The sequence below is a fragment of the Ursus maritimus genome, unplaced genomic scaffold (assembly GCF_017311325.1).
Source record: "Ursus maritimus isolate PB19 unplaced genomic scaffold, ASM1731132v1 scaffold_29, whole genome shotgun sequence".
NCBI lineage: Eukaryota > Metazoa > Chordata > Mammalia > Carnivora > Ursidae > Ursus > Ursus maritimus.
In genome coordinates this window covers 31,521,455-32,042,004 of record NW_024425452.1, presented here as the reverse complement: position 1 = coordinate 32,042,004, position 520,550 = coordinate 31,521,455, and the positions used below count along the sequence as shown (strand labels likewise).

The 520,550-nt window shown below is 36.3% G+C and overlaps 3 long non-coding RNA genes across 3 annotated transcripts; 1 reads left to right on the top strand and 2 right to left on the bottom strand.

Annotated features, from left to right (window-relative positions):
• The first annotated feature begins 36,189 nt into the window (after positions 1 to 36,189).
• LOC103657424 lies at positions 36,190 to 138,337 on the top strand. The gene is made up of 3 exons (XR_566845.2): positions 36,190 to 36,272; positions 47,371 to 47,512; positions 136,814 to 138,337. It is a non-coding gene; the product is annotated as an uncharacterized LOC103657424 (long non-coding RNA).
• LOC103657423 lies at positions 58,496 to 64,086 on the bottom strand. The gene is made up of 3 exons (XR_566844.2): positions 63,437 to 64,086; positions 60,125 to 62,036; positions 58,496 to 60,010 (listed from the first exon to the last, which is right to left on the bottom strand). It is a non-coding gene; the product is annotated as an uncharacterized LOC103657423 (long non-coding RNA).
• On the bottom strand, positions 115,599 to 456,078 carry LOC121105723. Its single transcript, XR_005838361.1, has 4 exons — positions 456,020 to 456,078; positions 454,151 to 454,244; positions 362,803 to 362,919; positions 115,599 to 115,958 (listed from the first exon to the last, which is right to left on the bottom strand). It is a non-coding gene; the product is annotated as an uncharacterized LOC121105723 (long non-coding RNA).
• Positions 456,079 to 520,550: the final 64,472 nt, after the last annotated feature.

The window sequence follows — 520,550 nt, the reverse complement described above, 5'->3', positions numbered from 1 at the left end:
ATAATAGAAAAAGTAATTAAGTTGTATGAAGGTTTTAGATGACAAATTTGACTACTCTGATAATTGAATACCTATCACTGTTCAGTTGGGAGATGTAGAATTGACACTAGTGACAGTGAAAATGCTAAAACAAAACCAGGTTTTATTTATTTGGAAGAAGCATAGAATGATGCCTTCCCTGTAGGTCCTAAAAACCTGAGCATTGACCAGTGGCTTTACTGCTTTAGCACCTACTGTTTCACGAACAGGATAGAGTCCTCTTGAGACGGTCCTCAAAACTTCACCAATTTTCAAAGATTTTTTTCCCCAAATCAATAGCATTTCTGAAATATGCTTACTTTGCTCACCTAAATATGAAACTAGTGTTTTTCTTTTGATTCCCAGGATTTTCAAACAAAACAATTAACTGGTAGTTTTTCTACTGAACTAGAAAATCATAATGTTAAGATCAGAACCCTTGCAGCCATCTACATGGTGAATGTGTATATTCCAATAGAAACAGATCTAAAAGAAAGAAAGAAAGAAAGAAAGAAAGAAAGAAAGAAAGAAAGAAAGAAAGAAAGAAAGAAAGAAGAAAGAAGAAAGAAGAAAAGAAAGAAAAAGGAAAAAGGAAAAGAAAACAGCTCAGAGAGCATAAGGAAAGTGTTACCTACGTATTTGTTAAGAATCACTCATAAGGTATAGAGCAAGTCCTTTTAAAACTGTATCTGGATAAGTTCTTTATTTTTTTTAAAGATTCATTTGTTTATTTGAGAGAGAGAGAGCATGTGAGCGGGGGCATGGGCCGAGGAAGAGAAGCAGACTCCCCACTGAGCTTGGAGGCTGATGTGGGGTGTGAAGTGGCATTCAAGGGTGGGCTTGACAAGGGGCATGATCCCATGAGCCTGAGATCATGACCTGAGCAGAAACCAAGAGTCAGATGTTTAACCAACTGAGCCACCCAGGGCCCCCGGATAGGTTCTTGAATATTATTCCTTACATTCCTCTTGAAAAGATTAATTTCTGTTTTTCTATATTTAAGACATTCTGTCTATTCATAGTTGCTTTGGTACACACACCTGAATGAAGCCGTGAAAGTCTTTTTCTTCTTTAAAGTTTCAAATAAGCAGTCACAAATAGAACTGACTAATTGATATTAAGTATTTTGTAGTTATTGACAATTTCTTATATTAATATTATGCCTACTGGATAAGAAAATGTTCTCTCTGATAGTACATAAACAACAAGCATGTTTGTATTCTAATAAACTGTAAGCACATTTTTAAGACAAAGTCAAAAATCACAGAGGGAATTAAGAGATCTGGGGTTTTGATTCTGAGCTAAGTGATCCGTACTTCCCGGAAATGGGCCTCTTCCTCAATATTCCACTTAGATTCTCTAGCAGAGCCACAGTCTGATATTAATCAAATATTTGTTTCCAGGTTCACCAACAGCATAGCTGCATATTACTTTAAGTCTTGCCTTACTGTGTTAGGACATGTTGAGCCGTGGTTTTAATGATGGGCATGACACTTGGCCCATTGATGTCAAAGTCGATATGAGGCTATCCATGAAGACTAACTAAAATAGTATTATGAATAAAATAAATTTGCTAGGAATTATTCACCATCTAAATCCTGACCCAGGGTCAAGTTTTAAAACAAAACCATCTTTCTTTTAGTCATTTAACATCTATTATAAACTTTGGAATGTACCATTGTCTTCTTTTACCATGCAAACCACTTAATGTGTAGAAGTTCTCCTTTCATTCCAAGAGCAAGGCCAAGGACATACATTAAATCTTGGTCTGGCCAATTAGGTCTGTATAAACAAAAGCATCAGAGGCTGGGAGGAGACATTAGAGACCATCTGTCCAACCTTCATGTCAGCCAAGGAAAGAGAGATCCAGAGTGGTCAGCTGGTCTAACTGGTCTAAACACGAACCAGAGTCATGTGACAGAATCAGGAATAGAATTTGGAGACTCCGACTTCTTATTGTCATTTCCGCTAAGTCACAAACAATGCTGCTCCAGTGCTGCAGACACCACCCCCAGATCTGACCCTTCGATGGCTAGTGAGTGGCTAACAGGAATCAGGCTGAGGCTGTATGTGGGTCACTGAAGGTCATTCTCATTCACATGGCATAACACAAAGAACACATCCTGCTGATGGAAGGCCAGAAGCATGACCACCCTGCATCAATATCCCATATTTTCTCAGCACATTTTGGGATAGAGAACAGATATTAAGGTTTAAACTCTGAATTAATATACACACTGGGGGGCAAGACAATCACTTTTCCAATTATAGATATGTGTTGTTGGGGAAAAGTATTTATTTTTTCTAATTCTCATTTTTCTGGACTGTAAAATTGGGTCAATAATATTACTACCTAGGTGGCTCAGTCACTTAAGCATCAGACTCCTGTTTTTGGCTCAGGTCATGATCTCGGGGTCATGAGATCAAGCCCTGAGTGGGTCTCCGCACTCACACCAGAGTCTGCTTGAGATTCTTGAAATTCTCCCCCCGACCCCCACGCCCTCCCCTGCTTGAGCGTGCACTCGCTCTCTCTCTCTAAAATAATAAAAAAAAAATCTTTAAAAAATACTAATAATATTACTACTATGTGGGATTTTCAGGATTAATGAAATAAATGGCCTATCTTAAATGTTACATTAATGAATTCTGCTGCTATTAATAATGAGGCTTTTCTCTCTGAAGTTCTTCATGGCTATTAGAATAAGAATCTTAGACATAATTTAGTTTAATATGTAACATTTCTTTCTGGATAACCACACTATATGAAAGATGCACACTTGTATACAAAAGAATGGACTATCCTCAAATACACATAATTTCCTTGTTTTGTCAGGGAACTCATACTCAGACACTTAACAGTGTGTTTTATAACTATGTTTACATTATTTAGTGATATATTTGATATCAAAGCAATAAATCAATATGTAGATGGGAAGAAAAGCATATTTTATATTCTATTAACTTCTAATGTAAACTCATACAGAATTCATGAAATGCTTTCACTAATTCTCATCAAAAAAGATTTTCAAAATTCATGAATGGTATGAGCCTTTTTATAATGAACAAGAAATACCAGTATCTTTTCTTTAGCTCAAAGAGTAGAGAACTTCTTATTACAAAATGCCTTATTTCATACCACAAATTTTCATGGAGTTTCTTTTAATATGACTTTATAAAGCACAGTAAGTAATTTGTATGGATTATTTAATCATACAATGATTATTAAATGAACTAAACAGAATTATTATATTTTATCCTAATGAAAACTTATGTATAAGTACTTTTCCCATTCATTTTACAAAATAGCTATGCAAGCAACACCATTAGAATCATAACAAAGTATTAGCTCAAAGAATGCATAAATCATGCCTCTCTGTTTCCTAGGCCCATGGCTGAATGAATTTTTCATCACCACATCTCTCTTTTTTATGTATGGTGTTTTTCATGATTACATCTGAATTAAAGATTTTCTAATTTGAGGATGATAGTTAAACATTTATCAAAATGAAGTGAAAGTAAGCCTTTTTAAATTGTGCCAAAGGAAAGTGGCAGCCCAATAGGAATTCTATCGGGGAGACAATTCAGAGCCATTTTCTTTCTCATCATACTGTTGATTTTAGTCTGGGCCACAGATATGTTGTGTAGCATAGAATTTAACACTGGCAGCTGGGCTCAGAGACCAAATGTATTATCCAATGCATGAATAATGTGTGATATAATTGTGAGAGGATTTTTTTTTTTTTTGAAGAGTTGAAACATATTGTAAGTGGGACAAGTTAGGCTGACCTAGTTTCATTTCACTTAAAATGTTGCATCTGAAAATTGAGAAGACATTTATTGAATGCCTACTTAATGACCGGTACTGAGCTCTTATATATATATATGTATTTCGAGTTGCTTATGAGACATCAAATCTAAGTCTAAGAGGTCCGTCTAGAATTTCTTAAGTCCAGAACTAAACTGATTCTTTCCCACCCCCATCATCTGACCTGCTTCTTTTCCTCTGCTTCCTATATTAATAAATGTACAGCCATAACCCTAGAGACCCAAGCCAGGACCTGCGTGTCATTGAAATTCCTTCCTCCCCTTACTTTCCTACACATAATTTATCATCAAATCAAATTGATTTAGTCTCTGAAAAGCTTCTTGAATTCATCCCTTCCTTCACAAAGCTCCTGGACTAATGCGGCCCTTTGTTTCTGTCCCGGACTATTTCAAAAGTCTAGTCGGTCTTCCTTCCTCTCTCTCATTTCACCAAATTCCATTGTTCCCCGTGCACTGACAACAGAGCAGCTTTCTAAAGTGCAGATCTGAGCACTGAGATGTCATCACGCTTCATATCTTTCACTGGATCCCTGTCGCCTATAAAAGTAGAGCCATGTTCAAATTTCACAGAACCATCGCCCTTGTTTCCTGCTGTCCTCTTCCTTTCTGTTTATGCCCGAGGCTCCAGTCCCCTTCTACATCTGCCAATTTACCATGCACTTTCAGGTCCCTGCGCCCTTGATGCTCCCCTGCCTGGAATTCCTTTTCATCACGTATGAATGAAAACAATCTACTACTTCCTCAAGATCCATTTTAAGGACCACTTCCTTGATAAAGCCTTTCTAGATGTATCTGTTTAGCTTATTTTTTTCTCTTCCCCCTCACCCTATCGCATTCTGCACACGTTATTGTTATAGCTCTTGCCACAATTGCAAATACTTTTTAATGGTTTCTATTAGACATTGACAGTGGCAAGAACCTTCTAATTAGTGTCTGTCTTCAATGGCTCCTCATTCTAACCTTCCTTCCTCATTGTTTCCAGATTACCCCAAAACTTTCGATACTCCTTCATTGTCTATACTACAAAGTCCAGCTGGCTCTTCACCCCCCACCCCTGCTCTTCACTCTCCATTTCCGGCCCCAATTCCATCACCTGTGCCATGCATCCTACATTCTTGTACACAGCAAGTCACTCCTCAGTGTACCATGGTAGTTCATACTTCTGTTTATTTTTCCTTTTTTAAGGACTGTTTTTTACTTCCTCTCCAGATGGTCTATTCTTACTTATTATTTGAACGCTCACAAGACACACAAAATCTCTACAAAGCCTTCCCTGCACTCTTTGGTGAGCTCATTGACTTGTTTCTCTACTTCCAGAAGATGGGCACAAGGCCTTATCACACTTGGAATCTTGTTAGCAGCCTACGTGGTCTCCTCGTTCCATACTTCTCTTCAGTTAATCCTCAGCACAGGGACTGTAGCGATTCATTTAAAAGGAATGTCAGATCTTGTTAGTCTTCAACTCAAAACCTTTCACTGGGTCATCCGATTCAATCCTGATGAGGCCCTGCATCATCCAGCCTGTGTCACTTCTCTGACCTCATCTCCTACTACCACTCCCCCTGCCCCAGCCTCACTGGCTGGCTGCTTTGCTCTTCACTGGATTCCTCAGACAACCTCCTGGCTCTGGGCATTTGCACTTGCCTTTTCTCTGCCTGAAACTTTCATCTCCAAATAATCGCGGGGCTTACACCTCCTCCCCTTCAGGTGTAAGCTTAAATATCAGGTGTTTACTTAAATGTCACACTGTCATTGAGACTTTTCTCAACTATCCTCAATGACACTGTACTTAAGTCTTTCCCTACCCACATTCCTTATCCTCCTTCATTGCTTCTATTTTCTTCACGTCAAATATTTTCTGTTTTATTTCTTATTGGTTTCCCTGGAAAAGAAGCTCCACAGAGCACGGATTTTTTTTTTCTCTTTTGTTTTTTTGAGCTATCCCTAGAGCTTAGAACTATTTCTGGTGTAAACAAGACTCAATCGTATATGTTAAATATATACACACATTCATGCTATAAAGTACTTGGATGGAGAGTTCATGTTTGACTCAATTCCATGATTCCATCTGAGAATGATTCCTGGCACATAATCATTAAATCCACAAAAGTTTTTGATTAATAAATGAATGTTTTTGCCAATCCTTGAATACAAAGTAGGAGAAGCTACTTAAACATGCAGCAGTATATTTGCTGGATTACTTCCATCTAAATAGAGTTATCTAAATAACTTAAGCTAGGTGGAAAAATGGCCAACTATTATTATTGGCTAGTGATCACAAAGTTCCTCATTTATCGGAAAAATTATTGGAAGTCAATCCACTGTCCATGTCAATGGGATTGTTGTTGTTGTTCCTTTGTATTTCACCCTTTGACAACTTCATTCTTTTATATTATTGAAAGACAATGTTGCTTTTCAGCTCTGACTGGGACATTACAGAAAATTCTGATGCCACGTATACAGAGTCAGGAATTCTGATTCAATTAGTTGGGGTGCAGCCTGAGCATGCATAGTTTTTAAAAAGTCCCAGAGAAATGGAAATGAAAAACCTGGATCAGGGACCAGAGTTTGAAAATTGTTGTATCCCAGGCTACCTGGTCAGATCTCAATGGTTGCCACACAGTACCTTGCTCTCACCATGACTGGTAAAGTTGAAACAGTATTTTACATAAACTCAACAGAAAACGAGAAAGGCATATATGTAGTCATTTTTAATAATGCAAAACTGCTAAATTTTTTTCTGATGTAAATGATAGATTACTTCATAGTTTTAAAAGTTATCTTAGTGAGCTTATGGCTATATCATGTGTAAAATACATCTTTTTACTCCTTAGCTATTAAATTATAAGTGTGAATAAAGGAGAAAAGCTGACATACAAATGGGCAAATTCATTATTTTCTTCTATAAAACTAAATCTTATGGAAGGTTTCCTCTTCTCTGTGAATCAAAGTCCTATGGATTAATTTATCATCAAAACTAGATTCAACTTGAGAGAGAAATTTAAGAGTCAGCTTGAGAGAGAGAAATGAAGTTTTCAGACTGGACGTTAAATGATTTTAGAAAGAATTTTTATCTGCCACTTATTCCTTTTTAACAGAACAGTGAAAGATTGATAGCGATGGCATCCTAACTAACATAAAATAACCCCATTGGTATGTATGGTGATTTAAATTTGTCTGTCTAGGAAATTAAGCAGTTAGTTACAATTTACTATGCATGTAGAGCAAATACAGAATATTAAATTCATTTTATACAAATACTTCAATTTCTATATTTTTACACAGAATGAGTTGTGTACCAGACACACACGCATTATTGCATATGTATGTTACATTCATATGCATTTATATTTCTCTCTATATAGAAATGTTATATATGTAATATTTCTATAAAGAAAATATAATCAGCAGTGCCTTAGAGGATGGCGTATGTTTCACCTACAGTTTGTAGTAGCTATGGCTCAAAAAATGCCAGTTTTGTCTCTTTTTCGTATTGAGTCATTGAAGAGACTTATAGAGAGAATTGGATTTATTTCCACGGTTACACGGTCTGCATTTTTAGTAACACCTGGGCCTTTGCGTCCTTGTTGAAAATGAACTGTTCCCAAAGCCAGACTGTGTGGGATGAGTTGGAGAAAAAGTGACTCTTCTTACTCATCATCAAATGAATAATGACAGCAGTGGTGTTAATATTAGTGGCACCTGAAGCAATAGTGATCCGTCATCACTCCTCCTTCACTGCCCAGGGAAACTATGTACCCACGGCTTCTGGGAGCTTCCAGTTGTGCAGCACAATCTGAAATGAGGGTACATCCAGGTTGTAAAAAGAACTGAAATACTACACTACCACATTCCATGACTGGGGCAAAGAAGTCTGGCGTGTTTAAGAAGTTCTGTGATTTGTGTTTAATTCACTCCTCTCAGGCCATTGTCTTTAGGTCATTTTGGTTCTCACTTTCAGAATATGAGTTTGTGGTGCCTTCAGGTAAACAAAACTAGATGCTTCTTGTTTTTCTCACTTCCACCCCTGTCTGTAACTCTCAGAAGATAAAGGAGTCCATATGTCATGAATTTGCCGGATTCTTAACAAATGAAACTCTTATCTCCTCTGTCAAGCTCTTAAATTCATTAGGACCCATCTCTATATACCAAGACAGATAAATGACAGTGAATTTAATAGAGAAACATATGAATGTATATTCACCAAGGTTTATTTGTACATAGCTCAATACAGGATAAACTCCATTTATTTTTGCCTTAATGCCATGAATTAGAGAGTTGAAATACTTCAAATTCCATTTGCTTATCCTGTCATTTTTGTTAGATGTGCATATTTAACCTTTGTTTTATCTTCTTCTTCTTCTTTTTTTTTTTAAAGCTTTTTTAAACTAAGGTAGGCTGAAAATAAGTGTGAAAAACCCCACACTTCTGTGACTTTCTTGTATCTTTGTTGTTGTTGTTTTCTTTCTTCCCCTTTCTTTTCTTTAAGGCCCTAGTGTTTGTTTGCTTTAAATTATGTTTAAAGTTAACCAGCTTGAAGGAGAGATATTTGAGGCCTTGGAAGAAAATAAATTTTTCTCTACAGAAGCTTTTGAGTCATCTCAACCCCTTCTCCCATCTCTCAGATAGAATTGAGGGTGGTTTTTGTTTTTTTGTTTTTTTAGGGTTTTTTGTAATAAAAGGAAATGTTTTGAAGGTATAAAAATGATTTAGGTGGGAGCTCCTGGTGGCTCAGTCAGTTAAGCGTCTGCCTTTGGCTCAGGTCATGATCCCAGGGTGCTGGGATCGAGCCCTGCATCGGGCTCCCTGCTTGGCAGACAGCCTGCCTCTCCCTTTGCCTCTGCCCCTCCCTGCTTGTGCTCAATCTCTCTCTGTCAAATAAATAAATAAAATCTTTTTAAAAAATGATTTAGGTGGAATTCAATGAGGTGTCCTTAAAAAAAAACAAAAAAAACAAAAGCACAGGGCTTTAGAGTCAGACAGACCTGGCTGAGTAACCTGGGTAAGGAGCTGGGTATTTCTGCACATCCTTTCTATTTTTCATAAAAGGTGAATAGTCCTATCTCACATGCTTTCATGAGATTAAATCTAATTAGAAAATATACAGAGTATGTATTATATTGTAGGTCCTTATTCAAAAATAGGAATTCCATTTCATGTTTCCACTTCCAATGAACATGACGAAATCATTTTTATCTAAGATCTTGTTGATTTCTATACTTTTAAGTGACTGAGGTTGTGTTAATGAATAACATAGGTTTAAGAACCATGATTTGACTATTTTGTGTCATCAGATGATGACTGCTTCAATGGAATAGATATTCAGTGACCTGAAAACTGTTAGTACAGCCGAAGCACCAAAAGAATCCCCTGCAAGCAAAATTTCAGATCAAGTGCTTAATTTCTTATCAAAGCAAAACCCATAGATTCTTGGCCCTAGGAAAGAACGATTTCAGAACAAACAGCTCTATATTCAGTTAAATTGCCAGTAATAGTTCTTTTGAATTGGCTTATAGGACTTAACTGAAGACATTCAATTGTCATTGGTGGGGATGGGTGATTCTGAAAGCAAAAAAAGACCCCAAAAAGGAAACCTGTATTTGATTTAGTGTCTGGATGAAGTAGGTAGGGTGTCTCCTGGACCTGTTTTGAGGGGGAACCAATCCAGATACATTATCTGTTTAAAAACAGTGTCTCACCGCTGTCAGTGTCTGGAGCTGCTCTAAAAACATAGAAGATTTGTCATAAAACCTGAAATAGAAGGTGTAGTCTCTGGCTGCAGAATGCACCCTGGCATGAAATGGCCATGTCGGCATCTGGTTAGTAAATTACCTCAGCAGAAAACACTCTCCTTTGTTGACAAATGGTCTAGCTGCTTTCTCAGTGAGACTGGAGGATGAGAAACTTCTGGAAACATAGTTTGTATTCAGTCCCTAAATATGGAAATATGTTGAAAAGTCCTCCAATCCAGGTGGAATCATGCACCAAATATGATTATAAACAAAGTCAATGCTCCTCTTCATTCTTTTCTTTAAAAGCATAACTAAGCTTGAGAACCTAAATTCTAAAAACGCTTTTGCTACAGTTTATTAATATCAAAAACCAATAAGAAACAAATTTCACATGGCATTTTATTAAAATAAATTTAAACAATGAGATTTCTAAGTTGAACGATTATTTTAAGGCAGATTTATCAAATAATACTATCTAAGGCTGAAGCAATTCTTTCCCAAGTAACACTAAGAGAGAACTAACAATGCCCATTCTTTTTTTTTTTAAAGATTTTATTTATTTATTTATTTATTTATTTATTTATTTATTATTTATTTATTTATTTATTTATTTATTTAATTGCTAGAGCAAGAGAGGGAGAACATGCAAGAGTAGGGGGAGGAGCAGAGGGAGAGTTACAAACAGACTCCATGCTGAGTGTGGAGCCTGACATGGGGTTCATCTCAAGACCCTCAGATCATGACTTGAGCCGAAATCAAGATTTGGATGTCGAACCCACTGAGCCACCAGGCGCACCAAAGCCCATTCCTTTTATTTGGACTATGTCAATATCAAAAACAAATAAACTAAGAGTTGAAACAGAAAAAAAAATGCATTTAATTAAACAGTGTTAGAATTTGAAGAGAACATTGATATTCTCTATTATAACCTATTCATAATACAGACAAGGGTATAACATATGAGACCTAAACAGGTTTAGAAACTATAAACTCAACTCTTTTTCCTACTTTTAAGTCTAGTGTTTCTTCTCTCACACCAAAGCTCATCTCCATGTTTAGTGAGCAGTGAATGGATTTATATGACAAACATAGAAGGGCCATGGAGGGGATGAAAGGCGAGAAAGGTGGGCAGTATAAAATTGTGCAGATCCTTCAGTGAGAGACTGAATAGTTGGAACTTTGTTATGTAACAGGGATCCACTGGAAATAGTGTGGAAGCTATATGAGACAGCTCTCAAGAAGCCCATAGGACAACCTTAGATCTTTAGGTTTACACTCTGGCTATAAAACTCAGAAAACAATTTGCCACCCATTTCACATTCTACACTTGAGTCAGTTTCTCTTCTTCATAGTGCCTGGGTACCACAACTATAAGATGACAGCAAGAGGTGTATAAGGAGATTACACTCTCCAGAAATAGATAATATGATGTATATTTGGAGAAGAAAAGAAAAAGGAAAGACATTATGCAAGCCTATTTCATTCTCCACTTAGTTCTCTTTATTAAGACTGAGGTTCCCCCTTCTAAAAGACAGTACACCTTGAAAAATGTGGTCAACTACTCACAATTTCTGAAACAATGTAGCGAGAGAGGCAGTAGAGTAAGTATCTACTTGAAGCTAGTGGACCTGCAACAATTTGCTGCCTATGCCCAGTCTTTGAGCCTTAATTATTTGTCTACAGAAAGAGACTATTAATTGCCTATACTAATACCGTGTACGGCGGAGGGCGGTTGTCAAGCACCAGTGGGACGATGTACATGGAAGCACCTAGCCTAATTAGAGTCACAGCTGTCTTTTTTAAAAATCTTAAATTGGACAGGTCGTCTTATGTTCTGAGAACTATGATGATGTGGATATTTGTTTAAGGGCCAAAGATGGGTCAAATAAATAGAAAACTTAAAAATTCACCTCACCTCATCTAATATTCTATCATCAGTAATCATTTAAACAACAGCAACAAAAAATCAATTTGCTATGTAAGAAAGTGATCGTGCAAGGAAGCATTTAATATGGAAGAGAACTCTTTATTGTGTGGTAACCATTTCACATCCCAGAACCCTAAATATATTAGCAAGGAATTATAAAAAGATCATATGGGACTTCCACTTCCAGTTATGATATAGAAAGTCCCAGGAAATCATTGCTTTCATCCTAACAACCAAAAGAAGTTGGATAACCTCAAAACCACAGAGTTCTTTCTTTTCTAATCCTTCAGAGAGCTGAGGATGCAATGAAACCTAAATAAACTAATTTCCAGAAAAATGACAAGCCCTTCATGAGAGAGAAGAGTTCCCCAGCTGTTCACATTTCAGGCAAAGTAGCAGAGGAGGAGGGACCTGCCACAGAAGCGGGTAAGGAGAAACCGGCTAAACTTTTAATGAACTTTTAATGGCTGTGCGTAGGCTGGCATGAGAGATTTGATTTCCAAGGAGCCTAAACCACAGAGCAAATCTGCAACCACCCACCAAATATTTCCCACAAGTCTTCACCGTGTGCTTGAGAGTACTATGCCAGAAAATCTGGGACAAGTCAGGAGAGCTGTGAGAGAGAATCTGTGAGGCACAGAACCTCCCCTCAGAATAACACAGCACCCGCTGGACGGGAGGGGGACAATGGCTAGGAGAGCTGAGAGATACAGGTCTCTCAGAAAACAGGCTGAGGCAGGACATCAGGAAAACCTTTGTGACATTCTATTCTTTCATAGCATGTAGATAGCTAGCTGCCCTTGTAAGGCTGGGGACTGGGATGCAGGACTGAAAGAAGTCTCTAGAGTTGAAACCAGTGAGGCAGGATTGAAAGAGGTCTCTAGAGTTGAAACCAGTGAACACACTTTGACATGTGTTCTGCCCAGTTAATCAGAAAGCTGGCAGCTAAGCTACAAAGCAGAGGAATACTGTTCATGGAACAGAGAGATGGTGGCTCAGTTCCAAAGTACAAAGAAAACTCATGAATTTAACCAGTGCTCAGATCCAAAGATGCTCAAAGGAAAGTCTAGATCCTTCCTTAAAACATGTGAAGCCCATGATGAAAGTCAGCCTAGTCCAACTCCTTATCATACCGATATAGTCTTTCACTCTAGCATCCAAATAAAAAAAGGGGGAATAACGTTTTTTGGAAGTTAATATTACTTCAGACTCTTCTATTCCTTGACACAAAAGGTCTTGCCTACAATAAAAAATGGTGAGATATTGGGGGGCGCCTGGGTGGCTCAGTCGTTAGGTGTCTGCCTTCAGCTCAGGGTGTGATCCCGGCGTTCTGGGATCGAGCCCCACATCAGGCTCCTACACTGGGAGCCTGCTTCTTCCTCTCCCACTCCCCCTGCTTGTGTTCCCTCTCTCGCTGGCTGTCTCTCTCTCTGTCAAATAAATAAATAAATCTTAAAAAAAATGGTGAGATATTAAAAAGCAAGATAAGGGGCCTATAGTCAATAAAAGAAAAAGTCAATAGAAATAGACACAGAAATGGCCCAGATCGGACAAGGACTCTAAAATAGCTACGACAAAATTGCTACAAGGTATGTTGCAAAAGATATCATAAAAGGCAACCTATTATACTTGAAGATGGTAAGTATTGTAATAGACATAAGTGGTATCACAACACATATGAATAATTGAACTGGTAGTAAAACAAAGGCAAGATCTGATTTACGAAGTATCATTCCAATCATATACTGTATTTAGAAGCAGAAGAAACAGGGGCGCCTGGGTGGCACAGCGGTTGGGCGTCTGCCTTCGGCTCAGGGTGTGGTCCCGGCGTTATGGGATCGAGCCCCACATCAGGCTCTTCCGCTATGAGCCTGCTTCTTCCTCTCCCACTCCCCCTGCTTGTGTTCCCTCTCTCGCTGGCTGTCTCTATCTCTGTCAAATAAATAAATAAAATCTTTAAAAAAAAAAAAAAAAGAAGCAGAAGAAACAGAGAAAGGCAATCCAAGAAGATGGAATAGAGAATACAGAGACAAGTGGTTATGAAATGGTATTGTATAGCTGTAAAGCAGTGAGACTTTCCAACTTATAGGAACAGACAATTCTAGGGGTGGGGCAGGGCAAATTCATGGGTGTGTAACCTGTACATTCACACAGAGCCCTATGCCCCAAGGAAACTTTGCTTGGTTTAATGCTTTGTGGTGGGCAAGCTGAAATTCTTAATCTTTGAAAAGAAGACATCACATTTTTATTTTGCATTGAGACCCGCAAATTAAGTAGCCAGTCCTGAGAGGAGGTGACCATCAGGAGGAGATTGTGAAAGGCTCTGAATAGACCATTTGACAAATTAAGGTGATCATATGTCACGGGTTCCCCAGAACAAGCCCAGTTTATACGTGTCTCATCCTAGTTTTTCCTGTCACTTTCTAGTGTCCTGACTTGAGCATACAGTGTATGGTAGACTATGCTGCATGAAGGAACCTGGGGATATTTTGTAACAGTGATGTGTTTTGAGTACATATGTTTTTCCAACATCCTTTATAGATTTCAGTGTGAAGAGTAAATTGAAGTATGGGGGAAAAGCCTCATTAGAGCAGTTAGGGGGCTTTTGTAAGCCACAAATAGTGGTGACCTAAACCAAAGAAAGGGCTGAGGGGAAAGAATGAAGTAGAATATGTTAGATTTGGTAAGTTTTTGGAAGCAAGCAGTAATGGAAAGAGAAGGATCAAGGATGACATCAGGCTTCCAATTTAAAAGATCGATAGAAAGTGATGCTCTTGTGCTAGGTTCGAAGGCAGTGGAAGAGATGGGTTGTTGTTGGACATGTTGAATTTAGAATGGCTGCGGGATAAACGTACAAGTGTGGATTAGACAAATGAGTATACTGGTCTGGAATTCAGGCTAGAGGCCAAGGGTGGAGGTATGGATTCAGGAAACACGTGAAGCCTGTCTGTTTTCCCCTGGGTTTATTTATGACAATGGGTCCTGGTGTTGTCAAACAGGAGCTTGTTCCTGACAGGAATTACCCCCAAAATGATGTGAAAAAAAGGTGGGGGGGGGAGTCCTAAAATTTGTTTCAAACTCTCTCCAGTGTTTGTGCTAAAAGTAAGGTATCGTTTTTCAAATGTGACATCACTCAGTATCTCTACCTTCTTGCCTTTCCCCTCCCCTTTCAATTTTCCTCTTTATTTTATAACAGAGGTACCTTATGTTATCAATAAATACCTTGGCATGTTTGGGATTTTTTTTTCCCCTTTTGCTCTGAGGTATGTTCCTTGCTGTTATTTTCTAATTTCTACTCTGATTGATAACCTACTGCTTTAATCTTAGGACAGTTCCTTCTTTATCTTCAATTATTTTCTTATAATATTTTCTTATTTTCTTTTTTCTATTTAATCATAAAATTTTCCTTATTCTTCTTTTAAAGAAAAAGAAAATGCTTTAAATGCTCCTTTAAATTTAAACTTCCAAAACTAATACAGAGATTTCTCCTAGCTCAGATAGTTTTGCTGAAGAATTTTACAAAACGTTTAAAGAAAAACTAATAGAGGGGAATTGCGTCAACATGATTAAGAGGACCTACAAAACACTACAGTTAACAGTAATATATAATCAATAATGGTAAAAGGAGGAATGCTTTCCTCCAAAGGTCAAGAACAAAGTAAGGTGGTCTGTTTTCACTTTTATTCAACATTGCACTAGAAATTCTAGCCACTGCTATATGGCAAGTAAAAGAAATAAAATCCATACAGATTATCTATGTGGAAAATCCCAAGGAATTTACGAAACAAGCCAAATCTCCTAGAACTAATATGTGAAATCCATAAGGTTGGATATTAGTTCTAAGATGGTTTTTCTCTTGAGATTTAAAATTACAAATCCAATTTCTTTATTGATTACAGCCCTATTTAGATCATTATTTCATCTTAGTTAAATTTTGGTAATTTGTGATCTTCGAAGAATTGGTCAATTTCTTCTAAATTGTTGAATATTTGAGTGTAAAGTTGTTCATAGTATTTCCTTATTATCTTTTAAAGGCTGCTGAATCTATCCTGTATTTAATTTCTTATGTTAATGATTTGTGTCTTCTCTCTTTACTTTTACCAGTCTTGGTAGAAGTTTGTCAATTTTATTTATTTTTCTTGAAGAACAGCTTTTTTTTTTTTTAATTGAACTTCTCTGTAATTCCCTATTTCAATTTCATTGATGTATTCTCTTATCTTTATTATTTCCTTCCTCTGATTGCTTTGGGTTTATTTTGCTCTTTTTTTTTCTAGTTTCTTGGGATAGCAATTTAGAGTATTCATTTGAAATCTCTCCTCATTTTCTAACATAAGCATTTATTGCTATAAATTTCCCTCTCAGCCCAGTTTTAGTGGTGGACAACATATGTTGATATGCTGTGTTTTCATTTTCATTCTGTGTATTTTTAAGCTTCCTCTGACCCATGAGTTGGTAGGGGTATACCATGTGTTTAGAGATTTTCCCCATTGTCTTTCTGTTATTGATTTCTACTTTGATTCTATTATAGTCAGAGAACATACTCTGTATTATTTCAATTATTTTAAATGTGTTGAGCTTTGTTTTGTGGCTCAGGAGATGGTCTGTCTTGATGAATGACCCACGGGCACTGAGTGTTTTCTGCTATTACGAGGTGGTATGTTCTCTACATATCCACTAGATCCTATTAGATGAGTATTTTGTACAGAACTTTGATATCTTTGTTTTCTATTAGTTCTATCAGTTGCTGAGAGGGGACATTGAAGTCCCCAACTATAATTGTGGGTTCATCTATTTCTCCTTTCAGCTCTGTCAGTTTTTCCCCATGTATTTTGAGAGGACTTTGTTTCGGGCATACACATTTAGCATCACTGTATCTTTCTAATGCGTTAATCCTTTTATTGTTATGCAGTGTCCCTCATTGTCTCTAGTAATTTTGTTTGCTCTGAAATCTACTTTATCGGATATTGATATAGCCATACATGCTTTTATTTGATCAATATTTCCATCAGTGTTTTTTCCTCCTTTTAATTTCAGCATAGTTATGTCGTTGAATTTGTACAGCATATAGATGGGTCATATCATGTCCCCATTCTACTGATCTCTGTCCTTTGATTGGTATATTTGAAATATTTACATTTAATGTAATTATTCTTATGTTAGGGCTTAAGTCTTCTATTATTTGTTTTGCAGTTTCTTTAGGTTTTCATTTTTCTGTTTCTCTTTTCTTGTATTCTCGTAGATTACTTCAACCCAAAGAATCCATCTTGATTTATATACAGTGTTGTCGAGTGTATCTCTTTGTACAGTTTTTGCAGTGATTGCTACGGGTATGACAATATATGCATGTGACTTAGAACATTTATTGGTATCAACATTTTTAAAAAAGAATTTATTTGAGAGGAAGAGAGAAAGAGAAATAGAGGAGAGCACAGGAGCAGGGAGAGGGGCAGAGGGAGAAGCACGGTGACCAATGTGGGGCTCGATCCCAGGACCCGGGATCATGACCTGAGCTGAAGGCAGATGTTTTACCTACTGAACCACCCAGGCGCCCCTGGGATCAGCATTTTACCACTTCAAGTAAATTGTGGGCACTTCAACAATTTTGCTTGCTCATCTCACAGTATTTTTGACAGAATGGGCAAGTGTCAGGAATGGCAAGGAAAACAAGTGCTACTCCTGTCTGCTTATTACTGACAGGGCTTCTAATCCACCCCCCTTTGCTGGGTGTGTCAGGCTCACCTGATGTTGTCAGACAGATTTGTGCTTGACCTGGCAGAAATATGAACCTACCTGGGCTGTCTTCTTTTGACAGGTTGAGCATTGGGAAATGCAGGGTCTGGGCAGCCATCTTCTGTAGGGCAGAGTGTCACCATGCTGTTCTCCTAGTCCTGAGATCTCAGACCAGCTTACCTTCTGTAGGGGATACAAGGGATCCAGGGCCTGATCAAGGGGAAGGGTATGACAGGAGGGTCAGTAACAAACAACAAGCTTTATTAGGTGGTACTTAGATAGTTTTGCATGAGAGGGGGCAGTGCCCTACAGCCTATGGTGAGCAGGCCACCATCTAGAAAGGGAGAAGGGCAAGGGGTATTGAAGAGGGAGCTTGTATGTCTGGGTGTTGTTACTCAGCAGTATAGTGGGAGTCTCCAAAGAGTAGCAGTGACTTGGAGCCTTACAATTGTAAGGCCTTATCTTATCAGTAGGTAACTGCTATTGGGTGAGGCTTTGTGGGGCATGAAAAGTAGACAGGCTCTAAATAGTAAAAATTGTTTGCTTGACCTATTTTTAAAATAATTGGATGTGTAAAAACTTGAGTTTGGCGCTAGCCAACTTTTGAGCTAACAAGTCTTAGCCTGCAGTGAAGAGACAACCTAGGCACCATCTTCGGCTCATTTATGGAACACCTCTTTACCACCTTGCAGAGTTCTCCTTTGGTTGTCTCTATTTCTCTCAGCTTTATTTAGATATAATTCACATATCATACAATCAATCCACTTAAAATGTATAATTCAATATCTTTTAGTATCTTCACAGAGTCGTTGCATCTATCACAACAATCAATTCTAGAACATTTTCATTACTCCAAATAGGAACTCCAAACCCCTTAGCCATTCCCCACCAATCCCTTCCATTGACTCACCAGCCCAAGTCAACCACTAGTCTACTTCTGTACTTTCTGTGCCTATGCTGGAAATTTCATATAAATAGAATCATACAGTATGTGGTCCTTGGTCCTTCACTTAGCATATCTTCAAGATTCATCCATACTGTAGCAGTACTATTTTTTATTGCCAAACAATATTCCATTTTATTGATATATCATATTTTATTTATCCGTTCATCATTTGATGAGACATTGAGGTTTCTAATTTTGGCTATTATGAATAATGTTGCTATGAATATTTGTGTACAAGCTTTTGTGTGAACATATGTTTTTCATTTCTTTGGATATACGCCTGGAAATAGACTGCTGGATTAATGGTTACTCTGCGTTTAGTCATTTGTGGAAATGCCATATTATTTTTCCAAAGGGGTGCACTGATTTACATTCTCACTACTACTGTCGTGAGAGTTACAATTTCTCCACATCCTTTCTTTATCTGTTTTTTTTTTCTTTTTGATCATAGCCATCCTGCTGCATGTGAACTGGCCTCTAATTGTGGTTTTGAATTGCATTTCCCTAATGATTAGTGATATTGGGCATCTTTTTGTGTGCTTATTGACCATATGTACATATTTCTTGGAAAAATGTCTATTCAGATCCTTTGTCCATTTTTAACTGTATTTTTATCATTGAGAATTCTTTATATATTCTGGATACAAGTTTCTTGTCAAGATTTTCTATATATAAAACCATGTTATCTGCAAACAGAGATAGCTTACTTCTTTCTTTCCCACCTGGATGGCTTTTGTTTCTTTTTTCTTGATTACTGGTTAGAACCTCCAGTACAATGCTAACTTCTTTACCCACGTCCACTTATCATCAGAAACCCACCTCATGGTGTTTCAATATATGTCTTATTTCCTGTGCATCTTGTTTAAATGCTTGGTTAATTTCATACCTTGGAATGTGCTAATTTTCAGAGATAATAGAAAATACGATTTACTAAATGAAAGTTATGTAATATGTAGAGGTAGGTTATCACTATGTCAGTTCTGAATGAATGTTCCACAGACATTCTTATATTGTTCAGTTTGTGCATTTTCTATTAAATTTGCCTCCGGTAAAAGTCTCTATGTGTATGAATATTGATTTTTAGTCAACTGAAGAGGTTAGAACAGGCTAATACCATCATCTTTTAAAATCACTTGAGTTTCTCTAAAGATGTTCTCTGTAGAATGAGAATGCAATGCCCTTGAATTGCCACAGTCGTATTTTGAAAAGGTCATGTAGGACTATTGGTTATAAAATTGATGAAACTATTGAATTATTTATTTTACTACAAAGAAAGAAAATAATTTTGGCATGGCCCATATGTATCTCCATGACTCTTAGCTGCATACGTGAACATATATATTTAATGTTTATTGTGCACCTGCTGTATCACTGTATACAGTGATTCTAAAGAATGAAGAATCCCTCCATGTGAAAGGAGATCACAAAATGAAAACTAAACATAATACGTGATCCTGGACTGGATCCAGAATCAGAAAAAATGATTGCTGTAAGAATCATTATTGGGACAATTGGTGAAATTTGAATTAAAATTAATATATAATTAGTGTATCAATGTTAAATTTCCTGATTTTGGAACTCCACTATGGTTATAAAAGTGAATGCAGTTAGGGACAAAGGGGCAGGAAATTTGCAACTTTCTCTTAAATGGCTCAAATAGCAGTAATGATGATGATGATGATTCTAGCTCCCTGTATATAATTATCTCTGTCTAGATATAATAATGATCTCTGTCTGTATATGTGTCTATAGACACACAGATATAGATATAATATATAGATATGAGAGAGAAAAAAAAATGAGTGATGTAGCAAATGTGACAAAATGTTAACAATCCATGAAGGTAAAGGGTACATGGGAGTTCCTTGTCCTGGTTCAATTTCTGTAAATTTGAAGTTATTTCAAAATCAAGAAGTTAATACATAAACTGTTTTTTGCTGTCTTCAAGGAGTGTATAGTCAGGTTGGGGTTACAAGACCTCCTGTCAACATAAAGAATGTGTACATTCAATTGGTAACAAGACAATATAAGAGATCATTTCACCAAATCAGTGACATTCAGTCTCCGCTCTGTGCCAGTCACCTCAGGCTATGATCATGAAAACACAGAGAACTTCTCCTCAAATATCTCACAGCCTGATAGGAGAAAAAGAGACTCCTAAGCAAACATTTCTACCTGGGAGAAGAAATGTACCACCAGAAGTATCTGTATGCTTCAAAGGAAGAATTGGCTCTGTCTATGGGTGCTGTGGAAGCTTGAGGAAGATGTTAATTATGTGTTGGCTTTGAAGGGGTAGCAGCATGAGAATGGGCCTGCAAACCTGACAACACAAGGAGGCGATTGACATGGGTCCCAGCTGTTGAGCTTTGAAATTCATCCCTCACCCAATTTTCAGAGGCCAGGTTCCTGTGGTGCGAATGACCTGACTGGGTGCAGCAGGGAAAGGAAAGTCAACTTTGGCTCAAGGACCCCCGGAAGACTTTACTGAACTTTTCCTAAACTGCTAGGCAACCAGGGTGATTCCGCCCAAATTTCTTCTTTCCTCTCTTCGGACTTACACTGGAGTCTGATAAGGCTCCCAGCTTTAGCAGACCTCCTTCTCTTCATTTCTCTTTTCTCAGACATTTTCCGTAATGCAAATTTAATAGCATCCTGGTCTCTGATTCTGGGAAAATTAAATTGGGTGGGTAGGAGTCTTATGAAGTCAGCAGTTGGGATAAAAGATGTTTCAGCAGGCAGCAAAACGTCATGCCAGTGTTATTCTGGCTGCTGTACTCACACTAGAAAAAAAAAAAAAGGAATCTTCTTACTTCTAGGAGTGATATGAAGAAGACACATTTTCGACTTCTTGTCAAACACAGATGAACCCCCTTTCCTTCTCACGTGGGAGCCCTCATCTCTTGGGAAGCCATTTCTCTCACCACCATAGACCTAGGCTTTTGACCAAAAAAGGAAGGCAGATTTCTAGAACATAAAGGTTGATTTTTCCAGGAGGATATGGAAAGATGATAATTATATTTTTGTTCTCAGGAGTCTCCTATAGGATCAAGTACACAGCAAAATATATCAATAAATTGCTCTGCCATAGAGATTTGGGGGAAATTTGTGTACTTCTGAAATTTCAGACCTTCACTCACCATTGACCAAGGCATAGAATCAACCTTCTCTATGAATTCCTTTGGCCAAATAGTCAGGGTTTGTCTTATGTATACTTCTTGGATGGGATAGGAACCTTCACAGCTAGTCTGTGATATGTCTTAGACAAACCTAAGGTAATTTCAAATCAATTTCTCAGGCTATATAGTCCCCATCCTGATTTGAATTTATGTATGTTCTTCCTATTGGTTATGTTTTTGTTATATTTATTGGAAATTTCCCTGAATTTTTTTTTTTCTTTTACTTTTATTTATTCATGTTTTTGGTATCCAGAATGTTTTTGGTAATTTATTCTTTATTATTCTTTTCATGTATTTTGTTTAAAAAATGTTAGTCTAAACCACAGTCTGATAATTTTAATAGCTGTGTATTATACATTTCAGTCCATACAAATTTTAAAATATAAACTATAAAGTAAGGCTCTCTTTTCCTCCCATATAAAAATCACTTTCCCAGCACCACTTAATAAATAATTCTTTTTTTCCCCACCAATTTATGATTTCACCTTTACTATATATTAAAGCAGTATCTATGATAGGTGATTTCCTGCTGTATTTATTCTGTTCATTTTATCTGGCCATTAGTTCTTCTGCCAAAAATGTACTGTTTTGATTATCATGGGCTATACTATACTTTGATATCTGGCAAGAACAGGGCACAGTAATAACTTTTCTTTTTCAAAAAATTCTTAGTTGTTTAATATCTGCTCTCCCCTTCCTGAATTTGAATTGAAATTTCATAAAGCCAATAAATTACCTTGCAAAGAATTGACAAGTTTATATTGACCAGTCTTCCTGTCAATAAATATAAAAATATCTTCATGAGTTTATCAGCAAAAGGTGATACTTTTCTTTATGTATTTTAGTTTAGGTCAAGAGTAATCTTTTTTTTTTTCTAAAGGGTGGGGGGCAGAGGGAGAAGGAGAGAGACTCTGAACTGAACGGGGGCTCAATCTCTCCACCCTGAGATCAAGACCTGAGCTGAAACCAAGAGTCAGAAGCTTAACCATTTGCCCCACCCAGGCACCCTGGGTCAAGAATAATCTTCAGTGTTTTGTTTGTTTTTTTTAAGATTTATTTATTTATTTCAGAGAGAGAGAAAGAGAGGGCACAAGCAGGAGGGGCAGAGGGAGAGGGAGAGAAAATCTCAAGCAGACTCTGTGCTGAGCGGGGAGCCAGACGTGTGGCTTGACCTCAGAACCCTGAGATCACAACCTGAGCTGAAACCAAGAGTTGGTCGCTCAACCAACTGTGCCACCCAGGTGTCCCAATCTTAAGTGTTTTATATTTTTGTTGCTTCTGCATAAATGATAAACTTCTATTACATATTTACCTAGGTATTGCTGATATAGAAGAGATTTTTTTTTTCCTAATCTTATCACCTGACTGCACTTTTTCAAAAGATTGAATATTTTCATTTTTTCCTCTCAGGTTTTCTTGTCATACTTTTATACCAGCAAGTACTAATAATTTTGTTTACAAAAGTCTATTTAGATAGTATCGTGCTTGTGTAATGCTTCTTTCATTTTTTCCTCTCGTGTCTCTCTCTGGAGTAGTGTGTTCATGTTATGAAATTATCTTGAGCTTTTGAATCACATGCTGTAAAATCAGTTTCTGTAGGTTGAGAATGAATGACTTCCATAAGAAAAAATAAGACTGCTTTCTTGTAAATATCTTCAGAAGCAACAATACATATTCCAAGGTCTTATACAAAATCAACAATCTATTTTTTTTCCAAGTGTATTGTGAGAACTCTCCACGAATCTTGACTTATTCTTAGTGATACATCAGAAACCTTTAATGGGCTGTTTACCAAATTTGCTACTAAGGAGACTTCCTGGAATCTTCCTTTATAGGGCTGGAGGATTGATGATTTGTGGCCTTTCTGTGTATCTCACAAACCTTTTTTTGTCCAATGGAGGCTAAATGAAACTTCAGGGCACTTTGCTCTTGTCATAACCATTGTCCTTTGTGGCTAAACACAAAATCAGATTGCCTTCTTTAATCATGTTTTTAATAGACCTTTAGTTCATTTATTGGACAACTAATTGAGAAGGAGGGAGTGACCATAGTTTTACAGGTTGGAAAGAAGAAAACAGCTTCATTCAATTCCTTACTAAGAACTGAAATGTCACTGGAGTTTCTGAGAAGCCTAATCCCTACCACAGAATTCTACCGTATCCAACTGCAGAGTTTTCATCCTCTTGGGAATGATAGAAAGTCTTTTCACAGTTACACCATATAGTTACACCATACTGTATTTATTGTTCTTCTTTCTTTTACATTATCAACACAAGCATTACTGAAGTCTGTAAAAGGTTGGCTTTACTGGAACTGAAAACTGCTGAGTCATCACATGAATCCTAGTTGCCAAGAGGAGAGCATTCTTTCTGCACTTGAATAAATCCTGTAAATTTTCAGAGGCATATTTGAAAAAGTGTACGACAGTTAAATTCTTTTTCTTTTTTCTTTTTTTTTTTTTTTTAAAGATTTTATTTATTTATTCGACAGAGATAGAGACAGCCAGCGAGAGAGGGAACACAAGCAGGGGGAGTGGGAGAGGAAGAAGCAGGCTCATAGCGGAGGAGCCTGATGTGGGGCTTGATCCCATAACGTCGGGATCACGCCCTGAGCCGAAGGCAGACGCTTAACCGCTGTGCCACCCAGGCGCCCCTAAATTCTTTTTCTGAGGAACTTAATTTTTGTTTGTTTGTTTTGCAATTATAATTTCATTTTTCTTAGTTTTCTTGGGACATAGGGACTACACAACACAGGTTTTGTAAATGAGAACATTGTACTTCTCCGAAACCATCTAGAGCCAAGGATTGTGGTAAAAAAAAGTGTCCCGTATTTATTCCCACCCCCATGTGATAGCTCTCAATGATTTAATGGCTCCAAAGGGCTCCCATGAGCCCCCCAAAACTGTAGCACACTCTTCACCAAAATTAAAAACCGTCAGTTCACCTCATGATTCTAAAATTGTTCTGGACTCTGAGTCTCCTCTTACACATCTTGTACTGAGAAACTACCAGTACTAATATGTGAACTATCAGTTCCCTCTTTGTGAGTCTTTTCCAGATGTCACTGGAAAGTCCATGCTTGTAAACTTCTACTGTGACACTGCTGGGGGAAAAAAGTCTATAGGCTTTGGTTTACTTAGCGTTACAAGTATACTCATTCAACATTTATGAATGCTGAGCATGTTTAGATCCACATACTAAAGAATAGAAGAATGAACACCACGAAGACTTTACCATAATACCTAGATCTTTGTGTGCCTTTGTAGGCCGAGCAAAAATAATTTTGATAAAAGTGGCCCTGTGCACAGAAACTCGATGTCCTCCAGAGTCAAAACATGGGCTTCCAGGCCATGCATTAAAAAGCAAGTGAAACAGAGCTGCCATTGAAGACCAAAGGACAATGGGGCTGTTCCAGAGACCTGTTTAGGAAAGCTGCTGTCTGGGCAGTTTTTGTTCCGTAGCTGCATGCATGGTTAATGACCCATGCAATCATGGACCTAGACAAAGTAAACAATTTCTCAACAGTATCTCCGAAAGACTTGTTCAACTTTTGTAGCTAAAAGCAGAATTTGAAGTGGTATAACGTTGTCTGAGCAGTATGAATTAAGACCTTTGCAAAATGTAGCTCCGATTTCTCAGTAGTCTTTAGCAGAACACGCAGGGAGGAGGGGATATTCACATCCTAGCCTTTTCAGCCCACAGCATAGGAGAGCTAGTTGGCATGATACAATCATACAAAGAATTCCATTCTGGAAAAGTAGTAATGAGATGAAAGAGACTTAAAACTGCTGTTATGACCCTGAAACTGTCCCTCGGCCGCTGCTGCTCCCCACCCCCAATCTGTCAAACTCAGCACAATGACTCAAGTATGCGAACTCTTCCTCAGATAGGGCCAAGCAACCGAAATGCTGTCATCAGGTGCACGTGATTTAGTCACAGCTCCCCTTGGAAGAAAAAATAACATGGTTGTAAGTATGTTTCTTATTGCTTCCCTCATTCCTTTCCTCCCTTCCTTCCCCTTTCTCTCTTTGTATTCCATTTCAGGCTTCTTTGATACTATGTGTCAAGTATGGTCAGAGACGGTGAGGTGGGGGTGGGGGGCATCTGGTGAGATGCAGAGAAAGGGAGAAAAGATTGAAAATGATACAAAAGATACTAAAACAATGAATAAGTTTCGGTCTTATTCATCCCATAATATAAAGTTTAATCAGAGAGACAGTTGTAAAACAAAACAATCAAAAAGCCTATAAGCGGACAAAGTAATGGTATCCGGGGAGTGCACAGAAGGTGCCCCGGTAACTAGGCAGCTAAGCAACTGGATCCCCACTTGTGGCAAACCCCTGCCTGGATTGTGTGAAATGAGAAAATCTGATGCCACATTTGCTAGAATCCCAGTGCAACCATCTCCAGGGTTCCGGTTTTATTCGTTTATTTAGTAAGTATCAGTGTTGCGTTTATGTAGTACAAGGCCTTGGCTAAGAGCGGTGGGAATTCCTGACATTTGAAGGACAGAGCCTGGCGAATTAAAAGTGGGTGGAGGACACGTAACCGTCCAGACAGAGGAAGCATAGGCTGCCTCTCATGTGGCGGGTAAAATACAAAGTGCTTTCAGAGGAGGAAATCCTTGTGTGGTTTAGGAACGTAGAGCTGGAAATAGGAGTCTGCGGGGCCAAGGACGTCTCCTACTGTCTTTTCCGGCCCTGATCGCTGGCCCTCCTCCCTCTCCGCGTCCCCTGAGCAGGGTAGTCACTGCCCCGGGGACTCTTCTGCAAACTGTATCTTTCTCCTCCTAGTGTTCTTTGTTGCCGAACCCGTTTTCTCACTCTCATCTAAACTGTCTTGCAGAGCAAATAAATTCTCACTAATATGATAATGGGGTATAATACACCAGGGCTGTGAGGTAATCCGCTTGCATTTTAAGGGACATTTTGGAGATAATGTCCCAAAGGAATGGTGAGAAATTTTCTGGGAACACCGCAGGCTGGTGGCAGAAATATTTTTGGATAAGTCGGTAGAGGTCTTTCAAATCTTACCACATAAGCAGCCACTTTTTCTGTCATCATGCAGGGCTGTTCCTCTAAGTATATTTACCTTTTAAAAAAAGAAGACGACTAACTGTAGAAGACTCTGTTATTGAACTCACACTTAGTTGTGATACCACCCACAAAGAGCTCCACACAATTTCCCTTATGCACCCACAGTCTAGCCCTGTGTGTTTCATGTCTTTTAGGAAAACCAGAAGTGACCTGTAATTACAAGCAAACATCACTATTTTATTTTGTGTTTATGTTAAATGTTTTTACACTTTAAAAAAGAACGATTGTATCATTAAAGCGATTTTCTTTGGGTGCTTAGGACTTGTTTTTTCCCCCGTTTTTCAGATAGTAGTAATCTGAAGAACCGCAGGGCCCCCGTGTCCGATGCTCCTTCTGGGGCACGGGCGGCCGGACGTAGGTGCAGCCGTCACACACAATTCCTCTGATGTTCTACCACTCCCTTCCCGCAGCCACAGTTCCCAAAGGTTCTGGATGCCATATTTTGTTTAGTTTTTAAAATTAAGAAAACGAAACATAATTTTGTTTCGAATAGTTGAGAAGAATTTCATAATGCCTTTTGAGAAAACTGCAGTGCTTAGTGTTGCAAAATCAAGGTGGAAGATTATTGGCCTAGAGGCCAGATGAGGGATATAATTTTTTTTTTTTCTTAATTGGAAGCCCCACAATACTTTCTTCTCAATTACTGCATATACTTATGCACGGTCTGTTGTCTAGATATGTAGCTGTCAATAAAAATGATATGTGAATGCGAAAGACACATTTCATGCTTTCTTGCCGAGGCATTCACTGGCTGGAGAAAGGCCAGGGCAATATTTTTATTTGGAAAGGTCAAACCCTTATTTGGAAACCCATATGTGTCAGGTTTTAAATTCTTTTTTTTTTTTTTTCAACTCCCCTTACTCTCCACACAGACCTTTGAGATTGTTTAACTCTATAGATTTCCACCTGTCAGTTAGTCTGCCGACAAAAGGCTGAGGCCTGTTAGGATGGCTGGCTGCAGAAAGGGTGCACCTTGTCCTGGCTGATGAAAGCAGACACATTGATGGCCAGCGTCCCATTATTCCCTCCAGCAGTAGGGGAAGTCTCAAGCTGCTTCTGCAGCTTTTTGTACGATTTACCGAAAACTGGAAGGAAAACCTGGGGAGTTATAAGAAAGCCTGAAAATTTTCCTGGCTGAGAAAATTTTAGCATCAAATCATTAGTTTAAAAAAAAAAAAAAACAAAACAGAAAAACTAACTCTTCCTGTGTGTGCTCTGGGTTTCTTCTCCCCATTCTTCTCTACCAGTCACTGGAATGTTCTTAAAGAATAACTGGCTAGGCCATTAAAATGAGAATCAAGATGGCATTTGTGTTGTGACCTTTTGGCAGGATACCCTGTCCTCATACATTAACTCTGCAGTGACAGAATTTTGCTTTTTTCCCCCTTTTCCTGCCATGGAACCACCCCAAAGGAACACTGAGAAAGATCTCACTTGGATAAGTCCTGAGTGAAGTATTTCAACTGGAGAAGGCTCACTTCTCCCTTCTTGCTTCGTTCCTCAATTTTTTACTTCATTTTGTCACAGTATAGTGAATAATGCCATGTGATAATTAATTAGGGTTCATCCATTTTGCCAACTCACGTCTATAAGTTATACATTGGAGACTTAAAAGGTTATCAAAATATAGTCAAATAAGCTTAGAACTCCAACTGTCGGACTGAAATTTTAATCACTAAGTGTTCAGTATTTGCACAAAGGTACACACACACATACACACACATACATGAAAACAACAAAGAGTGAGCTGTAGGACAAGGATTTGCGACGGAATATTTTTCATGATAGAAAAAAATATGGTTACAATGCTCAACACCAGATTAAGCTTTAAAATAAGGAAGTTGAAATTAGAAATCATTTAAAATTAATACTTTAAAATTGTTTTTAAATTTATATATTATACGTTGTTTTTCATATTTAAAAGATTCAAATGATAAACTCAAAAATATATTACTGCAGTGATCTAGGATCATAAATAAGTAAGATACAAATTTTGATCTGAATCTGTCTTTAACATTATATCTTCATAAGAGTATTTTATGAGTGTAGTGAGAAAAAATATCTATAAAAAGAAAATATTTTGCTATTCAAACTTTTTACAGCAGACTTTTTTTTTAACTAAAAAGGGAGGAGGAAGAGAGGAGGAATAAAGGGATGGAGGAAGGACGAAAAATAAGGGGAAAGAGAAAGAACTAGAAGTAGAACAGGAGGAAATGGAGGAGGGGAAGGAGGAGGACAAACAGGAAAGGGAGGAGGAGAGCAGGGGGTGGGGAGGAGGAAGGGGAGGAGGAGAAATAGTGAAGGAATTTTCCAATCCCGAACTGTGATTGATATAGGAAAGATGTTAGGGTTCGAAGCCTACAGCAAAGAAAGAATTTTTGAGACATCTCTGGTGCAAAAAGGTGATTTTATTAAAGCACAGGGACAGACCCGTGGGCAGAAAGAGCTGCACTGGGGTCATAAGGAGTGGCCCATTATATACCCTTAAGTTGGGAGGGGGTTAGGGATACCATAAGTCTCTAAGGAATTTTGGAAGCAAGGTTTCCAGGACCTTGAGGGGGCTAGCTGTTCTGGGGAAAAGGTCATTTATTACCGTCTAATAAAACTTTAGTCATGAGACCCTTCAGATGTATATCGTGGGCCATATGCTTGGGGGATGATTGCCAACCTGTATCTTGGGGCGGGGGTTAGAGATAAAGGAGGTTTCCAAGGAAATTTTTATATGTTAAAGTAGACTTACAGGATCCTGGTTGGGGGGGGGGTGTCAGGCTAGGATTGCCTTTTGCCCTTAGCAAAGTATTAATAACATTGAGGCAGTTGAGTCCCTAGAGAAATTCACTCTGCCTGTTTCAAGGACTTGTCAGTGGGCTGTAGGTAGCAAGGACATTTAATAATTTTTCTTCTGCCTTTGTTTCCCACATCGTGATGACCTTTGTAATTTGACACAGCATATCATCCTGAGTTAAAGTTGGCCTCACAGTTTAGAGATATACTAAAAACAAAATAAAAATATTTTAGTGACTTGATAAGTATTAAAATTCCTGGGCTGTATTTTCTTCATTGTGGAAATAATTCTATGTACATCCCCAAACCATTCAGCAATTTATGGATTTAATAAATAAGATAAAACTTGAATACTCTAAATGCTTCTCAGAGCCATAGAAAACATATACTCTTCCTTGGGTTTGAATATATGTGGAAAGGTCCCCATGTGACATTCTTTATGGTAGTTGTATTTTTTAGATTGTTAGGACATTCTTAAAATCAGATTTGGAATTTTTAAGCTACATAATGCTATCTGTTGGTTTCAGGAAAAAAAAAATAAGCACTACTTTTTCCCATCTCATTTAAAATATATGAGAATCAAACTGCAGAAACTAAGCTAAATCGTAAATGCATTATGAAGCAGTCACCTTTTGCATTTGGAGAAAACTGATTTTTTGCAGTCCCGAGCAATTGTTAAAAAAGTCAGGTGTTGCCTGTCAGGTCTGAGATGTAGATTCAGCCAAACATTTGCATTTAAAATAATGAGCTCAGCTGGCATTTGTTTCCATAGCCATTAGTCCCTTTAGCAAAGATCAAGTGGGAGGTTCCGATTCAGCAAAATCTTTCATTTATAATATTAAGCAAGAATTTCAAAAAGATGAGATGCCAATGACTATTCAAAAGTACACTTTTAAAACAGCAACATGGCTACAGTTTGACTCTTCTGTTTGAAGCTATAATTATCCTACTGCACTGAGAGATGAAGATTCTTATAGTATCTCTTTTCAAAGATGTGTTGTAAAGCATGTTTAGTTCTGGTCAAACACAAAATTAGATGAGCATAAAGTAGACAATTGTTTTAATTGCATAAATTTTCTGCTCAATAACAAACCCTCAGAGGTACAAAGGCACACTAACATCCCATTAATTTATCTTTTCTTTATACCAATTCATTAAATGTGTATCTTAAAATTAAGTTTCCACTGTGTTGTGATTTAGAAAATAAATCTGGAGGGGCGCCTGGGTGGCACAGTCGTTAAGCGTCTGCCTTCGGCTCAGGGCGTGATCCCGGTGTTATGGGATCGAGCCCCACATCAGGCTCCTCTGCTATGAGCCTGCTTCTTCCTCTCCCACTCCCCCTGCTTGTGTTCCCTCTCTCGCTGGCTGTCTCTCTCTCTGTCAAATGAATAAATAAAATCTTTAAAAAAAAATAAATCTGGAGATTATCACAGGATTTTACTTTTAGACAAAAGTTTATTTGAACACTGATTATTTCACTTAATTTTTCTCTAAAAATATATTAACACTTGATGTTACTATTGATTAAGGTTACTAAATTCACAAAAATATTTCATTTCCTTAATTAAGTTGAAATAGCATTTAGTAAAAATTCAGGTACAGAATAAAATAGAGATGTAATGTGGAAAGAGGTTAATTAATAGTATCTTAACATTGTAAGGGACCTCAGTGGTCATTTAATTTAAACTCTTTCTCAAATCAGAGAGCTCCACAAAAATAGGCTGACATTTATTGATCCTCTGGTTGCTTACCTTCCAGGATGGAGAGCTCATTTTCTCACAAGACAAGCATTGACATTATTGAACTTAAATGTTATCTGTCTTCTTGCGTCTCCTACCCATTGATCTTATATATTTTCCTTTCGAAACATGAGAGAAAATATGTCTATTTCCCTCCTGCACATGAACTATCTCCTATTTAAAAATCCTTTTCTGTTCTCAATTAGATCTTCCCTTCTCGAGTTTTCCAACCACTCCTTTATGGCATAATACTCAGACAAGATTCTAAACATTCCCACCTAAATTATTCTAAATTCTCTCTACTTTGTCCTATACCATATCTAGAACTTATTCAGTATTCTAGGCATTGTCTGACTAGTGCTGAATACATTGATGGAGAAAAATCTCAACTGATTTGAACAATGTTTTTTCTGTTAATGCAACATAAAAACATGTAATTGGCATGTTGGAGAAAGGGTTTGGTGGTGGTAGCTGTTGTTAGGTGACATCATCTTTGGTTTGGTTGCTGCAATCTGCGGTCAACTAAAGCACTCTGATCTTTTTCAAGTCAACTGCTGCCAAGACTGTCTTTTTCGTTCTGTTTTGTGTGTTCCTTATTTTTGTTGTTATTGTTGTTTTTAATCTCCAAGCAGAAATTGAGTGTTGATCTTGTTAAAAAGTCAAAATTTTGATTCCGTCAAGGCCATTTTGAATTTTAATTTAACATTCTCTTGTATGTTAGCTATCACACATATGCTTGGAGCTCTGAAAGTTTGATAAATAGTGCTTTCTTTTCGCAAAGCTCATGGATAGAAAGTCAGACATGACAAAATGAGGATAAACTATGGAATTCTACCTGTCCATGGGTGTTTCGTGACATATTATGAAAGATCCTTCTCTGGTCACTGATTAACATACTTGAGTATGATCATTCAAATCTAAGTTATTATCTTGCAAGGAACTTCTTCAAATGGTTTCAAAATCAAGCAACTGAGTGAAAGGTGGTATAGACAGCATGGAGGTTAAGGGTACCAAGCTCAGGCCCCAGAGAGCCAGGGTTTGAACCTGGGCTCTGGCTCTTACCAGCTATTTGGGTTTGCCTTTGTTATTTACCTTCTCTGGATTAACTTTCCTCATCTCTAAAGTAGAGAAGATGAAGAAGAAGAAGAAGAAGAAGAAGAAGAAGAAGAAGAAGAAGAAGAAACAACAAAGTGTACATAGACTTATTTTAAGGATTGAATGAGTCAATATATCTAAAGTACCAAGGAAAATACCTGACATATAATAAACACAACATTGTGACCCAAACTAACCCTACATTTCATAGCATTCTTTTGACCTATCAGCTTCTGTGAACCATACTCTTACCAATCATTGATTTAATTTTTCAAAGGTAGTAAACCATTAATAATTTATTCTAAAAATTTATCTAGAATAAAAATTAAGCCTGCTGTTGATAATTTTAAAATAAAACTTTTTTATTTTCAAAGCACATAAACATGACATAACAGAGGAAGTCATATATTGTTTTGAAGGCTTCTAAGAATAAAAATTTTAAATGACATCAGTCTTTTATATGTATTTGATACGATATTAGTAAAATATGTGATTCTTAGTTAAAGCAAAGAAAGTATGCTTAATCTTGATTCATTTTATTAAAAAGAAAACTTACTGCTTCTTGAAGACAATTGTTTGGTATGAAAACTGACACGCACACATCCAATAGCTTTTAATTTTGAGTTTAAGATTATTATCTCCTTTGTTCATGTTGTTTCACTATAATACTATCGATTCTAAAGTATCTTTTGCTTAAAAATACTGTCTGAATGAACCTTATGGTGAAAACTGGCATTCAAAACTTCCTTTGATAGATTTGTGAAAACCCCCAGCACTTCTGGGGTAATTTTGTGAACAAGAAGAATGCACCGTTCTTGTTGAAAACACTTGGATTAACTGCAGCTAACAGATTTCTTGGAATCAAAACCAAAACTTTTTCCAGTTGTGTGAATTCAGCCTACAATGATAGAGGTCAGCAGAGGTCAGACTCAACCACCCGGTGTGTGCTTCCTCCTTGGAGTGTGACAAGGAGGCGCTGATCTCGCGCCCTCTCTGCCTCTTTTCCACTTGCTTGTGAAAGCCATAAGAAAGCACTAAACCTGTTTTTTGTCTTCCTTTCTCCCCTTCTTCCCCAATCCAAATAATCCAGATACCCAAGATGGTAATCCCCAAATCTCCAAACCTAAAATGATAGTTTGTATAAATATTATCATGATTTTGTTGTCATTTATTTCTCGGGTGAAACGAATGGGGTGTTTGGATAGGCTCTTCTTTACTCACCTCTTTGATTGTTAAATGACTTATCTTAAATGGTTACTTTGTGATAGCTTCATCCCAAATGTTGATGCTGTGACAATAGAGTTAAAGCCAAATGCCATCTTCTTAACCATCATTAACCAAGAAGAGCTATAGACAGCATTGATCTTGTCAGATCAGCGAGGACTCAACTTTGGGTGGAAACCTACAGAGGCATAGAGGTAGTACCAGCTAGTTTATGTCAAATCTTGCAGCACTGACACCTAGCTCTCAATTCCAAACTACATAGGAACATTACAATTAAATTTCCGTCACTACTATATTTTTCAATAGTGAATTTTTCCTTATCTTGGTTCTTTATCATGTTGAACTTATTTTCCCTCATATTTGGAATTCAGATAGGAAGAATGAAGGGCACTGCATATAATGAGATAAGGAATAAGGTGAACAGGAAAAGAATCTGTGGGTAGATAAGGCTATTGACTTTTAGCCTTATAACTGATTTATTAAAGACTAACAATAGAAGCCAAAAGCAAAGTGTTTTCTCCAATAAAGTATCAGCTTTTATGTTAGAATTTATGGAATTCTCCCCCTAGGTATCTGTAATGTAGTTGGTATTACTAGTCTCATCTTGATAAGTCTTTCTTACACTGCTCTGAGCTAGATCAAGGGCAATTCACACGTGGGAACGCATCAGCCTGCTGTAAACAAAGCTTAAAAATGCAACGAAAGAGTGTGAGTTTGGGATCCACCTTAAGGCAGTCTCACGTGCACTCCTAACTCTGCCAGCCACCTGGTGGGACTGAATAGTTCTTATCCTATTAATAGTCTTAGCTTTTTCCCTTCTTTCTCTCTTTTCTCCGTAAACCAGGTATGATCCCTACTTCTCAGGACTTTGATGAAGATTTAATTAACTGGCATATATAAAATTTCTAAAATCACTAGATATTTGATAAATGTGTCTCACCTTCCTCTGATGCTCTGATGTTTTTGGTAAATAGTTATATTGAATAATTCTTAATTAAAATTACATTTTCATTGTATTACATTGTTTGCTAAAGAGTTAACCTTTGGTTTAGAGGGTATATATTTCACTTCACAGTATACAAATCTACATGAAACAAATGTTTCTGATTCAAAGTTAATGCTGGACACTTTCAAGGTGACAATAACTTTAATAGTAGTCATGAAATCTATGGTAAAAATTCCAAAACTATATTATCTCAGTTATGGGTATTTACACAGAAAGAAACCTTATTTATTTATTTATTTTTGATTGCTATTTCCTGTTGAAAATGAGGGGAAATTACATAAAATTCATAGAAATAAGAATGCCGTAATGAAAGTGTTAATGGAAATTAATAGAATGAATCTGCTTGTGTATTCTTTGCTAAAAGACATTTGATTTTTCATTTCAATACACTGACTTACTTTAAAATAGCTTGGAAAATAACAACTTAAACTGCAATTATTTGAGGTCCAACTTAAATTTTTTTAACTGAAATAAATGCAAATCCCTTATTATGGTTGTATTAAAACAGTGTTTGTGGTACCAAGAAAATATGATTTTTTTTGTGTTTGTGCTGAATAATATATCCATCACATCTCAGATAATCCAATAAGTGCAACCAGATTGCAACATTGTCAGAACACCAAGATTTAAAATTAGAAATGGGACAAACTTGTTTGGAAGTCACTGAATATCTTTAACCAAGGCTTGATGGAAAATAAGGAGGAGCACATGAAGTCCCAAATGATAAAATTACTATTTGCTCTTTTATAATTACTCCTCACTGGATGTCCTACCATTATAGTAACTGGGATTCAGAGCGTTACAGAATTATTTTGCATAAAATGAAAATAAATTTTATATCCATAAATCTGCCCAAAAGGTAGTAATGACTTTAATTTTGTGTAACAGATTCTTTTATCCATAGTGTGGTAGAATTGACAGCTTTTTTCACTTTGTCTTTTGGAAAAAAAAAAAAAGGAAAAGAAAACAGAATTTTTTTCTTTTTTGAAATAATGCTCTTAAATGGCTTATACCTAGAGTAAAATCAGCCTAACTTACTTCTTACAAACAACTTCCACAATAATTTCTTTTGAAATTCAAATTACTTAAAAAGTTATTTAATGGAAGGAATGGGGTTTGTGAAAACATTTTAGAGCATTTTGAATATTGTTTTTTAAGAACTTGTTTCCCTTTTGCTTAAATTCCTATTCATTTTTGGAGAGAAACATTAATCTCTCAACCACACCATCCTTAGAGTCTGTAGTTAGACGCCCCTCTCCTTTACCCCATGACACATCACTTAATCCTAATGAAATAGTTACATTTAAAAAGTAGTTTTATAGCAATACTTTGGAGCATGAGTTCATTTTTCATGAAAGTAATAGCCATTAAGTTCCCAGGTTAGCTCACCAACATCAATGGAACCAGTGCTATATGGTGAGACTATAAACTCCCGAGGGTATGGCAGCTCTCCCAAGAACAGAAGTACAGGATGGAGGGATGCACTGGGAGGCAGGGGTTGGGGTCACAAGTAGCAAAGATGAAGGAACAGAAACCAGATTAGGTAAAGCATTAGACATAGTAATGCTGGCTAAGAGTTACCAAATACTTACTCTCTTAGGTACTACTTATGATGACTCCGTGTATTTTACATACACTAAAATATTCATTGTTATAAAATTCCTATGAAGTAGATGCCATTATTGTGCCTATTTTCCAGGGGAGGAAACTGAGGCATACAGTTGTTAAATAACTTACCCAAGACTACATATCTCTAAAGTGGTAGGACTGGAATTCAAATCATGATAACCTGGCGCCAAAATTCATGCTCTTACCCCCTACGCCCTAATGCCCCTTGGCATTGTAACAAACACCACGATCACATTTTCTTCACTCTCTCATCTCTCTAGGGTCACCAGAAGTATGCTGACCCACACGTCTGCAGTTTCTCAAGAGAACAGTCATTCCTCCCTTGTTCTCAACTGGAGAACCTGAGGTATGTTTTCTTCACATGGGATGAGGGCAGATTCTCTTGGTGCCAGTTTCTGTGTAGGTCAAGTATGGAAGTCAACTCTTGTTAAGATATATACATATACATATGTGTGCATCTATATGAAACATCTTAATAAAATGGTATTATTTGGTGTTTACTGTGTGTGATACGTATGACTTAAGTAGATAACCTTCTCTTAGTAAGTCCAGTCAAAACTCTTTCATAAAGACTTTTATCTTGTATTGAGTTATTCTTTCAATCACTTCAATCAGTCACAAGCTTTGCCGTCTGAAAGTTACTATGTCAGCTTTTGTGAGTCAGGGTTATACAACGAATGTGGCATAGTCTCTGCCTTCAAGGGGTCTACACTATAGTTCTAAAGATAAAGCCTCTAAAGAAATATATCTGGGCAGAAGGTAATGAGTGTTATAAGAAATATACAGGATTTTTATAGAATAGAGACATTCTTTCCACTTAGAAGTATAAAACAAAGATTTCACAGAGATGGTGAAATTTGACCTGGGCCCTAAATAATTTTGGAAAGGATTTCGATGGACTTCTATAAACCAGGATCTCTAGTTTCAGAAACTGACCCCATGAATTTGAGCAAACGAGGAACTTGCAAGAAGGATACTGAGGCTCTCCGTGATCTCCAGGAAGGCTAGAGAACCATGCCACAAGGCAATACAGCCCAATGGAAGACCCGCAATCATGCTTTGAGAATGAGCTCCTGCTCATGCCCAGTACGCTACCGTCATTGCAACCTTGGGAACTTTTTCTTGCTGCAACTACCTCTGCCACCAGAGAAAATTCCTTCTGGTTCCTCTTTTTTTGCATCGGTATCCACAGATTAAAAAGGCAGAGACTATCAGGAGTGTCCATTTTTATTACAAAGAAAAAGAAAAGCAACTACCTTGGCATCTCTAACTTTATCTTTCTCTCCTGCAATGGGAGGAAGGCTGAGCCCCTTGTGAAGATTCCCAGGGCATTCAGGTGCCCTATGATCTAAAGAGTGGCCACAGTTAACCAGAGGTGGAGGGAGTATGGAAGAGCATTCCCTGAAGAACAAAAGGCGTTAGAGAAAGCATCCAGATAAAGCTGCCTGCAGTGTGGTCAGAGAAATGAGTGTCCTGTGGTGTTTCTAGAGCATAAGAGTCCATGGAAAGGGTTGAAAGGGGTGGTGGGAAAGCAGAAAAGACTAGAATGCAAACTAGGTCAGATTACAGACCTTGTTAAATATCGAGCAAAGGAATTTAGTTTTTTGTTTGTTTTTTTGTTTTTTTTAGTATCTGTGATGGAGAGTCATGGAGGCTTAGAGCAGGGGAATGATTTGGCTTGGCGCATATAAGCCTTATTGCTCTGTCTTCGAGAAAGAGAAATTTATTTGACACTTGGTTCTTTTTGATGATAATTTCTGCTGTTAGAATTTGCTTTGTGAAATGCTTTACTCTCTGAATTTCTAACAAGATAACTTGGAGATTTCATCATCTTCCAATATGATTTTGATTTTTAAATAATACATGAGAAGGCATGATATAAAATCAAACATTTTCATATCCCATGTATTATATGATGTTTAAAAAAAAAGTCCTCATGGTAAGTGACATTTCAAAGAATTTGGCTGGTCTGTATATTAGCAGACCCCCCCCATCCCCTTCCAAAGTAAGACCTAAAAGGGCATTTCATCAACCACTATAAATTATAGTTTTCATGGTTTTCTCAGTCTCTTGGAAAATAGCTTGGCTATTTCACTTTTTCTTTTTTTTTTTAATAATAATATTTTATTATGTTATGTTAGTCACCATACAGTACATCATTAGTTTTTGATGTAGTGTTCCATGATTCATTGCGTGTAACACCCAGTGGCTCCATGCGATATGTGCCCTCCTTAATACCCATCACCAGCCTATCCCAATCCCCCACCCCCCTCCCCTCTGAAGCACTCAGTTTGTTTCCCAGAGTCTAGTCTCTCGTGGTTCATTCACTTTTTCTTTCTTCTCCTCTCCCCTTCTTTCTACCATTAAATTAAACTTGAATGTGACCACTGTATACTCTTGCTGAGCTCTAGTTTATTATCCATTTAAAAATCTGTTCTTCTTTACTTTATGTGTATTATTTTACTTCGAAAAAAGATTTTGACGGGACATAGTCAATGGCAAGCATACTTCAGATCAGTAAAAAAGAAATGGAGGGGACCAAGTAGAATGGGGACAAGAAGAAAATATGCTAAGCCTAGGTGAGAGTTTCTGTGACTCAGTTTCACATTGACTCAACTTCCTTGAATTTAAGGCAGAAAGAGAAACAGTGAAAGAGATTGCCAGCAAAACGGAGCTTCATAGTTTTGAAGAAACATTTTCTAAGTACTAAAATTTCAAACATGTGACTTTATAGGGGCATATGGAGTGATTTAAAAAGCAATCTCATCGACATTTAAAAAATGCAGAAGCAAATTTCACAGGGTAAATTATTGAAAGTTCATTTTTCCATGATATTTAGCAATAAACAATTTCTAGATATTTATAAACAAGAACAGTTCTGGTAAACGCATACACATACAGAGATGTAACTTGAAAATATTTGTATGTAGGAAGCAAGAACAAGCACAAGAAAATATGCTGCAGAGTGTCCATTTCTTCCTTCCTTTATCATGTCTGAGTCTTATTCACGTCTTCCTTCTGTTAGTAGTTATACATTGATATCTTAGGAGTATTTCTTTTTTTTTTTAAAGATTTTATTTATTTATTTGACAGAGATAGAGACAGCCAGCGAGAGAGGGAACACAAGCAGGGGGAGTGGGAGAGGAAGAAGCAGGCTCCTAGCGGAGGAGCCTGATGTGGGGCTCGATCCCAGAACGCCGGGATCACGCCCTGAGCTGAAGGCATACGCTTAACCGCTGTGCCACCCAGGCGCCCCAGGAGTATTTCTGATTAAAAAGAAAACCATTGTGTCATTAACATATATGATAGACTCAATATCCTATTGATCATGGCCAAAGGAAAACACTTTTAATCATAAACAAGTATGATTTTTTGAGAGTAGCTCAGAATCATTTCTTGGTTATTTCCTATCTCTCCAACTAGCTTGTGATTGCTTTTATTAATCTACCACAACACAGGTAGTAGGCACTTGTAACATATATTCTAAATAAGTGACTACATTTTAATTGTCTTTATAGCATATTTTTAAGTTTTATGTATGGGTACCTTTTCATTTCTCATTTGCTTTATCAGAACTGGTACATCTATAAAATGTCTATAAATAGAATGGTCTAAATGTATTTTCCTGAGATTATCAAATAGGATGTTTTGCACATTGACAATCGTAGCCCCATTTGATTTCACTGGATGCCAAAAGCACTGTTGCATTGAATACAGTTTAAGTTGCTAGATTTTAGAGTCCCCCAATAAGGAGTACTGTTAACTTTTACTTTACTGTGGCAAAATGAGCAAAGACAAACATGGAAATAGTAATTTGTCTGTGCTTTTTCAAGAGGAAGGTCATTTTCAAGGCTTAGATGAATAAGACATGTCAGCAATCCAATGTTTAATTCCAAATGAAAGTTCAGATCATTAACTACAAGCATTACACTTATAATGAACCCCAGATATGATTATGTTGGCCTTTCATTAGTCTTTTACTTTTGGGGATGTTTTCTCTAAGTGACTTATTTCACTAACTTAAGCCCAGAGCAGTTTCCTATTAATAAAGAACTTAATTAATGGAGCAAAAATGGTCACTTAGGTTTAGGGATTTAATGTCTTAGGATGGTGACCAAATAAATTAAGCTTTAGTGGCATTGCAAAAGGAATTAATAATATCAGCTGAAGTTTTAAAAAATAATTTACATATTTTAATCAAAGCAAGCTTCACCATTAAATTTGAACCATTTTAGGAATGCCTGGGTGGCTCAGTTGGTTAAGTGTCTGCCTTTGGCTCAGGTCATGATCCTGGGGTCCTGAGATCAAGCCCCGCGTCAGGCTCCCTGCTCAGTGGGAAGTCTGCTTTTCCTTCTGCGTCACCCCTGCTTGTGCTCTATCTCACTATCTCTCGAATAAATAAATAAAAATCTTAAAAAAATAAAACACAAAAAATAATTTTAAGTGGACAGAAATATAGTAATACATTCCATATTGTAAAGGATAGATGCGCGTGTGTGCACGTGTGTGTGTGTGTGTGTGTGTGTGTTATAATCACCACATTGAAATTGAAAGCTGGTCATGAAATGAAGCCTAATGTGGTCTGTTTACTAGCTCATAAAATACTAATGACTATCTTACACATAATTGCCTCTTAGTGTGTTTATGCAGTTACCAGAGCCTGAGGCCTTTCAATGACACACACTTTAAATACACAATTAGCTCAGACCACTCCAGTAAATAGAATCACTGTAATCACTAAGCTCCACACACTGTGTGTGTCCATGTGGACTGAGTAGTGTCACAGATCGGCACCTGAGAGGTGTTAACAGTAAAACTGCCTTTCATGTTCACTGTACTCACCCGAAATATCCTTGTATTTCTGCTGAGAATCCATCTCTTTAGAATTGTTACCACATATATTAATATTTATTATATGTAATATAAATATAATGCAACATTATAGTATAAATATATGTAATACATAATATCTGTAAATAATAAAATGTATATATTTTACATGTATGTATATATTTATACATGTATGTGTGTATGTGTGTGTGTATACCTCAGAATAATTAGATTATTAGAATATTAGAATCCTAAAAGTGGTGTAGGATAATATTAGAAATTCTAATGGATAATCAACAGGATCTTCTACAGTCCCTGCAGGCACATTCCAGGGACTGTCACCACTCAAAAAGGTTAATGCCAGAATGAGCTAGATGCTTTAGCAGACAAAATTCAGAAGAGGGGAGCTGAGGGCTTTCCAAGCAGGATTTCTATTACTGGGCCCAAGAAACCACCGGCCAATTAGTAGTGGGAAGGAGACCAGAGTAGATGTCTATCACAGAATGGCCAAGAATAGGCTGGAAGGGAGGAGAATTAAACCAGGATGATTTTAATGTCAGGATGGGTTTCAGAGGGAATATCATCAAGGGGTGTGACCTCCAAACTCAGAACTGAGGTTCCTACAAGGGCTCATAAGCCAGATGGACAGATCAGGGCTCTGAAGGCAAGGCTCTCAGAACCTGTCTTTCTTGTTTTCAAAGTGGCCTGACCCCAAGGGACCTGCTCGGGAGAGCTAGGCCCAACACCTGAGAAGCTGGCAGTTTATGAGTGAAGAACGCAGTTTTAAAACAATCTGTTCTTGAATGCCTTCATGGGAGATGATTGATGGCTGGTTTACTGATTGTGGAGATCGAGTTGTTTCTAACATCAGGGCTTCATTTACGTCCAACTAATTATCAGCTCAATTGTGCCCTTCTTATAAAGATGGCAGGTACCATTTTTCTCAAACAGAAGATAAATGAGTTTAAACTGTGTTTCAGAGAAACACTTTGGTAGAGTACAGTGTTTCAGTAACATCCAGGATTTCAGATTTTCAGGAACATAAAAGATTTTCTCACCGAAGTTTCCGTTAGTGATCTCTCTCCCCACGTGCGCCTGCTCTCCACTATTGCCGCAGTAGCCACGGTGTATTTTATAGGCTCAACAGCAAGTCCCACCTGCTGTGTCAGCTATGCCATTGTTACCAAATTGCTCCTCAGGCACAGCCTCCGCTACTGTGACGACCAGAGTCACCGCGTGCTGCCCTGCCACGGTGGGCAGCTCTGCTAACACCTAGAAAGCGTTGGCGGGGGAGGAGACGTTGCAGTGAGTCAGGAGGGGGCAGCTTCACAGTGCCAGAATGCCACCCCACCACCCTCTGCCACCAGAGCTTGGGACACTACTTTGTCACGTGCTCCTTCTTCTGATACCGCTGAGAGACTGTTTATGGACCCTAGCCCTACATGTCTTTAAACTTTGATGTGAAGAGGTTCCTTCCTTAAAAAAAAAAAAATTCCCATTTTACAGATGGTAAGTGTATAATTTGAAGAACTTGCCAATGGTCACCTAATATGGAAGTAATAGAGATACGATTTGCAACTAGCTGTCTGAATCAGGAGCGTCTGTGTTTGAACAATTATGCTGCTTTGTTCCAGGTAATCTGTTACCGAACCAAGTTTCTCCGTGGAAATCTCTCTTCTCTTAAATGATTTCTTTCAGTCCCTTGGGAAAACAGACCCACTTTAGAATATCCAGAAATATCCAAGCAGGGCTTGATTTCAGTATTTCCGGTGTATGAATATTGGAAAATATTTATTGCCACTGCAGTTTGGGCCTCGCTCTGTTGGGCTTGTTCCTGCAGGAGGATCATAGTTCCTGCCCTTTGATGGCAGTCTTGGTCATGTGACCAGCTTTGGCCCTTGAAGCTTAATAGAAATTGTGCTATTTCAGAGCAGAAGTTTGAAGACTCAGCTCTATTTTCCCTCTGCCTCAAGACCAGAATGTACAGATGGAATGTACACCCTGGATCCCAGAGTGAAAAAGATAGGGACCAGAGCTGAAGTTGACCCAAAAAAGACACGAGTGGGGAAAGAAACTGTTTTTGTAAGGCAGTGGAACATTGAGGTTGTTTATTATCAAGCATAACTTAGCTTAAGGTGGCTGAGAGAGGAGTCAGCACAGCGTGGGCAAAGGCTTAGATCCCTGGGAAGGTCAGCTGCTGCCTCTGTCTCTTCTGGATCTGAGAAGGGATCATTCCTCTGCTATATGGCCAAAAGCACTTATCTGCTCTCTGAAATATGGCTTAGCATTACTCAGGTAAACTTAATAGGAAAGAGTAACTGATTTGTTGTGGTGCGGTGAAGTAGAGGAAGACGTCAAAGGGGCCTTCCATGTTTGCACTGCACGCACAGTTACTAACTTGCCTTCTCCCCCCCTCCTTCTTCGTCAATCTACCACAGTTTGGATCTTTAATGATGTTGATTCATCCTTGAAAACTTCATGTTAACAGACCTTTGACCATAAAGTATGTAGGAACTAGATAAACCTGGATCTGCAAATTGATAGCTTTGTTACCTTAAGAATGTTAAGTATTGCTCAGATCCTCAAGGCTGACCTGTCTGCCCATCCACTCAAAACTCCCGCCTTCCTGACCTGCAGGTTTGGGGTCTCGGACAGAACTGCTTCAAGCATGTGGGAAACCCGCTCTTGCTTCACATTAGTTAGTGTATACAGGGTTGTGTTTTCCTAAACACATGGGGGGAAAATCCAAGTTTTAAGTATGAGATTAGGGATGGTCTCTGCGCATTGAAAAGCAGCAGTCTAGACTTGTCTTTCCAGATAAACGTCATGTTCCATGAAGTTCAAACTCCCTAGTGTCCTACATTGAGTAAAACACATTTCTTCAACTCACTGTGTGATGCATATTTCTATCAAAGACTTCAAGAGGAAGGGAGCTGGTGCTCTGACTGCTATATACTTGCAGTGAAGTTGTTCTTTTTTTTTTTTTTTAAAGATTTTATTTATTTATTCGACAGAGATAGAGACAGCCAGCGAGAGAGGGAACACAAGCAGGGGGAGCGGGAGAGGAAGAAGCAGGCTCATAGCGGAGGAGCCTGATGTGGGGCTTGATCCCATAATGCCGGGATCACGCCCTGAGCCGAAGGCAGACGCTTAACCTCTGTGCCACCCAGGCGCCCCGAAGTTGTTCTTAATATCACCTGAACATAGGTTAAATTGTTTTGTAATTCTTGGTTTACAGGCCTCCCATTGTAAATTGTAATGAACTTCAAGTAATTAAATAATGTCTCTTCATCTTTAGAACCCTAGTGCCTAACTCATTGTGGGTTATTTATATTTCGATTCATCTCCAGAATAGAGTCAGATTCAGATTTGACTAATATTTACTGGATGCAGTTTACTAGACACACTGTACTAAGCACTTTGACATGTTATTTTTACAAAATTCTTAGAAGTTATATTATGATTTTTATTTTATAGCTGAAGAAACAGAATCTTTAGAGTATAAGTTACACAATGTCATATAATAAAAACAGAGTCAGAATTTGAACCCAGGTCTCTCTGGGTCTGTGATTTCTTATTTTTACTATATTATAGTTTTACTTTATTACTGAAAAAGACTACCCACACAAATACCTTATGCCCTTATCTCTAAAAAAAAAAACAACATTTTTTTCCTTCACGTTTTTAAAATCAATTTGAAACATTGGATTTTCAAGCTAATGCTCCAATCATAACTTCAGAGAAACTTCAAAAATTAAAACAGACTCTCAGGAAATGCTACTTGAATGTTTACACATTCCATGGCTGAGCCCAAGCAGAAGGCAGGAAGACAGGATCGTCACTTAGTGGGTTGGCTCCTGCTCACACATTCAGCCATAACCGTCCCTGCGGTGTCAGCAACAGGTAAAGCTCCCTAGCCTCATTTTCACCATGGACAGCATTCGGATATATGCTAGAAATATAAGATACTCAAAAAGACATGTTATTTCCCTCATTGCTGCCTATCCATCTGTCCCTCATGCTTTCTGTATGCTTAGGAGGTGGTTTCCTCCACGTGAACCTAAGAGCATTTGTAGGTGACTATCATTCAATATACGCTGAATGATGGGAGGACCTCTGTGAGACCTCCTGTGTGCTCCAGTGTATCCTACCCTAGACCCGAGAACCAACGTAAACACAGACAACTCTGTGGGCAGTAGAGTCAGTCACCTGGGCCACAGACACTCAAGCTGACGGAGGGGCTGAGGAGGAGCAACACAAAGGAGGCTGGGCAGTAGAGGAAAGAGAATGGCCTTGGGATTTGACAGATTCAACTTTCACCTCAGGGCTGCCACCCATTCATTATGTGACTGTGAGGAAATGCCCAGAAGACTCATTCTCAGACAAGATGGAGGCTTGGTGAACTTGAAATCACCTGGCTTAAAATTTCACCAGGACGCAGACAGCCCGCCTGAGACAACAGAAACACTGATTATATTGCCAGTATTGATGTGTGTGCCGTTTTCTCTGGTGGCGTTTTCATACTAGGTAGAAGATCCACCAACAAGAGAAGGAAGGTTGCTTAGTGGCTTTTTCCTAAAGACAATGATTGAAAGTTAAGGGAACAGTGTCAAGAAGGGCAAGAATGTTGAAGTTCATCAAGAAGAAAGGAAAAAAAAAAAGAAGCTTAGCATTTTGCACCTTATAGAAAATCAAAAACTACACACCAGGCACTTTGGCAATAAGACAGCAAAAATCGTAATTTTTGTAGACTTCCCCCATTTATCCTTTTTATTATTTATTACTTTTTTACCTCTCCATCATGACTTATGTTTAAGCCCTTAAAATCTGAAGAGAAAGTGGTCTCTCGGGGGAACAAAAAGAATGAAGGGAGTCAGAAACATTGCATCTTGCCATTTCGATACAGTCAAACTCGGAGGACAAGGATTTTGGTATAGAGACATCTACAGAGAGGAGAAGAGAGGGGGATGAATCTCCAAGACCTATGGAACAGAAGGAAAAGAAAGACAAAGAACTAAGAAATAATGAGGCTTATGTGAGACAACCAGGCAGTGCTCCTGGAAGATTACTTGCCATCTTTAAAGACTGTGTTTTCTCTTTTTATTTAAATTGGACTAATTACTCCTGCTTCACAGTGTTTCCTTTTTTTTTTTTTTTTAAGATTTTATTTATTTATTCGACAGAGATAGAGACAGCCATCGAGAGAGGGAACACAAGCAGGGGGAGTGGGAGAGGAAGAAGCAGGCTCATAGCGTAGGATCCTGATGTGGGGCTCGATCCCATAACGCCGGGATCACACCCTGAGCCGAAGGCAGACGCTTAACCGCTGTGCCACCCAGGCGCCCCTTCACAGTGTTTCCTTAATGTTAATTGGATCACATGTATATTGCACCTAGAATTGTTCCTATCACATAATAATAAGGAGTAGAATTGGGCTTGGTGCAGTCAGTAAATATTAGTTCCCTTCTCTACAATAAATGTTTATTTTTTTATTTGCTTATCTGTGGTGACGTAACTTGCTTATTGTAAAGCTCAGGTCCTAGTGGCGCCTTGTGACTTGTCTTTCTTTCCAAGGAAACACAGAGATAGATAATAGACTGCCTCTTGTTTTGCTTCCATATGACTCTCAAGGCCTCATACGCACCCATATCCGTCAAGATTCTTAGGAAAGAAATGAGGTTCTTGGAGTACATGGACCAATCTCTCTCTTCTGCAAGACCCGTGCAAGACAAATGGAAGCTCACATACCTTATATCTAAATTCTTAAAATTCAGAAACAGCCAACAAACTATTTTATGAATTATGTTCTATCTTCTCTTCTTGACAGAGTATCTTCATAATAAAAAATTTTAAATGTATTAAGCAATGATTTTTACCTTATTAAAACTAATAAAAATACGACTGAATTTAATTTTTATTGCACACATCTGCATGTTTTGTTGAAGATGCACTGATATTCAGATGAGTAACTTTGAAAAGGCAAACATAATCATAATTTATTATACATTTGTTCCATAAAATTTATTTTTATTGCCTTCATTTTAACAAATCACTAATTGTGTTGGTAAAAATCAAGGTTTTTATATAATTTGTGTTCTACTGATAGTAATGCCTAATTAGGCAACCATTACTAAGCCATTGAAATTTTCAGATAATTTTGTTTAATGACCTTAAGTTTGGAGAAACTGCTTTGTTCAGCAGGAACAACTAGATTTGTCAAAAGCCAACTTAAAGCCATACTTACATTTGAAATGAACAAAAAATTTTAGGTATTGTGTTCAAACACAAAAACAGGGGCATATATGATAAATTGTTGGTAAGCAGAACTATTATGACGTATTTTGATTTCATTGTATAACTTCCTATATTTTGACTTCTGTAAATTCTTCAAGTGATATCTTCAGCCATACATAATCATGAAGATGATATCTTCATCTAGACATAATTACGGAAGTGAGCTCACATTTCTTCTGAGGCCTGTGCCTTTGTCCTTCGGGGCTCAGCACAGGGCTGGGACACAGCAGGCACACAATGGATCTTTGTGGAACCAAGCAAAACCGTTCTTTATATCCCCAACGGGCTGCTCACCTGGCCGCTTGTCCTGTTTGTTTCAGGAGCCCACAGACAGCCTTGAGAACAGCCTCCTTTCTTCCAGACCAGAGTTTATTATAGGCCCTGAAGGTGAGCAGGAGGAGAATCCAGCAACCAAGCATGGGGAGAACCCAGGCGATTGCACCGAGTCCACGGAACATGCTGGTAGGTGAACTCTGCCATTTCCCAGGTAGCACTGTTCTAACGTTCAGAACTCTGGTTTCCTAGATTACTGTCGACTTGGGCAAGTTCAGGCTTAGCTTCTCTAGTGGAGACGGTGCAAATGAACCATTTCCCCTCAGATCGTGAAGCGAACAGATCCAGCCTGTGCTTGTAGCAGAGCAGAGGTCACTGAGCTGCTTTCTGGCCGCACGTGCTTCGTATCAACAGAACCCACACGTTAGCAGCACCTTCCTACTCATGGTGCAGCAGGTCCTCGTGGAGAAGTAGCTCTGAACCAAGGCAGGATGACTGAGCGGAGGGTGCTGGCACTCTCGACAGCCTCTCAGGGCATTTGACCAAGGCAGAGTGTTCTGGGATGGAGCCGATGGAACCTGAGCTCATGCGGCTTCTGTGCCCCAGGGGCGTGACCAGGTCCCTGGACAGGCTTACTGTGTACAGTTGCACACTTTTTTGCTCTGAGGCTTGTTGGATTCACTCAGAGCTAGAGGAAGGATGGCTTCTTTCCAGTAAAAGAGCTGTAATAATCAGTATTACATTTCACCTATGTTGTCAGGATTATATATACACATAAACATATATAGACATGTAGAAATACATACATAACATTTTAGAGTAATATGAATTATTTAATATTGCAGACTTTCTCAACTGCCATTTGTAAAATTATGCCAATGTGTGAGTGTCTCTGGAACAACGAATTAGAAAACAAAGCAAGAAAATGGATGCTTCTGTACTGTTTCTTATATTCCACAGGGGAAGAGAGGGAAAACTGAATGGGAATTAATCAGAGAGGGAGAAAAACCATGAGAGGCTCTTAACTATAGGAAACAAACTGAGGGTTGCTGGAGGGGAGGGGAGTTGGAGGATGGGGTAATTTGATGATGGGCATTAAGGAGGGCACTTGATGTGATGAGCACTGGGTGTTGTACACAACTGATGAATTATTGAGCTCTACATCTGAAACTAATGATGTACTGTATGTTGGCTAGTTGGATATAAATTAAAAAAAAAAAGAAAATGGATGCTTGCCACCACTAGAAAAATATATTTCTTTATGCAGGAAATAGCATTCATGGTATTTAAAAGAGAAGATTTGACCAGTTAATGAATTTGTCTTTTCTCTTATTTGAGTGCTCTGCTCATCTTCTATTCTGAAAACAACATCTGTATCTGATGTTTTCAGTGACTCAACACACAAACTTTAAGCTTATTCAGACACAGGTACTAGTCTGAATGGTGCTTGTCACAAGACTAGACCTCTAGGGTTTCCATTTGGAACTGGAGGTCCATGAGGATGAGCACTAATGCTGGATCCCGAGTGACAGAGAACCCATGGGCATCTCAATAAACTTATTTTGTGTGTGTTTATGATATGCGGGGCCTTCTACAGTAGTGATTCCAAGATAGGGATTGCTGTGAGTAATAAAGTGGTCACATTAGCTCATTGGGAAAGTGATGGGGCAGCAAGTTATGAATAGATGGAGTGAGCCATGTGGCTATTTGAGGGAAGAATATTCGAGGCTGAGGGAGTGGCCAGAGCAAAAGCTGTGAAGCTGGAAGTGTGACAGCTGTGTTGATGGATTGGTATGGATTCCAGCATGGGTCAAGTTTATGAGTAAAGAGAGTGGTAGGAGAAGGGAGGCCACTGAAGGGTTCAAATCAGAGGGTTGATAGGATTTTATTTTGTGTGACATCAGCAGCCAGAGTCCTCTTCCAAAAGCACAGCTCTGATCATCCCACCTCTTCTCCAACCTTTAGTAATTCCCTACCACTTAAAAAATAAATGAATAAGTGTTCATTCTTTCTAGGCTACCTCTCAGGGACTTCCACAATATAGCTCTAATCTGTCACCTGCTATCAACAGTCTCAGAGAGCTATTTAAATTTAAATATTTTTTTTCCCTAAACATTCCCGATCTTTTGCCCATGTGACTCTTCTCAAGGCATTTCATCCACTTAAGATGCCTCAAGTTTATCTCCATTACTGTCCTCCTCAAACTCACCTCCTCCACTTCAGTCTTCTTTGAAACTCTCAGCCAGAAACATTCTCCACCACCCAGAGAGTTCTGCTTTTTCATCCCTCCTATAGCAATGACCATCTTCTACCCTCTATCAGAATCATTATGTTCACGACTCAGCTCTTTTACTATCAAGTCAAGAATGCTACTTTATTTACCTTTGGGTTTCTTTCAGTATGTTGAACTAATATATATTCAATGAATATTTCTAAGTAAATGAATGAGTGAAAAATCTTGTTTTCAGTTTAGCTCAAAATGAAGATAATAGTTAATGCCATTGAATGTAGGAAAAGGTCCATTAAGAGTCTAGATTTAGAGTCCTGATACTAAAACCTCGAATATAAAGTTTCTTTTTCATTTCTAAGAATGTGTCTCAGTGTGTGGAAGAAAATCTTTTATAGAATTGAGAAGGCTGGGGCGCCTGGGTGGCACAGCGGTTAAGCGTCTGCCTTCGGCTCAGGGCGTGATCCCGGCGTTATGGGATCGAGCCCCACATCAGGCTCCTCCGCTAGGAGCCTGCTTCTTCCTCTTCCACTCCCCCTGCTTGTGTTCCCTCTCTCACTGGCTGTCTCTATCTCTGTCAAATAAATAAATAAATAAAATCTTAAAAAAAAAAAAGAATTGAGAAGGCTATGTGTAGGAATTGTTTGTTTTTTGTTTTTGTTTTTAAATTTTATTTATTTGAGAGACAGAGAGAGAGAGCACAAGACAGGGGAGGGTCACAGGGAGAAGCAGATTCCCCGCCAAGCAGGGAGCCTGATGTGGGACTCCATCCTGGGACTCCAGGATCATGACCTGAGCCAAAGACAGTCACTTAACCAACTGAGCCACCCAGGCATCTGGAATTGTTTGTTTGTTTGTTTGTTTGTTTTATTATAACCTAAAGTTCAGTATTTGGTGTGCTATAATAAATGATAACATCACATTTCATCTGATCATATTTTAATCCTATAAAAATATCTCAACCCAAAGTAAACTTCTGGGTAACTTTCATGAAACACTATCTTGCATTAGAAAATTCTAAAATACATTAATGATCCATTTATAATGGAATTCAATCTCTGGAAGAACTTTTTGCCCATGGCCTTTTAATAGATCTTGTTTTCCTTATGAAGTGTTTTTCTATACAACTAAAGAAAAACAATTCACTTCGATTAATTACTTTGTATGTTCAGAACCTTGTTAGGTTAATCACTGCTATTTTGTTATACCAAGACATTTAATACGACACAAAATTGAATCAGCTGTACAAATTTTGATAATTTATTACAGTTATGGGTTTAAATTGTAAGTATTACATTTTAATGTGTAGGATTTTACCTCTTTAGTTCCAGACTTTATATCTGTTTCTTTAGAATATTGACTATTCTTTTTCTATACTTGAACTGATAGTCACTTATGTTATCCACACAGAGATTTTAATTTCTTCATCTTTCCTTAGCAAAACAAATTAGTCCAGTTCATAGGCACTGAGATTTTGTTAACGAAGTGGAAATGTGTTTCATTGTTCCAAATAGTATATAAATCATGTCATTGCGTTTATTCCTTTAAAGATAATTTGCCTTAGACACCATAAACTTGTATAGCACTATTGGTGAGGAACCAGTATTATGCAGTTATTTCAATGAAGTTGAGTGCTTGGAAAGCACAAGACCGTTAGTTATTTAACATACTGAGAGATGGTAGCTAAAGGACATCCAAAGTGATAGAGACTTCTTTTCCGGTGAGAAATAAAGTGCACAATGCAACTAACAAGAGAAATGCCACAAAAGAACAAGGTTATAAAAAGCCAAATTGTCAGGGGGGAAAGAGCAAATACAGTATCAAAATAATGAGATCGTTCTGGAGGCAGCAATATCCACTTCTGCCAAACTGAAAACTTCCAGCCACATACAGCAAGGTACTGTTAGAATTTTAGTATTTTTATGAATAGGTGGTTTAAACTATTTTGGTTGCATTAACTGCCTAATATTTCAACTGAGAGATATTTGTTCTCTAACATTTAATTCAACATTAACACATTTTGAAGTAAAAATGCCACTTTCACTTCGGTGTAGTTATTGTGAAGGCTGAGAGGAAGGAGCATAACTGGATATGATAGCATAGAATAAGTAATCGACCACTGTTCTAGCCATTACTAGTTTATTAAGACAGTTCTGAGTAATGGTATAGAGCAATTATTTATTTTCCCCATGTAGTTTCCAATGATCCGCGTGTTCTCTTTTGTCTCTTTCCCTTGTCCTCATCCCACAGAAGCTTCAGGCTTTTTAACCCTTCTCCTTTCCCTGGTGTCTTGATTCTCAGAGTCAATTATTTCCATTTGGAACTGGAAGTCCACGAGGAGAACGTGGAGGGGATGAAACTGGTGCTATTTCAGATCCTCCCACATGAGAGTGAAATATTTACAAAGCTAGCATATGTCTTTCTTGGTAATAATGACTAGCTCTCGTGGTGTAATTGCAATGAATAATTAGGCTAATTGAGTCCACCTTGCTTTTCTCCAATGTAGTACAGATTCAGTTCTATTATTTTAGCATTGCACAGGCCAGGACTTGAGAAGGGATGTAGAAAAGGACCCCATGCCAGGATGGGGAGAAAAAATTATCCAACATGTCTTATTAAATCCACAGTGATTAAACAAAAATTATTTGCAGTCCCTTTTGGGTAGAGAAAATATCTATGAGAACTTTCAGCCATTATTTAAGTCATCTTTTTTTTTTTTTAAAGATTTTATTTATTTATTTGACAGAGATAGAGACAGCCAGCGAGAGAGGGAACACAAGCAGGGGGAATAGGAGAGGAAGAAGCAGGCTCATAGCGGAGGAGCCTGATGTGGGGCTCGGTCCCATAACGCCGGGATCACTCCCTGAGCCGAAGGCAGATGCCCAACCGCTGTGCCACCCAGGCGCCCCTATTTAAGTCATCTTAATATGGTTATAGAATATTCTAATTATTAATATTGAAACCACCGAATTGACAAGAAAAGTTATCTTCACGTTGTGTTTAAATGTAGCCCTTCCCTGAAATACATAGACTTTAAGAAATAGAAAATAACTTCTGGCAATCGCAAGGATTGAAGCCATTGTAAACTGCTCACCACAAAGTCTTCCCTACAAAAACTACTTCTGGAATGAACCACAAGAGACTATGGAGTCTGGGAAACAAACTGAGGGCTTCAGAGGGGCCGGGGGTGGGGGGATGGGCTAGCCAGTGATGGGTATTAAGGTGGTCACATATTGCATGGAGCACTGGGTGTTATACGCAAACAATGAATCATGGAACATTACATCAAAAACTAAGGATGTACTGTATGGTGACTAACATAACATAATAAAAAATTATTTAAAAAAAAAAAGCTACTTCTACTGAAATGCTTTAAGAATGTAAAATTACATATTGAAATAAATATTTCACTCTTTTCCAAAGAAGAATATGCTTTGCATTTAGTTTTACATATCCTGGTGCTTTATATAAAATGCTGTACCAGGAGGACATGAAGAAATGTGCAGTGAAGTAAAAGTTGGGCTCTCGGATTCTCCTCCCTATACTACCGTCCACGTCCTCTGCCGAGTTCAGCTTGCAGGTCACTCTCGATACATCAGCTCCTTAAACTGAAACTGAACAGGTTGGATTAAGTCATTGCTTTCTTGGCTTTGTGTTTGGAAGTTTAGGTTTCCACATAAGAGCCTCAAAAGGGTGGGGGCGCCTGGGTGGCTCAGTCGGTTAAGCATCTGCCTTCGGCTCAGGTCATGATCCCAGGGTCCCTGCTGCACGGGGAACCTGCTTCTCCCTCTCCCTCTGCCTGCCGCTCCCCCTTGCTTGTTCTCTCTCTCTCCCTGTCAAATAAATAAATAAATAAAATCTTAAAAAAAAAAAGAGTCTCAGAATGGGGAACGGTGGGGTACGGGAGGAGTGGCAGGGTGAATGGAGGGTTCAATACTCACATCAAAAAGGCAACCCCATTTTATCCTTTTATTTTGGGACTTCACTTATAAATTTTTTGGGGAAAAATTCCCCTACTAAAAGCTGCTTACAAACCCCAATTCTCCTTATACTTTAAATTTAGCTTGTGATTATGTTTATTAATTAGCATACGAGGCTGATGTGTGTGAGACACACACTGTGAAGGTAGAACAAATGGAGGCAGATGGTAAAGAACCATTTCAATATAAATGAAGAATGAGACTCTTAAAACATTTTTTTCTGAAAATTTTATTCCATAAAATGTTTTCATGGTCAAATAAACTTAGAAAACACTGTAAATCTCCTTCAGCTTTACAGTGTACATTAACTGATTAAAGACCCTGGTAAGTCTTTTATATTTTGTTCAACACAAAGTTCCCCAGTCTTATTAGATGACAGAGCTTCATTTTAGCATATCTGTTACTCACTTATGGAAACATGCTGCCATAGGGAAATAGAAGTGAGGCAGAAAGAAGATACTTTATTTTCCACTGTCTCTGTAGCCAATACTTGGTGAAATCATCCAGAACATTAGTGAGCTTTACATTCTCTTATTTTCTGACATGGATAAATTGGGTTCTTGCTACAGCATCCATGCCAAATACTGCCTGACATACTGACACAGAAGCTTCCAATATCGGTTAAAGATGACTTAATGCAGAATACATTACACAGGACTGTAGACTGAACAAATAATTGCGAGTTTCTTTTCATGTCATGTCTTTTTAATAATAGGAATGGAATCCATTTACAGACAGGAAAAATACTTAGTTGCCATAGAAATGATATGTGTTCCTTAATAAAGGAAAGTCAACTAAAGGGTTCAGATAAGAAAATTCCATTAATTAGTGGTTTCTACAAAGTATTGATTGGTCTTCTCAACTTGAAAATATTAAAAGCATTTAGCTATTAGTTTAAATGCAGGTTATTTTAGTCAAGCTTGTTTCTTGCATATATGGTATGCAACAGCATTATTTTATGTAAATTAGCATAAATTATTGTGGTTGTGAATTGAATTATTCTATTGTAGCAGAAGAGGTAGAAAGGAATCAATTGCCAGTTCAAGAAGTCCCAAATGTTATTCTTTTGATGGTCCACTATTTTATACATTAGTAATAAATATCCACACAAGAATAATAATAAAAAATACTTTATTTTAAATATACTATCCAGATTATCCGCAGAGATAGTAAAAGACATTAGATTTTTCCTATCATAACTTAAGGAAGAAATTATTTATTATTTTTTCAAAAACTTTTAAATGGAGATATAGCATACATAGCCTGATGCCCCAAGCTTAAGCACACAGCTTAGTGAGTTTTTAAATATGGATACACCTGAGAGCCACCAATGCGATCAATAGCTAGGACATTTCCAGTACCACACAAGCTTCCTTAGGGCCCATTCCTAGTGGATACCCATCCGCAGCACCGCTAAGATAAAGATAAACATTATTCCGATTTCTTTCATCGTGGATTAGTTTTGCCCTTTCTTGAACTTCATATAAATGAAACCATGTAGTATCCCATATTGACCTATATTGTGTCTGGCTTTGTCACTATGTTCATGAGATTCATTCATATAAATATTATGAATATTAAAAGAACGGCTGTACGTATTCCTGGACCTGTCTTCTGTAGATCACCACTTAACATCACTTGGGGTGGAATTTCTTGGGCACAGGTAGGTATAGATGGAGTCTTAGTAAATAACGGCCAACAGTAAATTTAGCGGATGCCGCATTTTTTATTAGGAAAAAGACCATGTGAATCAGTGTTAGCCCATTTAAAGGTTCTTACGAACTCATGTAATTGAATCCCTTGTATTAATCAATTGGAGATGACCCAGGGACAAAGTGACATGTTAAAATTCACATAGCTCACAAATGCCTTATCTTGATCTGAGACCCCTACATTTTGTTAACCGATCCCCCCCCCCCACACACATTCCTACATTCCTCTCCTTGACCAGCAGCCTGACATATAGATTGAACTTGCACTTCAGAGTCAGGCAAGGCTGGATTCAAATCTGTTTTCTGCAGCCCTCCATCCCCAACCACCCTTGTACCTGATACGACTTAACTTTCAAGTTGTCGTGAGAATTAAATGCGTTAATGTACACAAAAAGCCTGAGGTATAATAGGGTCTCGGAATTATTTGTTCTTATTCCACCTACATTCTGCTGCTTCCTGAAATATATCCTTAGGCATATTACTTAAGGCTTTAGAGCCTGTAATTCTTTATTTTTAAAGTGGCCATAATTCTGTCTCCTCTGCCAATTTCATATAACTCTTGTGAGGATTAACTGATAATATAATAAAAAAAATTCTCTTACCTCATGCAATAAAGACTCACATTTGGGAAATAGAAAAAGCTAGATCCAGGGAGGAATTAAAAATTATATATCAACTGTGCATATTTTATTTAATGTAAATTTAAATCTGTATTTATTGTTCAGTCTTTACTTTCAGGTCAGGACTTTTCCTTTGGCTAAGGGTCTACTTTGGCATCCAGACTGTCTTTGTTGTGTAGAAAATACCCACAGGGTGAAGTCAGTGAAAATGTTGGACTAGGGACATCTGGGGACCATTGCTCCCCAGAAACACCTAAACACTTGTCAAAAACTGTCAAAACTAACCTCACTGGAATGTAGGAAGATAGTCAATGGTTTACAGCAACTGAGAGGATGCTTAACTTGGAGAAAGGTCACCGAAACAAGATCAGATATTTTAACTAACCTAGATCCACCCCCTGCCCCGGTGCACAGTGATCTTGAAGATGACAGCCTGTCCCTACTGTAGGCACCTGGTTCCGGAGGCAACAGAGTGGCCTTTGTTCCCAAGGAACTGTGCTTATCTGGTTTTACCTGACCAGGAGTTTCCCTTTGTTTTGCCTAACTCAGAACTCTGCAAGGCTGAACAGTAACCCAGCCCTCAAAAACAATAAAATCCAAGTGAACAAGCCACTGCTGCCTAGAATGAAAAAGAACAGTAGGGATAAATAATAGACATGCCAAAAGCCTGCAAGGAAAAGCTGAATAGTTAGGTTTTTGGGGAGAAAAGGAGATTTGAAAAATTTCCACGTATACAGAGGGACCTACAAACCTACACCCATGCACAGAATAGGACACATCCTCAGAAGAGATCGTAAGCTTGCAACTGTAGCTGACCTTTAGGGTCAGCGCAAGCCGGAAGTGTGGACAAGACAAAGTTGTAAGTGGCCTGGAGAAGTACGGAAGGAATGCTACGACACGAGGCCACTATGAGAACACTTGGAGGGTGATTTTTTCATTTCTTTTTTTTCTGTTTTGTTTGCACGTCATAAATGTCCACTTTTTGACCATAAATTGTGAAGCATGCAAAGAAGAAAATATGGACCGTACACAGGAAAAAAGAATTGAACAAAAACTGCCTTGAGTAAGCACAGATATTGGCTGTAGTGGACAAAGACTTTACGTCAACTCTCTTAAATACGCTTCTTAAGTGTCCAAGGGAAACAATGCACATATAACTAAAAGGATGGGAGAACAATGGCTCAGCAAACAGAACAATCAATAAAGTGAAATTATGAAAAGTAGAAATTATGGAGCAGAAGACTACAATAGCTGAAATGAAAAATACACTAAAGGGGTTCAACAGCAGATTTGAGCAGCTAGATGGAAGAATTAGCAAAGTTGGTGGTGGGTCAAATGAAAATTTTCAGCTTAAGGAGCAGAAAGAAAATATGATAAAAAGTGAATAGGGGCACCTGGGTGGCTCAGTCTGTTAAGCCTTTGCCTTTGGCTCAGGTCATGCTTCTGGGGTCCTGGGATCAAACCCCGCATTGGGCTCCCTGCTCAGTGGGGAGTCTGCTTCTCCCTCCCCCCACCCACCTGCTCATGCTCTCTCTCTCTCAAATAAATAAATAAAATCCTGAAAAAATAAGGAGATCTGAACAATGCATATACGGAACCCTCTGCCCAACAACAGCAGAATACACATTCTCCTCATGTGCACATGGAACATTCTCAAGAATAATCAATATGTTAGGCCTATAAACAAAATTCAGTAAATTTGAAAGATTAAATTATACAAAGCATCTTCTCTTACTACATAGACTTAAATTAGAAATCAATAACAGAAGGAAAACTGGAAAATTCACAAATATGTGGAAATAAAATACACTCTCACACAACAAATGTATCAAAGAAGAAATCACAAAGAAAGTAAAAAGTACCTTGAGAGGAACAGAAGCACAATACAATATACCAAAATGTAATGGGATGCAGGAAAGCACTGCTCAGAAGGAAACTTACAGCTGTAAATGCCTATAGAAAAAAGAATAAAACATCTGAAATCAATAAAGTAACTTTATTTACACTCTAAGGAGCTAGAAAAAGAGGAGCAAATTAAACCCAAAACTAGCAGAAGGAAGGAAATAAGAAAGATTAGTGAGGAGATACATAAAATAGAGAATAGGAAAATGACAAGAGAACATGAAGGAAACCAAAATTTGATTCTCTGAAAGACAAAATTGACAAATATTTAGCTAGACCAACTAAGAGAAAAAGAATGAAGGCACCGATAACTAATCAAAAGTGAAAGTAGGAACACTACTACAAACCTTACAGAAATAAAAGGAATTATGAGATAATACCATCAACAATTTATAACCTAGATGAAATGGACAAATTCCTAGAAACACATAGACTTACATAATTGACTCAAGAAGAAATTAAAAAATATGAAAATACCTATAACAGAATATTGAAGCCATAAAAACAAAACAAAACAAAACAAAACAACAACAACAAAAAAAAACCACACCTCTCAAAAAAGAAAAATCCAGAACCAGAGGGCTTCACTGGTAGATTCTACCGAACATTTAGAGAATTAACACAAATCATTCTGAAGCTTTTCCAAAAAATATAGGAGGAAGGAATATTTTTTAAACATATTCCATATGGCCAGTATTATTCTGATCCCAAGGAGCAAATGTTCATGAACTTGGATTGACAATTGCTCCTTAGTTATAGCACGAAACAGAAGCAATGGTTTTTCAATATGTTAAACATACAATTAGGATAAGCCCCGGTAATTCCTCTTCCAGAAATACACCCAAAGGGCTTGCAAACAGGTACTCAATAATTTGTACACAAATGTTCATAGCACCACTATTCGCAATAGCCAAAAGGGGGAAGTAACCCAAATGTCCATCAACGAGTGAATGCATAAACCAATGGGATATATCCATACTGTGAAATATTATTCAGCTATAAAAAAGAATGAAGTACTGATATACACTCTATATGGAAGAAGCTTGAAAATGCTATGCGAAGTGAAGGAAGCCAACACATAATAGACCGCCTACTGTATGATTCCATTTGTATGAACTCTCCAGAATAGGCAAACCCACAGTGACACAAAATAGATTAGCGGTTGCTAGGTTCTGAGAGGAGAAGATAATGGGGAGTGACCTCTTCATGGTATGAATTATCCCTTGGGGAGTGATGAAAAACGTCTGAAACTAGGTATTAGTGAGGATTGCACAAGTCGTGAACATACTTAATGCCCCTGAATTGTACATATTAGAATGGTTACAACTGTCAGTTTATGTGATGTGTATTCAACCACAACAAAAAGAAATATCAGAAAGAACCACAATGCATCACTTTCAACGGTTAGCTTTGTTTTGTAAAATAATGGGAAAAAATAGAGAAACTTAGGAGGGCAATTTGACAAATCATTCTAAATATTTTCTTTCTGCCGATCTTTTACCGTTTTGCTCACACATAGTTCGACTAAAAAGTTGGAAGCAATCATTCCAAAGACTTCCAGTTAGTTTTTAAAATGAACAACACTCTCTTTTTGCACTTTCATTTTATTCGTTTCCATAGAATTTAATTAGAATATGTAAGCCTATATTTATATATGTAAACAAACATATTTATAGAGACATGTGACTACAGTAAGTAGCAGGGTGAAGAAACAAACCTGATTCTTGGCAAGCAGCCCGGCTCTTGGAAGCAGAGGTGAGTGAGTCCATCGAGGAACACGCTACTACCAGGTTCTGGACACCACAGGCAGCTACCCCTGCATGTTTACAGAGACGACCAGGAGTGTGGATAATTCACGAAGTCGGTCAAAAGAGCTTCACTTGTGGTTGCTACATGTACAGTGAGCCTTGGTTCACAAAACCTTTTTCTTCTCTACTATGTGAACTTTAAGAATGCAAAGACCTACCTACATCATTCCTAACTGGGCCTTGGGTGCCTATAAATAGCGCCTGGCGCGTAATCGGTTCTCAATAAATACCTATGACCAAGAAATGACTCAACAAGAGTGTTTTACTCATTTAACAAGAGGGGATAAAAAGTACGTGCGAGTGTTTGAAAATATCTATGCTCCATATCACACGCTTTATACTTCTTTTCACTTTGCGGCCCGTATCTTCCTGTAGCCGATGCTTGTCTGGAACACGCCCTTTCAGTCAACAGGGATTTGTAAACAGCTGCACAGTTCTCTACGGAAACCACAAGACGAAATAAATGGCACTTTTCATTATTTTACAAGTTGGATTATGGGGCCAACATTTTACAGGGCAATAAGAAAATGAAAAAATTAAAGTAGAACTTACACATTATCATGTATTGTGTGTGCCAACTTGCTTTTGAATCTCAGCTTTGCTTTACAATCCCAGCCTTGCTTAACGACTCTGTTAAGCCCGAAAGCCATCAAATGCGGTGGATATGGGTATCTACAGCCTAGCTGACCAAAGGGTAAGTGATACGCTTATTTTTAAAAAGAGTTTCCATTCTTATCCCTGTATTTAGTTACTTCGACTTTAAAAATGCTTGTTTTTCTTGAAACGTTGCTTGTGTGGTCGGACCAAGTGCAGACTGTCTTCAGGGCAAGTGAGGGAGGAAAAACAAAATTACTTCAGCTATTTCCAAGGAAGGAAAACATATACTATGTATATCTGTCATTTTAATTAAATTAAGAAGAGACATTTGAGGCACCCTCAGCATTTTGAAAGTCATCCAGTGTGCCTATCCCAAAGGCAGTGTGGTTGGTGGAAAAAACAGGAGCCTGGAACCAAAAAAATCTTGATCTCAGTAAAAAAGTTGCCACTCTTGGCTGTAAGATCTTGGACAAGTCCTTTTACCATGCTTGGCCTTCTTTTCCATATTCGTAAATGTGGAAAATAGTAATACCCTCGTGGAAGTGGTAGTAAAGCAGTAGTCTGATAGCTTTACAAGATAATATTAACGTTGACATTAGTTATTATTTAGTGAAGTTCTCATATATGAACATAGGAACACGCCGGTTTCCTACAGACGCACAATGCCAAGTTCGGCCCCGCTTTCCACCTCCGCAAAATTGAACAGCTTCTGGTGTGGTGAGATAGCCATTATTTTCCAAGTGCCGGCAAGTTCCAAGCATTTCACGCTACAAATGATACAAAACTGTTAGCTCTTTATTTTCAGCTGTCTTTCGGGTCATACTGTTCCATCTACTCATCAACTCCCCAGGAGGGGGGCGGCATTGCCTCAAGTTCAGGGCTGCTGGTCTCCGACGCATCACCTACCTTTCACTTCTGGTTGTGGTTTTTTGCAAAAACTTCAGCCTATACTCAGGTCCTGGACTCACGGCTGTGTCCGGAAACCCCAACTTGCCCGAGCTCTGCGATGCAAAACCTACCATAGATTGAGGCTCATTATTCGTTTTCAGTCTTGCTTTGCCTCCCAGTTTTGACACCGTCATCTACCATTTGGCTATGGCTACAGCAATTCCCACATACACAAACATAAAAATGTGGTGGGGTAACCAAACTTCTATGTAAAAATTTTGAATACAGACGGCCCCGGCTTCTGATGGTTCAACTTACAGTGTTTCAACGCTATGATGATGCAAAAGTGATTTGTGTTCAGTAGAAACGATACTTTTCGGGGATTTTGAATTTTCCTCTGTACCCGATACTCTCTTGTGATACCGGGCAGCAGTGGCTCCCAGTCAGCCCCTCGATCACAAGGGTAAACAAGGGACGTACTTCCGACCATTCTGTACCTATTTTTCACTTTCCGTACAGTAGTCTCTCAACTATATGAGTATTCAATCAACGCATTTATTATACAATTAGCTTTGTGTTACGTTCTCTTGCCCAACTCTAGGCTGGTGTAAGTGCTCCGGGCACAAGTAGAGCAGGCTGAGCCGTGATGTTTGGAAGAACAGGTGCAGTGAAGGCATTTTCAACTGAACTGCATGGGTTTATCAGGAGGCAACCCCATCATAAGTCAAGGAAGATGGAGAAAGATGTTTCTTCTCACAGGAAGACCACAAGGCTAGCCAAGTTTTACACAGAAAGAGTTGGCTCTTAAAAAGTATATGAGCTTTATTTTACTTTCTCCACAAGAGGACAGCTCTCTTTCTTTCCGCCTAGCTACTCTGACAGAGCATGACCTCTTCACAGCCCTGTGACACACCGACGTCTGCTCGTTATGAGTCACGGTCTTCTACCGATGCCAAGAAAGAACTCCATAAAGTGACACCTTTTTAGAAAAAAAAAAAAAAAAAAAGCAGCAAAGTGGAATTTTCAGCAAATTATTTGACCTCATTTTCAGAGGACTATTTAAATTCTTCATAGAAGTTGTTTGAGACATTACCATTTTGAAGAAAGACATACCAAAACAACTACATTATTGAAATGGGCTAAGTTTTAAGGTTGAAATTTACTTTAGTAGGGCAGAGTAAATGAAAGGAACAGATTTCAGTCAGAACATAATCCAGTATCCATAAATAAAGCACTAGTCCAACCAACATTATGGAAACAGAACAAGAAGGAATTTTTACACTCAGAAAATATTCAGACTTTTTGCAGCAGTATTCTTTATAGGAACAGATGACAGTGAAACTCAAAAGCATGATTCTACAACACTCTGATTTGAACACGCAATTGCTTTCCTCTGTGAAGTTTACGATATGTTACATCCTCACAACTGAGCATCCGTTTTTATATACCAAAATGGCTGACTTTAAAATGGCGTGTTATTGAAAACTTCTTTCAGAATATCACCAGGGAAATTAAATATTTAACAGAAACTCTATGTTCCTATGAATACCTTATGAGAGAGCCTCAAGCTCTTTCCTGTTTCTTGCAGGAGAAACAGCAAGAGAAAAAGTCAGCTGGAGCCACACAGTTCATTGCATCAAGAACAGTAGACACCCACATCAAAGGATATCTCACTATCTTCTAATCCTTTCTACAATTCTCTTTGGTTTACAAAAGTTAACTCCTTTGGTTTACTGAATGATTCTTTAGTAGACAATTTATTCAATGAAATAGGGGTTTGTTTCCAAGTCAAAGATAGGGAATTACAGACACTTCAAATGAGATGGGGCTAAGGGGTGACTCCAACTTTATTCCCCATCTAGTTTTCTTCTGGGTGGGCATGAAAATGTGAGAAATGGTAAGAAGTTTATCAAAGGACAGCAGCAAGCTCAGAATTCTATAAAAGAAGGTGATCGGTCTTCAATACTGAAGAAGTTTCACAACAATCTTAGAGCTAAACTTTCTTTTTAAATTAAAGATATCAACTGAAATCTATCATTGTGGTGGCAAACTAAATAAATTTATTTTTTTTAATTTAAAGTCCATGCTTAAGACTTCGTCAGATCAAGACACATCTCTATGAAGAATCACAAGGAGGAGAAATGTAAAGAGAAGGAAAATAGGAGAAGGAGGAGGTAATTGAGAAAAAAAATGTGCATGTTTTCTTACATAAAAATAAATAAAATACAAAGGATCAGTTCAAATGAGGAGAAAAACAAAGCAATGAAAATGAAACCGCTTTTACTGTGATTGTGAAGCTGAAAAAGACAAATTTGAGAACAGTGAAGTATAAAAACATAATGACGGAATCCAGTGGCCAGTTATGGAAATGGCACTTACCCTGAAGGAATGTCTGGAAAAGTGTTTTCCAGTAGAAGCTGGTGAATGGCTGTGCCCCTAGTGAAAATGAAAGTAGGGAGCTACCGCCAGCCAAGGGAGGAGCGTCAGAGGGAACATTCCGCTGGCCAGGACAGCTGATGAAAGCCGAGCAGCCGCACCCAGTGCCAGGTCTGGGACAGTCTGGAGAGAGAGGAAGCCAAGGCGGAGCCTGAGCCGGTAGGAAAAAAATATCCAAATCCCAAGTTATAAAAAGCAAAACCAGAAAGGTCACTTAGGTACCTCTTGCTCTTTAGCTTATGGATAGAATTGTGGAATATTAAAGTAATGCTTAGGAAAAGCGTATCTTTGATGATGTGACCAAAACTAAATTGTGGGGGAGGAAAGTTACTCTGAGCACTTCATTTATTCAAAGAGCAGTCACGTAGAGTCCGTTCTTTGCTAATGCACGGTAGGTTTTAGGAACACAAAGATGAGAAGGAAGTCAGGGGAAGGACGGATTTCAATAAGGACAGACAGGACCACCATTGTTAAATACCACAAAGAACTCAAGCTTAAAAGTGCCCACTGGGTTTGGGAGTTAGAAAGTGATAGGTGATCTTAGCAGGAGCAGTTTTAGTGAATGGCAGAGACAGAAAGATTGTAGTAAATTGAAAAATAGTTGTAGGTTTATTAAAAAAAAAAAAAGAAAAGAAGTGTACATGTTCCTGCTAGAAAGGAGAGGGGGAAAAAACCAGATCAGAGACAGAGTGGCTATAGGGCTCAGATGCATTTGGTGTTATTATTGTCATATTGTGAAGGCAAATAGTAATTCAATTGATTGTGTTTCTCGATACGATATTCGGTTTATTCATATTAGGAATGATAATTTAGATCTGGAAAAGACCCTAGAGATCATTCAACCCACTTTTCAATCCACTTTTCACATTTTATAGGTGAAGAAACTAAGGACCTGAAAGTTGTGATTTTCTAGTCATTCATCTTAAAACTTCTAAGAGTAGACACCATCTGTCCAATATGTGGGAATAAAAAAAAATGCAATGATTGCTTAGGCCTGCCTTCCTCCCTCCCTTCCTTCTTTTTTTTCCCTTTTTTTTCTTCCTTCCTTCCTTCCTCTTCTCCTCCCAGGATTTGGAAATTCCTTCTCATGCTATCCATTCTAAATAAAGAATACGATTGAGGTTATTATCCAGATCAATTAAGGTGGAAACACAAAAGTACACATTTTTCTGTAGCTGTATGAGTCATATACTTCAGAGAACAGCGCATTTTGAAATGATCTTATGATTGCTGCACTCCACACTTTACTTTGCTTTCGTGCACCTGGCGTTTGTATAAACCATTCTTATAAAAAGCAACTTGTTTTAAAAATAAAACAACCAAACAAAAACTGGACACTTTTCCTATACAATTTCTTAGCAACAGTTTTAAAGTACTGTCATTAGAAACTGTGAATCTTATAGCTGGGCACCCCTCATTTAAAGTGTCGATAAAAATAATGGTCAGCTGTAAGTATGCCTCAAACCCTATAGTAAATAGTAGACATTTCGTAGTGCTGAACATTTTAGCGCTGAGAATATTTAGTGTTTAGAAGCAGACATTATGTGAACCTAGAAAAAAATGCAGGATTCAAAAACCTTATGCGACCTTCTACTCTAATTGAGCCAAATACATAAATTACAGCACCGTTGAATCTGGAAGAGGAAATGGCTTATTAGGTCATCTAGTATTTCCCCTGCTAAATTTGAACAGTTCCCTACAGCATATTTTCTAACGCTGTAAGTCTGGTTTTGAAAGTTTCACGTGATAACACTTGTCACCACGTCCTTGAAAAGCTATTAATCTGGTCGAGCTTCAAAGGAGGTCTCTAATCATGTTGAACTAGAAGCTTTCTTTTCTGTACACGATTCCACCAGCTTCCCTGCCTGGCACCCATCTCCAATAGACTTCCCCTTCCTTTTTCTAAGGATTCGAATTGCATGGAGCCAACCCGAAGGAAAAGTGGAAAAGTGGCAGCACCTTGCCAGCAGTGAACCCCTGCTCTCCACTCCCTCTCCAAGTTCAGACATGGCAGCGAAGTGTTGCCCACGTACTGAAAAGTATCTTGCCCTCTTCCTTTTTTTCAACGGTAGCGTTCCCTGAAAGAAGGCTATGAGAATCTAAAATTATATTTATCATCCTTTAGGGTGGATTTTCTTTTATTGTTAGCACTGTGTTTTCCCTGGCCTGTGTGCAAAGCGGACACCCCATTACCGCAGTTTGTTCATAATGGATACAAGATGACAGGCTGATAATTATCCATAGCTAATTTACCTTCTCTAAATTACTTGAGAGAGCAGAGAAGAACGAACTTTGGGGTTCATACCTAGAGAGTGATACGTCGTTAAGTTTCATCCTAATTAACAACTGAGGTAGTCACTCTGCAAGGGAACCGAAAGGCAATTTTGGAAATTTGCGTCAGCATTTGCAAAAGTGTAAACATAGTTATTCAGAAGGTCTTTAAAACACTAATGTTGATATTTATGGGCTTTTATGTGCTAGGACTGGCACAGTGCAGACTATTAAATTTTCAGAAATTTTGTGAGCCAGTGAGAGACGCCAATGATTAAATATTAAATTATATGAACTAACAAATAAATTATATTAAAACAAAGACAGTACACTCTAAAAATTCATCATTTCCTAACTATTTTACTACCTTTCAGTATTATCAATGCTCTCGAGACTATTCATATCTATCGCCTCCTTATGGTGGAAATATTGTGAACTAGTCTGTGCCCTGAGCATTTCTTTCCAAGACTGTGCTCGGTGACTTCATGGTCGTAGCTTGAAACCAGTAAACGCCACAAGGCAGGGCTCTGCGGTCCCCCAAAAGCTGGGCTCTGCGGTCCCCCAAAAGCTGGGCTCTGCGGTCCCCCAAAAGCAGGGCTCTGCGGTCCCCCAAAAGCTGGGCTCTGCGGTCCCCCAAAAGCTGGGCTCTGCGTGCGGTCCCCCAAAAGCTGCTGGGCTCTGCGGTCCCCCAAAAGCTGGGCTCTGCGGTCCCCCAAAAGCTGGGCTCTGCGGTCCCCCAAAAGCTGGGCTCTGCGGTCCCCCAAAAGCTGGGCTCTGCGGTCCCCCAAAAGCTGGGCTCTGCGGTCCCCCAAAAGCAGGGCTCTGCGGTCCCCCAAAAGCTGGGCTCTGCGCATTTGCCATCACACCACTATTGACAAGACTATAAAATAACTTTATTTTTAAAAAACCCTGAACACAGATAAGTAAGGAAAAAGGAAGACACTGAATATCTATCAGCAATTCTATCAGTTGTATAATGTCCTTCTTATATACTCACTTTGATACCTTTTAGCTGAATTCTGCAATTGGTTTCTCTTACTAACCTTTCTGCTACAATATAACATTTAAGAAAATATAAAATAAGAAAATTAAAAATACAATTATAATAAAGTTGATTCTTAGAAGCAAAGTTGTGGATGTCACTTTGTAATGCAAATAGGTTAATTTTTGTAAGTACCAATTTGGTTCCAAATTTTCTAGAAGAAAACCAAAAATGGAACTCAATGATAGTGTGCTTTTTATCTGGAGAGACACTTACTTTTCTTGCAGCTGAATACAAGGAGTGATGCATTTTATGGGTCATTATGAAATAGATATTAAATTAAACGTTTTTAATGTTGTAAGCCTCTAGGGGCACTAGATTAAAACCCAGTATATACAGGCTCCAAATACATGTTCTTTGAATCAATAAATTCATAAGCAAACTATAGCTAAATTGATTTGTCTGATACCCTCTATGTAAACCCAAGGTGCAATTTCTTTAATATATTGAAGATATTTCACTGCGGCAGTTAGAGCTTAAAAAACAGAGCAGTATGAATTTTGCTACAGACTTATTATGAGAAAGAGATGTTTCTGGCTTGTGAGACCTAAAACATAAAGTGGGAGATTTTTACTATTCTCTTAAATTATTGATTGAATTAAGTCCCCTCTCATTAAAACTGGCTCAAAGACACATGGCAAATAGGTGACAGTGTCTGAATTGCACCAGCATCAGAAAACATCTGTTAGATGTGTCACGAGAGGCCTCGATCAAGTAGCCACATTCTCTTTGCTGACTAAAAGGAGATCCATGGGCTGAAGGTATCAGGTATATAAGAAGGAAAAATTCACATTTTTTGACAGAAAATTTCACATAGTAGCTTAATTTTTGCTCCTATACAAGGAGGACTACGGTTGTATCTTAGAAAAAAACAAATATTTCTCTATATAATGAGGCAAACTATCCCAAAGGCCATGCAACAGAAAGCTCACATAGTAGCTTAATTTTTGCTCCTATACAAGGAGGACTACGGTTGTATCTTAGAAAAAAACAAATATTTCTCTATATAATGAGGCAAACTATCCCAAAGGCCATGCAACAGAAAGCTCACAGACCAAATTAAGAATTTAATTTGAGACACACACACACACACACACACACACACACACACACACCTCAAGAGCAGAGATAGACTAAAATGTAGTAAAATATTGGGCTAGTATTTTCAGGTTCACAGATCTGTTACTTTGATCCACTAAACTTTTGTTTCTTTCTGCAGAATCTCCTCTTTTTTTTTTTAAAGATTTTATTTATTTATTTATTTGACAGAGAGAGAGAGATAGAGACAGCCAGCGAGAGAGGGAACACAAGCAGGGGGAGCGGCAGGCAGAGGGAGAAGCCGGCTCCCAGCAGAGGAGCCTGATGTGGGGCTCGATCCCAGAACGCCAGGATCACGCCCTGAGCCGAAGGCAGACGCTTAACGACTGAGCCACCCAGGCGCCCCAGAATCTCAATTCATCTATACTGACTTATACAGTCTCCATTTACTTTATGAAGTTAGCAAAATTTGAATAGAAAAATTTTTATATCTAGTAAATGTACAAAAATAAAATGGCATACCAGCCCCATTGTAAATAAAAAGGCAGTTTTTAAAAAAATATATATTACTGTACAGTGTAGCAAGCTAATAATATTTTAAACAGTGCTCATTTCAGTAGTTCAAGGGTAACTCGTTATTGGATCTATTAGCATAGCTTATTGAATCAAAGAATTAAAGAAAAAATTCCATAAATCATAGCAAACGATGCCACAAAGGCATTTAATAAATTCACCCAGAGCCGTCACATTCCAGAGCACATATAGAAGACAGCTACTTAAATAGATAAAAAAATTAATGTGGTCCAACTCACATTTGTGTTTATTCTCAAAGTTGATTTCATGTTCAGAAAAAATATATATCAAATCAGTCTAAAATGCTTTTATTTTCAAGTGTCAAGAAAAATATCCCAGGAAATTAAGATGTGAGTATTCCACAAGATCCAGATTTGAAAATAAACTGTGAAATCTGGAAATATTACTGTAAAGGTCCGTTTTCGGTGTGTGGGGAGAAAATGTTATTCTGGGAAACCCTGCAAGCCAACTGCCTTCCTTATGTTACGGAATAGTTTATATCAGAAGGACCAGTTCTGTGACCTGTTCCATGTTTCAGTTGCTGCCTGGGGTAAATCTCAGCGTAAGATCATGTTTTATTTTTATCAGGAATTCCAGCTGCCCACCTGCTCCTGCATCCATGTGCTATTTCTGTGTAAATACATCCGAGCTCAAAACACCTTCCAGGCTTCTCTAAGGGTCCAGTCTCATGCTATCAATTCCGCGCAAGGTACACTTTACTGAAGATTGCACGTGGGAGGCGGGGGATGACCTTAAAATCGTATATCCCTCAGCAAAGTATGTAAACAGCCCCAAAGTTCTGTCAGTTCTCAGAAACGCTCTCTTGTTGGTATGGCCAAGGGCAGCGAAAGTTATTTTACCTTAACCAAAAATAGTTCTCCCACACTGGGCTCACCCGGCTGGTTTTTCTCCCTTGCGTGGTTCAGAGCCTCTGCCTCCAAACCCGCGTCAGTAAAGTGAACGTGACTGTATCTTCCAGTTAAGATCGCCTACCTCGCTTGTAATGTTGGCCCGGCCGCCATTTTGATGACCTGGGGTCCAGACAGGGTTCTCGCTCTCCGGTCAAGGAGACATTATTTTAAAAGAAGATATTAAAACCCAGGGCTCTTCCAAGTGGGACTTTCCAAACGACGACTTTCTCTATAGCTTTACGGTAGAGCGCTAAATCCTACCCTGAATTCACGGCCGGGCTCCGGCTCAGGCTTTGTGCAGAGTACGCACCGGGTTGGCTCAAGTACCAGCACATCATTTATCTACGCAGCTGAATCGGGAACACATCAGGGTGTGCCTGCACAGACATTTTCTGTACTGGTTTCTTTCTGACTCACATTTTGATTTTGAACAAGTCAACCACTGTAAGCCTGAGTCTCATTGTCTAAAAAATAGAAAAAAAACTTCAGGAGATTGTTAAAATAAGTGGGAAAAAAATATGTACAAAGGCCTAGCACATAATAGATATTTAACTAAATGCCAGATACTTATGATAATTATTAGTCAAGGGTTATGAATTCAACTCTTTTATCTTTTACTGGAGGATACTGACACCCAGAGCGTGAGCTCTAAGTTTGTTGTTATATCTTAAAAGCTCAGCAGTTTGCCTGGAATGTCATTGGCAATAAAGCAAGACGTAACAAAACAAAATAAAACTGCGTGTCGAGTACTGAATGGCTCCTCATTCTTTCATCTTAGAGCTGGGACCTAATTCACCAGCCTTCATACCCTTCTAGTTGCACTAAATAATTTTACAAAATTATTATTTAGTAGAAAGGCAGCATCGGGGCACAGATTTCTTATGAAGGTCAGCTTGAGGTTAAATATTACAAACTTCCTTATTTCTGTTTCTGTGATATTATTGTCCAATTAAATTTTTATAGAGAATCAGGTCCAGATTCCTTAGCATGGCATAAGAGAATCAACAAGGGATGAAATAACACCATGTTTGTTCTTCCAGCTTCATTTCCTGTCACTCTCTCTGACATGCTACACCTTCCAGACATATGGAACTACTTAAAATTTCATATATCTATGCCTTTATGCATTCATTTTTTAAGAAATTATTTTTAGAACATATCTAGATTTACAGAAAAATTGAGTAAATAATAGAGTTTCTATAGACTCTAAACCTATTTTCTCCTATTATTAATATCTAACATAAGTATGATACCTTTGTTACAATTAACGAATCCCTGCAGATCCATTATTAACTGAAATCTGTCTTTTATTCAGATTTTCTTAGTTTTTACTTAGTGTTCTCTTTTTACTCTAGGATCTCATCCAAGATACCACACTACTTTTGGCAGTTAGAGTTTCTCAGACTTTCCTTGTTTTTGATGGCCTTGACAGTTTTGAGGAGTACTGGTGAGGTATTTTGTAAAATGTCCCTCCATAGGGATTTTTCTGGTGTTTTTTTTATTATGAGGCTGGGGTTATATAGTTTTGGGAAGAAGTCCAGAGAAGTAAAGTAAAGTGCCATTTTCATTACCTGAGCTCTCAGTTGGTCCCTTTGTCTTTGGGGCATTTTCCCATCATTGTATTTTATGTTATTGCCGGCTTTTTGTTTGTTTGTTTTTTTGTTTTAGCACTTCGCACGAGATGTTCCGGGTTCATCTTGTCTATTTCCTGTCCAATCTAGAATCAGACATTTCCCCAGGAGCCCTGATTCCTTTTATTGCAGAATGATTTTAGGAACCAAGATCTGAGAACTGAGTGTGCTTATTGCTACGGGAACGTCCTTGCTTCTAGTTGACAGAACAAGGATGTATGTGTACATTCCACTTTATTTTTTACTTATAAAACAAACAAACAAACAAAATCCTATTACATGAACTTCAGGTCCCAGTTTAAGAACCCTTTGCTTTAGGAAAGCCTTCACTGTCTCAGCCATGAAAGTTGATTATCCCTTCCTTTGTGCCAAAACTTGACAATTATAGCAAGTACATTGTAAATGGAAATGATTTTCATATTTTTTCTTCTTCTAGATTTGGCACTTTCTGTGTGTCTGTTAAATGATAAACCTTATAAATGTAAGGGATGGAAATTGGAAGGTTATGTCCCCAAAGCCAATTTAAATGTCCCGCACATAAAAACTTGTCGAATTAGTATATTAGCCAACCATGTGTTCTTTTATGATAGCAACTTATGTGGTTGGTAAACTTTTCAAATTATATAGATCACGAGTGTTTTAAGTATGTAAGTTGATGAGTTTTTAAAAGTGAATATGTCCATGTAAACACCAGTGCAATCAATACACACATTTCCATTACCTCAGAAAGTTCTCTGATGACCCTTTCTAGTAAATCCTAACTTTGTCTCAATGGGCAACCATGGTTAAGATGAAATTCCCTGTAGATTAGTTTCACCTATTTTGAACGCCATAAAGGGGATTATATATGGATACTTTTAGAGTCTGGCTTCTTTGGTTCAACATAAAATTCTGATATTCTTTCATATGTTTGCCTGCAATTAAAAGTTTATTCTTTTTAATTGTTGAGTAGAATTGTATTGTATGATTATATTACAATTTGTTTAGCAATTTCCTGAATGATGGACATATGACTTGTTTTATTTTATTTATTTTATTTTTTTGAGTGAAGTAAGACTGTCTTTATTCTTTTTTCTTTTTTTAAGTTTTTATTTAAATTCCAGTTAGTTGGCATACAGTAATATTAGTTTCAGGTATAAAATTTAGTGATTTAACACTTATATACTTGTTTTTAGTTTTTGACTTATTACTAATAAAGCTGCTATAATATTTACATACAGGTCTTTTATTTCTCTTGGGAACTAACTTGAGGCAGAATTGTTGAGTCATATGGTGGGTGCACATTTAGTTTTATAAGGAGCTCCCTGTTTTCCAAAGTGTTGATAACTGTCTTGGATTCACATCAGCAATGTATGAATGTTTCAGATTGTCTAAATCCTTGCCAATGTTTGCTGTTTTCAGGCCATTTAGTTTTAGCCATTTTAAGGGGTCTTAAGAGAAGTTGTAATATGTATTTTCCTATGATTAATAATGATGAAGATTTTAGATGAGGAGTAATGATGATGAGGAAGACTTATTCATTTCTATACTTTTTGTGTGCATCTGAACTACGTATGCAAGGTTTTCATGCACTTTTGAAAATTTGTTATTTTTGATCATTAAATTAGATATATTTTTATTAGTAGACATTCATTATATATTCTGGACATAAGTTCTTATTTTATATGCACAGGGTGAATATTTTCTTCCAGTCTGTGGATTAATTTTTATTTTTTTATCAGTGTCCTATGGCAAACAAAAAAATTCAGTTATTATGATTGTCAATCATCATTTTGTCTTTCATGGTTTGTGCTGTATCTTGTTCAAGAATTCCTTGTTTACATTGAAGCTGTAAAGGTGTTACCCTATATTTTATTCTAAAAACTCTCTTTCTGGCTTTTACATTTAGGCCTATCCCCTGCTCCAAAATAGTTTTTATTATCAGGGTTCATATTTTTTCATGTTGTTCCAGCACCATTTGTTGAAAAGACTTCTCTTCCTCATTGAATAGCCTTAGTGCCTTTGTCAAACATTAAGTACTCGTAGATGTTTTGAATTATTTGAGCAGCTTAATTGGTTTTCTTCATCTGTTTGTCTATATATTTCTTTAAAACTTTTCGAGTATAGATGACACACAACGTTACATTAGTTTCAGATGTACAATACATTGATCGCCTTCTCTATATGTTGTGCTGGGCTCACCATAAGTGTAGCCACCATCTGTCACCATACAGTGCTATTACAATATCATTGACTAGATTCCCTTTGCTGACATCTTGCCATTTGTGAAAACATGGACATAGAGGGTATAAAACTAAGTGAAATAAGTCAGAGAGAAAGATAAATACCATATAAATTCACTCATTCATGGAATCAAAAAAGCAAAACAAATGAATAAACAAAAAAAAATCAGAATCAAACCTATAAACAAAGAGAAAAAACTGATAGTTGCCAGATGAAAAGTTTGGGCAAAATGGGTGATGGAGAGAGGGAGATAATAAGCTGCCAGTTATGGAATAAGTCAGTCACAGGAATGTTTGTCTATATTTATAAAAATACCATAATGACTATAGCATAATAAATCTTTAAAGAAGGTAATGTTCATTCTTTCTACTCCTTTTTCAGTATTGCTTTAACTATTATAGATCTTTTGCATTTCCACATACATTTTGAAATCACCTTGTCAATTTGTTAAAAAAAAATGTTTGGGATTTAGATTGAATTGTATTGGCCTTAAGATCAATTTGGAGAGAACTGATACCATAATCAGAAGGCTTCTTCAATGTCATTAACATGACATATTTCTCTATTTATTTAAGTCTTCCTTAATTTTTCTCTCTTTTTCTTAAGTTTTTAGAAGAGACACCTTGCACATCTTCTGTTAAACTTATCCCTAAGCATTTTAGATTTCTGATGCTAGTTTACTTTTAGATGAAGTTTCTTCTTGATTTTCCAATCGTTTGCTGCTACCATCTACTAATATGATTGTTTTTGTACATTTACCTTTATCTAGTAACTGCCAAATTGGTTGATTCTAGAGTTTGTTTTTCATATATTCAGCTTTTTTATATGAACAATTACATTATCTATAAATAAGTACAATTTTATTTATTTAATTCTAATATTTACACCTTTCTCTTTTTCTTATTTTATTTGATTTACTAGTAAATGTTGAGTGGAAGTGTTCAGAAATTTTTGCTTTGTTCTTATATTTCTTTATTAAATTTCATGTTGGCTGCAGTTTTTCCTGGGTAATTTCATACTGAGAACATTCCTTTCTATCTGTAGTTTGCAAAGAACATTATTTTAAATTATAAATAAAAGTTTAATTCTATAAAATGTTTTTTATGTATCTATTTAGATGATCCTGTAGTATTCACCTTCATTTTGTTATATACTAAATTGCTAATATTTTAAGAACCCTCCAATGAAGGTGGATAAATCTCACTAGATCATGATATGATACATTACAATTTTTTTATATTTCAATTTTTTATTTAAATTCTAGTTAGTTAGCATATAGGGTAATATTAATTTCAGGAGTGGAATTCAGTGATTCATCACTTACATATAAGACCCAGTGCTCATTACAAGTGGCCTCCTTAATGTCCACCCCCCATTTAACCCATCCCCCACCCTCCTCCCGCCATCAACCCTCAGTTTGTTCTCTATAGTTAAGAGTCTCTCTTATGGTTTGCTTCCCTCTGTTTTTTCTTCTTTCTTTCCCCTACATTCATCTATTTCTCAAATTCCACATATGAGTGAAATCATATGGTATTTGTATTTTTTTAAAGATTTATTTATTTATTTTAGAGAGAGTAAGGGAGGCAGAGGGAGATGGAGAGAGAGAATCTCAAGAAGTCTCCCCACTGAACATGGAGCCCAGTGTGGGGCTTGATCTGAGGACCCTGAGATCATGACCTGAGCTGAAATCAAGAGTTGGATGCTTAACTGACTGAGTGATCCAGGTGCTCCAGTGTTTGTCTTTGACTGACTTATTTGGCTTAGCATAATACACTCTAGCTCCATCCATGTCATTGCAGATGGCAAGATTTCATTCTTTTTGATGGCTGAGTAATATTCCATAATTTGGCTCTTTTTATAACTTGGCTATTGTTAATAATGCTGCTATAAACATCAGAGTGCATGTATCCCTTCGAATCAGTATTTTTGTATCCTTTGGGTAAATACCTAGTAGTGCAATTGTAGGTCATGGGGTAGTTCTATTTTTAACTTTTTGAGGAGCCTCCATACTGTTGTCCAGAGTGGCTGCATCAGCTCGCATTCCCACCAACAGTGTAAGAGGGTTTCCCTTTCTCTGCATCCTCACCAACATCTGTTGTTTCCTGAGTTGTTAATTTTAGCCATTCTGACAGGTGTTAGGTGCTACCTCATTGTGGTTTTGATTTGTATTTCCCCGATGATGAGTGATATTGAGCATCTTTCCATGTGTCTGTTGGCCATCTATATGTCTTCTTTGGAGAAATGTCTGTTCATGTCTTCTGCCCATCTCTTAACCGGATTATTTATTTTGGGGATGAGTTTGATAAGTTTTTTATAGATTTTGGATACTAGCCTTTATCTGATATGTCATTTGCAAGTCTCTTCTCCCATTCTGAAGGTTGCCTTTTAGTTTTGCTGATTGTTTCCTTCCATGCTCCGAAGATTTTATCTTGATGAAGTCCCAATAGTTCACTTTTGCTTTTGTTTCCCTTGCCTCAGGAGACATGTCTAGCAAGAAGTTACTATGGCCAAGGTCAAAGAGGTTGCTGCCTATGTTCTCCTTTAGGATTTTGATGGTTACCTGTTTCATGGTTAGGTCTTTGATCCATTTTGGATTTATTTTTGTGTATGGTGTAAGAAAGTGGTCCAGTTTCATTCTTCTGCATATTGCTTTCCAGTTTTCTTAATACCATTTGTCTTTTTTCCATTGGATATTCTTTCCTGTTTTGTTGAAGATTTGTTGACCATGTAGTTGTGGGTACATTTTTGGGTTTTCTTTTCTGCTCCACTGATCTATATGTTTGTTTTTGTGCTGATATCATGTTTTTTACAGCTTTGTAATATACCTTATTGTCTGAAATTGTGATTTCTCCAGCTTTGATTTTCTTCTTATGAAGAGTATTGATTTTTGTTCTAGCAAACAGAGGAATTACTACCTGATTACCTTAAACTCGTGAAGGGTAGATCTTTTGGGTTTTTTCTTACTTTTAGGATGAATCCCTTAGTTTCAACATGTTTTATTCCTACAATGTAGTCTTTCTGGGGCTTAAACAGGAAGTCAGTTATTTATCAAGGCTAACAATGCAGGACTCAAACTCCAAACTCTACTTTTTATTCTGCCTTGTCACCCTTTAACTTTTGCTATTCACTGGGTTCCTCAAAGTTCCCTCCATACTCACAACAACACTTTCATTTCAGTCAAGGTTTTCATGGGAGTTAAGTTGCAATGTTGAGGTCTCCCACTCTATGGCTGTCTTCCTTCCTGGTTATTCTCCCTTTGTATTCCCTTTGTTAAGCATTTTTGGGTGGATATTTTTTTTTTATTTTTTTAAAGATTTTATTTATTTGACAGAGAGAGACAGCCAGCAAGAGAGGGAGCACAAGCAGGGGGAGTGGGAGAGGAAGAAGCAGGCTCCTAGCGGAGAAGCCTGATGTGGGGCTCGATCCCAGAACGCCGGGATCACGCCCTGAGCCAAAGGCAGACGCTCAACCGCTGTGCCACCCAGGCACCCCTGGGTGGATATTTTTAAAAATATATCTTTTCCTTGTAGAAAACAAATTATTAAATAAATTAGGACAACTAAAACAGAATTCTAAGAAATTCAAAAGACATAATAAATTATTAGGTAGAATCAAATAGTTGTACAAAATGAGCTTTGAATGTGTTTCCTTTTTAGTCTGTTAAATATTTAACCATGACAAAAAATTATTTTTGTTAAAAAATACCCAAACTCTGGAGGAATTCATCCAATTAATGCAGAACTTATTTGCCACATAACACTAACTTTGGCCTCAAACTTATTTCCCTTTTTTTGTAAATGCTGGTATTCTTTATTTCCCTCCACATAAAGCTATAAAGTCATAACTTTGATGACATTTGTATTGTGTCTTGTCATCTCAGACTCTTACCTTTAAAAAACAATAATCATCACCAGAAACATATGAACAGAGGTTAAAGTCAACAAATGCATCCTCAGTTTCCTACATTGTTCTATTTCTATAAGACTCTTAACCCGTATCTATAATTCTACTCTAAACTAGACCAGAAGCCACAGAGCAATCCTCCAGCCCGATATTCACACATTCTGCCCTCTCTATGTGCTTGTCTACAAATATATTTCATACTGACTATACTCATGGTCCTTAGTTGGGAGCTGTGAAGAAAAAACAATACCAATTTGAACATGCTTACACTTACAGCAGAAACAGAACATATTGAAATGAACAAGTAAATATTAATACCGAGTAATACACAAGGTGCAAAATGTAGGAAGAAGTGTAATGGAACCTGGGAATACTGAGAGACCATTTGGACCTCAGCTAGGTCTTAAAGGACATGTATTGGTGGAAAGACAAGCCTGGAATAAGGGAAATAGTTGTCAGATGAGGGAGTTTACCTTGAGCAAAAGGAAAGAAAGAGAGAGAGAGAGAAAGAATATGTTTAGAGAAAATAAAATAAGTATATAATCCTGGCTGATTGTAGAGGGCGCATTGAGAGAAAGAAAGTGAGATACTGTAGTATATACTGAGAATGTGTACAGAGACTGGATCATGTGTTTCACAAGCTTTTTGACAAAAAAAACCAAAAAAACAAACAAACAAAAAAACCAGTTCATAGAATCAAAGGGATAACTCCTTTATCATATTTACGATTTCTATTTATGAAAACTCTAATACTTAGGAGTGATCTTGTTGGAAAAAAAATTAATTGTATCTTCATGAACAAACATGTTTTGATGGTTGAGCTGAACGCTGTGTGGCTTCTTTGTCATTGCCATTTTTAACTGGGTCCGGTCTGGAACACTGGAGTTTTATTTTCAATGATTACACAAGATGTTTCACCAAATTATTCCGACTCATCAGAACCTCCTAAGATGAATCATTAAATCAGTAAATGATGGGCAGGTAGGGCTTTCCTAGTAGGCTTTTCCCCCCGAATATTTTGATAGAATGTGTGGTGAGTGGATGAAAGAATGGAAGTCTCGAAGGAGATTTAAAGATAGTTCTTCAGGCTCTAGTTACTGGGACACAGTTAACAAAATTGTAATTTGCTGTGACTTGAAATAAGACATACAATATTGAAGACATATTTTTAAATAATCTCAAAAAGTAATTTGCTCTGATGTCAATTTACTGTAACATGGATAGTCTCTTTTGAATATTCAGTGTTAGTATAATAAATTTAGTAGATCCAATGTTAACATCACAGGAAAAGATAAAGTGTTCCTGTTAAAAAATTCAATAATTCAATCCATTTAAGTGAATATTTGTTAAGCACCTGTGTTATATAAAGCACTGTTACGTGTTCTGTAGATAAAGAGGGGAAACATACTCTTTGTGTTCTAATCTAATGATGGGGACAGAATGCTCAGCTTACTGAGTGATAGGCAGAATGTGATTAGTGCCATAGGAGGGCAAATAAAATGTTTGGAATCACAAACAGTAGTAAAAGTAGCGGTAGGAGAGAAATTGTGGAGAGAGAGCAGAGAATGCTCTTGTTTGGGCAGTCTCTGTGCTAAACATTTTATACACATTATTTCATTTAATTTTCATTTAATTTTATTAATAATTTTATGCTATAAGCACTACTGTTACATCATTTTTTAAAAATGAAAAACCTTTTAAAATGAGGCTCAGTGGGGTTAAGTAAGACTTCTCCCACTGGAAAGTTCACACACACAGGTTTTTCTGAATTTAAAAGGCCCTCGTAAACACTGCACCATACTGCCTCCTAGGGGAACGTTTCATGGAGGTGGTGTAATTATAACCTCACATGAGGTAAAGATGAGGATAAGGGTGTTCTCCAAAGTCATGAGTATGAAGTAACAGTGTTTGTCCAGGAAATGCTAACAGTATAATAAGCTCAGAGTGTCACGTGAATGACTTTGGGCAAGAACTATAATGTGTATGCTTAACATACAGTAAAAAGAGTAAGACTAGACCGGCAGAGACTCAAGTACCAGGAAAGAAACTTGGACTTTACTGTGCACATTAAGACTCCTTTCATAAGGAAAGAACAGTATTAAAATTATCTTTTTTGATAGATTTTAAGTCAGTCAGTCTCTCCCCTTTTTCTAGCTCTCATGTCCACATTTCCTTATGGTAATTACAGCATTTCAGAATGTCTTAAAACAATTAGTCTTTTCAAATTTTCCCAAAAATGGATTTGATAAACAGAAAGAAATGGACATGAAGAAGTTGTCATACTTTTCAATTAAGAATCCTTGGCCAGCAATTCATATGTGTGATCTGTTGAACATGGTCCATTCTATGTTAAAAATCTTTCCCACAGGGGCGCCTGGGTGGCACAGCAGTTAAGCGTCTGCCTTCGGCTCAGGGCGTGATCCCAGCGTTATGGGATCGAGCCCCACATCAGGCTCTTCCGCTATGAGCCTGCTTCTTCCTCTCCCACTCCCCCTGCTTGTGTTCCCTCTCTCGCTGGCTGTCTCTCTCTGTCAAATAAATAAATAAAATCTTTAAAAAAAAAAAATCTTTCCCACAGTGAATTAAAAAAAAAAAACTGCCTCAATGATTTTCAAGTAGCACAGTTCATCTTTTATTTGTGCAAATGTCCAACTGATGTGCGTTTCCAAGCCATATGTGGATGGTTGAATACGTCAATTGTTAAGTAATTTGTTACTTTTTCTGTTTTCAGATTTCTGTAGAAATCCCGGCAGCACCAGGTACTCTACCAGATGCTGGTAGTGACAATTTAATGAGATTAGTGGTGTTCCAGCTCCAGTTTTTGCTTTTCTTTGAGGAATCATTATGGAGAATAGAAATGTCACAGTTTTCCAGCTGATTAAGCATGACAGTCCTGCCAATTTCCTGGGTTATAGCATTTTCTAGTATCTTACATAGCTTGCTGATTACTTTCAAGTCCTTTATAGAATTGTCTTTTTCCTGTCAGTCTGCCTTAGAATCACTAAATCTGAATTATATGTGACTTCTGAACTCATCTCGGTCCGATTCCATCATGCTAGACATGAGCAAGCAGATGGTCAGAAAGATGAAATAGGTAGCCATAACCTCCCAGTTGGCCAGTGCTCACCTGGAACTTGAACTTGGACTCTCAAGTTACACTGTGTTACAATCCTCTTCAAACCCCTTTCCCTTCTTGCAGCTCAGATCATGTTATCATTATCAAATCTTTTATGCTGTTAATGTTTGTTGTTGCTTCCATATCTTAGCTAATGTAAATAATGCTGCAACGAACATAGGGATGCATATGTCTTCTCAACTTAGTGTTTTCCTTTTCTCCAGTTAAATACCTAGAAGTGCAATTGCTGGGTTGTATGTTGTGTATGTATATATACACGTATACATATATATGCAATGAATATTACCCAGCCGTTTGAGACAACATAGATGGACTTAGAGGGCATTATGCTAAGTGAAATAAGTCAGGCAGAGAAAGACAAATACTATCTGACTTCATTTATAAGGTGGAATCTAAAAAAACAAAAAACAAAAAACAACAACAACAACAACAACAACAGAACAACAGACAAACCAAACAAAACAGAAACAGACTCATAGATGGAGAGATCAACTGATGGTTACCAGAAGGAAGGGGTGGGGAGGATGGACAAAATAGGGACAGGAATTGAGAAGTATAGTCTTCCACTTATAAAATAAATAAATCACAGGATGTATATAGCATCGGGAATATCATCAATAATACTGTAACAAATTTGTATGGTGATAGATGACAACTAGACTTATTACGGTGACCATACTGTATACAAACACCAAATCACTATATTGTACATCTGAAATGGAAACAATGCAATGTGGTATGTCAGTTATTTTTAATGAAACATTTTTTAATTTAAAAAAGTTGAATGTATGAATTAAGTAAAACAGAAAATAGCTCACTTTGCCCCAGGTTTTTTTTGAAAAATTTTAACTTATGGTAAAAAGGTAAGAAGTACACCATAAACACACACACACCTTTTACCTAGGGTCATCAATTCTTAATATTTCATCACATTTCCTTCCTTCCTTCCTTCCTTCCTTCCTTCCTTCCTTCCTTCCTTCTTTTCTCCCTTCCTTCCTATCCTCCCTTCCTCCCATCCTCCCTTCCTTCCTTCTTTCTGTCCCTCTCCCTATACCCTCTCCCTCTCTACATACATATATGTGTACATATGCACACATGTATATATACACATATATATTCAAAAGTATATATACACATATTTTCTCTGATGCTGAAAGTTTTAGACATCGTGAAATGCACCTCTAAATACTTTATTGTGTATCCTCCTCCCCCTTCCCAAATTCTCCTACATTACCATAATATAATTATTACACTTGTGCAATAAAAATTAATACAATACTATTACCCTTTACAATCTATATTCAATAACACTTTTATTCTAGTAATGTATCTTATATCTATTTCTTTTTCCTTCCAATTCAGGATCCAATCAAGGATCAAAATTATCATTTCTCTTTAGTCTTCTTGCATCTAGCAGAATTCTACTTTTTTTTTTTAAAGTCCTTCAAGACGTGACATTTTTGAAGATTTTAGGGCACTTGTTTTGCTGTTTGTATTTGTCTGAGTTTTTCCTCATGACTAACATCAGGTTAAACCTTTTTGGCAGGAACACTACCAAAGTGGTATCACCATCTTTCTCAGTGCATTAATTCAGGAAGCACATGATGTCAACCTAACCCATCATTGGTGATGCAATGTTAAATCAATCACCTACTTAAGGTGATGCCTAATTGACAAAAGCCCATTTGTCAAGCAGTTAAATATATCTGGATTCTAAATTTGTTGTACAACACCTACCAGATTGTCTACACATTTCATTTTTATATTCTGTAAATATTAAAAATTAAAAATATTGGTTACATAGTGAAATACCCTATTTTTAGTGTCACACACTGTACCTCAAGACTAAATTTTTTAATCCTTACCTCCTTTCTTCATACCAAGGCTTAATATAATCTGAAATTTAAGAGTTCATTATTTGTGTGCTTTTGCTTCCTACCAACAGATTTTTCAGTATTTTTTTGTATGCTTTTCATTGCTATTATGGTGGAAAGCATGACCTTCGAGGTCATCTATTTGCATTATTATTACTATTAATCCAATAAAATCAAACATCACTGAAGGGCTAATATCTTGGCCATTGCTGCAGTTATGACATATTAGGATTCTCAGCTCACTAATTATATGTTTTCATAAATATAGTATGTGGCATATGCACAATGAAGTAAGTTGTTTTTGTTAATGTTTCATTAAACATTGAGCAATTAATAACATTATGTGAAACTGTGAGATTCTGATTAACAATTAACATAGGCATTGAAAACACCAAGAGTTATTGCCTTCTTTTTATAGAGTTCAAATACAAATGCTTTGACATCTCCCGAAGTACTTGCTCTGGGGAATTAATTATCTCTCATTGGTGTTATATTTTGACTTGCACTTAGTCTAACTGAATTACGTTCACTTGAATCTGATAACTTGAGGTTTTGATTAAAGAGAGCCATTTAAGATTACTCGCAACCTCATTCCAATACCATGTTGCCTTAGATAAACTTGTTTGGCAGTGTTTCATCAGGAGTACCCATTTGGACAAAAGGAAGTTATTTAAAAAACAAAAAAAAAGGCATCCCTAAGAGCTTTGGTGTTTAATCTTGCATCACACTGACTCTTTTGCCAAGATGGCGATCTTTCATTCAGGCGGCTTGCCATTGTACATTTCATGTGTCAGGCTGAATCTAGCTCTTCAACACTGACACAATTTTCTTGATCTCAGAAATCAATCAAAGTTTTCAAATAATATAAGAAACTAATTTTTTTTCAGAGTTATATTTTTCTCTTTTAGTAAAGACTGAAACTCTAAGGAGTCATTTGTTAGTAAAATATGATAAATTCTGTCTTTATGCTTTGACAAAAAATATATATATACCATAACTAGAATGCTTTTTCCTGAGGTTTCTAAGTAAAAATAGCCAGCAACTCTTATTTTTGATTTTTCTTTATCTTTTGCTTGCTTCCATCATCCTCCTTTCTAATATACCTCATCCAAGGAAGGGCATTAAGTGAGGCCCTATGGGGAAGCCACTCCCTGCGGCATCCTTCTTGTAACGCACACAGTGCCAAATACAATGCCATCCCCAGTAGTCACATGGCTACCAGGGATGCTCTTCTGTGGGTGTTAACTAAGGAGGGATCGCCACGACCACGTCTTCTTAACAACCTTGTCAGCTTCTCATAAACTATTTCTAAAACGTGATGTTCCCATGTGATGTAACCCCATAAAAGAATTGAAACAGGCTTAGGATAATTTAATTTCATAATCTGGAAGGGTTATTTAGTCTAATGTTTCTTAAACCTGAAAGATAATCAGAATCGTCTGGGGAGCTCTTTTAAAATACGCATTATCCAACCTCAGACCTACTGAATCAGTATCCCCAGGAACCTGTGTTTAATTTGTAAAATTTGTTCAGCCTTCTAAGTAAGTTAAGAATGACATAAGACAAGGCAAGAACCAACAATTGTTGGAGAGGATGTGGAGAAAGGGGATCCCTCCTACATTGTTGGTGGGAATGCAAGTTGGTACAGCCACTCTGGAAAACAGTGTGGAGGTCCCTTAAAAAGTTAAAAATTGAGCTACCCTATGATCCAGCCATTGCACTACTGGGTATTTACCCCAAAGATATAGACGTAGTGAAGAGAAGGGCCATATGCACCCCAATGTTCATAGCAGCAACGTCCACAATAGCTAAATTGTGGAAGGAGCCAAGATGCCCTTCAACAGATGACTGGATTAAGAAGTTGTGGTCCATATATACAATGGAATATTACTCAGCTATCAGAAAGAACGAGTTCTCAACATTTGTTACAACATGGACGGCACTGGAGGAGATAATGCTAAGTGAAATAAGTCAAGCAGAGAAAGACAACTATCATATGATTTCTCTCATCTATGGAACATAAGAACTAGGATGATCGGTAGGGGAAGAAAGGGATAAAGAAAGGGGGGGGGTAATCAGAAGGGGGAATGAAGCATGAGAGACTATGGACTATGAGAAACAAACTGAGGGCCTCAGAGGGGAGGGAGGTGGGGGAATGGGATAGACCGGTGATGGGTAGTAAGGAGGGCACGTATTGCATGGTGCACTGGGTGTTATACACAACTAATGAATCATCGAGCCTTACATCGGAAACCGGGGATGTACTGTATGGTGACTAACATAATATAATAAAAAATCATTAAAAAAAAGAATGACATAAGGTCTAGCTCAATGCACACAACATTTTCCTCACATCACAGCTCACACAGAAAGCTGTCATCTTCCTACGGCACACCTGGAGACAGGGCTGGAGCATCTCCAGGAGCGGCAGCTTCCAACCAGGGGCACCCAGGCTGGAAGGAGCAGTATATTGGCCCAACCATAACACAGCTTGGCTCACCAATCTTTGTGACAAACCGGATTAGGTAACCGTAAAGCCTAGCGGTGGGAACCAGTTGAGAGCGGGCTTACCTACGGAGCACATGATCATTCAACTCTACAACTGCTTCTCTTTCCATTTGGCCCTAGGAGAGAAAGATAGTAAATGGATCCAAAGAGAAATTTATAGCTGATGAAGAATGTTAGGAATATGTACTCATTAGAATTCTTCCCTTTAACAGTGGTGGAACACAGCTCACGTTTGCAAAATTAGAAGAAAAAAAAGGAATTTATCCGATCTCCTTCTCTGTATTTGGATTCTACTTTCCACTGAAGGGCTGCATTTCCAAACATAACCTCAAGATGGTCACTGGCAGCTCTTAATGGGACTAGAGCAGAGGCATGGGGGGGAGAAAGGTGATGTCCATATTAAAGAAATGTTAGGTACACTGCTATTATGTTGATACTGAATAGAGAATATGTTATTTCTCATCATTTGATACCAGCTTAAGCAAAGCAATGTGGCTAATAAGGAAAGAGTAAAACTGTCCTTTGGTTCTAGATAAAAAATGGTTTGGGGACCTAGAGTAGCAGTTGCCTAGGGGAGTTTTCTCACTCAGAAGATTTAGACTCTGCTAAGTCAACACAAGCCTGAGGGTATTGCAAGATTACGTTATGTGTATTATATGTAATATTGCCCTAAATTAATCTGTGCTTTAAATTTGTATTTATCTCATATAACAATTACTGTTGGTTTTTAAGTGAGAACATTTTTATTATAGAAAATACCAAAATAGTAAACATGCTACATGCTGTCTGAAAAATCTGATTTTATGGAACACAAGTCTGTAATCAAGTGATCAAAATTATCTTTGTGGTTACCTACCCCAATTAAGGCAATTTACAGGAAAAAAAAAAGAACACTGGGGTTTATGAGGACTTCTTTTACATACATAAATGTGAAGTGGCATTAGACATTACTTGACCTGGGAGAGTCTTCAGTGGATAAATAATGAAGCTGCTTTTAATGAAATCATCATCACAGGTCACCATGCCTGGAAGATGCCACCAGGAGACTCCTAAACTCACCAGACCCTCTTCAAGGGCACAGACTGTACACAGGGACGAGAACAAACCAGGGCACTCTTAATGATTCAGGATTGTCCGAGTTTGGTTTTTGCCATGATAATCCTGGATGGGACGTACCGAATATAATTTGTATAAATTTATCTAATAGAAAACCTACGATGAATCACAATGCATTAACAGAGTATTCTTGATTTGAGCTTATTTTGTATTATACTGAGTTTAATTTGTATTTTTAGAGAGACTTATGATTATATCAATATTTACGATGACTTCTAGTTTATCATCGTTACTTAAAGTATCTTTGTAAATCGGGTATCAGTTGAAAGTGTTCTTACTGAAACAGTACCATCAAATACCAGTGAGCTCTGTTCTAAAATGTCATTACTAAGCCCTCCTTTGGGTGTTGCCTGTGGCGCTGCAGATTTACTAAGCAGATCCAGAATCAAATCCCAGCTGAATGTCTTTATTAAGTCATTTCAGTTTTCTAAACTTCAATGTCTTCTTCTATAAAATGTGATCTATGATTATAATGTTAACCACACCACAGGATCGAATGAATAAATTTGTATATTATCTAAATCGTGTTTGGTATCACGTGTAGCATGCATTACTTTTATACATTGATATTGTAATGTATTCTATAAATATTCTTGAAATAAGGCCCATCTAAAAAAATCATCAACATATATTTGACATATATGTTGATATATGACAACATATATTTGAAGATATAAAATACATCTTTGTTTTTTATTTCAGTTTCATTAATACTTTAAACACATCACCTTAGCAGTTGCAAGCGTTTTCACATATATGCATTAATCTATGTTAGTCTTCAAAAATCCTGTGAGACAAACCACTCAGGAGACTGGATTAGGTAAAGACTGAGTGATTTTTCTCATGGTCGTTCAGTTTGTACAAGTCACATGCTGCTATTACTGCATGGCTCTATCACCCAACTATAGTATTCTCCAGAGTCCTACAGTTTCTCTGAAATGAAGCAACACAGCTCCTAGAGAAGTATCATGAATCTGGTTCATGAATCCAATGCAATCACATTATATAATAATGGAAAGCTCTCTTCTTCAATGTCTTTTTCTTAAGATATGTTAATACCTTAGATTTCCGTGGTTTATTTATCGTAAGCTGGTCACATTTCGCATGAGAATGTTTTTGACCCGGTGTTATCTTTAGCATTGTCTGTAAGTTTTAGAACTACATCAATATTTAACTTGAATTTCCAAATTCATTTTGGGAGATACCAGTTAAGTTGAATGTAACATACAATTAAATTCAAAACAACATGTTGACTACTTTGTAAAACACACAATGGGTAGATATTTTGAAAGACATAGTACAAATTGAATCACTTCTTGGGGAATAAAAAAAAAAAATAGTGCCAAAGAATAGTAGTACAGAAAGAGATTAATTTTAAATGGCAACATCCCGAAGGTCTACAGAAGAAATAACATGAGTTAGTTGTTCAGTGACACAAGGGCAGTTCATTTATTCACTTATTTATTCATGAAATATTGGTTAACATATACTATATTTCCCCATTCCTTCATTCAACAAATATTCATTGAGTACCTGCTGTCGTTTATTGCCCCAGGCACTGGGGATAAAAGAAATGAATAATGAGATAAGTACTCTCTCTCATGTATCATGTATTACAAGGGGCAGAAATACAAAATAAACACACAAATGAAAATAAATATATTTTTTATTATAAAAATAAAATATTTTAGATAGAGGTAAATAAAGCATAATGCCAGATGCAATGGAGAACGATGAAGTAGGATGAGGTGGTCACAGGCATTGAATATGGTTCTCAATCTTGACTGAACTGAAAGTTACCTGGAAGATTTTTTTCCCCCAGTTTTATTGAAATATAATTGACATATAACATTGTTTAAGGTATATAAAATAATGATTTTAAAGATATATGTTATAAAATTATTATAAGAAAAAGTTGAATTAATATCCATCAGTTTACATAATTACAGTGTTTTCCTTGTGATGAGAACTTTTAAGATCTGTTCTCTTGGCAATTTTCAAATACACAATGCATTATTGTTAACTATAGTAGTCGTGCTCTATGTCAAATTCCCAGAACTTCATTATCTGGTAACTGGAAGTTTATGCTTTTTGACCACCTTTACCCATTTCCCCTACCTCCTATGCCTGCCCGTGGCATCCACCCATCTGTTTTCTGTTTCTAAGAGTTTGATTTATTCGTATTCCACACGGAAGTGAGATCATGCAGTATTTTGTTTTTTTCTGTCTGATTTACTTTAATGCCAATACCATACTGTTTTGATTTCTGTAGCTTTGTAATATAATTTGAAATCAGCTAGTATTTTGCCTTCATATTTGTTCATTCTCAGAATTGCTTTGTCTACTCAGGGTCTTTTGAAGTTCCAAATGAACTTTAGGACTGTTTTTTCTATTTCTGTAAAAAATATCATTGGAATTTTGATAGTGATTGCACTGAATGTATAGATGACTTTGGGTAGCATGGATATTTTAAAATATGAATTCTTCTGTTCCATGAACACAGGATATCTTTCCATTTATTTGCATCTTTTTCAGTTTCTTTCATGAATATTTTATAGCTTTCAGTGTACAGATCTTCCATCTCCTTGATTAAATTTACTCTTAAGTTTTTGTTTTTGATGCTATTATAAATGATTTTTAAAAGTTTCTTTTCCAGGGGTGCCTGGATGGCATAGTTGGTTAAGCATCCAACTCTTAGTTTTGGCTCGGGTCGTGATCTCATGGTTGTGAGATCAAGCCCTGCAACGGGCTCCACGCTTAGCACAGAGGGCTTGGGATTCTCTCTTCCTCAGTCTGCTTGGGAGTCTCTCTTCCTCTCCCTCTTCCCATCCTGCTCATGCTCTCTCTCTAAAATAAATAAATAAATCTTTTAAAAAAATTATTTTCCAGATAATTCATTGTTAGTACATGGAAACTTAATTGATTTTTGTATGTTGATTTTGTATCCTACACCTTTACAGAATACGTTAATGTTTTGGTGAAGTCTTTAGGACTCGTATAAAATCATTTTATCTGCAAATAGGCCAATTTTACTTCTTCCTTCACAATTCAGGTGACTTTTCTTTTTCTTGCTTGATTGCTCTGACTAGGGCTTTCAATACTGTGTTAAATAGGAGAGTGAGAGTGGGCTCCCTTGTTTTGTTCTTGATCTTAGAGGAAAAGCTTTCAACATTGTACCATTGAGTATGATGTTAGCTGTATGAGCTTGTCATTTACAGCCTTTATTATGTTGAGGTATGCTCCTTCTATACTCATTTTGTTGAGAGGCTTTATCATGAATGGATATTGAATTTTATCAAATGTCTTTTCTGCATCTATTGAGATGATCATATAATTTTTATTTTTTATTCTATTAATGTCATGAATCCCATTTATTGATTTGCATGTGTTGAACCATCCTTGTATTCCCATGATGGATCCCACTTGATCATGGTGTATGATCCTTGTAATATGCTGTTGAATTTGGCTTGCTAGTATTTGGTTGAGAGTTTTTGCATCTATATTAATCATTGATATGGGCCTATAGTTATCTGTTCTTTTGTTTGTTTTTTTCTTGTAGTGTCCTTATCTGCCCTTGGCATCAGAAAAACCCTGGCTTCATAAAATGAGTTTGGGAGTATTCCTTCCTCTTTAATTTTTTGGAAGAGTTTAAGAAGGATTGGCGTAAATTCTTCTTCAAAAATTTAATAAGATTCATCCATGAAACTATTTGGTCCTGGGCTTTTCCTTGTTGGGAGGATTTTGATTACTGATTCAATCTCCTTACTCACTTTGGTCTCTTTAGATTTTCTATTTCTTCATGATTCAGTTTTGGTAAGTTATATTTTTCTAGGAATATATTCATTTCTTCTAGATTATCCAGTCTATAGGCATATAGTTATTGAGAGTGGTCTCTCATGGTCCTTCATATTTCTGTTAATCATTATTTTATTTATTTATTTTCTCATCCAGAACACCTAAAACTCTGTATTAAAAACAAACAAGCAACACTAAAAACTTTCACAAAGCCTGCTTGGGCTGTCTGTAAGGTGACAGGAGACCAAAAATTACAAGAAAGCATGACACCATAGAGGTAAACCAGTGTTATAATCTGCTTTTGCTTGAGGCACCACCAACCCTAGAGACTAGAAGCTGTGTTTTAAATTGTCAACTACAAAGAAGTCACAGGGTACATCTTCAGTTCTAGGAGGATGGAAGTTCAGATTCATGTCTCGAATTAAAACCCTGGATTCCCAAGAGTAAGGAGCAATAGGAGCCTTCATTCACTGTTGAGGGTATAAATTCATGCAACTATATGGAAAACTGTTTGACATTAACTAAAAAGCTGATCGTGTTTATTCCCCCAATGGAGTATCATCCCTCTTAAAAATTTACTCCAGGGAAAATCTTGCTTGTATGCATATAAGTTAATGTCCATAGCCACACTGTAGTTTAACAACCTCCCACTTGAAACACACCAAATGTCTACCAGTGGTAAGATGGATAAATAAATTGTCCTGTATTTAATGTCCTGATCCTTTTTCTATTAGTGTCAAATAAGCAGATACTGATGGATGTCAGTAGCAATAGCAATCTTCCACCATACAGAAAATCATTACAAACAAATTGGATTTTGTGAAATATATATAAAAAACTGAAAGCAATTGGTTAGGTGTTACCACACTTTTCAAAGTGCTTGTAAGGTGCCAAAATTCTTGTTAGTGTTCTGATTCTCTTTTCACATTCATGAAGGGATCCACATGTTGAGAAATGACTCAATGAAGTCTTCTTCCTCATCATAGTCACTGATTTTCCTTCCACCCCTTGCCATAACACCTCCTTATAGGTATGACCTTTAAGTAAAAGATGAAAACAATTTAAAAACTTGGGAAAATTTTTAAAGGAGTATGGACAGTTTGTCATGCAATTTTTCAGGAGGAAAACTCAAAAATTTTTTGTTGTTTTGTTTCGTGGTTTTGGTTTTTTCAATTTAAATCCAATTCATTAACATATAATGTATTATATGGTAGAGGTAGACTTCAGTGATTCATCAGTCTTATATAATACCCTGAGCTCATTACATCACATGCCCTCCTTAATGTCCATCACCCAGTTACCTCCTCCCCCTTGCCCCCACCCCTCCAGCAACCCTCAGTTTCTTTCCTGTGATTAAGAGTTTCTTATGGTTTGTCTCGCTTATTGGTTTCAACTTCTTTTATTGTTTCCTCTCTTCCCTTATGATCCTTTGTTTTGAGGAAACCTCAAAATTTTAAAGTAAATTACAAAGAAAACCATTATTAAGTAAATTTTTCTATGTAAATACATTTATTTATACTTCTGATCTATTCATATCTCTCCTATGGATTATAATCTCTATCACATCTTTGGATATAAAGTCAAATATTCTTAACTGTGTAATATGCCACCATTTACATAGATATGACTGGGTGTTTTGTTTTTGTTTTTGTTTTTTTAATCAACAGACCCCATAACCTTTCTGCCTGTTCACTACATCTCTCTTTCTTTCTTTCTTTCTTTCTTTCTTTCTTTCTTTCTTTCTTTCTTTCTTTCTTCTTTCTTTTTCTTTCTTTCTTCCTTTCCTTTCCTTTCCTTTCCTTTCCTTTCCTTTCCTTTCCTTTCCTTTCCTTTCCTTTCCTTTCCTTCCTTTCCTTCCTTTCAGAGACAGAGAGAGAGCATGCATGCAAGTGAGGGAAAGGGTGGATGGAAAGGAGAGGGAGACTCTCAAGGAGACTCTGCATTGAGCATGGAGCCTGATTCAGAGTTCGATCCCAGAATCCCAAGATCATGACTTGAGCTTAAATCAAGAGTTGGACACTCAACTGACTGAGCCACCCAGGCACCCCCATCTCTTTCTCTATACTTGTTCTTTCTCCTCACAGGGTCTCTCGCTCCTACTTTTCTCCCTAAAGTTATCAATGTCTTCTTGGATTCACTTCCATCTGTAAAGAACTTAGATTTAATAGCCCATCACTTAAAACACGTTCAGGTCAAGATATTTGCTTCACTAATTTACCTCGTAGTACATCTGTGGTATATGCCTGGCTAAATTACAAACCTACATCCATCTGATTATCCTGTGATTCTGAATGCTGCTGAGGAATTCACTCAACTAGGCATATTTGAGCCACTGAAAATAGCTGCCCTCCAACTTTGACTAGGCCTTCAGTGCTGGTCAGCAATAGTTTATATTTTTCGTGAAGTCTTTCTCAGTTTTCCCTAGTGGCAATTTCAGATCTCCCATTCTTCCCCAACCTCTGAACCCATCACATCCACTTCACTCATAGCAGATGACCTTGCCCCTTAATAGAAAGAGACTGTAGTAGACATAAGATTAGAATTCTCTCACCTTCTCACAGTTACAACCACAAATTACCTCTACCTATCTACCTTTTTTACTTCTCTTTGGGCATTTTGCAAAGAAAGTAGCATGATTTCTCCTTTACAAATTGAACTCCCCTGTGCTGTGGCTCCCAACTTCTCCATCTATTTGAATAAGTTAACGCAATCAATCACCAACTCTACCACCACTCCTTCTTTTTATAGCTCCAGGTTCTTTGTTGTAGTGGGTCCCTCTCTTGAGTATGTAAGGATAATCATCTTCTAAAAATATCTCTTATTTTTCATTTTCACATTCCTCCTCCTGCTAATGTCAACTTTCTCCTCCACTGAGAATCACATTTCTACATTCTCTGATTCCCCAACTCTCACCTTTATCATCATTCTTTGCTATTCTAATCAGTCTTTTCTTCCCCTCTCCATACCCTTAACATAAGCATTCTTGGAGTGCTGTCTTGGTTCTTTTCTTTCTCTTCACTCCATACTCTTTGCTTATGTGATCTCTTATTTCGGACTTAAATGAGCATTTAAATAGAGACTATTCTCAAATCCTCACCCTATATAAAACCTGTGCATTCTGCTTCTAGATCTCTCTATCTGGAAGACCAAGAACACTTCAGTGCAGTCTCTCCAAAACTTAATTTAATATCTGCTCCAGCACAGCTGATTTTTCATTCTTTGCCCTCAGGGAATGGTATCACACTCCAGCCAGTTATCCTGTGAGAAATTGCTCTTCATCCTACAACCATTCACTAGTACAAGTCATTGTAATTTCCTGCCAGAATTATAGTTAAAGCCCTTTTTATGCATCTAGTATTGCCCTTCTTCAGATAGTCACACTGAAGCCAGAGTGATTCTAAAGAGCACATCTACTCCCATCAGTCCCCCAACTAAAACCTCTGAATGTCTCCCCACTGACCTCTGATACAATCCAACTCTTTTTCAGAGTTTACAAAGTCCTGAATGATGCGATTCAGGCAGCTTCCTCTCACATTACCTTCTCTTTATAGTCTATATCAACTTTTAATTTTTCATTTCTAAAGTGTGTAATATAATCCCTTTACCTCTGAAGCTTTATAAACTATTCTTCTGTGTGGAGTAAGTTTTCCTCAGTGACCCACAGAAAACTGGCCTTCTCCTCTGAAAGCACATATTGCATTGTAGAATTACCTGTTTTTTGTTTTGTTTTGTTTTTTTGCCTGTGCCCTCCAATAAAGTTCCTGGGACAGAAGCCAGGCAAGCTTGCTTAACTCCATATCCTTAGCACCTACCAGAGTGCTTGTCACATAGCTGGCCACTTGTAAAATGGAATCTGACCTCTTTGGTTCTTTCTACAATACCATATTCCTGAGTTTAAATGCACATATTAGGTATCAACTAAATGATTATTGAATGGGTGCTTATTGAACGTTCTTTTTCTAGTCCAACTCTGATTGAAATAATTTACACTGTTCCTTCTTCGCCTTTTTGTTTCCTCATTTCAGGTTAGGGTCATAGTATTTTTCCTTAGCCAATTCACACCCTGCCAGATGTCTCATCAGCTTTTCTTTCCTTGTCATGTCAAAATCTGTGTAATAAATGTATCTACTCTCCTCTTTTCTGGGATCTTTCTTTCTCAACTGTATTCATTAGTTCATTCAGACTCTTCCTTCCAGTTACTTTCTATGCTTTTGTTATTTTACCTATATCCAAGTTATACTTGCTAATTTGCCTACACCCAAGTTCTACCCATGATTTAGACGGTTAGAAAATAAAGTACTTTGATCACCCTAAAGAGAAGGAAAGGGAATAGAAAATCTAAAAATTCTGACCTTTTCTTTACAATAATGTGAATTTCTTGAGGACAGAAGCTATGTCTATATATCTTTATAGTCTAGGGACCCAAGGCTTGTCAAGTCTATACTAGTTGTTAAATGTCTGTTGAGTGAATATCAGTTTAGTCTCCTTGAATTTAGACCAACTCTGGTCCTGCTAATTGGATGATCCTAGTCAAGTTAACTTGCAGATGAAAGGAAGACAAATTCATTTTTAAAGTCTTCCTAAGATCCAAAGTCTAGAATTCTATTATTTCAACTCTCTACAATATGACCTACCCTGCTTTACAAATTTAACATTTTCTCTTTGTAGAGCACCAATGGAGGAGGAGAGATTGTTCATGAAACAAATGTTGCAGTAAAAGAATCTATTATCACAGAGATTAATTTAACAAACTCTTTTTGACTTAATTGAATCTTTGCAGGATGGAGTTAGTGTATTAGAAGATGATGATGATGTTTTGTACGGGCTTACTGATTATAATGAGCTCATGAGATTTTGTGGTATTTGGAGAGCAATTAACATATTTATAAGAAAAATGGAATACTAAAGTTTTTATATGTAACATATGTGAAATGTTGAAATCTTCAATAAATATTAGAACTTAATTTGGAACAAACTGTTTCTCCACATACAATATAACAATACAAGGGGTTCTGAATTACTACATTTATTTTAGATAGACGTTTGATTTCTAGTCTATTCCAGTAGTACTGCGATGTAACCATGGGAAGCACCTTCTCTTGTTGGCAGGGAAACAAAATCACCAAGATGTTAGTTTACAATTGTGAGCTTGAAAAAAATGGTAGGGACATTCATATTCTGAGCAATCCCCAGGGTAACCATGGATAAATTGAATATACAGACATCCACAGAGTTGCTAGGTGTGTTTGGTGGAAAATGCATCTTCATGTCGTTTCTATGGCAATCATAAATAAGTCTAACTACTCTGAAATCAACACAGCGGCTGCCCATACAAACAGATACGTTCAACAAAATCTGGAGAGTTTCAGCATCCATCAGTAGTTTGGTTCTAGGCAAGCTTGTTTACAATAACAGAGTAAGTTGTTCAGTAACATTCACTTCTTATGTCAACTCCTAAAGCTTCATTTTAGTTTTGACTTTGTTTATGTTCAATAAGGATTTTAGAGAGGACTGATGAGGTTAATTTTCCACATAGGAGGATTGGCTTAATATTGTCTCCATTTACCAATGTAAGAAATAGGGGGAAAAAAAGGAGGGGGGATTCTTTAGAAAAAAAAAAGGTAATTTGTTCAGCACTCATTTCATTCAACAACAACAAAACAACTACTTATTATTATTACTCTTGTTATTACCTTGTTAATATAAGCTAAACATTTTGTTAGTTGTTACATTATAGCTATTATCTTATGCAGTCCTCACAGCAACCCTATGAATTAGGTGGTATCGATATTCCATCTCATAGAAAAAAGAATAGGCCCAGAGCAATTAAGTGATTTATACAGGTAGTTAGAGGAAAACTAAGATTTGAACACAAGCAGGTTTTATAATTCTTAATTGAGAAAGTCTTTTCCAAGTGATACATAAAAATTTAATGCTAGAAAAGAGAAGATTGTGTACTTGTTTACGTAAGACTAAAAAAAGGTTTGTATAATTAAAAACAAAATAAAGTTTAAAGAAAACAATAAACTGTGAACAAATATTTGCAGCTCACAATGAAGTTTTATTTCCCTTATAGAGTATTTATAAGTCGATAACAGAAATATCACACATTCAATGGAAAATAAGTAATGGATAAAGACAGTACATAAAAAAGAAACACAGCTCTTAAGCATATGAAATGATGCAAATACCACTCTTATAGAAATGCAGATTAAAACTCTATCAAAAATTTTTCTCACCTAACAGATCAGCAAAGATCAAAAAGGAATAATAAAGTGGATTGATAAAGGTGTGTGAAAAAGTCAGTCAGATATTATTGTTGAGAATATGATAGGTACAAATCACATGGATAATAATCTGACAATAACTACCAAAACTAACACTTTGACCCAGCAATTCTCCTTTTGGAATTTATAGCAATCATATACACATTTATACATCAGTTTCTCATTGCAGCAATAGAAAATACCGGATGCACCCTAATTGTCTATCAATATGGGACTGGTTTGGATGAATTGCTATAAAGGCTTACAATGGGATAGTATATCTAATGCTTTGTAATCCTCAGAATCCCTATTCCTGGTGTTGCTTGGGACACCAAGGCTAGGTACATTCTGTGTGACCTCATTCTGTTTTCTCCTCATTAGTCACCTGATTTCCTGCCCCTCATGGGACAAGAGCCCCATCTGTAACCCCAGTCCATTTGACCAGGCCTTGATACTCTGTCCATTTCTTCTTCTCAGATGTATCCTCTCCTAAGTTAAAGCCATCTCCACGGATGTGACAAAAGCATGCATACCAGCTTGAAGTGGTGACCAGCTGCAACACACCCCAGGCTCATCATTTGACAAATAGGACTATGGTGTCTTTTTAGGACACTGGGCACCATAACTCTCCAAATCCTCCATTTTCATCTTTTCTTGCTGGATGCAAAGTCTTAATCCGTTTACATATATTGTATAGTACTAGATTTGTTCTTCAAGGGGATTATTTTAGTTTCCATTTAAGTGTTCAGGAAATGTTGATTTTATATTCATGTGTTCAACAAACCTTTATTGCATACTTGAGTAGAGCATATATAAGGCATGGTGCTAAATTGGGGTATACAAAGAAGGGTAATACATGGGTTCCCATTTCCATGACCTAACAGTTCAACAAAAAGCAGGGATAGCACAGCACGCACTATAACTGAAGTGTTCTGGGGCAGTGGAAAATGGGGCCTAATGTAACTTAGCAAATGGGAGGTGGGGCACCAAAGACTTCAGAGAACAAGTGAAAGTTGAGCAGAGATTGGGAGTAGAAAGGTAAATGGATAAGAGAGAGATTAGAGTAGACTTTCTAAGATACTTTCATATAAATTACTTAACAGAATGTTTAAAGGTCTGAGAGATTTCTTGTTGCTTAAAGTGCACTAGCTGGTGACATAGAGTAAATGTTATCTGCTTAGTTATTTTAGTCTTCAAGAGCGTTCACACTGGAGCAAAATGAAACCTTTGTTCTTTTTAGAGCATAATACAGTGTTTGTTGATATTGCATTTCTGTTTTTTTTTTTTTAAACCGATGACAGCCATGAATAAGTTCTCTCACTGAAACTGCATTATCAATTTTACGTAGACAGAAACGTAATTACTGAAGATGGATTTTAGCCAGGCCACCTGAATTAATAACCAGCCTAAATCTCCTTGCTCTGGGAAAGGGTGGAACAAAACTGTTTATTGACCACAAGTGGTCATGACCTTTGCTATCTTCCGCACTCAAAATACCACAGGCGGAAGTCATCTAAAACACCATGACATTTAAACCAAGTGAGAAATTCATGTAGACAATTTATGAGGACAAGCTAACACTTCTCCTAACTTGCACCACTATTTTTTAGATGCCATAATTAAAATATGCCTGTTTAATATTTCCGGAAATAATACTAGTTTTTTCCTTGTTGTATTAACTACTACCTTTAATCCACTTTTGCCCCACATGAAAATTTATCTCCTTTTGGTTTTTATGATTTTTTTTCTGCCAGGAGGACATAAAAGAGAAAATGCCCAAATTCTCACTTTGCAGTCATGTATGGTGGCTATTCATACTTGGCTGGAGAAAAGCATTCTCAATAGGAATATTCAGCCAATGTTCTATTCGTAGCTTCGGTTATATTTGCTATTGCTAGAGCCAAAAATGACCAAGATGAATACCCTCTAGCATTTGATTTAACTCTACTTTGATTGGAACAATAGAAATACAATTCAAAGTAATGCAAATAATAAAGTAATGTTTTGGTTCACTTCACCAAATCTTTATAAGAACGAAGAGTGCCTGGTCTTGGGGAAGTAGAAACGAAGAATTTGAATGCCATCAGGACTCTTTCTTGGTCTGTCATTTCTATTTTCCTTCGGGTTTCAGCTTTGTCATTCAGCCTGGCACCTCCATGTGACTGAGACATGGTCCATGGTAGGAAAATACTACCTCTCAGCTTCATTTAGAAATATCCCAAGAAAGGGCATTGATAAGCCCAAGTTGGCTCATAACTATCCAAACATTAGGTCAGAAAACTAGGGCTGGAACAGACAGGGAAAAAATAATTTCCAAACAGAAGGAGATGCTGTTGCCATGAGAAGCAAGAGTAGTGAGCAGACAAAACTGTCAACAGTCTGTATGAGTTAGACTTTTACACATCAAAATTGCATTTGTTCAAACTATAAAAATAATTCTCTAGGACTTTTTTTTTTTTTCATTTTCATACACTAAAAAGCACTAAGGTTGCAGAGTTGCTTGAGGACAGATGTATCATTAAGGGCAAAATCTGTTGATTTGCTGTTTATTGAGTGATATTAACTGCTCTGCAAATATAATGCTGCATGTTAGTGTGAACACCAAGAAATTTTAGAAAACCATAAATTGTTTTCACATTTTTAGTCTTCTGGTAGTTATTATCTATGAAAGCAAACAAATTTGAAAATATACAGGAAAGAATAAAAGCATTGGAGAAAAGACTGATTTTAAAACAAAACCCACTACGATGAGTCATTCTTTACCAAATTTCTTTCTAAAAAAAAAATGAATTATAAACAAGTAATTCGATGCTTTGTTTTCTGGGAAAAATCAATTCACCATCCATTTATTTATAATTGAGTAAGTATTTGTTGTGTAATCATAAAGAGATATAATCCTAAAGCATAGACATTTTTGCCAAAAGGACATTTGGAGAAATATGGGCAATTGCAGTTCAAAGAATGAAACATACCTCCTAGAAAGATCAAGGAGCTTTCACAGATGAAGAATAGCACAATATGCTGTCCTTGGTAATTTTACTGTTACACGTCTTCTTTTTGTATTTAATCTGAAGGAACTGCCCAACGTAAAAGCAGAGCTGTCAGCATCACTTGGGCATCCAAGTCATCTTCGACAGTCCCATTGCTCATGTTTCTCTTTCTCTAACTGCTGTTCTTAAAGAATTGTCATTAGTGATGATGGGTGAAAGTGGGAATATTTTTTGATATATTGAAATATTTTCCCTTGGTGGATTTTTATTTTTTAATTTTTTTAAAGATTTCCTTATTTACTTTAGAGAGAGACAACACACACAAGTGGGAGGAGGAACAGAGGGAGGGAGAGAGAGAGAGAATCTTGAGCAGACTCCCGACTGATCGCAAAGCCTGATGCAGAACTCGATCCCAGGACCCCAAGATTATGACCTGAGCCAAAACCAAGAGTCAGATGCTTAACTGACTGAGCCACCCAGGTGCCCCTTCACTTGGTGGATTAAAAAAAAAAAATTCAGGTTCAGGTCACAAAAGCACACATAAGGCTATAAATATGCATTATCATTCATTCATGAAGTAATTATTGTGAAAGTACTATATTCACTCATTTATTCTTTGAACAAATATTTGATGAGTATTTGAGGATACTCTGGTAAACAAGACAAAGTTCCTGATCTCATGGAGATTACAGTCTTGTGGAGGAAACTGGCATTTATAATATGTAGGCATGATAAATAATAAGTAAATGCAATACAATAAATAAATATAATTTGAGATAGTTAAAAGTCCTTTGAAGACAATAAAAGCAACAAAAGGATAAGGAGTCCAGAAGAGGGAAAGACTCTAGGATGGAGCACACAGACAGGAGAGTCTTAAGAATAAAACAGAAAAAAAAGAAAAACACTCTGCATGTGCAGTATACCATCAGGAGGCACTATACTAGCTGCTAAGACCTATAAAAATATATGTTTGGCATGGTCTTTACTTTAGCAACCAGAAGTTTTCAATTTAATTGGAAAAACAGGGCATATGCATAATAAGTAACCATATAGAACAGTATACACAGGGTTGGATCTGGGTATAAATTATCCGAGTGCATGCAATCATGCAATTCTAAGACTGGGAAACACAACTCATTATTTCATGAACATATTTGATTATGAGTGGATGAATATGAAATTAGTACCCAGGCAAATATGCCTTCCAGTTAAACCCATCATCATTTTCTGTGCCAGTGGGTCTCTTGCAATGTTGTCGAAGCTATACTCATGCAAACTTAGTTCTTCCTCCGTGAATCCCTGTCTCAGAAATCACTCAAATGTCCCAGCTAGAAAAGCAGAGCTCTGTCCTACCACCTACTCTGCACATACCCCTCATATTACTAGGGCCTCATATTTACTAAATTTTCCCCAAAACTATTTTCTCCATCTTCACAACCTTTCTGAGCAACTTCTCTTATGACCTGTTATAAAGATGTCCAATATCCTTGTTATTCTTGCATCCTTTCGTGCCCTATTCTTTCATTTCTTTACTAGGTTGCCAACATGAGCTTAAGAAGCTAAAATCTAATTATACCGACACCTTCCCACGACTTCCCTTTGCCCTTTGTACTGAGACCAAATTCTTTATCACAGCCAACAACCACTTGGCCTGGCCCCTTCCGCGCCTGTGAACCTCCTCTTGCCACTTGTACAGCAGCCTCATCAGGTTCCTTTCAGGTCCTGGAATATCTGATGCTACCTTTTGCCACCAGACTTTGCCAGGAAGTGCTCCCCAGGTTTTGTTTTGACCCAGCTCCGCTGACCCCGAATGCTACGTCTTGCATCCCTCTAACGCCCGCTCATCTTGTTCATCTCAGGTTGTTTCTTTTCCTCAGGAAAATCTTCCGTGACTGCCCCCCTCCACCACCCTGGCAAGAGTTCCTGTGTACCTTTCTCCCAAGCTGTTGTTATACTTAAATTTTATCTTCATTTCTTGTGGTTATTTTATTAATATCTAACTTACATTCTAAGATCTAATTAATACAGGGGCTATGTTTGTTTTGTTAACTTAGCAAGCAGAGTGCTTCTTATACTGGTTTTTGAATGATTAAAAGTGTCATTTTCTTTAAAGCTCTGTTCAACTTTGCCATTTCCTGTTTTGCAAAGATGTAGTGTTGAATGCAAAAAAAATAATAAACTTTTCAAGACAATTGGGACACTGAATTAATATGATTGAGAGATCTAGATTTATCTGAAATGGGAAAATGATAACCTTTCAGTAATGTGATTCTCTAATGAAGGCATTTTATTTCCTCCAGTGTCTTTTCATTTACTTTGAAGAAAATAAGATGTCAAACCACTACAACAAGTTGTACGTTACTTCAAATACATGATTTTCTACTCGCTAGAATGAACCCAAATAAGCATTTCTGAATGACTAGACTCAAATACTCATACCGTTTTTTCATTTTGCCTGTAGAAACAAATGATGCATAATTTATGGCCAAAGATGTGGCACGTACCTTTAAACCTCTCAGAAGCCGGAAATAATTCTAGAAGTGCCATAGAGTTATATGATTCAGACAAGTAGAATGGATTCCAATGATTTCAGCTAATTCCAACTCCAAAATTCATGTCCCCAAGCTGCTCCTTCCCAGGTGCTCCGTCATTATACTTACACTCGTTCTACAAAAGACCTCAAGGACTTGACAAAAGCCTTTCTTCCAAGGACCCAAGTGCATATAAATTCTCCTTCTCCTAAAGTAATGCAGATCAACTCACCCACTGTAACTGGAACAATGTAAAATCGATGAAATTGCTTTTCTAGTTATACCTTTTAAGATCTCATTAGCACCACAAAATGGAGATTTTGGTAATTCTCTGGCTGCAATAATGGCTGCAGATTTTTTAAAAAGATGTCCTAGGGGCGCCTGGGTGGCACAGCGGTTAAGCGTCTGCCTTTGGCTCAGGGCGTGATCCCGGCGTTATGGGATCGAGCCCCACATCAGGCTCCTCCGCTAGGAGCCTGCTTCTTCCTCTCCCACTCCCCCTGCTTGTGTTCCCTCTCTCACTGGCTGTCTCTATCTCCGCCAAATAAATAAATAAATAAAATCTTTAAAAAAAAAAAAAAAGATGTCCTAAAATACATAAACATATAAAAAGTGTTTCCTGCTTTGTCCTACCTGTGTGGTAAGGATGGATCCCATCAGTTGATGCGAGCAGTGTTGATGTCAAATTGTAAGAACATATAGGATGGAAAATGTTGTCTACCTTTGGAAAACACACATTCTGCTTTGTCCACACATTTTACACCCGTCCCATAAACACACACACACACACACACACACACACGCGCGCCAGTTATCTCTCTCTCTCTCAAGAATCTCAAAGTCTCATACCATTATTACATCAGCTCAAAATTAAATGTGTCATTATATAAATCAGGATTAGTTACAGATGATAATCTCAGGTACAGCTCCTTGGATTGCATTCTTCTTAATCTAAAAATCTGTACTGCAATAAGACAACTTATTTACCCCTCAAACACCCTTTTTACAATGGTGCAAAATCATGAATAACTGCTTTAGTCAGGTCCATTCCAAAAACAGAAAAAATGATATGCACACAGCTGGCATGGGTCATAGCAATTCTGAAATCCAGCTGGTAATATGTTGCCACCTTCTTGAAAATGGCTCCGTCCTGTTTCCTAAGGATTGTTCTCCATGGTCTTCAGCACTTGGTTCTTGCTGCCATCCTGAGTCATCCTTTCTCCTCCATGTAAAGTAGGTCTTCTCTGTAGCTGAGTTTTTCACAATGCTTCATTCCAATGGAAATTTTGTATTCTCTCTGTACCATCCAGTTCAAATTGGAATACTTATTTTAAAATCTGTTTCTTTTGTTATCAACTTATAATTCACTCCATTAGAAAAAAAGTCCTCCTACAAATTTCTTCTATATCTTAGTCTCCCTGTGAAATTTCTGTCTAACAGCATGCTTAGGATTCTTAAAAATCTTATTATTAAATAGAATCTAAAAGACATATTAAGGTTTCTTAGAAGGGCTTTTGAATCTCTGGAAGTCTCTCTGACGTATCGCCTTAGCAATTCCTGATATCTTAATGGAGAATGTGATCTTTTTCTGTCTTAATTTTTTTTAAGGATTTTATTTATTTATTTGACAGAGAGAGAGACAGCCAGCGAGAGAGGGAACACAAGCAGGGGGAGTGGAAGAGGAAGAAGCAGGCTCCCAGTGGAGGAGCCTGATGTGGGGCTCGATCCAAGAACGCCGGGATGTCGCCCTGAGCCAAAGGCAGACGCTTAACGACTGAGCCACCCAGGCGCCCCTGAAAATATGTCTTAATTTGAGGATGATTGTTATATAGAGTCGCTGAGAATGAGAAACTGTTTCACTTTTGAACTCAAAAGCTTCCAATCTCTTTTTATTAACAGTTATTATTTAGTTCATCTCTCTTGCACTTTTATCATAAGTAGCAAAATGAAGCCAGATGTCACCTTCAGTCTTCTGCTGGGAATTCTCCTTGGCTAGATTACTGAGTTAGTTATTTTCCTTCTTTCCACTTTACTGCAGAAACAGTGTGCCTAAACTTTCTACCTGCACAGTATCAGGCATCCTTCCCTGCTGGTACTGACATTTCTCTTGCTTTCCTCACCCCCAGCCTCCTCAAGTCTCCTTAGGCCTCCATTGACACCTTCCTAAAAGAATTGTAGTCTTTTTTTTAACATCTCTTCAAAGTCCTCCCAGCTTCCGCAAATCTCTTGATCTTAAAGCCACGACTACGAGGTTTCTTTTTTTCTTTTTTATCCTGATGTTTTCATTTCTTCATATCAAATTTGTTCTATTTTTTAGGACTATTTCCATAACATCAATTTTCATGTAGACTGAAATCATATTCAAGTTCAAGATTTTCAAATCAGGCTATTTTTCTCTAGACCAAAGCATCAACTTTTTCTTGGCTAAACACCTGTGTTTCAGATTGGACTGATTTTTCCCCCCTACTTTATAATCACTGCCTAAAACATTGTTGATTCTCAGAAGTAAGTTTTTCTAAACACCAAACTAGATCAGTCTTATCAGGGTTACTGTGCTTTCAATAACTCTATCAGAAAGAGTATCTTGAGGTTTGACTACATGTTAAGCATGTTGTTTTAGTTGCTGGAGATAAATAGGTAAATAAAACAAATGAATTAGACATGAATCATAATCTGCCGACCTAGGAGGGCAAAGCATGCAATACACTTTTAAAAAGTTTGTTAAAATTTATTAATTCACTAAAAGTAACAGTAATAAACTCATCACATGTTAATTTAAATAATGTGTTTATGAAAAACAACTTTTTCTAAACAAAAAAAATAGAGAAAACAATGGCTATCTTAGTGTATTCTGGCTGCTTATATCTCAAGTTCTGGATGATGGAAGTCCAAGGTCAAGGTGCTGGCAGATTAGGTGTCTGGTGAGGGTCTATCTCCTGGTTCATCACTGCCATCTTCTTATTGTGCCCAGACATGGCAGTGAGGAGAGGGGTCTCTTTTATAAGGGTTCTAATCCCATTTATGAGGGCTCTGTCCTCATGACCTAATTAACTCCCAAAGGCCCACCTCCAAATACTATCACATTGGGGATCAGGTTACAACATATGAATTTTGGAGAGACACAAACATTTAGTCCCCAAATTCATGTCCTCTCACATGCAAAGACATTCATTCCATCCCAACAGTCACCAAAGTCTTAACATATTCCAGCATCAATTCGAAAGTCTCCTCTATCATCTAAATTAGATAGGGGTGAGACTTGAGGGATGACTCATACTGAGGCAAATTCCCCTCCAGCTGCGAGTCTGTAAAAACAAACAAGTTGTGTGCTTCCAAAATACAATGGTAGGACAAGCATGGCTTAGATATTTCCATTCTAAAAGGGAAAAATAGGAAAGAAGAAAGGAGTGACAGGTCCCAGCTAAGACTAAAACTTAACAGGGCAAATTCCTTTAGGCCTTAAGGCTTGAGAATAATCCTCTTTGGCTGTTCTGTCTTCCAGGCCACTGGGCTGCAATGTCACCTCACAGGCTCAGAAGGATGTCCAAGGAGTGGCCCTGGGCCTGGGTCCTGTCCCGGTGGTGGTTCCACTGGGCACAGCCCACACCAAAGCTCTTTGAGGCAGCCCCATCCTTGAGGAACTGGGATGGGCATCCTGGCTCACCTGAACTGGAGAGGTAACACTGCCCTTTGAGATTGCTCGGTGCCCAGGGTCCCTGCATTCTGCATGCCTGCAGAGATGGCACTGCATGGAGAAGAGCTCCCAGCTTCTGTTGAGATGGCTGAGCCATAATAGTCTCCTTATCAAATAGTTACTTGGCCACATGGTTAGTATTCTCATTTTTTTGGTCATAGGGATAGACTAAGAATTTTCTAAATCTTTAAGTTCCAATTCCACTTTGCTTAACAACTCTATCTTTAAATCATTTTCCTCTTTTTGCATTTTATTATATGTGTCAGGAGGAGCCAAGCCATACTTCAATATTTTGTTTAGAAATAGCTTTCACTAAAGAGTCAATGTCATCACTTGTAAGTTCTGTCTTCTACAAAATACTTGAACACTACACAATTCAACCAAGCTCTTGCTACTAAGAAGGATTGCCTCTCCTCCAGTTTTTTCCTCTTCTCTTCTCTACAGTTCTCCTCTTTTTATTCTGAGCCCTAACAAGAATCACCTTTAAGATTCCATTCACGGCAAACTAAGCTTTTCCAGCATGCACCTCAAAGCTCTTCCAGCCTCCAATTCCATTACCCAGTTTCATAGCTGCTTCCACATGTTTAAATATTTGTTACGGCAGCAACCCACTTCTCAGCACCAATTTTCCTCTCAGTTCCTTCAGGCTGCTCTAAAAAATAAAAAAAACAAAAAACAAAACAAAACAAACAAAAAACCAGAAACCCCAAAATACCTTAGATTGGGTAGCTCAAACAACAAACACTTATTTCTTATGGTTCCAGAGGTTGGGAAGTACAAAATCAAGACACGGGCAGATCCAGTGTCTGACGAGGGCCACTTCCTGATTCATACACAGCTGTCTTCTCACTGTACCTTCACTTGGCAAAAGGGTGAGTGGCTCTCTCTCGAGTCTCTTTTGTAAGGACTCTCATCCCATTCATGAGGGTTCCACCTTCATAATCACATCCTAAAGACCCCACCTCCAGATACCATCACATTGGGAATTTGAGGTGGACTCAAACATTCAGTGTATAGGAGTGGGTTGTTTTTTTATATATTAAAAAAAATAAATCCTTCATTTTAACACAGTTTTAGATCTACAGAAAAATTGAAAAGATAATACAGTGTCAATATACTTTGCATTCAATTCCCCTATGATTAATATTACATTCGTATGGTACTTTTTTATAATTATTGCACCAACATTAATACATGATTACTAACCCAAGTCCACATTTTATTCAGATATCCTTAGTTTTTACCTGATGTCTTTTTCCTGTCTCAGGATCTCATCAAGGGTATCACATCATATCTAATGGTCACATCTTTTTCGTCTCCTTTAGACTTGTGTGACAGTTTCTCAGACCTCCTTTGTTTTGATGACCTTGACAGTTTTGAGGAATACTGGTTAAGTATTTTATTCTTTAATTTGTATATTTCGGATGCTTTTCTCATGATTAGAGTTATGCATTTGGGGAAGGAAGACCACAGAGGCAAAGTGCCATTTCATGACGTCATACCAAAGTGCATTCTATCAACTTGCCATCACAACTTGTATTAATCTTCATCACCTGGCTGAGCTAGTGTTTGTCAGATTTCTCCACTGTAACAGAACTCTCCTTCCCCGCTTTCACACTGCAAGTGTAAGAACTTAAGGAGTGGGAAATTATGCTCAACCTACATAAGGGTAGATTATCTACATAAATTATTTGAATTTTTTTTACATGGGACATTTGTGTCTTCTCTCCTGATTATTTATTAATTAATAATTTATTTATATCAGTATAGACTCATGAATATTTATGCATTAGTTATATCCAATACTACTTAATTTTTTGATATTGCTCAAATGTTTCAGCTTTAGCTATTGGGGATTCTTTCAGTTGGATCCTGTGTCACTTTGACATATTCCTTTTTCTTTTTTTTTTTTAGCACTTTATCACTTTTTGGAACCAGGGTGCTCCAGGATCATTTTGTGTATTTTTTTCCCCAGATCTAGACTCATCCATTTCCACAATAAGCCTTGGTTCCTTCCATTGGAGAATGGTATTAGAAATTAGTATGCTTGTTGCCTTGATTGCTTCCAGGCCTTCTCAGTTGACATAGCAAAGAATTATAAGTGTGTATAGTAACCCATGTATATATACACATATCCATAAATGTTTCTATATGTAACCATCTATACTGATATATTAAGCTAAAGATGTCTTCATACTGGTGGCTCCAACTAATCCATTATTACATGGATCATTCTAGCCTCCTTGCTTTACATTTTTGCATATTTATTTAATGCTTAGTTTAATCAAAGAAAGCTGGTTTCTCAAACCTGTTCTGTATTCAACTCACTGAGATATCGCATACAATGAAACCTTAAAAAAACTATCCTTGTGTGAAGGAGTGAGAACAAAAATGATAAATACCGTGTTATTATTATAATGAAGAGCTCTTGAATCCTGAGAGGTTTTTGTTAACTATCAGGGGTCTCCAGACTACACTTCTGAGAATTACTGCCCAATACTTTCCATGCTTTTGTCACTCAATGCAAGATGGGCCCAAATCTTGCCTTTTTTCTTGTTTTTGCAAGAAAAAATGCAAAGTTGCCTTTAAAAATGGTAGAGCTGAATTTGGGATATTTGCTGCCAATAAAATGGGATGTATTTGTTACATATTTGAATCACCATGATTTCACTTACATTTAATCCAGCTTTTCCATTGCTAAAATATAAAGAAATCAGCAACAAATTGTTGGAAGTAGTTGCTTGATACAGAATATTTGAATTTGCCTAAAACTTTATTCACTTGACTCTTGCACTTGACTTCATAGATTTTCATAATGGAATTTACTCAGAAAATGAAAACACTTGATTTTTAAAATATCATCTTCAGGGACACCTGGGTGGCTCAGTCAGTTAAGCACCTGACTCTTGATCAGCTCATGATCTCACGGTGGTGGGATCCAGCCCCGTGACAAGTTCTCTGCTCACCGTGGAGTCTGCTTGGGATCCTTTCCCTCTGCCCCTCCCCCTGCTCTCACTCACTCTCTCTCCAATAAATACATAAAATAAGTCTTTAAAACTAAGTAAATAAAATAAAATGTCATTCTCAGAAACGCTCTTTAGGCAGATTGTTGCTTTGTAAGAATGTGTTCTACCCATCAACAGAAAAGGAGGTATGTAGAGTGTTTTCAATCTGATCGTGTTTTAACGGTGCCAGATATTTTACCTATCTTTATTTTCCCCCAAATTATGGGGAAGAAGATCTTGGCATTTATAGCATTTCAGCTTAGTGGTACCTATTCAGCAGATCAATTAACTGATTGATGATAACTCATTATTGTCTGTTTTCCTCACTTTTACAAACTGATTATAACAATGACATTTACAAAGAGAAGCTGTGTCATTAATCACCAAAGTGCACCATAATTCTATGTGCATTTTGTAGAATTTAGACAGGCTGGACTTTAAGATTGAAACATTTGGAGACCTTCACATATTTTACAAAAGTCAGTTGTCTATATTAGGGATGAAATAGCATTTAATAATTGTAAGGTATAAAATACACAGCCAGAGAAAGCAATTTCCAGCTCTTAGATCTACATTGTATATGTTCTTAAGAGCTTGTTTTACAATATCTGAAAACATAGCATAGAGCTTTAGTTCTCAAAACAGTTTAGAACCAATACGTTAGAAACTTGATTAAAAGAAAAGGACAAAAAATACAATAACATTCTTGAAATAAATTCTTGCTATAAATATTTATAAGATTAGAGTTACCCAAATACCCAAACCAGAAAAAGATATTATAAGAAAATAAAACTACATCATGAAAAAAATCCTAATAGGTTATGTGTATATAAAGATGTATTTATGTAAGTATAAAATATAAGTATAAATATATATATATATATACATATGCACATACATAAACGTACACACACAAGTATAAGTATGTATCTCACATCATAACTGACCAAGTAAGAATTATGCGAGCAAAGCAACGGAAAAAACTCTCCACAAGCTAGAAAGACAAGTTTATTTTCTCAAACTAATAAGCAGTAGCTATGAAAAACCTACAGGCAGCATCATATGTAATAATGAGAGACAAACTGCTTTCCCTCTAACATTGGAAACAAGGCAAGAATATCCATTCTAACCACTTTCCTTCACCAGTATGATATTCAACAGTGTATATTTATTCACAGACTTTATAATCATGTTCTAAGAAAATTTTAAGGTATTTTCAAAAAAATTACTGTCATTAGTAAATTTAACAAGGTTACAAAGTATAGAGTCAATATACGAAAATCAGTCATAGCCTATATGCTAGAAACAAGCATTTGGAAATCAAAATTTTTAGGTAAAACTATAAGAATCCTAGAGGAGAACACAAGCAGTAACCTCTTTGATATCAGCCATAGCAACTTCTTTCTAGATATGCCTCCTGAGGCAAGGGAAACAAAAGCAAAATTGAACTATTGGGACTTCAGCAAGATAAAAAGCTTCTGCACAGTGAAGGAAACCATCAACAAAACAAAAAGGCAATCTGCAGAATGGGAGAAGGTATTTGCAAATGACGTATCTGATAAAGGGTTAGTGTCCAAAATATATAAAGAACTTTTACAACTCAACACGCAAAAAGCAAAGAATCCATTTAAAAAAGGGCAAAAAACATGAATAGACATTTTTCCAAAAGAGACATACCAGTGGCCAACACAAACATGGAAAGGTGCTCAACACCACTGATCACCAGGGAAATACAAATCAAAACTACAATGAGCTATCACCTCGCTCCTGTTAGAGTGGCTAAAATCAACAACAGAAGAAACAATGGGTGTTGGTGAGGATGAGAGAAAGGGGAACCCTCTTGCATTGTTGGTGGAAATGGAGACTGGTGCACCACTGTGGAAGACAGTATGGAATTTCCTCGAAAAGTTAAACATAGAACTACCCTAAATCCAGCAATTGCACTACTAGGTATTTACCCAAAGAATACAAAAATACCGATTCAAAGGGATACGTGCACCCTGATGTTTATAGCAGCATTATCAACAATAGTCAAATTATGGAAAGAGCCCACATGTGCATCCACTGATGAATGGACCTCTGACCTCTAACTCCTCAGCCAAACAAGACTATTGATTTCTGCTAGAGCTTTATTGTCTATGGATATTGGTGCATGAGTGCAGAGGCCCATGTGGGAGGTAGAGTTGGTGCATAAAAAGTAGCCATTAACTTAAGACATTATTCTTCATATTTTATATGAGATTGATGAAACTTCAGTTGTTCATATAAACAAATGGATAAAGATGAAGGTGGTGGCTACGCCATGTGTAAGCCTCCTTTTGATGCTGTCAATGCTGATAAGAAGATCGTAATCCATAGACACAAGATCAATATCTCGTGAGAGGATAGAGAACTGAGACCTCCCTGAAAAAAATATGTTTTATATTCATATATGTATATATGTGTATATATATGTGTGTGTGTATATATATATATATACCCAAAGAATATTTTATATTGTGCAATAACTGTATAAAATAAATATTATCGATGCCCCTATTTTAAAGATTTTATTTATTTATTTGAGAGAGAGAGAGAGAGCGAGAAACAACAAGCAGGGGGAACAGTAGAGGGAGAGAGAGAGGCAGGTTCCCTGACCCTGAGATCATGACCTGAGCCGAAGGCAGACGCTTAACCATCTGAGCCACCCAGGCGCCCCTGATGCCCCTACTTTACAAATGAATAAATTCAGGTATAATTTGTTTAAGTAAATTAAATAAAGTCTCAGAGTGAAGTCAGGGCTCTGTCCCTCAAAGATGTGTGATACTTCCCCCAAAACACATACAAACACAAGCAAAAACAACACAAAAAGCAAAACAAATACAAGCAATAAGCTAATGAAACCAATAGAAAATAATTAACTATTGGGCTGTTTTCTCTATGAGGGCATTTCTAACATAAATTATTCAATCAAGAATCCCTTTTGATTTAAAAAATAAACTTAACCAACAGTGTGGGGATTAAGATCAGATCCAAGTGACACAGTAGGGTTAACCACTTGTCGAAATCTGAGGGGAAAATTCGTGGAGACAAACCCATAGTCAAGGAAGAAGACATGTACCTTAGGACTGCTGGGAAAGATGTCCCAGCTCTGAATGTTCTACTGGAGAAAGACAAACGGCAAGGAGCCACCTATAAAACTCGTTACCTTACATATGTCCTTAAAAGCCCTTTGATTTCAGATCTTTTAGTGATGTAAGAGAAAGAATTTTCACTGAGATGGCATGAAATTGAAAGGAAGGAACTTAAAATAGACCACTTGTTCTGCCTGGCAGAATGTCAAACAAAAATTCCAATAACTTGTTTGTCTTTGTTTAAGATAGACTTTTTAAAAAGCTTCAATGCACTGAAAGATATAGTGGAACACCTTAGTTGCTATTAGTCATATACATGTGAGTTAGTTTTTTTTTTTCCTTTTAAAGGTATGTTATTGTTATTTGCATCTGAAAAAAAAAAACCAAAAAAACCATGAAGCTCTTGATATTTGAAACTGCTAAAAATAATCAGGCTTCTTCTGCCAGATGACAGAAAGGTCAATTTGTGACGCAAACCTTGCAATTACATGAAATTCAAAGTTCACAAATGGAAGGGTCAACACAATCAGTGATAAACATTTATTCATACAAAAATATAGATTAATAAGCCTTTTTCAAAATTTTTAATATATTTTACTTTAAAAAACAAATCCTAGGGGTTTTGACAAAAAGAATATTTTATGTTACTCTTAGTGTATTTAGCCACTTTCCAGTAGGAAAAAAAAGGGGGAATTTGGTTTGAGTGTGCATAGGTTAATTCCAACTTAAAGGAAATATAAAGGATTTCTAAAGATTTAAAAATATCTAGTTTCTAGCTAGGCTGAGTATATATCATTCTCAGGTTGCATTTAAATGTCTGAATTTATTCTGAAACACATTGTCATGGGGGAAAGATATTATACTTCGTAGTATATCTATTTTACTATTTATTCACTATACCATCATATACACACAATGTCATCCATACAGTGGACTATTACAATATTTTGCAGAATGTCAAAACCTTTTTAAAATCCCTGTAGACTTTATTTAGACAAAGAGCAGTCCAGGACCAAGCAGTTAAAAATTAAACAGTTTCAACACTGTACCTTGAAGTAAAATAGATTTTTCTCTTGCTTTATTGAGATACAATTGACGTAACATTATACAAAGGTAAAGAGTACAATGTAAGGATTCAATACATATATATATTGTGAAATGACTACCACAATAAAGTTAGTTAGCACATCCTTCACTTCATATAATCACTTTTTGTGTGTGAATGAGAACATTTAAGATACACTGTCTTAGCAACTTTCAAGTATATAATACAGTATTGTTAACTACAGCCACCATGTTGAATATTAGATACCCAGAAGAAACTTACCTTATAACAGAAAATTTGTACCCTTTGACCAGAACCTCCTCATTTCCTCCCTCCTCCATCACCACAGCCCCTAGCAACCACCATTCTACTGTTTCTATGACTTTCTTTTTAGATTCCAAATACAAGCGAGATCCTATGGTATTTGTCTGTCTGATTTATGCCACTTGGCATAAGACCCTCAAGGTCCATCCATGTAATTGCAAATGGCAGGAATTCATTTTTAATAGCTGAATAAATTCACATATATATATATATATGATATCAGATATATATAGTATACATATATATCACATATTCTTTTTCGTCTTCAGATGGACACTTAGACATTTAGTTTGTTTCTGTTTCTTGGTTATTGTAAATACTGATGCAATATACATGGTGTTACAGATACCTCTTTGAGATTGTGATTGCACTTCATTTAGACATAAGAGATAAGTTTTGGGGAGAATGTGGGGAGTGTTCTCTCTTGTCTTCTCCATAACATCCATTCTAATAGGTGTGAGGTGATATTTCATTGTGGTTTTGATTTGCATTTCCCTGGTGATTAGTGATGTTGAACATCTTTTCAGGTATCTATTGACCATCTGTTTGTCCTTGTTGGAAAAATGTCTATTCAGGTCCTCTGCTCATTTTTAATTAGATTATTTGGAGTTTTTGTTTTGTTTGATTTGGTTTGGTTATTAAGTTGTATGAGTTCCTTATATATTTTGGACATTAACCCCTTATTTTATATATGATTTGCAAATATGTTCTCCCATTCCATAGGCTGCTTATATATTCTGTTGATTGTTTCTTTTGCTGTGTGGAAGCCTTTTAGTTCGATACTATTCCATTTGCTTATTTTGGTTTTGTTTTTTGTGTCTTTGTTGTCATATCCAAAAAAATCTTTGCAAAGACCAATGTGAGGGATTTTTTTTCTTATATTTGTTTTCTTCTAGGAGTTTTAGGATTTCAGAATTTACATTTAAGTCTTTAATCCATTTTGAGTTAAGTTTTGCTAGTGATGTAAGATAGGGTCCAGTTTTTTCTTTTGAATTCAAATATCCAGTTTTCTCAATACTATTGAAGAGACTATAATTTCTCCTTTCAGTATTGTTGGCTCCTTTGTCAAGTATTAGTTGACTGTATATGCATGAGTTTATTTCTGGGGTGTCTATTCTCTTCCATTGTTCTACCTGCATGTTTCAATGACAGTACCATACTGTTTTGATTACTAGAGCTTTATAATGTAGTTTGACATCAGGAAGTTTAATGCCTCCAGCTTTGCTCTTCTTTCTCCAGATTGCTTTGGCTATTTAGGGTCTTTTGTGGTTCCATGTAAATTTTAGATTGCTTATTCTATTTCTATGAAAAATGGTGTTGTAATTTAAATAAACATTGCATTGAATCTCTAGATGGCTTTTGGTAGTATGAACATTATAATAACATTGATTCTTTCAATTCACAAACATGAATCTTTCTATGTCTTTGTGTTTTCTTCCATTTCTTTTATCAATATCTAATAGTTTTCAGTGCATGGATCTTTTACCCACTTGGTTAAATTTATTCCTAAGTATTTTACTGTTTTTGATGCTATTTTAAATGAGATTGTCTTCTAATTTCTTTTTGGATAGTTTGATGTTAGTATATAGAAATGCAAATGATTTTTGTATGTTGATTTTATATCCTGCAACTTTACTGAATTTGTGTATTTATTAATCTAACAGATTTTATTTATTAAGCTTACAGATTTGGGTGGAATATTTGGGGTTTTCTATATATAAGATTGTGTCATTTGCAGACAGAGACAATTTTACTTCTTCCTTTCCCATTTTGATACTTTTTATTTCTTTTTCTTGCTTGATGGCTCTGGCTAGGACATCTAGTACTATGTTGAATAGGAATAGTGAACATGGGTATTCTTGTCTTGTTCCTGATATCAGAGGAAAAACTGAAAGCTTTTTACCATTGAATATGATGTTAGCTGTATGCTTGTTATACATGGCCTTATCAAGTGGAGGAATGTTTCTTCTATACCAGGTTTTTAAGAGATTTTATAGAAAAAGCCATGAAGGACAGAATTATAAACATTCAAGATGGATTGATGGACGATATTACAGGAAAGATAGTTGTTAGAACATAACTCAAAATCACAAGTGGGTTTGAAAATAGAACATCTGCCAGAGATCATTGCCTATATGACTCTTCACTTAGGGTCAACTTTCGTCTGGCCCTCCAGATTCTCATCTTGACTTCCAGGGTTTGTTCCTCTACCTCTTCTTCCAATTTAAGGTTTTGTTTTGTTTTTCAGCTGATCTAATGGGAAAGTTCATGAAATGAGTATCTTCTTTCCATTTTGCAATACCTGGAAGCAGGTATGGACAACTCCATGCATGTTTTCTATCAATGAATTTTTCAGAAACACTGCATTATTAAGTAGCAAAGACAAAGTCTATTCATCATAGATCTTTCTTTTTTCCCCCAACCCTACAACATGAATGTGACAGTAAATTATCTTCTGGAATAATTGAGCCTTCAAACAAGCCTACTATAGAACATCTAGACCATCAAAACAAACTAACTAACTAACTAAAATTTTCAAGACTCTTAACTATAGAGAACAAACTGAGTGTTGCTGGAGGGGTGGTGGGTGGGAGATATATTGGTGATAGGTATTATGAAGGGCACTTGTTGTGACAAGCACTGGGTGTTACATGTAAGTGATGAATCATGAAATTCTACTCCTGAAACTAATATTACACTGCATGTTAACTAACTGGAATTTAAATAAAATCTTGAAACTAAAAAAAAAAAAAAAAAAAACTTAGAATCAACTCTCATTTTAGTTTAGGAAACTACTCTTAGATACGTGATTATACTTTTGTTCAGTGGGAACTTTTCAGAATTGTAACTCTCAGCATAAAGTTGACTTAATGCTATTAGAATTATACATTTATAATGTAAATAATATTAAAAGGATTTTTCATGTGAGATATCTTTAAGACCATTTTGTTACTAATTCCGCTTCATAAAAAAATGCAATCCTACTTCCTTAGGTATAAGGGTTAAGATGCAAAACAGGACCAACACTGGAGAAAGACCAATATAAGGAACTGCATTCTGGTTGTAGATCTATTCATTTCAATTAAAAGAGAAAAAGCATGTTTTTGATAATTTTATCAGATAGCTCAGACTTTTATTTTGCAAATGTGCAAACAACCAATTTACTGGGAGTTTTATTAAAGAGTTGTTCTTTTTTTCAGCTATAAATCACTCATCCTTGAAAGTTGGAGCTCATTTGAGTACTGATGACATTTCATTTGCAAATACTAACATGTAAATGACATTTTTCTCAAAATATCCTTTCTGGTGATATTCAATTTTCCTATTATCTTGTTCTTTAGAAGATTAGTGATATTTGAAGGTCACATTTTCAGGCCATGGTGCAGATCCTGGGATAAATTTGCATTTGGACTGGTGAACTGCTGCCTATGCAGATGATAAAAAGAGAGAAGCTTGATAGAAACATCTTCACAAACCTAAGAAAGATAAGGAAATGGAAAGGAAAATGTCAGATTGGCATTTACATCTTAATTTTGAATACTTTACTTATCCTTTTCTTCTCTTAAGCATGTCATTTTACATTTCTCATCATTATATCTCTAACACAAAAGGTATGAATCTGTTCTTCCACAATATCTATATGGACTCATTTTCCTTCTGAACACAATTTGTCTGTAAATATCCGTGTGGCATCTCAGAACTCCCACTCAGAAGACCTACTGTAATGTTCTCTTTTTGATTTGGAATATACCATTTCTAACAGAAAATTCTGAATTTTGAATATATTTAAGGATGTAAAGATTTTATAATAAAGAAAACATATAAAATATATTTCAGATTTTTTTTATCAACTAGAAAACCTTAAGAAATTATATCTTCCCATTATGGTTTTTAAAGTAACAAAAATATAAATTAAAAGTGCAATTTCCAACCATAGTACCAGAGTATTCACACATTGTTTATGAGATGTTAATAGATCAAGGTGTTTTTAAAATATTTTGATGATTTTTATGTATTTTACATAATTAACCCATGTGAAGCAAATTCTGATAGAATTGCTAGGAGAAATAGACAAATCCACTAATATAGTTGGAGCCTCCAAAACTTGTCTGTTAGTAATTGACAGATACGGTACAGTGAAAACCAATTAAGGACACCAGTGACCTGAACCATCAATTAACCTGATCTAGTTGACATTTCTACAATACTCCATCCAACGACAGTGGAATACAAATCCTTTTCAGGTTGTCATGGAATATTCACCAAGAAAGACCACATTCTTGGACATAAAACACACCTTAAAAACTATTTTAAAAAAATTAAAAATCAAAATATGTTCACAGATCTCAAGAGAATTGAACTAGAAATCTATAATGAAAGGATAGCTGGATATTCTCTGAATACTTCAACATTAAAAAAAATATTTCCAAATAACGCATAGATCCAAGAAGAAATTACAAGAGAAATTTGAAAAATATTTTCAATTAAATGAAAATGAAATGTTGGGATGCTGTGAAATCAGTTCTTAGAAGGAAATTTATAGTATTGAGTGCATATATTTAGAAAATAAGACAGTTCTAAAGTCAACAACTAAAGTTTCCTTCTTAAGAAGATAGAGGATGAAGAGAAAATTAAGCCTAAAGCAAGAGAAAAAGAAATAATAAAAATTAGAAAAGAAAACTAGTAAACCAAAAACAGGATACAACAGACAAAAATAAACAAAACTAAAAGTTGGTTCTTTGAAAAGATCAATAACATGGATAAACCTCTAACCATGCTAATCCAGAAAAGAGAGAGAAAGGACACAAAGTACCTATATCAGAAATGTTAGAGGGGTCATTACTGCTGAGTCTATGAACATTAAAATGATAATAAAGGAATATTATCAATAACTTTATGCCTACCAATTTGATAAATGAGATGAAAATGAACCAATTCTTTGAAAGATACAACTATTAAAACTCTCACTAGGATAAACAGACAACTGGAATGTCTACAGTACACAAGATGGTGTGGTATAAAATATAAAAAAAAATAGACACACAGATCTATGGACAGAATTGGGAGCTCAGTAATAGACCCACACAAACATCGTAGACTGTTTTTTCTTTTTTCTTTCTTTTTTTTTTTTTAAACAAAAGCACAGAGACAACTCAATGGAGAAAGGATCATCTTTTCAACAAATGGTGCTAGAATGTTGGAAATTAGTATGTGAAAATTGAATCTAAATGTAGACTATACACCTTACACAAAAATTAACTCAAAATTGTAGATCTAAGTTCAAAATGCATAACGATAGAACCTCCAGAAAAAAACATGGATAAAATCTACATTACCTAGGCTTTTGGTGATGAGTTTTTAGATACTACACAAAAAAACACAATCCATAAAAGAAAAAACACATGTTGGACTTATTAAATTTGGAAACTTCTGTGAAAGATACTAATTGGAGAATGAATAGTCAAGCCAGAGACAGAGAAAAAGCATTTGCAAAATATATCTGAAAGGACTTGCATTCAAAAATATACAAAAAAATTGTAGAATAAGAAAAAATAAACAAAGAACATAGACAAAGGTTTGAACAGACACTTCATCTGAAAAAATATGCAGGTGAAAAATAATAATATGATACAATTATTATCATTTGTCAGTAAGGAATGGAAATTAAAGCAACAAGATATGACTCCACACCTATTAGAATGTCTAAAATCCAAGACCTGATAGTACTGATTGCCGATCGTGCTGAGAAGCACCACTTATGTCACGCTAGTGGGAGTGCGAAATGGTACCGCCACCTTGGAAGACAGTTGGAGGTTTCTTATAATGTTAACATGGTTATCTTATGATCTACTAATCATCCTTCTAGGTATTTACTCAACTTCTATGACAATTTATCTCCACATAAAATCTTGCACAAAAAATCTATAGCAGCTTTATTCGTAATTGCCAAAAATGGGAAACAATGAAGTTGCCCTTCAGTAAGTGAGTATATAAATAACTCATGATACATTCATACAATGAAATACTATTCAGTAATAAAAAGAATGAGCTATCAAGCCAGGCAACAATATGGATGAATCTTAATGCATGTTGCCAAATGAAAGAAGCCAGTCAGAAAAGGCTACATACGAATATGATTCAATTTCCATGACATTTTGGGAAAGGTAAAACCCTGTAGATGTTAAATAGATCAGTGGTTCTACGGGGTTCTGTGGCAATAGTGTTGAATAAGTAAAGCAGAATGGTTCTGTTTTTTAAAACTGCAAAGTCATTCTGAATGGTACTGTAGTAGTTCACAGCACCAGGCATGTGTCAAAACCCATAGAACTTTATGGCATGAGGTGGACCTAAACATATGCAATTTTTTTAAAAAAAATAGGCAACTAGGGGGTCAATAAATGAAATAACCTTCTTGAAGGAGATGTGGGGGGAAAGCATTGACCTAAGTAACGCTGACAATGAGTGGAGACTCTAAGACTAAAGACGGATCTCTATATAAACATTGTACTCTAGTTGATGAAGCCACTCCCAGTGGATGAACATGTTAACCATTTGTGAAACCACCGTGTACGTATACGTTATGTATATTGCCACTGCACATTAAGTAAATGAATAGGGGATGTCGGCAGCTAGGTTTTGACGCTGATGTTGGGAGATTGTAGACAAGCAAAGAGAGAAGGCTAGAATGATCCATACGGTTATGGGGTAAAAGTTGGAGACATCAGGATGAAATCATGTCTTGGCTTAAAATAGGTGGTAACATATAGAAACATATATATATATATATATATATATATATATATATATATATACACACACACACACAATATACATGCATATAATTCCTTGCTCTGTCAGCTAAAGAGGGCCTAGAAGAAATGATACCTCATTAGCAACAAGGAATCCTAACCACCACACACCTGAAGTGTGCCTACACATAGTGACTCACTTTCAAAAAGTATGATATGGCAAGGGGAATAAAGAATAACTTTATCATGGGAACACTTGACAAACACCACCTCAGCCAGGTGCTCAAGGTCACCATCAACAGTGATAGGTCATGTTGACGTGTGTACTCTTGAGGTAATGTGGTAAGAGTGGAACTTCACCTCTGTGGTCTTCCTCCTAAAAACCTGTAAGCCCAACCTAATAATGAGACTACTGAGGGAAATTCTACAGAATATATAACAGTCCTTCTCAAAATCGTTAAGATAATGATAGAAAAAAAAAAAGCCCTGGAATTAATGTTGATTATATTTTAAACTAATCAGTTTCCCTTACTTAAAAATTCTAATTTGATTGTGAAACTTTTATTACGAACATTTATTGAGAAACACCAGAACTGAATTTCACGGTATTTTAATTTTACACATTTTATATTTTATAACACAGACAGTTCAAATAATATTTTGTATATACTCATATTTTTAGTTAAGAAATAAACACCACTTAAGTTTGTTGTTGCTCTTGGATTTAAATTATGCACAAAAAGATAATACTGATTTAACAAAGGATACTTTCTTCAGGCATATAATATTCTACCATTTTTACAAAATTGGTATATAATTTCTGTGCACTTTCTTATCTGTAATTGTGGACTTGATCAAATAGTGAAAAAATGTAAGCTGTAATAGTATATAAAATCAATTTTTATATAAGCTAAAAATTCAACTTTTGCATCTATGAAACTTTTTCTCTGATTTAATTATCTTTTCAAATACTTGAAAAACTATCAAAGTAGCACATGTAAGTAATTTAAAAGTGAAAGAGTACTTCAGTTCATAATGAAAAACAGCTGTTCAATGTCACTTTATTCCTAAGACCAGTTCCTTAGAAGTAAACAGTTTCAAATCTTCTAGCTGTTCATTCTAGAATTTCTATCCATAAAATACATACAATGGTATTTTTGATCCATAAATTTACACTTTATCAATTTTTGCATTATGCCAATGTTGTATGCTGTTGACCATGCACTGTCTTGTGATGTTTGCATCCTTTGTCATTTTTGTGTGTTCTTCATGGATTTGAGACCTACTTATTTTAATTTGCTTAGTTGTATTTTTAATTAGAACCATACTATTTATTTTGGTAACCTCCCAAACAATTGCTCAGTAGTGGAATTTATCAGATAATTGATCAGTTTCATTTCAGATAGTTTTCTAACCTCTTGCTCAGATTTGATTTGCTCCATAGCCATGAGATCCTGGAATTTTCTTTCACTATTATCCTAAGAATTATTCATCTTTTTTGTTTCCAGTGCCTGTATGTTGGATATCATACATTTTTCTCTTCCTTGTTTTGTTCCATTATTTGGTGGAACCTGTTATCAGGAAAAGGTACATAAGAGGAAAACTTTTGTAGACTGTCCATTATGAGGGCTTCAGAGGGGAGGGGGCTGGGGAATGGGCTAGCCCGGTGATAGGTATGAAGGAGGGCACGTATTGCAGGGAGCACTGGGTGTTATACGCAATCAGTGAAACATGGAACATTACATCAAAAACTAAGGATGTACTGCATGGTGACTAACATAACATAATAAAAAATTAGAAAAAAAAATAGTCTTTTTATGCTTGTTGAGGTGTTTGGCTCGTAATAGGGTCTAGGTTGGAAACCAGGCTTCCTCTAAATTCTGACGGCATTTGTACTGAGCAGCGTAATGCCATTCTGGTACCTGATTTCTGTGTAACATTTGCTTTGTTCACCCATTTTTCTGACTCTTTGGATATTTCATGATGGTGTGATTTGATAATTTTCTCTTCCATGGGATTTCCATCAATCTCTTTTCATCTCATAACCACCTTTTTCTGAGGAAATAAGCATCTCTGCTTTTTAAATCGAGGCGGTTCTGCGGCATAAATAGGCTTGCTGCTGGTTACTATTCCCTTGCACAGTCGTTGGGAATTCTCTTTGCTCTGTTGGGTTAAAAACCTCACCAGCTTTTTATTGCTCCCAAATTAGTGATGTATCTTTTCCTTTAGAATTTGTCCCCTTTTTCTCTTTGTCCTTGTACAATCATAACTTTCTCTCATTTAAATGGCCTTAATAAAGGAGAAGACATGAATGGATGCCTTCAACCTGCCACATTTAACTGCAAGTTTATTCAACCACTTTTAAATTTACCTTATTAACATAACAATTACGAGTCGTTCAATTATTTTTTCATATCTCCTGTTAATTTGGTAGTATTTTTCTGTTTTCCCTTTCACCTTTATTTAAACAAATAAATTAGCTCCAAAATGCAGCTATTTAACAGTTGTTTTTCTCAGAGACTTTTTTTCCTTATTTCTTCTGAGTTCCTAGATGAGTTTTGATTATTTTTCAGTAGGATTTACCTTCATCTGTGTTTCTTGTCTGGATATTGTAGTTGTCAATATATCATCACTGAATTAAATTATTATATTACATTTATTAAATAAAGTGTATCTATCATATTTATTTATTTATTTATTGAAGTATTATAAGCAGTATTTCTCTTAGTGATCACATGAAACACTTCAGATTAGTTAAATAATTTACTGAGTGAGGACAACAAAATTTGAGAAGTACATCTGTACTCCTATCTTGGCTCCACTTCTTACCGGCTGGTGCAAGACCTCTAAACATTCTAAATTTTGGGCTCCTCATTTTTAAAACAAAGATAATAATAATTTCTTCCATCCAGGGTTTGATAAAGATCAAATGGCATAGTATATGGCACCCTCCCTCACATGTGGAAATATCACATAATCATTACTGTTACTATATTACAGTTTTGTGACAAGAATCTAACTGGGTGCTGGTGATAAAACAGTTACAATCAACGCCTTAATAGTATTATTTCTTCATTCTCCATTTCAAAGTAGAAAATGATATTTAATTAGCATCTGTAATAATATAAAATGTGATTAATCCTAGGCTGGGGATGGTGATAGATGCGTGTGGTTTGCATAGAGACTGATTTGGAATTGAGTCTTAGTTCTGCTATTGTCTGGCTATCAATTTTAGCAAGTTATTTAACTTGTCAAAGCCTCAGTTTCTGTAAATGTAAAATGCTTACTTTTTTTTTTTTTAGTTTTTTAAATAAAGTATAGTTGACACACAATGTTACATTAGCTTCATGTGTATAACATAGGGATTTGACATCTCTATACATTACGGTACGTTCACCATTAGCGTAGCTGCCATTTGTCACCGTACAATGCTGTTATAATACCGTTGACTGTATTCTCTATGCTGTACCTTTCATCCCGTGATTCAGGCATTCCATGACTGCAAGCCTGTACCTCCCACTCCTCTTCACCTGCTTTGCCCGTCCCCCCACCCCTCCCTTCCAGCAACAGTTTATCATCTGTATTTATGGATCTGTTTCTGCTTTTGTTTGTTCATTTGTTTTGCTTTTTTAGATTCCACATATACATGAAGTCAGTCATATGTTATTTGTCTCTCTCTGTTTGACTTATTTCACTTAGCATAATTTTAATAACACTCTCCTCATGAGGTTGTCATGATGATCTTGTGAGAAAATGGCCATAAAAGGAATAATACTGTATATTTCACAAAGTACATAATACATGTAAGTATAATAATGTTAATATTTATTTCCATAACTAAATGCAAAATTTTAATTAGTTAATGCTGTATATATGAATCATGATTTGCCATTTGAGGATTATACATGTAGAAATATGTTTTGTACACAAACTGAAAAATATAGCAAATTTAAATGTTTGTTATAATTATATCTGGTTTTAAAATCACATCTTCTGAAAGCTGTCTTTTTGGGGTACTGTTTCAAATAACATGGAGGGATTCTATTTTTAGCCACCAATTCAAGAGTTTTATCTTGTACCTCTGAGGAGAAAACTGTTTAGCAATTTTAGTAAGATTCTGTTGTATTTTCTTTTTCCTTTGTCTGAGATATGGATTTTAGTTTTTTCCTGATAAGAAATGTAGATATTCTCCACTTTGCTCCTTTTTACCCCATGTCTCCTGACTATGGATGTCCGAATTAGTCTCCAGGAACATACAATGAAGTTGGTGTGAACCATTCTTTATTGCTATGACTCTCAACAATCTATTTTTACTATTTAATTTCTGAGTGAAAGCAAGTGTCACTTCTACAAAATGAATGATGTGAAATTATTACTTTTATCATCTCTTTCTCTGCAAGTAAACGCATCCAACATTTATGCTTAGTTTTCTATATGATATCAACACAAAAAAGTAAGTGAATTTAGTTTGTTAAAGAAACTTAATCAAATTAATTATATCACATTTTGAAGACCAGATACTGTTAATTAAAATTTTCATTTTTATAGCATATTTTTGTGGCGTGACATAGAAATATAATAGGAACAATCATAGTCTTTATTTATTGGACATTTTTATTGAACGTTACAACAGAAGAAACTATCTTTGAAAATGCAAGCTATCATTATTTTCCGTGTCTATAACATTATATGATTTAGTTGTGAGGATTCTACCAAATAACCTAGAACTTAATCAAATGAGACTTTTAAGGTGTGATAAAAACTTGAGTATTTAAAAAAATATTCTAAGTTTGGACCATTTCCCATCTAGAGAACTAATTTATATTAGTTCATATAATAAAAAGGAACACAAAAATAAAAATAATGCTCACTGGGGTAGGAGTCAGAGACATCTTCACCCGTAATAGACAGGAATTTGTAAGCAAACATATGCACAAGGAGGAATGTAAAAGAAGAGTAATGGAGAAAAGAATAAGTAATATATAAATTCTCAGAAGGATGATGGAAGAGTATGAAAAACTTTTACAAGTTTCCCTTTATACTGCCTTTAATATTTTTGACACAGCTAAAGTTTTGTCAAGTTTTGGCAAGTAGTGAGTTTACCAAATAGCAAGTAAGGGTTATCTAAACTATATTTCTAAGTTGGAACTTTTAAAAAGTTGCAGCATTAAAAGTAATTACTATATGCAAAAATCAATGAAGTAAATTTAAAGATCACCAGCTGAACTCTTATTTTACATATAAGCAAACAGACCATCAGGGTTAATTGAAGTCATGGAGATAATCCTGTGAGTTACTGGTTGATCTGGGGATGGAACCCATGTGTTTGAGTTCCTCTGTCTTCACATTACTCCATTGTCACACTAAAGTAAAATATTTCCACTCATCTGTTTAAACAAATGGTTAAAAGCTCTTTCCTTCTTCAAGCAATTGCCTTCAACTACAGCAAAACTTATTCAAGAGTCACCTGTATCAGTTGTCTCCCAACTAGGGTAAAAAAAGCCTGGAGAGTGTGCAAGACTAGTCATTGCACTGCAAGCAAACATGTAGAATTTCCAGTTCTATTTGCTGTTATCATAGACAACAAAGAATTACACTTCCCAATGTATTTCAAACGTCGCAGTCACACATGCTGGGTGGCAATTCCTCTGTTTGCTCAGAGAATCATAGTTTGCTCCTGTTTCCTGCCCCTTACAAAATTGGCCCAGTTTGGATGATAGGTTATATGATCCATGTAAAATTTGTGTATATATGTATACATAAAAATACTCTGATGGGAGTTGGACAACCTGGAAGTGTCCACTCAATCACTGTTTCTCATTTGATCATATCAGTGCATTTTAACACATTATTATTAACTAAGCATAACAAAGATGGCAAGTGCCTGAAAAATATTACTGCAAAAAAATCTGTAAATCAATGTTTGTAACAATAATGTAAGCATGAAGAAACAATCAGAAAGTGGTGGAAGAGGGACTCTCAACTACATATGTTCATGTAGTTCTACAGCTGTTTGTCAGCTTTCACGATTTGTCGTAATTCATTTCATTATATAATGAAAGCTGAAAAGAAATCAAATATAGAAATTATTAAGAAGACTTCTTGAAATATGAAATTACATCCATTATCATTAATTTGAATCTTGCTCTAGAAATCTATATTAACTATTTGATTTATAAACATCCTGACTAGCAAGATATTTAAAACGAAGAAACCAAAAAGTAAAGGCATCACTTCCAATTGTTTCACAGCAATGCTTAGCAAGTCAATGTATAATCCAAGTATTTACAAAGTATCAATAAATATCACTAATTTCATTGAGCTTTAGAATAAAAATGATAGTAGTTAGCATTTTTTGAACACTTGCTATGTCCCAGGGAATGTTTGAATACCTAACGTATATGGATTCATTTGGTCTTTGAAACAAGTCTGTAGGGGAAGTATGGCTATTATTTATCCTTTAATTGATGATAAACTGAATTACAAAGAATTCTTTTTTTAGAGATGTTGTTTATTTATGAGAGAAAGAAAGAGTGAGAGAGAACCTGGGAAGAGGAGCGGAGGGACAGGGACAAGCAGACTTGGCACTGAGTGTGGAGCCTGACGTGGGGCTCCATTGCAGGACCCCGAGATCATGACCTGAGCCGAAACCAAGAGTCAGATACTCAACTGACTGAGCTACCCAGGTGCCTTTGAATTACAAAGATTTTTCAAAGTTTTCCCCAGGTCACAGCTATTATTTGTCAGAAGCGATCTGGGAGATTTTTAAAAATTATATTACTGGAGTAGTATATTGATATAATCCATATAAAACCACTTATAAATGTAAAACATTTTAGATTGACTCTGTTTTTTGGTCTGTGGAAATGAAAAACAAGAACAACCATCTCTATTCTTGGAGTTTAATCTACAGATTTATTTGTGGAAATAAGAAATGATAATATATGTTTATTCATTGTAGCATTATTTGTAATGGCAACACTTGAAATTAAACCAAATGTCCATCATTTGAGGATTAGTTAAACAAATTACAGCAAAAGGTAAAAAAGACAGACATGCAAAAGAACTAGGACATCTTCTACATATAGGTATATTGTTAAGTAATGAAAAGATACAAAATGATGTGTATAATAGACTGACTCCTTTGTAAAATGATAGGAAACGATCTATATTTATATTTGTATATACATTCATAAAGACACTCTGGAAATAAATAAAAGGGAAGGGAGGAACTAATAACTGTTTACTCTGGGCAGTATTAAGGAACCAGCTGGCTGCATGGGAGACAGGAATGGGAGAGAGATTTTCACTTTATATCTTGGGGTTATTAACTATGGTCTCATATTGCCTATTCAAAATTAAGTTAGCTGAAAAATTAAAATGCTATGAAAACTATTGTATCACAATTGATCGTACTGGCAAAGACAGGCCAAAAATTTCAGAAAATAATTTGCCATAGTAGGAAATTAAGAATGAGAGAAATAGGATATACACAACCTTTTTCCTGTTCTAGCTTCAATGTCGGGGCCACCGAAGGGAAAGTAGGGGAATGGGACGTGTTTTGTCATGAAGCGACAAAGATTATTGAGCTGGCAGCAGTGCATGGACTCTAAGACAGTGAAATGCCCACCCTCCATTTCCAGGAATGAACATGAGGAGATTTGTCATTCTCCATAAAGCATGAATGCATTCATCATTTTCCATGGAGCAGGATTACAAACCCAGGTTCTAGTTAGACGATCCTAGATGATCTTCAGACTATTATGCTCTCTTCTTTAGAATAATCCCTACTTCTTCAACAAAGTCTATATATGAATATCTTATTAATACCTTCCATTTATATATTATTCCCAAGTTGATTATTCTTTCTCAGCAGAAACAAAATTACCCTTGCCTCTGAACTTCAGAATTTTTGACTCCTCAGAATTATCTTTTTTCATCCCCCAAAGTCATCAAGCAAGTAAACCTTGCTGTTTTTTGTTCCTTTTTTCCAGCTCACTTTCTTCCCACTAAATTCTATTTTAGATACTCTTATTACAGCATATAAAGAGTACAATCTCTTCTCAAAATTTTCTCTCTTTTTTTTAACATGTCATTCAAAAAAGAATTCCCAATAGTTCTAACCTCTTATGAGGCTTAACGATGAACCTATGTCATATTATTGATTCAGTGTGATGGCAGTACTGTGCTCACATATCAGATAAACCAAAGTTATAGAAAAATTATCTCTGTTCTCTGGTCTTATCTATGTTATTTTATGCTCAACTGACCATGTATTATTTTCAAATAAGTAAACATAAAATATTACTATCTTCAATAGAATTTTCCAAGTACAATAGAAAAAATAAATTAAGAACAGGTATTTTGGAACAAAGATAAATTGAGTAGAGGAATGTCAGTTGTTAACTTTAAATTGGGTCCTGAAGGCCAATGATTCCGAAGTAAAGGAGAAACTGAGAAACCATTGTATACTCATAGTAAAAACTTCCAATATCCCTATCCTCAGAGTCCAGGTTGTCTGCCTTATAGGTCTCATTAACAAGGTCCTTTGGTCCTCTAGTAACTAAATTTCCTTAGGTGATAACCAAGAAAATATCCTCTTTGTGCCAATTCCTGGTGCTACAATGCAGTGTATTACCAAAGCATATTAAATACGACAGAAATATGCAATGTGCACGTTACATATCTCAGCACCATTTAATTTCACATTTGCCTTTACTATACTACAAAAATAATAAAAAAAAATCTTGAAAGTAGAAATTGGATATTGTTAACAAAAGAAAATAACAGTTTGAAAACACGCTCTCTCTTTTTAAGTTCATTTATATTGGGAAAATGAGGATTACTCTAAAATTAACCAAAAATAGTCATATTCGTTAACCCAAAATAGTCCTGTCTGTTAGATAGTATAACTTCAGTATGACCAAAGTGACATTTAGTGTTAATATGGAGCAAAATGAATTGCAAATGAGTTTCAGAATTGAAACTATGTCCCATTGTTTCTGGCACATTAAGGTTTACCTTGTCAGTGTTCATTAGAAAGGAAGCTTATATCAACTCTGAAAATAATTATAGATTTCAGAGAGCATGTTATTATATTTCTGAAAATATTCCAAAATGAATGCAAGTAGTGAGTCTCCCAATAATTAGAATGGAAAGGGGGCATTACCATTGTAAAAGAGTCCTCACACACTGGTTGAGAATCCATTGTTAAGTGCAGACAAACTCTATGTTAATGGAAAGCATTTAAAACTTATTTTCTTCTAATGTGCCTTTGAAATTATAATAATGTACCAGAAGTATTCATTGTACAAATCAGCTATAATTTAAATTTATTTTTTTTAAAGATTTTATTTATTTATTCGACAGAGATAGAGACAGCCAGCGAGAGAGGGAACACAAGCAGGGGGAGTGGGAGAGGAAGAAGCAGGCTCATAGCGGAGGAGCCTGATGTGGGCTCGATCCCATAACGCCGGGATCACGCCCTGAGCCAAAGGCAGATGCTTAACCGCTGTGCCACCCAGGCGCCCCTAAATTTAACTTTAATTTTCTCTAAGGCACTAGTTTATGGCCTGATTGAAAATCTGGACAGATTCCATGAAGTCTTTGCTGTCCCTTAGGTCATGAAATGTCCTTAAGTATAAGGTAGTACTGGTTCAAAAAATTCAGATACTTAACTTCATTAGTAATCAAATCTTGAAAATTCACTTAAATCACTCTTTTTTTCTCTCAATTTTATAGATAACTGAAATGGCAAAAGGGCATCTTCTCAATTTCCTTGCATGGGTTTCTATCTGTTCTTCTTTATCTTATCAACTGTGGAGGAAGGAATGGAGGAGGACTGACAGCAGGAAAGGCCTTATTTGACCAGCACCATCCAAAATGGCACTGGCTCGCTCACCTAGCACTTGGCAGCTGTCTAAACTGCTGCTGCTTTTCATGAGGAACTTCATGGCCTCTTGAAAAGATTTCTTCTTACACAGCATGTTTTACCTGCAAGTCCTTCTTCTGGTGTAGACGACTGGATCTTCTTTAGCTGGGTATTTATAGCTTTGTTCTTAGGTTCTGGAAATCCAGAGCTTTCCCCCCAACATGAGTGGGTTTCCCGCTAGCAGTGAAGAATAGCATGCTTGCGTGCCGTTGCATGCAGATCATGTATAGATATTGGGAAATACTCAAACTTGCTGCAACAAATTCCAGAAGCCCCAACATAGCACTGTCTGTGCTCACCATCAAAGGGTCCAGTCAGGCAGTCTCTGGCCTTTTCTGCTTTCCTGGTGAGTCAGATTGTTCACCGTGTCCATAAAATTGTGAGGCCATATATTAAACTTTCCAATGGTTCTACTAAATCCCACTGAAGCCCCTTTTCATAGGCTGGTGAGAGGAAAAGTATTTCCTATGTTACCCCTGAGAGTGGAGGGGGTGAGCAGTGGGACTAAAAACTCACCTACTGTCCCCAGAACCTTCTCCTAACCTTCAGTTCTATTCATATTTTCTTCAAACCTATTGTATAGGCTGAGGGCGGTCAGCAAAATGTCACACAGCTAGTTGTCTTTCATCTCTTTTTCTAAGTCTTGCATGATGGCCTCCCTTTCAATTGTGGTATTTGTTGTCATGGAGCCTAAACTTAAAATGTGGCAATCATTGCTCCATTTTTATATCCTGCTAACCTTGCTAAGCTTAGGGCCATGCAAATCGAACACACAGAGCTCTGATTTTGGTTCGTGACTATAATTGTACTGGAGAAACTTGAAAAGACAGTGTGTTCCACCATAACTCCAGACACTGCTGACATGTTTTATGGAAATGTCGGGGTAATAGGTTTTTATCTGCTAGTTATAAATTGATTGTAAAATATTTTAATATATAAATAAATACTTAAGTACTATAAGATAAATAGACACATAAAATGAAAGAACACATTTTTACTTTTGTAATCGGGAAGGTATTATAAGGAAATAAGATAATGTGGCTTTTGAAGATTTCATCTGAAATCCACTCAAAATTGCTTAATGGGAGTTAGATTGTCCACCCCTCACAGACACTAAGCTAAGTGTTGTCCTGAACACAAATGAAAGACTGGCTTTCTGCCTGTCTTTCTTCTTGACTAACACTGATGGACGATAAACAGTCGGCATCTGCCTGCTCTTCTACAGAACGTTATGTTACCATCAGGTTTGAGTCACAGTTACTTGGAGGTTATTATCATTGTTTCCAAGCTTAGCTAAAGATCCCTGACAGCACCAGTAGCTCAAACTTTTTTTTTTTTTTGAGGTTTTACTTACTTATTTGTGAGAGAGGGAGAGTGAGAGAGAGCAGGAGTAGGAGGAGAGGGAGAAGCAGGCACCTGGCTGAGCGGGGAGCCCGAGGTGGGGCTCGATCCCAGGACCCCGGGATCAGGACCTGAGCAGAAGGCAGACACTCAACCAACTGAGCCACCCATGCGCCCCATAGCTCCAACATTTTTGAAGTTCTTATATGACATGGAGGATTAATGTCGGTAAGGATAATGCTTTAAAAGTACCTTACTGATTGGTAGTTAGACATTTTCAGAAAGTTAGAAGTAATATAATGAAAATCATTTGGGCAGACAGTAGCTTGAATGCCAGATTCAGGATTTCAGTGGAATGCAAATCAACCAAGCCTGAAGCTTCACTGTTAGAATCATTTCTACCTGGGGAAAACTCACTCTTCTGAAAAATAAAGAGAATAGAATAGAATCTTCTTCCTCTTCTCACTTTATGTTGACCCTCCTTATAGCTCAGCCCAGAATTTTTTATCTTTTGTACATCTCTTTTTATGAATGTAAGCACATTCATGTTTTCCCTAAACCTAACACATCCATTCCTAAACTTCATCTATGCATAACAAATCATGACCACATATATGTCGCGGAGCTTAATATACAAGAGAGCAAGATCCTGCCCTTTGACCAGTTTGGTCACTTCCACAATTTATGAGATAGATAATCTTGGATGGGGTACTTAACCTCTATCAGACTCAGTTTCTTCAGCCGTAAAATATGAAAGTGATTATAGCCTTTATTTGCTTTGTTAATGAGATACTGTAGGTGAAGTCCCTAATACAGTTTTAACACATATTAGGGATTCAATAAATACCAATGGCTTTTCTTCTGCGCTCCATAAATAAAACAGTATTCCAGAGAAGAGAGAGAGAACTTCCATCTCAAGAATCAAGGCATGTTTGATGGAGAAGGTGTCACTTACTCTGAAGCTTGAAGCATTAGTACAAGTTGGACTTGTGAATAGGTAGGAAAAGAAGCTCTCAGAAAGGAAGTGGCATGAGCAAAGGGGCAAACTTAATGTCTTGGAAGTGAAAAGTATGTACGTAGTATTACCCATATTTCAATTTGTAAAAAGCGTAATATACATTAAATCAGCAGTAGAGAAAATAACGAGAGGGCGCTGTTTAGGGTATTGAAATCTTCACTAAGGAATTTAAAACTAAAGTTATAAAGAACAAGGGGGAATGAAGCACGAGAGACTGTGGACTCTGAGAAACAAACTGAGGGCTTCAGAGGGGAGGGGGGTGGGGGAATGGGATAGACCGGTGATGGGTAGTAAGGAGGGCACGTATTGCATGGTGCACTGGGTGTTATACGCAACTAATGAATCATGGAACTTTACATCAAAAACCAGGGATGTACTGTATGGTGACTAACATAATATAATAAAAAATATTATTATAAAAAATAAATAAAATAAAGTTATAAAGAACAGTAGCTGTTGAGGATTTTTGTATGGTGTGCTCAGATGTGTGTTCATGAAGAAAAATCTAGCAATAGTGTATTTAGAGTGTATTTAAAGTAGCTGAGAAGGATGGGTTTGGAAAGCTCTGGTGGAAATGAGGAGCGGTGGCTACTAGAGCTACGGTTCCATCAGGAATCTCACCTGCCCACCAGCAAAACTAATGGCGTTGCTATGCATACATGGAAATTTAATACTGAATCCCCACTTTGTGTTCTGCCCGGGCAATGTTTACTTTCCTTTTAAATATTACGTTTAATAATATATTGTGAGTCATTTAATTATTCCAATTCTGATTTGAATTCGTCATCGATACCAAATCTTGCTGCCCCAGCTGTGGTTCCTCCCTCATTCGGTTATGCCAGAAGCTAATCATTTGCCTCAGCCATATATGTCTACTTATATGGGTACCATTTATTCATGTCTTCCACATTCTTATCCTATTAATTGCCAAGTCCTTTTGTTTCTGCCACCTGTGTATGTCTTAGAGTTATCTACAAGTGAAAAATGCAAGACTGGCCTCTGATTTTTTCATATGTAACATCAGAAACTAGAAGATAGTCAAATATCATCAATAGATTTCTGACCAAAAAAACCTGTGCCCTGAGATATCATTTAACAAACTGATTGAAAGAATTCTAGGAAATTATTTTCCACTTATCCCATCAAAAGAAAATATTTGAGAAAATTATTTAATGTAATATTAATCAGCCAGAACAGAGAATTCAAATGAGAAAGGCATTCAAGATGGAGAAAGGAGTAGAAAGAAATTGTAGAAAGTTCATTAGAACGCAGACTCCATAAGGGTAAGCGTATTTGTTTTGGTTGTGGCTGCAGCCCAGTGCCTAGTCCCAGCCCAGTCACGACGATGAGCATTCCGTGATTATCTGATAGATGACTAGATGAATAGATGACTAATTATGTATTGTGTATCTCCTTTGGTGTATATAACATGTAATTGCGTATAAATGGAGGATACTAGATTTTCTGCTACCATGATGGATAATGTAGAAAAATTTCTACTATAGAATAGATAAAATATCAGAAAACCTTATGCCTTAGAGTTAGATAAAGTATTAATAAATATGTTCTTAAATTCTGTCTAACAAGTGAGAAGAGGGGAGGGAGGTGTGAAATGGAGATCACTTGAATGGTTTCTTCTTATTAGGATGTGAGGGAAACAGTAAGAGGAATTAGTATTAGATAAAACAAAAAGCTGGCATCTCGTTTTGATGTAAAATAGAGTAAGGTATGTTTTAGTATGAATTCTGAAGAAGGGAAAGTAAATAAACTCCTACATCTACGATGGAAAAGTAGAACGATCGAACAAGTAATAATGTAAAGATATAGAAACATGATAATGGAAAAATAAAACAACTAAAATCAAGTAAATTTTCCTCATACTAAAAGCAAGTAGATTTTATCATTAGAAGGTAGAGATGGCAAGATTGGATTGAAAAACCAATCATTTGTGCTATTTACAAAAACGCTAATGTACCTAAATAGATGAAAATAAAGGAATGCTCAACGAGAAACGAGGAAATGCTCCGAAAATGGGAGGAGAAGCAGCAGTCTCATTAATACCAAACAAGGGAGAATTTAAACAGGATGTCATTGCACACTGATACGATTCCGTGTGAAAGGCACCACAGTAAAACTCTATAACATAAAAATAGAGCTAAATAAACAAAGCAAACACAGGTATAAATTCTCACAAAGAACAAGCAAAGCCTACAGTTTTTTTTTCCTAAAGCACACAGTTATATAGAAAGAGTTCAACTAATTAGATAATCTAGCAGCCAAGATACAAGTGAGGATATAAGAAAGTGAATAATCATTCCAAAAAAATACATATATATATATGTATGTAAGACATTGCCTCTTTCACAAAGGAAGTATATATATTCTTATACCCTGGAACATTCACACAAATTTAATTAGCTACTTGGCCACAAAGAAAACATTAACAATAGTCTTAGAGCCTGCATATTCTGGTTAAGAGCCAATACAGCTAGAAATAAATAGTGTTGACCAAAATATATCACACATACAAATTAAGAAACACACCACTACACAACCCCTAAGTCAAATAGGAAATCAAGAGAGACTATCATGCACAACACAGGAACAATTTACATTAAAACCTAGTGACTGTAGACAATTCAAGATTCAGGGAAAAAAAGTATAACTTTAAATCCTTAATTATTATAGAAGGAAAAAATTTTAAAGGCGCAGAGTCATAACTAAAAAATTAAAAATAAGAAAAACAAAATAGACCAGAGATTAATTAGGGTTATAATCTAAAATTAATGAACTGGTAACTACACACACACACACACACACACACAGAGATTTAACAAGATAAGTCCAAAAGCTAGTTTGAGAAGACCAATAAAATTAACACCTCATAAGCCTGATTATGGAAAATGGAGAATACAAAACTAAGTAAAGAAAAACTGTATGAAACTAGTATAAAGGAAGGATATACAGCTATCGCCATAAGAAACCTTACAGAATTTTTGAGATGATTGTTAAATACTAGTCCAGAGTTACACATTGGAAAACCTTTGGGAAATATAAGATTGTCCTGGGATATATAATTACTAAAAATTTCCAACATTAAATGGAGACTTGAACAGTTTAATTACAGAAGAGATTACAGAATTGATTAAAATTCTGTAATGTAAAAGGGCACAGTTTAGATGAAGGTCACAGCTGCATTTTAACATTTAAAAAAAATTCAATACTATTTAAAGAATCTCCCACCTTGGGAAATAATGAAAAAGTCTCCAGTTTATTGTGTAATGCCACAATAACTTTCATTCCAAAACTCAAAGTAATATAAATAAAGAAAACTATGGAGGAATTTCATTTATGATCATGAAGTCAAAATCTTCAAAATAATTTATTACAATAATAAACTGTTATTTGCTGCTAATTGCTTCACGCAACTTTGTTGCCATCTACCAGAAATTGTCAAGATAAATATATAAAGTTAATACATCTATCTTGTGAATTATACCCCCTAGTGTTGTACAGCACAAACCCCGCACCATCTTATGGAGTAAGCCTCTCGCACTGACACCTCATTCAAAAATCTATTTCAGATGGACAAAGAATTTATATGTCAACATTAAACAGGAAAGTGTTACAAATAAATTAAGGATGTGGAAGAATTCTTAACCGAGACTGGAAACCTAAAAGCTTAGAAAACAACTAGAATGTAATGATTTATTATAAATTAAGGCTTTTTATGATAAAATATTACAAATAATTTCAACAGAATGAAATATATTGGGAAGAAAACACTTGTAAACCCAAATGAAATAAAAAGGTTTTATATCTAGAATATGCAAAAAGTTCTTAGGGATTGAAAAGTATACAGCCAATACAAATAAAAACTGGCAGCAAATATATAAGTATAATTAATTTATGGAAGAGTAAGTCCAAAAGCTAAAAAACTAAATCCAAGTAGGAAAAAAACATGACAGCTACTTTAATTTTCATTTTGCTAATTGATAAAAATAAAATCAAGTTATACTCTATTCTTTCTTAGTCATCAGATTAGTAGCATTTAGGAAGAGCTATGATATCTATGTCATGATTGGGGGTAGAGAGGCTTGTGGGGAAAGGGTAGTTTCACATATGGCTGGAAATGTAAAGTGTTATGGTCCTCATTGGAAAGCAGTATGACAATATCTCTTAATATTAAAAATAACTTAAGGTCTTGACACAAAAAATCCATTCCTAGGAATTCAATCACATGGAAACAAAAGCATCAATAAGTAAAATAAGTCAATTAATTAATTAATTAAAAATTTAAAAAACAGCAAAAACCCTTTATACGAGTATGCTTACCTTGTAGTGGATGAAGATAAATTAGAAAAAAGTGAATGCAATTCAGTATAGAAAATAATAATTAATTAAGGCACAGCTATCTCCATGAAACATTTTGCATTTGTTAAAAAAATAAATCAGTGCATACAAACTAACTTGAAACGATTTTCAAGTGCATTCCTAGGAGAAGATAAAATGAAGAAAAGTAAATGACGAAAAGTATATTAAATGATCCTATTTTGTAATTAATAACCAAATCTCCCCTATCTTGGCTAATTTGTATCTGAATTTGGAGGAAAATAGGGAAAGAGAAAAAGGAGTTGTTGGGGTGCAGAGAAGTCTGAGGCAGGAAGTCATAGGAACAGAAGACAGGAAGACAGAGTGAAAACAAGAGTAAGAAAACGAAAAGTGAATGTATTAAATAATTAAAACATACAGAACATACATTTCTTGAGAAGAGACATATGCTTTCAAAACAGGTCGTAAACATTTGGTTAGCAGTTTTCTAGTTATGCATTTTCTTGCGGGATAAATCTACATGTTCTCAACATGTATCAGTTGTTTGACTAAATGAAACTAAGCTCATGGTTAGGGTCTGGAACTCTAAGCATTACAATCCGTGGACAATTAGTCAAGTATTGGAAAAAAATCTCCGCATACGACTATACTTTACGGTACTTTCGTAAGGAGAATGGCCTAAAGGTTGAATGCCAAGGTCTGTCTGTGTTCTCTCAGGGACAGTCTTCCTGAGCGGACCTTCCAGGTGGTCTGAAATCTGTGTGAATTTCAATCGAACTGCAGGTTTTCTTTGCATTTCTGGTGATAAAAGCAGCTTTGCAATTGTGTTTTGGGACTCTTATTCTCACGAAGACATTACCATATTCTGAATGAAATTCAACATTTAAAAAATAATCCTTCGTGTTAAGCAGCATCTGCTGAATGCAGCGAACTAATAAAAATGTCTGTCTTTCTCCACAGAGCACCTCTTGTGTCACAACTGATCACATCGGCAAGTGAATGAAGTCTGTGATATTTCCCACTAATAAGATTTTCGTAAATCAAACGCCTCTGGAAACGAAATAAGGCTAGAATGCTATTGAGTTATTACAATATCTCAGCCGTCTGCTAACGGCCAGTCTATAGCAGAAGTCTCCTCTTCATATGTTCCCCAGATTGGATTAATTCTACAAGACTATTCATATCTCAACTCTAGTAANNNNAAAGAGTGTGTTTTCTTGGTAACTCCTGGTAGGAATTCCTTGGCTGCCATTCAACATGAGAGCCAAGCTGCGAAGACGCCGTGCTCAGGGAAACCGGCATCTACGTCTGGACTTAGCTCATCAATAAATTACCAGAAGGAATATTTCCTTTCTGTCACTTGGGAGCCACAGATGAATTCGGCTTGTGCTTACTGCTTGGTCGTGGTCAGGCCCAGGCCTATCGGAGTGCAGGGAAGGCCGGGCACAATGACTCATTCAGGCCTGAGCACAAGGAAGGAAATGCTCTATGGCCAAAATGCTATGTGGAGTCCCATTCAGAGCACCACACATTTCCCTGAAACTTGCTTAGGAAAACATTCTAATGCTGTTTTTAGTGTGTTCTATTTGTCATTCTGAAACACAACACATTAGTTACTTTGAACTCCTGGGCACTAAAAATATTTAAGTTACATAAGCAGATTGAGTGAAAGAAAGACTAAATGGAGCTTTTAACTCAACACACTCAAAAGCATCTCCTTATTGCCCTAACGAATAGTGAAGCTCTTGTAAACGGCTGTGGAAAGCCCTGCCGACAGCCAGCCAGACCATATTGGACAGTGCAAAGAAGCAGCAAAACCAAGATAAACAGCCGTGCATATTTTCTCCTGCTGGAATGAAAAGCAATGTTTTGCAAAAATACATACTCTTTTTTCCTATTACTATTACAATTCTTGCATGACTTTCATGTCCAATTGTTGGCTCACTCAGACTTGCAAAATGTTTGAGGGTAGAAAGGAAACAGAAGGAACCGATATTGCTTTTGTGTTCTATTTTGTCCCATACGCACTTGAAAAGCAGACACCATGTAAATATAAAAGGAAACTATTGAAATTTGCTTGTCCTTTCACTTTTTTTTTTTTTGCCTCCATCTTTGTTTTCTTTTATGTTTCTGGAGCTTTGATTCATAATCTTGAATCTCTTAGTGTGGGTCTCTATCTTCGGGAACTCTGTGTAAGGCCTCCACTGCCAACGTTGGGGATTGTACAGTTATTAGTGCAACTGGTTTTTTTTTAAAGATGCATATCGTCTGCGTGTGTGATATGTATGTGGGATATATTATGTAAGAGTAATGAGGGATTCTTTAGTGGGGCTGGGGTTATAAACAAGCTTTATATTACACATGTGAAAGTAAGTTGAATAGGATAAAAGCAGAAGAAATGGCATCACACATATTCACAGTATAACTTCTTTAGCATTTCTGAAAATAAGTGTGAAATCCTTCAACACGCACACACCCCAATAAAAGAGAGGTCAGTAACCTGAATAACTGTTTCTTTGCAGTACCGACTGAAGTGCTTTACTGGAAATAAAAGGGGGAAAGACTTGGTGGTGGTATTATAAGACTCATGAAAAGTCAAAAACAAAGAAACAAGTTTTAAATTAAACTTTGTTGCTTGGTTTTTAATTTGGCATTTTGGGTCAAACGTGTACAAAATTCAAAAGGAGGCATAATCGGAATTTTTAAAAAAATCATATTTATACCTAAGTAAATTAGACAATTTTCTGTTACTTCGCTCTAAATATAAACACAACTTCACACCACGCTAGTTTCTCAAAGGAGGAACTCAAAATTTTCTTGCTCCGGGGGGAAAAAAAAACCCAAAACACAAGGCAGCCAAATTAACCTGCATAGCAATAAAAGAAAATAATTGTACAACAGATATTTCTTAGAGGGGAAATATTTTCTAAAGCCTCTATATTTGAAGAATAATAAAAAAAGAGATGGTATTAATTAGTGGCAAACGCAGATGTGAAATAAAATGAGGAGGGGCACAGGATATAGGAAACTATTTGAACTATTTTAGCACTTGAAAATGTCAGACAATTTATTGAGGATTTATTCACTTGGTTTGGAAGGTCCTAGGGACTGGCTATAAAAACATCTAAGAACTGGTGCTGTTTTAACTGAGTCAAACAGCAGTATGAGCGCAGAATACTTTTCAGGTTATTTTATGACACTAGTAAATGAAAGGGACAAATTAGTTACTGTCCTTTTAACTCTAACCCCATAGATAAAAGCCAAATAATTAAGAAGGAAAGCAAAAGTTAAATCAGGAAAAAGGTCATTTTGGAAAATAAACTCTTCTCTTTGTATGCCTCAATGCCAAAGGAAGATCGTACCCAGTTAACTTCTTCCAAATATCTGCTTTAATTTCAGGGAATTTTTGCATGAATTTGTGATCCTTCAGTTTTTAGAAATCAAGCTAATATCAGAAGTACTATCCCACTTCACAGGAATATGTTCATGATATATGAGATAATTTACATGTTAACTACTTTGAGATCTTAGGAAACAAGGAGTTAAGGTGATTTTTTAAATCGGTTTTAAATGGACACGTTTAAAATATTGAGTAATTTATAGGAATTGTTATTCAGCGAATTAAATACACTGACATTCTTCCTCTAATCCAGGTTTGATGATGTTATGGAACTACCCCTCCCTACAAAAAGACAGGCTATCAAGCATATCGTAAATTAATGAATCCCTAAAGCCTGGGTCACGGTTTCGGAGTTCAAACTCGCTACTACGTTTTTAACTTCCTCGCCTTATTATCAGCGCATTAGCTCATCCACCACAGGAAGCGTGTTTTAAAACAAAGCCAACCTTTGCCTCAGAAAGCAGTCTTATTTTCAATGAAAAGTTTTGGATTTTCCAATTCCTTTAACACCATAACCAAGGAGAAGTCATTTCACGTTATTGGGCATAGGCTACAACACGAGTCAATATAATTTTCCTTATAAAAACCTGCAAGTGTTTACACAAACCCTTTATGAAATTCATTAATTAATCTTGTGGTGCTCTTGTAGACACCGATGTTTTCCCCTCCTGTTCAGTGATGAGAAGGCAGATTCAGAGAAGGAAAGAAAATCCACATTTTGAAAAACGAAAATATTATTTTAGGTTTTATTTTCTCCCCTCCGGGTAATCTGGGATTATTACTGTGAGTTGCTTACCACCTTTGTGCTGAATGTTGGCGTTTGCCGTGTGTGCGGAAAGTGAATCATCTCATCTCTGGGTGTTGAATATTTGTTTGTAGCTTCAAATTTCAGAACAGTCATTGTGCAGAACGCAAGAGGGTGTGTGCCACGAGAACTGTTACAGAGTATTCAAATAAGACATGTTTCAAACCCCACTTATTCTTTTCTCTTACATTTCAAACAAAATAAAATAAATAACGTTCTTAAGGATCGTTTTAGAGCTAATGACGACTCCGTTTCCTTATGAATTTGCTTCACACTATCTCAGAGAGTGCAATGCTCTGAAGCTTTTCCATTCTCCTGTCCTGATTTTGGATTAGCTTTTTACTTGACAGTGATTTAGAGAAAAACGAAGTGCTGTAATCGAGTAACTTTATCCAGGTCACTGGAGCGCCCTGCCTGCCTTCTTCCCTTCTCAGCTTTCCCACCCACCACACACACAGACACACAGACACACAGACACACACACACACACACACACACACACACACTGGAATGCGGCCATGAGCATCATTCTCCCTGTTCTAACGACATCATAAAAACAATTGGATAAGTGTGTACAGTGGCCAACTTTCTCTTTCTTTTCCTTTTGGTAAACACTGTGGTTCCCGAGTCTTCATCGCCACTTCTGAAGGCCTCAGTCAGTCTTGCTACAAATCGCTGCAGTCTGCCAGGGCGAAGACACAATCAGAAAAAGTGCAGGCTGCAGAGAGGAAAAGGGACAGCTGTGTGACAGGGACGGATGTGAGAAGCTGATAAGATGATGATGCTTGTTCCCAAGAAGTTTGTCTGATTTGTTACTATTGCTAGGATGTCGCAGGGGAAAATGAGACGAAGTTGGGCTTTTGGAGGGACGGACTATGGCTAGTTCCCATCACATCTTGTCAACTGTCCCATGAACCAGGTGAATTAAATGAAACTCAGCGAGAGGAAGGCAAAGCTCTTTGCCGTTAATGTAAATACCTGCTGGTTGTATTCTTGTTTTTAAAAGATCATCTTTTCCAACTTCTGACAAATGAACTTAATGTGACTCCATTCGAGGAGTTCAAAATTTATAATACAAATTCACAAACCTCTCTGTATCTGCAAAGAATATTTGCATAAAATATTCACAGACCCTGTTCAGACTTACCAATATTTCAGTACAGTTTTTAACTATTCTCACCACTGCTTGGAGCAACCTATGGAAATAAATGTCATTTTACTTTGTGGTCAATATATTCAGACCTAACACACGCAAAAGAAATGTGAATGCAGTCTTTAAAGAAAGGGAGCTAGAGAGGAACTGAAAGTGGAAAAGTACAGAAACTAGCACAATAAAGAAGGGACACATCGATTATAAAGTATGTATACTGTTGTGAGTGTCTCCGGATTATTTTAAAGACCTTTATCCTCTCAGAGGACAATTTACAAATCACCTTCTAAACTCTTTCTTACCTACTTCTATTTTTATATACTTCTTCCTGATAAGTTTTTCGCAGACATATATTTGAAGCAATTCAGTCTATTTATGCTTAAATATTACATACAAATAATGTCACCTAATCATTTATTTTAAAATGCTCTAGATGATTTATTGTAGTATCATTCCAAAAAAAAGGCTTTACTTCTTTTTTTTCAAAATATTCTTACTTTTTTGAAATTAAGATTCAATTAGCCAACATATAGGACATCATTAGTTTCAGATATAGTCACTGATTCATCAGTTGCATATAACACCCAGTGCTCATCACATCACGTGCCCTCCTTAATGCCCATCACCCAATTACCTCATCCCCCCACCCACCTCCCCTCCAGCAACCCTCCGTTTGTTTCCTAAAGTCAAGAGTCTCTTGTGGCTTTTTTCCCTCTCTGATGACTTCCCATCCCGTTTTCGCTCCCTTCCCCTATGATCCTCTGTGCTGTTTCTTATATTCCACATATGAATGCAACTGTATGATAATTGTCTTTCTCTGATTGACTTATTTCGCTCAGCATAATACCCTCCAGTTCCATCCACGTCGATGTAAATAGTAAGTATTAACCTTTTGTGATTCTTCTTTATCCATTCATCTGTCAATGGACATCTGGGCTCTTTCCATAGTTTGGCTATCGTGGACATTGCTGCTCTAAACGCTGGGGTGCAGGTGCCCCTTCGCATCACTACATTTGTATCTTTGGGGTAAATACCTAGTAGTGCAATTGCTGGGTCATAGGGTAGCTCTGTTTTCAACTTCTTGAGGAACCTCCATACCGTTTTCCAGAGTGGCTGCCCCAGCTTACATTCCCACCAACAGTGTAAGAGGGCTCCCCTTTCTCTGCATCCTTGCCAACATTTGTTGTTTCCTCTCTTGTTCATTTTAGCCCTTCTGACAGGTGTGAGGTGGTATCTCATTGTAGTTTTGGTTTGTATTTCCCTGATGCCCAGTGATATGGAACATTTTTTCATGTGTCTGCTGGCCATTTGTATAAGACTTTACTTCTGTAAAATTTTACCTCTACGTAAATATAACTTCTGAGATTGGTTTCATTCTATTTTTTAGACTTAAAAAATAAAGGTGGGGCGAGTCCTTCACATGACCTTACAGTCAGCCTGCTAGTGGCCAGGGCTAAATGAGTAGCAAGAGGATAATGAACATCAGTAAAGTTTGGAGGTGGTTTGATTTCTATTTTTGTCTCAGTAATGGCATGAGGTGAGTCCAGAGAAAGACAATTGGTTGATAGGATATATCTAAGAGAAATGAAACAATCTAGTCTTTAAAAGGAAGCATTTTGAAACAGTGTATGAAGAAGGCCTTCTTGCAGGATGTTATACTTTGTTATCAGAATGAATCAGGGTCCCAAATGCCACATTGTATTTCTTCTCTGCTTCTAATTTTAAGCTTCTAGAGAAAGGAAAATCTTTACTCCCTCCGAAAATGCAACACTTAGACACATGACAGCTGTCCTCTATAAAGACTAACCTTAAAAATGATCGGAACATTTTAGATGTAGTTAGTGAATTTAATGTTTGAGCTAGAAATCTCACCATGTGACAAATGTAGATCAGCACTTTCTAAAATTGTGTATCAAGTATGAATTCTCGTGGAGGCCGTATTATATTCTACATATCCAATTAAATATTTTACTTTATTTTATTTTATTTTTTAATATTTTTTATTATATTATGTTAGTCACCATACAGTACATCCCCAGTTTCTGATGTAAAGTTCGATGATTCATTAGTTGCATATAACACCCAGTGCACCATGCAAAATACGTGCCCTCTTTACTACCCATCACCAGCTTATCCCATTCCCCCACCCCCATCCCCTCTGAAGCCCTCAGTTTGTTTCTCAGAGTCCACAGTCTCTCATGCTTCATTCCCCCTTCTGATTACCCCCCCTTTCTTTATCCCTTTCTTCCCCTACTGATCTTCCTAGTTCTTATTTTAAAAGGTAAGGTGTCCAGCTGTCAGTAGGTGTAAAAAGCCAACTAAAATGACATAGCTCTTGATAGTAAGAAAGAGGACTAATTACTGAACAGCTTCTCTGTGTGTCCCTGATGCTTCATTCACACATTCAACTGATATAACAATTATCCTATTCTGTAGATGAAGATATGGATGCCCAGAGAAACTAAGGGATTCAGAAATCACATAGGCACTTTGTGTCAAAGCCAGGGCCAGGGCTAGTCTCGTTCTTCTATTTTATAAAAGGAAAATAAGAGTAGTTTTTGAAAAAATTTGGAGATGAATTCAATGCAAACTCAGGATTTTGGCTATTAAGCAGTCAGATCATCTGAATAGTCATCCGAATCTGAATAAATGCTTACGTTCAGAATCACTTACCTGGTTTTCTTTCCACTTTCCCCTATTCTGATATACATACCAATCAATTTAACCTTTTTTACTTTGCTGTCATACATTTATCAACCATCTTCAAGAGAATAAGACATAAAACATCAAGGGTCTCTGCAACCTGCAAGATGAAAAGCCTGGTAGCAGCTTTTTACCCCACTCCGCTTGAACCTGTCTGTGCCGAGTAAGCTCGCAGACTGTTTCAAGTTCCTGTGGCTTGGGCCAGAGCCAGTCTTTGCAGACACAGTTTCATAGAAGACAGACTTTTTCCCCTTCCAACTGGCCAAGTTTTAAATCCTGCAGTGGTTGAGTCTGATTAGGAAGGTAACACTGGGGGAAGGTGAAATGGGGTGTAGGAGTTCATTTGTTGAAGAGAAGGTATGTTTTATTAAAAGAAAGAAAGAAAGTCTTCAGCTGCAAAAAGGCATAAAGGCACAGATATTTTCAGTTTATGTCAGAGGCTGAAAGACGGGTTACTCTGAAGTCACTGCTTGTCTCTGGGCTTAGAGCTGCCTGGACATAAAAAAATAAAATAAAAAAAATCCGTAACCTCCTTGCCACCTCCGTGTCATCGTGTTGTTGCCATTTTTTCTTGGCTGGCTCTGAAAGCCTTTGCATTTCATTCACTCACTCACTCATTCACTCACGCATGTACCGCTGTTCTAAAGTTCTAAGTTGAGCTCTCTGCATCTGTCTTGCTCTACTCCGTAATCACTTGGTTTCAAAACTACTGCAATGTCTTTCTAATCCACTGTGGTCTAAAATAGAACAGCCTTTTAAACATAGTTGACACGACTTTTTTTATTATCCTGTAGAGAAATATGTGTGTGATTCATCTTCAATTCAAAAATACTGATGTAAATATTTATTTTTTTGTTGCACTGGAACAATGTAACAATTACCTTTGTGTTCCTAAAAAGACATACCAATCACCAGTAACTACAGAGCGGGGACTCTTAACCAGGGGTACCTGTATCCCCTCATTAAATGCACTTTGAGGGGTTTGTAAATACGTGAAATTATATAATTTCTTATATGTATGTTTACATATATTATATATATAGTATCTAGTAAAGGCCCTTGATATTTTTATCAGATTCTCAAAGTACACACTTATGTTTACATACTTTTATTAAAATCCATAATAAAACGAATTTTACTGCTAACTGGTAATGACTATGATCATATTCAGGAAATGTTCTCCCCAAATCACTCTTCTAATCCTTCTTTCTCTCACAAAACTACCAGTCACAAATCTTCCGATGTGATATTGAGCTCTAGTTTATAGGAGACAAACTTTAAAAACCAACCAAAAATAAACACACCCTAAAATACTTCACTTGATCCTATTTTCTTAACCAAATCCTGTGCTTTGCTTTCCTTCCAAATTTAAATTCTTCAGCAAAATCCCACAATCATCTAGATATCATTCACGAATTATTTAATCTTAATCTCTGTGATCTGAGTCCTACCTAAATTCAACTAAAAACTGTTATGGAATTTTTCATTCATTATCCAGTTGGTTCACCATAGAGACTGTGAAAAGGTTACGGAGGTCTAAGAGGCGAGGAAGGCAAAGAAGAGAGAAGGAAATGGCTTGTCAAGATCACATTTGTGAGTAAATTTATGTCCAATGAATCCACGTCATTTGCTCTTTCTCCAGCTCTCTCATCTATCCATCGCTAATATCGTATTTTTCTGCATACGATGGCTTCCTATTCATCTTTTTCCAAGTCCTGTTTTTATGTTTTAATTCTCCGTGAAAGCCAATGTCATATATCTTCTTGAATCTGTCAAATGACAATGTTTATCACCTATCGTGCATTCCTCCATCACTCATTTATGCAAGTTTTCTCCTAACCTCCTTATAATTCATTTAAAGAAAACCATTTAAAGGAAAAGTACTTTGTTCACAAATTAACTGCCCTCTGTCTTCCTCCAAAATTAACTAAAAATTTAGAATTTCAACAATAGATGTCAGTTCTTCAAGCCTTCTGTTTTATTTTAATTTTTGCGCTCCTCTGAAGCAGTGATCTAGAAAGATTGATCTATAGATACGGAAGCAAATGAAACCGTAATCATTTTAGTGTTTAGATGTAATGGCTTATCTTGGGGAGGTATATTGAGCCTGTTTTGTTTTATTATTCCCTGAATTATCTTAATTTTTTCATTCTCACTTTCAAAGACAATACCCTAACCCCTCCTACTCGTTTAACCTTACACATTGCATAATATTTAGTACCACTTTTAATGTTTCCATGAAGTCTTCCCTTAACACGAAAGCCTAAAGTCAATTCATCATCCCCTGAAAAATCATTTTACTAATACATTGCAATTAATCCTGGAAGATTAAGGAGAGCCAAATTAATCAAAGGAGAGCCAAGTCTTTATCACTGTTTCCTTCAATTCTAATGTAATTGTGTCATGGCAGTATTTTTCGTAATTGTTTGTTTGCACAGCTACGTAATAAACTTATAGGGAAGAAATATATTTCTTTGATCTGCTCCAGTACTTAATGGGAATCTGAGTGCTCAACTGGAGTAGACTGATTGTGTTTTACCTTGATTTGCTAAATCCATAGTAAAATATAATCCAGAAGCCTAACTATCAAGATTCCAAGAGTTATTTGATAAGGAGAAGAATCTCAATTTTCTTCAGATGTATTTTATATACAATACAAAGATTCTTTATTTTGTGGACTTAATCTCTCTCAGAACATAAAAAAAAACAATGAAAATCATCAAATTTAATATTTTGGTAACTAAGTTTTAAAATATGCTTATGGAACAATGCACAGGTCTTATGTTCAATTAAATGAGTTTTCATAAATAAATCTTATACTTCAAACAAGATATGGAACATTTCTATATCTACCCAGAAAGTTCCCACAGGCCCCCTTCCACTAAATCCCACTCTCTGTCTGTTGTTTCTACTACAAATAGATAAATTTCTCCTGTTCTTAAACTATTTTTTAAAGATTTATTTATTTATTTTGGAGAGAGAGAGAATTTGAGAGCACACACACACATATGTGTGCATGCGTGCGAGTAGAGGGGAGGAGCAGAGGGAGAGAATCTTCAAGCAAACTCCCCAGTAAGCATGAAGCCCAACTCAGGGCTCTGTCTCCTGACCCATGAGTTCAAGACCTGAGCCAAAACCAAGAGTCTGATGCTTAACTGACTGAGCCACCCAGGTGCCCCTTAAACTTTGTTGAAATGGAATCATGAAATCTATCCTTTGCATTGGATTCTTCTGGCCATTTATGGTTTTCACAATTCTGCACATTGGCATGTATTTGCAGCTCACTCTTTTATGTTACTGAGTAGTATTCCATTATGCAGACATGGACAGGTATTGATCTGCAATTTTCTTTTCTCGTAATGGTTTTGGTGGGCTTTGGTATCAGTATTATACTGGCCTCACAACAAGAAGAGGAGTCTTCCCTCCTTTTCTATTTTCCAGAGGAATTTACATCTAATTGTTGTAACTTCTTGAAATATTTGATAGAATTAACTAGGGGGAAATATCTGGGACTGGAGTTCACTTTGCTCTGAGTTCTTCATTACAAACTAAATTTTTTAAGTAAATAAAGTTTCATGTTTAATATTCCTTCTTGGGTTCATTTTGTTAGCTTATGTTTTTCAAAATATTTTCCATTTTGCCTATAGATTTTATATATTTGCATAAAGTTGTACATAATATTCCTTCTTATCTTTTTCCTATTTATTAAAGTTATAAGTGATGTCTCCTTTTAAATTTCTATACTGAGAATTTGGTTTTCTGTGTTTGTTTTCCTAATTAGCCTTACCAATTTTTAAAAACCTATAAATTTCTTTAAAGAAGCCACTTTTGCTTTTTTAAATTTTCTCTATTTTTGTTTTTTATTTCAGAGACTTTTCTCCTTTATTTATGGCATCTTTTTTCCTACTATATTGAGGTTGAATTTGCTAGTATCATCCTAGGTTCTTACATTGAAAATTAAGTGATTAATTTTAAATTTCTTTTCCAATATACACATTAAAAGCTATAAATTCTTCTCTAACCATTATTCTTTTTTTAATTATTTATTTATTTATTTATTTATTTATTTATTTAAAGATTTTATTTATTTATTTGACAGAGATAGAGACAGCCAGTGAGAGAGGGAACACAAGCAGGGGGAGTGGGAGAGGAAGAAGCAGGCTCCTAGCAGAGGAGCCTGATGTGGGGCTCAATCCCATAACGCCGGGATCACGCCCTGAGCCGAAGGCAGACGCTTAACCGCCATGCCACCCAGGCGTCCCTCTAACCATTATTCTAAGCACATTTGCATTTCATTAATCATTTGGTTTGAACTACTTTTTAATTTTTTAAGTAATTTTTTATTCCACCAATTGGTAATTTATGAGTTGTTTAATCTCCAAAGTATTGGGAATTTTTAAATACATTATTAATGTTACATTTATTTATTATTTATTTCCATTGACAGTTCCCTTCTGCCTAAAGAACTTGCTTTCGCATTATTTATTGTGCAGGTGTGCTGGCAAGTAATTCTCTCACCTTATATTTTTCTAGATATACCTTTATTTCACTCTTGGTTTTGGAAGATCTTGTTTGCTAGATATAGAATTCCGGTTGACAGATTTGTTTTGTTATTTATTTGTTCTCAGCACTTAAAAATATGTTTCTATTTTCATTTGGCCTCCACTGTTTCCAATGAAAAATTTACCAAAATTTGTATTTTTGTTTCCTATATAGTCTTTTATCCATAGCTTCTGTTAAAGTTTTGTTTTTATGTTTGGTTTTTAGCCATTGACTTTTCTCTTATAATACTTTTCTTTTATTCAGGTAAAGTTCTTATATTTTTAATTTATTTAATTTTATTTATTTACTTTATTTAATTTAAATTTAATAAAAAACTACACATTTTAAGGTGAACAATTCAGTAGCATTTAGTACATTCTGTGAAACCACCACCTTCATCTAGTTCCAACACTTTGATCACCCCAAAAGAAAACACATACCAATGAAGCAGCTATTCCCCCATTCTTCGCTCCTTACCAATCACCAATCTACATTTTGTCTGTACAGATTTACCTATTCTGGACATTTCAAAAAATGAAATCATACCATACGTGACCTAGCTTCTTTCACTTAGCATGTACACTGTAGCGAGCAACAGCACCTCATTTCTTCTTATAGGTGTGTATACCACAGTTGGTGCATCCATTCATCCAGTGATGGACATTTAAGCTGTTTCTACCTTGGGCTGCTGTGAATAAAGCTGCTATGAACACACTTGTCATGTATTTGTTTGAGTACCTTGTTTAACTTGGTGGGAGGCATATTCCTAGGAGTGGAATTACCGAGTCATATGGGAACTATATAACTTTTTGAGGAACTGGCAAATTATTTCCCACAGTGACTAAACCATTTTACATTCCCACCACCAATATACATGGGTTTGATTTCTCCACATTCTCTCCAACACTTACTGTTTACTTCTTATTATAACCATAATAGAAGGTGTGAAGTGATACCCCATTATGCATTGATTTGCATTTTCCTGATAACTAATCACACTTATGTGTTTGTTGGTCATTTGTATGTTTTCATTGGAGAGATGACCATTCAAGTCCTTTGCCTATTTGTAATTTGGGTTGTCTTTTTGTTGATGAATTGTGAGAGTTTGTACATTCTGTTTTTTATAACCTTATTAGATATATGATTTCCAAATATTTGCTCCCATTATGTAGGTTGTCTTTTCACTCTTTTGATAATATTCTCTGATGACCAAAAGTTTTCAATTTTAACAAAGTTGAATTTACCTATTTTCTTATTTTGTTGTTTATGCTTTTGCTCTCATAACTAAGAATCCACTACCAAATCCAAGATCATAAAGATTACCTCTATGTCTTTTTCTAAGAACTTTATGTTTTAACCATAATATTTAGGTTGATTGATCCATTTTGAGTTGATTTTTGTATATTAGCCTTTGGACTTTGATGCCCCTTGCTGTGGTTCTTCTTGTATCTATTTGGCTTAGGACACTGATCTTGATTTGAAAGTTGATAATTTGACTTAGTTTAGTAAATTTTTATGCACTATTTATTCAGATATTTTTATTTTAACTTCTCTTTCTGTGATTACATGGACGATGCACCACTCACTGCTGTCACACAACGTACAATAACCTTGTCCATGGTATTTCATTCTCATTTTTTCCCTGTATTTTTTGTCTTTTCTTTAGATTGGGCAATTTCTATTGCTCTCTCTTTAAACTCACCAACTGTTTTCTTCTGTTTCCAATATGCATTCATACCCATGCAGTGAACCTTTCATGTCATATATTGTGTTTTTAAATTTTAGAATTCCCATTAGGTTAGAAAATTTGGAGTTTCCATTTCTCTGTTAGGATTTTCCATCTGCAAAATAGTGATAAGTATCGACATCTTTAAGTAAAATTAGTTTGAAGTATACATAAATATTTGCGCATGTTCAGACATAAAAATAAGAATAACACTACTTCAGTTCTCAGTTTAAGAAGTAGAACACTAAGAAAAAGAAGAAGTAGAACACTAGCAGTACTTGAGAAGCTCCCAGTGTGCCTTTCCCAATCACATCCCCTCATCCTTATAGGGGTAACTACTGTTACACATTTTGTCCTAATCATTTTCTTTCTTTCTTTTGTAGTTTGTACATCCTAAATAATATTCTGTAGTTTTGTCTGTATTTTGAGGTATATTCAACATATAACAGAAAGAACAGGTCTGGAATGTATAGTTTGGTGAGTTCTGAAAATGGAATACACATACGTAAACCTGACCAAAAATAAGTTTAGAGCATTCCCATCAACTCAGAAAGTCCCCACATACCCTCCTCACACAACATTCCCACCACCAACCCAGAGGTAAACATTCTTCTGATTTATTCCACCATCTATTAATTTTGCATGTTCATATGAATGGAATCATATATAGTATGTATTATTTCATGATTAGCTTATTTCATTTATCATCAACTTTATCAGAAATATGTTCAAAACTTAGAGCAAAAAGTGGTCATAAAGAGTACACAGATGGAAAAATCCCTACCACAAAGGTGAAATAATATTTTGAGATATATTAAGTCACTCCTTGTGGGTTAAACATCACATAGCAAAAATCTGTATGTAGAAAACTTCAAATGAAGATGCAAATTTAATCCAAACTGCAGTTACTGATCACGCATTACTTTGTAAGTTCTATGGAATAAGTCTAAATACACCAATGAAAAGGCAGATTGACACAATGATTTAAAAAATACAAACAAATTATGTGTTGTCTGTAAGAGACTCATTTCAAATATAATGATATAAGTAAATTGAACATAAAAGGATGGGAAAAGATGTACAATGCAAATATTAATTGCAGGAAAGTAGGAATGCCTACGTTAACATCACATAATGTCGATTTTAGAACCAAGAAAATTATCAGAGACAGAGAAAGACATTGTATTTTGATAAAAGGCATAATCCACAAAGAAGCCACAGCACTCTTAAGCACTGTGAGAGGGGAAGGATGTCAGCAAGACGATAGAATCAGGAACTGCAAAATATGTGGCACAGAAAATTATATAATTGAAATTATAAATTGACAAATCCACGATTATAGTTAAAAGCAACATCCCTCTCTCTAAAAATTGATAGACCAAATTATGGGAAATTCTTGGCCATTATTACTTCAAATATTTATTTTTCTCCCTTATATCTTTCTTCTTCCTCTGTTATTATACTAATGCATATGTTACATGTATTGAAATTATCCCACAGGTCTTGGATATTCTGTTTTTTGGTATGTTTTCATTCTTTTTTTCTCTTTGCATTTCAGTTTTGGAAGCTTATACTGACATATCTTCAAGCTCATTGATTCTTTCTTCAGCAGTGTCCAGTCTATTGATGAACCCATCAAAGGCATTTTTAAATTTCTGTTACAGTGTTTTTGATACCTAGAATTTCCTTTGATTTTTTTCTTAGAGTTTCTGTCTTTTTCCATGGAGCCCTTAACATATTCCTCATAGCTATTTTAAATTTCTAGTCTGATAATTCCAACATCTTTGCCATATTTGAATCTGATTGTAATACTTGTTTTGTCTTTTCAGCCTGTGTTTTTTCTCGTCTTTTATCATGGTTTGTAATTTTTTATTAAAATCTATACACACACACAAACACACACACACACACAGAGCCATACAAAATATATTGAAAAAAAGGGCTAGAGTTAAATAGGCTTTTGGTGTGAAGTTTTATATGAATCTGACTAGGATTTCATATGTGTTTAATTTAGTTTCCTGTAGCTGTAGTTGCCAGAGGTTCAAATGCCTCTAGTATTCTTGATTTTGTCTCCTTTGCTGTCTTTGGATTTTCCTATTAATTCCTCCTTTAGTAAAGACTGCTCCTTTCAATTCTTAAAGCTGTAATCCAGTATTATCACACTTAAGCCCTATTGATGTGGTGGAAAGCTATGTGGGTGAGGGGAAAACATTCTATATTTCTACAATTAAGTCTCAGTCTATGTCCCTGGGCTGTGATCATCACAATTGTTCCTTATCTTCTGTTACCCCCTTAGATGAGATAGGAAGTCTGGAGGGAGCTAGAGATGGCTAAATTCCCTCCCCCCTAATAAATAAGGCTATTGTAAATGTATTTCTCTCAGAATATTGGCTTTGCTTATGGTGAATTCTTTGGGCATATTTCAAAAAGCTCGGTTTTCTTTTCCCCCTTACAAAAACACAAGGATTTTTCTTGTTTCCTCACATGAAAACTCGGTGAGGTTTCCAGAGGAACAACTCATGAAAGCCTTAGGACCCTTTAAGACTGAAGCCCCCAAGGGTTTCCTACTCTCACACTAGTATACATTCTGCTTCCAGCAATTTAACAAAATAATCACATAAGTTTCTCTAATAGCGTCTGGCTCCAGCAGCTTCTTTTCCAGATAAGCTGATCTCAACTATGATTTTCTATCTTCATCTTAAGATTTGGAGTGGTGGTTTGCTCCAAGAACTCAATTCTCTACTGGGTTTAAAAAAAAAAAAAAAAGGTGATTGACTTTCTGTTTGTTCAGCATTTTTTCTTGTTGTAACATGGGAGTAATGACTTCCAAAATCTTTACATGTCAGAACTGAAACTAGGAATCCTCGAAACTTGTTTATGGCAAAACTTTTGGAAAAAATAGAAACAGAAAGATTTCCTCAACTTGATAAAGAGTACTACAAAAACAAAAAACAAAACAAAACAAAAAAACAACTACAACTTACATTATGCTTAATAGTGAAAGACTACATATTCCCTAAGGTAGGAACAGGACAAGGAATATCTGCTCTCACCGTTCTCATACAACATAGTTATAGAAGTTCTAGTTAGTGCAAAAACACAATAAAAGGAAATTGAAGAACTACATATCTGAAAGGAAGAAATAAAACTGTCCCTATATGCAGATTCCATGATCATCTCTGTAAATAATGCCAAAGAATCTATTAAGAAAAATTCCTAGAGGGGCGCCTGGGTGGCAGAGCGGTTAAGCACCTGCCTACAGCTCAGGGCGTGATTCCAGCGTTATGGGATCGAGCCCCACATCAGGCTCCTCTGCTATGAGCCTGCTTCTTCCTCTCCCACTCCCCTTGCTTGTGTTCCCTCTCTCGCTGGCTGTCTCTATCTCTGTCAAATAAATAAATAAAATCTTAAAAAAAAATTCCTAGAACTAATAAATGAATACATCAAAGTCACAGGACACATGATAAACATAAAAAGTTGTGTTTCTATAGACTATCAATAGGGTACACAGATACTAAAATCGAAACCGCAACACCATTTACAATTGCTCAAAAATAGAAAGAAATACTTAAGTGTGAATATAATAAAACATATACAAGAACTGTATGCTGAAAACAATATAATGCTGATGAAAAAAATCAAAGATCCAAATAAATGGAGAGATTTACCATATACATGCATTAGAAGACTCACTATAGTAAAAAATATCAAGACAAATGTAAGCAAAGGAACACTCAAGACTCAATAGTAAGTAAAACAAACAGTAAAAGTAGAAAATGAGTAAATACAAGACCAGACATGTCACCAAAGAAGATATACAGATGTCAAGTAAACACATTAAATTATGTTTAATATCATTTGCCATTGGGAATATAAGGTAAACCACAATGAGATATCACTAGATAGCTATCAGAATAGCTAAAATAAGAATAGATAAAACACTATATGCTGGCAAGGATGCAAAGAAAACAGATCATTCATACATTGTTAATGGGAATGTAAAATGGTACGGACACTCTGGAAAACCACTTGGCAGTTTCTTAAAAAACTAAACATGCATGACCTTAAACCCAGAAATTGCACTGCTGTGTATTTTTTTTTTTTAAGATTTTATTTATTTATTTGACGGAGAGAGAGACAGCCAAGCGAGAGAGGGGACACAAGCAGGGGGAGTGGGAGAGGAAGAAGCAGGCTCCCAGTGGAGCAGGGAGCCCGACGCGGGGCTCAATCCCAGGACCCTGGGATCAGGCCCTAAGCGGAAGGCAGACGCTTAATGACTGAGTCACCCAGGTGCCCGGACTGCTGGGTATTTTTATACCAGCGGAATGAAGAGTTATGTTCACATAAAAATCTGTACACAAATGTTTATAGCAGTTTTATTTGTAATAGCCCAAACCTGTAAAAACATGTTCCATGAGAAACTATGGACTCTGGGGAACAAACTGAGGGCTTCAGAGGGGAAGTGGGTGGGGGACTGGGCTAGGCCGGTGAAGGGTAGTAAGGAGGGCATGTATTGCATGGAGCACTGGGTGTTATACGCAAATAATGAATCATGGAACAGTACATCAAAAACTAATGATGTACTGTATGGTGACTAACATAACAGAATAAAAAATTATTATTAAAATAAGCCCATGTTTTTCAAACAGAGAGTGACTAAACCAAATGTAGTTCATCCGTACCATGGAATACTAGTCAGCAATAATTTAAAAAAAAAAAAAGAATTAATTATTGATATATGCATAACCTGGATGAATCTCCAGATAATTATGCTGGGTGAAAAAGCCAAACCTAAAGGTATTTTTCCATGTACATATCATTCTTTCAATGACAAAATTACGGAAATGGCTGCCAGATCCGTGGTTGCAGGGGAAAGGATGTGTGGTTATAAAGGAGAACAAGAGGAATCCTAGAGGTGTTTGAAATGTTCTGTGTCTTCACCGTGTCAATGTCAATATACTGATTGTAATATTGTGCTATAAATTTTTGACATGTCATCAGTGGGGAAAACTGGGTGAAGGATACACAGGACCTTTCTGTAGTATTTCTTACAACTGTAAGAATCGATGATTATCTCAAAATAAAAGATTTAATTTAAAAATTAAGTTAGAAAGAATTCAGACTGCTGGATGGTGAATGGACTGCAGGATGGGAAGGGGAAACAAGAATACAAGAAAGAAGTTCTATCAGAGGGCAAGTATAGTAATTCAGGAAGGAGAAGATGGCAACGTGGACTATGGGTAGTAACGGTAGAAATGAAGACTACTGAATAGATTCAAGATACAGTCTGTTGCTGAGCCAGCAGACCTGTTGTGTGTATGGATGTGAGAGGTGATGAAAAGTAAGGATTAAAGGATGACTCAGAATTGCAAAATGAGAGTCAGTGAGATACGAGATGGGCGATACAAGCTGGGTGAAAAGGAACTGAAAGGGGAATGGAGTCAGGAAGAATGTGGACAGGTTACCATACATGCCTTGGAAATCCACTCAAAATATGAAATGGAAATAATTAATTAATAACGATTGGAGTTACATCATGGTGTATTGGAATTAATTAACTAATAGATGGAGCATTTCTGGACCATCAGGAGTGGGTGGCTAAGATGGCATAGGAATGAAAGTTACTGAGAATAAGAAGGTCAAGCACTGAGGGGCCAGAGGAAAGCTAGCACTCAGGGTATTAGGGTCACTCAGGATAACGGCATAGTTTTAGGTTGAGAATGGTGTGGCACAGTTGCTAAAACACAAGAGTTAGTGCCTGGGAAGTCAGCAATCGATAGCAAAAAGGAAGAGTACAGTGCGTCGCAGCTGAAGGTACAGGGGTCGTTGAAGGAAGACAAGGGCGTGGTAGCCTGTAAATGGCATTGCCGCTCTTCAGACTGAATTCTCAGGGAAGCTGGGTGTGATAGAAAAGAGCAGGATGTCCAAAGAGCAATGGAACCCCTAAGGGAGCCAGCTTTTGGGTAAGATGGAGTGTTAGGTGTAGATGATGAGGAAAGGTGTGTGTTTATCATGGAGCTAGTATCTCATAGGATGTATGTAATGATTTGTGAGAGACAGGAATTTGGATCGGGGAGAGGAAGTATATATAGTGTCTAAGGTTATGAAAAAATACAAGACAGATGACTGGATGTGTTTGCACATCAGGCAGGATATCAAAATGGGTAAGACAGATATCCCATCCTTAAGGAACTGAAGAGAAAGAAAACAGCTATTCGCTATAAAAATGCCACACGGGTTTATTTACCGTCCCTTGCCCGGAGCATTTGTGCAGAAAGAACCTGCATGCTCTTCAGTCTCACAGAGCTCTTGCCGATGGGTTAGAGTTACTTTACTTGTCATGTTCGTGTGGTGGAAGAGCCTACCTGTTGTCATGGGAATGGGGTGCTGTTTTTATTTTGATATAGCGGGAGGTCACATCACTAGAGTAACACCTTCAGTGTACCCACAATGAACTTCTGAGACGTGAGACTGTCCTTGAGACCCAGCCGGGAACACCCTTGGCAGACGTAGACTAGAGCTCTGAATCCCGAACTACCTCAAAATCTCTTGGAAGTAGTCTGAGTATAAATCCTATAAATAAATTAATTGACCAAATAGTGGATAGCTTGTGATTTCATTGCTCTTACATGCATTCCCAAGTCCTAGAAAAGGGTCTGTCTCAAAAAGAAATTAAAATGTATTATGTTACCAGATCCAGATTCTGTGTCAACCAGGTCCAGGTTGGAACTTCTGGTAAGAAACCTTCAGTTGAGGGGGTGGGGGGAGGCACTCTGACCAGAGTCTAGCTGTGGACTGGATGGATTCCACTTATCACACAACAACGCAGCAGGGCCTTATCTTAGAACAGAACAGTACTTTTGAGATCAGTTTCCAAAGGCTTTGTGTTTGGCAACCTGAAGCTTTAATTTAGGACAGAATCTTACAGTATTAGAGGAAAAAATAAATAAAAAAATTTAAAAAAAAGCCAAATGCCTTAATCTGAGGTTCAATTCTATGCAAGGAGCTGTGGCCTAGTAGGTTAAATAGTTTATTCCTGACCACGGTATTTTCCCCACAGTATGTTTTTTCCCTAAGACAAAATAAAAGTTGTGCAGCATCCAGCTGTTCAGAATACAGAAGCATGGAAACGAGGTGAGGTGGCCTACAGAGTAACAAATACTCCCTCTGTACTAATACAAAGACAGTATCAATCAATACTATGTGAAATTAAATCTAACATGTATATGAGGCATAATAGAGTTTTAGTCATCTCATAATTAAGCTGGGGCTTCATGTATGAGATATCAGATTCAGGCTGATTCCTTCATTTATAACTGACAATATATTCCTTCTAAAATGATCATCTAGCTACCTTGAGATTTTGTATGACCATGTGATTTGATTCTGGCCAATGGTGTACATATTTGGTATAATTAATTTCTAGCATGTGTCCTTTAAAAAATCTTTTTTTCTGTTTTCCTCCTTGTGCAGCCTGACCCCTGCTGCCTCTGTATAGACCTATAAAGTTTAAAAGCAGCCATCTTGGACAAGTTGCCTTGAGACCACGCATGACGGAACAAAAAGGTGGAGCCTGGCTTGTTGACACTATAGAGTGCTATTCCCACCCTGGGCTTTACTTATTTGCCAAATAAAGAGAGACATAAACTACATTGTTTAAGCAAATGTAATCTTGAGTTTTCTTTTAGTCAAAGGTTAAATTAACCCTAAGAGATACTTTAACAGGAAGTTCTATTTGCAGAGTTCTCTGCCTTCTGAAGTACCCATTTAATTCCAGGGAAAATTTGACACCTTTGTCCTACCAAATTCTAAAATGCAGGCACTTCCAATGAAACACTCTCAGCACTTTCTGTTAGTGGCAGTTCCATCCATAATACCCCACAGAATCTTCCAGTAGAGTCGAGCATCAATCTTTGTGAGGCTCAAATTCCAGGAGACACTATGTACAGGTCCCTGGTGAACTTGAACCCATGGATCCCCATAAGATGGCTTGAAGTTGTAGGAAGAGTTCTGTCATTTCTTCTCCAATGAGGAAGCAACTAGATACATTTAGCACTCTCTTTTGACTAAAAATCCAACAAAGAAAGACTCTCTCACTCTCATCTCCATCAATTTCTGGACTTACTTGGTAAAAATCTGGGTAATGGACTAAGGATAGCAGAACTGTTCTTTTCTCTTAGCAAGCAATGCATGAACAATCAATCACCTCTCTTCAGGTGTGGATACTTGTTGCCTGTTGTTCTAATCTACAAGGTCTTAGTTTAAGCTCTGAGGTGATGTGGATTGACTCTGAATATTCTAAGAAAAATAGGACCAAAATCAAAACCTTTGATGCCAGATTTAGACCACTTTCCACGTTTCTGCTATCAGATGACCGTCACTGAGAAAGACATTCACAGAATGATCTACAGAGGGGTTGGTCTCTAAAAGCCATGTAGTGGGAAACTGAGAGCATGAAAATTCACTTCGATATCCAAAATCAACTGGAAAAATACAGTCAACTTTCCCTTGCTTAATAAATTTACCACTGGCTGCTTTTGCCATTCTCATCATTGAGGATAAAAAATGAGAGGAAAAGAATCAGTTGTTATCTTGTTTTTCTTATAGATATTCCTTCTAAGAAGCTGAATAAAAATGAAAATATACTAGCAAGAGTTGAACCAGCCTGAATATGGGTTTTCAAATCACTGTGACCTTGGACAAGGGGGATGACCTCTCTGATACTTAGTCTCCTTATCTGTTAAAAGAGAAAATGGTTCTGATCTAATGAACTGATATTTAATAAAACTTCCCACAGGACATATCTGTAAATAAATACCAGATATTACTCTTCCCTCCCTGAGTACCTCCACTGTATAAATATTTATTTATATGTTGGTCTTCTCTGCTAGACAACATGTACACATGTACTTGGGACCAGAAGCTCTGCCCTGTGTAAACATCTAAAGAGCCTGTATAATTTCTGGCACATAAGAACTTAATAAATACTAGTTGGTTAAGTTAGTGATTCATATAGCACAAAAGTTGAATGAAGATAATATGCATCTGATATAGAAAAGACCCATATTTCATATTGTTAAAAGTGATAAAGCAAAATCTCTATTCAATGGCATATACACCAATTTTATGAAATAAAACCTTTTTTAAGTTAAGTGATATAAGACTATACTTGAACTCTATTTCTAGGAATTAGTTCAAGAGGGGTATTTTCAGTGGCAGGCACCCAAGAATAACAGCCTTTGGGACTCATAGTAGTTTTTATATTGTTAATCTTGCATGGGGTGCCTGGGTGGCTCAGTCAGTTAAGCATCCAACTCTTGATTTCAGTTCAGGTCATGATCTCAGGGTCGTGAGACCAAGTCCCATGTCAGGCTCCACGCTGGGCATGGAGTCTGCTTGAGAGTCCCTCTCCCCCTTTCCCCTGACGTGTGCTCTATCTCTCTCTCTAAAAATAAAATAAAATATATTTTTAATCTTACTCAATGATATTCATATAAAAAGGCAAACGACAATAGTATAAGCAGCACTATGTGAGGCATCTCAGTGTCTTGCAAATGGACCAAATAAAATATCACTGTGGGAGTAACAATGATTCACATATTTAGATATAAATAATTGTTAGATATACTATTTATATGAGATTTTAAAATACCATGAAGAAAAATACATGAACATCCTTGTGATGGACACAATTTGAGCAGAAAGTCAACAGGAATGCATACAAACAGACCTCTGTCACCCCATTTCCTAGGATTTGAGTAGAATTCATACCTATCTGTGACATAATCCTGTTCATGGGCAAATCTAAGAAATCAGACAAATAATTATAAAATGAATTAACAGAGGATAATTATGAGGCTTCTTTAAAAAGCGTGTGGCTCAAGAGAAGAGAATTTAACAGTCAAGAAATATTTTTATTGCTTAGCAACTGTCTAGGTAAACTTCTAATTCCTAGGAATACAGTAGTAAATGAAATAACAAAGTTCCCGACCATAATTTGCCTCAGATTGTATGATCCAAAGCCTCAAGATCACTAAAAAAGACTTTTGTCTATGGGTTATGTGCTATGAGAGAAGAACAACACAGGTTTAAAAGAGTGAGAGGGAGAATAAAAAAAGAAATGCCTAAGAAGAAAAGCAGACAGCTGGGTTTAAAACTTTGATGGTGAATGTGATGATTAGAAATCTAGGGGAACCCAATAAATATCACCGTTCTCCTATTCCTGACTTCAAAGCCAATTGAAAGCTAACATAACAGATGAAGAGGCATGATATTTGCTTCGTGAAAGATAAAAGCTGTTATTGGAGAACACTACTTGTATCTGCAATTTAATAAACTTTGTAACGAAGAAAAACACTAATACTCCAACTAAAATGATCTAACTAGGGTTTTGCCTGGCACTGAAGGAGTTCCTGGGATACAAGACACTGAGTACTACAACTAGCTGTCGGCTGAGCTGACCTGCACTTTCAGGTGTATGGTTCATGGATGGTCCCACGACCGCCTCGGGGCTGGGGTTTGAAAGTATTACTGTTCTTCATAACATAGCTTCCCTTCGGAAAATCTCAGCTCGGTACAATCCTCTGAGGCAGGGAAAGGGTTTAATCTGGTCAACCTTTCTTATCAGGTAGGCTACACTGCATTCACTCTTTCTTTATGACAACTCCTTGTGTGTGTGTGGGGGGTTTCATAGAATAAATTTTGTTTGTATGATATAAACTCTTTTTCATTTAGAATGAAATATATTACTCTTTTTAACCTGATTCTTATCTGTTTCTTCCCTCCTCCCCACTAGGTTGAAGATCCACACATCATATTCACATCATACTTTTTATTAAAAAAAAAAAAACGACAGTATAGCTGATTCATTAAGATGTATGTTTAAGGTGTCCCATGCTTGAATTTATGTGTTACACTTGAAGGGTTAAAAATGTAAAACGTGTACGCACTGCTTAAAGATGGTTAGTTCGGCTGAAAATTCAGCGACTTTCCAGTGGTTAGCATCGCAAAACCTCTTTGCCTGATAAGACATGGTTAATTCTTTTTTTTTTTTTAAACAAAATTTGAATGTTTTTAAATTTTAAAATAGTTCTAATATTTTGAAAATAAAATTCCTTGCCTAGACATAGAAATCAGGCCACTTTGTACGCCGAGACTCTCTCTCTCTTGCACGTGGCCCACTCAGAGGCACGTGTTCTCTAGAAAAAGATAATCATAAACATCTGTCTTTTCGGTGGTATTTTTTTCATCATAATACATGAAGAGACCATTCCATGGACTTCTACGGATAAAGAAATATGAATTTTTACATGCACTATTGGAATTCTTGGTTTAATAAAAGCTTAGTGAAGTGTGGAAAATATGTAAAATATGTTGATTTACTATCTCTTAGAGCATTTCTAAGGAAGTATTCATAAACTTGCCTGCCTTTAAAAACAAAATGAAATCCTCCTATAAGTCTATAGTTTGATATATTTCCAAGTTAACTTCTTTTTTTCTTTTTTTCTTTTTTTTTTAGGCACATCATGGCTGTGAGCCTAATTCACCTATTAAGAGGCCTATTGAAAACAAACTGTGGGTATTCTGATCTTGATATTGCGAATTCCAAATGGAGATTTAAATTTCGACTGTGAGGCTACAGGGATGTGTTGAGAACAAGTCCACTCAAAGACAGAGAAACAGCCAGAGACTTGCAAAATCGGTGGGTGTGAGCCACACGGCCTGAGTTTATCAGAGCCAGGAGCATTCAGGTGAACAGGTCATGTAGTTCGCCATATAGATTTACGTAAGCTATGGAATACATTTTTTTTTTCCTCACCAAAACCCAAGAATTGAGTTTTCAGAACAGTCTTGTCATCCATATTGTCTAATGTATTTAGACAATTGACAGATGTGCTATGAGTTTTAACTAAACTAACACTATTTTTGTATTAAAAATTATTTCCAGCTGTCTTTTTAAAAACTGCCCAGTACTTGATATTCCTCTTCTTAGAATTTCTTAAACCAGTGGGGTTACATTCATTATCTCAGGATAATTGAATGTCCTAATGGGGCTTAAATCGCCTTGAAGGTTCATATTTATTACAGTATTTCTCATCTTGTTACATTCATTAAGAATTTAAGGTGACATAATAAAGGATACATTCAAGAAAATTGTCAGTACAGAAAATACTACAAAGGAATCATACACTTAAGTCGGTATAGTTATTGTAATCTATACGAGATGCGCCTATAAATTACCTGGCAGCTGTCGCAAAAATGAAATATAAATACTACTCTAATTGTTTGAATAAGAAAATTTGTTTCAGTAATCAGTATAGAAGATAATTTACTTGGAATGAATTTTATCCTTTTAAAGATTTTATTTATTCGACAGAGATAGAGACAGCCAGCGAGAGAGGGAACACAAGCAGGGGGAGTGGGAGAGGAAGAAGCAGGCTCATAGCGGAGGAGCCTGATGTGGGGCTCGATCCCATAACGCCGGGATCATGCCCTGAGCTGAAGGCAGACGCTTAACCGCTGTGCCACCCAGGCGCCCCGAATTTTATCCTTTTAAAATATAGTTTTTATATAACTATATATAATATATGTATAAATATACATTTGTATATATAAAGTATAACATATTATTATAATACATTATGCTGGTTTTATAAAGAGAACTACTGAACAATGAAAACATTTATGGAGAACATGCACAACATTTTGGCATGAAGCCATTCCTTGTTTTAACCCTTAAGAATATTATGCCAAAAGTAGCCTGAAGATACATTTTCGTGAAGGGGAACGAGCAGATGGGTTATTGGCTGAAGTACTGACATACATATACATATACTTATACACATATTCTGTGTTCTACAGTGATAGAGGACTTTGGATCATACCACCCAAATTAGAGTTTGGTCCTCTGGAACAGGATCTTTCAGATGCTTTAAAAATATAGTTTGTTAACCCCCAACTCCAACCCATTATTCAGAATCTCCAAGGATAGAGCTCAAATTGACATTTTGGGGTCATTTTTCAGATTAAATTATGGTTTACAACAGTAAAATTAACTGTTTTTTAGTGGAAAGTTCCAAGAGTATTGACAAACAAAATCCACACATTGAGCAAGTATTTAGATGAGTTTTTAATCCATTAAATTTGACTGCCGTTGATTACATCAGTGGTTCTCAAACTTTAATGTGCATCAGAATTACCTGGAGGGCTTAAGACACAAACTTGCTGGTCTCCACCCCCATCATTTCTGATTAAGCAGATCTGGGGAAGGGCCTGAGAATTTGCATTTTGGACAAGCTCCAGATGCTGCCCCCTGCTGCTGCAGCTCTTCTGGGAGCCACACTGAGAACCACTAGTTGAGAGCAATAGTCGTGAAAGCTCACTGGTCATCACAGTCACCTAGGGATTTTTGCTAAAAAACATGAATACCTAACCTCCATCCCTTTACATTAATGACTTAATTGGTCCATAGTAGATCCCAACATACAGTTTTTCATAAACTCCCCAGGCAGTTTTAATATGCAGCGAAGGCTGAGAATCACTGTCGTAGTGGAAAAAATGGATATCTTTCTTTTTAGTTGTTTTCTCCAGGGTATACATCGGTTGGACTTTTGATAGGAACCAAGGAGTCGAGTACTGACATTCTTATGCCATGTCACAAAGCACTGCGTTAAATGTTTTCATTTTACTACATTTATTTAAAAAATAAACTTACTGCCTCCATTATACTGAGGAGGAAATCGAAACATAAGGTTATTAATTAAAACTCTGAAGAATATAAAATTAATAAGAAGTGGGGACAGAAAACAAAACCATTTCTCTCTGTTTCTATAACCCATAGTTCATGATTCATACTTTGAATATCAGACAGTCCTGAGGGAAAATTATATTTTATTATAAAAATTGAGGATTTGACTTGTCTTATTCCCCAATGCCAGTTTTACAAATGTCATGGACCGCTGAAGTACCTCTGAGGAAAATTTGGATCTGTTCAAGCACTTGATAAAATACTAGTTTTCACCCCACAGTTATTCATCATTAATCTTGAGAGAAATTATTTGAGCCGGAAAAAATGGAATAGTAGATGTTATAATTTGACCATCTGGGCCATAGTATTGCTCCAGTGGGATATCCGATTTTGAAAAATGTTGCGTTCAGATGGGCAGGCCAAAGAGCAATGGTTCTCTGATAGCTAAGAGCAAAGTCTGAGCTTTTCTCTGGGGGTAGCTTCTGCAGTGGAAGAACGCGTTCTTAGGATATATGCTTTTCCAACAGTACTCTTTTTCGTAACAAGATAAAAACACTAACATGTGAAAAATTCACAGCCTCTTTCCCTTCTCCCAAATATCACACATTTTATTTATTTCCCCTCCGCTTAAGCTTAATTCACATAACCACACTAATGTTAGCTCCACCTTAACTACTTGTTCATTTTAATTATACAAACCAAAGTAAATTTGGAGGGCAAAATTGAGGTAGCCTAAGGGACTATCTAAAGTTGTAGCAGAAATGGGTAGAGAAACACACACACACACACACAATGAGAGAAACAAAACACCCTCTGTCAGATTGCTTGTATTAATGGCCCTGATTCTTCTCTACTACCTACACTGCATTGAGGCTCATTACATCTAACTCTTAATTTCCACTCTGGATTTTTGTTCTGCCATGTGACATGTTCGGGCCAATAAGATGTTAGCGTATGTAATGAGAGCAGAGACTTGAAAAGCACGTGTGCAATTGGCTTGACGCTTGTTGCCTTCTGACATCACCATGCAAAGAACAGGTCTGAGTGAAACCGCTAAAGGATGAGACACAAGCAACAAGCCCAAATGCCCTCAACCATCGCAATCCAGATCATTCTAGGTCAATTAATAGGCAGCTAATTCCAGCATGTGACTACACCTGGCCAAGATCAGTAGAGCTGCCTAGCTGGCCTGGAGCTGAAGACAGATGCATATGTGAGCCCAGCACAAATCAAATGAAGCCTTCAGTTTTGTGAGCTAAAAAACATTTATTCTTTATGCCTGTGGTTTGCAGTGTATCGCTTCGCAGCATAATCATAACAATAGATAACTGATACACGGCTTGAGCACCTAAGTTTAAGACCATTTAAGGGGTGGTGGACCAGAGGTGGAGAAAGATTTTGGAGCTAGCTGTCATTAGAGAGAGAGGACAGGCAAAAGAAAGTGATTTCAAAAAGATTTCGTGTGTATTTTTGAAAGGAACATCCTTTATTAGCATTATTTAAGAGACTTGAAGTAAATTTTACATTTCTTTCCAGTTAATTTTGATTGTCATATTTTAATTGCATTGACTGTAACTTACACTGAGCCTGGCCTCAACATTACATGAAGCAGACCCAAACTTTTATGGTTGTCTTTCATACAAGTTTATAGAACAAGAAAAATATTCAGGAAACTTCAGTCCAGGCTAAGGCTGTAGTCGAGATACTTGGAATACCTAGGAACTAGGCATATCGTCATCTGTCGACTTCAAAACCTGGTACACAGATTACTCCAGAAAGATAAGCAGGATGATATGAAAATGCACTTTGGGCAAATCTATTTGTGCTTAATGGATTGAAATAATTGAATTCTAAATTACTCATAGAATATAAGTTAATAAAATAATCTAAGATGAGAATAAATCTGCTGGATTCTCAGGTCTTTAAGCCAAAACAATGTTTATAGAGTATTTGTAAGTGGGTTGCTGCTAATAAAGTGTAACAGTTGATATTCTATAAGTATCTTAATAAACTATCACTTGAACTGAGATTTTTAATAAATATTGGAAAAATTATGCAAAATGATCCCAATGATTTGGACAAATATAAACTGTTTTCTAGGAAAAAAGGTTTTTTCTAAAGTTTTCTTTAAAAAAAAGCGGAAAAGCAATCATTGCCATTTTTACCTATTAAGCAGAAACAAGATGAACGCAGCTCTGAGAGATGTAATACAGGCACCACAACTGAACACTGATGGATGGGAGAATAATTTGATAAACCATCTCTCAGAACTAATTTGACAACTATTAAAAATTAATCAGAAATGATTAAATAAATATGGTACATTTGCATTATGGAATATGCTTTCGAATTTCAGATCACGGTTTTAAGTAAATTTAATGAATAGAAAAAAATTAACAATATAGAATTAAAGGCAAATGCAAAATTAAAAACCACCGACAATATGAATCGTATGATGTAAATACATTTGACAACAATAACTTTTTATTAATTAAATCAATCTAACTCTAGTTCTCACTTCCTACGAGAGCAGTAAGTTCTAGATCACGGGCTTCGCATGCCTCCTTACCCCTTCCTTGGTTGGTAATCCAAGGCCAAACACTTCACTTGCAAGGAAAGTTTCTTGAAATCAAAACATACTGACAATTATCAGTATTTTTGCTAAATAATGACACTGTCAATTACTGTATCTGACAATGTTGTCTAGACAGGCTATGTAGACGATCTTTATTCATCTGACTACAGGTTAGCCTTTCAACCCTCTCCATTTCTGGTAAGGCCATAATCTTAGTAGCAAATTTGTACAGGCATTTCTGTAACCACCTTCTTACATGGTCTTGCCAGCTTCGTATGCCAGAGACACTGAGAGACAAAACTCCAGGGGGTATTTTCACTTTCTATGCTATGTAAATAAAACCCCTGGAATGATACAATACAGCAGCCCTGTCCATGCTACTCTGTGTGAATAGGGCAGAGTTTCTACCTTTCCAAGACATCAGAAAGTCTAGTCTGTCTCTTCCAATCCTGGAGAAGTTATTCTCCGGCAATGAGTCAATTCCTCCGTCCTCCTGAAACAATAGCATTAAATCACCTCTTCTTCCAGGAAATCTGACAAAATCATTTGGTGATTTGGTGACGGGAAGTTTTCAGAACAAAGCCATGCTCTGGGGCTATCTGTGTGTGTGCAGGAGGTTGTCTCTAGGACAATTTTTCCCTACTTGGCCAGAGCACACATCTAGAAAGAAGTGCTATTACTACATCTAAGCAAATGTAGCCCCACAGCTCAAGAATATGAAGTCTAATCTGCTTTCCTTCTAGGAAGTGGGGGAAAATGTCTTTTTTTTTTCATCTGCAAGTTTGTTACATATATATATAAAAGCTTTGTGTGTGTATATATAATATATATAATAAAATATAATAATAAATTAATATATAATAATATATAATATATAACATAATTATATATAATAATATAATTATATATTATATATACACACACATACATATATATATCTTGTTAGAAACAATTTAAAACATTTAACATTAAGTCAATGACATAGCACTATGATCATCTACATATACATATTTTATATTCAGGGGAAAAAATCCTCAAATATTCAAAGAAAAAGGCAGATTAATATGAAGAAGTTTAAACTTGTTTTTTTAAGACAGATGATAACAATGCAGGACAGAGTAGACATTTGAGGCATAAATACAGAAAAAAGGTCCTGGGAATCAGAATTATCTGTAAATTGAGAACCAATGACTCCAAATTTAACAAATGGCACTGTTACAAGTCGATAAATGAATGAAAAATGAATCTCAACTTCAACCCCCTCAGCACACACTGAAGTTACTTTGAGATGGATCACAGACTTAGACATAATATTAAAACTATAAAACTTATTGAAGGTATCATAAAAAAAAAAAAAACCTTGTGCTAGTAAGGAAAGCAAACAGTTCTCAGAACATAGAAGGCACTAATCATGAAAGAACAAAATCGATGATTTGTAGGCATAATAATGGTCCATGCCTTAAGCTCCAGAATCTGTGAATATGTTACCTTACATGTGAAAAGGTACTTTGCAGATGTGATAAAGAGTATGGACCTTGAGTAGGGAGATGATCTGGTAATGCCAATCTAACCACATGAGTCCTTGAAAGCGACTGGGTCAGAAAGGAATGAGACAAAAGAAGGAGGAAAGACAGATTCAAAGCGTTAGAGGGACTCAGTCTATCATTTCTGGCTCTGAAGATGGAGGAAGGAGTCATGAGCCAAAGAATGCAGGAAACCTCTGGAATCTGGGAACAACTGTTGGTGGGCAGCCAGAAAGAGAATAGGATCTCAGTCCTCACAAGTGCAAGGAACTGAATTCTGCCAACGATGCTAATGAACAAGGATCAGATCTCTCCCTTGGAGCCCCCAGCAAGGAATGTAGCCTGCTGACCTCTTGGTTTTAGCTCTTTGAGACCCATGTGAGATTTACAGAACTTCAAGATTATAAATTTGTGTTGCTGAAACTGCTAAATTTTAGGCAATTTGTTACAGCAGCAATTGAAAGTAAATGTAGATTTAAAAAAAGGATGTTAAACTTCTGCTAATGGAAAGTCACCAATAAGATAAAAAAGCAAGTCAGTTTAGGAGAAAATATTTACAATACATTTATCTAACAAAAAATTTTGATCTGGAATATAGAAGAAACTCCAACAAACCAATACCAAAAAGAAAAACAACTACATTTTAAAAATTATTTTCATTATTTTCTTTTATTTTATCTTTAATTTTGGGAGTACAATACAATGATTCAACAATTCTTTACATGATTCAGTGCTCATGATGATAAACGTACTCTTAATCCCCATCACCTATTTTACCCATGCCCCTACCCACCTCCCCTCTGCAACCACCAGTTTGTTCTCTATATTTGAGTCTTTTTTTTTTTTAAAGATTTTATTTATTTATTTGACAGAGATAGAGACAGCCAGCGAGAGAGGGAACACAAGCAGGGGGAGTGGGAGAGGAAGAAGCAGGCTCATAGCGGAGGAGCCTGATGTGGGGCTCGATCCCACAACGTCGGGATCACGCCCTGAGCCGAAGGCAGACGCTTAACCGCTGTGCCACCCAGGCGCCCCTATTTGAGTCTTTTTTTAATCTCTTTTTTAATTATTTGTATGTTTTGTTTTTTAAATTCCACATGAGTGAAATCATGTCATAGTTGTCTTTCTCTGACTTACTTCTCTTAGTATTAGACCCTCTAGAACCATCCATGTTGTCGTAAATGGCAAGCTTTCATTCTTTTTTATGACTAATATTCCCTTTATGTATATACCACATCTTTTTTATCCATTCATCTATTGATGGACACGTGGGTAGCTTTCATATCTTGGCTGTTATAAATAATGCTGCAATAAACATAGTGGTGCATATACTTTTTTGAATTAGTACAACCACAGTTTTCTAACTGGGCAAAGAGTTTGAACAGACATTTAATAAAACAACAGATGCAAATAACCAGTAAGCCAAAGTTCACCTTTATTCATCAGGGAAATTAACACCCATGTGATACCATTTCATACCTACAAAATGACTAAAATTAAAAAGACTGACATTGCCAAGTATTGTCAAGAATGCAGAGAAACTAGAACTCTTGCACATTGCAGATGCCAGAGTAAAAATGTACAACCACTTTTGAAAACAGTTTGGCATTTTCTTAAAAAGTTAAGCATATACCTCCTCAGAAAACCCATGACTATACAGTTACTCAAGAAAAATGAAAACATATATTAAAAAAGAAAAACTTGTACATGGATGTTGACAGCAGCTTTATTTGTAAGTTCCTACTACTTAAAGAAATTCAAATGTTCACCAATGAAAGAACAGATAATCAGAGTCAAGTATGGTCCTATAATAAAATCGTATTCAACAGTAAAAAAGAATGAACAGTATAACGTGGATAATTTTCAAAAGTATTTTGTCATATGCAACGATCAAAACACAAAGAATACAAACTGATTCCATTTATAATAATATATAATATATATAATAGAATGTAGGGTAATAGAAATCAGAAGAGAGATTGCCTATGTGAATGATTAGAAGGGAACACAAGGAACTCTTCTGGGGTGATGGAAATGTTCTATATTTTGTTTGGAGTAGTGGTTACATGATTTTATGTATTTATCAAAACTTCAATTGTACTTTTAAGAACTGTGCATTTCACTGTTTGTAATTTTACCCCAATTCTGGAAACTTTGACAAGGAGTATGTATATACGAGAAGTGGAATAGTCTCAGACATTCTGAAGTTATGAAATACATAGGAGAAAATTTGCTGCAAATTATTCATTCAGCACACCTTTGTATTAGAAAACACTATTTGACTAAGACAGCGTTAGATTCAACAAAAGCAATGATAGACAACCGCAGACCCTTCAAATTATATAGTGCAAGAAACAAAACAAAATGGTTATGCACACAATTATTTTTTAGATATACTTTAAAGGTAAAAGTTATCAAACTCAGCAATATGAAGATTGAGACAATTTCCCCTGTCCACCGTGTTATTACCAATTTCTTTAGAAAACATACAATAAAAAAGACGGACTAATTGGTCTTATTTAGAGTATTGTCACCACCTATTAAATGCTTTTCACATATGATATGCTTCAAAATGTCTAATAAATAAGTATGAATGAATAAAACATGTATGTTGGTGAGAGACAATAAGGTTTTCAGCGTCCTAAGAGCTGGAATATATTTTGTTCCATATTTTGTTTACTCAGGTCTCGTTGTGGAATTATATGTCAATTAAAATTTTAATTTTAACATTTTAAAAATAGTTTCCTTTGTATTATAAAAGTAGTATTATTGCACAAAATTCAGACATATTGGAAAGTCTAAAGGGGAAAGAATTATCTTGTAGTCAGTCCAGAAATAACCACTGTTAATACTTTTGCTACATATTTTGCAAGGTTTTATCTATGCATAGAAATATATTTATATACAATCATAGTAAATAACCATGTATATTTATACTGTTTATAACTTGAAGCATACTGTGAAATTCCAAGTTAAAAATGATAGATAAGGAATGGCGATTTAAGCATTTAAAAATACTTAATGACTACATAGCATTCCTTATAAGGAAATGTCACCAATTTTAAACAGCTCTTTAATTATATATTAAATTGTCTTTTTAATGTTGTATTGCTATTATATACAACACTGGGATGCATAATAATTTATTGAATACTATGTTATTAAAGTCTGAGAATAATCAAGAAACATCTTGTGAAGAGTTCAAAAAAATTTAAGAATGTGATGAAATGATCTCAAGTGTTGAAGCATCTTGGGGGATAACTATACACATGCGAGTGTGTGTGTGGGAGAGGGAGGGTTCTGAGAAATACAGTGAGTACTTCAAGTGTTTTCTATAGTTTTGCTTTTTTTTTTTTTTGTACTGATGAGAACTATTAAAAATGAACATTATAGAGTCCTTCAGTGAGGAAAAAGATGGTGTCAAAAATATTATATACAACTTAGGAAGTTTGTTCATGAAACCAAATATTGGTTTGGCCTTGCTAAAAACATGAGGCTACATAAACTGCATACATGCTAAGCCCCTTGGCTGTCATTAAGCCCTAGCTGGTAGAGCTGCTTCCGTCCCCATCAAAGACAGCCTTCTTTGGTCACTATCCAGCATCCATTTCTTGAGCCCTTTCAAAGAGCAGACTCAGTGGGGATTATTGTGCTGGCCCGAAGAGAAGGTTTATTAATGTTGGCAAGTATATGGAGTAATATTCTGTGGGGGAATGGTTAGGGAAAATAAAACATAATAATCTCGAGGTATTTCCATCCCTTGAAATCTTGTATGGAACAGAGAGACAACCTTCCTGTGCCTTTGATCGTCAAGTGCCTGAGAACGAGGAGCTATCGCAGTGTCTCCAGCTGTAGCTCTACATTCCACAGTAAGCCATTTCCTCAAAAGCCAAACTATTCAATGAGATACTAATGCATATTGTTTTATTCATCATCCACATATATTTCATACTGATGTGCTTCTCAGGAGATTTAATACTTTAAAAGAACAACATATCCTCATTTCTGACTTCGCCAATTGTAGTCATAATGTCTGATCTCCCCATTTTACACTGACCCAAGAAACGTTTAATTAAACAAAAGAAAAGAAAAATCAAAATCTTTTTATCGTATAGTTAGTGTTTATGAGCTGATTTTTCTTAGAACCACAGTTAAGAAAGTTAAACCAATGTTATCAAGCCAAAGTCTACTTGTTTTATAATTGTGTTTTCAATCAATCCACTAATGTGCAGTTTTCCCCAAACCACTTAACATACTAAATATTTTTCTATTTTTTTATCAGAACATTTTTTTGAATTATAGTCCCAATTGTGGAAAAAATCCCTCAGATCTTATTAGACAATTTCCAAGAATAAATTATAGATTGATACGAACCTAAATTTGCCCAAGAGGACAAGCAAAGAAAATAATTATCAAATGTGGTAATAAATATAACATTTTATGTCATAAAACAACATTTTTAAAGACATACATAAGACAACGTGGTTCACAGAATGTGATGCAGCTTAACAATATAACTTTGAATAATCATTACTGTCAAAATATTTCTTCCTGCTGTACTATAACTCTAGGACCTTCTCTATGTCATCTTGTTTACATTTCCCCATTCCTCTACACCAGACAAACATAAATGATTGCATCTGCCCCTCAATATCTAGAATACATGATATATTTTGAACCGATAGAAATTCATAAGTTAACTTGCAGTTACTGAGCTTATCTTTTATAAGGTATTTTCAAATATTTATTGCTTCAAATTAAAAAAAAGATTTGTGAATTAAAGTAAATGCAATCTATATTTCTTATTTATATACTCTCGTTGTGTTTAAATAGTTCCCTTTTGTTTAGGAATTTCCTAGAATAATGACTTGCTGGCAGAACTATAGACTATAGAAACCATGATGCACTGCTATTGGGAATACAGGCTTGTGTGACCATTCTGGAGAGCACGCTTTGGGAACTTAGTCGAAAATGTACACATACCATGTAACTCAGATATTCTGCTTCTGGGTATAGACTCAAACAAATTCTCAAATAGGTACCTAAGGAGACACATGCTGGAATGTTCACTGCTACATCATATTTGATGTCAAAGATTTGAAGACAACCAATCTTCTCCTGATCATCAGAGGGCTAGATACGTAAGGTGTCATGGAAGCAGCATGGACGATTATGAAGCAGTTCATATCAAGGAAGTAAATGTAATCATAAAAATCAAAAATACGGATGTATCATTTTAAAATGTAGTGCTGAAGGGCACCTGAGTGGCTCAGTCAGTTAAGCGTCTGCCTTAGGCTCAGGTCAATATCCCAGCCAGGGTCCTGGGATCAAGCCCCACATCGGGTTCCCTGCTGAGCAGGGAACCTGTTTCTCTCTCTGCTTGCCACTCCCCCTGCTTGTGCTCTCTCTCTCTATCAAATAAATAAAATCTATTAAAAAATGTAATGTTGATGGATAAAAGAAAATGTAGAATGAGATATAAAACATGACCTAATTAAATTAAAAATAAATTAAAATATATCCATATAATATCAACATACCAAATTTTCAAGAATGCAAATGAAAAATCCTGTCTATTAACTATATTAGAATTATTGACTCTATGTGTATTTTATTTAATATATATGTGTGTATTCATACATACATACACACACATGCATATAATTTTTTCAACCTCAGAAGCTAGAATAAAGTTAAAGATGAAAAGCTCTATACTTGAAATCCCAATTCAATAATAACAAAGTAAGCCAAATGAAACAATGATTAATAGTAATAATTAAACCAAAGAAAGGGCCTCGTTGTTTTTGGTCTTATACATTTTGGTTTTATACAGTTTTTCTCAGCCTGGTTTTATGTAGCTTCTAACCCAAATCTCTCAAAATTCTAAGCCAACCAATGAATATTCAGGTGAAAAGTGAAAGGTTAAATCCTTAAAAAATGTTTCCTAATACATACATGCCAATCTAAAGATAATTATATTTTGATGTTAGTATCTAGAAGAAATTTTTCCATACTCTTGTCTTTTTTCCATTGCCTTTTCCTTTCTTCAGAGACATAGATGGTAGAACAAACTAGAAAAATAAAATTTTCTGAGGGAGAAAAACCAATAAGTTCTCTATGAATGGATAAATATAGGTAAAAGGTGCTAGTGTTCCCTAATTGCTCCCTCTGTTAGCTATGAGTGATGCAGAGATGGATGCCAGAGAAAAGTCCAAGAAACTTGGGAATGTGAATAACATAGCTCATTGTTTCTCTTAGCAGTGAAGACATCCTCTTTGAAATAGTGGAATAATCTGAAGCCAAGTTTCCCTCCACTGTAATAAGATATAATTATGTCATGATGGAATTAACTCTATTACAAGACTTTTACTAATAGTAAAAAATAAAGGAGGTTATGGGATCATTAACCTCAACTGACCTAAGTCCTTAGCAAACTCTGCCCCTTGGGATGTGAGTATGCAATTATTCAATGGCCCCCTTCCAAAGATGTCTAAGTCCAGATCTCTAGAATTTGTGGATAGGCTACATGGGAAAGAGGAAATGAATTGCAATTGAGATTAAAGTTGCTAAGTAACTGACTTTATGAGGAGATGATCCTGGATTATCAGAGTAGGTCCCATGTAATTTACCAGGTTCCATCAAAGTGAACGAGGGAGGAAGAAGAGAATCAGAGAAGGATATGTGACTATGGAAGCTGGGTCAGAGAGTTGCTATGTTTTGAAGATGGGAGAGCATTAAGAGTTAAGAAATATAGATAGCCTCCAGAAACTAGAAAAGGCAAGTGAATGGATACTCCCTTATAGACTCCCAAAAGGAACACGACCCTGCCAACAACTTAATTTTAACTAGTGAGATCCATGAAGGACTCCTAACTACAGAACTGGAAGACAACAACTTGCATTCAATATTAAGCCAGTGTGCTCTAATTAAAAGTCAGAGATAATCAGAATAGATAAAATAAGCAAAACCCAACTATATTTCACCTACAAGGGAAATATTTTAAGTATAAAGACACAGATAGATAAAAGTAAAAGAATGGGAAAATATGTTTCATTCAAACAATAAGCATATGAAAGCCAGAGATGCTATATGAATCACATAAAAAAGACTTCAATACAAGGAGTATTGTCAAAGATAATGAGGCATTTCGTAATGATAAAGGGAAAACTTTATCAGGACATAAAAATCATAAATAAGTACACATCTGATTATAGAACATTGAAATGCATGAAACAATATTTGAAAGAATTATTATTATTTTAAAAGATTTTATCCATTTATTTGTCAGAGAGAGAGAGCACAAACAGGGGGAGTTGCAGACAGAGAGAGAAGCAGCCTCCCCGCTGAGCAAGGACCCCGACGTGAGACTCAATCCCAGGATTCTGGGATCATGACCTGAGCCAAAGGCAGACGCTTAACCAACAGAGACACCCAGGCGCCCCTTGAAAGAATTAAAAGAGAAAACAGATACTTTCATAATCATGGTAGAAGATGTTAATACTTTTCACCCAACAATTTATAAAACTAGAACCAAAGCAATAAGACACAGAAGATTTGAATATAATTTTCTACTAAACTTAAGTGAAATATTTATAAAACATACTCCCAGCAACTGAAAAATACACATCCTTTCAAATGCACAAAATACATTTAACATGATCAGCCACATACTGGGCAATTAAAAAAAAAAGCAGTCTTGATTAATTTAAAAGGATTAAAATCATACAAAGCATGTTCAATAACCACAAAATTAGAAATTAGAATCGATTTAGAAGTTAATAATAGTAAGGTATTTAGACTACACAGATTTACAAATTAAAAATAAAACCACACACACCTAAATAATGCATGTGTAGGGCACGGAAACTAGAAAATACCGTTAGTGAGTGTAAAGGACAGCACAACATATCAACTGCTGCACTTAGAAGAAAACCAATCGCTTTAAATGTTTTTATTAGAAAAGAATAGAAATCTAAAATCAGTGATCTTGAGTCCCCTACAAGCAGCTAGAAAAGGAGAAGAACAAATCAAAGGCAAATAGAAGGAAAATTCAGTCAAGAGCCCATATCAACAAAATAGAACACAGACAGATAATAGAGAAAATAAACCAAAATCTAGTTCTTTGGAAAGATCGACAAATTCAATAAATCTCCACCTAGATGGATTGAGATAAAGAAGGGAGGACATTAAACACCAATATTACAAATAAAAGAGTCTATCACTACAGATCCTACGGAGATTAAAAGACGAATATGGGAATGTTATTAACGACCTTATGCCAACAAATTCAACAGCGTAAAATAAATGAAAAAATTCCTGAAGTTACGTGTGATGCTAAAGTACACTCGAGAAGAAATATATGTTGAATCAACCAATTTCAATTGCTCAGTGACTTCCATAAGGTCCTGTAGTGAGTGAGAATACAAAGGTCTGACCCTGTGGAGGGTCTGCATGAAGCTCTCAAGAGTTCAGAGAGCCAGGAGCCATGAAGGCCTGGTTGAGGTGTTGGCAGCAACCAGACTGGACAATTTGGTACCGTGTGGGAGAGTCTATTCTGCAGAGACAGGTTCCAAGGCATCCCATCCGAGCACTCCTCCTGGTGAGAGTATCTTGACAGGCCCTCAGCTGATTGACTAAGGTTGGATGCCCAGCACTGTCAGTGAGGGCATGAAAATGTAGAAGACAATGTTTCACCTGTTAGGGAATTTTCTGTTTTCTATTTCCCAAGGAGAAAGTAGCAAAAAGTAGGACCATAGAATACTATGTATTGTAGCAGTCCTAGGACAACTGATGCTGAATAAACCCCACACGAAACAGTGTTATCTGTCTTCGTTTTACCTTTTCATAACGAAGATACATTAAGAGTTCAGTACTGTACCCCCTCCCATATAACAAAATGACTTAAATTGTAAAAGGAATGACTGTTTTTTGAATTTATATCCCTAGGAATTGTGCCAGGAATATCCTTTATTGCCTATTCCTTATAAAAACCCAGTAAGGGGGTGTGTGGGTGGCACGGTTGTTAAAAGACTGACTCTTGATTGCAGCTCAGGTGTGGTCTTAGGCTTGTGATGAGACTGAGCCCCACATTGGGCTACATGCTCAGCACTTGAGATTCTCTCTCCCTCTCCCTCTGCCTGCCCCCCCCCCCACACTTTCTCTTTCTCTCAAATAAATAAATCTTAAAAAAAAAAGTAAGGTGTATATTTCATTATTTCCAATTTGTAGAGAGGAAATTGAGGGTCAAAGAATTACAAACTTGAGAAGTCAAATATAGCTGAGATTGGGGGCAGTTGCGAGGGCTGTCTGATCCAAGCTCATACATTGTACCACTCTGAAGTATGTGAAATTTATCTAAACTTTGGAGGAAGCAAAGCATTCTTCACAAAGATGAACATTTCTGGCAGTTGGTCGAGACCAGATACAGTTACCAACCTGGACTTTCCGATGAAGTCACGTGAACCAAGTGACCATTCTCTTTTGGAGTTTATTATATACATATTATGTACTTAGTAAATATTTTTCTCTTAAAAAATAAGGAGATATCTAACCTTAAGATGTTATATTTCATATATTAAGAATCCTCCTGCAAATAAAACTCTGGACTAAAATGACTTCACTAGTGAACTCTGCCAAATATTTAAGGAAGATATGGTAGTATTTATTATACACAAACTCTTCTAGAAAACAAGACAAGTAGCACCTGGCTGTTTCAGTCAGTGGAGCACGTGATTCTTGATCGCCAGGTTATGAGTTTGAGCCCCACATTTGGTGTGGAGATTACTTAAAAATAAAATATTAGGGGCACCTGGAGGGCTCGTTCAGTTAAGCATCTGACTCTTGATTTCAGCTCTTGATTTCGTTATCTCAGTCAGGATCATAGATTGAGCACCGTGTCAGGTTCCACACTGGATGCAGAGCCTGCTTAAGATTCTCCCTTCCCTCTCCCTCTGTCCCTGCCCCCCATCCTCTCTGAAAAACAAACAACAACAAAACTCAAACAAAACAAAACAAAACAAAAACATAATAATAAAAAATAAAAATAAATAAAATCTTAAAAAAAAAAGAAAACAGAAGTAGAAATCCTTCTCAACTCATTCTATGAGGCCATGATTCTGATACCATAACCATATACAGACATTATGAGAAAATAAAATTATAGACCAATATACTTCATAAACAGAGAAACAAAAATCCTTAAAAAAAATCAGCAGATTAAACTCAATATATAAAAAATAGTAATACATAATAACAAGCAGGAGTTATTCCAGGATTGCAAGATTAGTTCCTCATTTGAAATCAATTGATATGATTCACTGTATTAACAGAATAGGGGAAAAACTGTATGATCATCTCAATAGATGCAGAAAAAGCACTTGACAAAACTCAACATCCATTTATAATAAATGTCGCAACAAACTAGGAATAGAAGCAAACTTTTTCAACCTAAAAATAGACCTTTATGGAAAAAACTATTGCTAAGATCATACATAAATGTGAAATACTATACATTTCCCTCCTAAGCTTGGGAAGAAGGCAAGGGTGTCTACACACTCACTTCTTTTCTTTTTTCTTTTTTCTTTTTTAAAGATTTTATTTATTTATTTTTGTGAGAGAGTGAGAGAGAGAGAGAGCACTAGCAAGGGGAGGGGAAGAGGGAGAACTAGACTCCCTGCTGAGCAGGGTGCCCAACGCAGGACTCGATCCCAGGACCCTGGGATCATGAGCTGAGCTGAAGGCAGATGCTTAACCAACTGAGCTGGTGGCTATTAAACATTGTCCTGGCAGCTCTAGACATTTATAATAAGACAAGAAAAAACATAACTGACATACTGATCAGGAAAGAAATAGTAAAACTGAACTTAGTGAGGTCATAGGAAATAAGTTTAAAATTTCAAAAAAGCAATTGCATTTTTATTTACTAGCAGTAAATATTTATAAATTAAATGTTTAGAAGTCCCACTTATAATAGAGCCACAAACAAAATACTTAAGAATAAATTTAACAAATGCTTAAAAATACATGCAAAACCTCCACACTGAAAAGATTGCTGGAAAAACTAAAGATGCAAATAAATGGAGAAATACATTATAGACTGGAAAACAATTCCACAGTTAGCTAACATACAGTGTAATATTAGTTCAGGCGTACAATATAGTGATTCAATACTTCCATACACCACGTAGTGCTCATTACAATCCCCTTCACTTATTTAACCCATCCCCCTGCCCATCTCCCTTCTGATAGCCCTCACTTTATTCTCTATAGTGAAGTCTGTTTCTTGGTTTGCCTTTCTTTCTCTCTCTCTTTTCTTGGAGGGGGAAACAATACTTTAGAGTTTTATTTTTTTTCCAAATGTATTTTAAAATCAAATCAAGTCCAATAAAAATTCTATCATTTATATAAATTGACAAACTGATTCTCAAACTTATATGGAAAGGCAAATGGTCTAGAATAGATGAAGCGATTTTAAAGCACAATAGAAATCTTACACTTGAACTAAAGTCTTCCTATGCAGCTTCGGTAATCAATACGGTGATAGAAGTGGAATGATAGACCAATGGAATAGAATAGAGTGTAGAAAGAGGTGCTGACACAAACGGCCAATTGACTTTTCACAAAGGGGCCCAGGTGCTTCAGTGGCAAGAGGAAAGTCTTCAAAAAATTCCTGGAATACCTGGATATCCACAGAGGAAAAAAAATGAACTGTTGATCGTACTACACACCAAACACGATACTTGACATGGGTCAAAAATCTAAATGTAAATCCTAAAAAATATTAAATTTGTAGGAAAAAATGGGAGAAATAATGTTAATACATTTGAGACCTCAGAGGAAAAGAAACAACCATAAGAGAGAGAGAAAAAAGATAAAGTTGAACCTTATCAAACCTTATCAAAATTTCAAGTTTTTTTTTTCTACAGGCACCAGTAAGGAAACAGTAAAGTATTTCACAGGATGAGAGAAAATATTTGCAAACTATATCTGACAAAGGATTTGTATCCAAAATATATAAGTGAAACTTATCGGTGAATATTAAGACAAATCAAAAACAGGTAAAAGATCTCAAAGACACCTCACAAAGAAAAGGCATATGAATAGACAGTAAACACATTTTTAAATTGTTCAACATCATGGGACAATCCCCATGCGAAAGGATGGCTACATTTAGAAAGACTGACAAAAAAAGTGTTCTTGACGATGTGGAGCAACTAGAAATTTTTTTATACTACTGGCTGATTATCAAGTTTCAGTTCCTTAGAAAAGTTAAACATAACTATTTGACCCATCCATTCCACTGCTAGGTACTTATCCAAGAAAAATGAAATCATATATCTATACACAAGGCTTGCAAAAACATATATAATATCTTTATTTAGTATAGGCTAAGCTTGGCAACAACCCAAATGTCTATCAGGAGATGAGTGTATAAACACAATTTGGCCTAACTATATAAGGGAATTCTATTCAGCAATAAAAAAGGAATGAAGTGCTGATACATCCAATAATGTAGATAAATCTTAAAATAAGTGTGTAAGAGAAGCCAGACACTAAAGAGCACATTCTGTATGATTTCATTTTTAAAAAATGAAAGTGAATTTATATCAGCAAAAAGTAGATCAGCTCTATCGAGTCAGGATGAAAGGAGGAAGGGATTGCAAGGGGGTGAATAGAATATTTTGAGGAGGATAGGAATAATCTGTATTATGATTTTTGTGTTGGTCTCATGGGTGTATTTGTATATGACTCAAATTTTTGAATTATAGGCTTTAAATAGATGTAGTTTATTAGCCCTCAATAAAGTTGATAAGAGGAAAAAAGTCATAAAAATATTAACAGTGGAAGAAAATGTAATCCAAAAAACTGAAGACAAATCTATAAGAAGATACTAAGAGAAACCATGGGAATGGTCTCAGTGTCCAGGATACTGTTTATTCAAAGAAAGGCTGCAGATCGCCCTGGAAAGACGTACACAACAAGGGCGATAGAAACCGAGCCATATATGTACTGCCATCCCCAGTATCCTCCACCTTTCCCCAGTACGGATCTTTCTGTCGTTCCTACAGTAGCCATCCAAGAATTCAGCGTTGTCTTCAAGGAACTTGCTCCCTATTCAGTAGGTGAGTTTGCTTTTGCCTCACTCAGAAAATTAAGACCATCAAGTGTGAACTTCCTTTGAAATTCTTCAAATGAAATTTAAAAAGTCTCCATTATCTGGTATGACTTACCTCTCCAGCAGTATTTCTTTGGGGCCTCACACTTTGGGCTCCTTTTCCTGTGCCGTATGGCAGAGAGAGTGCTGGGGAATGTCGTCAAAAAGACAGCACTGCCTCTTGATCTGTGAGCTGCACCCCGGCAATCAGAGGCTCCTTACGCCCTCCCCTGTGCTTGGAATGTGGATTCCACTTGCCTTTCTCACTCAAAGACTGTTCCAGAGACATAGCCTTGAGATAGTGATGTGGTGTTGAGAACACCTGCAGAGTATATGGGACCGAACCCAGTAAAGGCCTCCTTATAAATTTTTAAGATACAGTAGGTGGGAGCAGGTATCCATTTATCTTACTGCTGCCCGAGACAAGCCTCATATATGTTTCCTTTGCTATTAAACCTGCTACCTACCAATCTAGAGTGGCCTGCCTGTTTCTTTTGTCTCTCCCTGCCCTCTGCATATGGGGGTCAGTTTCAGACTACACTTGGGAAGTTCCCAAGGAGGTTATAAACCAGCAGAAAGTCTACGAGTGCCCTCAGGAACAAACACGCCACTGTGAACTAGGCAGAGCGCGCAGATAGAACGTAACTAGCGGAACAGAGACGGCAGAACAGCAGGAATGAATTCAGAACAGCAGCTCACAAGGCTCACCTAAGCTGGTAGGCTATGCCCCACGTGCCTTTGACAGAGCAAATGGCCTTGACAACAGATGGGATTGAAGCTGTTATGTACTGTTTAAAAACTCGGGTGGTGATTCTATGAGATAATTATTACACATGAAGGACCTGCAAAATTCAATGATCCTAGGTGTCACAAGTAAAAAGAGGCAGAGCTGAAACTTGAAGACAGGCTTATGATATCAAGTCTATGACTTTCCACCCACTAATTAGTAATGCCTTGGTTTAGGGAAAGAGCCTTGTGCACACCTTGTATTGAAAGCAAAGGGGATAAAAGGCCAAGCAATGATGCAGATCCAGGAGAGCACTTTTTATACAACTCAAGGAATAAGAACATTTCAAATGCGATTGAACAAGTATCAAGTGCTATAAAGAAGACTAAGAATATGTCATTGAATTGCAATTTCAACATTGACAAATGATAGGAAATATATTTCTTATGCCCACCTGAATGTGTGGTATATCCCCAGGTGCAAGCATCCATAACTCAAGTAAAAAATGTACTTTTTGTCCCTAACTGATAAGTAAAATTAAAGGACCCTTGCAGGCAAGCATCCTTCTTTCTCAAGATACCATTAACAAGATACCATTCTTTATAAGTTTAACCTATAAGGGACTCTTAACTAGAGAGAACAGACTGAGGGTTGCTGGAGGGGAGGTAGGTGGGGGATGGGCTAAATCAGCGATGGGCATTAAGGAGGTCACTGTTGTGTTGACCACTGGGTGTTATACGTAAGTGACGAATCACTAAATTCTACTCCCAAAACCAATATTACACTATATGTTAACTGACTAGATTTTAAATAACAATTTGAAAAAAAAAATTCTTTACACCTTTTTCTCTTGGTTCCTGGTGTTTGGCTGTATGCCTTGACTCACATTTCCACTCCTAGAGCCTTTTGCTCCCAGGAACACTGCTCCCAGTGGTTTTATAGGTTATTACTGTGGTGATTCCTTGGGTTAAAATATGCTGTCCTCATGTGATCCCTAGCTGCAGAATATGGGTTTCTTCCAGGCAAATAAATTTTGCCTGTGAGAACTGTGAACCACCTCATACAATTTCTTTCTTTCATTGCTGGAAGATATATACTGAGTTATCAGGACTCTCTTCCAATTCTTCTTGCCATACTCAAGGTATTAGAGGGCTACTGTATACCTTCAAAGAGTGGTATGTTCTTTGCTTTACGTGATTATTTTCTGTTGATTGTGGTGCGGGCATGATAATATTCATAGATTTCATATTTACTTCAGATGACAAAGACATTCAAATGCAGAGAATGCCATCTTTTACTCTGTCTTGAATGAAAAACCAGATACAACCCAATATTGGGAGTTCTGGTGGTACCTTGGCAACTCTAGAAGCAATCTTGCCAGTACTTTCAACCAATACATTGATCCAACTGTTTTCCGATTAAAAGTAGTTTAAGATTGAATCATATAAAGTTGTTGATATTTTACTGTATAAAAGCAGATATTTCATATATTTTAGCAGAATACTACTGCTACTGCTAGGAACTTTCTGCTTTCTCCTCTCTACTTCATGATTTTTCCTTACTCATTATTCCTGTTGTCTTCCAACTTCCCGTTCATTATAGCTTCTGCTTACTGATTTCTCTGTGTCTTGTAAGCATGGGACACTAAACCATTTGTCTCTATTTGCCAATTAATGACATATCTCGCAATAGGTGATTTAATTGGCTTAAATGATCACTACTTAGAGCAGAGCACACTCTTTGAGCAGAGTTCTTATACCAGGCAATTCCATATTCCCTAGCCCGCATGTAGGTGAACTGCCTCTGGGGCTAGTGTCACATCTATATATGGGTACAAAATTTGATTACCTATGAGGCAGAAGCCGGTATGAGGGAGAACACTAAAGGTAGTAGGCATTGGAGATGGTCAATACAGTTACTTTTTTTTTTAAGCTCTTTTTAAAGTTGAAGAAAAATATATACTCATTTCTCAAGGATTCAAACCACATTTCTCCAGAGGCAGTTATATTACTTTGATTTTTTTTTCCCCTTCTCTATGAATCAATGGGGCACATATTCAATGACCCCATTAAAAATACATGAAATAAAGAACCCCTGACAACCTGCTGGGCCACAGACTCAATTATGGTTCATCTCTTCACAACTGTAATACATTTTATAGATGACTTATACATTTTCCTTTCATTTTCTTCTTCCCTGAATAGGGTTTCCCTATGTTTAAATTCTATCCCAAGCAGTCCTCGTATATTTAAGATCACTAATATATATATTTAAATAATCTTTGAAAATCTTTATCCAGACTGAAGCAGTCTAGAATGGCCCTCAGCTTTCCTTTGCTTTAACACAAACAATAGGTCAAGCTGTCTCCAACTGAACCGTGTCTAAATAAGTCTGGCTCACTTTCCTCCTTGTTACTGCTTGGCAAGCTGAAGGCCCCAAGGCCAGGTCACGGCCGTGTTTCCAAAGTATGATGGAGCCTGAAGTCCGGCTTCTCCTTCACTCCCTTCCAGACTGTTCAGTTGTTGTTGTTGTTGTTTTTTTTTCTCAATGTGGCCAGATGGACTTTTTTATATCCTGTACTCAGCAGTGTTTGGATTCAGTTTTTCAAGATGAATCCAAGTTTAACCTCTCAATGTTACAGAATCTTTCCAAGAGAAATTTTTTCCAACCACTCTTGTGCATTTAAAATGTCTAAATAATTGTATTTAAAAAAATAATTGCTTCATCCAAACTTCCTCCTAGCTTCATATCTATATGTAGTGGACATTCACATAGTACACACAAGGACAGAATTCTGCATGGATTCAACTCATGGCTAGTTAAAATTAGGGGGGAAGTCAACTAGAAGAATATATTTTATATAAGAAACACAAGGAGGCAATTGGAGGAAAACAGAACAAAGAATTATTTTCTCAATTATGATTTACTTAACTCAATTATGGTATAAAATCTTGGTAATTTCTTGTTCAATTCTAAGGGAAGAGTGAGCAGATCCCATCCTTCTTCTGCCTATACCTGGAGATGGGGTATCTGATCTACGTGACACAGGGTATCTGTAAAGTAGGTCACTGGATTGTCGCACAGATTTAACAGACAACATGCTACATGCAGTTTCGAACAGTAACCGCAAGTTGACCTTGTTTTGTTTCACTGTACGCATGCCTAGAGGTTAGAATTGAGACTCATTCTGTAGGTGAGGAACATCAAAATCTTAAGCAATTATCAAGGGTATTAAGGTAAGGAGAAGCGGACACTGAGTCTAGAATACAGAATTTCTGGCTCTTTGTCTAAAGTTTTTTCCATGGAACTTCATCGACACGAACCTTGGATAGGACGCTATGGACTGCCTTTATTTATTGCGTACAGGAGACGAAAATTTACTTCTTTCCTGCCCAAACAACTAGGTTTGAAAAAAATCTCAAGTCACCTCTAAGAGGGAAACATTGGGTTTATTTAACCTGAAGGTGTCTGTTAAATTCTGAGTGCCCTTATCTTACTCTTTTGAAATCTGAGCTGAAGGAAAGCATCAACTTTGGTTATTTTGGTTACTTATGTTTTATTATTTAAACTTAGCATGTTGATAGTTTCCAGGAGATTTGGATTTTAGACTTTATTTCCAATGGTGGATTGAAAAGACATTGTTCCTTAATAAAATAATTTAATAAACCAGAAACTAGGTAGTAGAAGTGTCTGAAGACAGAGGCCTTCCTGCCAAAATGCTAAGCCTGTTAGGATATATGCTCTCCAGAATGGCAGAACCCCTTAGGTTTTGGATTGACACACATTCATTAAAAATAAATTAGTGTTCCCATCTGGTCTGACTCATTTGATGGGAACAAGAAGTTCCTTTAAAAGTACAAATAGACATGGGGAGGGGAATGGAAAATAGAGAGAGGCATGGGACTGGCCTTGTGCAATCTTCCTACATCTAAGGACCACAGACATAATTCTGATGTACAACTAAAATATTCTGAGCACAACATGAGCAAGCCCACCTATGTGTGAAGATATTTATTGCCTTGGATTACCTCACAGATCAATTGAATTTTCTATTGTTGACAGCTTTTTCTTAATCAATTTTCAAAACTAGCTTCTGTTCCAGGATCAAGTGTTCAATTATTAAAGGATGGAAATAAAGGTGTTCTGAGTTCATTCTGATTCGCTTCTACAAAAGTAGTGGTGGAATTCATAAATAACTTTGTTAAAATGTACATTTCTTTAGCAGGATTCTTGAAACAAGTAGCTCTGAACTTCTTTCACTCCCTAAGCCCTCTGAGGGTTACACGTCACAATCTATAGTCAGAGAGGGGAGAAGGTCAAGAAGAAAGAAAAAAAAGATATGTATATAGATTATATATAATATATATAATATATAATAATATTATAATATTATTAGATTTTATGTATATATATTATATGTATATACATACATATACATATATGTATATGTTAATATGTATATATGTATATATAATATGTATATACATACATATACATATATACATATACATATATATGTATATATATAATATTATATATGTATGTATATAATATATATATACACATAAAATCTCCAAAGTTCCCAATCACCATAGTAGACTCAAAATACTGTAAATCGAGTTTATTTATTATCCTTCTTTTGGCAAGGGAAAGATTATCTCAATTTTTATGTCAGGCAATCAACATTTTCTTCCATTTCTCAGGTTCTTAAATTACTTTCTATTCCGATTTTAATCTCTTTGGCCTTTATAGACTGATAAAATATGGTTGTCTTGGCAGAATTAATATGAGTTATTTTCTGGGGTTTTTTTTAAATGCTTAATCCAGGAATTACATTTTCAAAAACATATGTAATATAATGAATTAAATTGACACAAGTATAGTAAATTCAACTCTATCATAAAACTACCTTAATTATTCTTGTGGACAATCTTAAATTGGCATGTAAAGTGAGATTTCCATTGAATCAATGTTTTTAATTCTCTCTGTCAGCATATTTCAAGGGAAAAAGTTCATGAATGATAAGCCAAAGAGATTTGCCAATTCTGACAACGTATTTTTCTTCTTTCATAGACACACTAGGAAAGGAATTATACACTTGTATGATTATTTTTTTGAAAGGTGATATTATCTTTCTCTGAGAAAGACCATATGGAACAATCACAAAGATATGTGTGAAAGGAAGTGAGTGTGCGTTATCAAGAAAAAAAAAAGGAGACAATATAGACAAATTATCTTTCAAATGGAATCTTATCCAAGTACATAAAGTAATTTTTTACCCCATTCTGAATTTGAAAAATAGATGTAAACTTGCTTTGAATTAGCACTGATTCTTGGGGGGCAGGATAGTAAGTTCAAGATTTCTAATAATCTTTCACTCTGAAGATCAAGCATTTTGTCACTAAAAATCAGAGCCAAGTTATAATCTATATAGAAATTGTTCTTTTTTAGCTTTGGCTCCAGGTTTTCTTCACTAAAGAGAGCCAATATTTTCTTCCAAGGGACTTCTAGGATGCAACAGGCCTAATGTTTTATAACATGGCTACATGTCTATATGTGCAGTTTAAAATCCATGAAAACATTACTGTTGCTTTTAGTCAGGGTCCCTGAAATGGACTCAAGGAAAGAATGTGTTTACAAATGTTTGGCTGGCTGCTTAGTCAGGGTCTTCAAGGGGTAATACTTTAATTGGATAACACCAACTAAGGTCTAGTCCCCCACTTAAGACATTTAGAAACTCGATTCAGTAAGCACATTCTCAGATAATCAGTCAGTCTCCCTTGGACTGGTTCATGTGAATCCAATTCATAAGAGACAGGAGTTATATTTAGTCTCCTTCTGTATGCTCTAGGCACTCTAGACTTCATCCTGCCAAATATAATCCTATCTCACAGCTTTTAAACTGGATCTTCCCTACGTCTGAAATGCTCAGTCTTCAGATCTCTGTTTGATTTGGTCTCAGCTAAAATATCACTGTCTCAGAGAAGCCGCATCTGACTACCCTAGCCAGCATAAGCTCTCCCTGGATTCTCTGTTCTTATTTACTTTACTTTTTCACATAGCACTGAAATGTTATTATTTATTTAATTTTCTACTATATTATCTTCTCTTCCCACGAGGATATATGGCTCATAAAGACACTTTTGTCTTTTTCACTGCTGCCCCAGCACTAAGAACAGCAGAAAACTGGTGCTCAATATATTTACAGGCAGGAGAAGGAAATAGGCCAGAAGCAAAGGCATAACCTTTAATTTTTACCTGTTTCAATCATAAAAACAGCACAGCAAGATGAGATAGAAAAATAGAAGCCCACACACAGCATATATAGCACTACAGATTAAAAAGTGACCCCCCCCCCACCATCTTCAAAATATGCGAAGCTGGATGCTGGCACAGACCTGTCTGGTATCAGCAACTGTTGAAAGAAACCAAGGGAAGGCAAAGGGACTTCTACAGCCCTGAAAGCCAGAGAACCCAGAAAGTGCCAAAAGATACTCATTCCTTACTTATTTACTCTGTGTGCAAAGTCTGGTGAGCCAATATGAGAACAGAAGCCAAAACTGGGAGGGGAAACCACAGACTCTGATAAAAGGGTACAAAGAGACATCAGGAAAGCTAGATTGTTCTGATCTAAGAGAACACTAGAAAATAATCAAAGAACCTATGATAGTTAATTCTATGTGTCAATGTGACTGGGCCATGAAGTGCCCAGATATTTGGTCAAATATTATTCTGACTGTTTCTGTGAAAGTGTTCTTGGATGAGATGAACATTTAAATCAGGAGACTGAATAAAGCAGATTGCTCTCCCTAATGTGAGTGGGCCTCATCTAAATACTTGAAGTCCTGACTGGAACAAAAAGCCTGACCGCCCCCTGAAGAAAAAAATGTTTCTCCTGCCTAACTGCCTTCAAACTGGGACATCAACTTTTGTCTGCCTTTGGACTTGAACGGAAACAATGGCTCTTCCTAGATCTCCAGTGTGCCAGCTGCAGACCAGAACCACACCATCAGTTCTTTTGGGCTACCACCTTGCCAATTCATCCTGTAGATCTTGGGACTTGTCAGCCTCCATAATAATGTAAGCCAATTCCTCATGATATCTCTCTTTAGGTAGATGATAGATACATAAATCTCCTATTAGTTCTATTTTTCTGGAGAATCCTGAGAAAGATAATCCTCTTCAGAACAAAGTCTCCCTGAAGAGAAACTCCTGGTAATCAAATCTAAATTGAGCCAGAAGACATTCTAGGGATAAGAGAAAGAGAAGCTCCACATGGAATTGTTGTAAGAGGGGAATTATAAAGATAAACTCAAAGAGGCAGGTCTAACAACTGAAAAAAACAACCTTAGCACCCTATAACTAGAAAAGATATTCTGGTTTATTACCTTTTTTAAGAGAACTGGAAAACACATCTTAAATATAAGCAACACAGGATTACAATTTACATCACATATGAAACCATTATAATAAAAAGTGCTATTATAATTTTAAAAACTGTCTCTACAAAAAAGGAAGATTAGTCAGAAAGACATGCCCACAAAAGAGAAAAAAAACCTGTAATCTTATATTTTAAGAAGATCTCAAAGATAATTAAGAGGGGCTAGCAGAAATTTAGACAGTTATATAAGATACGACAGAAAAGGTCAGAAGCAGAAAAATTTAGGAATGAGACAATTATGATAAAAGTAGATTTGAAAAAGGAGCTCACAGATATCCGGACAAACTTTTCTTGTTTGTTTTGTTTTTAATTTTAAGATTTTATTTCTTTGAGAGAGAGAGAGAGGGCATGAGTGGGCTAGAGGGGCAGAGGGAGAAACCGACTCCCTGATGAACAGGGAGCCCAATGCAGGGCTGGATCCCAGGATCCCAGTGTCATGACTTGAGCCAAAGGCAGATGCTTAATTGACTGAGCCACCCAGGTACCCCTGAGACAAAATTTTTTTAAAAAAGAAAAATATTTTGTCAGAAATAAAAACCAAACTAGAGGAAATATAAGAGTAAATACATACTATAAATAATATCATAGAAGGATGAAGATTCTGAAAAAACAAAACAAAACAAAACAAAACAAAAAACAAAAAAAAAAGAAAAAGGAGGAAGAATTCAATTAAAAAATATTTTCACAAAATAGCAATCCCCAAAGAGAAAATGTAATGTCAGAATGAATACAAAAATTTATATTTTAAAAAAATGACCAAAAATGGACATATTCCTTGATATGACAGTTAAGAAAGCAAACTCAAGGAGAAATAGATAATGTGGATGGCTCTCTATTAAAGACATTGAACTTATGATTAAAAACCTCCTCACAAAAAAACTTGTTGAATTGTAGCAAATGTTTAAGGAATAAATATTACCAATTCAATAAGAAATCTGCCAGAAATTTTAAGAGGAAATAATACTTTTCAATGTATTCACTGAGGTCAGGATTACTCTGAAGCCGAAATCATATTAAGACATTACAATAAAATTTTGAAAACTACAGGTCAACATTCCTCATGAACAAAGACACAAAAATTCTCATCAAAACTTTAGCCAAATTGAATCCAACAATACAAAAAAAAGAAGGGTTTCTTCCAGGCATGCAAGGTGCTTTAACACTTGAAAATCAATCAGTGTAACTCACCATATTAACAAATTAAGAAAGAGAACCATACAAAATTTCAGTAAATGTAGAAGAAGCATTTGACAAACCTAACATATATTACTGATAAAATTCTCAGCAAACTATAGATAAAATTAAACTTCATCAACATATTTTAAACTGTTCCTATTTAAATTACACAGTTAGAAAAATGAAAAGAACAATGTAAGAACAATTTTGTGAAGCAAATGTGCATCCAGAATATATAAAGAACCCAATGAAAACAACCCAATCAAAAATGGCCAAAGATTTGAATAGATACTCCAGCAAATAAGATATGCAGATGGCAAATAAGCTCATGGAAAGATATTCAGCAACAGCCCAAAACCAGAAATGACCCTAATGCCTATTGAAAGATAAGTGGGTAAACACACTAGGGCACATCCACAGAAAGGATAATATATAACAATAAATAGCAATGAACTATTGGTGTTTGCAACAACACAGACGAATCTCAAAATAATTATATTAAAAAACTATGCTGCCATGGTTGTCTAGATATGGGGACATAGGATAAGGAGGGATAGAAGGGAGGGATAACAGACACTAACTTTTGATGGATATATTCACTACTCACTATATTCTTTCTAGCTGTTCTTTTACCTTTTTGCACAGTTGCAGAGACTGAAACATTGTTTGATTCTACAGTATTTATTTAATAGTGGCTGTATCCAACAGTGAGTTTATAAAATTTCTGAAAATTTAACCATCCACTCTTGAAGACTGACTTGAGCAAGCTCTACCACACCCATGTAACTGACCCTCCCAAAAGAGCTAGGTCCAAATGGTTGGAATTCTAAAAAAATATCAAAGATCCCAATGTTACATAAAATTTTCCAAAGCATAAAAAAGGAAGGAAAACCTTCAAATTCTTTTTCTAGAGCAAGTGTAACATTGGTATATAATTCTGATAGAGGTAGTATAAAAATTAAATTAAAAACTAATACCACTTAAGAATATCAACGAAAAAGTACTGAGTGAAATAATGAGCAAAATCCAATAGCACATTAACAGAATAATAAATCAGAAATTTCAAGGATGCACAATTGGTTCAATATTAGGAAATCCATTAATATAATATGTAATAATAATAAATCTACAAAGACAAATTACACGAATATGCCATGGATGCTGAAAAAACTTGGCCTAAATTCAACACCCATTCCTAAAAAAAACCACTCTGGAAAATAGAAATTGTTAAATGTCCTGGAAAGGTAGATAAAGTACAACCATCAAAAAATGAGAGATGAATGGGGAGAGTGTATAGAAAGTAGAATAAGCTTGCATGTCCTTTAGGATTTAAGACTTAAATGTAAAAGAAGAGAGATAGAACACCAAAAATGTAAAAATTCTAATCCTCATTTTGAATTGGAAATATCAGTATAAATTTGATATGTTTTTTCTTAAAAATACCTATTTCTTATTTCTGAACACTGAACATATCTAGACTAATCTTAAAGCAATAAGCATCCCACGAACCTATATTTGGGGATCTCAATATCATTCCCTAACAAAGATAAAAATGTTTGTTAGAGAAATGGCGGATTCCAGACTTAATGGAGGAAAGAGAAACATGGACTATCTCATCATAGTAGAAAATAAGGACTTGGAAACCACCTTGGAAAGACCCAAATAACCAAAGCTGGGACAATTAGAGTATTAATAAGGATAACTGCAACACAGTGAACATATCAAATGTTTTTATTTCCATGAGTTCACAGCAATGACCCCCCAAAAGACACTTTGATAAATACTAGCAAGTGAAAATTATTATTTTGAAAATGAAATGAACCATAATTTGAACAGTTAATCAAGGGGAAAGAAAAAGTCAGACATAATATGTATTTATTGTATCTGTCCTTTATCACCTGTATCTTGGGGTAACCAAATAGTTGATGAAGGGATGCTTCTAATTTATAGAAGTTTTCCAGTTACTCATTAGAAAAAGGAATAATAACATTAGAATACCTTGATAACACTGTATTGTGTAACTGAAATTTGCTGAGGGTAGAGTAAGAACTTAAATGTTCTCACACACAACACAAAAAAGGTAAATATGTGAGGTGATGGATATGTTAATTCAATGGTGGGAATCCTTTCAGAATATATATATATATATATATAGTCATTATGTTGTACATTTCAAATATCTTACATTTTATTTGTCAATTATATTTCAATAAAGAAAGGAAAAATATCAAATTTTCAAACCTTTTGTAAACCCTAATGAATTAATGAAATGGATAATCATCAATGACTGCTAATATCAGAGACAGAAATCCAGGCATCACGTATCTACTGATGAATATAAAAATGCCTATAAAGTAGCCTTGCAAAAGTTTAACAAAATCAAAAAACTGAATTTGGGTCTGATCCAGTCTTTTATATCAGTCTGGGTCTAACCAAGAGACAGGAACCATATAGTAATTAGGACAGGAAAAGTTTAATATAAAGAACTATTTACTTCAGGATTGGTGTAATAAGGGATTGGATAGTATGAAGTAAAGAGAATTCTAAATAATACAGAAGAGGCCGATACAGGGAGTAGCCACTAGCCCACGGGCTGAAACAGAACACTGAAGAGAGGAATCTTGAAATCAGACAGAGACCACCAACCAGGGATGAAATCTAGATCTCACAGAAGAGGGTGTGGTCAAGACACACTGAATAGCAGATTCACTTGGGTGCCACATGGAGGGGTTTACCGATAATCTTCCCTCTGGAGTCCCAGGAGTTGTCCAAGAAGAGACTCCACACCCGAGGAACTCAATGGAAAAAAAACTCTGTGAGGTGGTTGAGGAATTCCTCCCACAGGAAGGTGCTGTATCCTGGAACTTCCTGCAAAAAATGCCCAAAGGGGTTCCAGCGAAGTCATGCTCAGTAGGCGCCTTGTGCTGCTGGCCACCTGGCATGCAGAAGACGGCCAAACGAGCACAACAGAGCCATGAGGCAGAATGCCTTTTCTCCTCTAGATTCCCTTTGGCAACCTCTACCAATAAAACTAAACATCATGCCCACTTGTAAGAGAAAATATGTTTCAGTATCATAAGCAAGGTAATGACAGGTGAATTTGGAAATGGGGAGCAAGAGAGTTAGAACTGGCAAACTTCTAACTCTAACTTCCAATACAGGGAAGTACAAGGGGGATGTTTTAGTTAACTTAGACAGTCATAACAAAATACTGCAGACAAGCTAGCTTAAACAACAGACATTTATTTTCCCACAGTTCTGGGGCCTAGAAGTTCAAGATCAAAGTACCCTCAGGATTAGTGTCTGGCGAAGCTCATCCTCACTTGCAGACAGCTGCCTTCTCCCTGTGTCCTCATGCGACTTTTCTTCTGTGTGCAGATGGACAGAGAGAGATCGATGGGGTCTCTTCCTCTTCTTATAAGGACAGCAGTCCTACCATATGAAGGCCCCCATCCTTACGGTCTTATTTAATCTTTACTATTTCTTTATAGGTCCTATCCCCCAATAGAGTCATGGTGGGGGTTAGAGCATCAAACTATGATTTTGGGGAGTGCACAGTCCAGTCCATAGATAGATGCAAAGGAATGTTTTCATCTCATGGGGATACAATCAGAAAACTTAAAACAAGTGAAGAAAAATTCTATTGATTAAAAATAAATCAACATATGCAACTAAAAAAAAAGCTATTTTGGTCAATGTGAACACTTAACTAGATATTTGATAATAGTAATAGTTAATGTTTTCAGAAGTGATAATGCTAGTGGATTACAGTTTTTTTACAGTTCTCGTGTTTCGAAGTTACGTGCTAAAATATTTACATATAAAGTGATATAATGTCTTGGATTTTCTTCAACATAAATCAGTGGAGAAAGGAAATGGATGAGGGTAGAGATGAATTAAGATCGCCGTAGGTTAGTAATTACTGATGCTGAGTGACAGGACGGCTCATTAGCCTATCTCTCTACTTTTGTGTAAGTTTAGCATTTTCCAAAATAAAAAGTGAAAAATAACAATAAGTAAGTACGCCTATAAATAGAAAGTTTAAAAACTGGAAAAGTATGCACTATACTACTCTGTCCATTTCTTTAAAATATATCTATATTTTAGAGGAATATTAATTTACATTCAATTATTGGCTGTCCTCAGAACTAGAAAATTGAAATAAACAACTGGAATGTCAATTATTAAAACAAACTGCCAAACTCCCTTCTGAAAAGATGCTACAACTACGTGGCTTTGCAGGAAATTTCTTCCAAACTATCAAAGGTCAGAATGTCTTGTAGTGTACACATTTTAAAACTTCTATATCATGTTGGTCAATAAAGTCCACAATCTGGTATCATCTTGTCCTGAAAGCTATTTGAAAGGACAGACCATATTTAAATATTTCAAAACAAAATCAATAATAGTATTAGGGGAAGAAAGTAGTGGTACTATTAACAGTCTGAATTTTTTGAGAAATTTCTTGTGATACAGAGAAGATGACATTAGAAACATTGGAAAGCCAAAGGAACATAACAGAGTTAAGGAACTTGCAGACTACCACACATTGAGAAGTGGCTTTTGTATAATTCAGAGTTCCTGAATAGTAGAGTGGGCAGGAGGCCAGAGAGGCAGGGAGCTAATTTAAGGAGTGTAAGAGCCTGGGTCTGGCTTTGCCTTTGAACTCTGACCATCTATGGACGATAGCTATGGCCTTTGTAGCAGGAGAGAAAAATCTGCGGTGATTGTTGATAGAAGCAAAGCAACGATGATACTGATTTTCATAGGTTATTCTTAAAAATAACTTTGAAAAACTAAATTAGTAGGCTGAGGATGACTGTGGGTGAAAATGGGCACTTAAAAGAAGGAGGCTTCCAATTATCTCTGTCAGAATGACCAAGGGTGAGCACCAATTCTCTGGAGAGAGAACACTGTCATATACTATCCAAATTCCACTTTATAGTAATTAAAAGTTGATGAATATATTTCTACATTGATGAATGTAGAATATATCTCTCTATTGATGAATATATTATTCATACAAGCAAAATGTATTAATTTCTCCACCCATAGCACGGGTTCATTTCTTTTAACTCTTTTGCCATATTCATGAATCTTTGTTTCAATAAATGCTCCAGGCAGGTCCTGGGAACTGTACACTCATATGCGTTTAGACTGTTTTTTTATGTTGTTTCAAATCAACTCCAAACATCTGATCTCAATTTTTTAGGGCTCGCTTTGCTTCTCCAGCACTTTGTGACACTCCATCTCCCTTCTGTCTTTCCCGTTTCCTACCACCAGTCACTCTGTGCCCCTCTGAATTTGTGTCCCACTTTGTACTTATTTTTCTAACTTAATTGCAGAACTTTCTTTCAGGAAACGTACTTTAAATTTGCTGTCCAACAGAAAGATACTTCTAGTGCCTAGCCTCTGTCCTGTGCAGTCACCACAACACGGAGGACAGGGGAGGAAATGCAATAGATACTTCACAATTGTCATGGTGGAATGTAATGTGAAAAAAAACCTTAGCACTATCATTTCTAGAACATTTATGGGCATATGCTGCATCTTGGGAATGTATTCTACCATTTGAAAAAAGACAGATCTTCCTTAATGATCAGTGTTGCAGGATTCACTTGTCCTTTTAACCCCATTCGAAGAAGTGAATTAATCCTACGAGATTCTCTCTGATCTCAACACCCAGTGAAGAATATACTAACAGAGTTTAAGATTATGAAGACCAAAGAATGGATGAAATTCTACGCCTGTTATACAACTGCTTTAACTTTTACCTTAAAAAGGAACGAGGGGTACCTAGGTGGCAGTCAGTATCTGCCTTCAGCTCAGGTGCTTCTCCCTCTTCCTCTGCCCCTCCCCCCACTCATGCACTTCCTCTCCCTCTCCCTGTCTCTCTCTCTCTCTTTCTCTCTCTTAAATAAAGAGATAAAATCTTTAAAAAATAATAATAAAAAGAACTGAAAAGTCTTGCACAGGAGTTTGTAGTTTGCATTCCTTTAAGTTGATGTCACTTCAAAAGGCCGATCTTGGCACACTTCTCACCAAGTAGTCATGTCTCCTCTCTACTGGTGTAGACAGGGTGGCACTATGCAGCATAAAATTATAAACAAGGGGATTTCCAGCACTTTTATTTGACTAAGAAAATGGTTTATAAAAGAACAGAATATTATGGACTTACTTAAAACTAGAGGGACTATATATCTCCATTTTCCCAAGGAAATAACAGTTTTAATTTATTGTCCAGAATGGGGGATGCCTGGGTGGCACAGTCATGTAAGCGTCCAGCTCTTGGTTTCGGTTCAGTTCTGGTCGTGATCTCATGGTTGTGGGATCGAGCCCCACATGGAGCCCCACACTGAGCCCTGCTCGATCCTGGTATCAGGCTCGGAGTGGAGTCTGCCTTGGACTCTCTCTCCCTCTTCCTCTGCCTCTCTCATTCTTTCTCTCTCCCAAATGAAGAAATCTTAAAAATAATTTTCATCCAGAATGATTTACTTCTAATGTGTTCTTTCAGTATGAAAAATATTCCTACATGGGAGATAAATTATATGGTCCTACCATCTGAAACCTATGGCCTTACAGAGATGAGTAGCATCCATTTCATCCTCAAACCAAATAAAATAAAATAAAAATGGAATGTAACCATAGACTGTAGCTCTTTGCAAAAGCAACAGCAGGCTGCTAGCTGCAAAACATTGGGTTTTTGCTCTTAATCTACTCATTGAGTAAGCAACAAATGTATAAAAAATGTTGTATAAAAATAACGACATGATATCAAGTAATTAAATTAAATTAAATTATTAAATTAAATTAAATATAACCACTTGCTGTTAACCAGAATAATCTTTCCTATATAATAAGAGATAATGGTAGGATGACAAATAGAATATACATAATGTTTTCAAAAATTTAAACACAAATAAAACTATGGAATGTGGTTTAGAAAAAGAGAAATAATATTAACACAGTAGAACTAAAGGTTGACATAATATTCCTTTGAACTTTCTATAATTCTGTTACATTAGTTATCGGGAAAACAAGAGAAGAAAACCACATAAAAAATAAAATATATTCTACCCATATAAAGTCATACGATGTTAGTATTGGAGAACAACTTCCAGTCAGTTATAAAGTGATATCTTTTTATTTTAACCACTGTTAAAGTTTTTATACTATCAGTTATAGTCACTGGGATTCTTATTGCTTTTTCTCACTATTGGGATTTCCGTTGAACTCATTCTACCTGAAAATATATATATACTCCCTTTACAAGGGTTGATATACATTTATTTATAATCAATTTTGATAATCAATGGCTTCATAACAAAGAAGAGCAGAAAAATTTGTCCTTCGTGGGCAAACATGCCTCTGGGAAGGACACTGGATATTCTTCCAGCTGACATAAAACAGTAATATGCACAATCTTTTTAAAGATGGAAAAATATATACATGAAGAGTAAGACTTTGTTTTTCCATACAAAAGCAAGTCATGGAAAAAGGAAAGGGAGGAGAATTTAAAATCAGCAGTCCTGATTCTGGTCTCCATTCTGCCATGAAGTGGTGTGACCTTGAGCAAGTCCTTCACTACCTAGAGAGATAATGAGGAGCAAATATGATAGTACACTTGAAATCATTTTTAAAGTGTGAAGTCCTGAATAGGACTTCATGTTGACTGTAGAGCACATCATTATTACAGAAAGATTTAAAAAATTGAGTATAGAGCAAGATACATGTAATGGTATTGGCATGCATTTAAATAAAAGCTAAAACAAAACGAAACAAAAACTACATGTAATGATGAAAAATAGAGGAAAAATGAAAATAACTGGGATTATTACTTCAGAAGATGCCAAGGTTTTCTGTGGAATTATAGAAGAAAGTGATGTACGTTGTCTTCAACTAATAATGTAATTACAGAAAACTGCAGTTAATCCTTTCTCTCTCAATGAGAGTGATTCTGTCTTTCTCACAGTAATGGCATACAAGTCAGTGCTTTTAAACTGCTTTGAATTACCTCAAAAATAAGCTGCTACAGCTATTGCTTCCTCATAAATCTAACAAAGAAAATTCCTAGAGATTCCACCATGGTTGAAAATGTGGTAAATATAAATTGATAGAAAAAATATTTTAAAATGACAAAAAGAATCAAATCACACAAGCATTGAAATAAAAAGGAAAAGAACTAGAAAGCCAGGTTATCTAGTCATTGGAATCGGGCTCTTATTTAAAATCAGATGTGACAGTTTAGATCACTCAATTTCAATGCTAACGTTGGCAGACTGATGATTCCACGAGCTAGAAGTAGAAAAGAGAATTCAGTTTGGTACATAGATAAAGTATAAATACCAAAGGTTTTTTTTTCCAAGTAGAAGATATGTTCATATACTAATAAAGTCACTTTCAATGTCGCTTATACAACTTCCAAGTGCCTCATTTTCAAAACAGTCCTGAAGAAATAAACATCCAGCATCAAATGTTAGTAATTGTTGCTATCTCTGTTGATAAAACAGCTCAAGACTCTTTGAAAAGAATAAGACAATAAGGGCACTCAATACATTTCTAGAAATTGTCAATATTCCCATTATTCCAATGATCCCTTTGAACCTTCGGAGCTGGGTTCCATTAAAAAAAAAAAAAATCAACAAATTGAATGGTCCTTTACCAAACCCCACTGCACAACATCAAGCTCCTTTGCTGAAGGATTTCACCTAAATGTGTGAAATTAATCCTTGTTCTGGAGCAACGGGTTAGGTGCCTTAAAAGCCTACTTGTTTCCTTGAGTCGTGCCTTGCAACCCAGATGAGTTTAGTGTTTCAGGGGTAGACACTAGGGGAAGCGGTGAGCCTGCCAATTCTGTAACAGATACCGGCGAGTCGTCATGTCTCACAAAGACCACCTTTGTGGACCGCATTCTTTTCCCATCAGGCCGTGCAGCCCTGACCTGTGGTGTGTTTTTAGTTTCCAAAGAATGCTGATCCTCTCTAAATGATCTACTAAAAACTGAGTGTTGAAGCACAAATGAAAAGTGAAAAGTGCCATTTAGCACACAACATAATTATTTCATGGCCTACTGCAAGTTAGCAAAGGCACGTTTCAGCTTTTAAGATGTGAAAGCCAGACCACGCTGTATCATAATTTTGTGTGTTTTCTGGAAACAGCTTTAAATCCCCCTTTTCCTGGGTTGGAGGCTGCTGAGAAGGAAGGAAGAAGGGAATGATATTTTCATGCAGAATAGCTTTTTAAAGACTGAGTAATAAAACCTTGATTAAGCGAACAAACATTGAATTCAGTATCTGCAATGGCCAGTCCCTTTCTTAACCTCAGGAAATAGCATAAGCAATCATAGCTATTAAATGCACTTTGTACTAAAATTTAATCCAGCCAAGTGCGCCATTAAAGTCAATACCATGAATAGTCATATAGTGTGGACATGTACACACATACTAATTTTTAATGCCACAAAAGTTTAATTTTATACACAATCTACAGAGTGTGTGCTAAGTGGAAGAGAAAGTGAATTTATGTGACTTCCAATTCTCACAAAGATTCCTTTGACGAATTAACTTTTTTTTCAAAGATTTATTTATTTGAGAGAGAAAGAGCAGGGGGAGGGGCAGAGGGAGAGGGAGAGAGAGAGAGAGAATCCTAAGCAGGTTCCACACAGAGCCCAATGCAGAGCGATCTCACAACCTCAGATCATGACCTGCATGAAATCAAGAGTCTGACACTTAACCGAGTGAGCCACCCAGGTGCCCCAATAAATTAACCTTTGATGGCATAAAAGTTGCCATTTTTCTAGAAGCACTCTAAGGCTCTATACTAGTGTCCCTGGTCCTAATAACAGAACAATTTCTAATTAGAAAAAAGAGAAAAGATAAAAAGGAATTCTATCTTTTACCAGGAAAATCCTAAATGTTGGCAGTGAGAGTTCTTACAGGAAAGGATTTTCCCTTGGACTCACCACCACATGCCGCTATATCACAAATAAATTTTGAGATAAGGTTATTTGTTTCTCTGCCCAGATATCATATAATAGAAGAAAAAACAAACAGCTCCTTTCCTGCTTTCAGTGGATGAAAATTTTTTGATTTTTCAGAAAAATTATTTAAAAATGATACTCTTGTGATTCCATAATTTCCCACCTGAGTCTGCAACAGCTCCATCAGAACTGGAGCATTTTGTTTACTGACCACAGTATAACGACTATTGTCTAGAACCTTCTTGATAAAGGTTATTTGAATGAATCAAGACTTGAGTGAATTTCTTAGTAGCCTGTTAGCTTTCATCAGAAATGTAGAGATGAGAATAGGATAGAAAGGGGGGGCTATTTGCAACACTTTTGCTGTGTACCTCAACATAGACTTTTGCCCTACTCCCAGGACCAGCCATTTCTCAGTGCTGTTATTTCTTTATAATCAGTGCTAGTAGCTTGTTGAGAAAGACTCTCATTGAAAACTTGACGAAAAGTTTCCCCCGATACACTTGTTCTGTAATTCTGTACTAAGTGTCCACTATATACCAAGCCCTGTGTCTGGCAAGATGAATAAAGCCTCGGAGATAACCTATGATGCTATTTGACAAATTAGTACTTGTTTATTATAACATCATGAAATTATTTAAGGAACAAATCATTTATTGATTTTAACATTTATTGATTTTCCTATCATATGTCAGACATCAATTCTCATAGATACCTATGAATTTAAGTGTTATCGTTTCCCACTTTCAGATGAGGATAGCAATGCACAAGAGAAATTAAGAAATTTGTCCAAAGTCATTCAGATCGTTAGCTCTTCTAGAGCCAAGATTTGGACCACGGTAGCCTGGTTCTGAAGAAGAGGTCTTCACCACTGAATTATGCAGCAAAGGCTTGCTGGGTGACGATGAAAAAGCTTTGCCGTATTATGTGATTTGTGTTAGAAGTATATTTTTAGCCTGTAATATAGCTCTTTCTGTGGCTTAGCCAAAAGTTTCGTGTAAAACAATCACATATTTGCTAAAACCACCCCAAAGAAATATATCCATTTGATAAAGACTTTTTCTCTGAACTATCAGTCTAACACTATTCGTTTACAAAGCTTCAACAAATCGTACCACTCACACAAACACAGTAATTAGCTTTAATTTCCCTTTGTCCACCTAAAATAAAAGTGGAGTAATTGATATCTTGGTACTGAGAATCTCATTCTACCTAAAAACAAGTTTAGCACTTCAATAACTTGAAAGGGAATTTGGTAATTGTCAAGAATCTTAAAATTCTGATGACCTCTGCCTGAAAAGGTTGTTTTATGAATTGAATTTCCTGTAACATGTTTTACAAGTAAATTCTACGTCTTAGATTTTGATGATACTTATTTCTATTTGGCCTTAGTCTTCTGGCCCTAGGAGGAAGAAGATTTTAAGATTATAAATACAAAGAGCTCCACAGCTCTTTTTACTCTAAGTGAAATGACATCTGGTTAAGTGGATTCAATGTTTTAAGAAATGCCTCTCAGTCATAGACTTTGTTTCATGTCTTAACTTGGGCTTTATTCTCTAACAAAATACTTCATTGTTCTGTACTCTTTGGCCCTCCTTCTTTTCATACGTATTTTGAAGTCTTTCTCCTTCCACTGTAAATATTTAAAATGTGTTTTTAATCGTTCATGCTTTGGTTCATCAAATATGTATGAAGGATCTGTTATGTGCTGGTCCTGTTTATGAGTTGGAAATATGAAGGTGAATTACATTTTGCATTATTTTTAGATTGTTCACAATGCATAATAATGCTCAGTTTATACAAAGGAAACATGCAGCATATATTTCTTACCTAAGGTTCACAATAAAAGGAAAACCTCTGAACCTACCATCCAACCCAAGAATGAAAATACCCTCAAAATTACCAAAATCTACAGTTTCATTCCCAATTCCATTCCCTCTGCTTCCTCTTAAGATGTAACTACTATTTGAACTTGTCTTTTTCAGTCCCTTTCTGTTCTCCTGATCCTTATTGTCCTTCTCCTCCTTTTTCTTTAAAAGTTTTAACATGGGTACATATACCTACTTTCACTGTTCTATAATATTTTATTATTGAAAAAGACAATTTTATTCATCCATCTCCTATTGCGGAAATTTGGGGCTATTTCCAGATTTTGCTATTATGTACAATAACGCAATACGCAGTCTTGTATATGTTCTTTAATGCTCTAGAATCTCTCGTACACACTCCGTAGTGAAATTGCTGTAGATGATAATAGGAAGACCCATATTTTCAAGATGTTATCAATGTATCTGCCAAATTAAACTCCCATCAGAACTGCATTGGAGTCTCCATTGATCCTATATTGGAAATGATCAGACCTCTTAAATTTTGCCCAACTAGTCTGTGCTAAATCATGTATAATGTGATATTTACTATTTTACTGATTCCTAATAAAGTTTAATATCTTTCATATGTGTCTAGATCATTTCTATTGCCCCTTTGTGGAATAGTGTTTCATATAATTTACTCCCTTTTTAAAATTTTTCCATTTTAATGTAAGCATTAAAGATTTTCATCCATGAAGAAATAATTTTGATGTATGGTACATACAACAAATTAGCTCCATTTATTTACAGGTACATTTATTCCCAAGTGCTCTTCAAAGTCACCTGTCTTATATGTACAACTGGGGTCTGTTTCTCATATACCTTTTCCATTCTATCAGTACTTGTCTATTCCTGTTCCAATGCCACATGGCCTCAATGAGCTTTATAACATATTCTTATTTTTCTTTTTTCGGGAGTATCTGTATTATTAATCCTCAAAAATCCCATCTGAATTACATTTTTTTCAAAGATTTTTATTTATTTATTTAACAGAGATAGAGACAGCCAGAGAGAGAGGGAACACAAGCAGGGGGAGTGGGAGAGGAAGAAGCAGGCTCATAGCGGAGGAGCCTGATGTGGGGCTCGATCCCATAACGCCGGGATCACGCCCTGAGCCGAAGGCAGACGCTTAACCGCTATGCCACCCAGGCGCCCCCCATCTGAATTACATTAAATCTACTGACCATTGGAGAGAATGCCATCTTTATGATATAGAATTTTCTCACTTATGAAGACATAATGTCTTAATAAAGTTTTATACTTTTTTATATATACCTGTTTAGTTGTGTTTATGCCTAGGTGTCATGTTATTTCTTTTTAAATTAGTTTTGGCAAGTGATATTTTTATAAGAATATAATCTCCAACAAATGATGCTTTGTACATATTTCAAATCTTTTAAGAACTTTGATAACTTTAATTGACCTATCAAAAATTGTAAGATGTGTTAACATCTTCCACTTCAATGGATATTTCCAAGTTTCTCCCTAGAATTTATGTAAACTTTAGCAAAACATTGTGAAGCTTTATTATTTAGTACATTCTAGTTTCCTTTCTGTAAATTGAAACTTTCTGTTCTTAATAATGATTGTAATTAGTATTAGAAGTTGTTTAATAAAAGAGCTAATATTTTCATCAGAACTATATTACTCAGCCAATGATATCTAAGTATTGTTACATGGAAGCATTACTGTTTGATGAGGTATATCCTTTATTTTGATTTGATTACATTAAATCTTTATATTTAATTATCCCCAAATGTAGTCATTGGCTTTATTTCCTACTAGAAACATTTAGTAAATAATAAGAATGAAAATAACTCTCCAGTATATAGCTTAAAATTAAAAAAAATAGGTTTTCTATTTATTATTCATTTAATTAAGATGCTAAGTACAGAGGACCATACTGCTCGTGTTCCTTGGCCCATGCTACGTTCTCATCATTGATTCCTATATAAATCTATGTGCTCACTTTTATCTCTTGGTTCCGGTTTCATCTCTATCTCCCAAGAGGCACCAACTTTATTTTTTTTTAAGATTTTATTTATTTATTTGTCAGAGAGAGAGCGCCTGAGCACAAGCAGGGGGAGCGGCAGGTAGAGGGAGAAGCTGGCTCCCCACCAAGCAAGGAGCCCAACGTGGAACTCAATCCCAGGAGTGATCCCAGAACCCTGAGCAGAAGGCAGATGCTCAACTGACTGAGCCACCCAAGTGTCCCAAGGCACCAACTTTAGTGAATTTAATGCACATCTTGCAATTTATCGCCTGCCATTTATTTTCATATTTGTTATTCCAGAACAAATAATACATGTTTTGTGTCTATGTAATTTTCATAACTGGTATAGCACTACAAATAACATTCTCTTTCATGTTTTACCTCAATATTCTTTTTGATACTTAGTCACGTTGCTCTAATTTTACACAGTTCTTTTGACTGCTTTCTATTAGCACATATTGTAAATTTAGAATACATTAAATATAGTTATCCTTAGTGACACTTAGGCTGTCTCTAATGTTTCGCTTTCAAAAACTGCTCAGTTTATAATAATCTCATTTATGTCTCTGGAGACCAGTGTGAACAATTCCCTGAGCTTCATATTCAGAATAGAATTGCTGGATCATACACATATTATATTATACTATAATATATACTAAATATATACTGTAATATGTACTAACATACACTAAAACATATGAGTGTATGTAATACATATTATATATATTTCATAGTCATATATTTCATATTTTGTATATACATGTATTATACATTTCATATATATCATATATTTTTTTAAATATATTTCACATGTGTATATATTCCCATATCCTTACAACTCTTAATGCTATCTGACTTTCTCACTTGGTCAACATTAAAGATATAAAGTGATATTTCACTGAATTAACTTGAGCTCTTGTGATTACTAGTTAAGATATGTATCTTTCCAAAAAAATTTTAAAAAATGGTATCTTTCCATGTGTATATTTGCCATTTAGGTTTCTCCTCTGAACTGATGCTCATATTCTTGCTATATTTATATCAATTTGACTTTTTTTATTTTTAACAGGTTAGCAGAAGGTTTTTTTCTGGGTTTTAGCTGTTGATCTTTTGCAGTTGTTGATGTTGTAAATATCTCCTGCCAACTTGACAATTTACTTTCCTTTTGCTCCTACAGATGGGCCTTTTGGAGTGTTTAAAAATCATGATGATATCCCCTTATATTTTCTTCTATTAGCTTTACTGTTGTAACATTTTATAATTAGTTATTAAATAACCTGGAATTTTTATTTAATATATGCATATGTGATGTAGAAATTCTGAAATTTTTCCCATATGGTGAATTAACTTTCTCAATGCAATCATCTAAATAAGCTACTTTTTAATACAAACTTGTGGAGTTACTTCTGTATACTAAATACAGGCTCACTATTCTATTTGTCTGTTAGAGTGTTTGGATATCAATGTCACACTTTTAATAACTATGGTTTTATAATATATCTTAATATATGCAAAATATATTATGTATATGTATCCTTTTTTATTTCATATTTTCCTCAAAAGGAAATTAATGTCTTTACATTCATGACCATTACCATGAACTTTATCAAGTTCCTCATATATTTATACTTTTTATTATATTCTCTAACAGAGTTTTAAAGTACTTCCCAGTAGGTCAGTGACATTCCTTGGTAATTCTTTTTTTTTTTTTTAAGATTTTATTTCTTTGTTTGACAGAGAGAGAGAGACAGCAAGAGGAGGAACACAAGCAGAGGGAGTGGGAGAGGGAGAAGCAGACTTCCCTCTGAGTGGGCTTGATCCCAGGATCCTGGGATCACTCCCTGAGCCGAAGGCAGACGCTTAACGACTGAGGCACCCAGGCGCCCCTCATTCCTTGGTAATTCTTAAACACTGAATACTAAATAGTTTCTTATACTAAATAGTGTAAAGGAAAATTTCTTCCTTTTCCTTATAAATGTTGATGATGTTTTGTTAACTTAGCCAAATATACTATTTTTTTGATAGTTTGTTCATTTTCCTGGGCTTTCAATTTAAATGACCATATCATCTTCAAAAAATAAACTTTATAAACGACACATACAATAGATATAAATAAGACAATTAGTTGTTTAGAAAATTAATGACAGTGGGTTGCCAAACGTCACGTTAAGGAAGAATTCTGAGAAAAATAATGACTTCAACAAATAAAAGTAACAAAGTAAATATCAAGGTTGAGGTTGCGTTTGGAATTCTATAATGCCAAGATTATCACAGTACCTTGCATTTTTCTTTGTATATTCTTTCTTATTTGTGTCATGGCAAAAGTAAATATCATCATGCCAGCAGTTAATTTTTACACTACCTGTTTATGGTTCCAGTTTATAGAAGGGTCTTGATAATTAATGCATTAGTTCCTCAAGGGAGATGAAAAAGCTCTTTGGTGAAAATATCCTTATATATGTGTGAAATGTTAAATTATGAGAACTTATCTAACATTTTCTAACATGCACATGCCAACACTCCCAAAACCTGCTTCCATTTGGACAATTCCTGCAGAAATTTTTCAAGCTGTCATTGCTTTCTTGGAACTTATTTTATGAACATAGATTAATCTCTTTCTAAGATAGAATTGGACATCTGCTTAGCAGGAAGTCTGCTTCTCCCTCTGCCCCTCCCCCATTTGTGTTCTCTCTCTCTCTCGTGCTCTCTCTCCCTTGTGCTCTCTCAAATAAATAAATAAAATCTTTTTAAAAAAGAGATTGACAAAGTTTTGAATGGAGATTATAATCTAGTGGGAGTGACCTATAAAAATAATTTTGTAAACAACGAAAGAAATAGTTTCAGTAAAATATGACGGATATTGAGAAGAATCCAGTGTGCAATGGGAGCTCTCTATGGAGGGACCTCTGCATGAACCTGAAGAGGAGGTTTTAGGAGAAGCCATAGCAAGTCTTCTAGAGGAATTGACATACAGACAGGCAGATGTTTAATATAGAGTTTGGCCAGTGAAGGAGAAGAAGGGAGAGGGAGGGCAAGAAATATTCTGGGCATACAAAGCGATTGCCTGTTGGAAGACACAGCAGTGAGACAGAGCTGACACAGCTGAAGAGCTGAATGAGTTCTCTATGGCTACAGTTTGGCAGACAGAAAAGCAATGACCAGAGAACAGTGTAAGGAGAAAACCACTGATCAGGTGCAGAAAAGTCTCACAAATTCTGTGAGTATACATGCAATCTTAGGCAGCCTATGGGATTTGAGACAGGAAAGTGTCAAATGGCCATATTTTAATTTCAGGAAGATCATGCAGGCACCATTCAGTGAGTGAATTAGAAAAAGCCAAAATGGTAGCCACGGGATTTGGTAAGACACTATTTTAATCATGATGGTCTAGGAGTTACAGTCAATAGGACTCCGTGATCAATTAAGTATAGGGGGATAAGACAGAAAGAAAAGTAAAAAACTGCCCTCAGTTTCCTGGTCTTAGAACTAGGTGATGGGGCGCCCGGGTGGCTCAGTCATTAAGCATCTGCCTTTGGCTCAGGTCATGATCCCAGTGTCCTGGGATGGAGCCCCATGTCGGGCTCCCTGCTCAGCGGGGAGACTGCTTCTCCCTCTCCAGGTCCCCCCTGCTTGTGTTCCATCTGTCACTGTCTCTCTCTGTCAAATAAATAAATAAAAACTTAAAAAAAAAAAAAAGAACTACGTGAAACATGATACCATTCACCAAAGTGAGGAATACAGAGGAGGGGGGATGAGAGGGGTTTAGTTTTGGATGGTGGAGTTTAATGTATCTGGAAGACATTCATGTGAACCTTTCCACTAGGAACCTGTAGTCTAGAACTTAGGAGAGAAAGCTGAGCAGAAAACAGGACTTTGTGAGTCATCCATGTATATTTGAAAATTGAAGATATGTGAAAATTTAAGATACCGTGGGGACTAAAATAAGAAATGAGACCAGGGCAGCCCTGATAGTTTTGCAGTGTTTAAAAATGTAGTAATGTACTAAGAACTCCAATTCATATCAAATGGTAACATCTTCTGAGAAATAGTGAACCTTATCAAAATGAGCTATCATGTAGTCTCACATAATTTAACATGCATGCTATATTTTGCCTACTCAGAAAGGAATTATCAAAGAGATAGTACATGGTCCACGTTTAGTAAATATGAATACATGATTAATCTGAAGGTTAGACTGTATTCTCCATATATAGCACGGTTTCATGGATTCCTTGGTAGAGTTCAGCTAAATGTAATACCAAATTTAATGTCAGTATATCAACAAACAGTTAAAATACTTCCCTGATAGTTATAAGGAATCTCAAAAATTTAGAAGTGCAATATCAATAAAAGAAGTGCTTTGTGACCACAGTCTGGCCATAGTAACCAACATTAGAGGGGAGCATCACAACATGCTTCTTCCCTATATTTTACCCCACAGTAAACAACTTTCAAATCTAAATACCAATTGCTTTTTGTCAGCTCCTAGAAAGGGCAGGAATTATTCTGCTATATTATAAAATTTGTGACCATTTTATATAAAAATAAATGAAAAAACAAAGAAAAAGTCTAATTGACACCTACACTGAGATCTAAGACTGTATAGATAAACTGCACCTCCTCTTTCCCAAGTATTTTATTCATTTATATTTCAGCTATAAGCCCAATAGTATGTCCAATGTCTGGGGCTTAGAAGTAGGTTGTAAACCCTTGTTAACTCCCAGGGAACATGATATCAAATCAAACATTTTATCTCCATGATTTTTTTTTTTTTTACTTTGTTTAGTGGCACACAGTGCATGACAAAGGATAAAATTTGTCTTGGTGTGAGAGAAACTCTCTCTCTGAACCTATAAGATCTGACATTTCACTTCTAACTTTTTCTTTGATCTCCTTGCTTTTCTCAGAAGTGATACAGTCCTAAAGGAATGAGAGTTGAGTTCCTTTTGTTCGTGTGTGTATGTGTGTGTGTGTGTCTGTGTGTTTTGTTGTTGTGCTTACCTACTTCTGAAGGTAGAGGAGATGGCAAATAGGAGCACTTAGGTTTATAATCTGGTCTAATAGTATCAGGATATAAATAGAGAAAGACATTTAAACATCTTCAGAGGTAAGTATTTTGTAGATTTTATTAAATAGAAAATTACTATCTACTATGTATAAAAATCTAAAGGCACAAACAAAAGCATAAAAAATAGGATAATGATAAATTAATCAATATAGTTAAGGAGATCAGAATTTACCTGCATATTTAAGTATATATTAAAAACTTAGTATTTCACCCATAGAAAAGATAGTTGCTCCATGACTACTTCTTTCCTTCCTCTCTGTAATTTCTATAATTTGATTATTTTTTAATTCATACATATTTCTGATTTTATGTTTAGAATAGTCAAATATTTATATGTGTTCTACTCACTGAATTGTAGTAGTTCTTGTTCTGAGTTACTCTGATGGTTCCAAATTTTGTTTCCAAAACAAATCTTAGTCTTTAATCTATTACAAAATTGATTAATTAGGGCTCACACTTTAAAAAATGCTTCTTTAAAGTGGGTTTACTTGAATTATCCATTCTATCTATGCTTTTGATTCCTGTACTTTATATTTTAAAGTCCTTAATCAGAAGACTATGGGACACTTTATACACCAGATAATTACTTCTTACAGCAATTTTTATGGTTGGAAAATATAGGCTATTAAACTATAAAATTGAAAATATAATTCCAAGCCCATTATTTAGTAACTAATTGCCATCAGGAAATGTTTCTTACCTGTTTAAGCCTTTTTCCTCATCTGTTAAAGGGGTTGTAGGGAATAAAGGGGCAATACTAGATATTGAGATTGTCTCCACAATATTAGTTCTGCCTATTCCTAGGTGTAGTCACCATATGTACTTGAAAGTGATGCTGACTCAGCCATCAGTTTGAGGAATGGAAATCCTATTTCTGTCAGAGTTATTGCTTTCAGTGACCTCATTCCAAACTAATCTGCATATGGTTCTCCTTCAACCACAGAGATTGGTTCAAGTGATTCAATTCAGGCCACATAGATACAGGTGGAAATTTTCTGGAAGCTGCGGGTGAAAAAAAATGGCAGGGGGCAGATTTCTCTTTGTACTTTCCTTCCAAATGCTGTGGGACACAGGTGGGAAGCCTGGAAGTGTTGCAGCCATTTTGCCTCCATGAAGTGTCAACTTTAGGTTAACACTGACACTACAGCAGGCAGAGAAACAAAAAGAAATTGTCTTTAGTGTCATCATTTGAGTCACAAGATCAAACCAACTCCAAAGGCTGTCCTAACACCTACATTTTTTTAAAGTGTGTTGGAGGAGTTTTGTTTACTTTTTTGTTTTTGCTCTTATCGTTTCTGCTATTGTTTTTCTACTTTCAACAGGAAGAGTAATAACTGCCAAGAAGGGATCGTCAACACCAATATGACTTTATTTATTTTCCAGATCTTATACAGTCAATGTGTTTCATTTTGTTCAGAAAAAAAAAATAATACTCTCCTTGCTGTGTGTGCTCTTCCATGTTCTCTCTCTACTTTCCCCATCTTGTTCTCTGCCCTAGAAGGCTCACCCTTGTGGATCATATTAAGACTTCACCCATGTCCCCAGGTTTCTGTTGGGTTTAGAAAGGGCAGCAGGAGATTGAAGGAAAGAAGAAGAAGGAAGTCAGGGTATTTTTTGCTCTGGGCTTTCCCCACTAAGCATTTGCATTGAGCCGAATGTGTCCTTCCACTGAAGGCCGCTGATGAGTTTATATAACTGTCTGCTTCAGAGACCCAGGAACTCTACCCTTCCCTTGTTCCTGTGTCCCAGGAGTGGTACAAACTGAGATGCTCTTACACTGGGTTACTGTACTTCTTTTGTGTTACAAACTTTACATGTTCAAAAATGAATCCTACGTGAGTGCTCCTCAAATGATCTCTTTGAGTAAATCATCTATTTCTCATTGGAACCCTGACTGATACGTGATTCAAATCAGATGAAATAGTATTACCTGAACAATTCTGTAGTCTGTCTGTTCTACATAAGTCCATAACATTATTTAGAGTGGAGGTCTTCCTCCACTATAAAATTGACCATTCATAACATGTGCAGTAAAATGGAAAATATGAATCTGGTGGCTTCAGATAGGGTTTCAACTAGTTATTAGGAAAAGAGGCTTTTCAAGAAATGTTGTAAACTGTTATTATGAAATTTGGTAAAATTCGTTGTGTGATATAATCAAGTTCTCTTTCATTAAAGAGAGAAGATGTTATGATGCAAACTCCCACAGGATTAGGTTAATTTCATGTCTTTTCATCAAGTTTGATAGTCCTACTCAGCTGTCTTCATTTTGAATATATGTGAAAAATTGGCCATTTTAGCTACTCAATAAGCATTCAATAACACAGGAACATATTTTCTGGGCTACACATTATGTGAACTACTATGTCATTGCGGGAAAAATCCTGGGACATAAGCTGCTTTATATCAAGGCTTTCAAAGATGCGAAAGGAATTATCTCACACTATGAGGATTTCAATAATGGCTTTAAATTATGGAAGGTTGGTACAACCCTGGTTCTAATGCAGTAAGAATAGAAGACCTAAAATTGCATTCCAACTTCTAAATAGAGCAATTACTTTCAGTCCCCTAAGGCTCTTGGTACATGAGCTCTAATACAACCTGATTTTGCATGCACATAACTTAATGTGGCAGTCCAGAAATTACATAAATGCCTAATTCCACTGTGGCTTCTCAGGGTGTGAGTAAGCAGAGGAGATTAGTTTTAAATACTTGTTGCTTTAGGCTTAAAATGACCACTAACAACTACTGATCTGAATGGACACAGTGACATCGTAAATAGACATTACTTTTCCTTATATTATAAATCTCCTTGGTAAAGCATCATCTTTTGTCTATCTTGTGAATAATTACAAAATACAGTCAGATGCTTCTGCTTCTGATTTAACAGGTTATGTCTGCGCACACACATGGATTCGGGGTTATGAGAACTGCGATTATCACTTGCCCAAAATTTTCTAACTTCAGATGATTAATAAGGCACTTGAGATGTGGTTTTCATTTAAGCCTTGTAAGCATGACAGTTTAGCTGGGATTCTTATCCAAAGTATTTCTTCATCTTTGAATTGTAAATAAAGCAAAATAACGAAAAGAGTATTCGGTCACCTAGGTGTGATAAGGAGGAAAGAAGAAAGAAAATTGATAGAGTTCTACAATTTTTCTAATCTGAACTATTAGAGGAAATTTGTAGGGAAAAAGTTCAAGATTAAGTAGCCTTTTATCCTTAATATTTGAAAACCTTCACTCCTATCACTGCAACAACTAAGCTCATTATTTCCTCATACCACTTCTACCTCAGATTTATTTCTCCAAGGATTCAGAAACTAAGGAAGGTAAAATGGCAAGAATTTCCATGAAGGGTTCAAAACAATGGTGATTGGTCTGGACCCTTCTTCTGTCTGCAGTTACAGCCAAATTATTTTTTAGAATAACTGAATTTTCTTCAAATATCATTTATAAACTTTATAAACATAAATATCATTTATGACTTGAGTGTGGGTTTGATTTAACATAAAAACTCAATAAACATTAATTTCAAAATTCTCAAAAGACATTTTAAAATCATTTAGTTTATCACTTTTTGACAAAGCAAATGGGGACGAGGTCTTAAGAAGTTATTTTACCAAAAATTCTACATATGATGTATTTCAACACATTTATAAGATTTTATTTATTTATTTGAGAGAGAAAGAGTGAGAGAGAGAGAGTGTGCGTGCGTACACAGCAGGGGGTAGAGCTGGATCTCAAGACCCTGAGATCAGGACCTAAGCTGAAACCATGAGTCAGTCACTCAACCCACTGAGGCACCCAGGTGCCCCATCAACCCATTTTAAAAGAAACTAAGCTTCACGGTATTAAATGATTTTGTCATCTAATTTATAATAATGTAGTTTATATGTATGAAGTATACAAATTAAATTAGTAACTTTACATTCTATATCAAAGCTATTCATCTAATGGTGTTAAATATTTTAGAACACCTAATGGTGTAAAATATTTTAAATACATTGCCAAAAGGTATTTTAATAAAAATTTTTAAGATGCAAGATATACTACGTTAAGTATATTTATAAATACTCTTACTTTCATTTAATGGTTGCTAATCAAAAGTACAGCTATCATTTCAAAGAACTTACTATGTGTATTTTTCTCTGTTTGTACTGAGATGGTATTTAGACCCAACAATGTATCAGTGACTGACACTTTTCATAGTTTAAATTAAAATTGCCTATGTTAAGTACAACCCTCTCCCACCCAAATAAAAGGAGATGTTTGTCAAACGCAATTTTATAAACTTCTAATAAATTTCTTACTAAATCTCTTAAAACACATCTAGAAATCAAACAGAGATCACATATAATAGCACTTTGCTGATTAATAGGTCTTTTTAAGGAAGGTTGGGTAAGGGTTGTAAGAGCTTCACTATAATAATAAAGTAAATGTGTACAGGAATTAAAATGACTAGGATTCACAAGTACAATATGTTGAAAACAGATTGATAACAATGACAAATTATGATATATTCAATGAACCATCAAAAGTTTTGAAAGTGAACTTTAAGACTGTGAAGGTGGAATGTCTGATACCAAGATTCTAAAGGCTCAGATATTGGTGTTGATAATGGTTAAAACTGTGAAGGACAAAGTTGAGCCTTCAAGGACAGAATGACTTTGAAAGTTTGCAGTGTAGGCTGTAATGCAACATATTCCTAAAAAGTCTGAAAATTCTATAGTCCACTTCTCGTTCCCTTTCTCCAAAATGTCTGCTAAATACAGACATTTCCTCTACAATAGTTCTGCTTGGGCTAAAATCCCCTGTGGCTGTAGGACTCTCTGCTGCATCAGCCTTCTGTGCTTGGACATTACCCCACTTAGAGGATCATTCTTTATCTCTGCCTCCCTGTAATTGTGATTCATTGTCTATTTGTCAGCACTCTGCAAATTAAATGGAACAAGCTAAATCATTCTGTTTCCACATTTTCTTCCAACCTAACAATTTTCAATTTCTTTCAACATATTTCATGTGGTACTTTTTTTGAGTTCCTCGATGTTCCAGGTGTCTGCTTCTGGAAGAGTCTCCTATCAATTTTTGTATTAAAATATGCTACCCCAAACTGTAGGTATGATCTGACCTGACAAGAACGGGATCATCATTTTGCTCTGAAAAAAATTTGGTTGCTTACAACAAATATTATTGTAGGCTGCAGTGGCATGTTTACTATGTTAGGCATTGAGGGATCAGAAATACAGTTTGAAGATTACTAATTATTTCTAAAAACTAGAGTGACACAACAGATAGAAAGGCACAAATAATATGAACTAAATAGATAGGACAGAGCTCGTTTCCTTTTTCTTCTTTAAGACTTTATTTTTTAGAGCAGTTTTACGTTCATACCAAAATAGAGAGGAAATGTGCAGAGATTTCCCAAACGCCTGCTGCCCGCACATATGCATAGCCTCCTCCACTATCAACATCCCCACCAAAGTAGTACATTTGTTTCAACCAATGAACCTACACTGACACATTATACTCATCCGAAGTCTACAGCTTACAGTAGGGTTCTTTCTTGATGTTGTATATCCTACGGATTTAGACAAATGCATTGTGACATATCCATCATTATAGTACCGAACAGTATTTCCAGGGTCCTAAAAATCCTCTGTGCTCTGCCTTCTCATCCCTACCCCTCCCTACTCCTGGCAACCGCTGATACTTTTACCACCTGGATTGTTTCGTCTTTTTCAAAATGTCACATACAGTATGTGACCTTTTCAGATTGGCTTCTTTCACTTGTTAATATGCATTTAATTCCCTCCATGTCTCATCATGTCTTGATAGCTCATTCTCTTTGGTACTGAATAATATCCCATTGTTTGGATGTTTCCCAGTGTATCCATTTGCCTACTGAAGGATATCTTGGTTGCTTCTAAGTCTTGGAATTATAAACAAAGCTGTTATAAACATCTATGTGCAGATTTTTGTGTGGACATAAGTTTTCACCTCCTTTTGGGAAATACTAAGGAGCATGATTGTATGGTAAGAGTATGTTTAATTTTGTAAGTAACTGCTAAACAGTGTTTCAAAATGGTTACGCCATTTTGCATTCCTACGAGGATTGAATGAGAAATCCTATTGTTCCACACCTTCACCAACATTTGGTGCTGTCAGTGTTTTTGATTTTGGACATTCTTATTGGTTTATAGTGCTAGCTCATTTCTATTTTCATTGCACTTCCCTGGTGATGTATAACGTGGACCATCTTTTCTTTTTTTTTTTTTTTTTTGCCATCTGTAAGTCTTCATTGGTGAGGTGTCTGTTAAGGTCTATGGCCCATTTTTCAGTCAGGTTTTTTTCCTGTTGTTGTTTTAAGATATATATATATTTTTTTAACAGCAGTCTTTTTTTTTTTTTTTTTTTTTTTTTTAGAGAGAGGGAGAGAGGGGGGTGGGAGGAAGAGGGAGACACTCTTAAGCAGGCTCCATGGCCAGACCCTGACATGGGGCTTGATCTCACAACTCTGAGATCATGACCTGAACTGAAATCGAGAGTCAGATACTAAACTGACTGAGCCACCCAGGCACCCCACTAACGGTCTTTTATTAGATGTGTCTTTTGCAAATATTTTCTTGCCATCTGTGGCTTGTCTTCTTTGGACATTGTCCTTCACAGAACAGATAGAAGCTAACTTTTGAGTGAGGCTATATTGGAAAAATGAGAAAAATTTTAAGGTAGAGTAGGAGAAAACGATATCTTCTGGGATTAGCAAAAGGAAAGAAAATAGAAAAGATAAAACTGGTTCCAGAATCGGGGAAATGATGATGTTAATTTAGAATGGTTGGTGACAGATAGAAAGTGAGACTCCAAAGAGTAGTGAACTAAATTGTGAAGAGCCCTGAGTGTCATGATGAAAGTATACCTCAGTGAGAGCCAAATGAGAGAGCCAGATTTGTGAGGACAGGAGTAATCCAGGTTTGGGCTGGTGCGATACATAATTCACCCGTATTGGGTTTACTGTTAACACATTTGTAATGCTGTTTCCCCAATCCCTTATTTGTGTGGTTGCTATAGGACCTAGATCAGAAGAGCAACACAATCCTGATAAGTTCCATCTTCATAGGGAAATCCATCATCACAACCTACCTGGAACCTAACACTGATGCTAGGACTCTCCCATATTTGAGGCAGTCATATATTTGGTGAGCTACTATATTAAAAATATACATAATTGTTTTCCTCATCTTTCAAGTTAAAAATAAAAACAATGGCATGATTCCTTCTTTGCAGGCCATGTATCAGAAAAGACCATTGCTATACCCAGCAGAAGGAGGCAAAGATATGAGACTGGAGCCAGGCCTTCCTACTGAGTAAGCTATTGCTACTTGCACTCTGTGAACCCTTTGGTCTTTATCTGTAAAATAGGTGGGGATAATAAGACCAAACTGATAATATTATTTAGAGAATCATAAAAAATTACACACACACACACACACACACACACACACACATATAAGCTCATTTGGGCATAAGACAGGCACTCAATACACAATAGCTTTTATGTATACACATTTTATGTCTATTATTATTAGTAATAATTTTGTTTCCTTTAACAATATTCTTATTGAATACTAACTTTCACTCAAGAATATAACAGTTGAAATATCACTTTCATACAAATAAACTATTTGACCCTTTTAACACATTGTTGGGAAGAACATTGTCTTTTTGAACATTGCTGGGAAGAAGCTTTTGTTAATGAATATGGTGAAAATGATTTCAAGTCTTAGGCCTCCAGATCACATTGACTCTTCACAGGGACCATTATCTGCAGAGGCTTGACTTCTCTTGGTGATCAATGTATTTGAAATAAAACCAACATCACCACATTTGCATGCCACCGAGTTATCATATTTTCCTTTTGAGTTTCTTCTCAGTTCATCAGTTAACCAGAGGTCACAGGAATATTACCTCCCTAAAGCTTTAGAAATACCTATTAGACATCACTAATATTTTCATTCTTCTTTGGGAAAAATTTTAAGTTCTTTGAATAAGAAGTGTATAAAAGTGAAGTTTATTTCTTTGTTTTGTTTTTAAATGTGAACCTTTTATTCCCAACTTTCAAAAGTAAAAAATGTTTGGTATTTTTTCTTTCTTCTATCCACGCCAGAAATGCCACTTTCCTATATGTGCAAAGGAAGAGAACCTATTTAGAACTCTCTCTGTATATCCTGGGTTTTGTATTCAAGTTGTCTTGGGAACTCATCTCTTAGGTTCTGCTATTAGAATCACAACTCTGAAAAGACACAGTTGTGTTCAGTGTTAGGATTGACCTTGCATGGAGACTAAGATGGAACCAAAAATGTCCTCTAGAAATCATAATGCTTTTGTATTTCATCCCTCTTTTCCGAAACCCCGTTATACCCTGTGATTCTAAGTGTGAAAGATTGAGTCAAGATGGGCACTATCCTCCCACTGGGGGTAATGCTTCTGTTACATCTTTATTCAGTACTTCAAACCTTTACCAATAATTTGACAAGATTAAAATACAAGATTTCCCCTTTGATCTCTCATACATGTTCAAGACGATGTGATCTCTCTAAAGAGCCTGACTTTGTTCAGACTGTGTCCTCACTCTATTCAAAACCCTTCAGTGATTCACATCTCCCACAAAACAAACTCAAAATTCCTTAGCCTCACATGTGAGGTTTTGACTATCAGTACAAAAACTGCTTTCCCATTTTTATTTCCAACCGCAGGAGCCCTACCCTTTGGGCACACTGAATCGCACTCATTTTCCAAACGTACTTTCCACTTGGCTATCTTTGAGCCTTTGTTTGTGTCATTCCTTCTCTGAGGGATGGGATTCCCTCCCTCTTCTCTCCAGGCAATATCCTACCTTGACCTTGCTTGGAATGCTACCATGGATTTCAAAGTGTGTGTTGATGTTTGAGAATTTGGGAAATATGTCACTTGGAGGAATTCTGAGTTTTTGACTTCTTGTGTTGCCGGTTGGCAACAACGGTGCATTTTCTAACTTGCCAACAAGATAGTTGAGACTGAGTTTTCTCATTTTAAAAATGACACATTTTCATCTGAAAGAAGGACTCAATAAAAATAAAATCGCATGGAAAAACATTGTTTCATTTTAAACATAATTTGTCCTTATCATCTTTAATATTTTGCCAGATTGATTAGCAGGTGAAATCACAAATGTGTTGAAACATTCCACCTTTGCTTCTGGAAAATCCCATACTGTGAGTAGTTTCAGCAAGTATTTACAATTCCCATGGAACCCGGAGACAATCCTTCTTTAATCTTGCCACTCATCGGCAGCACCTTCATATTTATGAACAGTATTTTTACCACGGATATCATTCCATTTTCATTTTCATTTCATTCAACAAAATGAACTTTACAAATAGAGTCTGTATTTAAAATGAGCCATCTAATAAACTGAATAGAAGACCAGATGCCTGGAGGTCCTTACGTCACCAGAGTATTGGAATCAAGGAGCATTTCATGGGGCATATATTTACCACATGTTACTATAAAGTCCATTGAGTATTGAAAGCAACAAATTTTGTCGGGTTTTACTTAGTGCTCATAAGACACTGATTGATTGATCTAAAAATAAAAGGATACACAGTGAAAGTTTAAGTGTGAAACACGTAACACTACAGCAGCTCAAAGGTTCTTACCAGTTGGGTCACAATGATGCCTCTTTAATCTTCAACACTTACAAATATTTATCAGTACCAGTTGGTATCTTACACTGTTCTAAGTGCCACACTAATGGCCACATAATTATATTATAACATAGGATGCAGAATTACTGAGGGAAGTCAAGTTAGAGGATTCTTATTTATTCCTGGTTAGCTTTGGACTTGGCTTAGCAATACCAAATTATTGTTTTAAATTCTATTGACCTTATAAATGGTCTATCACCATTCATTGTGTAGAATATTCAATCAGGTTTTTAGACCTGTAAAGTCTAAATAAATTTCTAAATGATGTACAGAGTGAGCTAGCTTTGTAACAAATCAAAATGCATTCTAAGCATAAGAATGTTCTATTTATGTAGTACATTTGCAAGTGTCATTTACTAGGATCAAAGCAGTTTATTATGCTTTACAAATCTTCAGAAACCATTAATGGTATGTGTTGACAAGCAAAAGCTGGGACGCGTTCTAGCATTGTGTGTATTTAAATGTGATTACTATTAATCTCATGGTAAAAATACTGCATGTGGCTTGTAATTTCCTTTTCCCTTTTTGCTTAAAATATTTCACACGTTTCAAAGCCTACCTCTTTAATTCTTAACTACTAGCACATACTTGTTTCAACAAGGCCTAGCATATTCTTGCAATTTAATGATTAAAATTTCAGTGGTGTCAACCTTTCATCTTTATGGGGTTTTTTTTTTGTCCTATTTAATGTAATAAGTGTTTTATAGAGCATTTTTATAATTGTGTACTTTTTAATAACTTTGTCAGCAGGAATAATATATAAAATGTTTATTTTTTTTCTTTTTTAAAGATTTTTTATTTACTTGAAAGACAGAGCATGTGCAGAGGAGGAGGGAAATGGGACAGAGGGAGAGGGAGAGGGAGAAGCAGACTCTCCACTGAGCAGGGAGCCCAACACAGGGCTCAGTCTCAGACCCTGACATCATGACCTGAGCTAAAGACAGATGCTTACCAACTGAGGCCCCTAGGGGCCCCTAGGAATAATATTCAAAATATTTAATAAGTGATAAGGTAAGAGCTTTAACCGGTCACCCTGGATTCCTTAACTCCTCCCCAGGATGCCACAGCTAATCAGAACAATCTCGCCATAAAAAGCCAATACACTTGACGAGCTGTGTTCTAGTTGCCTGTCATCCTTGTTCTCAAGAGGATGCTCTCCTTTGTGATTCGGGTGCCAAGAAACACAATGACAACAGAATAAGTCCCCTAACATCTCCCAACAAATACCAAATTCCTTTTTTTTTTTTTAAATCAAAGTGTAACGGAATCATTTGGTGATATGTTGTCTACTTCTCATTCATCGATTAATTCTGGCTCTATTCAAATGGATTTTCAGGTTTAATTGCATTACAAAGAAAACATGTATAATTTGGAAGACATCACTTTCCATCAGCTTGTGCCCTATTTATAGCCTTCCATTGTCTGGCCTCAAGGTATTATCATGTGAAGACTCAGAAAATCAGGGTCACAGACCCAGCTTTGCTGCTAACAAATGATGCATTCTCAGATTAATCATATCTTTTGGACTTCTGTTTCTTTTCTTGCAAAACCTAGGATTTCACATTACCTGTCTGTAAACATTCATATAACTTTTTAATTCTTGGATTAAAAATATGTTTGAAATAAAGACATATTTCTAGCTGTGATATACAGACTTTATTTCATTACGAAAAAAGGAGCATTCATTTGTAATGCTATTTTAGTCATGGGCTGAAATCTCAGGACCTCAACTAACTTCAGGCTCATATTCGTCAAATTCTGTGCTCACTAGAGATTACAGGCCTTATCTTTTCCTTACTGTTTCTCTATTAACTTTTCAGTTCTACCAGACAGTAAGAGGCAGTGGAATAATCCAAGACACATTGAGCAGTTATAGAGAATTTCTCTTCATTTCTTTCCATAGAACAATTTCTAATTTGGTCATTTATCTAGAGTTGATTTGAAGTTTGTCCTATCACTGAAAATAAAGTATTTACATAATATTAATACTTTCCAAGAGACATTCCTGAGGAAACAAATATTTGAAATAATTTAGTAAAATGTTTGCATGAAAATAATACTACAAATTACCTAAGTTTAGCTGATGATTTGGTTGCATCTGGTTGTTTGTGTAGCTTGAAAGGTGTTATCGAGCACTTTGGGGTGGAGTTCTCAAACCCAGTTTTGAAAACTAGACTAATCTGGAGAACTTTGAAAAAATACTGATAAAGGTAGTTAGGGTAACAATGTATACTGATGTGGGAAACAAAGGCAAAAGAAAAAATTAAATTTCATTACTACTTACAGCCCACTGACAAGTCCTTTAAACAAGTAGAGGGACCTTCCTCTAGGAACTCAGCTGCCTCCATGTTGACACTTTGCTAAAGGCAAAGGCAATCTTAGCTTAACATTATCCTGACCTTCAGGGTCCTGTGAGTCTACTTTAACATATAAAAATTCCTTTGAAAACTTCCTTTATCTCTATCCCCCAAGATAGGTGTTAGCAATCATCCTCCAAACATGTGGCCCACTGATATAATCTGAAGGGTTTCATGACTAAGGTTTTATTGGACAGCAATAAATGACTTTTTTCTAACAATAGCTAGACCCCACAAGGTCCTCGAAACCTTGCTTCCAAAATTCCTTAGAGACTTCTGCTATCCCTAACCCCCTCCAACTTGAAAGAATATAATCAGTCACCCCTTACAACTCCAGTGCAGCTCTTTCTGCCCCAGGCTCCTGTCCCTGTGCTTTAATAAAACCACCCTTTTGCACCAAAGATGTCTCAAGAATTCTTTCTTGACCATTTGCTCTGAACCTCAACATTTTCATATCATATACCTAAAATAAAAATGCCATTTATTTGAACTATTAACAAGACAGAGATATTAAAGCTGTCATTCCCAAACCTTGCTGCATATTGGAATCCCTTGGGGAATCTTTAGAAACTGTGTGTATCTCCATTGCTTCCCACATATTCTGATTTAATTAGTTTGCGGCTCAGCATGGGCATTGGATTTTTAAAAGCTCCCCAGTTGAAACTAATATGAAACAAAGTCTGGAAACCACTGCAATGAGAGAATGTTTCTTCTATATTAATGTGTTTTATTTTATAATAATTACATATTAAAAATGTGAAAGTATAAAACATTATTATTCAGAGATCTCTAAAAAGAAACAGAAATAGAAGATATTCAGAATGGAGTATTCCAGGTTTATTAGACTCAAGTATTGCTCCAGGTACGGTGCACAAAATAACATTCTTCATGAATCTATTTTTTCAATATATATGGCATTGTGTTGCGTGTGTGTGTTTTACCTTTTTAACACATTTATGATGTAAATTATTCAGAAAATTAGAAACATTAGGAGCTGTCAGTGTTAAAAACAGACATACTGCCTAATTTTTATTGCCAATTCATCTGGATTATTATTTTCACTTGCTTGATTTGAAATTTCAAGGATAGATTCAGATTAGCTAATGCCAAGGGATGTTCCTTTTCAAAAAATGTGTTGGCTTATTTTTTTTTTAACAACTCTAATACTACTCAGTAATGGATAAAACAGATTTTTTTCATTTGTTCTCTCTGTTGGTAATTTTCAATAGGTAGCATAAAGCCTTGCCCTATATTTTTGGAATTGCTTTAGAAGGTTATTTGTACTTTTGGAGGTTTTATTTTGTTTTGATTTATTTTGCTTAGGAGAATCTGCATTGGGCATCCAAAAAAAATGTAGTGATTTGTGTGAACTACACGGCTCTTGGTGAAACTAGATCTCTATTATTGACATGAAAACTAAATCTTTCCAGTGATTAAGCAGGGTGGATGAAACTGAGAAAGCTACAATCATTAGATGATCATTGAAGACTGCCTATAAAATTGCTTGGGCAAAGTGTCACTTGGCAGTGGGCATGGCTGAGAATAACAAAACAGTGCAGGCATGTCATCAGTAAAACAGATACTTAGGAAGGTTTGGATCTTTAATACCATCGATACTTTCAAAATAACAACTTCTCCTAATATTTGGTAAGAATATAAATGCTATTCCTGATGTCTTAGGAGACTGTGATAATTTATTTTTGGCATGGTCTGTAGATTAGAAAGTAGAGGAAGAGTTATACATTTATAAACTGTAGGAAGATGGTGGCCTCAACAAGAGCCTGGTACCCTGTCCCTTATCACTCCCCACTATTCATTCAATCATGGCTGATTATTAGAGCCTGAAGGAAATAGCATATATGATATGTTGCATATAGCTGAGACCTTTATAGTAGACCTTGGTATATAGCACATAGAAAAGTCCCCAATACTTAAAATGTCTTGTGCTGCCAGTGGAATCTGAGGCAAAGTTTATGAATGGAACCATTATATCAGTGTTGGGTGGGAGGAAGGGAGTGAGTTGGTATGTGTGACATGGAGCACGGATGGAGTGCTATTTCTGTAGGTTTGTGGAGACTAGCTCTTAGTAGAAATGGCAACATTGGAGGAGAATTATAGTAGTTGGCTGAGAACAACCTACACGTTTGCACCTGAGAGTAACCTCAACAAAACTTCCTAACCTAATGACCTTGAGCCTCTGGAGAAGAAATTCTCATCCCGGTTTCTACCATTTATGAATCCAGTGCTAGCCAAGAGATACCAACATCTTGACCTACGTGTTGAAAGGTTCCACACATGCTAACATGAGTTGGCAGAGAAATTTATGTTCTATGGAAGCTCTTAGTTCGTTTTTCTTGCTATGAAGTATTTTGTTGATTAAAATACAATTATATACAACATTTATCTATGTTTTGTGCCCTTAGTTTTTTCTTTTTTTTTTTCTATTAAAAAGAACACTGCTATTAACGTCCTCATATATGTCTCCTCGTGTTGCTGGGAATGAGTTTCTTTCAGGCAAATTCCTAGAAATGGAATGGCTAGAATATATATTATGCACATTTTCATCTATACTAGATATTTCTAAATTGCATTTCAAAATGATGGTGCTAATTTTAACTTCAGGTAGCAGTTTATGAGGGTTTACACTGTTCATATCCTTTCTGTCACTTTATTGCCAGACTTTTCAATGTTTGCCCTATACAGTTTGGTTTTAATTTTCATTTCTTTGGTTACTAGATAGTTGAGTTTTCCTTGTGTGTCATAGGTTTTATGGCCTCTTATTTGTCTCTCCATTTGCCCAAAAGGTTTATATATATTTTCCCTGACAATATTCCTGTATATTTAACCTAAAATAAACAAAACCATATAGGCTTCCTGTAACTTTGCATTCTAATTTCCTTCCAATTCCCACTGTCCCCTACTTCTTTAGTAAAATAACTCTGTATTTCAGCTGAGTCTATCATTGCCTACATATATTACTATATATCTAAGTCTCCCTTGTAAGTTCAGTGTAGCCATGAGTTAAGTTCTAACCAATGAAATATAAGTGACATGTTAAATGCAACTTTCAGAATGTCCACATAAATGGCAAGGGGTTTTCTCTTAGCTTCTAGTCAATATGGAATAACTCGTAACTGACTAGTGCTCCCAACACGGACAACTAGAAAACTGAATTAAATAACTAAGCATCTGTCTGTAGATGTTAGATAAGAGACATAATAGAATTATAATCCCAGAGAGAATGAAAACAAATGAAGCACGTTCAACAGTTGTCTCAGCTTTCTACCTGAGAGTAATATCTAGATATTAATGTGGAAAGTAAAAATTAAAACAGAGATCAGCTATCTCACCGAGTTGAGAAAATATGTTGGGCATCTGGAATTTGTAGAACACAATTCTCAAGAGGAGTGAGATATGTGAAAAAATAACTCTAGAAATCTGCACGGAGTTTTACTGCATAGGTTGATACATACAGGACTAGGCAAAAAGCAATTACTGGGCATTGTAAATGGAACAACTTAGAAATAAAATGCTATTCAGCAATAAAAAGGTACAGACTCCCAATACACAAGAAAAATTTATAAATCTCAAAACCATTACACGAAAAAGAAATCAGACACAAAATAATACATACTGAATGGTTCCATTTGTATGAAATTTTTAGAATAGGTGATACTATCCTATACTAATTAAAATGAGATCAGTATTTGCTTTGAAATGGGGTGAAGGAGCTAACTGATGAGGCAAGAGAGAACTCTCTGGAATGATGGAAATGTTTGAAATTTTGATTGTGGTGGTGCTTACACAAACATATACATATGCCAAAATTCATTAGGCTGAACACTTAAAATAGGTGCATTTTATTTTATGAAAGTTATAACTTAGTAAGATTGATTTCATAAAAGAAAAAGGGTGCCATTTTATTCTCCTTTTCCAATTTGTTTCTTGGAAAGAGAATCTGGTAGCTGGAGCTCCAACAGCTATTCTGGTCCATGAGGACAAGATCTGTTTTCTAGGGGACACTGGAGAGGTGCAGGAAAGACCTCTGGTCTCTGACATGATACCTAACCATGATAGCTATACATGAGTCATGTATATCTAGGTAAGATAGACACATCTAGAAAGAGAGGTCACTGGACTTTTCATCTCTCAATTTCTCTTACATGGGAGAAAAATGAACTTGTACTGTTTTAAGCTATTCTTTTTCTGTATTATGTTCCTTGAAGCTGAGCCTGATTGTAAATAATGCATATTGCTTACGGGGAGAAAGAATATTTTATGTAAGAAAATTAAACTGGTGTTTTAGTTTATTGTCTACAATGCCAGAATTTATTTTTTAAAAAGATTTTATGTTTATTTGAAAAGAAAGAGAGAAAGAGAGTGCATGGGCGAAAAAGCAGGGGGGAGGGGCAGAGGGAGAAGCAGATTTCCCGCTAAACAGGGAGACTTAACACTGCATGGGCCTTGAGCCCAGCACCCTGGGATCATGACCTGAGCCGAAGGCAGATGCTTAACTCACTGAGCCCCCCAGGAACCCCTACAACACAAGAATTTAAATAAGCAAAACTTACACACCTCAATGAAAAAAAATTAGTGCAATTCAAGTATTCTAAACCCAGAGTGGTCCTATACTGGGAGCTAAAGAAAGTTTTAACACAGGACTTAGAATGGATGCTATCTCTGTACCCTATATGAGGAAATTCTTTAGGAAATTATTCTAATTAAATTAAAGATAGGGAAAGATAAAGATTATAATAAATGGTGATGAACAATAAATACAGTAAAAATGATAGATTAATCTACATGAATATGCTAGTACAACCGAGAATTGGTGAAATGTGTTAAAGATCACACTAAAGTAAGGGAAGAAGCGTAACTTAGACTAAAAATTCTAGTTTTTGTAATTAAACATCATAGGGAGAATTAAAGCCATATAAAGCTTCATCTCAATGGTAAAAAGAAGAAAGTAAGTAAATTAACCTTATATAGAAGGATGTTCTTTAAATTTAATAGTAGGAAAATACATATTGAATATTCTTAACAAAATGATAAGATGATAAATAGACAAATAGAGGTACATGATGGAACTTTTAAATTAGTGAAGATGTGAATAATAAAAAGAAACTTGCTCAATCAAACACATTTTTAAAATATATAATAAGAAATTTGTCATAGAGGATATTGAGTTAATGGAAAAATTATAATGAATATGAATGAGTTCATTTCCCTAACAAAAACCAAATACTTCAAAATATCTAAAGTTTGTAAAAGAAAGGGGACCAAATTCTAGTCTTTATCGATGGGACATGCATATCTAGAAAGAGAAATCACTCAATTGTACGTTGATAAGGCCGTGTTTATGAATTTCTGAATTAATCCCTAAGACTAAAATATCCTCACTTTTCATTTTGAATTTAAAATTCTACTCACTTATCTTCCCTCTTATCTCTCCTCCTCAGACTAGTATTTTATATATCTATTATAATATTTATCTATTGTGGTTAAGAGACATTTCTGTCTATAGATTGTGACCTCCTGAAGGAAGGTATTATACATTATAATAGCTCAATAAATATTCTATTAAGAAAGCTCCTTATTACAAACCCTTTGTGTGATTCTTTTGTCATATTTCCATCATTCAGAGGACTTAGCAATATGCTTCCTAAAAAGTACATTACCTTAGAGATTGTTGAATAAAACTGAGTTTAATATATAGAACATCTTCAACTATAGGAAATTCTGTTGACAAATATAAACTAGAGAATGAGACATCAGAGGGGTCAGGAAAAACGGCATGCATGTGAAGTTCTAAATCTCACCTTCTTATTTCATAGGCAAATCTTTTGTTTTTAACATATATTTCCTCTTATTTGGCCACATAGTTAGCAAAATTAGCTCTTTTTCTGGCTCATAGTAGATTTGAAGCAGCATATTACAAGTGTGCTAATGGGTGAGATTTTTAAAAGTTGGTACCAAGTGTACATGTAGCAGTGAAAAAAGATTGTTAATTGCATAAATGTGGCAAAATGTCCTAGAAGTCTAATGGTCTCTTTGGACACCTTTCCACTGAAGTACAAACAATAAGAACATATTTTTAATGATGACATTGATACTTGAACATGTGCAAAATGTTCCACGATCCATTTGTTGCAAAGAACATGCAATGCAGTTTTTAAATATTTCTATTAAAATAGAAGGAAGAAAATTCATTTATTATATTATTCACCTAGATGAACACCTCATTCTATAGCAAAACCCAAATAATGCTTCATTTGTTTTTAAGGTTTATCTATTTATTCGAGAGAGAGAGAGAGCACACGCCCTCACGAGTGGGGGGGGGGCAGCGGGAGAGGGAGATAGAGACAGAGAGAGAGACAGAGAATCTCCAGCAGACTCCCCTCTGAGCAGGGCTGATCTCAGCACCCTGAACTCAAGACCTGAGCCAAAATCAAGAGTCTGATGCTCAATTCACTGAGCCACCCAGGTGCCCCTATTTTATGTTCTTTTAAATATGGTAGGATTGGTGTATACATCCTCTCATTCTTTGAACATCACTGAAAAATAGGCAAAGAAATCATTTCTATTGCATAGGAGAAGATATGTAAGTTTGGAAACAACACAGATTCCCACACAACCAATTTGGATAATAATCTTGAAAAGTTATCACTCTAAATGTTTTGCCCTCATCCATCAAAAAAGCGTGATCTATTTTCCACAAACTCGTAGTTTGGAATATTCCCTCAAAAATGCATTGGCATGTTAATTTTTACTTTTTAAATTGCTTTTTATTTGGTTTACTCTGCTGTTATAGATGCACAATTACGAGTCACTGGAGTCTAAGGCAGTTGGCGCATCACTTCTTTCAGAGACTATGCTTTATTTGAGCTGTAATACAGGCTAGGACATCCCCAAGCCTCCCTGCAGAACCAGAGGAAAAGAATGGAGTGGTCAACAGTGGTAAAGAATATACCTGAGTGGGCAGATACAGCCTATGTCTTGCAAAGATTGAACGCTCTGGATTTTGTTCAATACCTTCCAAGGTATTATTTTCCCCATGCAATGGTTTCTCAAAACAGTCTTTAAATGTCAGAAGGGGAGAGGTGGTCTGATAGCCTAGCATTTGGAAAAGCAAGTAAAACATTTGTAAGTGGGCTTGAAATGTATTTTGATTGCATTTACTGATATATCTATAACACTCAGTGTTTGTCTCTCTGTGTGGTACATGGCTTAGTGAATCTGTCTGCAAAAATAAAAATGTTTTCACCTGCTGATCTCCCAAGTAAATATGATCAAATTAAAGCTCAAAAGATGGCTTCACAGATACTATACAACAGCAGAGTTGGTTTAGATATTCTTTTATTTAAATGAGGATTGCCAAAAGGTGAAAGATGACACCGACACTATTCTCATTAGATTGAAAGTTATCAAGACCCATTAAAGAATTATTTCTTTTAAAATGTGTTCCTTTCTTCTTAATGTCTTCTGGAATGGTGCAAAATACAAACTAGAACTCAGAAAGTTGTTTATCTAGGTGGACTAATTTGATTACATAATAATTTCCTGATGTGATAGCTTATTCTTGTGGTCTTTACACAAATACTATTTAAGAGTGATGAATGAGGATTTACTGGGATCACTTTTTCCTTTGATACTACCCAAAGTGAAAACAAACATTGGGCCTTCTGCTTCCAGCTTGGTAAAAATGTTGGAATTTTTCCCCCACAAGCATTACACATGGATAAAGTAGAGATAAAAGTTATTTTCTAAATAAAGATACTATCCAGGTGCACACATCAGAAACTTCAGGACGGACTAAGGACTAGTCAGTCTTGGGAACAGTTTGTAAGTTACGCAGATGCACTGCCGAGACTGAGGACTGCTCTAGGATGTAGGCTGCTCAGGACTGGAGCTGGAAGGAACATATTTAATGAGGGTTGAACGGTATTCCACTAATTCAAGTTTGCTCTACAACTATCTGAAATGGGTACGATCAGAGGAGAATGGGTTCCACTAACACTAGGTAAAGCAAGTATATTCTTCCATGGAGGACTGAGTGATTCCTTTTCTATTTCTTTCCTGTTTATACTTAATGTCTAGTTCTGAGTGTTTAGTTCTAAATTTTAATTATCATTAGTCAGTCTGATAAAGGATATAAGAATCTTTCTCAAGAGAATACATTAAAATGTTCCCTAGAGAACTGTCATCCAATGTTGCTTGCTTCGGAATGTTCTATTTACATTATGAAAGCAATAAATTTAAAAAAAAACAAACAAAAACCCAGCAACAGTGATGACAAAAATATAGCTTGGAATTAATAAAACCTTACTACAGCACTTTGAAGTTTACCATATAAATTAATTTTCCACTTGTTTTTAGTGAAATCAAGTATTGAGATCCAATATCATTGGTCAATTGTAGCACACATGTTCAAAGGCTAATTATGTTTGCATGTATAATAACGCTTCTTAATAGCATGGGATTACTCAGGAGAAATAAACAGGTCACACAGGAATACGATCTCTTCCTTAAACATTTTAAAGATGAGATTTCTTAAGTTTATGCAATTTAGCAATTATTTAGTGTAATACTTCTAACATGTAGACATCATTTTATTAATAGATAATATTTGGAGCGTAAAAATGGTCAAAATATATGTTCTCTTTTTTTTTTTGTGAAGTAATATACCAAATAGTCTCCAATAGTACAAGATCATATATCCTCCTAATATATTTTAGTTTATTTTTCGGTAAATAAAATATACTAAATTTAATGCAGTCTTGAGAGCAGGCTAGTGTGAAAACTTATTTTCCCTGTTCTCATCTGAGTTTCACTGCTCAGAATATTCAGGTCACAGTGATGTAGGAAAGATGTTAGGGTTCGAAGCTGACAGCCAAGGAAGAATTCTTGAGACATCTTAGGTACAAAAAAGTGGTTTCATTAAAGCACAGAGACAGGAAGGACCCTTGGGCAGAAAGAGCTGCACAGAGGTCATGAGGAGTGGCTGATTACATACTTTCAAGTTGGGAGGGGGGTTAGGGATAGCCTAGGTCCCCGAGGAATTTTGGAAGCAAGGTTTCCAAGGACCTTGAGGGGTCTAGCTATTGTTAGGAAAAGGTCATTTATTACTGTTTAGTAAAACTTCAGCCGAGACCCTTCAGATTTATATCAGTGGGTCATATACTTGGAGGATGATTGCTAACATGTATCTTGGGTTGGTTCAGATAAAGGAAGTTTCCAAAGGAATTTTTATATGTTAAAGTAGACTCACAGGACCCTGAAGGTCAGGATAATGTTAAGCTAAGATTGCCTTTTGCCCTTAGCAAAGTATTAACATGGAGGCAGCTGAGTTCCTAGAAGAAGGTCCCTCTACTTGTTTAAAGGACTTGTCGATGGGCTGTAAGTAATAATGAGATTTAATTTTTTCTTTTGCCTTTGTTTCTCACATCAGTGGTTGTGTAGATTTCAGTCATCACATTTTTCTCAAGACCAGGCTCCATAAAGATTCTATTTTGCCCTGAACAAAGCTAATTATTTTTATGTTTTGGTTACTTGAATTATGTGTAGACAGCTGTCATCTGGCTCTAATATATAAGAAATAAAAAATCTAGTAAACACTTAAAACTGTTAAGGTAACATAAATCCAACATTACTATTCAAACTCATAATCTAAGTGTTCCTAGTGTGTTTAGACAAGGAAAATCTCAAATGTGTGTTTAATAAAACCTATTCGGCCTGCATCCATTATTTGAACTTGTAGTAATAATTAAGAATGGATACAAACATTCAAAAACAAGGCTATGCAATTTAAGAAGACAACTTAATCCTTAAACTTTTTCAGCATTTAAAAATAAGTAGTGGTGACAATTTTTTTAAACGGGAACAAGTGCTAGTAAAACCTGGAACAAAGTTACTTTCTTATAATATAAGCCTAGTTTAAGTTAAATGGTACTGGAGTGTATCACATATAATTGGCCCTTATAACAAAACAAATGAGCCATTTTCTTTTGAGGATAACATTGTAATAAGAAAGACAAAATTTCCATGTTAACCCTTCAAAAGGAAAGCTGTCTTATTCTTCCACATAATTATGGGGAAAGAAAAATAATTTTTCCTAGACTAGATGTTTCTAATGATTCTAAAGAATGAACAAAGTACACACATCACCATATATATAGTACTACATGCATTTATATAAGCAATTTTTCCTCTACCCCTTCTAGGTTTTTGGCTGAAAGCTCCATGTAATAAGAGATGGATTAACAGGAGAAAAACAAACAGAAATTTAGTAACATGTATACTTCCTGTCGGGAGGAAGACCTTCTTCTGCCCTATGGTCCTTCTGGCTGGACATAAACTCAAACTGACATGAGACAGGTTAAGAGGAGAAAATCTTCATAGGCACATACAAGGGGAATCCACACAGACAGGAAATCCTGACAATGAGACAACATGAAATTTATATGATCCAAGGAGACAGAGAGGGGCTTGAGGACACAAAGCGGAGAAAACTAAGAAGGTGAAAAGGAGAAATTTGGAAAAAAAATGAGATTGTTCTGTTATGCAAATGAGTTCCTTTGGGGAATGGGGGTGTCTGTTAGTACTTCTCTTCCTGTTGCAGGGTCTCCTTTCCAATGTAAATTTAGGCAGTTATGGGGGAGGCAGAGTGCCTTTCTTGCAGCTGCTGGGTTTTTATTAGTTTTTAATCAAAATAATCTTTATGCCAAAGGCACTTTTTGGGATGTCTCCTCCTGCATGCCTTCACTCCTGTGTATGTGGGAGATACCCTAGAAAAGCTGAGTAACTCTTCAAAATGGTCCAAGCTACCACCTTAAATACTATCTTCAGCTAACACCAAAAAAAAGATGATGGGGGATGGAGGAGACAATTCTGGGACATTTTTCAGGCAAAGCACAGTAAACCTGGGTCTGGCTGTTAGGCAGATTGAAGTTTCTGTCTTCTCCAATGATCACGTTTTCTGGAGATTTAGTCATTCCCTTCCTCCTGGTACCTGAGGGAAACACCTTCACAAATGGAGATTTTCCTTATAAACGTAAATGTCCCTTACAAAAGGGTAACTTCTATTTAGTTTTCAGAGCTTCTCCTGTGCTGAGTTTCTTAAAAATAGTCAGCCTAAAATAATCCTTGTGTCAAAGAGGCATATTTTGGGGTGATAAATTCTGTTTCCCTTCAGGATAGCTCTCATTCTCGGAGGTACTGGCGCTCTATTACTTTTGGGTATCTTAACTACATAAAAATGATCCTTCCTGCCTGTGTCATTTAAGAACCAATAACCTGAAAAGGTATAAATTTATGAAACTGTTGAATTGAAAGAACTCTCATCTCAGCATTGGTAAATTACATTTCTTAAGTTTATTTATATTTCAAAGCTTTATGGAACATACATCTTCAATCTCCTGGTTACATAACTATCATGCATACACACACATGAAAACATACAAGAAAGGCATTAAAATTTATAGACACGTGTGACTGAAAGATGAATGATCTTATAATTCCATTACTCTTAGGTGGCCCTTTTAAAAAGTGTGGTCAGATAATTTTCCAGATTTTTTCTAAGTATATGCTAATTATATATACTACGGTAAAATTATATATAGGTTACATAGAAATTAGACAGTTGCTGGAAGGGTAAGTGAAGTCAAGAGAAGGTTTTTGAAATGGAAGAAATAATAGCACAATTGGAGGAATAGCTCTGTGTAGAGAGAAAAATGGATAATGTTGATCAGAATTGCTAGAGAGATACTGAAAAGGCTTGCAAGCATAAAGTTGAACAAAATAATGCCAGCACTAACGTTTCAGTGAGGCTCAATTTTAAAGTAACCTTTTTCACCTTTTCTGCAAACCTCACCTTCTCCCTTTTGTTTCAGAAACCCAGTACCACCCGAAAGACTTGAAGAAAGAGGCTAGTAGCATGTACACAATTTCTGTCAAAACTGACTAGATCCTGTATTTCCCTCTAAAACCCCCCAGCCCCTTCCTAGGGTCAGGCTTGCAGTTTTTTGAAGCCTTAGCCTGCTGCAGCCTCCTTCCCCCCAGCAAAGTAATAAACTCTCTTCCTTCTTTATACCCAGACTCTGTCTTTGAGTTACCTATTTAAGCTCTGGAGCACAGAGGTCAGTTTTCAACAACAATATATTGAATATGTAATAAGAGAGGGGATGAAGTACCCAAAGCATCCAAGGGGAGGACATAGACACTTTCTCTACACTTTGAAGAAGGAAGGCAAAATTGGGGGGTACAGAATATGTTAGATGGGTACACATGATGGTAGAAGTTTGTGGGAGCCCTTGTCTGATTGCTTCTGATGGCGCAGTAGTTTAGGAAGCAAGATCATTAGCAAATCCTGAATGAGGGGGAGAACATGCTGGAATTTTAATGAGAAAGGTGTGTGATGTTGGAAAGAGTTGCCGAATGAATAGACTAGGACAATAATGAGTTCTGGGCAGCTCTATGAGCTCCTTTGAGGTTTGTGGCCATGAACTGAAAAGCCACATGGTTTGTGTCATTTTCTGTAGTCATGTTCACTTTGTGGGTGGGGAACAGGTGGAAAGACAAATTAAGTTGATCATGTTTACTCATCATGTATATGAAGAAGGAAGGCGCAAGGGAAGTGAGGAGTTACCACGAAATGGTTATGATGGATTATGGATGTTAAGTTGGGTAAGGAGGAGGAGAGAAGGTGTAATAGTCTGCTTGGGCGGCCATAACAAAATACCACAGACGGGGCAACATTCACAGACATGTATTTTCTTAGATGCTGGAGGCTGGAAGTCCAAAATCTAAGTGTTAGCAGGGTTGATTTCTAGTAAGGCCTCTCTTCCTGACTCGTACTCGTTCTACACCATTTGGTGTAAAAAGATTAGTTACTGATAAAGCAAGAATGCTTCCAGAGTACAAGGTCTGAACCAATTGTGGTGCAAACGAGTTCTCTTAGAGAAGTGCTTTTCTCGCCACAGGCTCTAAGTTACCCTATCAAGGCCCTACGGAAAATTGTTCAAATACCCCTGGATATGAAATGGTTGCTTCACTTTCTTTCCTGTTTATCAGTGAAATGACAGGAACATTATGGAGACTCAAGTGTGTAACTGAAAGAAAGGAATTCTATCTCTACCCAGCAAAATCAAAGAAGTGTTGGGATAGATATATAGGTCTATTAGCGTAAATAATTCTGGACTTTATCCTTAACATTTATGGGTAGTTTATCCCTCACTTCTATACTAAACCCATGTCTCAGGAGGTCTGGGCGTTTCCCAGTGTACACCTGTTATCCTGTCTTCTTCAGGTCAATACTTCCCTTTACTCTAAAAAGTGTTCCAGTTTGAATAATTAATATATTTAACCAGTCACCAAGATCTGGCAATACAGGCCAATTTAATACTAATATTTCCTACAGCATTTATCATTTGAAACTATATACAAACCCAGAGTACAGGTTTAATTTATATGTAAAAGTTAAATAAAATTAGCACAGCAATAAATCTGTGACATTTATATATGCTCTTCCCATAAGCACAGTTATTAGCTATACACACCCTTTAAAAATTAACAAAAAGGAAATGAATGTTTAGAATATTAAATATAGGAAATGTATTGCCTTTACAATAAAAAGTTATCATGGCTGTATTTTATTTTAATATGAAACAAATACTAGGCCACTGGATTTTGATGTTATGAAGAAATATGTTAACACATTCAAATGAAAAAAAGAGTCTTGACTGTTAAAATTTTTACATCAAAAGATCATAAGCCTTTTGCAAGAAATCAAGCATCTTCAATAGAGTGCTTCGTGTTGTTTTGTTTTAATATGTGATATTCAGTAAGCTCCGCTTTAAAAATACAAAAATGGGTAAAAATAATAATACATAAGTACCTTCATTCTTAACATGACAGATAAATATGATTCCCTTTGCTTGGCTCAGTTTTCCCCCAAATCCATTCAAATACATGAATCACAGATGTTCCCATGCAAGTCCTTAGAGATGTGAATACAGGGTATAAACAAATATTTAAAAATAACTTAAGTAACAGACAGAAAAAGTTAAATGTGAAAAATGTTAATACAGTTTTAAGATTAGCAACAACCCTTGGGGAGGTAGGGTGAGCATCTTATTGAAATCATAGAGTGTAGGAGTGTGCAAGGTCATAGTGTGCTATTTCTGAACGTGGGAGAAGAGAAGCTGTGAGAACCTCACTTGGCAGATGACAAATGTCCTCCAGGCTTTTCTAGATTAAAGCTTGCCAAACATGAAATTTCTACATAAAGCTGGTCAACTGATCTGTGGCACTATTGTATTGCTACAGATTTCAGAGAGATAGCCAAAAGAATGAAGCTAAAACACATGCAAAAAGATTAAAACCAGTTTTGAATGCTTGGGAGCAAAGGAGGACAGGAGTTTACAAATAGAACTTAAAATATATTGAGGAAGAGGACGCAAAACTTATACTGAAGTGATAATTACTTGACTCCAAGTGACATAACAAAATTCAGCTCTACTTGCTACCCTTTATTCATGGAAATTTAAAAACAATTAGAGTTGAAAGGGATCCTGGCTAAGTCAGCAAGGACAGTAAGCTAGTCCACCTTTCAGTTACTCCGGGTCTATGTGATAAGACCACTTAGTTTCATTGCCATGAATCCATTGCTGAACTTTTTTTGTTGTGCAATAAGTTTCTTGATCAGGAACAGTGCTATAGACACTTCCACAAGAGTGATTATGGATGGCTGTGCTTACAGAAGTGTTATAGGCAAGGAGGGTAAATCCACACCCATAATGTAATTAACTGAGCAACCAGCTGGTCACTCTGAGGAATGGTGCCATAACAGAGGCTCCATGTTGGTCCCTGCTATTAATAGGTTGGGCACTGAGCAGCAATGTTAGCTAGGTCAGGCTTCGTAAGGAGAATCCCACATTGCCGAACCATGCATAGCCTTCACTCTTACCTCCATGGCTACTGTTTTTCCCTCTGTGGACTCTTTAACCCAGAACTGAAGAGAAAATGACACACCCACAGAGTCTGTCAGTTTGTCCACATCATAATTAAGATTCTCCTCTGTTGTGGATCCTTTTGAATGATATTCACATTAGACACAAATATATTTATAATCTGTACTCATTCTGAAATGTCCACCTACATGCCTCTTACCCAGACTTCCTTATAACCAGTCTTCCAGTCCTATTCCTTCTAAATTGCCAATCATCCAGTCAAGCCATTAACAACTGGTGACTGATCTCTGTGGTTCCATATTTCTGACCATCTCTCACTCTAGATAAAGTGGACAACCAAATGTTCTGCTTAAAGTATTTCCAGTGGTAGGATTTTCCTTCACCTCTGTACTTTAGGGTAACCTTTGATTGGAGCTGTATTGCTATGGCTGTCCCCTTTTAGATTATAACAGCATATTGCACAGACTCAGTTGTTCACTGGATTCAAGTTTTGGGGTTTTTTCTTCAGTTCACCAGTTGTAAGGAACACAGCAATAAATCATAAGCACAGTCTGAGGTAGAGGAGGTGATGATATAAGATGAATCAGGGTCAAAAGAACCTGAGTCTCCCACTGATACAACTTACTTCTACTTCTTGGACTTTCCTGAGCTGTCTCTTCTATACCACTTCCTTTTGATGATGGATTTCTGCTGTATACACCCAAACTATGCTAAGTAGGGCAGATAATACTCAGTTAGTAATGGTAATCTCACATCCCATGGTGACCTGAGGCTTTTCCAAGCTCTAATAGCAAACCAGAAACTGTTCCCCAAAATGAGTCAGTTATCTGCAGGAAGAGGCACTGAATTGCTCCAAAATTCTAGAGGTCTGTGCGATGATACTCCTTTTGGTGATGACAGAGATTTCATTGAGCATACCCATTGCTATGAACATTTTGAGTATCCTTGGATTGGCTGGATCAAAAATCCAAGTATTAGAGCAATTTCTACTGAAGCCCAGTCCAGAAAAGCTCACCAAGCACTACGCCTCTTTTTTCAAGGTAGATTGTGTGAAGTACACCAATTTGATTTTCACCAATTTGAGGGATATCTCAACATATTCCAGACATTTACTGCCACCTCCCCCCTTCATATACAACACTAGAAATGTTATTGAGTTGGAGAGCCAACTTTTGTGGGGTTTATCTTCCACTGTCTAGTCTGGGTATGTTTTATCAAGGCATCTAAAGTACTTGCCTTCTTCTTCATAGGAACCAATCAGCATCATGCAGTTAATGAAAAGGACTAGTGTAAAATGTTGTGGCCTGTGAAAGATTCAGAACCAGTGTGTAAAAATACCTAAAAGATCTGGGTATTTCCTTTTCCGTAGTTCACAGTCACTCTATTGTGGCCTTAGGTGCCTTTGGAGAAGGCCTGGAATATTTACTATGTGTACTGGCAATGATGGTGCTGGGTCTTTCCTCAAAGGAACTCAATTTCCCCTTCAATCAAGGAGCTCTGGGTCTAAAAATTTATATGGCCGTGAGTCTCCATTGTTAAGCTCAAGTCAGGTTCTTGGCTGCTTAATATAGAGTAGTTTTTGTTTTTTTGTGGGTTTTTTGTAGTTTTTTTTTCCTATTATACAGATCATGCAATGTTCTAGTTGACCAATCATTTATTTTGTTTCTAGGGACAGCAGGATCAATTAGCCATTGTCAAAAATCCCTGAAAACAAAGAAACTCTCATTATTGATATGTCCCTTTTGTCCTTTGTGGCACATATGTCAACCTTACTTTGGCAATTAATTGCTGTCATTTGCTACCTAATATTCTTGGTCCCAACTAGTGATTTGTTGGTAAATACTTAACAACTAGATTGCCAGCACAAGAAGGAAGAAGGAAGGAAGGAAGGAAGGAAGGAAGGAAGGAAGGAAGGAAGGAAGGAAGGAAAGACAAGACAGAAAGAAAGACAAGAAAGACAAGAAAGGAAGAAAGAAGGGAAGAAGGAAAGGAAGGTGGGGGGAAGGAGGGAAAGAAGGAAGGAACCCCTGTCTGAGGCATTTGTTGATTTTTGTGGTGTAAACGCTACCTCTATGGCTGACTTCAAGTTACCAATGTAATGTCACTGGAAACAAAGTTGGGAAGAGATTCAGTATATAGTATTTCCACCATATATACACAATAGATGTAAATAATCTCATGGGCTTTTCCAATTTTGATGTAAGTTACTGAGGAATAAGGACATAATGAAGAATAAAGAATCAATACATCATGCTGAGTCCATGTGGGTGTTTACATTTTAGACATATATATAATGATAAGATCAGTGAACACATTTTTACATTCATATGGAGGTCTCTTAATACTGAGAGAGGTTATCAGAGTAAAAATTCTATCTGAGTTATTTTGCTAAATAATATAAATATAAATCATTTATAACATTTCTTAAAACTGAAATAAAGCCAGGTCCAAACTGATTTTGCAATTCCAAAATCACAATGCTTACAATGATTTTAAACTTTGATACCAGACATGACTTTCTAATTGTTCTAATATTTTAGAAAGAATACATGTAGGAGACAGGACAGAACTAGTATACACTGGAATATCACCTGCCTGGTGGCATCTTCTCATAGTGTCTATCTTAAAAATTCTACCTTTTATTTAAAACAGTCCTCCAAATTTATCCTTGTGATTCTAAATGTTATGGTTTTTAAACATGGATTATATATTACTTTGCTCTAATGTTGTTGCATGATGAATTGTTCCTTTCCCTCCCCACTAAAACAAGTAAATTAAACAAATAGTAACTTGCACCTGCAAGATTGATGTGAAGCATCTCTTTTAACTTCCTCAAGTTACTACACATTATTTTTCTTCCATATGTGTGTGTTGACACATCCTAATATTGGTTACTACCTATCTTACCCTCTTGAAAAATGAAGTAGTAATTTTTGTCTTTTGGACTAAGCCATTTCAGTGTAATACTACTGGAAATGGGGAGGCAGCCAGTCAATGTGAACACTTCAGTGAAGTAGTCCAATAACCTGAATAATGTGGCAAGTATTCAAGACTAAAGAGAATTAACACATTGGTGACTTGCTCAGGCAAGGTCATTTGGGCAGTACATTTTGACACTCATAGATTATTTTCAGCGTCCTGAATTTCAATTTACAAGGATCCACTATTTTAGGGCTCTGACTATTGTGCCCACATTACTTCTGGCTGTCCTTAATTCATCAAACTCATATCAGATTACTGTCCTATTGCTTCTGACACACAATTCAATGATAAATCTTCTGGGTTAGGTAGCACCTCCCAGTCTTTCCTCTGGAATTAATAAGTTTCTGGCCTCTGACACCATCCATCTTCCAGATCATGATATTGCTTTGCTTTTTTTGTGTAAAATTTCACAGCTTCTAGTCTGATCTATGCAGCTTTTTTCCAGAGAAGTTTTTAGATGGAACAAATTACACTTTTGTATTACACTATTTAATTGTGTTGTATATGTTTTATGCTACCTTTAAATATTTAATATTGTTATTTCTAAAAGCAATATGTGGAAGGCAGGAATGATGGTAGCAGTAGCACTGACTGTGAACCTTCCCAATCCTTTCTTAAAAAGAGATAGGACAACTAGGAGAAAAAAATAACATCTATCACAAAAGTTGCTGACAAGATATTTCTATGAGCCTATAGAGAATGAGCAAGTAAGGCCAACCCAAACGTAGTATGGAAAGCTGCATAGGAAGAGAAGCTGTGTGGGAAAAGCAGAAGAAAGACAAAGGGGGCATCTAACAGATTAAGATCTAAGAAACGGAAATTCCCAACAAGCCCTCATTTCTACAAGAAAGGCTTCCCCACTCTGAGTGAGTCCACTGACAAATTTCGGAGAGGCTCCAAAGGCTCTTACTTGTAGGCAGATGCAAAGGGAACTGTGAGGCAATCAGAGCATGCTGGATATCCTGGGCCCAGAGGGCCCCCGAAAATATCAGTGACACTAAAGAGCACTGGGAGGACATACTGCTGGTAACAGAACTTATATTTATTTGACCAGGAGCTCTGGAGTAAAGAATGAAATTTTAGATACAAGTGGGAGAGGGGCCCTGACAAAAACATATCTCAAGAAGTTTTGAGGAAGGAGACTGATGTCAGCAAGATGGCAGAAAAGGAAGTCCAGACCCTTGCCCCACCCCAAAAAACAAAGATTGAACAGTTGTATATGTACCAGAATACCTTTACGAAAACTCTAGGATCTAGTTAAGAAGTTGCAGTACCCCAGAAAAGCACAGGATTGAGAATAACTGCATTGAAATAAGTAAGAAGAGTAATTTACCTTTACCTGTGTTTCCCTCTCCTCCAAGCTGGCAGAGGTAAGCATCAAGAAAGATCCCATTTGCCAATGATTACTCTTGCAGGCAAAAGAGAGAGTGAAGGGTGCATCCAACATACCCAGCCTTTTGGAATGCTGCCCGAGAGATTTTCTCCTGTCTTACTTCACCCAGAGTGCTGAGGAATTTGGCATGGGTGGAATGCGTCGGAACAGCTAAGAACAAAGAAGACGCATGGGTGGCTCTCAGCAGCTGGTGTGGCCCCCAGCAGCCAGCTCAGCACCCAGCAGCCAGCGCAACCCCTAGCAGCTGGCAAGGAAATCAGCAGAGAGTGCAGATCTCAGCAGCCTCTCTAAATCTCAGCAGATGACGCATTTTTCAACAGAAGGCATGAATCTCAGAAGACAGTGTAGTTCTCAGCAGCTGGATCGGATCTGCGGAACTGGAATAAGGAGCACAACCATGATACTTCTTCAGGAGAGGGGGACAGAAGTGGAACTTGTGCCCAGTGTCCTGGCATCTCAGTGTACTGCCCCACGAAAAAAGAAGGATGGCTCTCAGTACCCAGCAAGGCTCAGAAGCACTAGGAGAAGATGTATAATCCTGAGACTTCTCTCCCAGGAAGGAAGAAGAGGAATAGAATGTTCACATCCATAAAAAGGCTTATAAATCTCCCAGCTTCTAGCCAGGTTGATGGGTTAAGGTCTTTCCTTGCTGAAGCCAGCCCTTAAAAATGGAACAGGTGGCTGCTTCTTCAAATGTGCAAATACGAACACGAAGTCATAAGAAACGCAGAGAAACGACATTAACAAATGAAAACAATAAATCTCCAGTAACAAACACAAAAGAAGTGGAGATCTATGAAGTATGTGATAAAGACTTCAAAATAATTGTCTTAGAGGAGCTTTGTGAGCTACAAGACTACACAGACAAATGAAATAAGGAGAAGAGCATATGAACAAGATGTGAATATCAACGAAAAGGTAGAAACCATACAGAAGAACAAAACAGAAATTACGAAGCTGAAGAATACAACAACTAAACTAGAATTGTTAATTCAGTAGAGTTCCAAAGAGGACTCTATAAAGCAAAGGAATCTGCTAGCTGGAAGGCAGGTCATTTGAAATTATCCAGTCAGAGAACAAAGAGGAAAAAATAAAAAGAGTGCAAAAACCTAAATGACTTATGGGAAACCATCAAGTGAACTAATACAATATAGGCATTATAGGAATCTCGGAAGAAGAGAGAGATAAAGGGGCAGAAAGCTTATTTAAAGAAATGGTGGCCCAAAACTTCCCAAATCAGGGGGAGGAAATGGTATCTGGATTCAGAAAGCCCAAGAAACTCCAAATATGAGAGATTTAAAGCAGTTTACACCAGGACACATAATAAAATTGTCAAAGTTAAAGACAAAAAAATTTGAAAATCGCAAGAGAAAAAAGAGTCATCACATATAATGGAGTTGCCATAAAACTATTAGCAAATTTCTCAACATAAAACTTGCAGTCCAGAAGAGAATAGGATGATATATTCAAAGTGCTGAAAGAAAAAAATTCAAAGTTAAGAGTTTAAGATGTTTTTTTGTAAGCCTCGTGGTAACCACAAATACATACATATATATGTATGATACATATGATATTTGATATATATGTGTTTGATATATACCATGTATTTGATGCACATGAGAAATAGAGAAAAGAATCACAGAATATCAGTACAAAAATTAATAAAACACAAAGGTAGATAGCAAAACAGGAAAAGACAAAACAAAAATGACAAAATAATTAACAAAATGACCACAGCATGCTTTCCTTATCAATAATTACTTTAAACATAAATAGATTAAACTCCCCAATCAAAAGATACAGATGGCTAAATGGACAAAAACATAAGACCCAACTATGTGCTGTCCACAAGAGATTTACTTTGGACTAAGGACAACGGCTGAAGGTGAAGGGATGGAAAAATGTATTCCATGCAAAGAGTAAATAAAAGAGAGCAGGGGTGATGATATTTACATCAGACAAAACAAGCTTTAAATAAAAAATGGTCACAAGAGACAAAGAAATACATCATATAATGATAAAATGGTCATCAGAAAGGTAAAAATTATGAATATACATGTACTCTACAACAGAGTACCCAAATATATAAAGCAAGTATTAGTAGAACTGAAGGGAGAAATAAATAGCAATGCAATTATAGGAGATTTCATATGACACTTTAAACATGGATAGAACATTCAGAGGGAAATTCAATAAGGAGCAGACTGTAGATCAAATGGGTCTAACAGACACATATAGAACTTTCCATACACATGACAACACAATACAAATTCTTCTCAAGTGCCTGTAGAACATTTTCTAGGATAGATCACATGTTAGGCCACAAAACAAGTTATAGTAAATTTAAGGAGATTCAAATCATATCAAGTATCTTTTCCAAGCACAATGGTATGGAACTAGAAATTAATAACATAAGGAAAATTGGAAAATTCAAAAATATGTGAAAATTAAATGACATACTCCTGAAAAACCAATGAGTCAAGAAATCTAAAGAAAAATCAGAAAACATTTTGAGATAAATGAAAATGTAAACACAGTATAACAACTTACGGGATGCAACAAAAGCAATACTAAGAGGGAAGTGATAAATGCTTATATCAAAGAAGAAAAAAAGATTTCAAATAAACAACCTAACATTACTTGTCAAGAAACTAGAAAGAGGAGAACAAATTAAGGCCAAATTTAGCAGAAAAAAGAATAATAAATATTAGAGCACAAGGAAACAAAATACAGGCTACAAAAAAAAAAAGAGAGAGAGAGAGAGAGAGAGAAAGAAAGAAAGAAAGAAAGAAAGAAAGAAAGAAAGAAAGAAAGACCAATGAAACCAAGAGTTGGATTTCTGAAAAAATAATCAAAATTGGCAAACCCTTAGTCAGACTAAGATAAAAGAGAGGACTCAAATAAATAAAACCGGAAATGAAAGGGGAGACATTACAACTGATGTCATACAAATAAAAAAAAATTATGAGACTATTACGAATAATTATATACCCATAAATTGGATAATCTACAAGGAATGTAGAAATTCCTAGAAACATACAATATACCAAGTTTGAATAATGAAGAAAAAGAAATCTTGAGCAGACCAATAACAATAAGGGAGATGGAGTCAGTAATCCAAAGCATCCAACAAAGGAAAGCCCACAACCTGATAACTTCACTGATGAATTTTACCAAATATTTAAAGCAGAATTAGTATCAATCCTTCTCAAACTCTTCCAAAAAGTTAAAGAGGAAGAACTCCCAAACTCTTATTATAAGCATTACTTTATAATGCCAAATACCAAAGCCAGACAAGGACACCGTAAGAAAGTTACAGTCCAACACCTCTCATGAACATAGATGCAAAAATCCTCAACAAAATATTAGCAAATCGAATTCAATAGCATACTAAAAGGATCATGATCAAATGGAATTTATTCCTGGGATGCAAAGACAGCTTGACATACACAAATCAATCCACACAGTACACTACCATAACAGAATGAATCAGAAGATTATAAAATTATTTCAGTAGATGCAGACAGAGGGACGCCTCGGTGGCTCAGTTGGTTAAGCATCTGACTCTTGATTTCAGCTCAGGTCATGATCTCAGGGTCTTGGGACTGAGCCCGAAGTCAGGCTCTGAGTTCAGCTGGGAGCCTGCTTGAGATTCTCTCTCCCTCTGCCCCTCCCCCCACTTGCACGCTCTCTCTGTCTCTCTTTCTCAAAATAAATAAAATAAATCTTTAAATGCAGACAGAGCCCTTGACAAAATTCAACAGCCTTTCATAATAAGACTTCTCAACAAATTAGGTATAGAAAGAATGTACCTCAAGATAATCAAGGTCATATATGACAAGCCCACAGGTAACGTCATGCTCAATGGTAAAAACCTGAATGCATTTCTTCTACGGTGAAGAACAAGACAAGGATGCCCCGTGCTACCACTTCTACTGAACATGGTACTGGACGTTCTAGTCAGAGCAAGGAGGCAAGAAAGAGAAATAAAAGGCATCTACATCAGAAAGTAAGTAAAATTGTCTCTGCTTGGAGTATATGATCTTATATATAGCAAACACTAAATTTTCCACACACACAAAAAAGTTAGAAATGATAAACCAATTCAGTTAAGTTGTAGATTACAAAATGAAAATATGAAAATCAGTTGTGTTTTTATACACTAACAATTATCTAAAAAGGAAATTACAAATCAAAACCACAATAAGATCCCACCACACACCTGTCAGAATGGCTAAAATCAACAACACAAGAAACAGTAGGTGTTGTGAGGATGTGGAGAAAGGGGAGCCCTCTTACACTGTCGGTGGGAATGCAAACTGGTGCAGCCACTTGGAAAACAGTACGGAGGTTCCTTGAAAAGTTGAAAATGGAACCACCCTACGACCCAGCAATTGCACTACTAGGTATTTACCCAAAGGACACAAAAATACTGATTTGAAGGGACACATGTTATCCCGATGTTTATAGCAGCATTATAAACAATAGCCAAACTATGGAAAGAGCCTTAATGTCCACCGACTGATGAATGGATAAAGAAGATGTAGTGTGTATATATACAATGGAATATCACTCAGCCATAAAAAAGAATGAAATCTTCCATTTTCAACAATATGGATGGACCTAGAGATTATTATGCTAAGGGAAATAAGTCAGAGAGAGAAAAATACCATATGATTCCATTCATATGTGGAATTTAAGAAACAAAAGAGATGAACGTAGGGGGAAAAAGAGAGAGGTAAATCATAAAACAGCTCTTAACTATAGAAAACAAACTGAGGGTTGCTGGAAGTGAGGTGGGGGGGTATGGGCTAGATGGGTGATGGTATTAAGGAGGGCACTTGTTGTGAGGAGCACAGGGTGTTATATGTAAATGATGAATCACTAAATTCTTCACCTGAAACTAATATTACATTGTATGTTAACTAACTGGAATTTAAATAAAACCAAAAACTAATATAAATAAATAAGTAAATAAATAAATAAAATGAATAAACAAAAAAATCTAATTTATAGTATAGCATCAAAAAGAATAAAATACTTAGGAATAAATTTAACCAAAGAGATATGTATTGACCTAAGTGTCACACCTTTTACAAAGTTTAACTCAAAATAGATCTTGGATTTAAAGGCAAAATTAAAAAGTACAAAACTCTTAGAGAAAAAATATTTAAGAGAAAAATCCTCTGATCTAGGGCTATATAAACTAATCTCAAACTTTCCTCCAAAAGCACAACCCATAAGAGGAAAAATTGAGAAATTGGACTTGATCAAAATTAAAAATATTTGCTCTGTGAAAATCCCTGTTAAAAATATAAAAAAGCCACAGACTGGAATAAAATATTTTTAAGCCATATACCTGACAAAGAATTAGTATCTCTCGATGTGAAAAAGAACTCTCAAAATTCAGAGACTAAAAAATTGCAAACAATCCAGTTAAAAAATAGGACACAAGACATGAAAAGACATTTCACCAAAGAAGATACACAGATAGCAAAGGAGCGTATAAAAAGAGGCTCGACGACATTAGCCACTAGGAAAATACAAATCAAAATCACAGTGTCTAAAATAAAATGTAGTGAGAACATCATACTCTGGCAAGGATGTAAAGAAACTGGATCTCATAATTGCTGGTGAGAATGTAAAATAGTATAGTCACTCTGGAAACAGTTTGGCAGTTTCTTTAAAAACTATGCATGCACAGCCATAGGACCGAGCAATCTCACCCCTGGGCTTTTTTCCCAGAAAAATGAAAACTTACGTTCATGAAAAACCCTGCACATGAATGTTCATAGAACTTTTATTCATAATAGCCAAGAACTGGAAACAACCCAGGCATCCTTCAAAGGATGAATGTGAAAAAAAAAACTGGTACATGGCGCACCATGGAATACGAGTCCGCTATAAGAAAGAATGAATTATTGATGCACACAGAAAATCAGATGGACCTCTAGAGAATTATGCTGAGTGAAAAAGAAAAGCAACATAAAAAGTTACACATTGTATTATTTCATTTATATACCATTGTAGAGATGACAAAATTATAGAAATGGAGGGCAGACCAGTAGTTGCTAGGGGGTGGGGGGATGGGGTAACATGGATGTGTATGTGAATTTAAAGGGCAATAGAAGGGAATCTTGTGGTAGTAGAAATATGTCTCTTGACTGTATAAATGAAGATACCCTGGTTGTGGTATTGTTCTATAATACTGCAAGACGTATAATTGGAGCAAACTGGGTAAAGGCTTATGATTTCTCTGTATTTTTTTTACAATGGTGTATAAATCTATATTTATCTAGAAATACAAATTTTAATTAAAATATTCATAAACTTCTCGAGATGAATTCTGAAGTATTTATGAGTCAAACTTTTAAAAATGCATAGTTCAGAATGGCTAGCTAGCATTTTATCTGAAAGAACCACAATTCAGAGGAAATGGTATATACTTCAATCTGTATGTCAAACAGCACATCTCATTTTGTTAAATAGCACAGTCAGTCTTATTTCTGAGTGTGTGAAGATAGTTTCTTAACTAGTAGAGTACATTTTTAGAAATGGGCTTTCACTGTTAAAAATAAAAAAATATTCAAAGTATGTGGATGGGCTAATATATTTCAGAGATACTCTTAGTGGTGTGCTGGGGTCGACTCATATCAGCTTACAAGATGGATTGTTCAATTTTCAGGAATTTTGTGAGTCAGTTCTTAAATAGAGCCACAACTAAAAATTAAATTATATAAATTTCCAATTAAGTAAATTATATTAAAAACAAAGGTAACACACAAGCCTCATCACTTCTTATTTTTCTGCACTTTATTATTATCCATGCTTTTGAGATTATTTCCATCTATTGTAACTATTCGATAGAAATTCTGTACAATCATGTATCACTCCACATTTTTTCCCAACTCGATGCAGTGACACCATATGGATAGCTTGCGATCAGCCATAGTGGATAAATTTATATCACAGAAATAAACAAATGATAAAAATTAGAACTTTTTATTTCTGGAGACCCAGTTGTTAATTTTTACCAAAAAACCACTGGATGCCATGCTCCATTTTTGCCTGAGTATAGTTTAAGAAACTAGAGAGGCCTTTAGCTTAAACTCACTAATTGATCCCTGAGTGTCCTCTGTCCAATCATGGGTTGTCAAATGCAAACTGTACTGATTTGGGGACACCTAAAGAGACTCAGGTAGGACTTCACAGAACTTAATCCATAGGTTGAATGAACTGATTTGTGCCTACTTGCTAATGAATTAAACAATTAACAATTAATAAATGTCTTTATAGTCGCTAGAAGAAGTAAAAATAGGTGCTTATTGTAGAAAAAATTGGATGCATAAAAAGCATTATAAGAAAATTAAAATTATTTACCATCTCATCTCCTAAAATGAACTATTTTTTTTAACAGTTTGGTATTTTTTTGAGATTATTTAAAATAAACACTTTTGAAATAAGCTTAGTATAATTGTTAGCATTCTGTAACAGTTATGTGCCAGAAGCTTTACTACATTTTTACACATATTATCTCAATGATTAATCACAGCAGTCCTGTGAGATACGATCTATAATTTCCCCCATTATACAAATATTAATGAAGTACAAAGAGGTTAGCCAACTTGTTCAAGGTTACCAACCTAGTAAGTGCTTAGTGATAAATTTTATTAAGTACTTACAACTGAAACCCAGACAGTTTAATTTTTTTAAAGATTTATTTGAGAGAGAGAGCAAGAGAGAGAGAGTGGAGGGAGGGGCAGAAGGAGAGAATCTTCAAGCAGACTCCCTGCTGAGTGTGAAGCCTAACATGGGAGGGGGGAGGACTGGATCTCATGACCCTGAGATCATGACCTGAGCGGAAATCAAGGGTTGGCACTCAACCCACACTGAGCCACCCAGTGACTTCCCAGAAAATCTAATTTTAAAGCCTGTTTTTTCTACCTTTCTAGCCTGTTCTATTAAAAATATTTTATTCTTCTTAAATAGTCTCTTTTTATTTTTTATTTTATTTTATTATTTTTTTAGGGGGAGGTGGTGGGGCAGAGAGAGAGGGAGAGAATCTTAAGCCAGAAATCAAGCAAAAATCAGCAAGTATTGCATCATTAGGATGGCAAAAATAAAGAAAAGCCAGAGACAACAGAGGTAAGGCAACTCCGATAGCCATAGCTGGGAGAAATATCTTAAATGGCCTGGTAGATAAGAGCAACACGAATTCCTCTACATTGTTGAGAACTTGTAAATTCACACAACGCTTTTGGAAAGTACAGTAATTTAATACTATCTAATAAAGTTGACTATAACCTTTCGTTGCAGACTGTAAACACTAGAGAAATTTCTGTGCATATGTTCCTGGAAAAATGTACAATGATGTTCATAGCAGCATTGACTTTAACAGAAAATCTGAAAATACATTAATTTGCCTAACAGAAGGAAAAAATCAATTGTGATACATTTACACAATGGCTTACCATTCATCAGTTAGAAAGGATAAACTAATGCTACGGTCCCAATAACCATTAAGACTAAACATGGATGAAACTTAAAGGCATTATGCTAAGTAAGATAAGTTAGACAGAGAAAGACAAATACTGTATGATCTCACTAATACGGGAAATTAAAAAAAAAACTGAACTCATAAATACAGAGAATGGTTTGGCAGTTGCTAGAGGCAGGAGGCTGGGATGAGGGAAGTTGGTGAAGATTGTCAACAATAAACTTCCAGTTATGAGACAATTAAGTTCTAGGGATGTAATGTACAGCAGGGGGACTATAGTTAATAGGTACTGTACCATATATTTGGAAGTTGATAAGGGGATAGATCTTAAAACCTCTCATCACAAGAAAGAAAGTTTTAACTACAAAAAGAGATAGATATTAACAAAACTTATTGTGGTAATCGTTCTGTAATATCTATACATGGTTCAAATCATTATGTGGTACACTTTAAGTGTTAAATGTCACTTTTATCTCAGTAAATTGAAAGAAAGACTTAAAGGTCCTATTAAGAGAAAACATAAATTAGAAAAAGATATACATAGTAAGGTTAATAAAGATGTAAAGTTTTAAAAGATACAAAATAACATTGTACATTGATAAAAATATACATTTATAGGAAAAGAATAAAAAGTGCATGGTAATTATGCAACTAAATGCTGATAATTTTTGCTTCTAGTATGATATTGAGTGAGAAGAATAGTCTTGGGAAAGGAGCATAAGTATTTTATTTCACTTGTATGATGATTTTTAAATGGTTGCTTATATTAATCTTTATACCTTTCTGAATATACAACAAAATAGTTAAAATGAAAAAAATAAACAGGAAGTAGGTAAGATTTTTAAGGCACACATCTTTAAGAAAACTATTACGAATAATGAGACCATAAATATGTAGCAAAGAAACCCTCCTGATAATGAGCTCATGGTTTTAAAAAATAAGTCAATCTTATAGTAACAACAGAAAAGTGGTTGTCAGGGGCTAAAGCAGGGATAGGAATAGGAGAGGATGATAAAAGGGCACAAACTTTCAGTTATAAGATGAGTAAGTTTTGGGGATCTAATGTACAACATGGTGGCTATAGGTAATAACACTGCATTCTATCACTGAAATTTGCTAATAGAGGAGAACTTAACATTCTCACACAAAAAAGATAAATATGTGAGGTGATAGATGGTAAGATCGTTTCATAAGGGATACATGGATAAGTCATCATGATGTACACTTTATATATCTTACAATTTTATATGTCAATTAAAGCTAAAATTAATTAATTAAAATTAAATGGTCTCAGCCCCCATTCTTTAATTATAAAACACTACTTAATGATTCTAATAAATTAGTGAGACAAAAATATAACAGAAACTCATCTACCCAGCATGAGAGATTTTTACTTTTATTAAACAAAATTGAGTTCCTTCTTTTTAACTGAGAAGTAATATTTTTTTAATTTAAAAGGATATAACATATGTGCACATTTACATTAAAATGAATTGAAAATTGGTTTGTATTTCTACCAATTTATTAGAACATTCTCGGACACTGCAAATGCTTGGTAATCTTCAGACTAAGCCACATAGATTAAAGAAAGCAGAACTATCCTGCTAGTGTTCCTTTCTGAAGAGAGTACAACATTTTTCTTTTGCTCTTGCTTGCAAGTTAGAATGTCAAAAAACTCACTGTTAAGATATCATTCTTGCTCAGATTTGTGGTATAATTCACAACCATCTTATGTGTGGTGTCATTGTGCTAGGTCAAATCCCGTGGAAGAAAGAGCGCATCAGCGGAGTTTAAAAGTATACTTTTGAACATAGTCTAAAGAACGTTGGACTGAAAATCCCCCAATATATTGGATTCATCTCCCCAAGGAAATACAAGTCTGTTTTTATTGAAAGTCAATAAAAAATATGGAATGTAAATCATACTTACTTACCTAATTAAGGAATCTATCTAGCAAACTTAGCTTTCTAGCTTTACCAACTATCACCTATATTTTTATCTATCTAGATTTCTAAAAGTCTTATCTTTTATGGGATTTACTGGGTGAGTCATTTCAGACTGATTTCTGTATCTCCTTTTGAGTGTTTAGCTAGGTGGGAAGGGATAGTAAGAATATTCCATCTTTTCTTTTCCTATATCCCTCACTAGAAACCTTTTATTCAAATGTCAAAGTACAAAAAAGGTGAGTAGTTAGGGAATTTTAAACAATATTTCACCGTTTTTCTGATTGTGCCCAGATTTTTCCTAGAACATTTTTTTCCCATGGTTGGGTTGTTAGGAAACAATGCATCTGATTAAGAGTCATTATAATGTAATGATTAAACCAAACATAGTTTAAAGACAGAAGTGAGTTCCAGTCTCAGGTGGGTAAACCTGAACAATTTATTTAATCTCTCTGAATGCCTTGGTTGTGTCACTTACAAAGTAGATAACCCCTTAGAGTTGGTGCATGGGTAAAATAAGACAAACTGTGCACTGTTTAGGACAGATACAGGTGCAACGTACAAGCTGAATATAATATAGCTGGTATCATTCTCCCTCGTATCCTGGGGGATATATCCTTCTTTAATTTTCAGTACTCAAGAAAAAAGAGTATGGGGGCACCTGGGTGGCTCAGTTGGTTAAGTGTTGGACTCTTGGTTTTGGCTCAGGTCATGATCTTGGGGTCCTGAGATTGATCCCTACATTGGGCTCCATGCTCAGTGCAGAGTCTGCTCCAGATTCTCTCTCTCTTCCCCTCCCCCGACTCTCCCTCTCTAAAATAAATAAATCTTAAAAAAAAAAAAAAAAAAAGGAAAGAGGAGTATGGCTCATACTATTTTATACCTTGTGTGACATCTGAGGGGGGAATAAAGACTACATACCAGTTGTTTGCAGCTTCATTTGGTAGTGTATTAGTTTTCTATGTCTGCTATAACAATTACCTCAAACTTGGTGGATTACAACATCATTTATTCTCTTACAGTTATGGAGGTCAGAAATCCAAAGCCAGATTCACTAAACCCAAGTCAAGATGTCAGCAGGGCTGCATTTCCTCCAGAAGCTCAAGGGGAAAGTCCATTCCTTGCCCTTCCAATCTAATCTGGCAATTGTCACCATTCCCTGTTTTGTGGCTGTGTTACTCCATTTCTGCCTCTATGGTCACATGACTCTCTCCTCTTCTGTGTGAAATCTTCCTCTGCCTCCCTTTTATAAACGTATTTTTGATAGCTTTATAAAAGGGCTCACTCAGATCATCTAGAGTAACCTTCCCGTCTCAAGATCCTTAACTTAATCACACCCAACATTTCTTTAAACTTTCCCAGATTCTAGGAATTAGCAGTACCTGGATATTTTGGGGGACAAGCATCTTGCCTACCACAAGCATCTTACCCTCCTAATCATACTGATTATTTCATTTTTTAAAGACTTATTTATTTAATTTTTTAAAGATTTTGTGTATATATTTGAGAGAGAGAACAAGCAGGGGGAGAGGCAGAGGGAGAGGGAGAAGCAGACTCCCTGATGAGCAGGGAACTCGACCGCAGGACCCTGAGATCATGACCTGAGCCGAAGGCAGCCTCTTAACCAACTGATATACCCAGGTACCCCTATTTATTTATTTTAGAGAGAGAGAGAGAGAAAGAGCACAAGTGTGAGGGGGAGAGGGAGAAGGAAAGGGAATCTCAAGCAGACTCCCCGCTAAGCACAGAGCCCAACACAAAGCTTGAACTCACAACACTGAGATCAGGACCTGATTCAAAACCAAGAGTTGGATGCTTAACTGACTGTGCCGCCCAGGTGCCCTGGACTGATTATTTCTGAATTGCTACTCTCTCTGCATCACAGAACTGGCCAAAATAGGGTTCTTTGGTTTAATATTTGCCACACATATGTCATCTATTAAATCCTACAAAATGAGTTGGTTTTCCTCAAGATTTTAATCACAGACTTTGGAGTCTAGATTCAAACTGCTTGGCCTCAAAAATTGGCTCCTCTACACATGTGTGTGACCTTGGGAAGTTTATTTAAGCTCTCTGTACCATAACGTCCTCACTTGTAAATAGAAATAAGAGTTATTTCATCAACCTGATGTGAGGACTAAAATCAACCACACTTGTAAAATGCACGCAGTGGCACCTAGCACATTACTAAAGGATACTATTTTTGTTATTATTATGCTGTTGCTGTTGTTATTAAATGGACTTGCAAGGGAGTACATTTTTAAATCATTTTTTAAACATGGTTATCATGTGCAGAAGAATTTGATTCCATGACCATGCTACACTAAAGAAAATATGGAAGACACTGAATATAGCAGGAGTCCTGTGACAGTCCCCAATGGTTTCCATCTTCTATCCTTAACTCAGCAGCAGATAAAAACCATAGCTGAAATTTTGAAGTTAACATTTTTGAAAGAAGACAAAAATCATTCACAAATTCTTTAAAAGTGTATATGGAAGCCACCAAAGAAATCCTAATGGTCACATTTTGGAAAATATTATAATTAGTACCAATGGAATTTACCAGTCTAAGGTGGGCTGAAAAGAATTTTTCACCTACACATTGCACATTAATTTTATAATGAAAAGTATTATCATTGCTTCTTCCATTTCTTTTTTTTTTTTAAGATTTTATTTATTTATTTGACAGAGAGAGAGACAGCCAGCGAGAGAGGGAACACAAGCAGGGGGAGTGGGAGAGGAAGAAGCAGGCTCCCAGCAGAGGAGCCTGATGTGGGGCTCGATCCCACAACGCCGGGACCACGCCCTGAGCCGAAGGCAGACGCTTAACGACTGAGCCACCCAGGTGCCCCTGCTTCTTCCATTTCTAACTTGTGTATATAATATACATCCACATGTCTCATGTGTATATATGTATATGTGTCTATATATACACTGTATTTATATCAACCAATTTTTCTATGAATGATTTTCAAAATGCTATTGAAATCATATTTCTTGAATGCTGTTGTATAATGATAAATGATGGCTTCTTAATTCCTTAGACATCCTGATTCAACATTAGAATTTCAGTATCAAAAAACTATACTACATGAGAGTATATAAAAAGTCATCTACTAGTAATGATTATAATTAATAATTATACATTGCTCTGTGGATTACCACATACATTCTAATATTTGATCCTCAAAAGCATCAAATGATTTCCCCATGATTTCATAGTTAGGTCTTTAAGAAACTCAGAAAATTAATCTCAGGTTCAAATTCCTATGCTTTTTATACCTTACTTTGCTCCTCTCAAAGGTTCAAAGGACAAGAGCTATAGAATTTCAAAGGAAAGAGTGTTCATTATGATCTGAGAATCACAGAAGAGAATTCATTGAAGTGGCTGAATTTCAACTCAATCTTTTTTTTAAAAGTCAACTCTGCCCCCAACGTGGGGCTCGAACTTATGACCCCAAGATGAAGAGTCTCATGCTCTACCAACTGAGCCAGCAAGGAGCCCCTTACCTCAATCTTAATACATAAAACATAATAGCTTAAAATCAGGGAGAGTATTACTGGATAAAGAGAAGAGCATCAACCAAAGTTTACTAGTTGAGAAAAAAAGTGGAAGGTGGAACTGGGAATTATCAAGTCAATAAATACAACCTCTTCACTGAAATATGAGAAATAAGGCTAATATCAAATTGTTGAAAGACTAAGAAGTGAAGATTTTATTAAGTAGACAATAGGGGGTTAGAGTTTTCGAAGAGAAGAATGATATGCTGCATAATCTGTAAAAGGAAGATAAGGTCACCAGCAGATGCAGGATGGATAAGATAAGAGGGTGTAGTGGAAGGTTGCTGCTAGGGGCATAATGCAGACCTTTCCTAGAGCCTCAGAAGAGGGGGGGGGGAGCAAAGAACGTGGGAAAAACAACTGAAAAGGATGCACTGTTTATTATATTAGAAAAAAAGATAATAGCATTTTTAGCTGCCTACTAAATAATCATTCTTTTTATACGTTGCTGGATATGATTTTCTAAAGTTTTTTTTAAGATATTTGAACCTATATTCATAGGATATATTTGTGCTTAGGAATCTTGGGATAATTCTCTGATTTAGTATCAGGATCTACTGTCCTCATTGAACGAGTCAGAAAATATTTCCTCCTCTATTTTCGGAGAGTTGGTTTAGAATTATTTATTCATTGAAAGCATGAAAAAAATTCACTATATATATCTGAGACTGAAGTTCTGTTAGTGAATGGATTATAATTGCAAATTCAATTTCTTCAATAAATATAGGGATGTTTATGTTTTCTCTTTCCTTGCAAGTCACTTTTGGTAACTTATGCTTTTAAGGAACTTTAAAGATTTTATCTAAGTTATCAAATTGGAATAAATTTGTGCATAATATTTATCATCTTTTTGCCATGAGATTTGTACTGATGTTCCCTCTTTTATTACTAATTTTAGTTAGTAATTTTATTACTATTATTAGTAATATTATTATTTTGTGCCTTTTTTTCTTTATTTCCTGATCAGCTATTTTTTCCAATTTTACTGAACTTTTCAAAGAATCGCCTTCTGATTTCACTGAATTTTCTCTTTAGTTAGGCTGTTTATTTTACTGATTTCTACTCTTCTCACTGTTTTATTCCTTTGCCTCCTTTGGGTTTAAGTTATTTTATTTCTAACTTTTTAAGGTGGAAGCTTAGATCATTGATCTTTAGACCTTTCTTATTCTCTCGTATTCACACACATGAATTTTACTTCTCACTTCTCAAAAACGTTTACATGTTATGTTTTCATTTTCAGTTCAAAATGTTCTCTACTTTCTCTTCCAATTTGTCTTAGACCCATGGATTATTTAAATGTATGTCATTTAAATTCCAAATTGTCTTGATTTACCAGGTATAATTTTGTTATTAGTTTCTAATTTAATTTTGTTGTTGCTCAGTCTACATGATTTTAATTCTTTGACACTTATTAAGACATGTTTTACAGCATAGAATTTATGTATTTCATGTACCTGTGCAAAGAATGTGTATCCTGCTGTACCTGGTGGAATGTTTTATAAATACCAGTTAGGGTAACTTAGTTTATAGACTAAAGTTTCATGTATACGCTTACTGATTTTTTGTCTACTCCTTCAGTTAGTGACAGAGGAGTATTACAATCTTCAACTGTAACTGGCACAGTGTCTATTTCTCCTTTCAGTCTGTCAATTTTGTTTCATGTATTTTGGAGCTTTGTTTATAACCAAGTGTACATTTATAATTGTTATATATTTTTTGCTGCATCGATCTTATCACTATAACATCTCACTGTGTCTCTAGTAATGCTTCTTAATCTGAAAGTGTGAGACGTTTTTGTTTCAATCAGTGATATGTCTCAAAGAAAGAGAAAAATTGTACCTATGTATGTATATGCATGTAAATGTGTATGTATAAACATACATATGTATGTGTGTAGTCTTCTATATTGACCATATATTTATCATTTCTGGTGCCCTTCATTTTTTTCTTGCATAATTCAGTATACCCATGGGTGCCATTTCTCGTCAGTATGATTTCTTTTAGCATTTCCTAAAGTAGAGTTCTGCTAACAAAAAATTCTCTCTGGTTTCAATATTTATTTGGCATTCAGATTTGAGGATTAGTCTGGTAAGTTATAGACCTCTCTATGAACAGTTTCTTTTCAGTACTTTGAATGTACCATTTCAATGTCTTCTGGCTTTCATTATTTCTGATGAGAAGTCAGTAATTAATTGTTATTGTTTCCTATATATATTATGTCATTTTTTCTTGTTGCTTGCAATATTTTCTTTTTGTGTTTGGCTTTTATTGGTTTAACTACAGGCTATGGGAAATTTTCTTTGGATTTATATTGTCTTGCATTTATGTTAATGTTTTCACTGAATTTAAGAAGTTTTTATCCATTGTTTCCTCAAAAAAAAATGTGGTTTTTTTTCCTTTCCTCCCTTTTCTCTTTCCTCCCAGGACTCCACTAATTATAGTATCCATTTAATATGGTCCCACAGGTCTCTGCTAACTTAATCATCTTTTGTTCTGTTTTTTTTCTTTTTTTTTAACATCTTTTCTTCTCTCTGTTGTTCAGATGGGAAAATATTTATTTCATTTGTATAATTTCCAGTTCTCTATTGTGATTTCCTATCTTTCTGTCATTAACATTAAATTTACCTTTAAATCTTAATTCATACCTTACTCTAGGCCTTTGAACAAATTTGAAATAGTTGCTCTGAAGTCTCTACCTGTTACCTCCCACAGTTGGGTCCATTTGGAGTCAGTTTCTAATGACTGCTTTCTTTCCTGAGTGTGGTTCCCATGTTCATGCTCCATTGGTCATTGTGAATAATATGTTTTGAAGACTTTGGGATCCGGTCTTTTTTATTATTATTTTTTTCTACTGAAAATTGTTGCCCTTATTTTGTTATAGTAGGCATTTAACTTGCCAAGACTCAGACTGAGAAATCTTTCCCTGGCGTGGGGGGCAACTGTTGATAAACTTGCTGTTTTTACTTCTGCCAAGTGTTACTTTCTCAGCTTGGGTCCCTGGGAGTCTCCCCTGAGCCTGTGTAGCTTAGTATTGATTCCAAGATCCGGCAGAATTTATATTCAGATTTTGAAACTTGCTCTCTTGGATGTTTCTTTGCTTCTGGGGTTTGCTCCCAATCTTACCATGAGCCTCAGTCCTGATCACAAGCCTCCCAAACTGTACAGGGGTTTGGCAACACGCTACAAGAACAGCAAACATGCAAATCTCACCGGGAGCAGTTCTCCCTCTTAAAGTCAGCTACTCTCTGATTTCTGTCCCCTTTTGCACCACACTCCCTTGCGTCTCCCATGTGTTTGCCCTGTTACGCAGTTTACCTGCTGTTCGGGACGCTTAGGCGCATCTTGCGCCAGAGATACTGCCTACTACCGCTGCCTGACCTGGGGACATCTGGGTTCCTCACATGACAGAGTCACACTTTTGCCACTCCTGTCCAATGCAGCAGCTGCTCAGGAGTAAACACTACACGTCTCTGACTCTTCCATTTTCAAATGCCTACAAACAGTTGTTTTAAAATAGTTTGTTCTAGTTTTAAAAAATGTGAAATTGTTATCTATGGGTGGAATCACTGACTTTTCACATAGCGATTACTAGAAGACCCTGCTACGTGTATTTTTAATTAGAAGTATTTTATGTTTAAGTAAACTGTAAAATCATTCACTAACATGTTTTAGAGAAGACACTGCAATTGTAAGTTCAAACTCAAAAGCATATGATTTCTCTAAATTTAAATGCTTACTTTAGGGACACCTGGGTGGCTTGGTCGGTTAAGCATCTGCCTTCGGCTCAGGTCCTCAGATTGAGTCCCACATTGGGCTCCTTGCTCAGCAGGGAGCCTGCTTCTCCCTCTGCCTGCTGCTTTCCCTGCTTGTGCTCTCTCTCTCTCTCTCTCTCTATTTAAATAAATAAAATCTTTTTAAAAATTCTTATTATAAAAAAGCCTTATGCAATGAACCCATATCAATAAATGTGAATCTTTAAAACCAGTAACTATATATTCAGAACCTTCTGTCTGATTGTGACTTTTCGTAAATGGGATAAATTTATATTGAACCAAAACAGATGTGATTCGGAAAAGGTTCTAGTGGAAGTCCAAAACGTTCAGGGGAAGTTTATTCTTCCAAGACTCATTTCATGGTTCACTGGATAAAACACATCTTTCTGTTCCATGATTTCAAAATAATTCTTGAAGAAATTCATCATACTTTGAAGAATACTGGAAATTCACTTTAAAACAGGCAAGAAAGATTAGGAACAAGAAACATGAAACACCTCACATTTCCTAATTTCTTTTATTTTACCAGTGTGATTTAGATTAAATACAATTTGCTCTTTTTCTGTTTGATATTCCCAATATTTTATTGTCCTCTGGTAACATTTGATGGCTAATAAAAAAAATCACTACATTTTAAAGTGTAATTCCTCTTTTTACTTTATGACGTGTGATAGAACCTCAAAGAGTTTTGATGATTATTCCAATGCCTTATACTATGTGACATAGTTGCCTTATCAAGGTGTACAAAATATAATCAATTCATCAGTTTTTCTTTTGTTTCTTGGTTGAAAGTTTAATAAGAGTAGAGAAAAAGTAAAGGAGAGAGAAGAAAATAACGGAGAGGGAGGAAGGATGTGTGTGTGTGTATATATATATATATATATATATATATATATATACACACACATACACACATATGTGTAATTTCAAACGTGGAAAACCACGTTGTGATTTTAAGTCACTTTTCTAGTACTTTCATCTTTATCATCTCACTGATAAGAAAATAGAAGAAACGTGGTTTATATCCCCACAACAGTGCTAAGGATTGTCTTATCTTGGTTTTCCTTCACCGTTGGACTGGGAGGATCTTGAGGTTAAGGAGATATGTACACATCCTTGGATCCTTCAATGCCTATTACAATGTCTGACATGCCACATGCAATCATAGTTTTTGCTGAAAGAATGAATAAATTCTGGCTTTCATTTTCATTTCATCCTGATACTCATTTCCAGTTACATGAAACCCCCCCCTTTTTTTTACCTTCAGTAGAAGAGGGGAGGAGGTCATATTTCAGTGAGAAAACTGAAATAGGAAAAGCAATGTAGTCAGTAAACCGTTATCAGAGGGTAGAGACAACTTTCCTATTAGCCTTTTATGGATAATCAGATTTCTGCCCACTGAAGCAAAACCATCCTCAGCCAGAAACAGTGAATTGATTAAAGCTTTGTTCTGCTCTGGCTGACTTTCAGCATTCTTGTGTTTTATACAGAACATAGATACAGTCTGGATTCTGCAGGGCAGGATTAGATGATCTACAGAGGGTCAGTACCACAGACCTTTGTCTCTCTGCAAGTAATGTCTGCAGTAATCTACACCAGATGGTGCTGGAGAAGTCTTTAGTTCATAACATTCTCCAAGGAACTCATGACTAAAATGAGGGTAAAATTCAGGACTGAAATTGTAAATTGTGGAATGAAGTTGGATAGTTCTCTGAAAGTTAAATAATATTTGTACTGTTGCTACATATTTTTTTATATCCTCTCCCATAGTATAGTTGAACAGGATGGTGTATAAACAGGATTGAGGGAAAGTTCTGGAAATAAAAATGGATAACTATATTTTGGGAGCATTTTTACTATACTATTATATATATATATAACTATATAACTATATATATATATGACAGTCAAACTTATAAGAAATGGTTTGTCATGTACATTTGTGAGTATGTGTATATTTTAAATTACAAAAAAACTGGTTTACTTCATAATTGTGTTCTAAACTAGCATGTTAGGTTTTTCTCAGTTTCCCTCTTACGTATTATTAAAGAGTTGGATACTACTGCTGGTGTCACTAAGGATGTGTTTCTCATATGAAATATGCCATGGATGTTGAGAAGAGACATTAGTATCAGAATATAAATATATACTTGTACATACAGATTTTAAATTACTTGATATGCTAAGATTCTCAAAGAGTCAGGTATTGGAAGTATGAGAGTTATTATAGCAGCATTGTGTTAAATAAACCCTGTCAGATACTGAGGATAGAGGAATAAACGGTCCACAGCAATGTACCCAGCAATTCTAAAATGATAAGAGGATTCCACCTGCACTGAGATTGACAAAGAATAAACCCTGTTCAAACAAGGGTTTATATATATACTCAAGTCATTGGCAAAATATTTGGTCATATCTTCCTTTGATCAAGAATTTATAAATATTAATAACCCAGAATAGTAGCTATGAAAAAGTTCTTTCGAGTAAAAGAAAACCTTTTTTGGAAGACTCAGAGAAAGATAACATCTTTAAAGTATTTCACTACAGAACACTAATACTTAAGAAAATTATTTTGCATGCTCAGTGGGAAAAAGCATGACATGGCTTATACAACACAGAAATCAAGTTTGATAAAGGAAAAAATAAGATGAAATAAAAGGCAAGATTATGAGATGAGTAAGAAAAGGTGAAAAAAGAAGACTGCGAAAAAAATCGAATGATATACCAATTTTCAAACTTCATCTGAAAGCTTAAATATAACAAATATAATAAGAAATACAATGGAGAAATTCATATTTTGTATGGCATTTATATAGAATAAGCAAAATATGTAATAATGTGCGATGTAATAATTTAGAGAACAGGGACTGGAGAGGTTAAAAAAGAATTATTTTAAAAAGATCAACTGCAATAGCAATGATTATCAAAGATGTAAATAAAGTAATTCTTGAGGTGAAAAATACAGTGTACAGAAGCTATGTTTTCTTCTAGGAATTTTATAGTTTCAGGGTCTTTAATTTTTTAATTCATTTTAAGTTGATTTTCACATATGGTATAAGATAGGAATCCAATTTTATCCTTTTATATGTGAATAGCCAGTTTTCCCACATCTCTCCAAAGAAGACATGCAAATGATCAACGAGTATATGAAAAGACGCTGGACGTTGCTAATCATTAGGAAAACACAAATCAAAACCAAAACAAGATATCACCTCATACCTGTTCAGATGGCTATTATCAAAAACAAAACAAAACAAAACCAAAACCAAAGGACAGCAAGTGTTGGCAACAAAGTGGAACAATTAGAGCAGTTGCACACTGTTGATGAGAATGTAAAATGGTGCAGCCACTGTGGATAACAGTATGGAGGCTCCTCAGAAAGTTAAAAATGGAACGACCATATGATCCCCCAATCTCACTTCTGGGTATATATCCAAAAGTATTAAAACCATTAAAATATGAATCTCAAAGAGATACCTGCTCTCCCATGTTCATCGTAGCATTATTCATGGTAGCCAAAATATGGAAAACCACAAATATCTATAAACGAATGGATAAAGAAAATGTGGTATATACATACAATGGGATATCATTCAGCCTTGAAAAAGAAGATAATTGTACCATTTGCAACCCCACAGATGGACCTAGAAGACATGCTATGTGAAGTAAGTCAATCACAGAAGGACAATCACTATATGATTCCACTTACGTGAGGAGTCTACAACAGTCAAACTTATAAGAAAATAGATTGGTGGTTCCCAGGGGCTGGGAGGAGAGGGAAATGGGGGAGTTGTTCAGGATATATAAAGTTATAGTCATACAAAATGAATAAGTTCTAGATACCCGCTGCAAAATACAGTGCTTATAGTTGATAATACAGTGTTGTGCACTTAAAAATTTATGAGGATAGAACTTTTGTTAAGTGTTTTTGCCGTTAACACACACACAGAGCAAAGGGACACGAGGAAATGTTCAGAGGTGATGGATATGTTTATTATGTTGATTGTGGTAATGGTATCACAGGTATATGTATGTGTCCTAACTCATCAAATTGTATCAAATATGTGCCAGGTTTTGTGTATAAATTGTACCTCAATAAAATTGAAATAAAAGAAATACAGAGACCCTATAACCCATAGCAAACACCATGCTTAATGGTGAAATGTTGAAAACTTTCCCATTGCAATAGTGAAAAGATAAGAATGCCCACTGCTTGTACTTTGACATAATATTTTATTGGAAATCCTAGTGAGTGCAGTAAGTCAATAAATAGTAATAGTGTACGAGCTGGAAAATAATTATTAATCACGAATATATATTTCACATACATCATGAAGCAGAATACATAGATAAACTTTTAGAATTACTGAGAGATTTTTAGCATGTTGCTAAATACAAACATGAGTTATTTGGGTTTCACATTCAATCCCTATGCTTCTCTGCCTTGCTCTAAAAGGGGATTGCATTTCCCAGCTTTCCTTGCTTCCTGTTTTCAAACAGCTGTAGTCTATGCAAGGAGAGAGAAGACTGAACCACAGAAGAAAGGGAGAAGACAGGGTGGGTATCCCCCCTCACCTGCTTTAAACAACATCAACAAAAGCAGTTGTATCCCTTCCCAACTCACCCCCATTGGTCCATCATCTGCTGAAAACCCCTGTGTTCTATAGTCCCCGTTCTTGGTAGACAGGCCCACTGAAACTGCAGCTTTTGTGTGATGGACCTGTCCCTGAGCTCTCATAACATCTCTTCCCTTTGTCTTCATAGCTCTAGAAGGCTTAGGGAATCTCTGTTACAGCTTATTTTGGGGTTGCTTATTTCTGGCTTGCTTCTCCATTCTTCCATTATACATGTAATCAATTTCTTATATTAAATTACCTTTGTTTGAAATGCACATAGTGGATTCTGTTTTCTGACCAGATTCTGACTGATAGAGTCCTTGGTATGAAGAGTCTCAGTACATGAGTCCATCATTCAAGTATCTCATAACTTAAAGTACTTTAAAAAAAAAAGATTTTATTTATTAATTACAGAGAGAGCGAGAGCGAAAGGATGAGTGGGGTGAGGGGCGGGGGGGAAGCAGGCTCTCCGCTGAGCAGGGAGCCCAACGTGGGGCTCGATCCAGGGACTACAGAATCAAGACCTGAGCCTAAGGCAATTGCTTAACCAACTGAGCCACCCAAGCACCCCAAGCTTAAAACACTTTGATGATATCTTTCCTGGTAAAAATGGTATACTCGTAATATATAGCTTCATGAAATTATGATCTATAAATACTTGGGATGAAGTGCTAGATGATTGTAAGGCTTTAGGAGATTAAGTAGCTATTCACTTGATAGTAAAGATGTAATAATGACTACAAAGTCTGGGAGGTGGGATGACAGCTTATGACTGTTCCAGAGTTTGCAGAAAAAGCACCGCATTTTCAATTCTGAGATTAAGACAGTGTCAGCTGAAACCCCAGACCTTCTCTATAACCTTAAAATAATTACTTTTTTTCCTAGTTGGAGGTTTAGCACATTTTTTTTTTCTGGAAAGGGTCAGATAGTAAAGGCTTCAGGATTTGTGGGGCCACAAACAGTCTATGTTTCCCTTTTCCTTCTTTTACTCTTTAAAAATGTCTAAGCCATTCTCTGCATGGGCAATGGGCTATAGTTTTCAGTTTTCAGATCCTGTTTTAGTAGCCTCAGAGAATACATGGTTTAGAATTAGATTCAAAAAATTAAAACTCAAAACTCAAGTTGAAAACACAGCTTCAATAAAGTAATTTTTTTGTTTAATTTAGTACATTATTTGGAGTGAGTAAAATTTAGATCATGGTGATTGGGGTGTCTTAGGTAGGCTCTGATATTCTTGACCTCCTTTTACCAGCAGAAGTTGCCTCTCTTTTCCTATCTAAATAGATTAGCCTTCCATTCTTAAAACCCCTGTGATAGCTTCATCTGATGGGATTACTTCACAAAGAGTATTCTATTCTCTTTATAATCCACCCAAACACTATTCATTAATCTCAAATCCATAAGTAGTTAAATATCAGTATGCCCCAGGAGGACAACTGCAGAATCTTCACTATAAAGAGATAGCTGATAAACTAAAGAATTGCAATATTTTGTTAATTCATTTCAGCTGGAACCTAGGGAACATGTCTGGGATGGGATTTGTAGAATGTTACATCAGAGAAGAAGAATAAATTTATTAATATAGGTGTCTTTAATCAAGATTCTTAGTTTAATGTGTCACTGTAAGCAGTTGGAAGTGACTTCAACAGATTATTAGTTTGGTTGACAGAATCCTGGTTTTAATGGTGGCTTTCATTCAGTAAAAATTTTATATGACAGAATTTCCCTGGCATAATCTGTAGGAAGCAGTCAAGGCTTAGAGCGATGGGAATTGTGGATTGAAGTTATTTTGTATCAGTAGAACACCCTCTCATCCACCAGAGGACCCAAGAAACACTCAATTCCCTAAGACATTAAGAAATTAAATAATAAGAGAAATAGCTTTCACGAAATCTTCATGATGGCCGTCCTTTACAGGCCAGGAATTATGATCAGGGATTCTGCCACTAAAATTGGTACCTGAATTTAATAGAGGTGATGGAATTCTGTAGCAGAGGAGTCCAGGTAATAGTGACTAACCATCAGAGTCAATGTGGGCACCAACTTTCCAATAGGCATCATGGATAGAGTGGAAATTAGAGTATTTTGACATAAAAGAATTGATCAGAGTGATTTATTGTTTATGGTGAGCCAAGGAATAACATAGTTTACTAGAGTATTACTTCATCTGTATAACCAAAAAGTCTCTAGGCACAGTGAGAAGACTCTTAATTTGAACTATCAACATAGAAAGTCATGGCTTTCTCACTCAGTTAGCAGTCCTTTGTACAAGGGGAGTCTGATCTTCTTGGGAAAGTCCTCTGCAATGAGGCCATAGTATTGTGGTAGACAGAATAATGATGCCCCCCAAAGATGTCCTTGTCCTAATCCATGAAACCTGTTAGATTACATGACAAAGTGGAGTTAAGACTGTTAATCAGCTGACCTTAAAATAGGGAGATTTTTCTGCTTTATCCAGATGAATCCAATGTACTCACAAGAGTCCTTAAAGCGGAAAAAGGAGGTAGAGGGGGGAGGCAGAACAGAGAGTCAGAGAGTCAGAGGGAGATGTAGCTAGGAAGAATGGCCAGATAGATGCAATGTTGCTGGCTTTGAAGATGGAGAAAGGGAGCCAGGAGCCAAAGAATGTGGACAGCCTCTAGAGTTGGAAAACGCAAGGAACGATTTTCCCCTAAAGCTGTTAGAAAGGAACATAGCCCTACCTTGATTTCAGTCTAGTGAGGCCTGTATCAGACTTCTCACCAAAAATGTAAGATAATATGTGTGTGTTGTTTTAAGCTACTAAATTTGTGGTAATTTGTTACACCAACAAGAAAAAAACTAATATGTGTGTGTGTATGTGTGTGTGTGTGTGTGTGTGTGTGTGTGTGTGTATATATATATAATAAATATTTCTCCAAGACATTTCCAAAGATCTCTGAAGCTATTTATATATGGTGACTGTGAACTTGGAAAGAGTTAACAACCAGACTTTAGGGACACTGGCTCTGAATTAATGTTAATTTGTGGAAACAAAATAGTACTGTAGTCCATATGAAATTTAGGCCATTGATAAAAGGAGCTTTAGCCTGAGTCTCCTACACAGGGCCCAGTTAATCAATGAACACATCCTGTGGTGTTCCCACATGTCAATTCCTATGTTTATAGTCGAAATAGCTGGACTCGGCAAATGGGAAAAAATCCACAAACTGGCTTCCTGACTCATCATGGACTAAGGGCTAATACAGTTGAAATAACAAGTGGAAGTTCCTAAATTTATTCCTCCCTACCAAAATATTAAATCAAATCCAGTACTTCACTTCTGAATGAATTTTACTTTACAGAGATTTACTTTAATCATCAACGACTTGAAAGATGCAGAGGTGATGATCTATAGCTCATCCTTGTTTCAACTGGCCAATTTGGCCAACGCAAAAGTTGGACGGATCTATGACTGTAGGTTATTATTAACGTAATCAAAGGCTGAATCTAATTGCAGCTTTCCTCCAGATGTGTATCTTTACTAGAGCAAATCAACGTAGCTAGTGGCATGTGGTATGGAGCTATTGATCTGGCAAATAAACTCTTCTCCATTAGCAAGGCATATGTGAAGTAATTTGATTTTTACCTGGCGGGGACATCCTTATTGTCTTCCCTCAGGGCTAAGTTAGTCCTCCTGCTCTATGTCATAATACAGTCCACAGGGACATCAACCATACAATGTTCCAAAGAGCATCATGTTGATCCTTGACACTGATGACATTGTGATTGCACCTGTGAATAGGAAGTACCAGATACCCTAGATGTCAAGATGCCTTATGTCAAGAATGTCAGAAGATAAACTCCCTGAAAATTAAGCCACTAGTATATCAGTGAAATTTCTAGAGATTCAGTGGCCTGTGATATCTATGGATATCTACTTTAAGAAAAAAGCCTGTGGCTGTACCTGTTAATATCCACCAGTCGTTGAAAAATGCAACATACAATAGACCTGTTTAGATTTAGAAAGCAACATAAACCACACTTGTGTGTGGTGTTTTCACATGTAACTTAAAACATAAATCAGCTAGTTGTGAATGAACCCCAGAGCAAGAGACTGCTCTCCTGCAGATTCAAGCTGTGATATGATTGGTTTTTCCACGTTAAGTCTTGTAACCCCCTAGAACCAATGATAATCAAAGTATCTGTAGCAAATAAAGATGCTTTCTTGGCACCTCTAGTTGACCCAAATAGAAGAATCAGTGTAAACCTCAAAGGTTTGGGGGAACAACTATATTTTTTCTTAAGTGGATAACTATTCCCTTTGGAGATGCAGTTATTTCATACAAAACTCTGGTAGAGACTGAAAGGATGACCAAAGAAAACAAAATGACTATTATATATTTGCCTTCTTAGAACAAACTAGATGTTTATAATAAAGTAGATGATCCAATGAGCCTTGAAATAAGTGAACGCAACATCAGTATCATTAGGTGGAAGGACCTATGCGATATTGTTTTAACAGGTCAGAAGATACAAGTATGTTGTTTGAGTAGATAGATCAGATTCTCATCATGCTCTCTCCTGTTGTATTGCTGACCCTTCCTCAGCCTCTACGTACAGATTCATATGAAGTTACCTACAGTCAGGTGACAAAGGAAGAAAAATCAAAATTGCTCTACAGGCAGGTCTGCATAATATGGTAGCACAGAAACTAATGAAATACTGTTGCATTGCAGCCCATTCAGGGGACTAGACAAAGGGTGGTGAAGGAAAATCCTTGCAGTAGGCAAATTTTGAGTAATACATGTAGCTGGCTATTTTTACCGGAAAAATAGATAACATAATTAAGAGTCCTACACCAATTCACAGGCAATGATAATGGGTTGTCAGGTGGGTCTGTGATGTGGAAAAAACAAAATAGGAAGACTGGTGATGAAGATATCTGGAAACAGACCTCTCAGAGTGGAAATAGAATTTGAAAATAATGTTTTCTCTATATGAATGGACTGTGAAAGCCTACTTAACTATATAAAAAAATCAGGTGGAAAATATGACTTGTCCTATGGCTGTCAGTCTTTTCTTTTTATCTTCACTTACCATACTCATTAATGGGTCCATGTACAAATTAGTCGTGGTAGTTGGGATGGAGTTGACGAACAGCCCGGAATAATGGATATCCTCTCACCAGCTGATTTAGGTACTGTCACTGCTGAATGCTCAACCAGATTAATAAAGAGGTCAATGCGAACACCTGGTATGGCTACAGTCACTGTGAGAACCAGCTAACAAGCTGGGGGTATGTTGTTTACATGGACTCATTTTCACTAAGGAGAGGGCAGCAGCTTGTCTTTGCCAGTACTCACACTTGGATATGTATTTGTCTTCCATATGGATTAGACTGTGCTAAATTAATCATTCATGGACTCATGGAATGCCTTTTGCATCATCACTATAATCCAAACATCACTGATTCGATCAAGGAGTTCCTCATTTCACGGCAAAATAAATCCAGCAATGTGAAAAAAAAGGAGGAAAATGATGTCACTTAGAGATAGAAACTAGTGAAGATGATGACTTTGAGTATTTTGTTTTAAGGGATGGGCAGAAGTACCTTAATGCAAACAAAAGATAGCTTTTGTTAAATAGAAACACAAAAATGGGAGTTAAATGTTGGTGAAAATGTAAGAATAGATTCTGAGCAAAAATACAAAATGTTCCTAAAATTCACGCAGAAAAGGAGACAGGCACTCCAGTAGAAAGGTGGGGGTAAATTTGAATAGCTGTTTTGCAAGAGAGGAAATCCAGTTGGCAAAGCATATATTTCCATCCTTTGACTATGGGCTTGGCATGTGATTTATTTTGGCAATGGAATGGGGGAGAAGTCTTGCACATCTTTGCCTGACTCTTGTATTTTTACCATTGTCACGAGAAAAATATACCTAGGTGAGTGCAGTGGTCCAAAAAGGATAATAGAAACAGAAAACAGAGCCCTTTCTCCAGTTAAACACGCAAATCTGCAACAAGAAGCAGAGCCCCCTAACTGAGCCTAGTATGACTCATCTGATCTTCAATGACTAACATATCTGGAAAAATTAATGTTAATTGCTCCATGCTGCTAAAATATTCTATTTTTGCTTATTATGCAGCAGTAGCTGATCGATACAACTGAATAAATTGCTATTGATGATATAATCAATAAGTATAAAGTCACACAGTAAAGGTCATGAGTAGGGATGGAAGAAGCGTAATTTGTCACCACCACATGCACACTCCCACACACAAAAGGTACAAAGTAAATATTGACAAACACAAACATTGAAAGAAATGCTTCCACAAGAGACTTTGGAATTCTGCAAGAGGGTCAGAGACAGAAAAAGAAGATTTTTCTTTTACTGAAGATTTTATCAATATCTGGGCATAAATCAATAACCGCTTTACAGACTAGGCAACAAGTGAGGTCATTCTTCCTTCCCTAGTCTAGATTCCAAAAGGTCTAAGGTTTTGAAAGCAAATGGAGAATGCAGCTTTGGCTGGGACATTGTTGTTCTCATGATAAGCATCATCAACAGTGACAGCAGGCAGATTTACTCCTAAATTGATTTATAGACAGCAGTCTCTAGTCACTAGGACCCAAAGAAGTCCGATACTGCATAGTGACTACAGTTTTGGAAACTGTAGTGTGAGCAGCCCTCAGGAGCTCCACCATTTAGCTGGGGAATGAAGTAAGAATGTTAGCTTTCTGCTGCAGAGGGTGTGGACACAGAAATATACTATTTTAGGCATATGGTTTTAGTCCATTTTGTAATATTACCGGTGAGATTATATATTCTTCTGTTGTTCTGACAAGTAACATTAAAGAAATTAGTATTTTGGGGCACCTGGGTGGCTCAGTCAGTTAAGCATCCAACTCTTGATTTTGACTCAGGTCATGATCTCAGGGTTGTGAGATCAAGTCCCGTGTTAGACTCCGCACTCAGCGTGTAATTGCTTGATATTCCCTCTCTCGCTCCCTCTGCCCCTTTCCCCACCCCCGCTCCTACATGCTCTCTCTCAAATAAATAAATAAAGTAAAATCTTTTAAAAAAAGAAATTAACATCTTATAGGTAATTTTTCAATCTCATTTTCATTTATGACTCATTTCTTCCATCTCATAGGAAAAACAAGCAAAATTCCACCCCGATTCCTCAATTTGAAGAGAAAGCTCTTTCCTACCATAAGAGCATGTAAGTGCTCAAAGGTTTTATTCAATTAGGATGGAATTATATTATAAAACTTTAAATTCCAAGTTTAATCCCCAAACAGTACTTATATTGCTAGTAGTTTTAATTTTTTCCTGGTACACATTTCCATTGTTCTCATGAAAAGAAAATTTTAATTGCAGAGAAGTAAAATAAATTGTCTCAGGAAAAAATGAATCACCCTTTAAGGAAATGTAGTTACTGGTGTGCTCAAACAAACTCCCTCTGATATATACTCCCTTTGTCTCAACCCACATAAATTGTAATCTTTCCACTAAAAGCTGATTTTTAAAATGTCTTATAAAGAAAAAATATAATCATAAAATTTGAAAACACAAGTTAACTATTGTAAAATCTGCATGTTTTCTTTTTTCTTTCTTGAAATTCTCACCAGAAACAGTGCAAATTCGTTGTTTATTTCCAAAGCAACATCAGAATAGACCACACATGTATTGGATGGACCTGGATGGGATAATTTATATATTAGCTATATGAACTAGAAAATCAAATCAATGTGCCAAGCCAAACACAAACAAAAGTACATATTCCATGTGCTATGAAACAGAGAAGCTATTTGAAGATGAAGGAAAATGATCACTCAGCTAAGAAATGAAATAAACAATGATGAAATGATCCGATGAGCAACAAAGAGAAGTTCTCAAATTTTAGCAACTATTTAGGATCTTAAGTCTTTATAAAAAACAGGAAAACTAGCTTCCTTTTAAGAGATACAATTCAATCCATCACTTATTATTATGATTATTGTTGTTGTTTCTTACTCTGTGCAAAGAATAATTTTAGTTTGTGGCTAGAAAAAAAATGATGAATAAGGACAAAATATAATGGGGAAGACAAGAACATAACCTCTTTCTGTCTGCAGCCAAATGTGCTAGTATAATTAAAGAAAGACAACGGATTCCAAGGCAGAGTAAGAACATACTTCGCTTGGGGTCAGGAGAGGCTTCTTACTGAAAGTAGGATTTGTGGTCAGCATAAGCCTCATTGATATTACTACACAGAAATATAACTTGAAACCAGTGAAATTTTAAATCCAGAATTAACAGCAAAATCCATTAACAATAAATGAATATAGTAGTCCTTAATTTCTGAAGCTATAAGTTATTTTAATAAAAATCAAAATATTGGGGCACCTGGGTGGCTCAGTCAGTTAAGCATCTGACTCTTGTTTTCAGCTCAGGTCGTGATCTCAGAGTCGTGAGACTGAGCCCTGCTTTAGGCCCCATGCTCAGCAGGGAATCTGCTTGAGATTCTCTCTCCTCTCCCTCTGCCCCCCCTCTCTAAAATAAATAAATCAATATTTAATTAAAATAAATAAATAAAAATTAATATTAAAATATCAAATATTCTTTTAGAGTTAGTTGTAATTTCAAAATTAGTTGAATACTACGTCCACAAAGAAAATCAAAACAAATATGCATTTACAAATCCCCTTTTCCAAGGATTCTAATTCTGGTTTCTGTTTCTCTGTTCTACTTCTTCCCATTTAAAATCTTAATATGGTATTGGAGTGGATGATGACTTGTCTGTGACTACCTATGGGTAGACTATGTACCCATCAAATGTTTATTGAACAATTATTATCTGTAAGGCAATATGAGTGCAAAAGAGAAATATAGAGATATTAATATGATGAATATATTATGGAACCTTAAATGAAGATAGCATTTTCAAATGGAGTATTAAGAAGAACTTTGAGGATGCAGTGATATTTGAGCCAAATCTTAAAGAATGGGTATGATTTGGTATACAGAGACTTGGAAAGATGTAGTTGAAAAGTTCTGGAAACTTTCTCAGAAAGAACAGAAGCGTCCATTACATCAAGCTACAACAGTAGGGAATTCCATGAAGGCAGTTTTCTGGAACATATATTGTGTGAAGAGTTATGAGAATTATTTTTGGAAAATAATATTTGAACCAAATTATGAAGGTAAATGCATTTTGCTTCAACTCTGTTGTCAGTGGCAATCCACTGTTGGTGATTTTATTTAGCTCAGTTTTGTTACAGGACAGGGACATGAACAGATTTTGCTTCAAGAATCTTAACCTGGGGCACCCAGGTGGCTCAGCTGGTTAAGCATCCAACTCTTGATTTCAGCTCAGGTCATGAGATTGAGCTCGTGTCAGGCTCCACACTGGGTGAGAAGCCTGCTTACAATTTCCCTCCCTCTCCCTCTGTTCCTCTCCACTTCCCACACTCATGGGCTCTCACACACTCTCTCAATGTCCAAAAAAAAGTAAAAAAAAAAAAAATTCTAACCTGGAAGACAGAATTCACTGGAGTTTTGAGAGTCTGAAAGTTAGAGGCTAGTTGGATGGTTACTGCCATAGTCTGGGGGAGTGATTAAGAAAACAGCAGAGGCATGGGGAAGGGAGAGGGGCTAGGAAGGCACTTCTGGGTAGCAGACTGGATGCTCTATGGAGGCAAGGGAAGGAAAAACACAGTAATGGCAGAGACTACAAGGCAGGTATGGGACATGAAGAAATGCCCTGTTCACTCCATTCCTTAGAGCCCAGTCTCAGGACACCCCTGTTTTGGTAGTTTCCTTTCTCAACTCTGCTTTACCAAAGGAAAGCCTAAAAAAATCTCTTCAGTTTCTAAGTTTTATTGAGAAATCATTGATGTTTCTTTGCCATTTGTCAGTAGAACTAGTGGATGTCAGAGCTGAAAGGAGCCTTCTGTGTCAATTAGCTGAGTCTCTCATTTTTAGATGAGGACACTAAGGTTCAGAGAAATTAAGCAACTTATTCAAGTTCACACAACTAATTATTGTTAACTCTCTAATGGAAATATGAGTCTCCAGCCTCGCCAATCAAGTGCTCTTATTAATCTGTATGTTCCTTGCCTGTAGCCTGCTTCAGTCTGCATCTGGGTTTATCAAGGGGCCTGTGAAGAGGGGGACAGAAGCAGCGTCTGGAAGGGTGATGCTAATGGAGAAAGTCCCAGTAAATACAATGCCAGGATGCTGACACATAGCTGTTAGATTTAAGAATGATACTTAGCTTCCACCCACCTGAAGGGATAGAAGCATTGATAATCTCCACTTAGGGGCACCTGGTTCAGTTGGTTCAGCCTCTGACTCTTGATTTTGGCTCGGGTCATAATATTGGAGTCATGGGATCAAGCCCAGGTCAGAGCGGAGTCGGCTTGTCCCTCTCCTTCTGCTCCTCACCCCTGCTTGAGCTCTCTCTCATTCTCTCTCTCTCTCAAATAAATAAGGAAATAAAATCTTTAAAAAAAGAATCTCCATTTATAAGCTCATGTTTTTGGAAGAGGCGTTATGGAGACAGACATACTATGTACATGACACAGCTACACTTCAACGGTCCCTTGAATTGTCTCCCCAAAGCATTCATTAACAAAACCAGGGAGACAACAGCCATCAGCATCAAGCCCACACCACTCAGAAACAGCTGTCATATTCTGCAGAGGATCCACAGCTGCAATGACATGAGTTACAGGTAAGAACAGAACACTATAGCCTATAAACTCAAATTATATCCAACAAAGAAAAGTCTATTTATATAGGTTCAAACAACAGTTGGAACTAATGCAAACATAGTGGTCTCTGTATTTGCCAGGATTATTTGGCTTTTTTTATTCTGCCAGATCCAAGCTAAACATAGTACATGGGTAACCTCCTCTCTACTTTGAACAGAGAGGCAGAAAGGCTGCCAGAGCACCACATGTAAAAGGCCTAATTGAGGGGGAGGGATATTTAGTCATCTGTGCCTACAGACTTTCTGTACTTAATGAGAGTGCAAACCTACTACATCACTACACAGCTGAGTCAGTAAGATGTTGTGGTCCACAGTGCCTACAGATGCCACTTTAGTCAGAATTCAGAAAGGTGAAGTGTCTGTTGAAAGAGGACTCTATGTATAAACGCCCACTTAGGTTCTACCAGCCAATGAATGGTCCCTTTTGACTTACTCTCCCAAATCCCAAACTGAGTGTATCTTTTGCAGGAATATGAAAGCCCCAGGACATACCAGATTACTTCAGAGTCTAACTGCCCTGTGTTTAACTTCTGGGTTTCTGCCATTTATAGGCTCTTCTCTCTGTGATACAGGGAAAATTACTAAGCTTAATTTCCTCTTCTGTAAAAAAGGGGCTACAAATATCTCACATATTTGGTATAAAGATTACATGTAAACTCTCTAGCCAAAACCTAATACACTGTAGACACTCGGGAAATTGTAATGAATTACAGCAGGTTTTATCACTTAGAATTTTATAGCAGCATGGGACCCTAGGCTCTCAACTGTTATTTGGTCTTCCTTTCAAATAATCTATACATAATCAATTAGAATGAATCATAAATCTGGAAATGATAATAAAACACTATCTGATTTTATTTCCTTCTCTTTAGGAGGTAAACATTGCTAAATTATCAGAATTAGATTTAGGTGTCTATATACAAATTGTTGCTTTATAATTTGAAAGGTGAATGCATCCAGATACTGAGAAAGAAAAAGCAAGAGCACCTGTGAAACTGTAACACTAAATCATTCAAATTCACGGATTCATTTAATCCATTTCTTAAATTAAGAGAATTGGAATTAGGTCATTAATAGGCTACAGCTGTTGGCTTTAGGGAAGTCATGATTTAGCAAGGGAACCAGAAGGCTAAACAAACAAACAAATTGTATGTGTGTGTTGTCTGTGTGTGTGAGAGAGAGAGAGAGAAGGAGGGAGGCAAAGAGAGAGAGAGTGGAAGACAGAGAGAGAGAGACTGAAGGAGAGAGTTTGAAAGAAGGGGTGGGGGGAAGAAGTAACAGAATGGTTTGCAAAGTTTTGTGGAAACACTCAAGATGGAACAAGTTCCTGTTCAGGCACCAAGTCTTCAAACTCACTTGTTACTATACTAGTTTTCTAGAACACCTTTCTTCAGGGGAGCCTGGGTGGCTGAGTCAGTTAAGTGGCTGCCTTCCACTCAGGTCAGGTCATGATCTCAGTGTCCTGAGATCAAGCCCCATGTTGGGCTCCCTGCTCAGCAGAGAGTTTGCTTCTCCCTCTCCCTCTGCCCCCCCCCACCCTACTTGTTCTCTCTCTCTCTCAAATAAATAAATGAAATCTTAAAAAATAAATAAAAAATAAATAATTTTTCTTGCTAGTGCATTACTGTAGAAACTTACAAATAATCAACAGTGTTCACCCCAATTCAATGATTTCTGTTTTATGAAATCTAAAATTATTCTTTTTTTAAAGATTTTATTTATTTATTTGACAGAGAGAGAGAACAGAAGCAGGTGGAGCAGCAGCCAGAGGGAGAAGGAGACATAGGCTTCCTCTCTCAAATAAATAAATGAAATCTTAAAAAATAAATAAAAAATAAATAATTTTTCTTGCTAGTGCATTACTGTAGAAACTTACAAATAATCAACAGTGTTCACCCCAATTCAATGATTTCTGTTTTATGAAATCTAAAATTATTCTTTTTTTAAAGATTTTATTTATTTATTTGACAGAGAGAGAGAACAGAAGCAGGTGGAGCAGCAGCCAGAGGGAGAAGGAGACATAGGCTTCCCATTGAGCAGAGAGCCCGACACAGGGCTCGATCCCAGGACCCTGGGATCATGACCTGAGCCAAACGCAGATGCTTAACTGACTGAGCCACTCAGGTACCACTAAAATTATTCTTACTGAGGAATTCAATGAACTATGAAAGAACATAGTTGAAAGAAGCCAAAAATATCCTGGGTTAAGTGCACACAGATTTACTAAGCAATTCACATAGGTACATTAACAACTTAGTAGCCCATGTTTTGTGCAACAAATGTGTCCTTGTTAACTGTCTTTTCAGCATCTCTATCGATTTTGTCTAATTAAGCTCCTCTAGAATCAGTGCCCTGGCCCTGCATCTCTGTCTGTCAGGGCCACTAGGGGGCCTCACCATGATTGAAGGACTTTGCTGGCTCACCCTTCTCTTGAATCATGTTGATGATGCTGGTGTTATGGCTGACGGTCAGAAGTGGACACACGCTCTATCTCACTTTAGAGACCTCTAAGGGGTTTCTCCGGCTCCTGTAAATCCTCTAGGAGGTCTATTTGTCTATTCCCTGAAGGAAGGACTTTTTTTTCCAATAAGACCCAAGAAGGTCTGCTAGAAAACTGTCTTCTCAGGAAGTTCAATTAACTGTCACGAGTCCTGCTTACCTCTTTAAAACTTGTATGCACTGCCCCAAACTGACAGCCTCAAGTTGTGCATTGCAACCACAGGCTGGTGGCTGAAATTAGAAATCTTCAAATGCTTTCCTGCCCAGTAAAGGTGGGCTACAGACTCTGAAATACAGAAAGTCATTTTCTTAGGGTCATTTGTAGTGGGAAATACTATGTAAAATAAATTGTTTAAGATAAAGATGAAAATAATAAATTAAAAAATAGTAAATGATATATTACCTTAAAATGAAACTAAATTAAGACAGTGTGTGTTTTTATATTGAGTAACATTCAAAATATAATTGAAATTCTACCTAATTCTTAGGTTGGACAAAAATTAAAAAGAATTCAATTGCACCATATATGGAAGTTGTGAATGACAACATCCTTCATTTTCTATTTGGTCTTTACGACGGAATCAAAAAAAGTACAAAAATATTTGAGATATTCATCAATTTCCCTGAGGGCTTCTGTTAATCATTTGATTAATCAAATCATTCTCTTTAGAAAACTCTATCTTGTCATTATCCTTATTATTTTTTCATCAGTGTTAAGCAGTCCCACTATTCCAATTCTAATTTGTCAGTGATCTTGCCTATGGTTTGATCAACTCTCCAATACAGTATTGCAAAATCAGCATTGTCATTTGTAACTGATTTTTACTGTTTTTGCATTGTATTACTTAGTATTTATAATATCCAAAAATCAGTAAGATAATAAGCAGGACAGAGTAGTACTTAGTTCTTGGAGAACTAACTTTATAAAGAGTCGATTCATTTGTAAATTTATGCCTATTATAATGCCACTTACTTCACTAATTATAACTTTTCTAATTGGTAGGACACAGTCAATAAACATTTAGATTATGTGGACCCTTGTATTAGCTTTGCATTGTTCTTGGTAATTGTCAACCCAACTTTTTGTCCATTATTGGTCTCAGGAAATGTGTACATGTAACTTCACAAAAATAAAAATTACTTGATTACTCAAATACTTGTTAAGGTAGTAAGTCAGCAGTGAGAAATTCTCATGCCCTTTAGTGACCCTCACAATTCTGATCCTAGACATGCAATTTAGTGATAGTATTGTACTCGTCTCAGTGGTGACGGTGCCCCGATCAAACCTCATGATTCTGAGGGGCAACTAACTATAAAGTATTGTGCTTTAGGTATTGTCACTGACTTCCTGGTTTATCCTGCACAGAAATGTACTCAGAGTGGAAGTGCCTGCTTGGGTCCTGGTCCAAGGAACTCCACTTGGATCAAAGACAACTCCCATGATCTAAGATCCCAGAACTCCTGATCCTAGCCCTTTTTCTTCCACTAACTAGGAGTGGAACTTCATAAAACTCTCTGTGACCTCTGTTATTTCAGTTTCTTTCTCTGTTAAAATGGATAATAACCCAAGCTCTTTTAATCCCTGTGATAAACTGAATAATGACCCTGAAGATGGCTGTGTCTTAAACCCACAAAATTGTGAATATGCTACTTAACATGTTAAAACGGATGTTGCCAATATGATTAAGTTAAGGATCTTCGGATGGGGAGAGTATCTTGGGTTTTCCAAGTGGGTCTGATGTAATCCCAAGGATTCTTACAAGCAGTAGGCAGGAGTGATGAGGGAGCAGAAGGCAAGCTGAGGACAAAGCACACACTGACACCCTGCACCCCTCCCCCCACACTCCCGGGTGGGATCTGTGTGACATTCCTCAGGCACTCCTGACTGCCCTAAAGCTAGGCGGAGGGAAAAACAGATGGTTAACTAACCGAGATCATATACTGCGGGGCATGAGTCTCCCTCAGTTTACCAACGTCTTAGTGATTTACAAGAAAAAAAGCATTCTTATCAATAGCCTAACTTCCAGAGACCCATAGATTCCATTTCCTGGAGCCCTAACATCTCCTACCCATCCACAGAGATGTGGGAAACAAATGTAGAGGGAATGTAAATAAAATAAAATTTCCTTAAAACCTGCAGCCCATTGACAAGGACTTGTGACAGGCAGAGTATAACATTCCTCCACGAAACTCCCAACTGTCTTAATGTTAATGCTTTGCTAGAGGAAAAAACCACCTTAACTTGACACTGGCAAGGCATTCAATATCTTGTAGGTCCTCTTTAGCATACAACAGTTCTTTTGAAAACCTCCCTTTTCCTTACCTCCCCAACTCCCAAGTATATAATTAGTCACCCCTCACAACCTGGTGCAGCGGCTCTTTCTGCCCAGGGGTCCCGTCCACATGTTTTAATAAAACCACCATTTTGCACTAAAGACATCTCAAGAATTTTTTCTTGGTGGTCAGCTCTAGACCTCATCCCACCAAACCTCACAACTATAGTCCAAAACTATATCAGGGGGATAAGGGTGAGCAGCAGATGTGACCACCGAAGCAAGAGGCTGGAGCGACGTGAAGAAGGGCTCATAGCCAAAGAATGCAGGCAGCCTCTAGAAACTGGAAAAAAAAGGTGAGTAGATGGATTCTCACCTGTCACTTCTGCATGGAACACAGACCTGCTGACATCTTGAGTTTAGACCTCTGACCTCCAGAACTGCGAGAATATAGATTTATGCTGTTTTAAGCCACTAAGTATTTGGTGATTTGCACAGCAGGGCTAGGAAATTAACACAATCTCCAAATGACTGTGAAGATCAGTGGGACAGTAAGTATGAGATTCCTCAGGAAAGTCAAAAGCAATGTTTCAAAGCAAGATGATGTAGCAGGTCATTTACTCTGTCTATAGATAATTAGAAAATTTCTATACATTATAAACACTTATGAGCCAGGAAGTTGGACTGTTCCTTAGTTTTCACATGTACTAAAACTAGTGGGAATGAGCACGGGGTGTTATATGCAACTGATGAATTACTGAACACTAAAAATAAGTAAGTAAGTAAGTAAATAAATAAATAAATAAATAAATAAATAAATAAAACGCCAGCTCAAGCATCTATTAAAAAAAAAAAAAACTAGTGGGGAAAGTACAACGAGAGTTTGCGCAGATGTCAGCTTTGTGAATCATGCTGCAAGGACCCCAGGTGCATTCTATCTGATCACTCCTATGACCGTCAATCATTAATTATGTCGTCCCATTTTACTCCATACCTTTTCCCCTTTTTCCCCCTCTACACTCACACCTTTTCTTGCTTTATGAAAATGGTGGCTGTTGCACTTTGTTGGGGGCGGTGGTGGGGAGGACATTAAAAAGAGCCTGAAGTTACAACATCTTCAGGGCAACTTTCTTAGCATCAAAAGCAGCTGGCCCCATATATGGGAAGGAAAGATGGGGTAAGAGAAAGGGATCACTTGGAACGTACCATAAATATTCAGACTCCAGCTTGGAAGTCCACAAAGGAAATCAGTCTCACACATTTTTCATTTCCTGGCCATTTACTTCTTTGGCTACAAAGTAACTGTTTAAAATGTTTAAAAGTTTAAATGCAATATAGAAACATTTACAAGGTCAAGAATTATTACTCTGAGTATTATGTATAGTCCCTGGGCTTACTAAGTGTGATATTGTGATGTGTAATAAGAAACTTATATTTGGTCTTCATCCCATTCTTGGCACCAAACTCCTAAAACCTTTGGAATTTCCTAAGTGTTAAGAGCAATCATGGTGTTTTTTGTATGTTAATGAGGTGACTTTCAGGAAAGCTGGTAGGTAAACTAAGGATCTGGGTGGATGCCAGTAGAGCCAACCCTGTAAACTCTGACCCACAGGGAGGAAAGAGAGGATCGAGATTGAGTTCAATCGCCAATGGTCAGTGTTTAACAACCATCCTGTGTAATGAAGCTTTCATAAAACCCCAAAAGGGTAGGGTTCAGAGATCCTACAGGTTGGTAAACACATAGAGACTCAGGGACAGTGCCATGTTTGGACAGAGTGCTCCCACATACTTTGTCCTACACACCTTTTCATCTGGCTGTTCATCTGTATTTTTTATCATATCCTTTAACAAACTGATAAACATAAGTGTTTCCCTGAGTTCTGTGCACTGATATAGCAAATAATTGAATCCAAGGGGAGGAGGTCATGGGAACCTCCAATCTGTAGTCAAATTAGAAGTTGTGGGTAACCTAAGGGGACCTACTACTTGCAATTGGCATCTGAAGTGGGGAGAGTCTTAGAGGACCGAGCCCTTAACCTGCGGGATTATAACCGGGGTGCAGGGGTACAAGAGCACCCGGCTCTGGGGATCCTAAATAGACCAGGTTCTGCCACTTGCCCCTGACAAAATCCAAAAGCTGAGAGAGGAGTGGTGGTGAAACATGAAAGGAATTTTTTTTCAGTGAGGCCAACACCAGGAAGACAGCAGATGAGCATCTCAAAGTGCCGAAAATACTTCTAGATTTACAGAAGGAAAACAAAGGTTGGTGGATACCTGCAAGCGGGCAGTAAGGTCAGACTGATCATTGCCTTGGGGTCTATCATGTGGGGGTCTTCCTAGAGTCTGGGCAGTTCTACCACGTGAGAGAGTAGTTTCAGTTCCCATTACAGGATGCTTTGCCCACTGGCCTTTTGCCTGAGTTAAGAGATAAGCTGGAAAGAACATTATCAATTTGGGAAGTACAGATGGAGGTCAAAATGGAGGTGGCTGAAGTCTTCTTTCAGGATCTGATGTTATTTCCAAATAGATAATGTCAGAATTGAGTTAAATTGTAGGACACCCAGCTGGTGTTGGAAATTGCTTGATGGTGGGAAAACCCTACATCTGGTGTCAGAACTGTTGTTGAGTGTGGTAGGAGTGTGAGAGACACACAGGAGCACTGGATTTTCCACATACTAAGAGAATGCTTCTTACCTGGAATCTTCATGTAGAAACCCCCACTCAACAGTGATCCCTTTAAATTCCACATTTAGATTAAAAATATTTAGGTACATTTCACTGTAATTTAAACATGATGACAGACAACAAATAAAACCGAACAGGATCTTTATGTTTATATTCTTCCCTTACTATGTCCTAACTTTCTTAGAGAAAACTCTAACACCTGCTGTTTGTGATAACGACTACAAAACGTCAGCTCCAGTCTACTAACATGAATATCAGCTTCCACGGTCAGATAGCACACAATTACTGCAACTCAAAGGAAGCCTGAGAAAGGAATAGCCAATAAATATGTCATCAAGCATTATTAGAACCATTAGTAATTACAGTCAATTACCCCGCAGTACCCTAAATAGTACAATACTCAGGGAACATGTGAGAAAGAAATAAAAATGCAATTCGAAGTCTTATGGTTTTGAAATAGTATTCTTTATCTGTATCAGTAAAATGGGTGGATACTGATTGAGCAGTTATCTCAACTTTGTAGTTTATTGTTCTAAGTTTGGGCCAAAATATAAGTGCATGAATAAACACACAGGCACACACACACACACACGCATTAATTTTAAGCTTTTTTTTTTTTTTCCTTTTAGCATGTGCATTCATGCCTTTACCAGGTAGTCTTCATTGGGGCCATTCTGTTGCATCACTGGAGGCCACGAGGGTTAATTTTATGTGTCAATTTCGCTAGGCTACACGATCCAGATATTGGTCAAATACGCGTTGCTGTGTAAGTATTTTTTAGATGAGATTAACATTTAAATCAATAGATTCTGAATAAAGCAGATTACCATTCATCATTTGAAGGCCTTAATTGGAAAAAGGCTGAGGTTCCCTGGGAAAGAGAGAATTCCTTCTCCAGACTGCCTTCGGAATCCAGGTGCAACATCAACGCTTCCCTGGGTGTCCAGTCTACTGGCCTACGCTGCGAAGTTTGTACTTGCCGGATTCTACCCTAATCACATGAACCAATTCCTCAAAATAGATCATTCCCCCCCCCTCCTCTCCCTGACGACTACACTGGCTAGAGTTCTTTAATTAAGAGTGAAGAAGCAAATGATAGTATCATAATTTTCTAATATTCCCAGGGTCGGTACCACTTTCTGAGCAATCTCAGATTTCTGTAAGACATCACTAATGGTATCATGAAAGAAAAAGTAGCAAAATTAAAAGGTTTGTTCTGGTGCCTTATCTCTGTACCTCATCCCAATTTTGAGATGCAGTCTATAAAATCTAAACTCAGGAAGGTGGCAAGACCTAGAATGGTTCTAAACTATTTTCTGTTTCAGCATTCTTTGATATTACAAATATCAACACAGGATTACTGTATAATAATATTCACATATCTCACCTCTCTCAATGAACAGGAATAAATTACTTGGTTGTTAATGAGTAAATTGAGATACTAACAATCATTTAAGAATCCAACAGCCTCATTTTTCTTAGAAAAGCTTTGTTAGTTGTTTCCAATATGCATCACTAATATTTACTTCATGAACATTTAATAAGTATACAGCAGAAAGTATCTTGATAGTCCCATAAAACTTACTTAACTTACTCATTGTTATAAGAAGTAAAAAATAAGCTATATCTTTTCTCATTACAAAAATAACTAACATTTTCATGTTGAAGCTTGTTGCCTCTTCTGGTTTTTACCTAAATTAGATTGCCTGAAACGTACAGGTTCCAAAGAAACATTGCTGCTTTCCCCTGGGACATTGGCCCGGTGCTACCTTTGGGATGTTTTGGTTGTTGTGTTTTGTTTTCATTCCGGAGGCAGGGAAGGATGTTTATTCTCTTCAGGTCTGAGTTTGCTTCTGGCTATACAAACTCTCTAATCCAATATTGAGGCCTAACTACTTCCAGCAGTTACTTGCTTTTTCACTAAAATCCATTATCATCACAGGTAAGAAATATTATTCAGACTGATTCTGATATGCTCAAAACATGACTGTTTCAATGAACATATCAACTAAAATTTAAATGTATGAGCAACATAGTGTCCTGGAAAATATCTGTGAAATGTTAAGTGCTGCTCTTGTGATTTAAAGAACCAAAAAGAATAAAGTAACTTTTGATCCAGATGTCAAGGACTGTCCCAGAAATTCTTATCTCTAAATATTGTTGTTTTTCTTGCTCACCCATTTGTTAACATTTATGAGGACAAACAATAGAATTTTCTGGAGAACCTCATGATATTGCAAATGCTGCTATGTAATGTATGCCAACAAATAGGATATGATGAGTTTGCTCCAATGTCAAAACATCGTACCAGTTACAATATGGAATTAGGAAAAACTAAAAAAGAAAAGATGAAAGAGGTGAAGAAGTATTTGGGCCTGTCTTTCCGTGATCAAAGACAAATTTGGGGCATTGGGAACTGGGAAATTTTAAGCATGATACTAGGTTACATGTATGATAGTGTATTAAAAGTATGATATGTTAGGTTTGTTTGTTTTCTCACTTCCTATAAGAATCACCATAAGAGGTAGGTATAGTGCTTACTCCTATCTTATGCACCTGAGATGGTTAAGTTGCTCTATGATATATAGCCGGTGAGCATCGGGGCCAGGATTTAACTCAGGCACTCTGTCCTCACTCCAGATAGTTCTTATAAAATCCAGTAATATACACATATAAGATAAGGTGAAGACACAAGCTTTTTTTAATTCAAATTCAGATGCATAACAGGTTTCCTATTGTCTTAAGACAAAGTGAAACAAAAAATTAAGTCACATCCAGGTTTCCAAGTCATTCATGTTAGCCTATCACAAATTAGACTTAACAACACTATCTGGGCCATGGCTCAGCAAACTGGGCTATCCCTGGAGGCCACCTGCTTAGCAATTGGAATAACTTTCACTGATCAAGGGGCCTTTGGGGGTCAAGACAGATACAACAGGGTGGGGGCAGCAATCACAGGGTGGGTGTCATCTTTCAGTAAAAGGGACAACTTCTTAAAAAGGATGTGTGGCTGGTTAATGGCAGGAGTTTTGAAGAGCTAGAACTTTCTCTTAACTATCCTCCAATACAAGCCTTTCTCTCAGCTGGCTGGCCTGCTACTGCCCCCTATAAAATGTGTGGATACTCCTATTCTTGAGCCTTTTGTCTTATTGTTGATGAATTCGTTTCCAGAATCTACGGCGGTCTTTATTTTACAATGAAATGATGTTCTTTTGTTACCCCAGGAAGTCAACTCCCTTGGCTGTTTCATCACATGCTGCCTGCTTAACTATGCTGCAAACATTCATTGCATCTCATTCTTGCCCAGGATTTACAAATAACATTTTTTTAAAAGAAATATTGTGGTAGTACCTGAGTCATTTCTTAGAATTTTTAAAGTTTTTTCTCTTAAAAGAATCAATTTCTTTCTTTCTTTCTTTCTTTCTTTCTTTCTTTCTTTCTTTCTTTCTTTCTTCTTTCTTTCTCTTTAAAGATTTTATTTATTTATTTGACAGAGACAGAGACAGCCAGTGAGAGAGGAAACACAAGCAGGGGGAGCGGGAGAAGAAGAAGCAGGCTCCCAGCAGAGCAGGGAGCCTGATGCAGGGCTCGATCCCAGGACCCTGGGATCACGCCTTGAGCCGAAGGCAGACGCCTAATGACTGAGCCACCCAGGTGCCCCAGAATCAATTTCTTTTTTCTTTTTTCTTTTTTTTTTAAAGATTTTATTTATTTATTTGACAGAGTCAGAGAAAGCCAGCGAGAGAGGGAACACAAGCACAGGGAGTGGGAGAGGAAGAAGCAGGCTCATAGCGGAGGAGCCTGATGCGGGGCTCGATCCCATAATGCCGGGATCACGCCCTGAGCCGAAGGCAGACGCTTAACCTCTGTGCCACCCAGGCGCCCCCCAGAATCAATTTCTTAATATGAGAAACATTTTCACTCCAGATGATGAAAAGTGGCAAAAGCGATGAAAAAAAGATGAAAAAAAATATTTAAAATGAAGATGGAATGCCTCCCTCTCTGTGGCCTGCAACTGTTGTGCGTTTTTTGTAGGTTAAAATGTTTGATGACCATTTCGATCTTCACTAGAGAGAAACCCACCGAGAGCCTGACGATTTGCTCTTCTACGTCTTCAGCATAGAGGACAAAGTCTGACGCACAGTTGCTCAGTTAATACTTATTAAATCAAATGAATGATAGCATCTTTTGCTCTCCAATACAGAGCTTCATTTAACATAGTGATAAAACACGTAAATTTTACCCAGACAGAAAATGAGATCATAGGATCATAGAATTTTAGAAGTGAAAGAAGCTCATAAGGTTTCTTTCTTGGTGCCCAGGATAATTTTAGATTTTAGGAGAAAAGTACACATCGAGAGACCCTGAATCCAGTTCTCAAGTTGTTCCTTTTTCCCTAGTTACCTGCAGTTTTTTTTTTCAGATATTTTAAAAAGCCAATGTTTCCTTTCCACTCATATTGGAATAACTCTGTCCAGTCTGCTTACCAGATGCCCTTACACTAGCCCTTGTCAAGACTCCATGTGGTAAGTGTCATCTATTTATCAAGCCCTTTTTTGTTCCTTCCTTTCCACTTAAATTAAACACTTAGTGCATCTCAATCATAGGAAATTATGGCTTAGTTGCAATAGAACAAGGCAAATTTCAGAGAGAAATGTTCAAATCACAGGTAGCAACTACATTCTAGAGCTCTTAAAATAGAGAATGATAGGACACATCCAGAGAGCTCACCTAATTCAAAGATACACTACTGTTATCTTTAAATAGAATCATTGAATTGAAGGATGTTAGGACGACAGTAAAGGACCCACGCATCAACCCCTATACCTGTCATACCAATGGTTTCATTCCTATGGATTTTTATAGCTTCAAAATGCAAATACACTTGAGACAGGTCGTATCTGCCAATACCTTAATTGTCTTTTAAAACCCTATCCCTTGATATCAAGCCTGAGGCTCAAAGCAGGTGCCTGAAGGTGGGAGGGAGAAAACAGCATTAGAAGTAGTTTAAGTACATCAAGGATAAAATCTATGTAAATCGACTGGATTTGAGCTCTTTCTCTTCAGACTCAATAAAACTTTTGTACAATTTTATGGGACTTATGTGTATTGCAGTTACACGAGTGTTTTATTATCCCCTTTAGCATGTGTCCTCTGTGTGGGTAGGAACTGTGTAATGCTTCTATTTGTTTCCTCAGTTCCTAGTCAGCAAATGTTCATTTTATGTTTGTATATTAAATTTTGCTTTGAGCCATCATTACATTTGGTAAATACACCCTTGGTCACATTTAGGATAAAAGAAGAGCAAGCAATAGTCCATGGACTTGGGCTAATTAATCACAGAAGCACTAATATTATAAAATACATCAGCCATAATGTGTGGCAGCAACCATTTTGTGGGTTTTCTTTCTCTAGATACAATTAAAAAGAAAAATGCAGTTAAATCTGGCATTTTCAACCCGTGAATGTTGCAAATTTGACCTTCGAAGCTCCATACTTTCACCAGCAACCTTTGCAAGCCACTAGTTTCTGGTTTTATTTAATATGTCCAAATTAGATTTAACAGGACTCAGACCCATTCCAGCACATCAGGCACAAAAAGTCTCTTTGATCTTTTTGCCACTTTTAAGAAACATCTGCATCTTTGTAAAGACCTAGCAGGATGAGCCAAAAGTTTGAGAACAGATACAGCCACATGCAGGAAGATAGAAACATTAGGGGAACCAACTCTCCTTGTTAGAATCCCAGCGACCTGCAAGAAAGCTGGCAGCATCTCAGACTTCAGAAACACAGAGTCATTTCTAAGAGTTGGGTGATAGAGGTGACCCATCCCATCATCCTATTGAATAGGACAGACTGCTATCATCATAAAAGGACAAAACAGTAGAATTGGTTATTCGGTTATCCAAACATTCACTTCAAAACTAAGAAAACTCACAACCAAAGAAGTTCATCCTTATGCTTTGTCCTTTTCTGATTTTTCAAGATAAAGCTTAGACCTTTCTTTGTCAAAATGCCTCTGTTGTGTTTTATTCCGTCTGACAGGGAGAAAGAGCCTCCGGCATGAATATCCAACGCGAATCTCCACGCATGCAGCGAAAGCGCTTGGCTACTGCATCTGCCTCCCTTGCAAGGCCCGAAGCGCCCAAAGTGCTTCGTAACCCTCTGGGCATTCCACAGCTCTCGTCACATGTTGAGCTGAACTGAACTTTTTTGTTCCAGATAAATGCTGGAGCGTGCCATGCAAAATAACATCCAAACGCTTCTCCTTTTGAGCAGTGTTGCAGATGACAAGATGAAGTTTCAGAGAGTAGCTCAGATATCCTGGGTACAAGACAGGCGGTGAGGGCCAGCTCGAACACCAGGGAAGGGTTAATCTCTGCCTCCCATCTCTGCTGCTGCTCTGAGGTTTGCTTTTCCCAAGCAGGTGGAAGTGGACCACTGAATGAAGGAAAAAGCAAAGTGGCAGCTGATAGACAGCAGAAGTTTTCAATCATAGCCTCATCCAGGTTTCTAGCACATGTTGTAGATTGAGTGTTCTGTGAAGCCCAAAAGGCATGAACTGAACAGGAGGTTGAGCCAAAACTTCTCATGACTTATTGAAAACATTTCCAGGTCTTGGAAATGTATCCTAATAGGAATTCCTATCATTTCTGGAAAAGCCAGACAAACCAATATGTTCTGAGAACCCAGAGCCTTCCCTCTCCCCTCTTAGCAAGAAACACATAGTAGACAGTCCAGCCATTACTTACTTGAGAATAAGTTGCCTTCAGAAGTTAAACAAGAGGCAATAAAGTCTTATCGATTATCCTATACTATTCTGAATTGTCATGCATATATGTAGACATACATGTATTTATGTTGTGCATCACCAATTGGGAAGCAAAAGATCTGGTTCTAACCTAAGCTCCCCTCTTCAAGGAAGGTCACTAAATGATTTACGAAGCTCCTTCAAATTCTAAATTATATTGTTATTTCATTTTATTTTTTATCAACTTTATTGAAGTATATTTTAGATACAACAAATTGCATGCATTTCAAGTGTGCAATGAAATGAACTTTGACAGATGTACACACCCATGAAACCACCAACACAATCAAAAGGCAGAATATTTCCATGGCCCCAACAATTTCTGGTGCCCATTTGTAGTTAAGCCATTCCTCTATCTCCAACCCAGCCAAACACTGTTCTGCTTCCTGTCAATAGAAAGGTTTTGTATTTATGTAAATGAAATTATATAGTCTGTACTCTTTTATGTCTGGCTTTGTTCACTCAGCAAAATGATTTTTGAGATTCATCCATGTGACTGCATGCATCAGTAATTTCTTTATTCTAATTGTTTTGTTTTGTTTGCTTTTCTAACCACGCATCTGCTGATGGACATTTGGGCTATTTCTAGTTTGGAGCTACTTTGAATAATGCAGCTATAGACATGCACAGACAAATCTTGTGTGTTTCTCCTGGGTAAATGTTTCAGAGTGGAATGACTGGGTCATATGTAAATTGTACATTTAAAATTTTAAGAGAGCGCAAAATTGTTTTCCAAGGTAGTCATCGAATTTCACATTCCCACCATCAGTACATAAGCGTTCTTACATAATCTTCACCAGTGCTTGGTATTATTAGTTTTTTCAATTTCATCCATTCTAATGTGTGTGTAGCTCTATCGCATTTCTATCTGCATTTTCCTGGTGACTAATGATGCTAAGCATCTTCTCATGCTCTTATGGCCATTACTTTATATTATTTTGTGGAGTGTCAGTAAAGGTATTTTTTTTAAATCATTTTCATAAGGTTGTTTCTATTTTCATTATTGAGTTGTAAAAGTTAAGTATTTTGGTTAGAAGTCTTTTGGCAAATACATGTATTGCAGATATTCGTTCTTGATCTTTGGCATGTTTTTGTTTTCTTAACTATGTCTTTGGAAGAGAAAAACAAAATTTGATGATAAAGCCAAATATATATTTTTTTATGGCTTATGTTTTTTTGCTTCCTAACATTACAAAGATTTCTCTCTCTCTCTCTCTTTTATATAGGTTCATAATTTAACTTTTTATTTTGAAAGAATCCTAGGCACACAGAATATTCTCCCAGGTACTGAGAGTTTCCAAGGACCCCTCGCAGAGCTTTCCTTAATTTTAGCATCTTTTGTAATCATATTACAATTATCAAAACTAACATGATAAGACCGGTAAATACTATTAACTAACCTGGAGACTTTATTTGGATTTCACCAGTTTTTATACTAATGTCATTTTTCTATCCCAAGATCCCATATCGCATTCAGTTGTCAGGTCTCCTTTGTGGAAATAATGAAGACCACCCAAGTAAGAACAGGCAAGAGCTATAGCTCTTGCTACAGCAAGGCAGTCAGCCACCGTCACATGCATTTGGCAGAGACGCAAAGATGGGCAGAGGAATGCGAAAGCTTATGCAGGGAAAAAAAGAAAGACTTCAGGTATGGCCTGATTGGAGGCTGTAGGCATAGGGAAGCTGTAGTTGGGCATCATATGCGATTCCTTCAGGGTTGATATTTGGCTTTTCCAAGTTGGTCCTAATTTAGAAGCTGGGGCATAAATTACAGAGGCTGCCAGTTATTAATTAAATGTTGGTTTGGGGAGGCCAGTTGCTTTGCTACAGGGATACTATTTGGCTTTCTGGACGGATTGTCACTAATAGTTTGATTTCCTAGACCGCTTATTACCCATTATGTGTAGTCTACTTAGACTGGCTGCTGTACATTGTAGGTCAGAGTTCTACTTATACATGATCTGGCCATTGTCCATTTGGATATTCAGTCTCTCACTTTTGTCTCTTCCAAGAAGTGATGGTTTCCAAGTCTTCCTTATGCTTTGTGGCCTTGGCCATTTTGAAGACAGCTCCTTGGTTATTTGTGTTTGCCTAATGTTATTTCATGATTAGATTGTAGTTATGTCTTCTTGACTAGAATAACACTGAAGTGATATTCCCTTCTCAGTGCAGTTTATCAAGGGCAACATAATGTCAACATGGCTTATTATTTGTGATAACTACAATCATTTGGTTGAGGTGATGTCTGTTGGATTTCTCCACTGTAAAGTTAGTATCTTTCTTTTTGTAGCTGATAAGTATCTTGGGGCAGATGCTTTGTGACTATGCAAATATCCAGTTTCTCCTCAAACTTTCATCCACTAATTTCAGCACACATCCCTGATCTTTCCTGCAAAAATTCTAATGAAGATTGTCTATTTCTTTCATTTCTTATACATTGATTAATTGAATTGTTCTGAAAGAAACAACTTTTCCTTCTCCCTTGGTATTATTTATTTATATTCGTGTGTATTCATGGAATATTTTTGTTGTGTGGATTATACTATCATTATTTCTCTTGTTCTCAGACTGTTTCGGATTTGGCCATTGGGAGCTCTTTCAGGTTGCTTCCTATGAACTTTTAACATGGTCCCAGCCTTTTCTGAGCACTTTCTTATTTTCTGGCGCTAAAATATGCTTTCTGCTCATCTTGTATTTTTTCTGTCCCAGACCTGGAATCAACTACATGTCCTTGGTTCCATTTATTAAGAATGATATTTAGGGGGCGCCTGGGTAGCGCAGTCGTTAAGCGTCTGCCTTCGGCTCAGGGCGTGATCCTGGCGTTCCGGGATCAAGTCCCACATCGGGCTCCTCGGCTGGGAGCCTGCTTCTTCCTCTCCCACTCCCCCTGCTGTATTTCCTCTCTCACTGGCTGTCTCTCTGTCACATAAATAAATAAAATCTTTAAAAAAAAAAAAAGAATGATATTTAGAACCACAATCTGGGGTATTATACATGCTAATTGGATGTGAGTGAGTGGAGTATTACTGCTTCTATCCCTTCTCAGTGGACAAAACCAGGAGATACATGTATGTATACTAACACAGAGAAATTTGTATTTATTACTCTGTCTAGCTATGCCTGTATATTTGTCATTCTGATCAAACATGTCTATTTACCACCCACTGCCAATCTTTAGAATTGCCATATACATTCCAATATCATGCATTCTATACCTCATAAGACAATGTTGTAATTTTTGCTTTAAACCACTATATTTATTTTAAAGAAATAAGAGAAAAGCATCCTTCATAGATACCTAAATGTTTGCTATTTCTGTTTCTTTTCATCCATTTCTCAAGATTTGTGTTTCCCTCTGGTATCATACCTCCTTTTAGCTTGAAGAAAGGCCCTACTTGAAGTACAGACCTGCTGGCGATTTTTTTTGCCTTTGTTGTTTTTTTTGCCTTTGTTTTTTCGTTAACCTAAAATATCTTTATTTCACCTTCTTTCTTGAAGCATATATTTCGTTGGCCGAGAATTTTGGCTTAACAGGTTCGTTTATTTGTTTGTTTTCTTTCTGTATTTCAAAGATTTGATCCATGGTCTTCTGGTACAATCTTTAAAATCTTTCTCTCTCTCTCTCTCTCTCTCTCTAACTGCTTTCAAGATTCTCTCTCTCTCTGGTTTTCAAGCAAATTTATTTTGATGTGGCTAGGCATTATGTTTGTATTTAGTCTACTAGTGGCTCACCAAACTTCTTGAAGTTATAAAATTAAGTCACCAATTTGGTATGTTTTTGACCATTATCCTGGATATGTTTATTTCAGCAGACAGTTAAATTGATTAGACCCAAACTCTAAATTCTGTTTCACGTGTGGTGGGTTCTGTTGCTGGTCTCCCAGTTCAGTCCTTCTACCTCCAGGGGAAGCTACTTTGATTTTGCCCCATGTAAGCATGGTCCTAGTGTCAATCAGAAATTAGGGTAGAGTCTATAATTTAGGGTTCCTTTTTTTTGTTTTTGGCTTTTTCCTCTTTGGGACTTCCCCACACTACAGAGGTCATGGACACCCTGGGCTCTCTTCTGGTTCTTCGGCTGTCCTCTACCACCTTGCACCTGTGACCGAGGCTAGCCTCAGGCTCAGGTCATAAAAACAGGAAGCTCAACCCATGACAGCCTTTTCTTCCAAATTCCAACTCACCCCCAAAATACATCTACTTTTATTCACTCTCCAGGCCACCGAGTAGATTTGTTTGTGTATGTGTTTTCTCCAGAGTATGTAGTTGTTATTTGTTGAAGAGTCAATCTATTATAAATTTATTCTATCATAGTAAAGGCAGAAATCCCCCAAATTCTTACTTTATATATCAATACGTTTGTGTATATTTTTGACTAACTAAACTGTTGCATATGCTACTTATTACTTCCATTTACTCATTTTTCCGTAATGTTAATTTTTATTTTAAACCAGTTGTTTTCGTTGTACTCACAATTTATCAAGGATTTTCACTTATACCATGTTTACTGTTTCAAAGTAACCCTGTGAAAAAAATTAAGTAGATATAATTTTTAACAGTTTAGAGAAAAGGAAATTAGGATCCTAAAGATTAGAAGATAACATAAGATCACACACCCAGTGTGTATTCATTTGTGTGTGCGTGTGTGTGTGAATGCGCACGCGTGTGTGCCCCCACGTGCATGTGCACAGAGAGGAAACCATCAATTTTAAGAGCAGGAACAACCTAAAGAAATCTTAAGGATAATTAAATTCAAGCACTTATTATGACAGGGTGGACTTTCAAGTCTTGCATAACTCGTTACTGTTTTACTCTGTCCCAAGGACCAAACTATTATGAAAGGGCATACGTGGGAATAAAAAGGCCAGTATCAGTTCTATAGAAGGAAGGACTTATACCAAAAGTGCCATATAAAAATGACAAACTAGAGAACTGTACATTCTCATTAATTTAGAGGCATTTAAGCAGAGACTGAACCTGTCAGGGAAGCTGTGGAATATATTGAGGCATTGATGGGTCACTGACCTAGATGGTTGCTAGGGTTCCTTCCAGACCAGAGCATCTATGATTTGACAATTCAGTGACTATTACGTTGCTTCTAAAAGTGCCATTCTTTCATTCTGACTCTATCATCTTGATGACACATTTGGGCATGTGTGCCAAAGAAATGATTTGTACAATTGTGGGATTAGTATTCTCAGCATGTAGTGCTTGCAGTTTTTTGATGCTGCTTAAGAGGATATTTTAGAATCCCTGTCAATAGCAGACATGGATTTCATATGAGAAACCACTTTCATGAAGTTAGTATTTACTCTTCTTTGCAAAAAAAAAAATAACCAAATTTCTGTTCTTATTATAGTTAAAGTCAATTTATATAAAACTGCAGAACTTTCTTCTTATAAATCACACAAACACAGATACACACATGTATATAGAAATACAGACAGGTGGATCAATGTTTTCTTTGGAAAATATTCCTTTGAATTTATTAATATGAATGTAGTTTGAATTTAAAATTTTTAGCCAGAGAAAATGTGAAAATTGTAATTGTTAGTTTTGTTCTATAATTCAGCTTAATGTACTCATGGGCCACTCCCTCTTCTCCAGTAGGACAATAGTTCTCAGAACTGAGGGAGCTGAGGGAGCCCTGCAAGTTCCCAAGACCATTTCAGGAGTTCTTCAGGGTCAAAATTATTTCCATAATAATATGAAGATGTTATTTGCCTTTTTACTTTTATTCTTGCACAAGTATATAGTCAGCTTTTTCAGAAATCACAGGCCATGTAGGATGTCATTTGCTTTTTGCTAATGGAATATGTGTTGGTGTATTCTTGTTTATATGGTAATATTCTGAATATTACTGTTTATACTTTATATTTATATAAATTATATTATATATATGTGTATATATATATACTGTTTATACTGTTATACTATCACTGTTTATACTTCTTGTAATCTTTATAAAGTCATCGTCATTCAATAAATCTTATGTTGAGGGGCGCCTGGGTGGCTCAGTTGTTAAGCATCTGCCTTCAGCCCAGGGCATGATCCCATAGTCCTGGGATCAAGCCTCACATCAGGCTCCTCCTCTGGGAACCTGCTTCTTCCTCTCCCACTCCCCCTGCCCGTGTTCCCTCTCGCTGGCTGTCTCTCTCTCTCTCTGTCAAATAAATAAATAAATAAATAAAATCTTTAAAAAAAAAATAAATCTTATGTTGAAATCCTGAAAGTCTCCTTGTACCTACATGGAAATACAAAAAGAAGTGATGTTGTCCAGATTTTAATAATATTTTTAATTTTTTGAAAAATGTTCCAAACTTTTAAGTATTATCTAAAGCTTGTTATCTTAGAATAATAGTTTATTTTAAAATCAAAGAAATAGATTTTTCTTATATTTAAGGAATGATTATTGAATAAAAATAGATAAGAGGATTCATTTTCTCAACCTACAGATGTACCATCTATATCTAAAGATGCTGAGATTAATAAAAATAAAACTTTCGTATTAGAGGGTTATTTGATTCATGGAAGAGAAAAATCTTTTCCAAAGAACCTGGGTGAAACCATAACCAAGAAATAAAACTATGACAAAATGCTATTTCTCTCATCTTTATATATGCTAGTAATTTTTTTTATTGTATCTTTTGAAACAGAATATTTTCAAATGATTTTATAGGGACAGTTAAGTTTCAATGTCATTTTGAGACCAAACCTTTAGAAGTTAAAGAAAAAATACTTAAATATTTAAAACACAGTTGGGTTGAAGTCTTTAACAGCTACAACTATTTACAGCAGCTTTTCAAACTAGAGTTTCAAAGCCACTGAAATAGATTACAGATTATGTTATCATCTTACACTAGATGGAGAAAAGCACACAATAGATGGGGCTTAATAAAGCTTTGGACTGTTGACATTGTTCAATGCCTCCTGATGAAAACTCAGCCAAAGCATTCACATCAGTGCCAATTTTCAATGTTACCACATCTCGTCAAATTAAAATTTTAATTGCAAGCATAGAGATGAGATCATATCTGCAGAACTGTACGTTTTCTTTACAAATGAAAGAATCTACGAATATGGTTGGACTTGCTCATTTGCTTGTATTTATCTGGTATGGGCACCAACTAAGCAGCCAGGAAGATCTTGTTTTATATGAATGTTTGGCACCGAGCACAAGCGGCACTGAAATACTCAGTGTTAAAAAAAAAAATATTCAAAGTGTTGAGTAATGTTTTTGAATTTCATAATTTTTTTGGACCTCATGGAAGAACAATGTTTACTTTTTCAATGATGGGACAAAACCAATGAAGGGTAAAACTGGTGGTACCTTAGCATAAATCAAGGTAGTGCACCCAAATGTATGACTAGTCATTTTAGTCTTCACTGACTGGCACTTGCAAGTTAAAAAAAAAAACAAATAAACAAAAAACCCAGCCAATTTTACTTAGGAATATCTGGTTGCTTGGATCTCCCTGAGCACCAAGGATAATGAAATTCGGTACCTGTTTTCTCCCCTGTAACACTCAGGGGAGGCCTGAAGGATTTCACTTGAGGGTGGTTCTTATGGCTCCTTTTATTATATTATTCCATAATATAGAGAGGTTGTGAGGGAGAAGGGTTTGGGGATGAGCAAACATGCTGCTATCTTCCCAGAAGTTAGTTGGTAAAAATATGAATAACTGAATCCATTAATCTTTTCTTGGAAGGTTACTTTTTAAAATAACTTTCAAACAAATTAATTATTCTTCCTTGCAAGTATAGTTCTAGGTTTGCAGACTTTCTGTTTTTTGTTTATTATTGTTTTATTGATTTTTATTAATTTCATTTATTATTATCTTTCTTCCACTATAGTGTAAGGCTCATGAGGATGGGGCTGATGTCTATGTTCTATTTGTTATCCCAGCGCTTAGAATAATGACAGGTACATAGTGGGCATTCAACAAATAAATGTAAAATGAATGATTTTTATGTTCAGCTTAACTTGTCTGAGTTTTCTTATATTTTCTGTGATGATTCAAATGAATCATCCCTATTAACAACCACCACAACAACAAAAAATTTATCCAATTATGTCTGCCATTATTTAAAAAAACAAACAAATAGAATTTCCTTTCTTTGAAAAACAGGGATCTTTGAACACTTTTTCTGCTTTTTAATTCTTTCTGAGTTGTGATTTATTACATTAAAATATTGATATCTCATTGCTTCTTCTCTTTAGATTTCTCTTTAATATTTTTGTCTATTTAGTATTCCGGACTTATTTAATAATAAATATGTGTTTTTAAATATAGCTCTATCTAGTGGGTTAAAAAGCAAAATGTAAAACATGTAAGTAAATTCATGTTTATAGGATGCATAAGTAATTCAAAGATGTTAACAACCAGAAATGTCATCATACTTGTTATTCACTGACCTTCTCTGGTGGCCAATACCTTGCTCCCTTCTGCTCAGGATATTAAGTTCCAGCCTCACCCTGATTAGTCCTACCTAACTGAGTCAGCTTGGACCTGATTAAAATCTCCTACCCCTTTGTTTAAAGACTCGGAAAAAGTCTCGTCCCAGTTTGCAATTATACTTGCCTTCACATGCATAGCCTTCTCCCCCTAGCACGTCCACAGAAGTGTCAGAGAACAATTAATCCATTCCCTGCTGTGTCTGGCTGTCCATCTCTCTAGCCTTCTGGATGTCTTCCTGGCCCTAGTTCTTACCAAAATCTCCTGATGAGTTTAAAGATTGGTTTAGAACCACTTCATCGTTGATGGAAATTGTTCCTCTCCTTGCCTTGTTCTGTCCCACTCTTTCTGCAGCTAAACTCATTTATGTCTTATTTTATACACCCCCCCCCCCAGTCTCCAGTTTGGAGATCTACAAATATGCTAACCTACACCAGTGCATATTCATTCATACAAATACCGAATGTTACCACTGCCTACAAGCACCAAGATCAAACATGAGCACTCAGGTCAGCTTCTCTGGGTACTCATGCCAGTTTGGATCACACTGGAAAGGGTTAATTTGGATGGCTGGCCATGTTCTTGAAGGAGACAGATAATTTTGTTCTTCCATATTCATAACACCACACAGCATGTTTCAAAACTATGGCTACGGTGACGGATACAATTTCCTGTGTAGTTTATTTATTTATTTACCATCATCATCATCATCATTATCATTTATATATGTGCTTACTTGCATCATCATCAGCATCACTATTTATATATATGCTTATTGCTATTTCTTTGCATTATGATCACAGCATGAATTTCATTAAATCAAATGCTCTAGAATATTGAGTGTATCTATATTTGCCAAATCCAACATTATTTTCCAAGCCACTAAATTTATTTCTATTTTAAAGATGGGAATTCTGATGTTCAGAGCAGAAAAGTAATTTTTTCCTAATGGCCTACTGTATGTCAGTGATGGAGCTAGTAATAAAACCCCAGTTCTCTGAATCTCCAATTCAGTGCTCAATTGAAATTGCATTCTTCACTCAATGAAAGCTAAATGAGAAAATAAAAGTTACACTCTGATTCCACAGGATATGTCGTGCCAGACTAATGTCACCCATTTTACTCCTTACAACCCAAGAATACTTCAGGTACTATTTACGAAATGACCTGTGAAGGTCATTTCATGCAACAGTGCAATGTTTTAAGATTGCAAGTCCCCCATACTGAAATATTAACAAAACATATTTTGTGAGCCTTCTCCCCCTTGCTCATAAAGTTAATAGACCATTTACCTACCCTAGTCTCCTAATAAGGTTATGAGAACGTATTCATTCAAACTAATAGCAGTAATGGTAAGTACTGTACTAAGTAGTGAAGTAGATTTTTTAAAAGTTCCCTGCCATTTGCCAAGCAATAACCATAATAATTTAACTTATATTATCCCACTGAAACTTCTAAAAATAACAGTGAGATTGGTATTATTATTATTAATATTATTGCTCTACTATTGATAAAGACAAAGCTTTGAGCATTCGATTCATATAATGAATTAACAGAACCAGATTTCAAATTCCTTTCTTCAGGTCAATATCTCCTACACTGAGGATAAGGCATTATTCTAAAACCCTTAGATTTCAAATTTAATAATAAATATGAAACTGAATTTACGAAAAAGAAATAATTTATTATCATCAATACCTTCTGTGTGGTCCAAAATACTCTACTAGAAACACAATGAAGCATTCGAAATTTATAATTTACAATCTAAACAGGTATGCTATGTATAATCACAATAAAAAAGAACATATATTTTATTATTTAAGAGAGTTCTAGCTACTCTGAAAGAGTTTAACAGATGCTTTTAAATTTTTTATTTCATTTTAATAGACATAACATTTACCAAAAAAAAGGATGCCATATGAATCACTATATAAAATAGATATTAAACTAGGTAGAGAATTACCTTAGTTTATTACTTTTCTTTGGTTAAATATTCATGAAGACACTCATTATCTACAGAAACCATCATAAAGAAGAGTAAAAGTAACATAAGACTATTAAAATATTTAAAACTAACTCAGAAGGCTTTCACGCAGTCAGAAATCTTAAGGATAGAAAGGAAACATCAAGTAAAACTCTAAAACCAGATATTTTAAAAGACAACAACTAGGAAATAAAGCGTTAATAATGTACCAAGTCATTCCTAGAAGAAAGTACTGAGAAGAAGGTTTATTAATTTTTCATAATGGGTACATGCAATGGTCTCAACTCTGGGTCCTTGTAAGACTTAATCACAGAGCTTTTAAAAGATCGTCTACTGCTGCACACGAACCTTACTGATACTCCAATTCAGAGAGTGGATCTGAACCTATAATCTAAAACTAGTCACACGAACAAACAAACCTCAGAAGATTCTGATGGGCATTTTGTAGTTGGGAACCACAACAAACAAAATGATCATACAATCTTAACTATACATGGTACATATTTTTAATATTCCATTATACTTTGTGATATGGGATTTACAAATGCTGTTTTCTTAGTTCAAAAAGAACACACAAGTAAAACAGGAAGGAAAAGTACATTTACCTCATTGGAAAAGCCACACAATAAATAATAAATGATGGGATTACAAATACAAGGTTGTTATCTTGTTTATTTTTTTAAACCAAATATCTTAGTATTGTCAGTACTTGGTGAATCGATTAATGATAGTGTCTCCAAAACGTTTGGCTATAATAAAAGAAGTGTCTCAGAAATTTGGAGACGGAAAGGTTATAGTTGCTACTTTATACATAACTAACATAAAAACCTTCTTAATGAAGAGTACCAAAGATAAATATACAAAGAAACACATCCTTTCACGTTTCCTTTCATAATATTGAATAAAAAGTCGACATATCAAACATAAAGTCCAGTACCCTATGATCCAGCAATTGCAGTACTGGGTATTTACCCCAAAGATACAGATGTAGTAAAGAGAAGGCCCATATGCACCCCAATGTTCATAGCAGCATTGTCCACAATAGCTAAATTGTGGAAGGAGCCGAGATGCCCTTCAACAGATGACTGGATTAAGAAGATGTGGTCCATATATACAACGGAATATTACTCAGCCATCAGAAAGAACGATTTCTCAACATTTGCAGCAACATGGACGGGACTGGAGGAGATAATGCTAAGCGAAATAAGTCAAGCAGAGAAAGACAATTATCATATGGTTTCACTCATTTATGGAATATAAGAAGTAGGAAGATCAGTAAGAGAAGAAAGGGAAGAAGAAAGAGGCGGTAAACAGACGGGCTAATGAACCATGAGAGACTATGGACTCTGGGAAACAAACTGAGGGCTTCAGAGGGGAGGGGGGTGGGGGAATGGGACAGGCTGGTGATGGGTAGTAAGGAGGGCACGTATTGCATGGTGCACTGGGTGTTATACACAACTAATGAATCATGGAACACTACATCAAAGACTAGGGATGTACTGTATGGTGACTAACATAATAAAAAATTATTTAAAAAAAGACTCTAAAAATACAGATGTAAATTTATATTTACATTTTAGTTTTTGAAAATTGAGATGTAACTATAAATATGACCTAAACCACAAGAACTATAAGGGAAAAAAAAAAAGCGTTCTTATGGTGTCCTTAATTCCTAGCATGATGTTTCATTTATAAGAAGTTTCCAGTATTATGCAGGAGGCCTTAGAGAAAAGTGTGCTTCTAAGAGAGAAAATTCTGGCTAACGAACTGGAAGTGATAAAAAGATGCACCAACTATAAGAAATAGCATGGCTGCTGAGGGAGGTTCTATGAGCTCTGGCATTTAAAGAGATAAGACTATATTCAAAATATTAAATAATCAGCATGGCACAGAAACTTGTCAATTGGAACAGAAGCAAGAACCAACCAATGCAGCTGAGCATCACATAGCAGTTTTACTTCAGCCCTGCATACGGGCACCCTGGAAAATAAGATGAAGTAAGATGCCCTCAAGAATGATACACATATAAACAAAACAAAACAAAACAAAAAAACCCCAAAACTTCCATATGAAGAGTTTGGGGGAAGTTAGGCTCAGGATAAGCTGAATTTCATAAGCAAATTAAGATGCCCTTAAAGCCTCATAAAACTTCCGTATGGCAAAGAAACAACAAACAAGAACCAGTGTCAGTATCTGACGAGCTCAGTGTAGTCTTCACAAAGGAAAGGGGTTGGTCTTCAATTTCTATTTAGCTTCTGTCATTGTGCACAGGAAGAGATAGGCTAAAAGAATAAAGAGAAACTTGAAATTAAAGGAGTAACAGCCCTTTTAATAAGTCTGGTGGTTTAGGCCTAGATCCATTATATCTTCATAAAAAAAAATACTGGAAATGTGATGGTAAATGGTAATTTTCAAAAACTATGAAGATTTGCAGAGGGTCCTGGAATTCTGGAAACGCAAATAGAGGTGTTTTGTGAAGCCTTTAAAAAAGCATCATTAGGAATAACTCATGACATATTCAAACTAATACCCATTTTCACTTATTCTATCAACATTCTCTGAGCATTTATTAAATGTAAAGCCTGTGCTCTAGAGTGAGGAGAAAGATGAATTTCTGCCTCTAGCAGGGATTGTAATATTATATAAGTTGGCAATTCAGGAAATACTATCCATACAGTGAGACTTAAATTTTGTAAGTAAGTTGTGATATTACTTTGCAGAAGCTTAGGCAATACGGATTTGCCGAGCCTATATTCAACAGGCTGATATTCCAAGTCCAAAAATGATATTAAAAATAGATAGAAGTCAACCCAGAACATAGTGTTTCTGAGTATTCCACATACGGCTTTGTTCTTCATTCTTTCCTGTAAAGAATTTTGTATGATGGCATAGAAGCCATGAAGATTAAAATTGTATAAAGCATAAAGGTGAAGGAAATAGCTAAAATATCAAATGACAAAATTGAGATTTCAGGAGTACTCTGACCAATGACGGGCTCAAACAACACAACTGAATTAAAAAAAGGGTAAAGTCTTGATCTGGGAGCAAAAGAAACCAACTGTGTAAGGATGACATGGGGTAGACCCGGTCTGACAATAATTTAAGTAAAGAGATTCAGGAGATATATCTGGCCAAAAAATCTCAGCCAGACTGTGCGAGAAACACCAGTGGGTCTGCTGGATGCAAGGTGAAAACAGAAGAGGCAGTACTGCTGCTAGGGTGGTGAGTAGATCCAGCTGACTTTGCAAGAGAAAACTTTGGTAACATCAAAACCTTGGGTATGGGAATTAGGCACTAAAGCAGGAGAGCCCAAAATAAAAACAAAGGAGGAAGACCAAAAACCAACTTCATTTACATCACACTTTTGGCTCCGGTCAGCTTTGTGAAGTGCTGATTTAATAATACGTGCACGAGTAAGAGGGGTCAACACATAAACGAACCTTGAAGATTACTTCCAGTCCTCAGATAGAGGAGTGCTTATTGACTAATCGTACAATAGTTGTAGAACAGAGAAACATTTCTAAGGAGCGGCAGGTGAACCCACAGGACAAAGGAGTAGTTTGTTTTACGTTTGTGGATATATTAATGCCATCAACAAATTAGATTAAATATATTCTTTGAATTGTATAAACGAGGAGGAATTTCAGGTGATTTAGTCCCAAGCGTAATTCTAAGACTCACACAAATTTAAAATTAATATAAAATATGACAGGAACTTTTCACTTCATGGGTTTTAGAAGTTATCGAGTGGAGTAAATGCAACCATCTGGCAACATTAGTGATGCAATTCAAGTTTTTCATTATCAACATACAACTTAAAGATTTATTTCCAGATATAAATATGAAACTTCAAAACTTTAGGAGGTATACCTGTTAAATAAGCTAGATATTTATAACTGGAAGTCAGAAATCATCATTTAAACAGTTACATTTAAAAATACATAGCTTATTTTATCATATGCTGAAAACCAGTTTCTGAATTACTGAAAAAATACAAACAGCAGATTTTATTTTATGTCTCCCTCAAGTATTTCCTATGTCTAATAGAAACGGCTGTTTTTCATAAAAAATCATGAAGCTCAATGCTTTCCTATGCACATTCATTCTTTCTTTCTAAACCCAAATACATTTATTCAAGTTATTCAAAAGTTTAGGAGCAGAAAATTATTATATATACACACATTTAGGGAGAACGGACAAACCTAAATAGCATATAATGTAGGCTAATTGATTTCTACTTTTTTTCTATGGAGTCCATATCAGTTGAGTTTTAAGAATTATTAAAAGACCAATTCTGTTTATTTTCTATCCATTTCCCGAGATTCTTAACCAAGACTTAGATTTTTATCACAACAAAATAAAGAGAACCTCTGGGGAGACTCACAGAAATGATATAAAAATGATAGGAGATTGGGCTAACAGATCTGAAAGCCCATCACTTCCTCAAACTCAATGATCCCACCTTAGCTTTCACATACCAGGTAGGACACATAGTTGGTATTCCCCAGGATTATTATAAAAGTCAACAAAATGCCTCCAATTCTCCCTGAATGGGCTCATTCTGGGTCCTAATCTGTTATAAAAAAGAATAAAATAAATAAAAACATCTTTCTTTGACCATATATTCTATTATTCTATTATTTCATCTAAATCACCTTTTGGCTTACCACCAACTCAAAAAATTCAATCATTCATATTAGTATAGTGTTCAGAGTAAAAAACAGATTCTGAAGTCAAACAATTCTGTCCCTTGTTAGTTACGCTCCTTGGGCAAATTGCTTGGCTACTCTGTGATATAGTTCTATTTAAAATATGGATAACAATATTACCTACCTCATAGAGCTAATGTGAGAATTAAATAATTACATGCTTGAACATTGCCTGACACCTAATAGATGCTATATATGTGTTTGCTATTACCACTATCATCTTAAGTTTTAATTCACTTCTCTGAAAGTAGGAAAATTGAATAAAGTTAGTCTGAATTTGTAACTCACAGCCTTCTGTTGTCTCTGCATCTCTTCTTACAAAAGATATAGCTTAGTAATATTATAACAGGGTAGAGACCTAAACTCAAATTAATTTTACCTTTCTCTTTTAGCATTTTAAGGAATCATTCTGCCCATTTTTATAGAAAGGGAATATTTTTCTAGGACTTAAAAATAAATACCCTCCCTTCCAAGAAGAAAAATTAAATAATTATGGTTTATGAAAATGTATCTTCAAGAAAAGGAAAAGTAGTTTTTAGATAATGATGCAGAGTCCAGTTATAATGGGTCACTGAGATTCTACCTGATAGACCATCAAATGCTACTGCGTGAGTAAATAAATGGATTCAGTGTGCATCAATGAGTAGAGGCAGGGAGACTGGAGAGCCTTGGGTGGATAAGAGAAGTAGCAGAAGTACAGCAAACCCAGAAAACAATCCTAGAATCCTTTCTGGAAAGCACCGAGTGAGTGGGCAAAAGAAAGAACATTAAAAGTATATTGTTTTGGTGTCCATGAGCCATGTTGAAAGAGTCTATTTGACAGCTAATCAGTCTTTCTATAAATTATATAGGGACTGTTAGTAGTTGCCTCTAAACATTAGAATACAAAAGGTCTATTTCTTCTTTCTTCTATCACAAGTGGTGATTTTCCTTGGAGAGGGAGTTTACTTCCCCCACAGTGTAGTAGCAATGCTGTTGAGGTGGGCCTGACAGACTTAATCCAGTCAAATCATCTCCTCACCATGGTTTGGTGTTTAAGAAAGAACCATAACCCAATTCAAGCATGAAGACCATGCAGAAGTAGAATTTTTCTTCCAGTGCCTGAATTGAACAGATAATATGAGGTGCAGAACTGCAGTCATTATAAGAGAAGATCAAGGGGCCGCCACTTAGAACTGGAAAAAGAACACTAGTGCCATGGGAGATGGAGCAGAGAAAGAGAGAGAGAGAAAAAATGAGATGGTTAGTGACTTAGTCACTGTGCCAAGTCACATAAGCATCTTTTATCTGGATTGCTGAGTTAAAGAAGTCAATAAATTAATTTGTGTTGAGTTTTCCATTATTTGCAATTAAAATACTCCAGCCAATACAAATAGTAATTTCACATCCATACCCTAGGCTTGCACTTGACTAACAGATGTTCAGGCATATAGTAATTTTGCTGACTGTGAACCACATATCCTATTAGCTGATCTCTTTGCTAAAGTATGTCACAAATTTTTAATCAAACCCTATCTGACGACCCCACAAGAATCTCTGTGAGGTTGAATAAAGTATGCTAGATTAACCAACACTGGAACAGAAGAATTGGAAAACGTTTTTTTCAGTCATTTGTCAGCATCCTAAGTTCTAATCTAATAGTCATAGCCAGCACATAGTAACTCTAGATCTATCCACTCATTTAAAAATAGCACTCTATAGGTCACACACACACACACACACACACACACACACACACATTGAACTATCACTCTGTGGCAAAAGAAGGGCACAGAAGTGGCCTATATTTCCAACCACAAATCTTAGTCTGTCATGGCCATATCATTCTTTCTCCTGTATTACTTGGAATAGTAATCACTTTTTCTTTCCCAGAATGATAGGAAAAACTGATGTCCGTAGCAAAATTCCATCTGTTTGCCATGTGAGGTCTGTTAGCCCACAAGATAACCTCTCTCAAAGGACTCATCTTCCTATTCTAAAACATGAATTTAAAATTCATTATTTAATATTATAAATAAATCTTTGAAATTCAAGATACCAAAATGGTTTCCAACATATGCCAAATTATTTTTATGGTAGCTCGTGTAAGAGCCTCAGTAGATACATATGTTTTTTTTCCTTTTTAACAATTATTATACTGATACAAATATATTGGACCATCTCATCACATCCAGGACAATATTTGAATAATCATGATAAAAAGCAAATCTTAAGTCTTCTAAAGAGTTTTAGAACTTTTAACAGATTGTAAAGGGTGAAAATCGGAAATTATGGTCAACACTTACTTTGCATTCTCTCATATCACTTTCTAAATTTATCCAGAGGAGTTTCCACATTTTAAATTGTGTGTGTGTGTGTGTCTGTGTGTGTCTGTGTGTGTATGAGAGAGAGAGAGAGAGACAGAGATGCAGAGAGAGAGGATGGTTTTTGCTTTTGTTGTTTTTTGAGTCATTACTATTTCTTTTCTAGTTTGTAAACAACTAAAGATCAGGAACTATTAGGATGACAAATGGGAGGCTCTCAATATCTATTTGTTGAATGTGCAGATGAATAAATCAATGAATGAATAAGTAAGTGAACAGGGTCATCCTGTATTCTGCATGGATCTAATAATGAGGGCAAACGCTTCAATGACTTTAGTGTGTCTATATTCTTGTTAAACAACCTCTATTTACTTTACAGATATTGATTGAACACCTAAAAATAATATCCAGCAGAATAATGATGGGCAGCCCACCACATACAGCAGCATGGTCTTTGACAACTCCTGCTCTTCTGAGAGAATAACAGGCTTCAGAACTATCAATAAATGGATGAAAGTGTTATGCTAAGAAACAAGCCTAACTGTCCCAGACAATGAGAAGGTTCCTGGGACTTGCATTTTTAATCCTAACTCTGAGAAAGTCCTGTCAAAGGAAAAAATGCATCAGACGGAGCAAAGCAAAGAAGACCTTATTCAAGACTACTGCTCTGGGGAGAGAGAATGAACTCATCCATACTGAAACAAAGTGAAGGGATTTTAAGCTTTGGAGTAAGCTCCTGGGAAAGTATTCGGGGACATTAGGAAGGAAATTGGTCAATGGGATTAGGCCATCTGTGTTAGCTAGTTTTTGTTTATTGAAATTAGGCCACCTCCACATGAAAACTAACAGACAGATAGTGTGCTATCTTTCTTGATGGTTACTTATCAAAGAGATGACTGTCAGGTCCCTCAGAAAGATATTCCCGGGTTGTGAAACTGTCAAGTCGCTGTGAGAAGATTGACCATCTCAAAGAGGCAGAGAAAATTTACAATGGAAAGTTTTCTAACATTAGTGCTCTAAGAAAAGAAGGTCTGGGCCTAGAGTCAGAAAAAACCTGTCTGCAGTTTAGTCAAACTGAGGAGAATGTTAAGATCATCATGATCAGTCCCAAGCAAACTGAGAAAACTGGTCAGCTCCTGGATGTTAGGTGTTGTACAGAACTTCACTACAAATTCTCCATAGTTAAAATTTGGGGTATTCACATTTAGTAAATTCTCATGTAAATCTATGACTTGACTAGCCTTGTAGACCTACTGAGAAAATGGCTTTTTTTTTCCTTGGAAGTTATCTACCTCAAAATACCAGAATGATTTTCGTTTCCATGACATAGTTTTTAGAAACACTTATTTTTGGAGCTTTTGTTGGGTTCTACGACAATGAAGGTTTCTTATTCAGTAAAAACCTTTAAACGAATCACACACAAAGCATTTAATGAATGAATCTGTGTTCCATGATTCTTCTGCTATGCTATAAAAATACTCTACATCCCATAAAGGGCTTTAACTTACTGTTACACATTTCACCTCCTCATCTCAAACCTCACCATTACTTCAGATACTGAGAAAATCAAAGGCTTGAGATTTGCTTCTTTTGAAAATGTGAATTATAAGAATGTGGCCTCACGGTCAACTTGGATCATTTAAACTCTGATGATAAGGACATGATAATTTGTCTGGGGCTTGAAATAGAACGTCTGTTAAAAGGAGTCTTTCTGCTGTAATGAAAAATAAATATCACAAGTTTCCAAGTTAAAATGAGTCAGTATTTATGTAATAATACTCTGTATTGTTCATTTCTTATATTTTTAGTTCTTAGGAGAGTTCTGAGCCCATATGGCAAAGGAGTTAGACTCTAGAAATGCATTGAACAAAAAACAGAACTAGGGACAAAAAGGAAAACCCTTTTCCAATACCTGTGGCCAATTCATTGTTAGCTTGAGCTGAAAGAGTAAAATAAGAAAGAGCCTGGATATTTTTGTAAAGAATCAAATAAATTCTTATAGCCAAAATGTCAACAACCTTCAATGTTTATCATATTAAAAGAAAGACCATCACATCATCATGGCTTAAGACTACCTTAATTATCTTCAGAGGATAAAAGAATGAACTGGTAATTCCAGGGGTTTTTTCCACCCTTAATTCCAGGAATTCTACTTCTCTGTGGGGGGTGTGTGTGTGTGTGTGTGTGCGTGTTTGTATATATGTGTGTGTAACAGTTTTGAGAAACTGTCCAGAGACAATAAAATTAGAAAAAGGTCATAACAGATTTATCACACTGGGAGTTGAGAGAATAACAGAAACCTCACTGAGTATACATAACAAATAGAAAATGGGTGAGTAAGAGTACATCTAAATTGTAAATCAACTTTAACGGGTAAAATTTTAGGAAAGAAAATATGTTGAAAGTAAAAACTCAAATGAGGAGTTTCTTGTGTACACACACACACACACACACACACACACACACACACACATTGATTAGCTCATTCAAAACATAGAGACCACCTCCTACATGCACAGGCCTTAAGATAGGCAACATATGGTAGGAATGTTGTCTGAGGAAGTCCCATTTAACAAATAGCCTCATGCATGTATAATCACTCCAACACAACAGAAATGTAGCTCTTGCTCTTATAACACATGGGACAGGTGATTTGTCGGCAGAACAGCCCTCTTCCATGCCATCTTTCAGAACCAAATTGAAAGAGGCCCTGCCATCTTTAATATATGGCTTCTAAGATCACCCTGGAAATTGTCTCCATTCTAGCTAGTTGAAATGGAGACAAATTAGTGATAGAGAGTAAAGGAGAAAGCCAGGGACATTTAATGGTCCAGGCTTGGAAGCAACCCAAGATTTATCCTCTCACCCTGTGGATAGAACTGGTCAGCTAGATGCAAGAGGGTGTGCGAAATTCTGTCTTTTGCTTCCCATGAAAACTCCGTAATATGGAAGAGGAAACATGTTTTTAGTAGACAGCTATTTATTCTACCATCTATCTCTGTCACCAACAAATATTACTCGGTACCCCATTCCCAAGGAGGCAATTCAAAATCCATTCTATTTGCTGTGTTCACTACAAAGTCCTACTCTGTATAGGAGATGCACTGTCTTCCCCATCAGTTTCAGATGGGACTTCTCATAATTTAATGACCCAAATTGACCACTAAAAGGTCATTACTTGCATCTTCCAACCCCACATGCCTATTTTATAAGGTGGAGCAAGGATAGCAATAAGAACTACCATTCAAAATGTTGAAGATATACAAGATATACAACAATCACTCATTCATAGCAACAAGGCATCCTAATTGGCAGTTATTGTGAAGGTCTCTACCATGGCATTGATGGAAAGTCCTTTATTTACCTAAACACTATTATCTAGAAGGAACTCTGTTATTCATCTATAGTCCTTCAGAGCCACATCTAACGGGGGTTGATGAAGAGTATGTCCTTGAGGGCTGCACAGATTTCACAACTCCCTACTTGTTACACATACAAATTTGATAGCTAAGGAGTTGCTATAAGATTTGAATAGTCAAAGATTTCCTTGGTCCAGACTTTCATTTCTTTGGAAATACAAGTCTTTCAAAAACAGTAGGGCTCTGATTTACTTGTCTCCAGTCAGTACCAGGTGCCAGTAACCACAACTTATATTTTCTCCCAGACATAATTCTCAAGACTGATTTATTTCCTTGCTTCCATGCCCCTATGTCTCTCTCCATGGCAGCTACCTTGAGGCCACATGGAGTAACACACTTGAGTGGAAAGGAAGAATTTTTAATTTAAATCTTTCAGAGCTGAATTCCTCTGTTAATAAGAACCCTGGATGAACCTTTACTTATGTTCTTTTTACATCTTGTTTTCTAAAGTTTAAGCTTCTAGACTCTTTATCCTTTTATTTCTGTTCATGAATTAGTCCATTCTTGCTTAAGCTCATTGTTTGTGTAGAATATCTTTCTAATTGCAGTAAATAACAAATGACCCATGCTACTCACATCTGCTGTCCAACCCTTTCTAGAGTTACAAACTTTGTAGGCGCTTACTCTGCCTTCTGAGTAGTTGAAGGCAATACTTCTCTTTAGTAGTAAGGTTAGACTAATTGCCATGAAAAATAGAACCCAAAATGTACACTGTTGTAAGGATAATAGATTATTTCTATTCATGTAGAAGCTGTGGTTAGTTACACAGTTTAGTGGGATCATCCTTGTTCACACAAATATTCAAGAACTCATTCTGTTGGAGCCACTGACATTTTCAGTATATTACTTTCAAGGGCACCTGAATTCTAACCATAGAGAAAGTGCAGAAAGAATGAAGAAGCATGGGGGAGGACTTCAGCAGCTAAACCTTGAAGAGTCACATGACACATCTATTCATAGTTCCTTGGCCAGAACTAGTTACATGGCTCTACCTGGTTGTAAGAAAGATAGGAAATGCACTACTTCCCCATGACAACTATGTTTCAGAAGGGGGAACACATTTTTTTTTTTTTTTTGCTGATGGAAATTAGCCAAATCTGCTACAACTTATTGACTTGATAGATGAGAAGAAGTAGAAGATGTTTTGTGGTGGTTTGGTGGGGCTGGCTATCATTTGAAGGGACATTTCAGTCGGAAAAAATGATATAATAAACCTTGAAGTGGAAAGATCCTGTCTTGTTGTTATTATAAATATCTCAGAGAAGGCCACTGTGACTAAAGCATAGTGAAAAATTCTTAGATATTTTAAAGACTGTATTGGCGTTTTTAAAAAACGCTGTTTGCTGTATGGAGAATGGTGGTAGATACAATGGTTAGAAGGAAGAGACAATCATAATAATCTTGATAAGGCACTAAAGAATGTGCAGAAGAGAAGTAAAGAAGGATCCCACCTCATACGTATCATTAGGCCATTAATTAGGCCTAACATGGGTCACTTGGATTGTCATATCTTCGTGAGATGCAAGAAACTGCTATCTAGAAATACAAGATGCTTATCAACCTTAATGGAAAACTTGAAGGCAAGGATCTCATTTGAACAAAGAATACAATTTGTGTTATTTTTCTCTTTCCACATGTACCCAATATATTTCTTCCCTTTGATTAGCCTTTATTTCTTCATATGAAAAATCTGCTTGCTAATTATTTAAACATTTTATGATGAAAGGTATATGTATATTTTTCTTAATTGGAACATCTATACACAAGGATTAGAGATCTCACGGACAGTGTAGAGAAATGAATATTTTCATGTTTCTAGACAGTTAGGATTTTCAGAGAAAAGAAAACTGGAAGCTGGATTAAAGGGAAAGACTAGTTAGTTAAAAGATGAGTGAACAGATAGTGAGAGATCTCAGAGATTTAAAGGATTTACTTCCTTGGTATTTTGTTTACATTTCAAAGGATGAAACCCAGAGTTATTTTTTTTTTAATTTCAAAGAATTTTAAATCATTAGGGAGCAAAGATTTCTCTCCCTTTTTCAGGAAGAATGAAGTACTGTGAAGCCTGTGTAAACTCCCACCTTCATAATTTCGGGCTTCCTATCCCGTAGAGCAGAGGATTCCCTTGCACATACATGATCCGTCTGGCCCTGACTGCATCACCCCAAAGGGGAGGAGTAGGACACAGAGAATTAACGCTATTGCTACAAGAGATAATACTCCGTCCCTAATCCAGAGCCCTGATCTTTGCTTTCAAGATAGTATAAACAAATGTAGACATTAAAAATGTATCAGTTTATCAAAGGCAATCCTTTCAAAGATATGTACCACAGATGGATGAAAAGCCACCAAAGGAGAAATAAACATAAAAGACTGGTATCCACGTCTAAAAATAGTGCCCATGAGAATAAAACTCAGACCAAACTGAGACTGTGAAAAATAATAGGAACACTATAAACAGATTTGTAGATATTCCTTAAACAAGAAGATGAGCAATTAAGGGGAAGGGCCTCTAATATCAAGAAAAAACTGAAAGAGAGTCTTTTAATAAGGAAAATAATGGGTTTTTTTTTTCACTAAAACAAATCATAGAAAACTGAATTCCTTCACTGTCTGATTAGGGTAATAAATCATATATAATGGAACTTATTTAGGCAAAGCATTTTGACAGTTAGTTATAATACCTTTGTAGAGTTTTTTAAATAAAGGCTAGATTGATAGAGTTATTGGGTGAATATATGCCAGATTATAACTGCATTGCATTAACGATTAATAGTGCCCTATGGCTCAGGAGAATGTTCGCCACTGGCCTGTCATAAGATTCGATCCTGTTTTACATTTTAATCACACTTGGCTGAAAAGTGTCATGTACTCTTTTGAACAACAGAATTATGATTCAAAATCATCTCAGCTAGATCAACCAAACTAGAATGAAGAATAAGAGCAACTGCTAAGTTCTCACTTGGATTCAGAAAGCTACTTACAAACTGGGGAGCCCTGAATTAATAGCAGTTTAATTTGAACCTATCTTTGAAATTAGAACCCAATATTTGTCATGAAAGTTAGACTTTGAGCTAAATCACTACATGATAGGTTTTGGTCTCAGCATTATAACTCAATTGCTGAGAGACGTGGAGGAAGCCACACAATTGCCTAAGCCTGTGACTTTCTCATTCTATGCGTGCATCAAATTCAGGAGAATTTCAGAACTGTGTTCTGTTCTTATGATTCCAGTTTCACAACATTGTATCTGGTTCTAGAAGGTTCACTTTGGGAGAGATATTGGTAAACAAGAGAGTACCCTGAGAATAGCCAGAACATAACAGAATCCAAAACCTGAGGAATGGGACACATTTGAGAACTAAAGACTTTTAGTCTAGAATACAGAACACTGGGTAGGGAATATCATCTACATAAAGAAATATTATATTGAAATTAAAAGGGCCTGTGTGTAAAAAATGTGTATAAAAAATTAGAAGTATTGCCTTATGGACAACCAGTTTTACGATAGGAGAAAATATCTAGGACAAGCAGATAGATGTTAGTAACACAGAGTAATGAGCAAAACCTTTTCAACTCTGAAAAGAATTCTCTTTGAAATGAAGAGTGCCAAGTTCCTGAAAGTGCTGAAGTTAAGGCTAGAAAACCATGTGACTGGACATGGGATTGCTGTAAGATAACCCCCACAACCTCTTCCAAATGCAACTCATTATTCTATTAGATCAGGCAAGTCTTGTGGAGAAAAGGTCAGGAGTACAGAAACATCCGAATATAAAAAGATCTAGTAAAATTTGCAGAGGATAATGTTAGAGTAGAATCTGGAAATCACGTCTCTGGAAAGATTTTTCAGGAATGCAAGAATCAATGGATACTAAATGAATCTTTCAAGAAAAGCACTGGGGCTTGAAAAATAAAAACTTTTTGAAAAGAAAGTAAAATTCCAATTTTAGTGCTTTCCCAACATAACTGCAGATTTATGGGTTGAAATTTTCAAATCACTAATATATTTACAATTTTCTCATGTTATATCACTGTGAATATCACATAATACACATAAAACAGATAATGCATATCTGCCCATACACAGGTTTGTATGCCCATTTAGAAATAATCTAATTAGGATTTTCTTAGATGCAGAGAGCTTTATAGGTTTTAAAATTTAGGATCATTCAGAATTATTTCAACCATTAACTATATTCTGAAATAGATAACATTTTCTCACTCTGCTTAGCTGAAGGCCACATTTATTTACTTCTTATCCTATTTACTATTTATTTATTTTTCACATGATGTTTCTCAGTCTTTATGCCTGTTTCGTATCATTTGTCTTCAGAAGAGGTTTCCATGGGACAAGGTGGACTATCACTGTAATTTCTAGTTTACACATTCAGTGAGTTTCATTCATTTGTTCATTTGGTTTAGATTTGGTAGACACCCAGAATAGTCATGTATGATGTCAAACAGTGGCAATATTATGGTGACCTACCACTGAAGGCAAGTGATTAAAGTAACTGGCGGAAGGTGGTAAGTGTTATGATAAGGGATGTGCAGAACGTCATGAATATACATAGCAGGGGCACTTGCTCCGGTATATAGCAAGAGTTGAGGCCACAGGCGGTAATGAAAGAGATGCAGCCTCAGGTAGACCTGAGATTTGAAGAGAAATTATTCAGAATAAGGAGGAAAATGTATTGCAGACAAAAGAAAAAGCCCATATCAAATGGAGGTAAATAAGAATAGACAGGCACTAGACCTGAAAGAACAGAATTGTGCTGGCGCATAGACCACATGGGGGCAAAGCAGGTATGGAAAAAAAGACTATATAGTTGAGCAGGGACCACACTTTTTAAGGCATATCAACCATTTTGATCTTTATGCTGAGAGCAATGAGAAGACATTGAAGATTCTTGTCCTCCCAAAGGCAGGATCAGAACTTGCTCTTGTGTGAAGAATGGATTTGAAGGACCAAGACTGGATCCAAGGAGATCATATGGGCGTCTCCAACAGTCCATCATATGAGTGATGGCACCTACCATGAGCATGATGACCCTAAGGATGAAGATAAGTACAGTCTCAAGACATATATTTTAAAGATGAATCCACAAAACTTTGCTACTGGTTGCTAATGGGGAGTGAGGGAGAAAAAGGAATCAGAGATGATCCCTAGGGTGTCTTCTTAAAAAAATGATTAGATGGTAGTTCCAAGGAAATAGGAGAGATTAAACAAATAAACGTAAGTTTGGTTTGCTTTTGAACATTTTCAGTTTCAGGTAGCTGAAAAACAGTAGAGATATCAAGAAGAAACTACACGGATCTAAAGCTCAACCTACAGAGAAAATATTTGCAAATCTTTGATAAGAAGTTATTTTCCAAAAAATATAAAGAACTCATCCACTTAATAGCAATAAACAAAACTATCCAATTTAAACATGGGCATGGGCAGACATCTTTCCAAAGAAGAGATACAATGGCTAACAGATATATGAAAAGGTGCTCAAGTTCACTAATCATCAGGAAAATGCAAAACTATAGTGAGCTAGCACCTCACACCTGTTACAATGACTATAATCAAAAAGATAAGAAATAAGTGTTGCGAGGATGTGGAGAAAGGGGAAACCTTGTGTACTGTTGGTGGGGATGTAAATTAGTGCAGCCACTATAGAAGACAGTATGAAGATTCCTCCAAAAATTAAAAATAGGACTACCATATGATTCAGCAATCCCGCTTTTAGGTATACATCCAAGGGAAATGAAAATAGGATACCAAATACTATACTCCCATGTTCACTATAGCATTATTCTTAATAGCCAAGGTATGGAAACAATGTAAGTGTCCATTGACAGATGAATGGATAAAGAAGTTGTGGTGTATAAATACAATGAAATATTATTCAGCCATGAGAATGTAAGAAATTCTGTCATTTGTGATAACATAGATGGATCTTGAAGCATTATGCTAAGTGAAATAAGCCAGATAGAGAAAGATAAGTATTGCATGGTGTCACTTATATGTTGAGTCTAAAAAAAGGCAAACTCACAGAAACAGGGTAGAAAAGTGGTTGTGGAGGGCTAAGAGCTGGGGGGAAATAGGAAGAGGTTGGTAAAAGGATACCAACTTTCAGCTATAAGATAAACAAGGTCTTCGAATCTAATGTATAACATGGTGGCTGTAGTTGATAACACCATACAGTATAACCAAAATTTGCTAAGAGAGTAGAACTTAAATGTGCTTATCAAAAAAAAGTGAAAGAGATAAATATGCAAGGTAATGTGTTAATTAACTAGCTGGGAAGAATTCGTTCACAATGTATACATATATCAAATTACCACGATGTACAATTATTCATCCATAAAGCTGAAATTAAAAAGGAAAAAGAAAAAAAGAATGATCTGCACTAGAAATCTGGGTATAGTGATCCATCAGCTATAAATAGGTGGTTACTGAAGCCATAGGAGTGTTCAAGATCATCCAGAACTATAGGAAGACTGGGAGGAGAAGACCTAAAACAGATTCCTGCCATCCTCCAACTTAAAAGACAGGCAGAGGAAGCATTGTCTGGAAAAGAGGTCAAGAATAAAGAACCAAGAACTGTCAGAGAAAATGAGGACAATATTTTGGGAAGTGGTTGGTTTCTCCTGAGACCTCTCTCCTTGGCTTGCAGGTGGATGCCTTCTCACTGTCTTTACATGGTCTTTCTTCTGTGTATCCCTGGTGTCTCTTCCTCTTCTTAGAAGGATATAAATCATATTGGATCAAGCCCTCATCCTTATGACTTCATCGAACCTTCATTAGCTCTTTAAAGACCCTACTTTCAAATACAGTTACCTTGGGGATTAGGGTTTCCACATATAAATTTCTGAGGGGCATAGTTCAGTTTATAACACATCCCTACTGGGAAATTGTGATGTTGAGGTAGCTCTGACTTCCTCTATCACCTACTCCAGTACTCTTTTCACTACAACACACTACTTCTCTTTGGTATTTGAATGGGACTATATTACCAACTCCATCTAGAAAATTGTTAAGATGTAAGGTGTAAGATGTAAGATGATTTTATTTATATTTATACCTCACAGCAATTACCATGGCACCCAGTAAATTGATGACTGATTAAAGAATATATGAAGAATAATCTGTATTGATACACTTCAATGTAAGTTATCATTTCCATTAGCTATGAATGGCCCTTGCTATCTAGCTCTACTGCCATGCACCCATTTTATAAACTGGAAATAGAGATAAACTAGTGATCTTTTAGGAAGAATAAAGCCAAAATGTTTAAGAAGAGAGAAGTCAAATATAAAAAAGACAGCTAGTTAAGAATGGAGGTGGGAAAGGAACGTATACATGCATGTACCATCTGTGCTCCACCCATTCCCCTCTCTCTTACTCAGTTTCTGAGTTCCTGTATTTCACAGAGGAGCACTGCTGGAGATTATATGGGGAAGTGGTGGGCTGAACTACAAAGGACTGATGGCAGGAAAGGAAGGAGTGGGCTCGTTGTGGGACTGTAAACAAAAAGCAATGACAATTGACAACTTGGTGGTACAGAGACTGATATCAGACCCCTGCATAAAAACCAAAGTATTAACAATGTCTTTCCATTTCCTTTGAGGAAATTTCCTTTTGGATTAGTGCTCCCATTTCCTACATCCTCCATCCCCTTTCAATATTTGGCCAGAAATGGGAAGCAAGGAGCTGAATTCGGTGGTAGAGGAAACAGGTTGAAGCGCAGATTTCGAAAGCAGATGGAGAAGAAGGCCAGAAGTATCAAGGGTGCAAAGTCAGTGTATCAGATAATAATAGAAAGCCACATGTGAAACACAGGCCAGGAAATGACTTGATGTCTTTCAGGGCTCAAATAGTCATTTTCTTATTAAGAAACATGCTCTTTACTAGCCACAGGAAAAGCTCCTTGCTACTTTTGCCTGCTGGAATGTAGGATACACATTTCTTTGGTCTCTGTTCCTGAAATCTGTGGCTTGAAACTTGGAGAGCAGAAAGGTCATTAGATTTAGTTGGCCTAAAATAATAATACTCCAGGAACCAATTTCAATTGTCAAGGAAAAGCACTGGCTAGAGATCTAAAAACTTGTAATTCACAAGAATGAATTAATTAACATCTTTAAAATGTAAAATTTATTTGTAGCATTTAGGAAAATGTGTAGACTCTGTGAATATAGGGCTGTTTTAAGAGAAAGGTATTATTTTAAGCCTGACATAGAAATCTATTTTTTTAATTTTTTAAAGATTTATTTGCAAGAGAAAGCACACACATGCATGCGCACGCGGTTGGGGAGGGGGAAAGGGAGAGGGAGAGAATCTCAAGCAGACTCCACACTCAGCAAGGAGCCTGACATGGGGCTGAATCTCACCACCCTGAGATCATGACCTGAGCCGAAATCAAGAGTCAGACACTTAACCAACCCAAGTGCCCTTTATATATAGTATAATTTGATAAATTTGATGATTGATTGATTGATTGATTTATCTATCAGCAATTATTCCTGATCTCTTACCTTCATCAAGGAATGAGACTTCAATTTTTGATCTACCAAGCAAAGTTTTCACAAAGGGAATTGAAATTTTAATATTTGATAACTCCAATGTAGAATTGTTCCCACCTGCTTCCTCATTTCCAGTATATTCCTGGCTATGTATAGCTACAACTCTTCCACTTTACCTGTCAAATGAAGAAATCAGGATGTGTTTTAAAATTCTAAGTTAAGAGAGACATTGGATGTAGGAAAATATTATTTTGTCTATGGATCATTAATAATGTTCAGCACAGATTATTTTTCTTACAGGACTTCTTATATATGTGTTTGAACTTTTCTCTTGAGCTTACCCAATATGTGTCTCTGAGGTGTGTGCCAAGGAAAGGCAAGGGGAGACCATGGGATGGCTGTAGCAGGGAGCTCAGTATTCATTTGAAGAACCCTCATCTGATGTTAGGTCTTCCAGACCTCCTATATTCTGAATGAAGTGGTCATTCTTTCTACTTAATGAAAAGCATTTTCAATAATCTGTAGATATACCATGGAGCCCTGATATACAAAAATATGTCAGACCCACTGGGGCAACGAAGACATAGATATTTTGATTTCCTGGGGCACTTGGTGGAAGGTCATAATCTCTTTAAAGGGTGTGGATTTTGCCTAATGTAGGACAATTTACAGCAGCAGAGAATTTGATATTTCCTGGGGTAGGTTTTAGTTCTCAGAATTTACTTACGGATGTACATATGAATTCTGAGCATAACCATGGAGATTATGTATAATATAATTAACATATTTGTTATTTTTTGTTTTGGGGATTCTTATTTTTCTCCTCTGCTCTGGGGAAGATCTAAAGACATTTGTTCTCAAGCCCGGCTGCTGTTTGGATCACCTGTTTAGAAATTCTGATGCCTGAAATCTACCCTTAGAGATTCTGATCATATTGGATTAAAACAATGGTATTTTTAAGCTTCCTGGGCATTCCTAATGTACACCTCAGGTTCAGAACCATTGCCTTTGGCCACTGTGCAAAGCCAGACCTCTTTGGTCCCACCACAATGCCTACTTCTTAAATTTTGACCTTAGACTTAGACACGCTTAAGTTTGAGTTCATGCTCAGCCCCTACTAGCTGGGAGGGGCCTTGTTAGTTTCTAACAAGATTACTTTATGTGAATTATGGAAAATAATAGCAGCTATCTCATGGGATTGTGGGGAAGATTACATGAGATTCTGCAATTTAAAATTATTAACTAAGGACTTGGCATAGAGTAAGTCCTGAATATATACTAACTGCTGCAGCTGTCTTACTTTTTGGATTACTAGCCGTGCTATTCAAATATTTCAAATGGAGAGACAGCATGGTTGGTGGCTTTTTGCATACTCCTCCTCACAGGGTGAGGCCAGATTTCCACCAAGCCCCCAGTATGGCTACTCCTCCTAATACCTCCTTCCCAGATAACACAAATGTTTCTGAATTGTTTTGTTAGGTTTATGTTGCCTACTGAGATGTAAGCCAAGTAAAAATGGAGCAATCGTTTTCTACTTTGCACTATGTATTTTCAGTATATTTGTCTATGTTACACTGAAATCTTGACCGTCAGGGTCCAAGTCCAATTTTTCTTCATGTTTGTATAATGTCTAGTCTACTTTTTACACAGAGTAAATACTCAAGATGAGTAAGTGAATAAATGAGTCAATAAGTTATGAATTCAACAACCCAAGCAGATCGTATCTTGCCTTCTTGGCTGTTAGTATCAGGAAAAGCATCCCAGAATGAAAAGTCTTGATAGCTCTTATCACACTATATTGTGATTGCTTCTTGTCAGCTGAAGTCTTAGTGATGGCATAGGCTGTGTCTATTACTACTCTCTCTCCCCTAGGAGAATTCCAATCGTACAGTAGATGCTCAATAAATACCTGGAATAGAAAAGTATGAATTTATGGATAAATACTTGGACTATAGGCTCTTCCACCCCTGCCAAATCTTTCCTGAGCTTTATGATCCATGTGGGTATTTTCCACTCTCCGGGCAATTCCATTTTGCACCTCTCTTCAGTGTATTCATGCACGGTGTCTTCTCATTGTTCCAGAAATGCATTCATATAGTTGTATGTGTGTATGCTTTCTTTGCTATATTAGATTACATCCTTTTCAAAGAAGGGGCCAAGATTTGCCGCCTTTTATATCACCCATACTACTTAGCCAAGGTCTGGACATGTGTTGAATGATAATTAATAAATGTTTATTGATTGTTCTATTCCCAAGCTGCAAAGGCAAACATATTGTTGTTATTATCCTTCCCATTTTCCACTTCAGTTTATGTTATAGGGAAGCCTAAGAAATCACCTTCCATAGGGAAATCTTGTAGCATATTAAATTCTCCTTTATGTGGGCCAGTGTGGATGATGAGGGCTGCATGGAAGAGAGGGAACGCATGGCCTGACCCAGGGCTGGTCCCACTCTATGTCTCAGAGACCTCAGTAAGGAAGTAAACAGGGTCTAAATGAATTCTGCAGATGATACTAAAATGGGAAATGTTGGAATAATAAAATGGGCCCTAGCAAGGAAAATAAAATAAGGTTCAACTTGGAAAAAAGAACTAACACATCGAGGGGAAAAATAATTCAAAACACAGATTCAGTAGGAGGGACAAACTTGGAAAGCAGCACATATGGCAGGCTACCCTTACAGTCCAAAGCCTGGGTTGACATTTCAGTGCACTCATTCCTCTTCCTCCCCCTCATCGCTAAAAGGGTGACACTTTTCTATGGTTCCGAAAAACTCTGAGGCTGAAATTTTCATATCCCAAGTTCAACATTTTTTACTTAAACAGGCAAATGTAACCAGGACCATTCAGACAAAAGTAATGAACTGGACAAAGGAAAAATTTAAATATTTATCCACAATGATAGCTTCTCAGAGGAGAACAGGAACAGATTATCAGAACACAAACCATATGGCAAAACACACTCTGCAAAATAAGATATTAATATTAATACCCCAACACACGTTCAACCACACTTATGGCCACAGCACAAGGGCTCTTAGAAAGAGATGAATTTAGGTTCAGAATGTGTTACCACTTTGGCTTCTTCCTCATATACACGGTATCTTATTTGTGGCACCATTACTGGCCTTCTCATGACCTTCTGCTCTCAAATGTCAGCCACATCGCTTGCACTTTCCCCAAGACAGTAAAAGAATCGGCATTTCTAGAGTGCTGGGATATATTCGTCTTATTAATAATTGAAACATTCTGTAGTATAAAATAATCCTCAAAAATTGATTATGGCCTCAAGTAGTCTATTTGACCCACATCATTTATCATTTCCGCTCATCTGTACTACATTTCCCTACCTTAGATCCCATCCATATCAAGAGTTAAAGGAACAGAAGACTCTCTGTATCCCAAGTAGATTTGGAAACTCGCACAAACTCGGATTAGCATGAAAACCAGACAAAAAGAAGAGACAGACTAAATATATTAAGATTTTCATCATTAGCCTGTTCCCTGATTCTCATTTGCTCCACCCTGAATTCTTTTAGGCCAAGGGTATGAGACTGCAATTATTTTCAAGGTTTCTAAGAAAAAATTGTGTACCATTATTTCTATAACAAGCAAGAACCCTGGTGCTTTTCAAGGGTGAGTAAATTTCAGGCAAAATGATAACAATGTGTATTTCATTTTCTTAAGGGATACTCACACTAAAAGCTGTTTTGGATTCCCAATTCTGACCAAGATGCAGTAAAAGAGTCTAAATTTACCCTGTTGCCTGAAACAACCAAAAATAGACAAAGCATATGCAAAAGGGTTTATAAGACACTACACATCAGGCAAGGAAAAACACTGTTCTCTACAAAAGGGGAAACAAACAATCAGACCTACAATTCCCCCCCATGTTAATTTGGGAGACTTTTTAGGTCACAATGCAGGAAAGAATCCAGATAGAGACTGGAAAACTATTTTAGGTGAGAAAACAGAGCTGAAATTCTGGGGAGAACAAGGCAGCTAGAGTTCCCAGGAAGAGGTATCAGAGAGGAAAGAGGAGAGTTGCAGAGAGAGATCTAGTTTTGAAGAGGGTCCATCTTGAGTATCCAGTTGAGTAGTGATCAACAAATCTGTGTGAGGAAACTACCCAAGCCAGGGGAAATAAATTACCAAGAAAGATAGAGATAACATCGCTCAGCATTCATACAGGGAAAGGAATCATACCTGTTCTCACTAACCAGATTGGAAAACCTCAATATTCATGGGTCACTAGGTAGAATACACAAAACAGTCTTGCCTTAATAGGGGGGAATAATTAGCCACAGATGAATAACTGTTCTAGTCTTGCCTAACAAATGTTAAAAGCAAAACAAAAAATCAACTTTTTTAATGTAATTTACTTTCATTCTAAAACAAAGCTCAACAACACTTGTGGTAATACAAAAATATTCAGTACCAAACAGAATAAAATTCACAATGTTTAGCATCCAAAAAAGAATTACTAGGTAGCAACAAAGCTGTAAAATATGACCGAAGATGAGGGCTGATCAATCAAAACCAACCCAGAATGGACAGAAATGTTAAATAGCAGAGAAGAATATTAAGCATGAATTATAAATATACTGCATATACTAAAAGTTAAATAGAGATATGAAAGATATAAAAAAAGTAAACTTCTAGAGATGAAAACTACAACTGAGATTAAAAAAAATACCCTGATGGGATTAATGCCAGAGTAGACTAGACATTACAGAAGAAAAGATAAATGAACTTGATGGTATAGTGATAGAACTATCCAAGATAAAATACAGAGACGAGGGGCGCCTGGGTGGCTCAGTCATTAAGTGTCTGCCTTTGGTTCAGGGCCTGAATCCAGGGCGCTGGAATTGAGCCCCACATCGGGCTCCGTCCTCCACTGGGAGCCTGCTTCTTTCTCTCCCACTCCCCCTGCTTGTGTTCCCTCTCTCGCTGGCAGTCTCTCTCTGTTAAATAAATAAATAAAATCTTAAAAAAAAATACAGAGATGAAGACAGCATTAAAGAAATGTAGGAAAAAATTCAAATGGATTGGTATGTGTATAATTTGCCCTATGGAAGGAGAGGGAAGAAGGACGGAGGTGAAAAGAAAACTAATGGACATTTTTTTTAATTTGAAAAATAATCTATAAGTACACAAATCCAAGAATCTCAAAGTATAAGAAACATGCAGAGAACTATACCACAGCCATCATAATTAAATTATCAAAACCAGTGAGAAGCAGAAAATCTTAAATTCAGCGAGAGAATAGAGACATGTTACATACAGAAGAATAAAGATAAGGATGAAAGCACATGCCCTGTCATAAACGATGGAAATGAGAAGATAGGTTCTACGTATAATAAAGGACAAGGAGATTATGAACAGCTTTATGCTAATAACTACAATAGCTTAAATAAAATGGACAAATTCCTTGAAAGATACAAGCTACCTTACCTTGCTCGCTCAAGTTAACTCAAGAAGAAATAGATAGCTGAATTATGTCTCTTAGAGCAACTGAAACTGAGTTTAACAACAACAAAAAACTTCACACAAAGAAACTCCAAGCATACATGGTTTCCCCAGTACATTCTATAGTAGTACTTACTTCCTAACTGATTGTTTGAGGCCAGGATCACCCTGACACCCAAATCAGAAAACCACAGACCAATATTCCTCATGAACATAGATGCAAAATTTCTAAATAAAATCTCAGTGAATCAAATACAATATATAAAACACTAATACTTCATGACCAGATGGGGTTTATTCTAGGAATGCAAAGTTGATTTGAGATTTGAAGATCAATCAATATAATTTACCATATTAACAAGCTAAAACAAACAAATGCAAGATATAATCATCTCAATAAGTACAGATAAAGTATTTAAGAAAATCCAATATGTATTCCAGATAAAAACTCACAGCAAAGTAGGAATAGGAAGAAACTTTTTAACCTAAAAAGGACACCTGTGAGGAAACTTTATAGCTAACATTATACTTAATGGTGACAAACTAAATGCTTTCCTGCTAAGTTCAGAAACAAGACAGGGATGTTGACTGTCTCCCACTTAATGTTGTACCAAAGGGTCTAGCAAGTGAAAGAAAGCAAGAAAAGAAATAAAATTCACCCAAATTGGAAAGGAAGAAGTACAACTGTCACTATTACATGACACAAATGTGTACGTAGAATATACAAAGCAATCTAGAAAAGTGCTACCAGAACTAATAAGTGAGTTTACCAAGATTTATTAAATGAGGCACAAGATCAATAGGCAGAAATCAATTGTTCTTCTAGACTAGCAATAAACAATCACAAATTAAAATTAATCACTAATACCACTTACAATAGCATCAAAACTATGCAAGTAGGGATGATTTTAACCAAAGTCATGAAAGATTTATGAAGTAAAAATGACAAAATATTGCCAAGAGAAATTAATCAGGTCATAAATAAATAGAGAAATATACTAGGCTCATGGTTCAATATTTTCAAGATGTCAATTTTTCCCAAATTGAACTATAGATTTAATATAACTTAATCAAAATCCCATTTGGATTTTTAATATAAACTGCCAAGCTTTCCAAAATCCATGTGGAAATATGGGACTCTGATTTTCAAAAAAATGCAAAGCAATTCAGTGAGGAATATAAGATAGTTTACCAAAAAATTACATTGGAACAAGTAGATATTCACATGCAAAATATGAGCTTCAATCTTAATACAAAAGTTATCTTAAAACGGATTATAAAACATAAAAGTAAAATCCAAACTTCTTGAAGATCAGAGGAAATTTTGTGGCCTTGGTGAAGTACAAATTTCTTGGCTAAGATACCAAAATTTTGATTTATTAAAAAATTAGTTATTCAGATTGCATCAAAATTAAAAACTCTTCAAAAAGCCTTGTTTAGAGACTGAAAATAAATTATTCTATCATGTATTGTTTTTGAAGTAGTTATAATTAACCATACATAGTCACCATCCTCTTGAACTGGTAGCATAAACCGAGAAGAATTGAGTATATTATAAGATACAAAATAGCACAAGACTGATAAATAGTAAGTAATATAAAAAATAAAGTTCACTAATTTTGAGGGGAAGAAAAAAATTTGTGTTGAGCACAAAAGAAATTTTAAAAAGGAGGGATGTGGGCTGGTTCATGAGTAAATAATAGGGTTTAGATATCCAGACAGCAGTTAAAGAAATCCCTAAGGAAATAAAAACATGAATGAGGCTGCAGAGATGAGAATATATAAAATTAAAAAAAAAAAAAGAAACCAACACAAACATGCTGGCTGGTGCTTAGTGAGGTAAGAGGAAGCTGAAGCGGGTTACTGAGATACTACGCGGGATCTTGAATGCCAGGCTAAGTTGTCTACATGCATTGGAAAACCAACAGAGAGCTCAGGTCAAATGTGGTCAAACCACCTATTAGAAAAATTATTTCAACTGTTTGTTATATAGTTTAGAAGGTGTACTAACAATAGATGTGGAGACCTGAAAGACTTTTTGCAAGAATGGTAACCAAAATTTTCTTGCCACTGCTGTGGAAAAACCAGTTTTATATCTATGACAGATACTGAGTAAATTACATCGTAATTTTATTTTGCTGGTTTTTAGCTAGTGCATTTGATGCTAAGACTGTCTTTAGAGTTTAAGAAGTTTAAACTGTTTGAGGAAGTTTCATCATCTCTTCATGAATATAAATCCCCTTGCTATTTTTTTTGTCATAATTAAGTATTGGGTACAACCCTTTCTATACCATGTATTTCCTAAGATGTGCTCAAAGCATGAGCAGAATCTGGCTATTTTTTTCAAATTCAGGCTAATTAGGTGGTTGGTCTAGATTCATAATTCTGGTATAAATTTCCTAAAACTCTAAGACTCAATGAACACCTTGCGTGGGTCCCTCAACCAAAATGAAGGGGAAAACATCCTGTACCCTTTCATTTACCCTCCTCAGTGAAGATCTGAGACCTACTAAACTTTGTTACTACATCTTCCCTTTTGTTATCCAGGATCATAAACTGCTAACAATGCTTGCCCAGTAATAGCTCATACTTTTTTTCTGTTAAACGGAGCCACCTGATGATAAACTGTACACCTTTGCTGTTTATGATAGTTTAGCTTCACCTTTCTCCTAGTCTTTATCTAAGATTGACGTATTTATAATATTTTTTCAGACTGAGTAAAGCCAAACACATTGGAAAACCCAAGCTAAAACCAAAGCTGTGCCCTACTTAACAGAATAATAGCAGACTTGAAAAAAAAAAAAAAGCTTTATAGTCAGACAGGTCCAATTTGACTACTACTTCAGGTGTGTGACTTTGGACAAGTTATTTCATCTCTCTGTGTTTTAGTTTCTTCTTTTGTAAAATATGGATCACAACTGTACACCTACCTAATAAGATTGTTATATAGATTAAAGGAAGTGTAATGACTTAGCACAGGATCTGAACAGAGTTCACACATATTCTTGTTACTGTTTTCCAGATGTTGTGTATATCCCGAGTCCATCTAAAACTCTCCAAAGGCTATAGATGTCTTGTGTGTCATTGGTGTCTAAGGTCTCACAGAAGATCCTTTGAACCCCCTGAAGGGACATTGGATCCATCTTGGGTGACACCACCACATATCCTTGGGCTATGAGTTGTCATATTGATGGGAGGGAGGCCAACTGGGAAAAGTGAAAAGTTGCAGGAGAGGTTTTGGGGGCCTACATAAGTTTGTTTGTTTGTTTTTTCAAAATGTACCCCTTTGAGCCAGGATTGTAGACATCTATAGTATCATGATTTTGTATGAATGAGAATATCAGACCAAACTCTCTTTGCCACTCCAGAAATCTGAAGGATTAAAGCATTAAAAAGAGGTGGCCATAGAACCTTCAAGTTTGATATAAATTATCTTCCCTGCTTTCTCACCTGACTTTTAAAAAATTTTCTCCAACTAAGGAGAGAGGATAAACAAAAATATTTTTATTGTTGACTATTATTACTATTCTTCCTAATGATAGTTTATTTATTGAGTACCTACTATGAGTTAGACATGGTACCAGATACTTAATTTTTGTTATTCCACTCATCCTCACAAAAAACAAAAATCAATGCTACAGAGTCATTATTATATTTCTCATTTGTAGATGAGAAAGCTGAGGCTTGAGGATATTAACTAATTTGCCCAAAGATATATAGCTCATAAATATCATGTGCGGGCTTTGAACTCAATTGTCTGATGCGATAGTCTGTATGTCCCCACTGTGGAACGCTTTCAAGCGTTGTGTGTCTGGGGTTGAGACTGCTTAAGCACCTAGTTCTGAGAATCACATCCTGACTTTAACATTACTTATAAATAAATCACTTATATAATTTCAGACAAATTATTTAAACTCCGTGTTCTCAACTGTCTTATTTATCCTAGTGTTGTTTTACAAGGGAAAAATGCAATCCAGTCCTGTAAGTTACATTAAGAATTTGCGTGTTCTGTATAAGGCTGCTTCCTTATCACCATGATTATAATTTTATAGTCCATATTAGTTAAGAAGGATTTTCATGTACCTTTAAAACAATAATTTTTAGCAATTAAAACAAACATCTTATTGAATTAATGTTAGAACCTAAAAATAATCATAAATTTTTAATGCTGCCATAATTACCCAAGGGAGATTCCAGTTTGATCACAAGGATCACAGAAAAGCATAGAACAAGTTTTCAAAACACTTAGTACATTAGCAAATAAGTTCAGCTTCATCAAGAAAAAATATAATACAACCAAATTTATTGCCATTTATCTCTTACACTAGCCTCCACAGCAGTTTGAATTTTCTTAAATCAAATCTCAATTAATATGTAAAAGGAGTATCTTATGATGATAAGTAGATGTATGATACATATAAATTTTAACTCTCCTTATACACATAGAATCAGATTTTCAAAGTTCAGATCATGGGATTTTGATCAGCTTGAGGAATTTGTAAAGAGAAATAGTAGGACATGAGGTACAAATTGATTTTAAGGACAGATTGCAAGAGTCTTCACTGAAAATCTAAAGATTTTGTATTTTACAGTGTGACAATGAAAAACCATTTAGTATATCTGACTAAAGAGGGTACATGCTTGAAGTTCTGGGTTAGAAATACCAGCAGTATGTCAGAAGAATTCAAATAGGGAAGGAGACTGAAGGTAAGAACAGTCCAAGTGGCTATTTAAAGCTTGGCAATTGAAATAATGGCAGCAGTGAGAAAGAAAAAGAAATGAATAAAAGAAATAGACAAACTATAGTCAACTCTATTTGGTGGGGGCTGAGTCTTCAAAGGAAATGTTGAATCTCGTAAAGAATAGACATATCAAAAAAGAAGTAGGACAGTTACCCAAAAGCAAAGACAGTTATGAAGGAAGTGTTTAAGGATACAGAATTTGGCATGATTTCAAGATAATAAGAATTAGCCAAGCCAAGAGTTGGAAAAATATAGAACTGAAGTCCAGGATCAGGTTAGTAGATTTGACAATCATTTACCAGAAGAAGATGTTTTCAAAGAATAAAAAATAAGAGAAAAGATAAGAGGCTTGGACTAAACATGAACATATTTTCCACATGAGAGGGATAGCAAGAATACAGAGAAGCAAAGTCCAGAGAAAAAGCCATAGCATGATGTGTGTGTGTGTGTGTGTGTGTGTGTGTGTGTGTATTACAGAAGACCTTGGGGTGCCTGGGTGGTTTAGTCCGTTAAGTGTCTGCCTTTGGCTCAGGTCATGATCCCAGGGTCCTGGGATCTGGCCCTGCTTTGGGCTCCCTACCCCTCGGGAAGCCTGCTTCTCCCTCTCCCTCTGCCTGACACTTCCCCTGCTTGTGCGCGTGCACTCTCTCTCTCTCCCTCTCTCTCAAATAAATAAAATTTTTAAAAAATCTTTAAAAGAAGACCTAGGAAGATAGACTTTCATAATGAAGATGGAGAGGAGGATAGGAGTTGTTTTCTTTGTCTTCACACTTCACAATGTTAGGAATCAGAATTTTAAACCAAAGGGAGAAAGAGAGGCAAAAAATATGAATAAGAAGGTTTTAAGGTACTGAAGAGAAAGCAGAAAAGGAAATAATATTAACCGAGGGCCTATTATGTGCTGATATACATATGTGCTGGACCTTGTGTGACAGAACTAGAGACCTGAATATTAATTAGAGAACATCTCTTCCAAGAATAATCCCAGGGGCAACAGAACCATCTTATAAATGACTCAGAAGAGATACTAATGGGAAAATTGGCTCAACTTAGAAGAGCCAATTTTTCATTACAGTTGAAAAATTTTCAAAACCCGACTACTACAGTCAACAGATATTTCATCCAAGTTGTTAGGTGAACTGAAAACAGTGAATTGAAACAGCAGAGCCATCATACCTCACTAGCAGAGTTTTGAAGTAGAGTGATATGGTAATGTGTGTGACATGTGTATGGAAAGGGAGATCAGAGTTCAAGGTCACTCTCTACTACTTATAATAGACTACCATGAACAGTTCTCTGAGATTCAGTCTATTCTTATAAAAAATAAGGGAGTTATGATAGGAAGTGTCTATAATATATTAATTTTTATGATCACGACATTGAATAACTTTCCAGAATGGAATACAGAAATGGATCTTATCTTAAAGCTTGAAAACAATGAACCACAGGTAAATCATGTTTTATAGACCAGAACAGCAGCTGGCTGAAACTTAAGTCATAATCTTCACGATGCTATTCAACACATACCCTGGAAAGTCTTTGAACCGAGAGAGGAGACACGGTATTATTCAACACATACCCTGGAGGTTTCATCATCAAAGCTAAACACATTCAAGTGACATGAAAGAATGATTTCCATTCTGGGAGATGAAAAACAATATCCAAATTAAATAAGACACAGTTGATACTCATAAGGTCAAAATGAATATATAACAATTTGACGACATAGCACTGGAGACATTAAGCTAGGGTTGGCAGGTAAAGGAGATAATCAAATTCTACTCGTCAGGGACAATGAGCATCATTAGGATTTTTCTTTTTACAACTGTTCATTTTATAAAAAGAAATTTTATATTTGTAGGATTCCACTTGAGGACACAAAAATGAGAAAATTAAAGCCTCTCATAAAAAAAAAAAAAAAAAAAAAAGGAAAGATTCAAATTGGCGATCACAAAGGTAATGATGAGAGGTTCGCTCCCAAGTTTGGTCTCTGCCTTGTGTACTCTGGCCTCACAAACACTACAGTAGCACCTCCTGGGTAAAATAAACTTGATTTAGAGTCCACACATCCTCTTCCCAGTTAGACACACATTCAATTGCTCCTAAGGGGATATTGTATGACATCAAGTGTTCATTGCCACAATATAAATGGGAGAAAAGTGGAAGAGAGGAGGAAGGAGCAAACTGAAAAGAGTTTTATTTGTGGTTAAAGTTCAGGTTTAGAGCTACAGTATCCACCGTTTTAGCTCTGAAAACAAATCTTCAGTGCTCTTATTAGAAGCACGGCTGAAGGACTTCACATCGAGCTTCCACAATCTACATACACGCACAGAAAAATCATTTGAAAAACATCAGGAATCACTGTAATAAAGACCCAAGAAAGTGTTGCCATGTGAAACGCACATAGACACTAAATTCTAAAGAGCTAAGATATTACTACATAGCCAAAAAGAGATATCTATTTATTGTACCCATGTTCTTCTGCCTTCTGATGTCCAAAGGCTAGAGATATATCTAAATTTAGTTTATATAAACTAGATCCACTGAAAGATCCATCGACATGACGAAACCTCCCACTGCCAACAAAAGGCATTTATATCTCCAGCTGGTTTGAGGCTGAGCAATTAATCTTTGCTGACCACCCAGGCAACAAAGAGTGCGAAGATGTACACTTCTTCCCTGCATATAAACTTCAGGAGCAGAGTTACACAGATTAGTTTGGAAAACATAATGCCCTAGACAGTTGGAGATAAGAAACTCCCTCTATTTAAAAAAAATACATTTTTATTAATCTAGTCATATAGCTTGCTTAAGAGTTTTACAATTTAATATCTGGGCAAGTTCAGTAGCTGAGGTAAGGTATCTCATATTATGCCTGGTACTGCAAGATTTCCTCATAAGGTGCTGGAAATGTAAATCAATATTCATAATTTCTTTTTTTTAATATTAATCATGTCTAATGGAGTTTAAGATACATGGAAGATTGAAATGCATGACAACCTGCACATGTTTTCTAGGGCTACCATGACAAAGTACCACAAATTGGATGGCTTAAATGACAGAAATTTATTGTTTCGCAGTTCTGGAGCGTAGAAGTCTAAGACTGAGCTGCTGGCAGGATTGATTCCTTCTGAGAGTGGTGACCTCAGTCATCCCTTGGCTTGTAGATTGTATTCCCCTGTGTCTTCACATCATCTTCACTGTGCATGTTGTCCCCGTGTCAAAATTTCCTCTTCTTGTGAGGACACCAATTCATCCTGGATTAGGAGCCCACCCTACTCCACCGTGACCTCTTCTTAACTAATTACATCTGCAGTGACTCCACTTCCAAATAAGATCACATTCTGAGTTATTGGGGATTAAGTCTCCAGTATGTCAGTTTTGAGAAGGACACAATGCAACCCATCGTACAACCCTAAACATTAAGTTAAAAGAAAATTATATAACATTTCTTATTCTCTAATCCTTATAGACCTAGAACAATTATACAGTATTTTGATGGCTGAGTAATATTCCATCTAAACCTTCTTTATCCACTCATAGGAAATGGACATTTGGGCTCTTTCCATAATTTGTCTATTGTTGATAAACATTGGGGTGCATGTTTTTCTTTAAATCAGTATTTTTGTGTCCTTTAGGTAAATACCTAGTAGTGCCATTACTGGATCATAAGGTAGGTTTTTAACCTTTTGAGGAACTTCCATAGTGTTCTCCAGAGTGCCCGCACCAATTTGCATTCCCACCAACAGTATAAGAGGGTTCCCCTTTCTCCACATCCTCGCCAACATCTGTTGTTTCCTGTGTTAACTTTAGCCATTCTGACAGGTGTGAGGTGATATCTCATTGTAGTTTTGATTTGTAGTTCCCTGATGAGGCATGATGTTGAACATATTTTCATGTGCCTCTTAGCGATCTATATGTCTTCTTTGGAAAAATGTCTATTCATGTCTTCTACCCATTTCTTAACTGGATTATTTGGTTTTTTGGGTGTTGAGTTTGATAAGTTCTTTATAGATTTTGGATACTAATCCTTTATCAGATATGTCATTTGCAGATATCTTCTTCCATTCTGAAGGCTGCCTTTTAGTTTTGTTGATTGTTTCCTTCATTGTGCAGAAGATTTTTATTTTGATGAAATTCCAGTAGTTCATTTTTGCTTTTGTTTCCCTTGCCTCCGGAGATACGCATGGCAAGAAGTTGCTGCGGCCGAGGTCGAAGAGGTTGCTGCCTGTGTTCTCCTCTAGGATTTTGATGGTTTCCTGTCTCACATTTAGGTCTTTACATGAATTTTCTCAATTAATACAACTCTGAGAGATGTTGCCACCTTCCCTGCACCCATTTAAGGACATATGTCTTTGGGAGGGTAAGTCACTCAGCCAGAGACATATAACTTGTTCAGAGGTCCCCAAAATTCCTGAAATGCTTCAGATGTTAGAGACGACAATATTTTAGAGAAAACTAGGAATGTATACATCTTCTTTTAGTTATCTCTGGATCGAGAAAATTATGCAACATTAATTTTTCAGATTATAATATTACATAAACAATCTTTCCAAATATGAAAAGCAACAATTTGGGTAAATTAATTCCCCAAAACTGGTAGATTTTATTTCTCTTTCAAAGTAAATTAGTCAACAATCCAAAGCTACATTACTCATCTGGGCGATGCAGCAGATTGTATAATCTGCACTGTCAAAAAGGCTAGAACACTGAAAGACACATTTTTTGAACAAAGAGGATTGTCAGCTGCAGTAGAGATCACTAATGCTCACCACGGCCAGTTATCCTTCCTTATGCCCTGTTTCCTGTTTTCACATATATGATGGGACCGTGTGACCTCACAGGGGACTGTGAGGACAAGTGGCCTATATCGCTTCTGGGCTACGGCATGAAGAGCTTCTGCCTAACCCTGTGGCACTCACAAGCCCGGGCAGCTTTGTGCTCTGTCGTTCTGGATCCCCAAGGTGCAGTCTGAAAGGAAGTTGCCTTCCTGTGGCACCTTCAACACACTTTGTCCATCAAGCCACTGAGTGTATTTATCACCACAACATAGCTTAATCTACCTCAACTAATGACAGAAACACCAATATTTAGACATCATTTATTTGTCTGTCACTTTTAAGCTTCCTTAAGATTTGTCAAAAAATTTTACAATTTCACCTGGACAGTCAGAGAAGCCCAACACACAGGTGACTTCCCCCTAGAGAAATCGGATGGCAACACAAAAAAAGAAAGGCCTACTTGCATGGTATGAAATCCGTTCTTCACTTCATAACGGTTCTAAATGTATGGGACAGATGGAGAAACAAACTGCCATCAAAAAGTTGCCAGCTTTGACATTCCTGGGACAAAAAATGTTTCCAAAAGGGCATAACTCCACAAGCCTTCACAATCTGGAGGACTAATTCACTTCATCGCCTTCATCAAATTGTTAGGAATAGTACAATGTTCACTGGGATAAAACTAATGAAGAAAACAGGGAATGTTCTGGGGCTTTTGTGCAAATTAGGCATTTTATTTTAGCTTTAGAATTTTGCACAAAACCACCAAAAAAAATTCTTTTGAATTTAAGAAACTGACAGTTGACCAATTTGACTGCTCTAAAGCTATTGTGCCGAAGTTATATAATTGTCTATAGAGACTATAAAATTTCAGACATTAGACCCGGAAAAAATATATTTGTTACAACCTGGATATTCACTGAAATATTTGAAGTCCCAACTAACATTGCGGGGTCTGGAGTCTGACTACATTTGACTCCCAGCTATTCCACTTAACAGGAATGTGACTTTGGACAAATAAATTGTTTTGCTTCTTATAAAATAGGGATTATTCCCACATTATAGTGCAATGAGGCTTAAAGGACTCTTATATATGATAATCCATGTACCATAGGGACTGACACATAAAATGTACACAGTGCCTTTTAATTAGTATTACACAATGCCTTTAATTTAGTATTACATGAACAGAATTAAATTAAAATGCAAATAACAAACTACTTGTTATCTTTAGTTTGAACACAAGCAAGTGTGCCGCATTCATGAATAGCTGAGGCTTTGGGGTTTGTCTACTGAGCTCAAATCTGTTTTACAACTTCTTCAACATTGGATGAATAATTGAGAGAACTTGGATGAATTCTTTAGTTGCCCAATTCTTCAGTTTCTCCCTCTGTAAACTAAGGTTAAAAAATATAGCCCAATTTAGGGGAACGTGAGAAATAAATGTGAAAAACCATGAAATGTCCTTTTATCACAACATTACTATTTCCAAAAGTCCAAAAGGGATGTTGTATATACATCATTACTATTGAGAAAACTTATTAAATCTAAGTACAAAAATGTTTAGTTTATCATTGTATTGTAGTTATCCCCAAGATAATGAAGATCCAGCATTTGATAATATATGAAGCTGGTACTCAAAACATCAGTATTTAGAAATATTACGGGAAATTACTATCTGTTTTAAGAAACACTTAAAGATGAAATATAAAAAGGATGTTAATGGGCACCTGGCTGGCCTCGTCAGCATAGCATGGGACTCCTGACCATGAGTTTGAGCCCCACATTGGGTGGCGAGATTACTTTAAAAAAAGAAGGATGTTAATACTTTATACCTAACAGGTGAAGTATTTTGCGTGGATTATAATTGGATGTAGTGAAATCTGTCCATAGTAAAAGCTTTACTGAGAACACTGTAAGAAACAGTTAAAACAATTAAAAACAATTCTGCATAGTTCAACATTTCAGATACTTACAGGATGAGGTTGAAAAAATACACATAGTTGAAATAAACTATATGTTATTTGGGGAAGTAGTTTCAAAACAAAAACAAAAACGGAATAGAGCTGGGAACACAGAGCAGGAGCAAATGTAACTTTCTATGAGTTTGTTGTTGTTGTTAGGCAGGTTACTGTTAAAGTAGAGAAAGAAGTCGGGAAATCACATTTCTACTTCACTACCCATCTTTTTAGTAGGGAAATATTCTTTCAGTACCCAGGAGAATATGTACATGCCTCCTGCCTTCATTTCAGAAAAAAGTTCATGAACATGGAGCTGACTTTATCCATGAACTCTACTGAGCATCTCCACGTGGCCCCAGCACCAGGGGACAAGGGCTCCTAAGTGTCCTCCCCGAAGGGGCTCTCCCCCTGCATCCTAAATACAATAGTAGTTTTGGGTTGTTGTTGTTTTTTTGAATTGTGGCTACCAAGAAAATTAACAAATTTTTAAAAAGCCGTCCCATAGTTCAAGTATTCAACAATAACAGGCCGAGAAGAAACATGCATGTTGGGTCTAAGATCAAGCCCCTTTGGCTTTCTATACTCATTTTTAGGGGCCCACGTACTAAGAGTAACAACTGATTTTCCCAGAGTTTCATAACTGTACCCCCAGGGTTCAAGTGGGACTTAGGACACTGTTAGTAAACTTGTCCCCTGCCCCGTGGAGGGGACAAGTCTCACTCTCTGTGTGCTAGCCTCTTTATCCACTTTTCCCATCCCTTGGCTCTCTTACACCCCTTCTACTGTGCTCTCTAGAACACACGCTCCAGCATTAGAGAAATCCCCTTTATCCTCCACCCCTTTCCAGAATGTTCTCTCCTCAATCTGTCTCTTAAAAAACTAGCTCTTCCTTGAGGTCCTAGCTCCCCAAAAACTTTCACCAGTGGTGTTTGTTGTTACTACCACCGTGCTCGTCTTGTGGGGCCTGGAAGTGGAGTAGATATCTTTGCTGTTCATTGTTGCTCTCAGGGCATTCCTCCTTTCTCCCTAAAAAATAAGCCTGCTTTAAATCTCATATTATCCATTTATATTCCCACAAACTGTCATTTTTGCTGCATGTGGTTCCCTCATATCTTTCCCAGTCTCTCCCTTGTATTTTCCCGTGACTTAGCTTGCAGCTCATTATCCATCGCCAGCATTGCTCCTGTGTGTACTCCTGTGGGCTCAAGATTTATGCTGATGCTCCTTCTCCACCCTACCCTCATTTCCATCCATTCCTCTCCTACAGTGATTCTGTCCTCTACACTTCCACATTACCACCTTCCATGATCACACCCATGTGTCATTCTTGTCAATGACAATAACTGCAATTTCTTCGTCATCTCAATTTTACAACTCCCATTCACTGACCACCAATTTCTATCATTCTATCTCATTTCCTGTAATAACACAGTGACTCCAAAGTACCAAGAACACACTGGGATCTCCAATCCATTGACTTTGTTACTTTTCACCATCCCTTATCTTGATATCTTCTCTCTCCTTTTTATTGAGCTTGAATTCCATGGTTTAACATAAGCATCACCTTGCTTATACCCTTGACTTCCTCCCCTTTGTCACACTTTATTGTACTTTCTTGGCAAGAGCACAACCCTTGGTGAATCCAACTCTATACTTCTTGCCCTCCATCCACGGCTAAGAGAAAATCTCTCAATTGTGCTGACTGTTCTCATTTTAATTTCATGACTGAATATATCAAGTGCACATTTACCACTACACATTCACAATATGTCCTTAATCAACTGAAGTGATCACTTTCGGGCGCCTGGGTGGCTCAGTCAGTTAAGCGTCTGCCTTCGGCTCAGGTCATGATCCCAGGGTCCTGCGATCGAGTCCCGCATCGGGCTCCCTGCTCAGCGGGGAGCGTGCTTCTCCCTCTGCCTTTGTTCCTTCACCCTGCTCGTGCCCTCTCTCTCACTCTCTATCAAATAAATAAATAAAATCTTAAAAAATAAATAAATAAAAATGAAAGTGATCACTTTTTACTTCACTAGTCTATTTGCTCTTCCTCTCCCCAGATGACTCTATCACACTTTTTTTCTCTGTCCTCCAATCTCGAAGAGTCTTACCCCAAAATTCACTCTGAGCCAGTGACACTCTTTCACACTTCTCTGACAAAATTTAAGCATCAGAAGAGAACCTCCACAAATCTCCAGCACCACCGACACCCACCTATTTCCCCTACCACCTATCTGCACTCACATCATCTGCCTCCCCACCTGGCACCATAGATATAAACTATCCGTTCATCTCCCCGAATCCCATTCCTCCTTTCGGGATCCTACCCTTACTTACTTTCCTAAGGATATGACTATGGCAGCTTTTTACTTTTCTATAATATACATAATCCATTCTCTCTCTTTCTCTTTTCCCCCCTTGCCTCTCCTCTTCCCCCCTCCTTTCTCTCCCTCACTCTTTCTCTCTTCATTGATATAAAATTATACCAAGAGCTCTATCATTTTACAATACCTTTTCACAGCCCCATTTCCTTCATCCGCTTTGTAGCAAACTCTTCAAAAGTGTTGTTTATATTTCCTTTGCCCATTCCTCCTGCCCAGTCCTACTCAGGCCTACTCCATTCTTGATTTTACTCCAACCAGTCACCAAATTTGGTTTTTGTCAAGACGACAAATGACTCCTGTAACACGGAATGATTACTTCTTAGTCTACAGCACATTGCTGATCTGTCAGCACTTTGACAAAGTTGATTGTTCTCTACATCTGAACTCCCAGGACACCATGTCCTCTACGTCCTTTCTCACTGTTCACTCCTTCTCCGTCTCCTGTGCCTGCTCCTCCTCTTATCCCAGACCTCGGATTTCATAACGCTGCGGGCCCAGGTCTTGGTGCTCTATCACCCCTCAGTTCCTTACTGATTTCATATAGTCTTATGGCTTCAAAAATAATCTTTTGTGGATGACTCTGAAATATATATAGTTCCAATTGAGACTTTATTCCAAATTTCATATTCATATACCCAACCACCTACTCAATAGCTCATATATCAATCAACATATCCAACAGGTGGATGAGGAAAAAAGAGAATGATTCAAAGTTGGACATTAAGAGAATCTAAAAATAAAACAAAAGAAATCATCATGACAGATTCACACATTTTGATATTAGAGGCTATTCATTGAATTATGCAAACAAAAAAATTATAGTAATGCCAACCTAAAAGTACTATAAAATGTCATTATTTTTAGAAAGTGCATGTTAATAAATGTATTCGACTAAGTATTAATCATGTCATGCTGTTTTGAATCTTCTCCTCTTCTAAATCTTTAATATTCTTCCATATTTCACTTTCCCATTTAGTTTGAGTCAAAGTGATGTAGATTATATTTTTAAATATAAAATCTAAATTTTCTCCCACATTTCTGAACTAAAAACAAAACAATAATTCTGTAATGATTTTTTTTTTTTTTTTTACAAAAGAAAACCTTTTAAAACCTTTGTAACTGATGATTATATAGAGGTCAATTTGAAATGACAAGTCAATTCATCATAAAGCTGTGGTACTGAAACTATAGGAAAAGGGAGAAACATTATGTCTGTCTTTGTAGATTTTATAAAGTAATGACAATATTTATGCAAATTCATGGAATCTCATTTATACATATGTTAAACCAACATATACATAAACATCCTCTTGAGAAATATGAATTCAGTGGGCTTTTCTCCTAGGGCTAACCACTGAATGAGTAAAACATTAAAACACTTAAGTGATGTTGGTTAATTCATTTTACCTTCAAAGATAATAGCTTTCATCTGAAATACTGGCTCACGTTTTCAGCACCAAATCTCGAGTAAGCCTTAAACTCTTATATTAAAAATGGATAAAAGAAATAAGTATAAACTCGCTATATAAACTCATCAATTCATCACCAAAGACTTATTGTCTAAACATGAGAGGTTACATCATTACCAATTGACATTAAAATTGAAATTGTCCCCTTTTTGTGAAAAGCTTCTGGTACTATTTCAAATTTATAAACTGATTTTATTTTAAAGCTGTTTCTGTTGCTTGCTTCATCTGTTTCCCACTAAGGCTAGATCCTTGCTGTAATCTTATTAGGATTTAGATGTGACACTTCTCAGATGAGGTCACAGAGTTACCTTTGGAATTTACCTTCTTGAAGTCAGGAGCCCTTGGAAAATTATACTAAAGAATCGGAAAAGAAACAAAGACGATGACTAGAAGATTCCTGTCGCCTCCTCATCAAATCAAGATTTTTCTGATTGGCCAATTTTTGTTACTAGCAGAGTTAATGAGACCCAACAGATGTTTAATCTGGTATGAAGCAAACTCTGTAAGTTGGTGTGAAAATGTAAGCGTTCCATCCTTTGCCTAGGCATCCTCACCTAGAACGTCGTCGGAAGCTCAATCCACTCTTGCCTGCCTTCTTATTTGTCTGTTCTGTTGATGTCACATTCCATTACCCCTACCAACTATTTCGAACTATTTTCTTCTGCTTCTTTTCCTAAAAATGCTAAAACAGTCAATACTTGAACAAAGGTGAATGCCTTAATCTCTGACGTCAAGTCAGCAATTCATATTTGCCCTCTGTGGCAGGAAGCACACTCTTCATCTACCTGCGATGGTGAGTTGGAGCAGTGCTGTTCATATGGTTACCGCTGGATTCCTGTATCAGCACTTTTCATGCTAATCCAGCTGTTCACTCCTTCCCAGTGGTTGGATAGTCAGTTAGTGAAAGTGGCCTGGAACTGAGATATGGAGATTCTATTGACTTGAATAAGGAGCTTGCTTTCTTCCTTTTTTTTTTCTTTTGAGAATGAAATTATAAACTACATAATGAATCCTTGCAGATGGAATGGTTTCGATTTTTTTTTTTAGATTTTTTATATATTTATTTGACAGAGAGAGAGAGCCAGCGAGAGAGGGAACACAAGCAGGAGGAGTGGGAGAGGAAGAAGCAGGCTCCCAGTGGAGGAGCCTGATGCGGGGCTCGATCCCAGAACGCTGGGCCCTGAGCTGAAGGCAGATGCTTAACGACTGCGCCACCCAGGCACCCCGTAGATGGAATGGTTTCATCAGACAGCCCATACCCATAGATGATTAGTCGTATAACATGAGCCCCTTCATACATCCAGGCAGGTACAACAGATGCACTCAGACATGGCACACAGCCCCAGCAGTCATGCAGACCCACTTAGCTATTAGTTTGTCCTCACACACACTTTTGGAAAATTCTATCACTTAACCCAATATTTCTGAGCATGAATCTCATCTGCACTCTTAAGGATGTATTTTTTACCAAACAAAATATTTTAAAAATATTTTAAGATTATGGTCAGATGCGTATCTCAGCTCCCTACTCTTCTAGCTGCACACTTAGCCCAAGTCTTTTCCAAGACTCAAATTCCTCAGCATGCTTAGTTTTGATTACTCTAACGATGCAAAAGTTTATTAAAAATACCTGCTGATAATGCCTGTTACTACACATATTTGTTTTGATTCATTCTAGGACTTCTCATAGTTGGATGTTGTTGTTTTGTTTTTAGAAAGAAAAGAAATCCGTGTAGATAAACAAGTGTCTTTTTAAGTAGCACTTGTATCTTTTCATATCTGTGCTCACAAGTATAAGGAAGACATAGTAAGCTTAAGTTGTGACTGGCTACTATGGACCTTATTTGTAAGAAAATGACTTCAATTAGGGAAAGTGTGTCCTAGACAAATCACTTTCAGATAGACACAGAAAACATACATATACACTTAACTCTCATGTATACCCACGGAAGGGTGCATGTATAGTACATCTGTACACATCTTGTCCTATCTTAAGAAATTATTAAGAATTAAAAATTAAATTATATTAAAAATTAAAATTATTCACCTATCTTATGAATTTTTATCCTCTTAGTCTAAGGAAAGGTAACAATGCTATCTTAAAAGAATTTATCACTTTGTACCAAGGATTAAAGGATTTGCCTTTGGAAAATTAAAAGATTTGTACCAAATGGAATCTTAAACCCTGCTCTTGCCACATGTCTACCTAGTAGCCAGACTGAGAACCGAAGTTGATCGGAGATCATATCTTTCACAGACTAATGGGACTTCATGGAACATTACTGATGACTCAGAATAGAATGTATTTAGTGAGTGTCTATTATACGGAAATTATTCTTTGAGGATGCTACGCAGCAGGAAATAAGATCTACATTTAGTTATTGAGATTCAGTAACACAGAATAAATTGAAAGAAGGAAATAGAACATAATTTTGCTCTAAAGGAGATAGAGTCAGCATTTAAATTAAGGAATCAGAGTAGATTTCATAAAGGAGAAAACACATAAACTGAAATTGAAGGATTGCTAGATTTGATGAGAGTAGGGAAAAGTCAAAGTTCTAAGTACATGAACCCATATATGTAAAGACATGGTGCATAGCAGGCATTGAATTCTTGAATGAAAATAGAAAGTGTTATGCAGGTTAAAGAAACAGTTTTATCTGCTAAGATATTAAAAAGTCTGCAGGCAAAAGATTCCAGGGTTGATTTAACAGTGCTAGTATCTTTCAGTATTCATTTTTTCCCCATCCTTCTTATTCCACTTTCTTCAGCTTATCAACTTTTGCTTCCTTTATTATCTCATGGTCACAAGATGGCTGGTATAATTTCAGCCATCAGTTTCTCATTCCACAAAAAAGCAAAAAAGGAAGGCAGTGGGGGAACTGTTGCTTATATGTCTCTCTTTTATAGGAGAAACATCTTCCCAAAATGTTCCACAGCAGAATTCCTGTATATTTAACTGGCCAGAGCTAAGTCACATAACCACCTCAGACTAACCTCTGGCATAAGGAAAAGGAATCCGCCATGATTCATCCCCTGGAACTGTGCAAGATGATTCCTGAAGAAAATTGGGGGTCTTTCAGCAAGGAGCAAGGTCTGTTTAGTAGGTAACCAACAATCTCTGCCATTGTAGGTATTTCTGGCATGCGGCATACATGGAAATCACATGACCTAACATTGGAAAGATTTGAACTAGAGAATGAAAATATTGACCATCGATCTAAGAAGCTGATTTTTGATTGCCAATTGGAAGACTTTTAAATTGAAAGCTTTGTTGGTTTGTTTCTTTATTTTTTAGTTTAGGTTTCCTTTGGCTTGGTTTCATTTCACAGGTGGAAAATTACTCTAGCAGCAGTGTATAAACTGGATCAAAACTGAGAGTCTGGTACTAAGAGAAACTTGGGAGTTTTTCTAAGTACAAGTAATGAACACTGGAAGGTGGGAGTACAAAATTGATTCAAATGGCATTGGAGAAGAACAACTGAAGAACATGCAAATTCACTGAATGAGAAAATAAGTAGGAGGGCTCACAACACAACTATGAGTCTTCAAGGTTATGCTTTTAGAAACACAGTGCTTCCATGAATAATACAATGGGGGTTCAAGAAGATGATTCCATGAGGAAGCTAATGAGAGCAGTTGTTAGCAGAGTAAAATAAGCTGAGTTATCCTTTGGCCAATTATTTAGTCAAAATTACAACCATATACAATACAACACAATATGACATTAAGCAATCTAGTAACTAGGAGGCAAATACTGCTAAGAAAGAGCTGAAAAAAGTCCTGAATTATAGCATTATATTTATATATTAAATTATTGATAAGATGTATTCACAGAAAAGAGGTTAAAGAATAGTATATATAAAATATTTGTTTTGGTAACCTACACTCTATACCTGATGATAGAATATAAATTTCAAGTTAACTTAAGGGAGAGAAGATTAAAAAATGGAGTATTTTTAGCAGCCTCATTCTGACAATGAATTTGAGAGTGCTTTATTTTTGATATTCCATTCATAAATATGTTTTGAAATAAACACTAAAAAGGAATAAGTTATTTTAAGTGCACTTTGAATAAATCATATGAATCTGATATTGATTAAATAAAATTTCTAGATTTAAAAAATAAACATAGTACTACTTAATAGGTTTTTCATTACTCTCCTTGTGAAGCCAATGCTTCTGCCAAAGATGTAATTACATACCTTAAAATATATACAAGTATAAATTATATTAAAGAATCGAATAGAAAAGAAATGGAGAGAATGACTAGAAAATAGTTTAATAGATCAGAAGAGGTCATCTAAAATATGTTAAGCATAATTATGCCAACTACATTATATTAGCTATAGGCTAAATTACAATAGGTTCTATTTTACACATGAGTAAACTTAGAATAAATAAATATTATTTAACCTTCCTGAGCTCACACAGAAGAATGACTCCACAGCCCATTCTCTAAAACTTTTGTAATTTTGTATATACATGCTATATGTGTGTGTGTTTGCAAGTAATTTCTGGGTTGTTTTTTTTTTTAAGATTTTATTTATTTGAGAGAGAGAGAGAGTGAGAGAGAGAGCACAAGACCAGGGTGAGGGGCAGAGGGAGAAGCAGACTCTCCGCTAGGCAGAGAGCCCGATGCAGGGCTCAATCCCAGGACTCCAGAATCATGACCTGAGCCAAAGGCACATGCCCAACCAACAAAGCCACTCAGGCGCCCCTGTAAGTAATTTCTTTACAACATTGCTATAAATGCCTACACAATGACACGTAAAGCTGGTATGCATCTATTCGAATAGCGGTGGCCAACTGAGAAAAGCTGTCATGCTGGAAGAAATTGCTCAAATAGCAAAGGCCCACAGAAAGTCATATTATGGCTGCATTTTAAGTCATACCTGCCCATACACCAATTGTGTTTGCTCTTATTCCTTGAGCTACTATTATGATGTCAGGGTAGTTAGGTTTTCTGTGATTTGCTTAATAAGCTATGTTCTTACATAAATAAAGCATAAGTTTCTTATTTCAACCCATGTGTTTATATTCTTCTATATACGTTCTTACGATTAATAGGTCCTCAAGATAATCATTAAGAGAATCAATAAATGCTTGTTAATTTGGGCTTTGTTAATAATAAAAATGTTTTTTGGTTCTGCATTTTATTCATGCACGTTTGGCTCCTATCTGGAGTTATATTCTATTAGTCATTTTTATTATTAAAAACTAATACATTCCAGTTCATGGGAAGACTTCAGTGTTTATTAAATTGAGCTCAACTACACCACAGATGAATAATACCTTCTAAACATCACACTCCTGGTGAGCCCCAGTATCACTTGTTTTCAAATTGCACATGAAGGAATTGACCGTAGGCTAAATCTCTTAAAACAAGACTAAAAATTGTACGATATTTAATACATGATTAATTAGAGTCAGTGGTTCATCTTCCTAAATAAAAGCTCTAAAATATTTCCAATGGAAACGTTATGCTCTTCTTTTCTGCCGCACTAACACTTCTGAGGGATATGGGCAACATTCGGGGGTTTCTTTAATTGTACTAATAGAGTTCGTTGATGGTAGATTCTAAAGGGCAGTAAAAGAAAGTAGGAAGAAAAGAATGGGTTTGAAATATCTATCCCCTCTTGCCATTCTGGTATCTACTGCTCTCACCACCTTGAACATACATACAACTCACCTGTACACTTACTAACTTAGGGTCCCTATCTTTATTTGTGAACAGACAGCTGAAGAAAACAGTTCAATTTCTTAGGGCGCTGATGTTAGTTTAGACAATCATTCTCCTCCAACTGCCCACTTCTAAAATGGCAATAGTCAAAAAAATTCAAGAGAGATGTCTAGATTTTCATATACATATTATAATGTTAATAAAAATATTCTATTATCATCGGAAGTTGAATATGCAGGTTATAACTTCAGCATAAAAAAGTATGTCATTTTCTCACATAGAGATGGCTGACATTTAACAGGGTCATTGCACAACCTTGGTCATTGATTAAATCTAGTTCCATAGATAAATGGAGGTGGGACCAGCTAAAGTTCTTGCAGCCGCCGCATATCCTGGCTTCTCCCTCAGTGTACCGTGACTCTAACTTCTACTCTAATTAAGCATTTTCTTCCACAGCTAGACAGCCTTTTATGACTTGTTTTGAGTACCCATGCTGTCAGTTTATTTGTGCAGAGCTGAGCATGTGGCATTTCCAGCTCGGTTCATGAGACCACCAATTCCCCCTGGGCAGTGGTAACCAGGAAAGAACACACTGAGATGCCATTTCTTAATATCCCCCTGTCACCTTTTTAAACACTGGAGCAAAGCACATTTGGATCAGGGTTTGGGGATGTCTTCATTAAAGAGGGAGTAAAGATTGGAAGAGAAAGAAGAGGGAATGTTTAGAAGAGAAGACATGGGCCCTTAATATTTATCTCTGGCAATAAAGGCTCTTACAACTTTTTAAGTCTAACAGAGGGGATCCATTTGCCTCCTACAGTTTATTTTCCCCAGTTAGCATTCACTGTTAAATTAATCAGAAATGAATTCTCAGGAAGCAATAAATGTCCCCTGGCTTGACTTGAGGAACTAATCCTAGAGACCAGTTTAGGGAAATGTGCATTACTGGTAAGAGACTCCATAAATAACAAAATGGAAAGAGAGTCCTTCTGAAAAGTTTACCATTACAGCACAGAAGAGGCATTTCCTTAGAAGAGCAGAATTAGGCAAGTGTTTACAAAAGGCTAAGATCTTAGATCCCGCAAAAGTCCATTATTTTCTTCCTCACAGATCCCGCTTACCTGGGAAGGGGTAAGAAAGACTACCGTAACCCTCAGTTCTGACAATGACAGTTGCACTTCCTAAGCTTTGCTCTAAACTTCTCACCTCATAACATCCTCCCACAATAGCTATTTTAACAATTTCCAATGGGATGCATGAATATAATTATTCTATTTTGCGGTAGATAAACTAATAGTTATTATAAGGTATGCCTATTGCTATCATTCTCAGAGATAGAAATTGTTTTCTTTTGATAGATCTATTTAAGAAGCAACTCAGAATAAGATAACCTCTCATAAGTAAAATGGTTCTAATTACTTAAGCAAGATTATTTTTTTTAAAGTAATAGCTACACCCAATGTGGGGCTTAACCTCACAACCCCGGGATCAAGAGTCACATGCTCTTCCTACTGAGCCAGCCAGGCACCCTTATTTAAGCAAGACTGAATGGAGATCAAAACAGCATTATAACATATGATAAAATTCAGGCATATTCCAAAATGATGTATAATTTGCTAAAACACACAGCAGAATAAGTGAAATTAATGTGAGCTATTATATATTTTGTGTCCTTATCCAGATTATGTGTGTGTGTGTGTGTGAATAAACATGATCTTCCTCCAAATTGTTCAGTAAATTTGCACTGTCCAATAAGAATCAAAAATAAATCAAAGAAGTTAGAAAAAACAGAATCCAAGAAACAATGGAACTAATTAAGAGGGGAACCAGGTTTCGATAGGAAATAGAAACTCAGATGTATAGCTCACTAGACAACCACAGAATAGAAGAGAGTGTCCCAAATAAAAGGAGCAACAGAAGGGTGAGTAAATAAAAGCATGAACTTATTTAAAGTTATAAAGGCAACCACTGAAAAGATGTGAAGCAGTGATATCATTACAATAACTGAGGGAGGAAGGGGGGAATTGAGGGCTAGCTAGTGTGGGTTCTACATTTTTCATATTTTATAATGGAGAATAAATAGGTGTTAGATGACAACTCAGGTTTTGTTGTTGTTGTTTTGTTTCATTTTTCCTAGAATAAATCATTTCCTTTTCTATTTGCTAGGTTGGTTTCATTATTTGTTTGTTTACATAAACACCTATGGCCGTAAATGACTATATCTAACCCCACACCTTACAGACCGTGCCAAAGCATCTTCATGCACTACATGAAACTCACAAGGGTGCTGCAACATACACTCTTGAGGAGACCAGCAATATTCACCATCTTCCAGCCACTGAGCAAAATATTAACTCAAGTTAGATCACAGTGTCAGTATTCAATGCAGCCATATTTTTTCTGATGTCATATCTACATTCCTTTCGTTGACATATCTTCGCAAACCCATGCTTTGCGAGGTTGCTGTGATCAAAGTCAAGGATTGTGGGAAACTCCATGTGCCCTAGGAAATGAGGGTGTCAGTGTTCAATCCAAGTTTTGAGCTTTGTCAGTGCTCAACTACCCACATTCTATTGGTAAATAATTATGTTTATTTAACGATGATATAAAATATATTCCTTTCCATTTACACACATCTTTTATTTCTTAGTTTTAATGTCTGGAGAGGTCACTTTTCTATCCTCCCAATAATTTTTAAGTCAGTTGTCACTCTTCCATCCCTTTTTTCTTCCTATAAATGTTTTGAAGTTACAGATACATCTTCATTTTGGTAAAATATAATCATATTCCTATTCTCATCGTCCATCTTCTCTTGAAGTGACTTTTAAGGAGGGAAGATGGTGAAAACATCTTTGTCCAAGAAATATTTAACTTTTATGGATTGCTTAAACTGTTTAAAAAGAATCATGTGCATGTATTACCTTTAAATTAAAAATTCAACCAAAAATTTTTCAAAAAACAAAAGTTTAAAAGGATTATTGGCAACCAACTAAGATTGAAAATTCAGAACCATATGAACACTAGAATGATAAAATAATTTTGGATGATAAAGGGATAGTAAAAACTCATCACTATATAATATTCTTCACACCTATCTTTAGAAGATCTCCCCCAACCAACACCAAGTTTCTCTTTCTTAGACTTTTTCTGTTTATCTCTATCTCTTCCTCTTTCTCTCTCTCTCTCTCTCACACACACAACCAGGCACACACACACAGACACAGACACACTCACATATATGCCTGAAACATGACTTCACTCAGGGAGAAGTGGCTGAGAAGCTTTGACATGGGTTATATTGCTGGTGGGAATGCAAAATAGTACAGCCAATTTGACAATGCTTCAGCAGTTCCTCAAGAAATTAAACATAGAGTTAACATATGACCCAGAAATGTCACTCCTAGGTATGTACCCAAGAAAACTGATACTATATGCCCACACAAAAACTTTTACATGAATATTTATAGCAGCATCACGCACATTAGTCAAAAAGTAGAAACATATTAATGCCTACCAAACAATGAATGGAATAACACAATGTGGTGTGTATACAACACAATGTGGTATATATATATTATATATATGTTTATATGTATTATACAATGGGATATAATTTAGCAATAAAAAGAATGAAGTATTGACACATGCCACAATAAGGAGGAACTTTGTAAACATTTTGCGATGTGAAATAAGATAGACACAAAAAGTCATATATTGTGTGATTCCACTTACATGAAAATATCCAGAATAAGGAAATCCATAGAAACAGAGATTATACTCTTGGTTGTCAGGGGCCTGGGGAGGGTGGAATGGAGGGTGATTATGGTAGATGAGATTTTGGGTGTGTGTGTGTGTGATAATCCTCCAGAATTTTAGATAGTGATGATTATATGACATAATGAATATACTAAAAATCATTGAATTGTGTACTTTAAAAGTGTGAATTTTACAGTATATAAATTGTATTGCAACAAATAAATTGTATGAGAAAAAGGAATATTAAATCAGTCCTCTGATTTTTAAAGATTTTACCCCTTCAAATAGTTTGATATCTAGCATGCCTTCTTGGATGCAACTGGAATTTGTTTCACTTGACTTGAATATTTTAAGAGACCTTTTCCTCTGCTGACAAGGTTTCAGACTCTTCAGAGAATCCCCAGGACACTTTTCAGGCATGAGAATGGATTCCTTCTCTTTGATTCATAAGCTAAAGGCTCCCTTCTAATTTTCTAGCTCAAGAAGAGCTACTATAATTACTTTAAAATAAAAAGAAGTGTAAAGAAAAAGAAAGTAGGAGAACATTCATTCTGGAAAAATACAGATATTTTCCTTCCCAAGGAAAGATTTGGCCACATATTTTGATTTCAGCCAGAGAGTGCTTTAACCTATCTATCTAATTTCCCTGGTATTATTTTCCACCATGTTTTTTTCTGATGTTAGGCAAAAATAAAAAGAATAAATTTATCCTTTTCTTAAGCTAGCATAGTCAAGTATTAGAATCTGCTATTTCAGACAAGACAGAAATGTGGGTGTGAAAGTTGTTGCATTCTTAACAACCAGATCAGGGAATGGAAACTTTTTATGTAAAGGGACAGATAATAAATATTTGAAACTTTGCAGGCATATGGTCTTGCAACTACTCAGCTCTGAGGTTGTAGCATGAAAACAACCATTGAAGATATATAACGTTTTTTACAAAAGTAAGTGGTAGGCCAGATCTGGCCCATGGTCTATAGTTTGCTGACCCCTGAACTTGACAAAAATACTTGAGAAAAATTAAACAATTTGAGCAATTGATAATGAGTGAAATGTTCACATTTATAAGAAAAATGGTTATAAGTTTATATTCATAATAAGAATTGGTATGTTTAATATAATTTGTTTTATATTTTATTTTTTTAGTTCAAAGATCTGAGATTATTATCTAAACTTATAACCAGTTGAAGCTATTAATTTATTAGATCATCCCTCTTTTAGCCCCAATTAAAAAGTCACATTTTTTAAAATTTTTACAAGCTTTTATTATAATGATTTTTATTGATTTCATTATACAAACTATTCTTGTGAGAAGTATGTCAGGAGTCACTGTGGCTTCCATTTGATCCCTGGATCATGTTTTAAGGACCCTTTGTGTAATCTTAGAGCAATAGGAAACAGTGTGTAATCCCCACTCCAATCACTAACACTTCATTAGAAAGAGAATGTTTGCACATGTTCCAATGGCACAGCCAGAACAAGTGCAGAAGAGAAAACCTCACTGCTTCCATTTCTTATTTCTTCCCATTAAAATTCTTTGAGCTGATGATCAGAAACTAAAATTATGATGACAAGGTGGTTTAGAAAATTGGCAGCCATCAGATGTTTTTGCCAGTGTTTTGGAATGTTGAGCCACCATATGGTCTACCAAAGTCATGATAAATAATAGTCCTTCAACAACAGGAGTGTACCTACAATTGAATGATCTTTCTGCACTTGCCCCTATTGTGTCCTCACACAATTTGAAAAATGAATTCTGGTTGTAAACACATTCTGTGGAATCAAAGAAGAAATGTAAATGAACTATTGGAAATAGAATCCAATTTCACCCCAGATATTTCCAATGATTTATTAGCCCTTGTTTTCTTAAAGGTTTTAGCTAAACAATAGAATCTGACCTCATACCAAGGAACATGGCTTTAAAAAGTGGGACGATCAATACTCCACCTAAACCTTAAGGGAAGATTTTGTTCTTCAAGACAGTTAATATTTCTTAGAAATGATGTAACCAAGAATGCAAAAATGTGTAATATTTTATAAGCTAAATAGATCTCTAAAATTGATGTAAAATTCCTCAAAATGTTTGAAATCTGCTGGAGATTCTTTGTCTCCCCCCTCTTTATCCTTGACCCTGACATTGGTTGAAAAACCATTGTTAATTTGGGGAAAATATCATTTACCATGGAATCTAACATTCTGCTTAATATTAAGATTTGATAACAGAGAAATCAGTATCTAAATGCATAAAAATGCAGCATCTCAAAATGTACATTTTAGCAGATCCAAATTAAATCAAATATTTCAAGTTGAGCTATAATTTTATAAGGTATGATGTCTCAGTAGACTCAACATTTGTAAAAACATGTCCTTCCATGCTCAGTGTTAAGTAGTTGCAGTTTTAAACTATGCCTAGTGGTCAAGCAATATTCTAGAAAATTATACTATGATTCTGTTGTTTTTTTTTTCCAGAAATTCTGACTTCATTTTTTAAAAATTTTGTTTCTATTATAAATAACATATAAATGAACACATTATTTCATTCAGTTTTTCCTTTTTTATATTTCTTTCCTTTACAAAAAATCTCAGTAATTTAATATTGTGTGAAATATATGAATTTTTTGTAACTTTTGAAAATATTTTGCTAAATTGCATTTTAAAACTATAATAACTTACACTGGCACTACTTTGGATTTATTAGTTTTCTACATTTCTTATCATTGTGTTTTATATATTTTTTCCTTTTTTTTGCATAGTCAGTGTAAAATCATTCATTATTTTATTTAACAATGTTTTCTCAGTGTTACTTTGTGTCTGGCTCTAAACAAGAGACACAGAAAAGTACTGATTGGATTCTTATATTCTTACAAGAGCTTATATTGAATTCTACTCCAACGTACCTTGTAGTGTTGATTCGCTTCTAAGAAAACATAACATTTGTTTAGACCAAAAACTATTATTGCTTCATTTACATTAAATAATTCAATCTTCAGAATACCTTTGTGAGATTAGATAGATAGGTAGATTCCCATTTTTCAGAGGAATTAGAGAGCAAAGAAGTTAATGTTTCCAAGATTATGCAGCCAGAAAATAGTGTAGACAAGACCGAGACCAGAAGTCTGACTTCAGAGCCTTTATGCCTAATGTTTATGTTCTATGTCTCCTCATGATTATAAGCAGAGATGGATATTTCTCAACATACTATCTGTAATTGTTTTTAGATATCTTCTCATATTTACTTATTCAGATGTTGTTCTTATAACTAATAACAATTAATATAATATTTAAAGGAAATGATTAACGAACTCATACAGACCTGAGTTGGAATGCAGCCAGTGCACCTCTACCTTTGTTGTCTTGGGCAAAGCACCCAGTCTCTCTAACACTTCCTTTCCCCATCTACAGAGAGAAAGCCAGGCCCACCGGAAGGGTTGCTGTGAGGATCAAGCGGGATAAGAAATGTAAGCTTTTAGCTCATTGCCTAGCACATCAGGATGGTACACTATATTTGGTTTGATAATAAAAATACCAAATGACCTCAAATATTTGATAATAAGAATTTTACTACAAGAGGAATGAGGCATTGAAAATCTTGGCAGAGCACCGATACTGGGGCATCAGAAGAGTGTGGGGCTCTGGCCCAGCAGAGCCTCGCCCTGGGAGACAGGCAGGGGAGGAGGAAAAAAGAAAGGCAACAAGGCAAGTTTTGTAAATTTCAAAACTGCATCGATGGAGGAAACCCCTACACCTCAAAAATCTAAGATAGGCTTTCTGGACCATTGCTGTCTGGCTTCTGGCTTCAGACACGGCTATGATCAACAAGTCATGAACTGACAGCCTTGGTGTATGTGTCTCAAGGTGTGCTGGCTACTCTCCCTTTAACAAGGACCTCTGTCCTATGCCCATGGGTTTACAGGGCACTGGCACTGTTTTGTTGAATCCAAAGACAGTATTTAGATTGATAACATTCACAGTGTACCTATACTATATCAATGTATACGCATCTGTATAAGTGACTTTGACAGCAACTTACGACAACTTGAATTTCCTTGAAGAGACAAAAGTATGCTGACAATCGCCCTGGGACTCTATGGCACCTCTGTGATCTCAGTGGTTATTTAAAGATCATTGCTTGATGAATCAATGTTTCTAGGTCTCAGAGTTTCCTCAGGTGTAAGCCCAGATTTTCTTCTCCAGAGTCCTTCTTTACGTACACACATTCTCCTTCTAGACAGAAATCTGGATAAAGCTTTTTAGACCCTCTCCACATGGGAAGACATCCTATCTTTTCAGGTACATTAAGCCATGAGTGGATTTAAACTTCTCATTCTTCCTCCCAGTCCATTTTTTTCCCTATCCACAAAAATATGTGATTAAAAAGAAGATAGAGGGGCATAGCAAATTCACTTTCCATTCATATTATGGATGCACTCAATTCAGTAAAACAGGAAAGGAAGTTGGGGAGGGAGAGAGCAATCCTGTTTCATTGTCTTCTAATGAGCCTGGTCCTCATTGTCATCTCGTTCTACTCTGTAAGATGACGTACCCGTTTATGACTTCCTGACTGTGAAAGCTCTAAGGCCAGCCTCCTCTACTTCACCTCCCATAGAACAGATGTCCTCATGGAATGAAGTGAAGAGAGTGTCTACAATTAGGTTGTACAGAAACCATATTATTTGGCCAAGGGGTAGAACACAGTGAGAGCGGAGCCGGTAGACGTACCCACTAACATGACACAAGTCCCCATGATTTTGAGCAGTTTTCTAACACACTACTTTCATTTGAAACTTTAGAGCTAGCAGCACCAATAAAATGGACACCCACATTTTAAATCATTCTCTCCTTGTTAACAATCAATGCTATGTAAATCTTTAGCTTTCATGATAACTAAACTGGTTACCTGCGATGACCATAAGAAATTTTATTTAATGCCATGATTCCTATTTGAGTTTGAGAAAACTTTGTCATGTAGGGAAGACAAATCACTTTCCTAAGTCCACAGAGTCAATTAACGGCCAGCGTTAGCCCCACAAGTCGTGATCTTTTCCATCTCCTGCCTCTCTCATGTTGCCTGTCCCTTTTCCCCACATATCTCTGAAATTAAAACCAAGAAAGCTCTTTCTGCAGCTCGGTGCTGATGCTCCGTAGGTAACTGCAATGATATGACTTTCCAAATCCTTTTCTGACGGGGGATAATACAACTACAATCAAAATGAGGGAACACCATTGCAAAAGCGTGGGCGTTTCAAGAATGATCTCACACGAATGCAAAGACCTAGGGAGCTGTAATGGGCTGAGAGGATGACAGGGTTGCAGCTGTCTTTCAAAACAGTTCAACAGGGAACCTCAGAAATTAAGGGAACTATGCTGTAACAACAGACACCAAAATGGATTCTAAATGTCCTCAAAGAGCCAGTTAAGTGTGGTCGTGCTAAAGAGACACTGATGCCTGGAGGCTCGTATATCAGGAAGGTCTGCATCTGTCTCTGATGCAGGGAAAACAAGTGCTAGTCTTTAGGTCATCATCCTGAGTCCCTGACAGTATAGATGAGCTTACAGGAGAGGTGTAAGGTGCTGGGCAGGGACATGGGGAAGAAAGAATACACTTTTTCATTTTGGAGGGATGGAAGAAGAGGATAGATAGCAAAACCCATGAAGTGTATTTTCATTCATTTTCCTTTTTTTATTGTGGACTCAAACTGCATATCTCAGAATGATGTTGCATAGAGAACCTTTAAAAACATGTGCATTTTTTACATCATCCCCTTTTATCAGCCAGTCTAAAGAATATAAGAGTGTGTACATGCACGCATATATGCTTGCGCGTATGGATACATACATATAGATACCTACATACTTCTAGAGGCCTGGAGGTATATACACATATAGGTGTGTATTCACACACACACATCCATATATATACCCGTATCTGTAAACACATTTATCTTGAGTACCACTCAGATTCAAAAATTGTGTTTGATATCAGAAAACAGTAAAGACGCAAGCCCTGACCTCGTGGTGCTTATAGTCTGGTAAAAGGCAATAAAGAAATATTAAAATTAAAATATTAAAATTTTATCAATGTGTCAAGAAGAAATACAAAGGTGATCAATTCTAGTTTATATGTTGCCATAAAACTAGTCTATCATATAAATATGATAAAAATATGTATAAATTTATTGTCTTTATTAATAATTTGTAAACTATTGATGAGTTATAAAAATATTTCAGATTCTTCATGTCTTCCAATAATAATTGGTAAAAAATAGCTCTCAAAAACAAAGTCCTAGATAAGCCACAGAGAAGCTTAAAAATGAACATTAATTCTGCAGTCCTCTGAAGAGCATGAGATGGTAGAAAGAGAAACAACAGTGTATGTGGTTACATAGACCATGAAATGTTTAAAATTTTTAAAAAAGTGAAAAACTAAGAAAAGTATTTATAGATATATGAGAGATCAAATGTTCATGTTTTTAATAGATGTAAATCTCAGGCAAATAAATAAATAAAACCTATTTAAAATGTTCAATAGACAGAAATGAAAAGGTGAGTTTTTTTCTGAAAAGGAAAAAGCAATGAATGCATATAAAAATTCAAACTCACTCTACAGAGTACATTGTAAAATATAATAGATTATGTTTTATGTAATAACTATATGCCATTTAGTATATATTAATAATCATGTTTGGTAATGTTATGAGAAAACCCAAACCTTAAAATTAGAGTGTAAATTGCTACAATTTATTTAGAAAAAAAAGTGGCAACTTGTATCCAAAATCCTGAAACATTTTTACATTGCCACTTCTGGTAATCTTCTTCAAGGAAAAATCTTTAGCATAATGTAAGAAAAAAATAAAGATCCAATATGAGGCATAGAAAAATAAGAAAACAATCTATTCATTTCGAATTTAACATAATGTTTAAGAGCTTCAAGTAATCAGACAGATTTGAACTAGAATCTTGACCTTCAGCAAATTATATAAACTTCTAGAACTGATAGAAGTTGTCTAGCTTGCCACATATTCATAAATTCTGACTGGTGTGTTTCCAGATATTCCAGGTGAAGAAAACAGCATCCAGTGTAATAACAATGTTCCAATTTATTTGATTCTTTCTATCAATGAAGAATAGCTTTTGTTGAAAACTCACAGTAACCTCCCCCTTATTTGGCTATAATTTTGCCACATGCCTGTGCCAAAACCACACAATATATCACCAATTGGTTTTGAAATGTGCAAAGGCAATTAAGTGAAGAAAAGATAGTCTTTTCAAGAAATTATGCTGAAAATGTTGAACCACCGTATGCAAAAAACCAAAAACAAAACCAAAACAAAAAAGCAAAACCTTCAACCAACAGTTCACACTTCTTGCCTTTTAGAAAAATACACTCAAATTTGGATTTTGTAAATTTGCTTTACACGTAAAGCATACAGCTTTAAAACTTTTAGAAGGAAATGTCTTTTGTGGCCTTGAGTTAGGCTGGGTTGTTGCACAGGACACCAAAATCATGATCAGTAAAATTTTTGAAAAGTGCTAAATTTAACTTCATAAAAATTAAAACTCTTATTCTGCAAAACATTCTTAAGGAATGGAAAAACAAGTCACGAGCTGGGAGAAACCATTTGCAAATCACACATCTGACTAAGTTTTTGGTTTTGTATCTACAACTCAAAGTACTCTCAAATTCAGTAATAAGAAAACAAACTGCGATAAGTCAATAAAATGAAATGTGCAAAACATTTGGAAGACACATCTCCAAAGAAGTTATACTGATGGCAAATAAGTACAGGAAAAAGGTGCTTCACATCATTATCCATTAAAGAAATGCAAACTAAAACCATAACGTGATACCACTATGTAGCTATTAAAATGGCAGAAAGACAGACAGATGGAAAGCAAGCAAAGAAGAAAGAAAGAAAGAAAGAAAGAAAGAAAGAAAGAAAGAAAGAAAGAAAGAAAGAGAAAGAAAACTGAAGGATTCAGAACAACTGGAAATTCTACATATTGCTGGTAGGAATGCAAAATAATAAAGTCACTTTGGAAATAAGTTCGGCAGGTTCTTATGATGCTGAACATATACTGACCATCCAACCCAGCAGTCACACCCTTAGGTAGTTACATAATTGAAATAAAAACATGTACATGAACATTATACCAGTCTGATTTGTAATCACCCAAAACTGGGAACAATGCAATTGTCCCTCAACTGGGAAATGGATGACCACACACACAGTGGAATCCTACTTAGCAATAAAAAGGAACAAGCAAAGCAATAAAAAGGACATTCCACAGAAGCATGAATTTCAAATGCATTATGCCCAGTGAAAGAAGCCAGGTTCAAAGAGCTACATATGTCTGGCTCCATTTATGACGTTCTATTAAGCACAAAAGTATAGCCACACAGGACGGGTCAGCGGTTTCCAGCAGTTAGGAACAGGATAAGGCATAGCGTGAGGAAAATATGAGGAATGCTGGAACTGTTCTATGTTTTGATGGGGTTGTGGTTACATAATTCTATGCATTTGTCAAAACTCAAAAAGAGTAAAAACGATAAACAAAAAAGTGATATGAGTTTTATATTCTTCTAAACTTCCGCATGGATGGCTTCCAATGGATTCCTAATCAGAGTAGGGTTTACTATCTTTTACTTTTTAATTGTTTTCTCAATTTATATTTTTCCTTCAGGCAGTTGTCAATTTGAATTTTAAAAACATAGAACGTATTCCACGTTGAATAAGTTTCTAGCTATATCATTGTGAAGATACAATTTTTCTGAACCGAATTTTCTCATCTCATAATAGGTATAACAGTATGTGGCTGACAGTACAGATTTTAAAAAATTTTGTATATACATGGAGAATAACTAGAAAAATGCAAGGCAATATTAATATTTTCTTTATATAGTCAGCAAATATTAATGAAGGCTACACTCACTAGAAAACTTTATCTGTGTCAGTTCACACATAAGTAAGGAAAATGAGGAATGCAGTTAAACAATATTAATGAATCATGTAACGAGTCTAAAAAATAGACCAATGGACTTTAGGGAATAATCCAGAATTGGCAGAAGGATGAATTAGATAATTTAATATGTATTTTCCATGTCTGATTCACATGGTTATGTAAGCAATAAACTTATTTCTTCTATCATTAGGCCAAGAACATGCCAGATAAAAATATGGTTCTTTGAAACATGGAGATAATTTAATCTGAAAGAAAATTATAAGAGACACATTGTAATGTGTCTTGCAAAATAAATAAACTTGCTTTAAAACAAAACAAAACAAAACAAAACAAAACAAAAAAAACTTCCCTAATCTAATACTAGGGGTTAATTTTACAAAACAAGGTAACTAATCTCCGAAAACCGGTAATGCGGGTAGAAAGGACTAAGTACAAGTGTAAAAGCAGAATTCACGCTTGGCCCTAGAAGGTAATCCCCTCGGTCTTTTATCAAGGTCAAGTGAGCACAAGAAATTTGCAGTGTCTCCAAATCCACAAAAACATGCAGCTAAAAAGCCACGCCTAACAACACCTGGTAAATATTTCACCCCAGAAACTGAAAGGTGATTTGGGGTAAGCCCGCAAAGGTGGATGATTGCTATTAAGCTAACAGGGAGTTATTTTATTTCATAATTATTTTCCTCTTAATTGTGGATGCAGAAAAGAATTTAACACAGGCGAGAGACTTCATAACATTACACTGCATCGAGGAGGGAAAGAGCGGAGAGAGGGAGGGAGGAAAGAAGCAACGTAGAGACGCAATACCTGTCTCTTGTTCGTATTCCCAGAGGAAATGTTTTTAAAATTGAGACTTCCAGGAGAATATTTCTTGAAATCTATGTATCAGGGAAAAAAAGATACTGAAGAGCTGCTCAAAATTTGTAAATAAATGTATTTCCTCGGATTCCCTCAGGCCTGAGTCCCTCATTAGAGTTCAGAATGATCAATTCAAGTAAACACCTCCCACACTCTTTCCTTCCTGAGACTGCTTCTCTGCTACTCCTGCCTAAAAACGCACTTCCTCTGGAAGAATCCACTGCCGGCAATCCCCAGCAAGAAATGCGACTTTTCTTCCCTAAGCGACTGGCTCCTGCCTGCAGACACGGGGCTCGCCTCTCTGCTCCTGCCCGGCGGTGGTGCTGGTACAATCCTACAGGGCAGGGGATCTACAAGCCACTAGCTCCAGGAAGGAGAGAGTAATAAGCTCACTGAATCCTTTAATGTGAAATGGAAAGGTCTGCATCTGGCCAAAAAGTAATTCGAAACATGAAACCATATTATCTTTGTTTTATTCAGTCTTCTATAGAGTCCGCTGCATGGTGATCTCAGATTAAAGAGACAGATGTTTATTCGTATTCTTTTCAAATTTTTTTTGCCTTATAAATGTACATTTGAGCATAAAAGAAAAGTTGGGCTACATATATTATTAAAATTTAATGCATGAGAGAATTTTAATTTTCTTTTCTTTTCTAATCAATACCTTCTTTTGATCACCATCCCACTTCAGAGAACTTGAGAATTTTATTTTAATACCACGTTAACACATGCCTATTTTATTTTATACAATACTGAGATAAACTTGACTATGTTTCAAAATTAATGTACCATAGCTATTCTTGAAACTAAGAAAAGCCTTTCCAAACTTGAAAGGAAAATTCTTAAAGAAAGGGTGATTGACAGGGATGCACTTTGAATTATCAAAAATATATGAAAGTAGAGGTTGAAGTTTACCCTGGAAAAACTATCTGCCTATATATGACAAGCAAAAGTTAATCAAAATTTTAAAATAAAGAGTTTTTAAAAGTGAAAAAAAAACCACAAACATATCACTAGAAAAACAACAAAGATATAAACCGGTTGTTAACTAAATAAAATTCATCGTCACTTTCAATGATGGAAAAAATTCAACATGGGAATAAAATATTCCTTTTCATCTACCAGGCAGTCAAATATTAAAAATCAAATGATTAGTGCTCCTGAGGAGACAGAAATCAACACGTTATAAACTCATGCATGCACACTTAGTAATACTATAATGACTTCTAGACAAACCACTTAGAGGCATACACTTTAAACTCATCACTGTATTTGACTTGAAGAGGTGAGACAGACAGAAGAGATTTAGTCCAAGCAGACGAGACTTGTATGTAGTGTGTTAGCTTTTTCTTCCTTTTTGCTTCCTTCTATTTTAAGAAGACATTCTCTTGTAGTACTCGTCTGATTAAAAATTGACACAAAAACATGCAAAAAAATTCATACATTATGATGGCATATGTAACTCAGTACTTAGTAATAATATATGCATGCCAGTCACAGCAATCTGGAACCAAGAGAGACCCACACATGAGGACTAGGCAAAGTTGACAAAACTATAGGAGCCTGCCAGGCACCTTGGTACAGTGTCCAAAGATGCGCCGGCTTCACCTTCATTCTGGATTTACCCGGCGCTAGGTTGAGATGGCATTCATTCAGATGAAGAGTGCTACGGCGGGAATGCCAGGTGTCAGTCAAAACCTAGGAGTCCGTCGGGAAGACTGCCATCCATGAATCTGTACACAGCTGTATACCCTGCCCTTGGCTGAGAGGTGGGAGAGGGACTCAAGTCAGAGGAAGAGGAGCCACACAAAGGCACAGTAGCAGAGATCCTGAGACTAATTGCAGGATAACTGTATGTCGGGTAAGGGCTCCTAGGCAAAACTGGAGAAGAAGGCTGATCCCTGGTCCTGCAGATTAGGACCTCACTTAGTCATTCAGGAAACACATACTGGTATCTACAGATGACCCAGGCAGCCCGGAAATGTCCCCAGGTTACTGGAGTACAGGTGTCATTATAGCAAGGTGACCTGGGGAGCAAGTTCAGAGGTATGGCTTTAAGGCCAGGCCAGTCCCTCGCAGGTCATGTGTTCTTTGCCTCCATTAGATAGTAAGACAGGGGTCAGGACTTGGGTGTACAGGTAGAGAACCTCGTGGACAGATCCAAGAGGGACTGGAGAAGGAAGGAGAGGCTGGAGAAACATATCTGGTCATGCCTACATTCTTTCTATTTACAAAACCAATACAGAGTATTGTAGAAAAGCAAGTAGTAAGTAGAAAGCAAGATTTCATCCTTGCCCTACCCTGTCCCACTTCTAATAGATGACCTCTTTCAAACACTTCTGAGTTTAAGTCTTGTGATGATTACTGTATCCAAATTCCAAATAATTTCATTTTTGTCTTCATGTGTTGATTTACAAGCCCTGGAATACATGTCTTTTCACTGTGAAAAAATGAGGACTTTTGCTTATGATACTCTTACCTACCTTGCTGTGTAAGTTCTGTTAATTTCAATCTTCTATTGGCCACTTTTTATATATTTTTTAACAATTTTAAATTGCTATGCCTTTTTCCAATTTTGAGCATATATAGTCTCTATAATTTAACATGTATCAGACAGTTTTAGTAACTGTCACAGCAAACAAATGGGCAGTCTAAATGGCTGAAAGATAACAAGTTTTATGTCTCGCCCACATCACAACTTCTCGTACATTTTCTCACTTCGGGTTCCAGACTGATGGGGAAGTCAGTATCTTGAAACTCACAAATTGACACACAGAGGAAAGAGTTTGGCAAGTTTCAAACTAGTAATTAAGTGCAGTGGCCTCGAGGTAACACTTGACACCTTTGCTCAAAACTCACAGGCCAAAGTTGTTAAAAGTTTAAATTCATTTTTTTTTACATTTGTCTTAGATCTCATAAATACACACAAGTATCAGTTGGGAATTTTCATTTGAGTTTTACAAAAACAACAAAATGAGATCAAATTACCACATTTTAGGAACTATATTTTTAAACTAGATCATTCTCTAAGTAAAAATATGTAGATGTAACTCACTTTTTGAAACCAACTAATATACTATAGTTGTGCCATCCCAAATACAACTAGCCACAAGTAGCTATTTAAATTTTTATTAATTAAAATTAAATAAAGTTTAAAATGGAGCTCCTTAGTCATACTAGCCACATTTCAATTGCTCAAAATATCCAAATATATCTGATGTCTGTCATAGTGGATGGTGCACTTAGAACACTTCCATCACTGAAAAAATTCTATTGGTCTGAGCTAATCTATTGTATGAACACATAATAATTCATTCAACCACCTATTAATTAGCAGATTGTATCCTGTACCATTCCACATGAACAAAGCTGAATATACATTCTTGATCATAATACCATATGTATTGTTTGATTTCTATTGGATAGAATCCCAAAATGGGACTGCTGGATCAAGAAAAAGTACACACATTTTAAATGTCAAGAGATATTGTAGATTTAATGTTCTCAAGATTCCACTGCAAAGTATTCTTCTGCCAGCAAGTGTATCAGAGGACTCTGATGCAATCAAAGCTCCAGGCAACATTCTTCTTTTTAACTGTTTTCAATCTACTGGGTTTTCTTAAAAAAGATTTTTCATCAATATTTAATTTATACTTCCCTCACCTGTAGTTAGGTTGAGAACCTTTTCACTGTTTACTGGTAATTTGCATTGCCTCTACAAAGAACTGTCTGTTCATAGCCTTTGTATACTTTGCTATTGATGTGTTTAAATTCTTACCAATTGGCTGATTGTTTTTTTAAATATATTAACGTTTTTGCCATATGTACTTGTTTTCACTCTGTTTATTGTGTTTTGTGAACTTTTTTGTGTGTTTATGAAGTCAAATTATCTTATCCTGGATTTTTTTTTTTTTAAGATTTATTTATTTATTTGAGAGGGGAGATGAGAGGGGCCGAGAGAGACAGGGAGAGAATCTCAAGCAGACTCCCTGCTCAGTGCGGGGGCGGGCGGCAGCGACAAGGGACTTGATCTCATGGCCCTGAGATCACAACCAGAGCCAAAATCAAGAGTTGGCCACTTAACCAATTGAGCCACCCAGGCACCCCTCTTATCCTGGATTTTTATCTAGACTTTAATACCTCTACTGGCTGGAATTTGGCTTCCATGTTCACCACTTCGCAAATTTTTCCCGTAATGTCACCAGTGGTGGTCTACTTGACAAATGCAATAAATATAACTCAGTCTTTATTTGACTAATTGTTTCTGATGCATTGACCACTCCTTTCTTTTCGAAACTTCTTACTTTTTTGTCTGAAGCCAATCTTTATTTTCCTTCTGTTTTGACCACCCCCTTCTCAGTCCCATTCACAGATACTCTTGTTTCATTTTTTCCCCCTCTTTGTAACATTCCTTCGATGATCTTTATTAGTCCTATTGCTTGACAATCTTCCATGTGTTATTGATTTCTAACCTGATAATCCTATCTAACTTTCTCCCTGTAATAATTAGCTGCCTTTTACAAATCTCCATTTTGGAAATTTTCCTGACACCTGGAATCTAATGTTTCATAAATAGAACACCTTGTCCTTTATCTCCTTCTCATGCTCTTATCTCAAATCTATTCCCTGACTTAAAAAACAATCGTCTATGCCAGAAACCTGCAAGTCTTTCTTCAAAATTTCTTTATCCTAACCCATTTAAATCATATGTCCCACTAATTATGTATCTTTTTTAGTATTCAAGTGTGTCCCCTTGGCTATTACCCATTGCTATTGCCTTAATTCAGGCCCCAATTTCCTGTCTGATTGTTCCAATATCCTTTAATTATCTTCCTAACCTCCATTTTGTTTCTTTCCAATTTATTTTCTATACTAATTATCATAAAATACAATATGACAACAGTTTCCCCCATTATTCAAGAGTAGAGTCTTCCTATGAAAATTTTCATAAGCTAAAATGGAGTAAAATGAAAAAGCAATCATCATTAATATATATAGAAAATTTTTTAAGTGTTCCTCAACCTCGCAAAATAACTCTTTTTAGGCTTTTCTAATACCTTAAGACACATCTTTTTTGGTAACAGATGCACAAAATAAATCAAGATAAAGCACAGATACTCACAGACACAGTTCAAAGCTGTAGTGGCTTGATGCTGAGCTGTCTAGTGTAGTTCCTGGGAAGGAGCTTGGTGGGGCCCCTCTCGCTGCTCTGAGCACCCTCGACTCCCATACAGGCTTGCTGCAAAAAAAATGTTGAATGTTATTTTTGTTTTCCACCTTTTTCCCTAAAAGCAAAAATTCTCTCCAGGTTTCTTTTGGTTACCAAAAACAGGTACTAATGTAATTTCTTCATAAAAGTAAAGTGGCATAATGCAAACTTTCAAAAAGCAGGGAACACCTGATCACCTTTAAACTTAACATCCTTAAGTGACCTTTGTCACTCTCAAGGTCAAAATTCAAACTTCTTACCATATGCTAAGAGGCATATCATTTTGAGATACTATAAACTTTTACTCGCTCACCTCTCATAATTTTTCCCTTCTCATTGTCCAGCTGTAAAGATCTGTTTAGACTCTTCTTTTTTTTTTTTTTTTTTTTTAAAGATTTTATTTATTTATTCGACAGAGATAGAGACAGCCAGCGAGAGAGGGAACACAAGCAGGGGGAGTGGGAGAGGAAGAAGCAGGCTCATAGCAGAGGAGCCTGATGTGGGGCTCGATCCCATAACGCTGGGATCACGCCCTGAGCCGAAGGCAGACGCTTAACCGCTGTGCCACCCAGGCGCCCCTGTTTAGACTCTTCTGAGTGCATCCTGTGTTTCTTCCTTGGCACAGACTTAGCCTCTGATCTTTGTATCTCATACTCTTCTTTGACTTATCACATAAAAGTTGCCACCTCTCTGAAGCCAAACCTAACATTCCCATACCTCTGCCAATATGGAATGACAGTTGCGTTAGGATTCTAAACCCAATAATTACACTTAACACTCTGTGCTTCAGTGATAAAAATTATTAGCTTTTTTGATTTAGTTTCTCAGGACATTCATGAGACTGTGAGCCCTTTAAAGATGAGAATACAAAAACATTTATTCATTCATTACCCAAACATTTAGGTTATAGTATATAGAATTTAGATCTTATTTGCAAGTTCTATTCTTTAGAACAGGTTGGATGGAAACAAGGTTAAGAAATAACCCTGGAGTCAGATGATTTGGTTTGAATCTTGTCTCTATCACCTATAACCTATGTGATTTAAGGCAAATAACTAAGCCTTGTTAAGGTTGTTTCCTCAGCAATAAAATCAGGAAAATACTGCCTATATTACATAGATCTTCTGAGAATTAACTGATATAATATATTCTAAGCCCTTAACACAGAGATGAACACTTAGTAAACAATATATAATAACTTTCATTTTTAATGATATAGTTTTTTATAAATACAGAGTGATAACATAACGTATGTACAGCTATGAAGTAACTTGTGTCACATTTCCAACTCTTTTCTGGCCTAATATAAAAATACTTTCCCTAGTTTGTTATATGTTAGCTTTAAGAAGTCATCCACACCAAAACACTACCAGAAATAATGAACAAATTCAGTAAAGTGGCAGGATACAAAATCAATACCCAGAAATTGGTAGCATTTCTATACGCTAATAATGAAGTCACAGAAAGATATTTAGAAAACAACACCATTTACAATTGCACCAAGAAGAATAAAATCCTAAGAATAAACTTAACCAAAGGGATAAAAGACCTGTACTCTGAAAACTATAGAACACTGGTGAAAAATTGAAGATGACACAAATAAATTGAAAAAAATTCCACGCTCATGGATTAGAAGAATTAATAATCATATAATGCCCATATTACCCAAAGCAATCTACAGATTCAATGTAATTCCTATCAAAAGACCAACAGCATTTTTCACAAAACAAGAACAAATAATCCTAAAATTTGCATGGAACCACAGAATACCCTGAATAACCAAAGTAACCCTGAGAAAGAAGAACAAAGCTGGAGGTACCACAATACCAGATTTCAAAATATACTAAAAAGTGGTAATAATCAAAACAGCATGGTGCTGGTACAAAAACAGATACATAGATCAATGGAACAAAATGGAGACCCGAGAAATAAACCCATGACTACGTGTCAATTAATCTATGACAAAGGAAGCAAGACTATACAATGAAGAAAAGACAGTCTTTTCAATAAATGGTGCTGAGAAAACAGAATAGCTACATGTAACAGAATGAAACTAAACTACTTTCTAACACCATACGCAAAAATAAGCTCAAAACAGATTAAAGACCTAAATGGGAGACCTGAGGCCATAAAAATTCTAGAAGAGAGTACAGGCAGTAATTTTTCTGACATTGGCCATAGCAACATTTTTCTAGATAGGTCTCCTAAGGCAAGGGAAACAAAAGCAAAAATAAACTATTGGAACTACATCAAAATAAAAAGCTTTTGCACAGCAAAGGAAACCATCAACAAAACAAAAAGACAACCTACTGAGGGGGAGAAGATATTTGCAAATGATATATCTGATAAGGGATTAATATCCACAATATATAAAGAACTTATACAACTCAACACCAAAAAACAATCTGATTAAAAAATGGGCAGCAGACCTGAATAGACTTTTTTCCAAAGAAGACGTACAGATGGCCAACAGACACATGAAAAGATGCTCAACATCACTCATCATCAGGGAAATACAAATCAAAATCACAATGAGATATCACCTTACACCTGTCAGAATGGCTAAAAACAAACAAGAAACACTGAGTGTTGGTGAGAATGTGGAAAAAAGGAACTCTCATGCACTGTGGGAAGGAGTGTAAACTGGTGCAGCCATAGTGGAAAAGAGTATGGAGGTTCCTCAAAAAACTTAAAAACAGAAATACCTTATGATCTAATAATTCTATTGGGTATTTATCCAAAGGGGAAAAAAAAAACTAATTTAAAAAGATATATGCTTCCCTATGTTTATTGCAGCAATAGCCAAGACATGGAAGCAACCTCAGTATCCATCGATAGATGAATGGATAAGGAAAATGTGTATGCATATATACAATATATATACAATGGAATGTTACTCGACCATAAAAAAGGATGAGATAGTGCCATTTGCAGCAACATGAATGGACCTAGAGGGTGTTATGCTAAGTGAAATAAGTCATACTGAGAAAGACAAATACCATATGATTCTGCTCATAAATGGAATCTAAAATAAAATGAATAAACAAAAAGCAGAATTAGATCTATAAATATGGAGAACAAACTGATAGCTGCCAAAGGGAAGGGAGTGGAAGGTTGAGCAAACTGGGTGAAGGGAAGTGGGAGATACAAGCCTCCAGTCATGGAATGAATAAGTCACAGGAGTAAAAGGCACAGCATAAGGAATACAGTCAATGATACTGTAATAACAAAGTAAGAGGACACATGGTAGCTACACTTGTGGGGAATGTATAAAATTGTCAAATCATCAAAAAAATAAATAGATGATAGATAGGTAAATAGAAATCATCCACACTAAATGATATTTCTTTTTTGTGGCCCCATCTGTCAATAATTAAAATTCAAAGTATTAATTCTGCTTTTCACTACTCTGAAATACTTCTTAATATCATTTATAATTCTGAAATCATTTGTAAATTTTTGATAGATTTCTGGGTTCCATATCCTGTTTGTTTGATCTACTTTTCTATCTTTATGCCAATACCACAGTCTTATTTATTGTGCTTTTTAATCAATTACTGTAACTTTATAGGCTGGTTCTCTTTTTACAAAGTTGTTTTATCCATATATGAACAAGAAGAACAACAAAACTTCAGCCCATACCTTGCACCATAAACAAAAACTAACACAGAATGGATCATAGATCTAAAGATAAAACTTACAATTACAAAATTTCTCAAAGAACACATAGGAGAAAGCTTTTGAGACTCTGGTTTAGGCAAAGATTTCTTACATACAACATCAAAAGCACAATTCACAAAAGAAAAAAAAACTATATGATCCTTTTAATGTATTGCTGAATTCAGTTTGCTAATATTTTACTGAGGATTTTTGCATCTATATCCATCAAAGATATTGACCTGTAGTCTTCTTTTCTTGCGGTGTCTTCTGGTTTTGGTATCAGGGTAATACCGGCTTTGTAAAATGAGTCTGGAAGTGTTTCTCCTCTTCTACATTTTAGAAGAGTTTGAGAAGGATTGGCTTTATTTCTTCTTTAAATGCTTGGCAAAACTCAGCCATGAAACCATCTGGTCTTGGACTTTCCTTTGTGTCGGACACTGTACTAGGCACTGATTATTCAAATCTGAATCCCTGTCCTTCAAAAATGTATGACTTAACGGTCAACCATGTGCAATGCTACCAAGAGATCAAGCGAGGTAAGGACAGGGACAATATCCATTGGTTTTGGCAATGGGGGACAGTTGCAACTGAATAGGAGAAGCCACAGTTTGGAGGCTCATAGTAAATGGAAAGGAAAAGGTAGAGGTAGATGAATGAGACTATTGAATTGGGTGCCAGATCTTTTTAAGGTTGTGAAGATTAAAGAACTTTTAAATACTGACGGGATAAAATGAAAGAAATATTGAAAATTAAGAAAAATTAGGGGATAATTGAAAACTACCTCTCTAAGGTAGAAAAGAATGGGACTCAAGACACAGGTGGTAAAACTGGCTTTTGTCAAAAGAGAAACATGATCAGTTGAGACACAAACAGGTGTGTGATTTTGATTCAGAACTCATGAGTTTCTTTCAAGGTGTTCTAACTTCCGGCATCCTAAAAGACAGAATCTCTGCTAAAAAGAGAGTATCTTCCACAAAAAGGGAAACTATTTTGCCAAAAAAAGAGAGATAAAGAGAGAATGGGAGTAGTTATTATTTAGAAGTAGTTATTATTACTGATGAGATCTGACTTAAAAAAAAAAAGTAAGAGAACACAATGGCATTGTCCAGTAGCATTAAGATCTCCTTTGTTTGATTACCATGACTGTATAAAAAGACCAATATATCCACTTGTGGAGTTTTCTCCAGGCAAGGAAAAAGCAGTTATTGGGATTCCTCCATGAATGTGCAAAGTTTAGAATATGAACAGGAGAGAATAGCCCAATCTCAGTTGGGAGAAAATGAAGTAGATAGAAGTAGAATAAATGAAAGTCCCAAAGTAGTGGAACAGCAAATCATTGGTGGCTCAGTGGTAGAATTCTTGCCTCCTAAAGTAGTGACAGAACAAATGTTTGGGTTATCACAGCTCAGTTGGACTCGGATGGTTCTCTGAATTATAATGTTAAAGGTGAGTTTAAGGATATGGCCATTTGGATGATAGCCAACGAAGGAGCCAAGAAGGTTGCTAGAGGCACAGAGATACAGGTTTCCAGAAAAGTAGAACAATCAATCTTGTGGATGCTGGTTTTGCTTGGAGCAATGTTAACACCTGGAGTGTTAACAAGTTAGGAATAGGTGCCACAGACTTCAAAAATTAGGAGAATAATCAGGAAGTTTATAGAATTTAATGACAAGATGGGTGGATTAATTATAGTCTAACCCATTAGTCTTAGAATAGCTGAAATTTTACATGAAGGAGGAGAAAAATATCCTGAACAAAGCCATGAAAGCAATGAGAAAGGTAAACACATAGGACATAGATCTGCTGAGTATAGCACTGTCTGAACGATATGGTTTTTTTTTTTTTTTAGACATCCTTCTATATCTTGAGGGTAGAAATATAAATTTCTCATCTTATGTAACACATTCTCCTACCTTTAGTTATATGTAAATAAATGTTGAATTTTTTCTAGAAAAATAAAAAACTAATTTTCAAAAGAGGTATTCTTGCTGAGCTCAAACACTCCTGCCACCATTGCAAGCCTATCAATCCTGCGAATCCTATTTGAGAAAGACAAGGCACAGGTCTTCTCTACTCTGAGATTCTGAATTCAAATATGCAATTCCATTATGTCTTTCTTCACCTTCAGGATGCAGTCCAAAGCGCAGGTCAAAAGAGCTCACCTACTTTTCCTAATGACTTTCAACCAGACTATTAAGTTTCTTTTACAACTTTTTTCTAACCTGAATCCCGAATCAGTGTTTTAGAAAGCCAATAATTCAGTGCTTTTGTCCTTCAGCTTCCACCTGAAAATTCACCCACAGGAGAGAAAGAAAAGTAGCCTTGTACCACATAACCCAAATAAGCTGATCAAGCAGGTGGCTGAGGCATGGCTGTGGGTGAAGAAAAGAACGCCTCAGTTGTGGTAACTAACACATTGTAAGGGGGTAAAGACAGAAAACACTGAAATGAGAGCCAGTAGACTGGAGATCAACACCATTCTTGTGTCTTCCATGATGTAGCTGTTTAGAAAGTTGTTTAACTTCTCTGGGCTACCTTTCCTTGCCTAGAAAATTATGTTTGGCAATTATCTGACCACAAAGGTCCTTTTTAAGTCCATGATAAGCAATTCATGGGATCCCTCTAATGTAGGTGATGGCACCTAGTTTCCTACCTAAGTTTTCCAATACATTCTCTCCTCTGCCTTTTCATAGAACTTCTCGGGTCTCTCAGTTTCTGGCTTAAAGCACTCTACCTGGCAAAATTGAGGATAAGCTCTCTAAGACTGCACTCAAACTAGATGAATTAACTTTTGACCATTGCGAGCTATGAGGACTCAAGCAACTATCTCCTCTGACTGAGCATGAGACACCTTCTTGTGTGGTGAAATTGCCTAAGTACAGTGCCTGCCATGTGGTGTGTGCCAGTTAAATATTAGTTTCCTTCTTTGGGGGGTCATATATGTTTTTGGCTAGAGCCAAATTACATGTCTGCTTTTAGTCAGAGTGAAACAGAAGCACCCAGTGTTTTAAACTGAAACGACTCACGCTCAAGACAAGAACAAAAAGACTACCTGGCCCTGCTCCTGCTCCTTTGACTTTATTTTTCTCTAAGAGGTGGGGCTTGTTTTGAGATGGAGGTGGGAGTGCCTTTCTCTCGTCTAGTTACAGGGTCCTAAAGTGCAAACAGGAAGAAATAAGCCTTTCCCTTGGAGCCTCAGTATCTGTTCAATCTCACACGCAGAGCAAATCGTTCAGTCTTCTTTTCAGCATGGAAGCGTGATTTGGCTGCTACTGACAATATAATTGCTATATGAAAGCAAAAAAAAAAAAAAAACCAATTATACTATTTGGAACAGTGTACAATGACCAATGCATAAGTGTGTGTATCTGTATCTATGGTGTGTGTGTATGTATATATAGTGTTACGTTTTTCTCTTTGATTAAAATAGCCAAATGGGGAGGGGAGGGCAGAGGTGTCAAAGACTCTGAAGATGTGTGTGTGTGTGTGTGTGTGTGTGTGTGTGTAAATATAGCTAAGTGCCAGAAAGGAAATTAAGGCAACTGTGAGTTGATCGGGAGGACTGGGGGCCAGCAATGCAGTCTGCTGTAGGTCACTGATACATAACAAACCACGTGCAACGTGAACTCCTCTGCAGTGTGAAGCCACAGCCCCACGGTGTCCTATGTACTGTGCTCCTACCTGAGCGTTTAACACAGTTACTCAACGTAAAAGAGGGTTATCTTCTATCAATAAGGACATTAACAATAGATACTGAAATAGTACTTAACTCTAAATTACTAAAGCAGTAGAACGTAATTGAGATTTTTCAGTACACAAATTTCCCACAGTAATTTTATTTACTTGGAAAAATATAATGTAGACTCTCAGAAGAAGAAAGAAGATAAGACAAACAGAGTGGGAGCTGTGTGTGTGTGTAAACATTGCACATTTGTGCATAATAACCTAAGTGAGGGTTCAAATAAATTTTACTTTGGGATATACTAAAGATACATAACGAGACGCGGAAGGAGCAGAGAAAAAACTCCTGAATGACAATCTTAGAAACAACACACTTGCCAGTTTCCCCTGAAACTTTTGTCTCAGAGTGACCTTGTATCAACCACCCCAGTTGCTACAGATGGATACTAACACAGAAACAACAAACGGTAGGTTGATTTGCTTCAGAGGAAATTTATATCCCCAACTGAATCTTCTTCACCATATGTAGACTACAAAACAGTAATACTTTATCACTCATTTAACTACTGAGCTAACTCTAAAAAATATGGTTAGATTATCTTTTTCTTATATCCTTTAAACTTCTTGTTATAGTTGGTAAAATAATGGTGAATATCCCTAGTAAATATTCACATAAATGTCTCATTTCCTATATATTAGCAGCTCTCCCACAGAACAAACAGATTGGAATTGGCCCGGGCCCAGCCTGACTTCACCAGGTATGTGTCAGTCTCATAAGAAAGGTAACATTCCAGTGGAGCCATTGACTTTACAGTCTGACTTCCCCAGTTTCTGTACTTAATTCTGTTCTCTGGAATTCTTCTTGGATGAACCTACTTATTCCTATGTGAAATGTTTTATCTTTTAGATGTTTCTTCTCAAGAACATCATCTAGCTTGGTTAATATCTCTGTGATTTGGGGGAAAATGTCTCATATTAATCCCTGTTATGGGCAGGGACCATTCAGAGGCAGTACGGACAAGTGTCTAAAAGACATATTCTAGAGTCTGGCTGTGCCAGTTCAGATTCTGCCTTTATCACTTACTTGCTGTGTCACACGAACAAATTAATTAACCCCTCTGTGTCTTGGTTTCCTTGTGAAATAGGAATGATAATATGTTTTCTCAAAAATTTGCAACAAACATCCACAAAATGTTAAAAGACTGCCTGGCACATAGTAGGCGTTCAACATATATTAGCTATTATTAATTTGTAGGTATAGAGGGTAAGGCAGAAAGGGAGGGAGCAAGGAGTTAATGTTTTCTCTTTGGTTTCTGATGTTTTTTGTTTACCTGCTGCTCCCTTAGTTTACAGCCAGTACCTTCAGAAAATAGCCCAGATTCCTAGATCATTATGTGCTGGATAACTAATATGCAATGATTTCTTCCTAAATTCTGAGTCCTACACTTATAAACGCCACATAAACTTCTGCTCTGAGCTTGTTTACGCAGAGAGAGGCATGTCTTTTCCAACATGAGATCTTGCTGTCCCCGATTAGAAAAAAGGAGCTCCATACATTCTTTCCATAGAGGTATCACTTCATGTAGTTTGCCATCAGAAAAGCTACATTTTACCTCTACTTTTTTTTTTTATCACTAAGACATTTCCCCCAGTCATCACTAAAGATTTCCCCCAGTCCCTTAATACATAATTTTAAATAACATTTGGCAATAAAACTTTGGCAAAGAAAACTTGTTCAAAATCTCTTTTTTCAAAATTAAAATAGCATCCAGTTGTTTCTCTTTCTTTCCATATGTTCACATGCTCAATTACTTCTGAATTTGTTCACTATACAGAAACAGACAAAAAAGGTTAAGATTAAAGTGCATGAAACCACAAACATAATGAAGAAGATAAACTTAGATTTGTTGACTGAATCCCAGGAGACACCAGCAGATTTGGGAAATTTCTCTTGAATTCTATAGAATGAATTTTTTACACTCAAAAAGTAAAGCACTCTGGGGCGCCTGGGTGGCACAGCGGTTGAGCGTCTGCCTTCGGCTCAGGGCGTGATCCCGGCGTTACGGGATCGAGCCCCAGATCAGGCTCCTCCTCTATGAGCCTGCTTCTTCCTCTCCCACTCCCCCTGCTTGTGTTCCCTCTCTCGCTGGCTGTCTCTATCTCTGTCAAATACATAAATAAAATCTTAAAAAAAAAAAAAAAAGTAAAGCACTCTACTCAACAGGCAATAAATGGAATAAATATGCTACTTCAAAGAAATAGATCGTGATGACCCTAAATAAGGACGTAGATTAGATGTTTAAAAGACCCCATTCTGAGATAGTGAGGAAATCTGGAATTGGCTAATGTTTATCCTTAATGAAAATTCTTTAACAGTTCAGACAAGATGGTGTTAGTTTCTATAATTTGCCTAGGCTTCGTCATGCTCAGACATATTAAATACTAGAGGGAAATGCCATTTTCAGTCAAGATTTTGTCAGTATTTTTGAAAGTTCCACTTTTTTTTTTTTTTTTTTTTTTAGTTTTTATTCAACGGTCATTGCCAAAGCCCTTTGGTTGCTTAGTGTCTGGCAGGAGTATCTGGAGAATCTGGTTATTTCAGTTAAGTGGGTACTAGGGAAGGAGGCGGTAATTCTAGATATGCAAATTACATGATCTTCCAATTACAGATCAAATTCAAACCTTCGTATATTTGTCTTTGGCAAAACAAGTCCTCCTGTCTTTAAAAGGAAAAAGTCCTGAAACACACCTTATTGAGAAGGCAGCTAAAGTTGGCGGTACACCAAAAAGCTCACAAAACTACTATTTCATGATATAAATGTAAATGAATTAAAAGCACATGGATGAACATTTATTTCAAATATGCAAAGTTATATGAACGATGTATCGGGTTTTTCTTAGCCTGGCACAGTAGAAAATGAATTTAAGATGATTGGAACATTAACAATGTGGCCAGGTTCACTTGTTCCTCTGACGTGTGCTGAAAGAATGGCATTTTATCTCAAGGCAGAATTCCTGTGGTCTGACTAAGCATCCACCCATTTCTTTTCATGGGTCCTCCAATTGTAAAGAGACTCTGGGAGATTTCAAAACTCATGCAAGAAGAATCAAGATCTAAGGAATCCTTGTTACAACTAAAACAGATTAAAAAAAAAATCTACCTCTGAGTGATCCACGCCAAACCTGTATGTAGCTCTCTACTTATGATTTATTAAATTCATAAAAACGTTTCCATCACTCTTAGATCATCAGCTTGCAGCACGTATATTTCATTTGGAGTCTCTTATGTCCACAAAACTCTGTTCTTTCTGTGCAATGCAAATTGGCTAGTATTGGTGAAAAACCGTGAGACTCACTCAAGCTCCACATTTGTAGATCTGCCTTAATCTTCCTTGTCTTAGCTAAGAGCCACAGTCACAGAGATAGCATTGCCAGTGGATACAACTTATTCAGAAACTACTCATTTCAAGATTCATATTTTATGTATGTTCACACATACCATCTTCCCCACACCACCGTGAGCCACGTGGCACTGCAGTAAAGCCATGCTGAGGTTCACCCTGGTTTGCGACAGTCTTCCTTCTAGATTCATCCACATTTCATTCCCTGAACTCTGTCTTTTCTCTATCACACCCTCTTGACCTCTTGGGTTCTCCTCACTCATCCACTCCCTGGAGTCCGTTTATCCTCCATGACCACTTCCATTTCCATGAAGACATTCTAAGGAGGGCAGCCTACACTGATTACTCCCTTTCCAAACACGATTATGTGTTTTATTATTTTATGCTTTTCCCTACATCCTTATTTGTTTTATATGTGTAGACAATGCTATCTTGCCCACAAAGTTTGTATTCTGTTAGAGGGCAGAGTGATGCCCAATACTTCCTCTATTACTTTCCTAATGCACAGGCGGAGGTCTGTGGTGTATTTCTGTGGTTAGAAACTGCCTTATCTGCTGTGGAATCAGTGATGGCCCTTTGTGATTTTTGCAAGCTATACCCTCTTCTGCCACAGGTAGATGGAAATGCCCCATCATAATAAAGTACATACTGAAGTGAACACTTCCGGGTATGAACAGAAGGACAAGGTAGTGGCTGGTGAGGCATGACTCACTCTGCCTGGATCCTTTCCCATGCGGAAGGAGAGGCTGCCAGTGCAATGGGGCTATTGCTCAAGAAAGTTAGAGCCAACCCATCACAGACATCCTTACAGAGTTTGTCGACAAACTGCATTCCTTCTTCTTCTTCTCACTTCTCTCCCTCTCTCTACCATTTACTCTTGTCTTCAAATATAATATCTATTTTATTAATTTGCATTTTCTAAGATATAATAGTAAAGAATAAACAAATTAGTTGTTTCTCATTTCAAAGCACTTCTCTGGTTATATTGCACACATTCACATGGGGATTGATTGGAGAATTTAACGTCTGCTTCATCTAATGCATTCTTAAAATTTTCATCTTATTTTGCTCTTTCTGTTCTATGTGCTTCTGTATTTCCCTTTTATCTGCCTTTTTTCTATGTGGATTATATTGGCTTTTGCTTTTATTTTTTCTACAGCATTTTGGATTATATATGTGCCCAATTTCTAATTCTACTAGATTTAAAACCTAACAGCCAGTTACATTTTAAAGATCATAAAGATTTTAAGACTATGTCAGAGTCATGATCTGATAAATTAGTGTCCTTTCTATTTAAGATGAAAATTTAAGCCACCTCTACTCTACACATAATTTCCACCCATGCACTCATCCACTTTTTGGTTTTCTTTAATATATAAAATGTGTCTAAATTATTGAATCATTAGTTTTATATAATACGCCATTCTCATTTTTTCACATTTGTATGTACTTTTGCACAAGTGATTAATATCAGTGATCAAAACCTGGTATAGGCTACATTTTACTCTAGTCTCTCAACCACCTTGTGGAGCAGGTGTTTTACAGGGAAGTAACTAGCGTGTATCTAACAGATATCAAGTGCAGTATTTCTGGCCAGAGAGTATCTAAAGCTAAGAGCCCAGCTCTTAACACTCAGAGATCTCTATTTTTTTTTTTTTTTTTTTTTTTTAGGAATTTCAGGGTGCTCCAAATCAGTAATACCACCACCAGGACCCACTTCTTCATTATGACCACGACAGGCATGCTTCATGATTATGTGTGGGTTGCTAACTTCCACAGCCTCCAGTGACTTCTGGGCTCCCTCATCAAATGCCAATTTACACAGCTCTAGAAACTGCAGAATACATTTGGGAGAACTCAAGACTTCAATTTTCCTTTCGTTTTTCGTAATAAGTGTTTCTTCAAATAACTTTTTATTTTTAGGAAAATAAAATGTGTGCTATATTTTGGTTAAGTCCAGGCATATTAGAGAAACTCCTTATGAAATATTTAACTTTGTACCTGTGCTGTACACAAATGACATTTTTAAAAACATTTTCAACCTTTTTTGCTGAGGCAACATTTACATAAAGTAATAGCACCCATCTTAAGTAGAGGAGTTTTGACAACGATCAAAATATTTCCACCATCGCGATCAGGATATTACTCTAAAAGGTCTACAGTCACCCCCGCCCGGTCAACCTTTGGTTCCAGTCAACCACTCTTCTTCTTTGGGTCACTACCCATTAGTTTCACCTGTTCCAGAACTTCATACAAATGGAATAACATAGTAGCATGAACTCCTTTCTTCCTGGCTTCTTTCATTCAGCGTGTCTCCGAGATTCATTTAGTTATATACATCAGAAGTTTGCTTCCTCTTTTTAGGTGAGTAACATCCCACCACGTGAATATACCATAATTTAACAATTCACCTGAGGACAAGCATGTGGTCGTTTCCATTTTGAAGTGATTGCATATAAAACCATTACACATTCATGCGCAAGACTTTGTGTTGATGTATGTTTTCATTGTCTTGGGGTAAATCCATGAGAGTGGAATTACTGAGTTATGTGGTAACTTGAGTGTTTGACTTTATGAGAAACATGCAAAAGGTTTCCCCAAAGGGCTATACCATATTACACTGCTGCCAGCATGATACAAGAGTTCTACTTCTTCCATTCATTCAACACAATAGTTTGTGTTGTGTAACATTTTTATACTTCAGTCATCCTAAGAAGTATATAATGGTGTCTCATTATGATTTAATTTGAATTTCCTGGTGATTAGTTACATTGAGCAAATTTTCATATGTTTATTGGCCATTCACCTACATTCTTTTGTGAAGTGTCTATTCAAATCTTTTGCCCATTTTTACTGGGCTATTTTTGTTCTTATAATTTTAAGAGTTCTTTACATATTCTAGATAGAAATTCTATGTTAAATATATGGATTGCACATATTTTCTCTCAGTCTTTGATTTGTCCTTTTACTTTCTTTAATGGAGTCTTTTAATGAGCATAAATTTTTAGTTTTTATGAAATCCAAGTTATCAGATTGTTCTTTTACAGCTAGTGCTTTTTTGTCCTAAAAATTTATTTTCCAGTCCAAGGCTATGAAGGTTTTCTTCTAGATATTTTGGTTACTTTTATTTTCTACATAAAATGCTTAATTTTCTGCCTGTGTTCCTTATATTGCATTTTTAGATTTTTTTTGCAATCCTTTCTAATTGTTAGACCTGGCTCATCAAATATTTATTAAATATTTTTAATGCACCAGGCATTTATAAATAAATTATCTTACATAAATTTAAAAACAATCCAAGTGAATTAAATATTATTTTTATGCTCATTTTACAGAAGAGGTATGTAAAGCATGGATAATTTAAATAAGTCAAAAGGCCAGATTTTAAATCCAGGCAATCTGTTCCTAGGGTCATGTCATGTGGCTCCTTGGTCCATTTCATTAATTATTAGGACTTTCCAACTCATTCTGTTGTCTTTCATCTTATCTTATATTTTCATCCAAGTTTGTCCTGTCTTTAGAGCTGTTCCCGGTTCATAGTACTTTAAATCCTTCGAGGATTTCAAAAAGCTTCTTGAATTTTCTTTTTTTCTCCCAAAGTGTAGTTTTCAGAAATAATCCATCTTTCTTCACAAATTCTTTATCCTTGTTCATGCCTTCACTACCAAGTTACCAGGTTTCATGTGGTTATGTTTTTTCCTATTTAAATATGGTAAAATCAGACTATTTTTGACTATTCAGACTTAATTTGTCAACATATAGTGTGTTCTGCCATTATGAGATTTTTGCATACCTCATAAGTGTGTATATGCTCATTTTTACCTACCCTGATACATTATCAGTTGGTAGGTGAATGAAGGTCCACAGCTTCTAGTCAAATTCCTCTTTTCCTTGCAATTCTGCCCCATTGAGGTAACATCATTTCTTGACCCAAATTCCTGGTTAGTGAAACCCTAACTCTGTGAAAGCTATAATTCTTATTAAGTGCTCCTTCGGAGATTTTTCTGGGTTAAAAGCCCCACCGATATTGCTTACTTACTAAATAGCAACATGCAAGTGTTCAGTCTTCCTCACACATGGACAGCTTAATACCCAGTTGTTTTCTGGATATTACTGTCTGTGAAGGGTTACATGAGGAGGATGAAGTAATGTGAGGAAACAAGTTTTAGCTGCCTTAAAACTGGGAAAGATCAGGGTGGAAAGACAGCTGCTCACACTTTAAGTTTCGGAGTCTACACAATGTCTGAAGGGTATAAAGAGTTTTCTGAAGTTTCCCGGGCATCCTCTGTTGCATGAAGCAAGCTCTAGGACGGTTTTCTCAAGCCAGCTCCATCTACATACGTGTCTGTGTAGGAGGACTAACATGTAGGCTCTGGAAATAACTTGTTTTGTGCTAATAAAATGTCTATCTTGTGTCGTTCTGATTCTTTGTAAATATTTTACTGAGGGCTTAAAAGAACCACCTTCAGGGGCTGCTTGTCAACACCATTTTAAAGACAAATTTCCATAAACTATTTCTTCTCATTTTTAAACCTCAGATGCTGGTTGTTGTTGGTTTTTTTTTTTTTTTTTTTTTACTTATTCATTATTTGCTTATTTTTATTATGGTCTCACATTTCCTAATTCATTCAGCTTAAGTTACATATCTAGTAGTTAGCATTCAGCTGATTTTAAAGTTCACGCTTTGTTTAGGCAAATTTTTTATTTTTTAAGAGAAGAGAGGTGGGGTTGGGCAGGGGGAGAGGGAGAGAGAGAATCTTAAGCAGGCTGCATGCCCAGCACAGAGCCTGACACAGGGCTCAATCTCACAACCCTGAGGTCATGACCTGAGCTGAAATCAAGAATTGGACACTTAACCGACTGAGGCACCCAGATGCCCCTACTTAGAAAAATTTTAAAAAACTTATCAGAATCTCATTTTTTGTTTTTGTTTGTTTGTTATGTTTCTAAGATTTTATTTATTTATTTGTCAGAGAGAGAGAGAGAGAGAGAGAGAGACCGAGCAAGAAGGGGAGCAGTAGGCAGAAGGAGAAGCAGGCTCCCTGCTGAACAAACAGCCCAAAGAGGGGCTCAATCCCAGAACTCTGGGATCACGACCTGAGCTGAAGGCAGATGCTCAACCGACTGAGCCACCCAGGTGTCCCACATAATCTCATGTTTTGGATGCTATTTCTAGCTTATCATTTTTTCCCTCTACAATTAAACATCAATTTTCTTTTTCAAAGGACTACTGCAATTTCTACTTTCAAATTTTTTCAAAGAAAATGGAATCTGTATTTTATTTATTCATTTTTTTTCTTTATAGATGAGAGAGAAACTGGAAGATCCTGATAAAAAGTATATGACATCTTCCAAATAATTTATGTAGATAATTCGCCTCAAAGAGGTGGAGCTTTGTTCCCTGCATCTTAAGTCACGGGGGGCTGCATATAGTGACATCCTTCAAAGAAATATGATATATAAGTATAGTGTGATTAAGGAGAGAAATAACCTTTTTAAAGTAGAGGAATCTGACAAACACGACCTCAGGTGATCAAGGCTAATATCAACAGTAATAACTCATGTTGACAGCACACACCCTTGATGTGATATGATGAAAATGACACTTTTCCTCTTCCTCCCACTATTTCATAACCCCAGGCTAATCATGGGAAAAACATCAGACAAATTCCCATAGAAAGAAATTCTACAAAATATATAAACACTACTCCTTAAAATTGCCAAGGTCATCAAAGCAAGGGAAGTGTGAGAAACTATCACAGATGAGAGGGGCCTAAGGAAACCAGATGACTAAATGTAATGTGGTATCCTGAATGGGATCCAGGAACAGAAAAAGAACATTAGGTAAGACTAAGAAAGTCTGAATAAACCATGGATTTTATTAATAATAACATATTGATATTGGTTCATTAATTGTGACAAATGTACTACACTGATTTCAATGTTAATAATAGAGGAAAGTGGATGCAGAGTATATGAAAATTATTATATTTATAATTTTTTGTAAATCTAGAATGTAATATAAAAAGATTTTGAATAACAGTATATGACATCGATTTATGTAAATAGATGGGAGTCTCATGGTATCAGACATATATCTGGATACAAAGTAGGCTACCTATAGGGGCGCCTGGGTGGCACAGCGGTTAAGCGTCTGCCTTCAGCTCAGGGCGTGATCCTGGCGTTACGGGATCGAGCCCCACATCAGGCTCCTCCACTATGAGCCTGCTTCTTCCTCTCCCACTCCCCCTGCTTGTGTTCCTTCTCTAGCTGGCTGTCTCTATCTCTGTCAAATAAATAAATAAAAAATCTTTAAAAAAAAACAAAACAAAGTAGGCTACCTATAAATGATTGTTAATTGATTTCAATTCAACAAAACAAATACTTACTGTGCATCAAAAGTTCTGTATAAGAGATGTCACATACAGAACTCTGTTATCCGTTCTCTAGGCATTCTAAATTCCAACAGAGAACCTGATTTTATTTGCACTGCTATTACAAGCTCACTACTAAATCTTTCTTGGGTACAGTTTTGTTTTGTTTTATCAGAGACAAACAGAGAAAATTAAAACAGGAAATCTTTCTGCTTTGGGGTTTCAGACATTTATTATGCATCACAGTAGGTGACAGAGCTAGTGCTATTTACCCACTACTTAGTCACCACTTTCTCTTTAACGCTAGAGTTTGGCTCCTAATGAAGATTAACTTCTCCAGACCTAGGACAATTATGCTACAAGTTTGCACACAACACTATTCGTCATGGTGTCTATAATCTATTCCTGTCAATTCAAAAGAATATCTTTTGTTTATATTAAATTTTTATAACAAATGGTTGAAGTTTTTCTATAGCATATTGTAAAGAGTGGCATGAAGTTCTACAAATTAAAATTTTCACTGCTTAAGATGATTATGTTTACAATGGTCAAGTTTAACCAATAACCCTCTGCAGTGACATTCAATGAAGGTGTTAATGGTTACCCAAATTAAAAACAAGAAATTTAATTTGCTCTTTCTAGATCAAAAACTAAAAGTGAAATAGATTTTGTGGTTTAATGTTTATTAAATTAATATTTAATATTCAATTAACATTGAATATTAAATGAGTACATTCAATAATTTGGTATCAAATTAACACATAAAACTAAAGACTTCCTTTCATACATAGCATTTTTAAATTTTTTGTAGCTCTTCATTTGTCGCTAAAATAAATTTAGTTTAACTTTCATTTAGCATGAAATACAATGTGTATTTAACATTGTTTGCATAGTCCATAGAATTTATGATCCTCTCGGAACACTTTCAGAGCAGTAGCTGCAGCAACTCTGACCAGGGAGAAGTATTAGTTAGCAAGCAGCTGTGAGAAAGTTCATAGTGAAGCAAGAAAATACACTGATTTCAAACATAAATGGTTACGCTTACACAAAATATTTTTCCTGGCAATGAACTGGTTATACATATAAAAATTAACATAAGCACATATTAATAAAAATGGGGAGCACATATGACACTCGATAAGTCTGAATATTTATGAGACCAGTTAAATAAAAACAGGAGCTGTTATACCTTGTTTTCTTAGTGGGAGCTGGACCATTAACTATCACAGGGTACAATTAATGTCAGGAATCTAGCTATTGGGTTGATGGCTTTCACAAGGCAAAGATAGCAAACACGTATTATCCGAAACACTTTCTGGTGCTGAGTTCCCTTGGTTGTAAACCTCATACAGTGGCTAAATCCACATGATAAACTATAGAGATGCTTTAATGATATCCATCCAAGGTAAATAAGTGAGCTTAGGAAAGAGTAAGGAAGTGGCTCTGGGTGAGACTGGAACCCTACTTCATCTTTAGAAGTACACACACACACACACACACACACACACACACACACACACACACATTGAGATTTATGTAACATTTTACCTTTTGATTTAATTAAGGAAAGCAATGTTACATTAAAAATGGGAAAATTCTTTGACCCATTCCTCCTAATCAGGAGCAGATCTTGCTATTGTTAATAATACAGGTTCTTTTGAAGATAATAGGAAGAAGCATCTACTTTTTAAGGCCACATTTTTATTTAATTATTTGCAGTCTTAATCTATTGTTAATAATTGTTAATAATTGTTAATAATACAGGTTCTTTTGAAGATAATAGGAAGAAGCATCTACTTTTTAAGGCCACATTTTTATTTAATTATTTGCAGTCATAATCCCCATCTGCATTGATTATTGTTCTCTTCTCATTGAAGGATTGCATTCAAAAGCATTTCTCAAGAGGTCTTTGTGTGTTAAATTCCAAGCCCTGGTAGGACATCAGAATATCCTTATTGCACACACGTTTATTTCAATGTTACAGCTCTATTTTTCACTGTTGAGAAATATGATATGCAATCCATTTTTACTCTTTTGTGATTCATTTGCTCTTTTCTTCTGAAAGCTTTTATACTTTTCTCTTCGTCTTCATTGGTCTTGAAATTAACTATAATTCATCGAGGTATATTTTTTATTCTTAGGTTGTTTGTAAAGACGACCCCAATAATTTCCTCTTTCACATTTGTCTGCTACTTTTGCAATGTGACTTTAATGTTCCTCCTTTCAGGAGGGAGAGTCTATGTTTCCATGCCTAAATCTAGGCTTGGCCATATGACTTATTTTGTTAATAGAGTATTTAGCCAACATGATGTAAGCGGAGACTTGAGCACTACTTGCACATTAGGTCTTGCCCTCTTTTGTAGCTCTTAGAATTCTGAGACCACCGTGTGAAAATGTGAATGAGGCTGAGATAGCCTATGAGACAGACCCCATGGAAGACAACTAAGGGGTCTCGGTTCGCAACCTGTCAGATATGGGAGTGAGGGCATCCAAGACAAACCAATTCCATCTGACCAGACCCATGACCGAGCCCAGGAGCGATAAGCAATAAAAATACCCAGATGATCCAAACCCATATTGCCAGCTCTCAGAATTCTGAACTAATAAATGATCTTTCTGTTTTAAACCACTCTTTCGGGTGGTTTGTTACATAGCAGAGTCTAACTCATGAATTCGGCTTTCCCAAAGAACTATAAATCCAAAGTTTTCCATATTTCTTTAATTCATGGGAATTCTCAATTATTATTTCTTTAACTGTTTCTTTACAGTTTATTTTTTAAACCACTTTATGGGGTATGAATAACATGTAAAAAGCTATACATATTTAATTTATACAACCCAATGAGTTTGGGAGTAAGTATCTATCTATTTCAGTAAGATGTGAAACCATCACCACCATCCAGGCCATAAACATATCCATCACATTCCAAAGTTTCTTCCCACATATTTTTTTATTATTATTGTGTATGTGCATGTGTGTATGTGTGTGTAACATCAGATCTACCCTCTTAGCAAATTTTAAGTATATAATACAAAGTTGTTAGCTGTAGGCACCATGCTATATAACAGATCTCCAGAACATACTTACCTTGCATAACTGAACTTTTACCCTTTAGCCATCACCACCTCCCCATTTCCCCTTTCCTTCAAAGCCCTGGTAACTACATACAATGGAATATTATGCAGCTGAATGAAGGAGGGAAATCCCGCCTTTGCAACAACGTGAATGGACTTGAAAGACATTATACTAAGTGAAATAAGTCAAATACAGAAAGACAAATACTGTATGATCTTACCTATATGTGCAATCTCAGCTTATTTTTTTAATCTCCATCTGAAACTGCTTTTATATGGATTTTTTATACTTTCACTTTTTCATCTCTTACTTGAATATAAAGTCCATTTTGCTTGCCAATGGCCTCATCCTCTGAGACAGATGTGTGGACTTAATGTTACATTTCAGTATATATAATAAGCGAATTGATACATCTGCGTCTAGACTCTTTTATTACTACATCGATCCGAGTTTTAAGAAAACAAATCCTACAATTCCAAGTTAGCACTGACTATACATTGACATTTACAACTGTTGTTGTTGTTGTCTTAATTTCCTTAACCATTCTGGGAGGTGGGTATTATTTTCTCCTTTTATGGATAAGAAAAATACAGCTCAAAGTTTAAGAATCCTACATAATATCACGCAGTTAAAAACTCACGGAGCACTGATTTAAGATCCGTTTGATTACAAGCTGTCTCTCAAAATACCATTTTGTTTTTATGGAAGTTTGAGTTTAGTGTGTGACTGAGAACTTCACTATTTTATACCTCAATTTCCCCACTTCAAGAAGGATTCGGTCTCCCTCTAACCATTGACACTGGACTCAAAATGAAAAGAATTTCAAGAGAGTACCAATTATAAAAATCGCATTTAAGTAAACTTACAATAATTCTTGGTGTTTTTACTGCATAAAATTCTGACTTCTTTTTCTTTCTGAATTCCACATAGTTATTTACCCTCCTCACTTATTCAATTCCATTTAAGGAAAAATATAAACTGAAACCTTTTCTTAATGATAAAAATAATATGTAGTAAGAAATACACAATTGTCATTATTATCAGAACTCTTAGGGATTTGCCAGTGCAGAATTCAACAGGTTTCTCCTAAACATTTTCCAAATGGCTCCAGCTGTGATTCTCAGAATCAGGCCAGACAATGGCTAGACGGACGGTCACATCAAAGTGGCATCTTATGTACAAAGAGGACTCCCTCCTCCCAGAAGTTCCTAACAGAGGGTCTGTGAGGATGAGATCATCCCTGCAAATACTGTTTGCTTTGCTTTTTTCTTTATTTTCTTAAGCAGGAAAGTGTTTGTCCATGAAATAGTTTGGCAAGGCCTATTATCCCAGAGGATTTCTTAAACAAATAGTCCCCGTGTCAAGCCTAGGAAGGAAAGCAATTCTTTTTGAACACAGAATATTCTTCATTGTGAATTATCACATTACTTTTTTATTTTAAGATTTCCAAAATTTTATTTTTATCCCTGTTCATATTTAGGCCCAAATATGGTACTGTTAGCAAAAAACCTACTGACTTGGTTATGGTTGATCAAAAGTAAAATATTGTTTGGGGTGGAATGGGTGCCTCAATTCTCTGAAAAGCTCTTATGTGACCTTACACCTACTTGTTTCCCTCTCTTGTTGAAAAGTAAATAAGTTCATTAGGGAACACCCGGGAAATGAGAATCAGCAGTGGATATGTTTTCCTAAGCGTTACCTATTTGCATCTGAACATGATTGTTCTCCATAAAAGTACATTTGGAATTTTTACTTCCAAAAAAAGGGGAGTGAAATTAGGAAAAAGCGATCCCATCCCATTCTGTCCTTTTTTCCCCATCCGACTCTCCCTGCAAAGTAACTAGGCTCTATGCCTAAGAAAATAGTAACACACTCACAAGCTGTAAAGGGTAAAGAAAATTACTACTCAAAATGTAATTCATTGCCAACCACAATTCACTACTTGAACAACCAGCTACTGACTCATCTAATTTTACTCACACATTCATAAGAACATTTTACAAAAGCCTAAAAGCTCTCGAGCAGACTCTTCATAAAATTGCTACTTGCGATTAGCTCATGCACTCGTCTTTTGCCTGTGTGACTTTGTACGTGCTGCTGTTTTTAACTAGAATAGCCTATTCACCTGGATAATTCCTATTGGGCCTGAAACTCTCAGCTCAGAAGTCTACTTCCCAGGAAACTTTCCTTGCCTGCTCTTCACTCTGGTCACTCCTAGTCGATGACTCCTTGTTGCTCCCCGGGGATTGTTAGACTAATACCGATTATACTGTGCTTTAGTTGCTAGTTCATCAGTCTCCTATCATAGATCACGAGCTCCTTGAGGATAAGGTGCTGTTTGAGCTATATAATCAGCCTGAACACAGTGTCTAACACAATTGATGGTCAATAAATTGTTGCTGCATGAGTAAATTGGTGCAGGAATTATTTACTCCAGGTGAAGTATTCATTTCTGGTTGACTCTCCATCATCCATTAGCCAACTTTCCTCATGCCAACAGAGAATTAACCCTTCTTACATTTTCAGCCATGTGGATTTGTGTGAAATGACCCACTGCCCCTTCAAGGAAAGAGTTAAAACAATGTGTACTCTACTTCTAGCCAGAGGAACTGCTTTGGGGGTGTGCATGTGATCTAATCAAGCTGGTGAAGAGTTGATGGCAGTTTGAGGGAGAGGGGATGCTCTCTTCTTTTGCAGGAACTATTGAAAAGAGTCATTCTATGTTGATGCACATGATCAGAGAAAAATGAATGCAACCTCAAGAACTTCTGGCGACCACCTTGTGATGAAAACAGGAGAGCATCCCTAAGAGTAGATTGGAGGAGGAAGCAGAGTCAGGAAATAGCAAGAGAAACCATTCCTTGCTCACATGATTTAAGCCTTGAAGAAAGACATCCCTAAAGTTAGACGGTCCCTGGGCTAGTCCATTAGGAGAGTCAATTGTATTTTTAAAGTTGTTTGAATTAAGTTTTCTATTCCTACAACACAATTAGTTCTTTTTACTTAACTGTTCAATTTTTCAACCAAATCTTACCTGAGCTCCACCTCCCATTTGATATAGTATTTCATCAGCTGCTTCAGTTCTTCCCTGGGGGCACAGTAATGCAGAGTGGAAACAACTTGGGTTTTGAATTCAGAACGTTTCGTTGAAGTTCCACCTTTTATTATCTATGGACACTGGGCAAGCATTTTACTCTTCTGGGCCTCAGTTTCCTCAACCATACCTACTTAAGAGTTGCTGCAGGATTTAATGAGATAAAATATTTAATTTCACGCCTATGGGTTAGAAGTTCATATGACAATTTCTATCTTTGTTTTTTCCCTTATCATTCTCACTAACTTGAATTGCCTCATGGGCATTTTGACGTCTTGCTCTGACATTTCGAACTTCTGAAGCATCGACACCCTTTTCATTCTATATCTACCTTTTCATTCTATATCTACCAGCTACCATATTAAAATACCCTGATGTCATCAGCATTTGGAACAGCTTCTCCTACCACTTATATCTTCACACCACAGTTTTGCCATCGTTGTAAATGCCAGCTCATCAACTTTCTCAAGTCCAAGTCCACACTTCATAGTCATTCTTTTTGGTCACATGTCTCTTATTAATTCCGTTTGCACTTTTTTTCCCACTTGCACTTACTGAGCACCTACTATATGCCAGCTCTAGAGAGACGCAGCTGAGTAAGACATGGATTCCTGCCCTCAGGATCCTTACCATCTAGAAATAGAGACAGATTCTCTAAATGTGACAAATTCAATGGACAGTAAAAATGATGAGAGGGAGAGATGTATACATAGAGTGATATAGGTCCACTGTGAAAAAGAGACTCGTGTGGAAGCAGACAGTACAATCAGGAGGCAATTCTAACAAACTAGGGGAGAGATGATTGTGGTTGACTCAAGATGGTGCCAGTTAAGGAGGTGAGATATCAACAGATGATGGAAATGTTTTGAAATTTGAGCCAGGAAATTGTGCTGATGGGCTAGAGGAAGAGCATGAGAAAGCAAGAGGAGTCAAGGATAACTCTTAGCTTCAGGGGAAGAGCAACTTGAAGAACATTAATTGTCATTAAGTGTGATGGGTAAGACTGTGGAACAGAAGCTCAGTGGAGATATACAAAAGCAGTAAATACATACATACATTCATACATACATACATTCATTCATATGCACATGTGTGCAGATATGGATAAATATGGGTTATATAGATACATATACATAACTGGAGTATATAGTAAAGACCTAAGTAAAGATATATATTTGAAAGTTGTTTGCATATGAAAGGTATTTAAAGCTTTCGTGATTGAATAAGGTGATTAAGAAAGCAACTGCAGATAGAAAGTAAAAGAGATCTAACGATTAAAACCTGGACTCCAGTGTTAAAAGATTGGGGATATAAATACACATGCAGAGAAGAGAACTGAAATTATATGCAACACAATTGTAACAATGATAAACAAGGGAAAGTTCTATTTTCGTTCTCTTCATTTGCTAAGTTTTTGATAGTGAAAAAGTATTCTTATAAAATTAAGGCTATTAAAAATTACAGTAACAACTTGCTAATCAGACATAAATTTTACGGGTAAGAAGACAAATAGTTCGTTACTGAGTTTGAGGTTTCATGTCTTTCAAGAGTTTTACGTAATTCCAGATTCTAACTTGTTTTGTGAGCCAGATGGTTACTGGATTCCCCAGACTCTCCTCATCCTCCCCAGACTCCTGTGTCAGCCCTCTCCCAGTCCATTTTTCTAGGATCATTTTGGATATGAACAGACCCAGCCCCAAACTGCAAGGTCCTGCCATCTGTCACCTCGATGGAATAATCAGGCTTCTACTCTATAAAGAGGACTAACCTCTTCATACCCTATGGAATAACTAAACCTCTGCCTCATTCATTATTCTTATAGACCTCCCTACCCTCATCACCTAGAATTAGGATGCACCTCCAACGTGTTTTATTCCCAAAATAAAACAAGGAATTAGACTATGAAGAAAGATTATTTTCTTTAACCAAATGGACTATCCTCCTTAAACACTCTTTATTTTGACAAAATAATGCCGGCTTTGTAATTTTCCTAAAATCATGTAGCTGAGTTATAAAGGTCAAAAAATCAAAATTGTAACTATATAAATAAAAGTAGCATTTGAATTGTCAATTAATATGTAATAACATTGCTAAATATTTCTATAACAGTTTTCCTTTAAACCTGATTTATAAGAGAACATTTGAAGACTTATCCAGCACCGTCATTCACAGTGAAAAACCTTAATGAATATATTTATCTTGAAAGCATGCAAAATATGCTTTTACATAAAACCAAAATTGTTCATCAGAATTGTATTTAGTGAAACATCCTGAAGATCTCCTATGCTCCCAAATGACAGACATATTTTTTTTTTATCCTATATTCAGTGAAACAACATTTGGAGACCACTTATATATGAAGAACAGGTATTTACCAACTACATTTTGGAGTATGTGTTCTCCTGGAACATAGACTCTTAAATGCTGCTAGATGACTCATGCCTCATTTGATGCTGTACTTTACCAAAATTATTAACTTTAACACATGATATACGAGTCATGACATTCGGAGTTAAAATAGAGCCCTTCCTATGTATTGTTTCCAAGCTAAAACATAAAATAAATGCTGTTGATTACACAGAATCAAATGTTTTATAGCAGCTGAAAAATGGAAAACATAATTTCCTTGGTTTTTGACAGTTGACAGTTGAGTATCTGCTTTTCATTTTAATTTATCAAGTCATGGCACTTCTGATAGAAACAAAAAAGTATGGGAGGACAGTATAAATGCAGAACAATCGAGCACCACCATTGATCACAACCACCTCTACAAATTTTTAAGTGCTTGATGAGACATCCATTACTCTGAACCTTTGTGACTGCCTATTACAAGAAAACCTGATTTTTCACTCTTTCAATAGATGTAACTTATAAAAGTGAACATCATTCATTCATTCATTCATTTATTAAAAAGAACCTCACTGAAAAAGTGACTCTTCAGAGAAGCGAGATGGTGAGTTCACTCGGGGGAGATGCTTCCAAGCAGAGAAACAACCATGGCAAGAACCGTGGAGCTGGAGTTTGCCTGGAGTGTTTGAAGAACTCTAAGGTGAGGAGTGTGGCTACAGCAGAGTTAGAGGTGGAGGGAACAAATGTTAGAGCTGAGAGGACCTGGAGAAAGGTCTGGGCTTACTTTGAGTGAATCAGGGAAATGTGCAAGAGTTCTGAGCAGGGGCATTACATGATTCAGCCTATGTGTTAAACTTCTAAATGATCATTCTGGCTGATATGCCAAGAAAAGACTGAAGGCAGACATTAACGAAAGGCTGTGAGGAGACTGCCTCAATGATCCAGGGGCGAAGGGTGGGAGCAGTAGAGAGGTGAGAGCAGTCACTTTCTGAACACGTTTTGAATAAATTCTGACAGGATTTGCTGATGGATTGGATATGGGAATTAAAAGAAAACTAGGAAAAAAGAATCATTCCAAGATTTACACCAGTGCCCCCCCCCCGCCTCTTTTTCTCAGGCCTTCATCCTTGGAGTGGGAGTTCCACCATCAGCTCTCCTGGTTCTCAGGACTTTGGACTTGAACTAAAATATGCCACCAGCTTTTCTGGCTCTCCAGTTTGCAGACATCAGATCATGTGACTTCTTGGCCTCCATAACCCCATGAGTCAATTCCTATAATAAATCTCTTCATGTAATATGTAATCTACTCATATATATTGGTTCTATTTCTCTGGAGAACAGTATTAAAAGCCATGGGATTAAATGAGTTCACCAGAGAAGGGAATGCAGGTAGAGAATGTGATCTCTGAGAAGTGACAAGGTTAAGAGGTCAGGCTGATTAGGGATCAGCCAAAGGAACTGAAAACAAGTGATCAGTGGGATGAGTGGGAAACCGGAAGAGGATATGCCATTGTTATCTGCGTCAACAACATCACCATCAGCATTAGTCAAATGTGTCGGTGTCATTCATGAATTATTCCAACTAACTGCCTTATGAAGGAGGTACTATCATAATCTACATAGCAGTTAAATAATTTTCCCAAGGTTGGGATGCCTGGGTGGCTCAGTCAGTCAAGCATCTGCCTTCAGCTCAGGTCACAATCCCAGGGTCCTGGGATGGAGCCTCACATCAGGCTCCTTGCTCAGCAGGGAGTCTGCTTCTCCCTCTGCCTGCCACTCCCCCTGCTTGTGCTCCCTCTCTCTCTCTCTCTGACAAATAAATAAGGAAAATCTTTAAAAAAAAAACTTATATTAAAAAAATAAATAAAATCAATCAATAAATAAATAAATAAATAATTTTCCCAAGGTCAACACAAAGAACAGAAAAATCAAAATTTAAACACAGGTGATTTGACTCTAGAGCGCAGTTTCTTCACTGCTATGAAGTGGCAACCGAAACTTAGGAGAAAAGGTTCAAAAGAGAATGGGAGGAATAGCAGAAGCACATTCATCATACATTTTTGCTATTTATAACATTTTGCCCAATCATCATAATCAATCACTAAAAGACATTACAAGGAATGTTTACTAATTCGTATTCTTTTCCAACCGTACTCCGTGCTTATGTATAAATACTGAGCTAAGAAGAGGAAATGCCCATGTTCTTACTCCAAATCAACACGTCTGGGTGGCATATTAACGATGTGATGCTTGTGGCTCGTTGTTGAAAGCACTCCGAGATGTGGATGAAGAAACTGAGATCAGGCCGTTGCTCCAAGGGCAGCCACAGTAAGACCTTGAGCAAGTCACCTGGCCTCTCTGAGCCTCCCTTACTGAACCCGTAGAAGAGAAGTTATACTAGAAGGTAAGTCCCAAAATACTGTCTGTAATTTTTATCTAGTCCAAAAACTGTGAATTTTAAGCACTGAAAATTTCATGCTGTGGATTAAAATATTTTTGTTAAGCCCCACAATGAAACGTTTCCTATGTGATATTTTCTTCAAGTCTACATGTAAGATCATAGCCCCATATACAAAATAACAGAAAGGGTATAATCTTATTTTTGCAAAACATTATTAAAATGTACACCTTTTCTAAATAACTCTAAGGAAAACATCAGTGAAATTTTATTTGACTTCAAAGTCTTCTCAAAGCATCAAGTATTTTAACTTTATTATGATAATAAGTTCATATTAATGCCATCACCATCTCACTATCATTATAACCTCTGGAATAGAATAAAAAACCCATATGTTGGATTGAAAAAAATCAATAGGATGTCTTCCCACTGTTCAACAATATTTAGTGAACTTACTTTTTTGCATCAAATATGTTTGTGAAAACTTAATACAATTTAGAGAATGCCAACTGTGTGCAAAACATTGTCCTAGACTTATCCTCTTATTCATTTCATTATTATCAAGCCACATGTTTAAATACAGTTTATTAAAAACAGATCTTTGCTTGCCATGGATAATTTAACCCAGAAATAAAATTATAGAGGCAAACTTCCCAGTTTCTATAATTGTTCTGGGGGTCTCTAAGAATTCACTCAGTAGCTGCAACTCAGACATTTTTCATTAACTTCATACTGTTTAAAGAATTATTTAATTTCTTTAAAACTAATAATCACTCATTAAAGTATAAAAAAATCCATACAGTTAGCAAATCTCTCCTCTCAAATAATAATTAAGCAACATTCGAGGAGGTAAGATAGAAAGATTCCAGGTCCTCTGGGTTATCCCCAGGCCAGTTCAGAAAAGTTCATCCTCAGTGAATTTTTTTCTTCCAGACCAGAGTCACCCTTTCCAATGGTTGAGTAACTAGCATTCTGTTTCACTCAAAGCTCCTTTATCTAAAAAAATCTGAAGAAATTTTTCTGAACTTTAGCCCATTTGCTTGCCAATCCATTATTCTATTTTAAAAAGTCTCTAAGTACAACATCGATAACACTGCCTCACAACCTTATCATACTTAAATCAGTGACTCATGTGCTCCACAGAAAGCTGTGGCAGGCTCACACAGGGATGAAATCCGAGGAGCGGGGATGCAGATAAGGGACAGCAGGGCTGGTAGCCCAACCAGGAGCCTTGTGGTCTAAGTCTGCCAGAGTCAACAGCAGTGTAGCTGACAACACATTTCATGGCTACATGATAAGAATGAACTAGAATTCAAGGATATACGTTAAGAAACAGTAACCTAGAATATTACTGGAATTGAGAATCAGATTTGCATCACATAGGGTCATATCATATATATATGATATATATATATATGATATATATATATATACATATATATATATATCATCCAATCAACCCATTAGTATCTACTTTATTGAAGGCTGAGTGCTAAGACTAAAATAATGCTCAAGAATATCATAAAACCTCCACGATGCTGAGCAAAATAAGTCAAGCAGAGAAAGACAATTATCATATGGTTTCACTCATTTATGGAACATAAGAAGTAGGAAGATCAGTAGGAAAAGAAAGGGAAGAAGAAAGGGGGGGTAAACAGAAGGGGGAATGAACCATGAGAGACTATGGACTCTGAGAAACAAACTGAGGGCTTCAGAGGGGAGGGAGGTGGGGGATTGGGATAGGCCGGTGATGGGTAGTAAGGAGGGCACATATTACATGGTGCACTGGGTGTTATACGCAAACAATGAATCATGGAACACTACATCAAAAACTAGGGATGTACTGTATGTTGGCTAACATAATATAATAAAAAAATATTATTGAAAAAAAGTAAAGATACTTGAAAAAAAAAAGAATATCATAAAACTTCCAGCTTCAACCTTCTTCCCTTACATTCATCAATTTAGTAATAGATAAAAATGGAATAATTCTTTGCCATCCTTCAACTTAATAGAAATACTTAGAAACAATAAAATTTCAGAAGCATACAACAGAAAAGGCAAGGAAAAAACATCAGTACCACCTGCAATGCTTGGTCAATGGTTATAATGAGTCATCAAAGATAGTGAGCATTCAAAAAGTGAAATGTCAAAAGTATGATCTAGGAAAGAAAAGAATTGGTACATTGGACTTCGTTAAAGTTAAAAACACTTTGTGAAAGACACTGGAGAGATAATGAAAAGGCAGGCCACAGACAGAGAAATCTTTGCAAAACGTATCTGATGAATGACTAGTCATACAAACCACACAAAGAACTCCAAAGGCTCAATAATAAAAAAAAAATAAAAATGGATAAAAGAGCTGAATGGACAACTCACCAAAGATGGTACAGATAGCAAAAAAAGCATAAGAAAAGATGTTCAACATCCTATATCATTAGGAAATTGCAAATTAAAATATCTGATACCACTACCCACCTATTAGAATGCCCAAAATCCAAGACAGTAACAACATCAAATGCTGAATAGGTTGTGGAAAAAGACTGACTGTCATCTGCTGGCAGGAATGCAAATGGTACAGCACTTTGGAAGACAGTTTGGCAATTTCTTTCAGAACTAAGCACATTCTTACCATATAATCTATCAGTTGTGCTCTTTGGTATTTACCCAAAAGAACTGAAAACTGCCACACAAACATCTGCACACAAGTTTTTATATTATTCATAATTGCCAAAACTTGAAAGGAACCAAGACACCCTTCAATAGGTGAATGGATGAACAGTCCACAGACTACAATTTCCATTCTAGAGTTCAAGTTATCTGTGTACCATAACATGTCCAATGTTGATAGAAGAAAAACAAGTGGAGGAAGAGGAGAGGAGCACTAGAGAATAATGTGACCCATAGGGTGATAAATACTATATAGTATTTAAATAAATATAAATAAATGTAATACTACATTCTTAACATTTACTAGGAGGAAATTCAAAAGATTTTGTTTAAAAGGTTTTAGTGATTGTTGGCTGAATTAGTCTTACAATGTTAAGTCTTACTAAAACAAGCCCTATGTTTAGATTATTCACCCTAATCTATGCGTTTAGATTATTTGGGAAAATTAACTGGGGATGTACTGTATGGTGACTAATATAACAAAATAAAAATTATTAAAAAAAGATTATTTGGGAAAATTAAGTTAGAAAATTAAGAGGGAAAATCATCTTACAAACTGTCTTTGGCCACTTTCAAGCTAACATAGCAAAGTTGAGTGGCTGCAACAGAGATTGTGTGTCCCCAAAAGCCTAAAACATTTACTATCTGGTTCTTTACAAAAAGAGTTTGATGACTCCTGGCCTAAGCTAACAAATTAGTCCTTAAAAAAAAAAAATACTACAATGACATAAAAAAATGAAGTGGGATATGTTACTTTACAGTTTGTTATTATTACACTATAAGTATTAGACATCGCTGACACAGTATGAACTATCAAAGCGATATTTGAGTCCCAGAGTACAAGGAAACTGGAGTCTCTGAATCCAGATGCAGTTTGGGTCCCCTTTTTTATAATCTTAGATCCCATCCATACTGCCCTTCTCTAAGAATCAACTTTTTGAGTCAAAAACTACGTGGATGGAACTAGAGGGTATTATGTTAAGTGAAATAAGTCAATCAGAGAAAGACAGTTATCATATGATCTCACTCATATGTGGAATATAAGAAACAAAACAGGATCATAGGAGAAGTTAATAAATAAATAAAATAAATCAAGAAAAATAAATCAAGACTAAATCAGAGAAGGAGACAAATCATGAGAGAAACTTTTTTTTTTTTTAAGATTTTATTTATTTAGACAGAGAGAGACAGCCAGCGAGAGAGGGAACACAAGCAGGGGGAGTGGGAGAGGAAGAAGCAGGCTCCCAGCAGAGCAGGGAGCCCGACGTGGGGCTCGATCCCAGGACCCTGGGACGCTTAATGACTGAGCCACCCAGGTGCCCCCATAAAAGACTCTTAATCATAGGAAACAAACAGAGGGTTGCTGGAGGGGAGGTGGGCAAGGGGGACGGGGTAAATAGATGATGGACATTAAGGAGGGCACATGATGTAATTAGCACTGGGTGTTATATAAGATTGATGAATCACTGACCTCTACCTCTGAAACTATTAATATATTTTATGTTAATTAATTGAATTTAAATAAAAATAATAATAATAAACTAATAAGTATCTTAAATTTAACTCTCCGTTTTAAACAATTGCCTTCCCAGTAAAATCAGAGATGTGTAAGCCAGTGTTTCAAGGTTTTCCATTCCATACGACATTGGAAATTTCCTAAATATGAAGCTCCCTCTCTCTAATGAATCATAATAATAATATGCTCTGAATAATCTGTTTGCTGCAGTATAGCAATGTGGTAGCCAGGGTCCCAACTGTTCCAAAGAATTGAGAAAATATAACCTAAGTCTGAGAGTACCCAGAGGGATAGATATGTTAGCTGCAGCTGCCTTCAAAACAATTGAGAGATATAATTTTGATTTTGTAAGGTAAGTAAATATGACTAATAAACTTTAGACTCTTGCATAAGATCCTACTTTACACTCACAAGCACCCTCATGGGGTACTGAGAGGTAAAATTCTGCCAAACTCTTTGGATATTAGCAAACCTTACTCATAACACAGTTTTGCTATTTAGATCTCTTCTGGATCACACCAAACAGGCATTTCCCCCTGGTTGAGAATTCAAATGAGATTTGTTTTCTTCCATGTGTAGGACTGGATTCAGGCCAGGAACAAAAGTGACTAGGTTAAGAGGCAGATTGCTTGGCCTGCTTTTGATTCCATGGCTACAGAATGATAGCAAATAACTGGAAAGCAGGGAGCGACTAAAGTAACGCCAAATCGATCAGTTCCTTAGTTGAGACCATAAATTATCGGGTCTAATAAATGAGAAACAACAAGTAGACACCAAGGGAGAATATGACCTACTTTATTGGGTGGAGGTGGAAGTCATATTAATTTTTATCTCGTGTTGGAAAATAATATTAACTAAGATTATATTTATTAAAGGTGTAACAGAAGAACTGAGAATGTGTAAAATGAACCTTCTTTATCTGTGCTTATCAACTGTCTATCAATTTAAAGCAGTGAATCCAAATGCACTGGGCTTCAATACCACACGCTTGTCTGTCTAAACTCCGATTCCAACTATGTTTACTCTGTTTCATCTTCTTCCTCCATTATTTAGCTTCAAAAGAAGCTTCATGAAAGAAAACCTGTGAGGTTTGACAGAGCTGTTATAACACCTATTTACATTATAATTATCACTGAAATAAATTTTAGCTATTTTATATTTTAATCTCTCATGAATTTACACTAACTTATATAGTATATATACATATAATAGTATATCCTTTAAATATTATTTTATAGCCTATAATTTACATTGAAAAATATTTCAGGAAGATACTTTCATATCAGCATTATATTTTTATATAAATATTTAATGAGTATATAATATTTCATAATATTCAATCCCTTGTTGTTGGATATTTGTATTTTTTTCTAAATTTTGCGGCATAAAGAATTTATATTTGTGTAGCACCTGGGTGGCTCGGTCAGTTAAGCAGCTGCCTTGGGCTCAGGTCAGGATCCCAGTGTCCTGGGATGGAGCCCCAGGCAGCGTAGGGCTCCCTGCTCAGCGGGGAGTCTGCTTCTCCCTCTGTTTGTCCTTTCTCTTTCGCTCTGCTCTCTCTCTCTCTCTCTCTCAAATAAATAAAATCTTTTTAAAAAAGAATGTTTTATTTGCAACAACATGAATGGAATTTGAGGGCATTATGCTAAGTGGAGTAAGTCAGACAGAGAATGACAAATCCTGTATTATCTCACGGATATGTGAAATCTAAACAACACAAAAACAAACTCACAGATATAGGTAACACATTGCTGAATATCAGGGACTGAGGCAGGGGTTGGAAGTGGCAAAATAAGTGAAGGGGTTAAAAGGCATAAACTTCTGGTTATAAAATAAATAAGTCCTGAGGATATAATGAACAGCATGGTGACTATAGTTAATAATACTGTATTGTATATTCACTAGAATTATTGTGCTGAACATTTTGCAATATATACATACATCAAATCATCATGTTGTCCTTTAATTAAGCTAATATAATGTTATATGTTATATGTCAATCATAGCTCAATTTAAAAAATATGAAAAAAAAATCTCTATGTTAAATATCTATCTACAAATGTGAATTTTCTATTATGCAGGTCCAATAATAAAATCTAAATATCTAAACTATATTAATCTTTAAAATCGCATTATAAAATTATCATCTAGTAAGGTGTCAGTCCTCACTCCTAACCCTGTATATGACATGGTCTGGAAGACGAGTAGGACTTTCCAGGTAGAGACAAGCCAATATAATAATATTCTACTAAAATACCATACGTAAGTCATCAGCTTTTCTTCTGGCCTAAAATGGTAAGATCTACATTTAGTCAGGGCAACACGAAAGGTAATAAAGGCTACACTCAAAAGTTACACCACCTTCTGTAGTCACCATCTATTTGACTGAATTGAAAGGGTGTGATGATGGAGAATGAGCTGGTATGAAGTCTTTTACTTCACTGCGTCTGTCTTTCTCAACCATCTCTTGTTTTCTGATTTACTTTCCTCCCAGGAATACAGACTTCTCAACCTTCCACGCACTTCTAGATGTTTACTGTAGCCTAGACCAGCGGAAGTAACAGTTCCTTCTCCTATTAGCCCACAGTGTCTCAATCCCAAGTGATATTTGAATAAAAATGAGATCTAAATCATTTTCTTAACTCTGCAGGTAATTAAACTTTGTTTCTTCTTAAATAAAGAAGGGGGGAGTGTTATTAACTGATCTTTCAGTTCCCTTCCAGTTCCAAGTTTCTGTGAGTGGCTATTTCAGAAAAAGGATGGGAACAAATTTAAAATACACAACACTTTGTATCATTCTGTAAATTATTTGAATTGCTTTCTCTCTCCCTCTTATACTAGTTTCTAATAAAAATAAAAATTAAGACTCTACCTTGCCAAATAAGAAAAGTTCCATGAGATTGAAGCACAGATTTCCCCCAGCACCAAAGAACAGGTAAATAATGAGGTGAATGAAAATGATATAGCCTCTACTTCTACAGGATAATTTACTTTTATTTTCTCAGTTCCTGCATTTTATTTTTTGCCAACTTGAAAAAAATGTACAGGCAACATATTAGCTCTGCACAAAAGTGTATTATCTTTTGAATAATATGGGAATTCCCAGAATGGAGTTTAGAAATAATTGAAAACTTAATAAATTGTCTATTAAAACAAGTAACTTAGTTGACGAAAATAATAATCATTAAAAACTATAAAACTATAGTTGCAGTTGTAAGAACATACTCTTCACCTGCCACCTTACCTTCTATGAAGAACCCTTTGATGTTATTTCCTTATATTAAAATATGTTACTAACCCTATACTCATTTTATATACAAATATAAGGATAGTTTCTCTAGAAATGTGCATAAAATTATTTTTATTGATTTGAAAATTATTATGCACATTTTAACACCATCCATTCTAACTGAAAGACAGATTTTTTTCACTTCTCATTAACTACAACTGTTTCTTTTTAAAAAAGAGGCAACATAGGAGTAATAACATCAAGATGGTGATATAGGTTGTTCCTGACTTCAGCTCCCCCTAGTTGAAGACGAATTAGCAACTACCCATAAACAAAACACCAGAGTGAAAATCCCAGAACCTGGGGTGATGCGAACGCATGTCCTGGATAACAGAGACCAACAAGGAGCACATTAGAGAGGTAAGAGGAATGTCTGCACTTGTAGACTTCAGACTTGTTGTGGAGATCAAATAAAATGAAATTAAAGCAATTTGAAAAGAAATACCATACAGTAACTTATCATTTGGATCTTATATTCTGTTAATAACTCAAAAGTAGTTACTTTATTCCAGGAACCCAAGCAAAAAAATGTTTAAAAAAGAAGCAGTCCATTAAAATAGGGAAAAGTATAATAAACAGGCTAACCTAAGGTTCTCCATAGCAACTACAATGCCAAAAGGCTAGGAGGAATGGCTATGAATGAAAGAAATGATCAAGATATTATAACTGGTCACTATGGCCATTCATCATAAAAGCAATGAATAGATATTTTCAAAGGCTAAGGAAATTGGAAAATTCATCACCTAACAACAGGTTTTTTTAAAATGTCTATCAAATAATCAAGTTAATTCAGAATCAAAGACAAATAAATGTGAGGGAAAAGCTGTCATACAATGACTAGATAAATCACTGATCAGTTTGAACATGCATATAAACAATTATGGGATTTATCACCACAGGGGAATGTAAATGTTTGGTATCTTGACAATGTTCAACTGTCAATATAAATTTAAAAATCAAGCTACAAAGGACATGAACCTGCTAATCTTTTATATCACAAGTTAATTAGTTCAGTAAAAAACATAAACAAGGTGTTTTAAAAAACAGCATTTAAAATTGTTAAAAGTTTTCCACTTTTGCTAATCTTACAAATATCTTTAAAGCAGTAATATATTTCGGTGGGAAAATACTTATGAGAAATTCAATATTTCCTTAAATTTTACATTAGTTTTTTCCTTCTGTAAACTTAAATATGAAAATATTTATGTCAAAATATCAAAATTAAATATGATTACATTTATGCATTTTTAATAAAAAATGTATTTCTACTTTCCCACCTTTTATAAAGGCTGCAAAAGCTAATTTCTCACTTTTTCAGATCCATTTCCAGTGAGGAGTGGAATTGTAATACAGTTCTAGCCTATGAGATATAAGCAGAAATCTACTTCGGGTAAGAACTGCCTGGAAATTTTGTTTTGTTTCCTGGCAATAAAGGCGAAGCAAATCTCTGGCCAGTACTTCCCTTTTGTTCATGTCTTGAATAGAGATGCCTACATGTAAAGTAGTCATTTTACCACCATGAGACCCAAAAAAAAAAAAAAAAAAAAGGAGGTCGGGGGACATACTAAATATAACAGGTAAAAGATACAGAGGTGGTTTTTTTTTTTCATCACTGAGTTTCTGTATCATCTCATAACTTCTTGTTATGTGGGAAAAAGTAACCTTTATTTACCTAAACTACTATTGATTTAGTTTTCAGTAATTTGCAGTTGAAAGCAATGTTAACTGATACACTATCCATCCATGTAAAACTATGAGTTTACACACATAAAGAAATATGTAGTATGATGTACTATTAATTAGATATTGCATCTGGGTAATGAAATTCTGGGTGTATTTTCCCTTATTGTACTCTGATGAATAGCTCAAATTTTTCAAAATAAGAACATCAGTTTTTTAAGATGATTATTCTTCTAAAGTGTTTGAATGCTTTTGAGGCCTGACAAAGTTATTGGCACAGAACATAAACAATATTTCTTAATATCTGATGGAAAATTAGACAGACAAAATTCTAAAACCTCCATGTTTCAGTGAAGAAAATTCTTACATCAGTTAGACTGAGAAAAACCATTGCTCATGCTGTGACCAACTGAGTGAACAAAACCTCTGTTGTGCTAGTTTTTTTTTTTTTAAGATTTTTATTTATTTATTCGACAGAGATAGAGACAGCCAGCAAGAGAGGGAACACAAGCAGGGGGAGTGGGAGAGGAAGAAGCAGGCTCATAGCGGAGGAGCCTGATGTGGGGCTCGATCCCATAACACCGGGATCACGCCCTGAGCTGAAGGCAGACGCTTTAACCGCTGTGCCACCGAGGCGCCCCTGTTGTGCTAGTTTTGAAATAGATATGGCCAATGCTACCTTTCTTCTACATAATCATTGTTAACTAGTAGTAAGAAATATTTTCAGCAATAACCTTAAACTATAATAACATGGAGGTGTGTTTCATTGGCTTTTATAAATTAATTTAGACTTTCTTTATAATTTGGTCACAGATACAAATACTTCTGCACTATTTACATGGATAGGTATGCTAAAACAAACTCATGGTATAAAACACTCAACTTATTTAAAAGAACATCTGACACTCAGGAATGTTAGAGATGTGCATACATTTAGTAAAAATTGACTATAAATTATCCATAGTATTTATTATAGAAAAGCATCTTTTAATCAATAATACGCTTTTAACTTTGCTTACATTGATATAAATGTAATATACTATTCTTCTTTTGCTATAATTTAGCAAGAAAATCTCTCCACACTAGATTAAATTTAAAAGTTTTATAGTAGGTGGCACATTATTTTAGACTCTCAGCATGTTTAATGATCATGTACTTCAGTCAACCATAGACACTCAAATATTTAGCACTGATTTTTGGTTTGGTTGTTGGTTTTGCCTCATAATTTAACTCATAATATTCTACTTCATGCTTTAAAAAGATAATTTAGTTTTATTATGCATGAACAGACTAGTGAAGTCGAAATAGCTTAGAAAGTCAGAACATTTCACCTGCTCTGAGTAAAACACTTAATATTCTGTGAGCACCAGTTAATGCATCTATAAATTAGGTCAATAATTCTCTCTCTTGCAAGGATCAAATGAAGTAGAGCAGATTGGTTTTATTAGAACTATTTCCCAATTATAGTAAAAATCTCAAACTAAAATCAAGATATTTTAGACTACTCAAAATATGTGGGATTTTCACATTATTTTTTCCCTTAAAATGCAGTCTCATAAGATTCTTGAACTGTTTTTGTTCTGTTTTCCCGTTTCAAAGTTATTTCATGGAATTCCTTCCAGGATATGATAAGAAACAGATACAAAAATTTGCCAATGGGGTTATAGAACAGGGCAAAGCCTCTGATGGATAGTAGATATCTGGCTTAGCAGTAGCCTTAAAGCAAAGAGCTTCTGAAGCCCATACGTTATTAACTTATTCTATTCTTTAGTAATCCTTCTTGTTTCTGGGTCTGAAAAGGACAGAGTAGAGAAATCTAAACAATTAAGAGGAAATTTTTAGGCATAATAACTACTATGTGCACATGAAAAAAGTAAAAGTGGCAGCATTTTTTTCCCCAGGGAGGGGGAAAAAAGACAGGCCAGGCTTATTTTTCCTCATTATTCCTGTTCATGAGCAAAGCAATAAGAGAAGGGGTTTTTTTTTCCCCATAAATAATCAGGAGGTCAGAGGCAGGTATATTTATAAACAGAAAAAAATGTACATGTATAAATATACAAAATACATATATTATAAAATATATATAGCTAGATTACTCACTACAGTTCTGTGAAGAAAAGCAAAATTTATTTTAGAGCAAATGTGTGATTGCATGATATCTTTGGATGAACAGAGCAAAGCACAAAAGAAACCAATTATACCCCATGTTGTGAAATTACTTTAATTTTCAACTTTTTAATCCTTGTTGGTTAAACTCATGATTAACTGTTCAAAATGTGTTATTACAAGTCTGTCAGAGCTCCTGGGGTCATTAAATTTCTGTAGAATACCTTACTAGCTAAAAAGCTCTGTCTTTCTCTTCTAATGGATGATGTGTGTGTTGGGGAAGGAAGAGTATTAGAGAATGAGAAACACCCTCATCACAGACTCTTCATACTGGCACATTTGCCTCCATATATCCTCCCTCCAACTTTCCCCTATAGCATTTTCCAGATAATATTTAAAAAGTGTTGATGACTGAGTTATAAATGAAGCTGGCTGAGCCTCTTTAACGTCCAGAGACCCACTGAGATGGGGAAAGAGGAAAGAAAACTCCAATAGCTGAGATGCTCTGAGAATAAAAGACCCAATGAGGCCTTGAACTTCAGCTGGGAACTGTGCCCTGGGAGCTATCCAAGGTACTAACCAACCACAGCTTAAACTCAGTTCCAATTCTGATTAGTTTGTCCTTGGGAAGCAGGGGAGATAAAAAGGATAGAGAGAGGGGCACCTGGCTGGCTCAGTCGGAAGAGCATGTGATTCTTGACCTTGGGATTGTAAATTTGAGCCCCACGTTGGGTATTAAGATTACTAAAAATAAAATAAAATGAACTTTAAAAAAAGAGTAGCGAGAACAGAGGAATGTTTTTCTACCTACTGTATGTTCAAGTCTTAACTTTGTTGCAAGTTATGCACACCTGGGAAAGCTATTTAATTTCTCTAAATCTTAATTTCTTCACCTGGAAATGGATGTAATGCCTCTTCCTATCTCATAGGAGCATAAGAAGTTGTAAGGATTAAATTGGTTAACACATGTAAAGAATGTAACACAATGCCAGGCATACAATATGTACTTTGTAAATATTATTATTCATACATTAAAAATATAATACAAGTACCCATGTATCTACTCCCAGAACTGCTAAATGCTACATTTTGTTACATCAGCCCTAGATTTAATGCTTATCTCTCCTACTAGAATTTTATACCCCACAGGGACAGAAGGTATGTCTGCTTTTATCCATTACTTTCCCAGTACCTGATCCAAAATAGGTTCTCAATGCACATGTGCTGAAAATTAATCAATGAACGAAAGAAGTAATAGAGTAACCATGAAGGAGAGAGAAGAGGTTGCATCACCAGGGCTATTTGAAAGAGGGGAAAATGTGCACAGTATCCCAGCTTAGGAAAAAAACAGAGCCAGGGAGTTACCAAAAAAATGGTCCTGAATTTGTTTCCACCTATTAGAAATTCTTTTGGGGCATTCTTAAAGTATGAAATAATATAATATTATAAATACCTGGGCCAATTTTCACAATAAAATGCTTTGGGAACCGAGGTATTTTTCAGCTTTACCTTAAGGATATTTGACCCTATAAGATCCTCTACATTTACAGACTCTACCCCACCACCATACAGGCAGCATTGCACAAAAACAAGCCACTTGTGACCTCCTGTTTACAGTCTCCATCCTAACTTCCTACTGTAAACTATTTTGAATTTGGAATCCAAATCTGCCCCTAAATCCTCCTGTATTCTGACCTCAATAATCATCTTCCAGTAGATTGTGCTTCTTCACAGTATGTAACTGAGGCCCATCATGCTTCCTGAACTCCAACATCTCCTTGTTTTATGACTATGATTTCTTTCTTCTCCTGCTATTCCTTTTTGAGCCAACCTGAATACACATGTCAAATAACCAGTGTTGCTTGGAAAAGACCTCAACACCGTGGACCCAGATACAAGTTAACTATCTGACTCACATTCAACATGAAATCAATGAAACTTTGAAAAATGTATGCCTAAAAGAAGTACAGTAGACAGGCAGGTTGACTTATAATCATTCCAACCTAATCAAATACCGAAGCAACAAAAAAGTTTGGTGGAATGGAATTTTTAAAAGCTGGTTTTATGCACCTCCTAAAAGTTACCTTGACTTTGTACAGTTACATCAATCTCATTGTATTCAAAATACCACACTTTAAGACGTGGTATTTTACAATAAAATTCATACTGAAAAACTGTCTATTTTTTCCTAATCAAAAGGTATTTATTCTATGGAACGAATCCCCAAATGAAGCAATAAGAGAATAATTGTTGTACAATTAAGCACACTGCATAGAGAATAATGCAATACATTTGGAATGATGGGCAGGATGATCTGCCAGGCTTGTCTCCTTACAGTTCTTACGATTGTGTGAGATTGTAAAGGCTACATAAATGTTTGTTTTTTCCCTTTAATTGCCATATCATTAATTTTTTCCTTCTTGTAGGACATTAGGCAAAAGAGACAATAACTCATTTATGATCATCAAAGATGAAGACTACTTGCAAATAAATGTATACATAGTCATCATTGCAGGCTAATTGATTCTGAAGTCTTGCAGAGACCATCTACTTTCTTACTAGTGACTGTGACAACTACACAGGACTAGAACTGAGAGGCTAAAGAACTTTCCTTATACATGAAATAACTGCAAAACTATGTTGATTTGCATTTTAGTGGCATGGAAATTTCCACTCCCAGAAAATGAAGAATTTAAGTTTTTAAGCTTTTAAAAGCTGCTTAGACTGCTTGTAGGGGTCAGTAGGAAGAGAAGTATGGATGCTACAGCTGTCATCGAAGCCATTGAGAATAATTTCCAAAGTGTTCATTCAAATCAAGAATCGGTCATATCATAAAGACTAATGTTATCATAGATCACATTTACATTTGTGAATTGCCTTTGCTTTTATTCCCATTTCAAAGAAAATAAATATAAAAATAAATACATCATTTCATAGATTTCTTTGGAAAACTTTATCCTGCTTGTTGGCTTCATGGGGCTTTTCAGAAATGTGCCTTTTTAAAATCCCATGTAATTACAGATATTCCACCTTTCTCAATAAAGAAGGTAAGTTAATTGTCTTTAGAGAATTGAAAGTTTGAATATTGGATCAATGATATGAACTAAGAAATGAGATATATTTAAAATCACCTTATGGAGATCAAAAGAGGTAATGATAATAAAATTAATGGTATTGAGATATTGTAAAGAATTCCTGTATATCTCAAAATTTGGGGATCAGCATAGAACAGAAAATACATATATATATATGTGTGTGTGTGTATATATATATATATATATATATATATTATATATATAGTGAAACAAAATTTACAGTGGTTACCTAGTGCTGTGTAAAGAAGGGAACCCATCAATTAAATTCAATTTCTTGTACTGTGAGAGGCTCATGCCTCTTATGGGAATGGATTATTAGCTTATCATAGCTTAATTTTATTAGCCATTTAAATCAATCAAATGATTCTTGTTTCAATTTCATGGTGTCTGAACAATCTGACTTCCTGAATAGAGATTTCTGAGCAGAGATGACAGAGCAGCCAACATGAGTATCTTAGTTCAGACTATGTTATAAATTACTATGCGTTACTAAGTTGGCAACCTGTTTAATATATCAGTCTATTATGATGTTCATTATGATGAATCCCTTAAATACAGATTCATGGCACTGAATTAATCAAGTTTGGGTTTCCCAAGCCATTGATAGTTGACACAAAAGCAAGGCACAGTTTTTGAGGTACCCTCACGAATGCATAAGATAACCAGGCTTTTCTCAGATGCTATCCAACCTCATAATTGCCACCTAAACTCTGAAACAGGAAGTGACAAAAAAGAGCCTGTTGAAGTAAATCATAGTCATTCCCTCAGATGTGACCTTAAAGAAAAGAGATATGACCCTTGTTACAAAGTCTACTGCAGCTAAATCATAAACCATTCATCATGGCATAGAACAACAAACATGTTATGATCAAGGATTCTGTAGGTCAGGAATTGAGAGGGCACAGTAGAGATATCTTGTTTCTTTTTCTACAGCTACAGTTGGGAAGGCTCAAATGGCTGGGAGTAACTCCCATACCTGAGCACTGAAGTTACATGGAAGCATCTTCACTAAGATGTTGGGCATTTGGGTTGAAATGATTCCAAGAATAGGGGAAACTGGGACTGTTGACCGGACACCTACATGTGATCTCTACCTGTGGCTTGGGATTTCCAAACCATGTGTTCCCAGAAACAACGGCCTATGAAAAGACATCTGAAGAGTGGCTATTCTAAGAGAATCAAAGAAAGCAGAACAGCCTTTTCTGACTTACACTCAGAAATCACATAGTTTCACTTCTACTAAATTTTATTCTTAAGCTAATTTATTATAAGTTACTAAGGTTACCCAGAATTCTCTTTATTTTTCTCCATAGTACATTTATATATTATTACTTAATAATCTATTGTCTATCTCACTCCACCAAAATACAGGCTTCAGGAGGGCAGAAATTTTGTTGTTGTTTATTCATTGACATGTTCTCAACACTTGGTGCTATGTTAGCACATGATGGGTGCTGATAAATCCTTATTGAATAAATTAGTGAATGAATAAATTTTTATACTTCTCCTGATAGGTATTAAAATAAGCAGGGATATTTAGAAAACAAGGACATACTGAATTTTCAAAGCTGGAAATTACAGTATTGAGTTAGAAATCTGTGATTATCAAAAAATGATTCACAGAATGCTATATCTATGATATGTTGCACAAAACGGGTTTCATGGTCAAGTATGTTTGGGAAACACTTAATGCCAGTTAATTCGTAGAAAATCACTTTACCCTTTAGCACATGAAAGGCTCTGAGAAATCTTGGCATAAAAAAAAAGCTTAATTTTATTCTACTCATTGTCCCCCATCTTACTGCAAAACATGTCTATAATAGAGTACTTACTTACCTCCCATGGAGCTAGTTTTCACAGAACACATTTTAGTCCAACCTCTCATTGTAATTTAGTTAGAGTTGTTTCTTGATATTTCAGTGCCAGAAGCTTATAAATTAGAGGACCTGCTCTCTGGAGATCTCACCATATGGTGACAGAATTCAAGCTACTTCGTGAAGGTCACAAGAAGAGTTACTGGAAAGCTCAGAACTAAAGCTGAGGTCTTGTTGCTAGTAGTGAAATAATCCTTTCTACAATACCATGGGTTTTTCAAATTCATAGACACAACTCTACCTTGGATTCATCATGGACAGATGGTTATTCTCCTTTTAAAACCCTTTGAGAGATACAATTTGTAATCTCCCTCAGTAGCCTGTCCATTATTTATCAAGTCAAACTCAGATTGCAATAGGGTGGGATTCCATTCCAGAGGGAAAGCATTTTCTTTGTCTGATTTAACATGTTCCATTAAAAAATAATTTATGATAATTTCACAAGCACAGTTTGCACTTGTGCCTTGGCCAATAGGGTGGTGGAGCTTGGAGCAGTGTCTTCAGCATGCACTCAGTCCTTGGCACCAGGCCCTAGTTTAATGACAGTCTGAGTCCTCACACTCACAGGCCCCGCCCAATGAGGCTGCCAAGCATTTGTCATAGTCATGCACGTCAGTCAGTCACAAGAATGGAATGTGAAATGGTCCGGAGTGCAGCAGACCCTGAAGCAGAGGGTTTTCCAGCTCCAAAATGCTGAATGCTTAAAGTACAACCTCTATATATTTCACTGAAGTAATAAAATATGAATTAAATCATCAGATTCTTTCTTCATTTCCTCAAAGATTTTAATCACTCTACTCATTTGCATTTCTACAGGTCCAGTTTGGGATCAATATCTGCCTCATCAATTGCTATGTAGCCTTTTGCAGGTTACTCAACAAAGCCAAAGTTCCCAAATCTGAAAAATGAGGACAGTAAGTACAGTTTCACTCCACTTTTATAAGAACTAAATAAGAAAACATATTTAAAAGTAGCTGACAAAATGCCTGGAACATAGTAGTTTTCAATAAATATTCTTTCCTATCTCATATAAAACCAGAATTGTATTTTAAGTCTCCCATGCAAACTTAATAACTAAAAGAACCTTGGGATGGGGGTGGAAATGAGTTGTTGTTCAACGGGTATAGTTTCATCTTTTCATGATCAAAAAGCTCTAGATATCTGTTACAAAACAATGTGAATACAGATAACACTACTGAACTGTACGTTCAAAAATGGTTAGAACAGGAGATGCCATCAGCAAGATGTTGGAATAGGAGACCCCTTGCTCATTTTCCCCCTCAGCAAAAATAATTTGATAGCTATCCATGGACAAAACTGTCTTTGAGGGAGCTTTGAGATCCAGGTAGGAGATTTTGAAACACTGGTGGTGCCCAAGACCAAGGAGAAGGAAGGCTGTGCCCAGGTAGCAGCTCCAGCTCCAACTGCACTTAATTGTAATCCTGGAGATTAGCCTAGAGAACTAACAGATGTTCACCTGCTGAAACCAAATCTGCAAGGACTGGAAGAGGTGTTTGCTCCTTTAAATGCACAAACACCAATACAAGGCTACACAGATCACAAAGAATCACCTAAACAGGACACCACCAAAGGAACCAATAAAACTCCAGTAACCAACCCCAAAGAAATGGAGATCTACATATTGCCTGACAAAGAATTCAAAACAATCATCTTAAGGTCAGTGAGATAGATGCAAGAGAACACAAATAGACAATAAAATCAAATCAAGAAAATAATACATAACAAATGAGAAGCTTAATAAAGAAATAGAAACCTTAAAATTAACCAAACAGGAATTTTGGAGGTGAAGAGTACAATAACAGCACTAAAAAATTCAATAAAGTGCTCAACAACAGCCTCAGTCACATAGAAGAAATCATCAGCTAACTTGAAGACAAGTCATTTGAAATAAGCCATTTAGAATAGCAAAAACTTTTTAACAAGAGAATAAAAGAGAGTGAAGAAACCATATGGTACCTATAGGACACCATCAAGCATTTTAGGAGTCCAAGAAGAAGTGACAGAGAAAGGAACAGAAAGCTAATTTTTACAAAAATGGCTGTAAATTTCCTAAGTCATGGGATGGATATGCACACCAAGGCACATGAAGTTCAGAGGACCCCAAGCAAGAGCAATCCAAAGAACATTACCCTGAGAAACATTATAAATAAATTCTCAAAAGTCAAAGACAAAAAGAGAATTATAAAAGTAGCAAGAGAAAACGCTCATCACTCAAGGCTATCAGTGTACTTCTCAGCAGAAACTTTGCAAGCCAGGAGGGAGTGGAATATAGTCAAAGTGCTCAAAGAAACAAAAAACAAAACAAGATTATTGTACTCTAGAAATAAGGAGAGATAAAGATATTTCCATATAAACAAAAGCTGAGGGAGTTCATCACCACTAGACATGCCTTACAAAAATATTAGAGAAAGTTCATGTTGAAATGGAAAGGCACTAACACAAAAACATATGAAAACATAAAACTCATTGTTAAAAGTAAGTATATAGTCAAACTCAGAATATTCTAAATTCTATAACTGCGGTACATAAAATACTTTTACCTCAGCTTAAAACAGACTTATGAAGTGTTTTATGCAAAACTCATGGCAGGGGCGCCTGGGTGGCACAGCGGTTAAGCGTCTGCCTTCGGCTCAGGGCGTGATCCCGGCGTTACGGGATCGAGCCCCACGTCAGGCTCCTCCACTATGAGCCTGCTTCTTCCTCTCCCACTCCCCCTGCTTGTGTTCCCTCTCTCACTGGCTGTCTCTATCTCTGTCAAATAAATAAATAAAAAATCTTTAAAAAAAAAAAAAAAAACTCATGGCAACCACGAAGAAGAAACCTCTAGTGGATAGAAAGAGAGTAAGAAATCAAAGCATACCATTATAAAAAAAAAAATTCAACAAGTCACAAAGAAAGAAAACAAAAGAGGGAAAGAAGCACCACAAAACAGAAAACAAGAAAATGACAAAAGTAAGTCCTTCACTGTGAATTATTACTTTAAATGAAAATGGACCAAATTCCCCAATCAAAAGACACAGTGTGAATGAATGGGTAAAAAATAAGATCCAACTATATGCTGTCTACAAGAGGCTCACCGTAGATTTAAAGACACAAATGGGCTGAAAGTAAAAGGATAGAACAAGATATTCCATGCAAATAGTAAACAAAAGAGAGCAGAGGTGGCTATACTTACATCAGACAAAACAGATTTTTAGTCAAATTGGTCACAAAAGACAAAGGTCACTATATAATGATAAAAATATCAATTCATCAAGAGAAAATAACTGTTATATACACACCCAGCATTGGAGAACCTAAATATTTAAAGCAAATACTCACAGAACTGAAGGCAAAAAAAAGACACAGTACACTAATAGGGGACTTAAACACCCTACTTTCAACAATGGACAGTTTATTCAGAGAGAAAATCAATATGGTAACAGCAGACTTTCATAATGCTAAATGAACCTAATAGACATATATAGAGAAATTCCATCCAATTGCAGCAGAATGTACATTGTTTTTAGGTGCACTTGGAAATTAGCCAGGATTGATCATGTAGATCATTGGCCACAACACTAGTCCTAACAACTTAAGAAGATTGAAATCAAATCACATATCTTTTTATGACCACAATGGTATGAAACTAGAGATCAATAACAGAAAAGTAAAATTGGAAAACTCACAAATATGAAGATATTAACACATACTGAATAACCAATGAATCAAAGAAAGAATCAAAAACAAAACATAAAAAATCCTTGGAACAGGCAAATATAGAAAAACAATATACCACAACTTATGGGACACAGGAAAAACAGTTCTATGAAGAAATTTTGTAGTGATAAGTGCCTACTTTAAGAAAAAAAAAGTTTTCAAATAAACTATTTAACTATACTTCATGGAATTGGCAAAAGAACAAACTAAGTCCAAGGCAAGCAGAAGGAAATGATAAAGACCTGAGTAAAAATAAATAAAATAAAAGCTAGAGAGACAACAAAAAATATCAACAAAAGTAAGAGTTATTTTTTAAAGATAAATAAAATTGACAAACCTTTAGGTACACTAACCAAGAAGAGAAAAGAATCAGATAAATAAAATTATAAATGAAAGAGGAAACTTAAAACTGACACCACAGAAATACGAAGGATTATAAGAGACTACTATCAACAACTAAATGCTGACAAATTGGATAACCTAGAAGACATGGGTAAGTTCCTAGAAACATTCAACCTACCAAGACTAAATCATGAAGAAATAGAAAACTGAACAGACCAATAACAAGTGAGGAGATTTAAGCACTAACAAAAAACAAAAAACAAAACAAAACAAAACTCCCAACAAAGGAAAGCCCAGGACCAGATGGCTTCATGAATGAATTCTATCAAACGTTTAAAGAATAATTAATGTTAATTCTTCTCAAACTCTTCCATAAAATTGAAGAAGAGGAAACACTTCCAAACTCATTTATGAGGCCAACATTACCCTCATACCAAAGCCTGACGAGGACACTAAAAAAAAGAAAACTATAGACCAATATATTTGCTGAAGACACATGCAAAAATCCTCAAAATAAAATATGAGCAAACCAAATTCAACAGCACATTAAAAGGAACATACATCATGATCAAGTTAGATTTATCCCTGGGTGCGAGGATGGTTCAAAATATGCAAATCAATCCATGTGATACACCACATACACCAGAATGAGAGATTAACAATCATAGGATCATCTCAATAGAAGCAGGAAAAGCACTTGACAAAATTGAATATCCTTTCATGAAAAAAATTCTCAATTAAATTAGGTTTAGAAGGAATGTACCTCAAGATAATGAATGCCATATATGACAAGCACATAGCTAATATCATACTATACAGTGAATAGCTGAAAATTTTTCCTCCGAGATCAGGAACATAACAAGGGTGCTCAGTCTCACCACTTCTATTCAACATAGTAACAGAAGTCCTAACCAAAGCAATCAGGCAAGAAACAGAAATAAGAGGTGTCCAAGCAGGAGAGGAAGAAGAACAATGTTTCTGTGTTACAGATGGCATAATCCTATGTATATAAAACGCTGAAAACTCCACCCAAAAGCTGTTAGAACTAATTAAAAAATTCAGTAAAGTTGCAGGATACAAAATCAAGATACAAAAGTAGTTCTATTTCTATACATTAGTAACATAAAATCCAAAAAAGAAATTAGGGGAAAAAACACATTTACAATGGCATCAGAAAAATAAAATCCATAGGATAAATTTAACCAAGGAGGTAAAAGATCTGAATAGTGAAAAGTATAAAACATTGATGAAAGACACTGAAGAAGATACAAATAAATGGGAAGATACCCTATATTCATGAACTGGAAAAATTAGCATTGTTAAATATTCATACTATTCCAAGCAATCTACAGATTTAGTGCAAACTATCAAAATACTAATGGCATTTTTCATAGAATTAAAAAAAATCCTAAAATTTGTATAGGATCACAGATGTTCTAAATAGCCAAAACAATCTTGATAAAGAACAAACCTGGAGGTATCACACTTCCTGATTTCAAACTATATTACAAAGCTATAGTGATCAAAACAGTATTGCACTGGCATAAAAACAGACATTTAGACCAATGGAACACAATAGAGAGCCCAGAAATAACCCCACACACAAATGGTTAATTTTTTATATTTTTGTTCTTTGACTAGAATACCAAGAATACACAGTGAGGAAAGGATTGTCTCTTCTATAAGCGGTCTTGGAAACACACTATGCAAAAGAATGACACTGGACACTTATGCCATAGACAAAAATTTACTCAAAATAGATTAAAGGCTTTTTTTTTAAAGATTTTATTTATTTATTTATTTATTTATTTATTTATTTATTTATTTATTTGACAGAGAGAGGGCATGAGCACAAGCAGGGGGAGCGGCAGGCAGAGTGAGAGGGAGAAGCAGGCTCCCCACTGAGATCCTGGGATCGTGACCTGAGTTGAAGGCAGACACTCAACTGACTGAGCCACACAGGTGCCCCAAAATAGATTAAAGACTTAAATGTAAGACCTGAAGTCATAAAACTCTCAGAAAAAAAATTTATGGAGAAAGCTCTTTAATATTGGTCTTGGCAATGATTTTTTTAAATCTAACACCAAAAGCACAGGTACCAAAAGCAAAAGAAAAGAAAAGGGAGTACATCAAACTAAAAAGCTTCTGTACAGCAGAGAAAATAATTAATGAAATTAAAAGATAACTTACAAAATGGGAATAGATCTATCTGATAAGTGGTTAATACCCAAAATACACAAAGTGCTCACATAACCCAATTATAAAATGCAGAAAGACCTAAACAGACTTTTTTTTTTCAAAGAAGACATAGAAAAGGCTAACAGGTATATGAAAAGATGTTCACTATCACTACCAATGAAAGAAATGCAAATCGAAAGCACAGTGAGATATCATTTTGTACCTGTTAGGATGATTAGTATCAGAAAGACAAGAGGGGCGCCTGGGTGGCACAGCGGTTAAGCGTCTGCCTTCGGCTCAGGGCGTGATCCCAGTGATCTGGGATCGAGCCCCACATCAGGCTCTTCTGCTATGAGCCTGCTTCTTCCTCTCCCACTCCCCCTGCTTGTGTTCCCTCTCCCGCTGGCTGTCTCTCTGTCGAATAAATAAATAAAATCTTTAAAAAAAAAAAAAAAGAAAGACAAGAGATAACAAGTTTTGGTGAAAGTATGGAAAAAAGGGAACTCTTGTGTGCTGGTAGGAAAAATGTAAATTGATGTAGCCACTATGGGAAACAGTATGGAGGTGGAGTCTCTTTCAAAAAATAAAAATAAAAATAGAACTACCATACAATCCAACAAGTCTACTTTTGATAAATCCAAAAGAAATGAAATCACTATCTTAACAAGATATCTGCACTCCCATGTTTGTTGCAGCATTATTCACAATATTCCAAGATATGGAAATAATCCAAGTGTCTGTTGATGGGTGAATAAAGAAAATGTGATATAGGGGCACCTGGGGCTCAGTCAGTTGAGTGTCTGACTCTTGGTTTCGGCTCAGGTCATGATCTCAGGGTCTTGAAATCGAGCCCCATGGAAGGCTCTGTGCTCAGTGTGGAGTCTCCTTGAGATTCTGTCTCTCCCTCTCCCTCTGTCCCTCCTCCTTCTCACACATTCTCTCAAATAAATAAAAAAATCTTTAAAAAAAGAAAATATGATACATACACAGTGGGATATATGTCCATATGTAAATATGGATATATATAAAACATGTATATAGAATGGAATGTTAATCAGCCATAAAAAAGAAAGAAATCTTGCCACTTGTGACAGCAAAGATGAAACTGGAGGGTATTATGACAAGGTAGACACAGAAAGACAAACACTTATATGATCTCACTTATATATGTATAGAATCTAAAAAATTAAGCTAGAACCAGAGAGTAGGACAGTAGTTTTCAGGCGTCAGGAGATGGGAAAAATAGGAATGTTGGTCAAATGGGTACAAACTGTCAGTTATGAAATAAGTTCTGGGGATCTAATTACATCATGGTGATTATAGTTCATAATACTGTATTGTATGCTTAAAATTTGCTAAGAGACTATATCTTAAATGCTCTCACCAAAAAAAAAAAAATAACTATATGATGTAAGGGATATGTTCACATTGGGAAAAAACAAGTCAATATATTTTTTTATGTTATTTGTTCTTTACCGCAATTAAAACTTTTTTAATTAAACAAAAAAGAGGAAAACATCAGAAAATCCCAATGGAAGTGCATTCTACAAAATGCCCAACTAGCACTCCTCAAAACTCTCAAAGTCATAAACACAAGGAAAATCTGAGAAACTGTCACAGCCAAGAGGAGGCCAAAAAGACATGATGGCTAAATGTAATGTGGTGTTCTGGATAAGATCATGGAACAGAAAAAGGGCCTTAGTTAAATTCTGTGGAAATCTGAATAAACTATAGACCCTAGTTAATAATAATGTATCAGGGGCGCCTGGGTGGCACAGCGGTTAAGCATCTGCCTTCGGCTCAGGGCGTGGTCCCGGCATTATGGGATCGAGCCCCACATCAGGCTCCTCTGCTATGAGCCTGCTTCTTCCTCTCCCACTCCCCCTGCTTGTGTTCCCTCTCTCACTGGCTGTCTCTATCTCTGTCAAATAAATAAATAAAATCTTTAAAAAAATAAATAACTAAATAAATAAAATAAAAAAAAATAATGTATCAATATTGGTTTGTTAATTGTGACAAGTGTACCACACTTGTAAAGTACTAATAAGAGGAAAAACTATATGTGGGGTGAGAACTCTTTGTACTATCCTATCAGTTTTTCTGTAAATCTGAAACTGTTCTAATAAGTTCATTATAAAATTTTTTAAAAAATTTAATTTTTAAAAAAGATTGGAGTTGATCCTTTTGAAAGCAAGACAATGTTTAATATGAACAAATACCCATGTATTTACTTGCCTTTTAACTATGAGCACAGATAGCCCAAGATTGTAGTATGCTCTTAAGTACTGTAACTTTGCTTTCTAACCTCACTCCTTGTGTGTCAGCCCTAAGCCAGGCCATTCCTCCAGAATGGTTTATTCCCTTTTTCCTGATATGCCACCAATGTGTTCCAAGAGCCATAGGCAAAGCCCATGCAAAACATGATATTATGAATAAAGCTCATGGTCACTGCCTATTTGGCTAGAGATTCAACCAAATAAAAATGTACCAGTTTACATTATTTTGATTTTTAGTAACCCAAAGGCATGGAAAATTCTCTAAATAAAAAGGCATTTAGGCCTGGCAAAACCTGAAAAATGCAGACAATGATTGCAGTTCCACATTTCAACTCATTTTCCATAAACATGTATAATCATTACAAGGTTAAAATTGAAGTTCACTTGTGCCTCAAACTATAGAAATCACTTTATATCAAATGTCAACCAAATCTGCAAGCTATTTTCATGTAGGGAAGAAAAACATACTTTGACATTTCACACCAAAAATATGCTTTCTGGGCATGTTAAATTCAAAATAAAATTATTCACCTTAACAATTCAATTGGAAAGTAAATTAAGATTGTTACATAACATAACTCCCGAAGACTATAAAATTTTAATACAAAAATCCAAAATGGCTAAATGCCTAAACTATCTATCAAATACCTGGAACTACAATTACCTTTCAAATGATTCTATTACAATAAAGTCAAGCTTAAACAGTTCAGCTAGACTATTTCCACAAAATAACTATTTTTTACAGTTTTGTGGCTACCCAATTATTGAGATCTCCTTATTCTGTGGGTTCACTGGCTCCTATTGGTCTAAGGTCTCTACCATATCCTAGTCTACTTGGCCTAACCAACACAATATGGAAGGTAAGCAAACCTATTTATTGTGAGGTGATAAAAGTCATTGTTTGCAGGTTAACAGGTAAAATAACAGTCCATAAAGTAGTTGATATAAGAACTGGTGTGGATATACCAGTTGGAAAAACCTCCAGATTATGTCAAAATGAATTCATAACCAAAGATCAAGAGTACCAGGTTATTTCAAGACTACAACAGAGTTTAAGTAGTTTCAGGATTGAATAAGTGGCCGCATTTCTAAAACTTAGTAACTGGGCATAGATAATAGATTTTGGCACAGGGCAGTACTGTTGGCAAATTCTGTAATCATGAAATAACTTTAATAAGTTGTTGTCCTAGTCATATCAAACTGCTATACAAGAATACCAAGACTGGGGTCTTAAACAATAAACATTTATATTTTTTTAAGTTTTATTTATTTATTTGAGAGAGAGACAGCACATGCACACAGGAGTAGAGGGGTAGAAGGGGAGGGAGAGGGCAAGGGAGAGGAACAGAATCTCAAGTAGACTCCCTGCTGAGTGCAGAGCCCCTTGCAGGGTTCAGTCTCAGGACTCTGAGATCATGACCTGAGACAATACCAAGAATGGGATGCTTAACAACTGTACCACCCAAGCTCCCCAACAGACATTTATTTGTCACAGTTCTGAAAGCTGGGGAGTCCAAGATCAAGGTGCTAGATCAAGTGTCTGGTAAGAATACTCTTCCAGGTTGGCAGATGACTGGCCTCTCACATGGCAGAAAGAAAGAGAGAGAAGGGGGGAGAGAAAAACCTCTCTCCTGTTTCTTCTTATGAGAGCTTGAATTCCCTTCATGAGGGTTCCACCAACATGACCTTATTACCTCCCAAAGACCCCACCACCTAATAAATACCATCACATTGGGGATTCGGATTTTTCAAAATATAAATTTTGAAGAAACCCAAACATTCAATCCATAAAAGTTGTCATTAATAGAGCATGAAATTAGAAAAAAAAAATCCCAGTGTAGTGATCATGATTTCTCCAAAAGAAATTCAGAGAAAGCTATATGTCTTTGTTAAAATTATAAATTTACTATAGGCACCCTGGATCATGATGTTTCAAGTTCATTCTGCTTCACAGAAAAACTTAACAGTAAGATGTGTCTGCTCTAAACTGTAATATTTATCCTTCTTTTTTCCAACATTATTAACCAACCTTAATGGTTTAGATTAATTTTAAATACTAGGACATATATTTTCTTGATCTATTTATATGAATCACTTTATATACTGTACAATGAATAATGAGTTCAAGCTTCCAATGTTTTAAAACTAGCTTAGCTGTAATCTAATACACTTAGTATTTTTATATTAATTCCACCTATGAAGTTTATTTCCTTGCTTTCCATTGACTCATTTAAGTAGCTTAGGTAATTTATTTACTTTTTTGTTATTTTATTTGCATATGTGTGCAGGCAATAGAAGACATTTCTTACATGCTTCACAAGATTATGGAATCAACTACGTTACTTTTTTTGTCCAAAAAAGAATGATATTAACATGAGGTTATATTTTTCTAAATGTCCAAAAACTATTTGCTGTATTTAGTTATATTTTCTATATTCATAGTCACATATGTCCCAATATTCTTTAAAGAGTTTGTAAACAAGAAAAAACATAATTAATTGAAAAATTTTATAAAGAAATCCGAGTGGCAGAGTGGATGAAGTAGTATATTCAACAAAAAATTTCAAGGAGGACAGAAAGCAGAAAAAATTTCTAAAATCAAGACTTTTCTTTCCTTGGACCTTATTATCCTTAAGAATATAGAATCCAAGAACTGATCATAGCCATAAGACCCACTTGGATGAAGAAATCAAAAGTGGGGAAAAAAGCAAAAGTAATCATTTAGATAATTCTCAAGAAGTATGATGTAAAAAAGACCCTTGGACTAGTTTGTTTGATTTTTTTTTCTCTATATGAATATAAGCTAAAAGTACAGTAGTAGATACATTAAGGCTTGATCATAACTCATATCCTATTATTCAATACTGGACTCAGTTTTAAGTATAAACATAGAAAGTTAAGATGTCTTAACCCCTTATTTTGTAGATGAAGATTTCTAGTTCATGCGAATAAATTTATCTGTCCTAAAATAAAATAAGTTAAAGTGAGTCCTAAAATTAGAATACAGAATTCTCATTCTTCGTCTAAGATCCTTTCTATTATTCCAAATTACCCCTAAAAGTTATCTTAGTTGGACCTGATAGTCATTGAATTTATTAAATTCTTACTTAATTTGTATCCTTTTACTTTATATATTTATTTATTAGGTTAATTTCCACCAAGGCATTATTCCTAAATTATGGATAGGTTTAAGGAAGTAGGTCTTCTCCAAATTTGTATTAATTCTTCTACTCCCACATTAGTGAACCATCACGAACAAAGCTGAATTTTCTCTTGCTCTAAAGTAAAATAGGCTCTTTTTAAAATATCAATATTTATATTTAAAAATAAATTCAAATTTTCCTACCCAGCCAGATTGATTCTAAAATATAACAATCAGAATCAAGCAAGATAAGACATCATTTATATAATAGATTCCTATAAGTCAGTGCTGTATTGGTTTCATTAAAAATAATTTTCTACTTGCCTAAAAAAAGCTCCCCATTCAAGATTTCTGTTCTAAACAAAAGAAATTTTGTGCTGCATCTCTTCATTTCTACTCCATTTGGAGTTTGCTTCAGGTATTTCAGTTTTTGTGTTTTTTAAGAAACGTGAATGTAATAAAAATGAGACTTGTCTGGTTTTCCTACTAATTCTTCATATTTTTATACATAACTTCCAGAAAAATATTTAAAATGTATCTGAAATCTCTGTTACATTTAATGTAGTTTCTCTTAAGCTTTCCCACAAACGTAAGATTGTATTGAATTTTTAACTGGATATTTTTCAGTTTGGAGTTAGGAAAACGTTATCATGATTTAGGCGGTGTAATTCAACTCTGTAACTACTAGAATAAACTCAAATAAAACTTATGAATGTGGTTATCCGATAGCCAACAAAATTATTCCTCTAATCAGGAAAGTTTCCAGTTGGAGAGAAAGTATGTATAAAATAGAATGTATACCATTATTAAATGGATAAGTCTATTAATTGAGAAGAATATAAAAGAACTCTAACTTTTTAGGTGAATAGAATTTGAGATCCCATTTGAGTAAAAAACTAGTCATTAAAAAAAATGACCTATGGGCTAAATGTAGTAAAATGGTCTGCCTGTTTCCTGCCTACTCATCTAACCAACATGCCCACATCTAACCATCCCTCATCTCCGGATTCGGTCCTGCCCAGAATTGGGCAACCATTTGGCCTCAAAGACTGGAACTATAAACTGGCCTATGGCAGTAAAGTAGAAGCAAGGAATCTGTTCTGGTTTTGAGATTATATTACTCCATTCATTCATTCATTTATTTTAAAAATATTTATTGAGCACCTACTATGGGACCAGGCATGATATCAGTTATGGGGATACAATAATGAGTAAAAATTACAAGTTAGTTTTCATCTTCTATAACACAGAGATCAAGGTAGATATTGACAAATTATTACACTAAATGTATAAGCTTAACACTTCACATACTCATTTTTAAAAAGAATTTTAGGTCTGCATTATGATCCAGGGTGTATCCTGGATTCTGAGACTCGGAGGAAGAAAAGGGCACACAAGATTTCTGCATTCTGTGGAGGCAGGGGGAAGGAGAGAAGGCAGAGTTGGGCATAACCAAATAAAATCAAATTTAAAAATTTGAAAAAAGATATTGTGGTTTGTGGTAAATGTGAAGGGAAAAGACTACAAGATACTCTGAAAAAGAAGTGAGGCTACTTTAGGTAGGGTAAGGAGAGGCCTCTTTGAGAAAAGTGATTTGAAATCTGAAGATGCTTTTTTCAGATTTCAGATTCAAACAGGGAAGAGTCAAATTATGAGAAGCCAGATAGAATACACTGGAGATACAGGAAACAGTAAGTGTAAAGTTCTAAAACCAGGAACATTTGTGATTATTCAAGAAAAGGAAGTAGTTCTCTATAGTTGGAACATAGTAAACAAGGTAGAGATTAATAAGAGAAATGACTCTGGGAGACAGAAAAAGGACTATGTAAGCCCTTTAGGTAAAAAGTGTATTACTTAATGCATTAATTTATTTAAAAAATATTTACTGAGTACCTACTATGGAGCAGGTATGATACCCATCATGGGAATATAATAAAGATTAAAAATTACATTATAAGTTAATTTTATCTTCTATAGCAGAGAGATCAAGCTAGGATTCTTCATATAAAGAATTTGAATTTTATTCCAAATGAAACTGGGAGGGATCAAAAGTGTTAGGTATTAAAGTGAAGTAATCTCATCTCTGTTTAAAAAGACCAGTCTGGGGCACCTGGGTGGCTCAGTCAGTTAAGCCTCTGACTCTGGGTTTTGAAGACTCAGATTATGATCTCAGGGTCATGAGATGGAGCCCGTGTCAGGCTCTCACTCTCTCCCTCCCTCTGCCCCTCCCCACTTGCATTCTGTCTCTCTCTAAAATAAAATAAAATAAAATAAAATAAAATAAAATAAAATAAAATAAAAAAGGGGCGCCTGGGTGGCACAGCGGTTAAGTGTCTGCCTTCGGCTCAGGGCGTGATCCTGGCGTTATGGGATCGAGCCCCACATCAGGCTCCTCTGCTATGAGCCTGCTTCTTCCTATCCTCTCGCTGGCTGTCTCTATCTCTGTCAGATAAATAAAAAAAAAGAAAGAAAGAAAAATAAAATAAAATAAAATAAAAAGTTCAATCTGGTTGCTCAGGTAGCAAACTGAATATAGAAGTGCAAGAATACAAGCAGCAAGCAATCACTGGTCCAGGCAGGAGATGATGTGGTGTTGAGAGTGAAAATTGAGACAAGTAACAAATTTGAGATACTTTAAGATAGAAGATAGAGATTGTTGATGGATAAAAGGAGACAGAGTTTTGAGTTTTTTCCTTGCGCAACTGGTCAGATGATATTAACATTCGTTGAAATGTGGAAGCCTGGGAGAGAACAGGTTATTTTTGGTGGATTGCTCATTATTGTTGTTGCTCTACTGATGGAGAGAAAACAGAATTCAAGAATTCCATTTTTTTCCTTGTAAAATGTGAGATATCAATAAGATCTCGCTTTCCTATAAGGAATGGGACAATGATTGAGGAGCTCAGATGAGAGGTTAGGGCTACAGATAAATACTGGGAATAATGAGCAGAGAGATATCACTGAAAACTGGGATTACCTGACTGGTATCACTTACAGAAGAAACCTGGCCGAAGCTAACTGTCAGTAGCAGAAGTAGAAGCCATACAATGAGAACAACACAAAGTGGCCAGGTTGATTAAGGAGACTAAGGTCACTCAGGTTAAGGAGAAGTGATGTTACAGACTCTTAAATACAGAGAATAAACTGGTAGCTGTCAGAGAGGAGGTGGGTGCTGGGATGCGCAAAATAGATAAAGGGAATTAAAAGGTACAATCTTCCAGTTATAAAATAAATAAGTCACAGAGGTGAAAAATGCAGCATAGGGAATATAGTCAATAATATGGTAATAATGTTGTATGGTGACAGATGGCAACTATACTTACCATGGTAAGCACTGAGTGACATATAGAATTGTTGAATCAAATGTTGTACACATGAAACTATTAAAGCATTTTATGTCCATCATACTTCAATAATTTTAAAAAAATGAAAACCCTAACTCTCATATCAAATGAATATGTGTCAAAACTTACTTAACTCATTAATTGAAGGAATCAGAGAGATGTCATGACCAACTCAAAGGAGAAGTTAAAGGACACAAGTTTATATAAAGTAAAGGAATGATGAAATAAATTTACAAATGGACCCCAACTGGCTTTTTCAGGAGGAAGGAGGAGAGTGTTTCCCCCACCAGACAGAACTTATTTTCATGTCTACAGACAAGAATTATTTCCATTGCTTTCAGTTATCTATAATTTCCAGTCATAAAATTGCTAAAAGACAAAGGTCACAGGTGCCACAGAATCCAGTCAATTCCCAGAGGTTCCAGAATGGCACTAAAAGAATATCCATAAATCTCTTTTGCTACTCCAAAGTCAAATTATTCCTTGCATGGATAACCAAGGGAATATGGCGTGCTGGAAAAAACAAAAAAAAAAATTGTTTCAATACAGAGAGAGTGGTGATCCGTGTTGAATACTGCTAAGTACAAGAAAATGAAGACAGAGAAGTGTCCTTTGGATTTGATAACATGGAAATCATTGGTATCAATGAAACAAATTTTAGAGAGGTGTGGAGATGGAAACCAGACCAATGGGAGTGAATGAGAAGTTGAAAAGTGAAGACTGGAAATGTAAAGGACTCTTGAGAGGCTGGAGTTTTTTAGTTGTTTCTGTTGTTTGTTTATCCTACTAAGGAAAACATTGAAATATGGTAGAAACCGGAAGCAGACTTGTGATGAAGAAAATTTTGAGCTTTTTTGATTATGCAGAAAGATCTTGGATATATTTGAATCTCAGAATGCTGTTAAGAATTTTCCAAGAAAGAGGGAGAAACTGCTAAACTAGAAGAAAAAGAAGAAGAAATATAGATGAAAAGTGTTTGCAAAAGTAAAATTAATAAGAGCCAGTGTATAAGCAGAAGGGTATCTCCAGCAGAGAAGGCTAATATAAAATAGATTGTATGTAGAAAAAAAGAACAAAACAAAAACCAAGAAACAAAACCCTGCTATGTTATCTAAGTTCTGAGTTTCTTTTTCAATATTCTACCTAATTATTACGTTTCCTAAGATCTGGTTACCCCAATTAGTTGGGCATTCCATTCCTGCATCACCCTACCTTCCTGTTCTGAGGCCTTACATTTAACTATCTTTACGTTTCTAGCTGTCAAGATCACAAAGTCTTGGTCTAGAGCCATCTACCAAATGCCAGCCCAATTCCTGCTTAAATGAACATCAAAGCTCTTTGATTCACTTTGAACTTTTGACTCGTAATCATTCCCTGTCTGTTGTTTACCTCTTAAGGGATATCTCACTTTTCAATTTTCCTTAGCCCCAAAGAGTTCATGTCTCCGTGCCTAGAATCACTGGCTGTGTTGATTTTGTTGGCATCCTTCCCTAAGGATCGCCATAGATTCTGTCCTGGGATTTTTTAATTAAATGGTTATGACAAGTAGCTTAAATGCAAAGAATTGAGAAGACCTTGTAATCTAACCAAATGATAGAGATTTAGGAACAATAAAATCAAATTACAGAATACAATCAAAATGCACCTTTCTTATTCAGAAAAAAAAAAAAAGAAGAAAAAGCATTATGTTTCATGAAATCCCAGTAAACTAGTCTTAGAAATGAGAAATAAGTATATCTGATATAATCATATTAGACAGGGTATATGAGAGAGAACCTAGTTAGGCATTTCTAGATATTTTCAAATTTCAAAACAATGGGTAGCAAATCTTTTATCCCCTCTGTCTCTAAGACAGTGGCCCTGATAATCTTTAGAAGTAGTCATCATAAATACAAAGTAAAATATCTTATCGAATCATTAAAAGTAGCCAATTTTGATACGCTTTCTCTCAACCCCAAAATGAAATTTATATATGTATGTGTGTGTATATACATAATATATTACTCAGAATATATACATATATATTATTCTCATGAATTTAGAAAAGTCCAACCTCTCGGAATTCTTAATATAATTGTGAACTTCTCTTCATAAACTTTAAAAATCACATTTCTAGCCGGTAAGTTTGCACTAGATAATATAAAGCAACTGGGGGGAGGTATATTTTATATATTTCTAAATCTTCAGTCACACAAGTCAGTAAGTATATTCCATAAGGAAGAAAAGAAAACACTGGTTAATCTGGTGACTCAGTTCAGTGAAGGCCTTTAAAAGAGCTTCTGATATATTTTATCCTTCCAAAGGGCTATTATTTACCTTTCCCCATGGCAGCAATAAGCCAGTGTAAGTACAAGGTTTGTATTAAGCTTATTTTATAAGATTAGTATTATTATTCCCAGAATAGGTTTAAATAGAAAGAACATTTGAAGTCAGATCTTAAGTCATATAACTAGTCTTGAACCACAATATAATCAATATTTGTTAGGAGATCTCAGGCCATACAGTATCCCTGACCTTCATCTTTATGTGTGAAATCAAGATAATAGAGATAATAAGCCATTCCCCATAGGGAGGAGGGGATTAAGTAAGATATTTCTAAGTAGTCCCAGTGACTGGTATATACTAGATGATGGATACATGTTGTTTCCTTCCCTCCATTCAAAATGACAAAACAGTTGCAAAGAAGATACAGTAAAGCACACTCAGCATCTCACAAACAATTCACTGAAACCAAAGGGTCCAAATCAGGCTCCTTAGTTTTCATTCACAATATCAACCAATTAATCAGTTGAAACATGAAAAGTTCAGTCAACCAATATATTGCTGTTTCTAAATATTAACACGGTTGGTTACACATTACAATAACAGCTCCTTGTTAAGGACCTCAGCCCACCCCTAACGCCAGTTAACTCTCCAGAAATAGAAACTATCTGGGGACCAGACATAGATGGATTGACGTTTGTCCAAAGCCAGTCCTGAAACCGAGGGAAGGTCTCTGTGATGGTGAGTCAGTAGCGCCATCTATGTGTGAGAAGCATAAGATAATGTTCCTCGGAGACTGATCTTTTTCAATGAAATGACTGGATGTTCTGTTAATAGCGAAGGGAAACAGCTACATTCTACCACTCAGGTTCTGAGCCATCAGGCTTCTGCAGAGGCCCTGGCTGATTTTTTAACTTCGATTTTCTAAGCCAGTGATTTAGGTTAGAGATATGGATAGTTGGACTGGGCCGATAGAAGTCATCGAAAAGACTTACACCACACTAACATTTCATGAATAAAGGATAAAATTTGGGGACATTGTTTGGCATGGCAAATACGCATGCTCCATCTAAAATACTAACAAATAAATCATGCCCACATATAAAGAAAAATCTAAATATTTCTAAATATTTCCATCCTATATTGTATAGGAAAGAGTTTTAACATATGTTATCTTTTGAGGCTCACAACAACAATAAGAAGTAAGGAAGAACACCAATTGATATACTTCCTACTTTGTGAGAAAACAAGACTACCTCTGATTATACTTATCTTAAATTTAAAAAGCAAAAATACTTAGGTGCCCTCCTAGGAAGGGGATAATTAGGTAATACTACGACCAATTAAATTACATTATGTTTATCATTTTCATTTCTAAAAGAAGTAAACCGTAGACCTTTTTGAAAATTATTGATAACTAAACTCAATGTTTTTAAAAAAGGAAATATTTTTCAGAACATATAAAAATTCATTGATATTTTGAATTAGGTAAGTTTATCTCATTCAATCACTTTCAAGCATTAATTTTTAGTATGAATATGATAATAAATACAGCTGTTCACATTACATGTAATTATACCCTATTTTGAATACACAGATGTCTCAGAGAGAAACACTTGTTCCACTAAACTTAAGACTAAAATAACATCTAAGAATCCCTCCTTAGCCAGTTGAGAAGGAGAGAAGGACAAAATCACCTCTGGGAGGTGGAGCTTTTCATTCAGTCTCCTTACTTCATAACTTCCTACCATTAGCATACTCATAAGGTCACTTGACATTTCCTTTGGCATTTGCTAAGACATGAAGTCTTTCCAATGTTACATCATAGAATGCAACATATTTAATTTGCCAGAATTTAAAGAAAAAAAAAAACTATGGTTCCTTAAAAACTCTAGCTAAGATTTTGTGTTCTTTTGAACACACGGATCTCCCATAACAAAATCTGTTTAGCCTGCAACTTTTTTTTCCCCACCTGTACATTTAAAGAGAAAAGGTGGGAGGGTGAAAGAACGTGGGGTGAGGAGACTAGCAATTATTAAGCTTCGATGATTTTCTGGGTACTTTACGTGTAGTATCTCATTTAATCCTCTCAACAGTCATTTAAGAGAGCATTACCATTTCCATTTTACCAGTGAAGAGACCAAGGCTCAAACAGGTTAAGTACCTTTCTACAGGCTAATGCAGTTAGCAAATGGCAGACTCCAGATCTGCGTTGCAGCTTGCCCAATTTAAACACTTACGTTCACTATACTATCCTACATAGTATACATTCAAAAGCAAAGAATTAATATTAAAACATTGACACTAATTTAAAAAGCCAAGCACAAAAGAATACATTACGTACAATTCCTTTAACAAAGCGTTAAAAAAAAAAAAAAAAAAAAAAACAGGAAAAACTAGTCTATGGTGTTAGAAGGTAGAACGGTGGTTATCCTTGGCGGCTAGGACTAGGAAGGGGTACAATGGGATACAGAAAAGTTTTATTTCTTAATCTCTGTGCTAATAATGCATAAATTTTCATTTTCTGATAATTCACCAAGCTGTACACTCATGATTGCTGCACTTTCTCTTTGTATGTTGCACTTCAAATTAAAAAAAAAAAATAGATATACTCGTTTTTCAGTTGGCTGAGACATCTATGCCATGACATTTAGGCTTGAATTGATTCCATTAAAATGCTTCTCTTTAGCTTATATAAAGTCCAAACATCTTGAATTTGAAGAGCTAGGCAGAACATCTTTCCAAAATGACTTTCATCTGAGACATCTGTATTTCTGTTTATGATCCCATCAAATCCTCAGAGGTCAGAGGTAAATACTTAAAAATAAAAATATGAACACTTTATATACTGCCAGCCACATCAAAAGTGACTCAGATCAAGAATTGGCTCCTGTCTTGAAGATGATGTATTTTTCACTCTTCCTGTCTCAGGCTGCTCAGCCCAACCATACCTAGAAAATACACTCTAGGACTGCCTTTTATTTCTACATTTAATATGAGTATTGTAATAGAAAACATTTAAAATAGATTTAAGTTAAGAAATTCCCCGATTCATGACTTATTTCTGAACTGAAGAGTTCTATAACCTAAAGTATTTGTAATAGTAGCAGTTTTCATAGAGTGGACCATTTATAATCTCAGTATTGAAAAGAAAAGGAAGGAGAAAGGAAGGAAGGAAACAAGAAGTTAAGAGTGAGTTCTGAGTTTATAGCCGGATTTTGAAGTTTCTTAACACATTATGGAATTTTTCTTCTTTTGCTTATATTTCAGAAATAATACCTATACATTATAAATATTATAAATTTACAAGTCAGAAGATACAGCATTCTACAAATGTGTCAATAAGACAGTTTGAGATATGATTTTTAAACAAGAACATTAAAAGTTATCTTTTTAGGGGCACCTGGGTGGCTCAGTTGGTTAAGCATGATCCCAGCTCAGGTCATGATCCCAGAGTTCCAGGATTGAGCCCCGCATCAGGCTCCCTGCTCAGTGTGGAGTCTGCTTCTCCCCCGGACCCTCCCCTCTCTCATGCTCTCTCTTTCTCTCGAATAAATAAATAAAATCTTTTTTAAAAAGTTACCTGTTCATTCAATTTTTACCACATTGGAGTTCCTTGTATTAGTGGTACCTCACACAGTTGAATTTTAAGTTCAGATCTCCTAACTGTAGTATGATAGATCTTCAGCCTTCAGCTGAAATGACAAGATGCCTGCCACTTACTAGCCAATGCAATGAAAGGCAGTAGAAATCACCATATTTTTATCAGTGGTCTTAAGCGTTCCTACATATTAGAATCATTTGGCTTTTTTTTTTTTTAAGTACCAGTGCTCCAGATTCTGCCTTTGACTAATTAAATTAGATTTGTGGAAGAGTGTGGGAGGTGGCTGAGCATTTCAAGTTTAAAAAAAAAATACCCCCTGGTGATTCTGATATGCATCCAGGTTTGAAAAGCAATTGGCAGAATATTTTGCACAATTAGAAGATGTTGGTAAGACTTCTGGATGAATTTCAAGATAAACTGTTTAACTTTCAGCCGTAAGTATTCAGTTTAACAAGTGTGATTATTTCGGTTATGATGACTGAAAATCAGAGAAACTCAGAAATATAGAGATTTTTTGTTGTTCGTTTAAAATTCTTTGTATCTGAAATTAGCTCTCAAGACCCCACTTTTGTTGGTAGCAAAGATGTCAAATTAAATGATCAATAATACCTACATGCTTTCAGGTAAATTCACTTCCCAACAGTGGTTTGAAAGGCTAGCTGAGGGTTAGTGCCTCAACCTCCTTATAATCTTTCTCTCTCTCCTCCATTCCAGGCCCTGCTACTCATTCTCAAGCAGAGGGAGGGATGAGAAAGGACCTCTTCAAAAACTGAGCATGCGTTCATCGTAAGGAGACCACGGGTTATTGTGGTTTTGCTTGCTCAGGTCTACTACAGGTCTAGCTCCTGAAACTTTTGCAATCTGTTTTCTCCGTGGGAGTGATAGCTAATGCTGGCTCTATCAGGTGGCACACTGGGGACTGTGGGGGTGTCCGTTAGGCCTCTTCACTGCTTCTTGGTATGAGTAATTTCCTGAAGCCCAAGTACACTCTGCAACAGGGAGAACCTAGCTGAGAGCCCATAGCTCAGCCCTCACAAAGGGTAAATTTTCCCTTCACTGAGTCAGTGAATTTGCTCCTTGTGATGATTAATTTTATGTCTCAATTTGACTAGACCACAGTGCACAGTTGTTTAGTCAAATGCCAGTCTAGATGTTGCTGTGAAAGTATTTTTTAGATGGGATTAATATTTAAATCAGACTTTGAGTAAAGCAGGTTACCTTTGATAATGTGGGTGGGCCTCATCCAATCAGTAGAAGGCCCTAAAAGCAAAGACAGGTTTCCAGAAGAAGCAGAAATTCTGCCTCAAGACTGCAACATAAATACCTTGCCTGAGTTTTGAGCCTGCAGGTTTTGAGTTAAGCCTACAACATCAACCCTTACCTGAATTTCGAGCCTGCTGGCCTGCATTACAGATTTTAGACTTGTCAGCCCCCATAACCACATGAGCCAATTCCTTAAAATAAATCTCTCCATGCATGTAACCTCCCATTGGTTCTGTCTCTCTGGAGAACCCTGACTAATATGCTCCTAAGATACTTTGTATCTTAGGGTCACTCGTGGTATCTCCCCAAGCCCGCATGAGGTGGTGCTCAACTGCTGGGCTTCTTCTATATATTAGAAATCTAGGCAAAATAGAGTGTCCTACATGTCTATACTCTCCAATTCCCCTGCAAAACAAACAAACAAACAAACAAGGGAAAATCCAATTGTGTTTCTACCTGTTCTCTTCATCTGAATTACTTTGGGTAGCAGAAACCCTCATTGTCTTCACCTCAGCTTTTTTTTTTTTTAATGTTTTTTTATTAAATTATGTTAGTCACCATACAGTACATCCCTGGTTTCTGATGTAAAGTTCGATGATTCATTAGTTGCGTATAACACCCAGTGCACCACGCAATACGTGCCCTCCTTACTACCCATCACCAGTCTATCCCATTCCCCCACTCCCCTCCCCTCTGAAGCCCTCAGTTTGTTTCTCAGAGTCCGTAGTCTCTCATGTTTCATTCCCCCTTCTGATTACCCCCCCTTTCTTTATCCCTTTCTTCCCCTACCGATCTTCCTAGTTCTTATGTTCCACAGATGAGAGAAACCAAATGATAATTGTCTTTCTCTGCTTGACTTATTTCACTTAGCATTATCTCCTCCAGTGCCTTTTTCATCACCTCAGCTTTTTTACCCTTCCCTGACCCCTCAGCCTCCATCTAAAGGCAAAAAGCAGTATAGGGATAGGTTGGATGACCAACTGTCCCATTTGTCTGGGACTTATCCAATTTTAGCACTGAAAACCTGGTCCTGGGCAAATTGGAGTGGCTGACCACACTAGAGAGAGGATCAAGCCTCATTTTATTTTTTTTATTTTTTTAAGATTTTATTTATTTATTTGAGAAGAGTGAAAGCTATCACAGAGGGAGAGGGAGAAGCCTGATGTGAGGCTCAATCCCAGGACCCTGAGATCATGACCTGAGCTGAAGGCAGACACTTAAACAACTGAGCCACCGAGGCGCCCCAGATTGCCTCATTTTAATATTACTTGGAAAGCTCCTCCATCCATCCCCCATATTTAATCTCAGATGTCAACAACTTGGCAGATTAGGTTCCAGATGACTCTCCCATTGGAGGAAAACTTCATGTCTGCACTCTGAATTGAGGGAAGGATTGTTGCCGAAGAAGCTTACATAGTCTAAGATGTCTCAGTGTAGTCGTCCGCCACAAATCAGTGCTTCCCATATTAAGCTAAGAGTATACTTTCATACCTCCCAAATGATTTATTAATCCTCAAAATTAATGAATCTGGCATGGATTATGAACGAAGGCATCGACTATGGCACTAGAAAAGAGGCTTTTTGAGAACGAATAAATGTATATTTATAATAAAATTGTTACATATATTTAACATAAAGTTCCTACATTGAAGATATATTTTATAATCAATAATATCTTGGAGTCTAGGAAATTTCTTATTATTTCAATTGATTTAGTAAAAACAGACAATGCGGAAATGGCACTTCAGTCCACAACGTTCCTCAGCCACATCCAGGACATGTGAGCAAACAGACGGCGCTTGTCAAGAACAGAAGAATTAGAGTCCAGATAAACACAGATGACCTTTCAACTGTCACTGAGTATGTAAGGTAACAAGCTCAGGGACGTGAGCTAAGAAAGGCAGCATCAGATGCTGTAGATGCAGAAAGGCAGGTGAAACTCAGGTGGTATAGGAAGCCTTGGTTTCAGAGGTATTGTGTACACTAGGAAACTCGTCCTCGTGCTCAAGGGAAATTCTGCCCCTAATTCACACACGGGCAGGGCAGGAAGGCAACAACACAGCCTGTGGGCTAACATCTTTCTAATATGCCCCTGCACTGAAGCAATTTCCAAAATTAAAGTGAGAACAAACTGGTACAAAGGAACATAGGCCACATAGCTAATATCTTTTTCTTAAATTTCATTTATTTATTTGAGAGTGAGAGAGAGAGCGCAAGCACACCCATGAGCAGGGCGAGGGGCAAAGGGAGAGAGAGAAGCAGACTCCTCGCTGAATGACCTACCTTTACAGGTGCATTCTACATATTCATTCAAGTGTTTACTTTGCTCTCAGCAAATTAAAAATATATATATATTATTCTGATTTACACACAGCTTATTGTCTATCTGAAATAGGAGACTTGCTGGAAAACAAATTCTTATCTTTTTATTGCAATGCACTTTTCAAAAGCTTTACGACCATTTGTGCTATCTTGGCTAAGGTTTTATTATGAAATAGATGGACCGGGGCAAGTGCTTCAGAGTAAATGTCAAGGTGTAATTTGAGAAATGATATTATTTTGCTAACAGTTGCCATTTAGACAGCAAATACTAATATACATACATATATATACATATATATATATGAGCCAAAAGATATAAACAGAGTTCACAGAAGAAATTATAGGGAAATACGATGTGTACCTTGGATTTAATATGGATGGCATTTACATCTTACTGATTCATAAAGGTTAAAGAAAACTGAACTTCCTTGTCAATGGTTTTTTTCTTTGTTGGGAAGCTTCTACAATAAAAAGACAAGGTTTTTATTTTATTTACTCTTCTTAATAATTTTTCAAATGTTCAATACGGACTGAAATATGCTCCGCATCCCCACGTACACTTGAAATCTTTATTGATAGCATATGGGTCGAAATTTTCTTGGTGAGGAGAAAAATTGTAATTACTGAAAAATTATTAAGAAAACAATCAAATCTGTTGGGTGCCTGGGTTGCTGTGTCAGTTAAGTGTCTGCCTTCGGCTCAGGTCATGATCCCTGGGTCCTGGGATCGAGTCCTACATTGGGCCCCTGCTCAGCAGGGAGTCTGCTTCTCCCTCTACCCTTCTACCCTCACTCTCTCAAATAAATAAATAAAATCTTTAAAAAAGAAAACAGTCAAATTTGTTTTAATAATTTACATTTAAACCAATAGGCATAATGGTGCATAAATGCATTGATTTAATTATCCACATTACTGGAACTTTTATTGTTTTTTTGCTGAGTACTCACCAAAGAACAGATTAAATTGATAAATGGTAGCATCTTTTCACTATTTTCCTTTTAAAGTTTTATGCACAAACTGGAGGATTCAGTTTGTTTTACGAGGAATTTATTTCCACTCGGGCATGAAATTTTTATAGAAGTATGTTTATTTAAGTAAAAGACAAATTCTGGACATAAAAGAAAAGAGGTTACAGCATTTGTGAATCCCACTTCCCACAGTCAAATTCTTAGGACTATTTGGATCAATATTCAGTTCCCCATCTTCCTGATGCTGTCTGACCCTTGCTACTCACCCAGATAACTGCAGAAAACTCCTACGCAGTCTTAATGCCTCCAGTGTTTTCTTTGAGCAAACTGTTTTTCCTGAAACTACTGGAGATTTTAATCTGTCTAAAAAAACTCTGATCATGTCACTACCCTACTCAAAAATCATTAATGTCCCTGTTGATTAGAGAATTGAGGATCCATCTGTCTCCTACTCAAAGCCAGGAAACCCAGCCCTCTGCTCCAGCCTCATTCTACCTTCTAGAGAACCTGTCTCAGCCAAACCCACCAAACTCATTCTTTTATACTATGCCCTGGACATTTCCACCCTTGCTTAACCATCTGAAATGTATTCTTCCTGATACAGTCAAAATCTTTCCAATCTTTCAAATCCCATTTAAAATGCTATCCCAGCTAGCTCCCCTCAACCAGTGTGATGCCTTTCACCTCTACAACCTCTTGGCACTTTTTTACCCTGATGCCACTTACCATATCCACCTGTATTATCTTTAGTTAATATAAGAAAATATTACCCTAGTACCTTAGAAGCTCCTTGAGAGAGGGAATTGCATCTTAATGGTAATTCCTTCTCCAATAGCACTGAGTACAGTCTAAGCACACAGAAGATGCCTCAAAAGCATTTGCTTATTTGATTTGCTTGTTTGTTTGTTTATCCTACCTGAGGAAGGTGTTACATCATAATAAGGCTACACCATGTATCTCATTACAACTCTGATAAAATGTGAATGCTTAGGCTTCAAATTATACTTCTGTCCTTCATGTGGGCTCCATATAGACTAAAATACCATTAGTTTAGCCCTGATACAGTTTTTTCTTCTCCCTGTTGTCATCTAATTTAGATTCTTGAGCTACGTAATATAAAACTTGCAAGCCATATATTCTTAGTTCTATGTTAGGACTTTTTCTCCTGTGTCTCTTGGGCTCACAGAATTTCTCAAGTAAATTATTATGAACAATTAAAATTACAGCTTAAACTGGAGGACCTGGGTGGCTCAGTTGGTTAAATCTCTCACTCCTGATTTTGGCTCAGGTCATGATCTCAGAGTTGTAAGATTGAGCCCCACATAGGGCTCCATGCTGGGTATGAAGGTGGCTTGATTCTCTCTCTCCCCCTCTCCCTCTGTCTCCCTCGACCCCCCCGCCCCACTCAAGCACTCTCTCCTTCTCTCAAAAAAAAAAAAAAAAATTACAGCTTAAACTAATTTGAAAAGTAATACCAAATGTCGGCATACAATAGGACTGAATATATCAAGACTATGAAGTACGATACTTCACAAAAGGGCATTAGAATTCCCTAAAATGTTAGAGTTTTGTACAATTAAACACATAATCTTGGAAAGAATTTTGTCCCTCATACCCATATGGCATGTGTTGAGAGATGTTTGCTTCTCTGAAAAAATAAGAATATAGTCTTCTATTTTTTTCATAAGACTAAAATTAGAGACAACTTAAGTCTCAAATTTATTATCACATCTTTACTTGGGTTGACATTAAACTCATTTCCTTAAACTGCCTAAATATCATATAAAAATAATGCCAGGTGTGATTATGGAGTCAACAAAGCTGCCCAGGATATCATTTGGTGGAAATTCAAGTATTTACCACTTAAAAGAACTGTAGCTCTTTTTGTGCCCAAATGTAGCAGATCAGAATACCAGCAGGTCAAATTTCTGACTACTTCCATAACTTTTGTAGGTAGAATACTCTTCAGAAATTGACCTTATTGTATGTAGTAAAGTCCTGAGAAAAAATTACTGACATTTTCAAAACTGTTTCTCTCACTTAAACACCCACATGGTAGTAACAAGCCACTAAATCTTTCACAAAATGCTACCTGATGTTCTTCAAAATACCTAGCGGCAACGGACACTCATTTTGGTTAACCATTATAGTCATTTTTTGCATTTTTGTATCTTTTTCCAAAGGGGGAGAAATATGGCCCTATATAAACCTAATGCCAAGAAAAATGTAAGCTAGTATTCATTAAAATACCCACTCTTTGCCAAAGCTAAATTCTGCTTCGGAATTGTGAGGGCAACGCCCGTCACAATGCCTTTGATGCCATAGCAAATTGTTTCAACCATCTTCATGCTATTTAAAGTGTGGAAAAAATACAGACAATCTTCTGGAATGCATTCATTACCTTGAAAGTGCCTGACATGCTGGTCATGCTGAAATGAATATGATTGTAGCTTTTGCGGTACAAAACACTTTTACCTCATTATAGTCTCAAGGCAACTTATGATATAATCCCATTTTCACTTACAATTGCTTTCAAAATTCTCCATTGAGAAACTTTCATACAACATAACAGACTTAAGTTTACCTTTTATATTTAAAAAAATGGGAAAAACACCTCTTACAAAAAAAAAAAAAAAGCCTTAAGGCTATCAGAGATTAGTTAGCTATAAAATTTGAAGATTTCAGACTACTGTGGTCATTTCAGTGATCAGTATCACACCTGAAGAGCACAAGGAGAAGAAAATACAAAATAAATTCTGAGTTCATCAGTGTGAATGTTCAATTAGCATCTGGCTTGGTATAATGAAATTTGGAAGTAAGTTGTAAAAGAAAGATATTTTAATTTATATAAAGGATCTATGCTCTCTTTGTACTATCTCTTTGTACTTGCCACAAATACTGAAGTCGAATTTCTTGCCAGAGTCAATATTATTCATTAGTAAAGGGCAGTATGCTTAGAGAACATTAGCAACTTAGAGAACTTAAAATTTACATACCACAAAAATTTAAGAATACAATATTGAAAGTAATAGTATTCAAAGCTCATTGACAACTGAGTCTAACACGAGGTTTAAAAGATTCCCTACTGATAGAAAAATTTACTACTCTTCCTCACGTTACCACTATGTCATCTTCTTCCAGTACTGAGGCTCCCCATATGCTCCCAGATGACACGGTGCGACCTGAAGTGGCTGACTCGGCCCTTCCACATCTCCTCTCACTCACCTCCGCCCCCCTTGCTCTGCTTTCACTCATGCCCGCGCATCTGTTCGCATTACCTTTCTCTGCACATCCCCGGACTGCCTGTGATCACAAACTCGTCTTACAGACTCAGCTCAAGCGTTACCATCTTCTTTCAAGCCTTTCCTGGTGCTCCACACTCTGAGAAGGACCTGCCCCTCTTTCATTTGGGCCGTTTAGCATACCACCCATAAACACTTGAGCGGATATGCCAATCTGCATTCCATCCATCCGCAAACCCCATTAGTTCCACTTCTAAAACAGACCTTAAATTACCTGCTTCTTTTCATCTCTTTTACTACCACTCACCTCAATCCATGCCAACAGCACTTCTGGTCATGTTGATTACAATATTCTCCTAACTGATTTCCCTTCTTCCACCCTGGCACCTTCATTCCTTTCCAAGCCAAATTTGAGGCGGAGTGATCTTTTTAAAAATGTCATCAGATTAGATCAATAACCCACTTTAAGTCCTTTAATATGTTCCTGTTGCTTTAGAAATCAAACCTAAAGTCCCTCCGTGGCCTGCAAGGCCCTGTACGATCTGGCTTGTCCTGCCTCTCCAGCCTCATCTCAGATCACTACGCCCAACCCGCAGTACCTCATCATTCTCCAATGACAGTGGAATCCTTATGCTCCTCAAACACTCCGAATTGCCCTTGTTCTCCCTCTGTCACTTCTCCTAGCTCCCATGTGGCATTCTCATTGTCATTCCTCAGGTCTCTGCTTAATATAACCTACAGAAGAGCTCCTTATCACCTCTCGATTACTCTAGATCACCTTACCCCGTTCTGATATATATAGGAAATACTATGTGTTGACTTGTTTACTGGTGCGTCCTCCGTGTCTTCCCTACAACTTGAGGGCTTCGTGAGGGAAGACTCTTGTCTGGCTGGACGCTGCTGTAGGATATCCTCCAGTCCCAGGTCACTATCTGACCCATGATGGACGTTCCTTAAATATTTGTTTCATTAAATAATTACTTAGGTTTCTCTCCCTGTTACACCATAAACTCCTTGAAAGCAAGTGTCATGCTTTATTTATCTTTGTAATCCAGAAACTAGAAGAGTGCTTGGTATAAGATAAATTGTCCCTAAATGTGGAATAAATGAATGAAATATATTTGAAATTTTGATTAATATCTTTATACCCACAAAATATATAAATCCAATTTTAGAACAGTGTCTAGACCCTTGAAAGTATTCAGTAAGAAGTGTTGAATGAATGGGCAGAGTACCCACATAGATAACTTGTTTCTCTTGCTGCTTTGGTACCTTAAAACTTAATGATAAACTGGGACTTAAAAACTCAATATCTAGAGAACAAATCTGAACATGTTAGGACTTAAAGTTCTCGTTTCATGCTGACAGTCATAGGTTCTCATTCGAAGCCCAGTGTCTTTCAGGTGTTCTTTGTTACTCTTCTTCCCAATTACAGCAAAATCAGAAAACATCTGGAACTTCATACTACAACGGTCAATGATTTCAGAAAATGTTAGTCAAAAACTCTGGCTTTGAAATCACTTTCTAAAGAAAAACAGACTAATTTGGTAAGCATTGTTGCTGAAGGGTGCATGTACTTTAATCATAAAAAACCTCCAAATTGTTTCAGTTGTCATTCTGAACAATGAAAAGAATCTCTTTGAACCAAGTTGTTGATAACAAGCTCAAAATCTGAAAGTGAAGTTTGAGACTTGGAGGGGTGTGGAGGCAGGAAAAATCATTCTTTGTAAATAGTTTATTTTTTTGAAAAAGTAAAACATGTGTTTGGATTAAAAGCAATCATCCTTCCGTGCTTACATTTTGGAATAGAATGTTATGTAGCAATCACAATATTAGGACCATAAGTGATAGACTTAATAAAAGATCAGTTCGTAATAAAACAAAGAAAACAACTGCAATTAAAATTCTAGTCTTTAACCTTGACCATACCTGAAAAACACATTTTTTTTCTGTACTAGTTTCACAGGAAAAATAGCCATTCTTTTTTTTCCCTTTAAATTCTGCTTTCAAATAACTGCGTATGGGGTGGGGGCATTTACACATCACAACAAGCAGTCTATACAAGATGTATTTTAACAAAATAAATTTGTTCTTAGAAGCTTCTTAGAAATGAATGAAGTCAACAAAGACTATCAGGATGTTGTTTTACGAAGCCTCAGAATTTTCAGAGGCATTGAAAATTTCAATGTCGCAATTAGGTCCCCTCATTTGCATCTTTTAATTTTACCTACCATATTTAGAATTCTAATTGTAGCTACCATATTTTGAATTCCTAATATGAACCTGGCACTATGTTAGGCACTTGACATTTGTCATTTTTAATTTTTTTCTTTTTATTAATTGAAGTATAATTAATATACAGTATTATATTTGTTCAGGTATATAATATAATGATTCAATAATGCTATACATTACTTCGTGCTCATCATGATAAATGTACTCTTAATCCCCTTTATCTATTTCACTCATCCCTCCACCTACCTCCCCTCTGGCAACCACCAGTTTGTTCTCTGCATTTAAGAGTCTGGTTTTTGGGTTATCTCCTTTTTTCTTGGTTTGTTTGTTTTGTTTCTTAAATTCTACATATGAGTGGAATTTTATGGTATTTGTCTCTCTCTGACTTATTTCACTTAGCATTATACCTTCTAGATCCATCCATGTTGCTACAAGTGGCAAGATTTCCTTCTTTTTATAACTGAGTGATATTCCATTGTGTGTGTGTGTATGTGTGTGTGTGTGAGAGAGAGAAAGAGAGAGAGAGAGAGATCCCACATCTCATCCATTCATCTATCAGTGGATACTTGGCATGCTTCCATATCTGACTATTGCAAATAATGCTGCAATAAACATCGGGGTGCCTATATCTTTTCAAATTAGTGTTTTCATTTTCTTTGGGTAACTATCCAGTAGTGGAATTACTAGGCTATATAATAATTCTATTCTTAATTTTTGGAGGAAACTCCATACTGTTCTCCACAGTGGCTGTACCAGTTTGCATTCCCACTAACAGTGCACAAGGATTTCTTTTTCTTCACATCCTGCCCACACTTGTTGTTTCTCATCTTTGTTATTCTAGCCATTCTGGCGTCATCTCTAATCTTTGCTTCAGAGAGTCAAGGTAGATAAGAGGAAACTCTTTGTCAATGAGGGAAGTGAAGCATGGAGAAATTTGGCCGTTTCCCAGGCAGGATTTAGTACCCTCAAAATCTCCGCAGAACTCTCCAAGCCCCTCACATAACATGCTCTCTATATTAGTGGTTCTCGGACCAGCAGAACAACTCTTACCAAAGACCTTATTAGAAATGTAAATTCTCAGCCCTCCATCGGAACCTACTGATGTAGAACTGCTGGGATTGGGGGGTGGCCGTCAGCAATCTGTGTTTTAAGAATTCCTCAAAGTGATTTTGCTGCATGCTCAAGTTTAAAACCACTGCTCTAACTGAATGCATTTTCTTTGAAATGCAACTTCAGGACAAGTCCCTGGCTCCTTTTCAAGTGAAAACTTCTTCTTCTAAGGTCTATCTGTAGAAGAGTTCTAGTGCCTCCTGTCTCTGGTCTGCTAACCTCAAAGCCTGTCCTTCCCTCCACACTTCCTGCTTCTTGATTTGTTCTGCATCTCTTCCCCTTGTTCTTTGCCTGGATCTTTTCTACCTTGTGATTTTCTCCTCTGAGGATTAACCTTGCCCCTTCTGAATCTGCCATCTCTACCTCCCAGACCTGTGATCACTCAATTGCCTCCTAGGTCTTTTTCTTATAGAAGACTTCCAACTCTGGGTGTGACGGTTACAAAGCTGCAGAGAGCCTACAAGATTCATCAGAGAAGTACAAAAAATGCTTTCCATGAAAGTCTGCTCTACCATCACAGGCCCAGCCTGGCTATCTACAGCTTACTGACATCCACCGTTAGCTGCCTGGGGACTCAACAGCTGACTCTGGCCAGGAATGGCAAACTCAAGGCCAGGATATGACACAAATATCACAGCTTGTCCAGATATTTTGATCTGGCATTTACCATCTTACATAAAATTAACATCAGCTGTAACTAAATGTATCCTTTAGACAGAGTTAACAGAAATCATGAATAACCAGTAATATAGCTATGCCCTTTCAGGATAAATACCAATAGAGGAAAATGCAGTTTTAGTTTGTTACTCTAACACCAAAAGGGCCAAAGTAGTAGAGTAACCTGTCAAATCACATATTTAGGTATTCAATATAAAAAACCAATAAGTTGATGATTGATCAGTTGGATATTTTTCCAATTAGTAATATGCTCTCCAGAAACCATAATAATTGTTGGAATATGATGCAAAATGAACTGATTATCAGAGAGAATTTCTAAGTGATAGTTCCCTAATTTATAGAAATTTTTAAGAGAAGAAAAATAATCACAGAAATCTTAAAAAATGGATCCTTATTATCTTCCTAGGTTCACAGGATTCATATGCTCAAATATATCATGGAGTCCTATGTCAGTGTGAGGCTTTTTGTATATTCCCATTGTATGATCCAAGTTAAAAAAAAAAAGAGAGAGAGAGAGAGGGGCGCCTGGGTGGCACAGCGGTTAAGCGTCTGCCTTCGGCTCAGGGCGTGATCCCGGCGTTATGGGATCGAGCCCCACATCAGGCTCCTCTGCTATGAGCCTGCTTCTTCCTCTCCCACTCCCCCTGCTTGTGTTCCCTCTCTCGCTGGCTGTCTCTATCTCTGTCAAATAAATAAATAAAATCTTCAAAAAAAAAAAAAAAGAGAGAGAGAGAGTGAGAGAGAGAATTTGGCTAAGCACGACTGACTTCCCATGACTGCCATAGAAGGAGAAATCAATAATAACAAAAATCATGTTATAGAATCTTTATTGACTATATCAAAATTTAATACAAAAGGGAAAATAATGAATGCATATTCATTGCCCCTCATAACTGATTAGGAGAGCAAAGGCTGATCCATCATTATTACTCCACATTGTTATTTCTTATAAAATCTACATTAAAATATTGGGACTGAAATTTTAAGATGTATTGTTATCAATATATTAAGCCAGATTCATCTCTAATTGACTTTAGCGTAGAAAAATGGTACCTTCCACAGCCTAGTTTAGCCATCCTTTTTGTCACTGTATGATGGAATCTTTGTAAGGCAGAAAAATTACGCCTGAGATTTTACAAATATTTCCACAATGTTTCACGAAGTACTAGATCTTGAATGTCAGGGTTAACTCTGGAACATCAATCCATGAACAAATACCCATCAACGAATTAACTTCTGAGGCAATTAGTACCAAGAATAATATTGATGCCGAGTTTTTATATAATCCCTAGAGAAAACAGGGATGGAATACATAAACACAACTCATTGCCAAAGCACCAACAAAGCAAAAGAGTTTAAAAAGAGCCATCAAATTTTATTTTCAATATGAACCACAGAGCTTGCTAAGGAAATTTCAACTTCCAAAAAATTTTTAAAAGGAAGTTGCTCCACTTTTTATTTTCCAGATATGTACAGCTGCTTAGCTCTTGGCAAAAAGATTGATAAATGAGAATGTGTGTCAGAATTTTAGGAGGAAAAAAAAAATCTATCCATAACATTCAGTAAAATGAGTTATCAGTTCTCTCTCTGCTAAAAAAAAATCATTTAATAAAGTATTTTAAAAAGTGTTGTGAAACCGAGGTAATTATATGCCATTGACCTCTATTTATATGACATCATTATCATAACTAATCAAATCAGATAAGCATAACATGAAATGTTATGTTTAATAGTTTGATGCTATCCAAAGGATTGGCAAATTGAACACTGTGTTTAAATTATTTATCTAGATAAGATGGAACTATTACCAAATTAATACTTCCACAAAAAAAACATTTTTCTACCTATATATTTATTTGCTTTTTTAATTTTTGTTTTATTGTGCATGTCATGGTGTGAAAGAAATATTTGTAGGTCTACCCTCCAACTGTCCAAACATAATCTTTTTGGGACACCGAGACCCACTAAAATCCACCCAGAGGAGAACACTACCATCATTCGCGTTATTTAATACAACCCATTCATAGTCTATTTGAGAACACGTGTGACTTTAAGAAGTTAACAGATGGTTGGGGAAAGACATACGGTATTTTTTCTGAGGTAATAAAATGGAGAAGTAGCTAAGAATTATACTTCATCAATTTTTGCTTCTGAAAACAATTATTTCAAAATCTTTTAAATAACTTGTGTTCTTTAAGCAGCTATTAAAACTAACACTATGTAAACTCCATGAGCAGAGGTTGTTGTGTTTTTTCACTCATATATTCAAAACATTGGGAACACCGCCTGTTAATATAACAGGTACTTGATTAATATTTGTTAAACTAATAAACAAACCATGCCAAAATATCTAAATTACTTTCTTTAGTAAATTCTGACTTTATTGATTTCAGGAAATAATAGCTTTGACCCAGGGTTTTCAGCAATTTGTCATACTATTCTGTTACTTTAATAAACATAATATAGAATATCACCTTATATATAAAAATTAATGTTTTCAAAATACTATCATATCTTAAATATTCTCCCATTCAATATTTACAAAGTTCTGTGAAGAAGTAGAGAATGTATTATGTTCTCTCAATAAATGAAACTTGCTTCCTGAGAGGTAAAATGTCTTGCCCCGATTCACTCAATTATTTCATAAAAATATTTAAGCTATGATTTATGTCATAATTCCTCACCCAATAGTTCCCTAATTATATGAAAATCATTTTTATTCTCAGCCTATACTCATATATGCCAGATATACTTGAAATAAGAGATTTCAGCCAAAAACTCTGAGAAGGGTCCTGAGTTGCAAGAAAGGAAATTGAAAGAAGATTAAACGTTTCCAGTTAATCTTTTAAGTTATTGGGTTTGGGAACAGTACCCACTGTGTTCACATAGGAAGCCATAATTGTGAACAATGGGTTTTAACTTCAGGAGTCAATACAGATCATCTACTCCAAATGTTTTATTATATGGATGAGAAAAAGTGAAGCCCAATGAGGGTAGATTAATTGCTTACCATCATATAACTAACAGTACAACCAGATTAGAACTCCAGATTTTTTACTCTTCCAGTTCAATTGTTACTTCATCCACACAAAGAAACATGGAAATAGAATAATGTATTGTTGATGATTTTTATGTCAGAAAAAAAATTACTGAAGCTTGAGAGAATCAACTACTGCAAAAATGTCAGATTTTGGATACTACACTACATGCACAGCTCAATCCGTGAGATCTCCCCGTTCTTAGCCAATAGCTGCCCATATGCAATGGATAGTATCATCTTTGTATTATTATTCTGTATTTCATCATCTACATTTGCCTCCATTAAACCTTCCACCTCTACCACCCCTGCCTTATTTCTTTCATCTCTAACTAGATAATATATTCCCTGTTGTGAGAAGCTCGTTTTTGCTCTAACAACGGAACCCCAGCTCAGTGCAACAATAGCAGCCTTGTATTTCCACTCTAGACCTGGAATCTGCCAACTGGCTGGCTTCACAAGCTGCTGGAGAAAGGAGATTGAAGCCATGTGTCAAGTCATCTCCTCCAGAAACAGCTCAAGCATAGGCCCTGCTGTTAACAGGAAGCCTAGCTCAGAAACAACAAATCAGCATTATCATATGCAACCATAAAACTAGGCAATGATAAATAGTGATCAATGCACTAAGCTTAAGAATAACCTACTTGGGAAAGCAGTTGGGTTTTTGTTTGTTTGTTTTTGTTCTTATTTTTATTTTTTTTTTGAGATCTAATTGGCATATATTACATTAGTTTCCTGTGTACAATACAGTGACTCAACATTTGTATAATTTGCAAGTTGATCACCACAATAAGTCTAGTTACGATCTGTCACCGTAGAAAGTTAATACAATATTATTGACTACATTCCCCATGCTGTATATTACATCCCCATGACTTATTTATTTTATAACTAGAAATGTATACTTTATCCATTTCACCCATTTTGCACCCCCAATCCCCACCCTTGGGCAACCACCAATCTGTTCTCTGTGTCTGAGTTTGGGTTTTGCTTATTTTTTTGTTTTGTTTTGTTTTCTAGATTCCACATGTAAATGAAATCATGCAGTATTTGTCTCCCTTCTGTCTGACTTATTCCACTTAATATAATACCCTCAAAGTCCCTTCATGTTGTCACAAATGGCAAAATTTCATTCTTCTTTAAAGGCTGAGTAGTATTTTATTGAGCATGCATATACACACACATCATATCTTTTTTATCCATTCATAGACACTTGGGTTATTTCCCTACCTTAGATTTGTAAATAATGCTGCAATAAACATACAGGTGTATATATCCTTTTGAATTAGTGTGCTGGTTTTCTTCAGATAGATACCCAGTAGTGGAATTGCTGGATCATATGGTAGTTCTATTTTAAATTTTTAAGAAACCTCCACATTGTTTTCCATAGTGGCTGCACCAATTTACATTCCAACCAACAGGTCATGAATGTTCTCTTTATTCCATATCCTTGCCAACACTTTTTATTTCTTGTCTTTTTGATAATAGCCATTCTGAGAGGTGTAAGATGATATTTCATTGTGGTTTTGATTTGCATTTCCCTGGTGATTAGTGATGCTCAGCATCTTGACATGTGCTTTTTGGCCATCTGCGTGCCTTTAGAAAAATGTCTATTCAAATACTCTGCACATTTTTTAATCAAATTGATATTTTTTGTTACTGCATTGTATGAGTTCTTTATATATTTTAGATATTAAAGCCTTCTTGAATATATGATTTGCAAATATCTTCTCCCATTCAGTGGGTTACCTTTTCATTTTGTTGATGGTTTCCTACACTGTGCAGAAGCTTTTTATTTTGATGTAGTCCTACTTGTTTACTTTTGCTTTTGTTTTCCTTGCCTTTGGAGTCAGATCCAAAAAAAATAAAAAACATTGCTAAGGCCAATTATCAAGAAGCTTACCACATAAGTTTTCTACTAGGAGTTTTACAGTTTCAGGTCTTGCAATTTTGAGTTAATTTTTGTATACGGTGTAAAATAGTCATCCAATTTCATTCTTTTGCATGTAGCTGTCCAGTTTTTCCAACACCATTTATTGAAGAGACTGTTCTTTCCCCATTGTATCTTATTGCGGATTGTTGTTGTGGATTGACCACATATGAGTGGGTTTATTTCTGGGATTTCTATTCTGTTCCATTGATCCATGTGTCTCTTTTTATGCCAATACCACACTGTTTTGATTATTGTATCTTTGTTGTATAGTTTGAAATCAGGAAGCATGATAACTCTTTCTTCTTCTGTCTCAAGATTGTTTTGCCTATTTGAGGTCTTTTGTGGTTCCATATAAATTTTAGAATTATTTGTTCTAGTTGTATGAAAAATGCCACTGAAATTTTGATAGCAATTGCAATGAACTGTAGATTGATTTAGGTACTATGGCCATTTTTCACAATATTAATTCTTCCAATCCATGAGCATAGACTCTCTCTCCATTTATTTGTGTCTTCTTCAATTTCTTTCATTAATGTCTTTTAGTTTTCAGTATACAGGTCTTTCACCTCTTTGGTTAAATCTATCTCTAAGTATTTTATTCTTTCTGATGTGATTGTAAGTAGGATTTTCTTGTTTTGTCTTTCTGATAGTTTATTATTAGTGTGTAGAAATGCAACAGATTTTTGTATATTAATTTTATATCTTGCAACTTTACTGAATTTGTTCATTAGTTCTACAGTTTTTAGTGGCATCTTTAAGTTTTCTATAGTATTATGTCATCTGCGAATAGTGAGAGTTGTACTTCTTTCTTTCCAATTTGTATGCATTTTATTTCTTCTTCTTACCTAATTGCTGTGGCTAGGACTTCTAGGATCATGTTGAATAAAAGTGGGGAGAGTAGGCACCTTGTCTTAGTTTTCATCTTAGAGGAAAATCTTTAAGCTTTTCACCATTGAGTACCAGCCATGGGTTTGTCATACATGGCCTTTATTATATGGAGGTATGTTCCCTCTATATCCACTTTGGTAAGAGTATTTATCATAAACGAATGTTGAATTTTGTCAAATGCTTTCTCTGAGTCTATTGAAATGATCATATAATTTTTACCTTTCATTTTTTTAATATAGTGTTGCAGAGGTTAAACCATATTGCATCCTTGGAATAAATCTTACTTGATCACGGTGTAAAACCCTTTTAGTGTTGTTGAATTTAGTTTGCTAATATTTTACTGAAAATTTTTGCATCAAATTTCATTAGGCATATTGGTCTGTAATTTTCTTTTCTTATGGTGTCCTTACATGGTTTTGGTATCAGGGTAATTCTGGCCTTCTCAAATGAAATTAGAAGCATTTCCTTCTCTTCAATTTTTTGGAAGAGCTCGAGAAGGCTAAGTATCAAATCATCTTTGAATATTTGGTAAATTTACCAGTGACGTTGTCTGGTCCTGGACTTTTGTTTGTTGAGAAGTTTTTAATTACTGTTTGAATCTTTTTTCTGGTACTCAATATATTCAGATTTTCTATTTCTTCATAGTTCAGTCTTGGAAGATTGTAAGTTTCTAGGAATTTATGTATTTATTTTAAGTTTTCTAATTTGTTGGTGTATAATCGTTCATAGTAGTCCCATGATCTTTTATGTTTCTGTGATGTCAGTTGTAACTTCTCTGCCATTTCTAATTTTATATTTCCGCCTTCTCTCTTTTTTCTTAGTAAGTCTAGCTAACGGTTTAGCCAATTTTGTTCATCTTTCCAGTGAACTAGCCCTTAGTTTCACTGATCATTTCTATTGTCTCTTTAGTCTCCATTCTATTTATTCTCACTCTGGTCTTTATTATTTCCTATCTTCTAATAACTTTGGCTTCATTTGTTCTTCTTTTTCTAGTTTCTTTAGGTATAAAGTTAAATTGTCTACTTGAGAGTTCCCTTGTTTCTTGAGGTAGGCCTGCACAGAAGCACTTTTGCTGTATCTCCAGAGGTTTTTGTATGTTGTGTTTCATTTTTCATTGGTCTCTAGGTATTTTTTAAAGATTTATTTATTTATTTATTTATTTATTTATTTATTTATTTGAGAGAGAGGGAGTGTGTGCGTGAGTGGGTGGAGGGGCAGAGGGAGTGGGAGAGAATCTCAAGCAAACTCCCCGCTGAACACGGAGCCTAACGTAGGGCTCAATCTCAGGACCCTGAGATCATGCCTTGAGCTAAAATCAAGAGTTGGATGCTTAACCAACTGAGCCACCCAGGTGCTCCTCCTAGGTATTTTTTTTTTTTTAATTATTTCTCCTTTACTTTTTCTATGGCCCAGTAGTCTTTTAGTAACTTGTTGTTTTATCTCCACATATTTGTAGTTTTTCCAGTTTTCTCCTTGGAACTGATTTTTACTTTCATAAAATTATGGTCAAAAAAGGATGCCTGATTATTATTTCAATCTTCTTGAATTTATTGAGGTTTTTTTGTGGCCTAATGTGTGATTTATCCTGAAGAATGTTCCATTGCACTTGAGAAGAATGTGTATTCTGCTGCTTTTTGGCCGGATATTCTGTATATATCTATTAAGTCCATCTGGTCTAATGTGTCATAATCCCTCCTGGCCTCCAGATTAGATGTGGAGCTGTCCCCTGGGTGACAGATGCAAAAATGGAGTCTCCAGGCAAGTGTAAAAGGTCCTTCCTGGGACGTCGGGTTGAGCTGCGACAAGGGTAAAAGGGTGTGCAAGGATGGTATCTCCCTCCTTATGTTCCCTGAGAGTGCCTCCTTAGCCTCTACATGTATTGGAAACCTGTAACCTGTCCCTCAGGCTATAGTTCCAGGCTCTAATCAGGTCTTTTTCACAGGAATACTGGGGTTGTATTTCAATCTCCTGTCTGTGCAATGCCATAGTGGTGGTGGCCAGCCAAGATCTGTCTTTCCAAATGTCACATTCCCATGGAGCTCAGGGATGGCAGCTCCCTTGGCCACCAGGGTCGGGCAATAAGGGAGCATCACTGTGTGGAATCTATACACTTGTTGGCTGTAGCTAGGCATCTGGAGAGTGTAGGGGGCAGAGCATACTCACTGGCTTCAGAAAGGCAGCAGAAGAGTGCTTTGTCTGTGCACATGCACTGCCTTTAGGCTGGGAGTGGGAAAATGCCTCAACTACTCACACTCTCAAGCCCCAGCCAGCGAGTGGGGGAGGGTCACAACTGCCCACACTTGGCAATTTTACTAGAAGGCAGGAGAATGCCATGCCACAGCCAGGAAGCAGTGGAGTACTGCAACTTCCCAGACACTCCAGCTCCAGTAAGGCAGTGACCACTCACCTCCACCTGTCTTAACAAGGTGATGGGAAGGTGCCATGTCTGAGCTCATCTGCTTGTGATAGCAGGGTAGCCAAAAGAGCCAAAGTGGTATTTGCCAGTGTCTCCATCTCCAAAGAGAATTTCAGGTGTCTCCCGCCCCTTTGGCAAATGCTTTTCAATTAGCAAATGTAAAAAAATATATATATATTAGCAAATGAATCGCTTTCACGTATACTCTAGGTGCTTTTCAAATTGCTGTTTTTTCATTGGATATTGAGCATGTGAGACTGCACACAGCCCTTCGAAGTGGGAATCTTAGTTTCCTATAGTATTTGGGGTCCATTGGACATCAGTCTGTTTGTTTGCTAAACCAGTCGTTTTGGAGGCTCATCAGTCTGGTGCAGATTGTAAGGGTTGGGTGCCTAATGTGGAGCACCAACCCCTTGCTCTTCAGGGAAAAGCACCGGACTGCTGAGATCCCTCCTTATTGTGTGTTACTGTGCTGGGGGTGGGGTCTTTGGTGTAACTGTATCTCTGCTTCTCCTACCCCATCTCGATGTGGTCTTTTTATCCTGTGTCGTGGAGAAGCAGTTCATCTAGTTTTCAAATCTTTTCCAGAGGTAGGTGATCTATATGATCTGTAGATCTGGTGGGTCCTTGGGAGGATGTATGTTCAGAATCTCCCTTTGCCGCCATCTTGAGAAAGTCTCCAAACCACCTGAGGAGCAGTTGTGTACCACGAATAACTAACTGGTGCTTCCTAACAAACTTCAGGGACATGATATCACATTGATACCCACTAAAACTAACAAAATAAGTCCAAGTAATGCTGTTGTGGCATCCCTTGAAGATTTCATTGCTCAGAGAACACTGCCACAAATGAGATTTGGGTGCATTATCTTCCTGCCTTCCGAGATCTTTTTATTCATTTGTCATTACTACAGGAACGCAGACCACACACAATATTAGCTCTTCCTAGCACCACCCCAAAAATGCCCAAAGGAATAACTTCGGCATTGTTGCTGAGAATTGGATTCAAAATATCTCACCCAAAATAGACTCCTATTCCTACTTGTAGAATGCTTTTTGGGTGGCTGGAAGGTTGTGGTTCCCCGTAACCTCAAGAAACTTTCTATTTTAAGCATCATTATAGTTTGGTTTAAAAGCATTTTCATTTGATTTGGGACTGAATAGATTCATGGGGAATCCACATGGTTTATGTCAATCTTGTAAAAAGTGGTGAATTTTATTTAGTTATTTTGCATCAAGTTACAAGTTACAGTGACTTTCATCTTAGGTTAGCTTCACTTTTTAAAGTTCTTTTTCAAATGGTCAGAATATAACCTAAAAGCTGTTTTGCAAACCACTTCGCCTTAAAGGCAGAGAAGTATGTTTCTAGGTCCGTTACATGTAAGTCATCAAATGTTATTTAAAGAGCAATTTTTATGTCCAAAAAAAATCTCAGCATTTTAGAGAAACTTTTAAAATACCATTCTACAAACCGGAGGTCATCTTTTGGCAAAATTATATAAACTCAAACTTAGATCACCTCTCCAAATGCAAGAATTTTAGGTGGGCTCCTGGATTTGAAGAACCGAATTCTTTCCTGCTAGTCTACTTTTAGTTTTTTAAGTCAATAAGCAAATGGTTCTAATAGGATTTTCTCTCCACCACCAAAGTTGAGTGTTAAAGGCATGCAGTACTAATCTATAATTTTATTTAAATAGTTGTTTGTTAAATAGCATGTTTTTTTTTAATTTTAAAGGTAATACATGGTATTTGTAGTGAACTACAAAATATAAGTATGTAGAAGAAAATAAGAATCACTTGTAATATTGCCACACAGACAATACTATTAACATTTTATTTCATATCCTTCCAGTTTTTCTATGAATATTTATGCATTTACTTTTTAAATTTAACTTTTATATTTGAATAAATATCTTTCAATATCTTAAAATCTGGAGTTTGCCCTATTATAAAATAACAGTGTAGTAGAGAGATTTAAATATCATTTGGTCTTTGATTTTATAGATACTCAATCTTTTCTACTATTTTGCTTATTATTCAATCAGTGTATATCTCTGCCACTCTACTGAAAATGTCGTTTCCCAGAACATTGTTAATTATTTTACCTATTCATCATCTTACTTGATCTTTTATGAGATATTTCATAATCCCTTTGGTAGTCTTTGTAAAATTATGAAAAACTGAAAAGTATTTGTTACTAGCCCCTTCATAAAACACCTTTCATTTAGTGCCTATTGCCACCATTTCCCACTAACCTGATCTGACCACACTTTCTCAGTTTCTTTCACTAATTTCTTGCCCACTGTGGCACTTATCTCAACATTCTCAGGGCAATATCTTGGCCCCTTTTTTCAATATTTTCCTTCCTTTAATGATCCCTCCCACTAGTCAGCCTTGGCGGCATCATTAATTTTCTTTTTTTTTAATCAGAGAGAGAGAGTGAGCACAAGCAGGGGGAGTAGCAGGCAGAGGGCTCCCCACCAAGCAAGGAGCCCAATGCGGAACTTGATCTCAGGACCTTAAGATCATGACCTGAGCCAAAGGCAGCCCCCTAACCAGGTGAGCCACCCAGGCATCCCTGGAGGCATCATTAAAGGAAGGAAAATATGCATGTATTGTTTTTAAGAAAATTATAGAATACAGTGGGCATAATATTTTTATAACTTTTTAATTTAGTATAGTAATTCATTATGAATATTTTCCTGACTCATTTACTATTCTGTGTGTTAATGGCTAGATAAAATTCTATTACATGGAAAAATATAATGTGTTTAACTAATCTGATGTTCATGAACACTGAAAATATTTCTAATATTTATCCTAAATATTGATTGTGTAAACACCTTTATATAAACATCTTTGTATATGTTCGGATTATGTTCTTAATTTAATTTTTTAAATGGGAATTTCTAGGTTGTAGGCATAATTACTTTTAATATGCTTAATTAATTTTGCCAAAATGCCCTCCAGAAAGATTATATATATATAAAAAATTATTCCTTCTCCCTAGTCCTTAGCTATATTAGGCATTAACATTTTATTTAATTGCCAGGTTTTGTTGGGGAGGGAAAAGAAGTGAAGAATAGACAGTTGTATGGAACACTATTCTTTCCATGAGTCACAGTAGTTGCTCTTCCAGTTACGTAAATCTGCACATAAAGTGAAACTGATTGCAGCCACACAGACTATCTAGGACCTAATCTTCTAATATCTCATTTTGTCTTAATAGTGGGTACATTCCTTATTGAGCTCCAAGGAGTATTTTTAATGTTTTTTGAAATAAAGATCCTGGTTGTTAGAACTCAGTACATTCTAGAAACACTCCTTTTTAAAATCCCTATTTAGGAGCACCTGGGTGGTGCAGTCAGCTGAGTGTCTTGACTCTTGGTTTCGGCTCAGGTTGTGACCTCCAGGTCGTGGAATTGAGCCCCATGTCTACTCAGCATGAAGTGTGCTTGAGATTTTCTCTTTCCTCTCCCTTTGCTCTTCCCCTGCCCCTCTCAAATAAATAAACAAATCTTTAAAACCCCTTCTTATTTCAGTTGATACAGGAGACAGTGAGGAGTGGAGGATAAGCAGGAAAGAATACATCAAATCAACTTTTGTGGTCTTTGTTCTTTCAAGTGTTAAAAAAAATGGAATGATTCTTTTTTGAAGTGGTTCCAATCAAATCCTCAATAATTTGTTATGAGGCAAAAGCTTGGGTGGAATCAGTGCTGCATAAACTATCTGCTAATCACGTCTGACTTGATATTCTGATGGTATTTTAAACTGATCCTGACTCCTAATTTTCCTTTCACTCTTAATGGCATAGCCATTTTCCTATATGTCTAGAGTGAAAATCGTGAGTCACCCTTGAACCTAACTCTGAATTCTACAACCAAAATACTTCTTTCCTGTTTCTTCTTTTCCAGTCCTCCTACAACCACTGTAGGTCAGGAGCTCATTGCCTTTCACTTTAACCACAAGCTTTTAAACTATTATTGACAACCCATAAGGAAGTCTTGGAAATGGACTAGAGAGGAGCATGTTAACCAAGACTCTGAGACCCATCTCTGCTTCAACCTGATGCAGTTAGTGGAGTCGTGGGTAGGGTTGCCAGATTGAGCAAATAAAAATGGAAAAGAAAATAGAGGACACCCAGTTAAACTTGAATTTCACAAAAATAATACCTGATTTTTTGACTATGGGTCAAATGTTGCATGGGACATACTTCTACTTCAAAAAATCTATTGGTTATCCAAAATTTAAATTAAATTGAACATTTTAGTTGTGGGTAGCATAAAGGGGAGTAGGTGGTGGTAGTAACTGAGTTAAGGATTCAAGATGCCTTACCAGTGTCTCCTTTATCAACTCTAACACATGGCCTGTTTCACAACTCAAGAGGACCATTTTCACAGCTGCCTGGATCCTAAGTGCTAGTATCCTTTGGAACCTAAAACTCTAGGCAGTTATATTCCACGGGATATAGATAAATGTTTGAATCTAGGCTTTAAAGCCTGAAGAGACTCTCAATCACTTTATCTGCATAATGTGGAATAGGTAGGAATTCAGTTTTATTATTAAAACCAGGGTAGGCTCACCCCCCCAAAAAAGAGTTTTGACATAGAGATTTTAAAATATTTTATAGCATTAAGTTCACTGAAAGAGAATACAAAACTGTATGTATCCATATAATGTAATATACATCATACATACATAAAGAGATAGAACAGATATATTGATATTATATTTTTAAAGATTGTATTTGTTTGTTTGAGAGAGAGAGAGCGTGTGCGTGAGTGGGGGGAGGGGCAGAAGAGGAGTGAGAGGGACAAGCAGATTCCGCACTGACTGCAGAGCCCATCAGCTCTCAATCCCACAACCCCTAGATCATGACCTGAGCCAAAACCAAGAATCAGACGCCCAACCAACTGAGCCAGCCAGGTGCCCCTGTTGATATATATTTTATACAAACACAAATGTACACACATGCAAAGAGTGAAAGGCTACCAGAAGTGATACCAAAATATTCATGCTAGTTACTTCTGAGTGGTAGAATCACGGCTGAATTATTTTAGATGCTTTAGGATTTTCCAAATTTTCTCTACATCTCTCAAAAAGCAGACTCCTAGTATTCCTTGGTCTCAGTGTGGAATTTTATCCAAATAAACACAAAACTTGTCTAAAATCCTATTTTCCCAAATAGTCTCAAACACCCAAAGGATTTCTTTTTCCTCCACACTCCAAAACCCCTCAAATCTGAGCACATTATTCAAAATACTTTCAGTTCTTAGTCTTAGATTATCAACTCAAAGTAACTTACACTTTAAAAAAAGAAAAAGAAAATATATTGGTTTATATAACTAAAAAGTCCAAGATTGGTTTTGACTTTAAGCATAGCTATATTGTCAAGTTGAGTTTTTTGGTTGCCCTAGGGGGTGAAATTTTGAGCCAGAACAATTATTTACTGGGAACAGTAGTATATTAACATTCCATTTTTAAAGTTACCAATTCAAAAGATTTATTTCTTATTTTTTTTAGTTAAATTTATAAATCTTATTATTCTATTCACCAGTTGAGCTTATTTTAATAATAATTTGTAATTTGTAATAGAGGTTTTATAACATAATTATGTACATTCCCTTAAATATTTTTAAGCTGTAGTTACAAATGGAATATATTTGATTTCCTCTTGAAGTACACCCAGATGATTAAAGAAACCTTCCTGTGTACTTCAGTAATACTCATAAAGCTATACTTATAAATATAAACCTTGAGATTTCCTACACGTTCTAATATAATTTTAAAATGCTATAGGATTTCAACCAGAAATCACAAGTTTAAGCAAATTAGTCAATTTGTTACCTAGTTATTCATTTGTCACTCTCATAGGATAAAATCTTCCATAAGTTTTTAAAAAGCCTAAAATGCTGAAATCCGAACAAGTTATACTTCACTATGAAAAAAATTCAATACTATAGTTTTGTTTTGCTTCATCACTCTGTACTCAATTCTCAAAGCTAGAATTTCAGTTCTTAGATTTAAAGACCACTTACCCCCTAGGAGGCAACCACCTTGTCATCTGGTGAAGCAGAAGTGATTTGAAGACCATTTGGCTTGAAGACTACGGTTTTGACTTGGGTGTGAAATCTGGAATCATAGATATGCAGCGTTACTTTTGTCATGACTGAAAACTAAGCTAAACTTATTTTTATGATTAGTGTGTCAGGGGGTTTGCTTAGAAGTCCACAGAGTCTACATTGTGGGTAAAATCCTATCACTTCCTAATTCTTCTACATTATCCCAGGAAATTTAAGTTTTTCAGAGAAACTACTGTTTCTGAGTGAACAAGTGTGTGTGTGTGAGATACTTTACAGTATAATGTATACGTGTGCCTATGCTGCATGTGTGTGTGTGTGTGTGTGTGTGTGTGTGTGAGTGCACACCCACACAACTAAATTCCTTACATGATCTGTTGATTTTGCATTCTTGAGCCCTCTGGACACATCCGTGGGCCGTTTATTGTAGCTCTAAGCATGGAGGCCACATTACACACGCACGACGCCAGGAGGCATGATAGACCACGGCGTGAGCTGGGCCTTCTGAAATTGTGAACCTAGATGGACCTCTCCAAAGATAGTAACGCTGTTGCATGGGGCTTCAATACTCTTTTAATTTGAAGAAATCTTGCATTAATTTATGTTATTCTTATCAGCTAGATGTATGACTCTTAAAGATTTAAAAACTGCTTACGATTAGATTCTGTCATGTGTCTTAATCTTCAGTTACAGCTTCTGAGGTTATTCTAAGAACTCCAAAGGAGTTCAAAACTCCAAAAGAGGTCCGTCTTCAGACACAACTTAACCTAGCACAAGTAGGGCTGTCTGTTTCCATCTCTCACTTCTGGTTTGTTTTTCTCACTTTTTCGTTCCCTCCCTCACCTTCTCTCTCAGCTTTGTTCTAAGGCAATCTCTTCAAAAATGTCAGAAAAGGTAAACACGAGCAGAACAGCTCTAGGGAAAAGGTTAACTCTAGGGAGCCAGATGCTGAGCCAGAATCTCAACCCCATCACTAAACAGCTGTGGGATTTGAGGCAAGATATTTAACTTCTCTGTGCCTTGCTCCTTATCCATAACTAATTATAAGAGTTCTTCTAGAAGAATCAATGAGGTATATATAAAGTTTTTAGCACAATGGCTGAATTATGAATATGAGTTCAACACAGAACCAAGAATATTGTATTTATTCAACCCTCTCTTTACTTTCTGTATTGTCCTTGTATTCTCATTTTCCTTCTTCTTCTTCTCACAGAAATCCCCAATACTGTTTGATTGCTCTCATTTTTGCACTGTTTATTCTTTTTTTCATTTTTAAATTTAAATTCAATTAGCCAACGTATAGTGCGTCATTAGTTTCAGACGTAGTGTTCAATAATTTGTCAGTTTCATGTAACACCCGGTGCTCATCTTTAAGCTTACAAAACAGCCTCCCTGAGACTTCTTAGGCAGCTCAGCACTTGCCAACTTTTATATTCAGGAAATATCAACACTTTAATTTTAAAGGAATACAATACCTTTCTTAGAATAAAACAGAAATTTAATCAAAAACAAGCAAAAGAAAGTACTAGCAAAATTTTTAGTACAACTTCCTGATATCATTTATATTTAGAGGGCTTTCTGTAAAGCCTTGGGTTTTGTTGACTTTACATGCCAATTGGATAACTTTGGCTTTGTTTCATATAAAATCACTATTTTCTCTGAAGTACTACAATATATTATCTCTCCCTTGCCAGTAGATTGTAAGAAATCTAAATGGTGGTCAAGTGCCATGATTTTGACTTATCTTTACATTCTCCCCAAGACATAGCACAGAGCCTAGCATATACTAGCATGCATGTAATCTCCTACGAAAATGCAATAAGGCACCTGGGTGACTCAGTCAGTTAAGCGTCAGCCTTCTGCTCAGGTCATGGCTCCACGGTCCAGGGATCGAGTTCACATCGGGCTCCCTGCTCAGAGAGGGAAGTCTGCTTCTCCCTCTCCCTCTGCTGCTCACTCTCTCTCTCTCTTTCTCTCTCTGTCAAATAAATTTTAAAAAATCTTTTAAAAAGAAGAAAAGGAAAAGAAAATGCAATAAAAATATAGTTGATATGCTTGTCAATTTCAAAAGTGACCTAGAATCCAGAAGACCACTCATTTTTACTAACTGACTAAAATAAGATACAAAGAGGTCTTAGGATAGCGTCGAATGATAGGGAAATCTAGCGAGACAATATGTAACGGAATAAAATGTCATCATTTAGGAAATAACAAGAAAGTATGGAGAGTTGTGCCCAGAAATCAAAATCAGAACCAATTCTTCAAAGAAGGAAAACTTTAATTCATGACATGGAAGAGTATCCTAATAAATTTTCGGTGATTTATTAGAACAACTTATTCTAGCATTGTTCATATTGAAAACATTTCCTCAATCTCTTCCCACCCCGGTCCAGACCTTCTAAACTCAGCCTGAAGTTGAGAATGACTGATCTTAAGAACAACATCTTATTGTAAGTAGTTTTCAACCATAGGACAGTTTTTCCATTGGAAGTAGAAGAAAGGAAATTACTTAAATAATGTATTTGCCTTGGATATCATAGATCACAAAGTTGCTTGACAAATATCATTTTTTTGCTCTTTAGAGTAACCATTTGAAGTATTCAATGAAGACATTATTATTCTCATTTTTAGATGAAAAGTTTGAAATTCAGAGAGAATAGGATTCTTCTAAGAGCATAGTTAGGGAGAGAACCAAGGTTAAAATCAAAAGTGGCAATAAAACTAAAATTGGTATTAGATTCCAAAAAGGGGTGTTTTCTAATAACAAGGGAGTAAAAATACATGCTCTCATATAGAAATACAGATGGAATTAATTGACAAAGGCACAAAGAAAAGCTGCCCGGGAAAATACCATACTTTGCCTAGTTCTAAAAATGAACTTGAGTGTGTCCTTTATCTTTTAAGTTGCCCTTTCTTGTTTTCTTTCTGTCTGAAAAAATTAGTTATTACATAACTAATAAAAGCTAGTAGTTATATACTAGATATCAGCCAGTAAAGAAAGTAATAAAAATTAATAATCCAAAATGTGCTTTCTTGAATATTTATGTTTTTCATATAAATTTTTTCACATAACATATAATGATATACTAAATACTATATTATATATATAGTATTTATATATACATATAAAATAGTTCTTGCAGACAAACTCAACCCTATAAAAAACTCCCATTAACTAAAAAGATATTTTGCTATAGTAATAGTGATCAGGCAACATATAAATAGCTACAGTTGAATTTTAGAGAATTTCAGTATGTAATTTGAGGGCATGGTTTGGCTCACGTTGCAGGGTTGTCCTACCACAAGCGTGACCAGACCATAGGAACTGAGAAACACATTTATCAAAAGTGAAATGTTCAATGACTCCTTTTACTATGTACCAAATACACTGTGTACCTATCATGATTATGAGGTTATGACTGAACATTCAGTCTCCTGGTTTTGAACATAAAAGGTCTCCATTTATATGCCAGACGATATTTTTCAGGGGATGTGTGAGATTTCCCCAAGGCAAGTAAATTGAGAATATATGTAACTCAGGTAAATACTAGATGATTAGTAATAAAAATTCCACCTATTTTTGCAGAGAGTGATTTTTATACAAACTGAAAGAAAGTTATAAAGTTGTTAGGTAACAGGCTAGAGATGTAAGGATCACAAGCAAATTAATCTTCACTTATTATTTACTGCAGTTTTTTTTTTTATGATTCAAAATATCAAATCCAGCCCAGTTAAGTGGGGCTGATTCACTTCCTGCCTTAGGTGTCATGTGTGGAGGAATTGCTTTTGCAACATCGACACAAATATCATAGCTCACTGTACTTTTTCCTCATATCATTCAGAATGGCTTGAATTTTATATTTGTGCGGTGATTTCATGAAATCTTACTACCTACTCCCACCAGATCCTACGAGGACAGGGAGTGACTATGTGTCTGATGTGTGTATCACTGCATTCTAGAACCTAGCAGAGGTGTTAAATGGGTGGATGTCCGGCGGATAGAAGGTGTGGCTTAAGGCAGGTCTTCAGTGCCCTGGACACCACAATGGTATATCTGAGATGCCCCACTCGTCCTTAGAAGTGGTGACCAGTGGTGAGAGAGAGAGAGAGAGAGAAGGAGAGAGACAATGTCATGGAAGTTCAACACTCCTAGCCATAACTATCTAGTCTTCTTATTCTCTTTGCTACGTTTTTGTTTTAAAAAATCACGTTCACAAATAACATCTATTTCTGAGTATGTATAATTGTCTGTGTGAAAGGTGAGCTTGAGGACACTGAAACTACAGCAATGCTCATGGAAGAAGAGTAATTTGGGACTTCGTGGGAATACAAAAATGAATGGGTCAACAGAGTCCTGTGGCTGGAGGAAGACCAGGGTGGAGTTTTAGAGAAGAACTAAAGCTCTGTGTAGGAAATAAAAAGAGTCCCAGTACAAACTGTACCTAAAACTGACAGAAGTGGCATCTGGTCTCCACCCCTCTCTCAAAAAGCACATGGTACACCGAAGGAAATCTTCTAGCTTCCGTGGACCTCAGTCCAAAAACAACTGTAAGACGGCATGTTGTATTCTTTATAGAAAGAGACAGTCTGTCATATTAACCCAGTTTGTTTCTTCAAAATTCTGAAAACCTCAGTGTTGTAGACAATGAGCCCTCCTTCTATAATGGACAGTTCTACTTGTTCTCAATTCCCAAACAGTACGCTCTAAAAACAAGCTCATACACAAGGGCACACAAGAGCGGNGGTTGCCCAGTCGCATATCCACAGCTTCTCCAACCCTGTACTTTCCTTTTCCTTTCTCAACTTCCCCCGTTTAAAGAAATTCCCAACTGGACCAGAAGCACAGCGGCTGGGCTCGGAGATCTGAACTTGCATGGTTATGCAAACATTCCCATATCGGAGCTCACACCCTTTTCCTTTACTCTCATATCACATTTTTACATTTCTTTCCATTTTCTGCATTTTCCATTTCTTTAGTAATACACGAGTTGTATTTAATGGGGAAAATCAAAGTAAAGATAAAATAAGTATCTGCTGAATGTGGAAGTCTCTGACCGTGCTCCGTGCCTTTAGCAGCCATCTCCTTGCCAGGGACTCACTGCAGATGCTCCTCGGAAGTTCTCTTCCTTTTGTTCCATGGCTGACATTCCACCTCCTTCATTTTTTCTCATTTACCTTGATGGTCAACCTGCACTATGGATCCAATTCTTGCTCCATAATTAGTGAACAGATTTTCTGATGCTAAACTTCTACCTCTTTTTTTTTTAAGACTTTATTTATTTATTTGTCAGAGAGAGAGAGAGAGTGGGAGCACAAGCAGAGGGAGTGGTAGGCAGAGGGAGAAGCAGGTTCTCCACTGAGCAGGGAGCTTGATCCAGGACTCGATCCTAAGATCCTGGGATCCTGACCTGAGCCGAAGGCAGATGCTTAACTGACTGAGCCACCCAGGCGTCCCTCCTACCTCTGTCTCTTATAAGGAACTCAAATCTTATTTTTAGTTTGTTCATGCCTGTAGCCAGGGGCTAGTCCAATCCCATCCAGCCCCAAATTCCGGGCAGGCCTGCGTGATTTACAGCCTGCAGCACTTCACTTCTCCAAGAGGGACATTCGTGACTGTGCAGGGCCTAAGAGGAGTCCTGTTTCCTAAGGGAGCCTCTGGGAGTTGAAGGTCTGAAAGTTGGGATTAACACACTAATACAAAAATAAAGAAATTAAAAATCAATTTTTAAGCTTATCAGTGAGTGAAACCCTAAAGCATACTCAGGGGTTTTTGAAATCACAGTGTTTTAAACTGGTATTTTAAAACTTCAAATTGTGTGTGAACCAAAGAAAGCAATTCGAATTGACTACCTTCTACTCTCATAGGTACTCTAATGACAAAACATCCAGTTACACCCTAATGGTCTTCATAGATTCAATCAGGCATGAAGCTTAAGAATGAAGTCAGGTAAATGGGAAGACTCCCTAAGGCTCCTACAGTGTTTCTCCATCTAAGTTGTTTTCAGTGGATATTCCTTTTTGTTGGGGTTTATGTATACTCACTAATACTCACCTGTCAGGGACAAACAGAACTTTTCTTGACATTCCCTTGAGTTTATTATTTCCTAAAACTCAAAATATAAATACATTGCCTAGAACCAGTAGATCACCAAGCCACTAGCCATCATTGACTTATTACTAAAGGATGCATACTGAAGTGCCCCCACAGGCTAGAAATAAGACATTTATTAGATTTTGCTAGAAGCTGGAAGCTCATGGTGCATCCTGGTGTGGGAAGCTGGGTGAAGGAGACTACTAGGTTCCCAAGCTACAGAAATAAAGAAAAAGAGAGAGGGAGAGAAGAAAAAAAGACATCATTATGCCTTGCCAAGGCCACCCAGGAGGAATATTGACCATCAGACCTATGACCATCAAGTGGGCTGTGCTTCCCTCCTTCTTAGCAGGGAGATACATCAGGTGTGAAAGCATCATGAGCAGTCTGAAGAGGGAGAGGTTCAATGACCTCACCGCACAGTAAAGAAATATACACGGCCACTAGAATCAGTCATGGATGTTGGTGATGGGATCAAACTAGTAGCTGATCTTTGAGAGCTGAAGTGATTTTCTCAGTGACATAGAACGTAAATTACAGTTCTAAGAGTAGAACTCGTCTCCTGACTCCTACTTCAAAAGCCTTTCAAGCTAACCATGGCTGGGGGAAGGACTCATCTCCATCAGCAAACACTTATTTGGTATGCCTGGATCCCGCAGTCCTCAATAGACACTATGGAGATATCATCTCCTTTAGTTCCAAAAAGGGAATTTCAATATAAATCAATAACAAAACAAAAGCAAGAGCCAATGGAGTTTACAATAGGTAGAATAAAGATTAGGCTATAGAGTGTAAAAACGCTAATGAGTATATTTTTTTGAAGGCACTGTGTGATCTGATCAGATTTAATCTTTTTGTTACTTTACCTTGACCTTCTGGAACTTTTCTGAAAAATTCCAAAATACATTACATTTGAACAATTTACAATTGCACAGATTAGTCATAATCAAACTTATGATAAGAAGATTAAGGGACAATAAAAAATGTACTGTTTAATTGAACTATATTCCTACACACTTAGGAAATTTAAATTGAAAGACATGGACCACAGCCATATGATTCCATTGTTTATTTTAATAAGAAAATTCTGCAGAGGAAATTATATCACTGGAAAAGAAATCCTGGCATCAGTCATTTATCGCCTTAGTTCCTCATCTCACTTGTGAATTATTTGAAAAAATAAAGCATATATATGCCATGTTAAACTACTGCTAATTTTAAATAATGAATGTTATTAATTTGAATATCTTGTTTTTTATATCTGCAAAAACATAAAAGAAAAGCAGACGCTCTAAGAAAAGGTAGCTAGAATCAAGACAAACATCTGTAGATTTTTTCCCTCCAAATCCTCCTTTAATTTATATTCCAGTGGTTCATGATCAGAGCTGGAATACAAATTTGGTGTTTAGTGTTAATTGCCTGATCCTACCTCACAACACTAATTTTTTTTAGCTTCAAGTGCCAAATTCTTGAAATTACAGCAGAACCAGAAGCAGGGATGCAGAAAGAGTCCTGGAAAATGCCGAGTATAGAAAGGAGGAAGACCCAAGGGATATATCAGCTCAGAGCAAGATCCTCAGCGAAGGATGCATGTGCCTGCCAGACCACTACGGTCACACCACAACACCGCCAGCCCTTGCATCACTCTCTTGCTAACAATTGAAAATGGAGATAACGTTATCATAATATCACTCTATCTAAGGACCACCCCAAATTCTCTTGAGGGCCGAAACAGCAAAGTTAGTTATCCCACCTCTAATGACGAAAGAATAAATGAATTAATAAGAAGGTCAAACTGAAATTGTCTTGAAAACCTGGTGACCTTAACAGGACTAAACATATTCACCAGTGGTGATTCCTATTGATCCACAGGCACAGAAAAGAGATAGAAAAATTCTAAGCAATAGGAGGGGCAGTAAATCACTTTGCCCTCTACCCCTCAATTGGCAAGAGCTGAAAGGACACTTTTTAATTCAAAATTATTTTCTGAAGTTTCTTAATGAAACAGAGGTCTTTGTTCCTCTTACGAAATACACGGCAGCACTTGTTATACCAGAGCCTTTCGAGAGGATGGGTCTGTCAAGACTCCCATATTGAAACAATTTGTTCATGGATGTTCAGTTATAGATTTCATATTTTTACCCAGAAAAAGCTTAACAGTATTTCCATGTTACAGAATATGTCGGATATAATTTACAGTCTGGCATGTGCTATATTGTATTCATAATGAAAAAGAATTTGTCAGATGCTTCTAAAACATGTTATTTGCCAGATTACATTCTCTGTCTCAGTTAATGAAACCCAATCACCTAAGACAGAAATCTGGAAGTCATTCAATTTTCTTGCCTTTCTCTCATCATCCACTTCACATAGATCACAAAGTCCTGCCTCCTTCCCCACTTAGCATCTCTAAACCCCTCCTCTCCTCTCCATCAGCTTCAACCTCAGACCACTGGAAAGTCTCCTTAGCCTTCCTCTTGCCCCCTTTCTTCTCCCATCCCTTCCACCCTTTCCATTTAGCCCAGCAGAATAGTTCTAGGGCCTGAATACGATTATCTCATGCCATTCAGGGCACTCTGACTTTATGATCTGGCTCTGCCAGATGACATTGGTAGATGAACTCAGTTTTCATTCCGGTGTCTCCACCCCATATACACTGCATACATTAACAGGACTCTGAAATTTCTACCATTCATGGAACACATCCGGTTGTCTCACACTTCGCTATTCTATTTGTAATTCCCTTGCTTTCACTATTTATCTTTACCTTCCAGATCTTGCTTTTCTTCCAAAATGCTCCAGATATCTTTCCTTTATAAAATCTTTTCTCTTCTCTTTTTCTTCTGAATTCACTTCCTTCCCCATGTTCTTCAAAACCCCAATATGCCTTTGCCATACCATTTAAAACACTTCCCATTGAATATTGAATGGATATTTATCAAGTTGAATAATTATCAAGATTGTTCTTAAGTAACCTCTACTGGGGGAAACAACAGAAAAGGATACACTGAGAAAAATAGTTGACTAACACTGTAAGAAACTGGGAGTTCATCTTCAAAGTGTTTTGATACCTGTGAACTAATCAATCTAAACTACAGCCAGTATCCACCTGGACAATATGCCTATGCAATACAAATAGAATAAATAAGGCTCTTTTAATGGAAACGTGACTGATGTGTTGGCTGTTCTTCTGAAATTACCATTTGTTCCTAATATCTTAGGATATTAGACCCAAATTCATGTGGGGTAATAACAGGGTACCTGAATGCCCAGACCGTTTTCTTCAGCCTGTGACAACCAGGGTGAAAGGGGCCGAAAAGTCCTCAAACTTAAATTGCAAAGTTTAAGCCCAGGTGCTTGATTCCATGAGAAAGCTGTGTTCTAACTCCTAGCTCCAGCTAATCCCTTTATCTAAGGTTTCCTGAAGACTTTAAAACTATTCATTCAACACTAAGTGCCTTCTGATCATTTCTTTAAAATACTGCCAAAGAAATGCTTTCCAGACCTGCTCCATACTAAATGTAAGTAAGAAGAGCAGGCCTCTTCCTTTCTCATTGATTTGGTGCTCAGGGTCTCCAAAGTCTTTTTAGTACTTTCTCCTTTGTATACTGGATATAAATAACACACTCGGGGACATTGCAATGTTTTAAACTTGTAAATATCTTAACCATTTTGCTCCTTGTCAATTTCTCCTGCTTCCTTTCTTCGCATAGTACTCAAATCCAGCGGGGTCCTGCTCTTCTTCTTTGTTTCAGAGGACAAAACTCACTGAGAAAAACCCTCTTGTACAAGTACACTGCTGTACTAAGACACTCTGAGTGGTCCTTTGCAACCTGAATAGCTCCAAAATATTGTTTAATCTTGTATAATTCACATTTTATGTAATTCTTAATTAAATAACACCTGTGTGTATTCATTTATTCATTTAATACTTAAATGTTGATTAAAGTCAGTGATGTTCTTTAATTCTCTCAGAAATTAATGACTCTTCCCAGAAAGCATGCCCATTCACACAAAAATCTCATATATAATTAATTTAAGTGCTTTGAGGACCCTCTGGAGCTTAACCACACTGTTTCTAGAACTGTTTCTCAAAATTTTGACATCTGTGATCCACAGATTTGGTTCCCAGGCCAAAGAATTATAAAACAATTTAGAAAAATTTAAATAACATTTAATTTGCAATTACTGCTATTAACTCTTTCATATCTGTGAGACAGCTGCAAAATATTTTGTGTCTCCATCAGATATTTTTGCTTCATTAGGTAGACGTGGACCCAGGAATAACAGAACAACGTCTTACTAAAGAGTATTTTCAAAATTCCGTTTGTTGATAGATGTATGACTATTTCTCAAATGCTGGAGGACCGACTGTCTTAACTTGGGATAGGCACATATTCCTTATCTACTTGCTGGTTGTATTTGGCTCTGGAAAACTATTACTTCATATTCTGTCACAACATTTGGATATGGTTCTAAATTATGACCAGGCATATGACCTCAATTTAGCTTTTAGATGAGTGAAAATTTTATCAATACATGGGCACACGCCTGAAGCAGAGGGTGTTACACGAACTAACCAAAAACGCCCACCAATTATTCTCACATTTCCCAGTCTTCCTGCAGTTACATAGAAGCGTGTGACTCTTTCCAGCCAGTAAAATGAAGGTGACACTGACGTACATCCCTTCCAAGCTGAGACAGCGAGAAGCCTGTGTGGGAGTATCCAGCCTGTCCTCTTCTCTGCTGTAGTGACCAGAAAGGTTGTATGTTCCAGATGAGGCAGCTAGAGGATGGTAGAACCTCTCAGATTTGATTCCTGTGGGGCCATGTGAGGCAGAGCCTTGAATGTCCACAATGGGCAGGTGTGAGAACAAGAAATAAATAGTTATCATCTGAAGTCATTGGAGTTTCAAGGAAACTTTCACACTGCTACATAGGCCCAGCCTAGCCTAACAGCGACATGATGCTACTGGAACACTGGTACCCCAGGCCAATATATTTTATCGATCTTGTTATCCTTGGCTTTTACAAATCATGTTTCAAAATACTAAAAATATCATGCCTTAGGTGTGACCATTGGAAATCTTGGACATGTTTTTATTAGCTTTAGTACCATGTTGAAACGCTTTAGTTTTTTTTCTTCATTTAAAAAAAATTGTAATTTTTTTCCCTTAACAGCAGGTACAGTTCAATGTCAAGAGCTAAATCATCTTGTATTTGCGACAAATGTCATTACGTCACATGTTGAAAGACATAGGTCTAGTGGCCAGATTCTGGCTAGATTTTAATTAACTACTTTGTGCTAAGTACTACTTACGGCACTAGAAACACAAAGATGAGCAGTGCGGTTTCTCATCCGGACTTGTTCACAAGTTAGCCCAACGGTTCTTAAATGTCTTTCCACACACAGTTACTCTTAGAAATGTTAGTGATTTTTATGTGAACAAAATGCCACTGGCCAAATAAATTGAGGATGCTCTTAACAGCATGGGGTCTAGAGTCACACTGCCCACTCTACTCCATCTTTGGAAAAGCTATGTAATCTCTCTATTCTTTTGCTTCTTTATTTGTAAAATGGAGATAAAATTTTACCCCTTACTTTATGGGTAAAATCAAGTCATGAGCTTAAAGTGCTTAGCACAGTGCTTGATATCCAGAAAGGGCCAAACAAAAGTAGTTATAATTGCTATTCCCTTTTCGTCTGCATCTTGGACACTCACAATAAAATGCAGTATATATAATTATGGGGGAAGACTTTACACTTTTCCTCGTTACACTTAACATTCAACAGAACTGCATTGGAAGATTCCCCTTTACTTGAAACTATAAGTTAGTTGGGTACTTAGTGACAGTCTAGTTAACAAGCTGTATAATGCACATTTCTGCTTCATTGAAGACCCCTTCCTTCCTTCATAAATTGAGCCTTTCCAGCATATTATCCCAGGCTGGACCCAACATGAGCTTGCCATGACGCTCAGATGTGACATTCTGGTAAGTTTCACGTAATCCGCTCACTGCTCCTGCCTGGTGAGAGTTGCTGGAATGCCTACTGTTCAAGACCCTTTGAGAGTATATTCCATGATATGTGTCTCCAGTTTACCCTCTAATTTTCTTTTGCACGTTTCCTGGACTAATTGGGAAGAAAATATTTTTATTAAATAAATATATTTTAGCCTAGCAGAGTACTGGCCCAGAGTAGACACTCGAGAGATGATGATTCCTTTTCTATTTTTGGCCCCCCTTTATGTGTCACATTAATGAGCAGTGTAAGGTGATTTCATGATTATAGGAAGTTCTCATAAAATTTTGGATAATTAAGAATTCCAGAGTTCCTGTTATATTATTCTAATAATAAATTGGCAAAAGAGTTGGAATATATGAATTCATTTGAACTTGATTTAAATCATGTTTAACATCTTGTATCATAATTATAAACAGCAGTTATTATAGTGCGATACTTGCAGAAACTGATTAAAGGACAGAAGTTTTCCCCTGAACTAAAGGATCCTAAATTACATTTCTGTGGTTCTTGTTGTTGGTATTGTTTCTTTTGCTGTTGTTGCTATTGTTTGGTCTGGTTTGTGAGAGGGTTACCCTGGTTTGTGCTTTGATTTGCATTTCCCTATACTATTTCTCAGATCCACTATCACGCCTTTCATTGTGTCTTGTTCCTGTTTCCACTTCCAAGATTATTTCTAATTTTTTGTTGTCTTGGAAAATAAATAACCAAGTTATTAAACTTGAGGCTAAAATGTATATCTATCAGGTCTGAGTGCAGGTCTGAAATAGCCCCTGTACAAGATACATGGGTTTGGGGTGTATGGAATTTAGAGCCTCTAACATGGCTATCAGAGGTCTTGTTTGTTAATGTTTAGATTCTCAGTGGAATTCCAGAAAATGAGGTTTCTAGAGACTTGAATTCTGCATGGGAGCTAATTATTATAATATTAATGAAACAGGAATCACTAGAAGACACAGACTTGGAAAGGTAACGTAATTACAATAAAGTTATAAATTATATATTTTTAGTATACCTTGTCTCACTTTTTGGAAACTAAAAAACTGTGGGTACCAAATCAGATGGTTTATTTCTCTAAGTTTGAAGATCCCGCCTGCAAGATATTAAGTAACATTATCATTTATAAATCATTTTCCAGTTGTTGAACACAAACCACGAATATATGCCTTGAAAGTTTCTGAAAATATGTTTCTTTACTGCTTTTCCAGAGGAAGTTTTATCGGTGAACGAAAGCAGTTTTACTTCCTACTGTGCATAAAACAACATACTTTCAACATGAAATTTTCCAATATAAAACAGTAGGATATAAAGACATAAAATACAGTTATCCTGTAACACTTAGAAATACATTTATATAGAAGACATATGGTAATTATGTTGATTACAACTATTTTGATTTGTAAATACATAAAAATATGAGTCAATGGAATCAAGTTATTGAAAATATCCTTTAAAGTATACAATAAACGATACTTTAACAAAGTGGAATCGAATGAATAATTCCTAAAGCAGCTAAATTCGAAATCTGCCTGACTGCAAATGCATTATATTCCAAATTCAAACTTACGAAGGAATTTAATTAGAAAAAAAATTGTGAAATACTCTCTGCACCTTCTATTTAGGAGTTTCCGTTGCAAATTTAGTCTCCTACTACACTTTTAGCCAGGTATCTCTACAATATATTTTTTACAACATGCATAGTGAAAACACAATAAATTTTCTCAGGTAGAAATATGATAGGGATAATTAGAGTAGCAGATTATCTTAAAGATGACTAGTTTAGCTTCTTAGAACTTTGGAATATTGAGTAGTGAATTTCCCTTTTGACTCTAACTTGAGAAAGTGAATTTTAGTCTGCTTTCTCTTAATGTGCATGAGATAGTCCAGAAGCAGTTATTCAAACGCCTGCCATATAGTGAAAACTCAAAATGTTTAGGAAGGCGATACCTTAAGCTCTTTGTTAGCAATTGTGGTTATTTCAGTAATAATCAATATTTTAAATAGCCACAAATTAACAGGCAGTTCCTCTAGATATCTCACTGATGTCTTCAAACATTTGTTGTCAATATCCAAAATAGATAAAACGTAACAATACTGATTGTTTAGAAAGTGGTATCATATTAAGTGGAATCACATGACATTGCCATTTTGTATATCAAAAATGCTCAAATATTAGCAGTTCACATGGTTCAACCTTAATATTTATATCATAGTTACTCTCAGCGTGAATACTGTCTTGCCAATATTTGCATGAAATTCAGGGAAAGGCTAATTAATATATTAATTAGCCTCTCTCAGCTATTTTGTAGAAAAATATTTACTTTTCAAAAGAAGTCAAAGCTTTTCTTATACTAAATTTTCTTCAGACTTTAGAGACCAGCATTACAAATTGTTTCACTTCAAATATGGCCAAATTGGTAAATCACTTGTGACAAGATAATGTTAAAATAAGACCTTACATTTTCCTTGTAAATTTGGATTAGACTGGCAAAGTCTCTTCCTTGAAAAGAAAATTAGAGACCCTTAAACACAGTGAGATTGCCTTACAATTTTCCTGTGATAAAATAATTGAGGGAACTTGCCCCCCCCCCCCACTACTCTGAGCCCGACAAGTTCATCTATCTTTGTAATTCCAGGTGTGAAAAAGGAAGTCCCACATAAAACTCTCTGAGGTATAGATGAAAATAAGAATGTGAAAGATATATACTTAGTTAATGATAACTCAGTTCATGACATATGATCAATGGCACATTTTCACAAATGTAAAACAAAAGCCACAAAAACAAATCACTAGCGGGTCACTTCAGTTGAATCCTCAATTTAATTAGCTTCAACTTATCATCAGTCTAAAACGTATATAAATCTTTTCTGTTAACAATTCAGCAAAACACTCTGAGGTGTATATAATCTTTTGAGTGATTGATAAACGTTGAGAGAAAATATTGGCTAAAAAGACATGAGATCATGATTTATTCCCTTGTGCTACCTGTTTCAGAAGTGCCCCTTCCACTCTACGCACACCAACATGTATCCAGTGTAGTTTCAAGCCTATCGCTTTTAGTTAGAGAAGGTACTTTTGTAACAATCAAAAGCATGTTGGATTATACAGCAGACATCAAAACTTTGGTAATAGCCTTGATTTAAAAATCCATAAATGCGCTCATTTTTCAATGAGGCAACGAAGCTAAATCAGTTTCCGTATTGTAGGGTTGCTGAAGTATTGTTCTAGGATAAAAACCGAATTGGATTAGCAGTATGCAAAGCAAACACAGTACAAATGATTGAATATGATGTGCAGTGATGGTCTATTCTTTTGTGCACTAAAATAAATACTTTTCAAACCCCACCTCTGGGGCAGGTACAATGTTAGAGACTGGGAGCAGATAGACAAATAAAGCTCCTATCTTTCTGAGTAGTTGTAAAAGCATCAACATGCGCTATAGTAAAATCGAATCTTCTCATCTACTGTAGCCATACTCTATATATAAAGTTTCTAGAAACGCCAAACTAGCAAAAACTAAATCATTGCTCTGAGAGGAAATATAGGGTTAGGTTCCTGTAAGCCTCTGGTCACATTTTGATCAATTGATCAGTGCGTAACCTTGTTTGATGTGTGTTTCTGTTTAAAGACACCTCATTTACAATGTATTGATTCATTAAAATTGAATTCATGGTCAATAGCACTATAACTCATGCCTGAATGAAAGTTATCGAACACACATATTTTCTCCATAAGACATAACACAGCCTTCTTGTACTTAGAACACTAGACAGTACTTCAAAGCTACACTTGAGGAACCATTTTAAACAGCAAAATCTTTCAACAAAAAGCATAAAAATGAAAAAAAAAAACCTCAAATGTAACACTAAATAGATCACAAAAAGGACACTTATTTACCACAGGAGAGATGAAATAAAAAGGAAGGGTGTCACTTTGACCTCAGCTGGAGATGTGCACCTTAGGCAACTCAACTTTCACTACTCTGTGCACGTCTATGAATGACCATGAAAGTGCCATGAGTATTACTTGACAGAACAAATAAATTTCAGTGAGTAGGGAAATTAACAAATACAGGATCCTTAAATAACAAGAATCAACTGTAATTGTATGTATAGTTGCATGCAATGAGACATATGTAGTATTTGCATATGCAAAGCATTATGTAGCAATCACTGGTCTTCTCATCTTACAAAAAACACCAGGATCTTTCCTGCTTTAGGTCTTTGAAAACACAATATGCTATTCCTTCTAATAGAAGGTAGTTCTCCAAACACTTTGCATGACCACCTCTTCCTCATATCTTCTAAGCCTCCATTAACATGCATCTCCTTGGAGGGTCTTCTCTGTTTGCTCTGTTCAACTTACCCCTATGACTTCTACCCCTTTTACCTTATTTCTCTTAAAATACTTGCTGTACCAAAGAATCCCTCTCTCTGCTGCATATTCCTGTAGGTGCAGAAGCAGAGAGAGCTAGGACATGGATATGGTCAAATTAAATAATGCTTAAAAGATATTTTGAATACATAATGAAAACTAACTGATTAAAGTTTTGCTAATACATTAAAAGGCTGTCAAAACCACTCTATCTGAGCTAAATATCTGTAAAACTTTGAAACACTTAAAGCAAATTTTGGTGATTATGAATTTATAATTTGGCAAATTGGTCAACCTGAAAACGTTCTGTGAATCTTCCAAATTTTGAAATAAGTGAAACCAAAAATGACTTTGAGAGAGATTAAAAAGTAATTAATGTAAACTAAAAAGTTCCCATATGGATTATATTTTGGTTACACTGTCATTGAAAATATTCAAAAAATAAACATACATGAATACATTCATAAAGTACATATTAATGAAAGGACAAAACAACATTTAACATTTAAAATGATGATAAGAAAGAGTACATCAAATATATTCTTTAGATAACCTATTTATCATCTTCAAAAAAAATGATTTCTTGAAAAATATTTTGAACAAGTGGGAGATTTGTGAGTTCCTCAAATTGTTTGTTGGTATGTTGAGTTTCCAGTAATTTGGCTTGCTTCCCTCCCAACAGCATAATTTTCAGAAATGGAGCAGTTAGTGATAACATCAAAAATCTTGCATGTGGAGTGATGTCAGTGAAAAAGGGCAGAAGAAGAAGTTCCAAATTCTACTACTCCATAAAAAAGCACAAACACTGTCAGAATCAACTTATTTGGAACACTGGGACCTGTAGCAACATGAATAGCATCTATTCAAGGAAAACAGCTGGTTTTCAGTAAAAATAGTGAAATTTGTGGCATTTTAACTTGCCCCATTCTCATTCCCCTCTCCTCTGTTCAGTGGTAAAGCCATGCAAATAACAGTCTGCATTCCCAATACGAGAGGGAGAAGAATGGATCTCATTCGCAAAGAATTATAATTATTTCCTTAAACCTTTCTAGTGGCTCCCCGGAGAACCAGCTTAAAAAATTTGATTTACTTTGCCTAATTTGAAACTGACCCAGTGTTAAAGTTGCTTCCTGGGGACATTTCAAAAAACATTTGCAGGCCCATATTTTGGACTCTGCTGCCCAAAGCAATAGGTGACAATTGGGACTGTCAAGGACCATCATGGACTAGCCAAGGAGCTTGAAGGGAAAGGCTGGGGAATGAAATGTACAAAGGGGCTTTGAAAAGTTCCAGCATACTCTTGGGAATACAGAAGTCCACACACATGCTCAGACCTGTGGATATGCTCAGAAAAGATCTCATAAGGTCTTAAGCTCTCACTTTCTGCTGACCTTGAGGCTCTGCAGAAGTAGGAAATAAATGCCAAGGCAGAATTAAAACAGTCTAGTTAAGCATTAAAGGTGAGAAGGAATTTCCCAACCCAGAGTCAAATTGCAAAGACAGGGAGATTTTTTTGCTTATTTGCTTTTGGCTATAGCAATTTAAGGAACTCTCTGTAAAAGAACTAGCTAACAGAACACAGACTTTAGAAGAGACTTTCAGGGTCAAATACAACAAAGAACATAGAATTCACAAAATTAGTTTACAAAAGTCACCAAATAACAACTATAATAAAAAGTAACAACAATAAATCTGGGGAGAGTTGAAAATTTGATTTCCACAGTTGCCTCATTATAATATAAAAATGTCTGGTTTTCAACAAAAGATTACAAGGCATGCAAAGAAACAAGAAGGTATGGCGCGCACACACACACACACACACACACACACACACACACACACATCAATAGAAAGTGCCTGAGGAAACCCAGACAATACACTAAGACTTTCAATCAGCTATTCTAATTATGTTCAGTATGTTGCAGAAAACCATGTCTAAAGAACTAAAGAAAGTGTGAGAATAGGCCTTACCAAATAGAGAACATCAATTTAAATATAGAAATGATAAAAAAAAGAACTAAATAAAAACTAAGGGGCTGAAAATATAATAACTGAAATTTAGAAATTCACTAGAGGGACTCGATAGCAGATTTGAGATAACAGAAGAAAGCATTAATAAACTTTAAAGTAAATCAGTTGAGATTATGAGATTATCCACTCTGAGGAACAAAAAGTAGAAATTAAAAGAAATGAACAGAGCCTAGAAGACTGGTGGGACACCATCCAGGGCAACAACATATATATCATGGGACTCCTAGAAGGATTGGAGAAAGAGAAGGAAGCAGGAGAAATACTTTGGAAAAAATAATGACCAAAAACTTCCAAAACTTGATGAAAAGCATTTTTCTACATATCCAAGGAGCTCAAAAAATTCCAAGTAGGAAAACCTCAGAGATCCACACCAAGCACACTGTAATCAAACTGTTGAAAACCTAAGACAAAGACAATCTTGAAAACAGCAAGAAAATAACTTGTCACACATTGGGGATGCCTAATAAGACTAACACCTGAGTTTTCATCAGGAACCATTGAGGCCAAAAGACAACGGGCTTACATACTTAAAAGGATAAAAGAAAAAAAAAAAACCTGTCAAACATGGATTCTATATCCAACAAAACTATCCTTCAATAATGAAAGAGAAGTTAAGACATTCCTTGGTAAACAAAAACTGAGAGAAGTCATCACTAGCATTATCAGGTTGAAATGAAAGGACACCAAAACAGTAACTCAATTCCACATGAAGATATAAAGAATGCTAGGAAATGTCACTACATAGATAAAGATAAAAACAGTTTAAATGTATCTTTTGTTTTAACTCAGTTTTTTATCTGATTTAAAAGAGAACTGTACAAAGGAACAATTTTATTTTTTTAAAGATTCTTTTTATTCATTTATTTATTTGTTTGAAAGAACGAGAGAGAGAGAGAGAGAGAGAGAGAGAAAGCACGAGAGGAGGGAGGGTTAGAGGGAGAAGCAGACTCCCCACTGAGCAGGGAGCTTGATACGGAAATTGATCCTGGAATTCCAGGATCATGACCTGAGCAGCAGGCTGTTGCTTAACCAACTGAGACACACAGGTGCCTCTAAAGCAACAATTTTAAATTGAAGTTGATGTGTACAATTACACGATGTATAAATCACACAATGTATAAAGATGTAATTTGTGGCAATAACAACATAAAAGTTGAAAGACAAGGTATATAGAAACAAAAATATTGTATATTATTGAAATTAATTTGATAATGATTTGAACCGATTATTATAAATTAAGATGCTAACTGTAGTCTCCAGAAAAAAAAAACAAAACAGGAAGAGAATAACAAAAAATACAGTAAAATGTATGACAAAGAAATTGAAGATATACAATACAAAGTACCCATAAAACACAAAACAAGTAACAATGGAAAAATTGAGGAACAAAAAGGCATCAGACACATTGAAAACAAAATCTAGCATGTGACCACAGGAATGGAAGAAAAATCATATGGAGAAAATGATTATTGTCAATGAAAGACCAAATAATAAATAATTTGGGGTGTTAGAATTTTTATCTCCAGGGATATTAAAGAAGCAAAAAAGAATAGAGCTATCAGGGAGGAGGTGCAGGTCCAGGGGCAACAGTTTGCACTGAGTGAGGGCAAATGACAGGAGGAGAGGGGGCAACACCGACAAGGAGGGAGAGAAAATGGTCTAGTCCCAAAAGAGCAGGTGGACAATTGCCAAAGTTATGATTTACAGCAGTGAAAGGAAGCAGAAAGACACCACCCCTGACACTCTCCTGTGAGATGTGAAAGAAAAGAAATAAGCTGCTGAAGAAGGCAAGTGGAAAGCAGATCCTCTGGGGTTGAGTGAGGGTGGGTTTCAGCAAAAACTAGTAGAGTCACACACAGACACACACACACTGACCTAGGTCTATTTTCCTCCTCTTTTAGTACTGATGTTCCCTTTTCTGTATGCAGCAGTGATTCAAGCGGAACACAGTAACATTAACTCTGAAGACACAAAGGCAGTAGAATATCCTGGACTCATCTATTAGCATAGCGTTCTGAGTTGCAAAACTAAAAAAAATATTAGCTTTGTTTTAAAACAGACAATATATTCTCAAGCATACCTATATTAAGACACCAGCCATTGTACAAAACAAAACTATTTGGCAACAAGTAGATATTCCATGTTCAAAAGACAATATGTAAATTGTAATTGAAAAATGAATTCTGAACAGCAAAATAGTTTGGTAGCGTGAGTAATCATGCAGAGAAAACTACAGTTAAATAAGCAAGGTCATTCACCAAAGATGCTAATAATTAGGTACTATGATTAACTTTCAAAGACCTAATCTGCTGGAGTGAGCTTACAAGGCTAAAACTGTGCAAGAGAAAAATAAGGATATTCAAATGAAAAGTCTCTGTTGTACTGTTTGAGTCCTGAAGCATTTAGATGCTGTCGGCTTCGATTCTCATTCCTGGTTTTGCTCCTAAACCCAAATACCAAATCAGAAAGGAGTTTTGTTTATTTTCCTAATGAATTATCAAATTCCAGAACAATGCCCATTTCCTAATGTGTTCTCTTCACATTTTGAAACACCCCCCTTCTCCTCGTTCTCTGAATTTTATCACCTTTCAACACAGTTAATATTACAGACTAGGCAAATGACACTTGGTGTATATGTAACCTTGGCCTAGTTGCTTAACTTCCCCGTAACTCTGTTTTCTCATATGTAACATGCAGAAAATTACCTATCTCATAAGACTGTGGTAAAATTAAAGCAGGAAATACATATAAAATGTTTTGTAAATATTTTGCTTAGCACATACCAAGCATCAAATAAATGTTAGCTGATACTTTAAAACAAATTTTTTATTTATTTTTGTTTTTATCAAAGCATTAAATGCAAATGACTAAAATAACATTTTTAAACACTCTTTCCTATATCTAGACTAATTCCCCAAAAGCAACTCTTTAGGCCAATGTTAAAAGCCAAAGACTTAGTGAAGCTACATGTTAACTTGTATAATTTTGTCTAATAGAGAATGTAACCAATTTTGGTTCAGTATAAAACATAATCCCTAAAGGATACAATTTATTGTCTATAGGACATTAAGCAATTTTGTATCTTATCGACAACCTTACCCTTACATTTCTTTCTGACATTGCCTAACAATATTTAGTAGCTCACATATTCTATAAACTTGTAATAGCATCTTTCCAGTTCCCCCTTTAATTAATGAGTTGAATAAAATACTTGACACACCTTCATTTTATAGTTAAATGAGAGTGGTCATTTTACTTTTTTGAAAATTATACTTTAACAAAACTAATCTCACTCAACTGTTTCCTCCAGTGGTTACTTAATATATGTAAAAATTATTTCTAGTGCTACTTCTCAGTTTATCAAATGTAGACATCTAAAGACAGATTTAGGGGCGCCTGGGTGGCACTGCGGTTAAGCGTCTGCCTTAGGCTCAGGGCGTGATCCCGGCGTTACGGGATCGAGCCCCACATCAGGCTCCTCTGCTATGAGCCTGCTTCTTCCTCTCCCACTCCCCCTGCTTGTGTTTCCTCTCTCGCTGGCTGTCTCTATCTCTGTCGAATAAATAAATAAAATCTTTAAAAAAATAATAAAGACAGATTTACTTATCTAAGGACTTCCTGTTGTGATTGATGAGGATTCAATCTCTTTAGGCCCACACCTTTTAATACAATTCTGATGTTACAATATTTTAGTTCCTCTCTGGCTCATTCTTATAACATTTAAGTAATAAAATAAATTTATTTCTTGTTTCTTCAACTTAAAAGAGTATTGTATGATTATTGCACAAGATGAGACTGTTCGTATCATTCTCCACCTTTCAGATCTTTATCCCTTTCTGCCCATCTTTATCTTTTCTAATAATGAATAACAGTCTGAACAGAATGTGTAAAAACTGATTTTTTTATTCCTCATGCTTGGGGTTCTCTAAGATCCTTGTATGTGTGGCTTAATGCTTTTTATTACCAAGGGAGAAATTTTCAGCTATGATCTCTTTACATATTTTTCTGCCCCATCACCCCTCTCTTCCTTTTCTTGGACTACAGGATCATAAACAGTTTGATATTGTCCCACACCCTGTAAATGCTCTGTCTTGTCTGCTTTTTTAATGTGCTTTCTCTTTGTTTCCATTTCAGTAATTTCTGTTGGACTATCTTCAAGTTCACCGATTTTTTTTTCTCCTCTGCTGTATTGAGTTTGCTAATAAGTCTGCCCATAGAATTGTTCCTCTCTGTTATCCTCTTTTGAGAAATTTCTATCATTTCTATTTGACTCTTCTTATAGTTTCCATTTCTCTGCTGAGATTTTCTATCTCTTTATAAATTCTCTTCACCTTTTCCATTACATTATGTTACATATTATTCAGTTATTTTAAATGCCCTGAGTTTACACATCTAGATCATCTCTATGTCTAGTTCTATTGATCATTTATCTCTTAAAATTTTGTTGGTTTTTTTTCCCCCATGTTTTGTGTGTGTGTCACTTTTTTTTTAATTGAATGCAGTTCATTATGTGTAGGACAGCTGAGACAAAGTTAAATAAGATTTATGCATGAGAATGTCACTTCTTCTGTGGGGTATCTACTACCTATACTTTTAAAATATGAACTCTTCTATCCCTACTACTATATTTACAAATGAGATTTAATTTGTAGAATCATTTGTATCAGACAGAACTATTTTACTTCTCTAGAAACATCACTGATGCTGCCATCACTATTTTTTTGGGGGGGGTCTGGAATGAATTGCTAGACCCCATCAAATATTTTCTTTTTTTAAGTTACTTTGTATAAATTCAAGTCTATTTTTGTTTCCAGGTGAAACAAAGTCATCCACAATATGATCTTGATCCATATTTCCAGTTACTACATAGGAAGTGCTCACCAATTATAGTTCTACCAATATAACCTCATCTTATACATAAATGAGTAATTCTGAGATTAAATAAATGAAGTCAATTTGGCAATGTTCTTCTTTGGAGTCAGTAAGTCATGAAAAAGTCTTAATGTAGTATTTCTCTTCAAAATATTCTATTGCTCAAACTCCTGAAAAGACTACAAATAATTTTCACATAAGATTCATAATATCTATGTTGAAGGGGAAAAAAATCAAAGATAAAGATATTTTGAATCATTTAGAAATTGATTTGGACATGTGACAATTTGTTCAAATTTGGAACTCATTGGCCTTCCAAAGCAATGTAAATGGAAACTGTTAAAATATCTCAGACGTGTGATTTTCACTTCATGGCACTTAAAAACTGGAAGTAAGACTTAAATGGATAGCTTTTCAAGAAAATTATCTATATAAATATAGAATAGATAAAATAAAACCAATATGGTTGCCAGATAAAATATAGGCCACCCAGCTGAGTTTCAGATAAATAACAAAAGATGTTTCACTATAAGTATGCCCCAAATACCACACATTTTGTATGGAAAAAAAAATTGAGTAAGGATGAAACTATACAATATAAAGGGGGACTATCTACAAAAGAATTAGAATAAGACAGATTTAAGTTCTGTCATTTATCTGACTACAAGTACTTGAGTGCATCCTTCAACTTCAACCCAATTTCTTCATCTATAAAATGGGGCTAATAATATGCTCCAAATGTAGTGAGGATTAAGAAAGACTTAGATGCCGGGTCCTATAATGAATATTATAACCAGACTCATAGTCTCAATATAGAGAGAATAAAGTAGGGAGAAATAAAAATCAATAAAAATTTCTTCATGTTTGTTTTCACACATGTCTACCACAGTCAAGGGCTCTTAATGAGTAGAATTAGACCAGGACTTTTGATTCTCCTATATGTTAAGTGAAACTGTGCCTAGTATTGTGCCTGACATGTCATTAATACACAACAGTTGACAGTATTGTTATTTAACTTATTAATAAATATTTAACTTATTATTTAACATGTGTCTATGTGCATGTGAGTGGAAAGAGAGAGAGAGAGAGAAAGGAAGAGACTTAACCTTCAAATCCCCCACACTAAAAAACTAATGTAAACCCTGAGTCAAGAGGATGCAAAATGATAGTCATTCTGGAAACGAGTTTGGAAGTTTCTAAAAATTTCAATATCTGAGTACCAAGTAACCAGTCATCCCATTCCTACATACTTACCCTGGAGTAATAAAAACATATTCACACCAAAACCTGTAGCTGAAGGTTTATAGCAACTCTACTCATAATCATCAAAACCTGCAAACAAATGTCCTTCAAAGGGTAAATGGATAAACAAATTGTGGCAAATCAACACAATTCCACTGATTATTACCGAGCAATAAAAACACTGAACTATTGATACACTCAACCACTTTGGTGAATCTCAAGGGAATGTTTCCAATTTAACATACTGTATGATTTATTTGTATAAAGGTCTCGAAAATGCAAATCTATAGTAACAAAGCACTGATCCATAGTTGCCAGAATTTAGGGATGAAAGGAGGCTATGACTAAAAAGGAATTGCTTGAGGACTTCTGGGAATTTGAAGGAAATGTCTGTATCCTGATTTTGATGTTGGCTATACATACTGTAAATGTGTTAAAATTTATAGAGCTGAACACCAAAAAAAAAAAAATCAGTTTACTAAGCTTTCCTTTTAAAAATAGTATTAAAGAGAATAAATATATAAGTGGTTTAAACATTTCAATTAAAAGGCAAAAGTTAGGATGCATGGGTGGCTCAGTCGGTTAAGCATCTGACTCGATTTCGGCTCAGGTCATGACCTCAGGATCTCTCAGATTCTTTCTCCTTCTCTCCCTGTGCCCCTTCCTGCCTCTAAAAAATCATTAAATAAATAAATAAAGGCAAAAGTTTTTGAGATTGAATAAAAAAGCAAAATGCAACTATATGCTATTTACAATAACAAAAACACCCCAGATACAAAAGTAAAAGGATGGGAAACGATATACCATGCAAATGTTCATCAGGTATAAGCTGGTGTGGTTATATTAATATCAGACAAAGTAGATTTATAGATAAAGATGAATTTTTATAATGATAAAGAGATCAATTTATTAAGAAGATACAAAAATTCTGAATGTGAATGCAACTTAATAGGACAGTTTCAAAGCACATTAGGCAAGAATTGAGAGAACTGAAAGGAGAAATGGAAATATTAGATATAATTTGAAACTTCAACACTTTCACTTCCAGGTACATGATGACAAAGAATTTGGCAGGAATAAAAGACTTGAATGATATTATCCAAACATCTTGACGTAACTGATGTTTATATCACACACACACCCCCCAAGAATAGCAGAATGTATGTTTTTTAAGGGCATATAAAACATTCTCCAGGGTGGAATATATGTCATAAAACAAATCTCAATAACATTGAAAGGATTAAAATTATACAGAGGATATTCTTCAAGTACTGTAATTACATTAGAATTCAGGATGATCTTATACTTTGGGGTGGGGGGGAGCGTGGTTATTGGCATTTTTCTCTTTATGGTGAAAAAAGAAATCTTGCCAAGTCAAAGACTGAAATAAATGCAACTATCGCTTGATTGCCTATTACCAGTTACACAATGCTAGATCTTATGAGCAAGGTTATTGTCTATAGTTGTGTAATTGTGGGCATTGAAGTTAACAGGACCAAAACATATCTTTGTGAAGATTTGATCATCATGGATCTGATCATACAAACTGACAACTTTCCTTCCTAATTCCAAGCATCTTTATTCAATGTAAGTGTCCATAAATATGCCATGATATCACAAAAAGACCAAAAAAAAAGTGTTTTGAATCTCACAAAGGGTTAATAAAATAGTTTATTCATTTGAACTCTGAGGATGATTTGTTCTCTCCTCAGGACATACCCATATAATTTTTATCTATTCAAAACAGTCACTACATGATTTTTACCAAAAGGAGAGCAATTGCTGGGGAATTGCCATGTTCCCAGAAATGGCAAATGAAAGAAGGGAATTCAAGTAAATTAACTTATTTTTATTCCTTCAAGCAATACTCAAACTTATCAGTCCATTCCCCAGAGTCATGATACACTAGTTCATCCAACATCAATCTATTAAATAATTCCTCCACTAAAATAGGTTTCCAGGCATAACCTAGTATGATGTCTCCAATGAGGAAAGGAAAAGCTGATTCAGAAGTCGTGGGTACTATAAACACAGTCGGGCAACACTTGCAGTCTCTTGGCCTTCACAGTCATGGTGAATAATGAAGGAGGGAACTAAAAATTACTACACGACAGACGGTAAGAAGCATGGCGATAGCACCTGATTTCCTGCGATGCTGTTTTGTGGATACTGAACTGCATAAGGCATAATTTAGAGAACTGACCCAACTTAAAAAATGAGGCAGTGTTTGCAAAACTCTAGATATTAAAAAGTAACGTAATAAGCATGGATGACTTGCCCCTGGCTGCTGGCTAAGATTTTAAATTCCAGGAGCTTAGGAAATCCAGCCAAAGGATGTAGTGTTTCTCCAGTGTCTGTGACAGGGTCATACAGCTGCTCCAAACAGCACACACCACATGACCAATGTGTAGAATCGCCTCTTGGCACCACACCATCGTGTGAAATGTTACAACTTTGACATCGCAGCCAAAAAAAATATGAAATTAAATGAGATGCATAAAAACAAGCTTGTGCGAGCATGAGAACAGCTTTTGCAAAAATTAAATTCTTACTCCATAACCTACTTGGGCCAAAAACATAGTCTAACCGTTCGGTTCCACCGTGACCATAAGTTCAGTGACAGCCCTGCTCACTAAATGACCCAGTTGTGGCCTCCTCTCTCCTGAGTTTCCTGCTTTTATCTGGCCAGAAATAAAGACGCTATCCTGGAAGGATGTTCTTATACTTTTTGGGGGGGGGGGGGGGGGGGGGGGGGGGGGGGAGAAAGATCTTAATGGTATTTTTCTCTTTATGATTAAAAAGTATCTTACCAATTCAAACAAAGACTGAACCAAATGCAACTATTGTCTGAACACCCATTACTAGTTATGTAAGTGCTAGATTTTCAGGAGGGGTGTTGTACGGCGTTGTGCAGCTGTGATGTGGGTACTCGGCCAAAGTTCGAGTGGGGGTTGAAATCTTTCCCCAGGACCAAAATCCCCTTCTCTAATTTGCCTGTCCATGGGTGGGGTCTGTTTGCAATTTGGCTTCTGAGAAGAGGTGTCTTTCACTAAGTCACACAAACATAGCGGCATGCAAGCAGAAATCCTAAGTGGGACAGACCTAATCAAATGTAAAAACGAACAAAACAAAACCTAGAGAGAGATCATCAGAACCAGGGACGTAAGACAGGGAACTGTTGCAAGTGGAGGGTAAAGTTTTACAAAAGATCCAGAAGGCTGGACCGTGAAGAAAGTGCAGGATGGGGTATCTGGAGAGAATGCTGTAGGCATCATGGGCATTGAAATTAGATGGGACCATGACCATATTCCCAAGAACTACATCACTCATTCAAATTGGGGGACATTAGAGCTGTGCTCAATAACTGAGAAGATACAATGCGTTCCTATTCATGCACTTTTATCATTAGAGGAAACACTTTAACATTCTTAAGAAAGATACCCCAAAAGAGAGGAGGAAACATATTTATTTGTGTAACAGAAAATACATTTTTGCTCTGAATTTTGCCTCACAATAGTACAACAATTCAGGGTTTAATAAAAATTTTTAAAAATTGTCAAAGAAAAAAATGGGTGGATTGGGTGTCAGTGTTTTTTTTTTTTAAGTAGAGATTCCATTGCATATTCACATGAATCACATGAATGTATTCTAGAAAAATAGATTAAGTAAGGCAATCACAGAGGACTGAGAAAAAGATAAAAGACATAGGCCGTGAAGATGTGCAATGTACCAATGTGAATGACTTTTAATATGAGAAAATCACGGGGAAAATGCATTCTGTTTTTCTTTACATAGGTGCAGTAATTCAGAATAACTTTTAAGTAACAAAACTCAAAACAATGCCATAGAATTTCTACCTTTCTATGTAGTTGAAAACTCAAAGCCCTGATTATCACACCACTTAAGTTCATCCATAGAAAAGTCCCCTTATTCATGTTCTTCCACACCTTTCATCTTTTTAAGGACCATTGTCCCCCCTCCCTTTCTTTTCAGTGTCTTCTTCTTCTGCTTGCCCTTCGCTACATTTTCTCCATCCCTAATGTCCAATGTCCTAACTCACTTCCTAACAACCAACCCTATTAAAATCCAACCCGAGTTCAATGTTTTTATTATACTCAATAGGGGTAGAAATGAGGTGTAGAAATGAGGTCAACTATTTCTGTGCTCACTGGAGCCCTTTTTATTTTTATTTTTTAATCTACACATCAAAAGTCATAAAGTGTAGCCAGATTGGAACAGAGACAAAGAAAGCACCAGGATGGGAAGGACAACACACATGAAGTCTTTTGAGGAACAGAAAGTTTCCTCTAAGGCCACGTATATGTTATTTTCTCTGCTTAGAACACCAGTTCCCCATCACACCTTCCACATAGCTGTGTTTCCTACCATTCACTCTCTAACTTGGTGTGATCCCCTCTGCAAAGCCTAGCCTACCTTCCCAGTTTTGGGACTTTCACAGCAGTCTATTTAACTAACTGCTAAAGCACCTAGCATGATTCCCATCCCCATATCTACCATGAAAACAGGGTAGAAATGGAAGGAAAGAGGGAAGGAGGAAAGGGAGGGAGGGAGGGATGGAGGGAGGGAGGGAAGAAGGAAAAAGAAAGGGAAAAAAATTTTAATTTTAAAGAAGAAAGCCATTAAAAATATAATAGATTTATTAAGTCATTTAAAGGACAATTATATAAGAAAAAATGCCTTATTCTACATGATTTAGACAACAGAAGAGTGACCAATGGCAAGAAGATTCAGAGAGGCAGTTTTTGACTCACACTATAAGAAAGAACTTTATAAAATTATAGTTGTCTGAAATAGGATAAAGTACTCTGTTTTTTGTCTCTGGGAATATCCATATAAAGCCTGGAAAATTACTTCCAAGAGACATTGGTGTGAGATTTATACAGTAGATAATAAGTTGGACCAGACTGACATTGAAAATACTTTCAAGTCTGGGCTATATTCTTTTGCTGAATTTTGACACTCAGGAGAGGCAATTTAAGCCCCCCCCCCCACCCCGCCTCAGCCATTTTGCCCTGCACAGAGGGTAGTATTTTCAATAAATATTTAGTTTGCAAATCTGCATTGGTCTTCTGGAAGAACAAAAAACACTTCATGAAATCCTTATGGTAAGTTATCACATTACACAGATTGACATCTGAAAACAGTTTTAAAAAGTACAAGGCAATGAGACATACCACAAGCAAATATTTTTATGCCTACTGTACATGAGAGAAAAAGGAATTCAAAATATATGAACCATATTTCTCAGAAAAGTTTCTGTGATATGAAAGCAAAAGTTATGAGTGGATTGTATATAAATAATTATGATAATTTCTAAAGACAATCATTAAACATTTTTATCATGTTTTTAGCTTGTTATATGTGGATATATCTAGATTGTTTTGTGTTGATCAAAAGTTGTGTGACATTTTTGCCAATATTTGGAATTTGGCAAAACTTAAAGTGAATTTTTCCACTATTTATTAAGCCCATATGAATTTCAAGGATTATTTATGAGAATGGTTTGATTCATTTGGAAGGTTCCTACTGATGGATTTGTTTATAAAAGCATGTTAATGCCTAGAAAATGTACTCAATTAAATTTTTCAGATGAATTTTTTCCATCAAAAGGAACACTAATTCTGGACTTATCCTAAGGACTGGGATTCTAATCCCTCTTTGGCCTCATTTCTTTAGCAGATCGCCCATTTCCTGAGCACCCATTCCATGCCAGCAACTTTACATGTGTACCAAGGGAGTCCTGGCTGAGTTCATTCCCTATGAAATTTCTTTTTCGATTGAGAAAAGATTAATTAGGAATTGGATGGGACTTGATGTAGCCCCATGTGAACTAGACAGCTGATGTCCTACAGATGGTCTTACTTAAGACTAAATAACCTAGATTTTAGGAAAACAAACTGGTGTTCGACTACTGTGGGAACCGAGCACTGTGTTGGTGATGCCACAGGACCAAACTGAGAGTCTTGCCAAAAGAAAATGGTGATGAAATTCTAGTATTTTCTATAGACCTTGAAACTCTGCTTTTCATCCTAAAAGTGCCAGAGTTCAAAATCACAGGCACACTTTATTAAAAATAGCCTGAAGACATGAGGCTATGCATAACTGCTAATTGCCATAAGCTTCTAAACACAAAGGAGACTTAGATCTACCCCTTAATTGTAGTGTAAGGAAAAGTTTGTACATAATTTTATGGATAAATGCAAACAAATGTGGAGTAGCTTTAAAAAAGACATTTCTTTTTCATGAAAACTTTGTATTAAATTGATGATTTGACTTTCATTGGAAGCCATCTTAATTTTTTTTAATTTTTTTTGGAAGCTAATTCAATCAAATGTGGTACAGAATATTTTTATCCAATCTCTTTCTCTCCCCCCGGTCCCCTGATAAATTGTAAACATGTTAGTGGTATTTTATTCACTCATGGAACACGTGGCAGCCCCTGAGCTCTATTACACTATGCTTCATATCAGCTGCAAACTGTGAGCAAACACCTGGTGGACCTTTAAACAATATGGTTTGTGAAAGAAGTCACTGTGCAGACAGTCACCATTTAATATGCAGACAGCTTGGTAGACTCAGATGAGTATTAAAGACTTTAAAAATCAAGAGATGGTATCTCTGATTTTTCATCTTTCAGTTCCAAGCGTTGGGCTTTTTGTTTTGTTTTGTTTTTTTAACCACTAAGTTACGAGCCTCCATATCTCTTTCTTTCTTCCTTTTTCTCTCAGGTTTTTCTCTTTTCAATCCCAGGTGTTACAAGGTTCTCCTGGAAACGTAACATTTATAATATGAATAGTATTTTAGAACAAGATCAGAGTCGGTAACCATGGTCAGACCCATTCTTTCACTGCTCATACAACATAAAAGCACCTATCATGTGTCAGAACAAAACAAGAAGGTAAATAAAACACCTTACCTACCTTCAAGTTATGTACAACATAATGGGCAAAGATCTTGTAATTTACATCACTATTTTTTTAGTCCACAAATTTTTCCAATGGCATGACCACTCTGCTGCACTTGTATCTACCCCAGTTTGCTCAGGAGCTGGGTCAGCGGCAGGGAATGAAATCAAGGAAACAGTATACAATCCACTGCCACTATCATCTTCCTGTGATCGTCCCTGGCATCCTAGGAATAAGAAGATGCCTGTGCCAAGACTTAGTATTAACTTGATTGACTTCCTTCCCTTGTAAACGTCTCATCTTTGTCCATGATACTCTAACTTTGCCCACTTTGCTCCTCTTTGCCTTATTTCCACCAGATGGTAAACTTCTTGAGGGCATAATGATGGATTTTTTTTCCCTCTGCGTCTCCACCAAGTTGCCCGCTACCATGCCTGGTACATAAGTGCTTAGTGAATGCTTCTCAAATTATAAAGTTTGCACTAATGAAAAGGAAACTGTAAAATATTATCAAAGGAGCAAAACAAAACTTTCAGAAGGATACTTGTTTTTAACGGTATCTCTATCAGAAAGCAAGGTATCTGTACTTAATTTCCTATAATGTCATATGCACAGTAAGCCTACTCAGTTGAATTTTCCACTGATGAGACAATGTTTGTGTAAGTCCATTGAAACACATAAGGAAGAGAAAAAGAAGCACTTTGAACAGCTTAATTAAAAATTACCCTTCAGGCGCCTGGGTGGCTCAGTCAGTTAAGCATCTGCTTTTGGCTCAAGTCATGAACTTGGGGTCCTGGAATCAAGCCCCATGTCAGTCTTCCTGCTCAGCGGGGAGTCTGCTTCTCCCTCTTCGTCTGCCCCTCACCGCCCCCACTCATGCCTTTTCTCTATCTTTCTCTCTCTCTAATAAATAAACAAAACCTTTAAAAAAATTACCCTTCAAAAAATCTCAAAGATAAAATCCATTTTTGTTTCAATATATGTGCCAGACACTGAAGGTTGCCAAGCACAAGCCATTTCCCTCCTCCTGTTCCTCCTGGTTACCCCATCCCTTCACGATAATCTGAAAGTGCCAGCCATTCAAGTTACCAGATTCACTTGCCAGTAGAAGAGACATAAAGGGGATTCCACAGGGAGGCTCTAGGTGACCATTTTTACTCCCTGATTTAAAAAGCAAGACCCACGAGGACATTTCTCTCGCCCAGCATCTTCCTCCTTTTTGTCTTTCAGTAGGTCCTATCCTCAAGCAGTGACAGTCACCTTGCAACCACGAGAAAACATGCCGAGGATGAAAAGCGACACACAGAGCTTGGCAAAGAGTGAGAACAGAAGCAGCCTGGGCCGCCCAGTGTTAGACTTCTGAAGTGAGACAACGCAAAACCCCATCATATAAGTAACATTTATCTGAATGTTCTGAACTGTGTGCGAGATGCCCTGCTAGACACTTTATATGCATCACTTCTTTCTACAATTGAAACAACACAGTGAGGAGATGTCTGCATCTTGGTTCACTGGATGAGGACATCGGGGCTTGTGAGGCACATTTCCATCCCCATGCCATAATAAATGGCAGGCTTGGGGTTGAAAACCCTAACTTTCTCAAACAGGACAGTTTATACTTTAACACACTTATTAATGGGCTCACTTCTCGCTTCTCAATGTGAAAAGGAAATCATGTGCGAGTGACTAGTCCAATGTGACGCAGCTTTACTTTAAGAAGATGGTGTAAGACAGCACTACTAGGGAGAGGTCTTGGGGGATGCCTGACAAATCAGGCTTGTCACAATGAAGAGTCTGTCAATTTCACACCCTATAACCTGGGCAGGTAACACAATTCCCCAAGAGACTCAGTCCCATCTGAACTTGGGGACTATGAATTTCTAGCATTCAATAAGAGCACTTGCATAGGAAGCACTCCGTAAATATCCAGGCATGGATGCATAAGGGGATGAATGGCAACCATTGGCATAGGCGAGGAAGTACACACATGCGGATCAGAGCAAATTAATTCTCAGAGTATCCACAGGAGGCTCAACCAGCACGAAGTGTGTTAAGTGTTCTTGAAAGAAAGAAGAAAGGGGGTTGGGGGGGTAAGGAAAGGAACCTAAGAGAAGCCCCTGCCATAATTTAACCACAGCCACATCTGAATATTGTAGCACTGGTCTAGGTCCCTCAGATCACTCTCACTGATATTTAGGGTCCCAGCTATTATATAGATGAGAGCATGTCTTGTCCTGCAGTGTCTGCCAATGGCTTTCCTGCTCCTGGCTTCTGAGTTCTCAGATCTCCTATGTTTGGAGACAAGACCCTTGCATCTGGACCTTCTTGAGACCATTTGGCTCCATGTGAGCTTCCAAAGATACTGTTGTTGGTCATTGACCTGCCTGCTTAGGTTTATATTGAGTTTCCGATTTTTGGATCTCTATCCTGACTTCAATGTCCAATACTCCTGGTTCTTTTTACTTTTCTCTTTAGATTATTCTCTCCTAAGAGTTGCTTTTGCACCTATGTTCCAACACGTTCCTATGTATTCCATCCCATTCCCATTTGCAATGGTCTGCATGGTGCGTCCTCTCAAAATCCACATTTTGAAATCCTAACACCCAACGTGATGACATTAGAAGGCCTGGCCTTTGGGAAATGATTAGGTCATGAGGGTGGAGCCCTTATGAATGGGGTTACTACTCTTATAAAAGAGACCCCACAGAGTTCTCTAGCCGCTCCCACCACGTAAGGATACAAGGGAAACTCTGCAACCTAGAAAAGGGTCCTCATCCAACCAAGCTGGCACCATGATCTTGGAATTCTAGCTTCCAGAACTATGGACAGTATGCTATTTATTAGCCACCCAGTCTATGGTATTTGGTTATAGCAGCCTGAACAGACTAAGACACCATTCGTTGTCATTCCAGGTATTGCCCGAACCTTAGTGAAGTCTCACCAGTGTAGTGGTTCTCAGAGTGGGTCCCTGGACCAGCAGAATAAGCATCACATGGAAAGTGGTTAGAAATGCATGTTCATGGGCCCGAGCCCAGACCTACTGAATCACAAGTCTGGAAATGTAGCCCAATAATCTGTGTTTTAACAGGTCTTTCAGTGGAGTCTCATGAGTGTGAAAGTTTGATAACTTTATATGCAAATGATACTAATGGATATTTATTTGAAAGAAACACATTTGTCTTTATGTGTAAGGTGCAGAAACTATGAGAAGCACTTCTATTCAATCACTGCAAACGGCAAATAATAGACTGAGTTATTGGGCTTAGTTTGGGCTTGAAAGCAAAGCCTGAGACAAGAATTAAAATGCAGGTTGTTTGGGAAGCAGGAATTGGGAAGCATAGCGGTCACTGTCAACAGCAGCAAAATTCAGCTTTGCTAGGACCTCTCAGATGAGTACAGTTGGATTTTAAAACTCACCTTCAAATCTGCAGTTGAGGCAGAACCACCCCAGCTAAGACACAGACCTCAGTCTCAGCTGGAGCCCTATGCCTGACCTGTGTGCGTGAATAGATGCTTGACCGCCATGTGCCACTGAGTCTGGGTGCAGTTTGTTTTGCAGGAACAACTGACTGATAAAGGTGGTAATTTTTTGTCTATATTACAGTAGCCAATCCTAGACCTATATTGTTGTCTCTGGCAATTACCCCATAACTGACAAGAGAGAAAATTTTAAGCTTTCTGAAGAGGTATCATGCTATAGAATCTAGCAGACCTAGGTGGTAATAATAATAATAACAATGATAATGATGCCCAGCTCTGACACATAACATTGGTGCAATCATGGACATGCTAGTCAACCCCTCTGAGCCTTTTGTTTCCTTATCTGAACTATGACAATTATTCTACCACATCATGATGCTCTCTCAGAATTTAATAAGATAATGCAGACAAAACACTTGCTAGGTAATACAGTTATAAAAATTAATGTTTACTGAGGGTTTCCTATGTGCCAGCCACTGTGTTCAAAGCAATCGGCTGGAAACATTCTGTTTTCATTCTCATATGACTTCTACAGAAACTAAGGCTTAGCTGGGTTTAAATAACTCACCCATAGATACACTGTGAGAAAATGTCAGAGCTGGGGCTCAACCCCGGAAGTCCTTCTTATTCCAGAACCTGTGATCTAAATTTCTACAGTTAGCATCTTCGTCCTCTTTCTTTTCTTACATTTCTTATATTCCTTGCAGTCTAATACATATTTATTGTCAGAAGAAAACCACTCTTCTTCATCTGGTAAGCTAAATGCACCAACTAAATGTTTACTCTGAAAGCAGTCGATTACCTTTTTTTTTAAAGATTTTATTTATTTATTTGACAGAGAGAGAGACAGCCAGCGAGAGAGGGAACACGAGCAGGGGGAGTGGGAGAGGAAGAAGCAGGCTCCTCGCGGAGCAGGGAGCCCGATGCGGGGCTCCATCCCAGGACCCTGGGATCACGCCCTGAGCCGAAGGCAGACGCTTAACGACTGAGCCACCCAGGTGCCCCTCAATTACTATTATTAAGAGCAGACTTGGTAACACCCAAACCAGGACACCCTCAAACCCTGGTAAATATTTATCAACTAGCTCACCTCCTCATCCCCAACCATTTGTATCAGTTGCAGATTTCCATGATGTAAATGCCACCAGGACTGACTTCAAACTGCCAACATCAGGGTCCATGATCATAGCTTGCGAAGAAATGTGCCTAAGGAGCGGTCAGGAGTTGTTATGGCACCACCGCCCTCAAACCGACCACATAAAGGGACTACTCACACCCAGGAAGAGTCAAAAGGCTAAGTGCAAGCAACTCAACTTCCCTTCAGATGCCAGAGGTAGTAATCAGCCGGAGGGGTTATAAATTTGCAAATACAAATAGCCTCAGAGCCCAGACAATTAATATTTCTGTAATGCAGGCAGAAGCGTTAAGAGAATAGAAATGGTGGAACCCAGGGATGAGCCAAAGAGACAGCATAAGCTATTGCAAAAAGGGACTAAGTGTCACATTTTTAAAAACATGTGCCTGCTCTATGCACACACACACACACACACGCACACACACATCTATATACTGGAATAAAGTGTGACCTGCCAGTCTTCAAGTTCTGCTTCTCTGTGACTCAAAATTTGAGTAATTAGACCGTGAGTGTTGTGTGCAAAATGATTATTCAGGAATCTTCAAAATAAATTCTGCTCATGTAGCCTTTATCATGGTCCTATGAAATAATATTATCTTCACTGTAACAAAACAAACTCTTAAGTGGCAAAATTCTATTGATGTCTTCATTCCCTGTTATCCTTAATTAACCCAGTATAGCAAAGCCAAATGTCTGCTTTGAATTTTAAGCTACATTTTTTTGTAGATTCTATATTCCTTGTGAATACAAAGGTGTCCTGGTTGAAAATGTTAATCTCCAAAGCAGTATTAGTTACTAAGCTACCAACTCTATTTCCATGGTTTTAAAAACTACCTCAGACAGAGATTTGGAATGAAGATCTCCAAAATCTGGGATCAATCAAGAAATCACTCCCTAAAAATCTTGTTAGCTCCATTAAGTGTTTCCATCTAAAAAATGAGTTTTACTTTAGAACAATTCCAAATCCTCTGAATTAATTTTCCATTTTCCTTTTCACTGTTCCAGTACTTCTTTTCATATATGCCTCTGTTTTTTCCAGTCTGGCAGATGTTTAAAAATTTTAATGAGTAAATTCAAGTTCTTAAGTTAATTCAGAAGAATAGGATTAAACCAATCTATTCTGGCCAGCGAATTATCACTTTAAATTAAATCACCAAGCAACCAGAGTCCATATTCCTATAAAAATCAGCACAATACACCAGAGACTGCCTAAACATTTCATAATTTTTCTGGAATTTGCTGTTGCCAGTATGCATAATCTATATAAATGCATGGGGTTTTGCCAAGGAATATAATCTCAAATGGTCAGCTGTCCAAATCTTATCAAAGTCCATCTAAAGGAAAGTGATATTTATGGCATATGGTCTAAAGCATATGTAGGCACCCATTCCTGTAAATCGAGAACTTCCACATTATGTTCCAGAATTCTACAGGTGGGTTTTCAGAACAAGGGCAGGCTGAGGTGGTAGATTTCAGAGTGTCTTAGTCCCACATACATCAAGGGAGTTTGGTTTTATATTGGGATTCTGCCAGAGGTTTCATTAGAAAAGAAAGGAAGGATTCTGATAAATATATGAAAACCAGCACTGTAATAATGTTACATTTTATACTTAAGTCAACAGAAATCTTTGTTATTACACTATGCCATATTGGTTCCAGGATAGTAATGACCTCAATCATCGTTATTAAGCAGCACACCAAGAAACTGCACTGTGAAACTTCCGATGCAATTGCAGAATAGGCACTGAGTTCTCTTTTCACTGCATTTCTCAGTGCCCCCCATATGTAGCAACTTGAAAAATTACTTTAGAGTTAAGATATAAACAGAGTTTTACTTTATGATATTGAAGAAAGTATATCTAATCACGTATACCTTTTAACTTCTGCCTCCTAGAAACCTGGAACCGAACGCATGTCTCAGAGATAACCAGTTTATGTAAATAACTTTATGACTTAAGGTTCTGGTTTCTACTTTTAATTGCAATTAAAATTAAATAATCTTAATTATTTTTTCTTCATATGTTAATTTCTGTTTTTACCAGGCTACATTTTTAGAACTATTTTATCATATGTTATATTATTTAAGATGTAAGTTTGATAATACATGACAGAGAGCTGAAATAGCTTGTCAGAAATGTATTTCTATCTTATATGAAAGGGCTTTGCTCCATGAGATCATCCAGGGACTCGGGCTCCCCCTATCGTGCTGCTCCCTCCAACCTCCAGTGTGGTGCTCGACTGCATGATTGGTGATGGGAGGCATCCATGTCCACAGTCCCACACACACCACGTTGGCCATATCTAGCCGTGCATACCATCTTTATGATCGTGTCTTCACCCATGCATTCTACTGATATTAAACAAGAAGCAAAGAATAGATACTGAAAGAAGAGAAGAAACATTCATTTTCTTCGTATTCTAGCCTATATCATCGGTTCTCAAACACTAACATGCACCAGATTCCCCAGACGCAGGCTTATTTAAAATACAAATTTCTGGGCAACCAACACCTGGCTTTCTAACTAGAATTTCAAGGAAAGAGGCCAGATAATCTGTATCTTTAAAATCATTTTAGATGATTTTGATCATCAGGTATATTGGAGAAACCACAGAATAAATTATTTTTTTAATTTTCAGTAAGATACCTATGCTGAACTAGGTAATTCAGGTATCCTGATCCTTTTAAATCATGTTGGAAGATAAAAAGTAACATGGTGAATAATATTACCCCCAGGCTTATCCTATCCTATCCTTCTAAGGGCCTCTTCTCCTCTCCTGTCACTCTTTCTTTTTAATGCATGCCTGCCATTTCCTCCTCAGTTAGGGTTTTTCATCACAGTCCTACTTGAGTCTACCTCTCCATTCCTAAATGCAGCTCTACTAGAACTCCAACATTATCTGTGGCAACCCCTGGTACCATGAGGAAGCAGCCACGCTGACAAACAGCCACACCGCAACGTGACACCTGCTATTTTGGAGGCAAGTGCAAATTGCTCAAGATGATGAATAAAGTGGTGGCATGATGGACATCTCAAAATGAGCCTCAGTGTGCAGAGAAGAAACAACAAAGAAGCCCAGGCCATATGCAGCAGAGTCACAGAAGCCAAAGGTATGTAAAGGCTTTTTATGGCTCACAAAGCAACATCAAAACACTCAACAGAAACCTATGGGGAAATAATATGCACCCCCCTCCTAATTCTTCCTAATACCATCATCGTGCTATCGTCAAGGTGGCATAGAGACTGACATCTCTCCAGAAGGCCTCTTCATCAGCTCCCCAGGAAGCTTGCTGGTCATCACCAGAATGAATCTTCCCTGCTTGAATTCTTAGGCTAGATCGTTCAGAGAAACAAAGGTAAACGTGTCATGGACAGGGTTCTCACTAGGCTCACCAATCCTATGGGTTACATATAAGCAGACATCATGGCCAGAATGAGCAGTGCTCCCTCCCAAGGCTCCATTAGCTAATTTCTGATTTGCTCCAATAAGCTTGTACTTAATCACATTAGCTGTGTGTTTAAAGTCTTCAGCATTCTAAAGTATGTGTATTTTCAATTGAAACTTATTTATTTCTAACTTTACAAAGAAATGGTGAGAAATCTGAATGATATTACAGAAATAGGTTTAATGCCACATTTTCAGCTCACACATATTCCAGAATGTAAGATCTACTTCTCCTCCTATCTTCAGACTACGAAACAAGCACTTTCAAACTGCATGTACCAGGAGGTTAACAGCACAGGTTGATATACGGAGCTAGTGTGGGGTTAATGCTATGTCACTAAACAGGTGATCGAAAGGAAGAAAAGAAAAAGATTCCCACGATACAGCTCCTAGTGGGTCTCAGCATAAAAAGGAGTCATAAGAGGGCAAAGTCTGAAAAACAGAACCTTTAAAATCAACATAGATAGAAACGGTAAAGAGAATTTGCGAGTTGCCACTCAGAGATGTACATTCAAAATAAACAGGCCCAGACTGTCCCTAGTATTAAAATATCATGACATTTGATTTGAGTCCTTGTTTAATGGGCAACTGTAACACTTAAGAAGGTGATTTTTTTTTATAAGTGAAATTAGTTTGTGATACACAATTTAAAAACACAGAGTTCTTTCTAGGAATTAAAGCTTAATCTCATTTTTATTGTGAATTTGGCATACAAAATAGTCACTAGAGCTAAAATAATTCAAGAATCTTAACTATTACATTTCTGCAATGAAATAGAATGAGTATTAACTATTAGAAATTAGGAAATAAAGAAATAAAAGCAACATATTAGCGTGATAGAGTTATTTATCAAAAAAAATTCCAGACAATCAACATAAAAGTCACTAGACTTAGAAAGTTCACTAAGTGGCTGGACACCAAGAAATAAAGAAAAATAAATAATTTTCCCATATGTAAGCAATTACTATTTAGAAAAAAACAAAACACTAATTTAAATACAAAGAAAATATAAAACAATAATATAAAATGCCTACAAACAAAAAATATTAATTTTAAGGAATCTATAAAAAATAAAAGTCTAATATTTTACTGAAAGATGTAAAAAATATTTGAATAGGTATTGAACCAAATAATATTCATTATTTAGGACACTCAGTATAGTAAACAATGTTGATACTCTACATATTGATTTTTATAGCTATCCAATATAATCCCAATAAAAGTCAAAAAAGAATTTTTTGATATGTATTGAGTTGATTCTAAAGTTTCTTAATGAAATAAATAGACAAAATAAAGAAGAAATGGGGCATAAATAAGCAGAGAAATGTTAATAAGCACTTTCAGATTTTAAAATACAGCACAAAATAAAAATATTATAATTATTATGGTTAATAATATACAATGAAATAAAAGAGATGCTGAAAATAGAATTAAATATAAAGGCACATATCCTAGGGCACCTGGGTGGCTCAGTCGGTTAAGTGTCTGACTTCAGCTCCAATTGTGATGTTAGAGTCCTGGGATAAAGCCATGGGTGGAGCCCACCTGGAGCCCTGTGTCGGAGCTCTGTGCTCAGCAGGCAGTCTGCTTGTCCCTCCCCCTCCACCCCTCTCCCCCATCCCCCCTCATGCTCTCTCTCTCTTTTTCTCCCTCTCCCAAGTAAATAAAAAATCTCAAGTAAATAAAAATGGCCAAATGTAATTTTAAAAGAAAGACTAATGGCTAGCAGGTAAAAAAAAAAATCTTGCCCCATCAATAATCAAAATCCTACACATTTAAATAGGAATGATATAATTTTTTTAATTTGGCAAAGACAATTGTATGCATGGTACGTATTTATGAAAAATCATTGAGGACTCATTTATAAAAAAAACAAAAAATGAAAAGAGGCAAACTTCACTGTTACGGGATTGTTATGATATATCAATGCTCATACATACTTAAAAGGCGTTCTGAGCACCCAATTTCACTTGGGCGGGTCCCCCCAACACCACCAAGCAATGCTCTGGGACACCAGCTGCGTGTCCTACAATTCAACTCAATTCTGATACTATTACCTGAAGATAGCTTCAGATACCACAGGATAAGGGCTCAGTCCTACGAGACTGCCCCTGACTCCCACTTCAAACATCAATCACAAATCCAGGTTATCATCTGCGCTTCTGACTGACTAGCTGTAGATCAGAGATTCCAACAACCCCCTCCTTAGGTTCAACTAATTTTCTAGAGCATCTCACAGAAATCAGAGAAACATTTTACTTACTAGGTTACTGGCTTAGTAATTATAAAGGATATAATTCAGGAAGAGCTATCTACGAAAGAGACGCATGGGACAAAGTATGGGGAAAGGGCAAGGAGCTTCCATACTCTCTCCAGGTGCACCATCTCCCCAAATCGCCCCATGTTCATCAACCTGGAAGCTCTCTGAACCCTGTTCTTTTGGGTTTTCCTAGAAGCTTCATTACATAGGCATGCAGGATTAAATCATTGGCCATTGGAAACTGATTCAACCTCCAGCCCCTTTCTCCACCCCAGAGGTCAGAGTGGATGGGCCTGAAAGTTACAACATTCTATTGGTCATATGGTTGGCCTCACAATCAGCCCCCACCATTAGGAGTGCTCCAAACGTCATCTCCTTAATGTAACAGAAGACAATTTTATGATTTTTCATCACTTAGGAAATTCCAAGAATATATTAGGAGCTCAGAAACAAGGACAAAAACCAAGTATACATTTCTTATTATAAGTCACAATATTGCTATACTATAGAGTAAAAATTATGATGTAGAAGTGTATCTTTGACATGGGCAAATGGCAAAGAGCTAACTAAGTGAGGAGTAAAAAACAGGTTACAAAAGAGCATGCCCAAAACAATTCCTTAAATAGATCAGTATGTGATTGAAAAGACACATTACAAAATGTTAATTGGGGTTTCTCTGGATGATGAAATTATCAATGATTTGTTTCATTCTTAACTTTGTTTTTTCAGATATTTTACATTGAAAACATTTTCCATTTAGAATTAGGCAGAAATACTAACAAACCCAGAGAGAGAAATTGTGAGGACACCTGTGATAGTTAATTTTTTAAGCATGAACTTGACTGGGTGTGAGTTGCCCAGATTAAACTTTATCTCTGGATATGAGGGTGTTTCCAGATGAGGTTGGCATTTGAATTAGTGTGGACTCTTTAAAGCAGACTGCCCTCCCCCATGGGAGTGTGCATGATGCGATCCATGGAGAGTCTGCATGAGGAAAAAAAGAATTCTTCTTTTTTTTTTCTGCCTCACTGATTAAGCTGGGACATTTCATTCATTTTTTCTGGCCCTTGGATTACGATGTACATCACTGGCTTTCCTGGTTTTCAGATGTTTGGACTTAGACTAAATCGCACCACTAGACTACCAGCTTTCCTGGCTCTGAAGCTTGCAGATCACAGATTGTGAGACTTCTCAGCCTCCATAGTTGTGTGAGCCAATTCCTAATAATAAATCTGTATCTATCTATATATAGATATATGTAAGACTATTCATATATTTTTATTCTTATCCATATATATTCATATATATACTGGTTCTGTTTCCAATAAAGTAAACACTGGAGAAGCATGGATTCCTGTGCTCTTAATTTAACCAAGAAAATTAAAAATTGGCTATTAAGCCAGAGCGGGTAATCCAGCTATTTAATCTACTCAAATAAATATCTAGATAGGTGGCTCAATTTTTCACTCGAAATTATTTGTCTGATATCATGTAGGAACAAGCTGATCTGCAGGTTCAGAAAGTGACCAGGCACGTGACTAGATGCACATATGAAACAGGACAATCAGAAGGGCTGACAGTCCTCATCGTCCTGCTGTGCCTCAAAAGACCACATAAATCATTTCACCAAAATCAAAGTGGCGGCCATTCTCAGCCATTGTCCCCTACCACTGGGAGTGGCCACGAGTTACCAACTGAACAACAAACTGAAAAGCGAAAAATCCAATGGCTTGATCTGGGAAAGAATGAAAGAGTAACACACAGCTTGGAATGAACTGGAAAGGTTACATTTCACCAATTCTGGAGCTGTTGGAGATAGGCCTTCTGTGTTATAGCTGCTCATAGTTTCTTCTATATTAGCTGAAGTTTACATCAAAGGATAAAATCAGAAACTCCTACTTCTGTATAATTCCCCTACCCTCATCCTCATTCACGAGCACTGCAGTGCACTTGTCTACTGCTACGACCTTGTGATCCACCTCCTTCCCTCACATCTCTAACCTAGGGGGTCTCCAAAGGGAGGCCCACACACCCCAGGGGATGGGAGGTCAATCTCCTTGAGTACTGGAAGAAATATTAGATTTTCTATTTTTACTTATTTCTATGCTTAAAATTTAATGGACATAAAATAATAACACATGTCTTCATATAAAACAGGAAGCTAATATAGATTACCTGAAACTGGATTCGCCAATTGGTGGGTGTCGAGCCGAAAGACACAACCAAGCCAAACACTAGGAAAAGGAAGGTTTTTACCTGCAACAAGTAAAGGAGAACACCGAGGGATAGTTCCCAAAACAATGTCTCTCAGAACAAAACACTGGGGAACTTTTAAGCAAAGGATGCATACATATTCATGAAGGGGCTTGTACGATGGGGAATTCCACATGGAATTGGAGCAAAAGTCATTTTAAGGTGACACAGTCCAGGTCTTAGTCAATCAAAGTCACGAGGGCCTCAAGGGTCAGTATCATCAATTTTCTGGCTCCAATTGGTCAGGTATTTGAGTGCTCAAAGGGATTTAAATGCCACAAAGGTAACTCAAGAACGTGCCTCGGGCAAGTAGTGCCAGTCAGGCAGAGATCACAAGACGGCCAGGGACCTAAAACGACTTTTCTTGTGTCAAGAAAACTATTTCTTGGGACACCTGGGCAGCTCAGTCGGTTACACACCTGCCTTTGACTCAGGTCATGATCTCAGGGTCCTGGGATCGAGCCCCCATCAGGCTCCATGCTCAGTGGGGAGTCTGCTTGTCCCTCTTCCTCTTCTGCTCCCCCTCCCTGCTCGCACTCACTTTCTCTCTCTCTCTCTCAAATAAATAAAATCTTAAAAAAAAAAAAAAGAAAGAAAACTAGTTCTCATTTTTCTTTTTCTGGGGATCCCTGTTTCTGCTTACAATACCAGTACTTTTCTCCTAGAGGAAAGCTATGAGGCCTGGGGAAAAAATAAGTTCTGAATGAAGATTAGTTATAATCCCTAACAGGTAAGTCCATGCTAGCACACCCGGCTGCAGTATGCCAGCTGTTTCTTCTTCTATGGCAATTAACCCAAGGGAGGAGGGTATTTGCATGGGTAGGAGTTAGAAGTGATGATCCTTTCAGCATATGGCCTCAAAAAGCCATTAAAGTTGGGTTTTGATGATATTCAGTTTTAATGAAACTGGTCATCATTGGTTAGTGATATAAAGATTTCCACATCAAAAATAAATAAAATGAAATAAAACAGTAAATTGAAAATAGCCCTAAAAACTCAAACCCAAGCCCAGAGAAGAAGAAAATTGCTGCATTGATGTATTTAAGCGGCCACATTCTGAGGTAGAAACATGATGAACTAATCAAATCTAATGTGGTTATATAATTTTCTCCCAATGGTAACACTGGTGACTATAAAATTTCTTACCCACACATTTAAAAGCTCAGAAATACATTTTGCACTTATTAAGGATTTTTATAAACAGTTTCAGTAGGTATAGAGTTGATTTACTAAAAATTGAAAGTCCTACAACTTCCAATTAGTCTGTAACATCTGCCTGATATCAGGGAAAACATAAATTTCCTAGCCAAATTTTAATACAAAACTTTCAATAACTGGAGGACTGGATTTAAAAATGAATAAATATTATGAAAGTTGAGTAGAGTAAAATCTTGAAAATTGAATAAATATTGTAGCAACGATGGCAGCAACAGGATTAAAGCATCAGAACAAACTGAACTTAGACCAGCATTTGAGATAGCTCTCGCACAAAGTGTAGACTACGGGGCTGTTGGGGTGTCTTTAAGAAATACATTCAATCACATGGTTGTCAATAAACACATAAATTATGCGCAGTAGTAACATTTTAGCACTATCTTAACTTTTTATCAGGAAGCAGAACTATTTTACTACTAATAAAAAAATTTAAAAGAATTAAGAATGGAATCTTACTTCATTTCTATTTTGTATAGTTTTATAAGATACATAATTTTAGTACTATAATACTTCAGTCATGTAATTAATGAACAATAAACACATACTGGGTTCACGAGCAATCAAAAAAGCTGGGATAATAAACACTGCTCTAGTCTTTAATTCTCATTGCTGCTAAAGTTATTCTCTTAACACACACTTGAATCATGCCTTATGCTTCTTTAAAAATCTGTTAATGGTTCCCCATGGCCTAATGAACAAAACGCAAACTCCTTAGCAAAATATATGAGTGACTGGGTCAAACATTTTTAGCCTAATATCTATCTGGCCTTTCCCGCTCCCTCAGACATGATTAATTCCCCATATTTCTAAAGCACTTAACCTGTAATTCTAGCATAGCACTCATTTTGCTCTGCAGAATTATTAGAAGTTTCTATGGAATAGTGAATAAAACACTGGACAGAGGCAGGAAACCTCTGGTTGTACACAGCTCTACTGTTGCCTAGCTATGAGCCCCTAACTCGGCACTTTATCTATCTGAGCTTAAATTCCTTATCTTTAAAATGGAGATAATGACAGACGGTTAGAAATAATATATCTACATTTTCTAGGGAAGCTGTCTGTCTCCCCCAGCCACTCGATACATATTAGTTGAATCAATATACCAATGAGTAAATGATTCATTTTGAGAAATGGATTTATATGTAGAATTTGACCCAAAGTGAATGACGTTATAATCTTACTTATTCAGATCTCTAAGGAATATGGGGTTTGGAGTAATTATTATACAAATTTCCTACGTGTTACATGGGAAAATAACTTATTCTCAATAAATGTAAATGCGATATAACACTTGTAACATCATTTGATCACCTTTAATTAATTCCGAGACACATTCAAATATTGTTGCCTCTTAACATCTAAAGCATTTTTTCTTATTTCTGATGACTTTATTTTAGGATTAGCAGAAGTTGTCTCTATTTGGTCTACAAAAATATTCACTCTCTTGAAAAAAAGGGGTTTTAAGTGGCCTAGAAGTCTCAATGTCCTGTAGGACTTCCCTCTAGCACTACTCAGTACATGGCAGAAATCACTCTGGGTAAAGTTTAACTCCACCCTTCCTGAGCAATTAAAGTAAGTATGATTGAATTTTTAAAAAGTATGGAAGCACCAGCTTGGTGGACTCTGGAAATTGATCAGCTCTTTCACAGATGCATTTCACAAAAGATCCCACCTGTGGGCCAGGATAATGTGGAAAGCCTGGAAGATTCTGGCAGCCAAAGAGAACAATAACTAGGAGTTGTTTCTAAGTCATTGTGGCCTTTGTCTATACACACTCAGAGAAGAAAGCATTTTTAACCACACAACTCTTCCCAAATGCACACATGTGGAAGTAAGAAAAAATACCCAGTGAGCATATGCGTGACTTAAAGAACAAAGAAAACTTCAAACTCTTGGCTGGGCTTATGTAGATGACTAAAAACAATGTTTATGACATGCCAGGAAGGCATCTATGTATGTATGTATACTTACATGTTAGATAAATATAGTGTGATCCATATTTTGAGTTAAATAAAATGTGAACATATGTCTGTACATATTCCAGAGGCATTTCTCTAGGTGCATGGCGTGGACGTGTTTCACAGAAAGTGTCACAGAAACTCACGGGTGGATGGGGTCGATACAAAAGCAAAAATAATAACCCAGTCCCTATAGAATACTGAATGGTTTTAGTGCCTCTGCTCGAATCCAAGCCAGAAATATAGTGAAATCCTCTGGCTAAAAGCATTATTAATAAAATTATTTACTTTGAAATTTTGTCTCAATTCTAAAAATGCTATGAGACTCTGGAGAACCAACCAGGGAATTTTACTAGCATGCTTCAGATCTGAGAGCAATCACATGTACTTATCCATCACGCAAAATAAAGACAACTCCTGAAACTCATGAATTCCGGACACAGAGAAAAAGGATGTGGAGAAACAGAAGTATGCAGTGAGGCTCTAATATCATTTACAGACTTAACCTTTCAACTCTCATTTCAGCAGATGGATAGAACAATCCTTACCATAAGAAAAATACTCTATAAGAACCTTTGCTATTCAGGTAAATAAGACTTTTTAAAAATCACAATACTAATCTGGGAAAAAAAACATTCTGACAAGTATCAAATGCACTGAAGCTTTTCTACGTTTGACTTTTCAAATGATTTTGAGCCTGCTGGTATTGGAAACCATCTTTGGAGAAACCAAGTTCTGTCTGCAAGAAAAAATATTTAAAAGTTATGCAGTGACCACCTCCTGCCTCACCTGCCACCCACAAAACTATCCTTACATTAATAATTAACTTAATAAACACTTAATCTTTTCCTAAAATTTACATGGATTTAAACACCAAGGTGAGAATATCAGAAAACTACTTTGAAACTTTGAAACTTACTTTCTGTGACCTTAAATGTTAATTACGTGATAAATCTATTGAAACAAGTTTGCTATATTGAGGTACAGTGGATGAGGTGAGAACAGGGCATGATCTAGCATATCCCATGTTGAAATAATTTATGAAATTGAAAATAATGTTCTTTTCAGAGTTTGTTTTTATTTCTAAAATACATCTTAGAGATATGCTCAAAAGTATACAAAATCTTATAAACAAGATTCCTTATGCTTTAAAGACATGTTCTAAAATATTTACTGATGAAATGATATGCTGTCTGAAAGTTTCTTCAAAGTACTCAAGAGATCGTGGTTAAGGTTAGAGTGGTTTACAGAAGAAATGAGATTAGCAATAGTTAATAAATGCTGAAGTGAAATAATAAGTACATGTGGGTATAACTATTCTGTCTCAATTTAAAATGTCATATAGTAGGGGCGCCTGGGTAGCGCAGTCGTTAAAGCGTCTGCCTTCGGCTCAGGGCGTGATCCCGGCGTTCTGGGATCGAGCCCCACATCAGGCTCCTCCACTGGAAGGCCTGCTTCTTCCTCTCCCACTCCCCCTGCTGTGTTCCCTCTCTCGCTGGCTGTCTCTCTGTCACATAAATAAATAAAATCTTAAAAAAAATAAAAAATAAAAAAAAATGTCATATAGTAATTTTTTAAAATATTATGCAGATATTACACGCAGCACTATTTATTGAAGAAAAAGAATGGAACAGAGAACTGGTAATTAAAAATGTATTACAACCTTATATTATCAAAATAGTACACAGTTCTTAAAAGAGAGAGTATACCTAATTGAACTGATAGGACTATAAAAAATGGAAGGTGCATAAGTATTTGTGGAAAAGGTAGAAATACCGATACGTATCTATATCAATAGATAAATAGATTTACTGGTTTTCTAACGTTGCTTAACAAATTGCCCCAAACTTAATGGCTTAAAGCAACACAAATCTATTCTGGAGGTTGGAAAACCAAAATGAATTTTGCTAGTTTAAAATCAAGGCATTGGATGGCGTACGTTCCTTCTCTACGTGCTAAGGGGGGACTCATTTCCTCACTTTTTCCAGCTTCCAGAGGCCACTTTGCATTTCTTGGCTTGTGGCCCCTTCCACCATCTTTAAAGCCAGCAGCGTAGCATCTTCAAATGTTTCTCTGACTATGACCCTCCAATCTCCCTCTTATAAAATAAGGACCGTTGTGATTATATTGGGCAGACCCGGATAATCCAGAATGATACCCCCCTCATAATCCTTAGATTAATCATATCCACAAAGTCCCTTTGCCATGTAAAATAACATATTAATTGGGTTTTGGGGATTAAGATGTGAATATCTTTGAGAGGGGCATTATTTTGTCTATCACAGATGTGTAAATATATATCTTTCTGGAGATACATAAAAACTGGTAATATTGATTCATCTGGGGAGGGAGACTATGGCACTGGTGGTCTGAAGTAGGAAAGATTCACTGTTTGCTGTGTATCATTTTGCACTTTGAATTTGTCCCTTGTGTATGCATTATTTTAAAGCACTATATTTAAAGGGTCACCAAAATAGTAGATCATTTAGACAATTTTTTAGGAAGACATAATTTTACCTGTCATAGAAATAAAAGAGTAAAAAGTTATAGTTTTTAAAAAAAATGTCTTTAATACAAAAAAGAGCCCTTTGAGGTTGGACATTAATTCTATTTTATTTTTAAAAAAAATTTTTTTTTAAGTTGGCTCCATGCTCAATGTGGGGCTTGAACTCACAACCCTGAGATCAAGAGTCACATGTTTCACCGACTGAGCCAGCCAGGTGCCCCAGACGTTAATTTTAAATATTCCTTAAATTCTGAATTTTTGGTAGTCTTTGTCTCCATTTATATTAAGATGACTCAGTCCACTTGAAGCATGAATGTACATTTAGAAAATTTAGGTATAAATTTAAAAATAGTCATCATGAGGTTAGAATTTACTTCTTCATTACATTATTTATAAGGCTTAATTAACCCAAATGAGCTTATTGTTCCTGGAAATACAAAAGATAGAAAAGCTGAGTAACAATAGAAAGGAGTTTATTATGGTCTATCCCTGATATCACCTCCACTCTCAGGTCCCGTGAAGCGGTAGGTGCAACAGTGCCGGAGAGCGGAAACGTGATCTCCTGGGTGGTTAAGAGAACAACAGTGGCCCCAACAGCTATTCTGTTCCGTGAAGATGGAGAGCATCTGGGGCAGCAGTCAGGACAAATGAGGAAAGATCTCTGAAGGCTTAAAAGTACAGAGGGAGGGGGGCGCCTGGGTGGCTCAGTCGTTAAGTGTCTGCCTTTGGCTCAGGGCGTGATCCCGGTATTCTGGAATCCAGCCCCGCGTCAGGCTTCTCTGCTGGAAGCCTGCTTCTTCCTCTCCCACTCCCGCACCCCCCGCCTGTGTTCCCTCTCTCGCTGGCTGTCTCTGTCAAATAAATAAATAAAAAATCTTTAAAAAAAAAAAAAAAGTACAGAGGGAGGGGTCAAAACCAAACCTAACGACTTATGCATGAGCAGCAGTGGATGGGAGGCAACGGTATTAAGCTATGGCATGCGCGGTCTGGTTTGCTAAGTTCTAACAGAAAAACGACCCTAAGTCATGGATGTTATTTTCCTTCCTGTAGTTCTTGGTGCTTTTGTTTTTTTACAACCAACAAGAAACTGCAACAACCAAATCCCTTTCCATTGTTTTACTCCGATTTCCCTAGATGTTAAATGTTGCAATGAAAACATCGGTTTTAAAGGTTGCTCTGTTTCTGGTTTCGATCATTAATATTCTGCACAACATGCTTCAGGAAGCATAAAATGAGATATTCAGATTCTAATTCTTATAGATGAATTAGTGAAGGAGTCAGAGAAAGGTCATAGCTTAGATACCAGATTCATGAAAAGTTGGACAATGTCATGTCTCATTGTGAGATTGATATCCCAGTTGCAATTCCTCCTGCAACTTCATTCTTAAATCTCATTAAAACATTTCCCATGACTTATAAAAGGATAAATACTCATTCACGGATTACTGCCAAATTTGTACTTAATGACAATTTTGTATTCTATCTCAGAGGAAGAGATAAACAGATAATGTTTACATTTAAAAAAAAATCATGCCACTTCCCTTAAGAAGTATCACGGTAAGATGAGTCACAACATACTAAAAACTTTTTTCAATTACCAGTTCATTGTTATTTCTATTTTTGTTTCAATTATTAGCTTTTACTGCTCCCATTCCTTTTGGTTTCTCACAGCCTTTGAGATGACTTGCACTCAAAGCCTGCTGCGAGAGGCAGGCTGGGAAAACCACAGGCATTTCCCACAACCACTACACCCAGAGTGCAGCGAATTTTACAGCTGAGATCTGAGCTGTAGGGCCTAATGTGTCTGCTGGCAAACAGGATTCAGTATTCTACCCTTTCTCCTCCCTTCTCTCCTGGCACCAGCCACGCTGTGGAATTCCAAAAGTGTCTCATAACACTATTCAATTTTAAATCAGTCTTCATAAATCTCTTTCATAGCTTCATCTACTTTCATCGGCAATTTGTGATTGCCCTTTCAAAACCTTTGACAAATTTCTTCCTCATAGCTGTCCTTGTACAGCAATTTTCACTGACAATGAGATGAAGTCCGTTGAACCTCTCAATGCCAGCCCCTCCACCACGTTCTTGCGTCGTTAGAGTTATAAACTCATCCTCCCAGCACACATTCTCTGTGGGCAGGCAAAGGAAACTAAGACTTCCAAGTGACCTTTATGAGTTGTATGTAAAAGTGATGTCCATTATTGGAGCTGTATTTTTATCCAAGCAAGGTTTCTACAAAAACTGTGGTCTGCTTTACATTTGGAAGAGGTGGTCAACACTTAATCATACTTACCAGTTTCTGAATAACAGTAGATAAACCAGAGTAAGGACTTGAGAGAACTCACCTTGCAAACATGACCTAGTAATTAGGTAGGGGCTAATTGTCAACCTGCAAGCAGCCTGAAAGGTTCTTAACTATCCTAGATGATGTTCTTGTTAAAGGGTTGTAGGGAAGGGAGAGATGAGGTGAGAAGAGGCTCTTCATCGATCTCCCTCCCCATCAGTTCACTGCCAAGTCTTGGTTCTTGTCACCATCACTGTGAATCAGTGCTAATCAGCTTTATTACCCAGTCAAGTTCTCACACTAGGAATGAAGCTAGATACCCCACATGATGGAACTGACTTTCTTTTTTTAAACCCAATGATGAATGTCTCACTTTTCCCCTTCAGCCTACCTTGATGCCACCATTTTCTTGATTCATCAAGATTCATGGTACTTTGGTTTGGGGGACGGTTATAATGATAACAAATGTTAATATTAAACTTTTCTATGTAAGTACTTCATTCTTTTATGTTAGCCTCATATTTGGGATTTTTATTACCACCATTTTATAGATGATGAACTGAGGCTTACAGGAGGGTATGTGTCTAAACTAAAGGCACTCAACTATTTCATAGTGAGTAACTCAAACCCAATTTTTTTATTTCAAAGCCCTCCGTTGCTTTTACTATGTCAAAGTAGCTTTCCTTGATGGAAGAAGATGACCCACTCAGGGAAATTCTCATTGACATAGGATTAGTTTCGATTTTAAATGTGAATCTCTATTTAAAATATACCTAGTTAAAAAATAAAATAAAATATGCCAGTTCAATAGCTCCTAAATATGGTACTAATGTTTTACTATATGCTAATGTCCATAACTAAAGTTGATTTTAAAAATTCTGTTGAAAACATTTGAATGACCTGCCTATGGATTAGAAAGCTGTTTTCTTGTGCAGTATCTATAGCAAAGTCTGCTAAATTTGTTCTGAAGATTCCCAATCCTTGAGAAGAATGCATACAGCAGAAAAAGAGCTTAATTTTCTTAAAGAACTTAGATATCACACTTGCTCACTGAGACATCAGGAAAATTTCACATAAAAATAAAGGGAAGAAAATAAATTTAGAACTTAATTTTGATATTTAATAAAAACTTGGTGACTCAAAAGCAATGTAAAAAAAATATACTCTAGGAAACAAAGCAAGGACATATGACACTACTATGCTGTTAAGGAAATGGAACAAACACTTATTGAACACATATTATACAGAAACTCATAAAAGTAATAGACATTTAGAACCCTAACAGATGGAGTGTCCCAATTTCAAAGGAATTGAAGAGCTTTCCAGAGGTCTAATAAATTGCTAATGGAAATTATTAATGGCTAATTAACATATAATTACAGATTAAAAAGTCTCTGCTGTTTTTACTTGAGTGCCTTCAGCCACCATGCTAACACTGTTTTCCTCAAATATTAAGTGTTTTACACTCTGCAAGTGAAAATGAGTAAGTTCCACAAAGTGGTAGACGAAGTGCTTCTTACGTGGGTCCCCCTCGCTTCTAGGAGGGCCCTGGCTACTACCATCACCACTTCCACACCCTACGCTTTCCTTCCTGATGTCTACATCATCAGCATAGCGACTCTTTTAGATATGGTCTCCTCAGATTATTATTAGAGTTCTAGTTCCAGTGAAACCTATTTTCCTAGCACCTTGGCCCATGAAAAACTTGCTCGAGTCTGGTGACAGGCGAATGGTGGATATTTATGTACCACGGTAGTCTAAGTGAACAAGTTGTCTTCTCTAAATTGGGTTATAACCAGAAATTCTACCGCAGAAAGGGCAGAGCTATTTCAGCCTCTTCTTCACAAAAACGGGTATTCTGAGTACAAAAGTCATGGAAGCAGGACCTGAGTTTCCCAAACATTTTCCAAAGGCATTAGTGGGTCATAGTCACATTGGAAGGTGACTTTTCTACTTTTCTGTTTCTCTCTAGGGAGGCAAGATGGTGTTACACATATTTAGGTTTAAATCCCAGTTTCAGCTCTTACCAGTCAGGTGATTGAGATCAGCATTGACTCTCTTCTTTCTCTCTCTCTCTGAAACCCTATTTTGCTTTCATCTGTAGAATGACAATAAGACTACCTACTTTGGATTGAAGTTTAAGCAAGGTCATGTATGTAAAGCCCCTAGTACAATACTTGACCCACAGAAGACATTCAGAAAATGTCCAGTCTTCATATCTGAGTTTGCAAACAAATAAATGCCATTCCCTGACAAAATATGGCATATTGTCCTATTTTCATGATGCCTATCCTACACATTGGAAGGCATTCATTTCAAATGATTAGTTTAACTTTAGGAAAGAGTAATTATGTTTTTTCTGCTGACCAAGATGACTCATATTAAGATGCAGAAGTGGAAACTGGAAAGACAGAGGTCTGGAAGAGAAGGCAATGCAGGATTATGAGAAGCAAAGTGATGCGGTTAATAGTGCTGGCAATCGAAGTGATTTGGGCAGTTACAGAGTCAATAAAGGAAGAGTCTCCTGCCTGAGCAAATATTCTCTAACTGAAAGATACTTGTGTATTGGCAGATCATATTAAGCCACCATGGATTTCAAAAGTGATGAAAGACCTTAAAATCAGAGTAATCATTCAACTTCTATTATTTTAGTGTGACATCTTATATATGAACTATAATGGAAAAATCCATGTTTTGTTAGAATGTAATTAAAAATGCTAGGAGACATCTGTGCCCTTCTACACATGACACAGCAAGAGTAACCATCAACACACGTACGTCAGCCTGGATATAGCAAATGAAGCATGACATGCAATGAACGGCAAATACCATCCCTCAGAACATACTGGCCTCTAATAAGGCAAGTAAGTGAAGCAATTAAAACCTATAAGCTTTGCTGGGTGAGTTTTATACATTAGAGGAGTGGAAAAATTATCCTTCCTGGATGATAACTAACAACAACAAAAAAATCTTCCTAGTGCCAGTGTATACTAATGGGCCAGGACCCAACAAATGTATGCAAGTATATGAGAAAATACATGAAAAAATAAAACTCCTTGAGTTCAAAAACCAGGATTTCAGCAGGTTTCCCGTGGTATTCTGGGGCACACAATGCCCACAGAGCAGCTACAGATGAAACAACATCATGCAACTCCAATACCACATCTGAATGTGGTGAATCCACACAGCTGGAGTTCGGGGATGTGAACTAGGTTCTAGAAAGCGGTGGTATTTCTGGTTGTCAATGACTTCTTTCTTCATAATCCAAAAGCAGATAAAGTGAACTAATCTAAGGATCCTTTGGAGGTGCCCAGGCCAAAGGAAGATCAATTAAGCCTTTAGATTAAAAACTAGGGATCCGCCATGGTCTCTGAGAATTGTGCTATGATTACCTCCACCGCAGGGAGTAGGCTACTGCCAGAAACATAAGCCAAGATAATAGTTCCAGATCCTGGTTTAATCTCCAGTTACCTCATTCACCCACCCTTCACAAACCTTCACCTTGGCAAACTTGGGTAAGCGAAGTTGGCACCAAGAGTTAGCTTTAGGCAAATCTGTGAAGCTCATGAAGCTTGACTGCAAACACTCTCAACTCTTTTTCCAACATCATCTTTTACTTCTATTTCCCATAACCCCCTACAGAGTTTTAATAAGCCTTCTATGTACCCAAGAAAAATCTAACTCTCCTGGGTTTCATTCTGTAAGCAATAGGGTGAACTGGTTTAATCAACAACTTGTTTCTAAGCAGTTAATGTGTTCTGAACCCATAAGAAGCACTAGGAATACAATATTGTTAAGACCTCAAATCTGCCCTAAATGACTCTAACAGTTGGTTTGGAGGAGAAGGTAGACATATGAAACAATTGAGGAAAAACAGTAGACAATAAAATGTACATATGAGTCATGGCCCATGTGCAAAAGGACTTAGAGAAGAGATCATAACGAGATTGAAAACTGAAATTTCTGGAAGGGCTGAGACTATAATTGAACTTTGAAGCATGAGAATTATGTGATATATGGAGAAAGCATTGCAGATGGAAAACAATTAAATCATATAAGAATAGAATAGAAGCTAGTGGATTTGATACTATCCCGCTTAACAAAAACGTGGCTTTTTACTGAAGTTTCATTTCTTCAACTCCCAGAGACACTAAAGAGCTAGAACAATATTTTGGGGGTGAAAAACTGAAAATCATTGAATTCATGCCTTCTTGAGGATTGTCTAACCCCTCTGTACACATAGACAAGCATCAGACAGTTCCAAAACCAGAACGCACTCTGGAATACTCACCTGGACCCCACAGAAGGTAACATGTCATTTTAGGATCAGATATGGATCTAATCCTATTTGTTTTTGTTGCTTTATCAAGACAGAGTGCTTTCTCTCTTAAACCAACACACACACACACACACACACACACACACTTTTGTTTTATATGTTTTGCTAAAGATTATGTCTTAGGTATCTGAACAGAGTAAAAAACAAAAAACCTTTAAATAACATGATATTTTCACCTGAAAAATATTAATGCTTTGCTATATACTAGCCATGTTTATATGACACTAAAACAGTAAGTTGAAAAGTGAAAAAATTTAGTCAAAATATGTTCTGGCAGCAAGTAGAGAAAAAAATGTAAAAACCCAGTTGCTTTTCTGAATTCAGAACCAATTCAGAAGCTGGTTTATTTATTTTTTTTTTAAGATTTTATTTATTTATTTGACAGAGAGAGAGACAGCCAGCGAGAGAGGGAACACAAGCAGGGGTAGTGGGAAAGGAAGAAGCAGGCTCATAGCAGAGGAGCCTGATGAGGGGCTCGATCCCAGAACGCTGGGATCACGCCCTGAGCCGAAGGCAGACGCTTAACCGCTGTGCCACCCAGGTGCCCCTATTTTTAAAGCTAAACTTAATCAAGCAGGTATTTTTGAATGTGTGAAAAGTCTTTCCATGTGCAACTACTGTCAGGACTAAAGAACAGCGTTTTCTGGGGGGGTTTTGGTAAGATTTATTTATTTATTTATTTATTTATTTATTTATTTATTTAAGAGACAGAGAGAGAGAGAGAGCAGGACCAGCAGGCAGAGGGAGAGGGAGAAGCAGACTCCCCGAGGAGCAGGGAGCCCAATGCAGGGCTTGATCTCAGGACCCTGGGATCATGACCTGAGCTGAAGGCAGACACTTAACCAACTGAGCCACCCAGGTGCCCCTAAAGAACAGCTTTATTATGGGGAACTTGCTAAAGTGCAGATTCCAGTTCAGTAGGTCTGGGATTGGGCCTGAGAGTACGCATTTCTAACAAGTTCTCAGGCAGTGCTGATGTTGCTGGTTCATGGGTCACAACGTGGCAGAGCAAGGTTGTAGAACATGGGGCATGGTTTTAAATCTTTTATACTGATGTTCACTTTTGGATGTTGTTCTATATTTCAAAATGGATAGGCTTCACAGCAATAAAATTCTAATGATGAATATTTGTCAAAGTACACCTTCCTCAAAATATTTCTACTACATTCTGGTGGGTGAGGGAAGCAGAGAAATCCTGTTTAAGTAGATAATAGCAAAGTAGAGACACCATACAGGTAGATACCTTTAGGCCCAATCCAATTCAATTCCACTGACCTGCTGAACCTCCAGAAGGTACTAGAGTAAATACTGTGAAAGATTTCACTACTGTATCCTCCTAGAATATAAGCTCCATGAGGGCAGAAACTTTCTTGTTTGTAACTTTTTCCCCAGCACAGAAAACACAGCTTGGTGTATAGTAGGCATTGAATGCTTGTTAAATGGTTGATGGGATGAAAAAAAAATGGAAAGCAAAATTAATTACACATGCCTTCACTCCACTAATATTTCTTTCATGTTAGTAATCCTTACGCCCTTCTCTCTAAGACTGTATTTAAATCCAATCCTTCCAATGTTATCTCGGGCAATGGAGGCAGCTCAGGTTCCTTCAAGGATTGAAAATCAATAACCTCTTCTCACATTTCTACAAGATAAATTGAAAACTGAAACATAACCTAGAATCTGTTTCTCCATGAATATCTCAGCACATTGCTCTGAGCCAGACTCACAGCTCCCTTTTCCTAATGTTGTTTAATTAACTTACAAAAGTACAAAAGCAGGTAAAAGCAAGATCAATTTATCATGGAATTCAAGATTCACACATATCTAACATTGACTGCAACTGTTTTGCCTATCCTTCCTCTGCAATCTACTGCTTGTCATAGCTAGCGTTAACAGTGGGAGAATACACTACTCTTCCCATATGGGAAAAAAAGGAGACTTTTAAATAGCTCTTTCTTTCCAGTCATGTTTACACCCAAAAGACAAATAACCCAGTTAAAAAATGGGCAGGGGCGGTTAAGCGTCTGCCTTCAGCTCAGGGCGTGATCCCGGCGTTCTGGGATCGAGCCCCACATCAGACTCCTCTGATGTGAGTCTGCTTCTTCCTCTCCCACTCCCCCTGCTTGTGTTCCCTCTCTCGCTGGCTGTCTCTACCTCTGTCAAATAAATAAATAAAATCTTTAAAAAAAATGAGCAGAAGACACGAATAGACATTTTTCCAAAGAAGACATCAGGATGGCTAACAGACACATGAAAAGATGCTCAACATTGTTCATCATCAGGGAGATGCAAATCGAAACTACGATAAGATATTACCTCACACTAGTCAGAATGATTAAAATCAGCAACACAGGAAACAGCAGATGTTGGCGAGGATGTGGAGAAAGGGGAACACCCTTGCACTGTTGGTGGGAATGCAAACTGGTGCAGCCGCTGTGGAAGGCAGTATGGAGGTTCCTCAAAAAGTTAAAAACAGAATTACTTTATGATCCAGCAATTGCACTACTAGGTATTTACCCAAAGGGTATAAACATACTGACTCCAAGGGATACATGCACCTTGATGTTTAGAGCAGCATTATCAACAACACCCAAAGTATGGAAAGCCCCCAAACGTCTATCAACTGATGAATGAATAAATAAGATGTGCTCTATATATACAATGAAATATTACTCAACTGTAAAATGAAATCTTGCCATTTGCAATGATATGGATGGAGCTAGAGAGTATTATGCTAAGCAAAATAGGTCCGAGGAAGACAAGTATCATACAATTACACCATATGTGGAATTTAAGAAAGAAAAAGAGTGAACATGGGGAGAAAACAAGAGAGAGAGGCAAACCAAGAAACAGGCACTTAACTATAGAGAATAAACTGAGGGTTGCTGGAGGGGAGGTGGGTGGAAAGATGGGTTAAATGGGTGATGGGTATTAAGGAGGGCACTTGTTGTGATGAGCACTGGGTGTTATATGTAAGTGATGAATCACTAAGTTCTACACCTGAAACTAATATTACACTGTATGTTAACTAACTGGAATTTAAACAAAAACTTGAAACTAAGGGGCACCTGGGTGGCACAGCAGTTAAGCGTCTGCCTTCAGCTCAGGGCGTGATCCCGGCATTATGGGATCGAGCCCCACATCAGGCTCTTCCGCTATGAGCCTGCTTCTTCCTCTCCCACTCCCCATGCTTGTGTTCCCTCTCTCGCTGGCTGTCTCTATCTCTGTTGAATAAATAAATAAAATCTTTAAAAAAAAAAACAAACTTGAAACTAAAAAAAAAAAAATAGAGGAGTCTAAAATCAATGAAGTTAAAATCTAGTCTTAATCCATTCTAATGGCCCACAAACTGTGTTTACTGTGAATATTACTTGCCAAAAGAAAAAAAAAAAAGATAATGAATAGGACAGGAACAATTTTAAATTTGTCTTTGTTCTGATTTTGGGATGAAAGATAATAAATAGGACAGGAACAAGTTTAAATTTGTCTTTGTTCTGATTCTGGGATGGAGTTAAGATGGCGGAGGAGTGGGGGACCCCTTTTTCAGCCGGGCCCCTGAATCGAGCTGGATAGGTACCAGACCAGCCTGAACATCAATGGAATCAGCCTGAGATGCAGGAAGATGCATCTGGATCTCTACAAATGAACATCTCCAGCGCTGAGTATTGAGGTATGAAGCGGGGAGCCATGAAACCGCGCACAGATATCGGAAGATAAATGGAAGGGGGAGGGAGCCGCCACGTTCGGGTGCCGGGAAGCGGTAGCCACCTGCACGGGGGAGCGGGCGGACTCTCGGTCGGCACCCGCGAGAGAGCAGACTGAGACCGTGAGCCGGGTGCGCGCACCACCAGGCATCTCACGGAACTCCGGTGTGCTCACTGGATCCAGACTGAGACCCAGAGCTCCAGGAGCGCGTAGGGGTGGGGCTCTGTTTGCTGCTGAAGAAACCGACAGGTCGAGTCAGTGATTTTTTCGGGTCCCCCAGTGGTAGCACCACTGTCCACAAGAACAAGCTTTGTCTGTTTAGAGAAACACATTAAAAAGAGAGTTGTGTCGTAAGAATTTCATCGAGCTAAACAACGTTCCTGGAGCTTGTCTCCCCCGAGGTGTTGTGCTCACAGTGACAATGCCAAAGTGCTTATCTCTGCTACTCTCATCATCTCTTCTGTGACCTAAGAGCAAGTCCATTGCACTTCTTTTCAGGTTATAATGTTTACCATTTAAGAGATTTGGAGAAATGACCAGCAAAATTTTAAGCAACAGCTGTGGGCGTGGGGGAAACAAGAGAAGGGGATGAAGAGAACACTTCCCTTGATGAGCACTGAGTGACTTGCAGAATTGTTGAATCATTATATTGTACACCTGAAACTAAAATAACACTGTACTAAACTTGAATAGAAGATAAAATGTAAACGAACAACATTAAAAAATAAAGAGCTTAGCACAATGCCAGAGGGGGAGGGGAAGCAGCAGCGGAAGCAGCAGCCCCGCTTTGCTTCTAAAACACTGTAGGCTTTGCTAGCAACATGTGTACTCCCACTTTACAACAAAAACAAGAAGGACGGAAAGGATTTGGAAATACAAAACCTAGTAAGTTGATAGTGAATTGCGAAATATCAACTTTGCCTTACTATTAAGTCCTGATTTAAAGAGAAAATTGCTCTGCATCACAGTGAAGAGACACAGCAGATCTTCTGCCTAGAAAGGAATAACAACACTAACGCATTTCAGTACAACGTTTCCATTTGCATGTAGAAGTTACCTCCAGCAAACCTAGTATCAGGTGGCGGAGAGAGAATTTAAGACCTTCCCTGGGATTGTAAACAGGCATTCATAGATTTAAGATCATTTCAGCCCAAGAAATATGTAATGTTGGTCTCCTCTCTGCTGAAGAATTTAGGGGTAAATGCCTGCAGTAGGTTATGAACTTCAAGAGTGGCTAATTACAGAAATTTCTGGAACCTCAAGCTCTGCTATTTAAACAGACTGGAGAAGAGGGAAGAGATTAGGACTGACAGATAACAGGAGAGAGTTCTCTCTACTCCAAATCCTGTATTTTTTCTGAAGTCCAAGTGAGGACTCATTCTCTTCATTAATCCTTGTTAGGTTAACATGTCCCAGAGTAGTATTTTATTTTTATTTTCATTTTCTAAAATATTCATTTCTCCACAACTTACAGTCTGTGTATTTGATGTGAATACTTTGTTTCCTAAGCTAAATTTGCAGCTTCAAAGATTATTATGCTCTTTATTTGGGAATATACTAAAATGCTTAGGCTTTATAATTCTAAGCACAACATTAGCATATAAAATGCTGTTAAATGAAATGAACGAATAACTGAGACAGTCAGCAATACAAAAAAAAAAATTAGATTCAGGGCAGATGTTCTTTTTATCTATATAGGCAATGATTCTCCATAAAGAGTTTTGTTATATGTAAATCAGGTTAAGATTCAGGCATGTTAGGAATGAGTGAGCCTTCAAAGGGACTTAACTGATTGAGATCAAGTACCAGGAGACACAGGACAGTATTTTCATGTGTATGTAAGGGGAGTGAGGTATTGGAAAAGACAATCAGAATTTCATAAATGTCCACTTAGACTTAAAAATAGAACGGTGGTTTTATTTTTTCCATGAAGGAAAAAGTATTTTTATTTCTGTCTGTCCTAGCACCATCTATAACACGTATTAGATGCTAAAACCTGTGATTTTGTTTTTCTAGCTGATATGAGAATTAGTAGAGAGTTAAAGAAAAGGTATATGTATGTAGCCCCCAAAATTAGAGATATGTAGATAAATATATTTGAGTTGTTTAACGCATCATTGAATCCTTTCAACATCCTATTGGCTGTGCAAGTATTTTTTTCTCCCTTTTATAATAGAGAAACCGACGCTCAGAGAGTCCTCTACTTAGGGTCAGGAGCTCAGAGCGGGAACATGATTCATTTCCTTAAATGCTCTTGAGTTCTGTCCTGAAAGTAACCGTGGAACACAGTCTTTAGGTGCCAATATTCACACACCAAATCCTCTTTCCAGCCAGACTGTCTCAGGCTGCTTTGCCACTTGCTAACCAGATTACCATGGCAAATCCTCTATGGGTTCCTGATTCTCCATTTGTAAAATTCTAGAATATGTCTCCCTTCTCTTCTGAGTCTCTCTTCAACTCCAAGAAGTAATCCATTAGTTGAATAAAATTATATAAGTTCAATAAACACAATCTCAACATTTGCTGCAACATGGACGGGACTGGAGGAGATAAGCGAAATAATTCAAGCAGAGAAAGACAATTATCATATGGTTTCTCTCATCTATGGAACATAAGAAGTAGGAAGATCGGTAGGAGAAGAAAGGGATAAAGAAAGGGGGGGTAATCAGAAGGGGGAATGAAACATGAGAGACTGTGGACTCTGAGAAACAGACTGAGGGCTTCAGAGGGGAGGGGGGTGGGGGAATGGGATAGACCGGTGATGGGTAGTAAGGAGGGCATGTATTGCATGGTGCACTGGGTGTTATATGCAACTAATGAATCATCGAACTTTACATCAAAAACCGGGATGTACTGTATGGTGACTATTATAAAAAAAAAGAAAAGGCATTTGACAAAAATTAAACATCCATTCATGATGAAAACACTCAACAGTGTGTTTACAAGGAACAGACCTCAACATGATAAAGCCACATCTAACATACTCAGTGGTGAAAAGCTGAAAGCTTTTCAGGAACAAGACAAGGAAGTCCACTCTTGCCACTTCTATGCAGTTTGGGAAGTCCTAGCCACAGCAGTCAGACAAGAAATAAAAGGCATCCGAAACTGGTAAAGAAGTAAAACAGATTATTGGCAGATGACATGATACTGTATGTACAAAATCCTAAAACTCCACCAAAAACTATTAGAAGTTATAGAGCATTTCAGTAAGGTGGCAGGATACAAAATCAATGCTCAGAAATCAGTTGCATTTCTATACACGAATAACGAGACCGAAGAAAGAAAAATTAGGGAATCCATCCCATCTATAATAGCACCAAAAACCATACGCTACCTTGGAATTAACTTAACCAGAGACGTAAAGGATCTATATTCTAGAAACTATAAATCACTCTTGAAAGATATTGAAGAAGACACAAAAAGATGGAAAAATATTCCATGCTCATGGATCAGAAGAATTAACATAGTTAAAATATCCATGCTACCCAGAGCAATATACACTTTCAATGCTATCCTGATCAAAATACCAATGACATTTTTCAAAGAACTGGAACAAATAGTCCTTAAATTTGTATGGAACCAGAAAAGGCCCCGAATCGCCAAGGAAGTGTTGAAAAGGAAAAACAAAGCTGAGGGCATCACAATGCCAGATTTCGAGCTGTACTACAAAGCTGTGATCACAAAGACAGAATGGTACTGGCACAAAAACAGACACATAGACCAATGGAACAGAATAGAGAACCCAGAAATGGACCCTCGGCTCTTTGGGCAACTAATCTTTGATAAAGCAGGAAAAAACATCCAGTGGAAAAAAGAGAGTCTCTTCAATAAATGGTGCTGGGAAAACTGGACAGCTACATGCAAAAGAATGAAACGTGACCACTCTCTCACACCATACACAAAGATAAACTCCAAATGGATGAAAGACCTCGATGTGAGACAGGAATCCATCAAAATCCTAGGGGAGAACATAGGCAGCAACTTCTACGACATTGGCCAAAGCAACCTTTTTCATGACACATCTCCAAAGGCAAGAGAAACAAAAGATAAAATGAACTTGTGGGACTTCATCAAGATAAAAAGCTTCTGCACAGCCAAGGAAACAGTCAAAAAAACTAAGAGGCAGCCCACGGAATGGGAGAATATATTTGCAAATGATACTACAGATAAAAGACTGGTATCCAAGATCTACAAAGAACTCAATATGCGAGAAACAAATAAATCATAAAATGGGCAGAAGATATGAACAGACACTTTTCCAATGATGACCTACAAATGGCTAACAGACACGTGAAAAAATGTTCAAAATCATTAGCCATCAGGGAAATTCAAATCAAAACCACACTAAGATACCACCTTATGCCAGTTAGAATGGCAAAAATTGACAAGGCAAGAAACAACAATTGCTGGAGAGGATGGGGAGAAAGGGATCCCTCCTACGTTGTCGGTGGGAATGCAAGTTGGTACAGCCACTCTGGAAAACAGTGTGGAGGTCCCTCAAAAAGTTAAAAATTGAGCTACCCTATGACCCAGGCATTGCAATACTGGGTATTTACCCCAAAGATACAGACGTAGTGAAGAGAAGGGCCATATGCACCCCAATGTTCATAGCAGCATTGTCCACAATAGCTAAATCGTGGAAGGAACCGAGATGCCCTTCAACAGATGACTGGATTAAGAAGTTGTGGTCCATATAGACAATGGAATATTACTCAGGTATCAGAAAGAACGAGTTCTCAACATTTGCTGCAACATGGATGGCACTGGAGGAGATAATGCTAAGTGCAATAAGTCAAGCAGAGAAAGACAACTATCATATGATTTCTCTCATCTATGGAACATAAGAACTAGAATGATCGGTAGGGGAAGAAAGGGATAAAGAAAGGGGGGGGTAATCGGAAGGGGGAATGAAGCATGAGAGACTATGGACTCTGAGAAACAAACTGAGGGCCTCAGAGGGGAGGGGGGCGGGGGAATGGGATAGACTGGTGATGGGTAGTAAGAAGGGCACGTATTGTATGGTGCACTGGGTGTTATATGCAATTAATGAATCATTGAACTTTACATCAGAAACCACGGACGTACTGTATGGTGACTAACATAATAAAAAAATTAAAATAAAAAAAATTTGTCTTTGTTCTTTTAAAAGTATGAATTTTATGACAAGAAAAGTTTTCACTGCAGCTCAGTCTATTATTCCTTATGTATTATTGCTATGAAATTTTAGAAACAAACTTTGTGTGATCGTAGTTTTTCATGATTGCAATCCCATTGCCTTTTCACTTCCAGCTTTTGGCTACCAAGTGTCCCACAGTGGGATGAAGGGAATCCTCTATGCTGGGAAAACAGTCCAGTCAGTGCCCAGTGTGGCCTACTTCCAGCTTCATAAAAGATCATAGCACATTAGGCTCCATCATTCCTTCATGATATGAAAACAAAAAATGCTTTGCATTAAACTTTTTTTCTTTTTGTCACAACTCCAAACCAATAATAAACCCATCTTCCTATTTTGAAATATTTAGCCAACTTTAAAGAGTTATTTTTCATTTCTCCTTACTCCGTATTTCTGGGTAGGAAAAAGTAAAACCTGGAAAGAGATTTGAAAATTTCTGCCAATGGCCATGTCTAACCCAGTAGAAAGCAGGAATGAAATATACAGAACGATATAATTTTTTCTTTTCCCCCAATTTAATATCGCCTCTGTTATTAGTATAAGGTGATGTTGGTAAAAGCAGTAAAATATCTTGGTTAAGAACATGAGTTCTGGGATCAGACAGACTTGAAACTCTTTAGATCAAATCAGTACCCAGTTGTGTGCCCTTGGGTTATCTCCTTCTCCTCTGCTCCCTGTCTCAGCCTCTTCACATTTTAATGTGAGAGACAAGAGCATGACCCTCAAGGAGCTGTTGAGAAAACCAAGTGTGATAGTGCCTGTAGAGCGCCAAGCTCTATATCTGGCATGTAATGATAGTAAGCATTCAATAAACATTAGGAAATTTTAACACTATTGTATAGTATAAGAATTCTATAAAATCAGGGGCACCTGGGTGGCGCAGTCGTTAAGCGTCTGCCTTTGGCTCAGGGCGTGATCCCGGCATTCTGGGATCAAGCCTCACATCAGGCTCTTCTGCTATGAGCCTGCTTCTTCCTCTCCCACTCCCCCTGCTTGTGTTCCCTCTCTCACTGGCTGTCTCTCTCTCTCAAATAAATAAATAAAATC